This window comes from Camelus dromedarius, chromosome 10, assembly GCF_036321535.1.
Source record: "Camelus dromedarius isolate mCamDro1 chromosome 10, mCamDro1.pat, whole genome shotgun sequence".
In the NCBI taxonomy this organism is placed as follows: Eukaryota; Metazoa; Chordata; class Mammalia; order Artiodactyla; family Camelidae; genus Camelus; species Camelus dromedarius.
Window position 1 is genome coordinate 23229568 of NC_087445.1, and position 553468 is coordinate 23783035.

The 553468-nt window shown below is 39.9% G+C and overlaps 6 protein-coding genes across 31 annotated transcripts; 4 read left to right on the top strand and 2 right to left on the bottom strand.

Moving 5' to 3' along the window:
- The first annotated feature begins 2854 nt into the window (after positions 1–2854).
- PSIP1 (PC4 and SRSF1 interacting protein 1) lies at positions 2855–42564 on the top strand. Of its 6 annotated transcripts, none has more exons than XM_064490192.1 (16): positions 2855–3285; positions 3811–4023; positions 7169–7245; positions 17093–17231; positions 19481–19585; positions 20351–20413; positions 24921–25017; positions 26144–26219; positions 30062–30290; positions 31217–31335; positions 34081–34136; positions 34868–34938; positions 35155–35256; positions 35368–35581; positions 37013–37124; positions 42429–42564. In XM_064490192.1, the coding sequence occupies exons 2-16, from the start codon at positions 3952–3954 to the stop codon at positions 42523–42525; spliced, it is 1629 nt and encodes a 542-aa protein (XP_064346262.1). In that variant the 5' UTR covers positions 2855–3285; positions 3811–3951; the 3' UTR covers positions 42526–42564. The 6 variants fall into 6 exon arrangements, with proteins under 6 accessions (XP_064346262.1, XP_031305548.1, XP_031305553.1 ...); XM_031449688.2 differs by lacking the exon at positions 42429–42564 and adding an exon at positions 37947–39559; XM_064490193.1 differs by lacking the exon at positions 2855–3285 and adding an exon at positions 3298–3411.
- Positions 42565–42717: 153 nt separating this feature from the next.
- Positions 42718–65953, bottom strand: SNAPC3 (small nuclear RNA activating complex polypeptide 3). Of its 3 annotated transcripts, none has more exons than XM_031449695.2 (9): positions 65612–65953; positions 64827–64904; positions 59255–59339; positions 52273–52377; positions 50424–50573; positions 48415–48497; positions 46920–47084; positions 44238–44345; positions 42718–43068 (listed from the first exon to the last, which is right to left on the bottom strand). In XM_031449695.2, exons 1-9 carry the CDS (start codon positions 65926–65928, stop codon positions 42921–42923), a joined length of 1239 nt encoding a protein of 412 aa, XP_031305555.1. In that variant the 5' UTR covers positions 65929–65953; the 3' UTR covers positions 42718–42920. The 3 variants fall into 3 exon arrangements, 2 of the variants coding, with proteins under 2 accessions (XP_031305555.1, XP_064346264.1); XR_004136148.2 differs by having other exon boundaries at positions 43039–43068; positions 46920–46957; XM_064490194.1 differs by lacking the exon at positions 46920–47084.
- Positions 65954–66130: 177 nt separating this feature from the next.
- Positions 66131–264752, top strand: TTC39B (tetratricopeptide repeat domain 39B). 6 transcript variants are annotated; one of them, XM_064490195.1, is made up of 23 exons: positions 66131–66240; positions 71436–71557; positions 78061–78140; positions 165758–165792; positions 196892–196987; positions 199119–199217; positions 207623–207733; positions 210138–210269; positions 211494–211570; positions 217054–217121; positions 220100–220164; positions 231092–231197; positions 232576–232641; positions 234185–234293; positions 234865–234932; positions 235022–235081; positions 236523–236684; positions 237910–238001; positions 242126–242252; positions 245178–245286; positions 252795–252912; positions 255169–255285; positions 257918–264752. In XM_064490195.1, coding segments are annotated over exons 4-23 (1875 nt in total). In that variant the 5' UTR covers positions 66131–66240; positions 71436–71557; positions 78061–78140; positions 165758–165790; the 3' UTR covers positions 258009–264752. The 6 variants fall into 6 exon arrangements, with proteins under 6 accessions (XP_064346265.1, XP_031305556.1, XP_031305558.1 ...); XM_031449696.2 differs by lacking the exons at positions 66131–66240; positions 71436–71557; positions 78061–78140 and adding an exon at positions 135855–136182; XM_031449698.2 differs by lacking the exons at positions 66131–66240; positions 71436–71557; positions 78061–78140; positions 165758–165792 and adding an exon at positions 135855–136182.
- Positions 264753–380144: 115392 nt separating this feature from the next.
- Positions 380145–380472, bottom strand: LOC105095957 (large ribosomal subunit protein eL43). Its single transcript, XM_010988169.3, has one exon. The coding sequence runs from the start codon at positions 380470–380472 to the stop codon at positions 380197–380199; it is 276 nt and encodes a 91-aa protein (XP_010986471.1). The 3' UTR covers positions 380145–380196.
- A 5376-nt stretch (positions 380473–385848) lies between these two features.
- Positions 385849–534685, top strand: FREM1 (FRAS1 related extracellular matrix 1). Of its 14 annotated transcripts, none has more exons than XR_010382638.1 (39): positions 385849–385987; positions 386456–386540; positions 405214–405732; positions 410754–410848; positions 413124–413425; positions 414788–414984; positions 418940–419263; positions 422456–422564; positions 431040–431171; positions 433278–433622; positions 436980–437122; positions 441630–441826; positions 442531–442621; positions 444069–444236; positions 447879–448087; positions 450418–450511; positions 453549–453801; positions 458156–458350; positions 459435–459620; positions 465377–465573; positions 469488–469710; positions 474024–474168; positions 477928–478069; positions 480723–480918; positions 484994–485258; positions 492701–493115; positions 497819–498020; positions 498743–498887; positions 506973–507102; positions 510187–510259; positions 515916–516065; positions 517754–517989; positions 518672–518719; positions 518992–519156; positions 519341–519469; positions 520154–520269; positions 529348–529433; positions 531503–532301; positions 534533–534685. XR_010382638.1 is itself a non-coding variant. In XM_010988170.3 (37 exons), the coding sequence occupies exons 2-37, from the start codon at positions 405481–405483 to the stop codon at positions 531700–531702; spliced, it is 6555 nt and encodes a 2184-aa protein (XP_010986472.2). In that variant the 5' UTR covers positions 386262–386540; positions 405214–405480; the 3' UTR covers positions 531703–534430. The 14 variants fall into 14 exon arrangements, 5 of the variants coding, with proteins under 5 accessions (XP_064346268.1, XP_064346267.1, XP_064346269.1 ...); XR_010382639.1 differs by lacking the exon at positions 385849–385987 and adding an exon at positions 403917–404006 and having other exon boundaries at positions 386262–386540; XR_010382642.1 differs by lacking the exon at positions 385849–385987 and having other exon boundaries at positions 386262–386540; positions 531503–531720; positions 532084–532301.
- A 13778-nt stretch (positions 534686–548463) lies between these two features.
- Positions 548464–551297, top strand: CER1 (cerberus 1, DAN family BMP antagonist). The gene is made up of 2 exons (XM_010988184.3): positions 548464–548970; positions 550676–551297. The coding sequence occupies exons 1-2, from the start codon at positions 548464–548466 to the stop codon at positions 550988–550990; spliced, it is 822 nt and encodes a 273-aa protein (XP_010986486.1). The 3' UTR covers positions 550991–551297.
- Positions 551298–553468: the final 2171 nt, after the last annotated feature.

Below are 553468 nucleotides of genomic sequence, written 5' to 3' on the forward strand. Positions count from 1 at the left end.
AGCCCTCTAAGATTAGAAGGAGTTAAACAGAACGGGCTGCTGGTGGGGACAAGCAGCGGGTGAAAGGGTGGGGTAGAGGGAGGTTGTTAAGAAATTTGAAGCTGGGAATACTTTCAAGTCCAAAGACAGAAGGTGGAAGAGTGCTGGGCTGCTTTTACTTCCAGCATCTTTTTCTAATTACGCAGTGCTGCTGGCCCCCGGCTCCACCTAGAGGTGGTGTGGGATCACACAAAGGCGTGGACTTGAGAACAGACTGGCTGGACCGCTGCCTTGGTCACTTGAGCAGATGTGTGATTTGGGGCAAGTTGCTGAACTTTTGTGAGGCTGTTTTCTCATCTGTAAAATGGGGTTAGTAGCACCCAGATTAAACGAGAGCGTGTAAGTCAAGCTCCTGCCTCAATTCATTTGTATCTCCTTCTCCTGTCCGTCTCCCCCTACCCCCGCCTTGCTTCGGTTGTTTTGGAAATTGTATTTTTCCTTCTTACAACTTTCTTATTGCTCCTCTAATCTCTATCTTGCTATATTTTTCCTAGCATACCCCCTCTAAGAAGGCTGACTATGGGGGAGGGGCGCATCAAGCACGCCTGGAAGGAGCACAAGCTCACACTAGTTCAGAAAAGCTCTCCAAGTGGCTCTGATGAGCCCAACACTCCCGCCTCCCTCTGCCTCCCCTCCCCCTCCACTTTGGAACTGCTACTCCAGGGATCTGGGCTTTTGTTCTCTAGAGGCTTAAACTACCACCTGTTTTGTCCTGACTTAAGGGATATCATCCGTTTTCTACAGACTATAAAAAATAGAAATTGCCAAAACTTAAAGATAGCAAGAGCTAAGTTTGTACTTTCTTTTTAAAAAATACTAACACTAAAACATCAGTGCTTTAACGTTTTCACTGTTTTCTATTTTCTGAGGACCCCTCCCCCATAACCACTCCCTCTTTACTTGTTGGTGCTATCATTTAACACTAATAAAAGTTTATCTTTTAATATTAATTATAATTTATCTGTTAATACATATCTGTCTTCCCTATTTAAGTTCCTAGAGTCTGTAGCATCTTGAACAGCAGTAGTTACTCAAACTTGAATATGCATAAGAATCATCTGGGAATCTTGTTAAAATGCAGATTCTGATTTAGCAGGTCTGGGAGGGACTGAGTGTCTTCTAACAATATCCCAGGTGAAGCCCATCCTGCTGCTGGGTCCTGGACCACACTTGGAGTTGCAAAGCCTTACTGGGCTTAGAACAGAGGAGGTGCACAAGAAATTGCTGGATAATGCCATGGTCTCACCTATTCAGTGTCTTGGAATTTTCTTCAATACATCTTTCTCCCCTTTTTCCTGTGCACGATTTATGACTAACAGACAATTATTCCTTTGTGTACTTAGCTCTGCCCTTCCTTCCCTTTTTCATAGTCAACAATCTCATCCAGAAACCAGTCACTCAGGGAGTACAGCAGTAACCCTCCAGCCTCTTTCTACTGCTATCTAACTTCGTAGCAAGCAGGAAAAACTTTCTAGACTCATCTTTACCTTTCTTGCTCAGCAGTCTATAGTAGCTCCCTAGTATACATCACATCAAACTCAAATTCAGGATAAGAAGCTTCAAGACATTTCTCCAACCCTTCCCTCTCCCTTGCCAGTCAATTTGTCTTTTTGCAGCACTTGGAACCCTCTGCGTGTTGTTGAGGTATGATTCAGTCTCCTTGCAAGACATTTTGCACTGGAAATACCTTCTTTCATTCCTTTTAAAAGCCTATGCGTATCTCTTTTTAATAAGTCTTATCAGTTTTTACTTATTTAATATTAAGCTTTTCTTAATTTTTCCCAGTTGTGAGTCCTTCATTTAAAGAAGTATGAACTATGTACTATAATTTCTATATTTTAATATTCTTATGTTTTCATATTTTCATTGTTTCAAATGGTATCTGTGCTTGTTTTTCATGGTTGTATTCCTAGCATCTAATAGTGCTTGACACACAGTAGGTATTTCTGGGGGTAGGGGGGTTCAAATGAAAGATAAAACAAAATTTAAGATTAGTTTTTATTACTTTTCAAAATACCTTCTTACTTGCTACATTTATTGGAAACCTGCGTGTATGTTAATGGTTAAATAAAATTAGACAATTCTGGTGCCGTAGTTCTGGTACAGTAAAAATATTAAACTATCAATTCACATCACAAGGTTGGGCATATTACTACCAACATAGTAAAAAAATGTATTGGCTAAATGATATAAGATAATTTTAGAAATCTCTTTAATAGTATTTTGAGTGATTAAAAACATTTGAGGTTTAGTAGCACTTTTTACACTGTACCACCTAACAGCTACCATTCTACTAGAGAAATAAAATTTAGACGCAACTAAAATTTACTATGGGCCCAAACCCACATCCTATCTAAAAGGCTTATGCTTTCCTGCCATTGTTTTCTATCCTGCACGTTTGCATTCGTTAGGATTGCATTTTTCTTAATAGTTCTTGGTGCTTTAAATTTAAAAGAAAAGAAATGGGGCTTTCTCATATTACAATTTCGAGTAAAAGGAGACTGCTAGGCCCCTTCAGCGAGGTTTAAGAGGCCTACAAGCTGCACACCCTGCAACCGCCTCATGCTCGGATTTCATTTATGGGTTTTTGTACAGTTCTTTTTAAGATGGTGCAAACCGCGCAAGTGCAGCATTTAAAACCTCTCCACCCTGGGAAACGATGCAAGAACATGCAACTTAGGCTGCCAGGTTCTGCCTAACACACAGCCAAGGGCTGGAGGCCCGGATACCCGCCCCCAAACCCCGTCCACAACAATCGTTTCCTCCCTCCCCGCCTTTTACATACAGTACACATACAAATACACACACGCAGAGCAGCCAGCAGGGGCGGGCCGGGCCCGACCACTCCGCAAACCGTAGGGGGGACCGCAGCGGGCCGAGCTGTTTGCGACCACTCCTTTGTTACTTTGCACCCATCTCTCTCTCCGTCTGGCTGCAACTGTTAGGCAAAAGCAAATCTGGAGATCTGGGGTCTCCTGAAGTTCCGCTTCGGAGCCACACGCCTTCGGCGGGTGCTGCGTTATTCCCCTTCCGTCGGCGAGCAGTTGGTTCCGCCCCAGTGCTAGCGGGCGCCGAGCGGGAGCCGCGCGGGAGCAGCGCAGCGACGGCGGCGGCAGCGGCGGCGGCGGTTGTGATTCGGTGCCGTTGAGACGCCTCTGCGGCAGCTGGTGGCGCAGGTGGCTTGCGTGGACGCGGGCAGAGGCGGCTGGCCCGCCACCGCAGCCTCCGCGCCCGCGGCCCCGGCAGGTGAGCGGGCGGCGGGCACTCGCCCCGCCCCCCCTCAGTGGCCTCACTCCTGGCTCTAGCGGGGAAGTGGCCGCGGCCCGCCTGGGAGCCGAGGTTCGGCCCAGGGTTGCGACCGTCGGGAAGCAGGTTGGCCGAGAGGTCGTGTGTAGATGGGAGGGGACCGTTCCCCTTCCTTTTGCCATGTTTTTCTCCTCCCCCCACCCCTCTCTCTCTTGGGGCTTAAGCTTAGGGGGAAAAACCTGAGGAAAGATGGGGCGGGAGAAGGGGGAAATTGGGGCTGAGAAGCATCTCTGCCTCAGGTGGTGGCGTCTTTTCGGTCGTCGAGCGGCGTACCTTGCAAAGCCTGGAGGGGTAGCTCTCGGGCTGCGGAGGCCGCGCACTCGCGGGGGAGGAGCGGGAGGCGGCTCTCCCCTCACTCTCCCACCCCCACCCCCACCCCCACCCCCACCCCTCTCCGGCCCTCCCTGTACGGCCCCTCCCTCTGGGTTTCTGAGCTTTAACCGCCCTCCTTGCTCTCTCTCGCAGGCGCGTCGGGACACCCCAAGGCATCCTCCCCCTCCCGCCCCTCTGGGGACCTGGGCTCCCGTCCGCCCTCTTGCATCCCCTCGCCGTCCGCCCCCCGCATCTCCTTCCTGGGCTTCGGACCCCCGGCCTCGCCCCCGAAACATGACTCGCGATTTCAAACCTGGGGACCTCATCTTCGCCAAAATGAAAGGTTATCCTCATTGGCCAGCTCGAGTAAGTGATTTTTAGCTTTCGCATTTAGCGATGCTACCTTCCTCAGAGGCCTACTTCCTACCTTTTTTCCTCTTAATTATTTTCTCATGTCCTTTCCCTCCCTTTTAGTCTCTGTTTGTAACCTCACCTTTTATTTTAGTTTTTGTTCCCATTAATCTCCCATGTAATTAAAAAATCTAGTGTTTCTACATATTTAGGTATTTTCCTGTGGTTTGTTTTTGACAGGTTTTCTTAATAGGAAATATTTAGAGGTGATGCTGTTAATGTCCCATTGTAGGTGAAAATAATGAAGTATGGATTTTATGTTTAAAAATTAAAATGGAACATTTTCTAAATTTTGAATAAAATGCAAAATACCTATGGATTCTGTTCACGCTATTGGGTGTCAAAGACTTACATGTGATTAAATTAAATTTGTAGGTATTTTTTAATGTTCTGTAGTTGATGAAGCCTCCTGGATTACACTTGTTTAATAAGATCTAGGACTGGATACTACTGAGATTTTTACAGGGAGGTAGCACTAAGGAAGGTCTAAAATGTTTATTTTCAAGTTATTATTGGTGAAGTTTGCCTTATGACCTTGAAGTTGTTTAACTTCTTTGTTTCCCATAGGCAAAAGGTGGAGTAGACCCACATTCCTGGATTCACATGTACTGAGAGGTGGTTAAAGACCCAGGATTTTTGTTTTTGGTGACATTTAGGAATTGAGACCATCTAAAATATTTAAGTGCTATTTTCAGAAAAAGATCTTTCAGTTTATGATTGGACTCAGGTTCTAAGATAGTTATAGAACTTAAAAAATGTTGCGCTCAAGTAGATTTGTAAGCTCAAGAGCCTTCTTAAATACAAACATGTGATATTCTAAGGTTGTAATTTCTCCTAATTTCCTCTTTGAGGAGTGTATTTCTTAAAGATAATTAAGTCCTATAGTTTTAATTACATCAGCTGGTAGGAAAAATAGCCATTGGTTACAGAGAATCATGGAGTGAGTTGCTGAGTGCTATCCGAGTATAAAATGTTCATTGGTTCTTAATTTTTCCCATCCAGCTTTTTACAGATTCAGGTTTACAGGTTTCCTTCCCCATCCTGGAAAGGTTTTTTTTGTTTTGTTTTGTTTTTCTGCAGCCTATTAAGTCTACCTTTTTAGTGGAGTCTTACTTGAAAAATCCTTAACCATAATTTTTGTCTGTATATTTGACACTTTATTTCCTTTGTGATAACCTTTTATTTTAATTCTTACATGCATTCTTTGACTTCTGAAAAGATCATAAGCCTCTCAAAGGTGACAGATATAAACTGAATTTCTTTATTACACCTGCCCCTAATCCTTAGTACATAAATCATGCACTTAAAAAAACAATACTTCATGTTTAAATAGAGCATGGGGAAACTGAGCAGGTTAAAGGTTCTCCTAAGATACTTTTTTTTTTTTTTGTGGTTTTAGCATCATTTGTTTTGAGGTGTTATAAAATCTGAGGCTCTGGGATACATCTATATTCAGATTTCTATGCGACAGTGCAGTTAAAAGCCAAATGAAAATGTTTTAGAAATTATCTCTTCTTCCAAATTATTCTCCCTCACATGCTTCAAGGTGATTGAGAGTTAATGCTAATAAAATCACAGTAAAATAGCCTTTGGTGGGCCAGAGTATTTTCTTTGTTTAATAAATTTTATATTTAACATTTAATTTGGATTGAAATGGGAAATTTTAATCTGTTTCCTTTTCCCCTTTTTTCTTAGAAATAGTTGAATTTGGTTTTGATATTTTCTCTCCAAGAATTATATTCTTTTTTGTCTTCTCTCCAGTCTTTTAAATTTTGAGTCTGCTTTAGAGTTTAAAGTATGTATTTAAGGTCTAAGCTGTGAAGGTGACAACCATTGTTCGAATTTTAATTTTAATATTTTCTGTCTGTGTGTCTCAAACTTCATTAATTTTTAAGTCTTGTACATTCTTGTAATCCTGGACCAGTAATAAACATTTTTAAAGTCAACTTTAGAAAAATTGCCCAGCATATATTAAACTCTAGGTGCTAGACATTTGTACAGACTTTTAAAGATGTTTGCTAGAAGAAAGAAGCATATGAGCTGAGTTGACAGAAAATACCCCTTATCTTAAGGCCTCTTAAGGATTTTCATAATTCCTCAACTTGTCACAAAGTTGAAAACATAGTACAGTCGTCGATAGAGAAAATTAAGTTCCTAAGGGTGTTGAATGGTAACGATTCTAAATGTCTGAAACCTTCAGACTACTTGCCAACTAGTCAAATCATGCTTATGGTCTTTTCTTCAACATAATGATACGTACTGAGCACAGTAGGTCCTCTAGTCTGTTCCCTTCTTAACAGATTTAACTGATTTTTTAAAGTGTCTTTGAAATTATGAAAATTATGAAATAGAAATATTGTCATAAAGTTTAAAATAAGTAACGAAGTTGAAATGTTAAATTCTGGCTAAATACTATTACCTGATGGCTTTAACTCTGATAAGGGACAGTTACAAGTATTACTGTGTTAGACATAACAGTACCTGATACTTTCTTCCTTACTTAGTTAAAAGTGTTAAAAGAAATGAAAAAGAAACAGGTAACTTCATGTGATTCAGCCGTGTAGGTATAAGATCTTTCCAGAATATATGTTTCAGACTTTGAGAAATACTGCTTTAAACTTAATGCCTGCTTTTATATTACTCCGATATTTGTATAGCCTCCCTGCAGAAATAGGATTTAAAATTTTTGAGCAGGTTCACCCTCCTTGTCTGAAATGCTTAGGGCCAGATTTGTTTAAAAAATTCAGAATTTTGGTATTTTGGAAAGGTTATGATGGTACATATGCCATGTATCTTGCTTCTGGTAGGGTCTGGGATGGCACATGATAATCTAGCACGGTATTTCTGCAGAGAAGCCTCAGAAACACTGGGTGGATGAAAGAAATGATAGAGTAGCTTCAGTGTCAATCCAGGTTTTGCCACCAGCTGAAATTTGAGAAATATCTTGATTTTCAGGGCTTCTTGGGTTAATAAGGGATTGTGGACCATAACTGGTCCACTTTATAGCAGATTCCTTTCGGTTATCTTGTTTTCAGTTTATTCTGGTGTGTGTAGGTGCATATGATTTAAGAGATTTTAATTCTTCTGATCTTTCTTTTAGGTAGATGAAGTTCCTGATGGGGCTGTAAAACCACCAACAAACAAACTACCTATTTTCTTTTTTGGAACTCATGAGACGTAAGTCCTTTTAGCTCTAGCGGCAAATCAGAGTGAATTTATTAGGTTCATTGGGCATAAAATGAAAAACAAGAAGCTACTAATTCAAAGAGAAGATAAAGTAATAGGAAACTTTAAAATCATCTTTGAACTATGGGAAAAAATGTCTTCAAGCTTCCCTTTTAAATTTATTTTTATGGTAGAAAAATTAGACACTAGGTTTACCTTTTATTGGAATGGATGTTTCCTTAATCATAAAAGGATGATATATATATATATGTGTGTGTGTGTGTGTGTGTGTGTATATATATATATATATAGATCCTCTTGGCAATCAGAAGAATAACTGATGGATGAAAGTATGTAGGGAAAGTTTTAACAAGGCATTCGGTTTTCATATTTAGTATAATTAGTGCTTTTTTATAATGACAACCTGGCACCCTGTTTTATGCTTTGTGATTTTAGCCACACAAATGGTATATTGTGGGAAAGGTGAGAAGAAATCTGGGTACTTCCTTCTGTGTGTATTTATGTGGTCCTGAGAGCCACCGTTACTGCTCTGCTGCCCCTGGTGGATTTGTGGGCAGAGAAGGGATTTGGTGAAGCAAATTAATTTTTCAAAAATTGCAGCTGAATATTGAACTGTTAATTCTAGGGGCAGAGGATTACTCCAGGACTGTCTCTTTGGTTTTGAAAAATATACTATGTGTTTATATTTCAATAGCCTTATAAGTCATATATAATCTTGCCAACTTTGAACTTGATGTTTAGAATCTGCAATAATTTTGGTAAAGTAGACTTGTTTACCTGGAATCAGGTGAAACAAAGCTGGTGATACTCTAATTAGAATTATGTATTCCTTAGAGTGCCTACAATGGCAACGTTTGGTTTAATGTTGCTTAGCTACTATATGAACTTCTATGTAGTTTTTAAAAACAGGTTTATTGATAAGTAATTTACATCCTAAAATTCACTTGTTTAAAGTGTGTAACTCAGTGGATTTTAGTATATTTACTTACGTATCTATTAGCAGTCTTTCTTCATTACCCCCTCCCCAGTCCTAGATCCCCACTAGTTTAATGTCTGTCTAGATTTGCCAGTTCTGGACATTTTATATTAATGAAATCATATACCATGTAATTACCTGCTTTAAAATACAGTTTTGAGTCCAGAATTGGCTTGGCCTTCAGTATAATTACTTTCAGTTGAGTTCAGGTACATCCTAAATATAAAAATTTAATTCTGTAAGAAATGATGAGTTTCTGATTCTCTGGGATAATCTACCATTTAAAACATCCATAAATTTAAAAGGGAAAGGTATCTTTTAATGAAAAATTATGTACTCTATTGGTATAGGGGTTTTCAACGTATGGTACCAGGTCAAGTGGCACCACACCTGGGAACATCACATGGGAACTGTAGTTAGGCATGAATATTCTTAGGCCCCACCTCAGATTTACTGAATCAGAAACTGGGGTGTGGGGCCCAGCAATGTGTTTTAACTATCCTTCCAGATGATTCTGATGCATGTGAAGTTTGGGAACACTATATCAGAGTAATGTGAGTAGACATTCTCTAGAATTTTTACATGTCCTTATAGTTTTATAGAACACATAGTTCATTCTTATGTTAAATTTAGAAGAATGATCATCCTTTTCCCAGCATCTAAAAAATCGGGATTTTTACATTGTAAATATATACGAATTATAAATCAAAACAAACTACACCAAATAACTAAGTTCATAAGCTTTGTTTGGGTAATAACAGAACAGTGGTATTAAGTGGTTAATGAAGACAGTGAATTACTAATACTTAAAAAGTAGAATATATTCAAGGAATTAAACTGTAAAATTAAGTTAATGATAGCAAGTTTTCATTTCAAAATGCACTTGTAATTTTTGTGCCTTAGTATTCTCAGAAGTACACCATTATCTTTAGAAAGGCAGTGCTGTTGTACCTATTAGTCTGGTGACTAAACTTTTTTGGTGCTTAAGGTTAATCTTTAGGAACTAGATCTCAGTGATTATTTGCCTTTTTCCCCCTCTAAAATTGGGAGGGTGATTGTTTGAACCTTTTAATTTGGAATTTGCAGAAATGGGAGTTTATTCTAGTAGCCTGTAGTTAGGGAGATGGGAAAAGAAACCCATAGACCAAATGGCAATTTAGAAAACTGTACTTACTTGTAATTGATTTATAGATTAAGATTTTTTAAACTGTAAATTTAGAGCAGAATCCTTTTGTAATTCCATTCTTTTCCTGACCCTGTAGACATCTGATTTTCCTTAAGAGTTTTCTACCTTTCACAGTAAATTCATCCAGCAAAGTTTTGAATATTAGATAACAAGAGCCCTTATATGTACCTACTGTAACTGTCTACTAGGTATCTTAAAACGAATATATTCAAAATAGATTCTTAGTAAATGAGACTCACATGGATGCAGTGGTTTGATGAACCAAAAGTCTTGGTATTCTTGATTTTATTTTATATCCTTTTCTCTTCCTCCCCACATCTTGTCTGTCAGCAAGTCTTGTTCTTTTCTGTTAAAGTGCATTCTAAGGTCTTCTGCTTCTACTACCGCTTAAGCTCATGCCGCAATTACTCTTAGAAATAGTGTCCTAATCCTCTTTTGGTCTCAGTTTTCACTCTTCACATATAGTCAAAGTGATCTTTATATCCCAGTCAGATTATGTCTTTTCCCTGTCCAAAAACCTTCAGTGGCTCCCTTATTAACATTACTAACAAACTAAACCCCCACATTTTGTCTACAAGTGCTGTTTGTAAGCCCCTACAACCTGATCACAATTTTTTTCTACATTACTGTATTTCATCTTGCCTCAGGTCCTTCTTGATTGTTTTCTTTGTTGGGAAAGGTATGTCTTCAGATTTTCAGTCATTTAGATCCTAGCTCAAATCTTCCTTTTCATGCTTATTTCTCTGTTGCAGTAATGACTGAAATGTTTCCTTTTCCTTCACCCACAAGTGAAGAGCTTGGAGAGCAGGGACCTTGTCTATCTTGCTTATTATAATTTACTTAAGTGCCTGGCACATAATAGCTGTTAAATAAATGTTTGGTGATAGATTGAAAGTTCTATGACCTAGATAAAATCATTTGTTGACTATGAATGTGCTGTCCATTAGCTGACATTTATACAGTATTTAAGACAACTGGATCCGAAGACTATCTTTGAATCCTGCTATTTACCTGCTGTGTGACTTTGGGCAGCTTCCTTCTGCCTTGTAAAATGGGAGTAATAAAATACTCTACCTTAGGATTTGAGGTGCAAACAAGATGTTACATGAAAAATGCTTAAAACAGTGCTTGGCATGTATTAAGCATTAAATGTCAGCTATTAACAATTAAAGATAATGTTGCATATTATTTTTCAAGACCAATACTTGTGTTCATTAAATTATTTGCAGTGCAGTTGGAGTTTGGCTGACTAACTACCATTGCTAATTGAGAAAGTAGTCTCATCGAGGTCTATTTTTCTAAAGTAGAAAATTTTAAATGAGGATGTTTTTACTGCTTTTATCTCCTTACTGCTCTTACTTGTCTTGATTCAAAGATGTTAAATGCTCAGTTCTAGGAACTTTAAAAATACCCATCAAGGCTGTTTCAAAACCTGCCTAAGGTACAGTTTTAGGAGTGAATGGGAAGGTACAGCTGGTTAATCAGTTTTTTGTATAATCTGCCCACAAGAAAGGAGTAAATGAAGCATAGAAGAGGATTTTATTTTCTGCAGTTTCCCGTGTACAGACATAGCTGCATATGTTGGTGTGGAACAGGTTTCTCATGAGCCTTATATAATGAGGAACTGTTCATCTCTATACCATCAGCTTGATGGCACATAGTAGATGTATCATCAATTGTCTTGAATCAGTTTCTGTTATAAAATAGTGCATGCTGTTAGAAAATCTTGGTATAAAGTATGTTTCATATTTTGTGATTTAATAATAATGGAGAACTGAAGCAGCAAGTTATAATCAATGTTTTAAAAGATAGGAGTTTCTGTATTATAATATTGCTTGGCAACAGTTAAATGAGCCTTGAGCTTCTTGTCTTCAGCTGTGGTAAGCTTTCCTATCCCCCCTTTTTTTTTCATATGTGACTTCTGGTTTGTTTTAAAGGAAAGGTTCTAGGCATGTGATAACTAAGTTCTTGTGAGGCATATATGTGTATGTTTTTTACATACATTATTTACAAAAAAGTGACATTAGAGAACTGCTTTTCTGTGTACTTACGCCTAAAGGAATACACTTTACGGCCTTTAGGCATATGCCATGTAAGAAATACACTTGCAGGATTTAAGTAGCTTCAAAATTATGATATTAGTACTCTAGTTAATGATTTGCTATTTTCTTAATGACATTTTACATTAACTTTGATCCTTGTGGGCTTTGACATTGGTATTTGAAATCTGAGTTTATATGTATAGGGATATGACATCAATATTTTCTTGGTAGATGTTTCAAGGCTATATTACAGTGGTTAAAGGAAACCCTGAAACCTTTTTAAGGGAACACTGTACAGAGTTGAGACTCTGCTGTTTAATAGCTAGATCACCTTCCCTGAGCCAGTGACTCTTTCTGGCCTTCAGTTTTCCAATCTTCAAAAGGAGGATTTTGATTATCCTTAAGTTTCCTTTCACCTCTGGCATTTGGTGGGTAACTTACTTTGAGTTAGTGTATATCTTTTAGTTGTAAAAATTTTAAAAACAAACATTAAAAGAGTTCTCTACAAAGGAAGCAAATAATTTTTACTGCTATTTTTTAGAAACAATGCTTAAACTTGTTACTGTTTTGGTATGTTTTTGAGTTTTTTTAATGTCATTTTAAAATGGAGTGCTTTGAAGAATAAATTAGAGCAACAGCCATATAAGGTTGTGCCCTTGGGGACCAGCAGTGAATGTCTAGAAACCTATCTGAGCTCTGCTCACCAGACCTGTGGGATTGCATCCCTGGGGAAGATTCTTTATGTGTATTTGTGTTTTCTTCGTATTTTTTTTAAACTGAAATGTAATAGACATACATTGTGTAAGTTTAAGGTGTGTTGATTTTAATACATTTATATATTGCAATATGATTACCTACCACTGTTGCATTAGCTAACATTTAGTTAACACCTACATCATGTCCAATAATTAGCCATTTCTTTTTTGGGGTGAGAACATATGAGGGTTCTTTTTTCATCCACCATAGTTTTTTGAGTCTTATTAAGGAGCTCCATAGTCTTGAGCATAATCTTTGACCCAACTGTTCCACTTAGAATTTATTAGGAAGATATGTGAAAAGATTGAGCAATACATTATTTATTATAGCTTCATTTTATAATAAAAAATTTGATATAGAAAATGGTTGAGCAATAGACAGTGATTTTGGGATAGCTATTCAGTGTTAAGTAATTGTTGACATAAAAAGATGTTCGTTATAATTTGAAAAAGTATGGGTGAGTATGTATCGTAAAACATTAAAATTACATGTTTTTTACATTTCTGTGTAAACAAAAAGTAGGTGAAAACAGTGGCTCTCCTTAGTTGGTAAAATTATGGATCATTTTTGTTTTCTTTGATGGGATGTAGTGGTCACTGAAAAATATTTTAACAGCTTTATTGAGATATAATTCATATCCCAAACAATCCAAATAAAGCATACAGTTTGATAGATCTTAGTATACCCAGAGAGTAGTGTAGCCACTAGCACAATTTTAGAACATTTTCATCACCCCAGAAAGCCTGTACCCATTAGTAGATAATTCTCATTTCTCCTTTTACTCCTGTCTTGCTGTAGACAACTACTAAACTGTTTGCCTGTGCTGGGTATTTTATATAAATTGAACGATAGAATATATGATCTTTAATGAGTGGCTTTTTTTCACTTAGCATAATGTTTTCAAGGTTCATCTATATTTTGTAGTATGATAGTACTTTGTCTTTATTGCCAAATATTCCATTGTATTGATCTGTATTTTATCTACTCATCAGTTGATAATTTGGGTTGTTTCTACTCTGGGCTATTATAAATAATGCTACTATGAACATTTGTGAACAAGTGTTTGTGTGGACAAGTTCTCATTTCTGTAGGAGTGGAATTCCTCGGTCACATGGTAACTTTATATTTAATCTTTGAGGAATTGCCAGACTTCAGATCAGCTGTGCACCATTTTATATTCCTGTCAGCAATGTGTGAGGATTCTAATTGCTTTATGTCTTTGGCAAGACTTGTTATTATTATCTTTTTTATTATAGCTATCCTATTGGGTGTGAAGATATCTTATTCTGGTTTTGATTTACATTTCACTGATAGCTAATGATACTGAGCATCTTTATGTGTGAATTTTTTTTTTAATATTAGAAAATAGAGCTTGAAAATCTGAATCTGTATGTAAAACAAGGTGGTATGAATAAGACCAAATATAAGTGATTACAATATATAAACAGACTTCTATTAAGACTTTTAGATTTGATTAATCCTATTAATCTCCCTGTGTCTTATTTTGTGAGACAAGGCTCAAACAAGACATGACCAAGTAACAGTATAATGTAGTCACAAAGAAAGCAAGAATAGGAATATTGCTGTCTGACAAAAGTAGAATTTAAAGTCAAAGTATGAAGAGGAGAGAAGGACACAGGCAATCTTTAGCTTTGTGGAGTTCTAGTATGTGTGAATTTTGGTTACCATGGTATAATTAAACAGCATCAGCCCCCCCCCCCCCAACAAGTTTCAAATTTCATTTAGTCTGGAATATTAACTATAATTGTATAAACTACAAAATTTGCTGCTAGTTCATCAGTCCACAAATTAAGATGTAAATAACAGATGCAGAACAGGTCTCTTTTTTTCAGAGTTTACTGGTAATTGGTCAGTGTGCATCTGTTTCTCATTTCAAGCACAGATAGCACACTATGTAGTAGTGTTACTGCTTCTTTGTCTTTCAATGATATACCCATCCAGCTTACATTTAAAGAAAAAACAAAATCGGGAATTGGCCAAAAAAGAAACTGAAATTGCTAGAAGTGAAATTTGAATTGAATGTAAGTGGAGTTATAGAATAAATAGCCTTGTGAATAATAACCTTGTGAATGTAGATGTGCTGTATTTGAAGAGACTAGATACGCAGCCAGAGCAGCTTAGGGAAGGCAAGCTTATCAACATAAATGAGGAAAGTGGTTGTAATAAAAAGGATGAAGATTTCTCAGAGGAAGCTGTGCCAACAAAAAAAACATTAAAGATATTTCACAACATTGAAAGTGCAAAGATAAAATGTTAGAAGCTGATTATATTTAGAAAAGATATGACACAGTGCCTTAGGCATAGAAAATATGCTTACTCCATATCATAAGTTACATGATCAGAAGAGGCAAGGACTGTTCAAACTATTCTTTATAAGTTTTTTACAAAGTAATGAAATACTTTAATCTCAGTGTTTTTAATGTTTTAAATTGCAGTGTACTAAATAAGTATTAGTTTTACTTTCTAAAATTTCTTTACACACTGTCAGTAAGAGTTTAATGTTTTGATAATTTGTAAAGGTTATGAAACAATTGTAATTTTTCCCACTGTTCAATAAGGTTGCCTTGCATTGGTTTTTTATGATCTCTTGTCATACAAAGTGAGGACTGCCTGTTTGGGGGAAAAAATTATCCATGTAAATTTAACCATCAAACCTTTATACATTAAATATTTTCATGATGGAATCAGTTTTCTCTTGAATCGCTTTTTAGCTTAGAGTTGTAGCTAAGCCCCATGTTTGAGGTTTTGAGATTTTTTCTATAATTTTATTAAATAGTTAATATTTAAAGTCCCTTCTACTGCTTGAAGTTCCTGATGCCACCAGTTTTGAACCCTTTGGGGATTTTGAACTATAAATGAAGGTGCTGTCTGACGTTCTACATTGCTGCTTAGTATCCAACTTTCTTAGTCTTCCCAGCACCCTAATCTGTTGATAGTGTCTTTTACTGTCTTTAGCTTTATGATTGTGGGGTTTTAGGAGAGAATTGTTGTGTTCTAACTAGAAGTACACTTTATTTTTGATGGAGTTTTAACTCAAGTCATTTACTTGGAATTTGAAGCTGATTATGCAGGAGGAATTGCTTTACTGTTTTAACTAAATGTGTTAATTTTTCTAATTTTAGATTTGGGCAGGAATGAATGATGCCTAGTGAAAGTCTGAATTTCTGGATCAAATGAGATAATGATTTAAGTGTGCCTTAATTGATGTGCAGTTAAAATACATGGATACTTTGAATATTTGTAAATTGCATAATATAAGAAATAAAGCTGACTTTTATATGCATTAATTGTATTTAAGTAGAGCTCTAAGTCTCTTTTTTTCTTGAAATTTTATCTTAAAGCCTAACTGAAATTTTAACCATAGTCATTAGGTCCCCAGTTCTTAAAGAATTTCAGCAGACATGGAATTTGTGATAGAAAATTAGTAATTAATTGTCTTAAATTGTAGCACAGTTTAGAGGAAATGAGTAGTAATTTGATTTTTCTCTTGCTTTAGAAAATACATATATATCAACCATTATAGCGAAAAACAACATGTATTGTTCATCTCCCTTTATGGGATTGACAGATTTCTACAGATCTGACTGCCGTAGGGAGATATATAAGGGGTCTGTTCTAGGGAATAGATCTGAATATATATGTATATATACACATACAAAAACAGTTGATTCTCGTCATTCATGGATTCCATATTTATGAATTTGCCTCCTCACTAAAATTTATTTGTAATTCCAGCTCAGTACCCATGACACTTTTGTGGTCATGTCTGTGTGCAAAATGGCAAAAACTTTTGAGTAACCTGATGGACACATTCCTAGTTGAGGCTGAACCAAGGCCATGCTTTGCCTTGTTTGAGCTCATATTGTAAACAAGTGTCCTTTTTGCAGTCTATGTAGTGCCATAGGTTTTGCATTTTTGTGCTTTTTCTGGTCATTTTGCTGCTTATAGTAGCACCCACATGTAGCACTGAAGTGCTATTTAGTGTTTCTAACTGCAGGAAGGCTGTACTCTGCCTTGTGGAGAAGGTATGTGTTATACAAGCTGTTGTCTGTGAGTTCAGCGTTTATAAATTACCCATATATATAATATAAGGTGTCTTTAAACAGAAACACACATAGAACAGCTATGTATTGATTGATTGACAAAAATGTGGTGACCAGAGGAATGTACCCTGTATTTCCCCTGGAGCAGTGGGTACAGTATTCCCTAATTCAGTGTTTGTGGTGACATTATAAATATAATTACCATGAAAACAAGAATTGACCGTGTGTGTGTGTGTGTGTGTGTGTGTATGAATGAACAAACCAGTAATAATATCTGATTGCTTCATTGAATAAAGTAAAATTCTTAACATTCATTTTATTCTGAAAATCTACATGTATATAAACACAAATATTTAAAAATATACATATAATATACCTTATTGACAGCATTTTATGAGTTGTGTAATATTCCAAATTACTTTTATATAAAACTATTTGAAGTGCATTTAAATGTATTGGTTTATACAGTCATGTCTCATCTTTTTTTCATTTTTGTGCATTTTTTTATTGTGAAATATAGCAAAATGTGTCATTTTAACCACTTTTAAGTGTACAGTTTAATGACATTCAGTACATTCACAGTGTTCTAAGCTTACATGTTTTTTTAAAATAGGATTATGGATCTAAGAGTTTGTGACTGAATTTCATGAAAGTATTTGAAATTCAGTATAATTATTCGTGGCTACCCTTTATGTATGATTTTTAATGCATTTTAGATTAAGAATTTTTGTTAATTGCATCATAGGGTAGTGCTGTTTAATAACTTATATTTGAGATCGCTTTGCACTCACATTCCCCCCCCCTCCTTTTTCAGTGCTTTTTTAGGCCCAAAGGATATATTTCCTTACTCAGAAAATAAGGAAAAGTACGGCAAACCAAATAAACGAAAAGGCTTTAATGAAGGTTTATGGGAGATAGATAACAATCCGAAAGTGAAATTTTCAAGTCAACAGGTGCGTCATATTACATAAAACTTAGTTTAGTATTATTTATTCCGTTTTGGGGAATAATCTCTATTTTAGCTGTAGGAAAATAATTCAAGAGCCTTGTGAATTTCAGATTAAATTGCTCTTATTTGTGAGGGTGAACCTTGAACTTTAATATCCAGATAACTGATGAAAATATTGCCTGCATGGTCAAACAGACCTCAGAAGACTGGGAAACACTTTTTTAAATTCTGATTGAGAATTTATTTACTGTATCATTGAATTTAAAGCCATCTGTACAGTTTTCTTAAATTGAGATTTTGTAACTTGAAAGGTGTGGTTTGTTCTTCATTTTAATTTCTAAATCCATAAAATTTATTAGAATATGAACTTCACATGGGTTAATTAAATATGTGACCAAAATACTTATAGCACCGTGCAAATTATGCTTATGTTTTTGGTGTCTAGAAGAACAGCCTTTAAACATTTTTATTCTGTTTTTTGTGTGTCCAGAACTTTTGTTCATTTATATTGGACTTGAGCTAGTAAAAACTAGGACGAGTAAGAGTAAACCTAAAGAAGGTGATAGCAACACACTGAAAATTATGCAACTTTCTGCTTTTAAACCTATGTATTTTTTATTTTGTTGCATGTGCCATGCTTTTTCTCATGTTTGAGAACTTTTTAGTTGCTCTTCTGTCTGGAACATTTAAATCTTTCATTAATGCTTCACGGCCACATTAGATGATCCTAAGTGCTTTCATTATCCACCCAAAAGTTAGTTGTTACACAAGTCATCAGACCATATCATAATTGCTTCTGTATTGTCTTAACTGCCACAGGCTATTAGTTCCATAAACAAAGAAGTCGTATGTCCTGTGTGCCTGGTATTGTTATATGTGTGGGAAGAATAGGTACTCACTAAATGTTCGTTGCACAAATGTAAGAATGGATGAATGGTTTCCCATCCTTACTGCCTTGACTCTAATGGGAGTCCAAAGAGACTGAGCTGCTTGTTTCCTGAAAATATTTTGTAACTTAATTTGGATCATGCATCCTGTGATGGTGCCTTCATGGTCATTTTCCTACTCCAGATTGCCTATCTTAGTCACCCTATTCTTACCTACCTCCTTAATCTCCAGGTAGTTTACATGATGTATACTTGGGATTTTCCATTTCACAATGAAATTTTTTTAGGTTGTGTGCATGAAACCCCAACAATTTTCTGTTTTTAACAAAAATATGAATGATTAGGCTAGTGTGATGTACTCTGTGTTCCTGGCCCAGACATCCCCAGTGGCACATTCCTATGGTTTGGTGCAAGCATTGATGTCCAAACTTTTAAAAAGAAACAAACCAAAAATTGGCCATCATATTTATAAAAATTTCTGTAGTGCTATAAGTAACTTTGGGCACATTTTTACAGTTTTTATTGTACTGTTATAATTTGTGGGTTATCAGCCTTGCCTTTTTCACAAAAGAGGAAATGGGTTTACAGTGTAAAAGACTTGTAAAAGGAAATAGCTAGAAGGGTACACAGTTTGGAGTACACTGCTATCGTGTTGTAGATCTGCACTTTACCCTCACCTCCCAGTGTGTACTGTGTTGCCTCTGGTATTCATCTTTTTGGTTGTTACTATGAAAATCTAGGCATCCTAGATCACCTGCTTAAGCATCTCTCACCTGGAGATTCTTTTAAAATTTAATGATGATTACTGGGCTCCCACTCAATGCCTGTTAAATCAGAATCACTTAAGTTTGAGTCTCAGGAATCTGCATTTTAAATAAACTAAGTTTGAGATACATATATCAATCAAAAGTCCTTAAGTAAAGCTGCAGTATATATCTCGTTAGCTAGTGATGTTTGTCTTAGAGTACATAGATAAGCTGCTTTCTCCGGAATATTTCAGTAGTTGAATAGAGTATAAGTCTGTCCTGTTCTAAATCAACTTCACATTGTATCTTGTTGGTGTTTGTTGGTTAGAACATCAAGATGGTATCCTTAGTAATTGTACTTCTTCATTTCTGCCTCACCGTTTTATCTGCTGAGCTTGTATGCATCAATTGCAGGAATGTGGTACCTTCTAAGACTCTCCTAAAGAAAATAGTAGCATTTCAAACTATTTAAAAATTGTATATATTAAAAGTATCCTGTGCAACAGAAATGAGGGTACTTTTCTAGCTTTTTTACAGGCTTTGATTTTTTCATGGGTAGAAAAATTTGAAGTTGAGGTAAAATTTTATTTTGTGAAACTAATAGACTTGATTGCTCATAGACGTCAACTAAACAATCAAATGCATCATCTGATGTTGAAGTTGAAGAAAAGGAAACTAGTGTTTCAAAGGAAGATACTGATCATGAAGAAAAAGCCAGCAATGAGGTGTGTTTAATTTTTTTTACCTTCTAAAACCATTTTGTTGCAAGGAAGAACTGTAAAATGAGTTGATTGTGGCAAAATAGAAAGTACTCTTTAAAGTAGTTGAGCAATGAATGAGAAAATATTCAAGGCTTATTTTCTTATGTAAATAATAAATATAGTATTGGAAAATAATTTTTTCACCTTTAAGATGCATGGATGTTTTTATTTGAAGTTATTCTGCTGTGCAAGATACGAGGTACAACTAGGAGAGTGTAAGGGATATTTTTAAAGTGAAATATTGTTGGATGGATGTCCTAGAAAGGACATTGAACTGACTTTTTAAAAACCTAGGTTTATTTCCAACTCTCTTTGTTTATCTGAGTGGAGATACTCATTTAGCACTTCTAAGCTTCATGAAATTGTTAGGTGATCTCCAAAGTCGCGGATACCTTTCAACATTCGCAATCCTAAAGCTGAGGATTCTACTGTAAAAAAGAGTCATTTTGTAAATTTAAATAGACTTCCTGGTGTACTAGCAAATGTGACTTTTATGTTTAATCTGACAGAGAAAAGAATTTTTTTTAGGGGAAGATACTGGTGATTACTTTCACTTTATAATGATAATGTTTAGACTTTCAATGTTTCTAATTTCAAAGGTCAGAGAAGCAAAACAAGTTTCCCTAGTACTTCTAGTGAAATGTGCTTGTCACTTTTGATTTAAGAAATTTTCTTTCAGACTTGGCATAATTTGTCAATTTCAAATCTCTCATTTTTTTTTTTTTAAAGGATGTGACTAAAGCAATTGACATAACCACTCCAAAAGCTGCCAGAAGAGGGAGAAAGAGAAAGGTAATTCTAGTGCTTAACCACAGAGATCTTAAAATAATTTTTATTTTAGTTGGATTGAGGAAGTGTAGAGATAATGAAACCATATCATTTAATTTAAACTTAGTCTTTTTTTTTAAAAAGTAGATTATGTTGTTTACTTATCAAAACTATGTCTTTCTTTTCTAGGTGATCTAGAACCCTTTCGTTTACCACCCTTAAGTGGTAAACAAAATAAAATGTTCCAATTTTCATTTCTTTTAATGATCTGCCTCCAACTTTCTCTCAAAAATGGATAATGATATACACTCATAAGATTGTTGAGTGGATTAAATGAGTTAACACATGTGAGATATTTATATTAAATTCTGGTACATAAGTGCTTTATAGGTGTTGTCTATTATGTTGTTATTTACAACATTGTTGTATGAAATGGGAGTATGTGACAGTTGAGGACGAAGTACATCTTATGCTTTTAATGAATGTTTCTTCTTCCCTATATGAAGTTGTGTTCATCACAACTTTTTCTGACCTATTTATGTCTCAGACTGTTGTTATATGCCAAAGATACAAAGAAAGCTAAGAGTTCTGTCTCTTATAATGAAGTAGAATATAAAAACAAATAATTATAGTGGCTTTTTATCCCCTGTGGGGTGTGTGTGTAGAAGAGGCTGTTTTTAACATTTTAAAAGATGGGCAGAATTTTGTCAGGGCAAAGAGCAGGGGTGGGCAGAAATGTGAGGCAGTTTACAAAGGAATAGAGAAAATTTTGCTTCAAACATTTGAAATGCTACATTTCAGTATTACCAGACTGTAAAATTTGAGGGAAACAAGAACTTAAAAAAAAAACAAAACCCAATGTTATCCTGAAGAACTTGAACTTAGAGACGTGGTGGGATTGAATCATTTTAAATTTCAGATACCCACTTTTAAATTTCAGATACCCTTCTTTTAAAGTAGTGTGAATGATGAGGACTGGACTGGAGCAGTGAAACCAGTTCACTGATTACTTCATTCAAAATTTTGGTACTCACTTCATTGGCCCAGGCAGAGAATCAGCAGTGAATAAGGAAGATACAGTCTCTGTTCTCATTGAACTTAATATATTTGTTGAGACAGACAGGAAATAACATAAAACAACAGAATTGAAGTGGGGAGTTACGATTGTGACGTGGTAACTAAATTATGAAAGTTCTTTCTAAAGAGTTAACGTGAGATTTTTAGTAGTTTAGATTTTAAGAATACCTTAGGAGGGAAAGTTAATAGTTGATTGGAAGTGGGTGTGAAGGAAGGGGGAGGAATCTAGGATGACTCCAAGGTGTTGGCTTAGATGACTAGATTATATATAGAGAGAGAGAATGCAGGAGATGATGTTTTGGGAGCAGAAGCATGAGGAGGAAGCTGTGAAACACCTTTGGGAATTAGGCTGAAGGTATATATTACTGTGACACCAAAGGGGGAAAGGGTAGAAGTTACAGATGCAGTCTCTGATATAAATTAGGATATTAGGTGGGTAGTCAAGGGGGAAAGTTTACTGAGAAGAATGCAGAAACCAGAATCCTGAGGGACTATAGTGATGAAAGGTTGCTTTGTAAAATTTATGGCTGAGAATGAACTGTCAGGAGAATATCTAAGAGGAGGCTATCAAGCTAAACACAGGAGGAGAGAATTTAGGAATGAGAGTGGTCAGTAGTGTCCTGATGCAGAGGGGGTCCGATAAGACTTGACAGTTATGCTCCCCTAGGATACTTTAAGGTCAGACGGTAAGGGCAGATGAAGTAGGTTGAAGAATAAAATGTTTAATGTTAAAAGTTACACTGTGCTTTTGAAATCTTTGAAGGGAAGGAGAGGGAATGCAACAAGGATTTGCATGGTTAAGGGAGGGTTTTAAAAATGAAAAAATATAGTAGAGGCTTTAACACTTTTTCTTTGCAAAACCAGGCAAGTCAAAGATGTGGAAAGTATAAATTATTGTTAAGTTAAGAATAATGCTGGGTCAGAGAAAAGGAGAACACATTTGAAAGAATTGACTTAATGGGAAAGAGACGGACATTTCATCTTTTTTAACATTGACAGGAAGGGTGCAGGAAGACTTAAAAATTTATACCAAGACTTGGAAATTAAGAGAATTCTTTTTTGCTGGCCTCAGTCTCTCCCTCACCCAATTCAAAACAAGACTGCACGTATGTTATAAGGCAGGAAGAAAGGATTGGAAGTTTATGCTAGAGGAAGGAGAAGGAGAGGGCATGACAAAAGACAGCATAAAGGATTAATGGATGGCTTGGAGATAAAACTGAAGTTGCATAAAATGAATGCATGTTTGTATAATTTTCTTTTCCATCAGGGCAGGAAATAATAGAGCAGGGAAAGTCAAGTTTCATAGTAATCCTCTGTTGGAGATTTGTGAGATAGGTGTAGCAATACCAGATTGTGGATGAATAGTGGTCCAGTGAGGTTTTTGCTGGCTGGAAGGACTTTTTTATAAAATAATGAAGGGAGTAAGAGCTAGAAAGTGAGGTAATGAATGGGGAGAGAATTTGTCAAAGGGTTAGAGGTCTCAGATCAAGTAAAATATGGAAGAAATTAATTTGCAGTCACAATATTTGCATTTAAGATATTTCAAATATGTATATTTGAAATAACAATATATTTGAAATGACTTAATATTCCTTTATGAAGGTAAAATATCCTTTGCTTTTACTTTCATGAGGAATGGTTTTGACTTGCATGATTTTGCTATAATAGTCAAGAATACATGTCTGTTGAAAGGGCTGGATTTTTGCTTTTAGTGTAGTGTTAATATATTTTTATCTATGGCATTAGTTATTGACGAACTTGTTACCTCTTACTGGTATCTCCTCAGAAAGATTCATACCTGTAACTCTTAGGCTGTCATGATTTATTTCCAGAAGTCAAAAGTGTAAGTGAAGAGGGTTTTTTTGTTGTTGTTATTGTTTTTTGGGTTTTTTTTTGCACTGAAGAGCTCATCAGTTTGAAATGAATTTTGGAGAACTTCTGTCCTCCTAACTTCTCAGTAGGACAAGAACTCCCAAACAGTCTTGGGTTTTCAACTTTTGGTACAAAAACAGATGCCCGGGTCCCTATCCAGAGCTATCAAATCAGGATGGGGGTAGGGGAAGGTGGTCTGTAAATTCTTAAAATTATGGAAATACAACATGAGCTAATGTTTTTGAAGCAATTTTTGTAATGTTCTTGGGAACATATTCAAGGATTACCTTAGATGAGTTTATTGACTTTTATTTAATAATGCTTTGAATATACATTATTATATTCCAATTACAAAAGCAAAAATACTTAAAAACTAACAAAGAAATGGATAAATTCTTAGAAGTGGGATTGCTGAGTCAGATTTGCATATTTACTGCTGATAATCATAAAAATATTCTTTCAGAAATGTATCACCAGTATTTTTTTTTTAACTTTTGGGGGTGGGTGGGTAATTAGATTAATTAATTAATTGATTTTAATGGAGGTACTGGAGATTGAACCCAGAACCTCGTGCATGCTAAGCACATGCTCTGCCACTGAGCTGTACTCTCCCCACTCCAGTGTATTGTTTTGATAATCATTAATCAATACGTGAATAATTCTCTACATCCTCACCAATATTGGGTATTATCTTGTAAGTGTTTACAAATCAGATTGTTGATTAAAAGATAAAAAAATTTTTATCAATAAGATTGGATTATGTACTTTTTTTCATGATGCTTTATTGCTTTTATTTTTGTTGAGGCTGCATTCTAAATAATTGGGGTGGGAAACAGCTCATAGTTGACTTCCCATTGTTTGTTCTCTTCACTGTTTCTCTTCTCTCTTTTCGATTATGTTGTTATGTTTGCATTGCCTTTCTAATTGGTGCCTTTCTTCTACCCTAATTCTTGAATCGATTAAACTGATTCTCATTTGGAGCTATTGTCTCTTCACGGGGGCATTATAGTTTGCAGAGGGTCACTGGGATTTCTTTAAGTAGTAAATCCTTCTTTATGGAAGGGAATAATTCCTAGAGAAGAACAGCAGTTCTGTCTCAGTTCAAAAATAAAATATGTATATATTAAGAAAGTTAAAGAATAGAAATACCGGCAACTTAATTTCTTACCTTTCCTAAAATGGATTTAGGTTTTATATCAAAGTACAGTGTAAAGTGTTAGCATTTTAAGATATTTAGTGGAAGTACATTTATAAGCAATATGTGGGCTGTTAGCAGTGCAATTACATTATACTTTGTTCAACATTTTGCATCAAGAATATTCACTTTATTTGTACAGTGACTTTTAGGTTGAGAATATCTAGAAGTGAAATTTTTTGATTGTTTTCTAGAGTTGTTCACTAGAATTAAAAGCTAAGTTTGAGGATGTCACTCTGTGAAGTCAACTGTTGAGACATAATAAAGATCATATAAGTTATGCTTATATTTGAACTTGTTACCTTACAGTGGCATATTTTTATTGCTGAATTAAACTTAGAATGCCTGCTTTGTGCTAAATAAGTTAACTGAATCTTTGTGATTCAGGCAGAAAAACAAGTAGAAACCGAGGAGGCAGGAGTAGTGGCGACAGCAGCAGCATCTGTTAATCTGAAAGTGAGTCCTAAAAGAGGACGACCTGCAGGTAGGACTGTTCACGTTTAAATCTTTGGGTTGTGATTAATCCTCTCATCCATTGAAGTGTTGTACCTCCCCTATTTTGGAATAGGTGAATAGGCAATTAGTTATATGTGATATATAAATTTCAAAGGAGACAAATAATGTATTTGCTCTTTGTAATAAAGTATTTAAATTTGAAATAATTGCTTGAGACTTTTCCCATTTTCTGTGTCATCTCTATTATATTTTCCTTTAATATTAAGCAGCAAATGAGGCTGTAGTAAGGTTTAAATTCGATGAATGATGGGTTTATTTTACCTCTCACTTTAGAAAACTTAAGCTTTCCAAATGTAGTCGAATGCTCTACCCCAAGCTATACCCCTTTAAGCTTTCCAAATGGAATCCTAACGAAAACAAAAGAAAACAGCATTTGAGTAGCCAAAGCTTATTAATTTTAAAATTATTATATTCTTTCTTTATTAGAACCTTTGCAATCTGCAGCTTTCTCCAGCATTGCCCATGTAAAGCATTTTTCTAATTTGGCAAATATGAAATAGTTTGGAAGAATCTGCCTCTAATACAGAGTTAAACCAAGAAACCACTAGCCAAGACAGAGCCGATTGTTTTTTTCTACTTCATAATACAGGATTCTTGATGAAACAGGATAAAATGAGTGATACTCAAAAAGAAAAGAAAACCTGAGAATTTGTTTATGTAATTTTTACTTTGGAATTTAATATTTTAATAGATCAAATTAATGGTGTTTAAAAATTCAGTAAATTCTGGTAACAAATTTTCAAAGATGTGTACATATACACATAATGTTATAATATGTATATGAATATTGAATATAAGTGCTACTGTTTACTATAAAGTTGAAGTTCTGTGACATTGCTGTTAAAACAATGAAGGATGTTCTTTTAAGCCCTCAGCCATTCTAAAGACAAATTGAAAAAACTCTTTTTACCTCTCTAAATTTTCTGTTACTCATTTGAACCATTGGAGGATATGATCTTTAAAACCTAAAATAACTGTATCTGTAATAAACTACCATTTAATTAGTACATATCATTTGTAATTTTTATATGTGAGATTTGAATGTTAATGGGAAAACTGGTAGTTAAAAAAATTTTTTTTCCTGTGAATGTTAGCTACTGAAGTCAAGATTCCAAAACCAAGAGGCCGACCCAAAATGGTAAAACAGCCCTGTCCTTCAGAGAGTGACATGTGAGTTTATTTTTATTTAAGTATGTCTAAATTTCTTTGCATTTTTGCCAGTTTTATTTACAGGATGTTTGTTGCTATTACTATTTTATATTTCTAAGAACTATAGGAAAATCTTGAAAAACAGTTTTTATTATGTAAAAAGTTCAAATTGATAGGGAATCAAGAAAAATCTGATTATCATTTCATTAATCTAAGATTTTGTTTCGTATATCACATATAAGATACTTAGATAATGCAGGGTAAAGTTTATAATAGGGAAATTGAATTAGCTGGTATGTTTAAGAAATTTTTAGACAAAGTATTTTGGAAGTAATTTCCACTAATGGTTTTGGCTCCTCCAGAATAATCTTTAAAAATAACACTAAAGTTATTTTTGTAAAATAATCTTATTTAAAGTATTTTGGAATGGTAACTACATTGGTAATCAACAAAATAATCAGTTTTTTCCTTGCCACCTTTCTTTTCCATTATGGATCTTGTTTATGTTGGCTTTTTTGGGTAGAAGCTTCACCAGAAGAAAGGCATATTTAGACAGGGCAAAACTTTGTAGGTTCTGTTTTTGAAGATTTTATAGGAAAGGCTCAAGGGAGTATGTCATTTAAGAATGGATTTACAATGTTTTGAATGAAAACATTTTATAGGAAATTTTAGTTAGAGAACACTACAGTGGTGGTACTTTTTAACCAATATATGTTTAAAGAGTTTTATTTTACTGCCAAGCTAGCTGTTTAAATATTCTCAGAAACAGTGGCACAAAATTACAACATGGTTTTAACTACTATTGTGAAATTAAGAAATTGGGTTCATGCAGGTGAGTTTATGTTTTTAAACATACCAAATAAAGCTCCCTCACCCCTCCCTAAGATGTCTTCTCTAATCAAGGAATCAGGCATAAAGTCTAGGATTTCATGATCAGCATAAGGTCTTAAATTAGAAACTTAGGAACACGTCATCTGCTCCCCTTGCCCCTTTATATATGCACATAGATCTGGGATAGGAAACCACAATGAATATTCCCCAAGGAGGAGATTAAGAGGCACACAGCAGTCATTGTTTCCTAAGAAATAAGCAGTACTGTTGGGAAAATATTGAGATCCCTGTTTTAGATAAAAGGAATGTTCCCTTTGGTTAGGTATGTCCTAGTTTTCCCTTGAGAGTATATGCCTAGTCTGTTTCTCTCCATGGCTTTTGACTGATTCCTCTGAGAGTTCTTCACTTTGTCAGTATCATCTTAGTTGCATTGAAGAGTATAAACCTCCTTATTAGCTGAGCAGTTTTCTCAGTCTGCTTTCATACTTTCGGGAGTTGGGTCCAAGCTTCCTTTTCAGATCTCCATTACTTTCTCTTAATGTAGGCTGGTGTCACTTTGGGTTGTAATAATACTTAGTGTGTATGTGTGTTTCATTCTTGTTAGCTTCATGTGCTATGGTCTCACTCATAAGACTTCTCCAGACGTGCTTATCTTTCTATACTTAACTAAAAGTACTTTGAGTTTATAGGTTTTCCTGAAAAACCCACTCCCTAGTTTCTTTTCCCTAGAATCATTTGTCTGTCAGAAGGATCAAGTAGTACAATTTGAATTCTTAAGGAAAGGCTAGCTGCTTATACCCTTGATTGGATTTTTGACCCCAGTCTTTGTCTGAATTTGAAAATCTTTTACAGGATGGAAGTGACTTTCAACAGTGAAATATATGGAATTTTTTTCCTCCTTCCTTTGTCATCCTATTATTTTTTGAATTCATCTCTTTCTTGAAGTACCCTATCAAATTTATTTTGATATAACCAACTCAGGATGACAATATTCTATCTTGAAACCTCTTCGCCCAAAGCCACAAGGTCACTGAATAAGTTTTCTTTCCAGTTATCACAGATGACAGTTTTACTCATTGTATATTAGCATTTCAAAACAAGTGTCACATTTTTTAGGTTTGGTGATGGACAACCCCGAAATAGCAATAGCTTAGAATATTTATTTCTCATTCATGCTATATGTAGGCTGTGCATTGGCTATTACAGCTACTCTCAGCTTTGTATCTGGAAAAATACTCAGAGTACACAGCAAAACTATATAAGCCCTTTTGAAACTTATGCCCTCCACCTTGAGAATAGCATGTATATACTAGTGACAGCTTTTTTGCAATGGGTCCTGAAATAAGATAGTGGAATAGAGTCCAGAAGAGCTGAAACCATCTCAATCCTCGTATAAAGTAAAAATATTTGTTATAAGCCACTGAGATACTAGGTTGTGTTTACAATAATTTTTGCTTATATTAACATGTATTTATAGTTTTCTGTAGTCTTTTAATGTTTCCAATTGGATCTTGACCTATTAAAAATTTTTTTTTACCAAATTTCTAAGCAGTTAAGTCTGTTTTTCATAGCAGATGGTTAAGAAGGACCATTAGGAAAAAGACATGTGTAGCAAGCTGTGATAGTTAACGTTTATGGATGTTCTCTGCTTTAATACTATTTTAAAAACTTTGAAATAATAATTCCATTTCTTAAGACCTTATGATACATTTTAAAATCTACCTTTCAAAAAGAAAAGCAGCTGCATGGTATTTTACTGTGTATGTATCATAATTCTCAAGGTTTATCACATGTATGGATACATTTTTTTAAGAGTCATAGTCATCTGTTGTTTTGTACATGTGCAAATATATTGGTTAGAATACTTCGCTAGAAGCAGATTTGCTGTGTGGGATATTTTTATTTTTAATATCCGTTTCCTTCCGTAGGAGGTAACATTTTGGGGGAAGCAGTTGGTCAGTATCTATTAAGAGCCATGGAAGTGCCTTTTATTTGATTCTCTATTCCCATCTCCATGAAATTGATCATTATCAAAATATTTATACTTGTGGAAATACTGAAGAAAGTTAAATTTTATTTGCATGCTTTTTCTTCCATTGATTAATAGTAAAGGATGAAAGCCATGTAACATTTGAAAATAAACATAGCCAGTGATAGTTATGCAACAAAAATTTTCTAAAGAGATAAAAAGTGTTTTTTTCTCTTCCATTTTAATGTCTTAAGAGTTCAAGGAAGCAGTTGTCTGGTAGGAGGTCAGTAGATTTGGAATTGAGATAATGGGCTATTTGACCTTTTGCACCATCATTTTCTTGCTTGTCAAATAGAATGGGCTGGACTGAGTGATCTGGGTTCCTGTCCAGCTTTCATATCCATTATGTAATTGTATAATATGTGAAAATCTCAATGAAATTCCTTGAACACTGTTTAATATTATGCTTAATTGGCCATATAGTTTACCATTATATGCATAAGTTGGGAGTCTTTTATGTTGCCAAGAATATTTCTTTAAATTTTAAAATGACCATACTTCACCATATACAGTTCGCTTCTGCAACTGTATTTTTCCCAGCATGGCTACTTCTTAAACATAATTTATTGTTACAGTTACGTAGAATATGAGTTCTGTAAAATCTGGGGATCTCACACATCTTACATAGTGCTGTTCCCCAGAGTCAAGAATAGTACCTTGGCATATAAGATAGTACTCAATATGATTTTTAAAGTGAATGAGTCACGTTACAAAAAACTTGGAAAACAAAGGAGGAAATCACTTTCCTATTACTCTAATGCTATTATAATTTTTGTATCTTCTAACTTATACTAAAAAGATGTTTTTTTCTTTTATGATTGATTGATAATGATACTCCATTATATTTTACTTAAAGATATTTAAAATATGTTTTTAAATTAAAAATTACATATAGCTTATTGTTACCCAAAATACTTATTTGATTAACTTGGAGAGTATGGTTGAGTGAGAAATATTAATGATACATAAAAGTCCATTTTTCATTGTTTTACTTGTGAAATAGGGTAACTGAAGAAGACAAAAGTAAGAAAAAGGGGCAAGAGGAAAAACAACCTAAAAAGCAGCCTAAAAAGGATGAAGAGGGCCAGAAGGAAGAAGAAAAGCCAAGAAAAGAGCCAGATAAAAAAGAGGGGAAGAAAGAAGTTGAATCAAAAAGGAAAAATTTAGCTAAAACAGGGGTTACTTCAACCTCTGATTCTGAAGAGGAAGGAGATGATCAAGAAGGTGAAAAGGTAGAATGTTTATGTATCAAATAAAATGTCTGTTCCATTTTTAGTGTCCTATGTAGTTCTTAATCTTTGTCTAGCAAAGTTTCATTATCTTTATGAAAGGCCATAAATGTGATTAACAGCTAAAATGAATTTCTTTACCTTTCTCAATAAACTTGAATTAGCTGTGTTAAAAAGCGTATTTGAAACTTTATTGTACATTCTATCTTAGCTTTTCATAATTATGATACTGAAATTAAATGTTGCGTGATAAACTTCCAATAACCCCACTTATCTAGAAAAGGTAGGAAAGTAGAGAATTAAGCCAGATAGAATGTGACCAGTGAAAAATCTACATTTATACGTAGGTTTTTATTATTTACTTCAATGAGATTCTTAACACTTAAGGCCTATTTAGTGTACATTTTATTAGTGGTGCTTTATTTGGATGCCACAGTTGTTCTGGAATTTCATTAAAGATATACATTGCTTTCCATATAAAATGCAAGTTTCGTGTATGGCCTTGGAAACCTATAGATCCAGGTCGCGTAGGTCTTTCATTTCTTTATCTAATTTATGATTACGTCAGAGGCCAGAAACTTTAAATTCAGTAGGTCGAACATTGTACTGGTCAGAAAATAGTTACTGAAGTCAAAAATCATAGTGTAGAAGCAAATAGCCTGACGTACGTCATTTTAACTGAAGGATATCATTCCTATAGCGTTATCCTAAATAGGTTATCTAACTCTCAGAATCATCAAGGGGAAAGTTAAATTTAGATAGCAACGACATGTGTGATTCTGAGGTGTTTTTTTTTTTTTAATTAGTAGTTTAAGTATTTTTCCCTTAAGAAAGTTAGTTGCTGCTTTTCTCCCAAGGTTATAATCAAAGAAGCATTAGTCACTGACTAGATAGTTAATTAAAACCATCCTAATTCTCTAATAAAACAGAAGAGAAAAGGTGGAAGAAACTTTCAGACTGCTCATAGAAGGAATATGGTGAAAGGCCAACATGAGAAAGACGCAGCAGATAGAAAACGCAAGCAAGAGGAACAAATGGAAACTGAGCAGTAAGTATCTTTTTATTCTAAATTTTGATTTCTTTTTTAAGCTGGCATGAAATTTTTAGACAATAGAATCTCATTTTCCAGACTTTATGAAGCCTTTTAAGGAAGTGACTTTTTCCATGTGTTAGAAAAATGTCTTCAGTACATGATGATAATCATGTGTCAGGCTTCATTTTTTTTGAGTGAAGAGGATGAAATTCACTAAGATAATCACCCTGTGAATTATTTTTAATTTAAATGGAAAGTGCAGATAGGGTTTAACTGTTAGTGGCTTTGTAGAAAATATTCTTATCCTCTATTTACTTGTATAATATTAAATACAGAAAGATGAAAATAAATTAGTGGTTAAAGAATGAAAGACATACTCGTATTTGTCATACCAGCAGCAGGCCTCCCCCAGAAGACCAGCAAAAATAACAGAAGCACAGTTGGAAACCCAAGAAGCCAGTAAAAGTATATCTAAAGGCTGATAGGGTTTGCATTAGACGTGTGCAATATAAATCAAGTTCAAGCTAGCGAGTGTTGATACTTGGAGACAATAAATACCATGGGGAATTTCCCTTTTAATTTTATTCTATAAAATAACTTTATTAGAAGGAAAATAGCAGTGGCAATGATGATTAGGCTTCATGTGTTATATTTGTTTTCCTAGTTATCTTTAGACTGTCACTTCTGAGTTCTCTCTGAAAAGCGTTTCTCTCTCTCTGAAGCGTCTTGCATTATTCTGACTAAACTTTGTTTTTTGTTTTAGTGAAGAGGTGATTTTTAAAATATGCTCTAGGTCACTAAGACAAACTTAATGATAAACAGTGAAAGTTCTTAAAGCTATTCTTAAATAATTTTGTACTTTTCCTTTAATACATCTGTAAGCTGGAAGTCTTTCTTGATAACTATAGTGTTTGACCATCTGCTTTCTTAATTTTTTGGAGGATATATAAGCAGTTTAAGCTGCTTGAGGGAGTAATTTAAAAATTGATCTAATGCTCAGAAATGTTACTCCCTCTAATCTGTTAGGCTTTGACCATTTATGTAAATACTAAAGTTATTTTTTGTTACCTATCCTTTTCTATCTTTTCCCTGAAAAGTTGTTGGACTGTTTGTTGCTTTTAACATTATTGTGCTCCCAAAATTAGTATATAAAATTAGTTGTTGCTTAGTAAATTTAGCCCAACCCTTCTTCAGTATCTCAAAGTTAATCTTTATGTGTTTCAATTTCTTTTTGAATGTCCTCCGAATGTAACTTTCTCAGATTCTAATATTTGTGTTTTCTTTCCTTCTCCTGTTATTACAAAACTTTGTACTTGGACAGTTTTGCTCTGTAAAGCATTTCAGATGCAGCTTGTATGAAATGCATTATGCAAAATAAAGTTTATTGTATTGTATTCCCAGCCAAACAACATGTAATCTACAGTAATAAAAAATATATCTCATTTTGGGCTCAAAGCATTAATCCAGTTACTGAAAAGAGAATACAAGTGGAGCAAACAAGAGATGAAGATCTTGAGACAGACTCATTGGACTGAATTTCCCCCTCCCCCCCCCTTCATGGAAGAATGTTCCAGATTCTAAATTGAGGACTTCATTAATGGCATTATAACTGTGTTATGATTGTTAAAAAACATTTCCTGTAAGGTACACACTACATACTAAGGTCGGCCATCATTCCTGTTAAAAGTTTTTTACCAAGCTTAAAGTGAAGCTTTGTGTTTGAAAGTTACAAGCTCAGCTGAAGATGGTGGTTGTACATTATTTCATTTAGAAAATATAAAAATTCATTTTGTTTTGAAGCTAGGTGGTAAAACTGGAATAGCTACTATACCCTAGAGAATGGGGCAGTTGTGCCCTTCCCTTGACATTCCTTTGTTGTTTAATTCATTAGCATATTAATAACTGTTTTTTTTTAGTCCTGAGAGATTAAACAGTAGACTTGTTAAGAAAATAAAAATGAAACTGTAACCAAAATTTTAAAATAAAGTTTTTTTAAAAAAAAAAAACCTGATTTTTAGATATTTTTTGTTCTTGTCTATTTCAATTGGTTTATTATAATAGGGCCCAAACTCCAAGCCAAGGTACTAGAAATTATTAAGAATTCATTTTAAAGTGGTTATTTTTGTGATTTACAGTAAAATGGTACCTTTTCATTTGTGAAATGATATGGAAATGTTAGTGAATGTCATTTAAGTTTGATACATTGGCAAAAAGAAAAAACCAACCCTATTAATAATGGTAGTAATATCTTTCAGCAGTCTAACCTTGAAACTAACTTTGAACCCTTCAATTATCCACCTTTTGGAGATGGTGGAAATAATTAAATCAGTCTGTTTTGACATGCTGCTTTAAAAATTGTGATGTAGAATTCATGAAACATTTATAGGCATTCTCTTCCCACTATGGCTTGTTTGTCCATTGACCCTGAAATGGTCTTTTATCACACTCCTTTTGGGGAAAACCTTTCACCAAGGCAGCTGTTAAAATTATTTATGATGCCACTGAAAAATTAGATTGTTAGATTATTTATTTTAGCATATTAATTTTTACATGTTTTGAGTTTTGCTTATATTTATACTAATTAATACCAAGTGGCATTGCAGAGTTCTAAAAAATTAGTCTATTCCTTGTGATCTGGGTTACTGACTTACTATTTTAAAGAAAAAAAAAAATTTAGCGTTTACATAAGGGATTGTGGGCTTTTGGTAATCAGTCACAAAGTTCCAATGTTTTTGAAATATTTGTGTTAACATTTGATAGGCAGAATAAAGATGAAGGAAAGAAGCCAGAAGTTAAGAAAGTGGAGAAGAAGCGAGGTTAGTTATTTCACTTTCTAAGATGTACAAAATTGTATTATACATAGAAAGGAAGTTATATATTTTTCATGTATAGGTTTAGGATGTATAGGATTTTGAAATCAACTTGTTATTTTACGTTCCTATCCTACGAGTGTATTTTTCTAAGTCTGTATACTTTGCATTGTTTGGTGGGGGGGGTGTTTATTTGAATAGAGGTACTAGGAGTTGAACCCAGGACCTCATGCATGGCATGCGCTCTACCACTGAGCTATGCTGTCCCCCTATATCCTTGTATTATCAGTATTATCATTATTATTATCAGGTGAACTTGCTAAGGAGTCATTTATTATTTTAATGCTCATTATATGATGAAGTCAAATTTTTATAACGTTTCCAAAAGGTAGATGTTTTCCCATTTTTGGTGAATCTGGTTTCAGATAGATTTTCTAGTTTTGGTTAAATGCGTTAAGGGTGAAGTACGTGTTTAAGGATTGCAATAGAGGAGTTACTGGATGCAGATTGCTTATTTTAGAAACATGCAGCTAGATGCTGTTTCTTTGCTGATACGATGAATGTTGGTTTCCCGAACCAAGTACTAAAAATGGCAGATAACTTCTTAGTAATGTCGGAAGATTACTAAGAACATTAAAAAAAATTTACTAAGTCTTTCCATTATACTTTGTTTAGATTAGACAAAAATACTGGTTTTAGAAAACCATATTTACTGTGTTTCGTATTTTAATTTATAGAAACATCAATGGATTCTCGACTTCAAAGGATACATGCTGAAATTAAAAATTCACTCAAAATTGATAATCTTGTAAGTGTTTACTACCTTATTAAAAATACAGTGCTCCTTTTATAGCTTCATATTTTTATTTCCTCATTATTTTATAAGTATGTATAAATTTTGAGATAAAAGACTTACTGGTTATTTTGTACTGCCTTGTTATTTGAGATTTTAAAAGTAAACTCCAGAAATAATTACATAGGTTATGGTAATTAACAGTTATGAAATTAATGTTTTGTTATGAAGGATGTGAACAGATGTATTGAGGCCTTGGATGAGCTTGCTTCACTTCAGGTCACAATGCAACAAGCTCAGAAACACACAGAGATGATTACAACACTGAAAAAAGTAAGTGATGTTGAGTTATACAGATTTCAAAAACTTCCTCATCACCACTTTATTAAATAACATTTAAAAAATCAATTAGGAAAATTATGAACATCTGTTTTGTTTTCTCAGATACGGCGATTCAAAGTTAGTCAGGTTATCATGGAGAAGTCTACAATGTTGTATAACAAGTTTAAGAATATGTTTTTGGTTGGTGAAGGAGATTCTGTGATCACACAAGTGCTGAATAAATCTCTTGCCGAACAAAGACAGCATGAGGAAGCAAATAAAACCAAAGATCAAGGAAAGAAAGGGCCAAACAAAAAGCTAGAAAAGGAACAAACAGGTATGTGGTAATAAATTGTTTGCTAGGACTACTTTTAAAAAATGGCTTTGATATTTAATCTCATTAATACTTTATCTATATTAAATGATGAAAAAGTTATAAAGCACTTAGCAGAGTGTTCAACCTTAGCTTATGGGTTTTTTTTAATCATTAAGTTTTCATCAAGTTTAAATCAGCAGTAGTTAAATGCTACTAGTATTTGCTAGTAGTAGTAGTTGCTATTCTCTTTTCGTTTAAATTAGGAAAGGTTTCTAACCTACACAGAAGTAGAGAGAAATGAACTTCTCATCACACAGCTTCAGCGGTTATCAGTACATAATCACTGCTCTTCTATATCCCCTTCAAGTTTTTCTGTTGACACCCCTGAAGATTATTCTGAAGCAAATTCCAGATAAGCTATTTCAAATATTTTAGGATGTATATGTGACCAACACTTACGACAGAAAAGGTATACCTAAAAGATACTGTAGGTTTGGTTCTACACTACTGCAAAATGAATCACAAATTTCTTGGTCTCCCAGGGCATATAAAAGTTGTTTATAGTGTAGTCTATTAAGTGTGCAACAGGAGTATGTCAAAAAAACCAATGTACATACCTTAATTTACAAATACTTTGTTACTAAGAGAATGCTAACAAACCATCTCGAGTCTTAAGTGAGTCATAGTAGTAAATGTCAAAGATCAGTGATCACCGAAACAAACTAAAAAACGGAAAAGTTTGAAATACTGTGAGAATTACCAAAATGTGACCAGAGACGTGAACTGAGCAAGCTGTTGGGAAACTGGTGCTGATAAACATGCTTAACACTGGGTTGCCACAGACGTTCAATTTGTTTTTTTAAAAAAAAGGGGCAGTCTTGGAATCTTTGAAGTGACAGTAAAGCGAAGTGCAGTAACACAAGGAATTCCATGGTACTAAGTGTCTTAGTGGCAGCTGCTTAATGTAGAAACCAATGTCCAGAGGGAGTTGGAGTTTTGTTATTTATTAGGGAATGATACAGGTCTCCTTAGAGATTTGTTGATGAAATAAGTTTTACAGGGAAGCCTTCACCATTTACTTATAGGAGACAAAATCATGTTAATTAGAAAATACTTTTTATACTTTTTGTTCTTGAATACAAAATTTTACTGTGATTCTCACTGCTTTTTCTAAGAACTAGAATAAATCATAATGCTCCAACTTTAGTCTTGATAACAGTAACTAGCAGAGTAATCAGATTAGTAATCCACTTCTTGTATGGATAGATACATATGTAGTAACCCAGTTCCTTCAAGGCTGTCTACCCAAAGGGTTACAGTGTAATTTCAAACAAACTAAAGTTAAGTGTTAGAAACTTTGGAATTATGTTTTAGTTTTGATTTTGGGGTCCTTTGAGGATATCTTAAAATATTAGAAGCTTTAACAGTCTTCCCACTTGAATCCTTCTCAAGGTTCAAAGACTCTAAATGGAGGATCGGATGCTCAAGACAGTAATCAACCACAACATAATGGAGATAGCAATGAAGAAAGCAAAGACAACCACGAGGCCAACAGTAAGAAAAAGTGAGGACATGTTTTAATGGGTCGTAATGTATGTTTTAATTTTTAAATCACATTGCTGTTCCAAGTTTATTTATGTAAGGGATTATATTTTCATCTCTCAGTTATTGAATTCAGGATGCAAGATGAAAATCACAATGACCAAAACGTAAAGAAACTTCACTTACAACTAATAATGCCACCGTATTCAAGGGAACAGGGCTAGGCAGGAATCCAGTTTAAAAAAAATAACTATTCTTTGGACTTCTTTCATTGACTGACCTTAAATAATGACTCATATCTATTGTTTCCTGAATTTTGACAGAATATAGAAATTAGACCTAGAATCATAGGGAATGTTGTATTATAAATACCACTCTAAAATAACTAGCTATGGAATCACAGTTGTACAAATCTAGATTTGTTCTGCTGTTTGAATCAGGACTTGGAATCAAGCATCCCTTCTAATTCTGAAATTCAGGGAAATCTTGTCTGTGTGTATGTTATTCCCTCTGCTTAAGGTTTATAACGTGTTGGTATCACAGATAAAAGATGTTCATGTTCTTTAAAGAGAATTCATTTTAAAGCTGGAAATGATGGAAAAGGGCCTGGGCCATGATGCTTCTCTGAGTTGTACTTTGCTTGATCTGCATATTACTTTGGAAAGAAGACATAACATGGTAAAATTAAATTTTGGGGGGAAAAAAAAAAAGAACAGTAAGTCAAGATTTAAAAAAAAATTATTTTGGTGATTTTTAAAACAACGCACAGATTTAATCTTTTCTCTCCTGAGGGAAAAAGCCCCTAATCCCGGTTGTCACACCTTTCTTTCCCCCCTTTCTTTAGGCCATCCAGTGAAGAGAGAGAGACTGAAATATCTCTGAAGGATTCTGCACTAGATAACTAGGTTGACATACCTGGAATATAAAGAACATTTGAGAAGTTTGTAATGGTTTTCATTTGAAATATTTAGACTGCTGAAAGTTTTAAATTTTTATAAGCATAGGTTTTGATGTTTAAAACTTGTTTTGAGGGAGAAATCCCTTTATCTTTGTTTAAAAATGAGTAAACATTATTGCTAATTGTACTTGTGCAGTATTAACAGCTACATTATACAGTAAATGTGAGGGAAAGTCCATTTAGGAAATGTTAAACTGCTTTTCCAGACATTGGTTGTAGTATATTTTCCATTAGTGTGTGTACGTTAATGTGAATTGATAGTAGAAAAAGGTTACATTTTTAAAATTGCTACTTGTATAAACCTTTCCTCTTTTCCCAAATACCATGGGTTTTGTGCATAGTTTTTACAAATCTTGGATTTACCTGACTGTCTTTTCACTGTTTGTGGGTTTTGTAGAAGTTACACATTTTTATGGTAGATAAAATGTTACTTCTATACAAGTGCTCACTCCCCCCTTTTATCAAAAGTTAATTTTAATCTCACAGTCTACCTTGTGCTGCATTATCCTGCTGCTTTGTAATAATGTGTGTGGTCTGTAATGTCTTTTTGTATGACAACTAGATATCCAACTGACATTGAACTGACAATTCTAGGAGGTACAAAACTCATGTTAACTTTTGAAGGTGATTTAGTTTTGTGGCTGGGAATTCAGTGAAGTCACATGACTTTCCTGCAGTAAGCAGGAGTGTGTGTGTATATATATAGAAATGAATCTGGCTTTAGGGTCCAACCATTTAAGATCCTTTACAGGCACTAGTAGCTGAAACTGAAACCTAAATGATAAAAGTTTATTTTTGCGAAATGTCTCAAGTTTCTGAATTTTTTAAAAAGTCACGCTCATTAAAGAAGTCACTAAGTATTTTTTTAATTGGAAAAATAGCAATCCATGATGCGTTTGCAGTAAATAAAAGTAAATATATAAGGAAACTAACCTATTTGAAAACTTGGCTATATCAGAAGGGAATTTTTATTTCTATGTCATACATGTGACAGGATTGCAAAAAGTGGAAACACTAGTTACTCTGAGGCAGTAGACAAAAAAGTAAAGGAGTTGTCTGTGTATTCATGTTATGGACTAAATCAGGGTGAACCAAGGTTAACACAATTTAAGGGTAACTTACAGATAGCATTTCTAAGATATTTTGAACATTAGGTCAGTTGGTGGTTTGCAATAGCTTAAAGATACTTCTCATGTTTGGTAACTATAAATATGGGGGAAAGGCTTAATACCAGTGTTTGCATGTGACATGCATTGTATGCTTTGATCTCTCGGGTAATTGTTTTCACCATAGATGAAAAGTGAATTATTTCAGTAACTGGAGTTTTGCTTTTGAGAGGTCTTACAATGGAACTAGGACCCACTGTTTTGAGGGAACTCTTGCTATTACATTATATCTGTTTGGTCCTTAATACAATTTAAATTTGGACAGATTTATTCTAGTTAAGCCATAAGTATCAACATGTAAACTTGTTTTGATTAAAGAATTTTTCTATCAAACTCTACTAGTAAATTACTTCTTTGCCATTTACAGAAGTATGATAGAATTCTGGATTTGCTTCCAACAGCGTATAATTTGGTCATAGAAATTGTATTTGGGGACACACGGTTACTAAAATCTAAGCTCAAAATGACAAAAATAAAGGAAATGTTATATAGTTTAACCAAGAAACCACAGGCTATATTTAGTTTACATACTGGGGAGAGAGACATAATAGCATTCTGATAATTTATGGGCTGACCTTGCTCTAGCCAGTTGATTTATGTAGTATTAAAACACAGTTGGCTTTTCTTTACCCTCATTTCAAGAAATTTCTTTTGGTCATAGGTTAATTCTCAGATAACTACCACTCTCAGAATGCGTAAGAAGAAGTCATATAAACAATTATAAATTTTCAGGAGCACTAGCACAATTTAAATTTGTATTTGGTTAAAATTCCATTAGCTGAATAAGTCAGTAAGAGATACTGTAAATGAGATGCCTAGACTTCCCTCCAGCATACTTTTTGTATGTATAAGTAATATCTTTATTTTTCCTCCTGATTTTTTTAACCATCGGATGATGCATTGCATGACCCAGTAGAATCAACTGTTGCATGTTTTCTCTGCTATTGTGGAGAAATTTCAGGTATATCATTTAAATCGGAGAACCTGAATGGGACTTTGTGCAAACAGCTTGACTGGAGTACCTTAAGCCTTATATTTGCTATTATATCCTTAGATTTTATCGAGTTTTTGCTCATAACATTGATTGTAGTGTACCCACACACACTTACCTCGTTAAAGAAGTCAGGTCAAGATGAGGTCTGCCATCTAATCCTGTACAAGAGCAAAGGCTTTTATAAGGCTCTGTGAGGGCTTCACTAACACAACTTACTTTGTCCCATTGGCCAGAGAAAGGATGATCTATTGGAAATAGCAAACCCGTAATTACATCTTAAGAAATGGAGAAGCTGCTGTCCAGGCAGAAATGCATTTATATTTGTGCTGTGTAATTCTCCAACCTCAGAGATGATAAAGACACTGCAGTTTGCTTGGGATAAAGATCAGATTATCCTTAAAGGGATACTGAAGCCGAAAATAGGTACTGCTTTTCTAGACAATGATTTTGTGCATGTGTATCCACTATTATATCAAAATCTGATTCATTTTCTAACTACAGAGGATACTGATAAGTTCATGACAACATTTTCTTTAATGTTTGCTTACTCCATTGAAGTGATACATGTAATTTAACAGTCATATGTTTAATACTGAATTTTACAGCTACAAAATCCCTGCTTCAAGACATCTTTTATGCCTTCAAAGTTAGGAGTTTCTTTTGACTTGAACTTGATTGGAAACCTGTATAACTGATACATAATACATTGGCAAGTTCTGGGAGTAACATGGTTGGCCTTTTCTCTAGATCTTACCAGGAAATGATTATAGAAAGGTATATGAGCCTTTGTAACTTTGGTGAAGAAATAACCTTAAGAACCAGCAGAATAATCTTAGTAAAGGACAAAATTTCAGTAGCAGTAATGTTTTAACTGACAATCTTCTTTTTCCAGTAAAAATGAATTGACTGGTACCACACATAGATTAATGCTTCTTTATGACATCTACTTTCTGGAATTTGCTGTTTTGAGACTATGAAATGAAAATAAACAGACCCTTACATATTAATGTAAGACCTATAAGGAATGCAGTTAAACAATAAAGGAAGCGAAAATTCATTTTTACCTGTGGAACTTTAAGGAATTAGGTAAATCTATGGTTTTCCAGCAGAATTTTTCAATCTGTTCAAATTTAGCATCATTGGAAACATGAAAATAAACTTTTAGGCAGTAACAGCCGGCCAGCCATGGAGGGGATCTTAGTTCCTTAATGCAACCACTGGTAGAAATAGGTACTGGTCTTCTTTATACCAGTTGACTTAACTGGATATGTGGCAATTAAGTCCATAAAACATTTCAATGTCAACCTTTTGAACACATAGTCTTACAGGCTTCATCAGTTTCTGATTTATATGGTAATGTCTTTTCTTAGCCACCCAGGGAGTGTAGAATTCAGATTAATTTAAATATAACCTAGAAAAGAGAACATGAAATTTAAATATGACACACTTAGAATGAACTATTTTTTGGCATTCCCAAAAATCTTAAACAGAAATAAATTTTCCACCAAAAAAGACTTGCAGAAGACATTTCAATATAGGTAGCCATAATTTTCTCCGATGGATCTAGACCTCAGAATTTATCAAAGTTGCCCTACGGCCCAGAATGAGAATAGGATAACTAGGATTATCACAGCAGGAAGAGCTGGGCTAGAGAAACACTTGTGGGGCAATGGATGAAGCTCATGCTTACCATGCATGAGGTCCTGGGTTCAATCCCTAGCACCTCCATTACTACAGTAAAGTGGTAAATTATAAAAAAAACAAACTTGTGTTTTCTTTTTGCATATAGAGTACCGGGTATTATTGCCCAAGAATTAAGTGATCCAGAGCTAGCAATCCATAGGATCTTGATTTCCCATGTCCACTCAGTGGTCATATTAGATAAAATCTAATTTAAATTTTTTTAGATAATAAAGATAGTAAATTGACATATTTTAAACTAATAGCATTTTCTGATTCTAAAAACTTCTGATCAAAAAAATGAAGCTTCAATTTAAATGTTCCTTCTGTGAAGGTAAGAGTATATACTCAAGATCTTTATAATCATCCATATAGTGAGTCTCCAAGTCTTTAGTGAGACTAGTTTCTACCAAAACCTAACATTACAAAAGTGTCCAGTGTAAGATTAAATTACACAATAGTTAATTATTACTGTATTTCTTTTAAAGTACAGTTTTTCCCTTAACTTCTCCCTCATTTTTATTACAGATATTTGAAGGATCTTTACCTTGGAGGCCTCATGGTACAAGGTGTAGCTCTCACATTCTTCAAAGAATTTTCAAAACACTTCCATCACTTGATGTAATGTTAAGAGAATTTTGCTAATAATGAACAAAAAGCCCTCTGGACACAGAGTGAATAGGCAAACCAGACTGGGAGAAAACCAAAATACTTGTATCTGACAAAGGATATGTATTCAGAATACATACAGTACTCCTACAACTCAATAAGACAATTCACTTAAAAATGGGCAAAAAGCATGGAATAAAAAATGTACTTTGGAATAAATACTAAAATAATATATTTCAAAGCATTTAAATACAATCAAGTTTCTTTATAGGAAAATCTGCGATTTGAACTTTTGCAGGGCTGGTAACTTTAGCTAACTGCTTCAAGTGGATCCTGTTCCTCAGTGGCATTTCTTGGAAGTGAAGTAACCATCCAAGAGGACAATTATTTCACAAGGGTACACTTTTGTTATTAATTAAAGGTTCCAGGATCAACATAAGGATAAGCGAGGAATTCCCCCAGTTTGTTGCCTTCTGAATCATAGTGGAGCATTCTGAAGCAAACATCACAAAAGAAACATGGGTCCTCTGGTGCAAAACTGTCATTGTTCGTCACCCATCTGTAGTTAAAAAAGATGTACATCATTTCAATCAACTTTTTCATGCTTGAATGTGCTGGAAGTTATGACTTGCAGTAATATGTAAACATAACATTCCCACTACTGCCTTATCATTCTATCTTATTTATACATTATAATCCTGTACATAATTTTGCATACACATATATAGGTAGAGACATAGCACCACCAATACTCTGCAAGGCAAGAGGGTAACTTCTCTGAAAAACTTAACAGGTAAGTAGAAAAGAATATAAATCTATACTTGAAAGCATCCACACTTTTGCTATGACATACCTATCCTTCAAATAACTGTTAATATGAACATAATCGTTGTCTGCTAATAGGCCATCTTGAAAATCCATAATATTAGATTCTACAGAGTTGATAAACTTTTTTGCTTATCTTTCTAACTGATAAATTAGTACTGGTTATTTTGAAAACTCCAGCTGTTTTACCTAGAATTTAGGATAAAATGTTAAGAGTGTATAAAAATTCAACTGAGATTTTTTGTTCTGAGAAGTCGTATTAAGTGAAAATGGTATTTTTCAGTCTATCTAAATTCTGTATGTCATAACATTTTAACATTTCTTGATTTCTGTTTTGATCTGATACCTAATTTATCATGTTTTCCTATTGATCATCTAGAAAAGCATATTGTGGTGGGGAACCCAAAACAAATGACACCAAAGTCTTCCCTTTTTCTCTGAATGGCTTTTTGACTTTGATGCACAGTTAAACATAACCTAAACATGCAAAACCACAAAATTTTATAAAACCATAATTTGACCTCATTAAAAATGAGCTGCAGTGTTATTTTAATCATCAAGAAGCTGTGGATGAAGCCAATAATGTAAAACTGCAGACAAGAGGCAGAAAGAACATGGCTCCCTGATGATACCATCATCCAGTATCAACCCAACTAAAGTCTGACCTAATCCCTGGACTTAAACTGTCCATCGTAATTCATTTCCTTATTGTTTAAAAATGTGGCTGTAACCTACTAAACTGATTTGTACTAATGTCTATGGCACTTTCCTACTAGATAAAACCCTTTCTATTATTTATACCCCAAAGTATAAGCCCTCAGATTCAAAACAGAAAAAAACTGAAATCAGTACTTGACTTTTGAGAACCTATACTTCTCAAGGAAAAAAAACAGAATCACTTACCTAGCAGTGTACATTTTACAAACAAAACATTTTCTGGTCCAGAGCCAGTGCTTCTTGATAAGAAGGGGATAAAGTGTCCTATCCAAGCAGTCATCATGATGCACAAGCCTTTTGTACATAAGAAAATAAATGAAGATATTATAGTGCAAATTTCTGTGATCTGTAATGAAACATATCCTTACCTCAAAATTAAGAACACAGTACATACATTTTTCAATGTATTGTGTTCCACAAAACACTTTTTCCAAAAGACCATTTGGGATTGTTTTCTTTCCTGTGAAACTTCCCAAATCCCTCTATGGCCATGTGCACTGCAACTCGAAGGGAGAAATACTGTAGGCAGAATTTCTTTAACGTATTCCATCAGAGAATCCTTTCTCTGCTCAACATTTAGTACCTTTTTATGGAACACAGTTTGAGCAAGTCTACTGAGTGCTATTTTCCCTCCATTAACTGCCTATGTGTTACAGACATGGCTCGCTCTTTCTTCTTTTTTTAATTAAAAGAGCCCCTTTACTAAAATCTAAATCTGACTTCTGAAATAATGTGAATTAGGACTTTAGTTTTAGGTGTCAGAATTAAGAAATTTTATGTGGGAGTCAGTCTCCACTATGACACTAACCAGCTTTGTGTGGGTCTGGATAAATCCCTTAACCATGCTGGACCCAACTCTTCATCTGAAAAATGAAGGGAATGCACAAGAGTATTCTAAAGGTCCCTGATAATTACAAAATTTGATTTTTTTTTAGTAAGAAAGGGTAGCAATGTATCAACTTTACCATCAGAAAGCAATAAATAAACTTAACAGTTTACCAACTATTAAAACTGTGGAATGGCATCAATGATTAAATTCTCCTATAAGGTAAAAACTACTTGGAGTCAATTACATTTAAACATTTCCTTAGGAAAGTCCTACACTGCAAATGTAATGTAAACTGTTTTTTGCAAATTGCCTTGAATTTAAGGAATGACACTGTATAGTGCCTATGCTGTAAGAAATGTAAGGAAACTAAGACCACCAGAGAAAAGTGGATTGTCTTCCATCTTATGCTTACTCTGATGCACATTCCCCCTCATTTGAATGACAAGCAAGCAGAACAGCTTACATAAAATTTAAAGAACACATTACTGAAGAAATAAACATGTATAACTTTAAGTCATAGAAATCTAGGAGGCTTATGAGCTCTCCTGGCTCTTGCTTCAGCAATTCTTCCCTAGAGACAACTGTTTTCCATTCTTACCTGCTTTTTAATATAGCTCCTTAACATCCCTCCACAGAACTACTAAACTTTGGTTAAATAGGTAGTTAATGTTTAAATTATGACGAATGAATTAAACATCCCCCTAAACCACACAACTATCAGTTCATTTTATTGCGTAACACTTTAGTCTTCTAGCTACTAATGCTCCCATGTTTGCATTTGATTAGGCTGCAGTGTACCCGTCACTGATGCAGTTCCCTGCTTTCTGACAGACCAGTAAATGTGCTCTCCATATGGGTTATGCACCAGGCGGAGGTCTAGCAGTCTCAGGACAGGCTTCCTGGGTCCTCTGTCCTGCTCCAGTCTCCGCTCTAAGCTGTTCTCCAGGTCTGTGCTATAGCCATCATGCTGGGACTTCCCTTTCCCATCATTCTGAGAGTTCCTTTCATGTCTTAATCTATTCTGCTTTGCATTCCATGTTTTTCTTTTTTAAGGTTTACTCTTTGTGTAAGGTACTTCTGGCAGCTTCCTGAGAATGAGGGCATAGGCGGTAAATTTTTGAAGACTGGTCACTAAAACCCAGAAACAATGGAAGCAGGGACGTTCTGAAACCAACAGTTCCTATTACCAGTATAATAAAACCGTTTAAGTCTATCATCGGTCCATAAAAAAAATCTTAAAAATTGTCTCTCAGAAAAAAACCAAACCAAGAAAAGAGCAGGGCTTATACCTATATATTGGTCCTTCATAAATTGAGATTTCCTAAATAATGAAATAAATAGCTTTATTCATTAGAGATACCAGCTATTTCAGGCCTTCCCACTCTAAATCTTTATCAAAGCATGAAGTCTTCATATTTATCAAATATTAGAATTCCTCTCCTCGTAGGCCCCCCCTTTTTTGGGGGGGCAATTAGTTTTTAAAATTTTACTTTATACGATTAGTTTTTTAAATTTTACTTTATCTTAATGGCGATACTGGGGTTGAACCCAGGATCTCATGCATTCTAAGCATGCATTCTAACACTGAGCTATATACCCTCCCTCCCCCTCCCAGTTCCCTTTTATCTCCTTCAAATTTGGGCAGAAAGAGAAGAAACCTAGAAATACAGTTGCAAATTTGCAAAGCAGAGGGTCTACATGATATACAAAGTGAATGACTATTACTTGAATAATAGCTGTTTAACATACAAATGGAGACACTTTTAAAAGTATTTGCAAATTTTTAACACTTTAATAAACAGCAAAGTTTTTATTACAGGTTTTCTAAAAGACAATAGAAGATGCAAATGGATGCAGAGTTGGTCACTGTATGGAAAGCTAACACGTATTTTTGCTGCTCTTGACCCAAGCTGCCGTGATTACTTTTAATTCCTCTTACTGCAACCAAACCAAAAACAAAACAAAACAAAACAAAACTACCTGTGCAATAAAGAAAAAAACAGGACAAACAACAAAATGTTCTGAGTGCTGCCACTTACCTTATGTCAGTAATGACAACAACGTGTTCACAGTCTCCCTGGTGACAGTATAAGTAAGGAAAACCCAGTTTAATATACAAGTCATTAAAGGTGAAATCTTCCATCTTAGCAGTCTGAAACTTGCCATAGCCTCTATCATGGGACTCTGACCACTCAATGATGGTTCTGAAGGGGAGAAAGGATAAGGATGTACCACTGCTCCACAAATGGTTTGTGACTGCAGTACTTCACCAAAGCCAGCTTGCCCAATTAACTGGACAGCTACCATCTTGAGATGAAAATCAGAGTGGTTGATCCATGTTGCAAGGAGGAAGGAACTCTGAATCCCTCTGCATCAGTTAGAGCAGCAGTTCTCAAAGCATGGTCCTGAGACCCCTCAGAGGTTTGTGAGGCCAAAGTCACCTTTACAATAATCCTAAAATATCACTTGCCCTTTTCAACTTATTCTCTCATAAATGTACCAGTTTTCTGGAGGCTATGTGATGTGTGTTAGCACTTCAGATTGAATGGAAAATACATAACACCCTTCTCACTATTTTGTTTTGGAAAACAGTCATTCTTCACAGAAATGTTATTAATGGTAACTAATGGGACTATTTAAATCAGTTAATTTTACACAACCGTAAATCAACTATAGTTCAATAAAACTGGTTAATATTTAAAATATTTCTTAGTTTCAGTTTCTAATATGATAAATATTTACAGTTATAATCCTCATAAACAGCTCTTTGGAGTCCTCAATTGTTTACAAAGGAGTAAATCTTTTTTGGCAGAGACCCAAGTCCAAGAACTGCTGCATTAGAATATGGATATAAATGACTATAGTAAGAATTTATTTAAAACTCTCAGAAAAAATATACATATATACTGTAGCTGCCACGTCACTAATAATAAAAGTACAGCAATGCTTTTATGTAGGCAATGATATTAAAGATTTTTCATGTTATGTACTTAAGCAACTATATATACATATACACACACACATATATATATACACACACACACTCCTAGGGCGAATAATGGAATACATTAGACAAGCAGAAAAAATAGTGAAAGATTAATTTACTATCACCTAAATATGAAGAACAGAGATTAATAAAGCGTGTTTAAGTGGGATTTAATTTTTTTTAGATGTATCTAAGGCTAAACTCAAGACTTACTGTAATTTCTAAAAGAGTTGATAATATATTTAAAAAATAATTTGAGATAGCTGACAAAGATCTTGAAATTAGAGTGTAGGTGTGTCTTTGGTAAGAAAATTTTCTTCTTGGGAAAAAAATTTGATTAACTTATAACCTAGGTCAACCAGATGAAATAACTTGGAAAATATTTTAAAAACATAATTTTTAACCCTCAAATAAACAAAACAATCTAACAAAGTAATTCCTTGGCAAAGATCCTTAACAATAAGGACCAATAAGAGGATTTGTGGAGACACCACTATTTTGACAACTAGAAACAGAAAAGACTTTGAGAAGATTTTTGGAAAGTATACCTGCTCAAATCTCTGCACTCAGGGTACCTTTTATCATTGTAAAATGTTCCTTCAAAATAAAAGAAGGCTGATTTGTACAGGTCCTAGAAGAAAACAGATCGCATTGAGAGAAGGCTCAGTATTAACAATTATGAAACTGCTTTAAGGATTCCATATTTGTCATAAAAATCACACTGTTTTACAATAACTTCATGAAACTTCACAGATATGCTCAGCTCATTTATTTATTTAACACTTAATGGGAACCTCTTATGTGACAAGGATGTTAGTTAGCAGGGGTAAAGGTGTAAGGACATAATCCTTTCTGCTATTTTCAATTTTATCCTATTGCTGTTTTAATCACTAGATTTGATTTAAATGTGTATATTCTCCTCGGATTCATGAAAGGAACCCAATTAGAACTGAAATAAACTTCAATATTATTTTATTATATGCAGACAGAGCAGTGACATTTTGGGTATCAGAACTAAAAACTAAACAAAGTTAGATCTTTGACGTTTCTGCAGTGATAACAATGATCATGGAGTTCTGCTGTTCTGTCGTTTGTTTTGTATTTTCAGTGGGCCTTTATAAAAATTCTCTCTCTGTATTTTCAATAACTCAGCCAGGCAGAATGTGAATTTCTATTCTCACTCAAGCAATCTTGACCAAAGTACCACAGTAGGTGCACAAATGGTCTGAACCCTCATGTTTCAACTTTCAGTCTACCAGGCTTTCCATCAGAGGGGTGGTCCCTTAATCCTGACTTCATAACAGAATCCCCCATCTACAGATAACCCAGCATTGGCATCAGACACTTCAGTTTTCATGGCTTTAAGTATACGCTGGTCTCTGTAAGTCTCTCTAGCCACATTCTCTCTTGTTTTCTAGACCCATTATTTTTAAGTGCCTACTGGACATTCTCACTCAGCTTCAGTGCTGCTGGGCATTTTTACCACCTCTCTATAGTGGATGCACTCTGCCCTTTTTCAGGGTTACTGTTTAATTCCTTCTGAAACTGCCAGCATCTTTTTCTCATGGCTTACCTTCAGCTGAAAACCTTGCTGTTTATTTCACTGAGAAAATAAAGGTATCAGAAAAGATTTTTCTATGATCTCTTACCCACAATTGCCCAGGAGAAGAATTTAGAATAAGAACTAAGATGAAACCTAAGTTATGACAACACTTATGTAGCTGATGGCAAAGGAATGAGCAAAAGAAGAGATTGTGATGGTTCCTGTCCAAACTCTACCCCCATTCTCATTGTTCCAAACATCTTTTCACTGATCTACAGGAGAAGCTGTCCCTGTTAAGTATGCCAGTAAATCTGAGGTCTTCTGCCAGAGCCGTACCAGGTAACACAATTAGGTCAAACTTGCTCTATATGAAATTCAGAAGGATTAAGGCCCTACTACTTTATTGGGGTAAGCAATCCCTTCTGAAAACGGGGTGGCCAGCCTACCACTTTGCTCCCTTCTATCCTGATCCAGCTGGTATGTAGGGTTACCCTCTCCCTTTGAGAGCAGCACCCTGGGAAACACCAGCAAGGACCAACAACAGGTGTTAGGGCCCTGGCTGCTCTGGTCCTTGGACTGACAGCTTCTTCTCTAGGCAGTGATGCTCTCCAACGCTTTGCTGGGGGCAGTTATAACAGACAAACTCATACAGAGTTTGAAAGAGGAGAGAGAACAGCAGATTCCACTGCTAAAGTGAGGTCAAGCTATATGAACATGGAAAAGAAACCTATTGGTTAGACAATTAGGTGGTCCTATGACCTTAGAAAGAAGAGTATACAAAGAAGTGTTGAGAAATAAATGGGAGATGAAGAACTCAAAACCAGGGATAGCCTAATCTTTGAAAAAGTCTTGATGATAAAGAGAAGGGAAGAAACAGACTTGATGGAATGGCACAGAAGAAGAAAGCATTTACTGCAATGTTCATAAGCCTGCTAGAGTAATCACTATTTCTTCAGCTTATTATAATTATTTCCTCTTGTCTTATGGGGGTTAGGAAAAAAAAAATCACCTTACTTTGCTGATGTGCTCAGGAGCTTGGTCAGGAGTGTTGCTGAATTCCCCACCTATCTGGAGGTCACTGACACAGCAAATGGAATCCCTCAGTTCCGTGAGCTTCTGACTGCCTAATACCAGCATCGTCTGGTAGGGTTTGTGTTCTTTGTGCTAAAAGTCAGATGGTAAACAGTTCAGTGTTCACTTAGAGACAAAGCATTTAAACTATAAATCCTGTCATGATGAGGTCAACAAATTTAGTGGTTTCCTTAATTTAAGTTATCCCCATAACATGGTGTCCTGCATTTTCTTAGATTCTGTATTTGTCTACTCAGCATCTATGAATTATAGGTCCCAACTAATCACCAAAGCTGTTTACATCTCCCCTGTGACCCAAAGCCCATTCTCTCAAACTATGTTCCTTCCTTAACTCTCATATGCCAAGCCAGTATTTCCCCTGTCCTAAATCGACCCAGAGCCAGGTACCAGACAACTAGGGCAGCCCAGACCCACTGGAATTATTCAAGCTAGCCCATCCCAGACTGTTTACTCTGCCCTGCCTTGCCCTTCCTGTGGAAACTCCAATAATGGCTGTGGCCTATGCCTTCCCCTTGCTCTTTTCTGCCTCCTAAATATAATACACTGGTGCTTCCCCCGTGGCCCTGCATGGCACAGCACATCCCCTCCTCTCAGGAAGTGTAAATAATAAAAATTTTCTTTCAATGGCACTGGCCTCCAGAGCTGTCACTCAGTCAGCTCCATAAATTAAAATCCCAGGAGTACACTGAGACACTTGGTCACTACTTATGTTTGTCCAGAATTTACAAGTTGGATTCCTAAGGCTCAGTGTGATGGTGTTAGGAGGTGGGGCCTTCGAGGGCTGGCACCATGCTTTTAGACTTCCAGCCTCCAGAACTGGGAGAAACAAATTTCTGTTGCTTATAAGGTACCCAGTCTGTGCTATTTTGTTATAGTAGCCAGGATGGACTAAAACACTTGGCAATAAAACTTTTTTAGTTTAAGGTAAAGTTTATAATCAAAATACTACTCAAATGACATTAGCTTGAAGAGCCTTTGGAATATAATTTCACTTTCTTTTAAAATTTCCTGGAAGTTACCTCACTGAAGTCAAGCAATCTATGCACTACCCTCATGTTATAAACCCAGAGGTTTGCTTTTATTGGTTTTGCTTTGCTTTGTTTTCTCTGATTGATAATTTGAGATCTTAATCAAACAAGGTAATTAGTACTAACTATATCCCAGATGGTTCACCAAAGCCCATTTATTCACAAGTGCAGTTCATCTACAGTAGTATTTCACTTGAATCTCATCAAAGTTTATGATACACTTAGTTGGGGAAGCAAGAATATATACACTCTGGGTGGGACAGAGTTCTTTTTATTAGAACTAGGACATTCCTGAATACCCTTGACCTATGAACTTCTGCATTTTCATCTAAGAAGAGATGGTTTTAGTTAGTTCAATAATTTCCCATGAATTGTGAATTAGTGAACAAAGACTACTCCCCTTCTTTACCAGTTTTTCTGCAAAAAAAAAAAAAAAACCCTCAGGAATTCATATAATCAGAATCACTGTGGATTTATATAATATTCAGTTGCTACTAGTACAGAAATCAGGTATACGTTCCAATGCTGTAACTGTAATCGTATTACTCAAGAGAGTATTTGAAATTTGACCTCATTTATACTATTCCTTCTAAAACAAAAAACTCAGTAATATAGACAGAATGTCAGATAAGACAGCATATGTTTCCATTTATTTTGAACCCTAAGTAATGTAACTTCAAATAATTAAACTCTTTGACAAAAGTCACTTATGATCTGTGAGTCCAAAAGGTTTTACTACTGACCTTATGAAATATAACAGGGTACAAGATATTCACAGATAGGATAAGCTCTCCTTCTTCAATCATGTCTGCTGGATTTTCAGGCTTTTTTCCTATGGCATGTGACTCCTGAAGAAGGAAAACAAATTAATGAGACCTAAAATCCGACACTATGACCCAGATCAGAGGCAGTGCACAAAAAATCTTGCTCAGGTCACACTGGCTGACCAGAGATAATGAAAAAGAAACCTCAGTGACCACACGGCATACCTTGGAGGTATTTTGGGTTCAGCTCCAGATTACCGTAACAACAAATATCACAATGAAGCAAGTTACATGAATTTTTTGGTTTTCCAATGCACATAAAAGTTGTATTTACACTATACTATAGTTTACCAAGTGTAATATAAGCAGTATGCCTATACTATAATTAGAAATACTTTATTGCTAAAAAATGCTAACCATATTCTGAGCCTTCAACAAGTTGTAGTAACATCAGTGATCACCGATCACCATAACAAATACAATAAAGATGAAAAAGTTGGAAATAATCTTGAGAATTACCAAAATGTGACAGAGACACCAAGTGAGTAAATGCTGTTGGAAAAATGGTGCCAACACACTTCCTCAATGCAGGGTTGACACAAATGTTCATTTCATAAAAAAATCACAGTATCTGCGAAGTGCAATAAAGTGTGTGCAATATAATAAGGTATGCTTGTACACAAGGAATACACACATTGGAAAGATAGTTTGGAAAAGTCACAGACAGCTCCAGGCCTCAACAAGTAAAAATCATACTCAGAATATCAAGTTCTCAACAAAAACTTATAAAAACACATACAGAAACAGGAAAACATGGCCCATTCGTAAGAAAAAATGAATTTGACAGAAATTACCATTAAGGAAGCCCAAACACTGAAATTACTAGTCAAAGACAACAAATCAACTGTCTAAAATGCACTCAATGAGCTAAAAGAAACCACAAAGAACTAAAGGAAATCAGGTTCCTCAATAAGATTAAAAGCTGGTTTCTCACCAGTAACCATGGAGACAAGAAGGCAGTGGGGAGCCATGCCTTGAAGAACATTTAAAGCCATGAAGAACAAAAAATAAATAAAACTATCAACCAAGAATACTACACCTTGCAAATCTATCCGTCAGAAATGAAGGAGAAACTAAGCCATTTTCAGATAAACAGAATCTGAGCAAATCCATTATCAGTACTTGCCTCTTATTAGAAATGCTAGAGTTCTTCAGGCTGAAATGAAAAGACACTAGACAGTAACTCGAATCTGTATGAAGAAGTAAGGAACACTGATAAAGGTAACAGCATAAGTAAACATAAAAGGCAGAATTACTGTACTTTTGGTTTGTAACTTCTTTTTTTCCCTATGTGATTTCAAAAGTAAATGCCTAAAACTGTATTTATAAATTATGTTAACAAACACATAAGCTATAAAGATGTATTTTGTGACAAAAACCACACAAAGGGGAGAGACAGATGTATAGCAGAGCATATGGATACTACTGAAAAAGCTCATATTACTAAAACTAGGTAACAACCTAGTAAGTTTATGATATTAATTGTAATCCCCAAGATAACCACTCAGAAAGTAAGTAGAACATATACAGAAGGAAAAAAGAAGGCAATCAAGAGGATATACCACAAAAATTCAGTTAAGTAACAAACAAAAAAGGCAATAATGAAAGAACTGAAGAACAAAAACTATATAACATACAAATAGCTAAACAACAGAATAAATTCTCATCAGTAATTAATTTAAATGTAAATGGACTAAACACTCCTATTACAAAGGCAGAAGATTGGCAGATTGGATAAAAAAATGTTATCCATCGATACACTCTCTACAACAGACTCACCTTAGATATGAAGACACAAAGAGAGACTCAAGGTAAAAAGAAGGAAAAGATCTTCCATACAAATAGTAACCAAAAGAAAGCTGAGGTGGCTATATTACAGTCAGACAAAACAGACTTTAAGTCAAAAAAGGTTACAAGGGACAAAGAAGCACATTATATATTAATGAAAGGTACACTCCAGCAAGAAGATACAATAATTACAAACATATATGCAGCTAACAATAGAACCTCACAATACATGAAGCAAAAATTGACAGAACTGAAGGGAAAACAGATGGTTCTACAATAATACTTGGAGACTGGAATACTCCACTTTAAATAACAAGTAGACCACCCATATAAAAAACTAATAAGGAGATAGAAGAGTTGAACAGCACTGTAAACCAATTAGACCTAGGAGACATGTATAGACTACTCCATCCAACAGGAGCAGAATATACATTCTTGTCAAGGGCACATAGACCAGTCTCCAGGACAGACCACCAAGTCTTAGCAAATTTTAAAAGACTGAAACCATAAAAGTATTTTTTCTGATCACAATGGAATGAAACTAGAAATCAGTAACAAAAGGAAAATGGAAAAAGTCCATGTGGAAATTAAAACAGCCAATGGGTCAAAAAAGAAATCACAAGGGAAATTACAAAATACCTTAACACAAATGCAAACAAAAACACAACAAAACAAACTTATGGGATGCAGCAAAAGAAGTACAAAGAAGGAAACATATAGCTCTAGACAACTACATTAGAAAAGAACAATCTCCTATCAATAACCTAAGTGTATACCCTAAGGAACTAGAAAAAGAAAACTAAACCCAAAACTAGCAGAAGGAAGGAAAGAATCAAATCTGACTCATGGAGAAATAGAAAATTTGAATAGAAGTGTACCAAGTAATAAGATTGAATCAAATATTTAAAACCTCCTAACAGAGAAAAGCCCAGGACTAGATGGCTTCACTGGTGAATTCACTAATCCTTCTTAAAGTCTTCCAAAAAACCTGAAGAAGAGGGAAAACTTCCTAACTCACTCTGTGAAATCAGCATACTCTGATAAAGTCAGACAAAGACACTATGAAAACTACAAGCCAATATCTCTTATGAATATAAATGGAAAACTTGTCAACAAAATCCTGGCAAACCAAGTTCAGCAGCATATAAAAAGGATTACATATCACAACCAAGGGGGAATTCAACCTCAGGATGCAAGAGTAGTTCAACAAATGCAAATCATTGTAGTATACCACACTAATAGAATGATAGAAAAAAAAATCATCATCTCAGTTAATGTAGGAAAAACATTTCACAAAATCCAATACCCTTTCTTGATAAAAACATTAAATAAAACAGGAATCAAAGGGAACTTCTTCAACATGATAAAGGCCATTTATGAAAAACCCACAGCTAAAATAATACTGAGCGGTGAAAGAGTGATAAGGAAGTACTTTTGCCACTTCTATTCAACATAGTACTAGAAATTCTAGCGAGAAAAATTAGAGGGAAAAAAAAAGGTAAGGAAGGAAAAAAGGCAGAGCAAGTAAGCAACCAAACTGGAAAAGAGATAAAGTTACCTCTGATGATCTTCTATGTACAAAATTCTAAAGAATCCACACACATAAAAAATCACTTTAGAGCTAATAAACAAATTCAGTAAATTTGCAGGATATAAAATCAACACACAAAAATCAGCTGTATTTCTATACAGGAACAACAAACAATTTGAAAAGAATATTAAGAAAACAATTCCATTTAAAACAGCATGCAAAAGGGAAAAGTTGGACAGCTGCATGTAAATCAATGCAGTTAGAACACTCCCTCACACCATACACAAAAATAAACTCAAAATGGCTTAAAGACTTAAACATAAGACAGGACAACATATATCTCCTAGAAGAGAACATAGGCAAAACATTATCTGACATGAATCTCAGCAATGTTTTCCTAGGTCAGTTCCCCAAGGCAACATAAAATAAAAGCAAAAATTAACAAATGGAACCTAATTAAACTTATAAGCCTTTGCATAGCAAAGGAAACCATAAGCAAAACAAAAAGATAACCTGTCGACTGGGAGAACATATCTGCAAATGATGCAACTGATAAGGGTTTAGTTTCCAGAATATACAAACAGCTCATCCAACTCAATAACAAACAAACAAACAACCCAATTAAAAAGTGGACAGAAGACCTAAACAGACATTTCTCCAAAGAAGACCTACAAGTGGTCAACAAGCACATGAAAATATGCTTCACATCACTAATTATTAGAGAAATGCAAATCAAAACCACAATGAGGTACCACCTCATACTGATCAGAATGGCCATCATCAAAAAGTCTACCAATAATAAATGCTGGAGAGGGTGTGGAGAAAAGAGAACCCTCCTAAACTGTCAGTGGGAATATAAATTGGTGCAGCCACAATGGAAAACAGTATGGAGATAATTTATGATCCAGCAAACCCACACCTGGGCATATATCCAGAGAAAACTCTAATTTGAAAAGATACATGCACTCCAATGTTCACAGCAGCACTATTTACAACAGCCAAGACATGGAAGCAACCTAAACGTCCATCAACAGATGAATGGATAAAGAAGCTGTTGTATATAAGTACAATGGAATACTACTCAGCCATAAAAAACAATGAAATAATACCATTTGCAGCAACATGGATGGACCTAGAGATTATCATACTAAACGAAGTAAATCAGACAAATACCTTATGATATCACTTCTATGTGGAATCTAAAATATAACACAAATGAACTTATTTACAAAACAGAAATAGACTCAACAGACAGAAAACAAACTGATTGTTACCAAAGGGGAAAAGCTGGTGGCGAGGGATAAATTAGGAGTTTGGGATTAGCAGATACAAACTACTATATATAAATAACAAGGTCTTACTGTATAGCACAGGGAACTATATTCAATATTTTGTAATAACCTAAAATGACAAAGAACATTACAATGAAAAAGAAAACATATATGTATAACTGAATCACTAGGCTGTACACCAGAAGCTAACACAACTTTGTAAATCAACTATACTTCAATCATTTTTTAAAAAGCATGGAAAGAAATAAAATACTTAGTAATAAATTTGACAAAGGAGATGGAAGACTTGTACACTCACACACACACACACACAAAACACAAAACGTTGTTGAATAGAATTAAAGACAACCTAACTAAGTTGAAAGACACCTTATGTTCATGGATTGGAAGACTTAATATTGTTAAGGTGACAATACTACCCAAAACAATATAAAGATCTGATGTAATCCCTATCAAAATCTCAATGCTTTTTTTGTTTTTACTGCAGAAATGGAAAAACTCATCCTAAAATTCGTAAGAATTTCAAGGGACCATGAATAGTGAAAACAATCTTGGGAAAAAAACAAAATTGGACAACTAACATTTCCAAATTTCAAAAATGACCACAAGCCACAGTAGTCCAAACAATGTGGTACCAGGCTAAGGACAGACATGCCTAAGCCAATGGAAAAGAACAGAGAGCTCATAAATAAACATTTGGTCAACAAAGGTGCCAAGACCACTCAGTAGGGAAAGGATAGTCTTTAGTGTTAAGAAAACTGAATACCCACATGCAAAAGAATGATGTTGAACCTTTACCTTTTACCAAATGTAAAAATTAACTCAAAATGGGTCAACAACTTAAACTAAGAGCTAAAACTATAAAACTCTTACAAGAAAACAAGGTAAAACAACATCTTCATGACACTGGATCTGGTGATCGTTGCTTAAGTATAGCCTCAAAAGCACAGATAACAAAAGAAAAAAACAAATGAATCAAATTTTATCAAATTAAAAATCTTCTGTACATCAAAGGACACTATTAAGAGAGTGAAAAGACAATCCATAGGACTGATGAAAATATTTTAAAATTATACACATGGTAAGGGTCTAGTATCCAGAACACACCAAGAACTCTTACAAATTAAAAACAAAGAGACAAACAAGCCAATTTAAATACTGGCAAAGGATGCAAAGGACTTGAATAGACATTCCTCCAAAGAAGATATACAATGGCCAAAAAGCACATCAAAAGATGCCCAGCATCAATAATCATTAAAGAAATGCAAATCAAAATCATAATACCACTTCACACCCACTAGGATGACTATTATTAAAGCCCAGAAAATATTAAGTGTTGTGAAGAATGTGGAGAAATTGGAGCCTTCCTGCATGGCTGGTGGGAATATAAAATAATACAGCCCCTGTGGAAAACAGTTTGGTGGTTTCTCAAAATGTTAAACCTAGAATTACCAAATGACCAAGCAATTCCACTCCTTGGTATAAACTGAAAAGAGTTCAAAATGGACTCAAACAGATCCTTGCACACTGATGTTCATAAGAGCATTAGTTACAATAGTCAAAAGGCAGAAATAACCCGAACGGCCAACGACAGATGAAAACAAAATGTGCTATATCCATACAATGGAATATTATTCAGCCATGAAAAGGGATGAAATGTTAACACATGCTACAGCATGGATGAACCATTAAAACACTACAGTAAGTAAAACAGGCTGGACCAAAAGGACAAATATTGCATGATTCCACTTATTCACAGAGACGGAAAGTAGAACAGAGGTTACCAGGAGCTGGAGGAAGGGAGAACGGGGAGTTAGTGTTTAATGGGTATAGAGTTTCTGTTTGGGACGACGAAAATGTTCGGAGACTATGTACTGATGAACCCATCGTGTCTACTAACACTTAATTCCTCATTATTCATCATCTTAAATTTTTCTGAAGGTTTTACTTAAAAGATGATGCACTAGGAGAGGATATAGTTAAACCAAAGTCAGGAACAGAATAAAAATACCAGAAATAGGGTAGTGAAAGGCATGAAATTAGCCTTAAACAGAGAGCAAGACCAAAGCAAAATAAAAATAGAGGCAGAGATCTGAGAGTAAAATGTGACATCACTTGAATTTTACGGGTCCTTTTTTTTTTCTACTATTCCCATTGCCGGTCAAGTTTCTCCAATTCATTTCCAACTAAGCATACCCAACATAAAGCCACCACATAGCCATCACTGACACCACTAACATCCAATGACAGCCTGTTTCAGGGGAAAAGGTGAAAAAGAAAAGACTTTTACCATCTCGTAAGCAAATGTCTCTTGTCTGCAGACCCGATCTATCGTTATGGTTTCTTCCCGATGTTCCAGAAGTCTCTTTCTAACCCTGTTATAAAAAAAATCAAACTTCAACATTCTTTACTGGGGCTTCAAAAATATCTTTAATATTTAATTTTCATTCTGAACTAATTTTAGACTTAAAGAAAGGCTGCAAAAACAGTATAAAGAGTTCCCTTATATCTCTTACCTGGCTTTCCCTATGTTAATATCTTACATGATCATAGGATAATTATCAAGACTAGGAAATTAACATTAATACAGTATTATTAACTATACATCTTTTTTGAATTACCCAAATTGTAAAATTTAGTGCTTTATTTTTCTGTCCCAGGATCCTATGCAGATACCACATTATATTTATTTCTCTTCTCCCCAGTAGTCTTATAGTTCCTCGGTCTGTCTTTTATGATCTTGACGCTTTCAAAGAGCCCTAATCAGTTATTTCATAGAATGTCCCTCAATTTGGATTTAATTGCTGCTTCCTCATAATTGGAGTAAGTATATAGTTTTTGGCAAGAATACCATAAGAATGATGGTATCCTCACTGTCTTACCGTGAGGTTCATAATGTTAATATGTCTTATTCCTGGAGATGTTTACCTTGGTTAAGTTCCTGTCTGCCAGGTTCCTATGCTAGAAAGACACTTTCTTTTCCTTGGTATCTGATGTGTTTGGTGGGGAGATACTTTGAAACTATGCAAATCTTGTTTCTCCTCAAACCTTTATCCAGGAATTTTTGCATTCATCAGGAGCTTTTGTCTGCAACATTATACTGTGCTATATGCCTTATGGTGATTCTCTTTTCCCCTCCTTTTACATTTATTCATTGGTACTATGAGGAAGACTTGCCTCTTTCCTCCTATTTATTTATTCAGTCATTTATATTATTAGTAAGAATTGATAGATACTTACTTCATTCAATAAGTTAAAAGCTAACACTATTGTTATTTTGTTGCTCAAATTGTTCTAGTTTTGGCCATTAGGAGATCCTCCACATTGGCTCCTGTTCTTTCCACAAGTTGACACTTTTTTTTTTTTTTTTTTTTTTTTGAGGATTTCCTTACTTTCTGGCACCCTAAGATGCTCAGGGCTCATCCTGTATTTTTGTGTCTCAGCCCTGGAATCAACCACTTCTCCTAGGAGCCTTAATTCCTTCATTGTAGAGAGGTTTAGAGACCTATCTCTGAGCATGAAGCATTCACACTGTTACTGCAATCACTGCTTCTAGGACTCTCAGCAGAGAGAGGTAGGAAACATATATATATACACACACACACACTAACCCACATATGTACACATAGCTGTCTTTCTATTGGTCCATCCTTCCTCATCCTTTAGTATAACTGCACAATACTCCACTGTGTGGATCTCCTACAATTTCTTCGACACTCTCCTATACATGTATATTTAGGGTATTTCAAATATTTTCGATTACAAACAATGCTGTAACGAATAACCCTGAACATATTTTCATACTGTTCGAGGTGCATCTTCAATAGATTGTAAGAAGTGGGACAGCTGAGTCAAAAAGTGCCTATGTAATTGTGGGTGAGGTATTACCAAGTCTCCCTAGAGGAGGCTTGTATCAATTTACATTTCCATCAGGAATGTATGAAAAGGCCCATTTCCCCTCAGCCTCATCAAAAGAATGTATATTTTAAAATTTGTGCTAGTCTGATAAGAAAATGAAGGTATTTGTCATTTTAATTTGCATTTCTCTAATTATGAAGATGCACATTTTTATATGTTTTTGAGTTATTTTATATCCTTTTTGTGTATGAATTACTGGTTCACATCTTTTCTCCATTCTCCCTTTGTGTTTCTGCACCTCAACTTTTAACTCTTATATACTAGGGTTATTGGCTCTTTGTGGTACATATTTTCTCCAAGTCTAGCAGCTGTCTTTTGACTTTATTTATGGTGTTTTTGTCATGCAAATTTTTTCATTTTTTATGCAGTTAATTTTATCAACTTTTTCCCTTTTATTGCTTCTAGATTTAAATCATAGTTAGAAAGCCTTTCATTACACCAAGATTTGTATGTTTCATTCTCTACATTTTGATCCCAATCCCTTGGGAGTTTATTCTTGTGCATAGTGTCATACTAAATTTCCATACACATTTGAATCTAACTGGACTTTCTCTTCTATTCCATTAGTCTATTTGTCCATTCATGGGCTAGGACCTACTGTTTTAATTATAAAGACTTTGTAGTATATTTTAATATGTGATAAAATTACTAGGCACTCACAATCCCCCCTGCCGGTTTTCCCTAGTTATTCTTGCATATATTCCATATGAATTTTATTATCAATTAACTCCATAAAATAACCAATACTTTTGGTATTTTTATTGGGATTGCATTTAATTTATAAATTAACTTAGAAAGAACTGACAACATTATAATGCTTAGTATTCCTATTCAAGAACAGAGGATATCTTTCAATTTTTTCAAGACTTTTTCTGAGTCTGTCAGGAGTGTTTAAAATTTTTCCTTACTTCAGCTTTACACATTTTTTATTAAATTTATTCCTGAGTATTTAACCTTTTTGACTACTGTAAATGGGATTTTCTCTACCATTATGTTCTCTAGTTGTTTGTTTAATCATTTTACTAGATATGTCTCAGAGTTGATAATACTGGGGTTAATTTTCCCAGGTAACCAGTGAGCCCTTTTAATTTGTAGATTTGGAATTTTTTCCAATTCTGGAAATATTTCTTAAGTTATATTCTTAAATATTCTATTTATATGCTACTGTATTAAAAACAACATTGGTCAAGCTTCTGAGATGACAGATAAGTTTCAGTAGCACACATGTAGTAACAAGTCTCTCTTTTATTCCGAGGAATTAAGATTTTCTCTTAATTAGTCTAAAAAATCTCAAAAGTGCTCAAGGTAAGTTATTTAGTTTGCTATGGATTAAGGAGAACAGCATCAAAGGAGAGTCAATCTCTTAACAAGTGCCTTTTTCCCCACTAACACACATAAAATGAGTCCAATAGCTCCATTGGGGAAAAGAAAAACTGTAAAATGTTGTTTATTTTATGTCATAATGGAAGAGTCATGTACTTAGATTTTGTTTTTACCTTTATATTTTTAAGTTATTGGTGGGGAGAACAAAGGAAGGTTTAGGGAAAAAGAAAGCATAGAGAAACAGATTTCTGGCTTTTGGCACAGGTCTAATTTACTTGTGGTACTGCTAAGATTAATGTGAGTCCTATTTTAAATATAAAAGTTTCACAATACATCAAAATAATCCCATCCAAGGAAATCTGTACTAGCTCCTTTTATATTAGAATATACACATAATTCTTACTCATATCTCCCATGGAAGGGACTAGAAGACAACCCAGGAGATCCAGTTGATCAAGAAACAGAAAACAGCCAGGGGAAGTAGTACTATGTAAAGCAGTCTGAAACTTATTATTTCACACAGTTTAATAAAACCACTATAAACCAATTAGCATGTAATTAACTATAGCAAAAAAAAGTTTGCTTTGTTTATAATTATTATCAACTTTCTTTTTCCAGCCAAGCTCTAAAAAATCATTTCCTTAGGTTTTTGCAAGTTTAGTTTATCCCACTCATTCTACAAATATCTACTGACTCTATTATGTACCAAAAATCTAGAAATGGGGGATATAGCAATGTGTTTATGACAGACATAGCTTATGGAACTTCTAAGTTCTAGCTAGAATGCAAAATTAAATAAGTACATTATAAGTGTGATGAGTATTTCAACAGGGAAGTATGGCAGCGGGGGGGGGGGGGACTATATTTGCATAAAGGGGGAGCTAGATGGAGTCCTTACTCCTTCAGCTAAGACCTGAAAGATAAACTGAAGTCTGCAAAACGAGGGTGATAAGGAGAGTAAGTGTTCTAGGCCAAGGCCTGGAGTGAGAGAGCACATTCTAGGAAGTCAAAAAGTGTATTGTGGCTGGAGCACTGCAGAGATACAGAGTTGAAAAGATCAGCAAGATCCATTCTATAGAGGCCTTTGTGATCCACTTAAGAACTCAGGACTTTTGCCTAGAAGCCACTGAAAGGTTTTAAGAGAGAGACACAGTCAGAGATGCATTTTAAGGAAAATAAATAAATAAATCCAATTGATCAATCAACAGTAGTTAAAGAACACCAAATGGAGCAAAGCAGTGCAACAGGCTTAAGGGCAACACACAGATGAAGGAGTCTGGATTCCCAACGAGCCTTCAAGAACTTTAGAAATGTTAGAGGAGCTGTAGACATTACCAGTGCATACAATCCCTAAAGGAGACAGGTGAGTTGTAGAGAAGTGAAAAGGAATCTTAGGGTCTCAAAGATGGGGTAGGTTTCAGCTGGGAGAAGGGCCATGGGCATTCTCAGCCACTGAAAGAGAAAATGGTTGAAAATAAGTCAGGAAAGGCAGACTGGGGCTATGTGGAAGGCTTCAAATATCTAAGTAAGGAATCTGAAATTTGCCTATAGAGGAGAGGTTGACCATTGACAATTTCTCAGCAAACAAGCACGCTTACGTGATAGCATGATGGATAAATCAGGAGCAAAAACAGGACCTAGGAAAGACGGGAACCTTCTGTAGTGCTCCAAGTGTTGTAAGTGTAAACATCAGCAACGGGGATAAGAGAAACAGATTTGGCAGTTAATTACAAAAGAAATCAAGGTAGAGCCGAAATACCTGCCTACATTTTTGAGGGGGAACAACAGAAAAAGTAGGATAAAGGATGACAGCTGAGATGATGCGAAGTAAGAGGGCTACAAACTGGCAATGATAAATTTCACAACTGCACACGCAGTTTCTCTGTAACAGTATTACCGTAGAGCAGTGTTTCTCAAAATGTGGTTGGCAGACTGGAACTGATTTGTGAGTTAATTGTTATCCAATCAGTACAGACATTGAAAGGAAGCATTTAGAAATGTTCACAGCAACATGACAGTACTTTTACTGTTGAATTTAATCATAAAAAATTTGGAGTTTTATTGTTTGTCTTTCAATTCCATTTTTCTAGTATTTCATTTTTATCCTACTTTACAAAAGTATGGATCTGTCAAAAAATTTAAAATAGCAGTCCTTTATCACACTATCAGAGTATCTAGCTTGAAATAATTTGAGAAGTACTATCAAGAGTATTTAGCTTGCATTCAAAAATCTAACTGGATTAACTGTACCTTTATAAACACTTAAACACAAATTTGAGAAGGCGCTGGATATTAGAGTTAATGCATTTACTGTTAATTTTCTTAGGTATAATAATACCACTCGGGTTAAGTAGGAGAATGATACTTTTAGGAGCTATATGCTGATATATACTTAGGGACAAATTATCATGATGTCTGTAACTTACTGAATGGTTCAGCAATAGAAAAAGATACACAGCAGGTATCTCAAACACATACAGCTGAAACAAATACGGCCAAATGTTAACAACGGTTGAATTTAGGGGCTGGGGTGATAACAATACTATACTATCAACGTTTGAATATAATGCTGAAAAAATTTTTTAATAACTAGCATGTAATAAAAGCAAAGTCCTCCATACCCCAAAGTCACTAGGTCTGCATCCTCTGGGATGACTTCCGGATCCTCCCCTTCTTTGAGGCACTTCAGTTTATCAAGGCTAAAACAAAAACAAACAAAAAAAGCAATCACGCATCTAGGACTTAGCGAGTTGGGGTTGTGTCCTAAACACACCACAGAATAATTAAGAAATTAGATAAAACCCAGCAGGCGGCTCTGAGGAGACGAGAATTAAAGGCGAATTCTGTGCCGATAGTCTACAAAGAAAAGGATATATGGCTGGTTGAAGGCGGCCAATATGATTAAATGGGGAAAGAGATCGTTATTTTTATATTTTCAACCCAAATAAGGCACTATGGGGAAAATCTCAGTAATAGCATACCAAGAGGTGCCCAAAAGAGACCAGAAAAAATCAAGGTTTTAACACTCTTCCGGTTAAATCTTACAGCCTCATCATTCTAAGGTTCCTCCATCATCAAAGTGTCTGCCAATGGCAGATATACGTCGCTGTTACGGATTGCTTCTATACGTTAACAAATACTTTAAAAACTACTGAATAGAAAATTTAATCTTTTATGCATCTCTCTGGTCCTTTCACTCCAACTAGCAGAAATTTTGCATTCGGATCACGGGATTTCTACCGTTGTTCCGGGAAAGCTCCAGCAGGTTGAAAGCTTTAAAGGGCGGTCCTTCTACCCCGGGGAGTAAACCACAGGCCCGCCCAAGGGTAGGTCCCATCGGAACGCAGAAGCAAGGCTGCACCCCGGTTGACCCCAAGCCGCAAGAGCCCCTGGGCCCCGCACTCACCCGCACACTGCCCTCAGCTCGGCTGCCGCTCCCAGGCTACAGCCCAGATCCCGGGCCACGGCTGCATCCTCCAGGCCGGAGTCGGCGACCTCTTGGTCCCCAGGCAGCGCCGGTGCCTGCGGCTCCTTCAGCGACAAGTCCCCTTCCCCGCGCAGCCGGCCACGCCACAGCTCCCCGAAGGCGCCCACGTGGAAAGCGCGCGTGTTTAGCTCAGGAAGCTCATACTCTGGAAAGTTGCAGCCGCCACTGTTGGGGATCGGGTCCTGCCTGCCACCCATCCCGCCGCACGTTGGGCCGCCAGGGAAGCTTTCAGCCATGTTCGCCCCACTCCCTTCCCTGAGAAAGCCGGCCGATCAAGGCCTCGCGGAGCATGCTGGGGCTTGTAGTTGCAAGTGGCCTAGGACGGCGAGCAGCGGGCCTGCGCAGGCCCAGCTTCAGACACTACATTTCCCGGCAGACCCCAAGTTGGGTCCGCCCCCGGGCGCGGCACCGCGAGCCCCCGGGTGCTAGGCTGAGCGCATTGTTCTGTGCTCGCAGCGCTCCGGTTAGCGGTTGTCTCTCTCGGTTCATCGCAGCCTGACTGGCTGGGTTCTCAGCCCCCACGGTTACGCGTCCTCGCTCTCTGCCGGGTAGGGCGTCCTTGGCACAAACCCTTTGGTCTGGCTCATATCTTTCCCCGCCCCCCGGGGTGCAGGACTTTTCCTTGACTCCAGGGTTCGTGGGCTATGCTGCTGCCTCACTGCCCCAGAGCCTGAGAGTCTTGGAGGTCGAGGGCTGAGACTCGGGACGCGACCGGCTCTCCAGATGCGGTTCCTTCAGAACCTCCCCAACGGAGAGTTCGTGTTCGTGTGTGTATACGTATACGTTAATGTTCCCGCGCGCAATAATGTTTATTGAGCGCCTCCTATCAGACGCTGTACATTATTATCTCTAATGTATATTTTAAAAAATCACAACCACCTTTCTGGGCAGGGATTATCATCTCTGTTATGCTGTTGAGGAAGGAATTAAGTGCTAGGAAATAGAAGCAAGGTCGGAACTTAATCTTTCTAGCTTCAAATGGAGCTTTCTCCATTTTTCAGAAGTCCCAGAGGACATAAGTAGCGGAGCATATAGAAGGAGCTTTGGTTATTTATTTATTGGTCTATAACTGACGTATCATATTCTTGACCCATTTTAAATGTTCTTTCAATGGTTCTTAGCATTATTTACAGAGTTGTGCAACCATCACCACAGTCAATTTGAAAATACCTTCATCACTCCTAAAAGAAACCGTGTACTTTTTAGCTATCACCCCCAATCCCGCTATCTCCTCCAGCTCTTAGGCATTAGTATAAATGGCATCATATATGTAGTCTTTGTGACTAACTTCTTTCACTTAATGTTTTCAGGGTTTATCCATGTCATGACATGTATCAGTACTTCACTTATTTGTAGCTGAGTAATATCACATTGTATGGATATGATACATTTTATTTATCCATTTTTTAAAGATTGTTTCTACCCTTCGGCTATTACGAATAGACTTGTATGTACAAGTTTTTGTGCGGACATATACTTGCTTCTCTTGAAGATATATGTATATCTTGAAGATACAGATAGATATATATATGTATGTGTGTGTGTGTGTGTGTGTGTGTATATATATATAATTGCTAGGTCTCATGGTAACTCTATGTTTAAACCATTTGAAGAACTGCCAGACTGTTTTTCACAGCGGCTGCCCCATTTTACAGTCCCATTAGCGTTGTATGAGGATTCCCATTTCGTGACATCCTTATCAACACTTGTTATTATCTGACTTTTTTTATTATAGCCATCCTATTGGGTATGAAGTGGTATATTGTGGTTTTGATTTGAATTTCCCTGATGATTAATGATGTTGAGCATCTTTTCATGTGCTTTTTGACCACCTGTAGATCATCTTTTTTAAATTATAGTTGATTTACAATGTGTTAGTTTCTGGTGTACAGCAAAGATTCTTTTCCATTATAGTATTTTTTAATTGAAGTATAATTTTACAATGCTGTGTTAATTCCATTATAGTTTATTACAAGATATTGGATATTGCTCCCTGTGCTATACCATCTGTATTGGTGAAGATGGAGAAATGTTTATTTGAGTCCTTTACCTATTTTAAATTAGGTTATGTATATTTTTATAGGAGTCTTTGTATTTATTAGTACATTGTTGTGGAAGATATCTGTTGTTTTTGTCTGCCTAACATTCTGTTTCTTAGAATTGACCTTCCCTACTTCTGTTGGTCCCCCTGGGGCTGCCAGTCATACAACCTTTCCCACTCTGCCACAGTGATTGGCTCAAGGAGAGCAAATGACACAACTAGAGCCAATCAGAATCCTCCTCTGAGATTTTATTTATAAACTAAGAAACTATCCATCCATTTTGAGGACCCAGGGATGTGCCCTAGACATAGTTTGTGTCAGCCAGTTGAAGGGTTAGAAGGAAAAAAGCCAAGCGTTTAAATAAGCAAAGGCAGAAAGTAGAGAAAGAGAAAAGTCATATGACTTGGAATAGTGTGGCTGAGGCCATCTTCTCCCCTGGATTTGCCATTATGTAAGCCAGTAATTTTTTTAATCTGTAGTAAATCTGAGTTGAATTCTCGCAACCTAAGGACTAATAGTCTTCCCAGGGCCTGTAAGCCTTGGTCCAAATCTCTCAATAGGGGGAGCTCTCACTCCAGAGAGTGAGGTCACATTTCAGGTGGAAGAACTCTCACATATATGGCAATTTATTAACACTGGCTTCAGGAATGGAGACCGCAATGGTTCTTGAGCAGCAGTGGGAAGCGGACCAGAATGAGCACAGCATGCGAAGGTGGTTCATTGTGAGGTGTGGATTGCGGGGTCGGTGGGCAAAGAAAGATCAGTGATGAGCACCAGCAGTACTCTCTTGAGTCTCATCAACAGCAGCCCCTCCCTGGAACAAGGCTGAAGGGCTCCAGAATAGCCACTGCAGCATAAAAATTAATTGAACTGAAGGCATTTGAGAATAGGCTTTTTTCCCCTGAACTCCATTAATCTACCTAAATGCAGAACCTCCCTACAGAATTCAATTGTCATAAATCCCCTCCTGCAACCAGAGAAAATTGACTAGAAGTGGGCACCACACCCATGCGGACATTGTCACAAAGCTGTATCTCCCATCTGTTTTTGTAAGGATTAATTTATCTTTCCTGAAGGTCATTTGTTTTCCCATAAGTGCCATTTCTCCCCTTCCCCTATTAAGAAGTCATTTGTTTTCCTGTAAGTGCCCATCTCCCCTGCCCCTTACCCTGCTAAGATGGTATATAAGCCCAAATTCTAACTGCCCTCCTTAGATTTTTGTGAAGTCCCCCAAACATCACATGTTCATAAATTAAAATCTATCTTTTTTCTTGGTAACCCGTCTTTTGTCAGTTTAATTCACAGGCCCCCAATGATAATATAAGAGCGTAGAGGAAGTTTTTCCTCCCCAACAAGGCTATGGCAAAGTCAGCTTCTGGACCTGGGGCAAATTTGGCAGAAAATGCGAGTTCTAGGGCCAGACAACCACAGAAAGGAGGTAGAAAGAGCCTAAGATCCCAGGATAGATACAGTCCTTGTAATTCTGGATGAGCTCTATATGATTCCTCAGGGAGGAAAAAAAAAGTTTTCCCAGTTGTGGATATTGGAAGCAACCACTAGGCTGAGGTGGTGGCATTAGTTTACAGTCAGGATTCTGAGTAGTGATCAGGTGTTATCTAGGTCTTGGCTAGGAAGTAGGAATAGGGAGATGTGAGCTCTCAAAGTTGGCCTCTGAACATTAGCTTCTTCACCTGAGATGTTTACGTGGGCCCAGCAGGTGATGAAAACTGGCTTGCTGGTGGGAACTGTGGCAAACTGGGGAGTACCAGCCTCTGTCTACAAAGCTACCATGACTGCCAGGGAGAAATGTGGCACTTGTCTGCCAGAGCCTCCAGCATTTCTGAAGAAGTCAGATATTTAGCTCTTTTTTAAAAACAACAACAACAACGTGAAATCTGATCTTCAAATGTGGGCAGTTAATTTTGTTAAATTAATTAAACAAGGAGGACATTAGATTGAAGTGGCTCTAATGCCGTGGCAGCCTACCTAAGCAAACTGAAGTCTAAGTCTGTAAAGGCCTCAAGGTTATGAAATCAAAAGGCTAAAGACAACCAATCACAAACAGCCAACTAGGCTTTAAGCCATAACCAATCAATAATTGCTTCTGCCTCTCCCAGCTCTAGTCAGTGGAGCTCTCCTAACCACTTCTGTCACTGCCTGATTGATTTTTTTCTCAAATAGACTCTAAAAAATGTTAATATATCCTAGTTTATCTTTTAACAGTTCATGTAAAATTTAAAGACAGTATTCAAACACACATAAGCATCTGGCCTATGGCCCACTTGTTTGTGATCTCATCTATTGTATCTCTGAAATCCAACTGGCTCACAATTTATGAAATTCCACATGTGAACTTCCTTCAGTTTGTTTTCCAAAGTACTTCTACCTCTGCCCCAAGACCTCCTTTCTCACAGTTAGACACAGGCACCTGGGAGTCTCCCCTGGGATTGAAACTGTGTGTTTCCCACCATTTCAGTGTTGACTGCCCAAGCTGTGTTTCCATCCAGTTCTTGCTGATGTCTAAATCTTTCCTACAGATAAGTCATTTATTTTATTCTTCTTCTCTGGCTTCGGTTTTTTTTTTCCCTCCAAGTGTACACTTTGTCTAGATTTTTAAAAATAATTTTTGAATAAGCACATCATTTAAAAGGTAGAAATATCAACTATATTATTATCAACTATATTCCAGTATAGTCGATAATAATGTAATATGTTTGTATGGGGACAGATGGTAACTATGGTGATCATCTTGTAATGCACAGAAATATTGAATCACTATATTGTGTACCAGGAACTAACATAGGGTTGTAAGTCAGTTATACTTCAAAAAACAAACTCGTAGAAAAGGAGGTAAGTTTTGTGGTTACCAGGGGCAGGGTGTGGGGGAGGGGGAATTGGATGAAGACGATCAGAAGGTACAAACTTAACAGTAATAAGATAAATGAGTACTGAGGATGTGATGTGCAACGTGATTACATGATTAATATAATTGTGCTGCTGTATATTATATATGAAATTTGATAAGAGAGTAAATCCTAAGAGTTTTCATCATGAGGAAAAAATATATTCTTTTATTTTGTATGTGTGTGAAATGATGGATGTTCATTACATTTATTGTGGTAATAAGTTCCTGATGTATGTAAGTCAAATCATTGTGCTTTACCCTTTAAACTTATACAGTGCTGTATGCCAATTATATCTCAATAAACCTGGAAGAAAAAATTAGATATAAATATCATGCAGTGAAAGTGACCCTTTCTTTTGTCCCCCCACCCATGTAGAGCCCCTTCCTAGATTTCTGGAGGCAACCATAACCTCCAGTTAGCAGTTGCTTGTGTATCTTTCCAGAGAAATCATATGTACACATATGTAAGTACACACATGCACACATACCTATGTATACACAAATGTATTTTGCACATTATACATGCTGTTTATACTCTATGACTCATGTTTTCTATGTAAACTTATATCTTGGACCTCCTTTCATATTAATATGAAGCATCCTAATTCTCCTACAGTATGTATGTCCAATCCCCTTAGTCCTCTTTTGAAATACATTGGGGTTATTTGTAGTCTTTTGCTTGTACAATTAATGCAGCAATGAGTAATCTTACAGGAGGTCATTTTGCTGATGAATATCTGTCATCTGGCCTCAATTAAGAATTCTATTTAAAAATTATTCTTTTGTACGCACTTAGATTACTCCCCTGGGAGATGCTAGCTGTATGTCATGAGGACGCTCAGACGTTACTGTGGAGAGGCTGATGTGGTGAGGAACTGAGAAGAGGCCTCTTACCAGCCATCAGCACTAACCTGTCAGGTACGCGGGGGAGCCAACTTGGAAGCAGCCCCTCCAGCCCCAGTCAAGCCTAAGGTAACTGCAGTCCTGCCAACACCTGACTACAGCCTTCGGAGAGGCTCTGAGCTGCAACCACCGAGCTCATGTGTTCCCAGATTCCTGAACCACAGAAACTGTGTGAGATAGTAAATATTTAAGCTGCCACATTTTAGGAATTTGTTATACAGCAATGGATAACTAATACAGGAAGTGATGTGAACAGAGCCACGCCTTACAGGGGGCCTGGCCAGAGAGACAAGAAGCAGGAAAAAAAATTAGGAAAACATTTGCCAGAGTCCAGCCAAGAGGCAATAGAAGTTCTATGATTACAGAAAAGGATTAATGAGAGAAACATAGAGGAAAAAGGAATATGAGAGACACAAGGAAGGAGGGTAGTCCAAAGATTTCAAGCCTAGATAGCTAGGAAGATGGTGAGAATATTTCTGACATAGGGAACAGTGGAAGGAGAAGCAAATGGATGGGAGAGAAATGGTAACATTCAGAGTAATTGTATAAGGTAGATATTTTTATTTTCCCCAGTTAAGAATTTGAGGCTGAGGAAGCTTCAGTGGTGGATTTGATGTCGTAGAGTTAGGATGCAAATCCAGGTCTATATGCAGAGTGCTTTACTGTTGAACATGGGAAATTTGAAGGCTGGTGGAGATGTTGTTCGGGAGAAAAATACTGAACATCAATGAGAGTGAACAGGGTGAGGGACGTAGATTTGTAGAGTTATTTGGGAAGATGGTAGATAAAGCCGTAATAAAACATGAGATTGTCAAGAGAGAGGGAAAGGAGGGTACAGAAGTGGGAGAAAAGAGAGCCACGGGAGTCGCAGCACCCAGAGGAGACCCTCAGTGGAGCAAAGCCCTGGTGCTTAAGCCAGCACGACATGCAGGGATACATCTTAAAAAGAGAAGGGTTTGCTGGGGTAGGGATGAGAATCATGTATGATGATAATGTTACTGATCCGCTCACCTGACTCAAAGCAAAGCCAATCTGCTGACACTGGGCTGTGCTGAAGGAAGGACAGAGTTTATTGCAGAGCGCCAAGCAAGGGAGCAGGAGGCAAGCCTTAGATCCACCCCAGCTTGATCACTGAGTTAGAGGCTTTTTCAAAGGGGAAGAACAAAGAGGCTGGAATTAATTAATGTCTTATAACATTTCTTAACCATAGTTTTGGGAGTCGGGATGTCTTTGGTTTACAATTCTCTGGCCAGGTGGTCCATGGCTCAGGATGTTAGCTCATCCAGCTCTGGGGAAACAACCTGAGTTCATACATTAAGGATGATATTCTGTAATAGCAGTCTTAGTACATTAACGACGTCATCGTCATCGACAACAGCAGTTCCGGTTATCCGACTCTGGTTGATGGTTGTTCAGTTAGCAAAGGATTGAAGTCACTGGGGACAAGAAAGGGAATAAAGGTTTGGATAGAGAGATTAATCATAAACTCAGTGAGGGAACCGGGTTTTAGGGGCGCTCAGCTTCAACAATAAAATGCATGAAGAGTCATCTACTTGAACAGCACTATTTCCAAAAATGACTGATTCAAAGAGAACTAAATGCTATTGCACCCTTTGGAATCACTTTTCAGTTATGAGCTTGGTATTCAGGTATTGCTTTCCTGAAGCCAGGGGACCACGTGGGAGTTTCCCTCTGCCAAAGAAAGGAGCTACAGAAGGATGGAAAGGGAATGGTGTGATGGGAAAGACAGCTGAAATCCCCTTGGTCATAAAGGCGGTTGGTAGAAAAATAATAACAGCTCTTTAGTGAGAAGTAAGATTCATAACCATTCAAAGGCCTGACGTTAATTATAAGGAATTTTAACATCGGAGGTAGAAAGCCTGAACTGAGTGTCATCTTCCATTCTAAGCAATGATCCTTTTCAAGATTGAATAACTGTTAATAGATATGTATTTGCATAATGACTTTTTAAAAAATTCTCTAAATTGTCTCCAACTAATTGATTTAGGGTACCTATGTTTTTTTTTGTTCTCCCACCACCTCCATCTCAATTCCACTGATAAATACAAATTAGGCAATTAGCTTTTTCCAAGAACAGTGCTGAATTTATTGTAAGGGATTTTAAAATTTTGAATTAGCAAAGAGAGTGAGAAATTCTGCTGGTAGAAAACACAGAATCAGAGAAAAAAATCAGAAAATATTCTGGTCCCTTTTGATTATAAGGACTGTGGATGTGGAGAGATTTGGGAGAAGCTGTCGTTTTTTGGAGGGAGGCTTGCACCAGAACATTGTTTGACTCCCACGATGTGAGTCTGGCATCATCCAAAGATGAGGCAACCAACTTTCATTGCTTAAGTTCACCTACCACCTCTATAAGACACATTCACTGATGTAAGCAGAAAAGATCCTGGAAATGGTATAAAATGATTGAAGGTTAGAAGCTGTAGGATCAGGCAATGAAATAACTCTCTGATATTAGATTTTCCCCTCATGTCAGAAGAAAAGCATCTTTCCACTGTAAAGTTACCTTTTTCCTTCTTTCCATACCCTAGAAGCAGGTCACTAAGCTCATACTCGTGGCTAGGGGGTGGGGGGTGGGGGGCAGGGGAAGAGTGGGAATTAAGTTTCATCTCCTGGAGTAGGGAGCAGTTACATAAATTACTTGAAATCCTGTAGGGGAGAGTTGTCTCTTCTCCATTTATTTAAATAGTTAATCTTTTATTTATATCAGTATAGACTCATGGATATTTATTTTATGCTTTGGGTTATCATCCATTACTACTGTATTAACCACGTGCTTCGGATGCTTTGACGTCTGGGTTCTTGCTGAGCCTGGAGGGGTTGCCCCTCCCAGGGATAGCCAATTCCTAGAGACAGTGTTCTCCTTTGAGTGTGCCTTCCAAATGTAAACCACCCCATCCAGAGCCCGCATCCCCACAGCCTCCTCTGTTGGGTTCTCAAGCTCAGGGCTACTGTTCCTTCGCCCTAATTAACCAGGTCCAGGTACCCTTGCTCCCTCTGCCCCCTGATCAACCCTGGTGCTTCCTTGTGTGGCCCTCTGCAGTGTGGTGTGCCCCTCTTCTTAGGAACTGTGAGTAACAAACCATCTTTAAACAGGCAGTCATCTCTTGATCTGCTAGCCTTCACCATAAATGAATAATAATAAAATCTACATTTTAAAACTCCGTATTTATTTTATTGTTCAAATTGTTCCAACTTTGGTTACTGGGAGCTCTTTCAGATTGGTTCCTGTGTCCCTTTCACATCCTCCCTGTCCTCTTATTTTCTGAGCACGTCTTTACTTTCTGGTGCAACAAGATGTTTCTGACCTATATATCTCCTGCCCAATGCTTTGAATCAGCCATTTCTCCAAGAAAGCCTTGTTCCTTTTATTAGAGAATGGTATTGCCACTGATTTTTGTAAATAAAGCTTTATTGGAACACAGTCATGTTTATTCAATTTCATATGGTCTATGGCTGTTCTTGCAGTACCACAGCAGAGCTGAGTGGTTGCAAGAGACCCGACAGCCTGAAAAGCCTGAAATGTCTATTATCTGGCCTTTACCAATGTTAACCAGACTTACTGTGTGATCATTTCACAATACATACAAGTATTTAATCATTATGTCATACATCTGACACTAATACAAAGTTTTATGTCAATTATACCTCAATAAAAAAATAAAGAATATGTAATTATCATTAAAAAAAAAAAGAAGTTTGCTGACCTCTTCTTATATAAAGGTGATTGTTGTGCTTATCTCTAGGAATATAGAGAGGTCTTATGGAAGTCTGAAACATGAACTAAAGTGTCCGTGGGATCTGATAGTAGGAGTAAACACTACATTTTCTTCCATGGCTTTTTGGTTTTTATTGTGCACTTCCCCTCCATGCCTTTCCTCTCTACCAGGTGGTTCTCACTGCCCCTTATGTAGACTGCTAAATTGTCGGGAGAAAGTCCCCTTCTTGCTAGATTGGAAGTCAGGAGATTTATGATAGGGAAGAATTTATAAGAGTTGGTACCCCCCCGCCCCCGGGATGGTAAAGAGAGCCACGTACACCTCTGGTCATGTAAGCTAGGCCCAGCGAGCAGAAGAAAAGAAAGCAATTCCTTCTCAACACAATTACTCTTTTGCAACATGTCAAACCAATGTCATTTTCAGGAAGCCTCTCTTTTCCCTGTATATGATTAGACCTTGTAGCTGAGAAAAAAACAACTCACCTTGGAGAGTGTTTCCTGCTTTTTAGGCACATTTCTGAAGAAGTCAAGTATGTCAAACACTGGGGATTAACCTCAACCTCCCAGAGGCGGCAGTGACTAAGCAAAGCACAGTCTCTCAGGTGCTCCAGTTTGCAAGTCCCTGCAAAAGACAGAGAGGACTGTCCTCTTCCTACAGGGAGAGCAGGGGTTTCCTGAGGGAGTGGGCAGGCATGGGGGCACCTGACTAGGGGGTTCAAAGAGAGGCTGCATTAGCTGGAGAGAGGTTGAGGAAGGAGGAAGAGAGGGAACATTTATATTAGACTCCTTCCTTTTGAAGACCTAGTCTGGAAAGCTTTTGCTATTGTGTAGTAGAATAAAGAATAAATTCCAACGCAGTGACAGCCTAACCCTGGGTGATGAACACCTATAGATACCTCACTTGTAGCACAGTGTGTGTCTGGTAGGGGAGACCAAGCAGCAAAGATTCTCAGGAAGGAACAGTAAGTGCTCTCTGCTTGCTCCAGTGAAGAGAGGCCAGGAGACACACCTGCAGCATCAGGGCAGAGTCTCCCAGCACCAAGACAGTCAGACTGCCTTTTTCCTTAGGGCAGAAAAGAAGAGATTTACACTGCTTTGCTCCACATGCTTCGTATTCACCTGCTGCATAATGGACCTGATAAGGTTGCCAGATTTAGCGAGTGAAAAATGCAGGACGTCGAGTTATATTTGAATAACTTTTGAGTATAAGTATGTCCCATACACTATCTGGGATATACTTACACTAAAAAAATGCTGTTGTTTTTGTTGATCTGAAATTCTAATTTACCTATTTTTTATTTTATCTGGCACCCCTATGCCTGGCCTGCAGTCTGCTTCATAACCTTTCAGATCAGCTCACGGAGCTGCGAGAAACTTCATCCTGGATCTTTTGAGAGAGAGAGCAAAAGGCAGAGGCAGAAAGCACTGTCCCAGTTTTCCTGTTTTGGGGAAGCCCAGCAGACCAGACTGTGATAGGCCGTTGGTCAACATTCAGCTGGTCCTGTCCTTTCTCCACGTCTGGTCTAACTAGCTGTGGCCATGGTCATGGGCTGTTGGAGGGTGTGGGAGCACATGGAAAGTTTAGGTAAACAGGAGGCAGTTCAGCATGTCACCATGGCTTAGTGCAGGGATGTCTGCCGGCAGGCTTCCCTACTCCAGCCTTCCTCCTCTGCCTCTCCTCTACCTCAGGCCAGAAGAGTCCTTTTTTCTAGTACCTCTAACCTCAACTAAATGCTGGTCCTTCTCCTCCTTTAGTCTGAAGATTCTCAGAGGTGACTCACGTTGTTTTGGCCCACTTAACTGCCTGCTGACAATTGCTCTTGCTCCTGTCAGGCTGACCTTCTAGCCTGCTTCTTTTTCTGCACAAAATGTGGTCCCTGTTTTCCTCCGTTCACTCAGATCACTTAAGGGTCAACTAAAATCACTCCGTTCTGTGAAGTCTTTCCCACTCTAGTCTGTACTGTTCTGTCCTAATTTGATGAATTGTCCTGTGTACATCATTATCTCAAAAGTTTAACTGCCCTATGTTTATTTCCTTTTTTTAATTGAAAATCAAAATTATAGCACTAAAATTTTTTAATCGTTCAATACCAATAACCTAAAATGGCTTCTAAAATTTTTTGAGGAAACTTCCAAATTTTATAATGTGCATGTATCATTTATATGGCTGCCTGCTGTCCCATATTTGTATCTTTCCAGCTTTTGTGATCAGAAAGGCAAAGCCCCCTTTCACCTCCCTCCAAATAGCAACTACTCAAGAGGATGATTAAACCAGCTTAGAACACATGTCCACCAGGTAGTGTCCATTCCCCCATGCCTTTTAACCAATGGCTGTGGTGAGAGGAATGAGCTACTACATTTGACTGGATTTAGATCACCCTGTGGCGACAGGATTAAATACTGTGATTTGACAGCTCCACCAGGATGAAAATCAGAGTTGGCAAGTGGAAGGGAGAAGTACAGTACCCCAAAGGAAGGAAGGTAATAATTGGCAGAGAGAAACGATAGCTGTCTACAAAGACCAAGACTCTTCTGAGTTTTGGTAGAATGACCCAATCCTCTCGAATCTGGTCGTCCTTTGGTTAATTGAAAACAATTTTTGCAACTATTGCCTTGAGGACCTAACCCTCAGGTAATGGTAAATGTCAGAAGACACTAATTTGAAAGACACTGATTTTACTTAATTATACCTTCTTTCCTTTGAGCATCTGGATGAATTTTATAATAATCAGATGGTATGAAATGTCTAAGAAAAATTATTGTTCTTTTTCATTTAAAGAGGAGAACATTCAGTCTTGAAAGAATAGGACAAAAAATTAAAAGGCCTGTTCAACGACATTCACTGGCCCATTGCCTGGGGTAAGTCAAAACTTTTCAGCCTTGTATCTTATATTCTCCACAAGGGAGATTTCTAAAATTCAAAGTATCAGTGGATTTTTTATATTGAAAGATGACTATGGGGTGTGCAGTTTTATTTGTTCCCTCCTCGACTCCCTTCCCCAAAGTGTTTTAAATGAAAAGACTTCATTCACATCCTTTCAGGAGTAAGGCAGAAGGAATGTTGTCTAAATTGAATGAATACACCCACAGAAGAAGGAATAAAAGTTCTGCTTCCAAATCTGTGCAGTAGGTTTTCCTGTCCACAACATTTTGCATTCACACAAGTCATAAATCTGTACTCACGTTTGTGTTTCTAAAGTGCCTCTTCTCACATCATGCAGTTGCTGTGAACAGTTAGCTGTTAGAGTATTACTACCCACATCAGAGGGAGGTGAAGTGAAATATTCTCTCCTTGCTTTCTTTTGCCAGCTGGTTTCTGACTCAGAGCAATTAAAACAAAAACAAAAACCTGTGTTGTCTTCTGAGCCCTGTGTCTAACTTTGGTTATTTCCTTGCAATGCATTCTTTGAAAATTTATTTATATTTTTGAATAGATAATATTTTCAAATAGTTCAAAATTTTTTTAAAACGTTCAGTATAAAGTCTCACTCTCACGTGTTTCACTACCTTTTCAGGTCCCACTGCCCCACACCCAGTGGTTACCACTTTTGTCAGATGTACACAACTTGTATAGCTTTTTAATATACATGTGGACAAATATGAACATATATATTCTCATTTTACCCCATTTAAAACAAAAGGCAGTATTGTTCTAAACATTGCTTTTTCACTTAGCATTGTATGTCAGAGATCTTTCATATTGGTAAATAGCTTCCTCATTCTTTTTTATAGTTGCATAGTCTTCTATCAAACGAATATACCATATTTTTTTAATCAGTGCTAATTAATTTACATGTGGATTTTTTCCAGTCTCTTACAAACACTGCTGCAATGGTTAAATCTTATACTCAAGTCAACTGTTACATGTACCAATACATCTGTAGGGTGAATCCCTGAAACAAGGTTGCAAGGTTGAATAGTTAACAAATTATCATTCTTGCAGTGTTTTCTTAAAACATTACTACCATTCTTCCCTTTGTGAATTCATCTTTATTCTCCCAAAATCACTTTAAACATTAGCTACTTTGTGGAAACTTCCTGATCCTCTCTCTGAAGACTGTCATTTGCTCCCACGTCAGTGCTCTCACTGCTTCATATTGGTACCCCCATTATAGCTCTCAGCCCATTGTACTGAGGTTATTTATAGGGGTGGCAGTTACCTGGTCTATAATGTTGAAAAGCAGGGATTCTGCATGCTACATTTCTGTAACCCTAGGACCATAGACAGTGCCTAGTGTGCAGTAGATGGATGGATGGACAGATATATGGGCAAATAAATAAATACAACCAAATTCCAATATTACTGGGAAAAGTTCCAAAAAATTATCCTATGGAGAACTTGGGACAAATATCAATGTTAAATATCAGTGTGTGTTATTATGCTTTAAGAGTTGGCTTGGTTGGGTGAGTTGATTGGAAGAGAGGTTCTGAACGAGGAGCATGACACACTGAGTTCAGATAAGCAGTCAACAGTTGAGATCTGTACCAGATAAGGTTCATATGGATGCAAGAACCAGAAACAGATCTTCTATCACTTAAGCAAAAGTTAGATTTATTTTGGAAGCTTACGACCGAAGGCAGAGCTAGACAGCCAACTCTCAGGAAGGGGGGGTAACAGGGTCTTCAGATAGAAGACAGCTTGTGGGTTTCTCTCCTGAACATTGCCAGAGATGACTCAGCTCTCACCACTTTCTGTCTCTGGTTAAATTCTCAAAGTTCCCAGGAAAGAATCTGACAGGCCAGCAGTCTCTTCCCTTGGATATTCAGGCATAGTAAAGGACAGAATGGATAACATAGGCATAGCCTTTTTTGGGAAACACTTATGTGCCAGGCTGCCATTGTAATTTTTGACTACAGAGGAACCAAGTGGGTTTCCTGTCAGGTGTGTATGGCAGAATGACAAGGAAGCCAGGGAAAAGTAGAAACCAGGTCAGTGGGGCAAGGAATTGGATAGGAGCAAGCAGAAGCCTAGACATCGAGACCTGGGCAATAGGTCAGAAGTAGACTGGCAGACAGATATGCGGTTGGAGTCATCTGAGCACATCTGGCCCCAAGTCCAGATTGGCTTTGGGAACTAGAAGAGGACTGATCCTGCCCTTGGGAGATGAGTTGGGAAGCTAGTAGGAAAGATGTGTAGGCTGGGCCTGGTGTTGCCTTCCCCCCGCAGGCCTGCAAGGCCTATACTTGCCCAGCTTCAAGACTGAAGAAAGAGCCTGCAGTGGCGACAGAGACATCAATGGTTTAATGGTTGGGTGATCTTACATGTCTAAAGCAAGGTCCTGGAGCGACACCCCACTGTGCATGGGGGATGGCAGGCAAAACATGGCAGCAGTCTTTGCTCTTGGTGTCAGGGGGAGGGTATCAGTTATAGGGAGAATTGACATCAGGTTGGCTCATTGCTTACCAGGGAAACCAGCAGAGGGGCACGCCCCCTCACCACCCAGCTGGGGCAGAGGCAAGGAAGTAGGAAGGTCAGTCCTGTGAATAGGGTGTAGGTGAAGCAGGCACTGGTCAAGCAGGGAATGTACAGAGGGCAAAGGAACAACCATTTGATTGGCCTGACCATACTCTCCACCCCTACATACTTAGCAATACCCATAACATCTTAGTCCACCCCTCTTCTGTGAAATTCCTGGGGTCAGGTATGTAGAGGGGCATTGCAACCAAGAACACAAATACAGTACAGACAACAGCAACCAAGGAGTATCAAGAGTAAGATACCTAGCATGCTGAGAATAGTCATTTGCCAGGATGTGGGTAAATTTGAGCCAGGAGCTTACTGGGTCAATGGAAAGGTAGTCAGTCGTGGCAGCATCCTGTCCAGTTATAAGGAAGGTAAGGCCACCACTGGTTTTTACAGTCCAGAGCCACCCCCATGGGGAGGGGAAGGCCTGGCTGTAAAGGAAACATTCTGTTGGTCCAGCCAGGAACCAGCAGTCACAGTACAGGTCTGCCACCCCATGTTACGTTGAGCGCCATCAGAGGTGGACGCATTAGGTCTTTTCAAACAAAAATCCAGTTAATTCACTAGTTGCACTTGTGTGTCCAGAAGCCAGCCTGTTCTATTCCACACAGCATAGCCCAGGGGGCTCATGGGCAGTAAAGTTTACCCATGGGGGTCCTTCTGATGTACTGGCATGTGGGACAGGAAGGTGGTGAGAGTCTTTCCCTCTCATTGTCAGTCGTCCCCACGTAGTCACATTCGCCAGGTCAGTTTTTCATGAGGCCCAGAGGAGAAACGATGGCATCTCACTATAGACCCAGAAATGACACTCATTTCTCAGTGAGGACAGTATTGCTGCTCAATCCTTGAACAGATGTCCTCTGCTCAGGCTAGAGGTAAAATGTAAGACATCTAACAGGCACCGCACAGGGGCAATCATGACAATGAAGCAAAACACAAGTAGTAGCAGCATTCTGAGATAATACCACAGCCACTTGCGGTTTTTGTCCTGGTCTGCAATACAGTTCGGAAAACTCAAGTTTTCAGTCATATAGGAACGTGTCTAAAATTACATTTACAACGGACCCTAGTTTTACCTGGGATGTCTGAACCACAGCTACTCCGTTTTGATTATCAAATGCATTCCCCTCCTCAAGGCCAAAGCAGATGTACCATGCATGTTCAGTAGGCCACGGAACAGGCCACTCTATTAAGTAAAATGTAAGTTAAACCTTGTATAAGCTAGAATGACTTCCCCGTACCTCAATATGTACAGATTTTTCCCATCATTTCCCCTTTTGATTGCAAACCTTTCAATAGAAAGCACTGATGATCAAAATATTTGTCCCGTGAAGCTGGGGTGGTTCAGCTGTCTGCCCTAGGTCCAGATCATGTCCCTTGGTGCTAAGCCTCCTTTGTATTTGCCTAGTTATCCATGTTGGGGGAAAACGAATCAGATATTGTCAACAGGTTCAGAGGTATGTTGACTGGGAAACATTTTAGAGGCTATACATGTTACCAATTACACGTAGATACATTTTAGAGGCTATACACATGTATCAGTTGTTACACAAGCATTGTACATGTGCTTTTAGTAACAGACTTAAACCAAGCAGTGTTATTTATACATTATAAGTAGTTACACTCTATGACAACTCCATTAAGAATTTTTTCCATCCTGAACATCAAGGCTAACACAATAATTTTCATAAATACAGACCTTAATTAGCAGAAGGAGAATTTAACGGCTACTGAAATATCATATTTTTCTCCCTAAAATTACCCTCATCTCCACCAAACATGGCCAAATCAAGACAAATTTGTTTGCAAAATGTCTGGTCAATTGACCATGTAAGCTTTTCCAAACTGGCTGTAGTGGAACTCCTCAGAAGGAGTCACAGATTGAATTCCCAAAAGGCCTCTCAAGGCCAGGAAAGCCATGCCAAAGGCCTGCCATCAGGCTTCACCTTGGTGGATTTCTCCCTTCTGGAGGTCCCCAGAATATTGAGGTTCCTGCACATGTCAAGAGACAAGTCTTTCCCATTTCCCTGATAAGGCTGCTTGGAACCCAAGAGTCTCCAGTTTTTGGAGGGCCCAGGCAGAGAGAAAAGGAAAATGCTTCAACTCTACGCATGGGTGTAGTTTACCAAATTGCTATGTCAACATTAATTTGAGGGAAGGGCTTTCCTAAACCTGGAAAATACAGATCAAAACCATTCCAGACAAAAGCCATACAATTTATACCATATTCACCAGTTCACACAGTAACCAGTCCTTTTGTTAACTTTTTTATAAAGCTATCAGGTTTTCCATTAGGATTCTTTAATTTCTTACCCAGTTCAGTGATAAGATCTAAAATTTATCAGACCTATACTTGTCAAAAGGTCCTTCTTGAATGAATCTTCTTGAAGATGAAACTTTTGCAAAAGCATCAGAGTACAACAATAACTGTGTATACATGTCAAAAGACTTTGAAAGTCACGGTTAAACACCTGATTAGAATTGAATCGATAAAGAACCTTGGCTACGACCCCTAGAATTATGACTGATTGTAATCTTAACCCTTAAAATCCTTAATCTCTGACAAAAACCAAAAAGCAAGTAATTGTGAACTGTTTGTCACACCAGCATTTCCTGATTGGAAAACTTATGCTTTAGTCTTCCTCTCCTAAGAAGGCAAAGGTGGGTAAATTTAGATTCGCCCAGCAGTTAATGTTCCAATATTTTATCCTATTGGAAATGACCCAGATAGTCAATGAATTCTCTTCATTCAATGTAGTTTCAAGTTACCAAAATCTGGAGAGACTATTTTAGATAGACATTCCTCAAACATAATTATTCCTAGAGAGTTTAAAAAGGCCCCTCTTTTCCCTTCACTCTTAGAGATCACACACAATTAGAGCAAAGTTCCTGAGAACCCAGGTTGATCATTTACATCTCAAAGGCACGGGAAGAAATACCAATTCCTTCTAGAAAGCTAGCTTAACCAACTACAAAAGGCTCACTGTGATACCATAGCAGAGCCATCAGGGGCCTTCATTGTTCTCCACTCTCTTGGTGGCCCCCATTCATCAAGGACAGCCAGTCACCACAGGGCCCCACACACTAGTGGACGGCCGCCCCGGGTTTCCCTTGCAACTTTTGGGATCACCTCTGGAACTTTGGGGCCCCACATAAGTGGACTGCCCTGCGACTTTCCATTCCCCGCTCTTTTTCTCAACATCTCAGCACTCATTGGAGTTTCCTCCATCCCCTGGCTGCTCTGCCAGTTGTTGGGCTGCACCACACAGGCCTGCAAGGCCTGCACTTACCCAAGCTCAATACCAAAGAAACAGCCCAGAGTCGGCGACAGAGACATCAGTGGTTTAACGCATAAGGGGATCTTACAAGCAAGGTCCTCCAGCGGCTCCCCACCATGCGCGGGTGACGGCGGGCGGAGCGGGCTGGCAGACTTCTCTCAGGAAAGGGGGGAGGTTACTAGTTATAGGGGGAATTGACATCAGGTTGGCTCATTGGTTACTGGGGAAACCAACAGAGGGGCACGCCCCTCACTGCCCCTTTGGTAAGAACAGTCAGCAGCTGGGGCAGGGGCAAGTCTGTAGGAAGGTCAGTCAGGTGAGTCGGGTGTAGGTGAAGCAGGCACTGGTCAAGCAGAGGATGTAAAGAGAGCAAGAGAACAGCCATCCTGAGGGCCTGACCACGCACTGGCCTGCACCTGTCCTCGGCACAGAGCTTGGAGCAGAGTTCTTCACTCACATGCATTTCTCTTCACTTTCTGGGCAGCTGGCAGTGTGAAGGACTGGCCCAGCCTGCCTTGATCCCACCAAGTCTACCAATGACAGTGCTCATGTATTTCATTGTCTCTCAGCTATTGGTGCTTATTTTTTTTTTTCTAGATGTTGTTGTTTGGCCTTGAATCCAACTTATATGCTGGTGTGACTGAGGAAAGGGAGGTACTAGCGTTCATTTTATGCCTACTATGTTCCAGACGTAGTGATAGAGATCTTATATGCATTATTACATTTTAAAAATATCTTCAAAATAGCCATTTGAGGGAAGGCTTAGGCCCCTTTTCATAGATAAATTAACTGAGACAAGAAAGGTGTCAGTTTGTTCAGGCTGCTGTGATGAGATACCACAGACTGGGTAGCTTATCAACCACAAACATTTGTTCCTTACAGTCCTAGGGCTCGGGAGTCCAAGATCACAGCACTGGCAGATCTGGTGGCTGGAAAATTGCAGGGTCGTCCAGTAATGTGTGGCCCACTTCCTAGACAGCCATCTTTTTGCTTTAACTTCATATGGCAGAAGGGCTAGGGACCTTTCCGTCTGCTGCTTCTTTTAAAAGGGCTCTAATCTCCTTCCTAAGGGCTATGTTTTCATGACCTAGTCACCTCCCAGAGGCCCCGTCTCCTCATATGATCACCCTGGGGATTAGGTTCCAACATACGAATATTGTGGGGACAAATGTTCAGACCATAGCAGAAGGTCTAGTAATTTGAACAAAGTTCCCTTAGACCCCAATGTTCATATTTCCTTCTTCACAGCACTCTTTAGACTCTTTTGGGTCTTGTCACCTGCACACTGGGGCCTGTTTGTTTTCTTGACGATGACTGAAAGACAGCGAGGCTGTCATGGGCAATGGAATGTCCTTGGAATCAGGAAACCTCAACTCTGGGCTCAGCTGTGTTATCAGTTAGGTGGTGGCTTAGTTTCCTCATCTGTAAAGTGAGGGGGTTGAATTAGCTGACATCAAGGCTATTTTATTGCTCTAAGAATGCCAGGCCTCTGGTTTTGCAGTCTTTGAGGCAATTAAAGATCACTTCTGCTTTAGAGAACTTTTATTTGGTCTGTAGCTATATATGACCTACTGGTCCACATTAGCCTCTGCAAAGATATGTTGTATCCTTGACATTCTTCTTCCTTCCTTTGCCATTGCTTCCCCTGTGATACCGTACATGATTCAGGGAAGCAGACTTGTGCAGCGCATCAGTGTGGTCTGGCGTTCCCAAGGAATCTTTGAACTCACCTATACAGTTTCTCAGGGATAAGGTACACTGACAGTTTTACTTTCAGGATTGGTCCATAAAAGTTATTTTGAAAGTTTCCCTTCCATTTTTAGTAGTGAAAATTGTTTTTCAAATGACATTCTATTGAGAACTCCAAAAAGTAAACCAAATGTGACTGAATGTGAAAAGAAGTTATTATATCAACAGCTGAGAAAAAAAAAAAATCCTGCTTGGAGAAAAGTGGTGTTGGGATTGGAAAAGACTTTTACAGATAGAAAGTGAGGCTTAAACTTTCACGCAATAGAAATGAATGGAAATTTGCAGGTGGGAAGGATAATAAAGGAATATTATAATGAGCTTTATGCCAACAAATCTGACAGCTTAGATAAAATATCCAAATTCTTGGAAAAACCTAACTTACCAAAACCAATACAAGAAGAAATAGAAAATCTATATAAACCTAAAACTGATAAAATATTTATATTTGTAATTTAAAAAACCTCAAGAAAAAAACTCAGGCTCAAATGATTTCACTTGTGAGTCTGTCAAAAATTTTAAAAAGGAATAATACCAATCTTACACAACTCTGAGAAAAAAGGAAGAGGTAACACTTCCAGAATGTTTTTTGAGAAAACCCTGATAACAAAACCTGACATGATCATCTCAAGAAATGGAAACCATGGACTAGTATCTCTCATGAACAGAGACACAAAACCCAGAACTAAATTATTAGGAAACTGAATCAAGAAATACATACAAGAGGATAATACATCATAACCATGTGTAATTTATCTAGGAATGAAATGTTGTTGGTTTAACATTAAAAAAAAAATCAATGTAATTCATTGCATGAACAGAATAAAAGTTTAAAAAGTTACAGCATCTCAATACATACAGAAAAAGCATTTCACAAAATTCAACATTCGTGCATGAAAAATTTCAGCAAACTACAAAAAGAAGGGGGTTTCGTTAATTTGATAAAGAATATCTACAAAAAATTATAACTAACTTTATACTTAATGATGAAAGACTGAGGCTGTGAACAAGGCAAGGATGCTGTTATGGACTGAATGTTTGTGTCCCCCCCCAGAATCATTCATTCATACCCTTCAGTGTAATGGTATTAGAAGGTGAGGCCTTTGGAAGGTAACTAGGATAAGATGAGGTCATGAGTGCAGAGCCCTCATGAATGAGATTAGTGTCCTTACAAGAGTCAGGAGAGAGCTTGCTTTCTCTTTCTTTCTACCACGTGAAGACACAAGAAGCCAGCCACATGCAGCCTGATAGTGGGCTCTCCCCAGAACCCGACCATGCTGGTGCAGCGATCTAGGACTCCCAGCCTCCAGAACTGTGAGAAATAAGTTTCTGTGGTTGATAAGCCATCCAGCTGATGGAATTTTGGTGTAGCAGCCCAATTAACTAAGACAGATATCCAGTCCTACTACTTTTATTCAGTACTGTATTGGAAGTCCTAGTTTAATAAAGCCAGAAAAAGGAATAAAAGATAAAAAGATTGGAATAGAGGAAGTAAAAACATCACAAACAACCTGTCTACATAGGAATTCCTAAAGAAAATACGAAAAAGCTACTAGAACTAATAAATGAATTACCAAGACTGTAGGATGTAAGATAAATAATAAAAAATAAACTGTATTTCTAAATTATAGCACACAGCAATTGAAAGCCAAAATTAAAAATCAATATGTTTTAAAAAATGTCATCAAAAATATGAAATCTTAGGGATGAATTTAATGAAGTAAGTGTAAGACCTGTACACTGAAAACTATAAAACAGTGCTGAGAAAAGTGTAAGATCTATTTAAGAGATGTATAGGGGTTGGTAGACTCGATATTCTTAAAATGTTAATCCCACCCCCTCAGATTATCTGTTGATTGAATGAAATCCCAATCAAAATCCCCACAGCTTTTTTGTAGATAATAATCAGCTGCTTCTCAAATTTATAGGGAAATAGAAAGGACCTAGAATAGCCAAGGTCAGCTAGGATAAAAGCAGGACAAACTCGGAAGACTTGCACTTCCTGATTTTAAGGCTTACAATGCACCGTCAGTAAATCAAGACAGTGTAATATTTGTCTAATGATAGCAATTGAACAGAATATCAAGTTCAGAAATAGACCCACACATATATGGCCACTGATTTAGAAAAAATTTTTTAACTGAAGTATAGTTGATTTTTTGCACTTTTTTGTCTGCTTGTGTTGTGGGGAGGTAGTCAGATTTGCTTACTTGTTTATTTATTTCTTAATGGAGGTACTGGGGCTTAAACCTAGGACCTTGTGCATGCTAACACGCACCCTACCACTGAGCTATACCCTCCTCTCTGGCCACTGATTTTTAACAAAGGTGCCAAAGTTCAACTCAGGAAAGCTGGATCTGCATGCAAATATACACGTATGAAAAAAAAGAAACTTGATCTTTACCTCACACAATTTATAAGAATTAACTTGAAATGCATCATAGATATAAACGTAAGAGCCCAAACTGTAACATTTCTAGCTGAATAAAGGAGAAAATCTTTGTGATGTTGAGTTAGGTAGTGTTTTCTTAGGTAGGGAACAAAAGCATGATCATAAAAGAAAAGTTAATAAACTGTACTCTGTCAAAATGAAAAATTCCTTCTTTTCCAAAGACAGCGTTAAGAAAATGAGTGACAAGCCACATAGGGAAAATATTTGCAAAATTCATCTCTTATAAAAAACTTTCATCTAAAATATATACTTTACAATTGGATAAGAGACACAATGCAATTAAAAATGGACAAAATATTAAAACTGACATTTCACTGAAGAATTCTTAAAAACTGGCGAATAAGCACTTGAAAAGATACTGAACATCATTCATTATTCAGCAGAGAAATGAAAATTAAAACCATAGGAAAATAATACTACAAACTGCTAGATTGATAAAATTCAATAAATGCAATACTAATTTTTGGCAAGGACCCAAAGCAACTGCTACCCTGAAAAACTGTTGTAGTTTAAAAAAATAAAGTTAAAATACACTTACCATACATCCCAGCAATCTTGCTAGATATTTTCCCAAGAGATATGAAAACGTTTGTCCATTCAGAATCTCAGATGTTCATAGCAGGTTTATTCACCATAGCAAAAACTGGAAATAATCCAAATGTCCGGCAACTGATGGATGGATAAACAAACTGTAATATTTAAAAAAAAATCACAAAAACCAATTCCATTCCCTACAAAGAAGTATTACTCGTCAGTAAGATGGAACAGACTGCTGCTACATGCTAAGACAGTGATAAATCTCAAAAGCGTGCTGAGTGAAAGACGAATATCTATTTCTGAATTCATCGTGGTAGAAAATAGATCAGTGGTCGCCTGGGGAGGGGAATGACTGCAAACTGGCATGAGTCACTTTTTGGGTTGATGGAATGTTCTATATCTTGTTTGGGGTCATGATTATAGGCTGTCTACATTTGTCAAAACTTACCAAAATATGCACTTAAAATGGGTGAATTTTATTGTATGTAAATTACATCTCCGTAAAACTAAATTTTAGGAAAAAATATTGCCTTTACTGAAAGGAACTATTTTATTTATTAAATCAAATAAAGTGCAGCTTTTCTTAAAAAAAAAAAAAGCTTCAATTAGTGTTTAATAATACTCAGAGTGAAACTCTATAAGACTTACTAGAAAAAAAGAGACAGAGAGGCTCCTTAGAGAGTGGTACCTGGGAAAGGATCCGCTGGGTTTAACCGCACCTCACAGTAGGCCTGCACTCCCTGAATTTCCTAGGAGGTTCCTTATGAACACATGGCAGTCAAAGTAAGGCTGCCATGCCCCTGCTGAGCACAACCTCGTTAAGTTAAGATACCAAAAGAGAGTTGCCAGGTATCTTCACTCCACGCTCAGAACAGTCCCAAGGGAGCACACTTGTAGGTGGAAACACAGGCTGTGCTCAGTCCTGGGCTGGCCCCAGAGGGTTCCCAAAGAGCTGAATTCAGCTCCCCTAAAGATCTGATCTAGAAAGAAGATGGAGTGTAATGAAAACCAATCTCTTGGCAAAAGCTGCACATTACCATTTCAGAATTTTCCAGAACGAAATAACTGTATCATATGTTGTTCATACCCCTAGAGAGATGCCCTTTAAATTAGATCTTAACACCTGAAAGAACCCTTCCTCAGGGGAGAACCAGAAGGGCAGTCGTTTCTTAAAGGACTCCCAATAAAACAGCCAATGAGCTAAAAGCAAGAGCCAGCAATTAGGAAGGAGAGGACACGTGGGATTTGGTTTCTTTAGCCAGCTTGACGCAAGGCAGTTCCCAGTGGAAACCTCAGATCTCAGAGCCAAGCTCAGTTGCTGGCAACTTGGTACAGAAAGATAGTTTTGTGGCTTAAGTCACTTGACCACTCTGGGTTGGCCTCTCCTGGTCCTCTCTTCCCCAGTCATTCTCTTTAGTCAAAGTTAATAATACCTGCCTTGATGAGCTTTTGTGAGGCTTAAAGAGAACTCATGCAGGGCACCTTCGCACAGCACCTGGCTCCAAGTAGTTTAGTGACTAGTAAATATTACACATAATAGGATGTTAAATAACACATGTTGAATATTAAATAGTAAGTATGATATGTAAAGGATGCGTGTGTGTTTTCTGTGGCCCTCCACATAGGGAAGTGATAACATTGCAGAATTTATTTCCAGAGGGTTAGGAAAGAGTAGGCAACTCATCACAATCGAGATGCACTTGCCTTCATCCGGAGACATGGAGGGGAGAGATCCCCAGCAATGGGCATGTGTTCTGTTTGTCCCCCTAGATCTAGTAGTCTCCCCAGAGGCTACCCCTTGAGAACTCTATCACTTGAGCTCCTTGGCTGGCTAGCTACCAGTTGGGTTTGGCCAATAGAAGCACTGGCAGGAAACCACTGAGCAAGAAAGAGGAGGGAGTTCTAGGCGTTTCTTCCCACTGCCTCCTTGCATTAGCATTGTGTCTTTGGCAACATTTACATTCTTCCAGGACTATACTATGGCCAGGCGGCTCCTCTTTTGCAATCTTAGTCCTGCCTGGACTCTGATGCTCCTGTTCCCTTCCCTTGCCTTCTCCTACCTGGAGTGCTAATGGCTTCCCACTGTTACCAACCTGTGACATCATCCCTTCTGTGTTCCATTAACCCTGAGAGCTCCTCTATAAACAGGCCCTTCATTTAATTCTCTTTGTTTGAACCATCTGGGGCAAATGTTATTTTCTGCTAGGACCTTGACTGATCAGTGGTCTTCCAAGAACTCACAAATGTATTCTCTAGGGAGAGATAAAACTTTGATCGTCTGGCAATTTCAAAGAGTGCCAGCTAGTTAACCATAACAGTGAAAGTGATAATTTTCCCGGAAACATAAGAAACACAGGTAGTGAAAAAGAGGTGGAAGAGTAAAAGCCCAAAGTGGGAGGAGGAGAGAAGCTGATAACATCTGGCAATAAGGCAGAGCTGGGCAACAGGAGGAGAGGCCCCGGCTTCACATGAAGTTCAAAGTGTGACCCATTACATGAGATGCGAAATATTCAAAACTGACCAGGGGACCTTGCATTACCTGACAATAATTAGAAAAGCCAGAGGGCCTGCTTCCATTTTTATGCAGGAGAAGCAGAACAAGCCCCAGTGAGTATATTTGAAAGGAGAGCGGGAGATAGATTTGCTTATTCTTATATATCAAGAACACACTATTCAATGTCATGCATATATCGTGACAACTCTAGAAAGATTTAGTTGCACAGCGTCGATCGTGGAGGTGGAGCCCAACTGGGATTTTGGCTGCCTTCCTGCTTAGCTCTAAACTTGTTACCAAATCATTAATCTTATCGTACTGGGATGGCAAGTTCATTTCCTTATCCTTTTATGACCAGAAGACATTTCCTATTTCTTTGCCCTGGTCAGGGTCAGCGGTTATCAGTCTTTTACAAATGCCACCCTAATTTGCAGGTGTATGGCGTTTATGGACTTACACGGCACCGTATAACAAGTGGCCACAGATGTATTCATTTCACTATTGGTCCGTACTCTCTGGTTAGATAAAAGAGAAGATGATTGTTTTTCCTGCTTCAGTTGCGTGTAGAAATCTGTGCTGGATTTGTAGGAGGGCAGTGGATCAGAGAAGTGTGACCGAGGGGAGGACTGTTGTCACCCAGTCCAACTTCATATCATGGCCGTGTGTTGTGCTGCTTTCCAGGGGATGATACATGGCTTTTCAGGCTCAGAAATGCAATCGTTAGGCCATCCAGAAGTGTCTGGGCTTGGGAGCCTGACTCCCTTTGACCAAATCCATATACAGAAACCTAAGACGCCTGTTTGTTAATTAACCACTAGATCTATACTTACCATGACCAGATAGTTATGTAGCTGATCCACACATTCTTGTCCTATTTGCAAAATTTACATGGGAAGCAAGAATCTAATAAGAAGATTACTCAGAGGGCACTGAATTAGCACAAAGGAAATGGACTTCAATGGCTGTTTTAGGCTATCTTGACCTATGGGTCAGGGAGAGCAGTGAGCACCCTGGCCCCATGCTAGACTCTGACTCTTGTTCAATTTCCATTCACCAACCCAACCACAAGCAGATAGACTCTCTTTCTTTAGGTGTGGTAACAAAGATATTTCAAGTTATGGTTACCTTTTACTGGCCTGGGAATCTTGCCATCTATCTCTTCATCTCTGATACAGTTCTTTCTTTGCTTATAATATAATCCAGCTCACAGAGGGCAGTTTGTTTTGTTTCCCACTTTATCTCCAACTTCTTATTGAATCCTCATTTCGGGCCATGTCTACCACCTGTGGTTCCCAGACGGGAAGGCATGATTTCTGGGACTAGTCCTTGCCGAGTGTAATACTTCTCAATTTCAGGCTTCCAAGCAGAAAGACAGATGGTTATCTCTCTGTAGCTATTTCTCTAAATTGTTTCTGTCCTCAGGACCTCATATCAAAGGTTACGACAGGTTATTTAATGGTCACATCTTGGACCTGAGGAGCCTCATCTCTAAAATCGAAAACCTGAACAGCCCAGACTCTGACCACAAACTCCCCTCCTCCGGCTCGCCCTCTAGCTGTAACTGCTGACCCTCAATCTCAGTGGCACTTTGAAATACCTTAATCCCTCTGTCTGTGGCTCCTGGCCACATTTGCTGCCTTATTTAGTCCATAGCCTGAGGGGCCGTCACGTGAACCACTGTCACTCGGAGGCTCAGGGCTCACGTCCTGGTGTGCTTCCACACCTGCCTTGCCCTTCCTCGGAGCCAGACCTTGGCTGCCTTTGCTTCCACACGTGGGCAGCAGTTTTGCTGAGGGAAAAACAGTCATTATGCAGATTGGAGCCATTTCAAGTTTATGATCTTCAATTTTGACAGTATTCATCTTTCAATAATTTCTTTACCTGATAATGATCAGCTCCTCTCCTATTTAGCAATTAGAAAGTCTCACTGTTCTCCTCCAGCCCTCTCACTCACCCCCACCTCTGTCTCCTTCAGTTGTTCCTGCTTATTTGTTTCAGAGATAAAATAGAGGCCGTCTGATAGACGTTTACTTACCGCCCGCACTTCCCCACAGCAGCATTTACACTCAGCTACGTACATCCTGACTTCTTTTCTCTCACTCAGAGGGGCAGCTGTCTCTCTCTACAGCATGTTCAGGCTAATCCTTCCACCTGGGCTCTGCTTAGGCCGTGGCTTTTTAAAAATCATCTTTTCTTTCTAACCATGGTAACCTTTCTCCGGTAGCTCCTTCTCATCAGCCTAAAAATGTGATCAAATCTCTTGTATCCTAAAAAAATTTAAACCAAGGCCCTTCATTGATTCTCCATTTTCCTCTGCCTATGAGCCCCTCGATCCTTCCACTCGCCGTGGAGCTTCTCAGTGGTCTGCACGCATCACTCTACGTCATCATCTTCCATTCATTCTCCAGCTTGCTTCCACCTGTCTCCTGCCCCCAGTGTTCCCTTGAAACTATTCTGGAAAGTGTCATCAGTGGCCTTCTTGGAAAATTCAATGGACTCGTATTTGATGTCAACACATGCTCTTGTTGTTGAAGGTTAGCCACACTCTCATTAGAGGGTGTTTGTAAGTCTTTTGCCTACCCGGCACAGACCCCTCTTCCACTGCATGATTTCTTCACGCCGTGAAACTTGGGGGAGGCAGCCACTACATCTCCCACTGGATGCTAAAAATAGAGTCTTTCCAGCCTCCTTTGTAGAGGGCCCTGCCGGTGAGGTAGGCTTGTTTATTCTGCTGCATCTGCTTCAGATATTGAATCCTGCTAGTGATGCAAAAATAAGGGGCAGCGGACTTCTCCCTGGTGGTAGAGGATACGGCTGCAGCGTTCAGTGTCTATTCATTCAGGCACTGCAAGCCGTCCAGTCTGCAGAGATGGCCAGCCAATTCTGTGGTGCGATTTGTGGTTGTGATTCTGATTGCATAGCCTCTGGGCCTTCTAGGTGATTTAATGTGCTACCCAATAGCCTTAACTTTGTCCTTCTTATGTTTAAATCACCCAGAGGTGGTTTCTGCTGTTTGCCACTAAGAGCTCTGACCACTCCAATTTCATTTTTGAATTGAATACCGTCATTGTTTCATGAATCCTCCACTCCCATTTCCTTCTTCCTCCAAACGGCAACCATTCTAACATATTAACTCTATCTTTGAACCTCAGCGTGTTCTCATATAGTAAATGATTATTTTATGCACATGTTTTTTAATTCACATAAATGGCATTTTACTAGGGACCTTTTTCTCTTGTACATTTTAAAAAAGCACTGTTTTAAAAACCTCTTTTGTTGTATATCTAGCATGTTGCATTTCACTGCTGCATGAAGCTGTTTCCACCTTATTCTGATTTGAAACTTCCCTCTACCACATACACATTGCAATGAACCTCTTGAAATATGTGACCTCATGCTTAATTTTGTGAGAATGTCTTTGGGATAGTCTACCAGGAGTGGGATTGCTGGACATAGGAAATATATTTATTAAATTTAAATGCTGCCACATTGCTCCTCAGAACAATCACAGGAGTCACCTACTGTAGGGGAGGAAAATAGTTTTCCTCGGCCCTCTTAGGGTCCCTGGCTGGGTCTGAAGAGTAAACAGATAGGGACAGACGAAGAGGAGAGAAATACACACATTTTACTGAATTTTTACATCTACGTGGGAAACGTCACAAGAAAATGAAGACCTGAAGAAGTCACTAGAGCAGAACACTTTTACACATTTTAGACAAAGAAATAATAAATTTGTGAAGAATTGACAAGACAAAGGGGTTTCGGCTAGGGGTAGTAAATGTTGAAGCAGTAACTAGGAAGATAAGGGTTGGTTTAATAAGGTTTGTTTGTACAGATTTCTTGGCCCCAAATTGGTGGTAAGAATGTCTTCCTTCCTCTTGGATCAGGGAGGGTACCTTTCATGTGGGAGTTTTATGACCTGTTTCACGGACAAAGAGCAAGGGGGAGGGGGGTCAGAGAGACCTTTCCACTTTTGCTGTTTTCTCAGATTCCTTCAGCTTAAGATATTCAATATGCCAAGGTGCCATGTTCTGAGATAGTGTGTCCTGAACCCATCACTACCAGCAATGCTCCCATTCCTCACATCCTTACCAATACTTGCTATCCAGCATTCTAATTCTTAATGACCTGTTGTATGTGGTGGTATTTTTTTTATAGCTGCCATAGAAAACTAATACAAACAGCTTGATTTTTTTTTTTTTTTGCATAAGTATGCATCTGTGAAAGCACCATCTCCAACATAGAGGTTGGAGGTGTGTGCTTTGAAGAGATGGGGTGGGAGCAGTAGAAGTAGTCTGAGGCAGATTCCTTGACAGCAGGGGCCTCAACAACAGACATCTTTGAAGGGAGCCAGACCAGAACATGAGGGTAATGGCAGATGCCACAGGATTCCTGGAAAGAACTGGGAGACTTTGCAAGGACATGTTTGACAGTGAGAGTGTGACCTCTACTTGATTAATTGTAGGTTGGGTGGTCTGCGGAACATGGAATTATTGTCACCCCCACCCCCAGACTGTATAACCTAAGGACTGTATCTTATACCTGACTATATTTCTAGCTCCTAGAACATTTCCTGGTCTAGGGTTAAGTACTTATTAAATGTCTGTTGAATGAAGAGCTACATTCTCTTGATTTATTCTTTTCTATTTGCAAAATGGAGAGTTTTCTTCTATATTGAGATGATATTTTCCTTTTACTCCAAACTCCCAGTTAGTGCTTAGTTTTAAACTTCACTTAGAAGTGTTCAACATTTGACATCTCAGTTTCAATACAGCCTTCACAACTTGGTCTCAGTCTTCTACATCCTGGTCTCATGGCACTTCATAATGTGCACCTGCGATATCTGGACTTTAGGACATGTCCTGGAGTTACAAGGCCCCTAGGCTTGGTGAGTGGCTCCTACAGTGCCTCTCCCTGGATAGCACCTCCTCTACCCCAATCAGCGCTGGGAATGCCTGCTTACCCTTTGGGACCCAGATCAAACATCACCTCCACGAGGTCAACTTCTGCAGTCCTCTCGCAGAATTAGTCACCTTTTTGATTTACACAGCACTTTATTCTCACTCTAATAGCCTTTACCTTGAGATGTTGTAAATTCTCTAACATGTTTCTCCTGCATTGGAGAAGGGCCATCACACTGATGTGTTTATATGAGCCCTCAGTGGTTAGCATAGTGCCTAGCACACAGTAGGTGCTCGTTTTAAATAGGGCTTTCCAGAGAAACAGAACCAATTAGATGGATGGATGGATAGATAGGTAGGTAGGTAGGTAGATAGATGGATAGATAGATTTACTTTAAAGAATTGGCTTACATGATTGCAGGGGCTGGCAGGTCTGAAGTTTGTAGACTGGAAATTCAGCTAACAGTTGGTATTGCGGTCTTGAGTCTGAAATCCATCGGGCAGGGCTGCAGGCTGGAATCTCAAGCCCAGTTCCTCTGCAGCAATCTTAAGGCAGAATAATTCTTTTCATCATCTGGTTAGATGAGGTTTTATCAAGGTAATCTGCTTTCCTTAAAGTCAACTGACTATAATTAATCATATCCACAGATAACTTCACAGGAACATCTAGAGTAGGTTTTGACCAAGCAGTTGGCACCACAGCCTTGCCAAGTTGACATAGAAAGTTAACCATCGCCGTGCTCAATGAATGTTTATTGTATAAATAAACAGATCTCTAATAAGTCTTCCGGAAGTTCAGAGAAGAAAGCAATGTGCTTTGGCACGGATTTCTGAACTTAAAATGTTCTTGACAAGGGATAGAACAATCATATTTGTTCATTGAGCAGGTAGCCATCAGAACCCCCAGACAGACAGACAGAGGGAGAGAGAGAAAGAAAGAGAGCATACATAATTTGTGAATCACACAAATCTATAAACATGACCACATGCAATATATGCATCTAATTAATTTTATTCTAGATGTGGCAATATGGCAGTAATAATCTTTTGTCAAAATTATTTCTTTATTTTATCACTAATTGCTGTGGCACCAACAAAAACACTTTCAGAGGCAAACAAGAATGCTTTGAAGTGGTTCTTTGTACAGATGGAAAATGATTAATTCAAGAGTGTCATCTCCAGGTTTTTATTAACTTGTGAAGCCCGCAGGGTGCAGGAAGGAGCGGACCTGAGGACCAGGGCTTAGGGGCACGGCCCGGACAGAGCCTCCCTTCATAAAGTGGTGTTTCCCAGGCTGAACTCTTTCCTTCAAGTAGCTCGGGAGGAAAGAATGGAAAGATTCAGCACTTTTACAAAAAAAAGGTTTCATCATCTATAAAAAGAGCGTAAGAAAAATGACAAATGTTAGGCAGAGCCAGATGAAATTAATATTCAATCATTTCTGGTTTCCAGAAATGGCAGTTTCATATGAGTCGCCCAGATGGGTAAGCTGTTAAGTGAGGAGTAGCGATCCATTGCAGGTGAGCACTGGCTACTGTGTTCATCGTTGAGTCTTAGGCTTGGGCTCAGGCTGGAGGCTGAGGGGGACCCTGGTCTAGAGGAGCCAAGGGTCCTGCACCCTCCGGGGTGGGCAGGTGGCATGAGGAAGCCCAGCTCTACGCTCCAGTCAGTGGGGCTGTGTCTGTAGCAAGACCTTGGGATTTTTCTCCAAAATATCCTGCTTCAGTACGCTGAGTAAGAAGAATCCCAGGGTTAAAAAGACTAGGAGAGCATGGAAAAATGAAATGGGGAACTGGTTGATAAAAGTCCTGATTTGTTCAGTAGCCCTCCCTGATGAGAAGTTTTGGGGGTGGAAGCAACAGTGACTGATTTTCCTACTGTTACACCCCTCTCTGCACACATAGATGGAGAAATGAAAGAGACTGAAGTTCTCAAAAGTCAGACAGTAGGAAGAAAAAAGGAGAAGCAAAAGGATGGGGAAATACTGAAACTATTTAATCAGCTCCTCAACTAGGCACATCAAAATCCAGTTTTCACTAATTGAATAAATGCACGAACATCCCATTTAATTCTTGGATCACTTCTGTTAGTGTTACCATTCGTGCTTTACAGAGAAGGAAACCGAGGAGAGAAGAGAGTAGACAATCGTTAAAAAAAAAATGATTCCAATGAAGTCAAGTGCTATTTCCCACCAGTTGCTGAGAATCATGCAGTGTGTAGACAGCCTGCTTCCAGTACATTTCTTCTTTTGATTTTAAAAAGTCTCCTGTAATAAAAAATGACTGCCTGGACAGTCTCACAAGAGCCCCTTCCGTTTAATGCTGTCATATGCTCGCGTCCCCCAGGACACCGTGTAAGTCCTGCTTTTCAGCCTGACTTTCTTACTGCAACTGTCCATTGTTTCTCCTGGTCCTAGAATATTTATTTTTGATTGTATGATTAGCTTATTTATGTTATGTTCACAGTCGCTAAAAAAACCCAATTTAACATGGATGCAAAATGGGGGAAAAAAACTCTTCCGTGCTACCGAGGTTAGAATCTAACAGTCACGTTAGTGGTGTTAATGAATACAAGTTGCTGGCCCATCAGTTCTTCCATTTAGGAAGGAAACATTAGAAATGTCTAACAGTTTGAATTTTTTTTAATTAAGTCCGAATGATAAACAGCATCTTTTTCTATATATAACATCCATGCTGTCTCATTATGGAAACTTTAGAACTGACAGGAAAATACAAATAAGAAATAACAATTTGAAATTCCTTGTCCATGAAAGAGCCACAGTAAACCTTGGAGTGTATGTTTCCCTTCAGCCTGGAAAAGGATTTTTCAGATGAAAAAGATCCTGCTGCAAAAATAATCAGTGAAGTGACTGCCCAAAATTCAAGGGAGACAGGTGAACTGGTTGGGAAATCATTTACCGCTTTCTACCCTTGCTCTGATATAATCATTTCTTGGTAACAGAGGACAGTGTAAACTTTGAGATTGCTCCCAAACGCTTTCAGGGTCTCATCAATATAACCTTTCCACTAGATTTCTGCATTCACAAGCAATACCAGTCCACTGTCAACTTCATCTGACCTTTTCACAACCAGGCACTCTCCTGAATATTACAGTAAAGCACTGGAATTTGGAATTTAAGGGTTTTGTTTTGTTTTTGATCATTTTGATTTAAGTGCAACTGATTTCCATGAATGCTTCTACTGGTGCACAAACATTTCGGGAAAGGGAGAAGTGAATAAACAGTGGCTTGACTTTGAAGTAGTTGAAGAGAGGGACATACGAGTGGAGGATGGTGTGGTGTGTGCTTCTGCCCAGCTCTCTGCAGGGGTCAAGCTGGAAGTTGGAGGAACTGGTTTGTTGAGAAACTTTAGGGGTTGAGGCCCTGGTGCTTCAGAGCTGGTGCCACACAATGGCACAGAGTGAGGGCAGACACCAGCCTTCTCTGGCTCTGGGGGTAGATTTGGGAGATGGCACTTTTGGGGCTGGCTCTTGGAGATCTCCCAAAGATACCATTAGCAGTGGCCCTGGGGGGGAGACCCTCCAAGTGGCATGACAGGCAGGGACTGTCCCCAGTTAGAAGACAAGGAGGAGAACGTGGAGCCAGCAGATTGCCCAGAAAATCAGAGAAGAGGTTGAGGGAGGATTTTGCAAGGAAGATTAAGATCCTGAGTCAAAAGTGCAAAATCAGTAACCAGGGACTTTCCTTAGGAATTGCATTTGGCTGCTAATTCAGAGACCTGCAACAGCAGAGGCCTAAACAAGGCGGGCTAAAATGGTCCCAGAGTGTCATTCACGTCCTGGGTTTATTCTAGCTTCCTGCTCCACATCCTCAACAGGGGGCACGTGGTTTTTCCTGTTTCAAGATCGAAACAGCATCTCCTATCCCATCCACTTTGAGGTTGGAAGATGGAGGAAAGGGAATTCGTTTACTAACATTACCGTAACAAAGCACCATAGACTGGATGGCTGAAACAACAGAAATTTACCGAATCGCAGCTCTGGAGGCTGGAATTCCGAGATCAAGATGTTGGCAAGTTTAGTTTCTTCAGAGATCTCTCTAGTTGGCTTGTAGATGGCTGCCTGCTCCCTGTGTCCTCACGCAGTCTTCCCTCTTTGTCCCTCGTTGTCTGTGTCCTGATCCTCTCTTGTTGTAAAGACACCAGTCATATTGGATTGGGACCCCCCCTAATAACCCTCGTTTAAACTTAATTCCCTCTTTAAGGCCCCTGTGTCCAAATACAGTCACGTTTTAGGGAATCGGACTTCCATATATGAATTTTAGAGGGGTCACGATGCAACCTGTAACCAAAGGGAAAGGCAAAAGGGTAGGTCTCAGCTGACAGCCCTCCTTTAATGGGCTTTTCATGAAGTCTCCACCCACAACCACTCACTCACTGATCATCCTTGTGAAGAGGTGGGAAATGTAGTTCTTTATAGTTGGACACATTGCTGCTGAGCTTACTAACCTTGGGTTTGGGTTGCAAAGCAGAAGGAGGAAGGATATGTGAATGATCTACCCAGATCAGGGTGGTGAAGTTACTGTAACTCAGCCATAAGCACAGACTCATATGGTTCTGTAACACATGGCCGTGTCTGGGAGCAACGTCCGCCTTCTGACTATGGATATCTGTTCACCAGGATTGTATATTGGGGCCAGTGTGGTAGGGCACAGAATTGGTGGCTGGCCATCCGCAAGAGACCTGAGCATCTCCTGTGGGGTGAAACTGGTGGCTGCCTTTGTCAGGGCACTAAGGGCAGCAAGGGTAAAGCAAGAGAGAGGAAAGGGAAAGGAGGTGTGGGAGTAGGGGGTTGAGGACAAAGAGAGAGGAAAGGATAGACCGCGAAAACAAGTGCTGGGATGAGGAATAAATAGGTCTCTTTCCCAGACACTGCAGCGCTTGCTCCCAGGGACAAGATGGGAGAGGAGGGGCTGTGAGGAGGGGAAGGTCCTGGGACCAAGTTCCCCCGCGGGATGGACGGGTCGTCCAGGCAAGCAGTCACTCCAAACCAAGCCTGAAAGGAAACTGAAGCAAACAGAAGAGAATGGAGGTGAGAGAAGAGAGAGGGAGAGGAGGGAGGAAGCAGGAGAGAGAGAGAGCAAAGGAGAGAGAGAGAGACAGAGAGATCTATCTTGAACAAGCACCGAGGCAGTGTGGGGCCAGGCCAGCTGGAAGCAGTCCTGAAGACCAGCAGGCTTGCTGCGGAAAACTTTGTTACTTCTTTGGGGAAGAGGGAATTCTCCCACTTGGTATAAACCTCTACTCTACGAGCTTCCTGAGTTCCAAGTCATTGATTTCCCATGCTACTAAAGGGCAAAGTAATGTTAAAGATGAATATTATAAACATTGGGCTAATTCTGCTCATTTTTATCAACCACTGCCCGTGATCCCTGCGCCTTGGTCGTTGTGCATGCATTTGTCATTGAGGTTTTTATTTGATTTGATTTCTGATGCAAATACAACAGTGCCCTTTCCATCAGCTGAAGCAAGCAGAGCTCCCCAGAGTGGAAGGGAGGGTTGGTGTTACCATGGTGATGAGCAGATTGGCTGAGCACAGGGCTAAGTGCCCTCCTGCACAAGGACAGGAAGAAGTCAGTCCTTACTTTCTTCCCTGATGAGTCATAGCTGATTTACATAATTCCTTTTTTATTCATTAACAGCTGACATCTACTGGGAAGGAAAACCAGAACAATGGGAAAGGGTTGCTCTTCAACCCATATAGATTTTTTTGGTTTATGCTTCTAATTAAGATACTGCTTTCTGCTAGGGCACATATAAAGTGATTAAAATTTGAAGCAAAAAGTTGAAGGATGGGATACATTGGTTAGTAAACTAGGTTTATTAGCCATGTAACATTGAACAGCATACTCAACCTTTTAAACTTGTGCTAGAGGTTCCTTAAAAAACTAAAAATAGACTTTACCATATGATCCAGCAATCTCACTCCTGGGCATATATCTGGAGGGAACTCTTATTCAAAAAGACATGTACCCCAAAGTTCATAGCAGCACTATGTATAATAGCCAAGACATGGAAACAGCCCTAAATGTCCATCGACAGATAATTAGACAAAGAAGGAGTGGTGTATATATATATATATATATATATATATATACATACACACACACACATACATACACACAATGGAATACTACTTAGCCATAAAGAAGAATAAAATAATGCCATTTGCAGCAACATGTTTGGACCTGGAGATCGTCATTCTAAGTGAAGTAAGCCAGAAAGAGAAAGAAAAATACCATATGATGTCACTCATATGTGGAATCTAAAAAAATGACACAAATGAACTTATTTACAAAACAGAAACAGGCTCAACAGACATAGAAAACAAACTTACGGTTACCAAAGGGAAAAGTGGGGGGAAAAATTAGGAGTTTGGGATTAGCAAACTACTATATATAAAAAAGTTAAACAACAAGGTCCTACTGTACAGCACAGGGAACTGTATTCAGTATCTCAAGGTAACCTATAATGAAAAAGAATATGAAAAGGAATATATGTACATGCATGACTGAAACATGCTGTACACCAGAAACTGACACAACATTGTAAACTGACTGACCTTCAATTAAAAATAAATAAATAAATAAGCCTGTGCTAGACTATACTTCCTTCTAAGGTTGATAACTTAGAAGTGGAAAACACTCCTTTGGGTGTTTGTTTACAAATTCTTGAGGGTAGTATTGGCATTTTCTTTATATCCCCAGTGTTTGTGGCAAATAGTATATGTAAAATAAGTATTTTATAGATGAATGTTTTTAATAGATCACTCACATGAACACTCATACATTGCTGTTGGAATACAAAAGGGTAGTCATTTAAGAAAACAGTTTGGTAGTTAAGCGTATACTTACTATACGTGATGGTTAATTTTATGCATCAACTTGGCTAGGTTATGATGCCCAGTTGTTTGGTCAAACACCAGTCTAGATGTTGCTGTGAAATTTTTTTCAGATGTGACTAATATTTATAATCAGTAGACTTTGAGTAAAGACAATTACCCTCCACAGTGTGTGTGGGCCTCATCTACTCAGTTGAAAACCTTAAGAGCAAAGGCTGAGGTTTCCTGAGGAAAAAGTAATTTTGCCTCAAGATTGCAACACAGAGACCCTCCCTGAGTCTCCTGCCTGCCCGTGCCTGTCCTGGAGATTCTGGACTCAAAAGATTGTAACATCAGCTCCTCTCTCTCTCTCTCTCTCTCAAGAAGGCTAGGTAGATATAACTTTAGATAGAATTTCCTATTGGTTCTGTTTCTCTGGAGAACCCTGACTAATACACCATATGATTTCTCAATCCTAGAGGTAGGTTTAAGTGAATGTTTCTGTCTGCTTCATTCATAATCGCTAAGAATGAAAATACAACCCACATACCCTCGAACTGGTGCGTGGAGAAACTGTGCTTCATCCGTGCAGGGCAGTAGTACTTGGCAGCAAAAAGGGAAAGACTGTACACACAGCAGCCTGGGTAAATCTCAAAGCCACCGTGCTGAACAAAAGAAGCCAGTCTCAAAAGTCTGCCTGAGTCTGTTTAAATGAGATTCTGGAAAAGGCAAAACTGCACTAATAGAAAACAGATGAGTGGTTGCCAAGCCTAGAGTCGGGGGTAGGACCGCCAACAAAGAAGCATGAGGGAATTTGCTGGGGGTGACAGAACTCTTGTACATCTTGATTGTGGTTGTGGGACCATATGCATTTGTCAAAACTCATACGTCTGTACACCAAGAAGAGTAATTTCACTGTATACAAATTAAACTTAATGAACCTAACTTAAAAAAAAAAAAGAATCCTTTTACGGTCATTTTTGTAATCTCTTACTCTGTTGGAGCACACGGGGAAGAAAGGAAATAAAAGCAATGATAGACGATAGCAGTACTGGACAGTAAAACGTACTATGAAGCCTCATAATACTGGCATCTAGAAAATGGAAAGTTAGCTCCACACCTCACATCTCATCCCAGGATAAATTCCAGGCAGACCAAAGACTTAGATATGAAAAATAAAACCACGACAGTTCTAGAAGGAAAGAGAAGGAATTCCTTTAAAGCCCTGGAGTGAGAAAGGCCTTTTGAACTATGATTTCAAATCCAGAAGCCATAAAAGGAAAGTGTGATAGACTGAAAGTCAGTGATGTTTCTCAGTCTTGGAAAAGTGGTCTTATGTAGGAGATGTCCTGTGGGATCCACTCGAGTCACCAGAGATATGTGCTCTAGGGGTACCCCCTATGTGGCTTGGGTGAGCCCTTCTATTGTGGCAGGGCCTCCTACTGTGGGTGTGCTGGCAGCTGGGGCCGGACCCCAGCTCGGTTAGCTGCCTGGCCCTGCCTCATGTGGGGACTGCTGGCCCGCTGGTGGGCAGGGGCAAGGCTGGGTCCCAAGTGGCCGGTTGTGGGGCCCAGTGAGACCCTCTTTTTATACATTCATGTAAAGGAATACTGAACAGTGGTGGAATGAATGGCCTATAGCTACATACATCAACATAGATAAATCTCAAAACAATGTTATGAAAAATCATGTATATGTGACATGTTACCATTTATATAAAGTTTAAAATTTATAAAATAATACTATATATTGTTTATAGATACACAGATGTAGTAAAAGAAACTGCACGAGAAGTCTAAACAATTCAAATTTGTGATACTAGTTACATTTTTAGTGGGAGTGCACAGGGGCCTTAACAATATCTGTAATATTTCATTTCTTAATATCTGAAGCAAATATGGAATATGGGGAAGGTGTGATAAATCTGGGGTTGGATCCACAGGTTAACTGCTACATTATTCCCTATATTTTTTCTGTATGTTTGGTAATCTCATAATAGGTCACTGCATTTTTAAAAACTTTGTAAAATATCTTCCTTGGAAACTGCTGTCCCCAGAAATGATTGTTCCTCCTCCTTTCCCAGTTTGGGAGCCCCCCAAGCACAAAATACTGCTTGAACAACAGCTATTCCCACTGGTTAATGTGTCATCAGTTGAAGTTTTTTTTGTCCAGTGGGCTTCATATAATGTTAGCTTTGACTGTGTTAAATCACATTCTTGAATCTATAAAGTGTCCAATTTAGACCTTCCCCCCACCCCCCGATGCAGGCCGCCTCAAGGGCCACTTTATTTAAAATAATACTGGGAAAAACAAACACTACATTTACTGCTTTGGTTTTGCAAAAATGATAGATGATTAAAATGACTTTTAAATGATGGCACGATTGACCAATTTTTTTTCCTTCATAACTAACAGCTTTTCTGTTCTGTGAGTGTGCTGTTTCAACTCTGGCTGCCCTTGGATAGTTAAAAAGCCAAGTTCAGCTCTTCACCCAGACCAGCTGAATCAGAATCTCTGATATAGGGTCAATTTGGGCTTTTTTTTTTTTTTTAATCCCCATATCAAACTCCTCCCTTTACCTCTTCCTTCTCTTTCTTCTCACAAAGTTTAAGAAATAAAAGTTAAGAATGCATCTGATACTAACTACTAAATATAAAATAGATACACAAGTTTTTGCTGTATAGCACAGGGAACTATTTTTTTAATTCTTTTCTGTTTTGGGGGGAGGAGATAATTACATTTATTTATTTTTTTTTGGAGGAGGTACTGGGGATTGAACCCATGACCTCATCTGTGCTAAGCATGTGCTCTACCACTTGAGCCATGCCCTACATCCCCCTAGCACAGGGAACTACATTCAATATCTTGTAGTAAACTATAATGAAAAAGACTATGAAAATGAATATATGTACGTATATGTATGACTGAACTATTTGCTGTACACCAGAAATTGACACAACATTGTAAACTGACTATACTTCAATTAAAAAAAAACTGAAAGAATGCATCTGAAGCTCATTATGCAGCCCTCCTACCCCTACAGAGGTAACCAGTATCCTGATTTTCTTTTTCCACTTAGAAGATTTTTATAGGTTTTCTGAATTCCAAGTCTTGTTCTCTTTTCCACCCCCGAAGCATTCCTGTTAAAGCTCCCAGCTAAAGAGCAGATGTATGGTTACGGTACTTCCTATTCTGAACAATGTCCATGGGCAAATGATAATTGTAATCACGAGCTCTTGCTTCTACTAAACTTTGCTTACAAACAGATTTGCTCTGTACAGATTTATCCCAGGCTAGACTTGTTCTTTTATCCTTCATAGCTATTTTTATCCTGTAATATTATTTAGTAGGAATAAAATTGAATGGAGATACTCTGAAAGTAAATACAGTCCCTGAGAACTGCTGACATACTTTGGAGTTTCTCAACTCAGGGTATATTGCTAAAGAAATGAACTTCCTACATGATTGATGGAAACCAGGGAGGTGTGGTCATATTGGGAGTGTGACCCATCCTGGTTGCTTAGGGTTATTCTAGCTCCTATGGTGAGTGGATATACATAATGGATATGAGTAGTTGAGTTCCATGAGTTAATGATATCTGAATTAAGAAATATGCAACTCTGAAGATGAAAATAAATGTTTATAATCGACATAAGTGATTGAAAGAAAATAGGAACCTTTTTTTAAAAGGATGAGGAGAAAGATGTCTATAATACTGTAGCAAGCTCTTCTCTAAAGGTTTAGTATGTTCAAATAGATGATTAATTATGAGAGTGAAGGGGGTCAGAGTTTGCCACCCCTAAATATGCTACTTTGGCATATTTTGGCATATTTGTGAGCTGAAGACAGCTGAGAATCAACTGATGCAGAAAGAAGCCTTCTCAGAGTTTCCCTGTTTTGACTAAAAGTAGAATCTTCTGAGAAATGAGGACTGACAGAAATTTCCCTCTCCTGGGGGAGTTTTCTTGCATTGAGGAGGATGGAAAGAGGGCACCACGATTGACCTGCATAAACAAACATTATTAAAATAATACCTGTCTTCCATTAGTTTCCCCATATATTTACCTTCCTACAGTTTACTGCCCCCAGAAGCTCAAAACCCTTTCTCTTGGTCTTGTCACTTCCCCATAGATTTACTAGCCTTTGTTTAAATGGTGTATAAGTTTCTGGGCCTGATTTCCTCTTTGGGGTTTTCATTTTGTTTCTGTAAGTCCCTCCCTATGAAAACGTAATAACTTTTTCTCCTGTTAATCTGTCTTTTGTCAGTCTAATTTGCAGGGCCCCATCGACTGAACATGAGAGGTTAGAGGAAAAGCTTTTTCCTCCCCTACAAATGTGAAGATTAAAGAATTATATTTTTAAATGAATCATAAGGGATAAGTTTAGCTAAAGATTTTTTTTTTCTGAAAAAAAACAAAACAAAACAAAACAAACTTGAGTGGGAAGATATTTCTGTGAAGTTTTGACCACTCCCTTGAGTGATAAACAGAACAGCCAACAATATCATTCTCTTTTTTAAAGAAAAATGGAAAAAATAGTTGCATTGTTTGTTTTTATTATTTTTGTAACAGTAGGCAGTAGGCTTGGTTTTCTGCCATGACCTAGAAAAAACATACTGAAGTCTGTAGCAGAGCAATGCCCCAGACCCCCAGGTTGTCAAAATCACAGTCAGAATCCTTGTTGAAGAGCTTCTTTGACAATCAAGAATTCATCCTGTAAGCATAACTAATCAATCAGACCATCTTCATGGATTAATCCAATGGTTTTGTGAGTAGAAGTCAGTATTGAAAAACAAACAAACAAACAAAACTCCCCTACAGTGCATCCTAGCGCACAGCATGGCTTCTCTGAAATTGTTTTTGACCTCCCAGGCTTTTCTAAAATCAGCTATGAGTGACTTTTGGCTTTTTCCAAAATGAGTAATCCTTAAGTTAATAACCTTTAGTAAATAAAATAAAAGATAAAATTTGAAGAGAGTTATCTTGAAGAGGAATTATTAAAAGTATATACGGAGCAGTGATAACATTATGAGAAATGGTATACTGCCTCTTAAAACAAACACCTGGACTAGATTCACTGAACAAGTTTTGAGTATCCACTGTTTGGAACAAATTGCACAGTTCTAGAAGGGGCGAACACTCATCTGGATGTCTCTTAACCGCTAGTATGTGGTAAAGCTGGTCTTGGGACTCATAGCCACCCTGAGCCAGGACTACATTCCTAGCACACGTTTCAGGCACACAGTTATCGCTCCATCTTTACCCCCAGTGTTTCCTGACAAGCATTTCTTGCCTATGCCGGTCAGCAGTACTTCTCTGTCCCTGACTTGTCAGTTTGTCTCTCCGTGGACCACTGCTCCAGGTTGCCAATGTACATGTTTTAAAAGGCATTTCAAAAAAGCACATTAATGTGAATCTTTAGGAAATAATTAAGAACCCACATACATATTTAACTCCTTACACAGATATCAGTCAGTGTTGCTTAAAAATAGGGAGAAGCTGGGAACAAATGACATGTGTAACATCTGGAGATTGTTAAGGAAATACAGTAAATCAAAACAGAGGAGTACAGTGCAGTCTAAAGTGGGGGAGGGGGAGATCTTAATGTGGGAAACCTCGTTTGTAATACTGTAAAATGAAAATAGATTATAAAAACGCACACTTGTGATCCTCATTTTATAAATTGATACATATGAATATTATTCATCAGAAAAAGGCTTGGAATGATAAATGCCACTGGATTGTAAATTTTGCTCTGAAGAACTCTAAGCTATCAAGAAGTGCTTCAGGGCTCGCCGTTGTTTGGGGGTCAGCTCCTTTCAGCACCCCCCCTCCTATTTTTAAAATCAGTTTTACATATTGATCTTCTATGTAAGATTCGTTTGAAGAAATGGTTTTGCAAATTTGAAAAATATGCTAATCATTAATATATACTATGAGATTAAGCAGTAGTTATAAAACATCACTAGGTGCTTCTTCCTACTTTTTATTTAATCCCTTAAATCCCAGTTGACCTATTAGCAGGATGTCCGATTACCTCAGGGGTAGCTTTTTTTCTCTTTACCCATCTGCATTTTTCAGATTTTTTTTATAGTTCAAAGTATTGCTTTGTAATAGAAGAAAACATTTTAATTTTTAAAAGCTAATGAGAGAAGAGCAACGTTTAATCCACTTGACAGTGACATTTAAAGACATTTAAAGCCCTTAGTGAAAGGAGTAGTGAAGGGAGTTCTTATTACTGAGCAGAGTACAGGGTTTGTTTGTATCTGTGGGTTTGTTTCCATAGTAGCAACCTAGGGCAACTGAGAACAGTTGGGTTGGCTTTCCTCTTGAATATGCATTCTTATTATCTTGAAATTAAGTTCCTGTCCTGTTTGGCTATATGATACCAATGACAGGGAGAATCTGAACTGAGCTAGAGAGTACCTGAAGTACACAAGTACATAATCAAGGCAAAAACATGAAAAGTCTTGTTTAAAAATCCCTCTGCAAATAATTATATATGATACTCCTAAATTTGTCCAAGTGTGGAGAGTAACAAAGTGATGTCATATTTCTGAAGTTCCCAGGATAGATGGTCCTATTACATCATGTTCTTTGTTTGTTACATAAGTAAGAAATGATCTACCAAGATCTGAATCTTATCCTATTAAATTTGAAATGACTGTCCAGTGCTTTTAGTAGGTTAATAAAACACTGGTTCACACTCAGCTTTTAGGGGTGATAATGAGAATAAACATGGAATTGGTTTAAGTAAAATCAGTTTAACTTGAAAATGTTTATCTTTTGACTTCCTACCACAGATGCCCTTATCCCCAGGGCACGTTTTTTTTCCCCCTCCATTCATTCAGCAATTATTTATGGGGAGCTTCCTGAATGTAAGATGAAGTGTCTGTTGAGCCCTAATCATGGAGGAAGCACTGTACTCATCATGCAGAGACATTCAAAGCAGGTCCGAGGGAATTCCGCTCTGACTCAGCTTCACAGTGTATGCTTAGCCCATTTAGGGCTCCTCCCGATAAAAATGAATCATGAACCCTTCACTTCATTTGATGAAGGGTGTGAAACAACATCCGCTCTCTGGGGACAACTTTTCTGTGATTTACCTTTGCTTTCTTCCTTCTTGGGAAAAGATGTTCTTTTCTCTCCTTGTCCAAGCCTAATCTACCTGCACTTCTGGTCTCTAAACAGTAACCAGTTCAACTGATTTTCATTTATACCCATCACACTTTATTTAAAACACACTATGTATTACATACTGTGGCTGCCGGTGGGGTCCAGAGATAAAGACAAAGCACAGGCTGTCAAGCAGCTTGCACAAAAGTTTGATAAGTGCTGTGAAAAAAGGTAAACTGGAAGTAAGTAGGAGGCGTAGCTGATGTGGAAGAAGGGATGCCAGGAAAGGCTTCCCTGAGAAAGACTGGGCTGCTGAACATTGGGTTTTGTGCAGACTTTAGGAGGAAGATACAAAACACTTCAAAACTAACACACCTCAAACTGAATTCATTGTCTTCCTCCCCTAATCTGCCCTCCTATGTTTCCTTTCTGGGAAGCTGTCACCTGTTGTCAGCTCCATCACCTCGTCATCTGAGACAGAATCCTGGGGACCAGCCTAGATTCCCTTTTTCTCTGACCTTCTTCCGAAGGGGAGCCAGCCTGTTGGGATTACCACACATGAGGTGGCACTGGGATGGGTGGATCTTGGGCCCATTCGAAGGAGGACGGGTGTTTATCCATGATGACATAGCTAGGTGGAGAAACAGAGTCAGTCAAATGATGTTGGTTTGCAGCTAGAAAAACAGGATTGAGCACTGAGGCTTTTGATACAGATTCAAGACTTTCCCATTGAGTTTGGGCATGCTCTTGGAATTCTCATCCACTTTCTTACTTGAACCACCCCCTTAATTTCCACCATCACAGAGTTCCACTGAACAGTTCTGGCTGTCATCCAAACACCAAAATGCCATGCAAAGGCCAAAATGCTTCTCTTTCCGGCCTGACCTCTGTCAGTCCTTCATGATCCCTCTAGGCTGAAGTCACACTAATAGTACCACTTGCACACCTAAGCCCAACAGCTGTTCATATGTCACTGCGTTTGTACATGCTGCTGCCTCAGTAGAATGACCTTTCCACTGAAGAGGGCCTGGTGAATTCCTCCTACTCAGTCCTCTGTGATCCAACACACTTGATGACTCTCCTTGTCATCCTGATTCTCCCAGGCACAGACAGTTGCTTTCTTCTCTTTCTTCCAAAAGCTCTGTTTACATAAGTGCCACAGAAGCACTTTGCACGCCCTCTCTTCTCTGGTAGACTGAGTTCATGAGGGCAGGAACCACATATTACCCATCTTCATAACTGCTAGCAGCGAAGCCAACACCTGGCACGTAGTAAGTTCCTGATCGAGGTGTATTGCTTAAATACTGTCTTATAATAGCTTTTTAAGTATATGTATACCTTGTGCAAGATTAAGCTCTATCTCACGTGACAACCAAGATGCCCTCCTGGGAAGGGATGAAGGACCATGACCGAGTGGGGAAGAGAGCTGTGATTATGGGCCCAGTGCGGCAGCCATGTATTTGCTGATCCTGCTCGAGGTTGCATATTTTTCGGTTTCCCTCTATTGTTTCTGCACGATGTTAAAGTATTTGGTCCTAGTCCAAATGATATCACATGCAGGGAGATAGACTTCCCAAACTAAACGGACTTCCCATTCATGTGTATAGGTAAATCAGTTATTTGACACCCTGGCTACACATTACAGTCATTTGGAGAATTTAAGCATTTTTAATGCCTGGACCCCACTTCAACGAATTAAATCAGAATCTCTGGAGCAGAGCCAGGCATCCGTGCTTTAAAAGAGCTTCCAAGTGGATTTGCAGATACACACTACTATATGTAAAATAGACACACAACAAGGTCCTACTGTATAGCATAGGAAACTATATTCAGTAGCTAGTAATAGCCTATAATAAAAAAAATACGAAAAGGAATGTATATATGTATAACTAAATCACTATGCTGTACACTGGAAATTAACACATTGTAAACCGACTATACTTCAATGAAACATATTTTTAAAAAGCTTCCCAGGTGATTCTCAGGGCTAGAGTGGCAAAGCTCTGAGTTACATCATTCGCATCTTGTCATTATCCAGCTCAGGTGTGAGTTTTTCTTAGCTGCATCCAGAACATGATGGTGGAACGTGTCAAGTGGCTGTTAATACCAGTAAGTGTAGCCGCCCCACCTGTTGTATTTATTGCATGACTAGTGACAGTCAGAGAAAATGACGAAGGTCAGCATTGATTCATTTGATATCTTTGGTGAAAGAGGAGTTAAGGTCAAATTTGAGGAGACTTCCAAACTACCAAATTGACTGTTGATAATATTTATGTGTCTCTGCTATGTGCTCACCACTGCCTCCGACTCTGGGGGGCAGCAGAAGCAGTAGAGATGAGGTCTTTGTGCTCAAGGGAGAAAGGGGAAGGGGAAGGAATGAATGGTGACAATGGTATTTATTCCTGTGTTCTAGGCACTTTCTGTAAGTCATCGCGTGTGAGCCTTATGACAACCTGCCCATGAGATGTGACTATCATCACTTCACCCATAAAGAAAAACTGATTCTCTTAGTTCCTTCTTTCACAAAATGGGAATATTAATTGTTTTTCTGTCCTTTTTGAAGATTAAATGAATTAATGCACATTAAGCTCCTAGTGTCACTGTACACACCAAGTACTCACAAATTGTTAGCAATTACTGTTATTGCCTTAGATCTCAACGCTAGCAGGTGGCAAGGGAGTGAGGATTAAAAGCTAGGGCCACCTGATTTCAGAACCATGAACTTTTCGCTACGCCTTGACCCCAGGTGGGGATTTAACAATAACGCATGACACAGCAATATGAAATTGCAGTAGATGCAAAACACAATGAAGTGTCAAAGGCAGGTGGAGGAAAGAGCAGGCGATATGCGCATTCGTATTCAGGGAAGGAAGCCATTGAGTGTGAAGCACAAGGTATAGAAATAAAAAATCTGGATGTTTCCATGGTGGCTGCTGCTGGGCTTCAGCTTCCAGTCGTGGAGGGTGAAGTGGCCAAGACAAGCACCCTGGCACCCTGTGCCCTGCCGCTGAGGCCCAGGGTGGCGGTGGGAGACAGCGCTGCAGGTAAAACTTGCTTCCTGATCAGTGACGCAACCAGTGCATTTCCTGGAGAATAGATCCCCACTATCTTTGATAACCATTCTTCCAGTATTATGGCAGATGGAATACCTGTGAGTCTGGGCTTACGGATACAGCTGGACAAGACGATGATGACGGAGCACACCCCCATCCTATCCACAAACAGACGTATTCTTAATTTGCTTTTTTCTTGTGAGTCCCGCATCTTTTGAAAATGTCCATGCAAAGTGGTATCCTGAGGTGTGACTCTGTTGTCCCAATACTCCCATTGTCCTAGTGGGAACTCAGCTTGATCTTTGGGATGATGACGACATGACTGTGAAACTGAAGGAGAAGAGGCCGACTGCCGGCATGTAGCCTCACGGCGCAGCCACGGCTGCGGGGGGCTGTGCCGTGAACCCCTCGGCGCGCTGCGCTCTCACACGGCGAGGCCAAACGTGGTGTTTGCTGAAGCTCTTTCCGCGGTTCTGTCCACCTCCAGTCGGGAAGAGGAAGAGAAAACGCCGCTACTGCAAATGTCTGAGCCCCTCACTCCTTGCCCCATACCCCTGAGGATTTTTTACACTTTGCTCAAAAATGTTGCCACCTCCACACTCGATGCCAAGTTTTTGTTGCAGATTAGTTTCCCCATAAAACATTCGGAAACAAGCAGTAACTTTAAATTTTTGTTTGTTTAAAGGAGGAGTTCAACCTTTCATGTTCTATTAAAATTTAGCCCTAAAATGAAAAAAAAAAAAAATCTGAATTCAAGTCCTGCCTTCACTGTGTGCTAGCAAACTGACTTAGGGCTAATTACATTGAAGCTAATTTGCAGAAATAGTGGCCTCAATTTCTTCATGTGCATAAAATAGTAATAATAATAGTACCTATTTTATGGTATCTTTTTTTTTCTTTGCAAAATGAAGTGAGATCATCTACGTAAAAGGCTTATGTTAGTGAAGTAGTTGGGTTTTAGATAGAGGAGAGAAATTGAATATAGGACAGAAGAAACATGGGCCTGCCATGACCTAGCTCTGTTGCTTTGCACAAATTTCCTGACATCCTTGCTTTCAGTTCCCTGCTTCTTAAATAAGGTAGGTAAGCAGGTAGCAGCTTGGCAGACATTCAATAAATGGTAGCACCATCATTCTCCTTCCAATCTCTTATAAAATGAGATAACTGAAATGGGTTACTGGTTCACAGCCTGGCTGGTTATCAGAATCATCTTTGGAGGGTTAAAAAAAAGAAGAAAAAACTGATCAGATGTGTGTGTTGAGAGCCGCAGACTCTGATCTGTGAGGTTCGTTCACTGTCTGATGATTGGTAATGTTTAATCCCACGAACAATATATGACTTGTGTTTAAACTGTTGGCTTATTTTTCTACAAATCATTTGAGTCCCTTTATAATATTATGTAACAATAAAAGAGGAGACTTATCAGGATCAGGGAACCTTATTTTGAGGATGAAATGTAACAGTGCAGGAAGGCAGTTAGCACAGTGCTGGTCGAGGTGAGGATCAATAAATGTTATTGAGAAGTGGATGAACAGATCAACTACTGCACTCCCGCAACATCACTTTTTAAAATGGGTTTGGAAAAACACTGGGTGACTGATGGATGTCATATTCTCTAGAGCACAGGTATTCTGTCATATTGATTAAGGATGTGGCAAGGAAGTATAAAGTAGTGGGGGGAGTAGTGCTTTCCGGGAGTCAGGGCTGGGCAGGAGTTCTGTGACTGACTTGGTGTGTCTGGGTGACTGAGGAGACAACCTGAGAGGTGGGTAGGGGAGGGCGCTGCGAATTAAGGTCCTATTACAGAGGCCCTGAAGGCTGAGGAGAGAAATGTAATTCTGGTGGAACTGTTGAAGCTTCATTTGCTGACTTTATGGCTATGGCCACCTCTCACAAACTCACAGGGCAGCTCCCTATGAGAATGTCTTGTACTCCCAAAGCAATTTTAAGGACATATGCACAGGAGCTGGGGAAGAGAAGGCACTAGGAGGCAAGCCCATCTTTGTTTTCTTCTGGGGGAAAGACAGTAAAAAGAAAGTGTTCAGGGCGATGTTCCCCTCTGACACAGTGTGTACCTCTAAAGGGCATGATGCAAATTGTTGGTCATGCTTTCCTTCCGTGAATTTGTATTGGTGACAAGCCCTGTGCCCTGCCCCCGAGCCACCCCAGAATGACAGAAGCCCATAGCCCTCTATTAGGTTTATTTATTTTTTTAGAGGAGGTACTGAGGATTGAACCCAGGACCTTGTGCATACTAAGCATGTGCTCTACCACTTGAGCTGTACCCTCACCTCCATAGCCCTCTAATGGACTTCTGGTCCCAGTGCGTGCCATAGGGCAAAAAACACCTGAGTGATTATAGCTCATTGTAAGCTGGCCATTGGGAAGAATTTCACTGTTCCTCCTGGGAACCCATTATGACTTGTGACAAACCGCCGCATGGCCTGGTTGTCCTTATCTTTAAAGTGAAATCATTTATGTTACAGTTTGTACTGCTCCAAGTCCAGGCATTTGCAAATAATTTATAGTCTGTAACCACATCCTAAGCATACTTTTAGGCAAGGGGCCAGCAGCCATTCCTCCTTCCCCCTTTTTGCCTCTTGGATTCTCGTTAGTTTTCAAGAGCCTTGAGGTTGAGACTGAGCAGGACCTTGTGGGGCCTTCATAGCGACAGACCCCCCCTCCCCCACCCTGGTGTCCCCTGCTTCTTATTTGTAGAAAAGTTTTAGCCTCCTAGGCCTTCCCCAAGTTCCAAAGATTAAATTTAATTAGAGAAGTGAGAAACTGCAGAAACAAAGGAAAACAGTCAAAGCAAGACAAAATAACAGTTTACCCATAAAACAAAGTCAAGGGCCTTTAGTTCCTCCTCAAGGGCTATAGATGATCTCCTGAGCCATATCCAAGAATTGTTTTGTAGATACCAAAACCCTCACCAGGTGGAAGAAGTTAACTGCATGCTGACCCCAGATCTGCTGCTGATGGTAACTCCTGAAACACCACCCTGTTACCTCACCATCACCCAGTCAGAAGAACGTCCACAAGCTGATCAGGCCCCCTACAACCCTCACCCTCATGTTGCCTCTAAAAAGCTTTCCTGAAAGCCATTGGGGAATTTGGATCTTTTGAGCATGTGCTGCCCATTCTCCTTGTGTGGCCCCTCATTGGGTGCCTTGCAATAAATGCCGTACTTCCTTCACCACCCTCCAGTGTCAGTAGGTTGACTGTGCAGGGCATGGGGTGGGAGGACCAAGTGTGGGTCAGTAACAAGGTCTGGGACTGGGCTTCACTCCCCTACCACCTGCCGCTGCACCTGCCACCACACTGTCTCAGAGCATGCGCATGAGACTGATCGCTGCTTCCCCTGGGATTTTAACAGGGGTCTCTCAGCTTACTCAGTTCACAGAACACATATTGTCTTGTCATTTATAATGTGCACGGAGCTCTGTTTAGAGAGAATGACTACATTTCAGTTAGCAGCCAGATTCCTACTCCTGCACAGTGATGGTGGTTTTATTTTCTTAAGAGATTTCTCAGATCAATGCCTTTTCCACGGACACCCCAAATTCCCCTCACAAAGCTGTGTGGACATTTTAGAACAGCCAAACGAATGGTGAGTGTGTAAACATGTGTGCCTGTGTGGCATTCTATATTTCCTGGCTAAGATTTTGCAAATATGTTGGTATTTTGTAAGCCTAGTGGTCAGAGGGATGATCAAAACACTTAGTTGAAACTACTCTTCTAGTTATAACTTGTTCATTCCAAACCTTAGAGGTATAGATTGGAGTGGCACTGAACATCAAAAATAATATTCGGGGATTTGTTTTCTTCTAAAGCCAGGTTGATTTGCTTCTGATATTCTCAGAGATGGTTCCTCCTGATGAACAAACACAATGTGTCCCCATGTTACTCTTGGTCGGTTTTTGTCATTTCTGGTACAGGCAGTCTCTACTTTTGTACATTACATGTTCTTGGAAATGTGTTTCCAAGCTGAGTACCTGAAAGTCAAGTGATTGATTGACTCACTTGTTATAAAGAGCATTCTATTCCCAAAGACTCAAAACATATCAAGTTTATGTGGGGGCTCCTTTCCTTGGAAACAGGCAGCTGGGCATGTGTCAATCCGGGGTACCTTGCCCTGGGGTGAGGGTAGGAACAGCAGAAGGGGAAGGGAGATGCTGGGCTCTGTCAAGTGATTCTAGGTGGACCCCCCAGAGTGTGTTGGGTAGTGTGGGGACAGGGAGAGTAAGCTCCAGGGTTCCAGATGTCAGGCACTGTGGGGTCTGTGGGTCCCTTCAGGTAAAGTAGGGACAGGAATGTGGTCATGAGAAGACGTGAAGGAGGGGTGTCTATGCCGAGTGGCCGTAAGTAAAGGCAAGCAACTTTCCCTGACACCTTGCCTAAGACTGATGCTCCACAGTGAAGGCAGTTAACAGGTGATGGCCAGCTGTCATTGGCCAGCTGAAGTAGGAATGTTTGGTCTTTTGTTATGTCTTCCATGCATCTATTTAATATTCTTGATCTTTCCTCTAGAGCTAGGAAGGTTTTCCAGGAAAAGTGGCTTGTCAGTTGAAAAGTCATCCTGACAAAGGAGGAGGGAGAGGGTAGGTGGGCATAATACATGCAAAGGCCCCAGAGTGGGTGGCAGATGAATCCGGGGGAGTGGAGAAGGCTCATGTGCTGAGGCACAGAGAGTGGGCTGTAGGAGGGTAACCGTTGGAGGAAGATCAAATCACACTGGGCCTCATAGACCACATTAAGGATGTGAGGCTTTAGCCTAAAAGTGGTGGGAAGCCAAGGAGGGATTTTAAAGAGAAGCATCAAAATTAGATCTATGGTATGAAAATATCCTTGAGTGCTGTGTAAAAAGTAGCTGGAATGAAGCAAAATTAATGTAGGGAGACCAGGTGGGAGGTTGCTGACGTACAAGGAGGAGAGAATAGGGACTTGGACTAGGAGGGGAGTGGTAGAAATGGAGGTAACAATCATGGTAATGGGACAATGTGGGAGAAGGAGAGGGAGGTGTTAAGGATAACGCCTAGGTTTGTGCATTTCAAAAGTGTGTGGACCAATAATGTATACAAAGAATTATACACCATGACCAAGTGGGACTTATTCCAGGCTTGCAAAGCTGGCTCAGTATTCAAAATCAGTTAATATAATCTACCACATCAACAAGCTTAAAGAAGAAGAATCATGTGATCATATCAATTGATGCAGGAAAAACATTTAATGAAACTGAAAATCTAGTCATGATGAAAATTCTCAGTGCGTTAGCAAGGAAGAGGAGTTACCTCAACTTGATAAAGGATAAACCACATATCCAACAAAGGACAAATATCTAGATTAGCCTTTGAACCCAAGAGGAAAGATACAAACCACCCAGTTAGAAAATGGACAAAGGCATGAATCGACATTTCACCAGATTAGGACATTTGGCTTAAAACAGGCCCATGAAAAGATGCTCAACATCACTAGCCATCAGGGGAATGCAGATAAAAACTACAGTGGGTTATGACTACGCACCTGTCAGAATGGCTAAAATGAAAAATGATGACAAGCTCATACACTGGAGAGGGTGTGGAGAGACTGGATCACTCATACTTGTTATATAAAATGGCACAGCTGCTGTTTCTTATAAAACTAAACATCCAATTACCATACGACCCAGAGAGTGCACTCTTGTGCATTTATCCCAGAGAAATGATAACTTATGTTCACACCAAAACTGGTACAAGAGTGGTCATAACAGCTTTACCTGTGATAGCCAAAACTAGAAACAACCCAGACGTCCTTCAACAGGTGATTGGTTAAATACACTGTGTTGCATGTATTTCCCGGAACACTGTTTAGCAACAAAAGAACAATCAACTGACACATGTAAGAACTTGGATGAATCATGAGGAAATTATGCTGAGTGGAAAGAATTAATCCTCCCAAATTATATACTGTGTCATCCCACTTATGGAACATTTTGATATAACCAAATTTTAGAAATGGACGGCAGATTATGGGTTGTCAGGGGTTCAGGGTGAGGGTTAGGGGTGATGCGGTGTGGCAGGGAGGTGGGTGTAGTTACAGAAGAATAACACGAGGTTATCTTTGAAATCTTGGAACTCTTCAATTTCTTGACTGTGGTGGTGTATCCACAAACCTCCACAAGTGATAAAATTGTAAAACAAAATACACACACGCACAAGTACAAATAAAACTAGGAAATCTGAATAAGATCAGTGAATTGTATCAATGCCAATATCCTGGAGGCACTTTTCTGTTTGTTTGACAAAGTGTTACCATTGAAGGAAACTGGGTAAAGTGTATATAGGATCTCTTTTAAGGGAAAAAAAAAGACTGGATCGTGGGGACATTTACTGAAAAGAGCCATAGTCTGAGGCTATTGGTATCAGAATAAACTCCAAATTCCGTATCACAGCATTTTGCACTTTGTTGTACTTGTCCCAATTTGTATTTTTAGGCTGTCTGCCGTGACACACTTTCTAAGCTCCTTGCCGTTTCCCTAAATGCTTAGTACACTCTATACAGGGTGGGGGGTATGTATGGCTTAGGGCATTGGCCCCCTGACGTGGCTACGGGTCAGAGTCCCTCCTTTGCCTCCCCTAATCCAGTGTAGGGATCCTGATCTTTGCTTGAACCATTTAGTCACCATGAGCTTGAAGTTCTCACCCTTAATTCTAATAGTTTACCAAAGTATTTTCCCAGACTATTCTCTCCTATTCTGGTGCTAGTGATTAAGATAAAAATGTCACCTTTTTAGCGGTTCCTTTGCCTGGCGTTTCCTGCCCCCAGCTCTGCCCCTCCCTCTTCTACCCCTATAAAGCTACTTCGTTAGTAAAGAATTCTTGTCAGTTCAGCCAGACAAAATGCTTCCTTCTCTGAAATCCCAAAACCCTTTTGTCAATAGTTTATACTCTGTTTTGGTTACGCATATATCAGCTTAATGTTTCCACTAGACTAGGAACGACTTGGGGGCAGAGTCCATCATCTGTTAGTCTCTCAGGCTGGGCGCTGTGGAGACAGACATCAGTAAAACGCCTTTAAAGGCCTTGAGGCTCTCACAGCCCCGTGGGGGACATGGTTTTATCAATATATCCCTCTATTTTTCACAAGCTGTGGAGGAGCCAAAGATCGGTGCCCCATTTCAGTTTTTCTGAGGCCCCGTCACAGTAAGAGGCAGATGAAATCTGCAGCGGTTGATTCTACACGTTACTTTGTGCTGTTGCTGCTTCGTTCAAGTTGCTGAAGCCAGAGACTCTCCAAAGGAGTGGCCCACTTGGGAAAAGAGATGTGGAGGGTGAAATGGCTGATGTGGGAGTTCCATCCCATCTTGGAAGATAGCAAGTCTGTAGGGCTTTGAGACATGAGGCAAAAAACCCGAAATGGAGGAAAAATATAAACACACACACACACCCCCCCCAACAGTAAAAAAAAAAAAAAGAAAGAAAGAAAGAAAGAAAATTACATCGTTGTACTGTTTCCCTTTTAGATCTCACATTTGTGAGCATGAGTAATGTGTCAGTAATCTAAAATCACAAAGCTTTCACTAATTTAGAAGCCTACTACACATGGGCATGGTGGGTAACAGGAATGGTATAGAGCAAAAGCTTACTATTTTGAACCTTACAGTGCACGCAGAAGCTGTCCCTTCATGGTAAGGCAGACATGGTAAGTTTTTATCTTGTCATTGAGACTCCTTCATAAAGTTCGTTAACTGGCTACATCTCCCAAATCTGAGTTGCTCACACTATGTGTCCATTGCAAAGTAATGTGGGCCTCTGCTCTGAGGTCACTTAGATGCACACAGGCTGATGGAGCCTCCATCACCTTGTAGAAGCACCATGTGGAACATATGGCTTCCTTGGTCATCAAATGGGAGGAGAAAGTGCATCAAAATCTCATACCTAATCTTCGACATTTTCGTCCATTTGTTAGAACTAGTCACATGGCCCCATTAACTGGAAGGAGGCTAGGAAGCTGGCTTCCATGGGCCCCAAAGGAGATCAGGATACAGTGTGCACTACAAATGTCTAACAGACAACCAAGCTTGTATTTTTAGATCCTAACTCTGATAAGAATTAACGCTAGTAACAGGTAAAATGTATTAAGCATTTCTATGTACTACACATTTTATACAGATTATTATATGTACTCCTTATAACATCTTTATGCCTTATAATTGCCTCCACTTCCTATATGAAGAAATTGATGTTTAGTTGTATTAAGTGACTTGCTAGGAGTCACAAATCAAGGGAGCTGAGATTCTGCGGGAACCCATTTTGAAACCTAGCTGCTTACACTGTGCCGTACTTCTCCCTGATGTGAAGGATCCTTCGATGAGCCAGGGAATTTCGGTGAGATCAGCTGAAAATTCAAATGAGAAATGACAAAGATGCTGCTACTCAGACTTTGTGTGGATGGAGAGAAGCGGCATCAAGATGAGCTGACAGGACATGGTGATGGATTAAATGTGGGGTTGTGGGGCAGCAGTGAGTCAACAAGGACTCAGTTTCCAAGCAGTTTGACTGGGAGGGGTATAACATGCTATGAGAAATGTGGGAGGGGACGTCAGGCTGGCAGGCAAAATACAGATTTGGAGCGGGGGTGGAGATGCTGATTTGGGAATCCCACACTTGGATGACAGTTTACCTGGGTGGTAAATAAGATCATCCAGGGAGAAAACAGAATGGACTGAGAAAAGGGTCAAGACAAATTGTGGGGTGGGGCTGGGGGAGGTATGGGATCCTTCAGTTTCCAGAGAGGAAAGAAGAGTAAGGAATGATAAGGAGCCGAGCGCATCTATCGGAGGGTCTCAGACCTCTGTCTCCATGACAACGTGGACCTCGCTGAGAACAAATTCCCTTTTATCAGAGAGTGTTCATCTCTATTGGTTACAGCATAGGATCCTAACCAGGATTTTTCCATTAGACATATTTTTCCCCCATCCTGGGTATTGATAAGCTCTGGTGTTCAGCTTCAATCTCTCAGACTTTAAGAATGGGTATTTAACTGATAAGATTAGAAACTAGTGAATCTAAAACATAAAAGAATGTGCCATCTTGAACATTGCAGGTATGACAAAGGCGGGAGGAAGACAACAATTAAGATAGTGTTTCAGGGTGGGAATGGGGTAAACTTGGTAAACTCTGAAATTCTCAACTGGGCAGAAACGCCAATCCCTCTTCCGTTTTTTACCCTTGTCTTTGTTGGCTGTTTTTAAGCATTAGAAGAAGCATTCCTGCTCTAGGAAGTCTTCCCTGACTAAAGCAAAGTCATGTCCTCCTCAAGCTCCCTTGGTACTTACAACTTATTTCTAAAGAGGTTACAAACTGTGTGCACACAGATAATGTAAAGTGCCTGGCACCTTGTGCACGATCAGCAAATGCTAGCATCTATACGTGGAAAATAAGTATATAATCAAAGCTGCGAATTTTCTCCCAATAGTCATTCCCAATGTCTTCCTTTTAGTTATACGACCCTCTGAGTTTTGCTGTGTATACCGCTGCCCAGCTAGAGATTATATTTCTCATATTCCCTTGTGTGTGACTTTAAGTTATGGCTAATGAGATGCAAGAACTGATGTGTAAAACTTCTAGGTCATGTACTAAGAAGGGTACCATGTGCTCTCCACTTCCTCTGCTCCCATCCTGCAGGTTGAAATGTAGATTTTGATAGTGGATTAGGGCAAACCCCTCCTCCCCCGGCTGGGGATGAGGAAGAAACAAAATAGAAGGAACCTGAGTCCCTAAGTGACCTTGAGGATCTGTGCCACTCATACCTCTTGGACTACCTTCCAAGCTCACCCTTTAGTCAGAAAATAGTAAACCCTCTATATTATTTAATCTGCTGTAATTTTGTTCTTTGTCAAAGCTGTCAAATTGAGATCCAAACTGTTATCTAGAAGGGATTAGGGTAATCCTTTATATATATGTATTAGTCAGGATTCTTAGCTGCAAGCAACAGAAACCATTGAAGGCTAACTGAGGCAGAAAAGGAATTCATTAAAAAGCTACTAGAAGGATATCTTGCTTATTTTCCAGATAGCTCAGAGAACCAACTCAGAGACTTCACAACCAGAAACAATGCCCATTATCATGCCGCAGTCTGGGTCCCACTGTACACAGACTCTGCAGCTCTTGTTGTCAATGCTATTGACACTAGATGGACACTGACCACCTTCACTAGGACAATTGCTACAGCTGTTTTTGGAAATGGCTTGTAGCAGCTTCCACTGTCATGACCCATATTCATATGGATTCTGCAGGGTATCTGCTGGTTCAGGTACAAGCTTTGAATTCAGCACCTGAATCGAACACCTGTGATTGTGTGCATCCTAGCTACGAGGGAGGCTGGGGAAGCAAATCTGGCATTTTCAGCTTTTCAAATGAATAGGTAACTTTGCCTTAGGCAGAAGTTCTCTCAACAAAGAGTTTTAGATGCTAAGTGGCCAAAAACAATGACAGATGATTTCTGAACAGCAGAACTTCTTTTACAGGATTGAGGGTGAATCTTTGTAGGCTCTCTAGTTTGTCATTCAGAAAAGTAGGCGGTGGTGAGAAAAGGACCTTTATTAAGCACATACTATAGGCACATAGGTAGCTGTTGGGTATTTAGTTATGAGTGAGAAATCACCCCTGTCTTCTAAAGCTCAGAGTCTAACAGCTGAGGCAAAATGTACATAGGTGATTCTAAACTTTTTTTTGTATTATAGTTTGTATATATAACTTATATATTATGGTGAAAATAGTTATACAGTCAATCTTCTTTATTTGTGGATTTGGTATTTTGAACTCACCAACTTGCTAAAATTTATTTTTAACCTCAAAATCAATACTCATGGCACTTTCAAGATCTCTCCTATGCTCCTTTGGACTGGCATTACTCATCTGCTGGTTCCTTCATTAATGAATTAAATAGATTTTTAGTGTGTGTTTGTATGTTTGTATTAGAGTCATGTTTTTAACTTCCTGACATTCTGAAATTATAATTTTAGACCTTTAAGGCTATGTATTCTAAATCATAATATGCAAAGCAGTGGAAAATTTGAGTCATCCAATGCTCACGCTCCCAGCTGAGTGGAACGAGGCAATGCTCTGCCTTCTCATTTTTCTCTCATGCTGAAAACCATGTCCTTTTTGCAGTCTATTTAGTGCCTTTTTTTTTTTTTTGCATTTTTGTGCTTCTCTTTGGTGAATCTACTGCTTAAATGGCCCTCAAGCATAGTGCTGAAGCACTGTCTAGTTCCTGAGTGCAAGAAGGCTGTGATGTGCCTTACAGAGAAAAAGTGGGTCTAGATGAGCTTTGCTCAGGTCTAAGTTATAATGCTGTTGGTCATGAATTCAATGTTGATGACTCAACAACATACATTAAATGAATATATCTTTAAACAGAAACACACATAAAACCAGGTTAGGTATTGATCCATTGACAAAAGTGTTGTGACCAGAAACTTGCAGGAAACTAACCTTGTATTTCCCCCAGGAGCAAGGGTTCAGTATTTGCTAATTTGGTATTTGTGACAACTTTATAGGAAGTAACTACCATGAATAATGAGAATGAACCGTATTATTTTTTTCTAACTTTAGAGATGATACAAATCCATTGTAAAGTAATGTATACAACAGAGGAACACATAAGGAAGAAAGTGAAAAACACTGTAAGTCGCCCCACTCAGAGAAAACTGTTATGGAACCAGGTCCATTTACGTGACGCACAGCAAGCCAAATGCTGACATGCTGAGGTTGGCAGCAGAAAAAAGGTTCACTTGCGGGTAGCCAAGCTAGGAGACGAAAGAACAAGTCTCAAAATGGCCTTCCCAAGGCGCGGGGCTGGGGTATTTGTTGGATAAAGAAGCAGGGTGGTCTGAGGCATGGGGAGCGTGGGGAAAGGTGATTGGAAATAAGAAAAAAATGCAGTTAATTGTCATTCTGTGCAGGTGTAACTGAGCTACAGGCATCTTCTTGGGATGCATGTTCAGAAAATGGTGGTGTTTTCAAGTTATGAGGGGGAGTTTTGCACCCTCTTACATAAGGAGGTCACCAAGCAGACATTCACAAGTGCCCTGTTGGAAGGTCAGTGGTCCTAACCAGTCTTAACCGGTTTGAGCTTGAACTGGGCACAGCTGACTCCAACTTCCTGAAAAGACCTTGGCAAACATCTTACTGTTTAGGCTATGTGCCACTTGGAGGACATACAAGTTTTTGTAGCAATAGTTAAAGCAAGCTTGATCAGTGAAGGCAGGTTTCAGATTTAATGAGTCTATCTGATGATTACTCTCTGTTTCAAAACTGCTCACATTAACTATTTTGGTAAAAATTATTTCAAATCTTTCCTTTTCATGTACATATACGCACATTATTTTAGATCAATGGGATGACATGATTGTGATTCTATAATTTCTTGATTCAACATGTGAATTCTAATTTTAGAATTTTCAGAAAGTTAAAAGCATGACTGAAAAAACAAATTAAAAAAACAAACAAAAAATAAAAACATGACTCTAGAACAAACATACTGTGAGCACATGTTTAAAAACATATTTAATTCGTTAATAAGGAAACCAGTATATAATAACACTGGTTCAGAGGAGCAGAGGAGAAACATATGTATCTATAGCCCTATACAGCACTGAATGAAAAAATATAAATTGAAGTTGATAAATGGATGTAAAGTCAGTTAATGTACTTCAGGGCAATAAAACTCTAACCTTTGAGGAAAACTTTTCTACTGGATAGAGTTTGCATCTTATCAATTATTTATAAACAAACATCTAACTGGGGCCAATCATTAGTAAATTGTAAGTCAAATAAAAATTACAGAGAGCCTTATGCTCTTTAGGCAGGATTATAAAATAATGCTCTAGTAAATATATTAAGAAAAATTATAACACATTAAATATTGACCCTAAGCTCCTAAATTTTCTAAAATATAATCGAAACACTGTTGAACAAACAGTTTTGTTAGGATGGACTATGCTCTGTGTCACCAAATGATTAACATGGTTACAAACAGTATTTGTCCTGCAGGTGGTCATGTCTCTGAATCCGCAAGACCTTTGAGGCAGGAACCTGGTGTTGACACTCAGTGCATTTTTCAAAACCATCTAAGTGAGATTCTGATATTCTACTAATTGTTTTTGGACTGTAACTCAAAACTTTTCCTGAAAAGTGTTTGGGGAATATTAATATAATTTTTTTCTTATGTAAATGTTGGCTGAAAAATGTAATGAGAAATATGTATATTCTAAGAAGTTTGGGTGTTTAAAATTAAGAGGCAGTCTACCAAAAAAACAGCAGAGACATTTTGGCAGGGCATCTCTTTAGTATATTCTGAAAATTCTTCTCTCCACTCCTGTGTTCGCCAACAGTTTCTCTCCCCGTAGGTAAACAGTGTATTCTGTTTCTTCTGTATCATTCCAGATTATTCTCTGCATAAAAAAGTAATTAACGTATCTAAAGGATGGTGAATGTGATACTTCCTGTTGCCTTTTGGTTTTGGAAGCCCCAAAGACCTAAGAATAAAACAGTGAGTGCAAAGGACCTGCCCCTTCCTATTCACAGACGAGGCAGGAACTAGACCATCTCTTAGCACATGCAGACAGAGTGAGTTCCCAAATCTGCTTTGTGACCTTGGATTATTATCCACTTCAAAGTGATGCAAGAGAAGGCTGTGAATTCGTTAGAGGTCATTGGAATAATATGAGTAAAGCGGATTCTAGGAGACAGAATTGTTGTGTCCTCTGCAAATTCTCCCTGACCCAACTCTGGTGAGGAGAGAAGTAGGGGATGGAGGCTGTTCCTTCCTTTCAACTCAAAGGAATTTTCAATAAAATGACTCAGAAAACTTGATAGGCAGCCACCTGAGCTGAAGGACAGAGGGAATGGTGTCTGTCTATGCTGGGGGAGGTCTAGGTGAAGTCTAGCTGGGGACTCAGCAGGAAGGAAGGGCTTCATTAGAGGTGAGCTGCCCATCCTCTGATGTCAGAGGCACGTGTGTGGTTCTCAGACACCATTAGAGGAGACACACAGAGTGACTGTAGGTTGTCTTTAACAGAACCTTCAGACATTCTCCAGGAACACCTGGGGAGGTGATGGATCTCTCCCCACTGCCCTCCCACCCCTTCCCCCATCAAAAGAGCATTTTCTATAGGCAGCGCTGGGGATGAGGGAAGCTAAAATTCATACCTGTAGAAGTCACCAATCAGCAAAGGCCCCTTGTGACAGGAAGGATTAAAATTTGCCCACAAGGAGGGCACCAGTACTAGTCATATAAAAGCTTTTGTGCTTTTATATCTGTCATTCCAACCTTAGAGGGTTCCCACATTTTAAATTTTTATTTATTTTTATTTTGACTTGAAATGTATTTGACATATAACATTGTGTAAATTTAAGGTGTACAACCGGTTACTTTGATTCATTTGTATATTGTAATATAATTGCCATTGTAGCAATTGACAATGAGCACCTCTATCATGTTATGTAATTATCATTCCTTTTTAGTGCTTGGAATAATAATTAGTTCTAGTCACTTAGCAAGTTTAATGATTGTAATATAGTATTGTTGTCAATATTCATTATATTGTGCATTAGCTCTCTGGGACTTACTACTCATTGCAAACTTGTACCCTCCAACATTTCTGTTCTGTGAGGGCCCCAGATTGTAGCTAGTGATCAGGGTAGGGAGGAAGAGTGAGAAAGAGGAAAGAAACAGGCTGTCTTCTCTTTCCCCTCTACAGAAACTTGGAATGGGGTGGAGGGAATTTTAAATTGAATGACATGGATTTTTATAATTATTACGCTGGACTAGACTCTAGTATATCTCTGAGTAACGTTAAAAGCTATGGTACCTGCCTGAGATTCCAGAAGACGCAGTTGGAGAGAGAATTAAATTGCTTCCTGATCATACCTTATTCTTTCCTGCCTGTTTGCTTTATCAGGCAGGACAACGGATCGGTGAGCCCCTCCCTGCTGGCCAGTGCCATAGTCAGCAGGCAGGAAACAACACTGGGTGAAGCCTCCTGATCTTTCTTTTTGAGGAGCAGGCATCCAAATTCTTGGTTTCCCACCAGGAAATAGATCTGGCTGTGGTATCACAGGGGACTCAGAATGGAAGGGAAGAAAGCTCTAGCACCCGCAGAGAGTGAGAAGAGAAAGAGAGGCCAGTTGGATGAAACCAGTCTTGATTTCTGAAGTTCCTTCTTGCATTGGTGCCTCTGCCTGTCGTGGTGTCCAGGTCATATTTGCGGGTCCTTTCTACCTGTCTCTGAATCTAGCAGACAGCTGGCACCTGGCATCTGGGAGGTGGCAGCAGGAAGAGCCCTCTACCCATTCATAGAATATTCACTCGCTGCGGTGCAAATTGGCTCAGTCTTTCTGGAGAGCAATTTAGCCAAATCTGGCAAAAGGCCTGCAGTGTTTATACTGTGTAAGAGTTAGGATTAGGTCCAACTTCAAAAAACCCAAGACCCGAAATAACTGTAACAAGATGGAAGTTTATTCCTCTCTCAGGTAAAATTCCAAGAGTATGTGGTCCAGCGCTAGTGCTTGCTGGAGCTCCAAGAAGGATGTAGTTCCCTTCCAATCAAGAACCAAGATGAGAGAACCCATGTTCCAGGCAGCAGGATGGAGTGTATCCAATGAAGGATGTGTCCCATGAAGACAAAGGGCAAAGGTCACAGAGTATATGTGTCTAAGGAAGGGTCCTAGAAGCTTCCACATGAAAGTTTTGCACACACCTCATTGAGGAGACCTCAATCACATGGCCAGCTGCCCAGGAGCAGTGGAAAAGGCAGTTGATTCCAGGTGAAGAAGTATGTAGCTAGAAATTTTGGAAGAAAGGTGAAAGAATATTGGAGAATAATGAACACTGTTTTGCGCCTTGCTTATTTCACTTAATAATGTATGTTGGAGATGACTCAGTATCAGTCCTTAAAGAGGTTCCTTACTTTTATGTATTTTATTTTTAAAGGCTGACTAATAATACTCCATTATGTGGAAGGATCACAAGGGATTCAGCCAGTCCCCTGTGGATGGACAGTTAGATAGATGTCAAGCTTATAGTCTTACGAATATTGCCACAGTGAGTAACCCTGTGTGTAGGTAGTCTTACGTATATGTGAGTATGTCTGTAGGATAAATTCCCAGCTGTGGGATTTTTAACTCTGCATCCTCACTGCTTTTCAAGGAAGATACGCTAATTTTCCCATTCCCACCCACAATGCTTGAAAGGAGATTGCTTAAATAGCTAGGAAACAGCTAGAAAGATAGTTCTGGAATCAAATATGCCCGAGTTTGAGTTGGATTCTTTTCGAGCCTCTGAAGAGTATTGAATTATTATTAGTTTTTAGTCCGTTAATTTAGAGAAACACGAACAATAAACACTCCTTCCCTTGTGGTGAGCGGCTGCTGAAATTTCAGTTCAGCTCTTTTCACCTTGGCTGGGCTGCTTGGAGCTGGCCGCACATGTGCATGGTTCCAGGGTCAGCCAGAGATTTGGGCCAGGGTTTGTACTCCCGGAAGCTGGAGCTCCGCATAGAGGGAGCCCACTTTCCTGGATTATCTTCACTTCACTTTCCTGGATGTCACGTCTCAAGGTCCAGCTGCTGTGGTTGCCCTGAACTCTGACCTCAGGTTCTTTGAACCAGTTAAACTGCACAGGCTCTCCTCAGGCTAATGCCATAAGAAACAAGAAAGCCACGAAGTTCTTTCTCAAGTATGAGACTCCAACAGCCTTCTTTGGGTCTTCTCTTCAGTGTAGTTACCTACAGGAGATACTTCTCTGGACCTATTTCAGCATTCTTCACAGTTTGACATTTCTGATTTTTCTGGATCCCTTGTTTATGAACAGTGCCACAAAAATACATTTTGAGTCCACCACAGGTCTACTTTTCTAAAGGCTTTGGTATTGTCAGATAATGACCAAACATAGAGCCAGCGGGGTCGGGGGTGAGTGGTAGGGGAGTTCACACATTTCTGGGGTATGTTTGTCCTACTAAAGCAGATTTCCTACTCTCTCCAAAAAAACAGCCTCCAGGCCACAGTTATATCCTTTATAACATACCTTTCAGAAAAAGGGCCTTAACGTTAACATGTGACTTAGGGCAGGTCATCTAACATTTCAGAGCCTCAGTTTTCTCATCTGTAAGACCTAAGCCCTGCCTACCTCACAGGGTTGTCTTGAGGGCTTAGGAGGCAATAAAACAGTTCAGACGCACAGAAATAATACTGTGCCGCCCCTGACCCCAGCTACAACTGCTGAGCTGAACTAGAGGTTCCCAGGCTGCATCGGACTCCCATCACCCTGGAACCTACCTTTCAGTATTTAAATGTTTCCAGAAACCAATGGGGAATTCCAAGTCAGCTGGAAACATCAAAAAGCAGTGACAGTATTCAGACAGTATAAAGTATAGAGAATAGCATAAATTATTTCACCATAAAAATTGTTTTTTCCTTCTCGCATATTAGCTAGTGTGACATTTGGGGAGAAATTACTTGAGATACCCGGTAATTTCGGACCATGTAAAATCACCTACTTGGCTGATTCCAGTCACCACATCCCACTCTGTCATAACTACAAGTTAAGGAGAGCTTCCTTCACTCCAACTATTAAAGTCCCAGGATCATAGTCTTACAGACATGGAAAGTTATGTACTTTAACCTCTCATTCTCTATTTGATAGCCGCAAAATAAAAAAGCTGAAAGAACTGGAGTAGACTGTTCAAAGGTCACAATGCCTTTTAGGTCTCAGGGGTTAGGAAATGAGGCTCTGCTACTGGTGGTCCAGTATCTGTGCGGGAGTCAGGCTCACCTGGACCAGTGAGGACTCACTTCTTTTGCACGTTGGTCAATTGGACAAAAATAAAAATTTATGAAAGTGAGACGAAAGTGGCTTTATTGAATCACACAAAAATAAAGCTACATTCTTACCACTTAGATTGTTTTCCTTACTGATGGAAGAATAGCAAGGAGAAAACAGTCACAGCTTTCTGTTTGGATAAAATGTCAGTGTTAGTCCTTGTGTGCGAAGTAGCAACACAAAAGCACTTTCCTAGTTTTTCCTCTTGAACCGGTAGTTGTGGGCTCTATCTGGCAGGTAGTCTGCTTGTGCCTGAGGGACTCAAGTTACTTGCCATGTCTGAGAGCAGTGGTTCCTAAGTCATGGTTCTTGAATCATCAGCGTCAGTCACATTGTTAAGCAGACCTCACCCCAGATTACCTAATCAGAAACTCTGGGGACTACAGCCAGCGATCTGTGACTTAACAAGCCCGCTAGGAGATTCTGGCGCGTGCTCAAGTTTGAGAACAGACTTTTTTGTTTGGTGCATTGCTTTAGAGACACTTAGAATTAATTGCTGCAGTGCTAAGTCAAAACTGATTTTAGAATTTAGATGCTACTATGTGCATGTCTTATGGAGGAGGTTTATATCTGTGACTCCTTCCCTGGGTGAGTGCTCTCAGTAGGCTACTCCAATCCAGCCCTGGCCAGAAGTTGCAACTACTTTAGCTGAAGGCAGTGGAAAGGAATATGGGAACCCAGAACGTCTAATAACCCTTTGAATTAGGTACTTATACGTTTAGATTTAGGATTGTTTGTTACCAACAGAAAACTCAATGTAATGGTGGATTAAATAAGGTTATAATTGAAATTAATATAATTAATAGTAATTGAAATTAACATAATAGAAATCTGGAGGTTGGGAGTCAAGAATTTATATGGCAACTCCACGGTCATCAGGAATCCAGACTCCTTCTGTCTTTTTGTTCTACATTCTAGTTTACGGGTTCCATTCTCAAGGTGTTATTTTATGGTCCAGTAGGGGAGCAGGAGCTCCAACCATCATGTCTGTAAAAGGGGCAAAAGTGCCACATGCCTCTGTTCAGTCATTTCCCTTTAAATAGTCTTCCTGGAAGTCAAATATAAAATATTTCATTGGCCATAATTTAGTTATATTAGCCATTCCTAGTGGTAAAGGAGCTCTAGAAAATGCAGTCTTTTAGCTGGGCACCATGCTGCATTATATAAATCAGGTTCTCTTACCAACAGAACAAGGGGAGGATGAACAGAAGACGGCGATGAGCAGCCTCTATCATAGATTCCTTATTTATTCTTGTTTTTAAATCCTCAAGGCGGCACTCTGAGGTTTTGTATTGCCACAGTTAGTCTCTGTTCTGCTTTTCTCTTCTATGGGTCTCTTTTCCCTCTTCTGAAAAAATGAGATTAATCTAATTTAGAGAAATATAGTGAAAATAAGTAGGAAGGTGGTTGAAAGGATTGTATATGGATGTGTGTGAAAAAAAGTGAATAAAACTGATAAACAGGGCAGAATGAACGTTTACCCAGCTCCAGAGGCCTAGGGCATGGACATTCTTAAGGGAGGATTTCAGCCTCCACTAAATGAGGAGTTTTTTCCCCTAGCATTTAAACCTCTCCCAGGACATGAACTAATTCCCTTTAGATCGCTAAGGGACTTCTAAGTGCTTAGCTCTTGTATAATTTTGAAAAAATGAGTAGGCATTAAAGATAGTCATCATGCCTGCCACATTATCCTAAGAAAAACAGTATTTACTTTTTAGACTTCATGTAATTTGCGTTCTTTAACCTCCCTCATTATTACTGGTTTTCTCTGTTTAAAAAAAAAAATCATTATGCTAAAGCATTGGTGTTATAAGATCTAAACAAAATGCTCTGTGTACTATGAACTTTTTTTACTTTCATTCCACTCAGTAACCACTTATTAAGCATCCATTAAGTGCTGGGCACTGGGAGTTTCTTGTAGACACAAAAGGTTCTTGCCCTTGTGGAGCTTACATTACAGTGTGCGTGTGGGTGTTGCTGTTGAGGGAGATAGACTATAAGCAAGTAAGCAGATAAATGAACAAGATATTTTCAGAGAGTGTTAAGTGCTAAGAAGGCAGCAGGAAGACATGGTAGCATGTGACTGGGAGGGAGGGGCTAATTTAGAAGGGGAAATTCTCCTTCTTGAGCCAAGATATGAATGTGAGACAAAGCCATTGACAAACCCATGACTAAAATGATACGAGCATCTGAAAGTTTTCATTTCTAAATTCAAAACCATTGTCTTTCCGACTACACAAATGATGAAGATGCAATTTTTATTTAAATCAAGTATCAACAGAAACCCTTATATCTGCTAAGGGTAGCAGGTTTAGGAATACTAAAGATTAGATTGTCTGCAATACTAGATTTCTTTTGAAACCCAAACAGCTCCCAGTAAATTTATCTTCAGAATACAAAACATTCAGACACTGCTCTTGCCAAACCCTATGCTAGCTTCTTTTGGGAAATGGAATATCTGACTAATCTCACTTGACTGATAGAGTACAACATTACCACCAAACTGGCAAGGGGAATTCTGTTACAAAAATGAATCCATTCTAATTATTCTTTGAGAAGGGCTGTTTTATATCTGTGATTCATAATTTTGTAGAATCACACATGTGCAAGAAAAGAAAGTTTGCATCTGCCACAAGCAAAGGAAATCTGATTAGATGTTCCAGTGGCTAGAACACACTTACTCATTCAGTGTTCATCATTGGCTCTCTCAGAAATAGGAATGTTGCTCATCTAGTGACATGAATTTAAAACATACGAGGCTTCAGATTTGATCCCTGTTTTTTTTTTTTTTTAAAAGCTACCAAACTATAAGAATGGTTTCTGAAAAATTAAATGTGATTCTCATTATAACATAATCATGTCACTGATTAGAGCCAAATTCTTCTGTGTCTCTTCAAAATTTGATGACTGGAAATTCGAAAGACAACAACAAATCACACAGGCGTGGAAGAAGCCACCAACAAATGGTTTAATGTCAAAAAATGTGATATTAATTTAGGAGCCAATGAACTTTAAAAAATGAAATCATGCATGAGTAATACAGAGTAGATTCTGGACCCAAACAGGAAATCCAGCCTTAGAAATTTAAGCATAAATCAGGAGGTTGAGGGAGAAGTGGAAACTTACAGGGGTATTGGAATTAAATGACCTCGAGGTCCTTTCTAGCCCCACATATCTAATTCGAAGAGCACTTAGAAAACAAGTTAACTTGTTTTTAAAAATGGCTTTATTGAGATATAATGTACATGTCCATAAAATTCACCCATTCTAATTAAACAGTTCAAGGATTTATAGTAAATTCAGAGTTGTGCAATCATCACCACAGTCTAATCCATTTTTTTTCATGTTGTTTGTGGGGTAGAAACCATTTTATTTTTCTAGGATAAAGGTCCATAGTGAATCATTAAAATTGCAGAGGAAGTTTCAAGGATGCGAAGGTGACTCACTGAAAATGTATACAGTAGACATGTGCAGGCTGCTGCTCTTCTGAAACAGATATGGAGAAAGAGTGCCAAGGTGGTGGCTAGAGGCAGTGCAGAGCAATGGTTACCAGCCACACCCTTGAGTCAGACTGCCAGAGTTCAATTCTGGCATCCCTACTTGCTTAATAGCTGTCTGATGTGAAACTAGTTCCTTAAGCTCTCTGAGCCTCAGTTTAGTAATCTGTAAATTAACATTACTTACTTCATAGGGTTATGAAGGATAAATGAGATATATATGAAAGAGGCTCAGCATAGTCCTGGCACATAATACTCAATAAATGTTAGCAATTTTTATAACTGTCAATGAGCCAGACACAAGACTGCATGCTCTGTGATTTAATGTGTATGACATTCTAGAAAAGGCAAAATGATCGTGATAACAAGGAAAACAAGCAGATTAAGTGGTTGCCAGAGGTCAGAGTTGGGGAAGGAAATTGAAAGCAAAGAGACACAGGGAACTTTTGGGGAGTGTTCTAAGTTATAACGGGGATGGTGCTTTGTAAACATTTGTTGTCAAATTACAAACTTGGTGAATTTATTGGATGTAAAATAAAGCTGATAAAAAAAATCTTAAACATATGGCTTTTAATTTTCCAGTTGGATAGTTCAATTACTTGACATGTTAGTTGCAGGAATCAATTTCTAAACTAAGCCAACAAATGTTTGTTGAGTGCCTATGACTTGCAAGGCACTGTTCTAGGTGCTGGGGATATAGCCTTGAAGAAAACAAACAGCACCCTTGCCCTCATGGAGCTTATAGTTCAAGCACAACTTAGGCACGTATGTTTGGAGTTACAAAAGGGGTCAGTGTGACAGGGTGTTGGGAGGAGTGGTAGAGGAGCTCTAAGTTGTAAAAATGTCTTTCTCGTGGTTTTTCTTTTGTTTTTCAAATATATACAGAAGCCACCACAGCGTCCCTGTATCTGAAGTTGATGTCCTTGACCCAGTGTCCGGGCAGGTAGAATGACAGAGACCTTTGGATGACCGGTGACCTTGACCCAAGGCTGTCCTCTGGCCTCACCATCTGCGAGACGCAGTGTGCACCTGGCAAGGGAAGGGGACTGAGATTGGCCTAAAGGCCGGTGGACGCTTCCATGGGCTGCGGGGTAGCGCGGTTTTGACCTTGGCCTGGTTAACCCGGCGCGCTCTTGGCTCCAGGGCGGGGCGCAGGAAGCAGGTACTCTCAGGTACCTTCCCAGAGGGTGGGCCAGACCCGCGAAGCCTGCGAGTGACTCCGCCCACGGGTGACTCCGCCCACGGAATGACTCCGCCCACGGAATGTCCCCGCCCACGTGGGTCCGAGGTGGATGCTGGCTGGAGGCGGAGACGCGTTGCGGGAACTTGATTGGTTGCTTTGGTCGGAGCCGCGTAGGGGGCGGGGCGAGTCCTTAAGGGGAGGAGCTTGCGGTGAGGCTGGCCGCCCGGCGTCGACTCGGGAAATGGGTGCTCTGCCGGTCTGCAGGCGTCGGGGGCGGGGAAAACGCTCTCCTCTGCGCGCTGGCCCCGCCCCGGAGCCGGCGGGAGCGCGGGGCCGTCCCCTTCCTTGCTGGCGTTGGGCTGAGCCCCGAGCCGAGAAGCAGAGTTGTCCCTGAGCTCCCTGTTTGGTTTTTGGGCGGTGGCAGCCGGAGGAGGAACATGGCGCTCGTGGGCAACGGAGCAGAGCTGGAAGCGGACGAGGTACCGGCCGGTGGGGAATGTGGGCACTGCCCTTGGAGCCCGGGAGGGATGAGTGAGCCCAGTAGGGACGGCCAAGGTCCCGCCCCCTTGGTTCCCAGCCTGGGACAAGCAGCCTCCCGCCTGGAGGAAGAGACAGGGGTTGCGGGTGGGGGCATCTAGACTTGGAGGGTTTGTCCCTGCGGGAGCTAGGAAGGTTTCTGCGGCGCTCGGAGCCGAGGCGCTGCCGAGGTTCTTGACGCCGGCATCGCGGGGTCGTGGGGATCGAGGGCGCCACGTCCGGTTCGCGGGTGAATGAGTGAGAGCGCGCCGGAGCGCAGGAGCCTCAGCACAGAGCTGTTCTGAGCCTCTCTCGGGACGCCTGGGCTTTATGAAGTCTGACCGTGAAGTCCCGACACTGGCCCTTTGGAGCTTGTGGAATCGTCTCTAGACCTGGGAGTCTCACCTTCTATGGAAGTTTCCCGGTGGCAGAACCTAAAGGCTTGCAATCGATGAGAGGAGGGGGACAGACGGAGGAAGAAGGAGCCCCTGGGGTGTCTGCGCCAGCGGACAGGGCAGGGCTGCTGAGGGGCTGGATGGCTGGGAGCCCGGAACAGCAGCCCAGGAATTGGTGCTCTCCCCGCCGTGCACGGAGCCCGGGCCTTTCCCGAGCAGTTCTCCAGTGTCGGTGGTAGACGAAGGGAAGTCGCTTGGAGAACCGACTCTGGCCTGCAGTGGTCTCAACTGCCTTTAAATAATTAGCCACTTCCTCCTGTGGCTGGCGCGCCCGTGTCTGAGCACCCCCGGGCTGGCGCGCAGGACCTGTTGATTTATTGACTGTTCCTTTGAGCAGTTGGCAGCTCCAGAGAGGCGCGCTCTCTTGCGCTTGAAGTTGAGACCGCCAGCAGCCGTAGCAGCAGTAGCAGCAGTAGCAGCAGCAGCAGCAGCAGCAGTAGCAGCAGCAGCAGCAGCATCCACAAATCTGCCATTTTACCTGACTTGAATTTTACAAATCGCTGCCTGAGGAGGCTTAGTTTCAAATGATGCAATAGTGGAAGATCTGGAGTTGGTGGGTTAAGATTCCTGCCCATCTGTTCACTGTCGGGAAACTCCTGACAACGAATACTATGTTTTAAACGTAGCCCTTAAAATAAAAAGACAAAAACTGAGCTCCAGCCCTTTTACACTATTGGCTGACAAGAGGACAAGCCAGACTGTCCAGAAGCTTCCTAATAGCCTGTCCCTTGCAAGGAACGAGGGTCTCAAGACCACAGACCAATGAGCTAGAGTTGCTTACCAGCATCTATTTATTGTTGAAAATGTTAAACTACACATAAAGGCAAATGATGAAATAACATATTTGTTGCTGTTTTTATCTGTGACAACCTTTCTTTATAGCTTTAGGCTCTCTTTTTGGTATGACTTAGAGCCAGCTTTTTTCATTCCTTCTGTCTTGGATCTTTTTTGTAATCAAGGTTGTAACACTTTCATGGTGCTTTGACCATACATGCACTCCTTTCCTCAGAAGTTTTTATGGCTCCCTGTTGTCTGCTAAGTATCTGTGTTCTTGACATGCAGGGCTCTCCACACTGTGGTGTCAGTCTGATGGCCCAGGCTTGTCCCCAGCCGCTTTTCTACATATAACCATTTAGTTAAATCAGTGGTATGCCTGTATGAAACAAGGAAACAAGACTGAGAGTAGCTGGTAAACGTGGAGTGAAATTTTTGAATCTCCGGTTTTCTTGTTGAAAAAGATTTGCTACACTTTGGGCTATATAATTGTCTAGACTAGGACATTGTTGAGAGAGAAAGGGGATGCTGTTAGTAATTAACGCTTGAACAATAGTTGTAAACTGGGACTGTCTTGGGCATATTGAGACATATGGCTACCCTAGCTGTGCCCACTGCCTGCGAGATGAACCGACTGCCACGCGTTTGCTCGAGAAGGAAGGCATTAGCTCTGTGGGGGAAGTTAGATTACAGAGCCTGGCACACAGGTGCTTGGTAAAGACATATCTGTTGAATGAATGGATGACTGCATAAAAAAATGATGCTTAATAATTTCTCAGTTTTTGCCATATCTTTCATTTGTTTTTTTTTTTAAAAACCCTGTAACTATTAGGCTTATATTACATGCTAGATACTGTACTGGTCTTAGGAAATGAGCAAAGTACAAACAGAATTTTTTGTTCATGCCAAATCCACTTTTGTCCTTCTTGGTGCACTATTTCCATTGGAATACATTTTGCAAACATTTATTGAACATTTGCTTTGTGCTTAAACTTGGCAGTTGCCTTAGAAAGAGAAGACAGTTTGGCTCTCTCTGATGCTCAGTCTGGGTCGGGAGACATGACATGTGAACAAGAATTCTAGAAAAGAGTTCAGGGCAGGGTAAGCATGTAAGAAGTAGAACGTTGTAGACTGGGTTTAATTATTTGTAGAAAACCCCTCTCTTTCATTGGACTGAAGCACTCTACCATGCGCGCTGAACACCCTGCTCTTCAACTTACTGGGTGTGTGAAACTAAAAGAGCTAGGAAGCTTTTCAAACACTTAATATAAATGTGATAGTTTTTGCAGCCACTATTTGATACTCTAGGAAAGTGAAAGGGGACAGACTGGTGTAGTTGAAAAAGTAGTAGGTTAGGAATTAGGTGACCTGGGCTCTGAACTGTGTCACTAATTTGCCCAGTAGCCATTCATTCATTATGTGTGCAAACATCTGACTGTGTTATATGCCAAGCCCAGTGCTAGCTTGGAGATACAACAGTGACCCAGACTGACAAGGTCTCTAGCTAGTGACCTTGACTGAACCAGTCTCTCAATCTCTTAGGGCTTTATAAAGTTTCCTCATCTGAAGATGGAGGGGCTGCATGAGCCCTGAGTGTTCTCTCAGCTCTAAAAGTCAGTGCTTTTGGAGGTGGGGTGGGGCTCCTTTTCTGGGAGAAGGGCTAATAATTTGGGAATCCCTTTTCTTTCAAAGATGATGGTAGTAGAGGGGCCCTTATGATAGCTATGGGATGGAGTGTTTTCTTAGGTAAACTGGTTGGTGTGTGTGTTTTGTTTTGTTTTTTTCCTGTTTAGGTGCTGGGAGGATAAATGTAGGAACACAGAGGTGAGGGCTCACAACCTCAAGGATGGCAAAAATTGGATCTGGAGGGAGGCAAAAGCATCTTAGATGTTTCAATGGTTTGTGGTCCTTCAAAGCTTGGTGGACAAAATCTTATTTCTTAACATTTAAATTTCTCATTGGTTTTTCTTGGGTATTACACAAGCAAAGCTGACATCGAGTTCATGGAAGACATATAGAATGTATGCAAGGTGAATACTGCAAACCTATGGCAAGTAGGTGGCTATGACTAGAGGACTTTCTGTGCATCAGTTGCTTGATTTTGAAATCCTGTCTCTCTTGGTGACCTCATATGTATGGGCTGCCATTAGCTGCCTTGTGAATGTTGTTTCTGTTTGGTACTCACTGCTTTGTGTGCGACTTTGGGTTTGAAAATTAGATGAAAATAATTCATATTTTATTATTTAATCCTATTAAAGTTATCCAGCCCACCAAAAACTATGTCAAGTATTGAAGAGAGAAAATATCAGTGTCATCTGATGAATATCTAACAACTAGATAAGTTAAAATTTATATTCTCATATGAAACAAAAGTTAAATTTACTAAAAATAACTTCTAAGAAGATAATTTTTAAAATTGTTTTACCTTTGCTGGGAAAATAACAGTTTTGGAAGTCTTTGAAAAATTTGGTTACATTGTTATTATTATGTAGAAATTGCTAATTTTTATAAGTAATTTGATATATTACATTTTACTTTAAAATTATTTCAAAAGTTACTCAGCAAACACAGTTATAAAATTTAGTGTTAATTATTTTAAATTTTAAAGTTTGACTTAAAATTTTTGTTGTCATTCTGAACCCATTATTGAATAAAAAGAGTAAACTTTATACTTGCTCTTTTTATATATAAAGCACAGGATATATCTTGGTGCTATTGAAATTTCATGGTAGGGCGTGGTTTGTGGTTAGGAAAAAGTCTAAAAAAGGGTCCCTGGGTGGAGGACAATAATAAAGACAAAGTTGAGAAACACTGAATTAGGGAAAGAAATGGTTTATGTGACAGATGCTTTTGTGGCCTGCTTTTTTGGCTTCAAGATTTTTTAGGTCTAATTCTGACTTAGAACACTTCCCCACTGGCATTGGAGATGAAATTTAGATAAATTTGATAGCTGCAATTTTCTTAGCATCGGATTCATTCTTTCATTCTGTCTATATTCACCGAGCACATCCCCAGGTGCTGGCTGTCTTCAGATGCTGGAAGTACACACCGGGACAAGATGGCTTGATTGCTCTTGAGGACCATACCCTCTAGCAGAAGACCCAGTTGCACAAGTAACCAGTTCTGTCTTTGGGTCAGGGTAGTTTTTGGGTAGGAGGGCCATATATTGTCACTGCAGGGCACTGAGAAATTCACTGTGGTGCTTTCGGTAATTATCCCAGGACAATTGGTACCAACAGGGATAGGTAGCCATTGGGGCTGGCAAAGACTTTAAAGAAGAGGTGGTATTTGAACTGGGTCTTGAAGGGTGTGCTGGGCGCAGCATTAGCCTGGGTGGAAGTTGAGATGGGCAGGGATGAGAGCACACCTTGGGTTCAGTAGGGTGCTTAGCAAGTGGGGAGAGGAGCCTTTGAGGGCTGAGACCTCTTAAAATATGGGGATCCAGAGGGTTTTTTAACTAGGCAAGAGTGATAGGATTATTTATTTTAGGAGGCTAAATCTGGTGAAGTTGTTGCAGCCAGATTGTGGAGGCGGCAGCAGGAAGGGCAAGAGGCTGTTGTGACAGTTAATGTGGGAAGTGATAAGGACAGAAGAGGAGCAGAGGTCATGGGATTGGAGAGAGGCGGCCAGAATGGAGGGACTTCTCAGTGACAACATGGAGAAGGAATTGGCTTGGGGGCCTGTTTCCTGGTATGGGGGCGAGGGAGGGAGGAGACCTTCCCAGGAAGAGGAGTAAGGTTCAACCCCACCCCTTCAGGTGGGTGTGGAGAATGGGGAGGGACTTCATGCAGATAAACTCACCCCCGTGGCTCACTGTGACTTTCCTTCTTAAGGGAGCGCAGCCATTTGTTTATGAGTGGATGGATTTGGGCAAGGTTAGGAAAGGATGTTTGTAAATTGGTTCTGCAGGTGAGTGAGAGGAAGAAATAGCGTGAGTTTATCATCAGCCTGGATGCCAGCTCAGGTTAACAAACAGGCAATTTTCCTGAAATGTTCCTTCTTGAGTCTTTTGAAAGCCCATCTATTCTGGGAATACTACTTTCTCAGTGAAACTTGCCCTCATTTTCCGCTCTCGTCCCCCCGCCCCACACCTCCTTCCTCCCTCTCAAGTCCAGTGGTACAAGCGTGCTTCTTTAGGCAGGAGTCAGCCCTTCCTTGGGTTGGCTGCTTGCTGTCCTAGCCTAGCTCCCTGAGTGCAGGTGCTGTTACTAATTATCCACAGTATGAACCGATACCGTAAATTCTTGAGGCTCATGGCTTCCGTCTGGCTGTCTGTTGACATCCCCCAGCCCCTAGTCTCAGGTGCCCCAGGGGGCGAGCTCAGGCGGGCCTCCTGAAGTCCCTCTGTGGCTCATTTCCCAGGAGATGTGAACCTGGGGATGCTCCTAGGCGCTGTGAGGCTTCCTGGAAAGAGCTTCCCTTTGTCAGACCTCCCGCTTGTCACCAGCTGTATCAGAACTCCCCTCTTCCATCTCTGTGCTTAGTGGGAGTCGGTCACACACCCAGAGCCACTCTGGCCAGTCGGCCATACCGGTCAGGTCATCACCCCTCTCTAAAGGGACTCCTCTCCTGGTGACTGCCTGGCAGTTCGTAAGGCCATTATACATCTTATGCACTTTATTTATTTAAAGACTGGGTGTGTACTGAGAGCTTTACGTGCTGGGATCTGTGGACCTGTCCCCTTGGTCTTGCTGATACTCTACTGACCTATACATAGGCTTACATATTTTAAAATATTTTAGTAAAATGATGCACTATATATTGTTGGGTTTGATTGTGGCTAGTGAAGGAGGTTATTCAGTCTAATTGAATGTGTTGGGTTTCGCGCTGGGTGCTCCCACCCTGGTGGTCCAGTAGGGGGTGGGCAGGTATGTAAAGAAATCCTCTGACCTGAGCGCCTTGGGGGAGGGATGGCAGGGTGCCTTGGGAGCACCGAGGAGGCCGTCTCACCTCGGCGGGGGGACGGGTAGCCAGCGATGGCTTCCTCGAGGAGGGCACTTCTTAGAAATTCTGCCTCTTGCAGGATGGGTAGGTGTTAGCCACATAGAAGAGAGTTGGGGACACAGGGAACTCTAGTAGTGCCTCCCTGGGAGAGGGAATAGCAGGCATGAGGTGCGGAGGTGAAAGCGTGCTTGTGGTGCCCTGGGTGGCAGGAAACGGGGCTCGAAGGGTAGGAAGGGCCGTTCTAAGTTTTTCATGTAAAACTGGCTATCGTGGTGTTCATTTAAGGGATTCAGCTGAGGAGAGGGGTGGCATGGTTGGTGCTGTAGGAAATGGGGCTGGGAAAGGAGGCTCTCTCTGGCAGTGCAGGGAGGCTGACTGACTGGAGGGAGACAGAAGGTGGGGAGGCCAGTGGTTTTCTGGTGTTCCATTTTGTGGAATGACTGTTACAGCCCACTGAAGGCCCACTCTACGCAGAGGTAGCTCGGTGCTGGGATAACCTGGTGGGTAAGACATGGTTTTAACCCCTCTGGAGCTGGCGATCGGGAATGTGGACACAGAAAAATCACTCTCACCTGGAGTGGAGAGGCGTGTCTGGAGAGAGTTTAAGCAGAGCTGGTGCTCCCAGGAGGAGGAGGGGGAGAAGAGAGGGCTTTCACAGGGGGTCACTCACCCAGGAGATCCCGGTACGGCGTCCCCCGCCCCAGCTCAGCTGACTTGGTTTCCAGACCAAGTCTTTACTGCCCAGCTGTGTGACTGAACCCTTTTGGACCTCAGTTTCCTCTTACATAACCAGAAGGAAATGACATTGATGATCTGTTTCTAAAGTTCTCGACTTTGACATCTGCCGTCTAGGAGGTGATGTTTGATCTGGACTTTGAGGAGGGGAATTTCAGCAGGCAGCCCTGGAACAGATCACTGCCTCATTCCTTCAGGCCGACGGAGCAGCGGGGGGAACTGCTGAGGCCCGGGTGCAGCCACGGTGGAGGCTGAGCAGAGGGTGTGCAGGGCTGTGCGGCTGAGGCAGGAGGGCAGTGCTGTGTGTGTGCCGGCAGAATGCTTTGAACGCCAAGCTAAGGACGTTTTGTTGTTGTTGTTGTGTATGTGTGTGTGTTTTTTTTTTTTTTTAATTTTCTTCTTTGATACATGTATCATCTAGTATTTGGGGCATGTGTTTCATTTTTTTTTTCACTTTTTTTTTTTTGATGAAGGAAAAACGGTGATCCAATTTCTTGGTTTCGCTTTCTCATTCCGCAGCCCCATTTCCAAAGTACTTAGTTTTAAACTGATGACTGTAAACTGTGATGCAGTGCTGAAGAGACAGAAAATCAGGCATGTTTGAGTAAATCCGAAGGCTGTGTTTCGTCACATAGACTCTTGCCCTCGGTTGAGTTCTCAGACGCGGAACCACCCGGACCCACGACTCTGGAATGGTCAGCAGGACCTGTAAGGGTTTCTCAGAGGGTGTCCTCTGTCCTCTGCCTCCTTCTTTAGAACACTTTGTCCCAGAGTTCTGGGGTTCCTGGTCTTTTTTTCCATGTGTAAGTCACAATCCTTCCACTCAGAACTAGAGGAGAAAAACGTCAGTCTCTCTCATCGTTTATCAGGCCAAATGAGTAGGATCTTTTTGAGAGGATGCCGGCAAGACAGATGACAGAGTGGGAGAGTTCTGGAGAGAGGGAATGAGGCTTGATTCCAGAAGCCTCTGCAGAAGCACTCAGATGTCATCATCTATGCAAAATCATTGCCCGGGTGCTCGTTGTTCAAGCACAGCTACCCCTGGGTTGGGTTCTGATCCAGGCTTCTCCTCGTCTCGTTTGCTGTGTGACCTTGGGTACGTTATTTAACTTGTCTCATGCTTTTTATTTGATCCCTTCCTGTAAGGTGCACGAAGAGGATGAACTAAGAGTCTAACTTTCCAAAGCACCTGGCACATAGACACACCCTCAACATGCTAGTTCTCGTTCCCTTAAGGTGTTGCTGCCCCTGTTCATTATTGATGGGTTTGATGAAGAATCTGTTTTAGTGCGTCCAAGCATACCTTATTTTTGCAGTCTGTAGGGAAGAAACTTCTGCAGCAGTACACATCCAAGCCACAGTCAGGAAGTGACCAATCCAAGGTCACCCAGCTTGCTTAGGCACAGGATCAGTGTTAAAAGCCAAGCACTATAATTTTACATTCAGAGCCCTTTGCACTTTCTGAAAGAACAGATGTAGCCTCCTTCCTGCCTGTTTTTGTTAATAAAGTTTTATTTTTTGTTAATAAAGTTTTATTTTTTGTTAATAAAGTTTTATTGGGACATGCCCATTCATTTAGGAGTTGCCTATGGCTGCTTTGACAGGACGTCAGAGTTAGTAGCTGGGACACAGACCCAGTGGCCCACGTGGCCTAAATATTTATAGATCCTTTATGGAAACAGTTTGCTGACCCCTGTACTAGGTGATTTCTAGGCTCTATGTAAGTTTGTTTATGAAGCATTGTAAGCTTTAGGAATTAAATTTAATTGCTCCCTTAATACTCATATAGGCATGAAAAGCTAGGGAAAACTAGAAATCTATTTGACACATCCCGTGAAGTGCGGTGGTACCAGTTCTGGAGTCATTCGGACATGGGTTTGAGTCCCTGCTTCTCTATGTGCAACCCTGGATGAGTTAATCTCTCTAAGCTTCAGGTTCTTCATCTGTCAAATGAGATATTAGAACCTACTTCAGAGGGTTATTGTGAGGGTTAAAGCCCTATAAAGTGCTTAGTATATGGGATGCAAACGTTGGTGCTTAGCACCATTATTATTAAGGCTGCAGGATGCGGATGCTTGATGTTGTTTTCCCAGCCAGATAAGGAACTGACCTTGTAAAAAGGTCGGCCCATCCAGGGTAATACGAGACTCCTCTTCCACCTGGATTCCTTGAGGATGAGGCAGAAACCTCTCAGGCTAACCCCTGGACTCCAGCTAGGCCAGTTCTTACAATCGTCACACCTTTCCCTCCCTGAGGGCAGAGGGGAAGCCACTTATCACAAAAGGGAGTATAAACATGGGCTCAAAGGGCCATCTGTTTCAGCAGAACAGTGTTCATGTTAGTCAGCAAGGGACTTGGCCATGCCAGTAATATTTTCGAAATGACATTTGCCCACCGACACCTGGTGCGTGGTGACATCTGGTTTCTCCAAACGTCTGGCTGTGTGGGATGGTCCCCTCTTCAACATTGGTAAAAGTCATAACACTCTTATGACACTTTTATAATGCCACAAAGCACCTAGATGTTAACAGGAGACTATGACCTGTAATAGGTATGTTTGTGTTCGGTCACTTAGTATAGGAGGTTCAAAGGTAAAGGAGGTGACAGTGTGTGTAGGCGTGCGCTCCTGCACCCTGGAGGTTGCTCTAGGGTTCTTGCTCTGCCCCAAAGCCGTGTGCCATGCCAGACTACTCTTTTTAAAGTTCAAGTCCATTCTCGCTTTGCTGCTTAAAATCTGTCTCATTGCTTTTGAGGTAAAATGCAAACACCTTAGCCTGGCATATGAGGCCTTAGTTAGGACCTAGCTCAGTGGTTCTCACACTTTTACGTGCGTAGGTAACCTGGTTGGGGAGTGGGTGGCTTGTTAAGATGCATGTCCTTAGGTCCCACCACCAGCCATTCTTCTTCACTAGGTCTGGCGGGGGGTTCCCAGGAGTTTGCCCTACTAACTGGACCTTTCTCATCAGCCATGTTGAAGTGCTTGGGGCTCCCCTTCCACGTGCCATCGCCACAGGGAGGCTGCCTTTCTCACCACTCAGCTTTTTCATACGCTGTTCCCTCACCTGGCTGATTCCTCCTCATCATTTAACCTTTCTCTGGTACCACTCCTCCTCCAGCCTTTCCAGATACTCCCTCCTTCCCTGCCCTCCAGGTCCTCAATCACCATTTAGCATTCCTGGCTGTCTCCAGGGAGAAACAGTCCTCTTGGGCACGCACGCACACGCTATGACACCTAGCAGGGATAGGATGTATGTGCCTTGGTGTTCCAGAAGGAAAGGGTGGAACTTTCCCTGCACAGAAAGCAGTGAGGAACTCCCTTTAGTGCTTGCTAACAACACGCTCTTCATCCTCTCAGCTGGGAAGAAGAATTTACCTCTGTAATCTATTAGCATTATCTCAGTAGTCTTTAAAAAAAATCCTTATTGAGGTAACATTTACATGCCATTAATTCACTCCTTTAAAGTGTACAATTCAGTGATCTTTAGTAAATTTACAGAGTTATGCAGTTGTCCCCACAATCCAATTTAAGAACATTTCCATTGACCCCTAAAGATTCCTTGTGCTTCTCTGCTCTCACGTCAATATACTTTTCACCCTTAAATTAATTGAAAAGTTAAAAATCACAAGCATAAAATAGAATTCCCCAGGCAGAAGTAAAAATGAGGGGCCATTATATATGATGGGGACAAAGCAAACATGTTAGGCATTAAAAAGCAAGACTGGAGAGCAGAGTGCCTTTGGGTTCAGAGCTGACTTGGCTCTTATACCATGACATCACCAGAAGAGAGGCTCGAGGGCTGAGTGAATTACCCTTGTCCAGTTGAATAATTTGTCCTGTTTGCAATAAAGCAGAAGAGGTGTACTGTATACAAGTGATGGTTTCCCCTTATTTTCTAGTTCATTCCCCAAGGCAGAGGCTACTTAACTAACACATTTAGCTTCCTGCTAGAAAGACAAATAAGCAGGTGCATTTCTAAGACATTAACAGTTGAAGAAAAGGGACTGTCACCCTAGCACACGTCTTAAGTAGGACAAAGAGTCAAACAAAGTCAGCCTCTTTTCGGGCACCCCTGAATTTCAGATTTGTTATGTCTGTTCCTAGGAAGGCAAGTGGGCAGGAGGAAAGAACATGGATGTGCTTGTGGGTTAGGGGACGTGAACTGGGTTCTGTCACTTGCTAGCGCTGTGACCTTGGGCAAGACACTTAATCTCTCTCTGAGCTTCAGTCTGCTCATCAGTGAAGTGGGGGATTCCAGTGGCCACCTCACTGAGTTGCTCTGCGGCCCTGGCACTTCACCCTGTCATACTATAAATGCATCGTTGCAGCCATTCATTTGAATAACAACTATGTGTAGATTTTGCTTTCTATCAGCATATAAGGATGGCTAGAATTTTACAGAGCAGGAAAGAATCATCATAAGATTATATCAAATATTGCAACGAGCCATATTGAACAATCTTGATACTAAACGCTCATTTGCTGAGGTTAATTTTAAGATCTAGTTTTGGGAGGGAAATTTCTTTTTCTAGTTCTAAAATACAAACAATGGTAAATGTCCTTGTGGACAACTGATTCAAGCCAAATAATCAGAGTCAAGACGCTGGGAGCCATAGCTTCCTCACTCCCACAGTGGGAAGAAGTGAGGTAACACATGCGATCTAGCTGGACTCAGTGGGGAGCATTCAGCAAATGAGGATGAGTATAATTTAGTCACACACTTAGTGCTTTTAGAAGCCTGGGTGTTCATATTTCTAGCAATTTGCTTGTTTAGTAATACATATGTGCATATGTGGTATTTCTCCCAACTCTTAAAAATAGGAAACACTGAGATTTGTGGAATTCTTTTTCAGCAGATGTCAGGCAAACCTGCTCTGGTTTCATAAATAACAGAGGTGACTTTACTAAGGTGTGAGGCCCCACAAGTCCCAATCGTATTGCTCATTTTATTGGATATTCAAAAAGCAGGTCTAGAGAGAATCATTTTTTTCTTCTAAAGACTTGCCTGCTTTTACCTCCCTTTGTAGTTTATGGTGGAGGAGGTTACATTTTAACTTAGATTAGAGTCCCTCTTTTTGAAGTACACAGCCCTGTCCAAGTCAGAACTTTAAATCTGCATGCCTGTGGAAGCAGGTTTCACATGACAAGAGATTAGGCTCACTAAGGGACATGTGATATGCTTAAACAAACTCTTACCTCTTTGCTAAAGATCAAAAAGCATTCCTTTCACTTGTGGCAATTTGGTGACAATCATCTTTTCCATAATTATTTTAGGAGCAAACACGAGTGTTTGGAGGGAACAATTTAAAACAGCAGAACTCAGCCAAAAAACCCCCTCCCTGTGCCTCACCCTTGATTTTCCCTTTCTGCCTCCCACAGCTCACCCCTCTTTTGCTCCTACATCTCTGTCATCAGGTAGTCCTGTTGGATCTACCTTCATAAACCTCTTGGGGGGAAAAAACGCCTATACTGATTATTGGAGAAAGACTGTAAGTGCAAGCAAGATCTTGTTTTAAAAAGGTAACTTGAAACTCCAAGAAAGCACTTGATGTTTTATATGCTTGTAGCAAATTGATGTTTTAATTGTAGTTGTATAGAAAGTATTAATGCATTTATGTATTTCAGAACTTTCACATGTTAAATGTGTAAATACTAGAGTTTTTACAAGCATGTATACACTGTGCTAAAAGTCACTTGTGCTATAGCTCCTTACTGCATACTGGCTCCTTCTCCCCATCACCCCCGTCTGTCTCCCCAGGCCACACCACCATCTTCTCCTCCTGCATCTCTGGGAGAGCATCCTCACTGGTCTCAATGCTTCCGCTCTGCTTTCTGCAATCCACTCTTACCCTGCAGCCCAAGGGCTCTTTTACAAACAGTAGTTATGTTACTCCGGTGCTTCAGACTGTTGATTTAGGATGGAATCCACACTTCCTCCCTCTTGCTTTCCTCCTCCAGCTCATCTCCTGCCCTCTTCCCCTTCGTTCCTCTGCTGTAACCTCCTTTCCAGGTTTCTTAAACACGCCCAGTTCTTTTCCACTGTAGGGCTCCTGCGTGCATGTTTCCCAGCCTGCAGCCGGCACCAGGCCTTCACGTGATCGGCTCCTTCTCAACTTTCCATCCTCGCTTGAAAGATCAGATTCCAAGAGCAGCTTTCCTTGGGTTCCATCTTCAAAGCTGCTTTTCTCTTCTCTCTATTACACATCTTGTCTGCTTCCTCATAGATATGGTCCCCATGTGTATTATCTTGTTTGCTTATTTTCTTCTCTATTATCTGTCTCACTCCATCAGGTTTTGGTGCAGGAAGCAGAAGCTGCTGTAGGTAGTTTAAGTAAGAAAGAGTATAAGAAGGGAATTTACAACATGCTCAGAGGGGCTGAAGGTGTGCCTCTAGGCTGAAACCCGGGGGATGCCCCTCAGTGCTGGCCAGAACTGAGTCCCCGGGCCAGGTGCTCATATTCTGTGGCTGATGATCCTGGAGTTAAGGGTTCCCAGCGCTTTGCAGTGGCAGTGAGTCAGGGATCAGGAAGCCGAATGGAGAAGCCTCTGCTGCCCCTGTCTTTCATATGCTGGAAGGAGGAGACAGGAGGCCGAGCCCTGCTGTTGAGACAACTTCAGTTTCCTCACCTTACTTGACAGCAGCAAAAGTCAGAAAAGGGCAGGAAAATGACCTCAGCCTTTTGGATCTTGTACCGGTATCTCTCAACGGATGTAACCTAATTCTCAGCCAGAGTCAACTCACTTCCTGTATTGCCACAGATCTCTCAGGCTCTCAAGAGCTCCTATCTCTGTGAATTGTACGGCAGTTCCTCAGACTTCTGTTGTGATCCACCAAAACTCCACTGTTTGTTCTGACTTGCTCTGTTGTTTCCAGATGTGTCTCAGCTTCTTAACTTTGGAAGTTCTTTAATTTCAGATTGGCTGCATATTTTTGCCAGTTTTCTCAATAGATAGCTTTTTCTCTTAATTAAAAAGGACTGATTTAAGGAGACTGAGTTTTAGAGGTCTGCACCGTTATCCTGACACAAATGCCAAAGGTCCTTTCAGTTCTCCAACTATTTAGATCAACTAAGAATTAGTAAGGAAACTTAGCTTCAGATGGCAGGACATCAAGCTGACCCTTAGTATTCTCTTTTTAATAAAGTCAGTTTTTTTTTTTTTTTTAAATTTGGAGTAAAGGTAGATTTATTTAGAGAGATACATACTGTCTAGAGTGCAAGGCAAGAGAAAGGCAGGGAAAGAGGTGTGGGGGTTGGGTGCTCAGGTTAAAGTAAAAGTAGGTACACACTCTGTAGACAGGGTGCGAGCCGTCTCTGAATGGGAGGGAGCAAAAAAGGGCCAAAGTCAATTTTGTAACGTATGTGTTTCAATTATGTAGGTCAGTGGCTACATACCTCAGATTTCCTTAGGGGAATCAGGTAAATAATTGAGTCTTATTGCTAAAGTTTAGATATGCCTTCGCCTTTTAAGATTCCTTGGCAAAACAGAATTCTCATAATAAGCAAGTTCTAGGTGTCAGAATTTGCTCTGAGGGGGTATATAGTGAGAAATGTAAAAGTTGCCTAGACCAAATTTGGGACAGTTTGAGCGCCAAAAGGACAAGTAAGTAAGGACAGTGATGTATTATTGACTATTGAAAAATAGGTCTCTTTGAGTCCACATGAGTGATGACTTAACTAGACAGACAAATGGAGGAGACAGGAGGGTTTTACTTTCAGTGGAATGCCAAAGGCCAACAGTAAAAGTGGAAGGAGAGCTGGACGTGGGAAAGTGGTGCTGAGCTGTCCTAGTGAAGACTGAGTTAGGCAGTCTTCATCCTAGGTGCTGAATCTAGAGACAAGTTTAGGGGAGGACCATAATATTTATCTGGTCTTACACCATCTCACTACAGAATCTTTGTTATTTGCAAGGCAAAAATGGTAACTATGCAGTGGGAGAATCAGACAACACCTTGACCAGGCGATCAAAATTAATATTGCCAGTGGGGGCAGACAACACCCGGGCCTCCGGATAGAAATGACCTGACAGGGACACAGTGTTCCTTCTGTACTAGTCTAACCTGAATCTGATCACAGGAAATCAGCAGAGAAACTTTAAAGAAGGAAGTTTCTATTTAAAAAAAAAAAAAAAAGGAAAAGAGGGCTGTACTCTCCAAAAACATCAGTGTCATAAAAGACAAAGAAAGGCTGTGAAAATGTTCCAGATTGAAGGAGGTGAAGGAGATGGGACAGCTAAATGCAGTAGCTGATCTGAGACTAGTTCTTGTACTGCAGGGAAAAATGCTATAAGGGAACACTGCTGGGCAATTGCCAAAATTGGAAATGGACAGCGGTTTAAAGTCAGTAAATTTACTAAAGTGGGTAACTGTACTTTGGTTATGTAAGAGAATGTCTGTATTTTTAAAAAATAACACTGACACATTTAGAGGTAAGGGTATATGTAATTTACTCTCAAATAGTTTAGAAATTTTTTTTTTTATCTAGATAAAGAAGAAAGGAAAAGGAGATGGGGAGGGAGAGGGAAGAGCAGATTATAAGGCAAATGGGGCAAAATCTTAACACTAGATAAAGCTGGATAAATGCACACAGTCTTTCTTCTTCTTATTATTTCTTTCTCATTATTCTGTAAGTTTGAAATTGTATCTAAATAAAAAGTTTTTAAAAAAGTTCTCTAGAAACTGGAAGTGCTTTTCACTTACCATGGGCAGGAAAGGATCTGGGTTATGAAACAAATTTAGTTGTACTGTTATCTTACTGTGCTTTTTTTCTCTAGGTATGTTGGATCTGCTTATCTCAGAATAAATACTTTAACCTTTTAAATATTGTTCAAACTGTTCCTTTTTTACATTACACAAAAAGTACATAAAAGCATTCCTGCTGGAAAAGATTTAAATCATTCAGAAGCCAAAGGGTGATCTTTCACTTTACCATCCCCTCCCTGCCCGTTCTCAGAAGAAATCAGCATTGAGTGTTTATTGATATAAATGGGATCTTATACTATTCATCTTTCCCAGGAAAAGTCTTTCATTTAATATATCTGGCAGGTATTTTCACTGTTTACTCTTTATCTAATGACGGAAGAAAATGATATTAGTTTTTAAGTGTGCATTTCCAAGTTTATGAGCTATTGGATTTCTTTTTCAGTGCACTGTTTCTTTACGTCCTTTATCGATTATTCTTTCGTTTTTTTGTTCCCTTCTTATTGACCTGTTAGAGTTCTTTATATATTATGGATAATAATTTTTTGCCTTTTTATGGCATCTTAAATATTTTCTCCTAGCCATTTGCTTGTCTTGGAAGTTTAAAATTTTTATGTAGCCAAACCTTTTACTGTTTTCTTTATGGCTTCTGGGTTGTGTGTCTTATTAAGATTGTCCCTGTTTCAAGATTATTTTAAAAATTCTCCATACATTTCTGTCTTGTTTTTGTATGTATCTCTTTAATCTAGCCAGAAATTTTCATATGGGTTTAATTTCACTTTTGTCCCAATAGATAACCAATTTCCCAGCATTGTTTATGAAATAAATTATTATTCTTTCTCTAATTTAAATTTTAACTGAATCATAAAATAAATTCCTTTGTGTACAGGAATATATGTCTATATTCTTTATTATGTTCTATTGACCATTGTGTATGTATTTTCCTGAATCAATTCCACAGAATTAATTTGGCAGGGAAACCCTATAACATGTCTTCTGTTCAAATAATTTTACGACTGCTTGTCAGGTTCCACTGAAAATCTGTTGGGATTTTGATTGGCTGAATTCTCTCTATGTGAAAAAGTTCTCATGACATGATGGATAGGAGCTCAGCCTGTGCAGTCAGATAGGCCCGTGTGTTAGCTCAGGGATGATAAATGCACCTATTTTAGAGACACGATACCTGGTTTATGAGAGACAATATATTAAAATTCAAAGTATAATGCTTGGTGCATAAATGTGCTAAAATGTTTTATATATTCACAGGGCTGATGTGTTCAGTAACAGTTTTGTAGCTTATTAATTGGAGTAGCCTTTACATTGACTTAAGAAACTAGTGTATGTATATACCTAGTCACACATGCACATACACACATACACACATGTACACAAAGAAACTTTGTTCTGTCTACAGTGATGCATAATGTATAATGAGACGTATTCGTGATTTCCTTGATCCACTCATTATTTTGTTAATCATTCTTCCAAGTGGTATTTTTGGTGCAGCTGCTGTGTGTAGACCCTGGGCTTGTTGCTCATGAATATGCCTCATGCAGCCTGCCACCTGGAGGGAAGACAGACATGAAAACCACACGCCCAACTTTGCACATGAGATTTATGGTGTGAAGAGAGGTTAGGGTATCTCCAAAGGTCTGGCTCAGTTTGATGAAGTTCCTTTTGTCAAACAGCTCAGTTTGTTGAATTTACAAAATTTGTTTCTCAAAAACAGTTTTAAAGGTTTTAATGAGAATGAATATAGATCACAGATTCTGAAGTTGGGTTCTATGGGTTCAAATCCTGGTTCTGCCGCTTGGATACTTTGTGATCTTGGGCAAGTGACTTAACCTTTCTGTGTCCCAGTTTCATCATTTGCAAATTGGCGTTAATACTAAGCCACTTCAGAGGGTTGTTATGAAGAGTAAATGAGTTAATATATGTAAAAGTGTGTGGAACAGTGCTTGGCTGGCACATAAATAGTGCTGTCGAAGTGTTAGCCATTATTATGACATCATCAGCATCCACATTTTTAACAAGTCATATGGAAATTTTTTCTTAGTATTTACTTTTTCTCAAAATCTTTTAAAAAAAAAGCCATAACAAGGTGGTAATTTACATGTGATAAAATGCACCTATGTTAAGCATACAGACTGTTTTATAAATATATACACCCATTTAACCATCCCTATAATTAAGATATTGAGCATCTGAATCAGCCTCAAATGTATCAGGTCCCCGGTACACCTGGGTAGTGATTTCAAATTCTTTTTAGTGTATTTCTTTACCAGCATTTTAGTATTTGTCTTTTAGCATGTTCAGAATTTCTAATTCATTAAAAAATTTTTCATTTATAATGTATATTAAATTCGAGATACTAATTATATGATCTCTTATGCTAATCCCCTCTGGCAGCCTCTCCCTTCTGCTGTTTTTGATTAAGTTTCCATATTTAATTGCTTCTTATTAGAAACAAAATGTCAGCATTTCACTTATGATGGGACTGAGTCAATTAATTTGTCTTAGAGTATAAAGTTTATTTCTCTACATAATACAAATGTGTAGATAAGCATTTAGCTTCTTGCTGAAAATTTATTGCTGTTGAAGGAAGAATGTTGGTGGGAGTGGAGAATTTAGTCTTAACAGAAATGAATATATTGAAGTTCTAGCCTTTTCTTTCTTAGACAGCCCCAAAAGAACAGATTATAGTTCTCAGCATCTCTGCTTTGCTAGCATCTATAATTCTCATGAGCACAGATACCCGGGGGAGGGGGGAAGTACTGTCTGAGTGGTCCAGTATTTGGACATTAAACCTTCTCCTGCGGTAATAACAATGAAAGTAATCATTTAATAAGAGCTGACGTTATCAGGTACTGGACCAGACACCATGCTGAACCCTACATACATCTCATTTAATTCTTTCAACCCTGCAAATTTGATTTTATCTATTGTTCTTCCCATTTTATAGTGATGAATGTGAATCTTAGAGAAGCTTAGTAACTTGCCCAAAGCCACATGTAGTTAGTAAGTGATGGAGCTGATGGTGAGACTCTACACTCATGATCTTAGCATTGTTTACTTCCCCCTTGAATTTGAAGCTTGAAGGCTCTGGTTTGTGTGGGTAAATAATTCCTAATATTTTATAGATTTTTCACATCTGTTTCTTACTCTATCCTCAAAACATCCAATGGGGTAGGGAAGGAAATTCGGTGTTTTATCCATTTATGCAAAAGTAGGCAAACTTTCTGTAAAAGGCCAGATAGTAAATATTTTCAGCTTCATAGACCATATGCTCTACTTGCAACTACTCCACTCTGCAGGTGTAACAGGAAATATATAAAAAAAAATGTAAATGATGTAAATGATTGAGCGTGGCGTGTTCCAATAAAACTGTATTTACAAAAACAGGCAGCAGGCTGGATTTGGCCCACGGGTTGCAGTTTGCTGCCCTCTGTGGTGGTGGGCTGATCTGTTTGGTTTCACCAGGATGATCAGCCAGGGGAGGCAGAGTCAGGATTCCTGGTGCGAAGTGCTCTGCCCCGTCTGCTACCCAACCTTCTCCAGGCTGCAGCACATGGTACCACTCACCGGTGCTTTTAGGAGACTCAAGTCCTAACAATATTGGTGATAGTAATATCTTGTCCTGGAGCTTTGTTCCACGTGCTTTTCACATGTGTCATTTAGTCAGTGGACAACCCAGTGAGATGGGTAACTGAGGCACAAAGAAGAAAAAAGCGGGCCCAAGGTCTCAGAGTTAGTAGGTGTAAAAAGGATTTGAACCCAGGCAGGCTGATTCTGAGTACGTGCGCTCCAGGCCTCTTCAGTATGGGATTTCTCAGTCTGAGGTCACCTTTGAAGCCTTATTACTCAGAAACTGCCTCAAGATTATGTACTCTTTTTTTTAGGACATTGACTTTGGAACAGAGCTACAAGTAAGGGAATGCTAATTCTGCCATTTTTCTGTTACAGCTGAAAGTTTGAGGATCGAACAAGATGATGCAAGAGGTTTCTTTTTGCTTATCCTTAGGCTGCACTTGAGGCTATCAGCTGTAGAACCACTTTAATGATTACAGAAGAAATGTTTAAAAATTTTGTGTGTTTTTTAAGTTCCTTTTGTTTGTTTCTTGGGGTAGGAGGCGATAATTAGGTATTTACATATTTACTTACTTATTTATTTATATATATTCATTTATTTATATTAATGGAGGTACTGGGGATTGAACCCAGGACCTTGTGCATGCTAAGCACATGCTGTACCACTGCGCTATACCCTCCCTTGCAAAAGAAATTTTTTATTAGTGTTGTGTCAACACTGAGCTGGGTGCATTAAATACGTTATCTCAGTTAAGCCTCAGAACGATTGTGAAAATTAAGTGGTATCATTCTCATTGCACAGATGGAAAAACTGAGGCTCATCTATGAGATGTTGGATAGGTTAATTAAATCTTCATTAGTCTTCGTTTCCTTATTAGGATATAGTAATAGCCCTATCTCATAGGGTCATTATGAAGATTAAATGAGTTAATGCATGTTAAGGATTTAGAGCAGTGTTTGGCACTCAATCGTGTTACCTTTTATTATTATTGCTATTATTATTATTATCAGAATGTAGTAGCAGTAGTAATAGTGGAGGTGGAATGTTCTTCTTATGATTGTAAATTGGAAATAAACATCTAAGTGTCTAATATAATGCCTGGATGTTAATAAATGGAATTTATGGTTATTTATTTGTAGGAAGATGCTATAAGCTCTGTTCATTTTAAGTTTAAAATACCTCCACTGGTGATGGTTTCAAAGCTAAGCAGTTTAAAATGTTAAAACTCAGTCTCTTGGTTCTGCTTGTTGCTGTTTGTTTTGTGTAAAATTATTCTCCTCCAAAAATAGTATGCCTTAGGTATTCCTCTGTTGACCATAGATTAGGTAGGGTTGGCACTAGGGGACAATAGTGCTTGGCATATTACGTGATTGCCAGGATTCATTTTACAATCATAAAAGTAGTAGCTGAGGACTAAGTACAGAGGAGTAAAATAATTTGCTCATTTATGTTAAACACATTCAACAATATACACTGTGAAAAAAACCCTTACGTTTTGCATATACAGCCTTTATTATGCTGTACACAGTTTATGTTTGTACATGCCCATTCTCTCTGAAGTCGTATCCAAAACCATGTGTACTCAATTATAATGGCAGTTTCAAGTATTGGTTCAATGTCAGTTTTGACTATACGTGGTTTTCCTTTTAAGTACTGACCATAGGACTTAACCCCTGCCTTAAGCTGCAACTCAACTCCATATTTATAGTGAAATGCAGAAAGGAAAATATTTCCCCATTCATAAATTTGTTTCATTTTTTTAAAAAACATGCTTCTCTCTGTGTCAAACTAAAGCGATACAGTCCAGTTCAGCTGTTTGTAAGAGTGACATCTGGTGGTTCTTTATAATTCTCATGGTTTCTCTTGTTGCTTGGCTCAAGTTGCTAGAAATTACAAAGAATCATTGTGTGAACTCCTTTGTCTGATACTTAACACACTAACTGGCTATTGAAGGTCAAGTTAGTACAACTGATAATGGCTTTGAAAGCCCAACACTCCATTTAGATGCAGTCCCTCTGCATGCCAGCCTTCCCTGAGGGACTTTATTTTAGCAGGTGTTATAGACATACAGCTATCTTATTGGGGAGGATTTGAGTTTAATTCAGAGAATTTAGGATATTGAGTAAGGGATGGTTTCTATGCCAACCTATCTGCTTTACTCATGAGGAAGCTAGAGCCCCAAGAGATTGAGTGTATTGGCCAAGATCACACTGTGTTGATCACACTGCCAGCTGAGGTCCTGGGCTCTGTGCCTGTAAGCTATGTTTATCGTGTTAGGTAACCCACTGAGCAGGAAGAGTCTGGGCCTTAGAGACTAGGAGATGAACGTGTTTTCAGATGGGAGAAGTAAAGGCAGTTAACATGAATTTTGAGTACCTGTTTGCTATAAATATTCCCACATTCAGCCTCTTTCCTCTCTTCCAAAAGAGGGCACAGACTATTTCGTGTGAAAGAATTACTGGGGAAGTATGGTGAGAGATCCCAGCTCTGTCTCCGTGAGCCCAGTAATTCATCCCATCTCAGAATTTAGTATCCTCTGGAACTGTGTTTATCGAGCCTGTTTTGAGTTGGCCCTTTATAATGCCATTATCTCACTAGCATCCTTACAACCATTTGGGGAGGTGGTTGGAATCCCCATTGCTAAGAGTTTGCAAAGTACGAAAGTACTGTGTCGGGTTATAAAGTGGATTCGAAGGGAATACAAGGGCCCTTGATTTTAGCCAGGGAGTTAAGATAAGCTCTTGAAAAAAATCAGAAGAGGAGGATTCACAGGGCTAGACCTTCACAGGGTTGGGGTAGCGCTGAGATTCAGACCCAGACCGGTTTAACTTTCTGGTCTAAATTTGTTTTCCACTGTCCTGTGTTGGACATGCACTACATCACCACTGTAATGTTGAGTGAATCTCTGAATAAAATCTAATGCACCAGCACATAATAGTGGCTTAGAAAAAAATAAGCTCAGTTTATTAATGTTCTCGAAGTAATCCTTGCTAATGAAGTGACTGTTACTCTATATATCCTATTTTCACTATCAAACCTGTGATTTTGGGTAAATATGAAGCTTTAAAAAAAGACAGGACTTATGGGGTAATACTGGAGCCCTTCCCTGGCATGAGAACAACGGGAGAAGTATGTTAATTCTGTACTTGGAGAATGTGTGAAATTATTTTCATTCTCCACCAATGCATGTTAAAATAAAATTTTTCAAGGCACACACTTTTTCTTCTGGCAGCTGATTTTCAATGTTTGTATTATTTCAACTTGGAAAACTACTTTTCTTTCTCCTGTTAATAAAGGCAGTTTTTACTCTTTGTATGCCTTCCCCTCTCCACCCAGCAGCAACCCAGCCTCGCTCACGACACCTCACCTCTTAGCTTCCTCAGTGGGTCCAAATTTCGCGAGATTTGCCCCTTTTCTGGCGAGATGAAGTCCCTTGCGCAAGGGAGAGAAATCCCGTTGGCAAGCCTGTTAATGAAAGCATTTTTTTTTTTACTGTCTACATGGCTTCCGTCTCAGGTGAGAAGTTGCCTATTTGCTTTCAGGGCACCACACCCCTTATCCTCTTCAGCGGAGCCAAATCTTGTGAGATTTGTCCCCTTTCTCGCGGGACTAATTCCTCTCTTCCTAGGAGATTAATCCCGTTGACAAACCTGTTTTGTTTTGTTTTGTTTTGAAAACTATTTTTGAATAATGTTTAAAAACCTCTGGGTTTTTTTTAAGTGTTTCCATACCTTCTGGGCAGATTGGAAAGATGAACTCTGTATCATATTCTTTTCTTTTTTGTCTGCTACTTTTGAGAATTATGTTCATAACTTTGGGAAGGTCACATTTTGTTCACTGCAAGGGCCAGGTGGAGACTCCGGAGTGTGAGTGTCTCAATAGTGTATGGGCCTCCGCTGTTTTTTTCCCTCTGATTAAGGGTTCTGTGGGTCGGTTGAGTTTTGATGTTAATCCTTAAAAGGGAAGTGTGAGTGGTGTTCGTACCCTTTAGACCCAGTAATGGGGATGCTGAAACAGCTTTACGTTTGGCTCCAGACAGTCTCAGGGTACTGATGTTCCCTCTTACAATGTGAAATTTTTAAAATGCAGCATATAAAATGCAACTGATGGTAAGCCTTGGATCCAGGTGGGAATTTGAATGCTCCAAAAGACCATGGATGGCAGACGGGAGCCAAATGAAAAATTATCCCTGACATATGAGCTGAGGGCATATATATTAAAAAGCTCTTTGCCCCAGTTTTCTTCTAAAGGTCACTCATGGATACATAATAAAGGTGTATTTCAAATTAATTCTGAATTAGAAAAAACAAACACTTTATTGAAGTTATAGTAGGAAATGATGTCACTTAAGTTTATACATTTCTCATGTCATTTCTTTAACTAGCAGTGTGCGTTTTCCTTTCATATGTGAAAAGATTTACAACCAATATCTGAGGAATCTTCCTGACGTATTACTAAGATAGTGATAAAGTGTAACAACTAATGCCAGTCTGCGCTTCTGTTTTCTGTTTTGGACATCTTGATTAACCAGGGGTGAATGCCATGTGGAGGAGTGTTTGCAGCTTTTAGGTCTCTAATACCCATGGCTCTTAATCCCTGTGCTAGCCCTGTGGAGCTGGGACATCCTTTTCATGTTTCATCTCCCAGGGAATAGTCCAGATGTGCCCGAGAGCCAGGTGTAGAATCTGTGGCTTGTCAGAGTTCTCAGCAGCTCTGGGGTTCTTTGAGTCCATGGAGTCAAATACACAGCTTCATTGGTCAATAGAATGGAATGTTGAATGAAAGCTCTAGTGGGGAGGGTCTGGTGCTATGGGGTGGTTCTCATTGAGGAGGGAGGTGTCGACAGAGCCCCATCAAACCTTGTCATCACTTCCTAAAGAACAACAGTGCATGAGAACATGGTAGCATCAGTGCACAGACCCACTGAAGTCACCCATATGAGACAGGGAAAAACGGAGGAAGAGGCAGAAGAGGGAGAGGAGGAGGATAAGGTAAAGGGAGAAAGGAAGATGCTATAGAGAAGTGATTCGACTTCTGGATTTGTAGTACCTAGTTTTAATTTGTATCATATTCCTTCCTACTTCCTTTTCCTTCTTGGAGTAACATTTGCCACACACACATTCATTTTCACACTGCAAAGTGAATTAAAATTCAGATGGAGAGACCTGAAAAGTTTTTAAAATCTATTTGGTCTCGTTAGAAATTAATACAGAGTGTTTCAATTACTGCTGTTAATAGCATATTTGTCATCTTTCTTCTTTGCCTTTCCCCACAGGGATAAAAATAATGTAAACATTTGCATCATGAGTAGCTCTATTATTTGAGATTCTTAAATAAGTAAACATTTATTAAGAACCTACTGTCACTTAAATGCACCTGCAAACATTTTTGCTACTCAGAATATGACCAAGTTAATAAATTAAGATGAAAATTGTTTAGAAAAGCCTTAGAGGTTGATGCAGCACCCCCATTCCCTGTCCTCACTCTGTGTCCGTTTCTGTGTCCGGGATCCTCCATCCTTCTGGGGGTAGGGGGTGGGTTTCAGGCTCCTCACCCAGCAGGGAGCAGACCCTGAAGTGGAATCTTTGACCTAACAGGGTTAGCCCATTTGCTAAATTGCAAAATGAAACAGCTCAAGGCAAGGACCTTCATCTCAAGACAAGGGTATTCAGCCAGCCAGTCAGCCAACAATTGTCTGCAAAGAGTCTCTGAAATGCAGATTATTGTGTTGGGTTATAAAGAGGATTCAAAAGGGGTTTGATGGCCCTTGACTCCAGCCAGGTAGTCAAGATAGGCTTTTGAAAAAGTCGGGTACCATTTTGAGACAGTATGTGCTTGGGAGCCAGGTGTGGCTCAAGTAAATGTTTATTACACTTGCGCCCAAGGGTAGGAGCTCCTCACTGCTGGCCTGGGCATGGGAATGGGGGAGGCGGATCAGCAGCCTTCAAGGACAGACGTAAATGCTGAGGCTTTCCTCGGAACATATCTTATTTGTCAGCAGCATGAGCTTTCCTGTCCTAGTTTCCTCAGACTGGGAGGAATCTGATTACTTTTCTGACTGTATATGTTTCAACTGGAGTCCACGTGGTGCGCCTGCCCAGTACTGGGAGGTTCAAAGGAAACCAGCTTGTGGTAATCACTGGGGAAATGAAACCCAGCGCTGGTGAAGCACTGGGCAGTTGATGGTGAATTTGGAGAAGCAAAGGTATCAGAGGTAGAAAAATTTAGTTCTGCTCGGTGAGGGATGAATGTGGGGATACTTCAAGTTGGGTGGGAGACTGCTGACTTGCAATCCCTTGCAGATCACGTGCCAAACCTGGCAGTCCTGACGGGAATCCACAGAGGAGAGGCCCTCTCTGGGGCAGCAGAAGGAAAGGGGTGGGATCTGAGCTAGGAGTTGGGACCTAGAGAGAGAGGTATGTAGTACGGGAGGTATGAACAGTCTCTGACTTCTGGCCTTTCATCCCCCAGGCAGAAGCCACACCGTTTTCTCCTGTGGAGCTGGGAAACTGTATTGGCAGGTGCTCTGGGAGACAATGTATTGCCAGTATTAATGTCAAATTATAATTTCCCAAAATTAGAGATATGACTCTCATAAAGATATAAAGTGAATGGGTCAAAATTTTATTTAACCCATCAATGAGGAAACCAGTGAGATGGTAACCTGATTCAAAGGGCATTTGAGGAACTGAGTATTTACAGGCTTAATACAGAAACAATGTTAGATTAAGACTGATAGGCTGTACATAAAACTGGATAATGTCCTTTGGGGCAATAAGACAATCTTTGAGATGTTTTCACTATTCTGAAATCTGCAAGTTAACATGTTATCTTACAGTATCTGAGTTCTAATCTGATAATAAATAGCAAAGTCAAACTCAGGTACATTTTCCTAGAGAACTAAATAACCCTTGCGAGGGCTTGTGCAACAGTCTGCAGTGTGACCTGGGGAGATACGCTGCCCCTCCTCACCCACCCACCTCCACTCCTGCCCAACTGCCTTAGCCCCAGGTTGTGGGTAGTTGTTATTAACATTTAAAAAAACTTTGGAGTTAAAGAAATCTGAGGTTGAATCCCAGTTCCTTCACTCACCAGCTGTGGAATGCTGGGCGGGTAGTCATCTGTGACTGGATTTGCTTGCTGCAGACTGGGAGGAACAATGGAGTACCTTTGTTTAGGCTCTCAGTAAATCTTAGTTCTTGTCTTTACCTTTCTTTCTCTTTTAAATGAGAAAAAAGTCACTTTCATTCTGGCCTTCAGAGACAAAGCTTTCCTTCTCTCTTTCTTTCTCTCTTTTTCTCTCTTACGCTCTCTCTTTCTCATCTCTAGTTTATTACAACAATGTCCTAGAACCCTGGTGGATTTTCTCCATTACTAATGGTGGCATTCTATTATATTTTTATTACTCATCTAAATGGAAAAAATAGATTTTAACAATTAAAAAAGTTTCCCCTAGCTTTATTGAGATATAATTAACATAGAACATTGCATAAGTTCAAGGTGTACAACTCAATGATTTGATATATTTGTTTATTGTGAAATGATTACCATAATAAGGTTCGTTAACACATCCGTCACCTCATATAGTTGTAATTTTTTTTTTTTTGTGATGAGAACTTTTAAGATCTACTCTCTTAGCAACTTTCAAACAATGCAGTGTTGTTAACTACGGTCACCATGTTGAACACTGTGCTTTATTTAGAGGACATATGACAAAATGGAGAGATGTTACTTCAGTAAAGATGACTTCTTACTGGATATAATTTAGTTTTTCTTGTTTTGAGGGTCGGGAGGTGGGGTATGACTTGTTTAAGTGTAAGTATTAGCCTTGTCTCCTTTGAAAAGAAGAGCTGTCTTCCCAGTTCATCCTTTCTGAAGCCCACTTGTTAAGTATCTGGGTGTCTGCTGTGTGTCCTGCCCTGGGTTGAGGTTTGCCAGGGGGACAGATGCACAGAAGCTCCCAGCTCTCTGCATTCCCCCTTCCCGGTAGAGGTCACCCAGGTGGGGTTAACAGGGGTGCCAAAGGGACCGGAAGCTGGTGTCTGGCACAGGCAACTGGTCATCACAGCCAGATCTGGGTTCCTGGAGAGCATCGCCTCTCTCCTCCTCCAAACCCTCACGTGATAAACCTCTGTGCTGGCATGTGGGACACTGAGCTGTGATTCAAAATGGCAAAGTCTGTGATACCAAGAGCCTCTTCAGACTTTCGATTTGGATAAAGGAGTATTTTTCTAGTTAGGAATTTTTATATTGGCCAGAGTAGCATCTTTTTACTATTGGCTACTATAGGTTCTTTTGCTTCAGGACCAGTTCCTTTCTCTTCTAATAGCTGGTTCATGGGCTTCTGATTTTGCTTCAGTCACTAATCTCTGGGGAATGAGGATAAGATGGAATTGTTCTTGACTCTCCCTCTCTTACAGAGTATACTATTAATGTAGGTGGGGTCAGGGATCCCAAATTCTCAATCAGTTCTGCCACTACTAATAATGTTGTTTCTTCTTTGCAGTGTTTACACAGTTTTTTGCTTTCCTGCCTGAATGCTGAATCAGTGGAGTGTACACACTGATCAATATCAGTGGCTCCACAAGGGAAAATCTGTGTAACCCTCTTCCCTCATTTCTGTGTCATAGCTCTAAACGAGGTGATGCGGTTGGTGCCTTGATGACTCAAGTTCAGTTCATTCATTCATTAGGCAACATGTATCTCTTGAGCAACAACTCTGCTAATAAGCCCATGCGATTTCCCTGCAAACTTGGTAAATGAGAACCTGGCCTGATGGAGACAGATAGTAACCAAGTAAACAAACAGGATGATTAGAGATTATGATACGTATTGTGAATTAAGGAAGTCAGATGACGGCAAGCTATAAGGGAGCTGCTGTTCTTAGCAATTTTGATTAGGGTTATTAGAGGCGGTCTCTGAGAGGGTGGCTTTCTGAGCTGCAAACGGAAGGATGAGAAGGAGTCGGCCTTAGGAAGAGTTGAAGTGAAGAGCATTCTAGGACAGAAAATGCAGAGAGGTGTGGGATGAGTTTGACTTGTGCAAAGCGCAGAAAGGCAGATCTGTGCCTGAAGTGGATGAGTAAGCAGGCCAGTGAGTGGAGAGGTGATCATATGCCGGATGGGTCCTTTAGGGTTTCGCAGAGCATGGGAAGGAATTTGGGTTTATTCTAAGTGTTATGGAAAACTTTTAAAGAGGTGCAAAGCAGTGGAGTGGAATGAGCTTATTAAAAGAAGAGAAAGAAAAGAGTAACTGTAGCTCTGGTGTGAAGAACTGAATGGAGGGTGTCAGGCAGGGGAGGAGGGAGACCAGTGAGGTCCTCGTGCTTGGCTGTGGTGATGGTGGTAGGGCTGTGAGAGAAGGATGCTGTGAAGATTCGACTAGGTAATGGAGGGTCCCAAATACCTGGATGAGGAGCTGGGATTTGATTTTCACAGCTGTAAGGGAGTTTTGTTGATGTATGAGTTTGTGGGTGAGTGTGTTTGTGTGTGTGTTTGTGTGTGTGTGTGTGTATGACTGAGTTTATGGGTGAGATAGTGAGTCAGTGTGTATGCATGTGGGGTGCATGTGTGGATTTACGAGTGTGTGTGTGTTGTATTTAGGTTCTCCTCTTGCAGCTTTTTAACAGGCCAGTGGCATGAAGGAGAGGGCTGCCTTTTATGGTGCAGATAAGAGGCTAAGTGGGAATTTGAAAATTGCGCCTCTTGGGGAGTGATGGAAATGTTAAGGATCTTTGATTGTGGTAGCAGTTTCATTGGTATATACATCTATCAAAATTCATCAAAGTGTGCATCTGAAATATGCATAGTTTACTGTACAGGAAACATACCATAATAAAGGTGTTAAAAATTAAAAAAAAAAAAAGGCTGGTGGCAGGAGACTTGCTGGGAAGGTAGTGGCGTTCGATGTGACACGATGGCCTGGGGTGCTCACTTGGCTGCAGTGGAGAAAGAGATGACTGAATTGGGCACGTCCTGTGCTTTGTTTGTTTTATTCTGTTTCTGGGTTGAATGAGACTGAGGAATGAAGACTCCGTTAAGGAGTCACATTCTCTTCAAATTAGCCCAGTTTGATTGCTAGCTGAGTATTTTACTAGTCTTAATTATTAAAAGAACAAAACTAAACTAAATTAAACCTCACTTAAATGCATATGCTTGGTTCTCAGAAAAGAATCATTAGGAGAGTTAAGTGGAATGATTCTACTGCATCTCACCAAAACTGTGCCCCTCCGCCCCTGCACACGCACACGCGTGTGCGCACACACACACATAAACACACACTTTCTCTTTTATATTTAAAGGTCTTGATTCTTGAGAAACTCACTATATTTTTTGTTCCCCTCCAGGACATCTTTGAAGATGCCTTGGAAACCCTCTCTATGTAAGTAGTAACATAATAAAAAGTACGTAGTAAAGAAAAATTGATGGTTTTCTTGTAAAAACTGTAAATATTTCATTCTCATTTTTATGAGCATAGTGACCACTGTCAGAAAAACTCACTTCTCTATAATTTAACAGTTGGGATGTGACTAAGCTTAAGAAAGGATCTACTCTACATTTACTATCAAATCTGTGTTGAGTATTATTTCTTGTATGAACTAAACTAAAAGAAAAATGTTTCCCAACAAATTACATTTTATTTCTGTATAGCTAACCCTTTTATATTTTGTCCATATTTATTTACATGATTCGCCTCATATTGTAAAATTTTACTTTTGATTTGCACTTAATTTTATTAAAAGCATTTACTATGACCCTACATAATTTTTGTAATGATTTTAAATGACATCATATTAGATCAAGTGGAACATGACAACTCCCTTACCCATTTCTCCATCGTTAGATATTTAGGTTGTTAAATGTTGCTGGTTTAAAAACTTAAAACTAAGGAATGAATATTTTAATGTGTTTAGCTTTGTCATATTTTTAATGATCTCCAGAGACTTCGATGTAGGATTGATTATTTTATTAGATGGGATGAATATTTTTATTGCTCCTGATTTGATATTTCTCAAGGTGCCTTACTGTATTAGTCTGCTCAGGCTGCCATAACAAAATACCATAGACTTGGTGGCTTAAACAACAGAAAGTTATTTTCTCTCAGTTATGGAGCCTGGAAGTCTGAGATCAGGGTTCCAGCAGGGTTCCAACTGACAGTTGGGATTTGTCTGCTTTTCCCTCATGATTAGACTGAGGTCATGTGTTTTTGGGAGGAAGACCACAGATAGAAAGCATCATTCTCATCTCATTATATCAAAGGTACACGTTGTTGTCAACCTGGCTACTAGTGTTGATGCTGAACTTGGTCACTTGACATAGTGTTTGTCAGGTCTTCCCACTGTAATGTTACTTTTTTTCTCCCTCTCTTTTTGTACTGTACTCTTTAGAAGATAATTTGTTAATGTGATTTTTAAAAATTACTTTTATGGTGAGTGCTTAATTTGCCATGCAGAAATCTTATAATTATTCAGCCCTGCTGCTGCTGCTCTGCTCTGAGTGTGGGCGGGAACTGAGCTTGCGTTGCTTGAGACACTGGAGTCTGGGAGGTGGAAAAGGATCAGATTGTGGGGCTGGTGCCTGGAGTTCACCAGTGGAGGCACTGCTGTTCCCAGAGGAAAGCTAGAACACCAGACACACACTAGAAAGGGGTTCAGGTCTCAGAGATGAAAACAGGTCAGACTGATGTAATTGACGTGACTGATGGGTGGTGCACATTAAAAATGTGTGTTTCTCTGAGCTTTCACTGGCTGCATTAGACTGGCAGTGGATTTACCTTTAAGTCTGAAAGGCACTGTGAGCAATTTCTAACATCTATTAGAAAGTCAAATTTTTTTTTTTTTAAAGTCAAATCAGAGAAACAAACATGTAAGGAGCTTGGAAGTTGCCACTCTGTCCTTACAACAGGTAAAGAGCTAAACAGACTTGAAAAATCTACAACTCATTTTGGATCCATAAGAAAGGGGAGGATACAGGGTAAACAGCTGCCCTCAAAATTGGAAAGACAGACAAGGCAAATACTGGGAGTCACGCACACCAGAGCGGAAGCCAGTGCTGGGGTGGGAAAAAAATCTCAGCTGTGATTGATACATTGCTGGAGGTTCTGAGAATTAAGAACCACAGGAGGACCCACCCATATGAAGCACCCTCCAACCCCAGCATGTGAAATTTACCTCTGGAAGCTCCACTAGGTTCCCACAGTAAATAGGAGAGAAAAATCCCTAGGGCTTCTGGCAGAATGAGGAGGAAAGGAACCATTTTGAAATACACCAGAGTTTACTGCCTTCAGGGGAAAATAGTTAACCAGAGCCTAACTGACTTGGGGAACTCCAGCCCATTCTAGCCATCCTGTCCCATCTAAGAAAAACTAAGAAACACTTGAAAAGTTCCCAGTCCAGAGGCACAGGCTCCCTAAAAGACAGACCAATCACAGGACTATAGACTGTTTCCTCTCCCCACACTTTGCCACTGTGTGACCACAGGCTTCTTAACAGCAGTTCCTTTTATCCGGTGTATCATGTTTAACTGTCAAGAAAAATGACAAAGTATACCAAAAGGCAAAAAACACAGTTTGAGGAGACAGACACGGCAGAGATGCTGGAATTGTCAGACTGAGAATTTAAAACAACTATGGTTACCATGTGGAGGGCTCTATGGATAAGCTAAACAGCATGCAAGAACAGATGGGCAACGTAAGTAGAAAGGTGGAAATCATAAGAAAAACCAAAAAAAAAAAAATGTTAAAGATAAAAATCACTCTAACAGAAGTAAAAAATGTCTTTGATAGGCTTATTAGACTAGACACGGCTGAAGGAATCTCGGAACTAGTGGATATAGCAATGGAATCCTCAAAAACTGAAAAGCAAAGAGAACAAAGACTGAAAAAAGCAGGATAATGTTTGAGGATTGTGGTACAATTACAGCAAGTATAACATATGCATAATGGGAACACCAGGAATAGAAGAGAGAAAGGAACAGAAGAAATATTTGAAACCATAATGTCTGAGAAATTCCACAGTTAATGTTAGACAGCAAACCACAGATCTGAGAAGCTCAGAGAACACCAAGCAGGATAAATCCACCACCCTCAAAAATGACCCTTAGGTTTATTATCTTCAAACTATAGAAGATCAAAGATAAAGAAAAAAATCCTGAGAGGAAAAAAAAAACCTTACCTATAGAGGAGCAAAGATAAGTATTACATCCAACTTCTCCTCAGAAGCCAGGCATGCAAAAGAAAGTGGAGTGGAAATGTTTAAATGTTGAGCGAATAAAACTATCAACCTAGAATTCTTTACTCTCTGAAATTACTCTCAAAGTAAGGGAGAAATAAAGACTTTCTCAGGTGAACAAAAATAAAAGGAATTTATTGCCCATAGACATGCTTTGCAAGAAATATTAAAAGAAATTCTTTAAAGGAAAATAATGTGGGTTAGAACCTCAGATCTACATAAGGAAGAGCATCAAAGAAGGAAGAAGTCAAATAAAAATTTTTCTTATTCTTAATTGATCTAACAGATAATAGTTTGTTCAAAATAATACCAACAACGTATTTGATTATGTATGCTTGTATTTATATCTTATGTATATATGCATGCTTATGTATGCTTACATATAAGTGAAATGAATGACAGCAATGATACAAGCTCCGAGAGGGAGGAATTAGGATTATTTTGTTATTATGAGGTACCCGCATTACATGGACTTAGCCCAATTGAACTTAATTTAGATCTCATGCCAACCCTAAAATTGCTAGCCCACTATTCCAACACCATTTGCTAAGTCTGTGAGTGAAAGAATGTATGTATGATGCCTTCTTTGTCAAATAATACATTTATTAAAATAATAATGCTCTGTATATTAATTTTGTATCCTGCAACTTTACCAAATTCATCGATAAGCTCTAGTAGTTTTCTCAGGTTGTCTTCAGGATTTTCTGTATATAGTATCATGTCATCAGCAAACAATGACAGTGTTACCTCTTTATATAAGATGCTGATGAAAGAAATTGAAGACCAAACAGATGGAAAGATATACTGTGTTCTTAGATTGGAGGAATCAACATTATTAAAATGACCAATACTACCCAAGGAAATCTACAGATTCAGTGCAATCCCTATCAAATTACCAATGGCATTTTCAAAGAACTGTAACAAAAATTTTTAAAATTTGTATGTAAACACAAAAGACCCCAAATAACCAAAATAATCTTGAGAAAGAAAAATGGAAGTGGAGTAATCACACTAACTTCAGACTACACTAGAAAGCTACAGTAATCAAACTGGTATGGTTCTGGCACAGAAACAGATACACAGATCAGTGGAACAGGATAGAAAGCCCAGAAATAAACCCACACACTTATGGTCAATAGATCCATGACAAAGGAGGCATGAATATACAATGGAGAAAAGACAGTCTCTTCAATAAGTAATGCTGGAAAAACTGGACAGCTTCATGTAAAAAAATGAAATTACAAAATTCTCTAACATGACATACAAAAATAAACTCAAAATGGTTGAAAGACCTAAATGTAAGAAGGGATACTATAAAACTCCTAGAGGGAAATACAGCCAGAATGCTTTTTGACGTAAATCACAGCATCTTTTTTTTGAATCCATCTCCTAGAGTAATGGAAACAAAAGCAAAAATAAACAAATTGGACCTAATTAAACTTAAAAGCTTTTGCACAGCAAAGGAAACCATGAACAAAACAAAAAGACAACCGTTAGAATGGGAGAAAATATTTGCAAGTTATGTGACCAACAGGGGCTTAATTTCCAAAATATACAAACAGCTTTTACAGCTCAATATCAAAAAAACAGAGAACCCAATCAAAAAATGGACAGAAGACCTAGATAGACATTTCTCTGAAGAAGACCTATAAATGGTCAAGAGGCACATGAAAAGATGTTTCATGTTGCTAATTATAAGAGAAATGCAAATCAACATTACAGTGAGGTACCACCTCATACTGATCAGAATGGCCATCATCAAAAAGTCTCCCAATAATAAATGCTGGAGAGGGTGTGGAGAAAAAGGAACCCTCCTACACTGTTGGTGGGAATGTAAATTGGTGCAGCCACTATGGAGAAAGTATGGAGGTTCCTTTAAAAACTAAAAATAGAGTTACCTTATGACCCAGCAACCCCCCTCCTGGGCATATATCTGGAAAAGATGAAAACTCTTAATTCAAAAAGATACATACACCACAGTGTTCATAGCAGCACTATTTGTAATAGCCAAGACATGGAAGCAACCTAAATGCCCATGGACAGATGAATGGATAAAGAAGATGTGATGTGTGTATATATATATATGTATATATATCACACACACACACACACACAGACAGGAACATTATGCACCCATAAAAAAGAATGAAATAATGCCATTTGCAACATGGATAGACCTAGAGATTATCATTTTAACTGAAGTAAGTCCGACAGAGAAGGACAAACACCATATGATATCATTAAAATGTGGAATCTAAAAAAAATGATACAAACGGACTTATTTACAAAACAGGAATAGACTCACAAATATATGAAATAGGGAACAAACTTATGATTACCAATGGGGAAGGTAGGGGAGGGATAAATTGGGAATTTGGGATTAACAAATACACACTACTATATATAACATAGATAAACAACAAAGACCTACTATATAACACAGAAAAGTATATTTGGTACATTGTAATAACCTATAATGGAAAAGAATCTGAAAAAGAATATATATATGCATAACTGAATCACTTTTCTGTACACTTGAAACATTATAAGTCAACTATACTTTATTTAAAAATAATTAAAAAATTAAGAAATGATGAAAACATAAAAAATAATGCTCTGTTTCTGGGCTTTCTATTTTGTTTCTTTGATTTATAAGTCTGTATTTGCACAAAACTGCTTTTTTCATGTTTTATATGTTTCAGTATTAGTATAACTGGTTCTCAAAAGAATAGCATCAGGACATGACCCTTGTGGTGGAGGTGTTTTTGATTCATGACTATCAGAAACCCATTGTGAACTCTTAAAATGTGGAATTCTGGAGGCTTTGTATGTCTTTGCTTCTTTATCCTACCGTCAACCGTATTACAGTTTTTCTTATCTTGAAAACAATAGCTCTTTAACGCTACCTCACTTCCTAATTATCTTACATTTTCTTTTCCATTCATTGCCTCTTTCAGCTTCTCTTCAGCTGCATTTATGTGCTGTTGCCAGCATTTTCTTCCAATTTTAACTTCCCTGTTCTGCTCAGTTTAGCAAATCCAAACGTTTACTCATTCTAGAATTTATTTTGTTCTTTTAGGTTTCTGATGTGAATTATTTCCTGTGACACTTCTTAAGACTGTCTCTTAAACAGTTTTGTGTTTCCTTTTCAGTGTTACCAAAATGTCCCTGGTACACACTCCTCTCACCTTAGTTGTAGCAACACATAATAGTAACACTTCACCTGATAGAGATCCTCACCTATTTGAAATAGAGCCCAAAGCCAGAAAGGGTAGCCAAAGTAGACATTAGAGTCCATGGTCTAAAATCTTGCCCTTTACTTTTAGTAGAGGCCTCCATCCAGAGTCTATTTACAATGAACGCTGACTTGATTCTGATAAACTTTGCTTTTTGGCAGGATTTTGCCAGAGTTCTAGGAGGTATGGTGAAGAGGGTGATTTTAGAAGCCAATTTGTTGGTAGTAGCGAAAAATGGCAGGGAAAGAAGAAAGAAAGCATGCCATGCAGTCACAGAACTCCAAAGTGCAGCAGTGTGGTTTTACCTGGCTTAGGTGCACACAACCAGATGTACCTTTCTGGAGAGACGAGCCCCTGGACTTGACAGGTGAACTTGAGCACCAGTCTCAGCAGTTATTTACTGCCTGAGAGGCCTGGGACCAGTTTCTCTGAGTCTCAGTTTCTTCATCCTCTCACAGATTTATTGAGAAGGTAAAATGAAATTTGATTTAAATGTGATAATGGATATAAACACATAGTAGGTGCTCAGTAAATATCAGTACTTTACTGCCCTCCCCTGTTGCTGTCAACATCCATTCCAAAATGACTAAAAATGTTTTCAGATAACATTTTGAAAGTAGGATATGCTTTATTCACAGGGAAAGCTCTCTTGGATGTTTCCCTTTATTTCTATGACATAAAGTGTGATGTTCCTGTACTATGTTTCCTGAGCTATTGACCCATGTCTTTGTAATCGGAGGGAAAACATACAAAATTTTTAACTTAAAAATACTGCAGAAGTAATCTGGTTTTCAATATTTTTCTGTTAAAAATTTTGTATGTTTTCCCTCCGATTACAAAGACATGTTAATTGTAAAAAAGTTCTTCACTTTTTTTAATGTGAACTTTAATTTCTCCTAATTTCAGGGTTTGCCAATATTTCTCCCCTATTCCCTCTTAAATTCATGGTGCCATGACTTCCCTTTGGGATCCATTAGCTGCGAAACTCAACAGAGCTCTTTTTCCTTATGCACATATTTTGGTTTTATGTGAAGACAGCAGTGCTTCATCCTGTCTGCAGCAGGAAATGGTCCTTTTGCCAACCTGGTGATTAATTTCTTTCGAATATTTTCTCCTGAATTTATGATGAAAAGGTGCAAGCTAATGGGTGAGAGAGGCCTTAAATTGTTTCCAGAAAAGAAAACTGTTTTCTACTTGCCTTTTCTCTTTAATGGATTTACCACCACAGATGTAGGTTTTTTTCTAGTTCTGGATCTTTGTGGTAACAACTGTGTTATTTTAACTGATGAACTGAAGTTGCTAGGTTTGCAGGCTGGTAGATCATACGAACATCTCTAACATTTGGAACTGGAGGGAAAATTAGAGTTCCTCCCTCCCTTCCTTCCTTCCTTCCTTTTCTCCTTCCTCCCTCCCTCCCTCCCATTAATGGCACATTGACCATATCCCTTCTAAAAATAAAAATTGTTTATGAGCTTTCTTACTTGCTTAGCATAGGAGGTGACCACTTAGAGAAAGACCATACATTAGACGTATTTCATGACCTATAGAAATTTGCCAGAAAATGAGCTCTGCCAGTCTCTTGCTTCCTGATTTAACAATTCCATGCTGACGTGTGCATCTTGGTGCCCTGATGACAGGGTGTTTGTACATAACTACCATCTCTGACAATACAGTGGTGGGTGTAAATGAAGTCTGTTCATAAATTAACTGTGATATGACATGTGAAGAATAAATAAAATGTTCCAGGGTTTCCAAAGAGTGCTGTTTTCTGGTTGGGAGATAGGAGGGCTGGCATTGATTTTGGGTTTTGAGGGATACCAAGGTTACCGGGGACACCTGTGGACACAACTGAAGTCGGATCACCAAGGATTCCTGGCCTCTGCTGAGTGGGGAGAGTAGACTAACCACTTGGAATCACTGTGACTTGGTAGTGTTTTTAATTAACCTCTTTCTCATAAAAACTATAGTGGGCAATGGTACAAAAATCTAATTAACTCGGGGACCTGGTTGGATACTAATCAAGATTTTCTATTTATGATAGTTTAGAGAAGTCAGAGGAGACATCACATTAGTTTTCAAAGACTGTTAGAACAGATGCAGCTTTAATATGTTCCCAGCAGTGATCTCTTATAGTCCATAGCACATTATTCAAATTTTGCATTTATCCTTGTATAGACATTCGTAGGTGTTTAATTGAGTCCTCAGTCAGTGTGAATGCAGTGGGATGGATGTGTTCATGTGCAGGAACTGCGGTGAATCGGTTCTTACCTCTAGAAGCGAAAGAGGTAGACATTTTTAGCTGGATGGTAAGAAGCTTACAATGAAAATACAAATAGTTTGAAGCTTAGCATTTCTCCTGGACTTTTTCCTTCTTTACACCTTCTCTTTTGAACCATAAATTGTAGATTAGAATGAGGTAAAGCTCTTAAGGCAATTCTCCCTCCCCCTGCCCCACTCTTTCAGTTTAGATGGGTAATTATGGTGCAATAGTTTGGTCTGTTTTAAGGTTATTTAGGGTGAAAATTGATGAGTGATAGTTGAAAAACATCTGGTTAATATTTTTCTTCATAGTGGTTAAATTACAACGAGTAACTACAGGCAGAGTTAGATTTATTTTCATTTTTCTGTGATCTTTTTTTTTTTTGACCTGACTTCCTTGTCTAGATTATACAAATGTTGCTCAGGTCTGGGGGGCGACCTCCCTTCCCCAGCTCAACCTGATTTTTCTTAACCAACTTGGCATTTAATTATTTTATTGGATCTAAGATGCCATTGACATTGTTACTGTAGGTACCACTAAGGAAGGAAAAAACACGGTGGAGAACTTCATCGGTGACTGCATAAGGGAAGGGGAAAATGAAACTGTCATGTGGGAGGATGCAAGAAGGAAATGTGTATAATTCAATCTTGGTTCTAAGTCGGGAAGGGAAAAAAATAACCTTCTCATGAGATTCTCTGCCCTGGGAACTTTAAGAAAGAACTCTGTTGCATTATCAATTTATATCCCATACAGTCTTTGTTTTAAGTTTACAGTTCATTGAAGTTTAGTATATTTACAGAATTATACAGCCATTATTACAATCCAATTTTAAAACATTTTTATCACCCAAAAGAAACCCTGTGCCCCTTTACAATCGCTCTTCTCTCCCACCCCCACCCCTAAGCAACCACTAATCTAATTTCTGCCTCTAGATTTGTTTCAATGACATTTCATAAAAATAGGGTCATATACTACATGTTCCTTTGTGTCTGGCTTTTGAAGTTCATCCATGTTGTAGCACGTGTCAGCACTTCATTTTTTATGGCTGTATAATACTCAATTGTATGGCTAGACCACATTTTGTTTATCCATTTGTAAGTGGATAGACATTCAGGTTATTTCCAGTTTTGGGCCATTGGGAATAATGCTGCTATGAACAAGCATGTACAGGTCTTTGTGTCGATATAATGTTTGCAGTTCTCTGGCATACACACCGAGGAGTGGAATGGATGGGCTGTATGGGAAACTCATGTTTAAATTTTTGGCACTAAGAATTTGAACCACAAGCTGGTTTTTAGTCTGAATGTTAGGTGCCGGTGTGGCCCAAACACTTTTAAGCAGGTAATTTAATTTAAAGTGGGTCAGGTTGGTGTTGCCCTCAGGTAATTGGCAGAGGCAAATGCAGATCCTCTCCCTAAGAGTTTAACTTTGATCTAGGCTGATCAAAGTTGCCGTCAATTTGAAAATGCATCCTGGATTTAAGGATATTACATGATGAAAAATCCCGAGTTACAGTCACTGAAAGACAGTAAATGGAAGTGAAGTTTCTCTGAAAAACCCAGAATGAGCAGCATCCCCAAGTGTCTTTTCCTTATATTGAATTGCTTTTCTGTGTATTTTCTTTTGTACTGTTAGGTCTCCTTTAATGGTCTTCTATTGTATTGGGACCTTCCAAAACAAGAAGTTCTTTATGTAAGGCTACTGGGGGAGGGCGTGTGTACACACATTTTAAGTTAAGGTGTATGTATCCTATGAATGCTTCCTTTCACTATAAGGAGGAGAGACAAGATTTCCTAGCTCGGAGGAAATCTTAGTGACCCTTTGGTCCAATTGTCTCATCTTGCCAACGAGGCCCAGGGGAGGTGGAAGACTTGGTGGGTTTGGTGGCAAAATGAATGGAAAATGACCCGTGGACTCTTATGGGCATGGACTTTGTCACTGTGGTTGCCCTTTCTGCAGGCTCAGGAGCCTCTTTGACCGTCACTCAACCCTAGGTAGCAATACCCAAATAGTGTCTGAAGGTCAGAGAAACCCAGATCCCAGTTCTGACTTCCTCACCACCTCACTGCTATCCTACTGGGGGCTGTCCTGATAGTTGTAATGGGAAATAGGTCCAATCATTGCCTGTTTGATCACTCACTAGGATATTTGCCAAACACCTTAATTTACATGTCCAAACTAAACTCTTGATATAGCCGCCTCCCTCGTCTATCTGAAACCTTTTCCTCTCTGAGTCTTCTCCATCTCTGTAAATGTCTCCACCCACCTGCTCAAGCCAGATGCCTGGTGGACATCTTTGAGTCCCTGCCTTTCCTTTGACTTCCCTACTGCCAAGTCTAGTGATTTCTACCTCCAGAATTTATTTCCCATCTGTTTACTTGTCTCTGTCTCTCCTTTCTAGCTCAAGGTACTGTCAGACTTTGCCTGGATTACTTTAAGAGCCTCCAGTGCGTTTTCTTGCTTCCTTTGTTCTCTCTCCTTCCACCTTCCCAACTGCATCCCACTCATTCTCCACACAGCAGCCAAAGTTATCTTATTTTTAAATTTTAATATGAAAAATTTAAAACATATATAAAAAGTAGAGAGGACAGTAGACTGAGCTCTTATGTATTCTCTACTTATTTTCAACACTTGTCAGGTCAAGGCCAATCTTATTTCGTCTTTAATCCACCCCTAGATTATTTTGAATCAGATCCTAGGCAGTATAATTTATTTCTACCTCTAAATATTTCAGTATGTGCTTCCTGAAAACAAACACGTGCTCTTACATAATTATGGTTCAGATATCAAGGTCAGGAAATTGCATTGAAACGGAACGATTATCTAATCTATAAGCCTTTTATAGCATCACTGTATCTGTATTTTAGTATGCGTGTAAAAGATAAGTCTCTTTTTAAAAACATCACCAGGCTCTTATCACACCTGAAAAAAAAATGAAAAATACTCATCAAATCCTGTCAGTGTTCCAATTTCCCCAGTTATCTCATAATTTATTATAGCAGGTTTGTTTGGATCAGGACAGAGTGATCCTTTTAGAAATTAAACTGGATGATGTCACTTTCTTGCATAGAGTCTATGCGTGTGTTTGCATGTTTCTGAGAATGAAGACTCCGATCTTTTCCATCCACAACGCTTGTGTTCAGGCCCCCACATGCCACTCCCACTTGGTACCCTCAGCCTCAGTCTCTGCCCTCAGCCACGGGCCTCTCTCAGGGCTCTGACTGAGCTAGACCTTTGCTGCCCTAGATTTGTGCATCTAAGTCTCTGACCAGAGCAACTTCCTTCCAATCCTCCCAGAGTCTCTTCCTGGTCACCCTCAGCTCCCAGCTGCTGTGTCCTCCCACCTTGCTTAAGGATCCCCCAGAGAAGGTTATTCCTGCCCCATTTTTCCATCTTGGCATCCTGTTTCTCATCGTGTAGTTACTTTTCACTTGTTTTTTGACCATCTGTTCCTTTGGATCTTTCAGTTCCGTGAAGATGGGACTGGTCTCTTCTGTTCATCATGACGTGCCCTGCACTCAGGCACCATGCTTGACATAGAGGAGATGCTCAATATGTATTTGTTGAATTAGTACATTTGTTGAATTAATGTACTAATCGGAAACTATAGATGAGTATTCAGAGTAAACTGTGAGGATTTGCAGGGCATTAAAAAAAATACAGCCATCCTTTACTGAGAACTTAGCAAGTGCAGGGCACAATGATACTCCTGTGATTGTTCAGAGGGAGAGTGAGTTAAAGGATCTTTTGCGATGTGTTTTTTTTTTTCCCCTTCTTTTTAATGACAACTATAGCAGGTTGTGTTAATCAACCCATATATACATAATTAAGTAATGTCCATTTGTTGGGGTGTGGTAAGCACTTACCCAGGATTATTGGTGACTCCTTTGCCATTTCTCAGCTGTGGGCTGACTCCCTCTCCATTTGAAGTTTATGTGAATGAGCTGTCAGACTCTTAGGGGATACAGTGAGCTTCACTGCCTTTTGTTAACTTTCTACCATCTTTTATCTGCCTTGTTTTCTGATACCTTCATCCATCTCGATAAAAATGGCAACCTAATATGACACCCCAAAAGCAGATACTTGGGAGCTTTGCCTTTTGAAATGTTTCAAACTTCTCCATTGCTTATGTTTTGAGAATTAATCAGTCTCTCTGGTTCTCCCTCTCTCCCCTGCTTCCATTGCCCCTTTCTTCATGCTTGTAGAACATTGTGGGTGGAACTCCTTAGAACGGAGTGATATTAGTGTTACGTACATTTATAAATAATGAGCAGTTCAATATCATGTATCATACACATTTAATAAAGAGTCTGAAGACTTGGCCACTACTAAATCTAAAGTACCCTGAAACTACTTAAAACTGAAGAGGGTTTGGGGATTTATGTGTGATTTTTATTATTGTATAAGGTAATTTCTGTGTGTTTATTTTATTTTTATCGTCTAGGGTGGAAATATTCAAGCCAGCAAGGAGTATTTTTTAAATTATAAGCAGTATAACTAGAACTCAAAATGTGTTAAAACTCCATGTAGCTGTGATAAAGTAGCATTTTTAAAGGTATAGGCATTTTTTGGTTTCATCTGTAAACAATACAGTTATAAGCTTTTAATTTCTATTTATTTTGCCAGCGCAGAAAGTTTTCTGCAAGGGTAGCTTTATTTATATGCAGTTTAAAAAAAGCATGTGTGTATGAAGCTCTGTGTGTCTAATTCCCCACTGATTTAAGAGATTCTTTGTCATTAAAAATTTCTGGCCCCAATTTAAAAGAAACTGCACTAACAATGTATTATTTGCTTTGATTAAAATAATTCTGTGTAGTTACTACAAGAAAATTAATTCCATGATCAACTATTTAAAGTATATATGTTTTGAGAGAGCCTTCTCATTGTCTCAGTACAATATTACTGTTTAGATACATAGACGGATCCTAAGATCTCAGTAGAATTTACTAAAATAGTATAAAGATGCCTTTTTAGCCAACTCAGTATAAATAAAAAAATTATTTTGTAATATATGTCTTTAACTTATGAAGGAATTTATTTGAAAGCATTTTATAAAACTGCAAAGTATAAAGCAAATGTAATGGAATATCTGTACCAATTAATGTACAATGTCATACTGGGAACGTTTTGTGAAACCATGATTCCTCCCAAGGGGCAAGAAATTTTGCTGTAGCTATTTTCATGCAGTTTACAGTGACCGCCTTAAGATATAAAAGGTTGAAATAAAAGTAGGAACATAAAAGAAAACATTTTGTGAAATGTAACAGATACTTGAGTAAGAGTAACTGTGATCCTTGACCATTTTCCCATTTCTGAGACTCATCTCATCAGACTGGAGATAAGGTGAGCATCCTGTTGTGGTGGTTTAACAAACGTTTGAGTACTTCTCTACATCAGGCATTGAGTTAGTTTGGAGGCAAGACTTGACAGAGGGCGCGTGGGTATGGATGGCAGTCTCTGGGAAGCCTCTGCTCCCCTCCTCACTTGTTCTCCAACCAAGTCTCTAAGGGACAGAGGGTGGAGGGACATGGTGTGGGGATATGTGACTTCACGTGGTTTGTAGTAATAAAGAAAAAAAAGTTGGAGATTTTATTGTTTAAATAGTAAAAACAAATTAAGGCAAATAATTCTGTGTTCTCTGGGTTGGAAATGAGGTTTTAAGTCTGACAGCAACAGGAAAAAAGAATGATAGTTTTGACCATTATGACAAAACCCTCATAAACTCAGCTGAAATAATTAACTGGGAAAAAACTTGAGCATAAAGAAAGAAGACTAATACAAAAAAAAAAAAAAATCAAGAAAGAGAACACTTTGGTGGGAAAATTGGAAAAAAGATATATGCAGATAACTGAAAAGGATAAACACAGATCAGTAGGGCAACTGTATTTAGTTTCCTATGGGTGCTGTAACAAATTATCACAAAGTTGGTGGCTTAAGCAACACAGACTTATTTTCTTACAGTTTGGGGGTCAGAAGTCCTAAATGGATGTCACTGAACCAAAACCAAGGTGTCGCCATGGCCATGCTTACTTGGGAGCCTCTGGGGAGAACCCATTTTCCTGCCTCCTCCTGGCCTCTGGAGCTGCATTTCTTGCCTGGGCTCATGACCCCTCCCTCCGACTTCAGAGCCAGTAGCGCAGTCTTTTCAAATCACTCTGCTTCCATGGTCACATCACCTTGTGCCTTTTGTGTTGGATATTGTTCTGCCTCTCTGTTGTAAGGATACTTATGATTGCATTCAGGCCTCCCCCAAATAATCTAGGATAATCTCCCCATTTTAAGATCCTTAACTTAATTACACTTGCACAGTCTCTTTTCTCATATAAGGTAACATTCATAGGTCCCAGGGATTAAGACTTGGATGTCTTTGGGGCCATTATTCAGCCTAACGACAGCTAAAAATAGCCTGCATGGGGGAGATACATATACATACACACACGCTGTGTTTGAGATTGGTTATCTCAGTGTGGTGGGATTACAGGGTATTTATAATTTTGAAAAGTCCCCTTTATACCATTTTTGCACTGTCAAAACATTTTTATGGGATATGTTTTATTAATGATCAGAAAAAAATAAACTTACTCTCATCTTTGGAAAGGGCCTTTAAAAAAAATAGGTTTGTTTTCTAGAATAGTTTTAGATTTACAGAAGAGTTGAGAGTTCCGGTTTCCCCTATTACTAATATGTTACATCAGTGTCATACTGTATTACTATTAATAAACCAATACTAACACAGTACCACTAACAAAAGTTCATGCTTTTTTCAGATTTAGTTTTTACCTAATTGGCTGTGACAGTTTCTCAGGCTTTTCCTGCTTTTTGATGACCTTAATGCTTTCGAAGAGTACTAGTCAGATATTTCGTAGGATGTCCTTGGAATTTGTCTGGTGTTTTTCTCATGGTAAGACTGCAGTTACGGGTTGTTGGGAGGAAGACCACAGAGGTAAAATGACGTTTTCATCACGTCAGATCCAGGGTGCATACTATCAGCGTGGTTTATCACTGTTGACCTTAATCATGTGGAGAATCTTCACAAATTCATTGGCTATTTGGTACTTTTTTTTTTCCCTGTCTCTCAGATTCCATCAAGATGGTCAAATAAAAAAATCCACGTCAAATTGTCATATTCTTTCCAACATTTGCAAGGGAGTCTTTTAGCCTTTATGAGATTCTGAGCATGGCTAAGTTAATTTTAGGTTGAAGATTTCTTAGAAACATGTGCTCATCATTTTAAGGATGTCTAAATTTAGCTGGGTGGTTTACCTTTTGTAATTTCTCAAAAGTTATGTTCAACTACAAGTTAGATCAGTTATTCTTTTACATACTGTACATTATTTACAAAAATATAGTTGGACTTAAAGTTTCTTTTGATAGAGGGAAAATAATATTAGGTAAAAGATTGGAAAATGTAGGTGTGAAATACACTAGACTAATAGTTTTGTACTTGGGCTTGCTGTTCCTCGAGAAACCCTGACTTTCACAGACCAGGTCTCTTATATTTCTGAAGTGCCCTGTAGTTCTCCTTTGAAGTACAGTACCTATCACATTTGTGACTGATGAATATCTGGCTTCCCTGCTGGACTGAGAACTCCAGGGGAGCAGGGACCACATGTGCTCTGCTCACTCTTGTGTCTTTCATGCTTGGCACGTAATAGGCACACAATTACATGTTGACTGACTGTCATTGCATATGCCAACTCTTTTGAGCACATTTAGAAATGGGTTACATTTATGGGTAAATAATCATAATAATGCTGTGTGAAAAAGCTAGTGTACAAAATGTAAAACAATAGTAATAAAAAATATACATGGAGGAAGAACACTAGAAATAAATCTTGTAAAATATTAACAGTGGTTATCTTTCGATTATGAGATTATGGCTGGTCTTCATTTCCTTCTTTGTTTTTCAAGGAGTTTATTATTTTATAATCAGGAAATATCTGATTATATTACATGATACTTTTTAGAATCAATCTAGATTAAATTGTGAGCCTCATTATAGAAACGGTTCAAGTCTAATATGTTTAAGGGGCTTAAGGGCAAGATAAGAAAGTTGCCAAGTCATTGACCATCTCTAAGCCTACTTTATTATTATTTTTTCTAGTTTTATCAAAACCAGTTCAAATATTTTTTATCTGATATTAATTTTAAAGTTCTGTTTCCAACTACACTGGAATGACTTATATCGTATGTATCTTTAATTTACTAATTTAATTTTGCACATTTAACCTGTTAGATTAAAAACTTCAGAGAACTTGGCTTTCCCTTATTTACTGTTTTTAAAACGTCAAAGGGATGTAAAATCCAAGTCTAACTTGGGAGTATCAGCCTGCTCCTTAAAACAGAAGTAACTCATTTTATTCCTTAATTAACCCTCTTTAGATGGAGGAGAATCCCTGGATTAGGTGAAAAATCTTTAAAAGACCCTGTAGATTTTATAAATCCAGGCCATTTGTACTTTTCTTGCCTGTTTCCCGAGGATAATTAAATAGTGATGGATTAGAATTAGGCTGCAGCAGAGATTGGGGGAAAAAAAATCTCCCGGCATCCCTTCCTGCAAAAGCATCGGCTTCGGCAGCGAGCGTAGCTGCCACTTTAACTGACATGTCTTAAATTCTGCCCTGGGAAGCTCTGGGATGCTGTCAGCCGCTCGGCAACTTCTTTTCTTATGCTCATTAATTGAGAGTCTCACTGGAGACCCAGAGATAAGACAGAAATTGAGGAGTTCTGTTGCCTTTTAAATTGAGGATTGTCTCTTCTTTTTGTTGGCTTAAAAAAAAAAACCTTGTAGAAGAGAGAAAAAGCATCTTCACAGTGGGGCTATATTCATTCCTTCAAAGTTACAGCTGCTCTAAACCTGTGAGTATCTTGCATTTATTTAGCTATTCCTGGGGGTATGATTGCAGCGTTCTCTTTAGATCTGTAAGGATTTAATTTAGGGAAAGCTGTGCCGATTTTAAAAATATGAGTTAAATTTCACTGGAGACCTGCAGTTTTTGTGAGTTGACATTGTCTTCCTTAAAGCCTTCATGTAGAGCCTGCCAGGGCTGCCCCCGAGGCCCCCAATCTTTTTTCTTAACTTCCTGAGGCTGAGTGCTGAAATTGGAGAAAATAGCGAACCTTGCTGCCGAGGAGGATGCGGTCTTCCTGGGATGCCATGGCTGGTTTACTGCTGCGCCAAGGTGTGCACGGGGCTGCAGAACAATGGGAGGAGGATGACGGCTCACTTTGTATTCACTGTTTGTCTTTTGTCATTTGTTGGCTTCATTACAGCGTTTTGTTTTGTGAGGATGATTAAAACCTTAAAGAAAAATGAAGTCCCGTGGCATGCTCGCAGAATAGCGTCTGTTGATAGTCATGGACTTCACCTCTAGCTGCGCTGCGCAGGCTTCAGCCAGTCTCTTTGTAGCCGATCAGAGTAAATGGGAGTTACCCAAAAGTGACCTCTGCATGGCCACCCTTTTCTAATTGTGCATTGGAGTCGGTGCCATTTTTTTTTCCCCTGGTGACGCAGACCCTTTAGTCTAAACATCTGTCCTGAGTCATTGTGCCCCACGTTCCCCCCGCTGGAATTCACTGGAGGCTAGAAATGTATCCTTGCTGAATTATTGAATCAGTTTTGAACCTTTTGTAAAGATAGAGGGTAAATTTTGGTCCCCACAATAACCCCCCTATGTTCTTGATTGGTCTTTGTTATGTGAACGTGTTATTATTTTAGTGATCTGACTGATAATATTTGGTTGCGGATCTCATTCCTTTATCTTAAAATCACATTAGCTAAAGCGATTTCTAAAAGTTGATAAGTTCAGAGATCAGTGGTCAGAATACTTTTAAACACAAAATGCTAACAGTCATCTGTGTAGCTGCAGGTATGTTTGACTTAAGGTGATGTATTATATGAGTTTTTTGAGTGCTAGTATTTTGGTTGATTTCCTGCAGTGTAAAATAAATCAAGAATTTAAAAAAAGAAACTCTCCACCACCCAGACATCAAACATCTGCTGTTTTTATTTTTAAACATTTCGTCATACCTCAGTGCAGCAGCTTTGAATTCAATGAGGAAAGATTCCTGAAAATAGGAAATTCTCCTTACCTTAGACTTGCAAATTTATATTCATTCTTCATTTCATTCATTCATTCAACAAATGTTTGCATTTGTTGCAAAGCTCTTGCCAGGCTCTGGGTTCGTGATGCTGAACAAGATATGATATCTACCCTTGTGGAGCAGTTATTTTTAGCAGGTGAGGCAAGTATTCAGAAACTGCCTAATTATTTCATTATATTTGTGGTAATTTTCAGTAGTAGAAGTATAGGTACTTTGCAGCCAAATATATAAAAGACATACAAATACTTGCAACAAATTCTGCCCCAGATCTTCTGGAGCCACAGATCCTTGGTATGCTTGAGCTAGAAAGAGATTCTGAAAATAATTTAATTAGTTCAACAAGCATGTGATATGCACTACATTAGGTGCTGGTTTTAGGTCATTAAATAAGACATGGTCCCTGCTTTGGAGGACCTCAAATTCTAGTCTAGTGGTAGAGGGAGGGAAATTGATTATGTTAGTATATTCTAGATGTTATTGATTCATTAATTCAATAAATATTTATTACTGGTCTGCTGTAATGTTGGGCACTGTCACAGGCACCGTGCTGGGCACTGGGGTGGAGAGTAAGACAGAAACTCCCCGCCCTCTGGAAGCTCTTAAGGGCCATGGCAGAGAAATGATAGGATGCCATGAGAATACACAGGAGGGGGAAAGGGGTGTCACTGCCATTTACTGAGCATTTCCAGTGGGCCAGCTGCTAGTTGGTATTCTGTGTACATTAATCGTCCCTTCAATCCTATAAACTGTTAACGAGCAAGTAAAGGGAGGAACAGAGAGGTTAAGTAATTTGCTTAAGGTCACACAGGAAGTGAGTGGAGGAATAAGAACTCGGTCCCTGGTGTGACTTGATTTCAAATCTCTACCCCTTCCTGTGGTCCCCAAATCTGGCTGCTCCTCAGAGTTACCTGAGCTTCGGAGGGAGAATAGTGTTAATTACAGGTGTCCCTGAGGACAGTGGATGGTGAGTTTTAGGAATCATTCTTAGACTACTCCCTCAGTTTACAGATGGCGGAGATAGAGTACATGAGGCCAGAAACTAGATTTCCTGATTTCTTAGCCACCATTCATTCCATTACAGTACCTTGGAAGATATGTACTAAGAAATCAAAACCAGAATTGAGAGCAAACAGCAGACCCAAACCAACCCACCAACCAAATTAACAACAACAACAAGAAATTAACAAAACAGAATTAAATAAAAGCAAAATAATAGCAACAGGAGCCTGAACCTGCAAAGTGTTTGGCTGGTCTTGGCTCTGAAGACGACCCCTGGCAGACCTGACCCGCCTGCCCTGATGCCTCAGTTCAGAGGTCTCCCTGAGCTTCCCGATGGCTATTACTTGAGAATGAACTAGGGAAGATTTTTTTTTTTTAAGCAATGGGAATATCTTGGCTTATTACTATTCATTCAGGTATGTACAGTTTATTGGGGGCTACAGACCAGAAACTGTCATTGGGATGTAGGGGGAAAACTGTGGTATGGGGATCAGAGTTCTGTGGGAGCAAAGATGTGGGGCTACCAGCGTAACTCTGGGTGATACGTAGGAGTTCAGGGAGATGCTGACCTTGGGGGGGGCGTTCTGAAAGAGGAGATGTCTGTATTGAGGCAGATACTGCTAGATACTGGGGGCACTCAGGTACAGCAGCAGGGCTTATTAGCGCAGAGGCCCTGAGATATGAGAGACCCTTGTAGGAGAGGAAAAATTTTCTCCTCTACCCTCTTATGTTCCTACCTTGGGCCATGCAAATTAAAGGGACAAAAGACAGATTAGCAAGGGAAGAGAAAAACAAGTTTAATTGCATACGCATGTATGGAAGTTTATAAAGAAATGTGCCTCCAGGAGGTGGTTTGAATTTGAGGCTTAAATACGGTTTTAACAAAGGATGATAAAAGTGTGGAGAAGAGGCTAAACAAAAGAAAAGGGGTTTTTGGGCTTCTGGATGAGGGTAAGTTATTGGAAGATGACTAGAAAACGTCTAGTGAATAAGGATTGTTTAGTAAGGTTTTCTTGTGGATAAGAGTCCTCTCAGGTGATAAGAGTTATCTCTGGACTAGTTGTCCTCACGATGTAGGTGAGGGAGGCATCTTTACAAAAAGAAATTGATGCCTTGCTTTTAGACAGAAAGGAGATCAGAGAGCTCCTTGCCTTCAGCTCAAAACAATCTTGATGTGAAAATGACATATTTTGAGGTGACAGACTCTGATCCCCTTCACCATAACCTCCTTAGGGTTTGCTAATAAGCAGTTCTAGTGAGGTGAGGCTGGTTAGAGAAAGACTGATGCAAAGGGTACCTTCCCAGGAAGCTGTGGCAAGGCCAGTGACGAGTCACTAAAGTGTAAGCTGTGAAGTCACCTTGCTCCTGGCTCTAAGACTCTGGCCAGAAAATTAATAATTTAGAACTTAAATAGGCTTTCATGACCTAGGCTGAGAATTTAATATATTTGTGTGCATATGCATATGAATGTGTATACAGATTATGCATGTATATATGTACACACACACACATAACATATGCATATAGATACATACTGGTATAGGTATATATCAATCATTGTTTTTATAGAAAATCAGTTTTGATTTCCAACCCAGTAACTTATAAACAAACTCTGAAGACATAATCCACTTACAGCTTGTATAGTTTTTAATCTCCTATATATGTTTTTTTAAGTTTTTTTTTTTTTTCAATAGAGGTACTAGGGATTGAACTCAGGACCCCATGCTTGCTAAGCATGTGCTCTACCACTGAGCTATCACCCTCCCCTCAAACTCCCATTTTTTGCATCAAATCTCTCATTTGATTAGCAGAAGTCTCTGAGGACTGTCAAGAGATAAGGCATTTTGAGGCTCTGTGTGGTTTCCTGAGCAAAGCAGTAAGGGAGGTTTAGCAGCTTTGTGCTCTGTCATCATTTTCGTATCTGAGTGGAGAAGAAACGTGCTAGATTCTTTTTAAAATGTCTTCTGTGTCAGGCCCAGGACCCATGGTAAGTCTGTTTTTGTATCTTAAATAACAGCTGTGTTGACTGATCTCACATTTTACAGATGAGGAAAACGAGGTGGGAAAAGGTTAAATCAGTTACCCAAGATCATTCACAGTGCTGACTGTGACCCCATCGTGTTAAAAGTTGGTAGATCTCTGCTCCTCCAGGCTGTTGTATGGTGTCCCTTAGCCGCAGGTTGCTTAGGGAAGTGTAGAGAGCCCCCTTCTCCCTTTTTTAGTGGAGTCCCAGTGTACTCTGCCTACATGTGTCATGAAAAATGCTTAGGGTTTTTTTTTTTTTTTTTTTCGCCTCATGCCCAGAGATCTTCCTAACGTTCTGACTTGCTTTCCACTTTTCAGCACAAAATTTACACTCGTCTTGTGGCTCATTTTAGAAAGGGCAGGACTGCATCTATAGGCAGATTATATGAAGATGAATTTGATATTTCATGCTTAGTTCGCTTTTCTTCTGTTATTTCAAGAGTCCACAGGTGTGGGAAGTCTTTAGTGACCATTCAAGTGGTATAAATGGATTTCTCTGGTGATCGTTTTAGATCAGTGGGTTGTGGGATAGCTTATTTCAAGTCATTACAGGGGATTGTAATGGGAATGAAGTGTGGAACGAAGACCTGAATTTCTCCTGTGGTTTGGGGTTGTAGCCATTATCTTCTTAGTTACTGGGTGGGGCAGAATTTGAACCTCTTCATGAGCCAGCAAACCAGGCCTTAATATTATATCATTTATGTGCCACCACCCCTCCTTAGTATTAGCTTAGGTTTTTGGTTTTTTAAAGGCAATAGTATACCTGTATAACAAAACCATTTTGTATGCCCACTTGATGTCACAGGCTGAGTGTATGTAGTACACTAATTATCAAAACAGCCACACTTGGAAGAGCTAAAAAAAAAATTAAACTTTGGTACTTAACGACTGGAGTATTTATATGCTTCCCCTTTGCTGTTTTGCTTGTCTTATCTAGTAGATGTTTGTGGAGGAAAGCCCTAATGTTTACTGATAGCTGCTTGCTTGTGAATGAGGACTCTGTGATAATAACATTCATGGGTGCTTTCCATGATCCATACATGTGACATAAAATGGCAAGTATTGAGATGGTGTTTGGCCCAAGGGTGCTAATACAGAATCAGTACAAATGTCATTGATCAAAAACTTATTGCACATCTCTGGGCTAAGATAGAGAGTTCCTGTCCTTAAAAAGCTCATAATCTACACACAGCAACTAAAGAGTAGACCACTCATCATACTATGATGAGTTTAAAATTCTGACCATGGACCCAGAGGAGAGACACATTATGTAGTCTGGAAAAAAATTTTTTAATTGAAGTATAGTTGCTTTACAATGTTATGTTAGTTTCTGATGTACAGCACAGTGATTCAGTTATACATATGTATATTCTTTTTCATATTCGTTTCCATTATGGGTTATTACAAGATATTGAATATAGTTCCCTGTGCTATACAGTAGGACCTTACTGTTTGTCTGTTTTATATATAGTAGTTTGTATCTGCTAATCCCAAATCCCTAGTTTTTCCTTCCCCGCACTTTCCCCTTATGTAACCGTAAGTTTGTTTTCTATGTGTGTGTCTTTCTGTTTTATAAATAAGTTGATTTGTATCATTTTTAAGATTCCACATATAAGTGATATCATATGACATTTGCCTTTGTCTGACTTACTTTACTTAGTATGATAATTTCTATCCATGTTGCTACAAAGAGCTTTTTATGGCTGAGTGGTATTCCATTTTGTACACCACATCTTTTTTATCCATTCATCTGTTGATGGGCATTCCGTTTGCTTACCCTGAAAAACTTTTGGGTAGCTTTTATGTTTTCTTTCCTTCGTGGATCATGAGCTAAATGAAAGGCAAGCTTGTTTTAGCATTGCTTTTTAAAAATTTTAAAAATTTCTTTTTTGCTGCTCTTGTTTTAGGTGGCGTTTTTAAAGAAACGGTAAATAATTACACCTATTCAGGGCCACATGAAAACCTGCATTTGCTCTGCGTCCTGAAAAGATCTGCATCTCTTCTTTGAGAGACTAATGAATATGGCAAAGTGCTGCTAAGTGGCCTTTGGCCGCAACGGCAGGAAATTTGAACTGCTGAGTAGCAGGAGTGCATGGGCTGTCTAATGGGAGGTTCTCGGCCCCGGTCACTTAATTCTTTTAACAACTTCAGCACCACATTTATGTGATGTTTCAGTTTAAAAAGTGATTTTACAAAATGAAATGCACTGCTTCCTCAGAACCTCCCTGTGAGGTAGGCAGGACACAGGTTTCGTTATCTTTCTTCTGGCTTTCGTGTGTGTGCTGTCCCCACCCTTTTTTTATTGTGGCAAAATACATATAACACAGACTTCACCATCATAACCACCAGTTCAGTGTCATTAAATAAACCCGTAACGTGGTGCAACCATCACCACCATCCATCTCTGTAACTATTTCCATGATGTAAAACTGAAACTCTATACACATTAAACAGTAACCTCCCCACTCCCCGCTTCCCCCAGCCCCCGGCAGAGGTGAGTGATTGGACCAGACTCACACTGCTTGCACACCTAGGATAGAACCCCGCGTTCCGCCTTATGTCCCAGCATGCTTTCCCCTAAATCATGCGGGAGGAAGTGGTACAGTGATGGAGCCCTGGTCTGGGTATTGCTCTCTGGTTGAGGATCCCATCAGTCTCTTTTTGCATTGACCACTGTCCTTGCTGCCTCTGACTCTGAAGCACATGTGATGGCTGGACCTGTTGGTGCGTCCATGACCTCAGGGCTTGGCATTCTCCACTGGCGCCGGCTGGTCTACAGATGCCAGAGCCCAGTGGCCACTCCCGTTTGATCCCTGTCTCTGCCCTTTGCCACAGGGTCATCTGAGCTGTCTTTTAAAAACATCTTATTTTGCAGTAATTCCAAACTGAGAGAAATGATACAAAAATAACACAGAGAACTTCTGTATTCCCTAATCCCTTTTAAATGTTTTGCCATATTTGTGTTTTATTCTCTCTCTATTCTATATACACATTATTATATATTTTTTCTGGATCATTTGGGAGTAGGATACAGCTCCAGACAAGGTGGTCTAGAAGGATGAACTGGAACCTTCCAAATGAACAAGGGAGGGAAGTGTCTGGAAATAGCTCTCGTGTGCATTCTTTTTCTCTGCTTCCCTCTAAATCTTCTTTCTTCCAAGTTCAGCTTCTCCACCTTTTTGAGTTCTTCCTTTTATTGAAAAGCACAAAGAATCCAAAAACTACCCAAGCCTTCCAGATAATATGAAGGTTTATATTTTTGATTGGGGAAGGCTTTGTAATAAGTCTTAGCATGAGATGTTTAGGAGTTGGTTGTAAATTGACTAGAATCTCACTTAATAGAACAATTGTATCCTTGATGCTTGCCCTTTGGCTTTTTCAGCTTTTGAGCTTCTCTCTTATAGGACAGGACTAGAGTGGCAAAAAAAATGTTGAAATTTCTTTCCTATAATTCTGATAGCCCTGGTGGCAGGCCTGGGGGTGAAGCTGGCAGTGACATGTATTTGGGGAGTACCTGTGAAGCTCTCTCCCAGCTGTAGTGGTGGTGCCTCCCCTCATCTTCTGTTCTTTCTAATAGCCATGAGAATGGCTATGTGAAAACGTCACCTTTGAGGCAGAATTTGGTCTGATGAGCAGTTTTCTTTAATAAGAAAAAGAAATTGGTCTTACAGTCAATAACATTGAGCAGTAGATTTCCTGGAAATCTGGTGGTGGTGTCCCCTGGGGTCCTACGTTCATAACTCTAGTGGTTACCATTCAGACTGTAGGTTATATAAATGGTGCCTCCCAGAGCATCTCCACTGGTCTTTCTTCATTTATTCCTTATTCCTTTTCTCCCCTAAAAGAGACTTCAACTTTGATGAAAAAGCTTCGAGGATATTAAGTATATTTTTATTTATTTTTGAAATTTTATTTCATTTTTTAAAAACGGGCTAGCTTTTGTTTGATGGTGCAGCAACATAGCACATTGTGTTGACTTGGTTTGCGGGGAACTAAATTTGACTTGATTCTGCTAGTTATGATTTGAATGAGAGAAAATGTATAAATAATGAAACTGTAAGCTTTTCATTCGAGAATAGTTCTACTTAGTGATTAAAAATTAGAGCAGTATAGAATTCAATAGTAAGACAGATAACCAAATTAAAAAATGACCAAAGAGCCTGAATACACATTTTTCTAAAGAAGATGTACAAATGGTCAATAAGTACCTAAACAGACAGTCAGCATCCTTAGTCACTAAGCAAAACTACAAAGAAATACCATCACACCCACTAAGGTGGACAGTAACAAGTGTTGTCCAGGAGATGGAGAAATTGAAACTTTTATACATTACTGGTGGGAATGTAAAATCACACAGTCTCTTTGGAAAATGGTCTGGCAGTGCTTCAAAATGTCAAACAGTTACAGGATTCAGCAATGATACCCCTAGGTATGTACCCAAGAGAAATGAAATATATGTTCACATAAGAACTTGTACATGAATGTTAATAGCAGCATTATTCATAATAGCCAAGGAAGTGGAAGTAACCCAAATATCCATCAACTAATGAAGTGACAAATAAAACGTGTTGTATCTATACAATGGAACATTTCTTGGCAGTAAAAAGAAATGACGTACTCATATATGCAACAACACAAATGAATCTTGAAAACATTATACTAAGGGACAAAAGTCAGTCATGAAAGACCACATATTATATAATTTCATTAAAATAAAATGTCCAAAATGTGCAAATGTGTACACACAGAAAGTAGATTAGTGGTTTTTTAGGACTAGAGGTGAAGAAGATGGGTAGTGGCTGCTAGTAGACGGATATAGTGTTTCTTTTGGGTGACAAAATATTGTAAAATTAAATTGCGGTGATAGTTGCACACCTCTATGAATAGGTTCAAAACCTGTGACTGTATACTTTAAATGAATGAATTGTGCGGTCTGAATAATTTCTCAATAAAGCTGTTCAAAAACTGAAAAATTAAAGCACTAAAATCAGGGTAAAATAAGGACGTATTTTCTAGCATACTAATACTTGTCATTGAAATATGAGGTGTTGTTTTCCTTCGCCTCTGTAAACCCAATAACAATATTTTTCTCTAGCTAAAAATACATTTTTTTCCTAGCATCTGAGTATAACATCTAGGTTATGCTCAGGAGTGGAACAGACAAGTTATTCTGTCCAGTTAAAATTTTAATAACTGTGCTTACTTTGATGGTGCACATTCTAAAATTGAAGCAATATAAGGAACACCTAGCATGGCTTTTTTGCAAGGATGCATTACCTCAGTGCAGTGTTTTATATATATTTTCTTCCTTTACTGAAGGAAGGAAGAGAAGACCTGAATAAATATATAGAGATGTGAAAATATAATATTGTAAAGATTGCAGTTCTCTGCAAAATCTCTGAAAATGTAATGAAATCCCAGTCAAAATCTCAGCAGGACTTTTCTTGTAACTTTACAATAACTGACTCTAAAATTTATAAATAAGAATGAAGTTGCAGTAGCAGCCCCAGACTCCCCCCGAAAGAGCATTTACTAAAATAGAGGACTGGCCTGTTGGCATATAGTGTCTAAGAAAGCCATGATAATGAAAATTGTGTGACTGATGCAGAGAGAGGCCAATATGTGAATGAATCAAAAAAGTGCTAGAAATTGCCCTGCGCATGTATGGAAACCCGCCCTGTGTTAGAGATTGCAGTGTTATTCAGTATGTCGGAGTATGATAATTATGGCATGAACACATGTCAGAGATTTACTTATCAGTAAGAAAATCTGCAAGGTAGTAAAACTGTTCCAAGAGCATTTGGAGGAACTGAAGAAAGAATTTTTGAATAAGATTTGTTATATACAAAACTAGTTAATCTCTTACAAGGTAATAAAACCGTCACCTTACCAAATTATTCGCTTATGTACCAGACAAAAAAAACTACAAGTTAACCTATTATTTTGCAGAATATAGACCTTAATCAATAGAAATTAGCAAATCAGACAAAGGTATGTCCCCAGATAATGAAACATTCCTTGGGTGGGTCTGTTAGACAGTGCTCCAAGATGGCATTGAGTGGAAACATGGTCTTTCTTGTGTCTTATTTCCAAGCTAAGAAGTAGCTGAAGAATAAGTTATTTATTGCTGTTGGGATAATTGCCTGTCCATATGGGAAACAATTACATTTAGATTACACTGTACACAAAAGTGAATTCCAGATATACTTGTGTGTTATTTTATTTTCTATGTGTGTTTCAAACATTTCTCATTGAAATACGAGAAAACAGGTTCTTGATATAATACTAGGTAGTAGGTTCAATGAGCAAATTAGGTCTATATAAAAATACTATTGAATAAAAAGTCAGTTTGTAATATGATATACTTATGTGATATTAATATAATTTAAAAAATACTATAGAATTTCTGGGACTTTATGTGCATATACATAAAAGCATAAAAAACTAAATTTTTATACCTCAGGAAAAATGAATAAAATCTGGGATTGTCTTATTAATGATTATTTAGTTCTGCTAAATTCAAGTCTACTGTGCCTGGAAAAGACACTATAATTGTAGCTTTGAAACATGCAACATTTACCTGGCACAACAGACTTGGTTTTAGCAGAACTTAGTACGTTTTAATGTTTTATATATATGGTATGCCAAACCATTGGAGAAAAGATGTGGTCTTTTAAAAATTATCTTGGGAAAAATGGCAACAGATTAAGAAAAATGCATAGCATTACCTCATACCATCCTCAAATTATAAATGGATCTCAACACATTAAGTATTAAAAAGTAAGCAGCACTGGTAAAATTATGTTATATAATCTTTGTGGAGGAAAAGTTTTTTTCTAAGTATGCCCTTAAAATCAGATATCTGAAAGGGAAATGATTAGTTTTGATTAAATAAAAATTTCAATATTGGGGAGAATTTAAAAATTAAAGATAAGACAAATGAGAAATGGGGACATTTTTACAGTACATTTCAGAGACCATGTTTTTCTAGCCCTTATAAATGAATCCGTAAGAGAACAGATGGGCAAGAATGGTCTGAAAGTGTCGACAGCTCTTTAAATACGTCTTTTCCTCTTTCTCTTCTTATAAAGGAAGATGACAGTCCTTGCCCTAGAGTCTGGTTTACCTGCATGCTTAGCACTGTCTCGTTCTCCTGGTAAAAAGTTCTTGTGATGGAAAATAACCTGCCTTCAAACTACATTTTCCCTTATCTATGGAGTTTTCTTCCCTCTCACCACCCACACCCAACCACCTTTGTAAAAAGAACTTTGATTTTCCCTGAACCTAATGGGTACAATTTAGGTAACTTGATATGTTCAAGACAAGATGAATTTTGAATATAAAATATTACAGAGTATTGGGAAATCTGAAAGGTAGAATATAATCAAACTCAACTTAATGTACAATAAGGGCATTGACATCATAGAATTAAAAAAATAAGCCTCTCACATGAAAACATGATCAGTATCGCCAATTATTAGAGAAATGCAAATCAAAAAACTATAATGAGGTATCGTGTCACAGCAGTCAGAATGGCCATCATTAAAAAGTCTACAAATAATAAATACTGGAGAGGGAGTGGAGAAAAAGGAACCCTCCTACACTAGCGGTGAGAATGTAAGTTAGTGCAGCCACTATGGAGAAAGTATGCATGCACCCCAGTGTTCATAGCAGCACTATTTACTATAGCCAAGACTTGGAAGCAACCTAAATGTCCATCGACAGATGACTGGATAAAGATGTTGTGGTGTGTGTATATATATACACACACAATTGAGTATTACTCAGCCATAAAAAGAGTGAAATAATGCCATTTGTATCAACGTGGATGGATCTAGAGATTATCATAGTAAGTGAAGTAAGTCAGAGAAAGACAAATGCCATATGATATCACTAATACGTAGAATCTAAAAAAAATGATACAAATGAGCTTATTTACAAACCAGAAATAGACTCACAGACATAGAAAACAAACTATGGTTACCAAAGGGGAAAGGGCTGCGGGGAGGGATAAATTAGGAGTTTGGGATTAACATGTACACACTGCCATATATAAAATAGATTAACAACAAAGACCTACTGTACAGCACAGGGAACTATATTCAATATCTTGAAATAACCTATAATGGAAAAGAATCTGAAAAAGAATATGTATATGTATATGTATAACTGAATCACTTTGCTGTATACCTGCAACTAACACAGCATTGTAAACCAATTACGCTTTAAGAAAAAGAAGTAAAATTTTTAAAAAGCCTCTCTAAAGGGAAAGTCAATAACACATTCCTTTCTTCTCTGTGGCTTGTGTACAGTTAAGATGAATGGAGGCGGGAACTTGTTGATTCTATTACAGTGCAGGGTGGGGCTTATTCTTAAACTCAGTGGAAATTTCCTTCTGTCCAGTATACCTGCCTCCATGTGTGTCTGTGAGGTAACTGGGTCAATGAAGTTGCCTAAGATTCTGTAAACAAGGTCGTTCTCCACCTCCTCAATGTTAATAGCTCAGCATTCTGTGGTGTCTATGCAATGTTTTTTGAATGTAAGATACATGCCCTTTAACTACAGAATTTATTGTTAGGAAATACTCAGGTAAGTGAGTTAAAGGGGGCCTATTGCAATATTGTTTGTAATGATAAAACATTGGGAGAAAAGAACGTATCTCAAAATGAAAGATAAGTAACAAATTATGTTACCTCTATTCAGTAGAATGCTATACAGACAGTGACTATGAGAGAGCAACTCCATATTGATTGAGAAGAAAGGATTCAGGATACATTAAGCATGTAATGAATGAAACCAGAATATCTTATCCCAAAATACGTATGCCTCTTTGACATAAAAATCATTTTGAGCCAAAGGCAATCAAGAAGCAGTAAACACTGAAAAAGTTCTCCCTTCTGCCCAAAGGCAGGACATCAATTCTCTTTGTACTAGAGATAGATTCTTAGAGCTCCGAGAGTCTACAAACAAACCTTGTTAAATTCACCCTTTTTTTCCTAGTTATTTCTTCACCATTTACCCCTAGCCCAACCCCTGTGTCCTGCCAGTTCTTCACAAATTTGTTGTTGTGTTGTTTCTTGATCTAAGAAGTTTAAAATATTCCTGCTCTGGCCACTTCTTTGGGTCTTCATTCTCTTAGGAAGGCTCCCATGTACATGTAAAAATTCAGTCAAATATATATGCTTTACTCTTGTGGATCTATCTTTGTCAGCTTAATTTTCAGACCCAGCCAGGAACCCTATGAGGGTTGATAAAAGCTTTTTCCTTCCCTGCAATAATATTCCATTTCAATAAAATATAATAATATATGTATAGATTTACTTGGGAAAGAGCTGGAAGGATATCGACAAGTTACAATGCTGTTTTGGGTAGACAGCTTTGGGGGTGATTGCAATTAATTTCTTTTTTGTGTACTAGAATAGAAAGAAAAATAAGTTTATTGTATTGGGGCTGTATTTCAGGAATGTTCACCACGTAACTGAGTAGATTTTGCTATTTGATTTTCAAAATTGAGAAAGGAGGTGAGATATTTTAAATAATTGAAGAGCTTGTGTTTTGTACTTGAATGTGTGTAGACTTCTCTTACAAGACAAAGAAATACAAACCTCACTGCCTTTTCATTAACAGGCCTTCCCGAGTGGATATGGCAACAAGCAGCCAACATTTCTCATCATTTGATACAAGACAGGCATCTGGACAGCATCGAACATCTAATGTGAAAAGGTCAGGAAGCGGGTGTGGGTATTCCTGGGGGACCGGGGAGAGAAGTCCATCCCTTTGATGACTTGTGACGTTGATGTTAGAGTGGGGCTTTGTGTTTTACTAACTGGTGGGGTGGGGAAGAACCCCGGGCAGATGTACTGCCCACCTTACAAATTAGGGAGGGTGACTGGGAGCTGCTAAGGGATGTAGTGAATAGGAGGCACTGTTACATAAAGGAAAAACAAAACTCAGTTCAGCTCTTGGCGCACAACTCCCCTTTGAGCCTTTTTTATCTTAGAAAATTTTAACTATTAATTTTATTATAAAATAACATAACCACATTGCCAAGCATTGGGAGAGATGGAGGAAAGAAGAATTATGAGCATGTTAACACAGACTGTTAGAATTTTGGTGCATTTCATTCCAGTCTTTCCCCTGGGCACATGCTCCTTTGTATGAATGTAGCCATATGTTTTTCATTGAATATTGTATTATGATGATTTTTCTACTTACATTCTTCTTGTAACGTTGGCTTAAAAGTGCATTTTAAGAACCATTCCTTGTAGAAAATGCAGGAAATATAGAAAAGCACAAAGGAGAGATAAAATACATATTATCGTCACCACAATTAGCTTTTTGGTGTGTGTCCTTTCTTTTTCTCTTCTTATGTAGAGATATTACAGTTTTTTTGCTTAATTGGGGTATTAATTATACTATTTTGTGACCTGCTTTTTAAAGTGTAATATGTGATGACATTTTTCCTTTTCACTAAATATTTTTATAATATCATATTTGACTGCTGAGTACTGTTCCTTTCTGCCCATTTTAGAATCATTTTAGCCAGTTGTCTCTTTTTGCATAAGTAAGTTGTTCCTTTCTCTGTTATTAAGGCAACTAACTCTGTGAAAGCTTTATTTTAGTACCACAAGAAAGTGCTTTCCATCCATCCTTATAGGTTTATTAAACCTTAAATTATACAGCACGTCTTTAGCATTTTAGATTTTGCATTTGAAATTTCAGCTATTTTTGAGTATGTTCAAAATATTCATGGACTTGGCAGTTTGTCTTAGGATTCAGCCCTCACGATATATGCAAGGGGTACAGTATTATAGGGATTGAGGAGTGGAGATGAAGTTGAAAATAACACCCAAGGATCTGAAGGCATTTATTTTCCACTATTACTTTTGTATTCCATATGTCTCTGCTCATGGAAATCTGAGCTATCTTCAGAAATCTGTATTCTTCTCTCATAGTTGTCCTCTAACCCATCTGATAGTTTCCTAGGTAACCACTGCGTCAGCATTTATAATGCTGAGTTTGAAAGCTGAAATAAAATAAATTTAAAAATATTACTGAAAGCAGTGACAAATAAAGGGTGAGCATTCAGAGACAGAGCTCCCAGCTTGATTGGTACGCTGGGAGTCTTCAGCAGGTGTATAGCTGTGGGAGGCATGAGCAGTACACGCCATTTCCAAAAACAGCAAAACAAACGAGAAGAGGGTGGAGAAAGGAAGCTTCAGGAACACAGACATCGGAGGAACAACTGATGGAATGAGTTCAGTCAAGCACTGTGGAGATGTGAGGGACAGGAAGTTGCAGTGAGATGCGGCTGCAGGATGAACAAGGGGTTCGGGGAGAGGCATGTTCTGGAATAAGGGTAACAGAGCCACGTGTTGCAAAGAGGTCTACAGGGATATAGACTGAAAAGCTTCCTTTATGTCCTGTAGTTAGGTCATCAGAGACCATTCGCTTGGAGGGTTTCAAGGAAATTGGGGTGGGAGCCAAGCTGCAGTGGCTGAAGATGAATGGAGTTGGGGTGTAGGAATAGTGAGAGTCAATGCCTTTTTGAAGCTATTGTCCCTGACGAGAAGGGGTGGGAGAAGTTCAGGAGAGAAAACAAAATCAAGAGGAAGTTATCTTTTTTTTTGCAGGTTTGACTTTAAGTAGAAATGAGTGAGATTTGTGTGTGTTTCTGAGTTGGAAAGGGGGCAGAGAGGAAGAGGTTAAAGATATATAAAGGCAGAAACAGGGAAATGTAAGAAATAGTGTAAAGGCATCTTCCAGTATAGTCTTAGCATTTGTAGGTTTCATTTTAAAATTAAATTTTTCTTAAAAAAATTAAAAAATTCCTACTCTGCCTTTTAATCAACAGGTCTTCTAATGCATTTGTAAAAACAAGCACTTGTAAATTTATTGTGGAGCAGCCCAGAAGGACACCTGCCGAGTTGAGCAGTGCTTCAAACTTGAGCAAGTATGTGGGTAGTTGGACTGTGTAGAGAGTAGCAGCACCTGACCTGATGTGTTGCTTACTCCTCATGTGACTGTTTGCTCCACAGACAAAGCTGTGAGACAGTCAGGGAGTGAGCTGGTCACTATTTAACAAATGAACAATCTTGGATGACAAATGACATACCCAAGGTGCTTCAGCCAGGTAGTGAATTGCTTCCTGATGCTCTGTCTTCCCATTTCCTGGCCAGGGCATCTTTTTTTTTTCCCCCCCTTTTTTTCTGCTACTTTGTTTCTTTTTTCTTTTGGGGAGGAAGTAATTAGATTTATTTATTTATTTATAAATGACGGTACTGGGGATTGAACTCAGGACCTCATGCACGCTAAGCATGTCCTTTACCACTGAACTATATCCTCCTCCACTACGGCCGGAGCATCTTTAATGAACCATTTGCCTCCCTGCTTATAATCCTTCTCATTTGTTTAATCTTACAAAGTGTTTTGACAGCCATGGTTTCTTTTGATTGTACTTCAACTTGAAAGAGCCAGGTAAGAATCTTTCCACATAAGGATGCTGATGCCCAGAAGGGTATATGGCTAATTAAATTGCCTTGCAACTCTGAAACTCTTTGAGCTTGAGTTACTGCTGGTGTTCTTACAGGGCACCAGTGACAAAGTTTCAGACACTTGTAAGTTTTGTGTTCATCACTTTAGATCTGTTGACACACTAGTTGTCACACAGAAGCAGCTGTATTAAAGTCACTTTTAGAAAAACGAGGAAAGACTTTCCACCCTGGTCCAGAGCCTTCCCATCATTTCCTCCTCTTACTGTATTTTTTTTTTTTTTTTACTGTATCTTTTTATTAGAGTTGAGAGACATGTTGTTTGGTCTTCCATGGGACATGGAACGATGCCAAGGTTGCCCACTTTTCAATCACTAAGACAAAGTGTATTTTGTCTTCTTGATCTACTTGAAAAATTTGTCAAAAGCAGGAAGTAGAACAGAGGTCAAGGGTGTCCGGATTCAAGGAATGGAGAGCAAACCTTTTACAGACTTTGTTATACTTCACTTACCAAGCCTAGCCTGTCAGCTCAGTGTGGGCACAGCTTTATCCCTTGATGAAGGCTGGTGTTGGAGAATCCCAGAGGTGTGCAGGGAGTTCTGGTCACTCAGGAGGCTGAGTTCTAGAGACTGTTTAGTGGGATGAAGTTTTCAAATGGCTAAATCATTGAGGTATGGCCAAATTTTGAAGAGGAGCTTGTGAGAGAAAAGGGGAAACCTCTCTTGGATTGTTTAGTAGATAATGCAGCATAGAGAGAGTTACTGTTTAATGGGTGTAAGGTCTCAGTTTTGGAAGATGAGAAAGTCTTGGAGGTTGGTTGCAACAACAAGGTGCTATCCTTAATGCTACTGAACAATGCACTTGAAAACAGTTCAGATGGTCAATTTTGTATTATGTGTATGCTACCACAATGAGAAAAAAAAAAAAAAAAAAGGAATGCAGGACAGATAACCCAGACATTATTATGTTGAGTTCAGCCTAGCTTTCTTTGACCTCCTTCTTCTTATGTTTTGGTTTTGTAGACTAAGTGCTTTTTAAAAACAATTGATCAAAGCTCCACTCTTGCTGTTAGTTGATAGATCTACCAAAGCAGACATGATGTGAAGCACTGCAGCACCACTGTGGAGTGGTTTTGGATCAGAACTCTGCGAGCCCGTCTGGTTCTGAAGGACGAGCACATTATTCACACAAGGAGAGACTAGCCACTTGTATTCTTTTAAAAATAATAGCATTTATCTGTTCCTTTTAATGAATTATTTAGTAGCATTTTGACCGTATGTTATCTCTTCAGTGTTAGTACCTGTTGAGGAGATACTGTCATATCCTCATACACCTTTTATAGATGAGGAAACAGAGCGTTGGAGAGGTTAGGTAACTTGCCTACAAGTTCACCGCCCTGCACAGCCCACCGTGGACTGTGAGCGTGCCGGGTGCCTCCTCTCCCCTGGACAGTTAACAAGGCCCTATGCCAGGAGCTCCGTCGTCTGCTTGTCCGGACGCAGCTGCCCCCCAGAGTCACACAGCTGACACGTGTTGGCCTGGAGCTCTTGGGAACATGGGATCCTGGATTTACTTGGGAAAGAACCCTCAAGACTCCTACACATGTTGGTAAAAGTCTCTGCAGAGTACTCTCTTACCCTGCTGCCATTCTGTGCCTGCACATCCTTGAGTGTTTAGTTCTTTCTTCAGAAGAACTGTCTCTTTTTGGCCCAAGTCTAGAGCCAGCTGAGATATTGGTAATGGGGTCAGATCAATAGCGGTCAAACTCTCAGCTTTATTATTCTTAAAGACTATATTGGAGGATGTAGACTAGATGCATGGAGAAATGGGCTTTTGACACACGTCTGAGTAAAATTTAGGTTCTCACTTGCCAGCTTCCCTTGTGAGGATGGTGACGTGGTGGAGTCGAGACCGCCCTTCCCAGCTCACTGCTGTGTGGAGAGCATAGACTGTTACGGGTCCGCCTTCCCTACAGGAAGGGGCTGGGTCACTTGTGCCCAGTCAGATGGCTCCTTTCCCAGGAGAGGAATGAAGAGGTGGGGGTCCGGGATGGTTATCCAACTGAGTTCCCCACCAGGGGAATCTCAGGAGTGAGGGGAAATATTTCTCCCTCACAGCTGTTGCTTTCCAACTCACCTGCGTGTTTCCCAGGTAACTAGTCAACATTCCCCATACTCACCAATTACTACTGAGCCTTTATTACATAGAAATGGATTTAAAAGAAGTTCGTAGTAGAGACGCTTTTGGACAGTTTTAAAATGTGAGTAACTATTTGGGTGTGCCCTTATTTTAAATAATTGATTTATCAAGTAAAAAAGGCAAATGAAATGTAAGGAGTAATTTACAGGAACTTAAATGTACAGCATTATTATCTGTTGGTTTCTTAGACTTCTGTTCATTTTAACACGAATCATAAAAATCTCCTCTCTGCCTTTTCTTTAATAGTTCTCACAGTTAACAAGGTTAAGAGTGAGTCATCAGGTTACGAGCAAAGTATGGAGAAACTTTGCCAGGTCAGAAAGGATGAGTGTGTGTGTGGTTCTTATCAGGCAGGTGAGGCTGGGCAATTTGACCCTCCTAGGTAATTGTACTAGTGCCTCAGTATACAGAATTCATTATACTTAGATTTCCACGTGCTTAACCTGACCTTTATAACTACCTTGTAAAGTAGGAAGCGGAAACCTAGGGAGGTAGAGTGAATTGTTCAAGGTTATCCAGCTGGTAGAGATAAGACTTTTTTCTTTATAACATTACTTTTATGTTTAAATTAAAAAAATTTTTATAGATCAAATTTGCATCCGATGAGTAACATAAACAGAGTCCAAGTAATTTGGAAAGAGGAGAAAAAAGTCCCCAGTTATCTCTCTACCCACCATAGTGTCAGTATAAACTGTGAGTCCTCGGAGGGTAGAAACGAACTCCCCAGGTAAAGAACTGAAAATGGCATTGGGAGTCTGAGATCTGGTTATCTAGGACCACAGTTTCAGTGGAAGCAGTACATATGAGTAATCGTTGATGGAGGGTCTTGAAGCAAAGGGGCTCCTGGGCTCCTGAATAAAGTAAAACTTTCTCTGGATGTACTTAGCAAAGAATCCAGATTCCTGTCTGCCTGCTGCTAGCTTGATCCACAGTAGCCCTATTCTCCCCTCCCCCCTCCTCAAATCTTCATAAATATAAGAGTTCTGATGTGTTGATTATCCTATAAGGAGTATAACCTTTATGTTACAAAGGGCTGGGTTTTCGCTTCTGTTTGCCCTCATAGCTACTAAGGTTTTAATGAGAAAAACTTCTTAACAAATAATGCTTCAGATGTTCTGAACATACTTTATTCGGCCTTTATCCTCCATATTGGCATTTTGTTCTTTCCCCACTGCCATGATTGCTAACTTGTGCTACACAATTGCTTAGATAAAGAAACAGGTTATTATTTTAGATATTGTTCCTTTTAAAAATATCTTTTACCTTTAAATGAACACATCTTCTAAATCAGAAACAGGAAGAAAGAGTCTTCACTTTACCAAAGTTATATATTAAGAGAGGCACCTGGGTGGGGCTCTGACAATCAAGACTGTGAGTGTGCAGTCCCTCTGGGCTGGGCCGGGCACTTGCAGCTTTTGCAGAATTATACCCGTGGTTGTTAATTTGCATAGGCTTTGACAGTTCACCAAGCATACTCACAAGCACTGCCTTTGTTCTCTTGCACTCATGGTGAAATGGGAGGCCATTTCAATGATGAGGCAATGGGCTCAGGAAGTTAAGTGACTTTCTGAAGATCACAGGCTAGTGAATGGCAATGCTGACTTCTGATTTCCGGTCCAGGAATTTTCATCCCACCTCATCAGGCTTGAAGAGGAGGAGGATGCCATGTGGATGAGCCTCGTGGAGATACTCGGCTGTTTTTAAATAGTCATACTCATCACTGTAGTCTGGGCGGACAGGTGTGGTGGGGCTGGGCAGAAGGGTTTGAACCTCATGTGGTAGGTGTGGGCAGCCATTGGAGGTTCATAATTTAAGGGGACAGTCTGATTGAAATCTGTTTTAGGAAGAGTCATCTGAGAATGGTATCCAGGATGAATTACAGCAAAATTAGTATTATCTGGGAACTTGTTGGGCCTGCCCCAGGCCTACTGAGTCGGAAACTGGTGGTGGGGTGCAGCAGTATGGTTTAACCTGCCCTCTGGTGAGTCAAATGCACGCTGAAGTTTGAGAGCCCCATAAGCAAAGCAAGGAATAGGAAGGCATTCTTGCGGACTGTTTCACAATTCAGACTTGAGGTGGTAATAGTCTCAGTTAATGTGATGGCAGCAGAAATGGAGAGAACACCTGACTCCAAGACGTGTTTGAGAAGTCCTGGTCGAGATTAAACTTGCTGTCTTGGTCAGTTGTTGTAGAACCCACGGTCACACCAGTATTCTGGGAGGGGATGAGGTGTCAATTTCATGTGAACGTGTCACTAAAATGCTAGAAGGGTTCTGGTCACGGTGTTTGGAGGTGCTCAGCGCCTACTTTCATTTCTCCCTCTGAGCTGAGCTTGCAAGTGTATCCTCCCAGGGGCCAGCGTGGCCGGCTGAGATGCACAGGTGGTGATTTGTTTGGCAAGGAGACTGGTATCTGTTCATGGCCCATTTCCTGGTAATAAAGGATGAGCTGTACTCCCAGAGAGCTGGTGGGAGTGGCGCTTAAGAGGACAGGTGAGAGATGACAGTGGAAAACCGAATGGTTGGAGGAAAGACGCTATTAGAAAGGGAGTAGGGGGGAGAGGGTATAGCTTAGTGGTAGAGCACATGCTTAGCATGCATGAGGTCCTGGGTTCAATCCCCAGTACCTCCTCTAAAAAAAATAAAATAAGCAAATAAACCTAATAATCTCCCCCCACCAAAAAGGAAAAAGAAAGGGAGTGGGATTTCTGAGCTAAAAACTTCCCTTTGTTCTTAGAGTAAAATCCATCTTCTCTGCCACTATGGTTTCTGGTTTCTGGTTTCTGCCTGCTTTCCTCCCACTTTCTGCCTGGCTCACCACATTCCCAGCTTAGTCTCCTCTTCTCCCCTCAACCTAGATATCCCCATGGTGCTTCCGTTCTCCAGTGCTCAGGTGTCACCCTGTTAGAGACCTTTCCATGACCATCCTCATTAATGTTGGCCTTCTCCCCATTCCCCTCCGCAAACCAGCTTCTTTCCTGGCCTAATTATCCCAGTCTGAGATGATCTCAGTTACTGGTCTTGCTCAAGTCTGCCCTCCCTCCCCAGGAGCATGAAAGGTCTTTGACAACCCAGAATCCTGTGTGTCTTGTTCACTGAGTGCCTGGCACGTAGTTCGAGCTCCAGAAATAGTACTTGAATGAATTCTAGGTAGAGATTTGATGGGGGTGGTGGTGGAGGAAGTAGGGGAGAGATGTGTCTGTAGACACCAGGCAGCAAATGACAGCTAACATAGACTGGGTAGTGGAGGTGGAACAGGATAAATGCAGGAGACGTTCAGGAAGTAACATGACAGAATTTGGTGATGGACTTCTGTGGGAGGTGTAAGCAACTTTATTGTGAAAAATGTTCCTTAGAGAGGTTTGTGAACTCCTAGCATTTTAATTTGACCTCTTCTTTCACTGGAAACTCAAGGGCAAAGCAGTTCTGTAATGTTATTAGTCAAGGTTCTCCAGAGAAACAAAACAAAAAGATATATTGAGAGAGAGACACACAGAGAGAGAGAGATTGATCGATTGATTGATTGATTGATCATGGGAATTGGCTGACTTGATTATGGAGGCCGAGAAGTCCCATGGTCCACGTCTGTAAGCTGCAGAACCAGGAAAGCTAGTGATGCATTTCAGTCTGAGTCTGAAGGCCTCGGAAGCAGCAGCACAAGAGAGCAGAAGATGGATGTCCCAGCTCAAACAGAAGGCGGTCACGAATTCACTTGTCCTCTGCCTTTTTGTTCTGTGGTGGCCCTCAACGGATTGGCTGATGCCCACCTAGCTTGGGGAAACCCATCACTCAGTTCACCAACTCAAAGGCTAATCTCTTCCAGAGACACCCTCTCAGACAGAGAAATAATATTGTACCAGCTCTCTAGACATCCCTTCACCCATTCAAGTTGATGCATAAAATTAACCATCACAAATTCTGAGCTCTCCTGCTAACCTCTTTTCCAAGAGGAGAGGTGCCTTCAGATCGTAGGCATGGAATTCTCTTTCTACCCAGAGCTGTTTCAACATTCATCTGCCCACTCAACAATATTTACTGACATGTACTATGTTCTAGATCCAGCGGAAGGCACTAGCGGTCCGGCAGGCACAAGATATTTTGGATGGTAACAAGTGACATGATGTAAACAAAACTGAGGCAGGTGGGGTGGGGTCAGCGAGGCAGCTGTGAGTTGGTGCTTTTTGAGCTGAGATCTGAAGAACTAAAAGGGAACCGGCCATGAGAAGACCTGGGGCCAGAGGGTGGCTGGCTCCCTGTAGCACCTTCAGAACCCACCCATGGAAGATGAGTCACTCAAGCTGGATTTTGTTTTCACGCTTGACAAATGAATTTGGAGAGGATGGTGGCATGGAAATTCAACTTTCAGCACTTTTAAATAAATCATTGTAGTTGCTCATTGACTTACTGAAATATTTTCTTATTAAAACTTGCTACACAAAACATTTTAAAGATGGCTCTAGTTTTACAGAGCAGAATTTCTATCAATCATAAATAATTAAGACAGTTTTCAAAAGGTAAAATCATGACTCATACAGATATAAAAGCAAACATGTATTAAAATTTTTACTTTAACTCATTAATCAGTGAGAGAACTAGGCAGATGTTAAAACAGATTCAAAGGAGAACTCGAAGGCGCACAAACTTACATGGAGTAAAGGAGTGTTGAAATGGATGTGCAAATTCGGGCACAACCAGCTTTTCCCACAGTAGAGGAGGGAAGTCAATTAAAGGCCAGGAGAGAATTTACATGTGATAAATAACAGAAGTTCAACTGAGTAAATTTAAAGATCTGATTGTCATTCTTAGGCATTTCGTGAATTGGGCAGCATCCCAGATAGCAATAGAAGGGAGCTCTGTCAGGCTGCAGGAAAGGAAAGGGTTTTAAAGGCAGAGGAACCAGGGGAAAAAAGGAGATTATTAGCAAAGGGTGCATTGTTTCAGACTAGGCCCCCCTCCTAAGGGGAGTGGAAGGAGTCTATTAGTGGATTTCCTAGTGTTATTCAGAAATTCCAGGTTGGCTGGTTAAAGATCACCTTCTTGGGGAAGATTGACAATGTAATTAGGTTAAGTTTAAGTCCTGGCTGGGCTTAGCCTAAGTGACTCCATTTTGGTTATTTGTTGTTTCTCTTTTAGCACATGTCTATAGACAACAATTATTTTGCACTGCTATCAGTTACATATAATTTACAGAGTTCTGAGAGAGCTCCCGTAGAATCAAATGACCAGAGCAAATAACCTGGGGAGCTCTCCTGTAGATTTTAGACAATGCAGTTTTCTCCTGAAGCACAGTTCTTTCCCCTACATAATCAAACTGAAACAAAATAACCTCTGTTCCCCACCTCCCATGAATAGAAGTAGTTCCTACACTTGTGGTCTTTGGAGTGATGGGGAGACAACTATCATTTATTTAGTGCCTGCTATGAGCATTATTTGTCAGTTTATTCCATCCTTGAAACAGCCCCATGAAGTAGGTGGTGTTCCCATTTTACAGATAAGAAAGCCAGGTTCCCAGAGATTAAAGAAATAGTGGGTAAGTGGCAGAGTTAGAATTTCAGCCTGTCCTTCTGTCTCCAAAGTGTAAACACACACGCATGCTCTCTCTCACCCCCATAACAGCTTGCTAACAGCAAAAATCATAGAAATCCTGTGTATTTTTTCTTGATCTTTAGGTCACCGTCAACCAAGGTGGATCTCAGGAGTGGCCTGGAAGAATGCTCAATGGCGTTGAACTTATTTCTAAGTAACAAATTTACTGATGCCTTAGAATTGCTTCAACCATGGTAATTAACCTTATTTCTTTGGGATAAAATGTATGTTTTCAGATGCTTTTGACGATTCTGTCTTTGATGCCATGCTTGTCAGTTAACTTTTCTGCATTTCCACTTGAATATTTATAAGCTAATTTGGTTGAAACCCCTAAGTGTTCGTTAGTTTTAATATCCAGTTAAGAAATCTATCTTCCAGACTTTAATTCGTCGAGAATTTCTGATTCTTTCTCCTATCTTAATTTCTATACTTGTTCAAATCATGTCATCTCTGTAGTTTTGTAATGCTTTATTTTGCTTTCTTTGGTGAAATATTTTTATGTATATTCCTCTTGAGCTTAAATATCACTGGGAATAGTTTTCCTTTGAAATGGAATGGGGAGAATAAAACATACTCGTCTCAGATGCTGGGAAGAAGTTTAAGATAATAGAGATATTGGGACTCCCTATTTATGTGATAAACAAGCTCAGCAATTTAATTTCTTTTTTGGGGGGGTGGGTGGAGGTAATTAGGTTCATTTATTTATTCGCTTATTTTTAATGGAGGTAGTGGGGATTGAACCCAGGACCTTGTGCATGCTAAGCAGACACTCTACCACTGAGCTGTACTCTCCCCCCAGCAATTTAACTTCAATTAATAGCACCCGTTAATTTTGATGATGTGGCAGCAAAAATCCATGCTGAGCTTTCTTCCTGGGCCTGACTTTGGCCACAGTCCCTACCTGTGCACGCGACTATAGTTTCCATCGTGCCTTCAGACACAGTGACTTACTTGGTTGCAGTTTAGACCTCATATAATAGTTTTCAAGACGGTTACTTGGGCACAAGAGTGGGACTCACATTCCTTTGAGTAGTCAGTCAGATGACACGACTCTGGTCATTGACTTTGAATCTTAGAAATTAACCTACCTACTGAGGCTGCGGTAATTCTAAGATTTAGAAGAGCTGCGATCAGTTAGCATTTCTGAGGTTAGGAACAGATGATAAAGTGGATGGCGAAGCCCCTGGTCTAAGGAAATTGCCCGGTGTTGTCTCAGACACTTGTCTCACAATCTCTGCCTTGCCTGTCTCCAGCCCTCTGTCCTTTCCAGTCCCTCAGACCTCTCTCCCTCCCTTCCTCTTCTGAGTCTATATCCCTCTGTCTACCTCCCCTTTCTCTCCTCCCCTCTCTCTGCCTTTCTCTCCTTGTCTCTCCTCTCTCAATCTGCCTGCCTCTTCCTTTGTTTTTCAAAGTCTTCTTTTTCTCCTTGCCAAGGACACCCCGCTGGTCATTGTATGGAATGAAAATAAATGCCTTAGTCCTGTATTTAGTCAAGAATTCTATTCTCTGATCTTTATGTTTGTTTCACTGTTAAATATACGTTTTTCCCACTTGAATACTTTTTTCCTCTTGGAGAAGCTTTTGGTTTAAAATGTGAGGTTTAAACCACCCTTGCTGGTTAATTCTGGGCTGCTCTTACTCCTTGTGGGTTTTTTTGTTGTTGTTGTTTCTTTTTTTGACTAGCTAGTGCCCTCACTGTTTCGGGACTAACTGCAGATTACCAAAGGATGTTTAGACTGTCTCCAGAGTGGGGAGAAGAATGTGGCTTGTGTTTGTTTTGCAGAGCAGCAGTATTATATTGGAATTAAAAACAAAACCCTGAATTAATGTTTTAAATCTTATAAATAACTAGTTAACATAGCTTGAGAAGTTTTGAGAAAAGAAATTATGTTTTCACAGCCTGAGAGCCTGGGGTGGGCCATCTTTTAGGACTAATTAATATCCTTAAGAATCAAAGCAGTTCTCACTGATAATTTGATAACTAGAATTATCAAGAACTTTCATTAAGGATTTCCACATAATGGGATTAGATTCTGTATGACGTCTACCATGGATTTTTGTCTGGGTCCTTGTGGCTGACCTAACTTGCTGTAAAAATACTGCTTCCTCATGGCCTGTGGCTGGGAGAGGGGAGTTGATTTTAAACAAGCCTTATCTTTCAAAAACCACATCAGAATTTCTCTGCCACAAAATAGCTTTTCAGCGGCCTTTATTTGAGCACTTACTTCAGAGCTAAAGACAGTACACTGCTTGTTCCACTGGGAAAAATCGATTTGCTTTGAAACACTGTCTAGGAAATGAATTGGCAGGCTGCCCCCTTGTGGTGGAACAGGGAAAAGCACACATCACATTCCGCTTCAGCCTGGAATGTTTCCTGCTGCCCCTGTGGGCTTGAATTGGAAAAGTCCCTGGTGCTTGAGTTTTTTAGGGCATGCTTTCTGTAGTCCACATTATTTTGGTGGTCATGGTAAAGGAGTAAAGGTCATCACTGTGAAAGTCACCATGTGGATTTACTGGATTTCTTGTGGTTCGTATCAGATGAGACCTAAACGCTTTCCGGCTGAATTGAAATGTATTACTTTTCTGTGTCCTCCCCAGGGCGAAGGAGAGCATGTACCATGCCTTGGGCTACAGCACCATTGTGGTGCTGCAGGCCGTCATGACCTTCGAGCAGCAGGACATTCAGAATGGCATTTCTGCCATGAAGGACGCCTTACAAACCTGCCAAAAGTATGAGCTGAGTAGTTAAATACTTGGGATATGCCGGCAAGCTTTGCTGTCTGTGTGAGAAAATGGATGCACTTTGCCTGACTGAGAGCTCTGTTTGAGGTTGGCCATGGTTATAGAAAAGGGCTTGAGCATCAGATTTCCCAGCCTCATGTGGTTTTATGTACTAGAGATAAACATTTCCAGTAAGGGATTATAGTGTGATGCTGGTGTGGCTGAACACTGGGCATCTATACTGTCTACTTTTCTCGTTAGTAACTTGAGCTACTGAGATGGGCCGAGGGAGATTTCAGCAGGGTTGGCAGCAAGCATTTCTCAGGGGTCTCTGTGGGTGGAGCGTTTAGGTGCTACATGCCAAGCCAGGCCAAACAAGGAGCATTCTTTAATGTGGGAGATATTGCGAATTCAGAAGGGAGTCTTTTGTTTGTCTCGTAAATGAACACACTTGAACAGTTTTGGGTGGTGAGAATGAGATGGCGTTTCACTTTTCTTTTAATCTTTGTGTGTATAGACAGCCCCTAGCAAGAACTATTAACTAGCATTGGTGAATTTTAACACGGATGAAATTACGTCTTCATGTAGTGATGTTGCCAGCCCCTCAAACGAAGAGGGATTCCAAACACTGCACTCCAACTCTGTTCTTTTTTTTTTTAACTGAAGCTTAGTTGATTTATAATATATGTTAGTTTCTAGTGTACAGCATAGTGATTCAGATATATATATATATTCTTTTTCATTATAAGCTATTACAAGTATTGAATGTAGTTCCTTGTGCTATACAGTAGGATCTTGTTGTTTACCTATTTCATATGTAGTAGTTTGTATCTGCTAATCCCAAACTCCTAATTTATCCCTCCCCTCATTTCCTCTTTGGTAACCATAAGTTAACTCCATTTTAACCCGTGGCGACTCTTACCACAGAAATACTGATTTTAGGCATAGAGATCAGGGGAGGCACTTGACTGGGGTAGCAGTCACTGTTTTGTGGAGGTTTGTGTTCAGTAAGCATGGTTGGATGCCCACGGATGCCAGCCCAAGGCTGGGAGCTGGGTGCGCTGGGTTCAAAAGGGTGGTCTCTACCCCCAGACTTCAGGGTTTAGAGTCCTGCCTTGGTGACTCTTTGGTATGATTGTGACTGAGATGGATTCAAATGAAAATGAGCTTGGCCTGATTTATTGTTATTTTTTCCTTCTACTTCCCATCTCCCCTTCTCCTTATTCTCTGCAGATATAGGAAAAAATGCACAGTTGTAGAATCTTTCTCCAGTCTTCTTTCTAGAGGATCATTGGAACAGCTGACTGAAGGTAAGAGGCATTTAAAAGAGTTTTTTTCCTGTCTTTGAAAAGTTAAAACATGATCATGCTTGTAAAATTCAACACTTAGGTGTATAATGTAAAGTAAATGGAATGTCTTTCCCTCCTCCCCATCATACTCACCCTACAGAAGTAACCACTGTTAATACTTGGTCTTCAAGCCTTGCAGATTTTTCTCTGTACGTATACAAACATGTACAGAAAGTACACATACGATTTTTATAATTATTCTTCATTTTTTGCAAGCCTAGGTTCACATGATACATGTTGTTCTACACTGTGATTTTTGACATTGACTTTTCCCATGTCAACACATATAAATTGTACTTCATTCTGTGTAGTTATGTAGGATTCCATAGGTTAGGTACCATAAATTACTTTTTCTCTGTTGAAGGACAGTGACATTATTTTTTTCACTATTACAAATAATGCTGTCCTAAAATCCTTGTCTTCATGCATTTTTGCAAGTATTTCATAAGAGAGATTCTTTTTTTAAAATTTTTTTTATTGAGTTATAGTCATTTTACAATGTTTTGTCAAATTCCAGTGTAGAACACAATTTTTCAGTTATACATGAACATAAATATATTCATTGTCACATTTTTTATAGGAGAAATTCTTCAAAGTGGAGTTGTTGGGACCGAGTGTTTGAAAACTGAAAACATTTATAGATGTTACCAATTTTTTCCTCCAAAGACTTAGATCATTTTATATTCTTACCATCCATGTGCGAGAGTTTCTGTTTTTCTACAAGCTATTAATTTTTTCTCAAGGTCAAAGTAATTTTGATACCTTTAAAATAATAATGATGTTTCACAGTATGGAAGATGTTTGGTTTGTGGTCATATAGGAATATTCAGGAATCCGTGAATGTCTACGACATATTGATCCAATGGCTGGGAGGAAATGACTCCTCTTGCTGTCACTTGCTTGGTGTTCCCACAGAGATTAGGGCAGAAGTTCCATGATCCACCCTGTTTTATTAGTCTTATTCTCTAGTCAGAATGGTTTACATGAGAGGAGCATCCAGATACTCCTGTGCAAGAGAAAATAATGCCCTTCAAATGTGGCTGTTGTAGAATAAAGCTTCTGCCACCTATGGAGAATTTGTGCCTGTGTTGTCAGTTGTCAACTGTGTTCTTTGGGAAAGGTCACAGGAAATCGTTAAAGTAGCCATGGCTGATTAAGGCAACGGCAATTCTGGATACTGCTGTCAGCCATTCTTAGTAGTCAGGTGTGTGCCAGACACATTTTTAAGTGTGTTTCATCATAAAGTTTTGTTTGCTTTGTTAGAAGAGTATTATTAGCTTGTTATGGGCCTTGGAGAACTTGGAATCACTGCAGTGTTGATTACAGGAGGGGGTCATGAGACTGGTTCCAAAAGGCATGGCATTGGCCCTAAAGGCATTGTAGAGCATTTCACTGGTCCCTCCAGGCAGCTGAAGCCCAGCATCTTTTTCTCCAGAAACTGACCTCCAAGAACCCATAAGAGTTTATTTTTTCCCCTTGATTTCAGATAGGATATTTTTTCATTTTAGGGCCATTTATGTAAATTGGCCCCAGTAGGCTTGAAGTCCAGTAAAGTAGATCAGTGGGAAATTAAATGGGCCCCAGAGAAATTTGACTCATTTATCTTCTCCTTTCTTCTTTCCTCTATGTGACTTCTCTCCAGTAGCCCATTGCTCCCTGCCTTCATTTTTCTTTGCAATATAAAGGGTGACATTTGAGGCTTTTTTTTTTTTTAACCTTAGTTTTGGAAACAGTAGCATGGTATTTTGGGTGTAAGTAATAATAACAATAGTAACAACAACAACAACAACATAAAAGCATAGTAATGATAATGCCCAATTTCTAAAAAGCACTCTCTGTGTGTAAGACACTATTCTTGGTGCTTTCCTTAACATTATCCAGTATAAGCTGTGTAACCTTTTTATAGACTAAGGACTTATGTTCAGAGAGATTAGAAAAATGGTCCAGGTTTCCCTGCCTAGCAGAGCAGGGTTCAAACCTGCCCTCTCTGAGCCAGGGTTCCTTCCACTGTACCCGACACCCTCTCCTATAGGTGGGTAGGAAAGGGCACAAAGTGTGTCACACATGGATGAGGAAACGTTGAATTATTTCTATGTTAGACATCTTGAAAACAGAAGGTATTGTGTTCTTATCTTTTTATTATGTTTTTGGGCATGGCAAGTTTGGCAGTACTGAAAAATAAACAACAATGAGATACCACTGCACACCTATTAGAGTGTCCAGAATCTGGAACACCGACAACACCAAACGTAGACGAGCATGTGGAGGAACAGGGACTCTCATTCACGGCTAGTGGGGATGCAAAATGGTACAGACCACTTTGGAAGGTAGTATGGCAGTTTCTTTCAAAACTAGGAGCTGAAAGCTTAGTGTTAACACAAAAATCTGCAAATGAATGTTGATGGCAGCTTTATTAAGAATTGCCAAAACTTCTCCTTCAGTAGATGAATGGATAAATAAATTGTGGTACATCCAGACAATGGAAGATTATTCAGTGCTAAAAAGAAATGAGCTGTAAAGCCATGAAAAGACATGGAGGAAACTCAAATGCATATTGCTAAGGGAAAGACACCAATTTGAAAAGGCTTCATACTGTATATGAGATTATGGAAAATGCAAAACCAGGAAGACATTAAAAAGATCAATGGTTGCTGTGGGGTGGGGTGGAGGGATAAATAGCTGGGGCACAGAGAATTTTTAGGGCAGGAAAAGTACTCCATATGAAGCCATGATGATAGATACATGTCGTATACAGTTGTCCAAACCCATACAGTGGACACCATCAGGGGTGAAGCCTAATCTAAACTATGGACTTCGGGTAATCGTGATGTCAGTGAAGGTTCATCAGTTGTAGCAAGTGTACCATTTGGGGGCATGTTGGTAATGGGAGAGGTTATGCAAGGGCTACAGGGAAAGGAGCACATGGGAACTCTCTGTACCTTCCCCTCAATTTTTCTGTGAACCTAAAACTGCTCTTAAAAAATAAGATCTCAGTGAAAAAACCATGGAAATAAGTCAGCTTATGACTTCTAGCCCATTCTGGTTACAGGTTTATTAAGATTTTCATGTCTAAAGGCATACTTGGCTAACACTTGAGTGCATAATGAAGACATTTCCTTTAATGAACTAAGGAATTTAAAATTAAGAGATGTTCTGGTAGGTACCTACTCGTAAATGCCAAATATCTGACTTAGAGAGCTAAGGACTGCCCAATAAAAATCAACCCGAGTGAAGGAATAAGACTTTTATAAATGAAGCTGCATTTATTCCTACTGAGTTTGGCCGTCATTGCAGCCCAAACAGACTTTGTGTTCAAGGGAGCGTGTCAAAACATTGGAGGTTTAGTGTCTGGTTTGTTTTTCCCCTTGATAATTTCCATTTCCATCCTTGAGTGGCTGGTTGTCTGCAGGAGTGAGGATACTTACTGAAACTTTTTGTGGGTTTAACATGGCACACACCCGTTCTTTCCTCATGGCTGGCGCGTTGCCCTGAAGTGCTTTCACACTGCCTTTAAAAACAGATGTTTGTATGCAGTGCTTAGGTTTGAAAGGGGTTTAATATGAGGATTCCTTACACATGGAATACAGAGTTCAGACTTTCTTGCCTTTTATCTCTGTCTTCTTGTTACATCCTTGGTGCTGCTCTTAGGTGTGTCTGTCTTTAACATAACCCTGGTCCATCTGCCCTTCTGCTCAGATCTCTGCAACGACTCACCGTTGCCCACTGAGTGAAGCCCACACTGACATTCAAGGTTGTCCATAATTTAGCCCCGACTTACCTTTCAGGGCTCATTGCCCACTCCTCCCTGTACACACCTCGTCTGCAGCCAAAGGCGCACCACTGGCCTTGCCACGCGGGGCTCCGCACGTGCCCTCAGCCAGCGATCTGGGTGACAGAGCAGGCTGTCAAAGTGAGTAATTGCGAACAATTCCCGCTTCGTTACGAATTTGCCGGGGAAGAGGATACTCAAGTGACTCTGTAGAAATAAAAGTTCCCGGTTTCCCCCCACCGCCGAGCACACTGAGAAAATGCAGAGCACACTTTGAGGTGAGGTGTTCCTGAGGGCTGTCAGTGCTGCCAGAACGTAACTCCTCGAGTTCCGTCTGTCATGAGGTTGGCCCCACGTTACACGTGCTGTTGGAAGATCTTAGCTGCATAGTTGCTTCTTTGTAAATCAGTTTGGAATGTGAGCACGGCAGGAAGTTGAACCAGTTTGTGAGTCCTACTCTGTGTGTGTGTGTGTGTGTGTGTGTGTGTGTGTTTTGGTAGGGGGGTCCTGTGTGTGTAAGAGAAATAATTAAAGCACTTGTTCTTATCCAGTTTGATTCAACAGCATTCCCATTAACATAGAAATACTCTATTTCTCAGTGACTTGGCGTCACATGAAAATGTTCTGCTTTCTGAGCTTTTAGCACAAAGCACAACGTAGACTCAGGGCAGTCATCTCAGTGAAAGTAGCTTTCAAGTGCTTTCTCTGCACCGGGAGCTTTACGTGCAGCACCTCGCTGAAGTCCTCAGCTATGAAGTAGACATGCCATTAGCTGGGCTTTGTGAATGAGACCAGCAGAGAGAAGGACAGGTGCTAGCTCCAGGTTCTATAACTAAATCCTCCAAGCTCGTTTACTTAAAAACACACCGGTTTACATGCCACAGGGAAAACAGGGATCTGTTGATTTTGTTTTTGCCAAAAATGCGAAGTTTCCTCCTTCCCCAATTTCTGCAGGTGTAAATGGGTTGTTTAGGAAGATAGGCCACGTGTCTTGGGGGACTCCATGTGGCCAGGGGTACATAGCTGTTTACATAGCTGTTCTGTGAGTGCCTCGTTCCTGTGCTAGATAGCTCAGTGATCAAAAGAGCCTAGGGCTGTGCTGATGCCAACTAACCCTTTCTACATCAAGTCTTCCATGAATGAGGAGCCGTGAGCTGGGCGTGCGGGCCAGTTCTTTTTCATAGAACCCTAGGGGATTACTACTTCCTTCTCAAGTTAGCGGTGTGTGTAATCATTGTCATGACGATCATGCTTTCACATTTTAGAAGCTGCAATTAGTAGATTGAAGTTAGTTTTTCAATCTATAACTGTTCAACTTGCCTGTTACCATTAAGTTAAAAAATAAGTGGTTTCCCTTTTTCCCAAAAGTGCTTTTAAATTTTAGCTTCCTCTGAGGAGCTGAGTAAGGGTCTCTGACATCACATGCCTGACTCTTGGCAGTTAGATTTGAATGGAGCCAAAGATGACTTCCTTGAACCATCTTACACATTCTGGAAAGATCTCAGGCTGAGAGCCTGAGAACTGAGGTCCTCATTCACTTTAATGGAAGCACCGAAGCAACCTGGGTTTTGTGTCTCCCTTGGGCTCATTTATCTACCAGTCTTTATTGAAGATTGCAGAGCAATTCCTGTGGATGTGGGATTTTCTTTAATATTCTTTTATTTGTTTTTAATAGAGGAAATGCATGCCGAAATCTGTTATGCCGAGTGCCTCCTCCAGAAAGCGGCCCTCACGTTTGTGCAGGTAACCAACGTTTGGCTCCATATCCCGTATCACCCGGGAAGCCTGCCAAGCACTACACAGGAAAACTCTGGCTCATTCTGTCAGTGCTTCAGTTCTTTCAGCTTAGAATTGTAACGAAAGATGCTTGTTATTTCTGATAAACTTTGGCTGGAAGAAGACCCCCAGGGAGTTTTTTCCTACTCAGATGCACTTAAAAGAGTCTGTTTCGAACTTCAGTCTGTTGGCAACCACTGCCTCTTAACGAAGCTGTCTTGCAACTCCCACACCTAATTCCAGGATGTGTCTCTGTGTGAGAGTGGGGAGACGCTCCCTCTTGGCGCTTGCTGGCGGTGGACGGCTGCACACCGGCGTGACCGGGCAGAGCAGGCTTCATCGTCCCTGGCTGTTCCCTTCTTGCACCAGATGCTTCGGCAAAGCTCAGTGATGCATGCAGAGAGCACCAAACTTTCCACATCTGCTTCAGATTTGTTTCCATCCTCTTTATTTTCTCATTCCCCCTTCTTACTTTTATTTCTTCCTTTGGAAGAGCCTTTTAAAAAAGTGACTAAACAAACCATTGGAGCCTTTTCTCATGGAACATTTAAATTTCACCTCTAGGAACTGTTACCACCCGTACCGCCAGCATGGTAGCTTCCAACGTTTTAGAAAAAAACGTTCGGATTTTAACATCATGGCTGTGCAGGCAGCAGTGATGAGTGATGGGTACAGTGAGGGTAGGAGTGGGGGTGGAGATTACAAGGGGTCGAAATTCAGCTGTAAACTGGCAAGTCTTCCTCAATCTCAGAGTTTTACATTGTACTGAGAGTTGCTTTTCTCTGTCTCTGGAGATTGACCTCCTAGGTTGGAGGGTTAAGTAAAATGGAATCAATCTGGTCTATGACCCTGTTTCCTAAAACCCTACATATTATAAAGGCTGGTTGAAAAGGGCAGTCTTACTGCTTCAATACATAGAATGCTAGTCACGGAGGCCCCCAGTTTTTTCTGATGTGTCTTCCAGATGGGGGTTTGGCAGTCAAATCATTGACTTGAAGGTTCATTTTATGTTTGGGGACGTGTAATTCAGCACCTGGGAGATATCCGTGGCTCTTCCTTCCTCATGTCTCCATATCCAGTCAGGCTCACGTCATGCTGCTGTTACCTTTGGAAGGTTTGGCAGCTCTGCCTCTTCCTCCTGATTCTGACTGTAATTGTCCTGGTGGGGATGCTCGTCAGCTCTTCCCTAGCCTGCACGGCAACCTAGGGACCCGCGGTCTGTGGTTACTCTTCCCTCCAGCTCACTCTGCACTGTGCAGCTGTGCCCCCCTCCAAGATGCGGTCTCACCTGGTCATGGCTCTGCTTCAGCATTTAGTAGCCCTCACTGGCTGTGGCAGTGGTTCTGTGTCACAATACCACACATGGGGAAGGCTTTTTCAAATAAACTGGTATCGCCCCCCAAATTCCCTACGCCCCTCTCACCACTGTCTTCAAATGCTCCTGGCAGGTTTGTTGCATACTTGAGTGGCACGGGTCCAGGTAGCTTTCTCACGCCTTAGTTATTCCCTTCTCTGCAGTAGGTTTCTGCGGCAGTGCTCAATTACATAAGCACAGATGGCTAAGCACACCGCAAGCTTTAAGGCTTCCTTGCCTTTCCCTGTGGTTGTTGTTTTTTTTTTTTCCTGCTTGCAAATTTCATATCTGCCTGGCCTTACTTCACCTGGTTGCTTCCTAATCATTTTGTGTGTGTGTGTGTGCGCGCGCGTTCATGTGTGTATAGGCTTTAAGCACTGATGCTTCCAGGAGGCTGTTGTGGACCTCGGCACATCCCCACCCACCTTTGTGCTGTCACGACCTCCTGCGCCTGTCTCCATCCGTGTACACGCCTCCATCCCTTAGTGCGTTGTGTTGCTTTCCCTGGATGTTGCCTTCGGGTGCCTGGTGTAAAACAGGCATTCAGCAAATGTTTGGAAAATCATGAAATGGAATATTCTTATTTGAGGTAGATTGTAATCCCATTTAAGCAATTCTTTCCTGTGTTGCTTAAGTATTGGAACTTGAGTAATCGTCAGGGTCCTTAAGATAAGCATTTAAGTTGAATAGTGAATTTTATATTTATTAATTCTTGCAGTAATTTAAATATTAAATTTTTAAGTACCTAATGAAATTAACAAACTGAAATCAGTTTTTCTTTTGCTTCAGAAGGATGCTCAAGTGCACAGGAAATAAATTCCAGAGCATCTTTCTGATACTGATGGACTAGAAAAGCATTCTTGGAAATGCAAAGCATGGGACCGTTTCTGTTAGCACCGAGTTTATTACAGTAACATCCTTCAAGCAGTTGCTTGATATACTTTAGTAAGAGACTCTTGGATCCTAGAATGCTGACTCTGAAAAGGTCATTCATTTAGGCCAGTTGCCCCAGTTTGAGGGTTGAGGACCATCAGGCAAAGAGAAATGATTTTTTTTCCCCCAAAACAAAACTGCATATTAGTGACAATAATTAGAATCCAAATCACTTACTTTTGGTTTGGAAATGTATATGAATTAAACTCACAGTGTTAAACAGACTGCCTGCTAAAGTACCTTTGAAAGAAGAACCATGGCGCATTTACATGGAGTATGACAGACAGGAAACTCAGGCCTCGGAGCATAGCCTTGAAGTCAAACGTTTTGAATCCCATTGAACGCAGAAGAAAACTGCTGAGCATTTGGTGACGTTGATTAGAGCAGGTTTGGACTAACCTCTGTGGCCCCTGATTAGTGAGGATTACTTCCCTGATTACTTCCTTAAAGTAATACAAGGATTTAAAAAATGTTTCCTTTTTGTTGTCCTGTAACTTGGAAGAAGAATGACCAAAAAAGTGGTTCAAATGTAAAGCAAGAAGAACGTTTTAATTTAAAAATCATGCTCTCAAGACAGTGTTTTGTTCTAATCCCACAGCTACATAGGGACAGCTGAAGACTCTTTTGCTAAATGATCTAATTATTTAATTGTTTTCAGGATGAAAATATGATCAACTTCATCAAAGGTGGACTCAAAATTAGAACAAGTTACCAAATATATAAGTAAGTTAAAAATTCAGATTTATTTAAAAAAATCTTACGACGAGGTTTGTACCTTTTGGACCACCTTCATGTGGCTTTTAAATGATTCTTGTACTAGATACCACTTAGTACTCCAGGTTCTCAATGAGTGTGACTAGGGTTTTTTAATCTGGTGTTGGTAAAAGTGCATTTGATCTCTGGCTTAGTGAGTATGTATTCAATGCAGTAGAACAACAGAATTTAAGTTTAAATGCGATTTTAAGAGAAAAATAGCTGAAAAGAAGGGTACTTACATAATTCCTGATTAGATAATCTTAGTTTCTCTCTCCTAAAAACAATTTGTAAATTTAAGATGACAGGTATGTCTCCGGCCCAGACTCTAGAACAGCACTGCCCAGTTGAATTTCTGTAATGACTCAAATGTTCAATTAAGGGGGACCGTAGTGTCATTCATATCTTCTGTATCCTTACTGATTTTTATTGGGTTGTTCAGTTATTTACTTACAGTATTAAAAATCTTCAACTTTGATTCTGGGGTTATCCATTTCTCCCTAACTCTGTCAGTGTTTGCTTTGTATATTTAGAACCTCTGTTATTAGGCTCATATATTTTTTAATTGTTTTATCTTCCTAGTGAATTAACCTTTTTATCTTTATGAAATGTTCCTACTTAACTCCTTATAATAGTCTGTCTTGAAATCTGTTTTGTGTGATATTAATATAGCTACTTATGCTATTTTATAATTTGTGTTTGCTTGGTATATATTCTTTTATTTTAAACCTATCTTTATATATTTAAGTTGCTTTTTTTTTGGGTAAGCATGTGTAACTGGGTCTTGTTTTTTTATTCAGTGTGACAATTAATATGTTTATACTTGTGACTATCATTTTGCCTTTTTCTCTTTGCCTTACTGGTTTTCCCCCCTTATTTTCTGCCTTCCTTTGCTTTAAGAGCATATATATTCCAGTAATCCTTCTATTGTTTTCTTAGCTATAGCCCTCTTTAATTTTTTAAATGTTTGTTCTAGTGATTATAATAGCCTTGTTAATTTATCATGTCAACTCAGAGTTAATATTGTACCATTGCATATAAAATGTCAGAACTTTGCAAAAGTATAGTGTCACGTACCATCTGTTGTCTTTTTCTTGGGATAGTACACTTATGTATGTTACAAACCCCATAGTGTGGTGTTAAACTTTTGCTTTAAAGAGTCTTATGTCATAGTCTTCACTATTTACCTGTATGTTTACCATGTTTTGTGGTCTTCATTCATTCCTCTATGATTTCAGACAGAAGAATTTCTTTTAGAATTTCTTGCAATGCATGCTTTCAACAGTTTTTTGTTTCATTTACCTGGAACATCATTATTTGTGCCTTCACTTTTGAAGGCTGTTTTTGCTCAGTATAGAATTCTTGAGTTACAGGGTTTCCATTTTTCCTTTGTCTTCTTTCACCCCTTTAAAATTTTCGGTCCACTATGTTATGGTCTCTATTGTTCTGATCATAAGTCATCTGTTATTTTTACTATTTTTCCTATCTGTAGTGTGTTGTTTCTTCTGGCTGCTTTGAAGACTCTTTTATCTTTGGTTCTTAGCAGTTTGATTGATGTGCTTAAGTGTGGCTTTGAGAAATGGGTAGCTATTATTTCTTCAAATATATTTTTCTGCTCCATTTCTCACTCTTCTCCTTCTGAGACTCCAATTACATGATAGTCAGACTGATTTTGTCCAATAGATCACTGAGGTGCTGTTCACTTAAGAAGGAAATATTTTTTTTTCATATTGGATATTATATCAACATCTGGGCTGGCTTGGAGTTAGTTTCTATTGCCTGCTTTTTCTCTTGACTATGTATCATATTTTTCTGTTCTCAAGTTAATAATTTTAAATTGTGCACTAGATAGTGATGCATTGTAGAGGCTCTAGTTTCTGTTATCTTTCCCGGAAGAGTGCTGATTTTTGTTCTAGGAAGCATTTAACTTGACTAGACTGAGTCCCAACTTTTACTCTCCAGTAGGGGGCAGCATCTGAAGTCTTGGTTCCATTATTTCTTTTTTTGTTTGTTTTAATAATCATTTTTACTATGTTATACCTTGAATCATCAAAACTCACCAATATAGAAACCATACTTCTTATCCTATATATGAAATTTAAATTGATAGTACAATTCTCTGAGAGCACTCTTATTTATCTTCATTATTTTTTAAAATATATTTTTATTGAAGTACAGTCAGTTTACAATGTTGTGTCAATTTCTGTGTACAGCACAATACTTCAGTCACATAGGAACATATATATATTTGTTCTCATACTCTTCTTCACCATAGGTTACCACAAGATATTGAATATGGTTCCTGTGCTATAGAGTATAAACTTCTTGTTTATCTATTTTATATATGTTAGTATCTGAAAATCTCAAACTCCCAATTCATCCTTTTCCACTCCCTTCCCCCCTGGTAACCATAAGTTTGTTTTCTATGTGAGTCTGTTTCAGTTTTGTAAATAAGCTCGTTTGTCTTTTTTTTTTTTAGATTCCACATATGAGTGATATCATATGGTATTTTTCTTTCTCTTTCTGGCTTACTTCACTTAGAATGACGATCTCCAGATTCTTATGTCTTGGCCCTGCTTTTCTTTGGAGTCTCCCCAGTGTTCACATACTTCATGAGTCAGACAAGAATTTCAGTGGGGTTTTGATACCGATTTTGGGATTTCCTTCCTTTTTGGTTCTCTATTATCTGAAATTTTGCCCATTCCCTTATAGCTACTCTGGCAGTTTTGAGCTCTGCACCCCTTTTTAAGACAATAAAACTGTGGCTTTTGTGTAAGTTCTAGGAACCCTACATGGGGTATACTGGGGAGCACTTATAGGTGATCAGCCATATAAATATAAAGTCCCTTTAAGTGTTATTCCCTTCTTTCAAAGTTTAATTCTTCTCCAGTTTCCCACTACATTTTGTTCACTTTCCAGTGCCTGCAAATATATTTTATATATGTATTTTGTATTTTATCCAGTATTTAAAATTGTTATCTGCAGGAAGGAATCTAATGTGAGCCATGCTGCCATTACTGGAAGCAGAAACAAGATATAGTATTTTAAGAGATACTTTTACTCAAAATGATTTCATAAAATTATATTTCCATTCAAAATTCTTGGGGAGGGGGATGGGATTTTGGGAACCTGACATACTGTTTTTCGTTTTCCTCTTGAAATATTTTTTAGAAGTTATAGAAGAATGTTGAAAAGTTGATTGCTTTTTCAGTCATCAAAACTTAAAAACTGAAGGAATTAAAATAGTCTTGTAATGGCACAGAAATATGTATCAATGAAGTGGGACATAGGGCTTTGAATTAGTGTGTGCCTGTGTTTGCACGCATGCACGTGGGCATGCCGATGTGCACATGTGTGCATGTGCTTCTGTGTACACACACACACATTTCCCTGGGAATTCAAAGTGTACTAAAAACCTGTATATACATAAGTCTCTTAAAAACAGTGGGGAAAGATGCATACTTTAATAAATGATTTGGGGAAAATTGACTTTTCATTTTGGAAAAAAAGACTATAAAAGCTAAATTCCATACAGACTTAATATTAAAATATTTTTAAAAGAGTACAGGCAGAAACATAGGAAAGTATTTTGATAGTCCTAAAGTACAGAGGCCTTTAAACTTCTGTTTTATTTAAAAATTTTTTCACTTTGAAATAATTTCAGCATTTTTACGAAGAATTTTTATATAGTCTTTTGACACATAAATATTAACATCATATAGAACTGTAGTATAATTATTAAAATCAGAAAACTGACATTGATACAACATTATTAACTTCTTTATTGACTTCACTCAAATTTTTCTAATTGTCCCACCAGTGTCCTTGTTCTGGTCCAGGTTCCAGTCCAGGATCCTGGATGTTGTATTTAATTGTTATGTCTCCTTAGTCTCTTTTAATCTGGAAGAGTCCCTCAGAGTTCTCCAGTCTTTCTTTGTCTTTCATGACCTTGACATTTTAAAAAAATATTGGGCTGTTACTTTTTAGACCATCTCTCAGTGTAGACCCATCTAATGTCTCTTCATGATTAGATTCAGATTTTGTATGTGTGACAAGAATACCACAGAAGCAATGCTGTGTTGTATCCTTCTCAGTGCATCATATTAGTAGATATATGATGTCAGTTTCAGAGGCCTTTTAAAGTGTGATGTAAAATCAGAAGCCATAGAAGATTGACTTGACCAAATAAACATTTAAGTTTCCATCATGGCAGAAATACACCATAATAAAAAATACAGACGGAAATGTGATATAAGTGACTCAGGGCAAATGACAGTGTGAGAAACTCATAGGTTGGTGTTGGTGGAAGTCTAAAGTGATGGGGCTTTTGTGGAGGATGTTCTTGCAGTATCTCTCAAAATGAGGAATATGCATCACCTTTGATCTCAGAAATTCTTCTGAGAATTTACCTTAAGGACGGTTAGGATGGTATGACTATAGTTACAGTACCTAATGTAGGGAAAGTACTTGATGAATGTTTAAGAACACACTTAGCAGCATTGTTTATAGTGTGAAAAGTTGGAAATGTCTTAAATATTTAAGAACAGGAATTTGGTTAAATAAATTATTCCATAGGATGGAATAATATGCACTTGTTAAAGAATAAGGCAGCTTTCATGAATTTTCATGGAAAATCATCAATAGAGCTTATAGAACAGTATATACAATATGTTCCCATTTGTGCTTGTTAAAGATTGTGTTCTTAGCAAAGCTTAAAAACAACTAGAAGATTATGTACCAGGCTGTTAATAGTGACCAGCTCTCTGTGAGGTGGTTGTGTAGGGACATTTAGGCTTTCTCCATATTATGTGAAAATTTTGTAACAATCATCTATTATCAAATAGAACATTTACATTTTGATTAAAGAAAGAAAAGAACCCTGAACATTATATCCACATCCTACCATCCTGTGGATGTTTTGACATTTGACTTTTTTAATGCATGTATATAAGCATATGTAATTATCTTTTTATATAATGAAATTAGCCACTTTGTGTCATTTTGAAATTTCCTTTTTCACCTCATGTCAGAAAATTTTAGGTCATTAGATATTTTTGATGCATCATGGCTTTTAATGGCTGCATCGTATTCCATTATGTGGATGTACCCTGTGTGTATGCATAAATGTATGCACTCATGCAACTGTCTTCTTAACTGTTTTCCTGTTGCTGCCTATTTAGTTTGTTTACAAAGTCTTGTTATGGGTAGTAATGCAGTGTCTCTCCTTATAGGTCAAGTTTTGTGTGTATCTATGCTATTTCTTTAGAATAAAATTAGATTTTTGGGGGGACAAAGATATGCATGAGTTTAAAATTTCTTATATATATTGCAAAATTATTCTGAAGAATAATTGGGTTGGCAAGCTTTTTCTTAAAATCAGACAGTATGTGTTTAGGCCTGTGAGCCATACAATCTCTGTCCCAGCTACTCAACTCTCTGACTGCAGGGTGTAAATAGCTGTAGTCTATAAGTAAATGAATGGTTGTGGATATGTTCCAATCGTTTGCCAACCTCTGCACTATAACCATCATTTTACCAGAAGTACATGAATGTGTCTGTTTGTTCATACCTTTGGCAGCATTGGTCTTCAATTAAAAAATTAAAATAATTATTTAATATCACAAAAGTGACATATTTATTTTGGAAAATCAGAAAACATGGATGAGCAAATATTAAAATACACACACAGATACGCACATACCCCATCTACTTACCACCCAGTGGTTATGTCTGTTATCACTTTAGTATATAATCTTTAAAAAAATATTTATTTTTATTGAAGTATAGTCTGTTTACAATGTTGTATCAATTTCTGGTGTACAGCACAATACTTCAGTCATATAGGAACATACATGTATTTGCTTTCTTATTCTTTTTCACTGTAAGTTACTACAAGATATTGAATATAGTTCCCTGTGCTGTACAGTATAAACTTGTTTATCTATTAAATATATAGTAGTTAGTATCTGCAGATCTCGAACTCCCAGTCTATCCCTTCCCACCCTCTTTCTCCATGGTAACCATAAGTTTGTTTTCTATGCCTGTGAGTCTGTTTGTGTTTTGTAAATAAGTTCATTTGTCTTTTTTTTTTTTTTTTAAGATTTCACATATGAGTGATACCACATGGTATTTTTCTTTGTCTTTCTGGCTTACTTCACTTAGAATGACAATCTCCAGGTCCATCCATGTTGCTGCAAATGGCATTATTTTATTCTTATTTATGGCTGAGTAGTATTCCATCGTATTAGCATATATTCTTTTTTTTTTAACATTTTTTATTGATTTATAATCATTTTACAATGTTGTGTCAAATTCCAGTGTTCAGCAAAATTTTTCAGTCATACATGGACATATACACACTCATTGTCACATTTTTTTCTCTGTGAGCTACCATAATGTTTTGTGTATGTTTCCCTGTGCTATACAGTACAATCTTGTTTATCTATTCTACAATTTTGAAATCCCAGTCTATCCCTTCCCACCCTCCGCCCCCCTGGCAACCACAAGTCTGTATTCTCTGTCTATGAGTCTATTTCTGTCCTGTATTTACACTTTGTTTTTTTGTTTGTTTGTTTGTTTTTTAGATTCCACATATGAGTGATCTCATATGGTATTTTTCTTTCTCTTTCTGGCTTACTTCGCTTAGAATGACATTCTCCAGGAGCATCCATATTGCTGCAAATGGCATTATGTTGTCGGTTTTTATGGCTGAGTGTATTCCATTGTATAAATATACCACATCTTCTTTATCCAGTCACCTATTGATGGACATTTAGGCTGTTTCCATGTTTTGGCTATTGTAAATAGTGCTGCTATGAACAGTGGGGTGCAGTTGTCATCCTGAAGTAGGGTTCCTTCTGGATACAAGCCCAGGAGTGGGATTCCTGGTTCATATGGTAAGTCTATTCCTAGTCTTTTGAGGAATGTCCACACTGTTTTCCATAGTGGCTGCACCAAACTGCATTCCCACCTGCAGTGTAGGAGGGTTCCCCTTTCTCCACAGCCTCTCCAGCATTTGTCATTTGTGGATTTTTGAATGACGGCCGTTCTGACTGGTGTGAGGTGATACCTCATTGTAGCTTTGATTTGCATTTCTCTGATAATTAGTGATATTGAGCATTTTTTCATGTGCCTTTTGATCATTTGTATGTCTTCCTTGGAGAACTGCTTGTTTAGGTCTTCTGCCCATTTTTGGATTGGGTTGTTAATTTTTTTCTTACTGAGTCATATGAGCTGCTTATATATTCTGGGGATCAAGCCTTTGTCAGTTTCATTTGCAAAAATTTTCTCCCATTCTGTAGGTTGTCTTCTTGTTTTACTTCTGGTTTCCTTTGCTGTGCAGAAGCTTGTAAGTTTCATTAGGTCCCATTTGTTTATTCTTGCTTTTATTTCTACTAGGAGAATATTTTTGAAATGTATGTCAGATAATGTTTTGCCTATGTTTTCCTCTAGGAGGTTTATTGTATCTTGTCATATGTTTAAGTCTTTGATCCATTTTGAGTTTATTTTTGTGTATGGTGTAAGGGAGTGTTCGAGCTTCATTGCTTTACATGCTGCTGTCCAGTTTTCCCAACACCATTTGCTGAAGAGACTGTCTTTATTCCATTGTATATTCTTGCCTCCTTTGTTGAAGATTAGTTGACCAAATTTTGTGGGTTCATTTCTGGGCTTTCTATTCTGTTCCATTGGTCTACATGTCTGTTTTTGTACCAATACCATGCTGTCTTGATGACTGTAGCTCTATAGTATTGTCTGAAGTCTGGGAGAGTTATTCCACCAGCCTCTTTCTTTCTCTTCAGTAAAGCTTTGGCAATTCTAGGTCTTTGATGGTTCCATACAAATTTTATTATGATTTGTTTTAGTTCTGTGAAATAAGTCCTGGGTAATTTGATAGGGATTGCATTAAATCTGTAGATTGCCTTGGGCAGTGTGACCATTTTAACAATATTGATTCTTCCAATCCAAGAGCATGGGATATCTTTCCATTTTTTAAAGTCTTCTTTAATTTCCTTCATCAATGGTATATAGTTTTCTGTGTATAATTCTTTCACCTCCTTGGTTAGATTTATTCCCAGATATTTTATTACTTTGGGTGCTATTTTAAAGGAGATTGTTTCTTTACTTTCTTTTTCTGTTGATTCATCGTTAGTGTAAAGAAATGCAACTGATTTTTGAACGTTAATTTTGTAACCTGCTACCTTGCTGAATTCTTCGATCAGCTCTAGTAGTTTTTGTGTGGACCTTTTAGGGTTTTCTATATATAGTCACATGTCGTCGGCATATAGTGACACTTTTACCTCTTCTTTTCCAATTTGGATCCCTTTTATTTCTCTCTCTTGCCTGACTGCTGTGGCTAGGACTTCCAGGACTATGTTGAATAGGAGTGGTAATAGTGGGTATCCTTGTCTTGTCCCAGATTTTAGTGGGAAGCTTCTGAGTTTTTCACTGTTGAGTACTATGCTGGCTGTAGGTTTGTCATATATAGCTTATTATGTTGAGATAAGTTCCCTCTATACCCACTTTGGCGAGAGTTTTTATCATAAATGGGTGTTGAATTTTATCAAACGCTTTTTCTGCATTGATTGAGATAATCATGTGGTTTTTGTCCTTTCTCTTGTTGATGTGATGTATTACACTGATTGATTTGCGTATGTTGAACCACCCTTGTGTCCCTGGGATGAACCCTACTTGGTCATGATGTATAATCTTTTTTATGTGTTGTTGGATTCTATTTGCTAAAATTTTGGTGAGGATTTTGGCGTCTATGTTCATCAGTGATATTGGCCTATAATTCTCTTTTTTTGTAGTGTCTTTGCCTGGTTTTGGTATCAGGGTGATGGTGGCTTCATAGAATGAGTTTGGGAGTATTCCCTCCTTTTCAATCATCTGGAAGAGTTTGAGAAGGACTGTATGAGTTCTTCTTTGTATATTTGGTAGAATTCCCCAGTGAAGCCGTCTGGTCCTAGACTTTTATTTGTAGGGAGGTTTTTAATTGCTATTTCTATTTCCTTTCTAGTGATCGGATTGTTCAAGTGGTCAGTTTCTTCTTGATTCAGTCTTGGTGGACGGTATGTTTCCAGAAACTTGTCCATCTCCTCTAGGTTATCCAGTTTGGTTCCATATAGTTTTTCATAATATTCTCGTATGATATTCTGTATTTCTATTTTGTTTGTTGTAATTTCTCCATTTTCCTTTCTTATTTTGCTAATTTGTGCTCTCTCTTTTTTCTTCTTTATGAGTTTGGCCAGAGGTTTGTCGATTTTATTTACTTTTTCAAAAAACCAGCTTTTGGTTTGGTTGATTTTTTCTATGGTCTTGTTAATCTCTATTGTATTTATTTCCTCTCTGATCTTTATTATTTCCTTCCTTCTGCTGCTTTTTGGGGCTTTTTGTTCTTCTTTTTCTAGTTCATTCAGGTGGTGGGTTAAATTGTTTATTTGAGATTGTTCTTCTCTTTTGAGGAAGGCCTGTATCGCTATAAACTTCCCTCTTAGCACTGCCTTTGCTGTGTCCCATAGATTAGTATATATTCTTTAAGTTTTTTTCTACACATGTCTAAAGATATATGTGTTTTTTAACCAAAATGAGATCATACTGTATGCATTATTTTATAATCTGCTTTTTTCAGTTAATGATCTTTACTTTTTCATGTCAATAAATCTTCATTTCATGTCATATTGAATTCATCTTCAAATTTTCCCAGTTGGCCCCAAGTCTCTCTTTACTGCTGGGTGCCAACATGATCAGGTTCTGGTAAGGGCTCTCTTCCTGGCCTGCAGAAAGCCTCCTTCTCACTGTGTCCTCACATGGTAGAGAGGGACCCTCCTCTTCTTATAAGGCTTATAAGGTCTTACCAGATGAGAACCCCACCCTTATGACCTCATTTAATCTTAATTACCTCCTAAAATTTCTGTCTCCAAATATAGTCACACTGGAGAGGGGGTGGGTGGATTAGAAGCTTCAGCATGTGATTTGGGGCAGGGGATATAATTCAGTCCATAGCATTCCTCTAGCGCCTCCTAGTTCCTGTAAACTGAAAGCTAGATATACAGGCTTACTAGGTTCAGGTTAAATGGATTTGACTAGAACAGTCATAAATGAAGTCGCATGCTTTATAACTGCAGCACACCAGATGATATGTAATATCTGGTTATTTCTTCTTGCCTTTAAAAAATAGTTCTATCAGTTTGATAAGCGATTTCTGTTTTTTTCCATCTTTTATATCTTTGTCATTGTTTTAATCTGCATTTCTCTGATTAGGTATTTACCTTTTAAAGATGTGAAGGGAAAGGGAGAAATGCATAGAAAAGTAATTAAAGTGAGAAATCAGAAAGATTTGCTTGGATGGAAGAGGGAGAAATAAAAGGACAGTTGTGGGCAGTTGTGATGGAATTGGCTTTTCTCTTTCAGTCTTCCTAGTTGCAAATCCTAATTTATTTGGTCTGTTTGAGACCATGATGATCACACTGAAATGCAAGTCCTCTTGTCAGGAGCCATCTCAGTTACTCGGTGGAAGGTAGGATGCTGAAGTGTGCCCAGCTGCGGAGGGGCTGGGCTCTCCTAGGAAGTCTTCCCAACACGTTGCTGGGAAACTGAGATCGCCGTCCTGCGATCCTGTGGCTCCTGGATCATGCTGGCTGGTATTTGAAACCACTTTTTCTTTAGGCCCAGAAAGACTGGTCCTGATAAACAGTGTAGAAATGAGTGTGTCATTTTCCCTTAATTATTATTGTCCAGCAGCCTTAAGAGTGAACTTAGTGTATCATCATCCACTTAAAAATCCTCTAGTATTTTGGCTAATGCCGTTTATTTGGCGGTATGTAAGTGCAAAATTTGACTTAACGTTAGTTTTCAGAGGCATAGTAAATTTATGGTATAACTCTTTTCTTTAACCCAGAGAATGTCTTTCTATCCTGCATGTAATTCAGAAGAACAAAGTTGAGCAACAGTTCTTCTCTGAGTTTGAAGGAGGTGTCAAGCTTGGAATAGGGGCCTTTAATTTGGTAAGTAATTGTAAAGCAACAGAATCTTTTTTTAAAGAATCTTAGGTTTTCAGTGCCTTCTCTACTGCATTTGAAACCTCCCCCTGAACTTCTGCCTGGGTTTGGTGTTAAGTGGCTGGACTGGGATCAGTTTTCTTGTGTTGTGACCTGGTGGGGGCTTTGGCCGGAATGTGCTGTAAAGTTCTGCACATGCTCAGAATAGTTCTGGATTGTGTAACAGAGGGAAGCATGTAGCACTCTGAATGGACTAACATTTTGCAGTAGTAAGAAACTTGAAATTCAGTTCCATTTCCACATCAGAAATATTGCCATAGCAATGACATCTCTGCAGTTGAAAATAAGTGAGGGGGCACTGTAACTGGACAAACGATGTGATATTTATGCTCTGGGGCAGATGAAGAGTTTGAGTAGATATTTGTGCATTTGCAATATACTACTTAGAGATTTGATGTTTTATTAAGGTTTGCCTGGAACTGGTGAGAAAAGTAAGTGGTAAAGGGAATCCACTCCAATGCATGAGTGTATACACCACCGTGGCCCTTTTGTTCATGAGCCCATTGGTGGCTGCCAGAGGTGGCCCAGAAAAGAGGCTGACTGCTGTCCACAGAATGGATCACCCTACCGTCCTGATTATTAAAATCCTTCTCTGCTGAGGTCAGCCTTTGGTGAGCATTGACATGAGACACAAATATCTTCACCCTTTTGCCCATTCTGAGAGGTCTATCCACATACCTCTTCCCCAGAACTCCTTGTCATCAATTTTCCCATTATGTTCCTTCTAAATCCCTGACCATCCCACCAAACCATTGGCTACCACCCGGCATATAATTGCACATGTGGCCATTTCTCCTTCTAAGCAAAGCGAGCAACGAGATGCACTGCTCTGGGAAGTTCTGTACTGGAGGACTTCCCTTCATCACTCCTCCTCAGGGATGTCCCATGGCTGTCCCTGCAGCTGCTCACTGCTGGGTCGTGCCTGCGTATCATGAAGAATTCTATAGACTTTTGCTTTTTGGAAAAGGAGGCTAAAAGAAGCCTTGTTTGGAGGTGGGCACTGAGGTGTTACCTTCTCATCACTTTATCACTCCACATGAAAGGAGCAGGTATTCTTTAAAGCATTCGAAAGAGGTCAGGTTTTTCGATTTGCCTTTTTAAAAAATTTCTTAGGTGTATTGTCTTAACTAAATGAAATTAATTTGCAAGTAATGATTATAGTAGGTGCAACATGTGATGACTGAGACATGTCTCATGACTTAAACTTGGTTCTAATGTTTTGTATTACTAAATCATTGAAACTTTGTTTAGAGTTTTTTTTATCTACAGCTAGATACACTTAACACGTAAGTGCACTTGTATGTGTGTTTTTTTTTTCTTACAGATGCTGTCCCTTTTACCAGCACGGATTATCAGACTACTAGAATTTATAGGATTTTCTGGAAATAGGGTACAAAATTAATTTTATCTCAATTTTGACAGAGGAGATAATTGAATATGAGGGAAATACAACACATCCTCGTAACCAACATGAGCATTATTGGCAATTTGTTTGTAGAACAATAAAGAGCTGCTGGTTCTTGATCGTATTGTTTCAGGGTTTAGACATGGTTTTTCTGTTGAAAGTTAAAAATTTTCATCATTGTTATCTAAATTCTGGGATTGAAATTTATGTTTTACTCATATTGCTGCTTGCTGGATCTTTGGTGTTCTTGGGCAGTTAAAGTATAGTTTCTTAACATTTTTGCCACCCCAGAGTTTTCTGCAAAATTAGAAAATTAGGCTAGATTTCCACATTGAACCCTGTCTAATTCACATGTATCCAGCATAGTTGCAATATTTTGAGTTTCCGTGTGTTTTTACAAGTTTCACTATAAAACTAAGCAAGGACATTTGTTTTCCATGAGTTTTGTTTGTTATATTTCTGTATGGTTGTTTTTGTAGTGTATCATATTTATTAATCACAACATTCAATATGCTGTTAGTAGAGTTGCCTTACTGCAAAAGCTGTCCCCTGTTGGTCTAGAGAGCAGGTTTTGAAAAATTGTGAGAACAAATCCAGGAAGCTGTAATTTTCCCCCATTTATTCTACTGTCCAGGTTCTTCATAAGCTATAATGTATTTATGTGATCCCGTCATGATATGGTCTGTCTATTCAGACTCTCTATTTCATGGTTACCCTTCCCCTTGATCATTCATCTTCCACCTTATTTCATCGTGGCTTCAAATTGCCCCTTGAGTAAAGCCCAAACTATAGCATTGATTCAAGGGCCCTACAATCTGATTCTAGCCAATGTTTCTAGCCTTACTACCCATCCTTTTTGCTTCCCCAGTGTTCCTGCTAAACTGGGCAATTGGCTGTCTCCCAGATAGACCCTGTGCTTTTCTGTTTCCTTGCTTCTGCTGGTCTCTCTTTGGACGTCCTTCCCAACCAGCATCCTCCAAAATAATGTGTCTTGAGAGCCTCTCCATCCATTAGGTTTACGATAAATGTCACCTGTTCTACAAAGTGTTCCCTTATCTCCTCCCAACAAGGCTCAAACGTTCCTAACTTTCAGAATCATTTACTTATCTTTCTTATGGCTCTCACCATATTCCAACAAAATTATGTGTTCATGTACTATCTTCCCTTTTTGATGGAAAGATCTTTGAAGACAAAGAACCATATTTATTCATACCCACCATAATGCTTTGCACTTAGATCCTCAATATGCTTTAATAAGTTAATATTTATATAACAGAAATACAGAGTTTTCTGTGAAATGAGCTCTGCCTTTTCCTCTCCCTAGGATCATGAAGAATGTGTGAGATTGTCGTATGCCAGTTAAAATGTAAAGTTTGTTTCTAGTTAGACATTACTGCTATTCTAAGTTCTTGAAAAATAAACAGCACCCTCGTGGAGGGTAGGGAAACGTGAACTAGCGTTTTAAAGTGTCTGAATGTGATGTTTCAGTCACGCTCTTCTCATTCTAAAATGCATTTAATTCCCACAGGAGCTGGGCATCCTGCAGTTACGGGAAGGTGCATTAGGAAGAAGCATGAGGTCTCCACTCTGCTGCTTAACTATACTAGCTTTTCATACTTACATCTCCCTGATACTTGGTAAGAATTGGATTACATTTTACCTCATTGAAAGTTGATTATTTTTCATCTGAGTAAGTAAAAACAGAAAAATTAGTAAAAGCTAGTAGTCTCTCTCTCTTTTTTTTTTTTTTTGAGTAAAGATGGAAGATAGTGACACTTGTCAGAGTAACTTGGTGGAAAGGTGGAGGATTTCTTTCATTGAATTTTTTAAAAAATCTGTCCTCAGCTAAAAAATTCTATAAAGCTTGTTTAAGGTGATCTATTTTAGCATATTAATTTTACGTTTTTTAGCAGAAAATTAAATTTTTGGTTAAAATAAGTTCATAGTGCTATTAAAACCAGAAATTTCAATCGGAATCTAAGGCGACCACCTCCATTCTTAGGAATCAGTCTGTCCCAGAGCTTTCTTAAACTCAAGTCAGAGAGGAGATTTGTCTTCTTTTATTTCCCAAGTGTTAAAACGACAACTTATCTGTTTTCATCTTTTCCATGAATAAGTCTTTGCAATATTTTAATGAAATTTGGAGAATTAGTTACAAATATCAACCATGTTTCGTGAAGACTGAGGCTTTTCCTGTTAAATTTCTAGGTACAGGAGAAGTGAATGTTGTGGAAGCAGAGAGTCTCCTTGAACCCTACCTCCAGCAGTTTCCAAATGTATGCTTAGAATTTCAAGTGTATGTTTCAACCATAATCAGTCAACCAGGGTTGACCCTTGAGCAGCGTGTTTCTCCCTTTCTCCCCAGGGCTCACTCATGCTGTTTTATCACGGCCGGATAGAGCTGCTGAAAGGGAATGTGGAAGAGGTAATTTATTTGAGGCGGTCATTTGGGGAGCTGTCTGGTGGAGCTCCGTCACATACTCTTTCAACATGAGCAAATTCAGCTATATGCACTAGGCAGAAGTAAAGGTGAAATACGTAATTGAAAACCCAAAGTTTAATTTTGTGGATGCATTCTGTTATATGTAGTAGATTATATATATATAAAATTTACATATATATATATGTACATATAAAATACCTGAGGCAGTTCAGGGTAGGATATAGAAATATAGGTGGGCAATTTCAGGGACTTTCAAAAAACTCTGTCTACCATCCATCCTGGGATTACACATGGACCTTGGAATCTAGCCCCTGCCTAAGATGGGACGCCACTGTGCCACATGTGCGCTCCCCGTCAAAGGAAATTATCCACTAGTCCTCTTGAAGAAGAAGAGTGAAGAGCCTTTCATTAAATATATTCACAATTTTCTTCCGCACAAATGGGGCCAAACATTTATCTTTTTCCTTGATTTGATTCTTTCTGCCTACAATACATCTTGGATTTCTTTCCAGGTCAGTATATCTAAATCTTCCTCATTCCTTTTGATGGCTGGGTTTCATTCCATAATATGAATGTACTACTATACTCAGTCCACTATTGAAAGACATTTGGCTCCTATAAATAATGCTGTTGTAAACATCATTATGTGTATATTTCTGTGCAAAGGTCTGTTTATATAAGACAAATTCTGATAATTAGGATTTCTAGGTCAAAGAGTTTGCATTTTGGTAAATTCAAACAAATTACTCTCCTAACTAAAGACTATTGCATTTAAACTCCTGTAAAGATATAAGAATACTTGTTTCGAATGCTCTTTGCCAACTCAGGACATTTTTTATCTTTTATTTTTGCCCATGTGATAGCTGAAAAGGGATGATCTAATTTTTAAATTTATATGTTCCAGTTTAAAAATTTCTTCACATGTATATTTGTCACCCATATATCTTTTTCCCTGATTTCCTATTTATATCTTTAACAACTTTCTCATTGGGTTGTTTCTCCTTTTTTTTTTTAAGTAGTTTATAAAATTGTTGTATGATAAGGGTTAATCCTTTGTCAGTTATGTAAGTGATATCTTCTCCCAGTCTTACCCATTGCCTTTAACTTTGTTTACGGTGTATTTTACCCTCTAAATCCTGACTTTTATTGTCAGTCTTTTCTTAAAGGACTTCTGCATTTTATGTCTTACTGAAGGAAGGAACTTTGCTACTCCCATGTGGTAAAGCTCCACGGCCCCCTTACAAAGTTAAAGAAAGAAACAGAATGTAACTGCTGCATGTAAGGAAAGGAGCGTATTGTATTGAGTGGTTTAATGAGCGATGATGTTGTTCTTCTTGTACAAAGTGTTTTATGTATTTTTCCATTAGGTTATTGTCTCCTTGTCTAATATCTGGATGATCAGCTTTCTGCAATTGACTTATAGGCACAAGAGATATTTCGAAAATGCATTTCAGTTCAAGAAGAATGGAAACAGTTTCACCATCTCTGTTATTGGGAGCTGATGTGGATTTTTGTATTCCAACAAAACTGGATGGATGCCTATTACTATTCAGATCTGCTTTGCAAAGAGAGTAAATGGTCCAAGGTAAGGTGCGTTAATGCCATCTGTTTGGTAATAAGCGTATAGGATGATTTTCTTTTAGAACTGTTTGTTCAGAAGTTTGGCATCAACACTGTTTTCTCAACTTAGAGATCCATCAGAGGAGGAAGTATGCATTAAGTACCAGCTGTTTATAACCACTGTCCTCAGCACTGTGTGCTTTAAAAGCCATCCAAACAGTCCTTTTTGATAGAGGCTTTACCTCTAAAGATGAACTGCACTTATATTTAAAATTATTAAATATCAATAGTGGTATTTTTAAATAGACTTTTTGATGCCCCGATGACAAGGCTTTTCGTAGTAATCAAAATTAATTCTCTGTCCATTCATCTGTTGATGGACACTTAGGTTGCTTCCATATCTTGGCTGTTGTAAATAATGCTCCTCTGAAAATTGGGGTGTATATACCTTTTCCAATTATTGTTTTCATTTTCTTTGGATATATACCCATGAGTAGAATTCCTAGATCATATGGTAGTTCTTGTTAAGTTTTCTGAAGAACCTTCATACTGTTTTCCAGGTTGACTGTACCAATTTCCAGTCCCGACAGTGTACAAGGGTTCCCTTTTCTCCACATTCTCTCCCACATTTGTTATTTGTGTTCTTTTTGGTGATAAGTATCCAGATAGTGTACTAGTGTTCCCTTTTTTCTACATCATCACCAACATTTATTATTTGTTGCCTTTTTGACGATAGCCATTCTGACAGGTGTGGCAAGATAGGGAAGGGAGATTGAGATACAAACTGGTAGGTATAAAATAAGTAAGATACAAGGTTGTAATATACAGGGAATATAGCCAATTTTTATAACTACTTTATATGGTATATAATTTATAAAAATGTCGAACCATTATGTTGTATACTTGAAACTAATATAATACTATAAATCAACTATATATCAATGTAAAAAAAAAAGAAAGAAAAGAGTTCCAAAAGAAATTCTGATCCATTTGTGAGAAGTTGGAAGGAAGGAGATAATGATCTTTTACTTATTTTGTCCACTTTCTCACCCATGAGCACTATAGTTGTATAATAGGACAAAGTGCTGATCTCATTTGGAACAAGCGATACAAGGATTTATTTCCTTTAAATGTCTTCGATGCCTCTTAAATACTGTATCTGGAAGATCTGTAGGTCGTTCCTGATTTGCAAGGTAGAAATGTCATTACCCAGGGATGCTCTCTAACTAGCTGCTTTTCTTTTCCTCAAGGCAACATATGTGTTCTTAAAAGCTGCAATTTTGAGTATGCTTCCAGAGAAGGACGTGGCAGCAACTAAAGAGGATGTGGTAGCTCTTTTCAGGTAAGCAAGACACCATGTCTGTAACCAAGATCCTGACTGTATAGAGGAGCATACAAATACTGCTTTCTTTTCCCCTAGTGCTCTCCCATGCTTCACCTTCATATTTCTTTATCTGATTTGATACAGAAACGCTTAAATACATTTATCTCAGAGTCTAAATGTCACCCTTTTAGCGGGACTTTGCAGATAGGCCAGTGTAATTGTTAATCACCAGAACCCAAACTTCTGTGTTTTGTTATTGGAGCTTTGCTACTGCATTTTGAACACAGTCTCCTAAAATGGTATTGTTAATGGAAGGTGTTACCTAGCATTGTAAATTAAAGGTGTTGTGTGACCAGAAAAAGTTACAAAACACATTATAGCATACACTTAGTTTTCATTAGTGTGTCAAAGGGTCTGAGAAGCTCTACTGTGAAGTAATCTGTTTAACTTTGTTTAGACCAGTGTCCACCCATCTATCCATCTGTCCATCCATCTGTCCCTCCATGCATCAGTAACTTTTATGTTGGGCACCTCCTGTATAAAGGGTACTATGTTAAGTGCTGAATCAACAGGCATCACTTCTGTCCTTCTGGAGTTTATAATCTTGTAGTGAAACGAGACATCAGTGAAATAATCACATAATAAATTCAAAGCTACAGTACACGACTGGTTTTTCTCCTCTCCCACCATTCCTTCTTAGTGTCTTAGTAGGCTTGTCCTACTTTTTCCAGCTATTGAATGTTGATGCGTTTTATTTCAAAGGTCAGTCGTAGAACCTCAACCTTGGGAAATCTCATCCAAGCCAAATTTAAATCCCTAGTTCAAATCTCATGAGTGAGTTCCAGACTCACATATCCAGCTCCCATTGCCTTCACTTGGACATGCCAAAGCCTTTAAAACTCACCGTGTCCAGTCCTCCCTAGCAAGCCTGGTGTTCCTTCCTCTCTCAGTGATTGGGACTCCCAGTAAGCAAGAGAGAAACCTGTAATACTTGCATCACTAACACTATCCACTGTCCCTCCGTCCCCCAGTGGGAGGAGAGGTGTGTATGAGAGGCTAGAGGGGATGATAACTGAGATGAGGTCTGAATGTGGAACAGGGTCCACTGAGGCGGTGTGGAGTGTTGGTGCTGCCGTTCCAGACCAAGAGGACAGCGTGTGAGAAACCCTGTTGCAGGAGGGAGCCCCGCACGTTTAAAGAACTAAAACAGGATGCGATGCTACATTTTATATATAGGTCAAAGGAAAACAAAAACCAAGGAGTACTCAAAATATGTCCCACAGAACACAGAATTCCATTTAAAAATAAGACAAAGTGTGTATTTAGCAACACAGAGATCATCGGTATACCAAATAGGAGCTGATAAGGTAATAGAATGGAGGTGGAAACCAGACTGGAGTTGGCTAAAGAATGAATAAGATACAAAGAAATGAAGAGAGTTGAGCGTAAATACATCCATGGATATCTTTGACTGTGAAGGGGAAGGGATTGAGAGACAGAGAGTCAGAGGGAGATGTAATATCAGGCAATATTTTAATGGGAGAGATCTGAGCATTCCCAAAAAACACTGGGAAGGATCCATTTGGGAAAGAGAAGTTGTACATACAAGTGGGAAATAGGATAAGTGATATTTGTAAGGCTCTTGAGAAGGCAGGAGGAGAAAGAATCCAAAGCGTTGATGGCAGGCCTGGCTTTATCTAGAGGGAGACCAACCAGGTCCTCTGTTGTATGGGAAGGCAAGGAGCACAGGACAGGGGCCAAGGTGTGCAAGCTTGTGCGTGGTGGTAGCACGTGGAGGGGTTCCTAGCGTCTGTTCTCCTTTCTGGAGTAGGAGGCAGGGTTATCTGCTGAGAGTGAAAGAGAAAGGAGTGGGCAGGAGGTCTGAGGAGGATGGAGAATATTTGAAATCATTGTTGCAGAGAGTAGATAGGGAGGTGGTGAGAGAAACACAGGATGGGAATGGCCGGCAGTGCGAGGGCTCATTTGAAGTTGGTGTCAGTGAACTTAAGGTGATACCAAGCTGTTCTCCATGCAGGGCAGTTGGGAAGATGGATGGGCACAGCAACTAGGCATAGGCAAGGGAGTTTAGGGAATCAGCCAGAGTGTGCAGCAGTGAAGATCGCCTATGTGGCCATCTAAGGAGGAACACGGAGGGATGGGGAGAGAGGAGGAGACTGCTGAGCTGGGAGAAAGTTGAAGGGCAGGAGCACTGAAACTCTTACTAGAACAGCCTGGGTAAAACGAGAACGGTCTTCAAAGGGGCGTGTGCTTGAACTTATGCTTTGAGGTGGAAAGTGACGGGTGATGGGCTGGTCTAAGTTAGGACTACAGGCATGGGTGGCTGTGGTAGGAAGGAGGTGGCCCCTGGAGATGAGGAAGTGAAGGAAAAGAGAAGCACCGCTGCCTTTTTCAAATGTAATTGATGACAAAAACTTTTAAATGGAGAACTATATTCTGTGACCACATTATGAGGAATAATGGCTTGGCCGAACCCTCCGACTTGTCAGAACCAATTTGAAGGTGTGACAAGGATCATTTTTTCCTGCTTTTAAAGCAGCTGATTTTAAGAGTAGGACCACCTATACTAACTGTAGAATTAACATTAGTAGAAGCCATAAGCCATGCAGATTAATGCCACCTCTTACTAGTAAAATACATTTCCCCATTTTGCACAAACAACAAATGGAATAGAATGGAATATTAAGATACATTGGAATCTTTTAAATCTTCTTTTTCCCCCATGCTTCAGACTAAATTTTCTCCAGATGAAAACAATTTCTGTGAAATATGTAACTGTCCTTACTTTCAGGAGAAAGCTTGAGGTCTGTTGTATAAGAGCATCTAATTTGTTGGGATAATGAGAAGAAAGTCCCCAAAATGAATGTTCTCTTCATGCAGGCTCTATGATCCTTAAACCAGGAGGTTTCACATCCACTGCATGCTTCTGACCCCATCCCCCAACCTCCACCTCACATTTCCACTGCCTCTTCCACTGATGTTAATTAACATCAAATAATGGTAAATTTTTTTAAAAGTTTCTTCTATATAGCACAGGGAACTATGTTCAGTATCTTATAATAACCTTTAATGAAAAAGAACATGAAAATGAATATATGTATGTATATGCATGACTGGGACATTGTGCTGTACACCAGATATTAACATGTTGTAACTGACTGTACGTCAATTAAAAAATGTTTTTTTAAAAAGGTTCAAACCTCAAAAAGAAAAATTAAATAAGGGGCATTCTGGTTTAAAAGCCAATGCCCTTTGAACACCTGAAAGTAATATAATGTTATATGTCAATTACAAAAAAAAAAAAAAAAAAAAATCCATCCTGCAAATGGTGCCCCAAAGTAACAAACTTGTCTTCATATTAGAACGTTTTTTCTCTTGTTTCGTCTTACTCTTTCAGTGGTGTAATTGGTTAGTTCCATGAATTCTTTTTGGCAATCTGTCTGATGCATTTACAAAGTTATGTTAAAGAAGTCGCCCTAGAAACATGTAATCTCCCCATGCTATTCTCATTTTTACGTGCTTGTAAATTTTATAATTGGAATTTCTTAGAATTTTGAGGGGAAAGTTGTAAACATGGTGTATGTCCTTGTCTGATTATTTTCAAAATCACCTATGCCTGGGAAACATTTTCTCAAATTATACATTAATTGATGGCTATCTTTTGAGCCACATTTTTTTATAGATTGGTGTCATACTTAAAGATAGGAATAGGAAATGTACCAGTGTACCCTCTCCCCTCTCTGAATAGCCACAGTGTAAGTAAATACTTTCGACTCCTTGCAACTTACTTATCGAAATTGCCAATTTTATATCTAGATTTCCCTGACTGTTCTTGATAGGCTAAGACACTAAGTTAACTAGAAAGAAGTACGTGTCAGTCAGTGGTTCTCAAACTTGTGGGCGCGTCAGAATCATCTGGAGGGCTCATTAAAACCCAGGTTGCTGGGTGCCAGCTCTAGAGCTGCTGATTCAGTAGGTCTGGGTTGGAGCCCGAAAATTTGCATTTCCAACAGGCTTCCAGGTGATGCTGATGCAACTGGTCTGGGGCGTGCAGCGTGAAAAGGACAGGTGTAAATAACGTACGCGTTCTCATGACCTTTCTCTGGGGCTGGGGCTCTTCACAGACAGGTGGATGGCTTGAAGCAGAGGATCGCTGGGAAATCTATCCCCACTGAGAAGTTTGCCGTGAGGAAGTCTCGTCGGTACTCTCCCTCGTTGCCTGTGCCCGTGAAGCTCGTCTTGCCTGCCCTGGTATCTGCCTTTAGTTTACTTACTGTTTGCATCCTAGAAATAAATGGTCTATTCACAGTGTCAGGGAGAACATCTAACTTTTGTTGGGATGTTTGCTCAATTAAAAATCATTGTGTTTGTAAGGCAAACATTTATAAATAATAAATAAAAATTATAGCAGATGTTTTTTGATTAGTTGGAATGTTCTAGGCATAATGACAAAGGCTATTTTAAATACCGTTTAATTCTTAAAGTAATTCTATGAGGGGAGTTTCTCTGTAGCCAGATAAGGAAATTCAGGTAGAGTGAGGTGAGTTGACTTAATTGAAGTTGAGTTGAATCATAATGCAAGCTACATATATAATTGTACCTTTTCTAGTAGCTACATTAAAAGTCAAGAGGTAACAGAAAGTAAAGGGAAACATGACAATCATTTTAAGAATATATTTTGCTTGATCCAGTTATGTGCAAAATTTTGTTTGAGCATGTAACAGATAAAAACTTACTAATGAGGTTTCATATTCTTTTGTATTCTACTAATCTATTGAAATCTGGTGTGTAGTCTGTGCTTGGAACGCATCTCAGGTTTTTTTTTCCTCTTATTTTCTTTTAGTGGAGGTACTGGGGATTGAACCCAGGACCTCGTGCATGCTAAGGACGTGCTCTATTGCTGAGCTGCACTTCCCTCCCCTCGTGCATCTCACTTTGAATCAGCCACATTCTCAGTGCTCTGGAGCCATCAGTGGCTGGTGGCTGCTGTGTTCCAGCCCAGTGCCAGAGCTCACGTCCTTGGTCTGTATGCCATTTAGGCTAGACTTCATGAAAAGTATAATTTCAACTTAAATTGTCTTAATGAAGACTTCTTTAAAAAAGTACTGAATCTAGCAAATTACGATGACTCTTTGGGGCTTTAGTTTTGTGTTAAGTAGTCAGAAAGCTAACACTTGGAGTCCTCCTTTGGGGTTTCCTGAATTTTTTTTTTTATTTGATTCCAGAGTTTATTTAACCATTCCCCTTTGGAAAAAATTATTCCCCTTGACAGCTACTTAGTTTCCAGTTTTTACTATTATGAACGTGCTACAATGAATATTCTTTTATCTCTCTCATTTTGTACATGGGCATATAATTCTCTGGGAGAGATGCCTAGAAATGGAATTCCTGATTGAAGGGTATATGCATTTAATACTTTGCATTGCCAAATTGCCCTCCAAAAAGGCTGTACCGATTTAAATTCCTACCAACAGTATTTTACTGTTTCAATGTGCAGTTGAGCATCTTTTCATGTGTTAATTCTTTTTTATTTCTTCTGTTGTAAATTGTTGTTCATGTACTTCTCTAATTTTTCATTGGGACATTTATTACTTTATCACTGGCTTATAGGAGCTCTTTATATGGTCTGTGAGAAAGCAAGCTGTAGCCCCTGACAGGTGTCAGGCAGGAGCTGGCCGCCCCTAGTACCTAGGCCCAGGTATTCCCTGCTTAAGATAAACAATCTCAGAGAACACCACATTGACCCGGTTGTTCTGTGCCTGTGATGGGATGAGACAAAAATATGACCACTCTGTAATCATATCTGAGCACAGATAAAATAAGAACATGCCAGTCACAAAATGACCAGACATCCCGTTTGCCAGCTAGCGTGGGAGCCTGCTGCTGTTTGACCAGTGACAGCTTTGAGCTCCATTCCTGATTCATTTCTATCAAGTGATACGTGCTGGGAAATGTTTATCCTTCTTTGTCACTGAACTTCCCTGAATTTTCTAGAGCACCAGAGTCCTTTCTCTGCCCTAAAACTTAGATGCTTATGTGTTCGTCACGATACGTATCTTGCTCTGATTACTAAGGGTCGTTAGGAAGCTTAACTCCCAGGACTTCTCTTTCCAGGTCTGAGAACTGGCTTGAATTTGTGGTAACTAGGAATTTTACTAAAATCCCATATTTCCTGAAATCTCAGATAGGAGCTTTCCTTCTTCTGAATTGAACTCTTACACTATTAACAATAAGAAACTTCCTCTGTAAAACAAAAGGTAGTGTCGAGATCTTAGTTTCCTGTGCGATAAGGTAAAGACGACTCGACTCCAGTGAATTTTCCTCATTTTCACTACTTCTCTGCAAGAGGCTGTCCGAACGATATCTTTATCCTATTTTAAAATGCTTTTTATTTCCAAGATGATACTAATTACCCTCCTTATTTCATACCTTTCCAAATAGGAACTGCACTACCAGGAAGATTAGAAAAATATTTTCAAGCAAGAGCCCATTTGCTTTTGGTCCAAAAAAAAAATTCTCATCTGTTAGCCTATTAAATGCAATTTGCAGTGAGAAATCATTAGTTTACATTTTTAGGGATTGTCATGCAGCCATATGGCCTTTAAACGAATGCATTTTCTGCATTTTGGATTGAATTACTGGACTGTCACATGTTTTTAATAGTATAAAAGAACCTGAGCCAGGTAAAATATTTCCTGTGTTCATTTTAATGATGTCCTTGGAAATATTTTGTGTAAACAATTGGCAGATACTGAAAAATGGTTCCTTTCACTTGAAAGTAACAACAAGAATTTATATTAAATAGATTTGTTCATAGTACCGGTTAAAAATAATATATTTCTGCATCTGTATTCTCATCTTTGAAAGGCCTGAATACTTCTTAATAAATAAATACTTCTTAAATGAATGAATAAATTAATTTTTCAGTAAAACACAATGTACTATATATGTTGAATTACTTTGCAAATATAAAAGGCAAAAGGCATGTAATAAAGCGAGAAAAGGGGAAATTATATCACTAAAGGCCAAATGAGGAAAGCTGAGGAAACTGATCTCAAAATGTTGTCCTGAGAACACTAGGAACCAAGGCAAAGCACACGTATGTGGTTTTGTTGTTGTAAAGGACTTTGAATAACCTCTCACAGTGGTGAATGTTCTTCCATTTCTCCTCATTAGGAAATGATGTATGTCTGGAATGGTTTTCCACTGGTGAGCAAAAGAAAAGACCTTTCTGAAAATCTGTTGGTAACTGTTGAAAAGGCGGAGACAGCTCTACAAAATGAAAGTAAGTATGAAAAGTAAGAGCCTGGAAACCTTGCCCCTTGCCCCTGTGCACGTCTGCCCATGGTAATTTGTGTGCGTGATGAGAACAAAAGAGCTTGAGCCACAGGTGTCTGGGTGACTGCCATCAAGATGAAGGGAGGAAAGATACCTGCTGCAGCATGGGTGACCCTTGGGGACGTTAGGCTCAGTGAAAGAAGCCAGCTGCAAAAGATGACAGAGTGTATGATTCCATTTATATGAAGTATCAAGGACAGGTTGGTCTGTAAAGACAGATAGTAGTTTAGTGGTTGCCTAGGGATGGAGGACTGGGTGTGTGGTTGTAAAGGGTATGGCATTTTTTTGGGGGGGCGTGATGAGAATGTTGTAAAATTGATAGTGGTGATGGTGCACACCTCGGTAATGTACTCAAAGCCATTGAACTGCACACTTTAAATGGGTGAATTATATGTTACGTGAATTTTATCTTGACAAAGCTGTTACAAAAGAGGATGAAGAAGACAGCTGAGCAGCACAAGGGAAATGTGTATGTCTGGTTTTAATTTGTTGTGATTCTTTTCATGCTTCCTTTTTGCTCTCTAATGACTATTGGTCTTTGCAGACACAGAGAATTGTTTGTTTGCAAGTTGAAATCTACTCATGATTTTACTTTTTCACTTGTTATTTTTGGTGGTATTGGAAGCCCCGCTCCAGTTTACTGAAAGTTCCATTTACTGGAAGCAGCTGGCAGAGTAGAAGGGAAATCAGGTGATCTGGGCTGATAGTCCCACCTCTGCAGCTGTAAGACTCTGGGAAATAGGCATCATACATACCCAGGAGGACCTCAGATTTCTTTTAAAATGGGAGTGGTGTTGGACCAGATAATATCCAGTGTTTTCTTGCTATGATATTTTCTACTTCTCTATCATGAATAGAGGCTTTATCTTTTGCTAAAGAATGCCATAAATGGTAGCCTTTGTTGTATTCCTTATCAGCCCCCACATCATTTAGGTATTATTCCAGAATAATAGTCTTATCCTCTGGAATGTTCTAACCACAGAGGTAAAATGAAAACTCCTGTGATGATAAACATTGTAAAGGGTATAGAAATTTAGGAATTGGCGGGATAAACTGTAACAGTTAACACGTTTTTCCTAAGGAAGAACATGAGCACTGAAGCAGTACTGACTGACTCCCCACCTCGGGGAAGTAGATTGTTGACTGCGGCCCCAGGGATGAGCACCTCATTGGGATCATTTTGTACTTTGAGCACAGTATGGGGCTGAAATGTTGAATGAGATTTTCCTTTACAATTACTTTTAAAAAATTAAACACCTAATTACAATTGATAGATGTAAGTCAAAAAAGTCACCCATATTTTTCCTTCTAGGCACAATTTAGAATTTCTGTGTATGCCATCTAGCTTTTTTTTTATAGTTACAATCATAGTGTACCCAGACTTAGTCTAGCCTAGTTTTTTTCATTTACTGTATCTTAACTTTTTTTTCCCATTGAGATATAATTGACATAGAACATTATATTTGTTTCAGGTGTACAACATAAATGATTTCATATTTGTATACATTGCAAAATGATCACCACAGTAGGTCTAGTTAACATCTGTCACCGTACACAGTTACAAATTTTTTTTCTTATATTGAGAACTTTTAAGATACACTCTCTTAGCAACTTTCAAATATGCAATACTATATTAGCTATAGTCACCATGCTGTACATTACATCTCCATGACTTACTTATTTTATAACTGCAAGTTTGTACCTTTGACCCCTTCACATATTTCACCCACCCCCCCAACCCCTGGCCCCTGGAAACCAGTCTGTTCCAGTCTGTTCTCTATGACGGTTTGTTGTTGTTGTTGTTGTTGTTGTTTGAGGTTTCACATAGAAGGGAGATTACATGGTGTTTGTCTTTCTCTGACTTATTTCACTTAGCACAATACCCTCAAGTTCCTTCCATGTTGTTGCAAATGGCAAGATTTGATTCTTTCTTATGGCTGAATGTTCCATATATAATGTCACACATTTTCTTTATCCATTCATCCATCGATGGACACTTAGGTGGTTTCCATTATCTTGGCTATTGTAAATAATGCTGCTGTGAACATGGGAGTGCCTATATCTTTTTGAGTTAGTATTTTTGTTTATTTTCAAACAAAACAATTGCTAGGTCATATGGTAGTTTATCATAAATGTTTTAATTATTGCTAAATAGCCCTTATAATAATTTCAAAAGCTTTATGGCGTTCCATGGGACTAATGGATCATAATTTAATCAACTCTTTCAGTATTGTTGGGCATTTAGGCTGCCTTCCATATTTAAAACAAGTCTAGCTTTAGATTCCCAACAATAAGGAGAAGAAATATAAAAGAATGACAGCTGAATCAGTGGGCTTATCTGCTAGCAAGCTCCAGGTCTCAGGATGGGTAACTAAAGAATCCAACAGAGTAAAGAGCAATGCTGTTCTGAGGCCACAGACACCACCCTCCCCATGTCCTAGGTTGCCATCTTGGAAATACAAACCAGTCATCACAGGGAGACCAGGTGAGTGGAATATTCTCCTCCGTTACTGGAAGACCCTCATACCAGAGCTCATCTGTTGATGGAGGGTGAGATGTCACCTTCCCATATTAAAGGCAGCATTTTTATAGAAAAACTATGGTTTCCTTTTTCTTCTTTTTCCTCCCCCTTTTGTAGAAAAGCATTAATGCTTCAGCCCCTTTTCAGCTGGAGGTTAGGTATAGTAGCCAAAATACTGAGGTATTCGTCTTCATGGACTGATAATTCCCTTTGATTTCTGGGCACCAGGGAAACAAGTGGATGAGAAAGCTCAAGAAATTGGGACCAAAAGGAGGAATTCAAAGTTTGTACTATTTAACAAAGAACTGAAGGAGCATATGTATAAGTAAAGACTGCAGACTTGCTGTTTGGACATTTTAGACTTTTTTTTGTCTGTGTGTTCCAGATGTTCTACCACTAACATATTTTCTGTGTAGTTTCTATTAATATGGAGTTATGATAAGCCTCCTTACATTTTTTTTATACTTTTAAAATTTTAATTGTAGTAAGATTAACATAGTATAAAATTGACATAGTAACTATTTTTTTTTAACTGTGTGGTTCAGTAGTGTTAAGTATTTTTACTTGGTTGTGCAACCAGTTTCAATAACTTTTTCATATCCATTAAATAATAACTCCTCATTTCCCCCTTCCCACAGCTGCTGGCAGCCACCATTCTCCTTTTTGTTACTATGAATTTGACTACTCTAGAGACTTCATATAAGTGGAATCATGTAGTATTTGTCTTATTGTGACTGCCTTATTTCCCTTATCCTAATGTCCTCCAGGTACATCCATGTTATAGCATATGTCAGAATTCCCTTCCTTTTTAAGGCTGCATAATATTCCCTTAGATGTTTATACCACACTTTGTTTATGTATTCATCCATCAATGCATTTTTGGGTTGCTTCCAATTTTGGCAATTGTAAATAATAAATATTTCTCTGAACATGGGTATGCAATTATTTTTTGAGACCTGCTTTCAATTGTTTTAGATATATGCCCCAAAATGGAATTGCTGGATCATATGGCATCTCTATTTTTAAGTTTTTGAGGAATTGCCATACTATTTTCTCTAGTGGCTGTACCACTTTACATTCCCACCAACAGTGTGCACGGGTTTCAGCTTCTCTACGTCTTTGCCAATGCTTGTAATTTTCTGTTTGTTTGTTTTTTTGGTAGTAGCCATCTGAATGGGTGTGAGGTGATTTTTTTTTTTTTACTATTTTTAATGTGAAATAATTTCAAAAAGGAAAAATACTTATTTTGATTTGAGTGGAAATTCAACATAAAGCTGCATCATTTTGAAATCTAACTGAAATAAAACTCCATGAAAGTTTACTTTAAAAGGTGAGGTTTCACACAATGCACTTCAGTAAAATCCACTTGGGCTTTTGAACAAGTTTAGAAGTATTTATTTTTTGAACAAATTTGGCTACTTTTCATTAATCTGCTCGTTTGAACACCCTTAGATTCTCCATACCAGGTATAGCACTTTAATAGGCAGAGAAAGCATGATTCCTGTCATTAAGGGAATTATCTGTGATTGAAACCCACATATCCACAAATTAGGTGGAAAAATAAATATGTTTTAAAATAAGTGGCTATATGAAAACTGGACGGTATGGAAAAACCCATTTTCTATATCCCAGCTCATGATCTAAATAAAAGTTACGTGTTTTAATGAGGATTTAACTTTCCATGGTATTTTTTCTATTCCTCAGGAAAACTTACTAAGTGTAAAACATTTGTAGGGTATTTTTTTCCCTCCGAAAGGTAGGCTAGCTTGCTGCTTCTGTTTTCCTACAAAGATAGGGGTTTTGCTTCAGTAGAATAAATTCTCATGTTTGACTGTCTATCCTTTGTAGTATAGCCTAATACATACCACCAGGGAGTAAAGCCTTTATATATAGTCCTCCTTCAGTTTCCGCGTGGAATTGGTTCCAGGGGATACTGGAATCCGCAGATGCTCAAGTTCTATAGTCGACCCTCTGTACCCACAAGTTCTGCATCTGGGGATTCAGCCAACCGCAGGTCCTAAACAGAGCTCACGATCTGGTTGGTTGACTCTGGGAATGTACAACCCTCAGATACAGAGCAACAGCTCTGTTAAGAAGTCCTGAAGGACCATTGGGTTTTCTTCTTTTTGAGCTGGCTCTTTACCCACTCCTCCTGAGTTTATTTTGCCCCTCCGTTGCTTGGGGGAAAAATTAAAGGAGTAATATTTGTATCAGACTGTGCATGTAAAATGCAACAGAGGTTTAGAAAACCAGGCTGCTCTCTCCATCCATTCCTTTATCTTTTAGTAATATATTGAGATGTTAGATTTTGAGAGATATTTAAGCAGAGAGCAGGGAGCGCTCAGACAGAGAGACACACCCTACTTTGTACAAATTTGTCTTGTATGTCTTCCTGCTCTGTAAAAAATGTTGGCTTCTTTTCTGAAGATCACTTTTGCTAGATGTTACACATAAAAATGTGTGAGGATCCCATCTAGGTCCACTGTTTTGTGCACGATGATACCTGATTCTACATCCCCAACCCCTTATGATCTTTTAGTCATTAAGCTCTTATCCTTCAGAGTGAGGGAGAAAACCCAAAATTGGAAAATGGAGCGAAGTTGTAAACCTGAGGTGACTTCAGCCTCCAGTGAGCAACCCCTTTCCCCAACACACACACACACACACACACAGACACACACACACAATGGGAAATAAATGTTTTTGCTTCTCCTACCTTTGGCAAGTGTCTCTAAAGTTAAAAAGTGGTAGAGGATACAACTGGTGTTCTACTCGGATGATGCTGTAGTTAAGAAAGGCCACGCAGAGCTACAAAGGGAGGAATACTGTCCAAAGACCGACAATCACTTGGTAGTATGCCTGGAGTCAGTGTTTAATTGAATTCCAATTGTGCTTCATTTGAAATCTAACTGAATTCAGCATATAGCCAGAAGGTGGTTCAGTAGCTCTGCTTTGACTATTTGTTACAATTAATTTGCTTGGTGAAATTATGTGGCAAAGATAATCAGAAGTACATAAAAGAGGAAGTGTTATGGCTTTTCATTTTCTAAATCTGTTTCCACATTTTTCCTTTGGTGCATTTCAGCTAGCTTCTAAAAAGTTTATTGTAGATGTTTTTGTAGTTTGGGCCTCAAACTTCCTTTTTCCTAAGCTTACCCTCTTTATGTAAGTTCAGCAGATCTTTTGTGATGACTGTATGCTTTGGCCACATTATTGTGTAATTTCCTTAGGGTGTAAAATGGAAATTGTGTGTTTAAATGTTCATCCATGAACTTGCCCATGAGGTGATAGTCATGACAAAGCTTTCGTATTTTAAGGGAAAATATTCATCTGATAGATAGAACTCTGTGATCTGAGGAAATAATGGTTTTGCTTTCTAAGGTTTTTGGAGGAACATAGTATCTCTGAATCCATTTTCCATATCCCTAACTCATGATCCAAATAAAAGTTGTGTGTTTTAATGATACTTTAACTTTTCATGGTATTTTGTCTGTTCCTCAGCAAAATTGTCATTCACTGAGCACTTAGAATGGTGTGATAACACAAACTGCCATAAAATGCGACCCAGAACTCAACAGAATGTGCAAGAATGTGCAAAAATGTGCAAAGAATGTACAAAAAACAAAAACAAAAACTTAGTATCCAGTATGGACCCTTAAGGGTTTGGCTCTAGACCTGAAAAGATACCGCTTCTTGAATGTATATTTCAATGAACATCCATGATTAGAAGCATAAATATTTTTTTTTGAGAAAGAATGGTCTTTTAAGTAATAGGGCAGGTGATGTGGCATTGACACCTGTCAGACCTAGGAAGTAAGAGGTGAATATCAGCTATGTTCAGCACCTAGAAGTAAAGTGACCCCTTCCAGTTGGTTAAGTAGCATCGTTCACCTCCCGTAGACAAGCAGTTTACCATGAAAACACTAGCATGGGCTGATGGTGATTTCTGACGTTTGTACTGAAAGCAATAAGTATTTCAGTCTGAGGGGCTCCCAGGGCCCCATCAGTTTGGTTTACTGCCCCTCCCCACCTGTGTTGTCACAGCCTGAAACGTATAAATTATCAGCCTGTCTTGGAATGACTTCTTAGTCACACATACCTTGTAAAAAACGCCCCCCTCCCCCCGATTCAAAACTGGTAGATGTGGAGCGGCTGCCTTTGTCACATAGATGTCACACGTGACATGGTTCCTTCTGGCTCATATGTATTAGCCTTGGGCTGTAGAGGGGAAGAGTCATGTTCAAAAGGGAAAAAGTCCTCAAAAAAAAACAAAAACAAAAAAACGCTACATTAGCTCTACATTAGCCTCGAGCAGTTAGATGTTAGTGGGGATTTTTGGTGCCTTGCACGTACTTCAGAGCTGTTTTATCTAATTTTATGACATAATTTCTTCCCCAAAAGCACATAACCTGGGAGAACTGATAAGTTGTAAACATAATGATCTGGGGAGAGTGTTCCCCTTCCTGAATTTTTAATGGGGAAAAGGCCATCTGCTTCTCCATATGGAAGCGTTACCCTCTTCTGCACGGAGCCAGCACGTTGAGGGGCCAGAACCACAGGAGGAGGCAGCCTGCGTGCTCCTCCCGCTTTACCTTCCATAGAATCAATAAAGCTCTTTATTTACAGTTCAGCCCTCCTCCTGTTATACCTAAGGTCACGTAACTCAGAGAATGAGCACCTAAAAACGATTTTAAGCGGCTAGAGCGAGCCCCTTTAATAAGATGGTGTACTAATGTAGCAGACTCAATGTTCTTTTAATTTGAAGTATTTTCATTGTGTTTTGTTTAGTGAGGCATAACAAATGGTAACCATGTTTTCCTTATTTTTAAATGATCCCTCTGAAACCTAAGATCTGTTAGTGCTGCCTCTTAATTAGGATTTTTACAAGTATTTGCTTTCTGGGTGTGAATTGCCTGTGTGTGTTTTGCTTTAAGACGCCAGCGACTACTCTGTCGATGACGAGTGCTTAGTGAAATTGCTCAAAGGATGCTGCCTGAAGAACCTGCAGCGGCCCTTGCAAGCGGAATTATGTTTCAATCATGTTATCCAGAGGTAAAAGTGGACAGTGGTCCCAACCTGAGTGCAAAGTGTGGTTTGTGGGGAATCGCTGTGAGCAAGTGATGCTTTTATGTTCCGCTACTAATCTTTTACTTGGTGTTACCAGAAAGAGAATCCAGTAGCATTTCATGTATTCTTCGACAGCAAAATTACAACCTAAGTGGAGCGTGGCTTTATGCATTTCCACCTGGTGTTCCGAGGTGACTCACAAAAGCTAAATTTACAACCAGGCTGACAGGTGTCTGTCTAAACTCTGGCAGCAGTTTACTGAATGTCTGATACTTTTTTGATTCATGCATTTGTCTGTCCATTCACTTACCCCACAGATATTTGAATTCCCACTAAGTTCCAGAAACTGTGATCCTGAATCCTAGGGACTCAGAGTTGAGTTAACAGGCTCGCCATCATTGTGATAATTTGGCAGGGGAGAAAGACTGTGATGAACACTTAACTGCTTCTCTTTTGGCAAAGGGCACTTTTCTGTAGATGAATGAGTTTTATTCCCACCCCCTACCCCGCAGTAGCATTAACAATGATGCCCTGCTCCTTTGCTAAACAGAGAGTTGAGTGGAGGTTCTGCTGCCTGGCCTTCTCTGTATCTGGAGTCACAAATGCAATTATCTCCAAGGGCCAGATGCGTAACCTTACTGAGTGATGGCAGGAATAGGGCTTAGTGGGCACTGCACATCTGCACATCAGGGAGGTTGTTCTCTCTAGAGAGTGCAGCCACTCCTGAACTCTGATGGATGATTGCTCTGGACAACGTGGATCCAGTAGCAATAATCCCTGCAATTTTTCATTAAAAGACTGGAAAATCTGAATTTTATGTCAAATCTCCCAATTTTTAAATCTTGGCTCAATTTCTGGGAGAACATTGTGCAAGCCAAAGAGATCACAGCCACAGACTGACAGTTGATATCCTCTGTTCCATATCATGTGTCTTTCCATCTGTAGCGACTGAACCCCCTCTTGCTGACAGTATTTTATGAGAATGTAGGAGGCCTGGTGTCCTTATAAGAAGAGGAAAGAGACAATGTCTGTTTCCCAAAGAAGTAATATATTGTCTGTAGTGAGCAAGTTAAAGAAGGATCTGTTGAGTTTTATTGTATTGGTGTTTATATAAGGATCTCTGCTTGTGGCGTTTTTTGAATCTCATAGTGAATCCCTTGCTGGTGTGTTTTCTAATTTTGGATTGTGAGCTCACCTTCAGTGGTATTTTATCTTGAGACTCCTGTGAGGCTAGGATTGAGGAGGAGTCTCTCTCTAAGGTGATTCTGGTTTTATTTCTGGCAGTTGCCCCAAAGGCTTTTACAGCCCAGGGCCAGTTTCATGTTAATCTCGTCACCGAGAGGTTCTCGGACCATTTGGGCCAGGCCACTGTGAATTGCGGATTCATGTGAGGGCGACCTACTGGTTATTAATTTCCCAGGGATGTGGTTTTTCCTCCCACCAAGGAGCCAACTGCCCTTGTCTTCCTCCAATGCCAGCAAGAAGGTTTTTCTCATCTGCCCTTTCTCTGGTGGAGCGGGGCCCCAGGCTTACATAGAGGTCACAGCCCTGGCGGCCTTCTGTGCAGGGGCCCACGGCCTTACCTCCTGGGCGGACACTGAGACCCAAAGCCCTGGCTGACTCTTCCTGAATCAGATCTACAAGGGATTTGGTGTCATCCACACACTTAAGATTCTGGTTTTGTTTTATTTTCAGTTTAAGCGTTTTTCTTATGTTCTGTGCATTGGAAAGGGTGTTGCTCTTATTTTGTTTTCAGTGCTTCTAGATGTTTTGTAGTCAGAGAATTTTCATAGGATGGCTGAAAACAGAAGTGTTGACCATTTCTTTCTTGATATTTTTAAGCACTGCAAGACCACAATGCAAAGAGAATTGGACCTTCGTGGAGTCATTTTCTAAATGGAATCATTTCCTGAACACATTCATTTCAGGAGGGAAGATTTTATCCTTTCTTGGATTAATCTTTAAAGATCCACATGCCTTTGTCTGCCTGAAGGACAGTAAACAATCCTCAGTGCTGGATTTAGATTAAGGAATAAAATGAAAGAGTAGTATGTTAAAGCCCTGCCATGTATTGCCATGGTTTATTAGGGTCCTCAACTGTATAATGACAGCTTTTCTCTGATAATAGGCTTAGTGCTGTACCTGTTTTCTTAAGAATGGGGAGAAAAATATGTATGTTGGAAAAGAATGATATGTTCCTTGTATTGTTGAGACTTAATTGCTTTTCCTTCGCTCTTTTAGTGAAAAGCTGCTGAAGTATGACCACTACCTAGTGCCATTTACTCTGTTTGAGCTGGCGTTTTTGTACAAAAACCAAGGGGAAATTGACAAGGCCATAAAGGTCCTAGAAACTGCAAGGTAGGTGGCAATGGCAGCTTTTCCTTGCTTGCTGTGGAGTCAGGAATGTCAGTACTGTTTTTACAGCAGCAGGAGCTTATACCCTTAAAAATGAACACATTAATGAAAAATTAGTCATGATGTTACCTTTGCTAATTTATGCTTGGTTTCTGCTCAAGGCTTTTGCTGTAATTGTGCTGTTTCCAGCCCTCCTAATGCTTGACCGTATACCTGCTTACAAATGTTCTGATTTGGGGTAATTATATGACAGATTCCTAACCTAGTCTCTTCTATATCAGGAGTCATTAAACTTTTTCTGTGAAGGGCCAGGCAGGAGGTATTTTTGGCTTTACAGGATAAGGTTTCCATTGCAGCTACTCAGTTGTACTGGAATTAGCCATAGAAGACAATGGGTAAGGAAGCAGATGTGCCCAGATTTGGCCATACTTTGCTGACCCTTGGTGTATCCCACCATCTCGCTCATTTTCTTAAAGAGCCACTGATTTGAAGAGGCCCTTTGTTCCCTGATTCTTTCTTCTTTCTGACTACTGTGGCAATTTCAAAGCACTTTATCATTTCTGTGGCTCATAGATTTGTGATCATGGTTCACTTACTGGGGGCGCAAACCCTGTGGTCTGTTTGCTTTGAACACTACTTGCAGTGGAGAAAGATTGTTGTGATAGCCCTAGGCCGTAAGTAGCTTAGTGATCCATTGGTTTGTTCATTGACTCCAATTCAGCAAGTCTTCACTGAGTACCTATGAGGTGCCGGACACTGGTAAAGGTTCTAGACAGATGACTGGACGTAAGCAGGCATTGTTTCTACTTTGTACCTTGTGGGGAGGTGGAAAATAGCAATGGTATCACTTTGCTGAGATTTATGACATGATACAGGGCACCTGGGTATGACTTTAGACTGGGTTGATTCTGGAAGGTTTCCTTCAGGAGGTGGTAGACTAGTTGAGATGAGCATGATTAAAGCCATACTTGAGAAGATCAGTCACCAGAAGCTTGGGTGGCTAAAGCCACAGCTCGGTAACCTCTGGACAGGGGTGTGCAGGCACTAGGTTTATAATGATGCTTTACTGAAATGGGGAATACTTAGAGGAGCAGGTTTGGGGAGAGAAAAAAAAGGCATACTGCTATTTGGACTGTGATATTTTGAGGTGCCTATTAGGTATTCATGTGGAGCTGGCAGTCAGAGATGCAAGCTTGGAGTTCAATGTCAGGTGCAAAGCCACATGTAGATATTTCAAAGTAACCAGCACAGAGACAGTGATGTTTAAAGCTGTGTATCAACGAGGTCATTTGGGGAAACTTACATAGCTAGCAAAGGAGATCTGGCACAGCCTTGGGATATGCCATCATTTTAGAGATTAAACTGTAGGATTAAGAAGTGGCCAGTGAGTTAGGAAGACATCCAGGAAAGCCAAATGAACAAAATGTTTCCAAAGAAGAGAGTGGTCAGTTGTGAAGATGGCTGCCAAGTGGTCCAGCAAGGTGAGACCAGAGAAGTGGCTGCTGGACTTGGCAGCATGAAGATCATCGGGGACTTTGACAAGTGAGGTGAGAAGGTGGAGTCACTTACTTCAGGCAAGTCCTTCAGGATGTTTGCTGTGAATAAATCATAGCAACGGGGTAGAAGCTGCAGGGGAGGGTGGAGCCAAGAATGGCTGCTGCTGCTTCCTTTTTTTTTTTTTTTTTTAATAAGGGGAGGATATAAGAGACGATCACTTTTAAAGTTCATTTGTTGAGATTGAGAATGATATTTTAACTGACATTTGTGTATCTTCAAATCTAGCTATTGGAAAATTAGGGACTATAAAATCTGTTGTTCCAAGTATTCATCATTTGGACATATTTAGGGCTACCTGAGCAATGTACAATAAGGCAGATTTATAATGATGAAAATAAAAACCTAGTAATTCACTACTAAAAAGCCAGACCAGCAGTGATCAAAAGTCATCACTAACTCAAGCCAGTGCTAGTGATGCCAACGTAAACGGACTTCCCAGTAATCTCGAGACTGTTGACTGCAGTTCTCCTTGAACAGTAGGAGCTTTGCGAAGTTGCCAAAATTACCTGGGGAAGTACTTGGTTACACATTTTGGTAAACTCTAGAAAGATGTTGGTTTAGCTCATGAATAATGACCCTTATGAATAATCACCTTATCAAGGGTACCAGTAAGTAGCCCTTAGACCCGGATGAAGTAAAGGGCCATAGGAAGGAAGGAATGTCACTGCAGAGCAAGAAGGAACAGCTCACCGGTGGGCCAAGGTGGTGTGTGAAAACAGAGCCCAAAGTCCAAGCCTTTCCATGTTGCTGATTCAGAACAATTCTAGCAAAGAAAAGTCCACATGGATGATCTAAGTGAAGGTTTTAATACTCCGTGGATTTCTAGGGCCCCTTCTGACATTGCCACGTAACAATTATTGACCAAACCGCGGACATTTGCCTGTGAGAGTTGGAGTAAGTAAGTCTGGTGTCACCAAGTAATCCTGCAAGTCTTCCTTATTGATTTTAACAAAATCCACTATTATACATATTAACATTTGGAAGCAAATAATGAAGATGAGAGGAAGGGGAGGAGAGTGGGATGCCCTGGTTTACAAAGGAATTTTAACACTACAATTCTTTTGTTATTTGTCTTCAGAAATAACTACAAAGATTACTCACTGGAGTCCAGACTACACTTCAGAATTCAGGCAGCTCTTCACCTCTGGAAAAAGTCTTCCTCAGATTGATCAGAGCATGAACGGTGGAATTTTCTCTCAATTAGTACCGGCATCTGCTATAGATTAGACCTTGCATTAAAGTGGAAACGTGGTCTTGTGAATGAGAGACAAAAAACTAATTTTACTGTCAATATTTTCTATCATCTGTGTGGTTTACAGCTGTTCTACATAAATGTTTTTCCCCCTATGGAATGATGCTCAGTGATCTCTAGAGAACTCTTACAGAAGTTCTGCCTCTCCAGAAAGAATTTCATAGCAGATTTGAATCGGAGAGTGAAGAAGTCTTTTAAAGGACTCACAGGTACAATAAAGTCTAATTAGATTATTTTTTTTTTAATGTGGAAATGGTTATTGTTTAAGTAGGAAATGGCTTACAACCTGAGCCATTTTTAGATTTGTTGGCCGGTTAAACTTCAGAGATATTTTGCTGCATAGTATTTAAGTTTCAGAGGAGAAATAAGAATCGCCTACATTCAAAATAGCTTAGTGGCCTTCTGAAGACTCCTGAAAAAGACAGGCAGTGGGTGTGAATCGGGGAGGGCAATGTAGGTAATAGGCTGAAAAACCTGTATTTAGAAGAGATGATGAAAGGTGGTTTTTATTCCTCATGTAGGCTAAAGGTGGTGACATGTTTGAGAGACTATCTTGTTTTTGAATGTACTTGTCTATTATTGTTGTAACAAAATTCAAAAAACTCTGTGTGTCTAAAGGGAAGAAGAGGTTCTATTTTAGAAATTATCCTCAACCTTAAAAGAGCCTAAAAAATATATGTAGATTATTTTTCTTACAGGAAGCAAAGTTCCTGCTGCTTTAAATGACATGTAAAATACCAATAATTTTTACACTCATAATGTTGGTGAGTCAGGTCTAATTTTCTAATCTCTCTAGCACTGTGATGGTTCCTTGTATGTATCTGGACTGTGCTTAGTCCTTCACTTTGGAAACACAATCAGCGCATGGAGCGGAAGAGAGCTGGACTCTGCGCGGTCCTGGCTCTGCTGTCGGTAGCAGTTACCGGCGTGACCTTTAGGGAGTTGCCTGCTCTCTGCATCACCATATTTTCCTCATCTGTGAAACGGGAAAGAAAGGATGACTTCCAAAGTCTTTTTCAATTTTATAACCATGGGTCTGTGTCTTAGGTATTTATTTTCAGCGAACAATGTTAAAATGTTTAATCAAAACCATTCCCACTAGGTGTGTGTTTTATTTTACATTCATCACTGCCTCCACTCCTGCCTCCTCCACTCTCCGATATGTACGTACAGCGGCTAAGGACAAGATTGCCTCCAGAGCAGCAAGAAACATTTCGTGAATGAATGAATTAGGGTTTCGTCTTACTTCTGTTTTGAAGAATAACCTGTCACGGCTGCTTCTACAGTTTAACAAAAACAGCCCCAGATTGGCCGTCAGGAGCCCATCTCTGTTAGTTAATAGTTCCTCAACATGGAGCTGGTCGTTCACCCTTTTCCTGGGACTCTGTTTCCCCAGTGGGGAGAGCAACACAGCATGGTACTCAGTCAGTTAGATAACTCATATGATCGCTTTCCGTACACTGTGAAAGGCTGTGTGAATATGAGTTATAGGAATAGTTACAGTTTTTATGTTTGGATTACAGTATCAAAACAAAAGTATCGGCTAAGTCTGTGGTCTCTGATGTAAAATGTTAAAAAGCATGGAAATTCAAACCAGCTTAAATTTATTCGTGTGTTTGGCACTGACAATAGCTCATGTTATGAGTTTGCTCCTTGCTATTTATTCCCTGCTACATGAACCTGTATCCAGCAGGTATTTGGGCTTGTTTTCTTTAAAGTACTGATTCTTGGCCAATACTGAGGACGAATTTCCAATGGAAGAGGATGAATACGACTTGAGTTGGAGTACCACCTCTTCAGAGAGTATTGGTGGTAGATTTCATCATGTGCTATTAATATGAACTAAATAACTTTAGGTCCAGACAGGAGAGGAAATAAATGAACTTTCATTACAATTAGTAGCGGAAAATCTGTTCAGCCATTGCTTTATATATTACTTGGGAAAAAAGTTTACAAATTTCTTGGAAGAGCTTTGGTAGCATTATTGTTTTAAAGGTTAAATGCTCATATTGCTTTTGTGGGATGCTGCAAGTCAGAGCAAAAGTCAGCAAAAAATACTCTTTCTGGTATAAAATGAAAGCAGTCTCAGCTAATGGTAGTTTTTAAAAATTATTTTGATTCTGTATTACCAAAACAAATATAAAAAATTCGTGTCTCCCATTAAGACTTTTTCCTTTGTTATTTTTTCTTAATTGTCTGTTTTTTATTTCCTATTCTTTTGTGGCTCCCTGATAATCCATCCAATGGATTTTAAAATGTTGTAATATCACCAATGCTACAGATAATTCTTCTGTTTCCTGCCATGTTCAAGAAACCATGGCGGCACTAGTTTCTTGTGACATCGGATAATGCTGCATTTTTGGAGTAATTTTGTGATTCAGGGTGTTCTGTGAAGAATGAGAACAGAAGTGACAATGTTCTATCCGCTGTTTTAAAGGGCATATGTGAGGAGGTTGGGCTGCCAATGTGTCTGACACTTTGTGTGATTTGTGTGGTTCTTGGTACAACTGCCTTTTTTCACTTAATGGAGAGCCAGGGTTCTGATTGGTGCTGTGTAAACTTAAAACTCAAGTAGAGGTTATGCTTTGTAGGACTGGTAACAAGGAAAGCATGATTTCCACTTGACAAGAAGATTAGCTATATCAGCTCTTAGATGAACATATATTTTAATGTTTCCGTGCTTCTGGCTACCAGAAGTCCCCACGTTATACAGGGATAGAAAGTTCATTGATTCTCTGACTCTTCTACAAGTGGGTAGGAGGAGTAGGGAGGTGAATTCCAGATTAATCAATGTCAAAGAAGATTTTTAATCATTAAAACAATACAAGATTATCACCATCTCTTTTGCAAAGGCATGTTTTGCTGAGCTATGTGACCATCATTCCTACGTGGCCTGGAACTTTGCAGTTGAACTTTGAGGTCACTGTTAAGTCTTTGATCAGACTTTCAGATCAGTGGGATGTATATAAAGAAGAAAGTTACCCCCTTTCAAAGAAAAGTGAGTGTTTCCTCTTTCGAAGCTGCTGTTAGAGGTAGTTACATTGTGATGGGCACTGATAGCCCCTGCTGTTAGTCCTCATTATGATCCCACTTCTCATCCATTCCTTTAAAGTGAGTCTGTTGAGGTTTTCAAATGGAGATTTTTCTCCCTTTGGACATTAAAATAATAACTTTGAAAAGTTCTTTGTGATCAACTGGAAAAATTTCTGGCATTATTCTGATTAATTTTTCATTGATTTTTTTTCATACTTCTGGTTTTATCCTAGTTACTCTCACTATATATATGAATCATAAGTTCAAATACACTCATTTAAAATGAGTTAATGAAGACCCCAGTGATTGCTTTGATGCCCAAAGATTTTGTGAGTCCTAGAGTGTGGAATGGATCTTGGGAAATTATCTCTTCCTCCCCAACCTCTAACGGTGTTGTTTCTCCTTCCTTCCTGCTCCGTCCAGTATGGTAGCCACTGGTCACTTGTGAGATGTGACCGTTGGCACATGTTGGAATGATGCTAAGTATCATTCGTTTATACATGCCTCCCAGGGTTATGCTTCTGGCTTTTACTTGCTGTCTACTCTGATCACCTAATCCCTGTGGGTGCATTCTCAGTCGTGGTTCAAATGTGTATCTGTGAGGTTTGCTTTCTCTCTTTAAGTGCCATAAACTTTTATCTCATCCTGTTTATTCTGCAGATGGTGATTAGTCATTGGCATGTTTGCACATTTTTACTCTTCCCCCGCCCCACCTCCCAGCTCCTTATGTACTCGATTGAGACTTTATTTTTAAGATTATTATTTTAATCTGATTTTACAGATCTTCCTTGCTTTTTGAGATGTAACAGTACAAACTGTTCCAGTTGTAGAGGAAGTGACTCTCACTTTTGAGATGTTAGTAGATTTTATGAGTAAAATAATATTTTCTAAGATTAACCTTACTCTGAAAGATTAGGTGACTTTTTCATTTCCTTCATATTATCAAAATTTCAACATTGACTCAGCTAGGCCAATATTCTTTAGAGATTCTTAGACAGTAGTTACCCACTTAGAGAATAATTTGGCAGAGAGTTTATTTAAAATTATATATTTGCCTTTGCTGCCTGTTATTAATACCTTTAATGTGTATGAAACCTTAGGGATATGCATACATATAATGGACATATTTTAAATCTCTTTAGACTTTTATTGATCAGATACATAGATAAGTCAATAGATAGAAAACAACTTACAAATATTAAATAAACAATGTCTTATCCTGATCTTTCAGAAGGAGTGCAGAATTTTCTCCCATTTACCCGCCCCTAGGCCAATGATTCATTTTTTCTTTACATAATAGATTGTTTGTCATGAAACCCTGCTTCTGCCTCTTATGATCCGCAGTTTTGTCTTTTATATATCCATTAGATTTAGCTTCTTCAGAATGTTGAATTTGAAATGTAAAGAAAAGAACACACCAGAATTCAGCATGAGGGAAAATACCTTCTGTCCTGAGTAGTTGCTGTCTGACCTTGATGGTGTTTAAGTCCATTCCAGTCTGTATATAACGTCCTAACCACAGCAGGAAAGGATACAAGGACTATTTAGTTGGTTGAGAAGGCTGAGCGGGTTCTTGGCCTGATCCATCCCGAAGGGCTGTGTGGGTCTAGCTTTGAAGGAAGTCCAACCCTCATTCTGTCCAGTTTACAAATGTTTCAGCACAGTAAGACTGTAACACGACTTTGCATGGAAAAATCGAAGCAGCTGCCTCACTGTATTTCACTGTAAAAGAATGCATACCAGTGCTTACAGATTGGATATTTAATAGGAAAATCCAAGATACTTTAATACCTTTATTAAGTGAAAGTTGCTGTGTATTAATATACAATATACCTTGTATGTTAATCCAGTAGTTCTTAGAAATACATAATTTAAATGATGACTATAAGGGATGCTGGTATATCCCAGTGGGAGCTTTTGTTTTACTGATTAATATTTTTTTAGTAAATTAGTTTTAATTATTATAGTCTGTTTAGCATAACTTAGGGGAAAATTGATCTCAGTGTAACAGAACTGAAAGCCAGAGAAGTGGGATAAAATGAACTTGTTAAAGAATATTGCTTATTTCAGTTTTAAAGGAATTATATTATTTTGAAATGCTGGAGGGTCTTCCTCATTTTGAAGGGATGACACTCCCTGCTTTGGAAATCATGCAGACATTTTAATTTATTCTTTATTAGAGCCAAGTGTCCAGGTGGCAACTTTGGGTATAGTAAATGAGTTTGAACAATTTTCATTAATTACTTCACCTTTTTCCATTAGTGATTTTGTTCTTCACAGTAGGCAATTGCTTTCTATATAGTGATTTAAGAAAATTTACATGAAAAGAGAGATTATGGTAGACATTATAAATCTTAGGCTATTGATCTAATGTCTTAAGAAAACAGTACCATTGGGTTCTGTTTAACTAAGGTTTGCAGAAGGAGAATGTGTTTGTTTCACTGATATGTGCTGTCCAGAAAAATTACTTGATTCTCGACTATATGTTGCATTCTCATGTTATGTTAGGGGAAAAATTTATAACTAAGTAGTTGATTATTTTTTAATTTTTTTTCTTTGCTAACTATTAACATCGAAACACCTCAAAGAATACCAGCTGACTCATTTATATACTAGTGTTTTAAAATACTTATTGGCAGATGTTCATAGCACTCTTGAATTTTTTGATGTAAGTTGCTAAATCACGTGTAAAGGTAAAATATATATTTAATAAGTAAGAAGTATTATTTTATTACTGAGATTTATTTCCAAAGCAAGTTTATTTTGTAGGTATTTCACTTGGAAAATTTTGCTTTGCCTTAAAACATACACACAAACCTGTCTAGTGATCTGGTCACCTAATAACCCTTCATGTTACGTTGACATGTACAGGAATTCTAGTTAGAAGCCATAGTGTTTTGTGAATCAATATGTGGTTTCCTGTTGAATCATCAAGCTACCTGTATATACTGTATAATGTTTTATTGGTAAACATTTTTAGCATTTTATGTCTTTTTCTCTTCTCATTACATTTGAACTTAAATCCTATCTTCCCCATTCCCAGAGGTCACAGTTTTTACAGAGCGAAATATTTTTAGAAATTGGAGATGTGTGAGTTCTAAGATGAATGTGTTCAGTAGCATCCATCTGCCGATCAAGTAGGCGTTGGATCTGGTACCAGAAAGTGAAATAGATTGTAGCTATAAAAGCATTTTATCAATATACGTTGAGAAGGAAGAAGAAAACTGTGAACCTCTGATATATTTAATATCAAAACTGTGTTCCCAAATGAATATTCGTTTGCTGATTTTGTGCTAATGTTATCATCTATGATGTGTAAGCTAATGCTGATATGAGATCTAAATTTTCAACGTTAAGACATCAGTTCCTGTAGCCTATTTTTAACATTAAGACATTTTTGAAAACAGATGTCATCTTAGAAGTTGTATTTTTAGCTGCAAAGAAATCATCCCGACTTGAAAGTCAGTGTTTTCATTTTTCGTTTCTTAGTATTACAGAATACTCTGCATTCTTAGTGCATGTTTAAGTTGCTGGATATTCTTGGAATTCTATATTTTCATATTGCTACAACTGGTTTACCTACAATGTGCAATTGAATTGTTATTTAAATAAATTACACTTGATGAAATTACAGTCTTCTGGCTGGTCTGCATGTGAAAGATGTTCACAATACCTGGTTTGCTGACATTTAACCGTAGTGTGATGTACACTTAAGTTTCTGTTTCTCGGTAAGACTTTTTCTATTGTGGTGTGGTTGATTTACAGTATTATATTAGTTTTGGGTGAATCACAACATAGTGATTCATAATTTTTAAAGGTTATACTCCATTTATGGTTATTACAAAAGATTGGCTATATTCCCTGTACTGTATAATATGTCCTTGTAGTTTTAAAATTTTATACATAGTAGTTTGTATCTTTTAGTCTCATACTCCCATCTTGCCCCTCCGCCCTTCCTTCTCCCCACCAGTAACCATTAGTTTGTTCTCTATATCTGCAAATCTGTTTCTTTTTTGTTATATTCACTAGTTTGTATTATTTTTATATATAAGTAATATCATACAGTATTTGTCTTTCTCTTTCTGACTTATTTCACTAAGCATAATACTCTCCAAGTCCATCCATGATGTTGCAAATGACAAAATTTCATTCTTCTTATGGCTGAATAGTATTCCATTGTATATGTGTACCACAGTTTCTTTATCCAGTCATCTGTCAATAGACACTTAGGTTGCTTCCATATTTGGCTATTGTATGTAATGCTGCTATGAACTTTCGGGTGCATGTATCTTTTTGAATTAGTGTTTTTAATTTTCTTCAGATACATATCCAGGAGTATAATTGTTAGATCATATGGTAGTTCTATTTTTAATTTTTTGAGGAACCTCCATACTATTTTCTACAGTGGCTGCACCAATTTACATTTCAACCAACAGTGTCCAAGGGTTCCCTTTTCTCCACATCCTTGCCAACATTTGTTATTTGTGTTCTTTTCTGACAGGTGCGAGGTGATAGCACATTGTGGTTTTGATTTGTATTTCCCTGATGATTAGCAATGTTGAGCATCTTGGTAAGACTTTTAAAAAACATTTATAGGCACATGTGAAGTCTCTTCTCTGTGCCATATTCCTGACTGAGCACTGGGCATGCAGTGATAAATGGGATATGGCACAGTTGTCTGGAAGGGAGGATTTCCTTCTTGTTCATTTAATAGTTTATTATGTAGTTTATAGAAATTATAGTTTATATAAATAGTCTAATCTATTTCATAGTTCAGAGATTTAGATTAGCTGCTAGTATGTTCAATTTAAGGAGGAATCTTCAGCATTTGTGTTTCCCAGTAGGAAAAAAATTAGGCTCTGGAAATCAGGAGGTCTGTAGTGACACATGATTGCCCCTCCCCAGCAACTTAACTCCTCTGAAGTTGGCCTGCACCTCTGTACAAAGGGGATGATTCTACTGCCTCACTCAGCTCTGCGAGGGATCAGAGGAGGAGGTGGGCAAGACCCACAAACAGTTAATTCAGCATAAAATGCTTTCTTCCACTCCTCCCCTTTTGAGTTAGTCCACTAAAGACCATCAGAAATGGAAGCATTTGAATTCAGAAGGGAAATGCTTTAGAGACCATTTCTTCTCTGTCTCTCCTGGGCATGCACTTCCTCCTCAGAAGATGGCCCTCGGTTAGTGGCTGACGGGCTACGTGATGGGAGGCAGATGCCCACAACAACAAAAGGGTGACTTTTCTCTCACGCTCCGTCTCTGTTCCAGGCCAGTGAAGGATTCGCTCCCCCTTACATTGTCCTCGTACAGGGCCCTGGGCCGCTGGAGTCTTTACCATCTGGCCTGAGAAGGGAAGGGAGCATGGTAGATAAAAACTGGCTCTCGGGCATCAGCGTATGGTGGTGGGTGGTGTCTCGACTTGAGGTGGTGATCGTTTTGTAGTGTACGCAAAGATCGAATTGTTACGTTGTGCACTTGACATCCATATAATGTTATATATACCAATTTTACCTCAAAAAAAAAAAAAAAAAAAAAGAGAGAGTTGGCTCTTAAAGCTTCCACCTGAAGGTGACACCTATTTCATGGTCAAAGCAAATCACAGAGCTTTCCTGACTTCAACCGGGGTTGGGGGAGGGGGGAAGTGCAGCTCTATTATGTGCCTGGAGGGAGAAGTGCCAGAAATACGCCATGGTTTAGATATGTGGTTCATTCTCATTCCTGCACACAAAGTACACTCGCTTCTGCCGCAAGGGAGATAACCCCAAGACGCCATCCAGTTGCGGCATCTCCGTGACGTGCCCTGTAGTCTGTTCCAACTCCAAATGTGGCTCTGATTGGTCTGGGGATCATGAGCTAAAAAATCACTTGCCCTCTATGCATAATTGACATACTATTTGGACAGAGGCAGGATCATCACAGTAGACACTCCCGTTCTGGCAGTGAAACGTGAAGTGTGGGAAACACACAGCCAGCCTTGGTCTGTTACAACTCTAAAGTCCCGTGTGCTGAGGCTCCCTGCGTTGGGAGCGGAGATGCTGCTTGACTGGGCCTTGATCTCATTTCCTGGGAGGAGCGCCCCTGTCCATCGTTCTCTGTGGCATCTGCACCTTCTGGGAGATTATTTTCCATAACTTTTTGGCCACATCTGAAGTGGCTGTTAGGGAAATTGCCCTCCTTAGTAACCAAGCAACTTTCTCAACCCTTTCCCGCCACCACCTGTTGGGGCCAAAGAATCATGTCGTTCATTTGTTTTTTGTGATTTTGGGGGGGGGGATTAGGTTTACTTATTTATTTAATTGATTTTTATTGGGGGTAATGTGGACTGAACCCTGGACCTTGTGCATGCTAAGCACATGCTCTACCACTGAGCTATACCCTCCCCAACCCCAAAGAATCATTTTAAGTCTCGAAAAGTCACATTTCTTTCAGTGCAGGTGGTTCTTTGGCAGTGCTGTTCTCTCACAAATTCACTGTGCTTTTTGTCTGTCTGAGTCAGCACCAGAGTGTTTCTAAGATATTACTCTCATTCCTATGTCCAACCTTCCTGACATATTTGACTAAACTTCATGTTGACGTGTGTCAGTACCATCTCTGGAGCTGATTTCTGTATTAGTCAGAATGGGCTAGGATATGCAACAGCAACAAACAGCCCCCAGTTCTCAGCAGCTTACAATAGCAATAGTTTATTTCTTGCTCAAGCTCTGTGTGCATTTTAGGTCAATGGAGAGCTCTGTTCTGCACTGTGGAGGCCATTGGAACCCCCATCATCTGGAATGACATGCGTCACTATGGCAAAGAAGAGGGCATTTGGCAAATTACACACTGCCTTTTTTAGAAAACATCTTTATTGAGATATAATTTAAATACCATATAGTTTACTCCTCTGAAATACACAAGACTATATTTAGTATATGTACACTTTTGTGCACCCATCACCACAATCCAATTTTAGAACATTTCCATCACTTCAAAATTTCCCCCTTGCCTGCTTGCTGTCAGTCTCTACTCTGAACCCCTTGGCTGCAGGGAAACACTGACCAGTGTGTCTCTATAGTTTTGTCTTTTAATACACGCCTTATATAAGTGGAGTCAAATAAGATAGTCTGTTGCTTCTGGATTCTTCCACTTAGCATTAATGTTTGTGAGATTCATCCATGTTGGGTCTATTTGTAATTCATTCCTTTCTATTGTTGAACTGTGTTCCATTGTGTGAATTTACTGCATGTCAGTTACCCATTCATCAGTAGATGGACATTGGATTGTTTCTAGGTTTTGGCTTTCAGGAATAATAACATTATGAACATTCACAGACAAGTCTTTGTGTGGACATATGTTCTCCTTCTCTTGGGCAGATGCCCAGTGGTGGAATTCCTGGGTTATGTATAAATGCGTGCAGAACTTTTTAGAAAATTGCCTGTATTCTGAATGGGCTATGTACCATTTTACATTCCCATCAGCATCGTGTGAGGGTTCCCATTTCTCTACATCCTCCACAATACTTGAGGATGTCATTCTTTACTTTAACCATTTTGGTATGTATGAAGTGGTATCTCACTGAGGTTCTGAATGCATAATTTTAAAAATTGAGCAATAATTCACATAATGTAAAATTCATTACTTCAAAGTGCATAATTCTGTGTGTACGTTCAGCATATTTTTTAGTATATTCACTGTTAGACACCTATCCACCACTATTAATCCTAGAACATTTTCATCACTCTAGAAAGAAACCCTGTACCCATGAGTCAGTCGTGATTCCCTCCTCCTCCCATCTCCTGGCAACCCCTGATCTATCTTGTCTGCAAAGATTTGTAAATTCTGGCCTTTTCATATAAATAGAATCACATAATACGTGACCTTTTGTGTCTGGCTCTTTTACTTAGTGTAATGTTTTTAAGTTTCATCCATGTCATAGCGGGTAATAGTATTTCATTAGTTGTCGTGGCTGAATAGCATTCCATTATATGGATATACTATATTTTTTTCCTCTTTTCATTAGTTGAGTGAAGTTTGGGATGTTTCTACTTTTTGGCTTTTATGAATAATGGTGTTATAAACATACAAGTACATGACTTTTGTGTGAACAAATGGTTTAAATTTGCTTAGGTATTTATCAAGAAGTGGAATTTCTGGGTCATATGGTAATTCTACATTTCACTTTTGGGGGAACTGCCAAGCTGTTTTCCAAAGTAGCTGTTTTATATAACATTCCTGCCATCAGCATATGAGGGTTTCAATCTTTCCACATCTTCACCAACGCCTTTTATTTTTCAGCTTTTGATTATAGCTGTCTTGGTGGAGGTGAAGTGATATCTCAGTATGACTTCTTTGATTTGCATTTCTCAAATGACTAATGATGTTGGGCATTTTTTCTTGTGCTTATTGGTTATTTATTATCTTCTTTGATGGAAATGTCTATTCAAATTTTTACCCTTTTAAAAATTTGGTTATTTGCATTTTTATCATTTAGTTTTAAGTGTTCTTTATATATTCTGGATATTAGACTTTTATCAGATACATGATTTACAAATACTTTCTCCCATCTCTGGGTTGGCTTTTCCTCTTTTGATAGTGTCCTTTGACACACACAAGTTTACTTTTTTGTTGTTGTTCTGGGGTTTTTTGGGCAGGGGGAGATAATTGTGGTTATTTATTTATTTTTAATGGCAGTACTAGGGATTGAACCCAGTACCTTGTGCATGCTAAGCATGCACTCTACCACTGAGCTATACCCTCCCTCAAAAGTTTACTTACTTTGAGGTCAAATTTGTCTGTTTTTTAAAAATCTTTTTTGTTCTTTATGATTTTGGTGTCATATCTAAGAAACCACTGCTTCATCCAAGGTCACAGAGATTCACTCCTATGTTTTCTTCTAAGTCTTTTTTTTTTTTTTAACTTTTTTTATTGATTTATAATCATTTTACAATGTTGTGTCAAATTCCAGTGTAGAGCACAATTTTTCAGTTATACATGAACATATATATATTCATTGTCACATTTTTTTCTCTGTGAGCTACCATAAGATCTTGTATATATTTCCCTGTGCTATACAGTATAATCTTGTTTATCTATTCTACAATTTTGAAATCCCAGTCTATCTCTTCCCACCCCCCTGCCCCCTTGGCAACCACAAGTTTATATTCTATGTCTGTGAGTCTATTTCTGTTTTGTATTTATGCTTTGTTTGTTTGTTTTAGATTCCACATATGAGCGATCTCATACGGTATTTTTCTTTCTCTTTCTGGCTTACTTCACTTAGAATGACATGCTCCAGGAGCATCCATGTTGCTGCAAATGGCATTATGTTGTCAGTTTTTATGGCTGAGTAGTATTCCATTGTATAAATATACCACCTCTTCTTTATCCAGTCATCTGTTGATGGACATTAGGCTGTTTCCATGTCTTGGCTATTGTAAATAGTGCTGCTATGAACACTGGGGTGCAGGTGTCATCCTGAAGTAGGGTTCCTTCTGGATATGTGCCCAGGAGTGGGATTCCTGGGTCATATGGTAAGTCTATTCCTAGTCTTTTGAGGAATCTGCACAGTGTTTTCCACAGTGGCTGCACCAAACTGCATTCCTTCTAAGTCTTTAGAGTATTAGTTCTTACATTTACGTCTTTGGTCCAGTTGGAGTTAATTTTTCTATACTGTGTGAGGCAGAGGTCCAACTTGATTCTTTTGCATGTGGATGTCCAGCTGTCCCTACACCATGTATTGAAAAACACCCCACCTTTTAAAGCTTTCTCCCAGAACTTTCCTAGGCATTGTTTCCCTTCAGGTTTCATTGTCTATGCAAGTCATGTGGTTGTGCCCAGCTTGGAGGGGATAGGTGAGTGCAATTCTACCACACGCTTCCATAGTTCCAAGTTCACATGTCATGGTTCTAGCCACACAGATGACTGGTTTTCTCAATCCAGGTTCCAAAACTCCAGGGAGAGATTTTATTGGTCTAGTTTGGGAGAAGGGCTGACCCTCCCCTCACTCAGTTGTGACCAACGGAACATAGTCATTTGGAACAAACCTGTGACTAGAAGTTTACCCCAATTGCCTGCTGAAGAGGACATTTAAGGGGAAGGGATCATTATAATAATTACATTTGTCTAGCTTTAAAACAAATATTGTCTAATATAATTCTGGTTCAAGTTACTTGAAAATTAATCTACAGGTTTATGTTCCCTGGTTATACTTTTGTTGAGCAAATAATTTATTGAGTTCCGATTATTTCTTTCAGGCATTGTTCTAGGCACTTGAAAAATATTAGTGAATGAAAGATTTCTGCCTTCATGGGGCTTAAATTCTAGTGGGATGAGACAAACAATAAATGTGATAAGTAAATTATATAGGGGTTGGCAACTTAAGGCCTACAGGACAGCTGCCTGTTTTTGTGAATAAAGTGTTACTAGAATATAGCCACGCCCATCCATTTGCATATCACCAGGGCCTGCTTTCCCACCACCGTGGCAGATCTGAGTAGATGTAATAGGGACCTTCAGGCCCACAGACTTAAAATGCTTACTATCTAGCCTTTAGGAAAACATTTGCTGATGCCTCTACAATACATTGAAGGTGAATATGTGCAATGGAAAAAAGAAAAAAATGGAGCCAAATAAAGGGCGCTGGGGATGGCGAGGTAGGGAAAGTGTCTGCTGTGATTTTAAATGAGATGATTAGAGTCTGCCTCATTGTGAAGGTGGAACTAGAGCCAAGACTTGATGGAGGGGAAGGACCTAGCTAGTTATCTGGGGAAAGAGTCTTTCAGGCAGAAAACAAAAGCCAATGCAATAAAAAAAAATTTTTTTGAAGCCAATGCAAAGGCATCGAGAAAGGACTGTGCCAAAGGCGTTCAAAGAACAGTGAGAGGATGGTGTGGCTGAGCTGAGGTGAGGGAAGGGGACTGTGTACACCATGGGTCAGAGAGGTGTCAAAACTGTGCTGGGTCTGAGATTTTATTCTCCTTGCAAGCTAACACGTTTAGCCTGCACAGTTCTGTGGGTTCCAGGCAGCAGACATGAGATTCCTGAGTCAGAGACCAAGATCCCGTATTACTCACGGCACCTCAAGCAGCATGAGCATCGGGAAATCTGCGTCAGTCCCTTGCTCCCTCCAAGCCCCGTGGGGGTGATGTGAGGCACCCAGGTGGATGCTGCACCCACAGTGGGCTTGCATCGCAGCTGAGAACCCTGAGCTCAGGGAACCTGAATCTTTTACAATGGATTCCAAGCAAACCTGCCTGCCCTTTGCTCCGGAGGGAGACATTATCTTTGTCACACTGGACAGTATGCACAGCTGCCCTCGGCTCTGGAAGGAGATACTATATTTTCCAAAGCTGCTTGCTACCCAGACATTTTTGAAAAGATGGTCCAGAACAAAGTCAGTGCCTCTTCTTGCAATGTGTGCAGAAAAGCAGGAGACCCATGGAGAATTGTCTCCCTCTGAGAGGTTTATAAGGTACCTTTGTGAGGAAATGCGGCCTTCTAAGAACTTTGACTTTTATCCTGACTGAAATGAGGAGCCACTGCAGAGTTTTCTGCAAAGGAGTGACACGAGCTGACGTGTTTTGAAAAGATTACCCTGGCTGCCACGCTGAGCGTAGAGGGAGGTGGACAAGGACAGGAGCAGAGAGACAGGAGTTCAGGAATACGACAGTGGCTCAGATGTGATATTTTGGGTTTGGGTCTGGATAACTGGAAGGATGGCGTTCCACTAACAGATGGGAAGAGTGACGGAGCCGACTCTGGGGGGATGTGCTCAGGCATCAGGTTTGGGCACAGTGAGTCTGAGGTATCTGTTAGGTAGATGTCTTGGTATCGAGAGGACATTCAGATAAATGGCTCTGGAATTTGGGAGAGAGATTTGGATTGAGATAAAAAATTGAGAGTCATCGGTACAGATGGCATTGCAAGCCGTGTGGCTGGAGACTCCTCTAAGGAGAGCGCAGGGAGCGCCCGCGGTATTTCTTCCGTAATTAGGAATCATAATTAGGAATCGGGGTGGATTATGCGCTCTGTTCATTCCCAGCGCTGAATCGAGCCTGTTGAGGTTTAGACTGAAAAAATATAATATAGATGAATAACATTAAGAGTTTAGAAATGGGCTCTTCTGATTAAACAGCTAGGGCCTTTATCTGGCTTTTTGCAGACTCCCATGTATCTAAAAGAGGCAGAGTATCATTTGAGCTTTAAAGAGAGGGAAAAAAAAAAAAGCCAAGCCTAAAATCTGAAATTTTAATTAAAAAAAATTGACAATGTTAAACAAGAAGCAGCTGTGAGGGGGAAGATTTGTGTGCATTTTTAGCCTTTGAAAGCCTCAGATTGTCTCTGGAGCAGAATGCAGCAAATTGTCACAAATCTTGTTTTCTGAGAAACTGGTTCTATCAACATGACGGCATGCCACTTCTTCAGCCAGCGTGCCAAAAATAGCACGCAAAGAAAGGACTGCAAATCTAGTTAGAATTAAGCCGGTAATTATTCTGTTTGTGATCATTTCCAAGATCTGTTCCTACCCAAATATTAAATGGAAAAAAAAGAAGAGTTCATTCTTGCCCTGAAACTTTCCATTTTTCTCCTTCCCTTAATGGTTTATGTTAGTAAACTATTAATACTTTTAAAAAGAGCACTTCTATGTCAAGTTTAATTTTTATTTATTTATTTTTGGGGGAGGGTAATTAGTTTTACTTATTTGTTTGTTTGTTTATTTATTATTTATTTATTATTTTGAGTGGAAGTGCTAGGGATTGAACCCAGGACCTTGTGCATGCTAAGCACGCACTCTACCACTGGGCTATACTCTCCGCCCATGTTGAGGTTAAAAGCAACATCATTTTAATAATATTTTGGAGGCTATATTTTCCCTTTATTAAAAGAGGAAATGTTTTCTCTTTTTATTTTTTCCCTGTTTGAATTTGTTGGTAACACTAAAGCTTCTTAAAACCCTGATTAAAAGTATGTGATCTTGTGAAGTCCTGAGATATCACCTCTTTTCAGATAGCCCCTCCACTATCAGATAAATAAATCTTAATTTGGCAAAATGTCTATTTGGCAGACTCTGTGCAAACTTGGAGGTAAGAATGGTGATAATGGAACCAACATAGGGACAGAACTAAACAGTCTTTCTTTTGTCCATAAAATGGCTTCTCTGAAAAGAGATGGAATTCTTTATTCCAGGAAAGCAGTTTTTGCTTTGGTTTTTAATGGTGACAGCATAGTTCTTTAGGAAGTCTCCCTTTACTTAGTCTCCCACAGTTCCCTTATTCACCACACCAGTTAGAGCTACCAGAAGGCCATGTAAACATGCATGGTGCTCATTCATCTAGTAGGAAATATGTGTATTCTGACATTCCTGTGCCTTGGAGGAGTCTAGTTTTCTAATCTTTGTCAGAGATTTATGTGTGACTTTTATCCATTAAGAACAGGACACAGGCCTCCTCCCCCCTCTCTCAAACAGGTGATCTTCCTAAGGCCAAATAAGGCAAAGTCTGACCCCAAAAGGTGACCTACTGCCTAACTGTCAGAAAGATAAATTCTCCTTTTAAAAAATAGCTGTAGGATTACTCACTGTCAATGCAACTGTGGCTCTTGAAAAAGAGTTACGTTTGGAAGTTTCTGGGAAGGTTCAGCTCATTGATAGGACAAAGATAGTTACTGGTGTGACACTGTTTTAGACAACGAGTTTCGCGTGTTTTCAGGACCAGAAGCTGTCCCTCAGACAGTTAGTAATCTGCGTATGGAGTACTGGTCACCGTGTCGTGGTTCTCACGTTTCCACTTCTCAAATTCTACACATCTTCTTTTGGGTGCAGGGTGGGGAGTGCAGTGGGGAGAAGGCATCAAGGCTGTTTTTCAGTATGACTGTTATCTAAGCAGAAAATGAGCTGGCGAGGGCTATGGGGAAGGATGGTGCTTCAGACTGGTGCCCCTGTCTGCGCCTCCAGGGTGCCCTCCACATCTTTCTAGATGAGTTTTATGTCCCTAGGATTTGTTTACTCAGATACATCAAAAAGTAGTAAATACCCAAGATTTTCATTAACAAGATCCATGGCTGGATAGTCATCGCTGGGATATATTGTGTAGAATGTGGGAAATGAGGGAGCACAGATTCCCAATAATTGATGTTAAAACTTAGTGTCTGCCATTGGTTATCAAGAAACAAGTCAATGCTTGGTCAACAGAATATTCTAGACTTAGAATCCACTTTTTGGTCTTATTTATTAAATGTCCAAGTCAAAGGGAAGCACAAACTCAGCAACGGTTCCATCCTTCCTTCCTGATGGGCTCCCTTTTTCCGGATCCCTCAAAGTAATTCTTCCATCAACATTTGATGCTCAATTTTCATTTTGCTAAAAGTGATCCCTGGAAGTCTTCCCCAGTCTTAGGAAACACGATCGATGTGATTTCACCTTTTTCTTTCTCACCTGTCTCATTATAAAATTGGTTTCTGATTGATTTGAGCAATCTTCTGCCCTCTGAAGGAAGGGTTTGTAAAGCTTAGTCCAAAGGAAAAAGTCTCCTGTTCCGAGACCAGCAGTTTCTCTCTGGAAAGAGAGAAAGCTCTAGCAGCCAGCCAGCTACCAGCTGTCCTCGCACTGCTGCTTTTTGGTGGCTCCCTCATGAATGTTTCGAGCAATGCCTGACCCTCCAGCCACTTTTGGCTCTTCTGACAGTAGCTCCTTCCTTGGAGAGGCCCTGGCAGTTCAGCTAAGGCTGCTTCCTTTCCTGTCTTTGTTGGACAAGGAGCTACAGGATGACACAGTTGGTTCCAAGTTAGAGCCGGGGATTGCACTCAGGCTGGCCTTCCAAGCTGCCTCCTGGAACAGTCATTCAGGCTGTGCCTCCTTGTAGTTCAGACATTCATTTAGTAAGAGCCCTGAAAACATGATTTCACAGAACTAAGAGATTCTGGTAGACCTTGACCTGGCGCTCCCATTTACAAGGGTAAGTTGTACTTCTGGTCTTTACAGCTGTGGATAGAAGAAAAGCTGGGAATGTTCTAGGGTCTTTCATTCCATTGTCAAGTCCCTGGGTCGAGACTTCAGTTCGTGTGTAATGTGGATGGTTGATGATCGTGCAGAGCTGCTATTTCTGTTGTGGTGGTTTAGCAAATGTACGCTTTTCTTCTCTACAATGCTTTTGTCTTATACACCAAATCATTCAAATAATGCTGAGGATGAATGACCAGACACCTACTGAGACATGAGTGTTTTTTAATTGTAGGCTATTAAGCAAAATCAAAAGAATGAAAATGACTACAGAAAAAATACAGATGCTAAAAACGAAACATTGAGAAAAGAGCAGGAAGTCTACAACTGGAATACTCCATCCTTTGACTTAGGGAAAGGCTCTCAAATAACATTTCCTGTCAGTTGCCAATGGACATAAATGTTAGCCTTAGTTCCAAGGCTTATTTTCTGAGCAGGCCTGACTCAGAGAACTCAGCTCATCAGATGTAAATTAAATAGGCAAATTTTATCACCATTTACCGCCACTCCTTGACCCAATGAGGAAAGAGGAAGTAAGGAGTAAAGGTCACAGCACTCACGCTTCAAGGCCAAGCATTTGCGCAGCCCCACGGTGGGGAGGATGCCTCTCGGACCACAGATCTCGAGGTGTCTGTTATCAGCCTCATCTGCTCAGGGTGACAGTCCTGCCAGTGGGACTTCGGCAGGTCACACACATAGCAGCATGGAGCAGAGTGCGAGTGTGTTATTCCAGGACGGCTCCGCGGAGGGCTGGAGGGCTGCTCTGAGTGACACTGACTAGGGGTCGTCCCGGCACTTCCCTAGAGTGGCTAGGGTTCCAGAGGCCAGGCCACAGAACAGGGAAGAAGTGGCCCAGTGGGGGACACAGTCAGGAGGGTGGAGAATTACAAAGCCACCTCGTTTAACCTCGAGCAAGAAAAGATGCTGTGTAGCTGTAATCTTGGTATCAGGAAGTCACCTGCTCTCTGGGTGGGGCACACAGACCCTGCTGTGGAAAAATCTTGTGTCTCTCGCAGCCTTGCTTGCCAATAGGAGCCGCCCAGAGTTGCAGGAAGCTGGGCCTCACTTCTGCCTTCAAACATCCTGTTAAGGCATCTAACTGAATTTGTGTCACGGCAGCAGGGGTATCTGGGAAGTTAGTTTTTAGCTTTCAAGCTTCTTCAGGTCAGGAAGGCCCAGTGGAAGGAGGCTGGAATGGATGCTGAGTAACAGTTGTCTAGAATTCAACACAGATCCAGCGAGGGCTGCCCCGCTCAGCCTGCCAGCACGTCAGCCTCCCTGGCAGGTGAGAGGGTGTGAGCTCACGGGGGGTCCCCGGGCAGGTTCCTTCAGGCAACCTGAATGTCTGGGACAAGAGCAGGCAATACTGGCCATGAAGACAGCGGCTTCCAGCTGGGTAAGAAGCCGCAACACAGCCCGTACGGGTTGTGGGTGGTTTCAGTGCCTTCTGGCGCCTTTCTTGGTATTGAAAGTCCCCATCCTCTTCCTGGCAGCAGCTTCGATGGAGAAGCGTGGGGCAGCGGCTGGGAAGAGGGTGTCTGCGGACGGGCTCCTCTGCACAGGTGTTGGTGGCTGTAGCTTCATGGGGGCTTTTTCGTGGGTGTCTGAGTGGGCGGGTGGGGAATGGGGACTGGGTACCTCTGGGGCCTGCAGTTTCCTCCGGTGCTGCTGGTGGCGTCAGGAGCAGCCCCCAGCAGTGTGTGAGTGGTGGCGGGTCACCTGCGGGGGTTAGTGGTCCTGACGGGGCCACTCACAGATGGTGAGCGTTCACGGCCCGGCTGCTCCCAGCACCTTGAAGTTGCCCTCTGGCTACTAAGTGTTGAGCCGGGCCATGGGGCAGGAGGCTCTGTGACCACATCAAGAGGGTCACTTCCTAGCTGGACCAGAGGGACCTGCCTTCATGCAGGATCATGCTTTAAACTCTCTTGTGGCTTCCTATTTGCATGGGATGAAAGTCCGAGTGTTCCTATTTGACCACTGAGGCCCTGTGTGACCTGAGTCCTACTAAGTAAGTGTGACTCCTCCTGCTCTTCCTCGCTCACTGTGTCCCGGCTGCACTCACCTTCTCCCTGTTCCTTTCTTAGGCCAATTTGTGTTTATCTCAGAGCCTTGCCCTCACCATATGCTGTGCCTGAGCAGTCTTCCCTCAGGTCTTTGCTTGGTTAACTTTGTCTCATCAACCGAGTCCCCACTGTCACCTCCTCAAGGATTAGAGTATCTAGTTCTTTTAACAAGGAATGGGTGAGTCCTATGTGAAGAAAGTCTCAACATTTTAGTGAGAGATACAGCAGAAGACTTGAATAAGAGATACACCATGTTTGTGCGGAGTAAGATGAAGTCTTGCAAAGCATAGCAGTCTTTCCCAAATTTAATTTTTCCTGATTAATTTCCACTTCCAATCAAAATACCAGTGGCATGACACAATGATTCTACACTGAGAGTGAAGAATAAGCTGGCAATAATAGTTGAGAAGTTAAGAAAGGAACAATTGAAGGTGACTCGCCCTATGGGCTAATAAAATATAAAGCTACTAAGATCGAAAAAATTTGGTATTTGCCAAGGAAGTGACATGTCGGACAGTGGAAGAGATTAGAGAATCCTGAAACCAATTCTTATGTAAGTAGGAATTTAATGTTTCATAAGGGAAGAGTCACAAATCAGTGGGAAAGATAATGAAACAAAAATACTGGAGTCTCCTCGATATATGGCCGAGAGAATTAAAAACATGTCCATGTAGAAATGTTTATAGCGGCATTGTTCATGATAATCAAAAAGCAGAAACAACCTAAATGTGCATCAACTGATGAATAGATAGAATGTATATATTGATACAATGGGATGTTACTCTGCCAACAAAGGAATGAAGTACTGTCACATGCTACAACATGGGTGAATCCTGAAAATACGATGCTAAATGAAAGAAGCTAGACACAAAAGCCACCTACTGAATTGTTCCATTAATATGAAATGTCCAGAATAGACAGACAGTAGCTCTGTGGTTGCCAGGGGCTGGGGGAAGAGTGGAATGGGGAGTGATTCCTAACAGGTAAAGGGTTTCTTTTGGAGGTGATGAAAATATTTTGGCATTAGACAGTAGTGATGGTTGCACAACTTTGTGAATATATTAAAACCCAACAAATTGTACACTTTAAAATGGTGGATTTTATGTGAATTGTATCTCAGTTAAAGAAATATTGGGGAAATTGATTATGCAGATAATGTCAAGTTAGATCCAAACGTCAAAATAAACCCTAGATGAACTGTATCATTACCTTAAATATACACAAATACGGAACTGCTCTAAGAATTATAAAGCTTCTGCACGTGAAAATAAAAGGTGACACCTCAAAGGGAAATATCAGTAGATTTCACTACATAAAAATGAAAACCTTTTGTATGTCAAGACATCAGAATCAAAAAGTAATAATCTGGGGTGATATTTTTCATAAATATGGCAGGAATAAGATGAATACTCAATATTTTATAATCTCAGTGGTTATAAGAAAAATTGTAAGACCCTAGCAGAAAAAGAATGGACACAGGCAATTCATAAAGGAGGAACTATAAATCACCCATAATATGTGAAAATGAAAGGCAAAATTTAAACGATGAGGTGCTCTTTTCTTCTATCAAATTAATAGCACCTCTGTTTCACAAGTAGAGTGATATTTTTTGAATCCCTGACCTTGGAAGCAAAATGTAAGTCAAAATTGACAACCAGGCTGTGAAACAAGACTCATCAGTGTGGATGCTCTGTGGGGACACGTCCTGCTACTTCTTAAAGGAAAAATTCCACTGTACATATCGCCTACCTTTTAGATTTAATTATTAAAATTTAACTCAGAAATTTGAGTGTTTCTCAAAACCCTGATGTAGTATTAGTTTTTTCATAAAAATTAACATATGTTAACAAGGTATATATATTTTCCCTCATAAGATCAGAGCATGTCACCCATAAGAAGTGCTTGACACAGCATTGTAAACTGACTATCTGACAATAAGTTAAAAAAAATGATAAAACTTAATAGTGCTCTCAGTATGATCAGGGTTTTTCTTTCTCGCCTATGTTGACAGTAGACTACCCATACTAGACATATTTTTAGTGGAGACAACAAAGAGGCAGCCCACGAAGGTCCCTTTTGCCATCCATCTTCAGGCCCAGTAGAAATGGAAGGATAATGTTGGCATTAGTAATGTAGACTTACAAGCTTACAAGGATGAACTTTTCTGCTCCCTCCCCACTCTCCTCTGTCAGACTCCCATTCAGTCTTGTCTACTGTGACTCAGACAAGCTCACCTCAGACCCAGAAAAGTTGGAGGTTCGTTCTACACTGCATTAAAAGTGACTCAGGAACACAAGATCCCTTTTGTTTGCCAATTATTTCTTTTAGTGCAGAGAGGACATTGAATGGTGCATAAACATTTTATTATTTGATTTGAACACTGTCTCATCGTAAATGGCGTCTGGGTTTCACTGTAAAAGCAGCTATTTTCCGCTACAAACAAAATTCCAGAATTCAGCCTGACCTGTGCACTTTTGGGAAAGTGGTTCTGGGAAGATGCTGTGAGCACGGTGGGTGTGGACATCAACACAAAGTTCGGCAAAAGCAAGAAGCAGCCTTTTGTCTATTCCTGGTCCTCGCTGTCTAGCTGATGCTGCATCAGGATAATAAGGCAGTTCTATCAGGAAACTGCGCTAATTAGTTGCAATTTCTCAACGTCCTTGGACTGCTTCTGCAAACTAATTACTGGGAACCAGAGAGTGTAAGACAATACACACCCTGAGGATATGTAGTTAACACACGCACCTCTCATGGGTGCTGATGGGACAGGCTACTTAATTTCCCCAAAGAGGATGCACTGGGTTTTCCCCTCCCCATCTTTTAAGTTTTTCTTTTTTTAACAGCTTTGTTAATTTAGGTTAAGTGGTTTGGTTGTCATGGAAACCAGTATGCCTCTCAGGCTGATTGTGTCAAAGGCATCATTAATTTGTTTTCTCAACTGCCTCTTCTTCATCTATCTAATTGCAGTCTCCCTCCCCCCTCCTTTGGATGACATCATTTTGGACATTTTTAGGACACCATATGTGAGATTCAGCACAATTTATTTTCTATTCAAATTCCATAGCACTATGTTAATTGTCATATTCCCACCCGAAGGAGGAAGATGGCTCCCCTATGTGGGGGACATAATGCCTCCAAAGGTGAGACTAAAGGTCACTTAATTTAATACACCTCAGGTGCAATTCAGCTTCCTAAATAACTCCCTCCTTCTCATCTCCTGGGTTGTCTTCTTAGCATTTTAATCACTGTTTCTTTTGTTGTTCTGGGAAACATGATCTTTGAAAAAGAACAGACTCTGTACTATTGGGTTAGGGAAGAGGGTGGATAATTCAGGTAATAGTATGGCCACCCTTCTACTGAGATGGCCTTGAACCTGGTGAGAGAATATGGAGCCCAGTCTGTTGCCTCTTCCTTGCAGATAATGCTGTTGGTGTAAAACGCTGTCATTTGTGTCCTGTTGCCGGGGTGTCCATCTGGACACAAACCTGCCCCAAAATACAGTGTGACATTGGCTATTTGACCCCTGTAGCTCTGACTCATGGAAAATTTTTCAAGTGATTTGTTCTGTTCTACCTTGGTCAGTGGGCAAAATTTTTCCTGCACAGCTCCATCTCTACACAAGGTTTCCAGATTCTCTGCCCAGCATTGTGATGGGTATGTGAGCATCAAGGACATTTTGGCTGCGAGTGGCGCACAGGTGGGTGGAGGGCAGCACTTGAGGACAATGTGAAACATGGTCCATCCACTCTGCTTCCTGGTCCCCTCGATGGAAGAATTTTGAGAATTGTTGCCTCACCCCCTTCCTCTCAGGAAAGCTAAATCTTATCTTTTCCCTATTTTGCTCCTGCTTTTGTGGGGTGGTGCCAAAATGCTGGGAAATAATGATTATTTACATTTTATACACAGTCATGTCATTTATACGCAAATCACATATCAGGATGATTTTTTCTTATTTCATAACAACAGACACAAATGATATTCCTAACACACATCTCTGTTCCTTCAGCAGAATTCATTGTTTCTTCTTCCTTTTCCTGATACTTTTCATCCAGCCATTTATTATAGCATGCATGCCATTTAATTGTTAACTTAAAAGAATAGCTCTTCAAAACAAGAGTTATTTGAACCATATTTCTTCTCTTTGTGCCCAGCAGAGTGCCTGACACAAATTATTTAGTCACATTATTTGTTAGATCAATAAATGTTGACTTAAGACCAAAACAATTTTGATTGTTAGCTACATCAATTTACAACAGGAAAAAAAAAGTCCATTGGTCTTAATTGGTGACAATAATGGCAGAAGAGATGAAATTTCATGTGGTAACTCTCTAAGAAGCATTTCTATTTTAGGCCAAAGGAATGAAGCAGTGTGTAAGAAAACTACAGTGGGTGGCTGTCTTAGTCTGTTCAGACAGATTGCTGTAACACTGTATCATAGACTTGTTGGCTTATAGACAACAGGAATTCAGGTCTCATAGAACTGGATGCTGGGAAGTCAAAGGTCTGGGTGCTGGTGAATTCAGTGTATGATGAGGGCCCACTTCCTGTTTCACAGATGGCATCTTTTTGCTTTGTCCTCACAGGGCAGATGGGGCAAGGGAGCTCTCTGGGGTCTCTTTTATAAGGGCACTAATCCCATTCATGAGGGCTCCACCCTCATGACCTAAGTGCCACCTAGTGGTCTCACCTCCAGATACCATCACACTGAGGCTGGGTTTCAACATGGGAAACTTTCTGTCTGCACTAGTGTCTAAGATTTATGCTTCTGCAATTCTAAGTTTAGTAGATTTAGTGACACCAGATTGGTTATGGATCATGAGGAAGGACCTAGAATGTCTCCTAGTTTCCTGGCTTAGATTCCTGGGGGGAGGTTGGCAATACTGAGGAGAGTAGGTCTGGCAGGGTGATATGGGAGAGATGGGTGAGTGGGCTTGAACATGTTAGACTGATGCTGAAATTTCAAGCACCAGTGCAGAATGCATCGGGCCTTTCTGAGTAAAAGACAAAGCAATCCTTACATTATATTCTTCTCAGGTGGCTGGGTCTTTAAAGTGCCTGGAAGCAAAGTATCCAATATCACGTCGTTCCAGGCAAGAAACCTTCTTTATCAGGGCTATTGAGCATTGGAGAGAAATAAGGAAAAGAGGCAACAGGAGAACTTAGGAATGAGTGCAATATGAAAAATAATTCACGTTTGTAATAAAGACTTGATATGAAGACTTTTTGTACCTAGGAAATCACTCAAGTTATCTCTGTGACATTTTTTAAAAATTAAAGAACGATTAGTCCCACAGAAGGACAGAAACCAAGGGTTATCACCTCTGTCCACTTCCTTCTCCATGAATTTCCCCATCTTTCCTTCATACTTCTTGGTCTTTCTGACATAGATTTCATTCATCTCTGTTCTGGTCAGTTCTGTCTGTGTCTTCATAGACCCTGATTCCTCAGACTTTTTCATGTACAGGGCCCATTTGGGCTGTTCCTCTACCTCTTGGGATACTTCCATCTTCGACTCTCCAGATAAATGACATTAGTTTTAATTCTCCCAGTTTCAGGATTCTCAGGAGGGAATGCTTACTGTCTGTTTCGTTAAAGTCATAGTTTAGGACGTCCAGGCAGGGTTACCTGGCGGCCACCCATTTATCAGGTGTGTGTGTGAGGGGTACTGCAGAGCAGACCATGGGAAAAGTTTCCGCTTAAATCATCACTTGAGGACATGCTTCACCCTTTGCAATCAAAATAACTGATTATTTCCATAGTTACTTGCCCTGTAGAAACAAGGACTTATAATAGGTCTTTTGTCATGATTTTTAATATAGTGAGCAATGTAAGTTTTGAGCCGAGGTTGTTAAATATTAACATTTCTGGGGTCCGTTCCCAGAATTCATGGAACACTTTGATGTCACCGAATATTTATTGCTTAAAATCCAGGCTTTATTTCTTGCCATAAAAAAGGTGCAGTAGGACTGAGGAGCCACCAGGTGTCACTATTGCAGATAGCATTCCAAGTCTTCCAGCTTGCATCTGACACTGTTAGTGCAAATATTTTAGTTAACAGTTAACAGGCCCCAAGAAGTCATCTCGATTGTCCCTCCTGATGGCAAGCCACAGTGAACAGTGGTGGTTTACCTTCGATGATCCTTAGATAAAGAGCAATGTTTATAAAAGCACCCATCCCTGCGGGCCGCTTGTGGGGCCGATTCCCAAACAAGCTGGCCTCCAAGGGCCTTACACTCAGTGAGTCTGAGATTCTAAACCCAAATAGCCGTGGTCTGTGCCTGCCGCCTGACCTTTATGTGCTTTGTTTTCGTCAAGATCAAATCATTTTAGTAAACGGTATATGGTACATTCAAAATAACAGAATCCTCAATAGCAAAAAAACATCAAGAAAATGTCACAGCAATGGCCAAGGTTTGCTGTGTATTTAGATGACTTCCCTTGGCTTTGGAGGCCAGGCTCAGAGGCTGAGGGCCCAGGGAAAAGGGCAGTCTTCTGGCCACGGGCCCGCTGCTCTGTGCTGGCTGCAATTTAACTCCACTCTGAGATTATTGTGGAACGTTGAGGGGGTGGTGCTGACTGTGGTTTTACATCCCTTCTCACCATGTGTTCCCTCTTAGATTGTCTTTTCATTTTTCCCTTTCCTCCCTCTTCTCCTATACTCGCTTCATTTTCTCTTGCCTCAATTATCTTTCCCCTTTGCCCTTGATTCCCAGTGACTCTGAAGGCATTTCTTAGCTCCCTCAGTAGCAATGGGTGCTCGAGAAGTTATGATTCGGAAGCCTGGCTCTTGTCCTTTTCTCCTCATATTTTTGACCACAAACAGAAGAGTCCCAGCTACTGAAAGTGGATGGCCTGTTAGGGAAGTGGAATCTAAAAGATATCATTGGAGACAAGGGTGGAGAGGTGCAGCTGACTGAGGCCAGTGCTCCCCTAAGTGGGTTCAGCAGAACATCACTCCTCAAGGTGTGTCACAGAGGAGCAGTTCCACGCATGCTGAATCTGAGAAATGCCACAGCTCATCTCCTCTTTAGGGAGGTTTCCAGTATGCATTCCAGCAAAGAAACCAGTTAAACTTTTCTCAGCCAGAATTATCCACTCTGATGTGACCACAGAACCCATTCTATGCCGTGGCTGACCGTGCATACCACCCGCCAGCAAGGTGTAGAAATGGTGTTCTGTAGAATGTGCTTTGGGGACTGTTCCCAGTGCAGGAGAGTTTCATAAATCCAGTCTTAGCAAGGAGGTAAAGTCGAACGCCTCTTCTATAACACGCTCAAGCTTTGATTTTTAAAATTCTGAGATGTTCTATCTAAGGCAAGTAAATAACGTGTGAGGGACAGAACTTTTCTATGATGTCATTTGCATTGCTAAAAATAAATACTGAACTACTGATAAAATTGTACAACTTTCTTCTCTTTGGAGGCATTTTCACTGCTTGAATTAGTTATAGCTTTAGATCATCTAGTTTAATACTTATGGTGTGCCCACTGTGTGCCCAGTACTGTCTGGAGGCTACAAAGACAATTAAGACATAGTTCTTGTTCCAAAAAAAATCCTGGGGGCAAATCTTAGAGTCTTATACTTCTGAACTCTTCTAGTCTGCTAGGTCTGATATTTAGTAAATGGGATGTTACTTATGGTATGTTTCCCTCCGTGCCTGGAAAAGGGTAAGCCTTGGGTAAACAGTAGTGGACAGTATTAGCTACTTAGTTAAAAGGGCCTGCTTTGGGGTGGATCACTGTGATCACCTCATTTCCAGGCACACAGGCTAAGTGGAAGTTTGGTTGTGTTGCTGGGGACGTGGACAGCGGAGTGACCCAAACAGACCACAGGCTTTCACTCACTCTCTGCCTCAAGTCCACCACCCCTCAAGGTTGTGAGTGCTGTTTTCTTAGGTGTTGCCTGAGTTCAATGTCCAGGTTTTGCCTGAATTTTCACAAGTGTTCTGAGTTTTTGCCTTCACAGTGAGTATGGGGTTCCCCTCATTTGAACTTACACAAGCCATTAAACACGACTTCACCCTCTCACCTCTTCCATGCTTGTGCCCTCAAGTCTCAGACACAGTGGAGTGGCGGAGTGTGGCCCTCAGTGGCCACCTCTAGGGGCCTGAACCAAGGCTCCCACACTGGTCCACTCTGATAATCAACCGCAGCACACACCTGGCAGGTAGGGCTCAGGACTCCTGGCTTTTCCAGGAGATGGCCCTCCTATTAGCCATGTTGGAACTGAAGGCAACCACTATTTCCTTGCTACTGTTAGGTCCAATGTCAGAGGAAGCCTGGTAAATGCTTAATGAATTGACCTCTACATGTTGTCCCTTGAAATACTGTGAGTAACTCTTTAGAAATGATCTCTTCTTCAAGGAGAGATTTTTGTGGGATGTTGGCCACTTCCTTCTAGATAAATCTGTGATTCTAAAAAGGCATGATCCCACTTGGGACAAAAGCCAGCTTCAGTATCAGTGAAAGCTTAGCTCATGCAAAGAATGAACCAATTCTAAGCAGAATTTAAGAAACATCCTTTTCAAAGCTTCTCCGTGATTTATGGACCTCATAAATAAAACCCCTGGAAGACAGTGTGTAGGATTATGGGATTTATTTTGTGTGTTTGCCATAAGGATGAAATAGAGTTCGGGAATTATAGAGGCCAGACGCAAAGGGAAATTAAATAAGCTCTGTGGATGAAAAGAAATTTTTTAAAAAGTGCCCTATAAGACATATCAGGTAATAAAGCACCAGGGCCAGATGGGTACACAGCTGTATTGTACAGAGCATTATCATAAATTACTTCCAGTTTTAGAAGAGGTTTATAAACATGCTTCAGGAACCAAAGAAACCTCCCCTTGTTCTAATTTCACTGGCAAGAAGAAAGAAATACATAGGCTATAAACTCATTTTATTCCTTAACTCTGACCCAAAACCATGACTGTTAGATTTATACAGCTATTAAGCAATGTATTTACCTTGATCAAGTGGGTTTATTCTGTGGGAAATTTCTGGAAGATAATATTGACTATCTGGTTACTATTATTAATATAGTGCTAGAAAAACAGGCATAGATAAGGCTTTACCTAGTGAACTGAGGAGCTGAGAAAGCATTCATCTCAATGAAATCGTCATAGAAGGTTTTTTTTTTTTGTAGAAATTTCAAAACTAGCCTGAATCCAGGCAAAATAAATATGACCTTTTCATTTTTAGGCATCTATCCTTGGAATACTCATGGATATATTAAAGTATTTAGTAGTGAGATTTGAAATAGTAAAAAAACTGGAAAAAAAACACCTCTTTCTGTCCAACACTAGGTTTAGTTAAGTTATGAAATGTGCATTCAATATTAAGCTGTGATTGCAAATAATATAGAATGGTTACTACTGGAAAAAACGGCCATCACATCTTAAGTGATAAAAACAGGTTTCAAGGCAGCCTTTATGGTCTGATTTGCTTTTTTGTAAAGTAATAGAAACACATGTGTTTGTGTGTCTGCAATGTCCAGGGGTCTTGTTAGAGTCAATTGAACGTTGAAACTCAAGCCTGTCAGAGGATCCATTTGGCCCAGGCTGCTGTGCAGGGTGGCACACAGGAACCACAGCTCAGCCACAGGGCGGCGGCAGGCAGTCTTTTTCAGTGGGAGCCTTTGCAGCAGCGCAGCTCTGGTGCGAGGTCGGGGGAAACATACCAGGCAGGGCAGAAGCTGCCATGGCTTGCAAGCTTCAGACCTCACAGTGGCTAAATATTTCTTATAACAATTCAGTAGGCTTCCAGGATCTCCAAAGGGCATTCCAGTTACAAGAGTCACCCCACGCAGGGAGACCCACAGCTACCTGTCTGATGTGTGTTTAGAGCTCATTTATAGTCTCCCCATCCTGATGCAATTTACCAACAGTCATCTTAATCATTCAGCAATGTAGCTTAGTGCTATAGACTGAGTATTCATGTCCTTCCACCCCCATTTGTATGTTGAAATTCTAGCCCCCAAGGTAATAGTATTTGGAGATGAAGCCTTTGGAAAGCAATTAGGTCTTGAAGACAAAGCTCCCAAGCATGGAATTCACGCTCTGATGAAAGAAGACGGAGGGGCTGGGTAGAGCTCAGCGGCATAGCACATGATTAGCGTGAGTGAGATCCTGGGTTCAAACCCCAGTACCTCCATGTAAAAAAAAATTAAAGAAGGCTGAGAATGCTTCTTGCCCCTCCCCTCATATGAGGTAACAGAAAAAAGATGGGAGTTTAGGGCCCAGCCCTCACCCGGACACCGAATCTCCCTTGATCTGGGAAATCCCAGACCTCGGGACTCTGAGAAATCTTTCTGTTGTTTATAAATCATTCGGTCCATGGTATCTTTTTCATAGCAGCTTGAATGGACTGACACTTAGTGTCATAGTTAACAATCCTCCTTTTGAGCAATCCAGTGTTTATGTGGTCGGTCAGTTTAAGACAATGAGCCAAACTGAGAATAACAATCCTGCCTTTATTTACTCACTGTGACATAATAAATAAGAGAAATAAGAGGCCCCTGCACCCCAGTGTTGTAGTTCCTCTAAGAGTCAGACTCCTTACCACCTCTATCAGGTCTCCCGAAGACAGAGCTAAACTGTTAACTGAAAGGTCAATTTTCATAGAGAAGGAGTTTTAACCTGTTACCTGCACTTGTAGTGTTTGTTATTTTAACCTTATTTACTCTTTTGGTTTCTTTTTTCTTTTTCTTTTCTTTCTTTCTTTTTTTTTTTTGGTCCCTGAGGATTCAGATTACCTTCATGTGTCATCTCCTTTTTATTTGTTCAGTGACTTGGCTGGAAGTACCACCCACCCCACCTTAGGGCGCATCTTTGCTAGACCTCAGGAGATGCAGCCTTGGGCATGCCCGCCGTCCCCCTGGGAGGACTGGCTTGAGCAGAGCTTGCTTTTACTGTCTTTCCCACTGGTTGCTCTGTCAGGCTGTTGGCCTCTGGTGGGCTCACACCCAGCTATTAGGGTCTCCTAATTTCCATGTGATTGCTCTGTTGCTTTTAACAGTATGCTTGGGCATAAATTGTTCTGCCATCTTATTTAATTAAATTTAGACCCTTTTGCAGGAGTAAAGGTCTTTGAGGCCAGTCTTGGAGGTTTGTTTTGACCCCACGAGGGCTGTTCTCAGCTGTTTTTACCCCAAGTTCTCCCTGTTAAGGCTCTGCTGGTTTACAAGTTAGCTTGGCACTTGCGTGAAGCCGCCAGCCTCCTCTTCATTGCTTACTACCAAAATCTCCGCTGTTTTCAACAGTGCCCTCAGGCCTAAACTTCCCACATCCTGTTCCAAATAAAATTGTTTCTTTGAGAAATTAAAAGCTCTCTGTTCTTATGGCATTTTTCTCTCCCTGGACAAAACCTCTGTGCTGCTGCTCCAGAGCGTGGGTCAGGGACATCGGTCCACTTCTCTGAGAATGACACCCTTGCTTGACAAGGATGCTGAGTGGAGGGGTAGCCTGTGGTCTTTTCCGCTTGCTTCTCCTGGCGTGGACTCTCTGCCCACAAGTGAGCTGGGATAAAGCAGCTTGGGCCGCGGTATTCTCAGCCCGTCATGCCTGGGACTGAGCTTCTGCACTGCGAGGGCAGGGGATAGAAGGTAGCCCTGAACCCCACAGCTCCTCTCGCCTGGAACAGAGCTTCTGCAACCTGAAGCTGAGGGGATGAGGAACGCTGGTGGTCTGGTCCTGGGGCGATACTGGGCTCCACGCCGACAGCTGGTGGGGTGGGATCCCGTGTTCTTGGCTGAGCAAGGGTTTCTATCATGCTGAGCTGGGGGTGGGGGAAATGCCACCAATTCTTGTTCTTACTTTGATTTAGTAGATTTTCTTGAGTCAGTATTTCTCTAAGGGCTCTCTAAGGACTGTGTACCCTTAGGAAAATTTCTGGAGACTTAAACATTTTTTAAAGAATCATTTTTACTAGCTATGCTTGTTTTGCTGGGGAGAAGGTTTGTGGAGCTCCGTATACTGCCATTCTAGAAATCTGTCTCCCCTTCTTTTTTTTTTTTTTTTGTTTCCCCTTCTTGTTTATAATTTATGTGTCTCAAGGACTATTAGCCTGTAGTTGTTTCATTAATACTATGAATTAATTAAAAAGATTGAAAAGATATGTAAGAGCCTATTAATGTTAATCTCTGGATAAGGAATTATGTTTATTTAAAAATGTTTATTTTGCTGATCTGTATTTTTAGCCTCAAACTTTGTTTTTTGAAATGAGCAAAAAGCTTTTAATAAAAGAAGCAAATAAAAATGAATGGTGGCTGGGAAAGAAAGATAACACCAGGCCTGCAATCCATTCTCTCCCTTTTACTGAGAGATTGCTGGAAAACAGGGTAAATCTCCTTATGAACATATTCGTGACAGAGCTCTTAGCAAACGCGCTAATGACATTCACTGATGGGAGAGTCCTCAATTGTGGAAAGTTTTTAGCATAGCAGGATATATCTGGTCTGTCTAGAACTGATCACAGTACACCCAGGGATCTATGACTTTCTGAGGCATGACTCCCTGAGGAAAAGTCACATAAACTATTGTTGGAGGAGGACATGGAGAGGACGTGACAGGACGTGACCGCTGCTTGACCCGCGAGTTGGACCTGTGCAAACGGAGGCTCCTCATCCCCTCCCCCGTCCTTGAAATATACATCCCCCCCAACTCCCCCGCTGGAGTCTTTTCAAGGACGCAGCCTTGACAGAGTAAGATGGTGTTGAGACCACCTGGACTGAACATGTTACTGAACCCAGGTAAGACCTCTATATAGTTTAAGACTCTGGTAGGTGGGTGCAGAGATCTACTCGTCTGAAGTGCGGACCACCCCAGACCAGCCCCATAAGTAAGCTCCCTTGCTTTTAAATCTGCCTCCTGCCAATCTGGAGTCATCTGTCTCTTTCTTCCATCTCTCCCTGCCTTCCACGTACGGGGTCCAGTTTGCAAACCAGCAGCTACGTGACTGTAGGGATATGAAAAGATGTTCTATAACAGAAAGAGCCTTCTTTTGTGAAAGGGAGTATTGCATAAGTTAAATATTGCAGAACGAGGCAAGAAAGGACCTGGGAAGCAGCGTTGGAGGTCCTGGCCTCTCACGCTCTGTTCCATAAAGCCTAACAAGGGTAGACCTGTGAGTCTGGTTTGAAAATCCAACCCTTTGTATTGTTTCAGCGTCCAGCTAAGGAGAAGAACCGCTCTCTCTGGAGCCCTTGTGAGTTTAAACACTATTGAAATGGTGTTAGAAGTCACTGAACTCTTTTCAGGTAAATAATAAGCAGTTAAATTCAGGAGAAGCAGGGAGCTGGAGGGTGTGTCTACTCACTGCCAGCACTGCTATTTGTAACATAAATTAGGTGTATTTCATCAAACAATTGGGCAATGCAGCTTTAGGTCTTTTTTTTTTTTCCTGAAAACCAATTTGCCCTAAGTCAATTTGGCAATTTACTGAAATAGTTTTCTGGGAATTGATTTTTAGTGAATTGGACTGTTTCCAGGCAATACAATTAAAAAATAAAAATATTTACCCCAGTTCCTCTGGCATTTCTATGGTATCTGAGCATAAAGAGAAATTACTTAGAATTGTGGAAGTGAATACATTTCCCCCCTAACTCTGAGAAGGTTCTTATTTTTGGTCTGTGACATGCCTTTTTTTTTTTTTTTTGCCCCATGTGGAAAAAATTTTCCCCTTTATTTTAAACTTATACACCTGTCAAAGTTAACGTGAAAAATGGAGAAAATATTCAGATCAGAAAACCAACCAGTGTTTATACACTTTAAATACATTTTCCTCCAGTCTTTTCTTTATATGCATATATTTTTCTCACATGTTTGTAAATCATTCTAAACAGAGTAAAAACATTTTAATATACCTGACTTCAGTTTACGTAGGATAGTCACTTAAGTTTATTTTAAAAATCAATCCAGTTATCTGCCTGAATTGCAATCATTCAAAAGGGCTGAGTCATCAGAAACTCTCCGAACTGCTTGATTTGTTTCTCCACACCATGGACTGGTCCTGCGAGCACAATAAAAAGCATGGAGGAGGGAGAGTGTCACGTTTAGCTAGGGGCAGCACTTTAATGGGATGTAGAAAAGGAAGCTGATTAAAAGGCTTTAGCCCTGGGTGTATTTGTGTATTTGCCCCTCACTGTGTAAGTCCTGTAATTTCCATGACTGTTTCCTGGGTGTGGTGAGGGAGTGGACCATGGTGCCACTATGGTCCTTTCCAGGTGGAATGGCCAACAGCCATCAAAAGGCATTACCCCGTGTTTCAGCTACTTTTCATCGTATATAAAACCTGGGTCTTAGAATTCTTCTGTGTGGAAGAATAGACAGTCACCAATTTATAAATGCCTTGTGTTAAAAAGGAATTATTTTTTGTTAATTCAGTTTGGATGGGAACACATTTTCCCACAGAAATGATGTTAAATTAATGGTTTGATTTCCAGCAAAACAGTTAAGAGAGTTCTAATAGCATTCAGTTTTTATTTGCTTCTATGTCATGATGATCTATCTGGAATCTTAATGCTCAATAATATATAGCATACAGCAATTCCAGCCTTTAAATCTAAATCTTCTCCATCCCTCTCCTTCATTGTCCACACCCCACAAAAAAAGCAGAGGATTAATGATATCAAAAATAATATCAGCTAACATTTATTGTAGGTGCACTATGTTTTAGTCATTGTGCTAAGCACTTTTTGTATGTTTTGCCATGGATTTCTCACTACTTTCCCCATCTTACACCTGAGCAAACTGAGACTAAGCATTAAAGTGACTTGCTCAGAGGGTAGAGCTGTTAAAATGTGGAACCAGGCTTGAGGTCGCTAAGCCCTATGCTCCTGCCTGCCCCCTTGTGGCAGCAGCGCCACTAACGGCTACTCCACAGCAGCCACAATCAGCGTGTGCTGGAGTTCTCCCTTAGCCGCGGTTCCAGTTATCCCAGTCCACCATAGTCCAGAAATATTAAGTGGAAAGCTCCTGAAATAAGCCATTCATAATGCAGTTTGGATGGGTAGCATGAGGAAGTTTCGCGCTGTCCTGCTCCTTCCCGTGCAGGATCTGAATCATCCCTTTGTCTGCGCATCCTGCCCGTTAGACCCTTAGTAGCCGCCTGGGTTATCAGATGGACTGTTGTGGTGTGGCCGTGCTTGTGTTCAAGTAGCCTTTACTTAACTTAATAATGGCCCGAAAGTGCAAAAGTAGTGGTGCCAGCAATTTGGATATGTCAAAGCGAAGCAGTAAAGTGCCTCCTCTAAGTGAAAAAGTGAAAGTTCTTGACTTAAAAAGGAAAGGAAAAAAAGGCATGCTGAGGTTCCCAAGGTTTACATAAGAATGAACTTTTATTTGTGACATTGTGAGGGGGAAAGAAATTCGTGTTAGTTTTTCTGTCGCACCTCAATCTGCAAACGTTATAGCCACAGTGCACGATAAATGCTTAGTTAAGATGGAAAAGGCATTAAATTATACAAGAAGATATTACTGTATAAATTTATTCTTACAGTATGTTGTTATAATTGTTCTATTTTATTATTAGTGATTGTAATGACTCTCTTACTGTGCCTAACTTAACAGTTAAACTTTATCGCAGGTATGTATGCGTAGGAATAAACATGCTCTATATGGCTTTGGTGCTATCTGTGGTTTCAGGCATCCACTGGGGGTCTTGGAATGTATCCCTGTGGACAAGAGGGAACTACTGTATTGGCCAAATATTGTTTCCTCAGTAAAAAAATATCTCCTTACGCACCTCCCTACACCCCTAGGCTTAAGTTTATGGTCCTCATCACTTTTATACTGGCATTTGTGCAGTGACTTGTCTCCCTGCTCTGCTAGATGGTAAGTAGCTTGATGGAAGGGGCCATTTCTGTCTTTTCATCTTTGCTCCCCTAATGCTAATGCCAAGAGCAGAGCTGGTGCTCAGTTGATATATCTAGAACAAATGTATGAAGTAGACATGCAGGAGGAGAGCTTTTATGGGGGCAGAGAGGTGCCTGTGCGAGCAGAAGGGGGCTTCAGTGTCTTGGAGGGCAGGTTGGGGTCCACTATTGACGGATCTTGGAGGTGGCAGCAGGTGCTGTATCTATTGGTGCTGGCGCAGAACGGTGGCCCAGGGTGGTGTTAAGATCATTATTTTACCTTTCAGATCATCATGGCAATCTTTAATCTGAATAGTTGCCTTTGAGACTGTTTCCAAAGAGTCATGAGGTTTACCATTTGTGCAGTGATTTCTAAATGAACTGTTTCCCTAACCCATTGGGTCTTTTAATTTTTTTCATTTTTGTTATTTATGTTGCTTATTTTAAGTTTATACCAGCTTTATTGAGGTATAATTGACAAAGAACATTGTGGAAATTTAAGTCACACATGGTGATTTCACATATATACCATGTGTGACTTTTTTTTGAAATGAAATGATTACCATAGTGTTCTTTTTTCAAAATACAGTTTTATTGAAGTACAGTCAGTTTACAGTGTTGTATCGATTTCTGGTGTACAGCACAGTACTTCAGTCACTAGGAACATACATACATTCGTTCTCATATTCTTCTTCACCATAGGTTACTACAAGATATTGAATATGGTTCCCTGTGCTACACAGTATAAACTTGTTGTTTATCTATTTTATATATATTAGTATCTGCAAATCTCGAACTCCCAATTTATCCCTTCCCACCCACTTCCCCCGTGATAACCATGTTTGTTTTCTATGTCTGTGAGTCTGTTTCTGTTTTGTAAATAAGTTCATTTGCCTTTTTTTTTTTTTTTGGATTTCAATATAAGTGATATCATACGGTATTTTTCTTTCTCTTTCTGGCTTACTTCACTTAGAATGACAATCTCCAGGTCCATCCATGTTGCTGCAAATGGCATTATTTTATTCTTTTTTATGGCTGAGCAGTATTCCATTGTATAAATATCCACAACTTCTTTATCCAGTCATCTGTTGATGGACATTTAGGTTGTTTCCATGTCTTGGCTATTGTAAATAGTGCCGCTATGAATATTGGGGTGCATATGTCTTTTTGAATTAAGGTTCCCTCTGGATATATGCCCAGGAGTGGGATTGCTGGATCATATGGTAAGTCTATTTTTAGTCTTTTGAGGACTCTCCATACTGTTTTCCACAGTGGCTGCACCAAACTACATTCCCACCAACAGTGCAGAAGGGTTCCCTTTTGTCCACTCCCTCTCCAGCATTTATCCTTTGTGGACTTTTGGATGATGGCCATTCTGTACCATAACATTCTTAATTGAGAGTCACTTGCTGAGGCTTTGATAAAACTTCAAGGATTTCTTTTTGTCTGTGGGGGAAAGTCCTAAGGCATTAACCCAAGGCCCTCAGTATTGCATTTTGTTTCCTGCAAGTTCCCAGGGCCAGCACTGCAATGCAGCTGGCCTCACTGCTCACTGTGCCCTGTCCCTGTGCTGGCTTTTCTCCTCTTTCTGTCCTCAAACAACTCCTTCCACTTCACACACTCCCCTCACTTCTATGCTAAACCCTAATGACCCTTTGAAGGCCCAGTAAGTACTTGCCCCGCACAAGCCTTCCAGGCTGACTCGTCCTGTCCCCACCGCTGTATCCTGCCAAGTCACTGCCGTGCCCCCTTCTTGCCTCCTTTTGGCATGGAAGTCTCACCCCGTCCCAGGATCACCAGCTGCTCTTGCCTATTTCCCCGCAGCTGAAGCGGCTGCAGTACTGCCTTTTCTTCAGTAGGTGGCAACCTTCTCAAACAGAATTCAGGCAATTTTGTTGCTTTGCTCCACAGGACAGTGTCCCTAATGAGAGGCACAGATGCCCCGAGCTGCTACCTCCACTGATCTTGTTCACTAATTAGAAACATTTGCTTCCTTGGAGTCGCAAAACTGTTCTCAGTATTATTCTGTTTTGTATGGGGAAACAATCCGAGTTGTTACTTGAGTGATTCCATTTTCCAGCCCTCAAGAGCTTAGAAGATCACAAGATATCAAAACAAAGCTCTCCTTTATTATGGGTTTTTCAAAGATACGGGGAGAAAGCATGGTTCTTTTCTCAATTTTGGTATGGCATTTTTATTTTCCCAAGATGATGATGATGCAATAATTTTTGTATAGGCGTCTTTATCATTAAAACCAATGAGAAGGAGAGAATGTTTTAAAAAAACACAAGGGTGGGCTGCTAACTGAAACCAAAGACATTAAAAAAAACTGGACACATTGTTCAGAATTCATTTTCTGTTTAACAAGAATATTTGAGGGCTGGTTGCTTTACACGGTGGAGAAGCTGGTACATAACACTGGTACGCCGGTACCCGGCCTTCTCTGGAATAATGACACAGGCGTCGCACTTCCTGAAGACCACTCTTCCTCTGGCTTCACGCCCGATTTGTTGCCAGTTACTAAGGCATCTTACTTAGGAAAGAAGTGCGCTCCCTTTTTCTCGCTGTGTTCCTCCAGACCTTGGTTCACCAGAGTGAGCTTTACTTCCTGTAGGAAGTTTTCCTTGGACCATCCAACCCCTAACGTCACTGTTCCCTCAAATGTCTTCACTGACATGTACAAAACAAGTGCAGTGAAAGAAAATGAGACTGGGTTTTAGCAAGTGAACTGAAATATGTACTTCTAAGTATGCATTATGCTCTCCGGAGAAACTGTGGAAGGTCATGTGTTTATTTTAATAATGATTCAGCGACTTAAAGCATTTCAAAACTCCTCCTCTGGTTTTATTTCAGAGCCTGCTGTAATTAATGGGATAAGGTCTGTTCTGGGGTCATTCCACAGGTCCTGAGTTCTTAGTTCTGCACATACTTTTTGCATTCTTGTGGTGTTCAGATGGTATTTACCTCATAAGGTTTTTTCCTGCCTTCTTGGAACTTGTCCAGAGAAAACTGTAATTCAAAAAATACAACCACCCTAATTTCGTAGCAGCACTATTTATAACAGCCAAGACATGGAAGCAACCTAAATTTCCATCGACAGATGACTGGATAAGGAAGCTGTGGGGTGTGTGTGTGTGTGTGTGTGTGTGTGTGTGTGTGTGTGTGTGTGTTTAGTGGAATACTACTCAGCCATAAAAAAGAATGAAATAATGTCATTTTCAGCAACATGGATGAACCTAGAGATTACCATATTAAGTGAAGCAAGTCAGACAAAGACAAATATCATATGATCTCACTTATATGTGGAATCCAAAAAAGTGATACCAATGAACTTATTTACAAAACAAAGAGACTCACAGACACAGAACACAAACCTGTGGTTACCAAAGGGAGAAGGGGTGGGGCAGGGATAAATTAGGGATTTGGGATTAACATACACACACTACTATATATAAAATAGATGAACAACAACAAGGTTCTGATGTATAGCACAGGAAACTACATTCAATATCTTGTAATAATTCATAATGAAAAAGAATATATTTTTATATATATATGTATATATATGTAAAGTGAATCACTATGATGTGCACCAGAAACTAACACAACATTGTAAATCAACTAGACTTCAATAAAAAAAAACCCCTGCCATTCCTTACCACAGACATTACAATAACAAAGATACAAACTAGGAACAGTAGCAAGAGTCAATCCTTAGGTGGCATTTCTTCTGCGCCAGGCTCTGCTCTAAGTGTTATATGTTTATTTACTTGTTTAACTTTCCCAAAGCCCTATGAAGGAGATATTATTCTCATTCTCACATTATAGACAAGGAAACAAGCACAGAATGGTCAATCAGGTGGCTGGGCAGGGATTTGAACCCAGGTAGATTGAATGCTAGGGCCTGTGATGTGGATCGTTTGAATGCCATGCTATCACTAAAGAGTTGAACCCACACTCTGTAACCAACCTATAGTAGCAACCTCATTCCACCATACTTGACCAGATATGGCGAGGCGACTCACATCCACGCGTCCATACACATGTGAGTACCACGGAGCAGCCATGCATGGGCTGCATGCTGCATTAGGGCTGCTCTGGAGTTATTCACCAAGACCCCTGCACAGGCTCCCAGCCAGAAGTGACTGAAACGGCTTCTCAGGGCTACGGCAATATCCAAGGAAGGCTTTTAGTAGCCTCCTTGGTTTTAGGTTAAAAACAATGTTTAGAAGTCCCCTATTTTATTTCGAAATGCCTCCGTCTGTGTCTTAACAAACTTATCACCTATTTTCTGTTTAGCTAGGGTTTGCTGGAGTGTAGCACAGGCTCCCCTGCTGGGTTTGCCATTCAATTCTTGAATCCCCAGTGCTTCTGGGTTACACAAACAACTCTTTGAACATAATTTGATTTTTTAAAAAAGAGTAGCTGTGCATTGTTTGGAAACAAAGTGGGTTTTTTCCCAAGTCAAAGTTTATTTTATGAACTCTTAGAGGGCAGACCCTTGAGCTTGGTGGGGCTGCTTCAACAATGAAAATATGTTTGTGAAAATTAAAAAACAAAAGAAAACATGTTTATGAAGATGTAGCTGGATAGCAGTAACGTTTGCAGCCTTAGCATTCAGAAGTCTCCAGTGCAGCAAGCTCCTTTGAAATTGGAGCAATTTTCTGGCGTGGTTAATTGCTTTCGTAGTCAGCTTTGGCATTATCATAATTTGTTGTTCCAAGTCATGCTATGGACTAGAGCATTCTGTGCCTTTTGCTCAGCTTGCACAATGCGATTTTCACTTCATTGTTCTAGTCAAGATGGAAGTGGATGTTCAATTAAAAAGTTGTGCAACAACCAAAACAAAAAAAAAAAAAAGAAAAAAGAAAAAAGGAGGGAGGGAGAGAGGGACAGCAGATGCTGAGTAAATGAAGCCAGAGGACAATTGTTTAAAACATTTCCTCCCAAGAACACACTGTGGTGGATGGGGTGGGGTGGTGTTTGAAATGTGTTAAAACAAAGAATGGTCAATGTGAGCGATCATGTCATATTAGCATTCTCTCAGAGGGGCTCTTTCCTTGAACTTGCCCTTTGGTTCCAGCTAGTGCAGATTTCTGCCTCTGACACACCCGAAGGGCCCTTGAGCTCACGACTTGCTGCGGGTGGTGAGCGTGTTTGTTGACAATGGTTGTCCCTCCACTGTGGAAGAAACCATAAACACATTTCTGTGTGGCAAAAACTTGATGTGCAAAAGCTGAACACAATATATGATTCTATCCCTGCCCAGTTTCCCTTTCACAAAGGGGCTGATAAAAACTGAGCCAGGTGTGTTTAGAAAGTGATCTCTCTTGGGCCCCATCTGTGTTCCTCTTCCTCTGGCTGTCCTCCTTCTGCTGGTCCCACCCTGCTCTAGGTGACTGAGGGATGTCACTCTCTGGTGTCACAGCTCTTATGACTATTCCTGGGAAATTCTTTCTTTGTATCCATACTCACTCAAGGCCCTTTGTTTAGTTTTATTAGTTTTGGCTTTAGCATTGTTGTATCAATGTAGTATATATACATATATAAACATAATGAAACAGGACTAAAAACTCATAAAGAAAAAAAAGCACTCCTCTGTTGCATTCCTCCAGCCTGTCTCAGCCTCCCTGAAAAGTGATCACATTTAACTCTTTAGCCATTTCTTTCAGTATGTATTACATTTCTAACGAATATGCTTATACTGACATTTTATATATTTTTTTTCAATTTTTCATATTATTCTTTTGTTCTGCTCCTGTCTCCTCCCTCATCATCTAGTTCTGTCCAAAGTTTTGGTTAAATCCATGCTCAGTATTTACATTACTATGACCAGATCAGTTGCTCACAGCAGAAGCAAGTGATGTTTGCTGCTTGCATTTCCTTTCATGTAGACCTTTTTAATCCTGACGTTAACAATTGCCTTAATTTTTCATTGGCTTAGTTTTCTATGTATCCGTTGAGAATTTGTTTTCAAAATGCTTCAACAGATTTGTGAAACATCTGAGAGCATTTTTTTGAAAACTCAAACCAGTTTTACCAAAAAACAACCAACCATGGGTCCCATCCCCCGCTTTCCATCCCCCCACCCCATCGTCTTCCGACCTCTGATTCCTCCACAACCCAGGAGAATCTGCTCTGTGGGCCAGCAACCCAGGAACCCTTGTGGGACTTCTCTGGTCTTGGGACCCTGTTTTCCAGATGCCATGCCTTTCCCATCCTTTAATTTTCTGAAGCACAGCCTTGCTCGAGAAGCATAGTTTTTGAGCTCTTGGGAAGTTTGGAAATGTCTTTATTCTGCACCACACCTTGATTAATTAATCGTTTGGCTTGGTGTATAGAATTCTGTCCCCATTTTCCAGGATTTTGAAGGCCTTGTTTACTGTCTTTGATAATCTAGTTTTTTTTCCCCTCTAGCTTTCTTGAAGTATAGTTGTCAAATAAAATTGTAAGATATTTAAAGTGTATAAAGTGATGATTTGATATACGTATACATTGTGATTGGATTTCCCTTCGTTGAGTTAACACATCTATCACCTCCTGTATTTACCTGCTTTTCCTTTTGGTGAGAACATTTCTGTTCTCTTAGCCAGGTAATCTCGTTTTGTTGTTAAGAAATCGGACGCTATTCCAATTCCCATTTTCTTGGTGAGTTATCATTATTGCTGCCGCTGTTGGTGTTAAATCTGTGTGACCTCCCCAGAATTTTCTGTTTATCTTTGGTTTTCTAAAGTTTCATGGTAATACGCTTTTATGTGGGTTTCTTATAATTCATTTTATGTGCACGTGTGGATTTTTCAGCTTGAAGACCCACGTCCTTCAGTTTTGGAACGTTCTTCATTTCTTCAGCACTTCCCTCCTGTGCTTTCTCTGTTCTTTCAGTCTGCAGTTTCCCATTATGATGATGGGTCTCAGTTCTAAGTTTGGTTAGAATTATGAGTGAATCCTAATTTTGTTGTCTTCTACACTATTGTCATTTTCATTCTACTCTCCTTAGTCTTATATTGAATTTTTAAACATTTCAGCCAAGATATTTTTAATTTCAAAGAGCTCTTTATTTTGATTTTTGATTTTTAATACTAAATTTTTCGTTGTGTTTCATGGATGAACTATCTACCTTTAACCTTAGGGTATTAAGGACAGTTTTATATTGATCTTATAATCTGTATCTGCATGAGTCCTTACCGTGTGTCTGGCGTTATTTTATGCTTAGCGATACAGCAGTGCGTGAACAAAGTCCCTGCTCTCTTGGCTTGTCTGTCCAAGACGTTCTTGGCCTGAGCCACTTGCTGAGAACCAGAATGGTACGGGCATTTGGAGGAGACGGATTGGGAGTTCACTTTAGGGGTCTGGTCTGTGTTAGTTTCCTATTGTTGCTGTAACACATTACCACCAAGTTAGTGGCTTAAGGCGACACAAATCTACCTCTTATGGTCCTGGAGTCTGAAGTCCGACACTGGTTTTATTGGGCTGAAATCAAGGTCTAGGCAGGGCTGCGTGTACTTTCTCCAGAGGTGCCAAGGGAGGTTCTGTTTCCTTGACTTGTCCAGCTCTTAGAGTGGTATTCCTTGCCTTCTCTGGCTTGTGGAGTTTTCTTCCATCTATTCCATCTTGGTCACTATAGATTAATTTTGCCTATTCTAGAATTTCATGTAAGTGGAATCACACATTATGTTGTGTTTATGTCTAACTTCTTTTGTTCTGCATAATGTTTTGGAGATTCATCTGTGTTGTATCTACTCCGTTTTAATCGCTGAATTGTATATAGACATGCCCCCTTTATTTATCCATTTATCCATGGACATTCGGGTAATAGAGACATCCCAGCTTGGGGCTATGATGAACAGAGATATAATAAAATTCACATGCAAATTTTTGTATAAGTATATGTTTGTATTTGTCTTGAGAAAGTACTTAGGAAGCAATGGCTGGGTTCTGTAGTAAACGTGTGGTTAACTTTAAAAAGTGTATGGTTGACTGCCAAGTGGTTGTGCCGTTTTACAACCCCACCAGCAATGGAGAAGAGTTCCAGTTGCTCTGCTTCCTTGTCAGCATTTGGTATTGTTATTTTTTAAAATTTTAGCCCCTCTAGTAGGTAAGTAGTGGTACCTCATTGAGATTTCAATTTGCAGTTCTTTAATGACTAATAATATTCAAGATATTTTTATATACTCATTTGCCATTTGTTCATCTTTTTGGGTAAATTGTCTATTAAAATGTTCTGCTATTTTAAAAAAAATTGGGTTGTTTGTCCTATTATTGAGGAGTAAGTGTTCTTTCCTGGATACAAGTCCTTTATATATTTACTCCCAAACTGTAGGTGACCTTTTCATTTTTTAATATGTCTTTTAAACAGAAAAAAATTAAAAAATTCAACTTTAAATATATTATCAATTTCTTTTATTTTAGTGGGGGTATTTTTTATGTTTTGTATAAGGAAAATCTTTGCCTGCTCCAAGTTGGTGAGAATTTTTTTCGATGTTTTCTTCTAGAAGTTTCATAGTTTTAGCTTTAATGAGAATTTGGGGCGTAGTGTGAGGTTAATTTTTGTCCATATGCGTATCCTGCTGTTCTAGCACTGTTTGTTGATACGCCTATTCTTTCTTCGGAGAATAACCTTGCCATTAAATGAGATTTGTCAAAAATCTGTTTCTGTTTTGTTTTTCTTTCTGTCTATCCTATGCGAACATTACTGCAGTTTATCATAGATCTTGAAGTCAGGTAGTATAAGGCAACCAACTTTGTTCAAATGTTTGGGAATTCTTACCTACCTTCTCATTAAAACAATAATCACTTGAAAGCAAATTGGAAGTTGATGGTGGAGCATGTGGTCTTTGGGCTGTGAGTTGACTTGTTCATTGAGACACTCAATATTAATACCTGGAGAGCTGTTCTCCTCTCATGCTGTTCAATTTCTTTAGACAAGAACATGTTGATATCTTTCCTAGAGGGTATATGGCTCCGCCCAGCAGCAGGGTAAGGGGAATGTAGATCCAGTATTTACTGTGAAGGCTTGCCTTAGTCCACTGTTTTGAGCTCCATGCTTCAGGGCAACTCCCCACTACCTAATGTTTTTGAGTCTGTCTGGCTGTTTTCCTGGAGGCTAAATCTCCAGTCTCCTAAGCAGTGGGGAGAAGGCCAGTGGCCTGGCTACAAGGAATTGAGGGAAGGGAAAGGGCCGTTAGTGTTCGATCACTTCCGACTTTGTGCACAGATTTTCCTTCCTAGGTCTCATCCTGCCTTCTGGTTCCTGGTATATCTACTCATGAGCCTTTCCGTGGTATTGTGGGTGATTTGGCTTTGTGGTTTCTTTCTTTCTTTCTTTTTTTTTTTTAGGTGATTGTTCACTGTCTTTGATACTGGATTCCTCCCCTTTGCTAGAGTTGTTAGTGCTCCCCTGTCTGCTTTCCATCTTGGAAAATTTGTTGATGTCACTCATCGGCATTTGTCTCCTCCCTGTTTTTCCTTTGTCCTTGTGCATTTTTAATCCCTTTGATTTATTTTAGTGGCATTTCCAAAGGTGGTAGATAACTGCTGTTCTTCATTCCACCCTGTTACACTAGATGCACCCTTTTAAAGTCCTTCAAATAATAAATAATAAATACTTCAAGATGTGCTTCCTAAGGTTTACCATCTACAGATGCTTTGTCAAATGCCTGTCACTGATACCTGAGAGTGACTTATTTTCCTCCTTGCTCAGTGTCACAGTCTTGCTCTTCAAGCTGTGTCTTCTGGGCTGGGTATCTCCAAGGCTCTGCCTCTGGGTTTTGAGTTCTTTATTTTTCTGATGTTGCACCCATGGTATTACAAGGTGACAACAGGTTTTGCATAGGTGATTTCTATTTCTTTTTGTGTAAAGAGTTATTTCTTAGCTAGAAATGATTTCCCCAGAAATACAGACAACATTAAACATCACCTCGGACTTGAACAGTTCTAAAGGATTTTCCCTACTTTCATGTAACCTATATACACGTACTGAAAGACAATAAATGTGTGTAACTCTCACATGGACTGGGAGCCCTTGTTCCTTTAATGTCTAATAAGCTTTATCTGAATGCCTCAAAACCATAGAAATCCATCCTCAGCAGGATTTCTGCAAATTCACAAGGAACTCACATTCTGATGGTCTCTGACAAATGCATTTGTGTTTTTCTTTGACCTACACTGCCACAACCTAGATATAAAATGCAGACTTCTTTAAATTCCCAAAACTACCCTCATACAAATTAACTGTGGGCAGATTTAAATTTAGTGTATGGAACTCAGTTGAATAGAGTTACTTGAGTAGAGTTTGAATTAGATTGAGTTTGAACTGATTCAGATATTGAATTGAGAAGGGTTTTTAACTGAGAGACTGAGTTGAGAAGAATTTGATTTGAGTAGAGGCTGAGTGGAGAAAAGATTGAGATGTGTAGAGATTGAGTTTTATAAAGATCGAGTTCTGCAGAGGAGTAATTGACTAGTTTGGTAGAAGATTTGGGTGATGTATGGAGTTGGAGTCATATTTAACATGACAGAATAAACACACTGAAAGTCTATAATAAATTCTCCCAAATCCATTTGGGTCCCTCCTTTTGGGGTCATATTTGGTTTGCTATGTATGGACAAAGGGTAAATTGCAAGGAATTCTGGTTCTGCTCTCTTTTCCTTTCCTTCTCTCCTCCCCTCCACCCACTCATTTGAAAACAAATTCCTTATCTTGTTTCGCTCAGAGCAGTTTTAAGGTCTTCTCTGCCAGCCAGATCCTTAACTTCTCAACTGAACATCACAGGTGCTCATCAAAGTGTTTCTCAGAGACTATTCCATCCCTCCGAAGGTATGGTAAAACTGTGGAAATGATATTTTTTTCCTACCCTGTTACCTTTAGTTTAACTAATGAAAAATTTAAAAATCCTTCTTCTTTCCCTCTGTTTTTGGAATACATTGAATTGAATGCTAGGAGTATATCTGTCAATATTTACCTGAAGAACAAAAAGAAAACTCAATGTTTGCTCATTGAAAAATACTAAGATATACTTGTGTGTCAGTCCATACATTGGCATAGTCCTTTGTGGTTCCCATAGGTGAACTGGCCAAAATGGCAATGGTAGTTTATTTTAATGCAAATGTGTCAAATCGACTGTGATGAAAAGAGGCTGGTGTACTGTACTGTCACGACATCACCCCCCTCCATCTCTACATATGAAGTTGTGAAATTCCATTTGGTGAGCATACGAATAGCGGAAATGACAGTTCCCACATGAGATCTAACACTTCAAAGCATATTAAGATAATGGACACTGAATGTTTACTAGGTGCCTTGCATTGTGCTACAGAGAAAAGTTGGATGAATCACAATTCTTTCCTTCAGGGAAGTTGGGAATCTTATTAATGAATAATATTAGTGAAATAAGATGTAATATTCTATTATGTATTAATCCTATTAATTCCTGCCCATTAAGGACTATACATTAATTATATTATTGGCTAATGCAATTCCTGTTAGACCCTCTACTGTAAAAAAGATTAGTGAAATGAGACAAAGATAATTTTTAGATAATATGAAAGGGCATAAATTTAGGTATGAAATTGTGGGGTAAAGCTCTGTTATGGGATTTTGGAGATAGGACGGTTGTTAGGGTTTAGTCTGAAAAGCCTGTGAGAGGGGACTGGATCTTCACCTGCGTCCAAGGAGGAGGGGCTGGGCTTATCAGGTGAGGGGAAGAGTTTGGACAAAGCCAGTGTCGTGGAAATAGGTTGAATGAGGGTGAAGAAAAGAAGGACTTGAGATCCAGGGTAGAGGAGTATTTCTTGGGGAAATACTAACAGTTGAGATCGGCTAGGAAAGGTGGGCGTTGATTGGGTTCCAGGCTGAAGAGGCTGGACTTTGCCTCACAGAGAGGAGGTAGCCGCCCAGGTATGACTGTGCACCAAGAACAAAGAATGACAAAATTGCTTAGCCATGGATACATTCCACAAGTCTCAGAGGTCTTCCTTTGCTTCCACACGCTTACAGGTCTTTCTCAGCAGAAAAAGAGAAAACAAGCTTTTACTTTTTCAATGAGAGTGATGCGAAGGGAAAAAACCAACTTTTTTTTTTTAAAGAACTTCAAAGTAATTTGTTTCCTGTATGTGGATTAAAATAGAAAGGCATGAATAGCCTTGGGGAAATAACTGATAATCAGTTATTTCTTCAAGTGAGGAAGCCTCTTCTGCTCACTGCATTCTTTGGTATATATTAAAATATTCCATAACTTTTTCTATAAAAAATATTGAAGGGTACCTACAATTGGTTTCAGTCTTTTTAAACAATTCTGGCAGACTGAGGAGGTTGGAGATGGTCAGAGGAAGCAGACTGCAGGGAAGAAGGGCCAGTTTTGACCTCCAGATGGAGAGTTTTGACCTTCAGAGGCTCTCAGAGCTCTTACATTTGGAGACCCCAACCAGTATCACTCTAATAAGTGAAACCTCACCCATGTTCTATGAAAAATGTCTTTATATGGGAACAGTATTTGAGTTGATGTAACGTTATAGCTGGTAAACATTTTAGTTGAATATTTGTTCACTTTAAGTTTTAAAGGGTTTAAAAAAATATTTGGAGACAAATAAATACTTTTTTGTTTTGGTCTTTTTTTTGGTCTGTGCTGGGTGTCAACATTTTCACAGGCTACTGATGCAACAGCCGGTAGGCGACGGCCACTGTGTCTCCAGTGCCTAGGAAATTAAAAAAACCCTGGAGGGAGGGGCCCTCAGAGAGAGGTTCCTGTGGAGGACGTAGGGGACAACTCAGACTCTGCAAACAGCTTGGGTGTTCAGGGCTGGCACGCGTACCCATCCCCCGCTCCGCTCCTCTGACTTCCTGCAGCGCCCCCCCCCCCCCTCCACCAGACCCAGGGAGAAGGCGGGGGAATCACTGCCGTGTGTGTTACTCGAAAAACCCTTTCACCTGACACTTAGCCGGCGCCCACCCTCAGCCCCAGTACTTGACCACGTGGCGGAGAGGGAGTCCGCCTTTCCCTCTCGGTTCTCAACAGCTCAGCTGTTGCCACGCAGCCGGATTGGAGACGCTGGGCAAGCGGGCAGGGCCTGAGCCCGGGCCGAGGGGCCGGTGCCACGGGGCAAGGCGTGGGCTTAGAGCCACGAGGAGAGGGAGAAGTGGAAGTCAGAGCTGACTTGCGAGCACAGGGAGGTGCTGTCTGCAGAACTGCAGAAATAGTTCCGAGGAACTTTGCAGCCGATGGGATTCCGCCCGAGGCGCATGCGGAGGCTCCTTGCCCTCCTCACTGAGGTACAGTGGGACCTCCCGCCTTCCCTGCCTGCAGGTTCAGCGTCCACGGATTCAAGCAGCCGGGGATGAAAAATAGTAGGGGGAAAAACCTCTAGAAAGTTCCAAAAAGGGAGCAGGGGGCATGGCTTAGTGATAGAGCGTGTGCTTAGCATACAGGAGGTCCTGGGTTCAATCTTCAGTACCTCCATTAAAAAAATTTTTTTTTTTTGTTTTTAAAGAAAGTTCCAAAAGCAAAAGGAGTTTGCTAGATGCCGGCAACTATTTACATAGCATTTACATTGTATGAGGTATTATAAGTAACCTAGAGATGATTCAAGGATACAGGAGGTTGGGTGGAGGTTATTGGCAAATATTATGCCATTTTCTGCCAGGGAGGGGAGCCTCCAGTGAAGTCTGGAGCCACCTCTCCCGCGGATACCAAGGGACAACTGTGTGAGTGTTGGGGAGACCTTGGGGGTGTCCACAGGCTGATGAGGTTGGGGCTCATGCAGGTGCTTCCACAGGCCTGCTTTCCTGCCGTCTTTCCTTCTAGCACTGAGGGCTCGTTCCTTCCTCCAGCACGCTGCAAGTGGGATGTTAGATGCACGGATGAAGAGCCTACATGCCGCACTGTTAAATTGCTTCTACGTCCATAGGACGAGCTCTGTAGGTAAGATGATGCATTGGGAACAGCATCAGAGTAGCTCCTCACATCTAACTGGGGAGGGGAGTGGTGGCCGAGGAAGGCTTCCAAGAGGAGTTCTGAGTTGGGTTTCGAAAGAAGGATAGGAGTTTAGGAATTCTGTGGTTTTAACGAGTACATGGGAGCACGGTTTCATCTTAGCAACAAACAGTAACCACCTGAAATGAACACAACATTGTAAATCAGCTCTACATCAATTGAAAAAGTCTGTTGAAAGTTGAGCAGGTGCCTGGCATTTTTCTAAACACTTCAGAGACATTATCTCATTTAATCTATCAGAACCCTTAGACTAGGAGGTGCTGAAGGAAGTGCTGAATGGAGCTATGTTTTCATGTTTGCCTTAACCTTTTTTTTTTTTTTTTTTGGACTCTTTTATTAATGTCTTAACTGAAGCATTACTTTTCCTGTTACCTGCTCATAACGTGGCATTTTATACCTCTTGGCACTGACATACTTACACATCCCTGTTTTATCACTCGCCACCTAGCCCACCCTTTAGGCATTTAACCACATTCTCCCGGGCACATCTCTTCAATAAAGGAATTTTTCAAGTTTGTGTCTTTTCCCTCCAGCAAGCCTTCAGGCACCCTTCTTTGCTCCCCTTGACCCCAACTCAGCCTCACAGCCAGGTTGTCCCTTTCTTAGGACTCCTTACCATTTTGTCAAATGTTGTCTAAAAACTACGAAGCAAAGGAGTTTGCTCCTTTTTTTAAAGCACAGAACAAAAAACGTCATGTGTCTTAACCGGCAGCCATGTGGTGCACCTCAAGCGCCCAGTTTACAAACTCTAATATAGAACATGTTTGAAAGGACTCGCAGCTAATCCGCACCGAGACTGTCTGTGCGCTTTTGGGGGGGTTGGCATGGGCGTGTCTTTTCCGGAACAGGTGGGGAAGCTAAATTTGTTTGGTGTGCTTGACATGCTTGGAGCCTCGCATTAAAAGACCTCAGTGGCTGCAATAAACAGCTCTTCCCTTCTTTGTTTACAGGGAATTGGGGCTTTCTCCGGGGTGTTGGATTTCTGCTTCTGCCTGCAGGCAGGCTGGAAACCATCCTGGGTCTGCATTCTTCCACAGGGACAAACAACTGGGCTGATTTAGTTTGAAGCCTTGTTGTTTGGCTGTGAGAAGCGATCCCTAGTTCTAACCTTCGGGTCTGAACTGATCTTAGTGATTCCTTCAGGTTCACAGAAAGAAAAGAAATTCATACCGTTTCTCCCAAACCCCCGTATTTAAAGTGCTTCCTTGTGAGTTTCAAGGTCACGAGGTGCCGGGGAGAGGATGAGGGCGCAGGAAGAGGTGTTGATCAAAAACATAGGAAGAGTGCCTGGTTGCTGGATCTGAAAATCTTTCAGGTCGAAATGCAGATGCTTCAGTTTTTGCTGTTCGGTTTTGGCTAATTCAAATGACTGTTCCCAGATCAACTTGCGGATGGAGAGCGAGGCTTTCCTGCTGAGGAGGAAGGGGGCTTGCTGAGTTAGGTCCCTGAGGCAGGCCAGCCCTGATTCTTTCTAAGTGTAGATTCTGGATGGACAGCTCTTCAGTTTCAGGTTCCAGGGCGCTACGGGGAATTGGAAGTTGGAAACACTTTCAGTGAGCGAGGTGAGAGGTGGTCCCAACCAAAGCACTTCGGTGCTGCCCCTTGGGACTTCAGCTGGGAAGTGTCACCAGCACAGCGTTATCGGCATGGACTGTTTACGATGGGTGCTTCCTACGGCAAACCCGAATCCATCCCTTACCTGCAGCTGTCAGAGCTGTGCTTGCATAGTTGAGGTTGACGAGTCCTTCATTCCAGCCGTTGGTTGGTGTTTTCATTCACGATCCGGAGGCCGGACCTTTCAATGCGAGGTGGTACAGGCTTGTTTCAGGCATCGAAGAGCTAAAATTAGCTGGCATTTTGCACCTTCTCTGGATGCCAGCTTGACCTCCTTCTGGTGTGCCCTTTCCCTTGCAGGCACTCTTGTATGGTGTGTAAGAAACTGGGCTTTAGAGTCACACAGATTTCGGTTCCCATAACAGACGATAAACAGTTATTTATCGAGGATGTGTCCTGGCTAATGAAGTAGTTAAGACATGGATTCAGTTGTTGTAGCAAAGGACAAAGTACAGTGGCTTCAACAGGAAAGAAGCTTCTATCTCCCTCACATAACAGAGAACATGCTTTAGGGTTGATGGGACAACTTCATGATATCCGGTTTCTTTTTTTTTTTAAACTATGTTAAAAAAATTTTTTTTGCATTTTTAAATGGAGGTACTGGGGATTGAACCCAGGACCTTGTGCATGCTAAGCATGCACTCTACCACAGAGCTATTACCCTCCCCCCGGTATCTGGTTTCTTGTTACTCTGCCATCTTCAGCATATGGCTTCTATTTTGTGGTCCAGGATGGTTGCTCCTGTCGCCACTGCCAAATCTGCATCCCAGCCAATGGGAAGGGAAGAAGCGAAGTAGGGGGCATGTTCCTTTTAAAGGAACAACCTAAAAACTACACATGTCACTTTAACTCAGAGCCCATTGCCCAGGATTTAATTATATGGCTGTTATGTTTGTTTCTACCCAAAATTCATATGTTGAACTCTAACTCCCAGTGTGATAATGTTAGGGAGTAGGGCCTTTGGGAGTTAATTAGGTTTCAATGAAGTCATGAAGGTGGGGTCCTCATGACAGAATTAGTGCCCTTACAGAGGAGACCAGAGCACTTGCTCTCGCTCTCTCCTTGAGGATACAAGGAGAAAGCAGTCTGCGAGCAGGAAGAGGGCTCTCACCAGAACTGAGTCAGCGAGCACCTTCATCTTGTACTGCTCAGTCTCCAGAACTGTGAGAAATAAATTTCTCTTGTTGAAGCCAATCACATTTTGTTAAAGCAAGCCGAGCTGACTGATAACAATGGCCATAGAGAGAAGCTGGGAGATGTTGTGTTTAGTCAGGTTGCCGTGTGCCGAGCTAGATGCAGAGAGTTATTACTAAAACAAGAAGAGGATGATGGGTGTCTGGGGACAAATAGCCTCTCCCTAGGACAAACTATTTACATTTACTGTGTCTTCGTCTGAAAACTGAGATTGATCTCATAAAACTATGAGACTTAAATGAGGTGATGCTTATAAAGCTTTCAATGTGGTGTCTGGGACATCGTAACTATTTGGCGAACCACAAGTAAAAGAAAATGTGTGGGTTTACTTGGATCCTTGCCTTTTGTTAGGATAGTTTTTATTAAACTTTTTTTTGGTTTGTTTTTATATTTATCTTAAAGCTTTATCTCCAGAAGAAAATTCTCTGTATCACAATGGCAAAGTGATGGCTTCACCATTTGCATCAATTTAGAGCTTTATCGAGTGGCATAGAGTTAGGTTTGAGGTGTTTGTCAAGGAGACCTTGCATCTTTAGGAATGTATCCTGCTTTATCCTTTCAAGAATTGCTGCATTTGCAGCCTTCATCAGAAATGCCGTAATTTGGAACTCTAGTTTCTGGAAATGAGAAGAGAGGTTGATTGCTTATGAATCTCAGAATCAGAGAATAGTTGCTGGAGCTTCTAAGAAAGGCAGCTTCTGGAACCCAGTGAAGGGTATTGTGGCCTGTGGTGGACACGGACATTTAGCATCTGATAAGGCTGGTGCCTCATACTTCTGAGTTGTTCTGGTCTCTAGAGCAAACTCATTAGTTGAATCTGAGGTCTCAGTGAATCTGAGATCGACGTGAAGTCTGTGCCTCTCTCCAAAGGTTTTCATCGTTTCAGTTGATTATAAGTTGTCATCCATGCTCATTATACAAGCTTTTCATTTAATAATTAAAAATTTATTCTCATTGCACTGCTTTGAATCATGAGCCAGACTGCAGCACTAGTACAGATTACCAGCTGTTGCCTGGATCCGTGGTCTAAGGAAACAAGGGCACCCTGGGGGGACCACGCAGGGTGGAGGCAGCCTCCACAGACTTGCTCATGTGGGAGGGTCAAGGAAGGTCTCCCCAGCCTCTGAAAGGTATGGAAGCTGACAGCCGCCAAGGCCCCCATGCAGCTGGTAGTCAGTTCTGATCTTGTTCTACCAAGTTGTTTTCCAAACTGTAAAATTGTGGAATAATTTAGATGATTCTTTAAAAATTGAAATAGAGTAGAGAATACCAGAGTGCATCACAGGTAACGAGAGAAGTATAAAATATTTACTCTCTCTGTATGTATGTGTGCTGAGTCATGATGTGTTTTTCTTTTTGTGGGTCATGCTGAAAAAAAGTTGGAAAGCTGTTGCTCTAGCGTAAGATGTGCCAGTGTTACCCCTTCAGAGCCGCTTTCTTGTGGTTTGTTTTCCTTTTTCTCCAGTCAGACTACGGTGAGGAGGCGGTGGGCATTTGGGGATTTTTGTCACCTGTAGCTCTCTCTTTCACAAGGTGGGCTGAAATCATCGTAAAGCCTCCGCAGCACCATCAGTTCCATTCCACAAACCAGCGCTGGTCGTGAACCACGTACAGACACTGTGCTGGGTGGTGTGGGAGGTACGTAAACCCTTTGCTGCCCTCCAGAGGCTCACGAACTAGTAATGGTGGCAACAGATAAAGGAATGCATAGATAAGTCAACCACGAGCCTGACCATAATAGCGACTATAATTAACTTTGATCCAAGAATCCTGAATTAACTAAATTCAAATTTTAGTTTAGATAATCAAAGTATTTTTATTGCCTAGATATCAATTATTTTGTACGAATACTCTTTCAACTTTAGAAGTTTTGAAATTCAGTGTGGGCGAAGGTTTGATAAGGTGGGCACTCATGCATTGCCAATGGGAATGTAAGTTGGTATTATCTTTTTGGAAAGAAATTGATGACCAATAATTAGCTTAAAAATACAATCTTTGCCATAGTTCCACTTCTAGGTATCCTTTAAAGAGTCAGAGATTTGGACAAAGAGTAATTTGCAAAGATGTTTATTGCAGCTTTAGTTTTCTGAGTAAAAATTTAAAAACTAATGATTTATAGGAGAAATATTACGTATTGTTAAAAGTCACATCTTTCGGAAATAGATAAGGCTACTGGGAAGTGTTCACATGAATAATTAAATGAAAAAAAAGCAGGGGCAAATACTGAACAGACAATATGATCACAATTCTAAAAATATTGCCATTTGTGCTTAAGAGAAAAAAACTAAAAGGAAACCCATCAATATATTAAGTGTTTAATCTCTAAATTGTAGCATTTGGGTGATTTTTGTTATCTTTGTCAAAAGTTTGATGTATTTTCCACAGCATGCAATTTTTTGTTTTACAGTCATTAAACAAAAACACCATTTTATAAAAATGATAAAAATTAATTCTAACATGCTAAATTGAGCATGTTATTTTTAGAAGAGCCTTTCTTAGAGTGTAATGACATCTTTTTGGATTTAATGGCTAGTCCTAATATTTGCCTCCTGCCTTCGCTTTGCCAGTTGGGGAGAGGTTTGCTATGGCAACAGAAGGGAGCAGAGCAGTCACATACTTCCTTTTCTAAATTTAACTTGTAAGAAGAATAGAACGTGAAATGTCTTCTAAGCAGTTGGCCCCGTCTATATACCCATTTATATGTCCTGGGGTCCAACTGGACTTAGCCTCCTAGCTCAGCGCTAACCCGGAAACCTTCACACTCTGTCACGGGACAAAAATGAGTGCTTAGATTCAATATGGATGTATTTAAGTCATCCCTAGTTAGCCCCCGTGTTAGCCCCAGTTTCCCTCTATCCTGGGCAGCTTCGACCCAAAAGAGACTAAATGGAAATGAGAATTTGTATCATACTTTTTTGGGTAAACTCTCTAAAGATAGGAAAGAGTAATGGCTGATGGTTACTAAGTGATTCTTTAGTGTCATGCCCTAACAGTGCAGTGTAATTTGCTTGCATTACCTCATTTATTTCTAACACTAACCCGTCATGTAGTTCCTATTATTATTCCTGTTTTATATACAAGGCACCTGATATCTAAAGAGGTTAAGTAACTTGTCTACAGTCATATCAATACCAAGTGACAGACCAGAGCCCAGGCCCATGGGAGGCTAGAGGTCACATTCTTAGACTCTATGCCATTAAGTGTTCCTATGTGTCCCCTCTTCTGCCCTCTGGGACCCACTGCGACATTTGTGTACAGCCTAGGTAATTTTTAAGAATTCCAATGTCAGAAGAGACCTTCTATCAGGAGACTATTGCTATAATGGTGAAATCATCCTGAATTGATTAGGGATGCCAACTGCATTCAGGTTCCTTCCATTAAAATTAGCTTTGCATATTTCTGCCCTGCACTCAGTGAAACTCATGTTTTAATCTCCTTGCAAATCCAGGAAGAAAAAACAAAAAAGTAAAAGCATTTTATTGCCAGTAAAAATCTTCTAGGTTTAGTCAAAGCAAGTTATAATTTCTGGTGCTCCTTGGCTCATTAGTTCTTCCAGATGGTGCATGTAAACATGGCAGGAACTGCAAATTGTGTGAAGGCCGAAATGTAAATCAAGAACTAAGTATTCATTATAATTGGTATGACAAATGGAAAGCCTGTTAAGCGAAACAGTGCACTGCTCCATCGATTTCGTGCCATTACTGTTGGGATCCCCCGGAGACTATTTTCGGAAATGGACTTCCCTGGTTTTTGTCAAGGTCAGTTGTCATTCCAGTGTTTAGAGGAGCCCTCAGTCTAGCTCAGATAGATTTGGGGGCATCGCAGCTGCACTCTTTCTGCTCTTGATGATCTACAGGCTGATTTTAGTTCTTCACGGGGAACTAAAGAGAGAGGGGAAATTGCTACCCTAAAATTTGGAGTGTTATTGGAGAAGGAGGCTGCTTGCAGGTGTTCTCATGCCCACTGGGGTGGATGCCATGGTGCCCTGAGCAGATACCCCCCCTCTTTAGGGCAAAGCTACTCATTCCATTACCCTGATGGGAGTGTGGGTGGCAGGTGACTCTCAACTGAGACCCTGAAGAGATCTTCCTGGCCCTAGTCACACGTCTTCTGAGTAGTCCACATCTGTTGGCTGGTTGGTGAGGGAATATAAGGGTCCAGGCTTCCCATCTCACCCTCCACCCCCCTCCTCAACTCAGGACATATGTGAATGGCCCCCCATCACATGAGATCCCTTACAGGGTTGGCTGAGGCCTTTGTTGCTACTGAATTGCAGTTCCACTTTCTGTCCAATTTTTAATAATGATTTAGCACCCAACATAAGAAGCAGCAACATGAGGTATAGAAAGGGCACCAGACCAGGAGTCAGGAAACCTGGGTCTAATGCACACACTGCCACTGTTAAGCTCTCAGATCTCGGACAAGTAATTTGTCTTCTATATGCCTTTTTTTCTTATCTTTTAAGTGTAAAGCCTGGCCTGGGTCAGCAGTTCTTATGCAGGGATCTCCCCAAGTGAGTGTCCTTTGGCTCTGAAACACTGAACTTCCTTGTGGCATCTCTGTGTGTTTCTGGTGGCTGGGGCCGTATCGTTCATCAGGTTCTCCAAGGGCTCCACAGAAGCTTAGGAACCAAAGCACCAGGTGATTATCATCTCCGACTCCGGCTAAAAACCGATGCTTCTATGATTGCTACATGAATTAAGATGCAAATTATTGTGTCAATCTTTCTGTGTAGAATCTATAGTGAAGACGCATCTTTCCTGACTCTGGCTCTTAGATTGCAGGGCTAGGTAGGTAGACAAGAAATTTCCATCCAAGGGGAGTGAGAGAAGCTACCAAAATAGATAAACTTTGTCACAGTTCACAGGGGGAATTTCTAGAGAAAGCTGCCAAGAACTCTGGTTCATTTGAGCCTCTGGACGGGGAGACTCTGAGGCATCTGCTTCAGTATCTGAGAGCTTCCTGGTACATACTGCAAGTTATACCCGTGGATGAGAGCAAGCTGACATCTGTGCTCGGGGGGATTCAAAGAGCATCTCTATGCGGCAGTTTATTGGAGAGAATGAAAGACTAGAAGGAGCTTATTCTACAAAAGGGAGAATGTCAAAGTAGGCAGTAGGATACAGCATGAGTGAGAGTTTCCTACCTTTGAAAGTGTTTAAGCCAAGGCAGAGAAGTCAGTTGACAGAGGTGTGGGAGGGGATTCCCACCCTAGAAGGAAGGTTGGACTAAGTTGTCTTACAATTGTCTGGATCAGGTTTTTGTAAACCTGGTGAAGGATTCTGATTCATGACCATTGCATGTGGAAGCTACAGTTCATAGAAGGGCAATGATAATTAGAATGTCAAGTAAGGATGGAAAAGAAATAATGAAACCAATCAGGAAATATAGTCTGCATGACCCAAATCTGATGGATCCAGCTGCAGCTCAGAGTCATTTTTGTTGTTTATTTTTTGCAATGTATCTATACATTGTGAACACATTTTCTGGGTACTATTCATATCCAGAAGGTGGCTGACAACATTTTACTGAATCACAGAGGATGCATAGGACAAGATAGATGAGAAGAATAACTTCTGTTGGGTTTTCCTGCCTAAGTCACATTGAACGCTCCACGCTGATGGTCAGCGACTGTGATGGAGATGTCTTGGCTTGTGCAGAAGAATATCTGCTGTACCATGTTGTGCTGTATCATTATTTCTCTCAGCCTCAGGGCGACTTCTTCACTTACCTTGAACAATACAGTAAGCCTACTGATCTTGTAGGAACTTGTTTAAAACTGGAGATTTGGTTTTCTGGGCCCCAGTTTTGATGCAATTGCCTTGGTGCTTGGTCTTAGAACTCTTGGGGTCTCTCTGAGCCGTTGTATTAGCCTTTCTAATTATGTCAGTCATGCAGCATTGCTAGTGTTTCACTGAAGTAGACGTCTCTGAACACCCCCAGTTAGATCAAGCAGGCCTGTTTATTTTTATAATTTCAAATACTGCTGTTCATTAGCTTTCTGTTTGTAAATTCTTCTAAGGGCAGGCATGAAAGTTCTTTTCCTTCATATTTTTGCAATGAGATCTACAAGAATCTCTAGAAACACGTGATTTATTTTTACTGAGCTTGACTCTTTTATCCTTGGATGTTACTTGACAGCTTAAGTTAATAAAATCATTTAAAAATTATTCATCAATATAAAATTTTTTCTCTAAATTATGAAATCATTTTGAATGTCTTTTCCCAATAAATTGTGTGATGATGATCTTGTTAGCAGATTTGGAAAAAAAAAAGTTTCTTCCTAGAAAATTCGTTAGCTGAATTCCCATTTTACTAGCTTTTTTTTTTTTTTTTTTTTTGCAGTGTGCCTCAAAATGCATCAAGCAGTAATTGAATAAATAATGACTGGAGAAATATGTTCAATATCTTGCAGTAGCTCACAATGAGAGTATGAAAATGAATATATGTATATTCATGTATGACTGAGGAACTGTGCTATACACCAGAAATTGACACAACATTGTAAACTGACTATAACTCAATTAAAAAAAAAGAAAGAAAGAGAAAAAATGACTGGAAAACTATCTGCAGAACCAAAGGCACCAGCAATAGATCTGTTATAACTCAAGTTATCTTTTTATTATTGAAGTATAACTGATTTCCAATGTTGTGTTTGTTTCTGGTGTATAGCATTGTGATTCAGTTTGACATACGTATATATTCTTTTTCATAACTCAAGTTATCTTTTACACAGCCTGATTACCAGTGGGTCTGGAGGCATGTTCTTTACATGTATGGGTTCATTAAATCCTCACAACTTCCTCATGGGGGATTTCCCCCATTTTATATACAGTAAGAATTTAATGAACATTTGCATAAATCTGTCACATCTTGTTTCCTTCACCATTAATCAATCACCACACATCATGGGGAGGCAGTTCTGTGTGTGTATACGTGTGTCTGTCTCTCTCTGTGTCTGGCTGGCTGTCTCTCTTTGCCCCTTTCTCTCTAACATCACACCCTCACCATCTCCACATCTAGCTCAGGTCCTCATTATTGCTCACCTGGATTACTCTAGTGGCCTCTGAATTGGTGTATTATTCTCCACATTGCAGCTGGCTTGTTTTTTCCTAAAATACAGTAGTGCTCTTATATTAGTCGAGTTTTTTTGTTTGCAAGTGGGTGAGACGCAATGCAAACTATATTAAATGAATCAGGGGATTTATTGGACCACATCGCAAGGAATTCCAGGAGATGGGTCTGGTTAAAGGCCCAGCTTGATGTAGGGTTTCATAGACACCTACTGCTGGGTATGCTGTTTGCTGACAGCCCAGGACTCAGACTCTACCATCTGCACAGCCCAGCAAAGGCAGAATATCTTCCCACATGGTTTTGGCAGGAAGATCCCAAGGAGGGTCACGGGTCTATATGTGAACCAGCCACAGATGTACAAGTCAGACGGGCTTTTCTTTGGGCAGACCGGGGCTTAGAGGACAGAGTCAGCTCTACCCAAACCCCATGAATGGGTTCTGTTATCAGCTGAAGGGGAGAAGGGAGCCTTGGCAGGCGGACACAACAGATGTACAGGACATTCCGTATTGAAGTCTTGCTACCACTCCCAAATGTCTTTGGATAATTGCCAAACTCCTTAGCATATTATATATGCCTACCTGTGTAGTTTTATTTCTGCCTTTCTTTCTTTCTTTCTTTTTTTTTTTTTGACTGACAACTTGTCTAAGGCTCCATTTAAGCAGCACATCACAAATTCCTTCTAGCCTGTCACACTGTGTTAGGGATTCCTTGTCTCTGATTTGTGAGCACCCTAAACCTCTGGTATCCTAGCCCTGAACACATTTTTTTTCTTTTGTAATTAGTATTTATCAACCCTGAAATTCCTAGAGGATCCTTTACTGAAGATTAAAGTACACCCATGCCCTGCCCCTCCCCTAGCTCAAGTCCGTCAGAATCTTGGGGTGGGGAAAGGGAGGGCTGCTTATCTACCCACCATCTATCCATCTGTGGTTATTATCCATCGACCTGTCTGCCTACCTATCATCTATCATCTATCTATCTGTCGGTCTGTCTGTCTATCATATATCATCTGTCTGTCTGTCATCCACCTCATTCATTTTTTCCTAAGCTCCCCAGGTAATTCTGAAGTGCAGCTAGACTGAAGAACCACTGCGCTACATCACAAATGTTTCACCCAGATCTAAAATTCTGTTCAGAATAAGATATTGCCATTTGTAGCAACCTGCATGGACCTAGAGATGATCATACTAAGTGACGTAAGTTAGACAGAGAAAGACAAATATTACATATCACTCATATGTAGAATCTAAATAAATGACACAAACACACTTATTTACAAAACAGAAACAAACTTGCAGACATAGAAAACAAATGTATGGTTATCAAAGGGGAAAGGAAGGGGGATAGATTAGGAGTTTGGGATTAGCAGACACACACTACTACACACTAAAGCAACAAGGATTTACTGTATAACATGGAACAATACAGAATGTCTTCTAACAACCTATAATGGAAAGGAATCTGAAAAAAATATACATCACTGAATCACTTTGCTATATACCTGAAACTAACACAATATTGTAGATCAACTATACTTCAGTTAGAAGAATAAAATTCTGTGGTCTTAGATCTGGAAGGAGCATTGCCTGCCCTTCTTCACTACTCTCGTCTCCCCCTCCTTTTCCTGTTCTCCCTCCCTCCTTTGATTTCCAGCTCTTGCATTGAGAGCTATCAAAGCCATAGTTTCATCAAAAAAAAAAAAATACAAACTATTTTCTCTTCATTTTTACTTTCATTGTCCTTAGGCGCTTAGAAGCTACCTCAGTGACCCTGAGATTATCTGAATTACTCAGAAAGGAATCACCTTGTCCTTCACCTCCTTCCGCTAAGCTCAGCCCAGTCCCTCCTCGTAGGAGGCCCAGCTCTGGAGCTGTGCCTGTGGGCCCCTTATAATTGCTTCTCAACAGCACGGCTACAGTGAGCAGAGTCGTCTGAGGTGCTTTCTGTCATGTGTCAGACTGTTGTGTTGTTGACATTGAGTGCATGTGTTTGTCATGGACCCACGGGCTCCCACTGCAGCTGGAATGTCGAGGCTGTTTAAAGGAAACCTTCCTGCTTATCTCAAAGCCAGGGAGCGTGGACGGGAGGGAGGTGTCCGCCCACATCCTCATGCGCGCTGCATTTCGGGGATGCCAGCAGGACCGCTTTCATTTGCTCCCCACAAAGAGAGACAGCTGCTGCTTTTCCTGAGATCCTGACAGTGTTTGTCTTTAATGTCATGAGACGAGATAGTGCAGCTGTGTTTATGGTGGGAGTTACCTGTAATTTATGTTCTAACTTAAACATTTGAGAAGATTAGCTGTTTCCTTTAATTTAAAGACCTGAAATCTTTCCTTCTTTACTCTCTTCCTATATTTTTTTTCTTAAAGCTCAACTCCTATACATTTTTTAAGCACCAGGAAGGCAGTTGGAAAATCAGGACTTCTGGTCCTTGGGACAGAGTTGGAATTATTGAAGTGGCAGCATTCTAGAATGTGAACAAATATTTAATTTCAGTCCAGAAAATCATAAGCAAATGAAGAAAAACCTACCCAGCTGGTTTTTTAAATGAAGGCAGGACATTTTTTAGGAGGTTTGTGAAGCCCCAGCTGATGGTATCATGTGCCTCCCTTCTCACTAGTCAGCTGCCGTACTTTTTTTTTTATAGTTCCGATTATGCTAAATTTTATTATCCTGAAAAAGTGACCTCTAAGGATGTTGGCGAAAGTGAGCTGGGTCAACACCACTCAGATTTGGGGACTGGTAAGAGGAGTGCAGGGGGTTGTAATTGTGAACTGATTGAATCTAGTGGAACCCAAGTGTTTGTTTTATAAACACCAGATGGATTTCTCCCCTTGCCTGACCCGGTGAAATATGGTTTGTTTCCATCTAGGACCTGAGAGGGAAAATTGATTTGTCCCTCCTCTGCTAAAGGAACTCAGAGCCCTTTGTTCACGTATCTTTAGGACCTTTTCTCTAAAAACTCACCTTCCATTGAAAAGTTTACCAGAATCTTCAAAGAATATTAAAACGTAGCCTCATTTTTATTTATCAATTCACACACTTAAGTGCCCACTATATGCAGGCATTATGGAAAGAATAAAAAACGGGAGTGAGTGCTTCATCTATACGAATGCATTTAATAAATTATAAGAAGTGCTTCATTAAGTCAGTGGACAGAATTGCTATTGGTCACAGACAGAGAAAGACATAAAGTACTTGGACGAGATTAGGTTTAGTCTGTGGTGTTTTCTTGTGCTGTGAATCTTGGGGCCCTTTGGCAAAAGTCAAAGAGATTAATCTGGCCTGACTCATTCTGTGAGCCTATGTTGTCTCATGATGGCACTATTTTCTTTAGTAAAATTACCTAAATTCTGAGTAGTAGTCAATTCTAGAATTTTCCTGGGAGTAGCTTTTCAATTTCACTGGTTGGTACACTTCAGAATGTTCACTGTGATGAGCCTAGTTACGCTGTGTCACCGTGCAGAGATACTGCACAGTTACAGGCTCTCTGCCCCACGCTGTACAAAACTGTGACTCACTTAGTTTATAATTGGAAGGTTGCACTTCTTAATCTCCCTCACCTATTTCTTTCCTCCCTCCACCCCCTCCCCTCTGGTGACCACCTGTTTGTTCAAAGTGTAGGTATATTTTTTGATGCATGTTATCAAACAGTTCTCTGAAAGTTTCTCGTAACACTGCTATTGGCTGTTATAATTTTAAAAGTATTTTTCAGTTGGATAGAAAATAACGATACTTTATTGTTGTTTTAATTTGCCTTGCTTCTATTACTGAAGAGAATAGCAATCTTTTTATGCTTATTACCCGTTTGTACTTGCTGTGTGTAAATTACCTGCTTACGACTTTCACACATTTTACTTTTTGGGATGCCCCCATGTATCTTAGCAATTTGTATCAAGTCTTTAATGTGGTTCCAAATTTTGACCTTACGTTGAGTTTTTTTTTCATCAGTTGATGACTTTGGAGATTTAGGTTTAATTTGTTAAGAGAGTGTGAAAGTTTTGTTTTATTAAAACATTTATTAAAAAATAAATGTTCCGTATCCAAGGACTGGAAATAAAACAATAGGTGAGCATCATCCCCTAAGTAACATCCAAAATTGCTCTCTCCACTGGTAATCAGTCTTCATCCTTAGATGTAGCCCAAGTACTCCAACTCGTTGCAATCAGAAGGTGAGTTTCTGATGATTTCTGGTCTCTCAAGGGGATGGTAAGGATGTGAATACCAGCTCGTGTCCTCACTAGTGCACAATTCAGTGCAGGACTCTTCTCTCTTTCCAAGCCCTCCTTTCTCACACCTGCGATTTTCTGAGAATTCAAGTAAGGGCTGTCATTTCACTTCTCACTGGTCCTGCTCATGCATGCTCACCTTCCTTGGGTCAGGCTTCTCCTTGTCCCTGAATTTTCCCTCTAACAGCTCTGTGTCATTGCTCCCACCTTCAGCTGGCTTGTCCAGAACAATCCCCTCTGCTCCCAGCCCCACTTATCCGCTTTCAAAGTTCCTGCTTATCCTTAGGACTTCAGCGAAAGGCTCATGTGTCAGCATGATGAGAGGTGAGTTGATTGCCAGGGGAACACTCGGAGTCCTTAGATATGGGAAGTTTTAAGTCCCAGATGAACAGAGAAAAATTACAGTTGACGATTTATGCAGCTGATTTCGTTACTTCTGACATTTCTATCATACTATAGTTACACACTTCATTTTTTTCCTCTGAAAAGGTGGTGGACACGTTTCCTGAGCCCTGGGGACTCTTACCACCGCCCCCTTCATTGTGAAGCCTTCTTGCACTCCCTGGGCGGGTCCCCAGTCTCTCCTGGTCTTATGTAGCCTGGTGCACACGTCTCTCTCGAAACAGTCGCCTGCTGTCCTGACAGTTCTCTTGCTACATTGTTGTTGTTGTTGTTGTTGTTTTTTGCCTACTCTACCGAAACTTTGTCAGAGCTTCCTCTGTGTCTCACTCATTTTTATGTTTTCTTCACCCCCAGTGGTGCCTGATACATAGAATGTGCTCAGTAAAAAGTTGAGCACTGTTAGTCCACCCTTTATAGAAATTATAATTGAGAAATATGAATTTTACTTTACCCAAGAGCTTGTTAATCACACAATACATATATATTTGGAAAAAGTGGAAAATACTGTTAAAAACGGAGAAGAAGAGCAAAGTGTTCTGTAATTGTACTTCCCAGAAATTACCACGGTTAGGATTTGGGCATGTATTCTTCCAGAATTTGAAGAAGAAGAAGAAGATGATATTGATGGTGAATATTTATTAAGTCCTCGCAGTGTGTCAGGCATTGTGCTGAACACTCTATGTGAATTTTCTCACTCAATCCACATGTGAACATCATGTGAGAGGCCAGTCATTTTCTCCATTTTCGGAATGGAAGACGCTGAGGCTTAGGAAGATTAAATAACTTCCCCTTGATCACATGACTGACAAGTAGCCTAGCCTGGATTTGAAGCTGCAGTGTGAGCCCAAGCACACAGGAGTAGAAGAGCACGTTAATCAAAGCACGTATCTCCAGAAGCAACCTAAATGTCCATCGATAGATGACTGGATACAGAAGTTGTAGTATATTTATACAATGGAATACTACTCAGCTATAAAAAAGAATAAAATAATGTCATTGCTGCAGCATGGATGGACCTAATAATGATTGTCATCCTAAGTGAAGTAAGCTGGAAAGAGAAAGAAAAATACCATATGATATCACCCATATGTGGAATTTAAAAAAAAAAAAAGGAAAGAAAAAAGGAAAAAGAGGACACTATGAACTCATCTACAAAAGGAACAAACTCGCAGACATAGTAAACAATCTTATGGTTACTGGGGGAAAGAGGGTGGGAAGGGATAAATTTGGTAGTTTGATATTTCCAAATGTTAGCCACTATACATAAAAATAGATAAAAAACCAAATTTCTTCTGTATAGCACAGGGAACCATATCAGTATTTTGTAATAACGTTTAGTGGAAAAGAACATGAAAATGAAAGTATGTATGTATATGCATGACTGGGACATTATGCCATACACCAGAAACTGATGCATTGTAACTGACTAGACTTCAATTAAAAAAAAAAGTACATATCTCTGGAGCCAAATTACCTGAGTTTAAATCCTAATTCCTTCACTAACAAGTGGTATGACTTTAGGCAAGATGTTTAATCTCTCTGTGCCTCAGTCGCCCTTCCTTCATCTTTAAAATGGGGTTAATAATGATATTAACCCCAAACTCTGCACAGAGTTGTAATGAGGAGAAAATGAAACACTTCATGTGAACTATTTAGAACAGTGCCTACCTATAGTAAAACCTGAATTGTTAGCTCTGCTATTACTATGTATATTAAATAAAAACCCTCATACTGTAATCTTCTTTGTAACCTGTCTTTTTACTTACTATACTGTGAACATCATTTTAGTTAATAAATATACTTGTACAACATCATTCATAGGACCATACAGTATTCCACCCTTCGAGTACACCATAATTTATGTAACCAATTTCCTGTTTCTCTAGGATATAAACTTCACGAGATGTCGACTGTTCCAAGTCCTGTGGTTTTCCTGTGCCTAGAACAAGGTAGGTCCTCAATAAATGCTTGTTGAATGATCGAATAAATGAAATAATTGATGTTATTTTCAGTCTTTCAATATTAATCATATTTTAAAGAATTCCTTTATTTCCAGGAGGTTTTGAAGTTTTAACGTTTCTTTGTGCAGTAATATATGACTTACTAATCATTGCTTATGAACCAAAATGTAATTCTCACACTGATGTAAAAATATGTTGAGTCCTAGGATACCCATTTGAACTAAGAGAAAAAACACTGCAGTTAAACTAAAGATGCATGGTTATGTTTAAAATAATAACTTTAAGAAGTCTTTTTCATGAAACTGTTTTCAAAGAGTATTTTACCATGTGGGTAAATTTTAACAAAAATTGCTCACATTAACTCCAAGTCCAGTGACATGCATAATGCTTTGATTACACATGTGAAATTCATTTAGTCAAAAAGAGACTTTGAGTAGGAAAAATGCAACGTTGCGACAGAAAAAAAAAAAAAAATCCCCATTACGATAATGATAGAGTAGTTGCCCAAGATCTAATCACATGCACATTTAGAAGAAAGCATTTTGGAGTCTGTGTAATGGCAACATCTGGTGACTTTCTGACTATTCCTGAGCAGCACCACTCTGCCTTCAGAATTCCGTGTTGTGTTGCACAAGCCTGTGAAGTTGCCTGCGGAGATGTAGGAAACTTGGACGATCTTCAACCTAACTTGAAAAATATGCTCCTCTCCCTCAGTGCCTTGACCCAGGGTGGAAATCGTGACGGATGGAGAGGCGCGAGGAACGAGGTCAGGAGAACAGCTTCACGTGTCGCTCTGAGGTGGTGAGCGCCTCGGGGACGCTCTGTAAGGCGGTGTTGAGACCGCTGACCGAGTGTGTTGACTCAAAGGAAGAGAGAGAGACAATGACTAGCGTGAGGAGCAGCTGTAGCAAAGCATTGCTCCAGAAAGGGAGGAAATCTAGAGTCCAGCCAGGGATCTATGTTTTTTCAGTTGGGATGGTGTCACCATTATATAATGCTTCTAGATAGACTTCATTTAATTTTATTTTTCGGCCTTGAGCAGCAGTGTCAACCATGAAGCTTAGTCTGCTTCCTAGGAAAGTACTGGATTTGCTTCGAACTTGAGGGTCAGTTTCTCGTTCATTTTGGCGTTCAGTGCAAAAGTGGAGGTCCCTGGCTACCTGCAGAGTCACCTCAACAATAAGTTTTCCAAATACCTACAGTAGTTACATCAGTTGGAGCCAAGACTCTGAAAACATAGTAAGAGACACTGGAGATCTGTGACCCGTGGTTCAACAGTTAACCAGGCATCGTAAAAGGAAACAATCCATTGATATTTTGCCCTAAAGTCCATGCACAACCTGACTCAGTAGCAAAGTGTGATGTAGAAGTAATCCTCCTAGGGTTTTCTTTATCTTCTCTTTGTATTTGTTCCTCAGTTTTTTCACCTGTTCTCTCCTTTTGATTCTTTTTCTTCTTTTCCCCCATCCCCCACTTTTAAACGTGTTTTTCCTCTTTTCCTATATTCTCTTTCTTCCCCCTTCTCTCCCGCAGCCCCCCTTTGCCTCTGTCTCTTATAACTTCTCCTCTCTTCTCCACCAGTTTTTTAACGGCCAACTTTTTAACTTCATGGAGCTGAAGTATTATTTGGATGGTAATCGTGAAATGGAATTTCACTGTTTGTAATTTTAAAAATAGTCTGAGGGCAGTGTTTATTTTTCCAGGGAAAAAAATTGTGCTCCACTTTTTCTGATCTTACTTTTATTACCTAATATAAAGCACTTGAATAAAGTCTGGCACAAAACAGGCACTCCATTAAATCTTAGCGATTAGTATTCCCTTGATTCAGTTTTTCCCCCTGGATCAGTCGACCTTGAAAGAAAAAAGATCTCCTCTGCTTTCCCTAAACAAATCAAGATGAGTGGTTGCTGTTGCCCTTACAGGTGCTCTTAAGGCTGGAGGAGTGTTCACCCTTCTCCCAGCTCCCTGTTTCAGTGGGTCATTATTAACTTGTCTACCCAAACTTTCTCTCCATGGAATTTAAGCTTGTTTTCTCTTGTTGGAGCCTTAGTGGAAAGTGCAAATTAATGCCTCCTTGTGGTAACAGTTCAGTTCTAGAAAATGGCTCTTAACGCTACCTTTGGACCTTTTATGGCACAGTCCATGGACAGAGCATGGGCTCAGATGCTTGAGTCCACGGGCAAAGGATTTACACCCTCTCAGCATCCGATTTCTCATCTATCAGGAAGCATTCAGAGGACTGTTGTGATAAGGAAAGAAACCCAAGCTGACAGAAGCCTTAGTGCCCGTGCGTGGGGAGATGGTGAGAAAAGGCTCACATGCCCTGGATTCCCCACTGTGGAAAGTGTCCTCATGGAAGTGCTGCCGATCGTCCCTCCTACCTCTCCACGGCCTGTGAATTATGAGTGTGACCTGGGAATACTAAAACCAGAGATCAGAGATCATTAGGCGTGGAGAGAGAGGGAGAAGCAGAGGCCGCCAGTTGGCCTGCGTACCTTGTGCCTCTGGGCACAGAGACCACCTCTTTGGCGTCTGAGTGACTAAACCTGGGAGCTTCCCGGTACAGAGCCAGGAGAAATGGTGGGTGGGCCTAACATTTGCTGAACTGACTTCTCTGCAAATTCTTGTGTAGGAGGGCCTTGGCCGGGGTTGTCCTTCCTCCGCCTCCCCGCAGGCCTTGCACGAGTATCTGGTGGTGGAGAAGCCAAGCAAGTGTGGCAAACTGGCTCTCTTTCTAGTGTAAGGGTTACACAAGACAATGTCTGGGGAGTGGGTGTGTGTGAAAAGCGAATAGAATTAAACCTTTTTCTTAGCAATACTTAAAATGCCCCTAAAACTTAAAACAATCTGAGCTACAGTTTCTTGGTACATTTGATGCAGGAAAATGGGGCACAAAGGATGGCCTTGTCCCAGGTCCCAGGCAAGTTCCTGGGATGCGCTCCATCAAGTGAGGGTCCTTGGCTTCATGCAGGAAAGAATTCAAGAGGGAGCCGTAGCAGAGTGAAGGTAGATTTATTCAGAGAGAGGCACACTCCGTAGACAGAGGGCAGGCAGGCCGTCTCAGAAGGCCAGAGAGAGTGACAGAGGCCACAGGCTGCGGGGTTGTTAGCTTTTATGGGCTCAGTTACTGCATATGCTAAGAAGTGAGAGGATTATTCCAACTACTTTGGGGAAGGGGCGGAGATTCCCAGGAATGGGGCCACGGCCCGCTTTTCGATGTGGTTCGCCTCGGGCCTGTCCGGGCGCCTGGGGGTGTCACTTCCCACTTGGTGGTGAGCCTATAATAAGGCTCAAGGTCTGCTGGGAGTTGAGTCTTCTGCCATCTTGATGCTAATTGCTGTGTCATTCTTTTAAGGGTTGTGCCCTGCCCCCTTCCCTCCTGTCTCACTTTCTCCAAATTAACCTAAAAATGCTGAGGCCAAAACTGTTCCAGTCGGGAAATGTTTTTATGAAAATCTGCGTAGGATACACTCCTAAGGTTTCAGTGCTTCTTAATTGCAGTGCTCACCACGGAGCTGCCTGCCGGCATCTGTGGCCTGGGCTGCCGGCAGCTTCACAGGAAGGCCGTTCACGGTTACAGTGCTCAAGCTTGCAAGTGATGTGCTTTCTAAACAAATAGATGGAAATGAATTCAAAGTTTTCTCTGTAATAACATCACTTTCACTTGCTCTAATTTGGCCTTCCTGGGTGAAGAAAACAGAGGTTGGCGTTACGGCTGGCAGGTGGGGATCTGCCTTGACCCAAGGGGTGAACATCACTGGTCACGGTGTTGTGAGCAGTAATATAAACCTGGCAGGAGACAGGCTGTGTTGGGTGACTGTTGATTCCGAGATGGAACCATAAGTGCTCTGACAATTCATTGTTTTGCTTTCTCAAATCCATCTTTCTCAGGAATGCCTGTAGAAACAGTACCTCGATGAGTGACAGTCTGAGAAAATGGATCTTTTGGAGGGTCTGTACATGGTACAGCAAGATGTTTCTAGTGCTGTGAGGAAGAGCAGCAAGGAGAGATGGAAGTTAGACACCAAAAGGGAAGCAGGTGAGATCGGTGGGCAGCTGGTCTTCAAGGACGGAGAGAGAAGGGAGGGCAGCCACCTTTCCTCCGGGGCGGCCACAGAAGAGAGCCTGTGACATGACTGTACTTACTTCTCAGACTTTGAAATAGTATAAAAAAATCCTCTGAGGTTAAAACCCTTTGAGGGGTTCTTCTCAGGCTGCCGACCTCAAAGATGTGGTGAGCGAGGCTGCGGGAAGGGTCTGAGGAGCAGTAAGTAATAAATGTCCGCTCCTTTCTGTTTTATCGTGTGGACATATTTATGCTTTGGAGACTCATCTTCAGCGTTTTCGTGTGGTCTCTGAAGCTGCTCCCGGTACTTCTGCTCATTGGTGTGGCTCTTCTGGGGTCCTGGGGCACTCAAAGGCCAATGGAGACTGTTTGGCCATCAAAATCTCAGGAGCTTCCCCCAGGGGGAGCCTCTTACATAATCATGGTACAGTCATGAAAACTAGGAAATTGACTTCAGTGCAGCGCTACGAGCAGCTCAGTTAGAGGCTTCGTCTGGATGTCATCGGTCACAGCTCATGCCCTTGTCCCCTTCTGGAACCCGCACTGCATTTACCTTCCGCGTCTTCTTAGTCTTCTCTTCAGTCTATGAGAGTTTCTTGCTTTTTCCTTGTTTTCTTGTGACCTTGACACTTTTGAAGAGTATTAGGTTAAAAAAAAAAGAAGTTTTTAAATGGAAGTGTATTTGATTTACAATGATGTGTTAGATGGTGTGCAGCAAAGTGTTCAGTTATGCATATGTGTTATTTTTCATTATGGTTCATTATAAGCTATTGAACATTCCCTGTGCTATACAGTAGGACCTTGCTGTCTATCTGCTATATCTATACCTATATGTCTGTATCTGCTGATCCCAAGCTCCTAGTTTGTCTCTCCCACTCCCTTTCCCCTTTGGTAGCCGTATGTTTTCTATGTCTGTGAGTCTCTTTCTGTTTTGTAAATAAGTTTATTTGTATCGTATTTTAGCTTCCACACAGAAGTGATATCATATGGTGTTTGTCTTCCTCTGTTGGTCAGGTGGTTTTCAGACTGTCCCTCAGTTTGGGTTTGCCGGGTGTTTCCTCATGGTTAGACTGGAGTTTTGAATTTGGGGGTCAGACACCACTCTTCTCATTACACATCATAGGTACGTAGTATCAGCATGACTGTTTACTGTTGGTGTTAGCCTTGACCATGTGGGTAAGGCGGTGTCTTCTAGGTGTGTCCACTGTAAAGTCATTCTATCGCTCTTTCCATGCTCTGTGCTTTAGAAGTCAGTCACTAAGTGCAGGCTTCTCTCAGGGACAGGGGAATTAAACTCCACCTCCTGAAGGGCAGACTCTCACAGAATTGGTGGACGTATGTTAAAACTTGGTAATAAATATTTTGGGCATGATACTTCAAGGCTATGTAAATATCTCACTTCTGCATAAAGTTTTCCTCGTAATCTTAGCCTTGATCAGTGAATCTTGATTGCAGTAATTTTGACTGTAGTGTTGGTTCTAAGGTAATTTACTATAACCTTCATCGCTATGTTTATTACTTGGAATTCTCCTGTAAGGAGAAGCTGTCCCTTCTCCCCTGTGTGTTTATTTGTTCAGTCATTTATTTGTATCAGCATGGGCTCATAGGTATTTACTTTTACTCTTTGGGTTCCTAGCTTCTTACTGACATAGACCTTCCGGTGGCATCTCCCCCGTGTGAGTAAATGCTGGAGTTTTGTTTCTCCCTCCTGGTGCTCGTCTTTCTCAGATTTCGTATTACTCTTTTGCCCTGTGATCTCAGCTGTGGGATGGGTTCAAGAAGAGTTGTTCATTTGCAGCTGAGCTTTTTTTGTTGTTGTAAGTGTGTGAGTGACACTTTTTCCAGCCCTCTACATCTTTAATCTGAAACTGGAAGTCTATATATTGAAATACGGTATGTTATATATTTCAGTGTAATATAGTACAACATAACATAAGAAACAGCTGGTTAACTGTAGAAAGACTGTGAGCGTAAGTAGAGGAAACTATAATAGGTATGAGATGGTAGTCAGGAATTCTGATTGGCTTTGGTAGACGTGGTAACGGTACCATGGTGGTGTTAGATTTGTGGTGTCATTTGTTTTTAGGATGGCTTGAGGAAGTATTTGGGGATGAAACATCATGATATTTTTTGTCTTGTTTTGTTTTGTGTTCACAGGGGTCTTTTAAAGATACTATTTGATCATGAAGATGTGCTCATTATAGTTGAAAAATTGGGGCCTCATTTACTTCAGGACTTTGCCTGAATTGAGTCATTTGTATAGAGAATTGTGGCTGTCCCTTCAGTCCTTAGACAGAGTCACTTTATAGACCCAGAGTCCTTTAAAAAGGAGGCAGGTACACTTGAGGAAGAAACTTCAATAATATCACAAATACATGTGGGGGCTTCTTCTCTTAACCTTCCCCAAGGGGACCTGCAGACATTTTGCCTGGTCACTGCACACTGAGAATAGGAGAATACTTCAAACTTCGCAGGATTATTGAACACTGCTGCCTGGGGACACAGAGTGCCACTGGAGTGGGAGTTCATGGAGCCTGCTTCTGGGAGATAGGTGGGTTTTTCAGCCGGATGCCTCTCTGTGGACTCAGTGGAACCCTAATTATAACTTGTGGTTAATTTTCCAGTTTCTGTGTGGAAGTTTAAATAGCTACCCTCAGCTAATAGCAGAATCCTCACTTTAGTTTCCAGACTTTAACAGTAAAGGCTTTTATGGTCTAAAGAACCGAAGGAAGTGTGTGGTGTTTCATAAGAAGTAATCAATCAAAAGCAATACTACATCCCTTGGAGGAACCACAGGTATTAGAAACACTACGAGGGATGTGAGAGTGGTGGGGTGGTCCTACCGCATCCTCATTTTAAGTTGCCTACTTGGCCAGTGCTAAAGACAGAAGGATTTTAGAGACTAACGGTAGTTTTTCTTAATCTTAATTAGAGGTGACTTCAACTGCTTCCGAATACAGTTTCCTTACCTGGAACAGATTGGTTCTGTCTTGGCTCCTGCATTTAACAACTGAACTGGCATTTCTCACCAATGCTCCATGAGTAGGAAATATTGGGAAACCTTTGAATTCACTTGGAACAACAGTAAAATTTTGCTGAATTGCTTCAGGTGATACCAACTTTGGGACTTTATGCCACCTCACAGTGGCGTTGCGGCCTTGGCCATTCCCGCTTTCGACAAGACATTTTATTGGCCCACTACCCTGATGACGTCATGCTGGTAAGACCTGAGGGGCGGGGAGTCGTGAGCACGTGAGCTGCTTTGGTAAGACACTTACGTGTTGGTAGTGAGACAGCTGTGTGTCAAAGGTCGGAAACAAAGTCTTAAAAAACACAGGGCCTGCTTGTTTGTACCTTAAATCCCTTGGTCTCGTTGGCAGCTGTACAATAAGATCAGCAGGTGTGCGTGAGCAGTGAGCAGCTTCGTGCCGGTGCAACCTGACAGTACCCCACCCTGCGCCTTGGCACACGCCTCTTACTTCCCACCCCACAGATCCTGGCACTTCTGCCTGGGACACCTGCAGCCACCCCTTAGCATTCATAGAGTTACTGCTCCATAGAAATGTGATGCTGGATTAATCCAGTTGGATGATCCTCCCTAGGATTTTGACTCTTGAAGGCCTGGTACAGAGATGCAGGGACAGTCAGTGATTATTTTTATGGTGGTGGAGGAAAGAGTCCGCTGGTTTAATGGCGACGTCCTGTGTTGGTGCCCCCAGTGGTAGAGTCTAGAACAGTTCCTGTAAAATGATTTTGGCAGTGTCCCCTACCTTCCTTGGTTCCGGGCCATTTTTTTCAGCTTTGTTGTTCAGTCTTCACCTTGATTCTGTGAGCTAACCAATAATTTTCCAATAAGAAACTCTTCTGCTTAAGAAGTTTCTACTGTACAACCATGAACTGTGATTCTGTAAAACGAGAGTGTGAGACTAAGTGACCTCCACCATGTTGACCTCCTCTCTCCCTTTACTCTATTATTATGTTGCTTCCACTATCAGTGGGTGTGCTTTTGTGAAGGTTTTTTGTTTTTTCTTTAAGAAATAAAAGCAATAGTTCATTAGGCTTAAGTTTTTAGTTTTTCTTGGTGGTGTCTTTTGAGAAGATGTGTGTCAAGAACAGAGAATTGAGTAAGTATCAGTGCAAAACTTAACGCTCATGAGGCTTTTTTATCGCATTGTTTTGAAATAATTTTATTAATTAACATGCAACTGGGTGACTTATTTTAAAGTTAATTTTGTGACTTTCTGTCCCTTTCTGTTGGGTAGCTTAGTTCTGGTGTTAATGACCACAGGGGCAGAATGTAAACACTGGCACACGTGAGCAGGAGGAAGGTTTTGTGGCCACTGTTGTTATTGTTACATACTATTAACTCAGTCTAACACATAGTGATGGGAGGATCTGATATTTGCTGGTCTCTTCATACATGAGGACAGTGTGAGGGATCTGGTATGGACCTAAACTGCTCTGGTTAAAATGGGAGAGAGACACAGAGAGGCTTGGAAGGGAGATCTACAGCCGGGTGCTGTAGCTTGAAGATGTTTGAAGTCTATGTAGGGAAAGGCTGAGAAACAGGTGACCCTCTGCATGGTGGCTGAGGACACATTTTGGAGAACTGGACATGTGTCATGGGGATTTTTGGAGAGAAGTACTTTATGTGTGATATAAACAATCTCCATCTCCTCTGAGAAATCATGAAGTCCATATTGTGTACTATCTATCGCCTGTGGGTGGAAGTCTCCTTATTTTAAAGGAGATGAAGGGTAGGGTGAAAATAGAGGCAACACGCAAAGGCAGCCGATGCTTGGATGGCAGAAATCATTTTTGTAAAATCCTGTAAATGTCATTCTTCACTGTCCTTAAGTGGGGCTCAGTTGAGCTGTAGGAGGATTCATGTTCCGAGGCTCTTTTCCTACGTTAGATCTATTTTCACACAGATTTGGCCCATTTCCACCGAGAGCTGACTAGCATTTCCCGAGGACCTACTATGCACCAGGCACTAAGCCAGTTGCGTACCAAGGTGTGGGAGCAGCATCATGGCAGTTGCCTCCCTGGGTGGGAGAAGTATCCAGGCACTGAGTTTGTCTGGGTCTGTCTGCAGTTGTAATAATACAAAGCAAGTCAACTTTTAGTTGGTTTTATTATTGTTTTTAAGTTCTTTACAGATAAGGTACCCCCCTTTACCTGCACCTGGGTGCCTCTCTCCTCTCAGTTCCCCCTTGGCATGCCACTGCTCTAAGCTCTACATATATTACCTGTTTCACCACTTAGAATAACCATAGAGGGAGTTGTCACCCCATATTATAGATGAGCCTTGAGGAGATGAAGAACTTCAGGCTAGACAAGGGTAGAGTCAAGATTTCAGCCCAGCACTGCAGGCTTGCAAACCCCTGCTGCCCCACTACATTGCCTGCACCCTCAAGGCAGTCCGGACAGTGCATCAGAGTGCAGGTCTTTTCTAGTCTAGAATTTGGAAGATTACTGCTGCTGTCTCTGCAGCTTCTATCCTCATGGAGGGTAGAGGACCACTTTGGGCAATGGGCAAGTACCCCTTCTGTCGCTGGTGGCAAAAATAGTTCAGTTGTCTTTGGTCTGTAAAGCTCTTAGGTTGTCAGCTTTGTGAAAAGAGCTATATAAAAGCAGTGACTAAATTCAGACCTACAGGACAGGACATCTGTCCAACTTCCTAATGCATTTGGCTCATCCTCAAGAAATAAACATAAATAGCACCATAGCTTGTTTGTGATTAAAGGCAAGTCTCTTGCATGGAAAAGTTGATCTTTTAAAAAATAGCTTCAAGCGATCCAGCTCTCATGATGAGGTATCAAAACTGATTTACTCCTGGTTAAAAACGTGCCCCTTCTATGTGCCCCCAGTGAAAGGACGGATGTTCCAAAGCAGTAAATTAAGAGTTCAAAGCACTTGGGAAAGTTTGCTTTGAACTGAATCAAACATAAAACAGCAATAGAAAAATCCTTCCAAACTGCTTTTGAATTGCAGCCTTTTTCCTGTGTTCCCCATTTTAGGTCTCCTGTCTTCAATTCTGAATATTTATTGTTAAAATATACTTACCAAGGGTAGATTTATTCTTCTTTGCTGTTCTTAAAGGGTTTCTCTTGCTTATAAAGTAACACCAAAAACATTTTGGAATCAAGTCTAAACATGACAAACGTATGGCTTAGATTTGTTTTGAAGTAAACATGACTCTCAGGCTTATCTGTGGGAGTGGCAGCACAGGGAGAGACAGACAGATACCTCTCGGCCTTTTCTAACATCAAAACACTTGAGATGTCTTGGGGTCAGGCATGACCCCAGCAGCACAGATGTCCTCAGTCTTTGGACTATTCTGCCATTCAGCCAGAATCCTACAGCTCTTGTCAGTTGCAGGGCTGGTTGAGAGCTTTCCTGCCTGCTTTCCGTCTAGCTCCCAAACCCTGGTCCTCCTTAGTTTAGGGTGGAAGTTGACTATAGAGCTATAAATATCTTAATTTAATTTTTCAGATTAAATTATCCTGCTGCCCTGAGTATCATTTTTTGTCTAAGTGTGATCTGCAGACCACCTGCATTGAATGATGCAAAGAGCGTGTTAGAAATGCAGAGACCCAGGTCCCAGGCTAGTCCTCATGAATCCACACTTTCATGGGTAGGCTTCAGGGATGTGCCTTTTAATCAGATTCCCAAGTGCACCAGAGTTTGAGATCTACTGTTCCAATCACTTAGTATTAACTACAGATTTACCCTTGTTAAATTGGTAGCCTCTGACATCCTTGGGCTGTATCTAGGTAATAATAATTTTGGTGCTGCTTAAGGTTTCAATTCTGCTAGTAGTTTTTGATCCCCGACCCTGTGTCAGGCTTTTTCACATTATTTCATGTAACAATAAATTATCCAGTGAAGTATTTTATCTAGCAATAAAGATGAGGAAACCACGGCTCTCAGATATTCAGTGACTTGCTCACCCAAATTTATACAAGTAGCTAGTGGTAGGAGTAAGATTAGGATCAGGTTCCTGCCTTCATAGCCCCAATTGTATAGCTGCTCTTTGACTGAATTACAGGTGTTCCTTGAGTTTTTACCACAGGCCAGGCACCGTTCTAAGTGCTGGAGACGGGGCGAGAGCAGGAGACCCTGGCTCCTCCAGACCACGTCCTAATGGGAAAAGACAGACAATAAACAGCTCAAATGCACATAAACATCCACATTAAAGAACACACAAGAAGTGAAGATTCTAATTCAGAAAAAAATGTCATTCTTATAATATTTATTGTCACATAGAACTAAAATGACATCATTAGTCTTTAGGGCTAATAAAATCCTTAGGTATTATATCTAGCAGATGATGTAAGAATTGCCCATTAATATTAATTAATGCGAATTGTAACCAGGGAAATATATAATCTGGAAATCCACTTTTATTTCATCAGTAACCTTAGCTACGATCAACTGGTCAGATTGGAAAGAATTTTCAAGCTGTTTAAGCATTTAAGCAAGTGACACATCAGGGGATCATTCTTTACCTCTGACCTTGAGCATATCAGCCTCCTGGTAATGGAAGTGGATCTGAAAAAGAACAGAATAACCATCTCCACTCTGGACTTAGTCATGGAGCCACGCGGGGCTGGTGCTCATTATATTTTGAAACAAGCTTGAACAAATGCCTTCTGGCACTCACCAGAGAGCACTTTAATTTAGTTATTTTGCCTGAATTGGGGTTCTGCTCCTCCTGAGAGCATAATTAAGATGAGTGACGAATGTGAGAGAGAGAGAGAGAGAGAGAGAGAGAGAGAGAGAGAGAGAGTGAGAGAGAGAGTGAGAGTGAGTGAGTATCTCCCACGTCTTCCGCTGAATCCAGTGAGGTTGCCTGAAAACGATGCACTTGAATTCCCTTTACCTTTTTCCCGCCGCTGAAGTTCCTTCTTTGAGCTTCAGGTCTCCCCACGTTTGAGGAAGTCGATGAAGGAAATAATCACTTGAGGACTATTTCTGCCTCCTCTCAAAATGGTTTTTGAGACATTGCTCCTTCTGTTTTCCTGAGCTGTTCTGAGGATCCATGTAAAGAGTTATTGGAACTTAATGCTCAGTGAGATTTTGTTCTCCTGGGCACCTGGAATGTTTTTCTTCCTGTGAAAGTCTGGCTAAACCTCCATTCACTCAGCTCAGATGGTACAACTTCAAAAAAGCCCCCTCTTATTCCCTGTCTCCCTTCTGAGGAGCTGACCATCCCGCCTCCCCACCCAAGCTCTGCATCTTGGGGCTGAGTTTTTCACTGTTTCCTTGTCCATCTCCTTCAGCGTTACCCTGAGTCACCATGAGGATCACTGTTGTGACTTAGCCATCTCTGAGCCCTCTGCATTCATCACAGAGGGAGCCACGTAGAACATTTTTTGAATTCAATCCAAACTGGAGTAAATTTGAGAATTGGACTGAGCCTTCAATGCTGAAAAGAAGTTGTTCTGATAATGAGAGTGACTGGGATGGGATAGAATCTGTCCCAGGTGTCACCAAGGGACTTGCTACTCAGTGGAAAAGGCGCCACAACACAATCCAAGGGCATCTATTGGAAGAAGTGCGTCTCTTTTCTCTTTATACTAACTAGGCGATTGGGGTGGGTAGAAGGACTGTCTTTTCAATTGTAATCCTGTCTCCCTTCTTCTGGTGAGAGGTGGCTGACTCTGCTTTGGAGAATTAGCTCTCTCCTGTCAGATACCCCTTGCTGGACTGTCAGTTAAAGCAGCAACTCTCTTGGCCAAGAAGGGGGCATGTGCTGTGAGTAAGGCCAATCTCTCATGGAAATTGAATCTTGCAAAGAGGGATTCACAACCTAAAAACTTTGATCCTCATTCAAGTGTGGGTCCCACCCTGAAGATGCTGTTCCTTAGTTTCTGACCCAGATCCTGAATGACATTTGTTCCTGACTCCCCCTGATTCATTCATTCATTCAGTAAATGTATTATTGGAGGTCCCGGGGATCTTGTGTTGAACTGGACAGGTGAGCCCCTTGTCTGGCAGTCGGGGCTGACGTTGTGTGGTGGTTCCTCAGCTCTTCCTCTTGGAGCTGTTCCTGGAGCTACCTCATACCCTTCTAATGGAGTCCTGTTCTGCTCATGTTAGCTGAGCTGGTTTCTCTTTCCTGCACCACAACCCTGGCTGATCCACTGATCATGTCCGCCCTCTTTACCTTCCCAATCTGACCCAGCCCACATTTGTCTCACCACACGGCTGGACACACCCCAAAGCCCAGGAATACAGAACTGCAGCAGACCCTGGGCATCTGCTGATAGTTTTCAGATTTGACTATTTGATAAAGATGCAAAAAACTCCAAGACACAAGTGTTTTCCTGGGACACAACTCAGGATACTTTCTCCTGCCTTTGTGCACACTGTTCCTTCAGAATAGAATACTTTTCCCTTTCTGTCACTGCCTACGAGCAAAATTCCATCTTTAAGATTTAGTTCAAACATCATTGTTATCTTCGACCTCTGCCCCACAAGTTTATTCTGTAATAGAGGCAAGAGCATGGGCTTTAGAACCAGCCTGATTAATTCATTAGTTCTGTATCCTTGGGTGAGTTACTTAAACTCTTTGAGCCTCAGTTTCCTCATATGTAAAATGGGGATAATGATACCTGCCTCACTGGGCTGTGAAGGTGGAATGAGATGGTACGTGTAAAATCCCTAACCCAATGCTTGGTACAGAGGCACTACTTACAGTATTTTAGTTCCCTTTTGTACTGATTTAGAAATAGATGACATCCATGGAGAATTGGTTGTTTAGGTCTTTTGCCCATTTTTGGATTGGGTTGTTTGGTTGTTTCTTATTAAGTCATATGAGCTGCTTATATATTCTGGAGATCAAGCCTTTGTTGGTTTCATTTGCAAAAATTTTCTCCCATTCCGTAGGTTGTCTTCTTGTTTTACTTCTGGTTTCCTTTGCTGTGCAGAAGCTTGTAAGTTTCATTAGGTCCCATTTGTTTATTCTTGCTTTTATTTCTTCTAGGAGAAAATTTTTGAGATGTATATCAGATACTGTTTTGCCTATATTTTCCTCTAGGAAGTTTATTGTATCTTGTCTTATGTTTAAGCCTTTGATCCATTTTGAGTTAATTTTTGTGTATGGTATAAGGGAGTGTTCTAGCTTCATTGCTTTACATGCTGCTGTCCAGTTTTCCCAACACCATTTGCTGAAGAGACTGTCTTTATTCCATTGTATATTCTTGCCTCCTTTGTCGAAGATGAGTTGACCAAAAGTTTGTGGGTTCATTTCTGGGCTCTCTATTCTGTTCCATTGGTCTATATGTCTGTTTTGGTACCAATACCATGCTGTCTTGATGACTGTAGCTCTATAGTATTGTCTGAAGTCTGGGAGAGTTATTCCGCCAGCCTCTTTCTTTCTCTTCAGTAATGCTTTGGCAATTCTAGGTCTTTGATGGTTCCATATAAATTTGATTATGATTTGTTCTAGTTCTGTGAAATATGTCCTGGGTAATTGGATAGGGATTGCATTAAACCTGTAGATTGCCTTGGGCACAAGGAAGACATACAAATGATCTATAAGTACATGAAAAAATGCTCAATATCACTAATTATCAGAGAAAGGCAAAGCAAAACTACAATGAGGTATCACCTCACACCAGTCAGAATGGCCGTCATTCAAAAATCCACAAATGACAAATGCTGGAGAGGCTGTGGAGAAAGGGGAACCCTCCTACACTGCTGGTGGGAATGCAGTTTGGTGCAGCCACTATGGAAAACAGTATGGAGATTCCTCAAAAGACTAGGAATAGACTTACCATATGACCCAGGAATCCCGCTCCTGGGCTTATATCCAGAAGGAACCCTACTTCAGGATGACACCTGCACCTCAATGTTTATAGCAGCACTATTTACAATAGCCAAGACATGGAAACAGCCTAAATGTCCACCAATGGATGACTGGATAAAGAAGCTGTGGTATATTTATACAATGGAATACTACCCAGCCATAAAACCCGACAACATACTGCCATTTGCAGCAACATAGATGCTCCTGGAGAATGTCATTCTAAGTGAAGTAAGCCAGAAAGAGAAAGAAAAATACCATATGAGATCGCTCATATGTGGAATCTAAAAAACAAAAACAAAAACAAAAGCAAAAAATAAAGCATAAATACAAAACAGAAACAGACTCATAGACATAGAATACAAACTTGTGGCGGCCAAGGGGGTGGAGGGTGGGAAGGGATAGATGGGATTTCAAAACTGTAGAATAGATAAACAAGATTATACTGTATAGCACAGGGAAATATACACAAGATCTTAGGGTAGCTCACGGAGAAAAAAATGTGACAATGAATATATATATGTTCATGTATAACTGAAAAATTGTGCTGAACACTGGAATTTGACACAACATTGTAAAATGATTATAAATCAATAAAAAAATGTTAAAAAAAAAAGAAATAGATGACACCCTGAAAATAGGATAATTTACAAAGTAAGGCAGAATATAAGAGAACTACACGGGGAGTGCAGTAACCTGGGCTTAATAACAGGGGAGGAAGCCTGACACCAAGTCTGAAGGGACAAGCGGAGGGAGAGGTTACATAGGAGAGTGGATTGTCCAGAATGTGACCTTGAGAAGACCAGTGACCTGGAGAGGAGGGACATGGCTTCATGACCTTGCAGAAAGGGGAATGGGAATAAATGCTGTCACCTCATTCTCCTCCCATCCCCCTCCCATCCCCTGTCCGTGTTCCCAGCCAGAAGCTCGAGGGCTGGGAACCTGTGCATGAAGCCCAGGCAGGTCAGCTTTCCAGCCGAGGGAGCAGGGGGAGAAGAAAGGAAAGCGGGCTGGGAGAAATAGACCAGAGACATCCTCCGTCCCTCTCCTTTATGGTGCACAGTCAGTCATTTAATCTCACTGTACTCATATAAAAAAAAAAGGAAAGAAAAGAAAATTTATTTAAGTGACCCCACTCCACTCTTTCAGGCAGAAATCATACGAAATTGCTATTTTATAGGTCAAAAAGTGTTGAATATTAGTGCTTTCTCGTGGCCAACCCAGTGGTCATTCGGCCTGGTATAATAATTTAAACAGATTTTTTACGGCTGGATCTGTAAACTGCTGACACCCCAGCCAACCCCCGCCAACTTTTCCCTTCACTCCGTGGTATGTTATGCAGAGCTGAAAGCTAAGGTTCATCTCTGGACTGTGGCCTCCCCAACACAGCGCTTGAATAAGATGGGTCACCAGCCCCAGTGTTCTGGATGTTTCTGAAGTCACCTCATCTTTGAGGTAGCTCGTGGAATGGGAAATGCCATCTGAAGCTTAACCCTCGTTGTGCCTTTATGTTCCCTCCACTCCTTGATCTTGGAAGGATGGACATTTTGTGGCTCTCTTCCCTGACAGGCTGGACCTTTGCCTCTCTCATTTCCTCCTCCTTCCTGACCTCGTGGCTAATTTAGCCTTTACAATAAAAGGACACTAAGAAGAAAAACCAGCTTCTCCATAAGGAAACAAAATTAGAAGCAATTAAAAATATGTGCTGTATTTATCTCTGGTCATAAGACAGAAACCCCTAGAATAGGTAGCATATTGAGTCATATCAATAATTTTTACCTTACTGGGAACAAATGAACAAAAATCCTTTCCTTGAGAGTGGATTTTGATAGAAGGAGGGGGAAAGAAATCTTAAAGTCAAAAGTATCCATCAGCAAGAAAAGTGCATACAAGAAGTTAGGGAGATAAACTTCACCCACTTTCTCTGTTAAGGATACCAAATGGACCTGACCCCACTGGTAAAATTCTTACTTTCCTACTTAGATCCAGACATAGTAGGAGCCCAACCTAATTCATTTATTTATTTATGACAGTCCTCCATCCTGAGCTGTTTCAGAATCCAGTTGTTTAGTTTCTGGTATTTTGAGCTAAGTCAGGATTTTTCAGCCCCTAACATTTTTGTGATAAGAACACTTCATTTTCCAGACACTGGTTTTTTTTAACAGACATTTCCATTCTGTGTGTTGCCTGGTCTGGCTTTTGTCTAGAAAAAGACAGTCCTCTCAAGCCCGTGCTAAATGAGAGATAAGGATGGACGACTTTCTTTATGCCCCTGAGGGTAGCAGTTTGAGAAGAACTCAGGGGGGAGGTGTGGTGTGTGTAGGCGTGGCCTTTGGTTTCTCCATTCTTTAAATCTCAGTTTAATGCTCTCGTTGGGGAGTAAATACGGGAATGTCCTAGCTCACCCACAGAAGGATGAGAAGCCTGGGAAAGCAGCATCTATATACATTTAGGAACAAGGGAAGTCCCAATTTGCTGTTCATAAAATTAGTGCTGGGTTATTTTTCCTGATAATAAGAGATTCCACTATTGGTGCAAATAAAAGTATAGATAGAAATCCAGCCCCCATTGGAACTCCTGCTTCACTCCAGTGGGTAAAAGCCACGTTTCTATGGGAGTGAAAGGGAGTAATAAATTGCTTTGAGAAATGTGGGGGTCATGGCCGTTACTTGGTGGATGAGAAAGACATGGTCTTTGGGTTCAGACCTGAGTTCCAATCCTGCCTCCATTACACACTAGCTGAACGGCTTTGGGCAAGTTACTCACCTACGCTGAGCTTCAGTTTCTGCGTGAGTACAAACACAAAAGTCGCACATACCTCAGGGAGTTGTAAAAACGGCATAGTTACAGAGCCTGGTCCCTAAAAGGGGTTCAGTGAATGCCCTTTCTGCTGTGCATGTTACTTTTCTTTGCAAAGAAGGAAAGAAAGCAAACATCCAGAAAATTAGTAAAGACACATTCACAAGAGCTGACTTTCTCTTAATGATCATACACAGTAAATGACATGAGCTGTTTGCTCAATGCAGGAAGCTACATTCTATGAACTTCCCTCCTAAATCATCTTTAAGTGGCCTCTCCAAACATTTGGTGTGTCATGTCTCATGGAAGCTAGTTTTAGCAGACCGCCAAAAGTGTCGCATTGTCCTAAAGAAGAAGATGAGAAATGTACATAAAATGGTGGGCATGTACATAAAAATGGTGTCTTAGTTCAGGATAGTAAGACAAAGTGCCATGGAGTAGGTGGCTTGTAAACAACAGAAACTGATTTCTCATACTTTTGGAGGCTGGAAGGTTGGGATCAGGGTGCCAGCATGGCTGGGGTTTGGCGAGAGCCCTCTTTCGGGTTGTAGACTGTTGTTTTCTTGTACCTTCACATGATGGAAAGAGAGACCATGGGCTTTCTGGGGTTCCTTTCCCATTCATGAGGGTGTTGCTCTCCTGATCTCATTACCTCCCAAAGGCCCCTCTTCTCATACCATCACAACTGGGATTTAGGGTTTCAACATAAGAATTGGGGGGTGGGGGCACATTCAGTTCATAACAAGTGATTTTGTAACAAATTTGTCCAAAAATGGTAGTTTCTCCTTGAAAAGGAAACCACCAATCCACTACGTGCTAGTTATTTTCATGTACACCTCCCTTTCTAATCCATTGAAATGTAAGTTCTTTTTAAACTTTCTCCTATTACCCTTAGTAACACATACATTTTAATTATGTGTGTACATGTAATATAATTGTATATTTACATATAAAATTAGAACAAAAATTTCATGAAACAATACTTGCTCTTATGGCATGTAATGTACCCTTGAAATTTTCTATTCTGAACTGAATGTTGTATCACAGAGTGCTGCCTTTTGTGGAACCATCTTCTCCCTCCCTCCCTCCCTCTCTCTCTCTCTCTCCGTACCCCCTATCTTGTGGGCACACGCGCGCACATATCTGTCTCCCAAACACACTTAGCTATTCAGAGGCCATGAAACCATTTGTTAAATCATTCCTGGAGGAGATTAAAATAATCCCACCAGAATGCAGTTTGGTGCAGCCACTGTGGAAAACAGTATGGAGATTCCTCAAAAGACTAGGAATAGACTTACCGTATGACCCAAGAATCCTGCTCCTGGGCATATATCCAGAAGGAACCCTACTTCAAAATGACACCTGCACCCCAATGTTCATAGCAGCACTATTTACAATAGCCAAGACATGGAGACAGCCTAAATGTCCATCAACAGATGACTGGATAAAGATGTGGTATATTTATACAATGGAATACTACTCAGCCATAAAAACCGACAACATAACACCATTTGCAGCAACATGGATGCTCCTGGAGAATGTCATTCTAAGTGAAGTAAGCCAGAAAGAGAAAGAAAAATACCATATGAGATTGCTCATATGTGGAATCTAAAAAACAAACAAACAAACAAAAAACATAAATACAAAACAGAAATAGACTCATAGACATAGAATACAAACTTGTGGTTGCCAAGGGGGTGGAGGGTGGGAAGGGATAGACGGGATTTCAAAATTGTAGAATAGATTAACAAGATTATACTATAGCACAGGAAAATATATACAAGATCTTATGGTAGCTCACAGAGAAAAAAATGTAACAATGAATATATGTATGTTCATGTATGACTGAAAAATTGTGCTGTACACTGGAATTTGACACAATATTGTAAAATGACTATAAATCAATAAAAAATGTTAAAAAAAAAATCCCACCAGACACGAACAGCATGGCCCCCAGGACTTGCCTCCTTTGCAGGGCTCTCACAGCATGTGCTCTACATGCAGAAAACCTGATCTCTTTATTCAGATGTTTAAAAATATCACTTTATTTTTCTTTTCCAAAGGGAGGCACAAGTTGCTGGTTGAAACCAAAGAGAAAAATATCTACCTCATTTTTTTTTCTTTTATTTTGCACTCACTTGGCTTCGAAAATGAACAAAACCAAGGCACCAAAGTGAAGAGGGCCCTGTCGCACCCCTGGATTCGTTTTGATGATTTTTTTGCTAACACCTTAAAGCAAATCGCAGAATGTGACACACCCACATTTTATAGCCTATTGTGTTGTTCCAGTGACATGTTATTTCCTGGAATTCTTCAAAATAATGAGCTTTGCAAATCCAGTGTAAAAAAGTCGCTAATGCGTTTGTTTAAAAAAATAGTTTATTCTTAGAGTCTAGAAGACCGTTACCATGGCCTTGCCCTCACTTGATGTTAGGTAGAAGGACTTAGCTTATTTGTGAGATTTTTCATTAAAGGACTCCAAGAGTCTGACAAGCCAAGCCCCCCAGTGCCTCACAGACAGCAGCTGCCTTGGTAACTCTGTTGTGTCCGTCCCAGAGCTAAGCCTGGTTAAGCCAGGCATGCATTTTGACATTCTAATTCTAAGCCTTCTAGTTCAAATTGCCAGAATGTATAAGTGATTCCTGCAAAATGCTGTAGTTTTTTTTTTTTTTTAGGTCCTATGCAAATGTATATAACATTATTGCCATTTTTATCTGCTGGGAATTTTCAACATTCTTTTTTTTTTTTTTTTAACATTTTTTATTGATTTATAATCATTTTACAATGTTGTGTCAAATTCCAGTGTTCAGCACAATTTTTCAGTCATTCATGGACATATACACACTCATTGTCACATTTTTTTCTCTGTGAGTTATCATAACATTTTGTGTATATTTCCCTGTGCTATACAGTGTAGTCTATTCTACAATTTTGAAATCCCAGTCTATCCCTTCCCACCCTCCACCCCCCTGGTAACCACAAGTCTGTATTCTCTGTCTGTGAGTCTATTTCTGTCCTGTATTTATGCTTTGTTTTTGTTTGTTTGTTTGTTTTTGTTTTTGTTTTTTAGATTCCACATATGAGCGATCTCATATGGTATTTTTCTTTCTCTTTCTGGCTTACTTCACTTAGAATGACATTCTCCAGGAGCATCCATGTTGCTGCAAATGGCAGTATGTTGTTGGTTTTTATGGCTGAGTAGTATTCCATTGTATAAATATACCACTTCTTCTTTATCCAGTCACCTGTTGATGGACATTTAGGCTGTTTCCATGTTTTGGCTATTGTAAATAGTGCTGCTATGAACATTGGGGTGCAGGTGTCCTCCTGAAGTAGATTTCCTTCTGGATACAAGCCCAGGAGTGGGATTCCTGGTTCATATGGTAAGTCTATTCCTAGTCTTTTGAGGAATGTCCACACTGTTTTCCATAGTGGCTGCACCAAACTGCATTCCCACCAGCAGTGTAGGAGGGTTCCCCTTTCTCCACAGCCTCTCCAACATTTGTCATTTGTGGATTTTTGAATGACGGCCATTCTGACTGGTGTGAGGTGATACCTCATTGTAGTTTTGATTGGCATTTCTCTGATAATTAGTGATATTGAGCATTTTTTCATGTGCTTTTTGATCATTTGTATGTCTTCCTTGGAGAATTGCTTGTTTAGGTCTTCTGCCCATTTTTGGATTGGGTTGTTTATTTTTTTCTTATTGAGTCGTATGAGCTGCTTATATATTCTGGAGATCAAGCCTTTGTCGGTTTCACTTGCAAAAATTTTCTCCCATTCTGTAGGTTGTCTTCTTGTTTTATTTCTGGTTTCCTTTCCTGTGCAGAAGCTTGTAAGTTTCATTAGGTCCCATTTGTTTATTCTTGCTTTTATTTCTACTAGGAGAAAATTTTTTAAATGTATGTCAGATAATGTTTTGCCTATGTTTTCCTCTAGGAGGTTTATTGTATCTTGTCTTATGTTTAAGCCTTTAATCCATTTTGAGTTGATTTTTGTATATGGTGTAAGGGAGTGTTCTAGCTTCATTGTTTTACATGCTGCTGTCCAGTTTTCCCAACACCATTTGCTGAAGAGACTGTCTTTATTCCAATGTATATTCTTGCCTCCTTTGTCGAAGATGAGTTGACCAAAAGTTTGTGGGTTCATTTCTGGGCTCTCTATTCTGTTCCATTGGTCTATATGTCTGTTTTGGTACCAATACCATGCTGTCTTGATGACTGTAGCTCTATAGTATTGTCTGAAGTCTGGGAGAGTTATTCCGCCAGCCTCTTTCTTTCTCTTCAGTAATGCTTTGGCAATTCTAGGTCTTTGATGGTTCCATATGAATTTTATTATAATTTGTTCTAGTTCTGTGAAATATGTCCTGGGTAATTGGATAGGGATTGCATTAAATCTGTAGATTGCCTTGGGCAGTGTGACCATTTTAACAATATTGATTCTTCCAGTCCAAGAGCATGGAATATCTTTCCATTTTTTAAAGTCGTCTTTAATTTCCTTCATCAGTGGTTTATAGTTTTCTGTGTATAATTCTTTCACCTCCTTGGTTAGATTTATTCCCAGATATTTTATTACTTTGGGTGCTATTTTAAAGGGGATTGTTTCTTTACTTTCTTCTTCTGTTGATTTATCGTTAGTGTAAAGAAATGCAACTGATTTTTGAACGTTAATTTTGTAATCTGCTACCTTGCTGAATTCTTCAATCAGCTCTAGTAGCTTTTGTGTGGACCTTTTAGGGTTTTCTATATATAGTAGCATGTCATCAGCATATAATGACACTTTTACCTCTTCTTTTCCAATTTGGATCCCTTTTATTTCTTTCTCTTGCCTGACTGCTGTGGCTAGGACTTCCAGGACTTATGTTGAATAGGAGTGGTGATAGTGGGCATCCTTGTCTTGTCCCAGATTTTAGTGGGAAACTTTTGAGTTTTTCACCATTGAGTACTATGCTGGCTGTAGGTTTGTCATATATAGCTTTTATTATGTTGAGATATGTTCCCTCTATACCCACTTTGGCGAGAGTTTTTATCATAAATGGGTGTTGAATTTTATCAAATGCTTTTTCTGCATCGATTGAGATGATCATGTGGTTTTTGTCCTTTCTCTTGTTGATGTGATGTATTACACTGATTGATTTATGTATGTTGAACCAGCCTTGTGTCCCTGGGATGAACCCCTCTTGGTCATGATGTATAATCTTTTTTATGTGTTGTTGGATTCTATTTGCTAAAATTTTGGTGAGGATTTTGGCGTCTATGTTCATCAGTGATATTGGCCTATAATTCTCTTTTTTTGTAGTGTCTTTGCCTGGTTTTGGTATCAGGGTGATGGTGGCTTCATAGAATGAGTTTGGGAATATTCCCTCCTTTTCAATCGTCTGGAAGAGTTTGAGAAGGACTGGTATGAGTTCTTCTTTGCATGTTTGGTAGAATTCCCCGGTGAAGCCGTCCGGCCCTGGACTTTTATTTGTAGGGAGGTTTTTAATTGCCATTTCTATTTCCTTTCTAGTGATTGGATTGTTCAAGTGTTCAGATTCTTCTTGATTCAGTTTTGGTGGACAGTATGTTTCCAGAAACTTGTCCATCTCCTCTAGGTTATCCAGTTTGGTTCCATATAGTTTTTCATAATATTCTCGTATGATATTCTGTATTTCTATTTTGTTTGTTGTAATTTCTCCATTTTCCTTTCTTATTTTGCTAATTTGTGCTCTCTCTTTTTTCTTCTTTGTGAGTTTGGCCAGAGGTTTGTCGATTTTATTCACTTTTTCAAAAAACCAGCTTTTGGTTTGGTTGATTTTTTCTATGGTCTTGTTAATCTCTATTGTATTTAATTCCTCTCTGATCTTTATTATTTCCTTCCTTCTGCTGCTTTTTGGGGCTTTTTGTTCTTCTTTTTCTAATTCATTCAGGTGGTGGGTTAAATTGTTTATTTGAGATTGTTCTTCTTTTTTGAGGAAGGCCTGTATCGCTATAAACTTCCCTCTTAGCACTGCCTTTGCTGTGTCCCATAGGTTTTGAGTGGTTGTGCTTTCATTATCATTTGTCTCAAGGTATTTTTTAATTTCAGCTTTGATTTCCTCATTGATCCATTGTTTTTTCAATAACATATTGTTTAATCTCCATGCTTTCCTTTTTTTCTCCTTTGTTTCTCTGTTGTTGATTTCCAGTTTCATGGCATTGTGGTCAGTAAAGATGCTTGAGATAATTTCTATCTTCTTAAAATTGTTGAGGTTTCTTTTGTGCCCAAGTACATGATCGATCCTGGAAAATGTTCCATGTGCACTTGAAAAGAATGTATATCCTATTTTTGGGGGGTGTAATGCTCTGAAAATATCCACCAAATCTAGTTTTTCTATTGTAGTATTTAATTTCTCTGTTGCCTTGTTTATTTTCTGTCTGGAAGATCTGTCTAGTGATGTTAATGCAGTGTTAAAATCTCCAGCTATGATTGTATTCCCATCAATATCCCCCTTTATCTCTGTTAGTAATTCTTGTATGTACTTAGGTGCTCCTATATTGGGTGCATATATATTAACGAGTGTAATATCCTCATCTTGTATCACTCCTTTAATCATTATAAAATGTCCTTCTTTATCTTTCTTTATGGCCTTTGTTTTAAAGTCTGTTTTGTCTGAAATCAGTACTGCAACACCTGCTTTTTTGGCTTTTCCATTTGCATGGAATATCCTTTTCCATCCTTTCACTCTCAATCTATATGTGTCCTTCTCCCTAAAGTGAGTCTCTTGTATGCAGCATATTGAAGGTTCTTGCTTTATTATCCAGTCTGCCACTCTGTGTCTTTTGACTGGAGCATTTAGTCCATTAACATTTACAGTAATTAATGATAGATGTGTGTTTATTGCCATTTTGAACTTATCTTTGCAGTTGAATTGGTATATCCTCTTTGTTCCTTTCTTCTTCCTTTTGTGGTTTGGTAATTTTCCTTTGTATTATCATGGATTTTATTTACTTTTTGTGACTCCTTTGTAAATTTTTGGCTTGTGGTTACCCTTTTTTGTAAATCTATCACCCCATTACTATAACTGTTTTTATTAAACTGATAGTAACATGATCTCAAACCCATCCTACTGTTAAAAAAATTTAAAAAAGAAGGAAAAAAATATTCTATATTTCCCTGCCTCCCTCTCCCACTCTCAGTGATTTGTATGTCTTCTTTTATAATTTCATGTTTACTTTATTTGTAATTCATGAGTTATCACCTTTCCAGTTGTGTGTTTCTCATTTCTGTAGCATCCTGCTGCTTTTCTATTTAGAATAGCCCTTTCAATATTTCTTTTAGCGTGGGTTTAGTGTTGCTAAACTCCTGCAGCTTTTTTTTTGTCTGTGAAACTCTTTATTTCTCCTTCTATCCTCAAGGATAGCCTTGCTGGATAAAGGATCCCAGGCTGCATCTTTTTTTCATTCAGGGCTTTGAATGTATCTTGCCACTCCCTTCTGGCCTGTAGTGTTTGTGTAGAGAAATCAGCTGAGAGCCTTATGGGGGTTCCCTTGTAACTTACTCTTTGCTTTTCTCTTGCTGCCTTTAGAATCATTTCTTTATCCTTGACACTGGCCATCTTGATTATGATATGTCTTGGTGTGGGTCTATTTGGGTTCTTCCTGTTTGGGACCCTCTGAGCTTCCTGTACTTGGATATCTGATTCCTTCTTTAAGTTTGGGAAGTTTTCAGTCATAATTTCTTCAAAAACCTTTTCAATCCCCTTTGATCTTTCTTCTCCTTCTGGGACCCCTATTATGCCAAGATTGGGACGCTTTATATTATCCCATAGGTCCCTTATGCTATTTGCATTATTTTTTATTTGCTTCTCTTGTAGTTCTTCTGAATGGGTGCTTTCTATTGCCCTGTCTTCTAGATCACTAATTCGTTCCTCTGCATTATCTAGTCGGCTTTGCACAGCTATTAGATCATTCCTCATCTCTGTCAATGAGTTTACCCATTCTACTTGGCTCTTCTTTATAGCTTCAATTTCATTTTTGACATATTTTATATCTCTAAACACTATCTCTTTTAATTCCTTCAGCAATTCGATCACTCCTTTTTTGAAATCTTGATCTAGTAGGCTATCGATATCTATTTCGTTGATCTTTCTTTCAGGGGATTTCTCTTGTTCTTTTAATTGGGAAAGGTTTTTCTGCTTCTTCATCTTGCTCATACCTCTTTGGCACTGTGGTTTATGGAGTATCAGGTGTTTGTTTTGGTCCTTAAGGATTTTATCTATCTGATGCCTATTTAGGAATAGAACTTAGGAAAAAAAGAAAAAAAAATAAGAGAGAGAGAGAGAAAGAATTTTAAAAGAAGGGAGAAAGAGGGGTTGAAAACAGTGTATAATGAATAATAGAAGAGTGAGTTGAAGCAGAGTATTAATCGGGTTGAGACATCCTTTTGAAACCTTTACAAAAAAAGGGGGGAGAGATGAATAGATGTATTTGAAACCTGTGTCTAATCAATAGCAGGACATCAAAACCCAAGAGAAATAGAAATGAATTAAGAAGTAAAGGTTAAGAGAGTAATAGAAAATAGAACAGGTAAAAACAGATTTAAAAAAAAAGGGGGGGGGTTGTCGGTGTTCTCCTGGAGTCTGTGTGCTTTTAATGTGAAGTCTTTCTGTCTTCGTCCTGTTTTGGAAGCTCAGCTTGCTGTTTTCAGAGGCCCTCCGTTGGCGCCCTCTTCTGTGCTGCTCCCAGCACCTGTCGGCAAGCAGATCGCGCCTCCTCCTAACACTGGGTCAGGTGCAGCTCTCTGCTGTGGGCGGGCGGGTCGCTGCCCCTCCGGATGCCGCAGTCAGATGTTGCAGACTGGCCGGGTAGGAGGGCGGGTCGTGCCCCCTCCCAGCGCCTCGGTCAGGGGCTGTGTTCCTGCCCGAAAGGTAGGGGGACCGCTCTCCCTCTACCTGCGGTGCCGGTAGTTCCGCTCTCTGTGTGGCTGCGCGCTCCGCCCCGGTGGGCGCTTTGTAGGTGGGCTCCGGAAAGACCGAGGGACAGCCCTGTCCCTGCTCCGAGCCAAAACCCAGCTCCTTGTTTGTCTTTGTGGAGCAAGTTCTCTGAGGGACCAGGATGGAAGGATCCTATCTGCCCCGGGCTGCAGGCCAGTCTCAGTCTGGCCTTTGAGGCTGCTAAGCCCTTCGGTGCGGATGCAGGTTTCGCCCCCGCCCCCGCCTGGGTGCTCAGCGAGGAGGATATGGCGGCTGTGCCTGAGCCCCGCCTCTCTTCCCCCGAAAACTTTCCGCGGGTTTTCAGAGATGGGGGTGTGCACCCTTCCCCCGAGAGCACATCAACCTTGCTGTTTTATGGAGGGCCCAGGTTGTTCTGCCCTGTGCACCCACAGCCACGGCGCGCAGCCCCTTGCGTTCCCCTGGGGCTGCCTCCCTCCGTGCAGCCACTTCCGTCCTCAGCCCGGCTTGTGCAGCCTGGCCCTGCCCGCCGCTGCCGGCCAGCGTCTCAGGCTGGGTGTCGAGGGGACGCTCTGTGCCCGTTTAACTTAGTTCTGTTAGTCAAGGGCTGCTCTGTACAGATCCGAGCCTCGGAGGCTCCCCCTCCGTCCCGCTGGCCTCTCAGTTGGAGAGGGGAGACCCAGCGAGCGAGCGCCAGTCCTCCTTTGCCGCTCCCTCCCCGCGGGACCCGTCCTGCGCTGCTTTGCCTTTTGTTCTTTCTTTTTTCCTTTTCTCCTACCAGATTTTTGGCGTCTTTATCTTTTGAAGAGGGCGATGTTCTGTCGGAGTTCCACAGGTGCTCTGGTTGGCTGAGTGGGTCTGTAGATGTGGGTCTTGGTGTATTTGTGGGAGAGGGTGACCTGCGAGCGTCCTTCTACTCCGCCATCTTCTCTGTCTTCCGCTGTAGTTTTTTTTTTAAAGAACAACATAGAACCGAAGAAAGAGATGGCAGGCTATGTTATAATTCAGCAGCTTCTAAGGACTGCCCAGAAGACCAGAAAAGTCTCCTTTATGACCAATCATTCATTCAATCAATAAATATGTATCAAGTATTTACAACTGGCCCTCCATATTCCCAGGTCCTGCATCTACAGATTCATCCAACCATGGATAGAAAAGTTTTGGGGAAAAAAAATTGCAGAATGTTGCAAAAAGCAAAACTTGAATTTACTGCACGTTGGTGGCTATTTACATTGTATTTTCAACTTACATAGTATTTACAACTATTTACATTAGGTATTATAAATAATCCAGATGATTTAAAGTATACGAGAGGATGTGCCTAGGTTATGTGCAAATACTAATGCCATTTTATAGAGGGAACTTGAGCATCTGTGGACTCTGGTGTCCCTGGGAGTCCCGGGACCAATCCCCCATGGGTACTGAGGGATGACTGGATTCTGTGGCAGGCTGTTTATTCTCAAGCCGTGTGGCCATTGAAAAATTAATTTCTTTATATCTCCTCTTTTCAGAGAGCATTTTGGGTGATTGGGAGCTTCCTCTGAGCCAAGTTTCTGATTCTGATACTTGATGCGATGGCATCTCCTGGAAGGTCACTGGAGGCAGAGTGGTGGGTAGAGCAGAAATGGGATTGAGCGGCACCCTCTCATCCCATCCTGTGTAATGGGCAGTTCTCTCTGTGCGTGAAGATGAGAACAATGGCCGTTAAAACCACTTTCCTCTGTAGAGTAGGAGCCCTTTTCCTAGATCTTTAGGTTTGGGAAGAGGTTTGGGAATTGTGGTTGTACACTGAAGGGATCCTGATTACACATAGCCTTTGGGGGTCTGTGCAGGGGGTCTGTGTATTTTCATTCATTCATTCATTTTTAAAAAGGAGGCAAAATTAGAAACCAAAACAAAACATCCATGCCCTCAGGAACATCTGTACAAGCCACATGTAAGAGAGCCCAACAGGGCTTTTTAAAGGTCCACTGAAATAACCTTTGTGTTGCAGTTGAGTTTTAGGATCAAGATCAAGAGCTTGTCTTTCAAGTAAAATTAAACCGAGCATCTGCTTTGTCTGAAATAGACCCTAGGAGGGCATAATACTTGGAACACAATAGAAGCCCAATAAATAGGTTTTCAAAAAAACTGATGGATGATTAATTCTTGGTCCCAAATTCAATGAAACTTGAAATCTAGTGTTGTAAACAGACACTGATTTTTCATTGAACCATTTATTCAACAAATATTTATGACGTGCCTACTATTGACAGGTACTTTTCTGAGTTCTAGGCAACAAGACTGTGGTGACAATGAGAGACGTATCATCTTTGGGACCATTAACCAACCTTGCAATGGTAACATGAAACCCTAGTGTCCTAGTAACGTTGGTAACAGACAGCCGCTGCTCCGTGCTTACGGTGTGCCAGCCACCACAGTAAATGTTTTACCTAACTGTCTTACTGAACCCTCATGACACTCTTGGCTGTTACTGCTCTTCTATTTTAATTATTATTTCATTTTTGCTGCTGAGGAGACTGAGCCTCAGAGAGGTGAGGTAGCTTGCCCGAAGTCATAAAGCAAAGAAGCAGTCGAGACAGGATTTTAGTCTTGGTGGTATTTTTCCATTCCCCGTAACTTTCTAACCTAAAAGCTAACAACTTTTTGCAATTAAAAAGTACTCTCACGTCCTTTTACTGACATTATTCTGTAGGGGAGGAAGCAAGACTTCAGCGGATGGTTGATTCTGCTCGGGCTTATTAACATAGGATTCTGGGCCAATGCCCACAGTTAGAGACCGTGGGTAACACCGTGTGAGTGTTATTAATGACCGCTCTTTAGTTAAACCTTTTGAGTCTGTGTAAATTTTTATCAGAAATGGGACTGAGACTTGTTTAGAAATATTCCTGTTTTTTTCTCACATACTCAAAGGCTTTTCCTGCCAAATCTACAACTTTCGATGAAAAGTGCAGAGCCCTGGAAAGGAGGCGGGCTCTCCCTGGCTTGCTCAGACCTCCTGTCTGCCTGGAGGAGAGAGAGGCCCTGCCACTGTGAGAAGGGTGACGTGGTGGTCAGAGAGGAAGCGCTTTTGTTTCCTTCGTTTCTGCTCGTCTGATCCTCAAGCACCCAGGCCTAGTGCCACGCTGGCGGCCGAGTGCTCTCAGATTGTGAGGTTTACTCAGGTCACAGGCTGATAAAAGGAGGCTGGGCCAGCTGGCGGGGAGAGGATCTGTGACTTTCAGTCGTCTTCCTTCCCGAGAAACAGAGGGAGTGGATTAATAATATTTATAATCCTCAGTGCTGGGCTGATAATTACTCCCTTGGGTTAAACTATCTGAAACTGTTAGCTCTACCTCAGTCCCTCTTTCTCTAACAAAGGTCAAAAAAGAAAGGCCCAGCTGAGTTTTATTTATGTATTTATGTATATTTTTATTGAACCATAGTTGATGTACAATAGTATATAAATTACAGGTATACAACATAGTGATTCGCAGTTTTTAAGTGTTAGATTCCATTTACGGTTATTATAAAATGTTGGCTACCTTCCCTGTGTTGTATAATAGATCCTTACCGTGTATTTTATGCATAGTAGTTTGTACCTCTCACTCCCCTATCCCCGTTTGCCGCTCCCCCCCCACGGGGACCTCTGGGTCCTTGTCTCCATCTTCTCTCTCTCTTCCTCCTCCGGTCCTTCTGTCAGTCCCTTCCCACCACTCACTTTGGAGCAAAACCTGTCTTTGTTTGATGCCAAAATAGCGAGTCTGTATACGTATCTACCTTGTGCACCTATCATGAGAACACAGTGAAATAAAATAAATAACAAGTGAAGAACTTCGGAAGAGTTCTGGAGATGTCGGTCACAGAACTGACTTCATGGGTGGATGGCCTGTGAATTTGTCTAGAAACCTGGACTTAGGGGGGCCCCACACTTGGCATAAAGCCCCCTCGTCACTGTCTTGAAATTCTTCATGATTTTTGAACAAGGGGACCCACATTTTCTCTCTGCAACTGTGTCCCGTACATCCTGCTTCGTGGTGGAGAGGCAAGAGCGTGCTTTTCCCAAGTGCTGTCCTTTACTGTGGCTGACAATACCATGACTTAATCGCCTAAATATTTACCTTTGTGAGTGTTTGTTAGCACACCAAACTTCCCTTCCCTCTGTTGCCCCTACGAGAGAGCTACGAAGTGATTGCCTTGTGGTGTGTTTAAGACATAGCTGGCTGTCACATACCACAGAGAAATTTGAGCCCCTTTAACATGGAAGGATCAGCGTTAGGAGGGGACTTATAGCATTTTGAAAAAGCATGCCCCCAGTTTCACCTGCTTTTCTGCTTCCCAGAATGAAGGAAGTTCTGCAGAGAAGCAGTGAGAACCTGTGCTCTCACACTGTGAAAAGAACCCCTGCGGAGTGTCGACTTTATTCATGAACCCGTACATCCCACAGACATCTCTTGGGTGTCTCTGAGGTGCAAGATGCTCTCTTACCCACTGGGCTTCTGCGAACATGACAGACCTGGCCCCTGGCCTCCCCGAGCCCCCCCCGTCCAGTGGGAGAGGTCAGACGCTACGAGGAGTGCTGTGAGGACGAGCTCTGTTGTCATGGAACCAAACTTGGGTTCGCTCACCCATGAACAGTAAGGCCAATCTACTGACCCTGGGTTGTGGGGAAGGAAAGTGCAGCGTTTACTGCAGGGGCCAAGCAAGGAGTCCAGGGCCCCGAGTGCTCAAGACGCCCGAACTCCCCAGTGGGTCCCAGCAGAGCTGAGAAGGCCAGGTGAGGGAGGGGCGTCCCAGGGTACGTGATCAGCTTGTGCACAATTCTCTGACTGGTTGGTGGTGAGGACACAGGACGGTGTCACAGGGGTTAACCTCATCACTCCTTAGGCTCTAGTAGGTCTGGGGGCTACGTGCTCATGGTCATCAAGTAGTTAATTTCTTCCGTTTTAGCATCTGTAAAACAACTCAGGAAATGTGCATCAGACACTGTTATCCAGGGACTTCAGAGAGGAGCTGCAGCAGAGGGCGTGGGGGAGGGGCCTGTCCCGGGAAGGCCCTGTGGGGTCTTGCTGGGTTACACTACAGGGGAACAACAGGAAACCTAAAGCAGGCAGGGAATCAAGGGGAGTCCTGGGGGAGGGGACTTGTAAGTTGATACCTTTTATCAAAGGACAAGAGACATGTGATCCCCTTAGAGCTGAATTGAGGGAGCTGGCTCGGGAGGAGTGAAAGGATCTTGTACAGAGCTACACTCAGGATAGCTTTCAGGTCAGGTTGACCCGAGTTCGAGGATTCTTTTTGTTGCTCACTAGCTGTGTGACCTCATAGAAGTTACTTAACTTCTCTGAGCCTCTCTTTTCCACCTGGGAAATAGGGATAATTATGGTACCTACTTCACCTGGCTGTGACATAGAATAAGGAGTTAATTTCTCTAAAACCTAGCGCAGTGCTTGGCAAAAATTAAGTGTTAAATAAACATTGGCTATATTGTTTGAAGACATATTAGCTGTTTTCCTGGCATAGCAGCTGTTATTTTTATGATTAAGATATGAAGTTCTAAAGCAATACTGTGCGATTGATTTACTAATAATCTGGGTTTCTCGCCATTTGTGGTTTGGCCACACAATCACTGTTGTTTAGCGCCACACTGGATCCGAGCAGGCTTCCTGCTGCGAGCAAGGGGCTTTTCACTGGTCAGCGGGGAAACGCGATGGCCAGGGACCGCAATGAGAGGGTTGTTCAAGACACGAGGTCTGCTGTCCTGGGGGAGCCACAGCTCTGAATCCCACTCATTGTGTTCAGCTGAGTTTCAAACAGGAAGTGATGTGGTCAGTCTCAGAGGATTAAAACCAGGGATCCTTATTAATATGGATATTCAAGATGCTGAGGTCACAGCCCTGAGGAAGAGCTGGGAACCCTCACAACCCCTTTGAGAAGCACCAGTTGTGTGCCATTTCGCTGTGCATGTAGCAGACAGCATCTAAGGGACGCTGAAAACAGAAACGGCAGCCCTCGCCCCGTCACCCAGGCTCCTAATTGTTACCATCTGTCCTCGCTTCACTGAGTTCCCTGTGAAGGAGTCTTACCTGCTCCACAATGGCCTCACCAGGTCAGCTGGAACAACAGCAAAAACCATGACTCGCTTATGGCGCTCTGCCTAACAGTCTGCTCGCCAGAGGGTCGATTTCCTCCCAGAAACAGGATGCAGGACTGTTTGGTTTATCTGGCCTAAGGTTTAAAAAAGTTCTGAGTGTGGGGCCACGAGCCTTTGGCTCTGATTTGGATCATCAACTCTGCAGAATTTTTTTCCCGAAATATCTGAAGTGCTTTGGATTTCCTGTCCAGAGCTTTATTCTTTCTCCCTTTTTTTTTTTCTTTTTACTCCTCCACTGATAAATAATCAAAACCTATGTCCAAAGCACTCTAGAGAAAGGAAGCTCTGGTCTCTGCGATCCAGGAGTTACAGTCTGATGACAGAGATGGAGCAAACTCACACAAATGGTAGATTTGCGTGTCTGTGTCTGATACGCAGGATATTAAATCTCTCAGTTAATAAAATGGAGGATGGAATTCGTGCCGCAGCTTTGATTCGTATGTAATTCTGAGGTTTCAGTGGTCAGGAATCCAAGGGTCTGACGGAGAAGCCTGAGTGACCATCCTTCTCAGTAAAACTGAGTGATGTGACGATGATGATGATGATGATGGTAATGACATCTGGGTTACCTGTTATTTACCCAGGATGCATCTCAGCTACTGTACATATGATCTTCGCAGCAACACATGTGTTTCCTTTTCACAGATGAGGAAATCATCTCAGGGAGATCGAAACACTGACTCAAGTCCACACAGCAAGAAAACGGCCATGCCAGAGCTGGGACTCAGGTCCCCCAGGCAGTGATCTGTGAAATGTGTTCTTCCCATCTGTGTGAGCTGGGCGTGTTTAGACACCTCGGAGCCTGTGTTGCCTTTTCTGTACGATGGGCTAAAACCATGGTTGGGTTGTTGTGATGATTAAAAGGATTCATAAATCTAAAAGGGCTTGGAAAGCTGTAGAGTGCTATCAATATGTAACTTCATATTATACAAAAACTTACAGATAATCTTCCAAACTGATATTGGGCTGTTTTATGCCAAAGCAGGCCTGGGCTCCCTCTCCTAGAATTGGTTGGTGACCCAGCTCTGCACATGTTCAGCAACTTCTGTGACGTTTGCTACCAGATGATTGGGCCACTCATTTGAGAACTATTTATTGTGCTCTGTGCTGTTTCATGTATCAGGCAAAATGCTGGGTGCTGGCTCTGTGCTGAGGCACATGCAGTCACCACTCCTGCCTTCCTGGATCTCGTAGCTCCATGGGGGACATTGAGATGCAATTCATAAACATGCAAATATCTATATCTGTATCTGTCTGAAAAATCTGATCAGCGCTCCAAGAGGGAACCATGACATTAGGAGAGAGAACCTAGAGGAAAGACATAATTAAAATGGGCGAGGAAGTTATTTGTAAATTGAAACTTGAAGGATGAGTGGGAGTTAACTGAATGCAGAGCAGGCAGAACACGCCAGGCATAAGAAAGCAAATTTTAAGGCCCAGTGTAAGGAAACGATAATAATACTTAATTCTAGTAATTATAAAAGTTAACATTTAGTGAATTCTTGTTATGTGCCAACTACTCTACCAAGTACATTACCAGTGTCATCTCACTTTATCCTCACACGCTTTCTAGGGTAGATGCTATTTTTATTCCCATTCTACAAATGAGAAAACTGAGGCTAGAGAGATGAAGTAACTTATCCAAGGTCATATAGTATGTGAGTCTTGGAACAGGTTTTCAAATTCAGCCAGGATGATTAAAAACTCTCATTCTAAGCCACGATCTTAGTTCAGCTAAACTTAAAGACAGTCAGTCCATCTGTTAGGGTTCAGTTGCAGACAGTAGAAACCACCGTAGCTAGTTGGAGGAAGAAGAGATTTATCAAGTACTCAATGATTTGCAAAATAGCTGGAGGAGCTGGAAGGGAATCTCTTGGGCTTAGAGTTCAGGCAGAGCTTCCAGAGACAGCCTCTTACACCTGGAACCACATTGTTGCTTCTGTGATTAGGAAAACTGCTGCTGCTTCAGGAAACCACCAAATCTGGAAGCCAGTGACTGCAGAGCTGTGCTGATGCTGGACCAGGTTGCACGAGCAAAAGGGATGCCTCATCCTCTGCCTCTCCCTTGCTTACCTGAGCCCCAGAGCCAAGTCTCGCAAAAGTGCTTGTAACTGGCAGAATGAAATCACATGCTGGTCTCCAGCTGCCAGGGGCATCCAAGAAATGTAGTTCTTAGTCTTCCTGACATGCAGTGCAGGGAGTGGGCAGCCTGTCCTCACCCAGTGCGGGGCTGGAGGGCGGGGAGTGACGGGGAGGGTAGAGAGGTAGATTGGACCACATCGCCAAAGCCTTTTGGTCATGTTAAGGTGTTTATATTCTGTATGGAGTACAAGGGAAGCAGGGGACTAGCAAAGTCAGATAATCTGGAAAGAGAATTAACTTGGCTGATGTGTGTGAAGTGGATTGGAGGAGACAGAAATGGATGCAGGAAGATTATTTACAGGCTATAAGGTGGAAAGAATTGGACAGATGTTAAATATGGGTTGGATATTGAATCAGTGTGATAGGGTGTTGAGTTAGATATGGAAAGCTGGGAAAGAAAAGATGACTCAGGTTTCAGGCTTGAGAAACTGGGAAGATTGGGGAGAATTTGCTGCGACAGAAGAGGCTGGGGAGTGACTTGCTTGGGTGAGTGTTAGGGGGAGAACTGGAGAATCAGGAGAGTTTTGTAGATCTCAAGTTGAAGACAGCTCTTAGACGTGCCGGTGGAAATGTTAAATGGGCAGCTGTAGATGACTCTGGAGCCCAGAGACTCAGGACCAGGTAGAAATTTAGGGGTCATCAGCATACTTATTTAAAGTCAAGAGGCTGGATGCAATCACCTATGCACAGGGGTTGATAGAAGAAGAGAAGGGGACACAGGGCTGAGCTCTGAGCCTCTCCAACAATTGGCAGTTGGGTAGAGGTGGTGGGACCTGTGCTGGAGAGTAAGAACCAGAGAGGGGGGAGGAAGACAGAGGAGACTGTGAGGAAGCGAAGGAGAGTGTGTTTTTTTTTTAAGAAGATAGTAGTTGACTGGACTAGACAGAATGGAGGGCTTTGGTGTTTGGTGACTCTGGGTGTTTTGGAGAGGGCTGAAGGGTAAGGCGGAGGGGTGAGGAAGTGCAGAAGAGTGTTGTGGGCAACATTTCTGAGGGTCTCAGCTGAGAAGGAGAACAGCTGATGCACAGCTGATGACTGAGGTCCGGGGCGGTTATGTTTGCGTGTTTTGAACTGGGTGATGTGAGACAGTGGAGGATACTGGTGGGAATGATCCCTGGAAAGTGAAGAGGAGGATTCTGCTGGATGGGGAAGCAGCAAAGTGAAAAAGCAGAGTTCCTGAGAGGGGGAGAGGGGATGCGATCCTGGCCCACAGTGCCAAGCGACCTTAGATACTCTCCCCTAAAAGGAAGGAATTACCAAAGGCGAGCCACAGCCACAGGCCGACTGGAGATTTGGTGGTGAAAGCATGTTGGAAGGCTTGTCTGTTGGTTTCTGTTTTCCCACTAAAGCAGGAGGCGAGGCTGGGATATCAGGAATCTGAGTAGATCATCCTGGCCCCTATGTCAGAAGACTCAGAGCTGGAGGTCTGGTTCAGTCCAAAATGCTGCTTAACATCTTTCCAGCCACAACACTGCACGGCTTTTTGCTTGGGTAACCAATGGATCGTTCCGGGGCCTGGCCCCAATCAAAGGATTTCTACTCCAACATGAGGTATCCTTTCCATTGCTAGAAACCAAAACCACCCAGCAAAACCCATTTGCTAGGTCATTTCCTGGCCATAATAAAGGAATTTAAGTTTCTCTTCATCAAGGACATCAGGACGTGTATGACATGTATTTACTGTGGACACGGAGTGCTTGCACTTGGATGGGAGAAACAGGAGTAAACAGAGCAGTACAGTACAGAGGGAGATGAGAGGTCCTGGGGTGGAGGGGGGTGAATGCCGGGTGTTTAGAGAACAAGAGGGAAACCCAACCCACTATTTGCAAGCATATCTTAGCCTCCAGTTTCTCTGTTCTCTCCAAAATCTCCAGCCGCATTATTCACAGCTTCCCTCTTTCCTGGTGGGGGAACTCTTTCTCTGAGAGTGGCAGAGATGGATACTCACTGATATCAGCATATTAAGATCGGAAGACAAGCATTACAGGGAATCTCCTGGCAGTGGGCCCTAACAGAGGTAATGCTGTATCTCAAAGCGGAGAATAAAAAAAAAGTCACATCCCCTGAGACAATTAAACGGAGCAAGTACCCAGACTGTGCAGGGTGTGGGCACCCGGCCCCAGTCCCAGGCAACATGTTAAAAGTGACTATTTCCAATTGGAAGTTCCCAGGAGACTCTGATTTAGCGCCTGTTAAAAGGCCCATGTGAGTTGTGATTGAATGTGAAATGGGACACATGGTTTGTTTTAAAATCCATCTGAATCCCTTATAAAGGCCAAATGTTTTGGAGGATGTTTTGAGTCTGGTGATGGTCATAAGGCTTTAATAGGCAGGAAGCTCAGGCAAACTTTACTAAAATATCAGATCTTATTTGACTCCCTGAACTAGGAGAAACTGTAACAAGGGGAGGATCCCAGGTAATTATATTTTGTTTAATTTTTCCACTCCCTTTCTTTATTAGTCAGTCTTTCATAGGAGCTGTTTTTGCTATTACGTTAGCAATTGGCTTGTTACCTTCGCAATTGATGGTCAGAAGGCATCTCGCCTAATGTTGCCCCACTCTGGATAGTTCCACTTTTTTTCCTCTCTTCTGTCCTCTACAACACTTGGCATCAACTTCTCTGCCCCTTTTTAGAAGATGTGTCATTGCTTTGCACGGGAAGTTGAAAACAAAATCCTATTCTTTTAGTGTTTTCTTCCTTCTCTTTTTCTAATTACTGTGGTTGGACATCTCTCTGGATTTTCTACTTTTGTGTTTTTCTCCTTTACAGTTCACTTTGAGTATGTTTCCTTTGTGCTGAAATCCCCAGAAGCTGGAGGGCAGGTGAGGTCGTGATCAGCTCTCCCCTTTCATTAAGGCTAAAGTAAGAACTGGGGAGCATTGTTCTTTCCCCCAGCCTCCACCAGGAATGGAAGGGGTTTTGGGGGGCAGGTGGAAGCCATTCTCCACCAGAAGACTCAGGGTCACTGGGGTTTCGCCTTACCCTTCTGAACTCAGAGCCTCACAACTCCCAAGCTTCCAGTTCAGTTTTAGGGTCTGTGAGGTTTCCTGGAAGCTGCGCGGGTAATTCTTGGTCCTTTGATGCCTGTAAAACCTCCTCACCCCGAAGCTGTGTAATGTTCACGACAGTAAGAGAACAGAGGGCGAACTGATTGATTCAGGTCCTGGAGCTTGGTCTTTATTGAATTTTCTCCTTGCTCAAACCTCTGAATGTTTGTCAATTTGGCTGTTTGTGCATATGTATGTATTTTTATAATGGTATTATAATGACACATTTTGCAAATGGGACATCTTCACAGGTACAGATGAATGAACCCAGGATGGTGGTGGGTGTGCAATGCCATGGTCAGACCCCCTCCCTGAGCCTGGTCACCTTTGAGAAGCCAAAGTCAACTCGTAGGGCTGAAGTAGAGCCTTTCTTTTTCCCTGTGCCCATTCCTGGAATTCCCTAAAATTTCCCCAAAACACGTCACAGGGGACACCACTTTCCACGTAGAAGAAACAAGTTTGGGAATAAATACTGCTGGTTGGAAGAAACAAAGACCCTCCTCTTCAGAGGATGTGGTAATGTGAGAATTAATTCATTTTCTCTAGTTGCATTTCTTTGAGGAAAGTTTTCCTAGCGGTAGGGGATGGAGGAGAATTTTCTGGCTCACCAGAGGAAACACATCCCAGAGCCTGAGTCTGGGGCTCTGATGAGCATGGCATGCTCATGGCAGCTAGACCTCTCCACCCTCCCCTGGACTTTCCTATTTTCCTCAGTGTATTGTATATACATACAAACCTGTCAGCAGCAAAAAAATTCATCACCGACAATCTAAGGAAGAGATGGAAAATTTTATTTGCGCCAACCTGAGGATTATAATCTGGGAGACAGTCTTTCAGAAAGCTCAGAGGACTGTTCTACCTGTTAGAGATCACTTTCTTCCAAAATATTAAGGTCACAGTGATACAAGTTTTTGAGACAAAGGGTTATACATCAGAGTAACATACTGGCAGTTGACATAGTCCAACAAGGCGAGTAGGGGGTTATTGTGACCCCTTAAAGGTCTTTAAAAAGGAACGTTATCTCCTAAGGAGTTACCTTGCTGGCGCCAGGGGGAAATGCTTTTGCTTCTGGTGAGTAGGCATTTCTGCATCTTCTAAGGGGCTCTAGTTCATGTATAAATGCAGGTGCACGGGGCACACCACAGGGAGGGGTAGTGGCTCTGACGGGCAGAGAGAGAATTCCGTGTTTAAAATGGTCTTGCCTGCCCTTGAATTAATTTTATTTCATCACACCTTAGTGTAATTTTCTCTCTACTCAACCTGTAACCCATATACAAGCTGGTTCCCCTTTGCTCCTTAGAGATACAGACTTGGACACCACCATTTCCACAACCTTTGGAGGTTCAAAGTTCTCTCAGGAATTTTTATTAATTCCCAGGGACTATTTTTTTAATCCCCTTTTCTGGGAAACATAATACGGTTATGATCTAATCATGTGTAGAATCTACAGTGTATTTATTTGGAAATATATTTCACTCATTAAGCTTGTAAGGTTCTTGTATCCATCTCAACGGCTCTTACTAATTTCCCGATTTCTTTGAAGGCTTTTCTTCTCACTGTAACAGCCACCATCTCCAGGACTCCCCACCTCTCCAGACTTTTCCATTCTCTGTATTTCTTTATTTAGAATGACAAAACTCTTTCTTCCAAAATATTAAACTTCTAGAAGATTTAGATAGTGTTCATTTCTCTGGGTTGGGGATAAAAGTAAATTATTTGCAGGTTATGGAAAGAACTAAGCACAAATTGCTTGGGACAGATGGAGAAATGTCAAGGATGTATTCAGTTTTTCTTTTTTTCTGGAAGAAGGTGGACATGCATATACACATGTGGAAATACATTCTGAGTGAAGTGGGGGAGTGAAAAGAAAAATACATATTTTCTTTTCCATGTTTCCTAACTCAGTTAGTTTGCAGACTCTGTTTTGTAATGAAAAGTATCCACCCAGATTTTATCAAATGCCAGCAGTTCTGAGTGCCCCCAAACTCCAGTTATTACGCGAAATTGTACGGGACAGGAAGGACTCTAGATGTCCCTCATTCAGGTGGTCAGTTAGTGTACCTTAGTTAAGTGTTCATATTTGTTTCAGATTTTCTCACTGAATGACAAAAGCATTGGGAGAGTACAAGCTCCTGGGAGCCACAGAACCCCATACGTCATGAAAAGGACTGTGAGCCAAGATCACATCCATCATCGTGGGTAAAAGGTCTTTGATACTGTCTGTGCCATTCCTTCTGTGTAATTACATACACGACTCAAGTTTATGATGTATAGAGATCGAATGACCATCCTTGGCTACATGCTTAATAGAGTTTTTGTTGTTGTCTCCATCAGAAAGAAAATTTTTTTATAAGGATAGCAGGAGCAATTGTATTTCAGAATGTGGCTTGATTTTCACCCTCTTTACAGTGTCTTTTGCAGACCCCATTTCTTTGATGGATCATGCTTTACTTTACTATTGTTTCACTTGTTTTTGATATTTCTGGTACTATAGTTTAAGCTGTAGATTCGCTCTAAGTACCAGTTTAGGTCGCTGCCCTCATTGTCAACATTCATAAGAAAGAAAATTTTAAAGTCCGTGACTCACGAACTACATATTTCGTAAGTGCCACTCATGATTCTCACACTTTGTGTGCAGAACTGGCTCTGACTGAACAGGTTCTTTTTGCTTCTATTTCTTTCTGTTTGGTGAAATAGGCAATTGTTACTAACTTAACTACAAGAAGAATAACTTCGTTTGTACTGCATGAAAAATATTGACTGGTTTCTAGTTTTAGTATAGAGTGTTTTCCAGTAAAAATTGTTAAACTATGTAGACGATGCTTGCCAGTAAGTACTTATTTACTCAGTAAGTAGTAAATAATTATGATTATCATTCAGCTAGGGATCTCTAAGTGTGCTGAGCAATTTTGGAGGCTGTGCCACTACTCTCTCTAACCCCAGAAGCTATCTAGCAAATCATGCGTGTTGTAATAGATGTGTGGTGTAGAAAAGAGTTTGTGCAACATTATGTGAGAGAATGACGTTAAGGGTAGGTAAAAACTCAGAGTCGACAGGGCTCTGATGAACCCAGGGAAATTGCATTAGTTTTTTTTAGGAATTCTGCTGATGGTACTAAAATGAAAAAGAAAGGAAACATGAGAACAAAATAAACCAACAGGAATGAGGACCTGGATATCTTTGTGGGCCATTATTTGGTCCACCCCATCCATCTGTTTCTGTTTTCTTTCTTGAGGATTAACTAGTTAGTGTTGACTACTTATCTTGTTAATGACTATTATGTTAACTACTTATCTTCTCTCTCCTATTTTCCTCATCTATCTTCATGTTCTGCCTCTGTATTTCTTCTTCTCAATTATATTTTCTAAACCATCTTTTGAAATTTTAATTTCTCCTGTCGTATATTTAATTTTCAAATGTTACTTCCTGCTTTCTTAATATTCTTTAAACTATGGCCTTGTGTTCTTGTTTCATGGGTGTAATATTTCCTCAAATGTCTTGTGGACCTTGGCTGTCAATTTCACTCATATTTAAAAGCGGGGCATCTAAAGGTCATTCCTGTCTATGGCCTGCTGACAGGCAAGAATGTGCTAAGACTTTATGGGTAGTTATTTTTGACTCAGCTCTTAATTTTCCCTGGAGAAGAAACCTCCAATATCCCACATGGAGGTTTTCATTTACTCTGCTCTGTAGGTCAGTTGCCACTCACTTCTCTTGGAAGTCTATCTAGGAGTGAAATGGTTGTATTATAAAGTAAGTATGACTGATGAAGTTGGTAAACATGGACAACATGCTGCAATCACAAGACTGGTGGGTTGGAAAATATGCCAATACCTGACTGGAGTAAATCTTTTAATCTCTCTGAACTTTAGTTTCATCAGTTTTAAAATAAAAATAATATCAAAATTCATCAAGTTATACATCTGAAATATGTGTAGTTTACTGTAGAGAAATCATGCCACAATACAGTTGTTTAAATAATAATGATAATACCTTCCCTGAAGAGTTGCTGTGAAGATGAGAATATATGTAAAGAGTGTGAAGTACCTGGCATAGAATCTGGGGCATAGCAGAGTATTCACTGCACGGGAGCTGTGATGGTGGTGGTGGTGGTGGTGAAGATGAAGATGATGATGGTGGTGGTGGTGGTGAAGATGAAGATGATGATGGTGGTGATGGTGATGATGATGATGGTGGTGGTGGTGATGGTGATGAAGATGATGATGGTACTGTAACCTATTTATATGTACTGATGGGTAGACTTGATGAGTTAAAATATAGAGCTGACCTCTTTCTTTTATTCTTGGAAAAGAATCTGAAAACTTTAAAGAAGATCTCTTGTACGTTGTCTAGATCTGTGGTTCTTAACAGGATTCCAGCATCCCACCCCTGAGATTCTTATTTAATCTTATGGAGATGGGGCCCAGGCTTCTGTTTGCTTTAAACATTCCTCTGGTGATATTAATCTGCTGTCAGGGCTGAGAATTGCTGCTTAGCAGAAGAATTAATTCATAGCTCACCTTGTCAGACTTTGCCATTCTTCAGTTCCCCATAGTAGCAGATTGGCTGTAAGACTGTTAAATTTTCCTCTGTGCTGAAAACTTCACCCTGGCCATGTCTGAGTCCCGGAAACCATTGCTGAGATTCATGTCTTGTTGGTGGGCATCCTTCCCTTCTTTCCTCTTGTTTCTCTTCTGAATCGTAAGCCATTGATTCAGAGGGTTTGTTCCCCATTTGCTGCGTGGCTTCAGTATGCAGACTCAGTCTTCTCAAATGTCACCTCAATATTTTCTGCCTGTTCCTTCCATTGTTTGTACTTTTTCATTTAAAATAAACACAAATATGGGAAACTCCTGCGGCCTCTGGCAGTTGGCAGCCTGCGAGCCTGGCTGCTCCCACCTTGGAGGTACAGACTCTGCTGGCAGACTGTTGAAGGTTGTTGTGCCTTAAGGAGCAGCTGGTTTTTCTTTCCTTCTCTTTTTTAAAAATATAAGCTTTAGTTTCTTTTCACTTTTCATTATCAAACTAATATGTGTTTACTGTGGCAGAATATTTGGAGAGTTAAGTCTAAAGCTCCAGAAACAACAACAAAAATAATTTGTGCAGTTTTCTCCTTCTATAGTCAATATCCAACTTCAGCTTCGGCGATTCCTACATTTATGGCCCTGGGTTACTTCTCTTTCTTGAGTCTATAGCCTCAAATGTTAAAGAGGGATGATAGAAAAATAGGGAAAAATATGAAGGCTAAGTCAGCAGAAACAACATAAAAATGGCCATTAAATGAAAACCATTCAACTTCACTCATAAGATAAATGCAAATTAATGGCAAAAAGCTTAAGGCTTGACAATACACCTTGTCAGTGAGGCAGGGGACAAACAGACACTCTCAGGTGTTGCAGGTGAAGGTGCAAAATGGCACACACCTTTAGGGGGAATTTGGCATTTCCTAAATAGACTACCTATATGTTTACATTTTGATCCAGTAATCCCACTGCAAAGAATTTACTCTGAAGATGTACCTTAATAACATTAAATGTATATGCCCAAGATTACTCATTGCAACATTATTCACAATGGCAAAATATTGGAAATAACCTAAATTGTCAACTATAGGAAATTTTTATTGAATAAACTATGAAACATTTATATCAAGAGGAACCATGCAACTTTAAGAAAGAAGGCTAAATAACTTCATAAACCGATGAAGCAATTTCCTGTGAAAAAAGCAAAGGACAAAGGAGTACTATATACGTAGTATACCATCTTGGTGTCAGAAACAAAGGTACTAAGAAGATGTACATTGCAAAAAGGATAAATCAGAACCTAATGAGATAGATTGCCTACAGGGAGTGGATGGGAACAGGGTAGAAAGTATAGGAAAGTGAATGACAATTTCTCTGAGTATATTCTCTTGGGCAGTTTTGACTTTTGGCGTAATGCTAATGTTTTTTCACTGCGAAAAAACTTAAATCAACAAGTATGTAGTAGAGGGAAAATTTTAAAATGGAATACAAACCAAAGTAGATGAATGGAACTTTCAATGAATTAATGTAACCACTCAGATGGTAAAGAAGAATTAACTGAAGTAACTTCGTGTTTTTTAAAAAATTTTTATTGAACTATAGTTGATTTACAATGTTGTGCTAGCTTCTGGTGTACAGCATAGTGATTCAGTCATATATATATATGTATATATATTCCTTTTCATTATAGGTTATTACAAGCTGTTGGAATGTACTTCCCTGTGCTATACAGCAGGACCTTGCTGTTCATCTATTTTGTATATAGAATAGTTTGTAGCTGCTAATCCCAGACTCCTAATTTATCTTTCCCCTTTGCTTTCCTCTTTGATAACCATAAATTTGTTTTCTTTGTCTGTGAGTCTCTTTCTGTTTTGTAATTAAGTTCATTTATATCATTTTTTCAGATTCCACATATAAGTGATATCATATGATATTTGTCTTTCTCTGTCTGACTTACTTTACTTAATGTAACAATCTCTAGGTCTGTCCATGTTGCTGCAAATGGCATTATTTCATTCTTTTTTATGGCAGAGTAGTAGTCCATTGTGTATGTATATACCACAACTTCTTTATCCAGTTATCAGTTGATGGACATTTAGGTTGCGTCTATGTCTTGACTATTGTAAATAGTGCTGCTGTGAACAATGGGGTGCATGTGTCTTTTTGAATTAGAGTTTTCTCTGGATGTATGCCCAGGAGTGGGATTGCTGGATCATATGGTAACTCTGTTTTTAGTTTTTAAAGGAATTTCCATACTATTTTGCCTAGTGACTGTACCAAAATACATTCCCACCAACAGTGTGGGAGGATTCCTTTTTCTCCATGCCCTCTCCAACATTTATCATTTATGGACTTTTTAATAATGGCCGTTCTGACTGGTGTGAGGTGATAGCTCATTGTAGTTTTGTTTTGCATTTCTCTGATAATTAGCGATATTGAGCATCTTTTACATGTGCTTACTGGCCATCTGTATGTCTTCATTGGAGAATTGCTTGTTTAGGTCTTCTGCTCATTTTTTTGATTGGGTTGTTTGTTTTTTGCTATTGACTTATGTGAGTTGTTTGTATATTCTAGAAGTTAAGAAGTCAGTTGCATCTTTTGCAAATATTTTCTCCCATTCTGTAGGTTGTCTTTTCATTTTGTTTATGGTTTTCTTTGTTGTGCAAAAGCTTATCAGTTTAATCAGGTCCCATTTGTTTATTTTTGCTTTTACTTTTGTTGCCTTGGTTGACTGCCCTAGGAAAACATTGCTACAATTTATGTCAGAGAATGTTTTGCCTATGTTCTCTTCTAGGAGATTTTTGTGTCCTGTCTTATATTTAAGTCTTTAAGCCATTTGGGGTTTATTTTTGTGTAGGATGTGAGGGAATGTTCTAACTTTATTGTTTCATGTACAGCCGTCCAGCTTTCCCAGCACCACTTATTGAAGAGACTGTCTTTTCTCCATTGTGTATTCTTGTCCCCTTTGTCAAAGATTAATTGACCATAGGTTGTGGGTTTACTTCTGGGCACTCTATTCTGTTTCATTAATCTATATGTCTGTTTTTGTGCCAATATCATGCTGTTTTGACTACTGTAGCTTTGTAGTATTGTCTGAAATCTGGGAGAGTTGTTCCTCCAGCTTTGGTTTTTTTCTTCAGTATTGCTTTGGGAATTCTGGGTCTTTTGTGATTTCATATTAATTTTTGGATTATTTGTTCTAGTTCTGTGAAAACTGTCGAGGGTAATTTGACAGGGAACACATTAAATCTATAGATTGCTTTGGGTAGTACGGCCATTTTAACAATATTAAATCTTCCAATCCAAGAGCATGCAATATTTTTCCATTTCTTTAAATCCTCTTTAATTTCCTTCGTCAGTGTTCTATAGTTCTCAGGGTATAAGTCTTTCACCTCTTTGGTCAGATTTATTCCTGGGTATTTTATTTTTTCCTATGTGATTTAAAAAAATATTTTTTAACTTTCCTTTTCTGATATTTCATTGTTACTATAAAGAAATGTAAGAGATTTCTGCGTTAATCTTGTGTCCTGCTACCTTGCTGAATTTGTCTATCAGCTCTAGTAGTTTTTGTGTGGTGACTTTAGGGTTTTCTATACATAGTACCATGTCATCTGCATGTAGTGACAATTTTACCTCTACACTTCCAATTTGGATCTTATTTATTTATTTTTCTTTTCTGATTGCTATGGCTAGGACTTCCAATATTATGCTGAATTGAAGTGGTGAGAGTGGGCATCCTTGTCTTGTTCCAAGTTTTAGTGCGAAGACTTTCAACTTTTCACCATTGAGTATTATGTTGGCTGTGGGTTTGTCATAAATAGCTTTTATTATGTTAAAATGTGTTCCCTCTATACCCACTTTGGTGAGAGGTTTTTTTTTGTTTTTTTGTTTTTTTTTTATAATGAATGGATGTTGAATTTTATCAAAGGACTTTTCTGTATCTACTGAGATGATCATGTGGTTTTCATTCTTTTTTTGTTGATGTGATGTATGACATTGATTGATTTGCATATGTTGAACCACCCTTGTGTCCCTGGGATGAATTTGACTTGGTCATAGTCTATTTTCTTTTCTATGTATTGTTGGATTTTGTTGAGAATTTTTGCATCTATATTCATCAAAGATATTGGCCTGTAATTTTCTTTTTTGTAGTGTCTTTGTCTGATTTTGGTATCAGGGTGTTGATGGGCACAATGTATGCAGCTTACCCAAGTTGTTCAGAATATGTATGCGTATGTGTATGGAAAGGGGCAGAGACAAAGCTATAGAAAGAGAGAGAGAAAGATAAAGCAAATATGGCAAAATGTTAATTGGCAAATCCAAGTGAAGGGTATAGAAATGTTTTTTGTAGCATTTTTGTAAGTTTTCTTTAAGTGAGAAGTCATTTCGAAATAGTTATTAGAGTTAAAATGAAGATACAATAAGAGTACTTATAGTACTATTGTAAGAACTAAATAGGATAATCCATAAAAAGATTTTAACGCAAGCACTGGCATAGATAGTAAAACTCAATTAATAGTTAGATATTATTAACCTAAAATAAATATATTACCATATTAATATTTGATTAGTATAGCAATTGATAATCACTATCAATATGTTAACATCAACACATGCATAAAACACTTTATCAATATTATATTAACATTTGATCAATATATCACATTTGCTATATTAATAATGGCATTGATACATTGATACTAATTACTACTAATAATCACTACTAATAATTTCAGTATACTAATATTTAATAATGCACTGAACCAAAAGTCTGCAGGCTGGATGACCACGTGCTAAATGCTTGATTACATTCCTGCAGTTGCCCCAGGAGAGAGACCACCAAAAACAACTTCTTGTAGTTTGATACTGAGCTAAGACTTTTAGATGGGAGAAACTTTATTTGGTTTGATTCTGAAAGTAACAAAACCAACAGTTTTGTTTGTATCTAAAAATGCTGTAAAATAGTACTTAGATTACTTAGGAATCAGACATGTTTGAAAAGATGTGGCCATTTCAAGTTTCCTTAAATCAGTTTTGCCTTGGGAGTACACTGAAAAAATATGTAACGTATTCCACCACCGAAAGACCTCTTAACAGGGCGATTGTCTACTTTTAAGTGGCTGAAAGAAAAATATATTTCCCTCACCTCTAGGTTATCATTGTAAAACTAGATTATCAGTTGTGAAAGCGTTATTAATTTAAGGTTTAAAGTAAATGGATGTTGAAAAATTAAGTTTCTATTTATCTTTCCAGGAAGCAGCCATCATGAAATGCATTCCCTTGCTTCTTGATAGTTAGCAGATGCTGCTACACCCCCAGAAAATAGAGCCCCCAAAGCCTTAACCTCTGGGGCAGAATCTGCTGCAAATGTCTGAAGATATCTACTTGGCCAAGATTTATGTGACACATTGAAATTGTCTAATCTTAAAAGAAATAATCCATTTGATTAGTATTTATGCATACTAGTGAATAACTTAAAAGCATACCCTACACATTTCTAGCATGGAGTGATAAGACAGTGTGCCAAAAATATACATTGATGCATAGATGTAAAAATGGAGCTTGATTTGAAGAAGAATTTCCAACCCTTTTTGGATAGTGCGTCTTTTCTAAATTCGCTTTTCAGTCTGTGGACTAGGGTGCCATTAATTTACTTTTACATGGATGATAACTTTTAAAAAATGTTTTAGTTTAATAACTTCAGTAATGCCTGAAAATACCAAGGTGAAGGGTCTTCCTTTATGGGAGCCTATGGAAAGAGTGATCAAATGGCTCAACCTGGGACTCTGGTGGTTGGCCTTTTGAAGAGGGGAATTTATGACTGTTCTTGCTAAAACTAAATTACCGCTGAACTGACTTGGTTGGGAGAGGGTATAGGTTGGTGTTGACCTGCCATTCCCTTGCGATCTAAGGGTACCTCATTAAGAGATGGAGGTGTTTCTCCCTTCCCACTCTTGTTTTGTTCTTGGCAGGCACAGTGTTCCATCATTCTGTTATAAAAACAGCTCCAAAGTGCCAACATTTGGAAAATTCTTTCATTTTAATCATTATGAGGATGGTTTGGGATTACTCTAGTCAAATTTGAGAAGGTAGTTTCAAAAGAAAAATTGCTATCTCACTCTCCATTCCAGCCCTCAAATCCAACTCCTGCCTAGTTCCATAGTTGTAGTTATAATAACAAAACAACTAATACCATCTGAATTTTTTCAAATACAAAAGTTGGAAATTCACACTTCACATGTTTGACATTTATTTGGAGACGTCAAAAAAGCTCCATGTTAGTCCAAGGCATTGACATTTTAAAAGTGATTGATTATTCATTAATAAATATTAAAATTATTTTATGTTTAGGAATATTTGAAGCATTTCTGACAACCATGCCATTTATCTATGTTAAAGATTCTCCTGGTCCTAATTACCTGGTTTAGTTTCTTCAATTTATTGGTATTCTTGCGAATATAGAAATAATAGAATCTGTCTTCATGATTTGAATCTCTCATTTAGCTACCCTCAAACTAAACTAAGATCCCCTTGTCTGCTTAAAACCCAACCACCGGAGTCAGCAAAAAGAAAGTTTGCATTTGTATGCCATTTAAAAAATACTTATTTTAATTGAAGTATAGTCAGTTATAATGTGTCAATCTCTGGTGTACAGCACAATGTCCCAGTCATGTATATGTATGCATATATTCCATTTTTAATTGATTCCTTAAATTAGAAGTTGGCATGCTGTTAATCTCAGGCAGAAATAGGACTGTTGGGCATCACTTAATCATCAATTTAAGAAATTAATCAAATTATGGGGAAAAATCCATCAAACTCTACAGAGCATTAGAGAAAAAATTAAATTATCAGTTAATCACAAAACCACCAATGTTTGATCTTAGGAAATGATCGCAAAATCTGTCTTTTTAATTTAAAAACCTACTTGGTTCTTATAAGTTAAATAACTGCTATCAGTTTGCTGTGTTAAAGAGACCATATATAGGCTTGTCTAAGACAATCTTTTCATCTAATATATAAGCTTGCCATTTAGTTCTGTCTCAGAAGATACATATTTGCTTCTAACCCAAATTAGATCATAGTTACTTTTAGTTAATGCAAAGAAAGAATGGACATCAGACTTTTTTTTTTTTAACCCTTGAAGGATAATGATACTTCCAGATAATTAGCATCTCTTAAGATACTTTCAGGTTTAGTGAAAAAGGTTTTAGAGAGATGATGATCTTGACTTTTTTGAAGGATAAAAATGTCCAGAAAATAACATTGATGAAGAATCGTGGAGCTATAAAATACTCTTATTTGAAGTTTATTTAGGGAGTATTTTAGATACAATTGCTTCCTTCTGCTACATGGAAAGCACACTAGCTAGGGAGTCACAGACTCAATGTTTCCACCCCAGTCCGGCCGGTTGGACTGGTGGCTGTGGATCCACCATGAATTTCTCTAGGTCAGTTTCCTCACTGATAAAATTGGAAGGATAATGCCTTTCTATTTACCTCAGAGTTGTGAGGATTAAATAAAACCATGAATGTAAAATGGAATCATGAACCATGACACTGTTTGTGGAGACAGGAAAAATATATGCCCAATCTTCTTTGAGAAGCAAGTGTAAGCCATATATTCTTTAATTTATTTCCTTCCATAAACCTTATTTTTGTTGATTCAATCTTGCCTAATATAACCACAGCTAAAGCCAGACTGCTGATCCAGGCCTTGTTACATTAAGAGACTGGGAATGTCTGCAGGACATTGGCTTAGACCAGCGGTTCTCAAACTTTTTGGTCTCAGGGTTGCTTTACACTCTCAAAAAATTATTGAAGGCCCTAAAGTGCTTTCATTTATTTCAGATATATATATATATATATATATATAAAATATTAAAAACTAAAACTGAGAAATATGTAAACATTAATTTCAAGGGAATAACAATAAATTTATTACATGTTAACATAAATGAACGTTTTGGTGGAAAATGACTACAATTTTGAAAGCAAAAGAACCCTGAGGAAGTGGTGATTGGTTTACATATTTGCAAATCTCTTTAGTATCTGACAATGCAAAACAGCTGGATTTTCGTATCTGCTTTTGCATTCAGTCTCTTACATTATCACACATCATGTAGCCTCTGGAAAGCTCTGTCCTATACTCAGGAGAGAGTGTGAATGAATAAGGAAGGGAATAGCTTAATATTATAAAAATAGTTTTGATCTCTTGGAGCCCCACCAACACCACTTAACGCTGAAATGCTCTGGAGGGGCCTCAACAAGACGAACAGAAGACATCAGGAAATTCTCCATCCCGTTTCAGTGATAGCATTTGTCAGAGGAGGAAAAGAGATGGTAGGAAAACACTGAGCTGGATACCTTTATCATTGCTGTTAAAACCCAAGAGAACAAGACGGAATTACTCTGAAGACCGCAGAGCTGATAAGTAGGGTGCATTGCTGGAGACTTAGGCTCAATGTGAGGACTGAGAGAAGAGCAAACAGCCCTGCTGGATTATCAAAGGAGCATGTCACCTGCGAGGGTGATTGATGGCCGCCATTCATACTGAATATTTGCAGTGTGTCATCAGAGTTGGAGGACCTACTGAGGACCTGCTATGTCCTACCAAAATCACAACAGTAAGCCGGAGAGACATGGACCCCTTTCTGTTTAAAGTGATCTATCGAACGCAAATCCACCCATTTTCTTAAACCCTCCAGTGGCTCCCCAGTGCCTACAGGGCACGGGCCAAGCTCCTTGGCAAAACACGAAAGGCTCTCCAAGCTCTCGGCCTTGCTTGCCTGTCTCACTTCATCTCCCATTTCCCTCAGCCTCATACTTTTCTTTTTTTAAACATTTTTTTTTTTATTGAGTTACAGTCATTTAGCCTCATACTTTAAGCTTCCGTGATACCCTACTTCTTACAGTTTTCTGCTTGTAGCGAACTGCTCTCATCTCCATGCCTTTGGTCTTGCAGAGACATCTCCTTAGAATGATCTCTCCTTCTTTCTGTATCTTCCTGTTCATCTTTTTGGAGTCAGCTCTGACACTTAGGTCCTCTGAGAAAGCTTCTCAGAATGTTCTTCTTCCATATCTTGCTTCAGAGCATATTACTGATCCTCCTATAGTATCTTGTATGTATGCTATCGTTTTACCTGACATCTTATAGTGATTATTATCCTTTTAACATTTCTAGTCCCTCTTTTATTTTTATTTATTTTTTATTGAAGTACAGTCAGTTACAATGTGTCAATTTCTGATGTACAGCACAATGTCCCAGTCATGCATATACATATGTATATTTGTTTTCATATTCTTTTTCATTAAAGATTATTCAAAGATATTGAACTGTATAGTTCCCTGTGCTATACAGAAGAAATTTCTTTAAAATCTGTTTTTATGCATAGTAGCTAACATTTGTAAATCTCAAATTCCCAAATTTATCCCTTTCCACCCCCTTTCCCCAGTAACCATAAGATTGTTTACTATGTCTGCAAGTCTGTTTCTGTATTGTAGATAGGTTTATAGTGTCTTTTCCGTCCCGCCGACCCTATTTTTAGATTCCACATATGAGTGATATCATATGGTATTTTTCTTTCTCTTTCTGGCTTACTTCACTTAGAATGACATTCTCCAGGTCCATCCATGTTGCTGCAAATGGCATTATTTTATTCTTTTTATGGCTGAGCAGTATTCCATTGTATAAATATACCACAACTTCTATATCCAGTCCTCTGTCGATGGACATTTAGGTTGCTCCCATGTCTTGGCTATTGTATATAGTGCTGCTGTGAATACTGGGGTGCATGTATCTTTTCAAATTGGAGTTCCCTCTGGATATATACTCAGAAGTGGGATTGCTGGATCATGTGGTAAGTCTATTTTTAATTTTTTCAAAAATCTCCATACTGTTTTCCATAATGGCTGCACCAAACTACATTCCCACCAGCAGGGTAGGAGGGTTCCCTTTTCTTCACAGCCTCTCCAGCATTTGTCATTTGTGGACTTTTGAATGATGACCATTCTAACTGGTGTGAGGTGATAGTTCATTGTTGTTTTGATTTGCATTTCTCTGATAATTAGTGATGCTGAGCATTTTTTCATGTTCCTATTGTCCATTTGTATGTCTTCATTGGAGAATTACTTGTTTAGGTCTTCTGCCCATTTTTGGATTGGTTTGTTTGTTTGTTTGTTTGTTTTGGTCTGTTATTAAGCTGTATGAGCAGTTTATATATTCTGGAAATTAAGCTTTCGTCAGTTGCATTATTTACAAATATTTTCTCCCATTCCATAGGCTGTCGTTTTGTTTTGCTTATGGTTTTGCTGTGCAAAAGCTTATAAGTAATTGGGTCCCATTTGTTTATTTTTGCTCTGGTTTTCTATTGCCTGGGTAAACTGCCCTAGGAGAACATTGTTGAGATTTATGGCAGAGAATGTTTTGCCTATGTTTTCTTCTAGGAGATTTATTATGTTTTATCTTATATTTAAATCTGTAAGCCACTTTGAGTTTATTTTTGTGTGTGGAGTGAGGGAGTGCTCTAGCTTCATTGATTTACATGCTGCTGTCCAGTTTTCCCGACACCACTTGCTGTAGAGACTGTCTTTTCTTCATTGTATATTCTTGCCTCCTTTCTTGAAGATTAATTGATCGTAGGTTTGTGGGTTTGTTTCTGGGCTTTCTATTCTGTTCCATTGATCCATGTGTCTGTTTTTATGCCAATTCTAGTCCCTCTTTTAGATTCAAAGCTTCTTGAGAGCAGGGACTATATTGTGGGGAGACAGTTCTCCATGAGTGTCATATGTTTCTGCATATCTCGTGAATAAAGGCACTGGCTGTTTTTATTCTGTAGCACCCTCTCAAGGATATTTGAGCGAAAAGCCTTGGAAGATAGACACAGTGCCTCCCTCCAGAGCAGAGGGCAGGTTTGTTTACTGTCCAGTTAAATAATGTCTTCTTCCAGGACCAAGGGCAAGCAGGCTTACTGCACATAATAAAATATTCAGGTTCCCTAAACTCAGGGTTCCTCTTTTATATTGCAACCACTGTAGATGGCGGTATCATCTGACCGTCTTTATATTGTCTTGTGGGAGCTGAGTTTCAGAGAGGTGGTACAAATGTTCATACACTGGCTACAGCTATTTTTGTGAGTAATAAACTTTTTGTTTATTACTTTGTAATAAATACATAAATAAAATAAATATACATGGTTTATAATAAACCATGAGTTTTGTGTCTCCTACCAGCATCAATGAAATTATGGCAGACTAACTTGTTAGCTTGAAAATAGGATAAAATCCTAAACTTCTCAGAGTTCCCTACATATGTTATATTCATTGTTATACTTCTAACTTCCAGCCCCGAGATAGTATCTGGCATATGGTAGACACTTAGTGAATGTTACGTGAATGAATAACTAACTTTCTGCTAGAGAATAAAAGCAGAAAAGAGTAGCTGAAGGTGATCAGTTCACACAGACCATACCTACGTGGCTGCATTTCTACTTTCTGCTTAGCTCTCTCTGCTATGTCTGCAGTAGATTTCCTACATGGCTCCCACAATCTGTTGGTTTCCTAAGTACATTTTTGTTGATACCAGGAGAGAGAGCTCAGATCCTTCTGTGACATTGTTTTGGCGCACGAGCCTAAATCGTCATTGTCATTGATGCCATTTCTTAAATGCTCACCAGGGCCAGATGCAGTGATAAGCTTCATATATTTGACACTAAATAGTTTATATAATTTCTTTGAATTATTGAACTTAAAAATGACAGTATTAAAAGCACTGTGTGTTAAACAGGATTTGCAAACCACAGGGTAGTACAGTGCAGGGATTTGACTAAGGAAAGATGATGACTACGTATTGGTAGCCTCTCGTGAACGTGGCTTGATATACGTAATTTACGTCTGAAATACTGGGATGGCTTTCTGAAATTGTGTATTCTTATCTGATTTCCACATAGTAGTGGAAAACTTACTCAACAGTTTAGAAGGTGAAAGAAGGTGGATAGGGTCAAGTGCTCATAGCTGAGGAACCAACGAGAGGGTCTGTAGACTCCAGAAAAGCTACCTTGTAATTTTTTATCTCTTTTTTGAAGCCAAGTGCATGCTGTACACTTGAATATGTCATATTTTTGCTCTTGAATATTAAAGCTTTAAAGTTGCCACTTTATGGACAAAAGATTTTGAGAAGTATGTGTGATCTTATTCTAAATAAGATTCCCAAAAGTTTCCTAGATATGGAAAAATGCCTCCTATTTTTAAAAATATTTAATTTTAGAAAAAGTTTAGGTATGTGCAACTCGTCCTGAGATCCGGAAGTAGTAAGAGGTAATTTGAAACTTTGAATAAAGGAAAGTTCAGGAAAAACAACTTTTCATCATATCTTCTCCTCTATCCCAAACAGATTTGGTTAGGTGAGTTAATTATAAGCAAATTGGGAACCTGCAACTGTACTTGTAAGTAAAAACATGAGTTTTTAAAACAATTATTAGGAATAGTCATTGTATGATTGGTCATTCTTAAAATTAATGCCAGATCCTTAGTGATTTCAGACTTGTAGAGTGAGAGTTCCTAGTGGAATTTTTAAAATCTGTGAATATTGAGCTCCTTAAAAAAAAAAAACAACCTATCTTAACCATTTTAAAGTGTACAGTTCAGTAGTGTTAAGTATATTGACATTGTTGTGAAACAGATTTCCAGAAAGTTTTCATCTTGGAAATCTGAATCTCTTTACCCGTTGAATGGCAGCTCTCTTTTCTCCCCTTCCCTGGTAACCAGCATTCTACTTTCTGTTTCTATAAATTTGCCTACTTTAGATGCTTCCTATCAGTAGGATCATACAGTTTTTGTCTTGTGACTGGTTTATTTCACTTAGCATAATGTCTTCAAGTTTCATTCATGTTAGAGTATGTGACAGGATTTTTTTCTTTTATAAGGCTGAATAATATTCCAAAATATTTTGTTTATCCATTCATCCATTGATGAACATTCTGATTGTTTCCACTTCTTCACAACTGTGAATAGTGCTGCCATAAATATATGTATGCAAATATCTCTTCAAGATCCTGCTTTCAATTTTTTGGACTATGTATCTAGAAGTAATGTTGCTGGATCATGTGTTAATTCTATGTTTAACTTTTTTGAGGAAACTCCATACGGTTGTCTGCAGTGGTTGCTCCATTTTACAATCCCATCAGCAGCACATAAGGGTTCCGATTTCCCCATGTGGAATTTAAAAAAAATTTTGTTCCTTAAATTAACCCATTTATTATAGGCTAGCAAGGTTTCAAATGGTGGCACTTCTACTAGTCCTTCAATTCCTTCAGTCTTCTGATGGCAGACTTTACTGTGACAGCCGAAGTGGTGTTGTAAGTCCAGGCATCACCAGCTACCGTTTTCATGCAGGACCCACAGTGCCAGATGCGCACAGCTCGTCTCTTCGTTTTGGTTTTGCCACAGGAGGAGCAAGTGTACTTGGCGTGCTGGCTGATTTCAGTTTTCTTCGCCATTTTCTGGAGGGAAGCACCATAATGGGTCCCATATTTACTGATGATTCCGATCTTCTTGGTGCATTTAGCCATGTCGGTGAGAACTAAGTCCGAGCCCAGAGAGTCCTGGGTGGAATCCTGAAAGACAGTCTTTCCTCCTTGAGAGGATTGTGACCAGAGGTACCATTTTTTAAAATACTTCTGATTTAAAAAAAATATATATATATATATATGTATGTTTATTAGATTTTATATTTCAGAAGAGTTTTAGGTTCATAGCAAAATTGAGTGAAAGTACAGAGATTTTCCTTATTCTCCTACCCCAACGCATGCAGAGCCTCCCTATTATCAAATCTGCCGCCAGTGTGGTACATCTTGTTACAACCAATAAACTTGTATTGACAACTCAGTCTCACTTAGAGTCTGTAGTCTGTGTTAAGGTTCACTTTTGGTGTTGTATGTTCTATGAATCTGAACAAATTTATAAAGGCATCTGTCTACACACAGAGTGGCTTCTTTGCCCTAAAAATTCTCTGTGCTCTACCTTTCAGCCCTCCCTTTTCCTGTCCCCTGATTCTTTTTTGTTGTCTCTATAATTTGGCCATTTCCAGAAGTCATATAGTTGGAATAGTACAGTATGTAGACTTTCAGAATGGATTTTTTCACTTAGAAATATGCACTGAAGTTTCTGCCGTGCAGTTGAATTTCCTCCCTTTTTTTCATGGTTTGATAGCTCTCTTCTTTTTTTAAGCACTAGAGATCTAAGTGTAGTCAATATAGACAACAATATTGTATGATAACCATCAAATTTGCTGAGAGACTAGAACTTAATTATTCCAGCCACTGAAAGGAAAGGATAATTATGTGATGTGATGGAGGTGCTAATTATCACTACAGTGACAGTTATAAACACAATATATAAGTGTATCAAATTAACATGTACACCTTAAATTTACACTGTTATATGTCAAATATATTTCAGTGAGAAAGGGTCCCTATTGACTCAGAGATTAAAACAGACATCTCTCAGCGTGCCTGACTGTCCTGCCCAGTGGCTTTCCTATGCCTTTTCCCCCGCCACCCTGTTCCCATTAGGAAAATCTTTCCCCGCTCTAGTTGCCTCATTGTGTCAACATCTGCAACTCCCACTCCTTCCCCAGTTGCCCTAGGGTTTTTCTGCTTAAACTAATGTGGAAGATAAGATGACTCTCTTTCTTCCAGATTATAAGCCATAGGAAGGTAGGCCTGGGCTGCTGGTGGTTTTCTTTATCACAAAAAAAGCCTGTATGTAGCAGGAGAAAATAAAGCTAATATGCAAAGTAAAGCAAAGCCGAAGTTTGTCAATAGAGGGAGGAGGAATGGAGGCTATGGTTTGAGCCCCTAGATCCATTCAAGGCATTAGTGTTGTCAGGATTAAATGAGTTAATAAATGCATGTAAGTAAAAAATGCACATAAGGGGGTATGTGTTAAATAATTGTTAGCTGTTCTTAATCATATCTCAATATATAATCTCTCTCTCTCTCTTTTTTCCCTTAACCGAGGCACTGGGGACTGAACCCAGGACCTTGTGCACGCCAAAAACACACTCTACCATGGAACTATACCCCTCACTGTATATATTCTTGTCTTGCTTCTCCAACTGCATTGTCAGGTTTTTGAGAGCAGGCACCAGGTCCTGCTCACGTCTGTCCCTCCCACAATGAGCACAGAGCCTCGCTCATACTAAGGTTTAATAACTCTTGTTGAAGAGAATTTAATAGATCAGCATTTTCTGGTTTCTGCGAGACACATTGAGTGTGTGACTTCAGCCTCATCTTTCTAAGCAAGTCTGGGATTTTGTTAGTAGATTGGTGCCATTTTTTTACTAAAATGAGAAAAGTGCCTTTCGCCTGTGGGTGTGTTCTGTTACTTTCAGTGTACTTTGCTTGGACTAAGCTGCCGTGATTTTTATTTTTTTCATGTAACAACTGTTTTTATTTTGATTTCTTTATATGCAAAATACACTATCTTTTGAGAGAGTTGGAGGTAGATTTTCCAGAATCAATAAGCAAAGACTCCCAACTCCTTATGTTATGATTGGAAAGATACAATCGTTCCTGGTGCTAAGTTTTGAGAGACCAGATCACTCCCAAATCTCACAAAGATAGTTGAAATGTAAAACATCTTTAAATTAAATTGTTTTATGCTGCCTTTGGTGCACTTCCCCGCTTTCCTGTGAAAGATGGAGATAAAAAGGATTCTTGATGATTCTTTTATGTTTTTAACATGTGTGCAGAAATCCTAGTGTCTGTTTACTTTGATGCTAGCATTTGAAGTTGTGTTCAAGTTAACTATTAATGAGAAAAATGCAGCACAGTGGAATGGAATGGAATGAGTCAGTTTATTCTGATTTCCTGCCTGAATTTAATGAACAAATGTGGAAGTGATAATGGGATGAGTAGAATTTTTAGCCTAAAGTTTCCATTTCCACAAGCAATAGCCTTGAACACAGAGGAGGGGAAACATTTTCTCAGATACAGTGAAGCACATTATTTGAGTATCAGCCTCATAAAATAAAAGGTCCTGAATCTTTCATTCTTTCATATCTCCAGCTGGGCCGTTGGCTCCAGACATAGAACAAAGTGCTGGGAGAAGGATCTCTTTGTTATTGACAGCTCTGTTGCTGGGTGTGTACCTGTGTGTTCTTGGAAAAGGCTGTCCCTTCAGTGTCTCTCCCATCAGGACACCCTCCTGCAACACTCTCATTCAGAAGATTCCTTTAAGATATTTTGTAGGCAAACTCTTTTAGAAATCTTTTAGAAATATCTTTTAGACTCTTTTTTTTAAGATAAAATCTTTTTTAAGAAAAACTTTTAGAAGTAAAAGGTTGATCTTCTTCCTTTCCAATCCTCATGTCTCATTTTTCTTTTTTCTTGACTTACTGCATTGGCTGGGGTCGCCTACACACTGTTGAATTGTGGGGACTGTAGTCGGCATTTTTGTTCCATTCTTCTTCAGTGATTACTAACATTTTACCATTAAGCATGGGATTTCTGACAGAAGTCTTTGGGTAAAAAGATTTCCATTCTATTCTTAGATGGCTAATAGTGTTTCTTGTTTGCTTAGTGAATGAGCATTGAATTTTACTGAATACTACTTTTCTGCATTTATTAAGATGATCATGTGGCTTTTTTCCCTCCTTCAGTATGTTAAACTGCTAAATGTTCTTACTCTGAACCATCCTTGCAGTCCTGAAATAAATCCTATTTGGGTATAGTATCTTTAAAAATACATAGCTAGATCAACTTTGCAAATACATTATTGAGGATTTTGTACTTATGTTTGAAAAAGTGCTACTGGTCTGTCCTTTTAGAATGCCGCACAGAGCACGTGGCTCTCCTTCCTGCCTTGCTGGTCTGTTTCATTCCCTGTTATCCCCTAGCCACCCTGAACTCTGAGGTCAGCAAGTCTCCGCCTCTAAACATTCTTGCCACGTTTTGTTTCTCTTCTTTCTGGTACACAGGGGTGCTGATCTTGCTTTAATTTTATTTACTTATTTGTTTTGAATTGATCTATTTAAAGTGTGACACTTCCACTCCTGGCCAGTAGTCTCTTCTTGTCATAGCATTGCTTCCCACAGCCTTAGGGTTTTACAGACTCAGTGGAAAACTGCTTTCACAGAGCAATAGATAACACCTTGCCGCTTGGTGCCATCAGCAACATTTAATAGGCACATTCCTAATTTTTTTTATGGGTTTTTGGTGAAGGTATTGGCTATGCTTCTTAGAGAATGCTGTATTCTACAGCAATTCAACAAAAATCATACGTGTTTCCAACCCAAAAGGTGTGGGTAATCTCCAACACAGGACATTTTATATTTTTCTTATCACTCCCACTCTAAGGTTAGAAATAGAATGATTTCTTTAAAACACATTTTGTTTCAACAGCATATGCTTTTAGGGGAAGAATTCTTTTGTTGTTTCCTTGGCTAGTTCTTTTAAAATATTCTGGCTTTGCATTTCAGCTTGTTCAAAGAATACTTTATTAAAGTTATAATTGTATTATTTCAATAGCCCCTGTCCATTTGTGGAAGATGTAAGAGAAAGACAGACTTATTTGTATAAGCAGGTGCTTCAGATTTCAAGATATTTTGGCAAACTTACCTCTAACTCTGTTCTAGAATCTTTTCAGCACAAAGCTAGGCCAAGCATCATGTAATATAAGTAACTTAATGAAAATTACATTTCCTGCAGATAGTTTGAAATATGTTGCAATCTAAGTTTTTGTTATTTTTTTTTTGGCTTAGAATACTGAAGATATTTTTCTCCCCATAGAAGTGATGTAAAATATTTATTTCTGTTTCTAGATGAATCCATGAACTTTATTTAGCCCAGATGTTAGGAGAAGCACATTAATGCAGCTTCCTACTATCATTCCTTTCTCAAGTGACTTCTGTGTCTCAGCTAATAGCACCCAGAATCATCTTCATTTCTTTGGAAGTGAGATATTCACAAGCTGGGAAATTTTTAAATTTAATCTGAGAACAAAGTTGTCTGTCACCCTGTATTTCCTGTCATCATTGAGGCTTTATTTCTTGCTTTCTCAAGGTTAATACATAAATCATACATTGTCACTGTATTTATTTACTAATAAATGTATTTAGTAAACAGTGTTTGTAAAACACTTTGTTTATAAAGAGCTTGGAGGTCCTTTAAGGAGATTTACCCATTTATTCTCAGAGCAAATGGAATGAGTCAAGAGATTCTTGAAGATTTTAAATTTCTGGTGACTCTGAGTAAGTGTGTATGTTCCTTTCATTGCTAAAGTCTATAAAGTATGTTTTAAAATAATTGTTTTTCTCTCATTTTGAATTCTTTTTTCATTTCTTTCTTTCCTTTCTTCCTTCTTTGCATACTTTCCTTCCCTTTTCCATTTTCCTCTCTCTCCCTCTCATTGCTTTTAAGAAAGAGGGTAATATGTGGTGACCTCGTTAAGGGAAACTACAGTCTAGGTTGAACCGGACTCACAGTTCCTAGCACTTGGGGCTAATGTCTAGAGTAGCCAGACATGTCTCAATACAAACAGTGCCTCCAAAGCAAGATGATACCCCAACTTCTCTGTTTATGGTCAATTTAAAAGTTAGCCTAGATAGTACGCCATTATTTATTTATTTTCTGCTGGAGATGAAACGAGGAAGGCACTTCATTATGGAGCTGTTAAGGAACAAGGCTTTGACCCTCCTTCTGAGTCCTGATCAGTTTAAACCAGCCTCTGAGAGGACATTTTCTTGACCTGTGATAGGTCTGAATCAGTGGGGTTACAAACTATATGCACATGAGATGAGATTAATGGAATTTTTGTGGGTTTTCAAAATGAACCAGACACTTGAAGAGCCTTATAAGCTGAAGAACTAGGGTGATACTTAGAAACCAGACTCTAGAAACTCCTCTTTTCCTTTAAAGGCTGTGACCCAAGTTCAGAGGAGCCAGGCCCCCTTCCTCCTCCCTTCTGAATGTGGGGCGTCTTGTCTGAATTTGAATAAAAACCTTTCAGGATGGGAATTTGTTCCAAGAAGGGTTCAGGGGAAAAGTGTGTTTGCAGAGTTTGAAGGTTCAGGAGGAAACTTGTGTGAGTATGTGTGTGTGTGTGTGTATCTGTGTGTGGTGTGTGTTTGCATACATAAGGGGTGTGTGAGTGTGTGTGCATGCCCGTGAACGCACCTGTCTGTATGTGGATAAGTGCACACACGCATGTGCGTGCCTATGCGTGGTGTGTGTGGGCGACTGTGTGTGTGTGGTGTGTGCGCGTGTGCCCCTGTGCGTGCCTGTGTCTCTGAGCGCCTGTGCCTGTGCGCTGCGGGGCGGGAGAGGCAGCTTCAGCTCAGCCAGTGGCAGCGCAGTTAGTACATAACTAATAGTGAGGGAGGAAGCTGGGGAGAGGCTGGGAAGAGACGCCACCGACCTTATTAACAAAAGCTCAGTTTTGTCCCTGCGGACCCAGCCAGCAGCAGGGACTGGAGAGCTGCGGCTCTCTGCCAGGGAGGTCGGGCTCCCTGCAAACAGTTGCAGGCATCCTTTCTCCGTGCCCTTCTCCCAGGGAGTCCTGAGGTTTGGCAACCAGGAAGTTTGCAAAGCCGCAGCAGCTGCAGCCTTGGAGGAGACCAGCAGAGACAGTGGAGTGTGTATGTGAACTTCGATTCTATATTTTCTTGTTGGGTGGGTTCATGGATGTTTAGTACAAAGAAAGCTAAAACTCAGCTGACCTGAAAGACTGGAATTTCAGCTTTCTTTCCCTCCCTGGGTTGTTTTTCCTCCCCCTTCCTCTCAAAGCCCTTTAAACCAGAGATTACCGGGTCAGTGACTCTTACCCCGTCTGCCCGGGCCAGGGGTTTCTAGCATTTTGGCTTGGCAAGGAAAACCACTACCTGTAAGTATCCGCTTTGTGTATTTCCTCTCGTCTTGACTGTGAATGCTGTTAGCCGAATGCCCCAGAGGTTGTTTGTGTGGTAGCACTAACTCCAAGTAAGGAGGATGCAAGAAGTACACGGAATCTGCTTGCAAAAGTTTATTTCTCATGTAAACGCAGAAGGTGGCAACTTGCAGTGTTAAAAAGCCATAAGCCCCCAGTGCAAGGCTCTTTATTACATAACACGAATATCTAACTCTCTTCTGAATCCATCTCCAGTAGCACCCATCAATGAAATAAACATTTTTAAATTCTGTAACTTTACCCCCTAAATCAGGATGTTTCTTTTCAGCTAAATGGAATGGCAAAGAGAAAAGATGCAATAATTAACCAAATAGTTAATATCCTCCTCATAGTATGAAGATCTGCAAATTTGGATGAGGTGATTTTTAGATACTTTTGCTTTAGTTTAGTTTTATATTTGGAGATACATTTTTTAAAGCATGGTTTCTATTTTTATGAGGATGAGCGAGAGTTGTTGGAGAGGCAAAGAAATCATATTGTTCTGAAGTTTTTGACTGATTTTTAGCGCTTTCTTCTCATTACCTGGATTTGGTCCGGAGATTTTGGTGCTGCAGTGAATAGTTTCTTTTAGTTGTCATCTGGATCTCAGAAATAATTGTCAAGGCATTTAATTTTCATTTCTGTTTTTTTAAAGCTATCGTGTGCACTCTTGTTGTGTGGGGTGAATTACAAAGCTTAAAAAGAGCGTTTCCGGATGCTGGTTGGAGTTTATGGCCTGGGAATCTTGCTGGAGGGATTAACCTCTTCAGGGCCGCTTCACAGCCCAGACCTAGAGATGCAACTGTTCTCCAGGTCTCTGCTCTGGAAAACCGACACCACCATACCCAGCTCTGGTGAAAACTTGAAGCATTGATTCTTAGTCCCCTGCCTTCATTTGATAGAAGTGCCTTCAGCATAACGCTAAGAAAATGTTAGCTACCTTTGCTCTTTCTCTCCATCAGGGATTCTCAAAACTCAGGGTTCATAAGAATCCCCTGGCTGCTTGGTATAAGGCCGGTGCCTCAGCTACGCCCTTCAAGGATTTTAGACTTAAATTGGGGCTGGGAATTTACCCAGGTGGTTCTCCTGCAGGCTTGGTCACACTTGGATAAGCTCTGCTTTACATCGTCCTTGGCAGTTAAATTCTTGTCATGTCCTTGGTTAATGTTAAACCTCATACGTAAACAATAAACTTAAGTTTGAGCTGATGTGGAACCTAAGTTACATGCAGCGTGGTTTTGCATGCCTGGCTGACAGACCAGGACTTCTAACCAGCTCTCTTGCCAAACTCATCTTTTTTTTTCCCCTTTGCTCACCTTTCCCTTCACATGAGTGACCAAGGGAGTCAGGGAAAGGTACCTGAACGCTATGTTCCTGTGGTTCCACGTGTTGGGCTATGCGGTCTGACCTGCTCTGTGTGGCCAAGCAATGTTTTTCTTGGAAACGTTAAACCCAAGGCTGTTCTTAATCCTTTATCAACCTGCTGGGGATGCTCCGCTCCTGGGGACAGGCTAGGCTGAGTTGGGCTGATCTGAGCTGGATTATTTCTTGGGACTGTTCAGGAGCAGTCTGATTCCTAGAAGCCACATTTTGATTGGACCAACCCACAGGGCTTGGGAGAAATAGGAAATGATTCCTCCGTCATGAGGGGGTCCTCACTTGACCACGTAGGAAAGTAAGAACTCAGCTTCCATTCTCATCGCAATGACATTTAATGGCATTGTGTATTTATAGTAAAAAGGTCATCAGCTCCCCTTCCTCTTTTTCCTCCCCTCAGTCCAAATGTTTGTAGGTACCTGGTGCATGCCAAGCTCTGTGCTGGTGTCCAAGGACTCAGAGAGATCAATGTGTGTAGTATGGATAGATTCTTTGTCCTCATGCTGTTTCACATCTAAGCTCTTGCTAACCAGTCTCAGATGAGCCACTAATCCAAGGTTAGTCTCTCTAAGCTTCACTTTCTCCATCAATAAAACAAAAGAGTTGAATTCAGTGCATTTTGGCATCTTTCTAGCTCTAATATTCTGACACTGATGGATGTGGCTCAGTCTTCCAAACATGAGATATGGGGAAATGAGATATTTTTCGTGTTTGCTTTGAGAACAGACCCACAGATTTGGCTTATTGCTTTTCTTAAAATTTTTTGAAAGTGTCTTTTAAATTTTCTTTCTCTCACAAAGAATCGAGGCCCTCGATCGATTGAGTTAGACAAATGCCACCTTTTCAGAGCACACTGTCGTTCCTCACAATGGGATCCTGTAACTCTCTGGAAAGACTGCTTCCCTGGGCCGGGTTACACAGGCCAGCAGTCTCTTGTCTTGTCTGAATCCAGCGTTGCTACCCCTTTGGAGAGCTGGGTGGTCTGACCGGGGCTTGCCGGCTTCCCATGCTTGCACAGCTTGCGGTCTGACCCTTTCATTCAAGTGATTTAAGAGCTTTTGTGCTGCTAGGTGAGGGGCTCAAACAAACCTTTCAGAGGCTGGAGAACAACAACAACAAAAAACTCCCTAATGAAATCTCACATTTTGTCTGTACTGTGGTTTCTCTTACTGCAGTGAGTGGGGCGACATTTCAAAGGGCGCTGAAAGCTGGCCATCAAGATAAGAAAATACAGCCGTGATCTGTGTGTTTTTCTGACAAACGTAGCCTCCAGCCATCTGAAGACACTGTGTTTGGGTGGGTGGGAACCTTCTCACTAGAGGACAGAGCGTGGGGATCTCGCAAAGGTAGGCTATGTTCTACATACTGTTCTTGGCCTCTCGTTGGTTAAGTTCAATGGAGATGGGAAAGTAGTCTTTGGTTTCAGTTTCACCCCTCCCTCTTTATGGAGTTGCTGATATGATGTCAAAACACTCCTTTGATGCATCATCAAAGGCTGCTGAGATTGTATGTCGTTCTTCACGCTCAACTTTATCCTTGAAACTTTTCAATCTAGCTTCCTTAGAGACAGGGGCAGATAACACCCTGGGGCTCCCCAAGCTCCAAGTCCTTCCCTCAGCCTTCCACCTCCCTGGGATCCCGTCTCTGCATTCTGTCAAGTGTTATCAGCTGCTCAGTGCTTACAAATGCTCCCTGCATTCTCCCCCTAAAGTACATAAGCCAGGACTTTGTCTCATGAGGTCACACTCCATGCTGTGGTATTTTCATTCCAAGGTCTACATTTCTTGCGAGCACAAAGATGCGTCATTTCGTAAAATAGCAGCCAGAACCATTGTGAAGTTACGAGAAAGGATCGAGACCCTTGGGTGAGGATTCCTGCAGATGTTTAAGTTGTTGGGTGTTTCCTTTTCATCCTCCAGATTTGTTTTGTCTGTAAAAGTGATTCTCCTCCTTGGAAAGACAACAGAGCAACAACACAAGAGCAATACTTTAATTCTCTTTATATAAATCTCCCTCTTTGTTGTAACTTGGTAGGGCAATTCTGTTTTGTCCAATAAGGATTAGTGGTTATTCTGAAACCAAAAGGTAGTGTTGATAAGAGAGCCCAAATATCAAATTAGAGAGTGGTGTAGTAGGAAAAAACAGTCTTTGAATAAACTTCACCTGGGCTGCATTGGTCTTCGGTTCTGTGATGTCGGCCAAATTACTTAGCCAGTGTCCTTGGGAGTAAAATGAGGGTGTTGATGCTTGCTTCGCTAGGTGTTTGGAAGGGCTGAAAGACATTTGGAAAGCACCCAGCATGGTGCACGAATTACAAGTGCTCAATAAATATGTCTTCTTTAGGAAATGTCTAACGCAGATGTGGAGGTTGGAAAGAGTCAAACATGTGGCAAACCACTCAATTTATAGGTGAAAAGAAAAGGGAAATGGGAAATAGGGCTTTCTTCACACCTCATGGACCGAGCACAACAGATCTCAACCCACCACTTCCCCGGCGTTTCACTCTGAGCAGCAGCCTAGATCTCCCTCAGTTTAGTTCCTTCTCCCAGACTAAGTAGAGCAGGACGCAGATCTGTAGGCAGACTGCCACAGTGGTTCGTTTAGAGACAGCAAAGGTGATATGAAAAATCTTTCTATCCTTGTTTCTTCCTGACCCTTCAGAACTGGAGACTTTAACAGCCCTTTCAGATAAATATGTAAGGAGATGGATCATTTTGTTTTTCTTTGGGTTTTGCTCCACTGTAGCAAGGGGTCCAACCTTGTCTGAATGTTTGAGATTTTGAAACTCTGTAATGGCACTATGGCCAGCCTATGAACTGTCACCAAATGGAAGGACATTCAAACATGCAGTGAGCACTCTCTCTCTGTCTCTATCTCTTTCTCTCTTTTTCACCCTTTCATCAGTTTTTCTTATGAGTCCAATATCTGCATTGGGTTAAGTCAGTCTCTCAACTGATATTTACTGAGCTTCTCTCTGCCAAGTCCAGTGACCAGGACTGGAGATATCTGAGTGAGCAGAACAATCATGGCTGTGATCTTCAAGAAGCTTACAGACTAGGGTAAAAGGCAGACATTTTTTTTAATGACAGCAAACAAACAATTAAATGCCTGTGGGTGTGCCACGTGTGGTCAGGGGGATTGCAGGATTCTGTGCAAGCAGATGACACTGGTCTGGGAGGCAGAGACCTGAAGGATGGGTAGAGTTTAGCCAGGCAAGTGGGTGGATGGTTAGAGAGGGGAAAGACATTCATGGCAGATGAAACAGCATGAACAAAACCTGTGAAGTCCAGGCATGGCTGGTGCCACGTGTTTAAAGAAAAGAAGACCTGTGGACAAGCTTGTCCATGGCAAGAAAGAGAGTCATGTGAGGAGAGGCTGGAGAGGTGGCAGGGGACAATCACTCAGGGACATCCAGTCGCACAGTTAAAAGGGACCCCTAAGAGCTCAGGATCCACCCTCCCTCCCTGAGGCAAGGACCCCTTTCTGCATCTATACCTCAGCCCTTGGCAGCATGGGGCCACCCTGAAGGAAAGGTCTTTTTCCAAGGCAGCTGCGATTCACCCATCCTCCCTGGCTGTGCACACTGGAACCACAGAGGAAAGTCACTCCTCCTTCAGGTATTTGAAGACAGATTATTTTTTTTCATGAATTACTGCCAAAGTAGGCGTGCTGTTTCCCGTGCCCATGCAGGTGCTTTGGGGCTGTGGAGTTGTACACGTGTGCTGGCTGAAAGCGAACTCGCTGGCTTCAGCCCATCATTCCAGCCTCTGATCAGCGAGGCTTGTGGCTTCAGTGAAAATAGTTACCCTTCCTGGATTTGGATAAACTTGTTTTCAACGTCTTTGTTTAGGAGTTTGGAAACTGTTTTAAGCAGAGGGGGCCAAAATGGGCCATGAGCACAACTCGAGATGTTTCTCTTAAAGAGAGAGATGGAGGCCCTAACCTCTTTTCTTTTTAAAGAGGAAAGTAGACACAACATCTCTGTAACCCAGACTCACAGAAATAGCCAAGTAGGAATGAGAAAAGCTCAGAGTTGTCAATGCATGTTGATAGTCTTTTCTTTTTTTTTTTAACATTTTTTATTGAGTTATAATCATTTTACAATGTTGAGTCAAATTGATAGTCTTGTTTTGACATGAATGCTAAAGGCACAGTTCAACTATAATTGCTGATTTCATTTACTGGTACATGTGTTGAACGCCTATCACATGCAACAGATAGTCCTTTCCTCCTACCTTCCAAACACGTAGATAAATAGTCACACTGTTGTGTAGGATGTGATAAATGCCCTGGGATGGGTTTAGGTAAAACATGATTTTTTTTTTTTTTTTGCAATAGCAGGAAGGAAATCTTTCCAAATGGAACGATTAGGTCTTCGGGCATCTTGGAGGAGGACTTTCACAGGCAATGACACATGAGGAGAATTTTAATAAGGCTGGAAGCAAAGACATTCCAGGTAGGAGGCAGATACGAGGAGGAGCATACGGGTGGGACGTGTCTGGCAGTTCATTGCGAATGTGTAACTGAAGGGAAGGTAAGAGAACCTGGAATATATCGAGTCACATAAACGAGGGGAGAAGCAATTATGTAGAAAGGGTGGGTAGAGGGCATTGTTGGGCGCTATAGAGATCAGAGAGGGTTGTTGGAGAAAAATTCAGTTTGCTCTGACAGTTGGAGGTCACCGGCAGCCTCTGAGACAGCTATTTCAGTGGTGGCAATCAAAATCAAGGGTCCTTTTAGAAAATGCAAGGGTGGTGAAGGAGTGGGTAGAGACAACTTTGGAAGGAGATAGGACAGGTGGTCGACATAAGGTATATAATGGGAAAGGGAAGAAGAAAAGTTTTGGTGAGTATTATAGTAGTAGTCATAGTAACTATTTGAGTAGTAGTAAGAACGCTAACGTTTATGGAACACCCACTATGTGCTAGCTGCTTACTTAGACTTATTTGTTTGAATCTCACAACTCAACTGTGGGCTGGTGTTTCAACCTGTTTTTACAGGTGAGAAAACTTAGACTAAGAAAATTTAATTTGGCCAAGACAACATCACCAGTAAGTGGCAAAGCCAGCGTTCAGCTCTAAGTCCGCGTGTCCGCAGGGCTTACTATTGTACCCGCACTCGCGTGGCGGCGTTTCCTGCTTCAGGCTTGGCTTCTCCCACGGGGAGGGCAGCTGGCCTGCTGACGAAAGCCTGTTTATCAAAGTGATGACAAAAACAAAAGCGGAACCAAGATGGGGGTCCAAAGGTGAATGCACCTGCGGAACTGATTTCTACACAGGATGAGATAGATATTTCAAGCTCATTTCTATCATCTAAAATAACCCTTTTGAAGATGAGGTCATTGCCATTGACCGTAGGGGAAGTGGTCGTGACGTGATGACCGAGCAGGGCAGTCAGGGCCGGAACGTTCCATGGTGGTCAGAGCGTCGGCAGTTCGTTTCAAAGGACAGACACAAGGGCCTTTTCTCCTGTTTTTCTCCCCTTTTATTCTCCTTACTGTCTTCTTCTAATATTTTCCTGGTCTTAAGAAAACCAGACCACTGCTAACCACATGTCACAGCTCAGCACCTTCGATCTCACTGACGGTGGCCTCTGTTACTGAGATCCACCGACTTCCACTGGATGGAGCTGAATGAAATGCCGCAGCATTTTATAAAGGTGGCTTTGCTCAAATAGCGGGTGCCTTAAGCACTTAGGATTCTTGGACAATAAAAATAGCTGCTGTTGGAGGTACTGATTTGTGAGTAAAAGGTCACTGGAGGGTGATTTATCAGTAGGAGAGAAGCAAGAGTTGAATGGCCCTTTGACTATATTAGACAGCTCCCTACAGAGCTTAGCGCTGGTTCCCATGTCCTCTCCGCATCTTGTTTGCCGCGTGTATTAATTTGCCAGGGCTGCCATTACACACTACCACAGACTGGGTGGCGTAAACAACAAAAATTGATTTTCTCCCGACTCTAGTGACTCGAAGTTCAAGATCAAGGTGTCAGTAGGGCTGATCCTCTCCCAGGCCTCGCCCAATGGTTGTCTTCTCCCTCTGTCTTTACATGGTTGTCCCTCTGCACCCATCAGTGTCAGAATTCCCTCTTTTTATAAGGACACCAGTCATATAAAATTGAGGCCCACACTAAGGATCTCATTTTAATTTTATTACCTCTTTAAAGATCCTGGGGTACTGGGGGTTAGGACTTCAACATATGGATTTTGGGGGTATGGATTTCAGCCGTACACCACACCAAGGCTTCCAGCTGGCATTCATAGCTGATCTTCCAAATTCTTCAGTCATTACTGCAGCAAAAGAAAATGGAATAAAACCTGTAGCCACATAAACCCACATTTAAAAATCAGTTTATAATACAGTCTGGATTTAGAGCTTGGCTTTGGGATGGGGTGACAGGGACACCTCCTCAAGCGGGACTACCTTTGCATTTTCAAAAATCCCACATGGAGCCCATTTCGTCTTTCTCACTTGGCCATAAAGCCCATGCAGTGCGGCTCTGACTGTTGGGGTTGGGAGGGAGCAGTGTGCCCTGTGCACCATCTTGCATCAGAGATGCCATGTGGCCTCATGCCTTGATTGTTGCTTCCTTTTTTCTTTTTTCTTTTTTTTTTTGGTGGGGGGAGGTAATTAGGTTTATTTATTTATTCTTAGAGGAGGTACTAGGGATTGAACCCAGGATCTTATGCGTGCTAAGCATGTGTTCTACCAATTGAGCTATACCATCCCTCCGACTGTTGCTGAATTGCTTTACCGGGAGCTGCTGGTCTTTAATACTCCCCATAAAGAGAAATGTCCTAGGCTGGGGCTGTGTATGCTGCTCTGATGCTAGGCCCTCACAGTGTGTGGAAATCTCACGCTGGGTTGCATTGGTAGAAGGACCCTGGAGCTCGCACTTATCCCTCCGCCACTGTAGTGTGTGCCTCCGCTGAGAATGGCAAGCGATGACAGCTGCGTGAGCTGACGGAGACATGGCCAGAGGTCACAGGTGCCGCACGGACAGCCCAGCGCTTACCGGCATCTCGTCTGAATTGCTAGCCCTGTGGCCAGAGAGGCCTGAAACTAGGACTTTAAGACTTACGACTTCAGCCTTTTAAGACCAAGACTTTTTAGGAGGAAGACTCAAGGCTTTAAGATAATGACATGGCGAGGAGCACATGTGCCTGTGATGGGAGGGAAGTTTCATTTCTTATGTAGTGAAAACAGCAACAAAAGCTGTCTTTGCAGCCGTCTTGTGAACTCAGTCTGATGAATCCCCACGGTTCCGATGATGGAAGCAAGGCTGAGAATGTTTAAGTAACATGTCTGTGTGGCAGACTGGGATTCTTCCCTAACGCCAAAGTATTTAGAAAGCGAACAGTTCAGTCAAAGTGTTTATCCTTAGTGAAAAGTCTTGACTGAGGTCTGCCTACAAGGAGTGTGGGAGCTAAAGAGTGTGACAGAAATGTCACGCAGTGTTGTCTGGCTTTTTCTTTACATGAAAAGTGAAAAACAGTTTTACTTAAAAACACGAGTTGACTCCTTCCGCCCCTCAAAATATTGATCTTTGGTTTTGGTTTTTGTTTTGTTGTTGTTGTTATTGAGTCAAAAAAAAAAAAAAAAAGTGAAATCGTTTACCCCAAGCAGAAGGCTGGAGAAAGTGAGATGGACCCCAATGGGCAGGATCAGGAGGGTTCGTGACCACGTGGAGGAGCGTTGTAAGAGGGCTGAGAGAATGGCCCTTGTTTCATTGAAGAACTGACAGGAAATAACCGGTCCATTAGGACCCAAAGGGAATTAGACTTCGGAGTGATGTGAGAGGTTTTTAATTACAGACCAGAAGGCGTGAATATTTCTGCTTTGCATGTAAGATTGAAGCAGATAGCCTCCAATCTCCTCCTAATCTGATCAGTAATGGCTTTACAAGGAATGATTTTTGGGAGATCTATTACTTCCTGCTTAAACCCAAATGTCCACTTCTATCACATTTTGAAATATCACACTATGAAAAAAAGCATGGGAAGATATTAGCCTTGTGAGTAATAAAATGTAATGCTACCATGTGTGTATTTAAGTTTATCTTTAAAGATTCGCCACAAGGGAAACGTTCGAATGCAATGGAAATGAGTGGCAGTGCAAAATTTCTCTAGTTAAATTTTGTGTTAATTTCTTTTCCTTTAGATTTTATCCCTTTTCTAACAATTTTGCTCATTCAAGAAGCCAGTACCTTGTGTTTGTACATCTCACACATGGGACTGGCTTCCTAGGAATGGCCCTCCCAGCTAGGCTGTCAGGAAAGCTTCCTTCCTTTCCTCTCTGTCTGGGGCCATCCTCTCTCTCTCTCCTCTTCCCCATCCCGCCTCCAGTCACCTCCAGCCTGGGTCTTGCTTTCAGCGTCTTCTTGGTGCCGGACTTGTAGGTGGCATCCCCAGCCCTGGTCCTACCACCTCACTCCACTGAGACGGTTTCCAGACACGTCCAAGACCCTAATGCAACATGGGCACGAAAGCTCCTTTGACGTATTCTTACACTTAAAGGAGAAGAAAATAAAGTGCAGTTGCTTCCAGCAGTGATTCTCAGTCCTGGTTGCTCGTTAGAATCACCTAGGGAACTTCTGAATTCAGATGCCTGGGCCCCACCCGGACCAATGAAATCCAAAACTTTGGGGGAGGTGCTTGATGATGGTGATGTGAAGCCAAGGACGGGCCCCGCTAGTTTAGGGGGGACGTGAAAGGCAACTCTTTCGCTTGGTGTTTCCCATGGTCATCAGTAAGACAGACCGTCATTAGTCCTCACAAGGGCTGTGCTTCCTTCGGAGCCAGCGGAGTAAGGCTGAAGTCCCTCCTGCAGCCAGTTCCTTCCCTCAGGCCACAAGAGACATGGGCTCAGCCACCGCATTGCCGACCACCAGGGCACCGTTCACTTTGTGGTCTTGGAGAACAGCACCCCTGGGGCATGGTTACAAGACAAATGGTGTCTTGAAATCTAGTGTGCTGAACTGAGTGAAATCAAGGAAGGGAGTCTCAGCACCTCTGGCCAACACTCTGCAGGACAGATATGGTAGTGTGGTTTCCCACAGAAGTATCTTCCACCGTGATAATTTGTGCAGCTTAGAGTGGCGTCGCCTTTTGAGCGGCATTTGTCAGCCAGTCTGGACACCGTGTCTATGATAAAGCTATTCTCACCTCTAGACAAATGATTTGCAAACCAACTTTAAAAAAATAGCCTATTTGTGTCCTGGGGACTCTAGGAAGTATTTTAGCCAAGAGCACTTTTGTGCTTCGTATTGTCTCTCTTTTAAAACACTTCCCTGTCTTACTGGTGTTCACTACTGTTAAACAGTGCCATTCTTATGCATTGCTGTATTCTCCTGCACAGATTTATTCAACAGTCAGTCATCTAATCAGACATTCAGATACTTTATTTGCAGCCTATGATGTTTCTAGAGATTTTGTTTTTGAACCAGTACTTGAAGCATTTTTAGTCCCACTGCCTGAGAGCACCATTCCACCCTCCCACTCTCCACAGCCCACCCCAAATTCTTCTAAAAGAAGCAGATCATGTTTCACTTTTCTTAATGCAATTAAGCATCCCAATGCAATGAAGTTCAGCGGGCCACAAAGGTGTCAGGGACACATGTGTATGCAGAAGAGACATTGGTGCTGGGTGTGTGTTCACATGTGGGACAGTGTCCTGTGAACCAGAGAGACTTGATGGCACTTGAGTGGCCCTTGAGTAGCTTGGGGATATGCAGATCCTCAGAAAGGACCAAGCTGTGTAGCCTGGCCAATACCACACTCGTCGAACTCTAGGAAGTGTGATGAACAACATCACTGTGGTTTGCCTTGTTTCTTTTTTTGTCACTGATGGCTCTGCACTGCCCTGTAGAAAATTTCCTCACTCTGTCTGGGTGTCCCTGGAGACTCAAGTCAACTTAAATCATGGAGCATGTCCAAGGATGGCTCAACTAGGACTTTTTAAAAATTAACACACTTTAGTTTTTAAGCAGATAAAGTTTATAGAAAGATTGAGCAGGAAATATGGGAAGTTCTCACTCACATACATTCCCTCCCTCCAGTTTCCCCAGTTATTAACATCGTGTATTGGCCTGGTATATTTACTGCAATTAATAAGCCATTTATGATGATCCAAAGCCTGTAGCTTACGTTAGGGTTCAGTATTGGTGTTGTACATTCTGTGGGTTTTGACAAATGTTTAGTGTCATGTATCCACCATGACAGTGGTAACTTTTTCAATATGTAAAAGAGGAGACTGGCTTTGGTTGAGCCTTGCAGTGTGGGTGCACTGGGGATTTTGGTTGAGCCATAATACATTTACATATAATGGCACATTTAACTATTTTAATAACCCTGAAAGGTATCAATTATTGTATAGGTAAGGAAATAGAGCCCAAGGAAGAGTGAGGACCTTGTTCAAGGAAATGATGGAACCAGGAGAGGTACACCGGTCTGGGGGAACTGATTTAGAGTCTGGCCTCTGTGCTAATCACTATTATATTTCTTTTCACTTCAACTCCAATCCTACATCAGAGTATTAAGCCCTCTCTCCTTTTCCATTTTCTTTAGTACTGTTAAATCAGAAAATCATTTAAAAAGTTATTTATAAAAAAAAAACCATATAATTTTTTTAAAAAAACCAAAAAAGTGATGCATAGGTCACAGCTGAATATCAAAATTGAGCTAAGATCCTCAGCCCGAAATTAAGTCAGGATTCTTACTAGAGTTCTGCTAAGTTTAATTATTTGTTGGTTTTAAAAATTGCAAGTGTTTTGCTGTAGTACATCTCAGTAGATACTGTGGTTTACTTTCCAAACTCTGCTTGCATTAATGAATAAAGCAGCAGGCCCAAGCAGGTGTTTAACCTTTGGCATATCACTTAGCCTCTATTGCCTCATCCTGACCACTATGTGCTGGGGCGTATGGCACGGGGTTTCTGGAACCTGGGCTCTCGAGCCTGTCGGCTGCGGTTAGAATTCCAGCTCCCTCATTTATTAGCATTTGCCTCGAACACATTATTCACCTGTTTCCTCAGACTCAGAATCCTTAGAATAGAATCTACTGTATAGGTTTTTGTGAAGATTAAATGTATTAAAACAGTGCCAGAGGCAGAATGAATAGATAACACCTGATGATGAAGATGATGATGATAAATTAGTACAATTTGGAGGAGAAGCTCCTTCCAGCTCTAGGAATCCATGATTTTTCATATAGTGTGACTCAGGTTCAAACAATGACACTCTTTGTCACTTATTCCCAAGTTTCTTAAGTCATCAAAAGCATTTCCATGACAGCATGTCTTTTCACAAGAACGTTTGTCACGGTTGGTCTCTTTTCTGCATCAGACATCGATGGGTTTGAATTTTATCATTAGCTGTGGCATGCAGGTAAGATGGTCAGGGTTACCCTGGTACAGCTCAAGGAGCGATGCTGGATAGTTTTCTGAATGTCTGAGCAGTCCTTTTCATGATGAGGTGTTTCATCCTGGATAGTAGAAGTTCTTTAATTGTGGACTGCTGAGTTTGTTGAACTCATTAGGACATTTGGCTCATATACTGTCATAGAAATGCCATTTTGTATTGTAGAGTACTTGATTATAAGTCTCTCCCAGAAGACTTGAGTCTCTCAGAGATAGGGGTTACACCGGAGTTAACTTTTATGTGCCCGGCGCCTTGCTAGTCTTTCACACAAAAACTCTGCTTCAGGCACAACACCAGCTTGTAGATTCTTTGACCAAACCACGCTCTTCCTCTTCAAACATGCCACTTCTCACTGTTCCAAATCCTATTCGTTCTTTCAAATGCAACTCTCTCCCCTTCAAGAAGCCTCCCCTAGACCCAGTCAGAGTCAAATGCTGCTCTCCTCTTTATTCCTGCAGCACACAATGCATTCCACCTTTACAGCACCTACCACTGCTTTTAAATTGTTAGTTTATATGTCTGTTTTTCACTATAAACTCTCTACGAGCAAGATTTTTTTTTTTTTCTGTCTTGGTAATCCTAGCACTTAGTATAGCCCTTGTCACAAAGAGGGCACTCAACAATTGCCTGTACAATGAATGCACAAATGAACCTTGTCATTTCCAGACAGAGAACCAGGATGCATTCTAAAAATGGAATTATTCTTAGAAGATGAACTCCTAAGCATGATTTAATGTGAATTTAAATATAATCTCACTTTTGGACTATTTGGTGTTTCCATGTGAACTGAAGGATGCAGAATTAACTCCAGAAGAGGAAAATCAATTTCAGTTTAGGGTGACTCTGGCTGGGAAGAGCCTAGGTGTTAGTTTGGGTACACACCCATGGTAAGTCCCAAAGGAGGAACAGGTATGGTCAACCACAGTGAATGTGAGTGAGTGTTTTCCATTCTGTTTAAGGAATTCAGTGAAAACAAGCTGTTATGAAAATTTATAGGATGCAACCCTCTGGCTAAGAACAACATTAATATAAATTATTAGGCCACTTCCTAATCTTCCAGGAAATATCTTTGATAATGTAAGAAACTTTAATAGTCCTTCAAAACAGGACTGTAAATCAAGGCATAAAACGTTTTCCCTCTGCAATCCTTTTTTTTTTTCTACCTTTGAAGGTAATTTTAGTAGAAGGTCTTTGTAGAGAAAGGCCAGATGTCTGGTTTCCAAAGAGTGATCTGGAATTTGGATTTCTGATTAAGATTCAGTAAGTATGGATTTATCAGGTATGATTAGAAATTTTGTAGAAACCATGTGGTCATCCTACACTTCAATCATTTTAATTCTATGACCTAGTGTCTATTGAATGATTTCTCAAAGAACCCATTTATTTATTTATTTTTTAATTAAAAAAAGTTTTTTTCCAAGATTGCAAAGTTTGGGCTGAAAGGCTTTCTTTCTGCAGGACCACTTACAGCCTTTAATAGGCTCATATTACATTGTAAATCATTAAAAGGGGATTTTGGCATTCTGTGCTCACGTATATTTGGCTATAGAAGACTTCTGTGGAAAACTTCTAACATCTCCAAGATGTGCATTTAAAAAAACACAATTTGAAGAATGTGGCCTTTATCAGCAGGATAGACGTTGGAGTGTTGCAAAGTCTAAGAAAAGAAACCTTCTGATGAGTTTGTGTGACAGCAGATCCATCCCTGCGATCTTGGTCTTGACGGTGAAGCCCGAGGGAGGGCTCTTCTCTTCACAGTTCTGTTTGGGGTGAGAAGGCCCAGAGCCGACTTGGGGATTGGGGCTTGTTTGACTAAATACACTGTGTTTCTGGTCAAGCAGAGCACTTGCAGGGACGTGCAAGTTCTGGTTTGCTGACGTGGCATTCTGGGAGGCAGTGGCTCCATCTCCGGCCTTACCAGTTACTTCAGCACTGGGAGAGTCACTTGACTGCCATAGGACTTCCCGTCTTCTGTAAAATAAAGGGGTTTCTAGAAGAGAAAATACAAATGGTTAATGGACATTAAAACTATAATAAAAGAGCCAAATCTCAAGTAAGCAGAGGAATGCAAGTTAAAATGGTGGCAGGATACGTTTCACATGGGAAGTGAGTGAAGATTAAAGGGGAAGATATTGAATGTCAGCAGGGAGCCAGGCAGCTAAGTGTATAAATTAGCACCATCTTTCCAGAGAGCATGTGTAGCAAGAACCTCAAAATAAGTTTTCTACCCTTTGATCTTATAATTTCACTTCTAAAATACTATCCAAAGGATAGAACTAGAGAAACAAACTAATTATAATTAAGGATTTTTCATCACAGTCTATGGACATAGTAACAAATTCAATGACTATAGAAATCATAATATATTCATGTAATGTGGATATAATACACAGATGAAAGGTAAGATCACAAAGAATGTTTAATAATATGGAAAGTGCTTGAAAGAGAATGTAATGTGACTAGAAAAGAACAGTACACTACTCCTTTTATAGTGTGGTTCTAATTAAGTTTAAAAGTCGTATATACATATTCATTGCTTACAAAAACCTAAAGGCGTTTTCTTTGGGTGTTGGAAAAGTGTATTTTTTCCTTTTCCTTATGTTTTTGTATTTTCATCCTTTAGTTAATGAGCATACATTTCTTTTATACACATAAAGGAAGTTATTTTCAGAAAAAGCAAATACATTGATAAATATAATGAAGGCTACGGACTACTTGATTTCTCAATTTTCTCCTAAACCACACATTCTGTGATTTAGATTACATCTTAGAAACAGCGGCAGAGTGGAGGGAGCAGAATGTTAGAAAGAAAATCAACACATATTTTATTGATTTAATAGACTGGGATTTTGAAGTGGCCTGTTTGCCTTGAGGCCTTTAAGCTGCTTGGAGTGTAAGCAGTTGGAGCGCTAGGAAGGATGCTGGTGGACGGGGCATCTGCATTCGTTATGTGACCTTTAAGTCACAGCTACTTCCTTGAGAGAACATTGACTCCAGTAAAACGAACTCCTGCAACAGCCACGTTGCTGTCTGGAACCATAAAGGAAGCTGTTAAAGGTTTGCATGTTGTAGGAAGAGACCCCAAGAGTAGTGAAGCAATTGTAAAGAGTAGGATTGTAAAGATTTTACTGTAACGCAAAGCAGCATAATACAGCAGAAAGCGCACCGGTCCTGGGGTCGGCAAAAACAGGTTACAATAGCAAGGACGCAGACTCCCGAGTCAAGCTGATGACCTTAGGCAAGTAACTTAACCTCTCTGCACCTCATTTTGCAAACCTGTAAAATCACTGTCTGCTTCCTAAAACCATTATTGGAATTATACAAGATAATGTATGTAAAGTGCTTTGAACAATGCCCAACCCATAGTATGCATTTAATAAATGTTAGTGTTTATTGAGGTTGTGATGTCAATTTCTCAAGCCACTGTTTGTTTATCTATAAAATCAGAATAATAATAGAAACTGCTTTGTAGGTTTGTTGTGAGAAATAAATGTAAACAAACATATAAAGTGTGTTAAGTTAGGAAGAATCTTCCCCCAGGCTCGTTCAGTTTGTCAGCAGAATGCGATTCCTTGTGACAGCAGAACTCAGGGAGGCTTCTTCAAGTTCTGCAGGAGAGCCTCCAGAGCCAGTGGGCTAAAAGAACCTTATGATGTAATGAAATATAATCACAAGAATGACATCCCGTCAGCTGTGTTTCATTCTGTTGGTTGGATGTATCACAAGTTCTCCTGTCACCCAGGGGAACATCTGGGTACTAGGAGGCTGGAATTATTGGAGGTCACCCTAAGATCTGTCCACCACAATGAACAAACAGAGCTTTTTGGTTTATTTGTTTAGAAGTAGAGTGTGAGACAAAGAAGAGAACAAATGACAAGCCGGAGTTGCATTAGCTGAGATAAAGAAGACCAAGGCAGGGGAGACCGGGCGCCCAGTTTTGGCCCCATGAAGTGGGAGATGCCTGTCCCACAGCCCCACAGGGACATGTCGAATGGACAGTTGCACACACAGTCTAGGTTCCGGGAGGAGGATAGAGATACAAACGTGAGCCTCGTTAGCAGAGAAGTGGTATTTAAAGCCAAGGAATGAGGTTGCTAGAGAGTGAGGAGACAAAAAGACAGGTCCCAGGACTGCACCCCGGGCTGCCCAACATGAAAAAGTCAGGGAGTCTAGGAAGAAGAAGCAAGGAGAAAAAGGGAGATAAGGATGCCCGAGAGCACAGAGTCTTTGCAGCCTTTGTGGGTTGATTTGGTTTATTTAAATCTCAGAAAGCAAAGTATTTATCTCTTCTCTCTCAGTTTTGGCAGACACCTACCCACCCCGCTGCCTCTCTGCTCTCGGAATGTGCTGCTGTTCTGAATGGTCTTAGATGCCAGATGTGAATGGAAGTAAGTCACAGAAATCCAACAACCAGATTTGCACTCTTGCCCAAACAGGCTGACCTTGTTCAGCCTGAGTGTGGGCACCATGATCAGGGAGAGGGTGCGACTGTTTCATTTGGGGGCTGACACTGTAAAAGCAGGCTGCCCAGTGGAACGTGCACACCCTCAGGTGTCACGTGACACACGTCATGCACCACCTCAAAAGTCAGAGGTTTCAAACAGTGACAAGAGAAAGAGCCTTCCCTTAATGTATTAGGGGTGGACAGCAGAGGCATTTTTTCCCTACACCTTTGGACGTTTGTTTCATTATCCTTGTACAGAAATCATTAAAAACCACTAAAATGCAGGACCTTTCTTATGGGCATAACAGACCACCGTGGGTTCATCTAATCATAGCTTGGCATTAAAAATCTATTTTAGCACCTTTTACTTTGGATAAAATCGTTTCTGTTCTTACAGAACACAGAGGAATAATTACGAAATTCTAAGTGGTGAAAATAGAAAAAAGATTGTGCAGATTCAGTACTTCATGTGTAATTAGCATCGTAGAAGATGTGCAAACGCATGTACGTCTGCTGTGTCATTAGCTGTGTATGTCGAAGCTACGTTACTCCATTCCTAGTCCTTGCTACACCTAAACAAAACCCCAGAGGTTCACTTAGAAAAAATGTATTTCCTCCAGTTTCCACTCAAGTGTTTCTTAGGTGCCTTCACTGCTCAGCAAAGTCAGAATTGTGCCCATGTGACAGATTATTCAGCCTTTTTTTTTTTTTTAATGTGGGTAGCACTGATTTAGAATTAATCATGTCTTCAAACAGCATGCAAGTAAGTCTATCAGCTCTCTTACAAAAATTAGGTTATAGACGTCATTTACCAAGTGAGGAAACAAAAGCAAAGAGTTCAACGACTTTTCCTGAAGGCAGAGTAGCCAGCGCTGCCCGGGGCAGGGAGCTGGGCTGGCTCCTGTGGGACCACACACCTGACATCCCGGCGGGGCCCTTGGAGTCCGGAAGTCGGAGTCACCAGCAGGGGGATGGAATGGCTGCGCTGCCTTTCAGATGCGCCTGGAGGTCAAGTTAGTTTATTTGTTTTTAATTTAGCTGAAATTATAGGCTGGTTGAAAGATTCCTTTGTCAGCGGGGGTCTTTCGAATGGCCACATAAATCTTTTGGTTTCTCTCTCACTTTCCTTCAACCCCTTGTCCCACTTGCAGGATTAAAAGAGCACTTGGGAGGCCCATTAATCTTGCCGGCGTTGTCAGGAGTGATCAGCGCGTTTTATTAAAAGCTCCGGGACTGCCTGAAAGGCCTTCTTGTCTGAGTTTGAAATGAAAGGGACGTGTTAAGATCTGGGGGCACGTTGTCGGGACCCCTCGCCCTGCCCCTTGGACTATGAGCTGACACCCCCAGAGGAAGCCCAGAAACTCGCTTTCGTTGAAGGGATTTCACTGGTGGACGGAACCGAGCTGGCCCCGGGCGGCATGCGCTCCTGCAGCCGGGGCGGGCCCAGCGCCCTGCTGCTGCTGCTGCTGCTGCTGCCGCTGCTGCTCCCAGCCTGGGCCGGCCCCACCCTCGTCAGTGTCAACCGCGGGCTCCGGGTGATGAAGGGCGGCTCCGCCTTCCTGTCTCAAGATGACCTGAGATTCACCGTCCCCAAAGAGAAAGATGCCTGCAAAGTGGAGGTGGTGATGAATGAGCCAATAACCCAGAGGGTTGGGAAACTCACTCCACAGGTAGGTTAGACCTGAGAGTTCCTGTTTAGTGGTGTGTTGAACGTGAGTGTGTGAGGATATTAGGAAGGAAGGGAGAGAGAGGTGGGGAGAGGGGGAGAAGAGGAGAGGGAGAGAGGGAGAGAGAGAGATAAGTTCTCTCTTCAAACTACCAGAGGTGAATGTTGCAAGATGTTCAAATTTGAAATGATGGAGTTGCAATTAGTGGGCATAATATCGCAGTGCTTTTCTAAGCAAGGTGAAACCTGTTTAAAAAAAAAATTTTATTGGGGTATAATTGACATACAACATTAGTTTCAGGTGTACAAGGTAATGATTTGATATTGGTAAAACTTGTTTTTGAATGTTTTTGCGGACTGTGGATTACAACTTTGAAACCAACAGGAGTTACTCCAATTTAAGTTAACACCCGTGGAGGAAGGCAGGTTCAAACTAATACGGATGGGTGGGTGAGTTTTTTTCTTTTATTACTAATGCACCACATTGACAAGTCTTTCCAATTTATCCTCTTTTGTTGAAAAGAACTCGTGCAAATCTTACCAGTCTGCTTGACCTTACAGAGCAACTAACCCTCCAGGAAAAGGCATAGTATAAGGAAATGGCACACCTCTCATTTTAGGTACATTGCCACTCTATGAGAAACGTAGAGGGGGGCAGTAAACAGAGAGAAAGAGAGAGAGAAGGGAGAAAAGGAGAGAGGCAGAGAAAAGGAAAGCAAGGCCAGCCTTCCCAGGGTTGAAGTGGGCGTCTCATGTGTGGTGTGTGATGGTCAGTCTTTATGGGTCTATTCTTGTCCCAAATTATCTTGCCCATTGCCAGTCAGGGTGCCTTAGGATAAGATATATTAGGGTTTCAGAACATTTTCAGGACACTCTTGTGCCTGCAGAATAGCAGAAGTGAAGCATGGAGACATTTGTATCTGTAAACATTACTGGGACATTCCCTGAAGTAAGAGAAGAGATATAGAAAAGAGATATGAAGATGGTTCACTTGAAATATTCACTGTTCTTCAAAAATATCTGCATAATTTTTTTTCTTTAATCAAAACCTTGGAACTTTGTCATTTAAGGGTATTCTGTGCCCTGTCCTTTCATAGGGTGAAGAGTTAACCTCTAATTTGTTGGGTTTTAAAAAGTCTGTTTTCTTATATTTGCTTAAAATAGGAGTTTATCTCTACGCACAATAGAAAATTGCTTCAGGTTTTATTTGCTCCTACTGTGGTTAAACTTTCCTCTCCATGCGAACAATTTTGAGGATATTCAGTGCTGGATGTGGCTGCTGCTTCTGCAAAATGCATTTCTGTTTGCTGAACTATGAGCATTAATGTTCTTCCTCTCTCCTTTGGCTGAAGAGATATATTCCATCAGCTTATTCAGAAGTGGTACTAGATGTTGCAAAGATGGACTAGAGACTTGGATGGATGCTAGCTCACAGTGACATCTCTAGACATTCCATTTACCACATTACAGGTATAGTCCAGTTCTGAAGCACATCGGAGCTCTATAAGGCGCTTCTGTTGGGAGTATTCCTCATGTGACTGTGACTAAATGTCTCCCTCCAGGGTCCCATGAGATCTTCTATTGTTAGTCAATGAACTTCAGATGGGCATCTTAAAAAACTGTAGTGTAGGGTGACTGGGAGCTTATAGGTCAGAGGCAAGAGCATGTGCTCAGTGCACATAAGATCCTGGGTTCAATCTCAGGGTTAAAAAAAAATAAATTTTAAGTTATTATGTGCTAATGACCCCCCAGGTCATACTTGTATTCCCAAGTGTGTGGTAATCACAACGTCTCCCCACTTTCTCCCAACATGACTTGTCCTCCGAAGTGTGTTTGATTGGCACCTGTAAGTTCAGGAGAAACGAGAGGCCCCGGAAAGCTTGTGCCTGGAGCCCAGACGCACTAAACGTGATGAGTGGGTGACATGAATAAGCTCAGCAGCGGGCGGTGGGGACCCCACTACCGGCACTGGGCTCAAAAGCAAAACCTTGGATTTGTGGGGAGCAGCAGAATAGGACCCTAATCCTAGATGACTGGGGACCCTGATGAAGCAGGGACCCAGGCCTATAAGGATGTATGTGGACACCTTACAAAGACTGATGAAGTGATCATTTGGTATCCCTTCCAATCAGCTTATTTTTAAAAAGTGTTCAACATTTATACAGGAGGGAGGCTGAATATTTTGTGAGGAAAGAAGGGAGGAAAACTTCCTCCTGGGAGCACCCTGGGGTAACCGATGGTCCAGCTGCATTAAGCTCTGGCCCTACGCTTGCAAAACCAAAGCCCTGTCATTCACCAAGTTCTCCTTCCTTAGAAAGCAATTTGGAAAGGATGTACTGTTACTTAAGCCAGCCTCTGAGGGGTATCCTCTCCCCATCCCAAATAGCCTCTGTCTTCTAAGCACTTACAGCTCTGTCTATGAGAGTAATTTAAATGTTGTCATCTTTAGTGATGTTTTAATGGTCCTCTCCACTTGGCAAGCTCTGAGGCACGAGAGCAGAAAAGGCGTCCACATGACTAGAATGAGGTAAAGCACTTGGTCACAAGGAGCCAAAAAGAGTGTGGATTGGAAACAACCTACCTGTCTGATTTAGGAGTGTCTGCACTGCAAGGCGAAGGAGCAAGGCTCCAAATGTCCCCACAGGGTCCCCTAACGTGCTGTGGCTCATTAAAAGGTATCGTTCAGTGTATGCATGTCCAGAGGTAAATCTGACATCGCAAACAGATTTATATCATCTAAAGTAAATATGTGATTTGTGTCTTCTAAAATTTATTCTGTGGAAAGGATTCCATTGAAATGTGGAATTTCATCACCTTTTTGTCAAGTATCAGAACCTTGTACCATACAGAAGTCTGTATATCCAGAAAACTTTCTTAAACTGCCAGGTGATCTTCCTATTTTTTTTTTATGAAGTTAATTTCAACAAAAATAAGATTCCTAAGTGAAAACTGCTTTTTTAGAATGTGGGCCTATTTTTAACCCAGGCTGATACAGTCCTTCTGAGGGATTTTCTTCTTACGGAGTTTTTGAAATTAAGCATAGCCAAGGAGACACACAGACAGACAGACAGACAGACACACACACACACAGACACACACCCGAAACACTACCCTTTAATAGAGCTTACTAGGAAGTTGAACACACACACACACACACACACACACACACACACCCCGAAACACTACTCTTTAATAGAGCTTACTAGGAAGTTGAACACACACACACACACACACACACACACACACACACACCCCGAAACACTACTCTTTAATAGAGCTTACTAGGAAGTTGAAAGCAGGCTCATGTGGGCCCATTCCTAGTAAGATGACTGTATTAACAACACCCTGCAGCGTAATGAACAGTTTCATGTGATTTGCTCAGAAAATGTTTTGTTTAACATCTGCTCAATTAGTGTCTCCATCTCATTACTGAAGTTTGTCTTCGGACCCACAGGTTCATTTTCCTATTGGATGTTCGGAAAGGGATTGCACTTGGCGTGCCCCAGTACCTCTGTCTGTATAACCCTCCAGATACAGTCAGGGAGATAAGGGTCGATGGCAGTCTGTTTTCCTCATGTTTCAGGACAAGACTTCCTCACACACAGCACTTCTCACACTTGTCCCAAAGCAAGACATTTCCAGGGTGGAAAAGCATCCCAGTTTAGCACTGAGCTTGCTCTTTTGAATAGGAAATACAGCAGTACGAAAAATCTCTCTCGTTTGAACCAGTTTACTGCCATTAAAGTGAGTAATGAGTTAGGAATGTGTGACAATTTAATTATAAATTGTAATTGAAAAGCAGTTGAAGTGGAAAAAAACAAAGCTAGACAGTAATTAGAAAAGGATTTAGCTCTCCTTTGTTTTAGTTAGTAAATTTATGGATGATTATGGTTGTCGCCTTTTATAAAAGGAAAACATATTACAAAACATAAAACAGATGTTTCTTTTAACAAAGCAGATTGTCTCTTTATTACCGTGACTATCTGTCAGTGATATGGGGAAGGTCTTTATCTCCTTTCTTGTTGTCAATTAGAAAGGGGAACCAAAGATGTCTGTGGGAAAAGAAGATCAATTTGTACTAGTCAGAAAGTCTTCTCAGAGACATTTATGATGTCTGTAAATGTTTGAGGCTACAACAAGGTACTGGCTAAATACTGTGAACTCAACAGTGATGATATGTGAATACCTCAGGGGTATTTCTTAGAACTCTTCCAAGTCAGATTGGGCAGAATGAGGGTCATGGTGTGGTTGGAAGGAAAAATTCTTGTAAAAATTGTGGCTCCCAGAATACAGCAGTTAGCAATTTCCTTAAGAGTTCTGAGTGAGGTGGTACAGGTAATCATACTTTTGTCTGAATAGAGAAGATTGCCTTGAGACTGCTGTTTGTCTCATCAGTCATTTCTGCTATTACACAACTAAAAAAAGCAGTCTTTGCAAATAAATGAGAAACAACTGTGGATCATGTTTGGCTCTGATCCACCACAAGAGTGTCCATAGTAAGTGGCTCATCTTTGAATATAAAAACACCATTTGGAGAAGAAAACAATAAAAGGAGAAGAAAAAAAATACATAGAGAGCTAATACAGCATGTTTGCGTGTGGGGTAATGCGTGCCTTTTCCTGCATACACGCAGGTAGACCTCTCTAATCCAATTGCTATGAACCCCTGAAGGTGTGGGGAAATAACATTTTGAAAAATGGAACCTTATTTTAAGTGCACTATACATTGTAAAAAGGTAATTATTTAAAGACAGTCACTGCTTAATTTACCTGTTTGATCTGCTTGAATTTTCATAATTTAGATCCTCGCAGAACAAGACACAACTATATAAACAAGATGGTGACAGGTATGGGGGTGGGTGGAGTTGGTGGTGGTTAAAACACACACACACACGCGCACACACACACACACACACACACACTGCCAACAGATCATAATTTCTCCAGCCAGTACACTACTGCTGGAAAAATTTTGAGGTATACCAATTTCCTCACATATATGTATCCATTTCTTCATGTGAACTAGGTCTTTGACTGCCATTTCCTTCCTAATGAAGTAAAGTATACTCACAACGGTTGCCCAATTCTTGATGAAGACACAGTGAAGCTTAGACTTTACAGGTAAGCAGCACAGAAGCATTGCTCATTCTTTGCCAAATAACCATTCTGTGTAGTCCTTTTCCTTTGGATAGGTAATATGACGAGAGTTACTAGATTTCAAACAAGTAAGTAATTAGTAGTAGAAACTAGAGACCTGAGTGGGTGAGGCAAGACTTGTAGCAACCTTTCAGTTCCTTGTATTTATATCATCTTCCTTGAGGCTTTTCTATGGTAAATTATTAACCCTATCCTGTTTCCTCCTGGAGTTCTTATATACGTATCTCTGTTGACCCAACCCCTGAGTTATGATGAAAAAATGGAAATTGCAACTGCACATTCTTAATGAAAATTAGGAGGAAAGTATGTTTCAAAGTGAATGAAATTCTTCTTTTTGATTATCAACTCCTTAGTTATAAGAAGTGCAAGATCTGTTTTTAAGCATATTAAATTTTAAAAAGTTTTAAATACTGAGTTATAGAGAAAACAAAGTGACCACATGATCCAGCAGTTTCATTCCTAGATATATACATGAGAGAAATAGAAATACATATTTACACAAAAGTTTGTACACAAATGTTCATGGCAGCAATATTCATAATAGCCAAAAAGAGGAAACAATCTAACTGATGAATTCACCAACAAGTGTGGTATATCTATACAATGGAATATTACTCAGCTGTAAAAAAGGAATGAAGTAGTGACACATGCTACAATATGGATGAACCTTGAAAGCATTATGCTAAGTGAAATTAGCAAGTCACAAAAGGGCAAATATTGTATGATTTCATTTATGTAAGATGTCCAGAAAAGGCAAATCGGTAAAGACAGAAAATAAATCAGTGGTTGCCAGCAGTTGGAGGAGGGGTGAATGAGGAGTAACTGCTAATGGGTGTGGATTTTTGGGGGGAGGGATGATAGAAATGAACTGGAATTAGAGAGTCATGATGATTACATAACCTTGTAAATATACTAAGAACCACTGAATTGTAAACTTTAAAGAGATGAGTTTTAGAGTATGTGAATTATATCGAAATAAAAAGTTAATTTAAAATTAAGCTCATGGTTATGATATTGCTTACTTCATAGAAGCAGCTGAGAATTCAGTGTAAGTAGAGTAGTCCTTATATGATTTTTCACTTGGGTTTTGTTGCTTTTACGAGTATTTGGCTAAAATACCTCAGCATGAATTTCCCATAAGCACTAGGCTAATAGTAACATAGAGTTGTGTAGCAGACAGTGAATTATCCTATATACACTTACGATCACCTACTATAGATCAGTCCCATGCTGGGCATAGGAAACACAAAGATAAGGATATATAGACTCTTGGTGCTCACAGTCTGATTCAAAAGATGGGTAGATAATTGTGATGCAGAACCACAAGTGTGGAAAGACAGGCATGAACCACATGCTCACTTACAAAATGGGATGGTGCCGAAGGATTCCCTAGGAAGTGATGCAGTCAGCATACGTACGGGCATTTGATCGTCCTACTACTTTAAAGTTAAAAAATAAATTAGCTTCAGAAAGCTTGCCTGGAAGGACTGAAAAGCTGGTGAGTTCTGGCTGTTCCCACTTCTTCCTGGAGTTTATAAAGGGAGGAGCACACAGGGCAGAGTTAGAGGACCTGTCAGTCTTCTGGGTCTTGAAGATTTCAAATAGATTATTCAGAGGAGCTGGAGGCAGAAAATCAGGGGGCATGCTTATTCCCGTCTTCCTTCATCTCCAGCCCCTTTGGCAAGCTGCTTGACGTCTCTATGCCTCGGTTTCCTCATCTGTAAAATGGGATGAACTTCGCCCATCATAGATCCCTGTGATAATTAAATGAGATACTCTTTGTAAAGAGTTTACCACCTGCCTGGGCCATAATGAAAGCACATCCATATGACTGACACGTAGTTAGGAGCTGCATTATTGATGCATGCCTCACCCCTTCACTCCTGAATTAAAAGTCAATCCATAAATTACACATGCTGGATACTGTTAAATTCCGCACATGCTCGAGGTGAGACTCTGGGCTCACAGCAGTCATTCAATACTAGAATTGATGATATATTTGAGATGAGGTGTTGAAAGAAGGGTCATTGGAGAGGGAACAGAGAAAAAGATGTTGACACCCAGATAAGGTGAAGGGAAAAGAATAGAGATGTTGGGAGTAGAGGATAAAATAGAATCCAAACTCTACATAATAGACAGGCTTCGTGAAAGCCCATCTTTAAATTTCAAGCCACGTAAGGACACTTATCACAAGTACCTGAGGACCCACACTATCGCCTTTGCTCTGTTCCCTCCACAGATTTACTGAGACAGACACCTTCGTGGAAACCTTTAACCTGCGGGTTTATCTCCTGGAACCAGACTGTAACATCATCCGTATGAGTGACAGTGCCCTGGAGGTGTCTGAATTCTATGGCCTGTCCCGAGCCATTGATAAGAACCTGCTCAGATTCGATTATGACAGGACGGCTAGCCTGGAGTGTACAGTCAGCCTGGACCCTGTGGGCACTCGGCTGCCAGCCCATGGCCAGGTGGTTCTGGTGGAGCCTCAGCCGGAAGAACCTCGCGGAGATCAGCCACACAGTTTTTTCCCCGAGTCTCGTAGGATATCTTTTAATACTTACCTGGATGTTACTAAAACTGACAGATCTGTAAATGGTCCTCTTCTTCCATGACAGAGTTTTACTTGTCATTTGTAGCTGGTAGAAAAAGTGTAAGTCAGTGGTTAAGAGTGGAGACTTCGGAATCAGAAAAACTTGGGCTTGAAAATGGCCTCTGCTGTTTATTTCCCGTGTTTATTTTAGGCGAGTTACTTAATCTGTCTAAGCCTCTGTAAAATGGACAAGGATAGTGGCGGTTCCATAGGGTTATGTAAGGATGGGAATACGTGAGACCACATGCACACAAAATGCATAACACAGTGCCTGGCTCTTAGCGGGTGCTCAATAAATGGCAGCTGTTATTGTTAATAGTAGGTGGCACTGGCAGTGGTAGCAAGGGTAGTTGGCGAATTGAGTAAATATTATTTATGAGCAGGTTGGAGGTACAGCTGTGGGTAGCAGCCGTGGTTTAGATCAGGAAAAGCTGATGGATAATACTCCTTCTGTTATTCATTTAATCATTACATTTTGGGCACGTCTTCTATGCATACTAGTGTTCTAGACGCTGGGAAGTCCAAGAAATACAAGGAAAAATCACAGTCATAGTAACACCTTGAATTTGGACTGCAATTTATAGCTAGACACTTGCACATCAGCCATCTCACTGTCTTCATCTCAGTCTTTGCAGCCTTCTGGGTAAGACATAGAATACCCACCTTGTACCTCAGGGAAATGTGGGAAAGGCCACTAGAAAGATGAGTGGCCTATGAGCTTCACATGCTGTGCAAGAGTGAAAAGTGCAATCGGGCAGAGACATGAAGACTGTACTGGCGGGATGATTAGTTTTCAGGGGAAGAGGGCAGGTTGATTCAGATGGTCAGTGAATATTTCAAGAAGGGTTTAGTAAAAGGGTTAAGTGGACCTGGAAAGGTATGCAGGATTCCAGTGTGTGACAAGCACAATGGAGAGTAAATTTCAGCGGGTAGAATATTTTAGCAGAGACTGCGTGATGGTGCCATGGAATCGGACTCTATAAAGGAAGACCAGGGCCAGACTGTGGAAGGCTACAGTAAGCCTCTATCAGAGATGTTCAAGCACCAGAAAATTCATCTGTTTTTTTTTCTCTCGGTAACTTCTGGTGGACAAGGAACTGATGGGACAAATGGCTGACTATTCTTTTTAGTAAAGAAAATGACAGGTTTTCAGAGTGATGACAACCCGTGCAGTGAATGATTGGAGGTTACACATGAGTATTCTCAGGGCGGTGGGAAGGCATAGGTATCCGTGGGAGGGAGGGTTGGTTTTCAAATTTTACAATCACTGTGTATGAGTGATGATTTTAATTCATTGCTGTTCATTCTAGAGCTGGGAACAGAACTGAAGTGTCCAGGCGGCAGGTGTACCCTGGGACTGAAGACAGTAGGAAGTCTCACGATGAGCTGCGAGGAGTTCCTGCGGATGGGGCTTCGATATCAACATCTGAATCCCCCTTCTCCCGACATTGATTATATCTCCGTCCGACTGGACCTCACAGACCGCAGGAGTAAAACCGTATACAAGGTAGAGTTCGTGGGGTTATGCGTCTGTGTCCCCAGCTGATCCACAGCAAGAGAACTAGTTCATGGGCTGTGCATGCTGGCTTCCATACCGAGGAGAGTTCCTGTGCAGTTGTGGGAGGAACAGCCTGTGACTGATGGGAAATGCAGGCTTATTCTGTCAGTAAGTACTCAAAGCAGTAGCCTTCACCTATAATATTGGCTTATAACTTCCCTTTCTAGCTCTACCATCACTAAAGCATCTTAGAAAGGACCAGGGTTACATGCTAACCTTCTCCCTTTCCCCTCAATACTCTTCAGCTTGTCACTTCTTCTTTTGTCACACCTTCTCTTGATATTCCACCTACTCCTTTTTTATTAGAACCTCTTTTCATCTGTTAGAGGGGATCCACACACACACTCTGCAAGGCCACGGGAGACTGGGAGAGAGGGAGACCTCAGTCCTGCTTTGATGGTTTTAGCAGATTATGTCATTTTCACCCTTCCAGACTCTGAGATGGAGGAGTGAGTCGTCAAGGCCACCTCCGTCTTCCAATCTCTTTTAACTTTTCCTGCCCTTTCTTCCTCTTGATCTCTTCATTTTGAGGCTAGCTCTTTTGTTCCTAAGATTTGCCTACATATTCTTGTGCCAGCACCGTATTATTCTAAATATAAACGTTCTAAAATAGATGAATATTTTACAGGTGAGTTCTTCCTCATCGCTTCTCTTTAAAATTTTCTTATCCATTCTCACCTATTCTTAGGTCCAGATAAATAAGTCATCTATGTTAGTTAAAAAAAAGCCCTAAAGTATTTTTATCAGGATTGGATTTAAACTATAAATTATTTTGGGAAGAACTGGAGTATTGGAATACTTACCATACTGAGTCTTCTCATCCAGGCAAAAGTTATCTCTTCTTGAAGGCAAAAATTTTCTTTGCTATATTTCTGTAAAGTTTGCAGTTTTCTTCACGTAAGTTTCGCACGCTTACTAAGTCCAGTCCTAGGCTGGACCGATTGGTCAGTTTGTTTTTTGAAATTATTATATATAGTCTTCTTTTCCTCCATTATATCTTCTCATTGGTTACTAATGACTAATAGGAAAGCTATTTTATGGTCTAATTTTCTTTTGCTGGCTTCTTTATCAAATTTAATTATTCTAAAAAATTTCAATTCTTTGGGCTTTTTAAGACTGTAACTACCTCTTTCACTAATGATAATAATGTTCCCTTTCTTTTTCAGTAATTATTTCTCATTTTTTTCCTGTTCTATTTCCCATTGGTTTGGCTAGGATAATATTAAACATAGTGATGCTTATGAGAATCATTGTCTTGTATATTTCATCACTGTTAACTGCACACACTGTCCTTTTTAATGCTTCTTGCCTTGAATTCTCTCTTTGAAATTCATATGGTTATATCTGCAAACCTTACATGGTAACTTTGCATCATCCTTTTACTTTTAATATTTGTAAATAATTTTAAATGCCTGTTCTTATATAAGGCACGTATAATTAGGTATTTAATTTCAGAATATTTGTCTTGATCAAGGGAGTATAAGCTATATTTTTGTGATAATGGATATGTGGGGTTTTTTCTATCATCTTGTTTTCTGCTTTCTTGCTAATTAAAAAAATTGTCTTGCAATATAGGTTATATTTTCTTTGCCTTTGTCTTTACTTATTGGAAAACTCTTTATCTCACTTTAAAATTCAGTTCTAAATTAAAAAAAATTCTTTAACCTATTTTTTAATATTAAAAGTAAAAAAATGAAGCAAGATCTCTTCCTTCCTATATATTATGAGGATTGATCCATTTATCCTTTCTCAGGGCACCTGCCCACCCCAGGCTTGGTTTATATAATCTGCCGCTTCAGTTCTAGCATATGGTTGTTATACCTTATTATTACTTACATCATCTTTTATTTCAGGAAAGCTCTTTTGACATTTGTATCCATGCTGTTAATATATTTAAAATAGCACTCATTTAGGCTTAACTCTAGTTTTGATTGGTCTTATTATAAAGCATCAGTCTTTTTATACTGTGATTTCCTCATCCTTAAGGTTTTAAATTGTAAATCTTCAAACGTTTTTCAGTGGCACGTGAAGAATAGCTACTCTACACTCTGGGCTCTCTCAGCAAACCACCCATTTGCCTTTATAAACCATGCAAGGAGGAGGGGAGGGTTGTCGTCTTCTGTTTCTCTCTTGCACTCTTCTTCTGAGCATTGCTGGCTGGCTTCTGAACTTCCAGGCTGGGGGCAGTGGTCTTGGAGGAAAGCTGGAAAGAGGTCTTATCTGACCAAGCACTGATGGAGTATGACTTCATGCTCTCCAAATCTGGCAGATGTTTCAAGCTGCTTCTTAGTTTCTGGGGCAAGTTCATGGTTCCTCTGGAGACCCCCCCCCCCCACTGGGGAGCCCCCTCATCTTGGAAGAATGCATTTCTAGCCTGATTGGTCAGTTGCAGTTCTTCCTGCAGCTCCTAGTATATGAAGTCTACCTCCAGCTTCTTGCTGCTAGGATTCTTTGCCTTCTCACAGATGCACCCTAGAGGTCAGGGTCCAGGATGACCCCAGACCAACCCTCTGTCCCATGTGCTCCCTATCTGAGAACACTCGTATATTCCTTCCTGCCACAAACAAGGACTCTGGACTGATCCCAGCACAGATATTATTATTCTCCTGCCTCTGCCCACTTAGCTTCCTCAGGTGTGAGCCCAGCATCAGCCCTCTGTGTGCTCCACCTGTAAAGGACACACTGTAAGGCTGGTGCGAGGGAGACTTCTCTCCTGACACCTGGGACAAGGGATGCAGCATTGCCCCACCCTTCCTCCTCATAGAGGTGTGTGGTGTTGCAGTCCAGGGGGTTATTCAGCACAACACAGCACTTTTCTCTCCAAATAAATCTCTTTCTCTTAACCTCTCACAACTCTTATATCCTTATAGTGGGGAGAGGGTTCTGGAGTCTGGAACTGGTTCCAGACAACTTGCTTTGTAAATCTTCCTATTGTGTCTGTCTCACGTTTACTTTGAAGTCTGTTAACCCTTTTATTGGAACTTTAGTTGAGATTGAGCCAGGAAGAACTCCATTTTTAATATTCTGTTACATACAGATTGCAACTCCTAGTTCAGTTCTGGTGTTCAGCAGTACTGAACTAATGTGGCCCTGACCTAATGATCATTAAGCCTGGTTCTTTCAACAATGGAACCATCAAATTCTGTGAGAGCCAGTCTCTCCTATGAGGACTCTTCCTGCTGCTAGCCCTTGTTGAGACCTCAGATCCCATGCTGCAAGAAATTTATAATTTCAGTCACCTACTCCTCACTTGGAGGCCCAGGGTCTTAACTAACTGGACAACTGAGCAGCCATCCTGCAGTTACCTAAGTACTGAATTATAATGACATTTTCCTTCATCCTGCCATCATCACCTTTGAAACCACATGACAGGAAGTGGATGGGCGTGTGGCCGGAGGAGGTTGGTGGTGTGTGCCAGACACTGATAGTGCTTTACTTTGGCTACCTCGTTTAATCCACACTCAACACCTGGGGGTCTGGTACTTTCATTTCACAGATGGTGGAAATCAAGATTTAGAAGTTAAATAATTTGTCTAAAGTCACATAAATCATAAGCGTTGGACACAGAGTCAAAAGTACAGTTTCTTCTCATGCCAAAGTGGGTCCCCCTTCTCAGCAAATCACCTATTTGTCTTTAGACAAATTAGAGTCACCAGGGAGCTTTAAAAATACCAGTTTTGTAGTCCGCTCTGTAGAAAAATTAAATTAGAACTTCTGGAAATGGAGCTTGGACATCAGTATGTGATAAAAACTCTCCAAATGATTCTAATGTGCAGCCTGGTTTCAGGTCACTGCTGGATGCCACTCTAGGCTGTGACTTTGTGTTAAATATCATACCATTAACCCTTGTGTTATGGCTTCATTTTTATTGTTTCCCCTTCATCTTTTCTTTCTTCTTTAAAAGTCAGAGAGCGCGTGGTTGCCTGTCTATATCAGAGCTGGCATTCCTAATCAGAGTCCGAGGGCGGCATTCATGGCCATGTTTATTCTGGAAGTGGATCAGTTCATCCTGACCTCTTTGACTACGTCAGTTCTGGACTGTGAGAAGGATGAGACCCCCAAACCCTTGCTGGTGTTCAACATTACGAAAGCCCCGCTCCAGGGCTATGTGACTCACCTGTGGGATCACACCAGACCGGTGTCCTCATTCACCTGGAAAGATCTAAGTGACATGCAGATCGCCTATCAGCCACCAAACAGCAGCCATTCTGAGAGGAGACATTATGAGGTAAGAGGAAGAGAGACAAAGCTGCTCGCCTAGTTGGTATTACGAGTTATTGACAAGGCCACTTCCCTTAGCCTTCACCTTAGCCTGCACATTGATTACCTCGGAAGAGAATCAATCACTGTAAATCAGGATGCAAACCCAAACGCCCAGAGGAACCAGGCAGGTGATGCAAATGAGTGAAGCCTCCTGGAAGGAGATGGTGAGGAACTGAAGAAGGAGCTGGCAATTTAGGATGCAGCTGCAACTCAGCTCCAGCGACGGCTGCATGTGCGAATGCTGATGGATCCAGCATTGCTATAGCTTTCGTTAGTCAAGAAAAGTTGGAAGTCTATCATTTTTTTTGGTAAAAATGTTTCAATTTTTATAATTCAAATGAATATATATGAAAAACAGAAACAGACACACAGAGCTAGAAAACAAACTTGTGGTTACCAAAGCAGATAAGGATGGAAGGTTGGGGAGATGGACAAATTAGGGGTATGCAATTAAAGATATAAACTACTATGTATGAAGTAGATAAGCAACAAGGATATACTGTATAATCATAGTTACTTTCTTGTAATAACTTATGTTGGAGGGAGAAGGTATAGCTTCTGGGTCCAATCCCCAGACCTCCATTAACAAACAAATAAATAAATAAACCTAATTACTCCCCCCAAATTTAAAAAAAAACAACTAATGATGGAGTATAGACTGCAAAAATACTGAATCATTATGCTCTATATCTGAAACTAATATAATGTTGTGAATCAGCCTTCCGTCAATTTTTAAAAGTTTCCGTTTTAAAATATAGAAGACATATTAAAATTTTAAAACATATTGTGCCAGCTACAAAATATTTCTGAGGGCCACATTTGGCCCCAGGTTCATCAGTTTGAGAACTCTGGTGCCCTGACAGCCTTCCTGCATTACATAGACCATTGAAGTGAGAAATGACTTTGTTTTTAATTCTTTCATTAATAAATTCTTTTGTATTACTTTTCTGTTTGTGAGAGATTTTTTACTTGGATTCTTAATTAAAAAAATTTTTTAATACATATATTTTTATTGAAGTATAGTCAGTTTACAATGTTGTGTCAATTTCTGGTGTACAGCATAATGCTTCAGTCATACATGAACATACATACATTCATTTTCATATTCTTTTCACCATAAGTTACTACAAGATATTTAATATAGTTCCCTGTGCTATACGATATGAACTTGTTGTTTATTGGATTTTGTGAGAATCCTCCTGTATTTCAAAGTGAGAGACACTGTGCCAGAGTTCAGTAGGTGTTCTGTGCAGTTCAGTGGGTCTGTAGATGTAATTCCTGGTGTATTTGTGGGAGAGAGCGAGCTGTGAGTCTCTCTGTTATACCATCTTGGCACCTCCTTCCTGGATTCTTAATTTTTAATTAATAGTGCTAACCCAGGATAGGAGATTCCACAATGTCATCTAATTTCACTATCAAACACTTTCTGTCAGGAAAGTCCTCTGTCTAGTCTAAATTCCCCCTGCTGCTGTTTCAGCCTCTCTCCTCTTGTTTTGTATCCAATGGGAGTAGAGAACAGCTGGTTACAGACTTGTATGTAACAACCCTTCACAAACTTAAAAACCTACCAGCAAGTTGCTTCAAACAGGATGGAAAATTTAAATGAGGAGATTGGTACAGACTTGAGTGCAGGTTTATTGAGGAAAATGAGTGTCCCTGGGGTTACCAGATTGCTCTCCATCTAGTTTAGGCATTTTCAGCATTTAGCCTCAAGGGTAGACAAAAGACTTCAGTATGTAAGTGCCAGGCTTCACCCTTTGCTTTTATTTTCTTCACTTCATAATAGACAAGGGCAGCTGTTGTTTTCTTCCCTGCCCTCACCTCTCATTCCTTCCATATGATGAAGTAATTTCTCATTAGTTCTCCAGTGTTACCTCAAGCTTACAAATGAAGCACGGCTGCTCTGGCTGCTTCGTGTGTGTACTTCCTGGCATTGTATGATGCAATCATAAAGCGGAACCTGTCCAAATGTGTGACTTTTGTTTGTTTTGTTAGAAGGTAACTTCCAATTTTCTCAGTGGAGATTATGCATTGTTGAGATTATGGAGGCTGGGAGCTGCCTGGGGTGGGACTTCAGAGAACAGAGCAGTGGCCAGAGCTCCTGAAGCTAGCTGATCCTTTCCTGGGCTGTGAGACCAAGGCAGTCCATTCTCTTAAGCATGAAAATTCAAATTCACTTTATTAGGCACTACATTTATTTTAGAAGAAAGTTCCTTCATGAGAACATAATATATTGTTTCATACTGCTCAGCCTCGTAAGCACTTCCCTTACACCTCCAACACGGTGTCCCCGACCTCAGCATAGTTTCATTTTTAATCTGTTTCTTGGCACCCTTGGATCTGTTTCTTTTGTTATGTAGCATTTGCTGACATAGTACTCTCTGCTTTATCTCTTATCCTCTCCAACAGACCACACATTCTTCAAAAGTAGGCAGCGTGCCTTCGTTTTTGAATTATACCTCATCCTCCCCTGTCAGCACCTGGAATAGTACATATGTAGCACATAATAAGGCTCAAAACGTACAACCCCACTTACCAGTTATGGATTTCATGAGAGTAAATAAAATCTAGGTATTTAATAATATGTCTAGTGGGATGGGTGCCTTTAGATCAGGATCTCTTAAAAGCAGCACCGTTGGCATTTTGTAGCAGATAATTCTTTGTTGTAGGGGCTGTCCTGGTCATGGTAGGATGCTAATAGCATCCCTGGCCTCTGTCCACTAGGTGCCAGTTACACCCCCATACACATACCCATTTCTGAGACCAAAAAGGTCTCCAGACATTCTCAAAAGTCCCCCATGAAATCACCCCCAGTGGAGAATCCCTGCTGTAGACACTATACCTTTGAGAGAGGCTTGAGTGGTCTGATGCAGGACTGACACAGTCTCCTGAACAGATGGAGGGACATGTCTCCAGCATATTTGCTTATTTCAAGTTAAGAAATTCTTTTATGGAGAGGAAAATGTAAAACCACTGATGAACTAAGGAATAAGATCTAGTGCCTGAAAAAGTGAGGTCTCATTGTCAAAAATGAGATCAGACAGCAGCAGAAAACTGGATTCATTTTGCCTCCATCTGTAGTGTATACCCCAGAAATAATGGTATTTTAGGCTGTAAATTGTCACTGTGTGGTTCTTACGCAACTGTTCATTTACAGGTGGAGCTGGAGGTATATGACTTCTTCTTTGAAAAGAGCGCACCTATTTCCATCCTCATCTCCATCAGAACGGCAGATACAAATGCCCCGCGAGTGTCCTGGAACACAGGTGAAGTGCGATACAGGAGTCAAACAATATAGCCCTGAAGGGAAGACAGGAAAGTGTATGGGTCAGGAAAAAATAGGTAGTTTTATTTCCATTTCACACATGAGGCAACTGAAACCCAGACAGGTTAAGGGCATTTGGGGGGGGGGGGGAGTTTCTTGTTTTGTTTTTCCTACTATCAGGTTGAGAAATTTAAATCCAGAATTTGTATATCCTGAAACCAAGTTCTTTCCTCTGTAGGAGTTAAGCCAAAAGACCCTTTTCCACTGACTGAGGCAAAAAAGTGACTATTTGTGATATTGAGCACATCTGGATTGAGAGAGAAAAGGTGTCCAACTCAAATTGTTCAGATGAATTGAAGGAAGGCATAGTCTGTAATCCACTGTCTTATTTTTAAGTTAGGTTGCATAGAAATGAAGAGTTTAAGCTGCTTCATTTGTTTTTTCTATTTTTATTTTTTAATTGAAGTATAGTTGACATATAATTTTACGTTAGTTTCAGGTGTACCACATAGTAATTAAACATTTTTATATATTATACTGCATTTAAAGTTATTATAAAGTATTGTCTATATTCCCTGTGCTGTACAATGTTTCTTTGTTGCTTATTTATTTTATACATAGTAGTTTATACCTCTCAATCCCCTACCCCTATCTTCCTCTCCACCCTCCCCCCTCCCCACTGGTACCACTAGTTTGTTCTCTATATCTGTGAGTTTGTTTCTGTTTTTCAGTATTCTTTGTTTTATATTTTAGACTCCACATATAAGTGATAACATAGAGTATTTGTCTCTCTCTTTCTGATTTATTTCACTAAACACAATACGCTCCAGGTCCATCCACATCATTGGAAGTGGTAGAATCTCATTCTTTTTTATGGCTGAGTAATATTCCACTGTATATATAAATCACATCTTCTTTATCCATTTATCTGTTAATTGACACTTGGGTTGCTTTCATATCTTGGCTGTTGTAAATAATACTGCTATGAATATTGGGATGCATGTATCATTTCAAATTAGTGTTTTTGTTTTTTTCAGGTATATACCCAGGAGTGTAATTGCTGGGTCATACAGTAGTTTTATTTTTAGTTTTTTGAGAAACTTCCATACTGTTGTTCACAATGGCTGCACCAATTTTACATTCCCACCAATAGTGTAGGAGGTTTCCCTTTTCTCCATATCTTTGCCAACACTTATTATTCATCTTTCTGATGATAGCCATTCAGACAGGTGCAAGGTAGTATCTCATTGTGGCTTTAACTTGCATTTCTCTGTTGGTTAGTGATGTTGAGCCTCTTTTCATGTGCCTGTTGGCCATCTGTATGTCTTCTTTGGAAAGTGTCTCTTCAGGTCTTCTGCCCATTTTTAAATGGATTGTTTCTTTTGTTGTTGTTGAGTCATGTGAGATATTTATATATTTGCATATTCAGTAAGTTGTTTTTTCATTTTGTCAGTGATTTCCTTTGTTGTGCAAAAATTTTTTAAGTTTCATTTGGTCCCATCTGTTTATATTTGCTTTTGTTTCTTTTGCTTTAGGAGACAGATCCAAAAAAATATTGCCACAATTTATGTCAGAGTGTTCCACCTATGTTTCCTTCTAAGAATTTTATGATTTCTGATCTACATTTAGGTCTTTGATCCATTTTGAGTTTTTTTTTTTTTTAATATGGTGTTAGAAAATGTTCTAATTTCATTCTTTTACATGTAGCTGTCCAGTTTTCCCAGCATCACTTATTGAAGAGATTGTCTTTCCTCCACTGTATGTTCTTGCCTCCTTTGTCATGTATTAATTGACCATATGTACATGGGTCTATTTCTGGGGTTTCTATTCTGTTCCATTGATCTATGTCTGTTTTTGTGCCCATATCATACTGTTTTGATTATTGTAGCTTTGCCTGGTTTTGATATCAGGGTAATGGTGACCTCATAGAATTAATTTGGGAGTGTTCTCTCCTTTTCAGTTTCTTGACATAGTTTGAAAAGGATAGTTCTTAGCTTTTTTATACGTTTGGTAGAATTCTCCAGTGAGCTGTCAATCCTAGACATTTGTTTGTTGGCAGTTTTTAAAAAATTACTAATTCAGTTTCACTACTAGTGATTGGTCTCTTCAGATTGTCTGTTTCTTCCTGATGCAGTCTTTGAAGAGTTTCTGTTTCTAGAAATTTATTCATTTCTTCTAGGTTGTCCAATTTGTTGGCATATAACTATTAATAGTATTCTCTTATGATTTTTTATATCTGTGATATCAGTTGTTATTTATCCTCTTTAATTTCTTATTTTATTTAAATCCTCTCTATTTTTCTTCATAAACCTGGATAAAGCCTATCAATTTTGTTTATCATTTCAAAAAACCAACTTTTGATTTCATTGATCTTGTTTTTTTTTTTTTTTTTTTTTTTTGGTCCCTATTTTATTCATTTCCTCTATGGTCTTTATCATTTTCTTCTTTCTTCTGACTTTGGGCTTTGTTTGTTCTTCTCTTTCTAATTCTGTTCAGTTGTAGGTTAGGTTTTTTTTTTTGAGATTTTTCTTGTTTCTTGAGGTAAGCATGTATTTTCCCTCTTAAAACTGCTTCTGCTGCATTCCATAGATTTTGAGAAGTTGTGTTTTTATTTTCATTTGTCTTGAAGTATTTCCTAATTTTGTTTTTATTTCTCCATTAGCCCAGTGGTTTTTTAGTAGCATGTTGTTTAGTCTCCATGTGTTTGTATTTTTTCCCATTTTTTCTTCCTGCAATTAATTTCTAGTCATACTTGGTTGGAAAAAAATGTGTGATATAGTATCTATCCTCTGAAATTTTCTAAAACTTGTTTTGTAGCATACCATGTGATCTGTCCTGGAAAATGTTCTGTGTACACTTGAAAATAATGTGTATTCTGCTGTTTTTTGATGAAGTGTCCTGTAGATATTTATTAAGTTCAATTGGTCTAATGTGCCATTTAAGACTTGTTTCCATATTGATTTCCATCTGGATGATCTGTCCACTGATGTAAGTGGAGTATGAATTCGCCTACTATTATTGTGTCATTGTCAATTTCTCTCTTAATTTTGTTTGGTATTTGCTTTATATATTTAGATGATCCAGTGTTAGTTATTACCAAATGTTATGTCCCCTTCTGTTGATCCCTTTATCATTATATAATGCCCTTCCTTGTCTTTTGTTATAGACTTTGTTTTAAAGTCTGTTTTGTCTGATATGGGTATGCCTACCCCCGCTTGTCATTTTCTTTTGCATGAAACATCTTTTTCCATCCCTTCATTTTTAATGTGTGTGTATATTTAGCATTAAAGTGAACACCTTAATCTTGTAAGCAACACATGGCTGGATCTTGTTTTTTTATCCAATCTGTCACCTTTCTATGACTTTTGATTGAAGCACTTAGCCTATTGGCATTTAAAGTGATTATGGATAGATATGTACTTATTATCACTTTATTTACTTGTTTTCTTACTGTTTTTGTTGTTTCTTTCTGTTCTTTTAGTCTGTTCTCTTGTGGTTTGATGGTTTTATTTAGTGGTAGGCTTGTGTTCTTTCTCTCTAGTTTTTATGTATCTATTGTAGGTTTTCGATTTGTGGTTCCCTTGGCGTTAGTATATGTTGACCTATAACTATTTCTACTTGTTTTTAACTGGTAGTCATTTAAGTTCAAACACATTCTAACTGACCTACATTTTCTCTCCTCCCCCACATTTTGTGTTTTTGATGTGAAAATGGTTTTACATCTTCATTTACATTCCTTAAGTGATTATTATAGTTATAGCTGATTTTGCATTTTTTGTCTCTTAATCTTTGTACCAGCTTATTTCAGTGGTTGATCCTCAGTCTTTACTATATATTTGCCTTTACTAGTGGGATTTTTCCTTTTGTATAGATTCTTACTTCTTGTTGTAGCCTTTTCTCTTCCACTTAGAGAAAACCCTATAACATTGCTTTTATGACTGATTTAGTACTGCTAAACTAAAAGTACTCTTTTAGTTTTTGCTTGTCTAAGATATTCTTTCTCTCTCCTTCAGTTGTGAGTGATAATTTTGCTGGGTAGAATAACCTAAGTCATAGGTTTTTCCCTTTCAGCACTTTTATTTAATCATTCCATTCCCTTTTGGTCTGCAGAGTTGCTGCAGAAAAATCCATTGATAACCTAATGGGAGGTACCTTGTATGTGACTGTTTTTCTCTTGCTGCCTTTAGAATTCTTTATCTTTAACTTTTACCATTTTAATTATGACATGTCTTGGTGTGGTTTTCTTTGGATTCTTCTTGTTTGGGGCCCTCTGTGCTGCCTGTTTCCTACTTCAGATTCAAGAAGTTTTCAGTCATAATTTCATCAAATACATTTTGGACCCCTTTCTTTCTGTGTTCTCCTTCCCCTGTAATGTGAATGTTAGTATGCTTGATGTTCTTCTAAAGGTTGCTTAAACAGTTCTCATTTTTTAAATTTGTTTTTCTTTTTGCTGTTCTGATTGAATGTTTTCCATTATTCTATCTTCCAGATCACTTATGCATTCATCTGTATCACTTAGCCTAGAGTTAATTATTTCTAGTGCTTTTCATTTCAGTTTTGTATTAAGTTCTGACTGCTTCCCTCCCACCCCATTTTTCTAGTTCATCTATTCTTTTCCCTAGTTCAGGTAGCATTCTTATCACTAATGCTTTGAACTCTTTATCTGGTAGATAGTTTACCTCTGTTTCATTTGTTGGTTTTCTAGGCTTTTTCTTTGTTTGAAATAAAATCCTCTGTCTTCTCATTTTGCCTCTGTGAAATTAGGTGAAAGTTACCTGTCTTGGTCTTGAAATGTGTGTCCTTGTGTGGGAGCATCCCTATACAGTCTACATGTTCCCCATGGCTTTCGTGGGAGAGCTGATTCACATGAACACAGGTCATGTCTTTCCTCAGAATCTGTGGCAACTATCAACTTCTAGGGGTTGGGGCTGGTGATGGAGGAGCTAGAGCCAGAGCCAGCTGTGAGCAGGGGATTCTCCTCTGTATCAGGGGCAGTGGTATGTCCCAAGGTATTGGAGCAGAAGCCGTGGGGTTCAGGCCCAAGCCGGCTCCATCCTCCACAACTATGCAGTCTCCTCGTTCCAGTGGGGATTTGCATCTCAGAGTAAGAGTGGCTGGAGAGGGCATTTAGTGTGGGTGGGGGCGTGTTCTGGGGGTGATCCTGCCACTAGTCAGAGCTCCAGACTTCTCCCGATATGCTGCCCCTGTGCACACTGGTAGTGGCTGCCCTTGCCCCATACAGGTGCCATGCGGGGTCTGAACCAGCTGAATCTAAAACTGTGCTTCCTCCTTGGCTGCAGCAGTGTTTGCCCTAGTGTGGAGCTGCATGGAAGAGAAACAGGAGCTAAGAAAGAGTGCTTGGCTCAGGCTGGGGCACGTGCTGAGGCAGTTGTGGGAAACTGGCCAGAGTCTTGGGCAGTTTCAGTCTGCTTTCTCTGTGTTGTTTTGAGAGTAAGCAAAAAAAATGTATGTGCTCTTCATGAGCAGAGTCTAAATTTCTTTCAGCCCTCTTGCCAGTCCCACTGGTTTTCAAACCAGCTCAGGGGACATGTCCTCCCACTGTTGGATCCCAGGGCAGGGGCATCCAGTATGTGGTTCCAACCACCCACTCCCCAGGGATGATCTCCACCTTCTTAATCACACTCCTCTGCTGTGTCTCCTCCTAGAAGAGCAGGTCCCAACATGATTATTTCTCTTCCCTTCCTATCCAACTCCATGTGGATCTTTCTTACAGCCTTGGTTGCATAAGAGTCTTTCTGTCAGTCTTCAGTCCGTTTCCAGTGAGCACTGCTCCTCATGTAAATGTATTTTTGATGTGTTCATGGGGCAAGGAGGTGCAGGTGCAGTGAGCTCTGTATCCTCCTGTTCTACCATCTTGAGCTCCTCCTGCTTTATTTCTTTTCAGAGGAGGCTTTGTACTGCCTCTCATTTCTCAGTAGACTTATAATGCGCTATATTAGGTCAGGTGTAAATGTAGAGTGTAAATGAAGACTTTTTCCTTTCCTACTAATACCATCAATAGCATTCAAAACATAAGCAGTGTTGGTAGGTTCAGTTAACACAGAAAATATCTGTGTCTGATTTAAATCCTCAGGTGGCAGCTTAAACGAATCACCTCTTATGCTTGTGTGTTTGTATGTGTGTGTGCTTGCAGATGGGTAACACACCACATGTATGTATTTGTATATATGTGGGTTTCAGTAGAGATGGACAAAATCAGTTGAGCAGCCTTGATTTATAATCTGCTTCTCTGTCCTATTCTTCCTCTGTTTGAGGGATAACGAGAGAAAAGAAGGAATTGATAATCTAAAGTTTAGTCATAATCACACGTTAATTAGATTATTTCTTGAGCATAGAGACTTAATAACATGTGTATGTGTCACCTTTGAAACCTAGGCTTGTTAGAAGAGCTCCAAATCTGACTTTGGCTACAATGGACATCAGAATCCTTTTTAAAATAGAATTTTATTTATTATGAACTTAATATAAGTTCATCATTGGAAACTTGGAAAGCACAATAAATAGAATAAATAGTAATGCATAGGTAAAATAAATAAATAAAAATGGATGAATAAAAATCATTCATTACTCCACCATGAAAACATAACCACCATTAAGATCTTACCGTGTAAATTTCTAGGGTTATTGCTTGCTCTTCTGCCGCATCCCACGATGCCTTGTCCTGTGCTCGGCTGTGCACTCTTGGCTGCAAAACCCGTACTACCAGCCACAGAGATTCTTTATACATGCTTGTCCTCCCTCCCTCCTTCCTTCCCTGCCTCCCTTCCTTCTACCCATTCTCAGTTCTTCTCTGTCTCCCTCCCTTACCCCTTCTTCCTCCCTCCCTTTCTCTTTTCTTTCCTTTTTCTTTCCTCTCCTCCCTCCCTTTCTCTCCCTCTGTCCATTTTTCTTTCTTTCTCTCTTTCTTTCTCTCTTTCTTTCTCTCTTTCTTTCTTTCTTTCTTTCTTTCTTTCTTTCTTTCTTTCTTTCTTCCTTCCTTCCTTCCTTCCTTCCTTCCTTCCTTCCTTCCTTCCTTCTCTCTCTTTCTTTCTCTTTCTCTCTTTTTCTCTCTCCCTTCATTTCTTCCTTCCTTCCATCTTTCAATATACTATACATCTCAGATTACATGCACTAACTCTGTACTGCAAACAAGAGTAAGGGTGACAAATTAAAATTTGGTGTGACGGAGCCGTTCATAGCTTTACAAGAAAACAAAGCTGATCGCTCAGTAGGGCTGATGTCTCCAGAAGGAGGTGGAACCAGTCTGTGAGGGAAGAGTCAGGGATGGGGTTGGGAAAGGGTGAACAATCTGCCTGTCAGCTCCTTCCATCTCTTGTCTCACCTTGGTCAGTTTGCCTCATTGGATGTTAACTTCCCACATGCCCAGGTTGTGTTACCTGACTCTTCTCAGCAGCCACTGCACAAACTCCTTGAGTCCCATGGTGTGAGACCTGGCCATGGTCACAAGGAAGGTCACACCACAACCTGGTCTTCACCCTTGCGGGCACTTGAGGGCAGCAGTATCAGACAATGAGCCAACGGTGGCAGCCCGAGCTTTACAAATGTGTGGGAACTGTGGGTACCCTCTTGGGACTGCCTCAGCTGGAAAGCAGGCAAATGGTCAATGTTAGGAGGCAGGGAAATCTGAGCACATTTGAGAGGAAGCATTAAAAATGGGTTCACCACTGCACTGTCTTTAAATTTTATCAATTTGTTTCTTTAAAAGGCTTTGCTCCTTTTCAAGAGTCTCTGCAACCTGCTGACCCCCAGCTCTGCTGGGTAATGGGAATGGCTCGTGATGCTACAGCTCTCTGTCTCTGACGAGTGTTCAGTCTGGAATCTGTGTTCCTGCTCTGAGTAGCATTTGCTCTCTCTCCCCAGATTCTCTCCAGCATGCTGGGTCCAAGGAGAAGTTTTATCTTTAATTTCTCTAGTTACAAAGGTCCCTTTCTTATTAGGGTCTAGACTAAAATACAGCCCCTACTACAGAGTGTCAGACACTTCCTGCCTAACACCATTAAACAGTCCCCTAGCTGAGTAGCTCTGTATTTGTATATTTAGCCACTTTAATTTTCTGTCCTGTGGGATACTTACGCTCTTATAATTTATATGTAAAAGCACTTCTGACTCTTTTGCCCACTTAAAATATATGAATGCTGCCTTTGAAAAACTCCTTGTGGACATTTCTGAACTGGAGACCACTGTGAATGTAACATCTGTTATTTCCTCCTAGTATTTATTTTTGGCATCATCATGCCTCTAAACGATATATCATAAGGAACCAGTTGTCAGATTGAGGTTAGTAGTACTAATAGTAAAAATATTACTCAAAAGCTAAATTCTAGTTTCTTAAGAAACTTTTGAAGATACAATTTTTAGCTAGTTTTGTGAGTGAAAATTCATTCATCTTGTGTTAAAGTGGGTATGTTGGCATATCATAGAACTTCCCAGGACACTTTTCTGCTTTCTCTTGCAGGTCTGAATCTCCTGGAGGGACAGTCTCGGGCCATCACTTGGGAGCAGTTTCAGATTGTCGACAATGATGGCATTCATGATGTCCAGCTGGTTACTGTGGGTGGCCTGCACCACGGGCAGCTTACCCTAAGAGGTGGAGGATCAGCTTTCTAACCTAGAGAAGAACCCAAGAAGTATTTTCTCCAAAAGCAAATCATATTTAACAGGATGTATATATAGCATCTCTTGCGCCCCATTTCTGAATGAATTATCATATTCTTAAAATCTGGAAATCTGGGAGCCATTGGCCTTTGTATTTGGATGCTCAAATCAATGGATGTCCATTTACGAGTGGTATTTTGTACTTGAGTCATCATTTAAATCTCAGTTTTGCTTTCTGGAGCCACGTAGGGCTCCTTCTAAATATACTCCTTAACTGATTATCTTATCTCAGTTCAAAGATAAATCATAGCCTTTTCATTTCTCTGCTTCAGAGAAATGCACTGAAAAATATAAAACTTACATTTTTTAAAAAAAGAACTCTTTAGTAATAATTATGCTATTATGTTATTAGTAGCAGCTACCATAGTTTAAAAGAAATGAATTTATAGTTTTAATTATAATTGTAAGGGTGATAGTTAATAAGGTAATGGCCCTAATAAACATATCCATACTTAATGATAATATAGTCCATTCCTTGTAGTGAGCTCAGAGGATTTAATTCAATTATCCTCTTAGTTTGCCTAACTATAAAGTAGTAAGAGACCTCTTATTTATCATTATTTGTGATTAGGGAATTCTGAAATCAAAAATAAAATGATGAATTCTCTTACCTAATCCCAGGACAGTGGGAGTTTAGCTTAAGCCGGATGGATCAGTTAGGATGGGTGTTCAGCTGAATGTAAGGAAAACCCAACTACAGCAGCTTAAAAATTCAAGAGTTATTTTCTGCTTGTGACAAGTTGCCTAGAGGTAGGTATTCTGTATCCATGATACCAGCGGCTCTTTTCTGCTCTGCTGTTGGTCACAGGATGGTACCTACACCTCCAGGCTTCTAATCAGCACTAGAGAAAGGAAGGAAGAAAGAGAGAGAATAATAAAAAAAAAAAGTTATGCCATCTAATTTTGCTCTATTTAACAACTTTTCCCAGGAGCCTGATACAAGGAAATTTAATTATATTTCTTAGGAAGTTAAATAATATTCCCTAAGTGCAGCAGAGTCTGGGAACTGAGTATTTTAAATGGTCATATTGCCATTCCAAATAAAGCCAGACTTCTAGTAGTGAGAAAGGAGCAGAGAGTGGCTGTTGGGCAAGTAACTCATAGTGTCCATTGTACTAATGTTTAATCCATAAAACTGCAGTGGTGTGGGGAGAGCATTTGGGCACCTGCCATCAGGAACTGTAATAGTTTGTGAAGAGGGAAGCAGTGCTTATCAATACGGTAGAAATGAGGTGGAGAGTCATAGCCCATAATGCCATCATGGTCTGGCTCAGAGGAGGTGGGAAAGAGTGCAAACATTTATTAAGCATTTACTTTGAGCCAGATATTGTGCAAAGCACTCTACATACTTCATCTCATGTCCGATTTATGAAGCAGGGTACTATTATTATTCTCACTTTGCACATGAGACTTAGAGAAGTTGACTTGTCTGAATTCTAGAACATGGCCGAGCTGGGAGTTGAACCCAGGCCATTTGATACCAGAGATCTAGCTCTTGGTCGTTAAGCCAGTGATTCTCAAACTTGGCAAGCATTAGACTCCTGGAGAGCTTGATAAAATATAGGTTGCCGGGCCCCACCTCCAGAATTTCTGATCCACTAGGTGTGGGGTAGGGCCTGAGAACTTGCATTTGTAATGTTGCTGGTTCAGGATCACTCGTCTAAGACGTGCTGCCATGTAGGGTGATAGCAATGGGTAGAAGAGTAATTAAAACTTATAATAGGTATAGTATTGTTTGTGTTCTCCCATCCTTACAAGGCAGTATGAAGTAGGTGTTATTATTCCTTTTTTTATAGATGAGTCTCAAATAAATTAAATACCTTGTCCAAGTCCAACCAGCTAATAAGTTTTCCAGTCTGTATCCAAATCCATGTCTGTGGGGCCCCAAAGCCCACGAAACAATCTCCGATTTTTCCAGGGGAGGGAGGTACTGGCTGAACCACTTTCCTTAATGACCCCTCCTCCAGTGCTGCTCTCATTAACCTGCTGCCTCCACACCCCCTTTTTCATTCAGCTCCACCTCTGCTCTTTCCATCAGGGGGCAAGGGGTTTCTCTTCACTGTGGCTGATCTTCAGGCTGGAGTCGTTCGATATCACCATGACGACAGCGACTCCACCAAAGACTTTGTGGTCTTCAGGATATTCGATGGCCAGCACAGCATCCGACATAAGTTTCCCATCAACATCTTGCCCAAAGACGACAGTCCCCCGTTCCTCGTAACCAACGTTGTGATTGAACTGGAGGAGGGGCAGACCCTGCTGATCCAGGGTTCCATGCTGAGAGCTTCAGACATGGACTCCAGTGATGACTACATCTTCTTCAATGTCACAAAACCCCCACAGGCTGGAGACATCATGAAGAAGCCAGGGCCAGGACAGATAGGTAAGTCTCAGACAGCCAAGATCCATCCTGTGTTGAATAAAAGTGGCGAGAGTGGGTATCTTTGTCTTGTTTCTGATCTTAGAGGAAATGCTTTTAGTTTTTCACATTGAGTAAGATGTTAGCTGTGGGTTTGTCATGTATGGTCTTTATCAGGTTGAGGTATGTTCCCTCTATGTCCATTTTCTGGAGAGTTTTATCTGTTTAGATATTGGAAGTTTATCAGATGCCTTTTCTGCATCTTTGAGATGATCATGTGATTTTTATCTTTCCTTTTGTTAATGTGATGTTCACATTGGTTGATTTGCATATATTGAGCCATTCTTGCGTCCCTGGGGTAAATCTCACTTGATCATGGTGTAGGATCCTTTTAATGTATGGTTGGATTCAGTTTGCTAATATTTTATTGAGGATTTCTACATCTATGTTCATCAGTGATATTGGCCTATAATTTTCTTTTTTTATGATATCTCTACCTGGTTTTAGTATCAGGGTGAGGCTGGTCTCATAAAATGAGTTTGGAATTGTTTCTTCCTCTGCATTTTTTTTGGAATAGTTTGAGAAGGATAGGTGTTAACTCTTCTCTAAATGTTTGGTAGAATTCACCTGTGAAGCCATCAGGTCCTGTACTTTTGTTTTTTGGGGAGTTTTTAAATTACTGATTCAATTTCATTACTAGTAATTGAGCTATTTGCATTTTCTATTTTTTCCTGCTTCATTCTTGTGAGATTGCACATTTCTAGGAATTTGCCCATTTCTTCTAGATTTCCCATTTTATTTGCATATAGTTCATAGTAGTCTCTTATGGTCCTTCGTATTTCTTGGTGTTGGTTGTAATGTCTTTTTCATTTCAATTTTATTGATTTGAGCCCTCTCTTTTTTTCTTGATGAGTTTGTCTGAAAGTTTATCAATTTTGTTATTATTTTCCTAAAAAGCAGCTCTTTGTTTCATTGATTTTTTTTTTCTAATTTTTTTAGTCTCTGCTTGATTTATTTCTGCTCTGATCTTTATGATTTCTTTCCTTCTACTAACTTCGGGTTTTGTTTCTTCTTTCTCTAGTTCCTTTAAGTGTAAGGTTAGATTGTTTATTTGAGATTTTTCTTGTTTGCTCAAGTAAGCTTATAACTCTATAAACTTCCCTCTCAGAGTTGCTTTTGCTGTATCCTAGATTTTGTATCATTGTGTTTTTGTTTCCATTTGTTTCCAGGAGTTTAAAAATTTCCTCTTAGATTTCTTCAGTGATCCACTGGTTGTTTAGTAACATGTTGTTTAGCCTCCACATTTTTTTTTTTTGTGTGCAGTTTTTTCTTGTAATTAAGTTCTGGTCTCATATCATTGTGGTCAAAAAAGATACTTGATGTGATTTCAATTTTCTAAAGTTTACTGATGCTTGTTTTGTGGCCTAGCATGTGATCTTTCCTGGAAAATGTTCCATGTACACTCAGAAGTGGTCTTTTGTAGGTGCCCTATGTGTCCTAGAAGTGCACTCGCCTTTTGTCACCAGAACAACATGCTCTCGGTTCTCCCTTTGAGGGCTCTGTGAGTCTTTCCTTTGTGCCGGGCTGACCATGTGGGCAGTCTGGTAGGCTTGGTGGGCCCCTCATCCAGCTGGTTGCCTGATGCAGAGGCTGCTCGTTGCTGGTTGTTGTGACTGGGTTACAAGGCAGCTGACTGAGGAACTCCAGGGACCCTTCGGATTAGTGCTTGCTCCCTGGTGGGCAAAGTCAAGGTCCAGGGGCTCCTATTCCCTGCCCCCTGGTAGGTGAAGCCAGTGGCACACAAAGCGGGTCCTGGAGTCTGGTAGCAGTATCCAGGGGTCCCAGAGCTGGTGCTGGATCTCTGGTGGGTAAGACCAGTTCCTGACACAGTTGGGTGCAGGGTCCAGGGTGTCCTGAAGCCTGTGTTGCCTTGCTAGTGGGAGAGGAGGGGTGTGGCCCAGCTGGTTCCAATGCAGGGTCGGGCCTACTGATGGGCAGGTAGGGTCCACAGGCTATGTAGCATGGTTTTCTTATGGTTCGTATCTGCCCCCTGGTGGGTGAGGCTTGTCTGGGGGCTACAGAAGGCTCCCTGGAGAGTGGGGCTGTGGCCTAGGGAATTGTGGGGCTGGGCACCCCCCCATGGTGGGGAGAACTGGTTCCTGGGTTCTCTGGTGGGTAGGGCCATGCCCAGAATGGGCTGCGGGCTCAGCAGGTCTTAAGGCAGCCTGTGTGCTGATTGTGAGGCTGTGTCCCCACCCAGTGCGTTACTTGGCCTCAGGCATCTCAGTGCTGGTGCTTACAGGCCTGTTGGCTGGGGCAGGGCTGGGTCCTGGCCCTAATCAGGTAGAGGGAAGATTTCACGATGGTGCTTGCCAGAACCAGTGTCCACATGGTAGAATGAACTCCCCAGAATGGATGCCACCAGTGTCTGTGTCCTCAGGGTGAGCTGCGATTGTCTTCTGTCTCTCCAGGAGACTCTTCAAGATCAGCAGGCAGGTCTGATCCAGGTTCCTGTCAAATAACTGCTTCTTCCCTGGGTCCTGGAATACGTGAGATTTTTTGTGTGCCCTTTAGGAGTGAAGTCTCTGTTTCCCCCAGGCCTCTGGGACTCCTGAAAATAGCCTCACTGGCCTTCAAAGTCAAATGCTCTGGGGCTCTTCTTCCCAGTGCAGGACCCCCAGGCTGGGGATCCCAGCATGGGACTTGGACCCGTCGCTCCTGTGGGAGAGCCTCTGCAGCTGCAATTACTCTCCCATTCGTGCATCGCACACCGGGGGTATGGGACTGACTACATTGCAACCCAGCCCTTCCTACCCATCTTATTTCCTTCTTATGTCTTTAGTTGTAGATCTTTTCTGGTAGGTCCTGGTCTTATTTGTTGGTTGTTCTGCAAATAGTTGTATTTGTGACATGTCTGTGAGAGGAGGTGAGCTCCGGGTCTCTGTGTTCCACATCTTGGCTGATCAATGTTTCTTGAAAATATTTTTCTAATGCCAATTTTCTATATAGCAAGACAGATTTTTTAATTACTTAAAAGCTTTGATAAAAAGCATTTAATATAGATTCGTTGAACAAACTACTATAGATAAAATAGATAAGCAACAAGATTTACTGTACAGCACAGGGAACTATGTTCAATATCTTGTAATAATCTATAATGGAAAATAATTTGGAAATATATGTATAACTGAGTAACTCTGCTGTATGCCTGAAAGTAACACAATATTTAAATCAGCTGTACTTAAATTAAAAAAAAAAGATTCCTTGGGTATATACAATGTACTAAGCAGGGAGTACTTTTGAAGATAAATCCAATATTAATATACCGCAATACCTGGCAGGCTGTTAATAAAAGTGTGTGGTGTTTTGTGGACCCCATAGGCTATCCTGTCCCTGGCTTCCTTCAGAGGGACCTGTTCAATGGCATCATTTACTATCGTCACTTTGGTGGAGAGATCTTTGAAGATTCATTTGAATTTGTCCTGGGGGACAGCCATGAACCTCCGAATCTCTCAGTGCCACAGGTAAGAGTCTACCTCTGAACACTTTCCCAAAGTCTTGTGCACAGATACCAATTCTGGAAGATGTTATTAGAAACTACATGAGAACAGATTTCAAAGTTTGAGGAGCAATGGATTAAGCAAAATTAAGTCAGTTTCTCTGCAACGTAACTGCTCCATCATTTACTTTTCCAAAGAGTTATGCAAATTTCCATGTGTGCAATGTTTCCAAGATTATTTAACCCGGGGACCCTTTTATACAGAGCATTTCTGAAAATTTGCTCGCTTCATAACACTTAGGAAAAAACACTGACTTTTTTATGTTTAGTGGTTTAAATTACAGGCTCTGTAGTTAGACTGCCTATGTTTTTCTCTTGTCCTTGACATTAACTGACTTGTGCCTCAGTTTCTTCACCTGTAAAACAGGTAAAACAACTTCCTTAAAGAGTGATTGTGAGGGTGAGTGACTTAATACATAAAAAGTACTGAGAACTTTATAGCACATAGTAAGTGCTCATGAATATAACTATTTATTATTGCTTTTGAAGAACACAGTTTTACTACCACTCAAGGATATTATTTAAACATAGAATACAAAAATAGGTAAGGAACCACCATCCTATAAAAATGACAGAAAAGTAAGAGTCTGAACAACCATAAAGGGGTAGATTCCTTGCAAGGAGAGGATGATTGGTGGTAGGGACAGAAAAAAGACATCTGAAAATAAATGTCACCCACCATATATCGTTCTTTCTACTAGGCATTTAAAACCTATTATCTTGGAAGTTAGCATGTTTGGGGATCAAAGCAAATTTTGAACCTGTTTTAGAATGACTAAAGCATGTGTCCCTATTGGCTATATAATATCATCTCATATTGTCGTGGTCACTGACGTTAGCCAATGCATAGATGGTGAGCTATTCATCTGTTTGCCAAGACAAAGGTAGCAAAAGAGGGTGATCAGGAAGAATGATGTTGGGAGCCCAGAAACTGAAGGAATTAGGTGATTCCTGTTAAGAGGGAATGGAAAATGAATGAGAAAATTCTCAAATCATTTGTTTGACAAAAAAAAAAAAAAAAATCAATTCCTTTACAAATAGCAGCCTCTTCTTTTCATCAGTGTATATAATTATGCCATTTCTAGATTAGATTTTTGCTTGAGACCTTAGTTGACTTGATAACCCAAAATGGATACTAGTAATAGGATTTATTTCTAAATCTTCTGTTGTATCCATTCAAACTGAGCTGTATTTCTGACTAGAATACTGTATCACTTTTAGCAAATTCTAGGTCTTTTTAAAAACAGAAAACTTAGGACATCTTTTTACTTTTCTGCTGTTGTATGCTTTATGGTTCATATTTTTCATACCCAGAAATACAGATGTCCGTTCCCTCTATAATAAAGACCACAGTAATGAAAACTTTATTGAAACAGAATTATTTTAAAATCTTGGCACAGAAATCAGACTATATTCTACAGAATATCTGAACAGAAGGTGGAGTGGGCAAAACTAGCATCGGGTATCATTCCTGGGGGTGAGAAACAGCACTGGATAATCTCAAAGGAAGATGCAAAAGAAGGAATCAGGCAGGAATCAAAGCTCAGGGCAGAGAAGGGGTCCAGAACCCAGGTCTACAAGAAAGGCTTCCTCCAGCCAGTGGAATATCATAGGGTGAGCCGGATGCTCATGGTCACCGTTAGTCATTGTTACTTCACAGGCTGATTTGTCACTTTATGTTGTGACTCCCTCCAAATCCGTCTGCGGGTGCTTGTGGCCGTAAGTAGACTGGAGGCATGCAGGGGAAGCCAGCAAGCAAGAGCCCAGGGAGTGGGACGGGCGCTACTTTTCCTCTGCCTGGGATGGGTATTTAATTAGGTTTTTTTTTTGTTTTTTTTTTTTTAACAACCACGTTTCAGTAAAATGAGAATACTTTATTTCTCGATGGAGTTTGTTAAAATAGGATTTTTTTTTCACCCACAGAACACACACATAGTAATTATTGGAACATGCATAAATATGTAAAGACACATCAACTTAGGCGATCATAACGCATGTTGAAAAATGTGCCCAGCAAGAATTACTACTGGGGTATGAAAAAGCCTGCTTGTACATTCTTCTTATACAAAGAACACATTGGAGAATAAATTAGCATAGAAAATGGTCTCTTTGAAGGCACAGTAAATATTGTTTCCTTATTAAATCCAGTTTTGCAATGAAGGGGAGCCTCACTGATTCACACCATGCCTGGTAGGTCCCAGAGAGAATTTCTGAACTTTGTAGATTAGCAAAAAACTATAATTGGAAAAAGAAATCCTGACACAGATTCCAGGAGACTAGAGAAATGACTGCCATTGTGTTCCTTATTTTGACAACTGGCTTTAGTTTTTAATTATTGAAATGCTTCATAATGGAGTTGTATATATGCTGTATGCTTTTGTAAAAGTAGTGAAGAATGAAGACAGGGAATTAATTTATTGAGCACCTACTACCGGGTACTACTCATTGTGCTATTAGCTATCTCATTTGATCCTGACAACACTTCACTGTAATAGCTGTCATTACCATTCCCAATGTACAGAGAGAAAAACAGAGCCCCAGAGGGGTCAGTGATTTGCCCCAGGCAGCAGAGCTTGTCGGTGGCCGAGCTGATGTTCCAGTCTTTCCTGTATCATAGCCAGAGCTTAACCATGTTTGAGTTTCTGCCGTGTGTTAATTTAAAAAAAAATTCTCTTCATTTTCAAATTGGGTATTGGGAACATCTTTATCTTAGAAAAACTGGCATTGCTGATCTGTGCTTCAGTGACAGTATGAAAATAAATCAAAGCCAGAGTAAGAATACTTTCACGCATCAGGTGTACAGAGACTCACGATGCCAAGCCAGTGTACTGTTTCAAGAGAGAGGAATTGTTTTCTCAGAATCATTTGTGGATTATTGTAAAAAGAAATAAATGTGATGGTAAAACCTGTTTGGTAAAGCGTCTGTGTCCCCTTGCAAGATCCAAACCTGTGAATGTTTGAAAAAATTCTTAGAATCACAAATAGGGCATGTTGACTCATTCAGTTACCAAATGCCGACAAAGAGCCTCCTACCTACAAAATACTATGCCGGATATGGTGCAGCTACAGAAATGAACAAAATATTTATTGAGCGTGTACTATGTGCCAGACATTTTTATATACATGGTGATATTTCGATCCTTAGAAAATTCTGTTAGGTCGTTGATATTATGCTTAATTTACAAATAAGAAAACTGAAGTTCAAAAAAGTGGAGTGACTTGTTGAAGATCAATAACTACTTGGTGGTAGACGCAGGACTTGAACTGTGTGTTCACTGCCAAATTCCCTGTGGTTTGCACCATACTCTGACCCTCCTGACTTAGGGAACTTTCGATCGAGGAGAAACTGACATATAAACTACTAACTAATAATACAAGACCATGAAATAGTGATGTTTGCCTAGGGATAAGCAAAATTCAGGAGCAATTAATTCCAACTGAGAAACTGAAGAACATATCAAGAGCAGCCTTCAAGGGTAAGAAAGACTCAGGTTGTGGGAAAAAGCAGGAGATAAGCACTCCAGACTGAAGGAGCAGCGTGATCCGAAGCACAGAGGCATGTTTGGGGTCTGGGACTGGGTCCGCTGAGGGTAGCCAGGGTGCTGGGCATGTGTTGAAAGGAAGTAAGAGATAAAGTTGAAAAGTAGGGTGTGTCTGTACTGTGAAGGGTCTTGAATACCATGCTAAGAAATTTGAATAATTCTATCCCTCCTGGGTGATGGTTTAAGAGAAAGTAACTTGATTTGACTTGTATTTCTTAAAAAATAACACCAGAAGGGGCAGGGTGTCGCTCAGTGATAGAGGGCATGCTCAGCATGCACCAGGTCCTGGGTTCAATTCCAGTAACCCCCTTTTAAAAAAAAATAACACTAGAGGTATGAAAAGTCAATTTAGTTAGTGGAGTTAGGGCTGATGAAAAGCTGTTGAGACAATGTAAGGAAGAAATTATGAGAGCTGGAGTGAGGCCAGGAGCAGGGGGAATGACAGCTGGGGAGGGAGTGGAGTGCGGTCACTGTTTAGAAAATTTTCTAAGTACAAACTCTGGGACTTGGCGAGGTGTTGTACGTGGGTAGAGAAAGAGGAACCAAAAGTTCTGTCAGGGTTTCCAGGATCTTTGACTGAGGAGAGGGAGGTAGAGGAACCACAGGTTGTTGGAGAAGGGGAGATGCAGAAATAAAACCAGGAACATACTTCGTGTATCACATCCCCCTTCAGTAGCACTCTGACTGCATGAACTACAACTGTGACAATTATGTTCTTAAACTAAAATGAAAAATGGGTGGAGAATGTTCCATTTTTAGCTCATGGTCTTAATAGCTCCTGAATTATTTCAGTAGAAGTATTTTTAAATGGCAGTTTTTGAAAATCATCTTAACTGTGACTGGATGCCGGTGGGGGTGCTTTTTCTTGGTGGTTTTGTTTTGTTTTGTTTTTGGTATTTCAAATTAATGGTACAGATAATTTCTTTCCAGGTAGTAACAATCCATATCACTCCGGTGGATGACCAGCTTCCAAAAGAGGCTCCTGGAGTTTCTCGGCATTTGGTTGTCAAGGAAACCGAGGTGGCCTACATAACTAAGAAGCATCTACATTTTGTAGATCTGGAATCACATGACAGGGAGCTGCTCTACACAATTACAACGCCTCCATTTTTCCCCTTCAGCCACAGGTACCTCTATGAAAAGTCATCACCTGGGCAATTAGTTGAGGGCTGGGATCCAGGATTGAATCGAAAGTGTCAAAATATAATACTGTACTGTGGTTTGGTTGCTTTCTTGGTCAGACATGAACTTATAGTCAATTCAGCATTTATTCTAATCTCAAACTTATCTCACACATCACTTCAGAAGCTGTATTAATTGCTAAGTGACAAGCAGCTTGCAGTGTCTTCAACTCAGGAAGGCTTAAAACAGTCTTTAATCCCCTTTTCTAAACAGAATGTGTGTGTTTTTTTAATTTTAGCGAAACTTATTGAGTCTTCATAACATTTATAGATATTGCAGGCCACAAAATGGTCATATTCTATGATTCCAATCCAGAAGATGGCATGAATATATGATAATGAGGAAACATTTTTGGGGGGGGTGTCTAACTACATCTCACTGTAGTTAGATTCCCTTCCATGATGTCAGCGTAGAAATGTTGTACATACTTTTTGTGGTCATGATGAGAATAGCATTGACGATACTAGACTTAAAGTTAGAACCACCCCACCACCCCCTCCCTGATATAAAGAGAGAATATAAAAATGGAACATTTGAGTTCTTCCTACACTGAACTCTTTTAGCTTTAGAAAATTTGGTTGTGGGCTATTTGATTTAATTTTTCTTACCTGGAAAATGAGCTGATGTGTTCTCTTATGTTTTTCATTAGACACCTGGATGCTGGAAAATTATTTATGGTGGACAGCATACCAAAGCTCATCAAAAATCCTGCAGCTCCTGGGTTGAAGTCATTCAGTCAGGTAGGATGCTATGCTCAAATGTTGAGAAACATGATGGAAGTGTTCTCTGAGAAGGTATGGCACCCTAGCATTGCTGTCAAGAATATTGGCCTTTGACACCTGTCGCAGGCAGCAAATACTTGATGTCTGTATTCTTTCCGCTTCCACATTTCCATTAAACACATGACATCTATTTGAAAATGCTTAAACTGGATATGATTGCAGAATATTGTTAAAGGTCAACACAGCCTTTTGCATTGATTTAGGTAGCCCAGCATCTGACAAAGCTAATGTGTTTTCTAGAACAATCACAGAGAAAGAGTTTTTTGTATGTTTTTTTTTTTAAAGCAAACTTGTCTAAGCCTCTTGCTAGAGAAAGATGATCTGGGTTAGGGCTCTGATTTAGGGACGTGGTGCATATATTTTTATTCCATCAAATTCGATTTACCCAGAGTCCTACTGTGCTACCGTCCTAGGGCTGCCATAGCAAAGTACTAGGTAGCTTAAAAGGACCAAGACATATTGTCTCACAGTTCTGGAGGCTAGAAGTCTGAACTCAAGGTGTTAGCAGGGCCGCCATCCTCCAAAACCCTGTTGGGGAGTCTTACCTCTTCACAGCGTGTAGTGGTTTGCCAGCACTCTGACATTCCTTGCCTGGTAGACCACCACTCCGCTCTCTGCCTCTGTCACCCCATGGCTGTGTTCGCCCTGTGTCTCTCTCTTCTTATAAGGACACAAGTTGAACTGGATTAAGGCCCTCCACCCCACTCCAGTGTGGCCTCACCTTGACTTTACTAATCACATCTGCAATAGCTCTATTTCCAAGTGAAGTCATGTGCAGGGGTGCTGGGGGTTAGGACTTCAACACATCCTTTTTTGTGGGGGACACAATTCAACCCACAGTATCTACTGCCTTCCAAGATCCTTCATTAGCCCTCTTCCTACTCCTGTGGCCTCCACTCCGAAGACCCCACTGGGGTCACAGTAATGGTGAGGGGTGCTCACGCAATAGCTACCCCTGTGGTTTAAGGTGAATTATGCTGAATCTCACTGTAGTTGGAGGTTTAAATGAGTATGTCAACCCATGTGCTAAGTACTATTATTTTATTATTTTTTTTCATTTTATGTAGGTAAGGACACGGAGGCCTCTCAAGTTTGAATAGCTTGCCCAATATCATACCACTATTTTATGGTGGAGCTGGGTTGAAATTCAAGTCTCCCATCTTTTATAGAGTTGCCTGGCGTCAAGCCCTTGACATAGTTACCTAATTTCTCTTGTTCTTTTCCCACCGGACTTTAGAAAATGCCATTTGTAAGATAGAGCTTTTTAGAATCTTCAGAGTGATGATGGTGGCATTGACAGCGTTCCATATGCATTAACACGGCGGGTCCCTTTAGACCTCGGTCTCTAGAAGTCCCTGGTCCTTGCACACCGGCGCCCACACGGCCCTGTTGGTTTGCTCTGCAGCACGCTGTGAACTATATGAAAGTTGCCTACATGCCTCCCACGCAAGACATAGGCCCCCGTCCCCGACACGCCCAGGTTGCCTTTTCCGTCAGTAACCAGCGCGGCGGCGCTTTGTACGGCATCTGCTTTAACATCACGATCCTCCCGGTGGACAATCAGGCCCCTGAGGTACGTATGAAAGTTGGTATGAGACGTGGAAAGGAGGGAAGACCTAAGGAAAGAAAGATTTTTTAAGACTTACTCGAAATGCTACCTTTTCTTTAGGCTGTTTCCAAGAACTTGTTTATTTTCCAGCTACAGCGTAGGGAAAAAAAGGGGGATGGGGGGGCATCCTTCACCTCCCATGAGACTTTCTATCTAAAAGGTGGTATTTTCCAGTTGCTAGATTTGGCATTATTTTCAAAGCTTTATCAAAATCTCTTTCATTTCCTTTCCTTTCTGCTGAGTTTCACGTGTTGATCAGGGGAAGGGGATTAAATTAGGAGTCTCTTAGCAACCAGCTGGGCTCGCTTGCTTGCTCTCCCCGCAGGCCAGCTATGCTGCTCCGTAATCTAAATAAGCTCTTTAATTTTCCAAAATGAGTTAAGCCAGGCCCTTGCATCCTATCCTGTTCCCCTCCTCAATGTTTGTATAAGCTTGAAAGCCCTCGGGTCTCTCATTAAAACCAAAGTACAAAGGCGGTGCTACCTCGTGTGTCTTATCTGCGAGGCTGGGATTCATCCCAAGAATTTGTTCCACACCCACCCCCGCCGGCTCCCCATGAGAGTGCTAAAGGTAACTAACGTGGCTATTCCTAGGCTTGCTTTTTCCCCTCCACAGCGGAAAGACAAAGTGTGATTACCCATTCATTAGGACCCGGAGGGGACTAGAACTAACACACGTCTCATCCCTAAGGAATGAGCCACCTTCCCAGGTCCCCGCCTGGAACACAGCCCGGAGAGCACCAATGTTCCCGTTCCTGCTCACTCCTCACCATCTCTGCACTTACTGAGAGTCGTGGGGCAGGGGTCTCACCCCGAGGGGCCAAGGAAGGGGCTTACCCAACCCACGGAGCTGTTCTGATGTATCTAACCAATATTTTAAAATAATGAGTGGCCAACACTAAAACATCGGGAGGTTTCGGATCCAGTCTGGATTTCTGGCTTCTCTTGAAAATTGGGAAGCTCTGGCAACACCGAGCTGATATACCCCTGCCCCCCAACCCCCTGCCGCAGTTGGACAGGGCACGTTCTCCAGTCACCAAAGTCCCCCCGCCCCCAACTCATAACACTCATTTACGTCACTGGCTTACAATTTTGGGTAGAAGAGGGGCCCAAGAACTCACACAAAAGAATCTAAGCTCTGTTCTCCGCCTCCTTCCCTGTTAGGGACCAGATCGCATTCTCTGTAGAAAAAATAGTTTAGAATGTCTGTTAATTTGATTAGATTTTATTCAGACCTTCCTTTTCTGTATATGAGCTACATGTCGTGAAGTAGACCAGCATCTGAAAAAGCTAACGTGTCTTCTAGAACAATCACAGAGAAAGAGTGTTTGGTGGTGGTGGTGGTGTTTTTAGTGCAAATTTGTCTAAGCCTCTTGCTAGAGAGAGATAATCTGTGGAAAAAGCCAGACAGGGTGAAGTGAACTGTTTCCTCCATCACTGGAAGGTAGATGGAATAGCTAGGACCTGAGGCTTAAGTGGCCTAGTGGTTTCTGTCTTTTTTCTACAGTGTGTGGGACAAATGAAACAGTGCCTTAGAGAACTGAGAACAGTCGAAATAAAATTAAATAAATTGCTTCAGTGAAACCGGTCAGGAGTGCGGTTGCCTGGAGTGAAATACTCACAGAGAGCTGGGCTGAGTGAAAACCACTAGGCGATCTGGGCGCCACGCTAACCTCAAGTTCCAGAAACGGAAGCCCTTGGGTTCAGGCAGGGACTGGGAAGTGAATGATTGATGGATGGGAGCAAATTAGCCTTATGCTTTTAGTTTTTGAAAGTTGTCCTAAGATACACGTGTATTTAAAAATCATCTAGGGGCCACGTGTATTTCTTGGAACTTAGCCTCGTGGGCTATCATTGATGTCACTCAGGACAACATGAGGCCAGCAGACGTGCAGTGTGTCTCAGTGATAGTGCTTCTCTCTAAGTAAGAGCTCCCTTTCTTTCTTTCTCCTACAAACAGTGAAAAGGTAGGTTTGGTAAAATGAGAGTTTGGTACTGGGAAGGATGAGAGTGAGAGGTGGGGGAGGAAAGGCTCTTTATGTTTTCCTTTGCTGGTGGAAGTAGTTTATTAAAGAATACGAGGCAGCTGTCCCAGCGAGGTTGGCTTCATCATTTTCATGATTCAAAGGGCTGCCCCGGGCTGGGTGTGCTCTGCTGGATGGGGAGATGGTGCTGGGCTCAGAGTGGAGGCTGTGATTTCTGGTTCATTTCCTTTTCTATGCCTGTTTCTCGGCCCTCCCTCTTTACCAGCTCTTTCCTTGGGACACGCTCTTCTTTCTGGGAGCAGCAGCTGCTCTGGAAGGAGTTGCTGCTTCCTTGGACAGCACTGTGTCCTCACATTGGCAGGACACTCACCGCAGACCGTCCGTACGGGCCTTCACAGCTTATGATTTGGTTCCTCAAATGTCTCTGCTTGTTTTTGCTTCTGTGTAGTAATAAAAAGTGGGGAAAATGATATATTAAACAAAGATAGTAGATTTTCTTACTGTAGGGTCTCAGAGCATTGAATATGCTCACGAGTCTTATAAAATCTCCAAGGTGTCACATTGTATGTGACTATTTTCTTTTATATTTTTTTTAAATTGAGGTATAGTCAGTTTACACTGTGTCAGTTTCCAGATACAGCATAATGTTTCAGTCATATATATATACACACACACATATATATTCATTTCCATATTCTTTTTTATTATAGGTTACTACAAGATATTGAATATAGTTCCCTGTGCTGTACAGAAGAAACTTGTTTATCTATTTTATATATAGTAATTAGTATTTGCAAATCTCGAGCTCCCAATTTATCCCTTCCCACCCCACCCGCTTTCCCACCAGTAACCATAAGATTCTTTACCATGGTGTATGCGACTATTTTCTAGACGTGTTTGACCATGGAACGCTTCTTGCCAACTCCCAATGTGTGATAAAATATCCCAAACCCTTCATACTTACTTTTTACTTTCAAACAGATCTTTAGTCGTTTGAGCAGTGAGTTTTCCTATTGTAGAAAATTATCTTTATGGCTTTAATATTTCAGTCTCATGTTTGAATAAATCTGTTTCCTATGGAATCTTCAATTTCTAGCCTTCAATTTCCCTCTTCCGCTTCTGTCTCACCACCCTGACACTTAAAAGCTCCAATCAATCTCCCAAGTCTTGAGGAATTTTTAGGGTGAAGAAAAGAGATGGAGTCTTTAGGGGAATTTGATACAGGTTTCATTCATTTTGTAGAGTAAGGTAAGACTATATCAGGCAATAGTAGGTGTGGACATGATGGTGAATGTTACTATTTTCTCAGTTTAGCACCACTGACGGTAAATTTGATTGCTGCTTCTACTGCACTAGGTCTGAGATCAATGAAGTGTAGATACTTTCAGGTTTCTAGATCTGCCTTGTTCTTTGTGTACATTGATGCTTAGAATTGGAAGCATTTAGTTAAAAACATTTTCCAGCCAAGATGTTCAGCTATGGACTTGTCCCCTTCAGCATTTTCTTGAAAAATTGATTGACATGTGAAGACGATACTAGAAGTTTTCTATTGATTTAATGAGCTCTGTCTTCAGGTATACTTCATAGCACAACGATTTAAATGTTTCCTTCCTTCTTTCTAGGTATTTACCAACCCTCTAAGAGTGGCTGAGGGAGGTCAGTGTGTCATCAGCACAGAGCACGTCCTGGTTTCCGACGTGGACACCAAACTGGACAACATTCGCCTCTCCCTGCAGAGACAGCCTCGGCATGGAAGGGTGGAACTGAATGGACTTCCTCTAAACACAGGGGCCACATTTTCTTGGGGAGATCTCCATGCCTTAAAAGTTAGGTCAGAATATTTCCTGGCTTCTTTGTCTTCCGTGCTCTGGCTCCCATCTGAATCAATTGTGAGGCACTGTAAGAAGTTTGTCTGATTCTTTCAGGGATACCAACATGCCACTTGGGATTTTCAAGGGTCAGTTGAAAACTAGAAATGACAAACCTTTCATTTTCCCTCCAGACATTTTGTTTCCCTCTGGCTTGCTGTACCAGTGGGAATGACTTAATGAAAATTTAAACAACAAAAATTTAATTACCACGAATATAAAATTTGCTGCATCTGCACATATCACAGGAGGTAGCAGTCAACCTGGACGAATATAGTCTGAAATAATCGATAAGGCTAATCTGCATAATTGAACTCGCCTGTAAGAAAAGGCAGTTTTATAACCCTGGAGACTGTGGAATAGAATTCTGTTGATCGATGTCTTTAGTATAAATTTTTATTTCATTCTACTTGGAGGGGTATTTGTGGGCAAACAAGTAGGGTAGTTTGGGGAGACAGGACATGGACTTGTCCTTGGGTCTCTTACAGTCAGGAATGGAGTAACCCCTGCCTCATGGTCCTACAGTAGTTCCTATCACCGTGAAGACGGTCATTTCTTCTCCTCAATGGAGCTATGTAAGAAACCTTTCTATAAGATCTAGTAAAACACCTTCTCTGTGAAATAATGTAAGGTACTCAGGTAGACAAACATACTGGTTAATTTCTCACTTATATAAGTTCAAATTATAAATAGGAATTTTGGGCTTTTTGATGAAGTGTAGTAGAAGGGATTAGGTATTAAATGCTTAACTCCACATTTGAAAGTTGACTAGGAAGAGGAATTTGTGTACAGAAAGACTATTTTCATCCGACAGACTCGCTATACTGCTTTATTTACAGCCTTTTCACTACTCTTATCCTCATTAAAAGTTCCCTTTTTTCAAGATCTCAGCTCTTACATTCATGTTAGAAAGAGAACTCTGTTTAGGTAATTCTTCCTAGGGAGTGAATGATGGATAGAAAAAGAAAATGTCAGTATTTGGCAGCACATATAGGTCAAGCATTCTTCTAGACGCTTGCAATTTTTTTTTCATTTAAACTTCACAGCAACCAGCCTGACAAGGTAGATGGCTCTGTTCTCATGTTAGAGTTGAATTAACTAAGGCGCCAAGAGGTTGAGGTCACCCAGCTGGTATATGGAGGAGCCTGGTTTTGAAAGAATTTCTAACTCTACAGCCATGCCTTTGGATGTGTGCTCCTAGACCTACTTGGCCCCTCTAGGGATATTAACACGGTGAAATAGAGTGATCACATTACGACATCTATTTTTGATGAAAATATCGGGGAGCATGACAAAATAAAGTGCAGGGAGCAGTGTCGGGAGGGAAAGGGAGTAGGAGGTGTGCTTTCTCCGCCACTGGAAGCAGATCCCAGACTTGAATCCCTAGCCAGTGTATGTGTGAGTCTCATCCTGAGTAAAATACCTTTTAACCCTGGAATTATTTCACATATAAATGCTATATATGTTCAATATACTACACTATTTTTAATACAACTTTTAATTTCATTTGCTAGAACTTACTTCCATAACCGAGTACCTTGAACACATTGTTGATAAGCTAAAACTCTGGCTCAACTCAACAGCTGTTTAGAACTTACTGCGTATCACTACAGTGGGCTGGAGAGTAAATGGAAAGTCTGGAATTAGACAATTCCTTTAAGAAACTTGACCAAGAATGAAAAGAAAATAGGGCCTAGGCTAGACCAAGAAAAAATATTTTTAGGACTGGGGAGATTCATGAATCTTTATACATTGAGAGGAAAAGAGCTGGTAAATGGGAAAGGGAAAATGGTGGGAGAGAGGCAATGAACAATCTGTAGATAAAGTTTTAGGGAAGAGCTGAATAGGTCCAGAGCACAGGCAGGAGGATTAGCCTTCAAAGTGGTGGGGGAGGGGGGGACGGAAACTCACCGAAATCCACGCAGCGTCCCATTTTCACCTGCCTATCACTCAGTCTCGGTGTCCCCTTGGCCCCAGGCAGTGTTTTCTCTAAGTACGTAAAGCTACACCAGTTGGTTCCCATTGTTACAATGACAGCTCAAAGGGCTACTTTTTGATCTGGGGACAAATTATGAGTGCACAGGACACATTTTTCCAGGGTGGAGTAGTTTCACATTCAGAGATACTTCAGCAGTTAAATATGTGACTTCATGATTATGCTGGGTTGGTTTTTTTTTGTTACTATTTACTTATTGAACATATGGCCCAAACCATGGAAAAGCTCTTGTGACGGGAATCTCAGTGCAGCCTCACAGTGGCCTTGAGAGACTAGTGACAATTGTCGTCCCCACAGGTATCAGCATGATGGATCTGAGGTACTGCAGGATGACATGCTTTTGGAGGTCACAGATGGCACAAACCCAGCAGAATGTGTGCTGTACGTAGAGGTACGTAGAAAGGTTCCTCCCTGGTTCATATAGAAATGGGGTTTCTGGTTTGGAAGCCCCTTAGGGTCTCTCTGATAGAAATTGAAACACACAGACTCCAAAGCAAGAAGATGCCTGCTTATGTCTTTGAGTGTGTCGGGACAGGCAGCAGAGAGCAAAGTTATACTGGTGGAATGGGCATACTGGTTTCTCACTCCAGTCCATTTAAAGGTAGACCTACTCTGATCTCAAACCCAGAGCCTTAATTTAAGGCTGTGAATTCCTGTACTGTATGCCGTTGCCCTGAGATGATCATTTTTCCCATTTTGACAAATGAAGGAAAATCTGCACATAAAGGCTGAGTACGTGCTCAAAGTCCAGGTGGGAACCTCGAGTTTCTTTGTTGAGTGACCATCCAAGTCCACAAGCATAATTCATAGGATTTGCAGGTATTTTTTTTTTGTTGTTGTTGGTAATTTAGGAATGTCTGCAGAAGACTTATCATGCTTCTTGAGACCCACTAATTATTTTTACAGTAACAAATTCTATTTCTGTTTGAATTTTATCAGATCTTTATGATGTAAAATTATTATTAGTAGTAATAATGTGTTTGTAAGATATTTTATAATTAATAAGAATTATTGATAATTAGTATTTTTTAATTAATAATAATAATTAAAAACGATCACATCCATATAGTGTTTTAAGAAATAAACAGAGAGGGAATGGTCACCACTTTATAGCAAAGGAAACTTAGGTCCGAGAAGGCTCAATAACTTGTCCGAAACCATTAGCTTGACTGTGTGGACCTGGCTGGCATCTCCGCTCTGGTACCTAGGCCAGCGTTCCGTCCTCCTCACCATGGCCACTGTTCTAAACTACCAGGTGACTGTAACTATCACTCTTGCTAACATTTCTGCATGTTTATTCATGCCAGTCACCACCTGGAGACCCTTCCTTCCATTTTTCCACTTAATTCTTATGCCAGCCTTATATCTACATGAAAAGCAGTTATATTATTTCAGCTTCAAAAAGGAGACTTTCCTTCACTGGCAGACTTGTACATATAGAAAAAGCTTTTAGAGTTACGTTTTTTCTCGAATTTTAGGTAAAAAATCCAACCCTATCTCCTATCCATGACCATCTTATTAAGGACAAGCAGTGAATTTGAGGAAAAATCTGTTTTAATTGTTAACTTTTTAGACAAAAGTGCAAGGCCTTTGAAAGCCAGTTGGAGGTACAGTCAAAATTTGGACAATTATGTGTGATTTTTTTTTTTTTAAATCCAGGAGGAATGCTTTTAACTCTCTTGCTTCCATGCATTTGAAAGCTGAGGCTATTTTGTGAATTGCTGCACAATGGTTATCATGAATGTACTGGAGAGATCGACCCGGGGGGATCAAGCACAATAATAAAGGGATCTTTAATGAACCTACTCAGAGGACTTGAACAAAGATACTGTTTCCTAATAAGTTAATAAAAAATAGAATAGAGTATTGCATACTTTTTCTACCTTTAATTAAATAAATAAGCCTGGGTTTCTATCACCCCATCACTCTACCTGTTAAAGGAAAGTGTCAACATAATTTCATGTATATTTTTTGTAGAGTTGTTGGCCTTTTGAAATAGCAGGGTAAGTAACCAGGGTAGATATACATAGTTACATTCATACAGTTATTCATTTATTCCATAAATTCATAATAAATGCCTTCTATATGCCAGGTCCTATGCTAAATGCTTGGGGTGTGATGGTGAGCAAGACAAATTAAAGTCCCTGTTCTTTCAGGGCTTTACAGGCAAGGGATGAGGGCAGGCTTTAAGCAGGTTATCATTGAATTAATTAATTAATTAATTAATTAATTAGTTAAAATGTGGATGTGTTCTACCAATAAATGGAACACTAAAAGGCAGTAAACAATAGAAGTTTCTAAGCAAGTCTGAGTTTTCAAGGAAGTCTTCCTGGAGGCATCCGCATGTAACTGGGAGGAGGAGGTAGCCAAGCCAAGAGCTGTGGGGAGCATCCCCGGCAAGGGGCAGGGAGAGGATGCAGAGATGGTGCAGAGAGCTGACGTGCGAGGAGCACTGTGTCTTGGGGTACCAGTGGAAAGGAGTGGCAAAGGCATCCTATTGTGTGAGATGAGGCCAAGACACCACAGGAGAAACACTGGGAAACCATCGAAGATTCCCTCAGGGCGGTGACTTGATGAAAGCTTCATTTTAAAAAGATCACAGTGGCTGAAGCATGGGGGAAGGAAGGAGCGTAGGTGTGAGAGTATTCACAGGCCGGACTTGATAGATAAATGTGCATCAAGTTGTGACTGTGAACTCAGAGGGGGGGGTGCCCTCCATTCCTACTTAGAAGACATCTAAATTTTTTTTTGCAAAATCTTTTTAAATTCAGAGAGCCAGTGTGATCCCATGTGGCTTTCCTTTCCTTTCTACTTGGAGTTTTATTTTCATGACAGTGAGAGCAAAATGTTTTATCAAGTCAAAAGCAGGCCTTGATTGAATGGTTATGGAGTTTCAGATTTAACTCAAAATGTTTGAAATACAACTGCTGCTTATTTTAAGTCCAGAGAAACTTCTTGGGTGGCAGGAAGTTGAGGGTGGAGGAAAGCTTTGTAATCACCCAGTAATTTGAAATAGAAATAACTCCGATGTTGTAAATGTATGTGCGTCAGAGCACCAGGCCCAGATTTCCTCTGGAACATGTGTGGATTTAACGAAGGAGGAGAGGGGCTTTGGGGAAGGATGCTTTATATTACTTTTATATTTTGTCTGTCTAGAAACAAATGACAGCTTTGAGTCCCAAACCATAACAATCCTCTCCCATTCCTACCCAAAATGTCTCTCATGTGGATCATTTCTTACAGGATGCTTCATATGGGGAAAGTTAAAAGATGCAGACTGCTTGGCCAAATTCCACGGCTCTTGTCTCACGTGTCTGGAAGATCGAAAATGCCTGCCATTATTACTAAGAGCTGTGGGTTACCAGGTGGGCAATTTGTCATTGCTTTCTTTTTTCTTGAAAACATGCATTTTTTTTTTCCCTGCCTAGGTGTTCCCTGTAAACGATGAGCCACCGGTCCTAAAGGCGGACCTCACCCCCACGATGCATTGTTCAGAGGGCGAAGAGGTGGTTATCACCTCTGAGTACATTTTTGCTACTGACGTGGACAGTGATGATTTGAAACTGACGTTCATGATTGTTCGAGAGCCTCGGCACGGGACCGTGAGGAAAGGTGGAGTCACGGTGCATCAGTTCTTGCAGGGAGATGTTGTCGCAGGGGACGTGACGTACAAACACACAGGTAAGCGACAACACTTAGCGCTAATCTGAGTGCAAGGACGCAGCAACACGGCGGTCTTAGCCCACTGCTTGCTGTGGGTCTGACAATCTAGCAGTCTAAATGCTTGTTTCCATTAAAAAAGCAGCAACAGCCGTCTGTATCCCATTTTTCAAATATGATCCCCATGGTCAGAAATATTTCTTGACCTCAGTAATACAGTGGATTTTAGAGAGTGCAGAAAGAGCAAGTGTCATCGCTGTTCTGTTCCCCGTGCTACTACACAGACCTTCTGTTCAGCCTGGGTTGTCCTTATCCCTCTTTTGGTCAGTTTGAAGAAGGCTGTTTGACCATCACAGCTTCTGGCTCCATAAATCATAACAGAAATGCCAGAAGTAGACTCCCTAAGATAATTATGTTGTTAATATTAAAATTTTCCTGATTTTCAGCTGGCTTGTAAGAAGTAACTGGTCTGCCCCCCTTTTTTTGGGGGGGGGTGGATATTTAGGTTTATTTATTTATTTATTTACTGACTTACTTACTTACCTGAAGTACTGGGGATTGAACCCAGAACCTCGTGCATGCTAAGCAGGCACTCTACCACTGAGCTATCGCCTCCCCACTTTGAGTTCTTGAAAAGTCAAGATGATGTCTTAGACTTTGTGTAACTTGCCCACAGCAGGTGACAGTGGTGGACACAGATCAGAGATATAGTACATGCCTGTTTATTTGCATTGTAGTTACATGTCTAGTGCTGCCTTGTATTGTTACCCAGGTGACATGTGTGCCTTATGTAGAATGTTCACATAAAGAAAATGTTAATTCAGCATCTGATATCTGCAAGGCACAGGGCTAGGCACTGTGGGCTACAAAGGAATACAATCCAGACCCTGACATGAAGGATTTTTGATTTAAAGAAGTAGACAAACCCATTCGCATGTAAAGATAACACGGTGACACATGGGTACATCATCACATCCTCACCTCTCACACATCTCTGATCTCTGGGCTGTGGGCACTTCGTCAGCGACAGCACCACATACGTCCTCTGACTGACTTTTATAGCTCTCCGTTACGATTTCATGCTTACTCATCCACATGCCTCTCTAACCTGTAAATTCCATGGGAGAAGCATGATTGGGGCTGTGAGGCCAGGTGAGTGATACCAGAAATGAAGAATCAGAATTCAAATCATTTCTTGTTTGAAGAGGCAGAGGGAGAATACTAGCAGTGAGGTGGGGAGGGAACTCAAGGAGGGGGACTGAGATAGCTAGGGATTAATTGGGACACAAGAGAAAACATTTTGAAATAATATTTTCATCTGTACTTCTGAAAACAGTAATTTATTAGGATACCGGTTGTCTCATGGCCAACTAGTGGGGCACATTTTAATCACTCTGCTAGACATCTTTTTTCTTTGCATGGCATCTGCATATCTTCTCTATGTTAAGTCCTAGGAAAGATTTCATTGGCTCTTTCCTTGTCCTGAGGAGCGTGTTCTACTTGCCGGATGTCTCTCAGTGTCTCTCAAGAGTTCACAACTTGGTGCTGCTTTTTGATTTCCCCAAAAGATTTCAAACGGATTAGCAGAAAAGCGATCCAAAGACCAATGGTTGTTGTTTGTTCCATCATTTTAGCATCTTTGGCAGGCTCGCGAGGCAGGGATAAATTAGGGGAGAGGTGAATCTGTCTTCTCTTCCTGTGGCTTATTCAGGTGCTAAACAACACGTATACATATTTATAACTCTCTTCTACAGTGATGCCCATGTAAGGGAGTGTGAACACATTTTTTTTTTCATAAGACCTGGTAGGACATGAGGGCAAGTTACTTCAGATAGACGGTTTTCTGTTTTGCTACTAAATTAGCAGAAATACTGTATTCACAAGGTGTTTTGTTACTTGAATGTTACGTTTCCTTGTAATGTTCACTCCGTTATTCAGTTGGCAGTTATTTAGTGCTGAAGTAGACTCCCTAAGATAATTATGTTGTTAATATTAAAAGTTTCCTGATTATCAACCAGTGACTTCTCAGCAGCTAGCTGAGTAAAGAGGACCACGGTACTGGAGGATGTAGAATTTCAGTGGCCTTATTCTTGAGCCTCTATTCTCTGGTTATGAAGATCACCAGAGAATAATCGCGTGATCATTACTTTGTTTGCTTTCTCTGATTACGAGAATAATACTCGCTCACTGCAGAAAACTTGGAAAAGTACAGCGAAGTTTGAAAACTCACTGTATTTACCTCTTAGACATGATTGCTCTTAACATTTCAGTATTTTCTTTTCTTTTTTCTAACCATGATTTTTAACATAGTTGCAATCACGGTGCCTGTGCAGCTTTATAGATTACTTTTTTCATTTAGATTATCACCTAAAATGTGTATCAAAATATTTATTAAATGTTATCAGGTTATTGTAAACATGTTTTGATGACTGAGTATCTTTTATGTTGTAAAAATACGTGATTAATTTGCTATTCTCCAAACATTAAATATGAAGTTGTTCAAATTTTCTGTTAAATAACACTACAGTTAACGGTTTTAAGTATAAATTGTATCTTTAGACGGTATTTCATTTCAAGGTAGAGAATTCTTCCACCTGTGTTGTAGCCTTTTTCATGGCTTAATCCTCAGCCAAATTTTCCAGATCTTTCTGTAAATGTATCCTATGCGTCTATTAAATTGAAATTACATTTACTGAAAGTACTGTGTTTGCTTTTTTTAAAAAGCTGTTTTCTTTTCCTAGAATGATTTTTCCACTTCTCTTCCCAACTCCCTCTCCCTACAGGTCCTCTCTCCTGTCTCCCAATTCTTTGCCTTATCTGCCTTGTACAGTACACATAGTTTAACGGTCAGTGCAAAGCCGGCAAAGCCATCTGGAAAGACTTCCCTGACTTTCTCTGGCAAGTGTGCCCTGCCCCCATGGCACTGTCAGCCGGCACTCTCTTCCTCCTCTACCCTCAGCACCTGGTACATAATCAGGCTGAGATATATGAATTTTCCATTTAATAGGTAAAAATTGACTTAATAGGAGCAATTTCATATGGTTCTACTTAATATATACACATGTCTGTGATATTCAAATCCAGCTGCATTTCTTTCTCTACTATTAGACTTTGTCAGCTCCTGGCACGTAGTAGGTCTTTGGACATTTTCATCATGTCTGCCTTTTTCTCTCCTGGAGCACGCAGGGCACTAATTGTCTCATAATAGGCATTAAATACATATTTATCAAGTGAATGATGAATAAATAAGCTTTATGCCAATTTGGTTTTTTTATAAGTATGAATAGATAAGAGACGTCTTATTTTTTCACTTTTCCTAAAATTGCAGGTTGATTAATTCTGACTCTCTCAACTTCACTTCTGTTTTTTTTATAAGCCTAGTTTTCTTATCCTTTAATCATTCGTTTTCTCAATAATATCACCTCTAGCTTTTCTTTGTCATTTTTTTTAAGCAGGTAGGACAACGCCAAGCACAATGCTCTGCAGACTTGACCGGTGCGTCTTATGAAGAGGATTGACGCCCCTGATCTTTTGCGCCCTAGTCTCATCAAAACTTCAAACATAATTGCTTCCCTCTTGGCACTTTCAGAGTGATGCCTGAGCATTCCTGAAAGCACACCTGCAGAACCTTTCTGTCCCCTGTTAGCAAGCACGCCGACCTCTGTGCCGCTAGTTAGAACCCAAGAGCAGATGGTCCTGTTTACTGACAAACTATATAGTCCTGATGTTTTCTCCCTTCCTCCTCTCCCTGCCTAATTTCGGGCCATTCTGAATCCATAGATAAAAGCTCTAAAGAGTAAAAAGAAAATGAAAATGAAAATGAAAATGAATGCCACTTCTTTTCCAGGTGCTGTTGCTGTTTTGCTAACATCGTGGCTATGAAACAAATGACGAAATGTGGATTATCTTTGTATCTCACCTATCCAGCTTCTTCTGTAGTTGACAGTTGTTCATTTAAGGTGGTAAATGCAAATGGGAAGACAGTTACCAGCGGAACAACGGTGCCTTCTGTTCCCCCTGAGGCTGGTCCTCACACCAGCAACTGTGAGGGAGGAGTGAAACCATCACGAGTCAAGCTTCGTGTCTCTCCCTCGTTCATTTGTGAACTGCCAGACCCTTGTTAGCCCCGTTTTGCCCCTCCATGTGGTGATGGCTGGCTGGCCCAGCTTTCACCAGAGGCAACGGATGGGCGAGCGTTCTTGCGTCATTTTCATGACTCTATTTAATTTCATAGTGAAGAAACTGAGTGTTACATTTTCCCCACGTAAATTCCTTTCCTCGATATTCTATGCTTGTGGAAGAGGTGTGAGCAGATTTCATCTTGGTAGTCCACATTTTGTAAAAGTCAGGTTTCAGCTAGAGTTGTGTCTTCCAGGTGGAGAGATTGGCCTGGTGCCTTGTTTTGACACCATTACATTGGTGGTTTCGGACAGAGAAGCTGGCCCTTTTGTGAATGGCTGTTGCTACAGTGGACCTCACCCACCAGTCCCTCTTCATGAGTCCTTTCCAGTGTATGATCTCAACATCACAGTGCTTCCAGTGGACAACCAGTCACCTTCAATTGCAAGAGGTGACAGTGTTTTTTCTCTTAAAGTTCTATTATCTCACCTAGTGTCATACCTATGGTCCAGAGAAATAATGATGCACTTTCCTTATAGTCAAAATAGAAAACCACCATACAGAGTTGCCTCCAATAATTGCCTCAACATAAATTTCTGGAAACCACCCCCCCCCCCGCCCCAATCTTGGAAAGATTATAGGGCAACGAATTTACTTGTTTAAAAACTTAGCTAATCCTGTATGGAGAGAAAATGCAAGTGTGTGTGTCTGTGCGTGTGTTGGAATGAGGAAAACATTGTAATCCTCAAATATTCTGGGTTTATTTCACATGGGAAAATATAATTTGCCTGCTGGAGAAAGTGTAATTTATTTCATCCATAATAATTTCTATTAGAACAGAGTGAGTATACCAGAGAGATCATTTATATATATTTAACCTTATTTGCTTTTTAGAAAGTCATCTCTTCATAGGCATTATGTATATGTTCTGTCTCTCAGAAAAAAAATGCAAGCATATGTATGAATGTTATTGTAATTTGCAAACTATCTCCCAAGCAGTGTTCTGGAAAGGAAGCATTCTCTCTGCAGAATAATTAAGCACCAAGGCATGAAAAAATGTTCGTTATGAGCAATTCATAATAGTTCTCAGGCAATTAACGCTCTGACAAACAGAGGTAACAACTGATCTTGAAGAGTACATAAACCACATTTAGTGGCTTATCATTAAAACAGTTTGGCAATTCTTATTTTCATTTGTCACTTCTATAGAGACACAGGGGAAATCAGAGTTCCTTGAGAATGACTGAAGGGCTGTACTGCAGCATTTAGTATTTCTGCTGTCTTTCCATTATTGTCTGGCTTGCTTATACAAGAAAAAAGTATCATTCCATAAGTCAAATTAAATTCCACCCATTACCCCTGAATATTTTCACTGTAAGGGGAATTACGCCAAAGAAAATGAACATCTCCCATGGAAGTATATTTGCATATAGGAGGCTTCTCTGAATTGGAATTTCAATCACTCCCTTTTGTCCTCACTCTTCTGATTAGAGGATTTCATGCTAAGTCATAATTGTGTCATTTTTTGGATGCAGGCACCATGTTCACTGTAGATGAGGCTCTCTCAGCAGCCCTTACCATTAACCATTTGTCTGCCACTGACCCTGACACTGCAGCAGATGACTTGGAGTTTGTTTTGGTTTCTCCTCCCCAGTTTGGCTACCTTGAAAATACACTCCCTTCTGCAGGTTTTGAAAAAAGCAATTCAGGCATCAGCATAGGTAAGTCATCAGTTCGTGTCCGGCAGTAATTTGCCTATGTTTGTGAATCTGATTGGTCAGGTCATGTTTGGTAACTGGGTTAGGACTTCAGAAATGTTCAAAGCACTATATACATTCAAGGAATTACTATTATTGCTGATGCTTTTGAATATTACTGTTTTTCATTTTAATTTTTTTTTTTAATTAAAGTATAGCTGATTCACAGTGTTGTGTTAGTTTCTGGTCTACAGCAAAGTGATTCAGATCTCTACGTATATTCTTTTTCACCTTCTTTTCCATTATAGGTTATTATAAGATATTGAATATAGTTCCCTGTGCTATACAATAGGACGTTGTTGTTTATCTAGTTTATTTATAGTAGTTTGTATCTACTAATTCCAAACTCCTAATTTGTCCCTCCCCCTAAACCTTTCCTCTTTGGTAACCATGAGTTTGTTTTCTATGTATGTGATTCTGTTTCTATTTTGTAAATAAGTTCATTTGTATCATATTTTAGTTGCCACATGTAAGTGCTATCAGATGATCTCTGTCTTTCTCTGTCTGACTTACTTCATTTAGTATGATAATCCCTAGGTCCATCCACGTTGCTGCCGATGGTATTATTTCATTCTTTTTTATGGCTGAGTAGTGTTCCGTTGTTGAGATATCTATATCTGTATCTATATGTTTACATATGCACGCACACACCCCTCACATCTTCTTTATCCAATTGCCTATCAAGGGACATTTAGGTTGCTTCCATGTCTTGGCTATTGTAAATAGTGCTGCTGTGAATATTGAGGCGTATGTATCTTTTTGAATTAGAATTTTCTCTGGGTATATGCCCAGGAGTGAGATTGCTGGATCATACAGTAACTCTATTTTTAGTGTTTTTTTTTGAAGAATCTCTATACTATTTCCCATAATGGCTGCACCAAATTAAATTCCTGCCAGTAGTGTAGGAGGGTTCCCTTTTCTCTACACCCACTCCAGCATTTATTATTTGTAGACTTTTTGATGATGAGCATTATGACTGATGTGAGGTGCTACCTCATTGTAGTTTTGATTTGCATTTTTGTAATGATTAGTAATATTGAGCATCTCTTCATGTGCCTATTGGACATCTGCATGTCTTCTTTGGAGATACGTCTGTTTAGGTCTTCTGCTCATTTTTTGATTGGGTTGTTTATTTTTTGTTGTTGTTACTGAGTTGTGTGAGCTGTTTGTATATTTTAGAAATTAAGCCCTTGTTGGTCACATCATTTGAAAATATTTTCTCCCAGTCCAAAAGTTGTCCTTCCATTTTGCTTATGGTTTCCTTTGCTGTGCAAAAGCTTGTAAGTTTAATTAGATCCCATTTGTTTATTTTTGCTTTTATTTCTATTGCCTTGGGAGACTGACCTAAGGAAACCTTTCTATGATTTATGTCAGAAACTGTTTTGCCTCTGTTCTCTTCTAGGAGTTTTAACATTTTATTTTGTATTTCCCCATGTATGAGAGTTTATTTCAAAGTAAATGGAAGCTTCACTTATGAAGAATATAGAATGAATATGGAAGAAATAATGTTTTAAAAGTCCCTCGTAACAACATAGTGATAGAATAAATCTGGTGGTGCTCACTGATCTCATTCTCACAGTTGTCTTTTTAGCACTTTTAAAAGCTACTGATAGAAAATATTAGGAATTATATCATGGAAGTGTTGAAGGTAATGATACTAGTATTGATATTAAAGTGTGTCTCAGATTCTAAAATAGCTCTGGTATTTCAGACAAAAGCCAACCAACCAAAACCAAAACAGACACCAAAACCAAAAATGTCCAAAATCAGCACTTTAAAAGTAAATGAGATAAATTATTCTCTAAATACACTTTGAGGCATATCCATCTTAAATATGAGGGAAGCTGGGTTTAAGATTAGTTGCAGTAATAGAGTGACTAAATGGAGAGAAAAAACAAGACCCAACTATATGCTGCCTTAAAGAAACTCTCTTCAGCTTCAGGGACACACATAGACTCAAAATGAAGAGGTGGAAAAAGATATTCCATGCAAATGGAAACCAAAAGAGAGCAAGGGTACATTTACTTATAATAGATAAAATAGGCTTTAAGTCAAAACTGTAACAAGAGCCAAATAAGGTCATTGTATAATAATAAAGGGGTTAATTCATCAAAAGAATATAATAGTTGTAAATATATATGCACACAACATCGAAGTATCTAAATGTACTAAGCAAATACTAACAGATCTGCAGGGGGTAATACACAGGATACAGTAATACCAGGGACATCAGTACTCCATTTTCAACAACGGATAGATCATCCAGCTGGAAAATCAATCAGGAACCATTAGACTCGATCTGTATCTTAGACCAGATGAACCTGACAGACATGTACATACCTTTCATCCAACAAGAGCAGAATACACATTTTTCTCAAGTGCACGGGAAACATTCTCCAGGGTAGATCATATAATGAGTCCTAAAACAAGTCTTAGCAAGTTGAAAAGGAGTGAAATAGTATCAAGTATCTTTTCTGACCACAGAGCAACACAGAATACTGTGACAGAATAAATCCAGTGGCGCTCACTTGTCTCATTCTCAATTTTTTTTTTTTAGCATTTTTAAAAGCTGCTGTCAGAAAAGTATGGTATGAAATTCAGACCAATAATAGGAGGTAACTAGATAATTCACAATTATGTGAAAATTAAAGAACACACTCCTGAATAACCAATGGATCAAAGATTAAATTTAAAAAAAGAAATTTTAAAATCTTAAAACAAGTTAACTATGGAAACATGACACGCCAAAACATATAGGATGCAGCAAAAGCAGTGCTAAGAAAAAAGTTTTAAGGCTACATTAAAAAAGTAAGTGACCTAACTTTATACCTCAAGGAACTAGAAAAACAAGAAAACTATGGACCAGTAAATTTGATAAATATAAATGCAAAAATTACCCACAAAATATTAACAAACCGAAGTCAACAGCACATTGAAAGGCTCATACACCATGATCAAGTGGGGCTTATGCCTGTGATGCAAGGATAGTTCAACATATGCAAATCAGTAAATGCGATGCACCACATTGATAGAATGAAAGACAAAAATCCTATGATAACCTCTGTAAGTACAGAAAACACATCTGACAAAATTCAACATCCTTTTATGACAAAAACTTAACAGATTGGGTCTGGAAGGAACATCCCTCAACATAATAAAAGCCGTATATAATGAACCCACAGCTGGCATCATACTCGACAGTGAAAGGTTGAAAGCTGTCCCTCTAAGATCAGGAACAAGACAAGGGTGTGCACTTTGATCACTTCTGTTCAACATCATACTGAAAGTCATAGCCAGAGTAGCTAGGCAAGGAAAAGTAATAAAAGGCATCCAGGTCAGAAGGGAAGAAGTAAAATGTTTCTATTTGCCGAAGACATGATATTATATATATATAAATTTCTAAAGACTTCATCAAAAACTGTTAGAACTAATAAACAAATTCAATAAAGCTTCAGGGTACAAAATCAACATAGAAAAATCAGTTGTATGAACAATAAAGTATCTGAAAAAGAAATAGAGAAAACAGTCTCGTTTATAATAGCATGAAAAACAATAAAATGCTTAGGAATAAATTTAACCAAGGAAGTAAAAGATTTATAAACCAGGAACCATAAGACATAATAAATTGATGTCTTGATTAAAGAAATTGAAGAAGACACCAACAGATGGAAAAAATCCATGTTCATAAATTGAAAGAGTTAATACTGTTAAAATGTCTATACTATCCAAAGCTATCTATAGATTCAATGGAATCCCTATCAAAATTCTGATGGTATTTTTTTCAGAAATACAACAAACAATCCTAAAATTGTATGGAAACAGAGACAACCTTGGATAGCCAAAGCAATCTTGATAAAGAAGAACAAAGTGGAGGCATCACACCTCCTGATTTCAAGCTGTATTACAAAGCTATAGTCATCAAAGCAGTATTGTATCAGCATAAAAATAAGCACATAGATCAATAGAACAGAATAGAGAGTCCAGAAATAAAGCCATGCATATATGGTCAATTAATTTTTAACAAAGCAGCCAAGAATATACAATGGACAAAGCACAGTCTCTCAAAGAAGTGGTGTTGGGAAAACTGGACAGCCACATGCAAAAGAGTGAAACTGACCATTATCTTACATAATACAATGAAAATTAACTCAAGATGCATTAAAGACTTGAACGCAAGACCTGAAACCATAAAATTCCTAAAAGATAACATAGGCAGTAAGCTCCTTGACATGGGTCTTGTTGATGAGTTTTTGGATTTAACACTAAAAGCAAAGACATAAAAGCAAAAATCAACCAGTGGGACTACATTAAACTAAAATGCTTCTGCACAGGAAAAGAAACAGTCAACAAAATGAAAAGGCAACCTATAGAATGGGAGAAATATTTGCAAATTGTGTATCTGATAAGAGATTAATATCTAAAATATGTAAGTTACTTGTACAACTCAATACAAAAAGCCCAAACAATCTGATGAAAAAATGGGCAGAGGACTTGAATAGATATTTTTCCAGAGAAGACATACAAATGATAGAATAGGTACATGAAAAGGTGTTCAGCATCACTAATCATCAGGAAAATACCAATTAAAACCACAGTGATATATCACCTCCCACCTGTTAGAATGGCTATTAAGAAAATGACAAAAGATAACAAATGCTGGCGAGCATGTGGGGAAAAGGGAACCCTCGTATGCTGCTGGTTGGGTATGTAAATTGGTTTAGCCACTATTAGGACTTCCATATGATCCAGCAATTCCACTTCTGGGTATATATCCAAAGGAAAAGAAAACAGGATATGGAAGAGAGATCTGCACTCCCATGTTTATTACAGCATTATTCACAGTAGCTAACATATGAAAACAACCTAAGTGTGCACTGATGGCTGAATGGACAAAGAAAATATGGTATAAATACACAACAGCATATTATTAAGCCATGAGGAAGAAAGAAATACTGTCATTTGCAATAACATGAATGGACCTTGAGAGCATTATTCTACGTGAAATTCATCAGACAGAGAAAGACCAATATTATATGATCTCACTTACCTGTGGAACCTAAAAATATTGAACTCATAGAAACAGAGTAGAATAATGATCTGCTATTTTGGGGTTATGATATTGCCTTAAATCAAAAGAGAAAAATGCTTTATGTTGTGTATTAAGTCACAGGAGAAATGGCATAAACTTTAATGCAATTAGTCTTTCTTTCCCCCAACTTTATTGAGATATAATTCACATAACATTGTGTAAGTTTAAGGTGTACCACTGTTCTGGCGGTGGGAGGGTGGTGGGGAAGATGTTGGTTGAAGGCTACAAATTTTTAGTTATAAAATGAATAATTTCTGGGGATCTAAGGTGCAGCATCATGACTATAATTAACAATACTGTATTATATACCTGAAAGTTGCTTTGAGAGTAGAGCTTTGATGATATCATAACAATAGCAAAATGGTAATTATATGAGGTGAATGATATGGTGACTAATCTTATTGTGATAAACACTTTGTGATATATGCATGTATCAAATCAACACATCGTACACCTGACGGTTGATGGCTGATAGTCATTATAGCAGCCCCTGATAGCTGATTCTTAGGTCAACTGCTATGATGTCTCATTTGCTTTGCTGAGAAATAGGTTATAGGGTTAAACATTAAGGACCAGTGGTTTGAAAAAAAGTGTTTTTCTTGTATACCTGATCCATCTTGCTGTGCTCCAGCTTCGTTTCAGTGGAAAGACATGAAGACTTTGCACATTAACTATGTGCAGTCCAGGCATCTGAGGATGGAACCAACAGCCGACCAGTTCACGGTTTACGTCACGGATGGGAAGCAGCGCTCCTCTGAAATACCGTTCTACATCACGATCAACCCCACAAATGACGAAGCTCCTGACTTCGTAGTGCAGAATATCACTGTAAGAAGCATATCAGAATTTTCCATTTCTCTTTGATCATTTTCTAAGTTTTATTTTTTACCTAGCCCATTGACATTACTCTAGGTGCACTTAACACGTTACGTTGATGAGGAGTAAGGACCTATGTGATGCAATGCAATCACTTGAAAAATATTTTTCTAGTAAAAATGATGGTGGTAATGATAATAACTGCTAACACATAGCAATTGCATAGTTGCAATTATAATTGCATATGTGTGTGTGTGTGTGTGTGTGTGTGTATAATGGAGTACTTACTATGTTGTAGGTACTATTCCAAACCCTTTGCATATATTCACATTGAATCCTCATAATAGGCTTTTAAGGTGAGGGCATTATTATTGCCATTTAATAACTGCAAAAATGAGGCATAAGAGGTTAAGTTAGTGGCCCAAAATCACAGAGCTTGGAACTAAGCGGCCCATGGGGGATTTGCACCCAGGCAGTCTGATTTCAGAGCATATCTTCTTAACTGGTGCTCTAATAGCAAGGACTCTTCATTCACAAATTACAGGCATCATTTTAATATAGCTACTTATAAAGATATATGAAATAAAAGAACACAATCTGAACCAATATTTTTATGCAGCTTTAAAATGCTGTTATTTAATAATTTTTGTTAGTTTTATTTTAAAATTCAGACATGGTTAAAATGGCTCAGCATATCACTTCTGGGACAATACATATTATCTTTTAAAGGATAATAGTAAATATATAAGGTTAAACAAGTTAGAATGTTGAGAAACGTACACAGTGAAATAGGAAATTCTCTCTTTTCACCAGCCCCTACCCGTAGTCACTGTCCGTCAGTTTTTAGTAATTAATTCCCACAGAAATAATTTGTGCACATGCCAGTGATGTTTATGTGTATATGTGATCTTTCTGTGTTTTTAACCTACAAATCAGGAATCGTATTATACCGTATTCTCTATTTATTTATTTTTTGGTGGTTTGTTATAATTTAAAAATTTTTTTATTGAAGTATAGTTTATAATGTGTTAATTTCTGGGGCACAGCATAGTGATTTAGTTATACAAACATATATATATATATATATATATATATATATATATATATTCCTTTTCATTTTCTTTTTCATTATAGGCTATTACAAGGTGTTGAATACAGTTCCCTGTGCTATACAGTAGGACCTTGCTGTTCATCTATTTTATGTGTGGTAGTTAGTATCTGCAAATCCTGAACTCCCAGTTTATCCCAACTCCCCCCCCTTCCCTTGCTGATAACCACAAGTTTGTTTTCTACTCTCTACTTAAAAAAAACTTAATTATGTGTATTGTGAATCTTTTCATATCACTATATAATCCTTTTTAAACAATGCTAATTTTTATATAATTATTTAATCCAGGCGTGTGTGTAGCAAATCCTTACTAGCTGAATAAGCTCGGGCTTTGGAGTGAGAGGAACGTGGTGTTGCTGTTTACTAGTTGTAGTGTCCTGGGTAAGCTGTTTCTCTCTATGTTTCTGTTTCCTCATCTGCAAAATATGCATCAGATCTTCCTTCAGGGGTAGCCGTGACGATCATGATGGTCAGGCACGTAGAAAACTCCTAGCAAATAGGTGCCCTTCATGTGACTGTCGTTGTTATGTTATCTTTTTTCAGACATTGACCAAAGCAAATAATGTCTATTTTGAAACCATTATCTTGCCTTGTTTTTGATTAAAAACTGTCAAATCCTAAATGCAAAAGTCTTTATTTGACTCTGATTTTCCACTGAGTCTTAATGGTATATGAGAGCCACCTCAGGATGGGATTGAAGAGCCAGCTCCTCCCTTTCCTCCTCTGTGGGCACATGGGTTTCTCTGGAGAGCACGTCAGTAATTATGAGGGAGAGAAAACGTTACAGATGATTCCTTCCATACCTACCTCTATTGTCTTGTGTCTGTCTGGGGTGGGGGTTTCTGAAATAATTAGGCCACTGGGAATTTGTCTCTTCCTCTTCTCTGAAAGTAATCGTGTTTTTTTTTTTTTTTTTTCCCTGTGCATTCCTTAGAGGAGCTGTTGAAGACTAACAAATATGGAGCCCCATGTGTTATTGGCAGAGCTGGCTTTAAGCTTCAAGTGATTTTTTAAAATAGTCATATTTATTTTGCTTTCTTGTGAAAAAGTGTATTTATTTTGTAGATGGCTGGGCTTCCATCAAGTTATGCTGCAACTTGAAAAAAAAATTGAGCTTTTGGTTTAAGTTATTATAATCCATTTCAAAGCTGTCTACCAGTGAGTTCCTACATCTTGCGTGTATCGATCTAAACCTTTTATTTATAATCTCAATAAACAATTAAATGTGCAAAAAAGCAGCCCACATTTTTTTCCAATTAAATTCATCATCTTGTGAACGAATTTACCATTTTGTAAATGAGAAAGATTGCCATACAGTGAGTCCAGGAGTCCCAGCTTTATAAGGAAAGATAATTAGAACATCTTTTTAGGTTGCTTGATTAAAGTTTTTGGAGAAAAAGGCAGGTTACCATCAAAGATGATTTCGCAAGTATATCATTGTGCATTAAATTATGGTACCATCTTAGTTTCTAAAAAATGGGGCCAGATAAAAGAAAACCAGCATAATGTTAGCCCTAAATACCAGATTTTATGATTTTGCTTTATGCAAGTTCAGTGAAGGGTGGTTGCAGGTAAGCTCTCTTCAAAATCTTTAAGAGAAGCTAAAGAGAAAGGGCGTTTTCATAAATCTAAACCATATGTCTTCTTCAAAGCCGAAGTGTCCACTCAGCCACAAAAAATATTCCAGGGCTGCCCTTCCCTTTGCACTTCTTTTTTATCCATGTTTAGCAGAACTAGATACTTTTTCCTTGCACCATGATTATCGATGGACAGGCTGTCACAGTCTCATATGACTTTGATTCTTTAGATCTTCCAACTGTGGCACACAGCGTACAGTGACGCTGCAGTTACCCAATAAGCATGTGTCAAATTTATACGCTCATTTAGATCTGGCTATATTTCAAAATAGGAAACAGAAATATTTCTTTGTTCCCTTGCTATGAGAAAAAGAAGATAAAGATGACTAAGTACCACGTCACTGGTACTGATAGTTCTAAATAATTTTAGATCCTACATGAAATGAAAAGCATTCAGTTCTCTTTGTGCTGAAAGGATTTTGAAACCTGAAGTGGGGTACAGGGTCATTCAGGAAAATTAGAGGTGTGAGGATTGGGAAGAGACGAGGGAACCAAAGTTAAAGTATACACTGTTGTGCATCCAGAAGCATCCTCTCAATTGTTGATTGCAATTGAAATACAGAAATTTTTAATACAATGACAAAAATTAAAAATGCATAATAGTGTTAGTGTGTATAGCAGATATTTGTGTCATTTCTGCAATAGAAACATAAGAATTGTGAAAGCAACATGGTTCAGATAGTTAAAATTAGAGTAGGATCTGAAGGTAGGATCTTGTAAAACTGGATGTAGAGTACCTTCCAAAAAGCAAGCATCCCTTTGGTCACTTTTGATCCCAATTTTTGAATTATGAAATATAGTTATGAGATTGTATGTATGTATATGTCTATGTATATATGTATGTATGTGTGTGTATGTATGTATGTGTGTGTGTGTGTGTGTGTGTGTGTGTGTGTGTGTGTGTGTGTATCTCCTTAGTCCTTCATGGAAATGAATGAAGTGCTTTGAAATCGTTAGGAGAAAAATTTGAGAAAGATGAATAAATTTGTTCTCGTCTTCTAAGGTCGTGTTAAACCAGCAATTTCTTTTCAGGACTCATTACACACAGATCTCCTAGAAAATCTGCAAGGATATATTAAAATTATTATAGGATATCTTAAAATTATTTTTTGAGAAACTTGCCAAAAGAAAGACAGGTCTTACTTCGCACGCAGCTGACTTTTCTGACCTGTTTTGTTTAGGTGCGTGAGGGTCAGATGAGAGAGCTGGATTCTTCCATCATCAGTGCTGCTGACCTGGACACTCCCCAGGACCCCTTGCTATTCAGCATCACTCAGAGACCACGTCATGGCCTCCTCATCAGTGGGGGCTTCAGCAAAGACTTCCCTCAGTATAAGCAGCCAGCCAACCCCGGTCAGAAGCATCAACTTGTTTACAACTTTTCCATGGAACTTCTCAAGAATGGTATATCCTGTTTCCTTTCAGTTTGTTATTGTTGATTTAATAATTTAACCCAGGGTGAGTGGGTGTAGCTCAGTGGTAGAGCATGTGCTTAGCATGCACAAGGTCCTGGGTTCAATCCCCAGCACCTCATTAAAAAAGTAATAACTAAAAAAAATAATTTAACCCAGAAAAGATAATAATAAATCACAGAAATAAGAAGTGAAGAAAGAGCGATCACCTACTTTATTTATCTCTGAAGGGTTTTCTCTGGGCTCTGGATTAACACAGGGCATAAAAAACTCGGCTAGAAATAGTGGGTAGTTGAAAAGGAAATATGCTTTGTTTCACTTTTAGAGCGTCAATAAAAATGATATTTGTGATTTGGAGTATTCTACCTGAAGCTTTTAGTGGCATAATAAAAAATTCCTTTTTAAAACTATTGAGATCATGTAGCTAAATTTGAAGAGATTTGTCTGCCAAAACTACCACATTTGAAACAAGTGTAGAACTACATATAATAATTCATGATTTCTTGAGGAGATAATTTGCTCTTTAAGGAAATGATACATTGGAATAGTAGCCTGAATTGTTTAATTACTCTTTTTGAAAAATCGATCTTACCCATTTAACATATATACATGAATATATGTTTTTTAATATATTTATATATATATATTATATATATATATAAAAGTATATATATATATTATATATATATATATAAAATCTTTTTTAATATATATATATGCTTTTAGATATTTGAGAAAAATGTGTTGGTTCTAGCATCACTGCCTATTCTCACTCTCCTTCCTGCCCTGCCTTCATGTAGTCTGTTTCCCCCATCTGAGGGGTCCTACCCCCTCCTCCATTGGGCCAGCCAATACCAGCCTTCAGAACCCAGTCTCTGTGGACCGCTCCGAGGATCTCACCCACACATTCCAAACCCACCCTCTGCTTGCTGCATCTAGCTCTTCTTCCACATTTTCTCTACTGTCTTTTTTTTTTTAATCAATTTTTTATTTTTAATGGAAGTATAGTCATATGCATGACTGGGACATTGTGCTGTACACCAGAAATTGACACATTGTTTCCCTACTGTCTTTTGATTTCTCCTTTCCCCAACTAGAATGTGAGCTCTCTGCCTCAAAGTTTATTTTGCAATAGTTGTACAATATCATCTCACGTTTGAATTGGAAAAGCTAATTCATGTATTTCTCACTTGCCAAGAAAAAATTCCTGGAGCAAAAATGATGATATCACCAAACAAATAACCACGTGTAGCAAATAATACACTATATTATTACACTATTTTTTTTCAAATTCAGGACAAAGGAAAATGAAAGAATAATTCAAATCTTACTCTCAAAAAAGTCAGTTTTTAAAAAATAACATTTATTGGTTATTTTGAGGTTAAATAAATATTATATGCATACTGTGTGAAGTTTGCACTACACAATCATTTTGAAGAAAAAAATTTAAATTTTCATCTAAATTATATTTCAGTGACATTCTCAAAGAAAGGATTTTTCCTCTATTTTGTTTTTGGTTCATTTATGGCTACTTTTTTTTTTTTTTGAGCTTTAGTATATTCTCACTCCTGCCCCATCATACAGAAATTAAAAACTGCTACTGTATTATATAATTTGTTTTTTTCTTATCACTTATTATAAGCATCTTTTTACTTTTAAAATATTAATTGAGAACATGACTTATAGTATTAGTGTTTCATGACATGGACATAATGTAATTTTATACAACTATCTCCCATTTTTAAATATGCAGATAGCTTTTCATATTTTGATATTAAAAATTGCATATCACTAAACATATTTTACATATATTTGTGTAACATAAATCTTGGTGCCCATCTCATATTTCTTTCATATAAATTTTTATAAAGAAAATGCATGTTATAAAAAAGTGAATGAGTATTATACTTTTGGGGAAAAAACTGTCATTGCCGCCATGTGGTTGGACATGCCTATTTTCCTAATCAATAATGGATATTATTTTTAAAAACCTTTGCAAATTTGGTAGTCAGTTAATAGTCTCTCGTTGTTATCTTGATTTGAAATTCTTAGATTATGAGTGAGATTGAACATATTTTCATGTTTTTTGACCGTATTTTGTCAATTGCTTGATTATGTCCTTTGCCCATTTTTCATCGATTCATATTGATTAATAGAGGTTCATTGATGTTTTATATTTTTGTCACATGTTGCAAATAAGTTTTTCCATTTTTATCTGCCTTTTAATTCATGTTTTTAAATACAGAAATCAAAATTGTAAGTAGTAAAATTTATTTATTTTTCTTTATGCATTTTTCTTTTGTTTTTGTGTTAGGAAGACCTTCTACATCTAGGAATAAGATATTTACTTGTGTTTTCTTCCAACTCTTTTGTAACAGCTTTATTGAGATACAATTCATGTGCCATAACATTCACCAATTTAAAGTATTCAGTTCAGTGGTTTTTAGTGTATTCATCATTACGATCAATTTTAGAACATTTTCATTACCCCAAAAAAGTAATATCACACCCATTAGCAGTCACTCTTACCCTTTCTCCCCAAAAACCCTGGCAACCACTAACCTACTTTTTGTCTCTATAGATTTTTTTCTGAACATTTCATACAAGTAAAATCATATAAATGGAATAGGTGATCTTTTTAAACTGGTTTCTTGTGTTTAGCATAATGTTTTCAAGATGCATCCATATTGTAACATGAGTTGACACTCCATTCTTTTTTTATTGCCAAATAATATTCCATTTTGGAACATAACACAATTTATGTATCCATTCATCAGTTAATGGACATTTGGGTTACTTCCACTTTTTGACTATTATGAATAATGCTGTTATGAACATTCAAGTATGAGTTTTTGTATGGATATATATTTTCATTTATGTTGGATATATATCTAGGAGTGGAATTGCTGGGTCATATGTAATTCTATGTTTAACATCTTGAGGAACTTCCAAACTTTGTTTTCCAAAGTAGTTGCATCATTTTACATTTTTTCTCAGCAACATGTGAGAGTTCCAATTTCTCCACATCCTCACCAACATTTGTTATTGTCTGTCTTTTTTATTGTAGTCATCCTAGTGTGTGTGAAGCACTGTCTCATTGTGGTTTTGATTTCCATTTTCCTAATAGCTTATGGTGTTGAGCATTTTTTCATAGGTTTATTGGCTATTTGTTTATCTTCTTATATATTCGTTAGAAAAGATATCTATTTAGGTCCTTTGCTCATTTTGTAACTGGATTGTCTTTTGTTACTGAGTTGTTAGAGTTCTTAATACGTTCTGGATGCTAGACCCTTCATTATCAGATACATGATTTCTAAATATTTTCTCCAGTTCTGTGGGTTGTCATCTTTTTCTCCTTCAGTGGTATCATTTTGGAGTCCAAATTATCTGTGTTGTTGTTGTTGTTGTTGTTTTACTTTATTTTGGTGACTTGTGCTTTTGGTGTTTTATCTGAGAAATCATTACCCAACCCAAAGTCACAAATATTTTCTTCTAACAATTTTTCTAGTTTAACTCTTGGTATTTAGGTCTATGATCCATTTTGAGTTAATTTTTGTACGTAGTGTGAGGTAGGGATCCAACTTTTTTTTTTTTTTTTTTTTTTTTGCCTATGGGTATCCAGTTGTCCCAGCACTATTTACTGAAAGACTAGTCTTTCCCCATTGAATGGTCTCGGTGCCCTTGATGAAAATCAGTTGATCATAAATGTGTGAGTTTATTTCTGGACTCTCTTCTGTTAGGTTAATCTATCTCTATTCTCTGCCAGTACTATACTGTCTTGATTCCTGTAGCTTTGCAGTACTGAAAATGGGAAATGTGAGTCCTCCAACTTTGCTCTTCTTTTCTGAGACTGTTCTAGCTATTCTGGGTCTCTTACGTTTCCACATGAATGCTATGTAGGTTTTAAAAATAGTTTACATTTAAGTTTTCATTCATCTAGAATTAATTTTGAATATTGACTTGAGGTAGAGATCAAACTATAATTTTTCCTAAGTAAGGAACTAATTTTCTAATTCTTTTAAACACCCTGACACCATAGTCTTCATGTAGTTTGTAAAATAATATTTCCTTTTCTCACTAATTTTAAATAAGTCCCTTGTAAATGACTAACATATTTAAATAGGAATTTTTAATGAACTAAGAGGGCACTCTTACTTCAGAAAACAGTTCAATTTTACCTTATTGCACTGATTAATGAGCTCCTGATGATACCAATGCCTTGGAAATTGAAACAAATTTTATGTGACATACTTTGAAACGGTTCAACCATAAGATTGACTTTCTCTCTTTTTTCCCTTCTTCCAGGGATGAGGTTGGTGTATGTGCATGACGACTCAGAGAGTCTCACTGACGACTTTACAATCCAGCTGTCAGATGGGAAACATAGGATACTTAAAACCATTTCTGTAGAGGTCACCCCAGTTAATGATGAGAAACCAATGCTGCGCAGGTAGGCTACCTGAAAAGAGTTTCCCTTTTGGATTCTTTATAAAATTCCGAGGTCTGGAAGACTAGGTGCAAATGTGATGTGTGTGAAACAAGTCTTTGACAGTTCCTGCCTGTCACAACTTGCCCCACCTACTCAGGCACCTGGAACCTTCAGTGAAAATGTTAATGTTACCCCTCCTTAATAATTCTCAAATTAGCCTTTTTATTATTTGATTTTCTTCTAAAAATTGTATTTACTTGTAAATAATTCAAAGTGACTGAACATACAATATGAAATGAAGAGTGTACTAAATATTGAAACACATGTGTGTGCGCACGTGCACACACCAGAGTGTAATTAATATATAGATTGAACCAAAGTGTGATAGTAGTAACTTCAGGCAGCCCTCACTGTGGGTTTGGTCAAACTTTTAATTAAGTGTGGCTGAGGGAAATATGTCAGTGTTGCTTCTTTCGTCATCTCGGTATTCCATTGTCCACCAGTTCTCTACTATGTTCCATATGGATCATAGGTGATCCCTTGCCACCTGGGGTCAAGATGATCACTTTTTAAAAATTCAATACTGATATTATTAGTTGCAGACTTTGTCAATATCTCCTCTGTAACTGATCAGACTTTGATCAGAGGGTACAGAGTCTTCATCCCTTGTATTTCTATAGCTCCAACCATTTCTCTTATTATTAGATTCTGTACAGAGCTGTTCCAGCTTAGAACTTTAGGAAGCCCAACTCTTCAGGTTTTGTATGGAGAGAAATGTCTGCTTCTTGGCACCTCTTTGACCACCTCAGTGGTGCAGCAGTGAGAGGCACTGAGTAGACAGCCCGAGTTCTTATCAGAAAGTGAACAACTTCCTGCAAGTGTGTAAACTTCCAAAGTCTCCCCGACGTTGCAGAAAGGAGGACCTCAAAGAAGTCCCTTCATTTTTTCTGTCGATTCCTCTGCTATTCCCTGTGGACCACGAGTAAGGCCCTTGGAAAGCATTATGGGAAATACTGGAGGGAGTTTTTGGAGGGTTGCATCTGAGACGTCAGTTTGACTGAGGGTATTCAACAGAAACGTCTGTTTCCTGTTCTCCAGCTGGAATGTTGGATTAGTATTATCTCAATTATAAAAATGAAAAGATGAAGGCTCTTGTGGTGTGGAACCTCCTTCCTGATGACCTCACTTTATCTAAGAGGGAGGGAGAGAGGTGAAAACTGGGTGTTTATGAAGCCCTTACCATGTGACAGACTCTGTATCAGAGCCTGTCACATGTATTTATTTCTTAAATCCCCACCAAAATTGTGTAAATAGATATTATTATCCTCACTGAGAAAACTCGAATCAGAAAGGTAAAATAACTTAACAAGCTACGCATTCAACTCTGTGTGACTTATTATTTCTTGCTATGTTCTTGCTATTAAACTTCCTGGGACATCTTCACCTACAGAATCACCAAATCTCCTTCAACCCTGCTTCAAAAATCCCTCCTCCTTCTTTCTTTTCTTTTTTCTTTCTCTTCTTTTCCCTTCCATGTGTATCCTTGAGTCTCTCACCTCTTGCCTTCTCCCAGAGCATGCTCCATTATTTCTTCCCTGCTGCATCTTCAATCTCTCCCTTCTCATTCCTTCTGCTAACAAGACACGGGTTAATGGTTAAGAGAGCAAATTCTGGAGCCAGACTGCCTTGGTTCAGCTACTTACCGGTGGTGTGACCTTGAACCTGCTACTTAACCTCTCTCTTCCTCTTTGTCAACCTGTTTGTAAATGGGGATCATAGCAGTTTCCCCTTCATATGGTTGTTGAAAGGATTAAATGAATTAAATTATGTAAAAGTACTTGAAAGACTGGCTGGTCCACAGTAAGTTCTCCCCAGTGTTAGTGATTATCACCATTGCAAACAGGTATCCTCATTCTAAAACTACCACCATGACCCGCCCCTCATTCATTTCAGTGCCAGACGATTTGGAGGGACAGTTGTGCTTGTTTCCTCCATTCCTACCCACCGTCTCCAACCTCCCTTAAGAGTTCCCCTTGGCTTTCTCAACAAATCTAATGGCTCTTCTCATCTTGCTGGACCTTGTTAGAGCATTTGCCGCCATTTCTTTGATATTCCTTTTAGATGCTGTAATAGCTGCTTTTTGGCTCCTGGGGTTACATCCCCTTATCTCACCTCTGATTCTCGTTGCGGTTGTGTTGGAACCTACCCTGCATGCTGTCAGTGCTGCACCTAAATTCACATCGTGCTCTGCTTTTCTGCCTCTGGGCTTTCTCTGAAGCAGCAGTGGCTCATTCAACCCACGTGCAGGCGCAGTGAAAACACTCGGAGGGCAGCTCTCAAACTGTGAGAGCTGCTAGGTGAGTGTCCCAGCCTCCCGTCCTTCAGAAGCACAACGAGAGGCATGTTCTACGTGGCTCTTCAAAGGATCCCCAGGGGATTGAGCCCCATGGCAGTAGAAGCACCGTGTTGCCCTTTCCTCCTTCCCTCTCTTGTTCTTCTCTTCTCGCCTGTTCCTGAGATCACTTCCCAGATAAATTACCTCCACCAAAGTCCTGTCCCAGGGTCCCTTTCAAAGTAACTCAGACTGTGACATATTTTGTTCTCTCTTGGATTCTCTGGCATTTAATTCTGATTCTTTCTACCAGACTCCGTATCATCCTTATTATATTGGCTCCCTGTTTCAATCCATCTGTTTCTATTAAAAACACCACTAATCTCCATGAGTCCCAAAGTAAGTGATTTCATTAGCCTTCCAGAATGATGGGATTATTATTTGCCGGTAAAAAGGGGGGCAGAAATCACCTCTTACTGCTGGGGAAGATGCCAGTTCTAAGTACACAAGACAAGCCTAGGAAGAGAGGTTAGAGACTGAGGTGTTCAGGCGTGGGCTTCTCAGCAGGGGGGTGCAAGGCTGTTGAGAATGCCAGCTGATGCTACTCAGATGTCCTCGATCTGAATCCCCAGGACACTTGCCAGCTCTTCTCAGAAACAAGGTGTTAAGTTAGACAGAGTCAGGCTACGTGTGATGACCAAAACTGCGAGCTAGAAACACAGGTGGAAAGAAATCCCTTCCTCACTTCGGTGAGACCAGGGGAAATGACCACTCTGGCTGTGAAAGCAGCAGCCCTTGATGCGACACGTGAAAACCACAGCAGGAGTGTCTGTGGTAGGAGGAGCGGTTGCTCGCTGTCCCAGCCTTCGCTTCACGATGGAGCGGGCTTGGCAGCTGGAGCCCTTGGAAAAGAAGAATTGCTGTGAAGGGAACACTAGCTCCCCAGAACGTTACCAGGGAGAGGGAGAGTGATGCGGAGGGCTCCGGATTACCCGAATAGCACCAAACTCTTCATGGTCTATCATGAAGGTACCAGCACACCTGGGAATAAGTCACTTCATCTCTTTCAGTTTCTGTCTGTAATATGAGAACAATGACACCTCGCTGGCTGCCTTCACGGTGCTGTTGCTGTGTCAAATAAAATATTGGACACAAAGTCAGTGTATAAAATAAATTAGGACATAAAATTGTAATGTCCTGTCCCCGTAAACAATTAGAAGTATGTAATTACTTCATTTCACACTCATTGTTGCTAATTCTGTTTAGGACTTTAACGGAGGGTGAAATGAGAGCTTATTTCACGAGCCTGACTCATCATTTTCAGTACTTTCGATATTGAATATCATTCCCTAGTTTTTGAAGGTTGAGCACCGTAATAGTTATTATGGCTGTCCCCTGCTAAAGACATGGCTTTATTGTATCAAACCAGACATCTTCCTTTTTTACAGGAAGGCTGAAATTACAGTGAACACAGGCGAAACTCGTATTATTTCTAGCGCTGTTCTTTCAGCCATGGATGAAGACACACCCAGGGAGAAGATTTACTATTTATTTGAAAGGCTTCCCCAAAGTGGGCAACTTCAGCTTAAGGTTAGTGGCCTTTTTACTTTTATTATCTGTAAATGAATGTGACAAGTATAAATTTTCTCAATGCACAGATTTCTGCAACTGAATTTATTCTGTAATAGCCAGATTTTGCCCAAAAGTAAAAAAAAAAAAAAGAATAATTTTCCAATTTGGGGGTGAACTCTCACTATTCTAAATTTACTTTTTCAACTCAAGGTAAATTCAACCAAAAGCAAAGGATTTTCATTGCTCCTTCCCCCTTTGGATTGTACCTAAATTGGGAGGACAAAGTTACTGGGGTAAAGCAAGTTGCCTAGTTTCTGATGAGAATCAGGCATCTTTTGAGAGAGCTTTAATGCCACCAGATTTTTCTTAAAAAAAAAAAAAAAACATTTAGAGCAGTTATTGTCAGTATCAACAAACTGATTCTAAATTTTATCTGGAAAGGCAAAATACCCAGAATAGCCAATACAATATTGAAGGAGAACAAAATTGATACTATCTGACTTCAGCATTTACCATTCAACTGTGGTGATCCAGACAGTGTGCGTTTGGTAAAAGAATAAACAAGTAGATTAATGAAACAGAATAGGGAGCCCAGAAATTGATCCACTCAAGTGTGGTCAAAAGATCTTTGACAAAGGAGCAGAGATAATATGATAGGGAAGAGATAGTCTTTTAACAAATAGTGCTGACTATTCTGGTTCAGACTTTGTGTATGATGCCCAAGCACGAGCCCAATACAAATCAGAGATCCATCACTTGAGTAATCCGTCAAAATGTTCATTTGAATGGTGGATTAAGGCTGGCAACAACCACCACCAGCCATCCCCAGTGAGATCGTTCTACTGAACCTTTAACTCTTCATGTCATGTACATGCAGCCCTAGAAAAGCAGGAAAGATTCACTTAGCGTGGAGCAGCTTGATAGTCTTAAATTATGAGCACCATAGAGAATCGAAGTGAAGAACAATCACTGATTTAAACTGAGGTGCAGCTGTGTCCTTATTTCATTTCAAAGAGTAATGAAGCAGAAATGCAGTGGGAGCTCACACATTTGGGTGGCATGGGAACCGAAGTGTTTTGGTTATGTGAAAATCCAGATGGGTCCAGGTTCCCAGTATGGTGCCACAGAGTTCTCTCCCGGCTCTCACGGGATTCTCCATGTCTCTCCAAGACCAGGGACTGAGTTTCCTGGACTTTCTCAAGTGCCTTTGTTTCCTTGTTGACTTTTCTTCCTTTTCCTTACCTTCAGCCTGACTCTTAATTTCTTCCTCCTTGGGGGCTTGCAAATGATTTCGTCGAGTCACGGCTCACATGTGGAAGTGCATGTGGGGACTTGGATGGAGATGAGGAAAAGCAAAAGACATCTTTTTTCTTTATTTACTTCCTGGAACAAGATTATAAAGAAAAAGGTTAAATAGAATTGCAGGCTGTCCAGTTTAAAACCAGGAAGAGAATCTGTCTTAAAAATTAAATTTACAAAGAGATCTTATGACGAAAACAAACAGTGAGCTTAATTATTACAATATAATTAACTTTTTTCCTCAGTGAGCACTGGGGCAGAACATACCTGTGTACAAACGTTAGAGGGGCACAAACATTAAAGAGGAGGGAACTTTATCAGATAGAGTGACGTAAAGGGAAGTGATAACACTGTGAGGGGAGAGGAAGGCAAAGCTTTTTTTTTTCAGGAACTGGAAGTCTGTGAAATAATAATGTGTCAAGGGAAATAAAAATGGATGATTTAAATTTCTGGTTTAGCTTCTTAAATCAGACAGGAAAAGCACAAGGTAATACCATATAGTAAATTTTTAAGATGACATTTTTCTTGAAAAAAAGTAAATGACTTCTACAAGCCCCTTTTAGCAAAAGCTATGCATCTTAAGAGAATAACAATAGAATTATTAATCAGATACAGATTGATTATTATTGTATTTTCTGATACTCTCCATTGTCAGCTCTCCCTCAGTGCAAGGACTTCTTTTTATTGAAAATGCCACAATTTCTGCACTGAGTTGTATACAGAATATATGCTTAGCTAATGCTAGCTTGTTTTTAGAAGAGTATGATACATAGTGTATATTTGCAGTTGTTTTTGTGCTGACTCAAGATATAAATGTAGAGAGTGTTAGGGACTTTGATAATTCTCTTTGGACTTTAGTAAGCCTAGAAAATATATGGAGGGTAAATACACCCATTCTGTTTGTGTTTTATTTATTTCAGTTAAGCCTAGTGACAATCCAGTGTGAAAAAATCAGTTTAATTAATTGTACAATAATATGAACTAAGAAAAAAAAGGAAATCCCAAATGAAACACATTTAAATTTTAAATAATCAATTCCAACAGCTCGACTACCCACCTGCTCTCATTAATTGGAATATTTAATCAGCTATGATTGCTTACGATAAATACCTTGGCAGTAGCACTGCTGTTGAATTGCCACATGACTTGGTCAGAAATCCTTTGGTTAAAGCTAATCTTTTTTCCAAGGTCCAAAATTGTTTTAATATATTTCTTCCAATGGAAAAATATAAGATAGAATGGCAAAACATTGCATCTGGAGTTTCCCTGAAGTATCCTTTCTATTAGAAGTTTTCAAGGATATGGAAAAAGTCCACTAACACAGCTTGGGGGGAAAAAACATGGGCAGCTGACTAATTCTGGCCCCTTTCAGACAGGGAGGAGCTGGGTCCCTCTGGCCCCTGGCATGAAGTGCACTCAGGATGAAGTGGATCTGAACTTGCTGAGATACACACACACCAGGGCAGGGGATTCCCAGAACCGAGACAGCTTCACCTTCTACCTCTGGGATGGTGACAACAGGTCACCTGCGTTTGACTGTCACATCACCATCAAGGATATGGGAAAAGGTAAAGCATGTTTATCAAGTTTTATTGGGACCAACATTTACAACTTTACAACAATAAATGTAAGCGCTCAAAGTTTTCACCTCCCTCCCTCCCTCCCACCCTTTCCTCTTTCCCTCCTTTCCTTTCTTCCTTCCATTCTTTATACTTGAAATTCCATCATTTATGATTTGATCCTTTAGCTCTTCACTTGCTTTGCCTGGGATCCATGAGAGTTATGGGAGTAACCAGCTCATTCGTTACTTTCATTGTTTCAAAAAACCTATTAGAAATCCAGCTTTGCGCACAATATGGCTGCATAGGCTACTTTAACCATCAGAGTTTTATGCTTTAAGTAAAATTTTACCAAATCCACGTGATAGCTCTAGTTTTATCTTCAGGAATTGAATTATCACTTGAAAATGGAGTTTGAAAGGAAAAATATTTCCAATACAATTATAATAGAGGAAATTATACACTAATATAATAATAATAAAGGAAATTTTAAAAATTTTAAAATAATAAAAAAGAAGTTTGCTATCGAAAAGATTGTAAGTTGTTGCTCTTTTCACTTTGGAAGTGTTAACACATGCTCTTTAGGGACGGGGAGACCTGTAGTAAGGTAATAAGCTTCTCTTTAATTAATTAAGCAGACTATTTGCATGATATGACTAGCAGCATGTAAGTAGTCATAAGAGGAGAGTGAAAAAAATACTGGAAAGAAAGCTCAGCAAAGGACAGTGTAAGCCATTGATTTCCAACTGTCACTCCCCCATACTTTTGCTTAGAGCTTGTATGAGGAGGGTAAAGATTATATTTCATTAATCTATACAGTTCAAGATCTGTATATTCCCAGAACCAAGCATAGTCTTAGATCCTCAGTATATGCTTGATTGACAAATATGCTTCCTTTTTTGCCTTGGCTGCCAGGAAGCTCAGAGCTAAATTAAGTTGGATGCTTAAATGCAATAAAAATCTTACTTCATGTGCATGGTTAAATGACAGTTATCCTGAGTTTTTTTAATTATTTATTTATTTATTTATTTATAATTGAAGTACAGTCAATTACAATGTGTCAGTCTCTGGTGTACAGCACAATGCCCCAGTTATCAAGATTATTTTTAAACAAATGTTAAGCCAGCATGATTGATTTTAAGATGTTTATTTTGGCCTGTTTATATGTGTATATATATACTTCATTTGCTTGTTTCCTTGAAGATGTCTAATAAATGACTCCCAGATAAGCTACGTGTTAGTGTACACATGTATTTCTCTCTGCAAAAGTAAGGCTATGTTCATCATAACTATCTGTCCAGGCAAAACATAATATGAGTAAAATATCAGGGCAGACAACACATCTATTAGGGCAGGCAGTCTTCTCATTGCCTTAGCTCGGTGCATTCCCACGTAGGAAATTTCTGTTCCACACAGCCACCTGGAGACTCTTTCCAGCTAGAGGACCCTTTGTCTCTGAAGGCCATGGAGTCACTTTGGGAATGGAATATGGAGGAAAATGAGAGGATTTCATGGAATAGGCTTGGAGGTGGAGTGCTTGTCTTCTGCACATCCCAGAGGCTGAATTGCTGGCACGCACCGCATTAAGGGAGTCTGGGCAGTAGAAACTGTATGTAGTAGTGCATCTCGGAAGAAAAGGAATTGAGGCTGGTGAGTGCCTGCCCAGTCTCTCCTACAACTGACATGTGATTATTTTCTAAAATGATTTGTGAAAACTTACGTCAAGTAGATACATTAACCTGTTATCATTTTCAGTAATTCAAAAAAAAATTTTTTTATGTAATGGTGTTTTATCTTCTGCGCAGTATTCTGTCCTTCCTCAGTCCTCCTCCTCCTCCTTCACTGCTGCTGTTTCATCTTCCTTTTTTCTTCCTTCCTTCCTTTCTTTTTTTCTTTCTTTACTTAGCATCAGTTTTCTCAGCTTGCAGTATAACTTTATAACCATAATTGTTCTTCTCTAAATGAAGCTATACTGAATTGTTAGACTAAAGCATACTCTATATTAGCACATTGAACACTTGGGTTGTTTCCATCTGGGAGCTTTTATAAATAACACTGTACCTTCCCATTGTGCTGTGTCTTCTGATATGCACAGTGGCAAACCTGATGTGGACATCTTTGAGAGAAGTTTAAAATGACTTTGTCTGTAGTTGGCCCCAATCCATATACTGCCATGACAGTGCTGAAAAATTACCTTCAGGCAAAACCTACATGCTCTTCCTCCTTTCAGATCTATCTTCTGCTCCTGGTGAAACCTCTTGTGGAAGATTTTCGTTTCCCCAGCCTTGTTCATTCTTTGTACTTCCTTGATATATTCCTCTTGACTCCCTCTGAAGCATCTGGGGCTCAGGTTTTGATTTAAAATTAGGTTGCTCATTGATTATACATTGGACTTAAGTTGCATAGCATTTTAAGTTAAAAGTATAGTCTACCAAAAAGACTAATTTGATCATCTAAAGCAGGGTTTCCTGATCTTGGCAATACTGGCATTTGGGGCTGGGTAAGTCTTTGTTGTAATGGCCTTTCTTGTGCATTGTAGAGTTTTTAGCAGCATCTGTGGTCTCTGCCCACTAGAAGCCAGTAGCACCCCCCACCCCAGATAGGACAACCAAAATGTCTCCAGACACTGCCAAATGTCCCCGGGGGAGGCAAAATTGTCCCCTGTTGAGAACCACTGGGCTAAAATTATGCCTCCTTGATGCTTTATCTTCATTTTTTGTTTCCTCACGGGACTGAATGTCTTTTCAAAATTTTATTGACTATTTGTATTTTTAACTTAGAAATGACTGGCCATCTGTTTCACACATATTTCCTTTTGGATATTCACCCTTTGAGTGTTGATTTATAAGAATTCTTTATATATTAAAGAGAGGAAGCAAAATAATACAGTGTTTGAGTTTGTGCTCTTGGGTCAGGTGGTTTGAGTACAAATTCTAGCTCTACCTTTCATAATTGTGTAGTCATTAGCAAGTTAGTTAACATTCCTACACCTTATTTCCCTCATTTATAGCCTGAGAAATATGACAATAGCCTATCTCATAGGGTTGGAATGAAGAGGTAACAGACTTTAGCCCTGTGCCTGGCACACAGTAGAAACACGTAGTGTTTCAGTTATGATCATTTTTTAAATGAACCTCAGATGTGTGAAATTGGATGATAATCCTTGTTTGTGACACTGTGTTCTTAGTCTATGTGCGATCCACTTGTACTTTGCTCACTTAGACACTCATTCGTACATTCTTTTAAAAACACGTAATAGCACCTGTGCAGCCATCGTACCTATGAGGACTAGAATATTAACAGCATCAGACATCTCCCTGTGTGCTCTTTCCATCCTCCAGAGACAACCATCATCCCGAATTTTGTACTGATTTTCTTACTTTTGTTTATAGTTTTCTGGGACTTACTCACCTAACAAATGTTAATAAGCTACATGTGTGTTGTTGCATCTAACTCTAGTTTATTCATTTTGCTACTGTACACAAATCAGTTGTATGAGTGGACCAGGGTTTGTTTATCCGTCCATCTTTTGAGAAGGCATTTGGGTGGTTTCCAGTGTTTCAGTTACAAACAGTGCTGCCGTGACCTTTCTAGCACAGATCTTCTGGGTACAAGTGCGCATGTTTCTCTCCAGCACATAGCTGGAGGGGAACCACTGGGTCAAGGCATATGTGAGGATTCAGTGCTTTACAAAATCACACCAAATTGTGTACCATTCACACTCCTACCAGAATCAAATGCAAGAGTCTACATCTTCTTCAATATTTGGTGTCATATGACTTCTACATCTTTGCCAGTTGAAGGGTTACGAGATGGCAGCTTATTATGTTCTTGATTTGTATTCCAAGATAATTAATGAGATTGAGCATATTTCTGTGTCTTTATTGGCCATGTATGTTTCCCCTTCTCTGTAATATCTGCTCATGTCTTTTGCTGAATTCTTTTACTGAGTCTAGACATAGAAACCCTGCTGTGTCATATTAGTTTGGATTTCTGCTCAGTTTGGCCTTTGTTTTTTGCCTTTACCTTGGATATTTTCTTTTTTACAAATTGGTTCTTGACCACAAACTCTTCTGCCACCCAGGTGATATTGTCATCCTTGCAAAACCACTTGTGGTGTCTAAAGGTGACAGAGGTTTCCTGACAACCTCCACTCTCCTTGCTTCGGACGGAACAGACAAGCCTGAGGAACTGCTCTATGTCATCACCTCGCCCCCGCGACACGGCCAGGTCGAATATGTTCGTTATCCTGGAGTCCCCATCACAAGCTTCAGCCAAATGGACATCGCAGGACAGACAGTCTGCTACGTACATAAGAGCACAGCCGCTGTCCACAGAGATTCATTCAGGTGAGCCGCGAGGCGACTTCAGAACCCCTTCCCTGGATTAAAGCTTAGAAAGACAAAAGGAGGGGGAAACAGTGAGTCCTTTCCCAGCTCTGGTATAAATACGCTCTTCTTCCACTGCCTAGATGGATGAAAGGGAAGGGTGCACAATTAAAATGACAGCAGCCAGGCAAGAAATTAGGGCTTGTTGTTTAAAAATAAACACATAAGCAGATCTAAATGCAAGCTGTTCCATGAAGAGGAATGCAAAGACCTAAGGATCCCAGCTAATGAGAGATGCAGAAAAGCAATTTACCTCTTTTCTGAGTATGTTTTTCTATATGAGGAAAAGGAATTTGCTAGTAAACATTTGGCAGAAGCAGACAGTGCCTTTTGACACATTGTATTCCGGTAACTGTATCATAAATCATGTTGTCATAAAGTGGATCGTATTTCGCCATAGAAACAATGTTATAATTGGGGGCTGTGCACCTGTGCAAGGATTCTGTATCAAATAAATCACAGGAATGAATAACAATCTGTTGAAAAGGCAAAGATACAACATTAATGAAAGCCTGCATTCGTTTTAAATATTGAAATCTGTTTCCAGTTACAGAAAGCAAGAAAAACTCTAGAGAGTCTATCACTTAGCAGTTCTCAAAGCTGGTTGAACTTGAGGTCGTAGATAGAAATATAGATCCGCAGGGCTGGGATGAGAACCTGGAAATCTTAGACTAGCCTCTGCGGGACCATGGTACGTATCTATCCCTGAGTTTTACCAATTAAGAAGGAAGCCCTGAGAGTGTTGTTTCACCTTCGATACACACAGGGCTTGTGGCCTCCAGAAAAATTTTTACCATATCAGACTACAGCTTTTAGAAGAATGCTATAAAATAACATCAATGTAGCATCCTCCTGTGTTACTTGAGGGACTCCCAGAAACCGGCAAGTACACTGCTGTACTCATGTTCAAATACCACTCTCCTCTATCGTATATCTTATCTGTCTAAACTCAATATGTCTGCTACGATAAACACTTGTAAAATGTCAGTAAAGATGATTTTGCTTGCCTTTTTGGCATTTGGAATGACGGCTTGGAAAGATGATTTGGATACTTCAGTTGTTAAACAAAAAAATCCAGAGAAGTTTGGACTAATATCTTCCTTTTTTTTCTCTTGACAAATGTTCTGAACAAGCAGATCATCAGCTGGTAATCATCCGGTTGGTCACTTTCTTCATAACCAATTCAGGGGCTGAGTGTTGCTAATAGTCACTAAAACATGAGAAGCGGGGATGACTTTTCACATCAATTCTGTGGTGCTGGAAGTGGTCCAGGGCCACAGGCTTGGGGTCAGTTACTGCCTCCAATACTCACATCTCTGGCCTTCCTCAAGCCACATGTTCTCCTGTGCTCCCACGAACTCTTCCGTGAAAAGGAGCAATGCTCACAGTAATTGCCTCACAGAGTTGTTGAGTTTAAACGAGCTTCTGAATGTGAAGTTCTTAATACATGGCTCACAGGAAACACAAGACAAGTGTTAGCTTCTGTCATTACTATTACTGTTGTTGTTGTCATTCTTATTGTTATCATCCTTTTTATATTCTTTCCTTGGCCCCCTTTTTTCTCTCCAATCTGTACAACACCGAGACTAGTCTTATAAGTTACAAAAAGCAATGATTATTCTTTTCTTCCTGTTTGTTAATGGAGGGTGGAAGGCTTCTTGGCTTAACCATGTATATCAGATTCAGAGCTTTTTCTTCTTTTAATATTTTATTTATTTATTTATTATTGTATTATTTAATTGTTCTATTGAGGGGGCAAGCAGGTTTATTTATTTTTAGAACAGGTACTGGGCATTGAACCCGGGACCGCGTGCGTGCTAAGCATGGGCTCCACCACTTGAGCTGTACCCTCCCCCCGCTGGAGCTTTTACTTTTACACACATTTCTGGAACTTTTTGCTCCTGTCCATTCCTGCTTTCCCCCGTGAATGCCCATGGATTGTCTGCTGAAGACATTAATGACTGTATTGGAGAAACCAGAGATTCTGCTGATGAAGCCAAAGAATGAAGGTGTAAAGATATTCAGAAATAAAGACGAGGTATTAATCAGATGATAGTGATGAGCTGAGAATGAAAAACAGAATCCCTGATATGAGGATTGGTGACACCATACCAGTTTCCTGATTCACATCCATAGAGAGCCACACTAGATGTCATTTTAGAAAGCATTTCTCCCAGGAGTTTCTAAATTTCTAGATCCTCAAGAGAGTTTACCTGAGAGATTTATAAAAGTATAAATTCTTGGACCTCACCGTGGAGAGGCAACTTTGATAAGTCCAGTTTTGGGCCCAGAAATACGTATTTTTAAAAGCTCTCCAGGTGATTCTGTTGCTGTTGGGACCAGTCATCTAAGGTCTGGTCCAGTCCATCGTTTTGAGTATGTTCTGAGGAGTTTGAGGATTTCCAAAAGCTCCCTGGGGGCCTCCCAGAGACAGAAAACGAAGGGGCACAACTGGTGGGGTTCTGCAGCTTGGTCTGCAGAGAGAACGTTCTTTGGTTTAGTCTTCTGGTGGTTTTTAGCTTGTATTGCACACTGGGCTTCTGGGCAAGGTTTTCTTTTAGTGAAGAACCTGTGGCGATCAGTACCACCAATGATACAAAGATGCAAAGTGATATGTGCTGGTGTAGGAAGGAGGCAAGAAATAATAGGGATTCAAGCCTGAACAACCACTCCCTTTAGTTCTCTCAGTCCTTCTCTTTCAAGAAGGAAGTCTCAGGCTGGTGCTCTGAGGTCTTTGACAGTTCCTCAGTATTAGCTGTTTTCCCTTTTTAGCAAAGAGCGAACAGGCCTCAGGCTCCAAGCCATTGGCCAACAATATCTAACGAGGATGAAAAACAGTTTGTTTTCTTGTATTTATTTGTGTATTATTTATGGTGATTAAGTTTTTATGAGTTAAAACTTGCAGCTTTTAGTAGTGAAAAAGTTTCAAGTAGAATTAATTTAAGCATAAAAGTGAGTTGATACAAAGCAAAACAGTAAGTAATCAGAGTGCAGGTCGTACTAGAAAATGGCAGAAATTGCAAGGATGGCGTTTGAATGGCTCAAGATTAGGAAACAGGTGGGTAGGGATAAAATATACTAACCGCAAAGGCTGGAAAATGGATTTGCTCCAGTTCCTTCCTTATGTGTCGGAAAGCTAGCATTGCTTGAATAGCTGCAGAGCATCAGGCGGAGGACCAGACCCTTTTTTGGTGTGTGTCATTTCCCTTAAGCCTTCCACCACCGCCTTGAGGGGGATGGCTTGTTCCCTTTTTGTGGATGAGAAAACTGAGGTTCTGTCAGTTTATGTCACCTAAATTGATGTAACTAAGTATCAGAGCTGAATTTGGGCTGGGATTTTGTTTTGGAGGGTACTTTCCATCACACCTGACTGTACCCAAAATTTGTGGAGAATGTGTACTTGTGGGAAGGAGCAGCCTTACCGTGTCCTTCTAATGTTTGACCAGCAGTTCTACATGTTTATAATAGAAGAGCCTAGCATCTGCCCAGGACCCTCTTTTTAATCTCTTCATTTCACTAACCCAATCACGGACCGCTGAGTTGTTTGTCAGGTGGCGCTAAACCAAGGCTGAAAGCCTGTTTTAATGAAAGTGTGATCGCGGTGCTTTTTAAAAATTAAATATATGCAACCAATCTAATCACCTCAATTTATGTTGCTTGCTGTTAAATCTGGCAAGAAATTTGGCTGAGTAGAAGAGATAAATTCTGTGGCAGAGAATTTCCCCCCTTCTCGTTTTAATGTAAGAGATGGCAACATTAATTAAATGGAGGAATTTAATGGTCAGATTTTACCTTCTGCAAAAATATTTTGTGAATCATAAATTTCTCCTGTATTGTTTGGTGCTGCTGGCCTGGAAGAAAGATTTGGCAGCACATTCTAGGACAGATGACACCAAGTGATTAGCAAGCTGACTTCAGCTGCTGGCAGCCGGGGACTAAAAGAACATGCTAATGTCCTCCGTTTTGACATGCCGGCTGGACTTTTTTTTTTTTTTTTCCTGAAGAACTGGCTCTACTTATGATTCCATTTTTATCTTTTAAATGCCATGACAGATGGCAGATTCTTCAGCCAACTCTATTGCCAGGAAATGCAGAAAGCTTGAAAGCACCATGGTAATGGTGAAATCAGACCAGGCAGGCACCCCTTACAAATCTAAGAGTCATTCCCCAGATTTCATGAGACAGTGGTCATCTTGGCTGTGTCTCTTCTTGGTGGGGTGGAAGGGGGGAGAGGAGGCGTGATAAAGGAAATTAAACAGTGTGGACACACAGAAAGAGCCACTGCCTCGATACCACCAGCTTCTTAACCTCAGAATGGATGCCATTACAGCAATGGCACTCTTGTTCTAAAACCTGAAAATGCAATTTGAAATGATATAAAATAAAGTTCCTTTTGGGGCGGGTGTAGTGGAGCATTTGGAAGATCATCTGGTCAACCTTTGTAGATGTGAAGCGCTGACCTTGTCACACTGGTGCTGCCAGGCTTATTTTGACTGGGATGCCAACCATGACCGTTCACTCTGTTTCTGTGTCTCTCTGATATGTTCTCTGCCTGTGAGTACTTTGCATTGTTCTTTGTGAAAGTGGAATGATGTGTTAGTTCCAGTCATGTTTAGACATTGCATCCTTTCGCCACTGGCTTGTGAGCTTTCGGTCAGTGCAGACAGCTGTCCCAGCTGGGAACGCTGGCCTCAGGAGACATATTTCTCACCTTTACATGGTCCCTGGGCTGCTTGCCCTCATTTCCGTCTGTCTCACGGCAGGCTGCCGATTACTGACGTGGTCAGATGCCCCTCTTAGGCAGGGAGGAGTTGGAGATGTACTGCCTAGATCACACGGGTCACGCACACATAGAGAAATGTGGCCGCCTTGAGACTGAGCTCCGAGGACCCGGTGGGGCATTGCTGGAATTCAGAGACGAAGGTTGGATCAGATACTCAAATGGCAGCCCCCACCGAGGCTCCAGCCATCGCTGGAGCTTCCGCTTCACCTCCTTGCCCCTGCTCGCTGTCCCTCTCCGTCTTTCTCCTTCCTTCTTTGCCAGAATTTGACATGATTTTAATGGGGCACAAAGTCTTTAATTCCACAATTAATGCTGATACTGAAAATACATATCCTTTGGCTTAAATCTGTGCTAAACTGTAAATGGCTAGTTTAAAACTCTCCACGAGAGCACACTTTGACGGAGGGATCTGGTGGGGATTAGATACCACTTTAATGTGAAAGACGGCAAAGCGCGGGGAGTGAGCCGTGTTTCTGGAGGGGTGAAGTGGCAAAAGGGAGAAATTAGAGCCCCTGGGGGAATGGCTAGTCTCCTTACCTTACCTCAACTCAGATGATAGGCCCTGGGGAGGGAACAGGAAAACAATGGAATAAAGGTGTAATTCCATGAAGAGCTCTCCCTGAGAAACCAGCTATGATTTTTATACCTAAAAATGTATATTACTAGACCTTTGAAACTGCCAAGGTGACTAAGTAAAAAGTTGAAGAACACACACAAATATTTTTGTGAGTGTGCTTTTTTTTTCTTTTTTTAAAAAAAAATTACTGAGTTTTGCAAACACTTCGTGATCCAGCAATGAAATTGCCCTATTTGATTGGAATTTATTTATCAAAACATCAGCTTTACAAAAAGAGAACTGATGGTTTTGTTTTAGGGGAACTCTGTGATTTTGCTGAATCTACAATTCTAGAATTAATTCAGTATTCTTATTCCAACTGTAAAAATAATGCCGTGGGGGAAAAAAACGGGTTGTCTTCTTTAGGAGTCAAGGTGTGCAAAATGTTGAAACTGTGCTTTATTTGTCGTGTGTCACTTAGCACTTTTAACTTTTTGAATGGAGATTGCTTTTCCCATGCATCACATCCTATTCTCCTTGAAGGCAGTCTTACCAACTCGCTAATTAGAAAGCTCAAAAATTTTAGCCTCGCCTTCAAAGCACCATCTGTATCAACCAAGCTCATCTCCCTTCACTTTTTGTCCAGCTGCTCTTCTCCTGGAGCCCTTTGCCTCAGGCAGGCTGACTGACTCATCTGCTCACACAGCCTGGTTTCACGTTCCTTCATGTTCAAAAGCAAAGCATCAACCCTCAAACCCTGGAGGATAAGACACATTTTGTAAAGAATAAAAAACTTGGTAGTCAGATTTGTCAGATTAGGAGAATAAACACAAACCCATATCTTCTCTAGTCTTTAAAAAAAAAAAAACCCTCCAAAGGAAATTCTTATATAGTTTACTGGTGTATGCCATTACAGCATTTTTAGAGTTTTACGTCCATGGAATATGAGTATCTCTGTCCTTCGTGAATACTGTAAGTAACTGGTATGTGGAGAGGAATGAATAGATGCAAGTCTGTGATTATTTCAAGGTTTCTCTTGGCCCCTGGTTTGTCAGTTTCACTCGAGAGGAGTGATTTCCTAACTTCTGGGAGTTTTAATCGTCCATTTTGTTGGCTTACTTCCACGACAGTCTCAATTGTCCTTTCAAATAGAAATTACACATTGAAATAGTCTAAAGATCATTTCAGTTAGTATAATTTTGAGATCAGCAAGTGGTGGGTGGAATGTGAGTGAGTGATCAGTATAACCAGGAGCACATGATGGTATCACAAACCTGCAACTGCGAGAAAGATTTTGCTTGCCTTGGATTTGTATCATTTCCATTTTTTTCTTTATAGGTCTGCAGTGGTACTCAGGCGCCGCAACTCTTCCTTAATGGCCTGCTGAACCAGTATTTATGTTAAAAACTCTGCAAGAGCAGAAAGTGTGGGGTCAGAAGCCCTGGGTTCTCATCCCAGCTCTGTCTCCTCCCTGCCTTATGATCTCCTTGAATGTTTCTGAACCTTTCGGTCAAATTTTCTTTTCCTTAGAGTGAGGGAGTAATCTCTGTGCAATGTGACTGCGCCATCTCTTGCCAGGGGCCATTGTGGAGGCACAAGGGAAAATACCTGAATTGAGTGCGTTAGCCACATTTGGCCTAGTCAGCACTTTATTGGATGCGCTTTCATTGATCAGTCTTGAGAGTTTAGCTTGTGAAATTCTCACAAAGAACATACAGCTGCGAAAGCCTAGAAATGAGTGTACTCGTCAGAATCACACAGTGGGTCTAATCACACCCAGTAGGGGAGCCTGAGAAATACTGACACAGTTCGTCTGCTCTCTCATGTGAGTCTACAGTCAGTGCCGGGAAGACGTAGTCTGGGGGTTAGGATGGTCTTTTTGGTGTTATGTACTGACTAGTTTAACCCATAGAATGGTGTTCTTCTGAAAGCTCTGCCCTTGAGTTTTCGCTCGCGCCCCACCACGACGTGTCCTGTAGTAAAGGTGTGTGTTGTTATCATTTCATTCCAGTAGATGGTGACACGAGAATCCATGTTGAAGGCTGCCTTGCCTCTCTTTGCCAGATTCATCGTCAGCAATGGACTGCAGACCAGGCCCGGGGCCTTTGAGATCGCCCTGGAGGCCGTGGACAGAGCCTTACCCGTGCTGACCAGGAACGAGGGGCTGAGGCTGGCCAAAGGGGCCACCGGCCTGCTCTCCCCCGACCTCCTTCAGCTGAGCGACCCTGACTCCCCCGTGGAGAGCCTCGCCTTCGTCGTGGCCCAGCGCCCTCGGCACGGCCAGCTCCAGCTGCGGGGGGCGCTGCTGCTTCAGCACAACTTCACTCAGCGCGACGTGGACAGCGGCCGGGTGGCCTACAGGCACTCGGGAGGGGACGCTCAGACCGACCGCTTTACTTTTGTGGCCACAGACGGGACAAACCGAGGCTTTCTTGCAGATGGGAGAGTTCGGCAAGAACCTGTTTCATTCACCATCCAGGCAAGTATGACCAGTCCAGCTCATGGCCAGAGAAGTGGAGGAAATGACTTCAAGGAGAAGTAGTTCCTTATTTCCTTCCTCCTCTCATCCACACATGTAGTGTGCGTGTACAGCACGCCAGGCACTGAGCGAGGGACCATATTGTATGAACGAAGCAGATGGGGTCCCTGTGCCCGCACTGACGCCCGGCCTCAGTGGCAGGACAGAAAGGACCGAAACACGGGGGCTTTAGACTTAGACACACCTAGGCTGGAATTTCTGCTTTAAACATTTTAATATCGGTGTGCGCTTAAAGGAATTCTTCAATTCTTCTGATTCTACTTTTCCTTCTTTAAAAAACGCGCTTTACAGCCCAGCAGTGAGAATTAAATAAGATTAGGTACCCAAGGCCCTAGCCCATTGCCTGAAGTGCATTAGGTATTCAGTCTCCTGTAACTACGGTTTTAGTAGCTGACTGCGCTGTTATGTTGATGCTTATGGGTCCATGTTATCTACTGGCGTTTTAATACTTTTCAATTAAACACATGAAAACCTACAACGCCGCATCAGTGTTACACACACATTAATGATGAGGGAAGTCACTGGAGCAGCTCCAATTTTTGGAGTGTTAACTGCAGGTCGAACCCACTTTACATAAATCTCATTTAATGTTCATAAAAATCCTGTGAACTAGGTTTTACCATCTCTATCGTATAGACGTGCAGAAGTAATTTGGTCAGACACACGTAGAGCTCTCACGTCTTTCTGATCCCGAATGCTGTGTCCTTTCCGTGGCACCACACCTGCCACCGTTGTGTTGACTATTTGATGATTCTTTGAGGGCGTAATGTGTTTTCCGTTTTTCAGTCAAAACACATCAAGTACGTTCTGGCTCCCAAAGCCCTGAATCCACTCTCCTTGGATATGGTTCACCCTGTTTTACACACTTCCACCAGCAGCAAAAAAAGATATAAGTCTGTCTCTTAATTACGGGATATATTCTGATTATATAAAATAATAATTTTCCCTTGCTCGTTAGTCTTTGTCTTAGGGTTCTGCAGAGAAACAGAATCAATAGGATGTACATAGTTTATACACGTATCAGTTATGAGTGCGGGAGAGAGACTGATTTATGTTCAGGAATTGGCTCATGCAGTTGTGGGGTCTGACACATCCAAAGTCTGCATGGCAGGCCAGCAGCCTGAAAATTCCAGCAGGAGTTGATGTTCCAGTCTTGAGTCCAAAGGCGCAGTGTGAAGGCAGAACTCCTTCCTCTGCAAGAGACTTCTGTCTTCTCCCTGAAGGCCTTTATGTGATGGGATGAGGCTCACCCACAGTGTGGAGGGTAATCTGCTGGACTCCAAGTCTGCTGGTTGAAATACTAATCACATCTGATAAAAGGCCTTCACAGGAACATCTCTGCTGGTGTTTGGCCAAACCCTGGGCATCATAACCCAGCTAAGATGACATACATTTACCTATCACAGTCTCCACCTAAGGTGGGATTTGAGTTGAAATGTGGGGAGTTACGATAACACAGAGTGAGTAGGGAGGTCCAGAAAACGCAATGAAATTAGGAGGCACTGGGAGAAGAGAGCAGGTGTTGATGTTATTGGCACAGTATGTAAGAAGTACTCTGCACATAGTAGAATCACTGTTTCTTTTTTCTTCCATGTTTTCATTGTTGTTAGCTGCATCCCATGCTTCAGTCTGTTAATGTCTTTTTCTCAGCTCCTGGCTCCCCAGGCTCTATGGAGAAATGCCACTGTACTGTCCAACAGGAATAGTTTTCTGGTCTGTATGCTTGCAAATTTGTAGGAGTTATTAATTCTGAGTGCTGGCGTAAGGGTTCCTTCCTCCACTCCAGAACAGAGAGGGTGGTGACTGAAGAAAGTACCAGAACTTAAATCAGGTTTCTCCCAACACCAAAGTGATCTTAAAGAGCATGGTTATCATAAGGGAGTTCTCCCTTGGAAGTTGTAGCATTTACTGACGGGAAATTGTTGAATACATGTTGCGAAGTTTTTTTCGTTATAAAAGTGCAAGGTTTTCCTTGCCTATATGTAAACAAACAAACAAACAAAGCTCATCCACTCTTAGGGTCCCAACCTGGGTAACTGAGGGCAAAGCTATTGGACTGAAGCACAAGACACAGGTGTATTTTACTGATAGCAGCAGGCACCAGTCTGACATTTGTTTGGTCGGAAGTCATGTCTTTCTGACCGAGATTCTGCAGTCTTGCTACAATGACTCCTGTAATCTTCCTTTGACAGGGGACAGGGCTGGAGGTGATGGGGAAAGGACCGGTGTCATTGCTTCCCATGGTTTAGGCAAGTGTGAGCTGATTTTCAGTGCATTCAACACAAGTGATCATCAGGATGTAGCCTTAAAAAAAAAAAAAAAAAGTCTTGTACTCCAGTACTTCCTGCTTACTGAGTCAGAAGACCTGCTTTTGAAGAGGCTAGAAATTTAGTAGATTTAGTATACATTTTAACACAAAGTATGACCAAAGAAGACACACCCAGGGACCCTGTAACCAGAGTGTGGATATTAACACTTTTTAAAACAAATGATCACAACAGGTATTTACTCCTGTTTAAATACTTTTATTGTTAAGAAAAATATAATATTGAAAAAACTACCCTCAACTATCTACCAACTTCAAGGATTACTCACAAGGCTTGAAGTATTTTTAATTTTCCTCTCTTGTCATTGACCATCCTTCCTCTTGACTCCCCCAGAGCTCCTACCCCAAAGGCTATGATACCTGTTTGACTCCCCACCTCCCAGCCACCCTCTCAGCTCTGAGCTTGCCAGCCACACTTCTTTAGGAGAGAAGAATGACTGTAACTTATAAATATGTTAGTTGCTGTTTCAGCTTATGCAATCATTGTTTGTGGTAAAGAATTCATAAGCTACAGAAAAGGACAAGTAAAAAACAAAGTCCTTCACAATCATCCCATGGTCATTCATGGCTTCCTTCCAGTCTTTTATTCTGTGCAATAAAAAAATGGGATGACATTATATGTACTGTTATGCATAGTACCTGTTTCCACTCTTATGTTATAAAAATTTCCTCATGTCATTAAATCTTCCTTGAAAACATAATTTTTAAAGGCTGCATGGCACTCAGTCACAGGCAGAAATGATTTTTGATGTTTTGTGGAATTTCTTGTTAATTGCTATTATAAATTATATTTGAGTCAACCTCCATATATATACACTTTGTACATATCCGTTTCTGTAGAATATACTCAAAAAGTGAAAATTTTGGATCACTACATATGCATATTTTTAATTCTACATATATCTCAAATTTATATCCTGAAAATTTTCACTTATTTGCATTCCTACCAGCAAAATACAAAAATGCCTGTTTCTCCAAACATTTACCAACACGAGGTATGATTACTTTTTAAAATAAAAAGCTGCTTGCCAACTTGAAAGGAAATTTGGTGATGACAAAATTCCATCTAGAGTTACTCAAAGGAGAATTGGTAATTTTTCCCCATCCCACGACAGATGAACAGGTTTGTGTAAGTGCTCCCAGAATTTTGTCTGTGTCTGTATGAACATGTATATATGTTTGCTTTGAACAAAAATGGTGGTGTAGTCTCCTGTTCTGCAACTTGTTTGTTTGTTTTTTAGCAGTTAACACTGTTGTGGAGATTTTTCATTATCAGTTTACCCTACCTCTTTTTCTTTTTACTAGCTGGATAGTAGTTTATTACACCATCATACTCCCCCCAAATATATATATATGTTGTCTTATCATTGACACTCAGGTTTTATTTTGCTGCATTTACAACAGTATTATTTTGGGGGTAAAGAAAGTTAAAATTTGAATGAGTAGGCATGAGGGGAGCAAAGATAGTGTCCTTATCCCTGTTTCCTGGTATCAGTGATGAATTGTGCTAATCCATCCAAAAATGCCCCATCCCTAATCTGCAGGAGTCCTTTGTACGCTGGACTGAGCTCCATACTGCCCTTGAATGAGGCCCTTTGTGGTGTCTGAACCTATGTCCCTCTCCCCCTCATGAGTAATCGTTCACCACAGTCTTCACAACTTGAACCCACCTTAGTGATCTGTTTAGTTACCTGGTTCTCATTGTCAATGAAACGAAAATGCGAATACCTATAGGTAAGCATCTTTCACTTTTTTTTTTAACTGAGGTATGTTTATTTTCATTCAACATTTTCCCGTTTGAACAAAGACATGACAAGAAAAAAAAATGTTCAGTGCATTTGTAGACCACTGTAACTGTTTCTGTCAATCACCAAACCCTGGGAAAACCGAGCTGTCCTTCTGTGTAACTAACATTAAGTTTGCAATACAATCCTTGGGTCAGTTTTAATGCATGCATTCAACAGGTGTTTCTTGAGCTTCTTTTTATGTTTGGGCACTGGGCCAGGTGCAGGGAGTACGTACGTGGGGGGAAGAAGACATGGTATCTGCCCTCAAGGAGCTGATATCCTAATGGCGGAGTCAGACGGTGGGCAAATAAAGCTGGGTCAAAGTTTACGATAGAAAGTTGGCCTCCGTCCCAGGCACTATGATGTTTGTTGAGGATATTGCAAAAAAAGATAGTCTTTAGCAGAGATTTTAACATAGGAGGAGGATAAGGAATCTGAAATTGAAGAGAGTTTGTCATTGTTGAACCACTAAAGCCCTACGCAGATGAGAAGCCTTTGTGTAATGTTGTGCGTCATTATTGACAATTCAGGTGGACCAGTTGGACACAGCAGCCCCCTCCATCACACATTTGTATTCCCCTTCTCAAGTGGGGCTCCTGAAAAATGGCTGTTATGGGATTTACATCACGTCCCGCGTGTTGAAGGCATCGGACCCTGACACCGATGACGATCAGATCATCTTTAAGATTTTACGAGGCCCCCAACACGGACATCTGGAGAACACCACAACAGGTACTGCCTTCCTGAATCCCTGTAATCACTCACGTTAGGACACCCAGGGGCTGGCAGGGCTAGAGGGTAATTTAATTAAATGCAGGCCCATTTGGTGCACACTCCCCAGGGCTTACTGATAGATGCAGTTTATAAATCAATATTGGTGCTAAAGAGGGTTTGAAGCTGAGTTTTCCTAAATTCATCTTGGAGTGGGAGAAGCCAATACTGATACACAGCTGTTTATTGTTTACAACTGGCTATTGAAAAAAAAAAGCTGCGATATATTCACAGGAACACACATTGTCAGGACGAAATTCATACTTGTCACTCATTTTTTCCTATCATGACTTCTGAACAATGTCAGCTCATTAAAAACAAACATTTTGGTGTAATGTTTTCTCCGGATTATATATTATTTCTGCTTTATGAAAACAATGATCATTTTATGTCACTAAACAGGATGGTACAGAATTTTAGATTTTATTACCATATCTTCCTTCTTGCTCTCTATTTTTATATTTAATGTACAATACTTCTGAGACAAAGTAATTTCAAAGCCTAATTTAACTTCATTGAATTTGAGTTTTAAGATAGTTACATTATATTAATCTCTTTCAAAATATATACACTTTGGCTATTTTTAAAGATGAGTTTAAAATAAACTAGCTATAAAATTTTATCAGCTCTTAGCTAACGCTTTGTTTGATTACCCATGAAAATAATTTGCTTCTTTTTTGTAGGTGAATTTATCCATGAGAAATTTCGCCAAAAGGACTTAAACAGTAAGACCATTCTTTACATCATAAACCCATCTTTGGAAGTGAATTCAGATACCATGGAATTCCAAGTCATGGACCCCACAGGAAACTCTGCCACTCCTCAAATGTAAGTTCTTTTGCTCATTAAATAGTCCTGCATGTAATGTCCAGAATGTATCTGATTAGGAAAGTGAAATGTTCTTTTTTAAGCACAGTCTAAGAGGACAAACAGAACATTCCACAAGCTCATAGAGTTCATTTTGGAGAGGAAACTTCTATTACTACTTGATAATGGGAAAGCCAGTAGCTTTACAGAACATGGAAACATTAAAAAGCTCACTTGTGTAGAGCTAAGTCATTCATTCTATGCATGTAAATGCATATACACTTTCATACACACACAGGTTTCTGTCTTGACAATTCACCGGCATCTAGGACTAAGCTTGTGGGCTCATGTACAAATTGTGCAGCAAGAGGTCACTCTAGGACCATGTTAGTAACCACAGTCTCCTAAAATATTTAGAGCCGGGAAGAATGAGATTGTCAGGGAGGTTTAGCAAAACATCTTCTCTTCCAAAAACCCCAAAATACCCAAATGACCACTAGCACTGCCTTTGTAAGTTAATAAACCTCTCATAGGTAAGATGAGGACAGTGTGAAGAGGGAAACAGACTTGGGGAGGAATTAAATGACGGAGAAGTTGTGTAAAGTGTATGACCCTCAGAATAACGAGTAACAAATCCTCAAAATTAACAAGATTAACAGACCACAGTGATTTCATTCACTGGGTCCCCGTTCTGGACTTTTCTGGAAGGTATACCTTGAATAACTTACCAGCTGTCAGATGATCACAGAAAGTTTAGTCATAGCCCAGTTCTCCATGTGCTGTGTTTTTTTTTTTCTTTTTAAGTTTGATATCCTTCCTAGTCACCTCAAAGAAAAGTTGTTTATTTACCCTCATTTTAGTATTCACCCTATCCTAGTCCAACTACACGCTGTGAGGACGGCTTCTTTATGGAGCTTTTACCGCAGAACACGGGCAAAGGGAGAAAAGAAAATTGAGAAATTCGCCTCTACCCTCTTCATTCTTGCTTTTTAATCTGATCCTGAGTTGTAGTCCCAATACTCGCCAGCAGAGGTCTCTGTGGTCATTGTTAGAAAAAAAACGCATCCTTAACAAAACATGTTCCCAGGGTCCCACCTCTGTTGCCTCTAGTACATGGCCTAGATTTATAACTGCCATAGATTTTTTTCATTGAGTGGCTACTATATGCCTGGTACAAGTAGCCGGGAAGCAAGGAAGACCTGGTCCCTGACATTGAAATACGATCATGATGCTATAAAACTAAAACAGATGCCTACCTCGCATTAAAATGCTCTTGCCTAAGAGAAAGGATCCCTTGAGATTACAGTCTTTATAGGAAATATATTACCTACTTTGTTTCAGACAAGTATCTCTCAATTCTCAAGAAAATTTTTTTTAATCCTACTCCAAAAATACTAATAAATTGATTTCACTTGCTTTTTAATAGTTCAACTAAACACATAAGAGTATTAATCAGACTTGCTCCTGACCGAATGCTGACCACAGGTCTTCCACACTTGAATACAGTATAGCGGCCAGAGATTTGTTTTTTTTTCCCTGAAAGAGCTAAGTTGATACTGCTTCACCTGCATCCCCTTTTTATTCCTCATTGCTATTAAGGACATCGCTTTTGAAGACGATTTATGATTTTAAATAATTCCCTAGTTTATTGGAGAGTTACAGAATCTATAACTTTAACTGAGGCTTTTAAAATTGGCTCCTGCTTATAGTGGATACGTATTTCCAGGTACCTCTGCTGAGGATATTTCTAACTCAGCGTGCAGTGATTGAAACCAGGGGAACACAGTGCACAGTATGCCTACTGATCATCAATGCCAAAGTAACTTTGATTTGATTCTGACATATATTAAGGGAGGGCAAGGAGAAAGCGAAATTACTCAGTACTGATTTTATAAGTTTTGAAGGGTATAATTTTCCCTAACCTCATTTGTAAGTACATGTTTTTTGGAACAAGAAATGCTTTTTTTTTTTTTTTCCCCCAGTAGGAAACAATGTTATAAATAGTGGTCTGTCTTCCCAGGACAGTTAGCAAGACTGTAGATACATATATAGTATAAGTCACAGGCGTTTACAACATAGTTTTCTGCTCTATTTCATTGTTCTTCACTTAATCATCACAACCAGCTATAAGCTAGGTGCCGCCATAATCCAGAACTTACAGGTGAGGGGAGTGAGGCGCAGAGATAGGAGTAACTTTTCCAAGCTCATACAGCTGGTTCGTGAAGGAGCCAGGACGATTTAGGCCCAGGGTGTATGGCTTTCGAATGCGTGGTTTTCCTCGCTGCTCTAAAGGACTTCTCGCCTGCTCTTAGTGAACGTGCTAAGCTGACGTACCTCCCTTCTTTCTCTCCAGTCATTGGCCACCAAGGCAGCAAGAAAGGGGGATACTTACTCCTCAAGGGCCTTAAATACAAATTACAGGTATCAATATGAGTGTGCGGTCCAGGTCTAACACGCTGGGGATTATGGAATAATTAATACATGAAAAAAAGCACTGGACTTAGAGCCAAACAGCAGAGTTTGAGCTTTGGCTCTGCCATTGACCTAGGTTGGGCCTTAGTTACCTCATCTGTAAAGTGGAGACAGTACCATGGTTTGTTCAGAGGAACAAATGAGATAAAACGTATGAAAGCATCTTGTATGTTTAAAGTCCTTAGCAAACTTAGCCTGTGGGGGTGATTACTATTGTCCATTCATGTGGGTACAACAATTGACTGTTTGAAAAAAGTATTGCAGAGACATTTGGTGGCCAGTTCAGGGCTATCTCTAAAAGTTGACTCTGGGATGACTCACAAAGTGAACAGTTAATATGCTTATTAGTCAGTAAACTAAATGCTATGGAACTTTGTATGCTTGTTTGGCTTAGAATAGATTAATAGATAAATGTTCCACGTTTTTGAAAAGTGAAAACCTTCTGTAATAAAGCTGAAGGGACAAGGTGCAATCTGGAGCAGAAAGGAGGCTCTTTAAAGAACAAGAAGGACCTGTATTCAGTGGGGGTTGTCCCAGAATCTTGATTACTAGTGAGTTTTTGTACTTGTAGAATTCCTATAGAATATCAGTCCCGAAGGGTCAATAGATATCCCATGAGAAATGCTGTTAGGACATCTTGATGTAATCAAGTTATTGCCTGCTCTCTGGCATGCTGTTTAACTGCATCACGTCCCAGAATCATGAAGATGCTCGCATGCACTGGGACTCTTCCAGAGAGAGATATAATATGCAACATATTGCAACCTGATTTAACTGTAGAGCCCTGCCGTTCAATAGCTCATGGAACAAGTTTTTCATGGGATACATTTGGGAGACATTTTAATGTAAATAGAAATTATTGTATAACTGAAATCCATGGAAATTTGCATAAAGGTTCCGATTTGGCTCAGTGCCTAAATTTCAGGCACTGTGCTAGGTGCTTTCACATATGTTGCCTAATTTAATCTCCAAAACACAATCCTCTGAGGGTGATAAGGAAATCAGGCTCAAAGCATTTAAGTAATTGGCCAGAAGTCACTAAGTGAACGAGTGGCAGAGCCCACAGCACACCCTGACCACCTGACCACACAGTGAGTGCTCGTCCCGTGGGCTCGTGCCTTGGCGTGACTCGCTCACACGCTCATGTCTGTGCTCCAGCAGCAGTTTGAAACTCAAGACAGTCTGCAAACTAAGTTATAGGAGCCACATCATTCACCAAAATCAATTCTGCAGACTGCAGAATGGAGCCAGCTTCTGACCAACACAACACTTTCTTAACACATGCTCCATGTTGACCTCTTTCTTGTGCCCACTGGGGAAAAAGGTGATGTTCAAAAGAAAAGCTGACCCAGGCTGCAGGTCCTCACGACTCAGTGGCTGCCTCTCCAGCTGCTGCATGATCCCATGATCCCACAATCACTCAGAATCTTCTCCTCCCTTTGGCTACCCTCATCTACCTATTCTACTTTTCATCCTTGGCCTTAAAAGAGAAGGAACAACAACAAAAAAAAAAAATCAAAAAGAAAAGGAATCTTTAGCAGGCGAACTTGGCAATGTGTTAGCAACTTTTATGAAACACATTGGAGGGGAAGAGGTTGAAACCATTGGCTGGGTAAAGCTTTCACGTTAGCTGCAAGCCAGAACTTAAAATATTTGTCTCCAGACTAGATCTACGAAACCACAGCGGAAGGGAAGGGAAATAGCACTTATTAAGCACCCACTGTGTACAGGTGCTTTATACAGATTAACAGATTTTAATCTTCATCATTTGATGTGAGTGTAATTCACCTCATTTTAAAGATAATGAAAACTGAGGTCCAGGGACACTGAGTAACTGACCATAATGACACACTAATATGTGGTTGCAAGACGTGTCGGACTCCAAAGCACTTGTTTTGGGTACTCATTTTGCTGCTTCCTGGCCTAAGCGCTATTTCCCCATTATCATGAGAGAAAGACAAAAATGAAAACACAGGTGTTCGTAGCATCAAATTATGGAGCTTAATAGCATCCTCTTTGAATTGATTAAGTCTTAGACTGAATACTTGGAAAAATGTTTTTTAACAGTTCAATTTTCTTAAGTCATGTGCTGCTTGATTTTAAGTGAAGATCTAGTTATAGGACTAATTTAATCACAATTTTAGCTTCATAAAACCTTTCACTGAGAAACTCAAAGTGCTTAATGAGTGTTCATTAAAGTTCATTTAACCCCTTTGAAGTACAGACTCATTATTATTATACTCTGGGAAGTGAAGAAACTGAGGCATCCAGCAGCTAGGCACCTTTTTCACATACTCTTGTTAACCTAGATTAACGTCCCAAATCCCAAACCAGAGTCTTAATCCCAGATGTTTCTTTTGGTTCATTGTTCCTTCGTATAAATGAACCAAAATAAGAGAATGTGTATATTTTTTATTCTGCTTCAACACTATTGATATTTTGGGCCAGACGATTCTTTAATGTGGTCCAGGTGTGGAGGATGAGTTGGGGTCGGGACACTGCAGGATGTTAAGCAGCTTCCCTGGGCTCTACCCACTAAATGCCAGTAGCACCCCCCTCCTCTCAGTTGTGACAATCAGAGCTGTCTCTAGACACTGCCCAGTGTTGAGAAGCACGCGCATGCCTCAGAAAATAGCATGTAAGTGTGTTAAGAAATCATGATTTGTGGTAGAATGCTCTTTTATCAATGCCATCTTTCTCTCTAGCTAAAAATGTCCAATAATGGCTAATGAATCCAGGGTAAATCAGGGCTAGGAAAAAAAAAAAAAACATGTGAGGATCATTAAAATGTGAAGATTTGAACCAACCCTTGTCTCCATGTCACCTCCGCATCCAGAGCTCTCCAAACGTCTCTCCTGGGCTCCTGCCTCTGGTTACCTACATGATGCCAGGGGTGCAGCTGTGTGGCTTCTTGCAGGGAGAAGTCCCAGGGGATTGACTACGTTGCTTACTTTTCTTCCCGGTGTTTGTGTAGAGTTGAAGCAACCACAGTCTCAGGGTCGAGAGATCCCCTCAGATATAATACTGCAGAAAACAAAAAGCACGTTCAAACCGTGTGTCACACATACCCTATAGGAATGCAAGTGCTTCGTGATTTACGTTATTTTTCTGGCAAATATGTAGCCTGGCTTAAATTTCATGGCTTTTCAATCGATCTTTATTATTTGTAGGAAGTAGTCTTAAGGAAATAAAACAGAGCCTTGTGTCATGACAACCTTGCCCTCTAAGCATTCTGCAGCCTTCTAATGGCATGTATCAGGGGTATGCGTAAGCTTTCCCGAACACCAAGACCCTTAATGCTTTGAAGCTGAACCGCACTCTACACGACCCACTTCAGGGCATAGACCAGCAATCAGATCACATTTCACTCCGGGCCTCAAGGTCACCTGGACCTGCATAGCGACACTGAGGTTTTTTCCCCGTCATGGTCAGCGTTAGCAACGAGTGGATTCTTAGAACATTGGACATTGAGACTCATTTGAGCCTTACTGAGACTTAGCTGAAATCCATCCATGTTTATCTATTTGACTCGCTCCCACAGCCCCTCTTTCCTTCCTGCTTCGTCTTTCTGTCTTTTCTTCCCGTCCTTCTTGCTGATTATTTTCCTCCCTCGTTTAGCTGGCTCCTTCAGGAATTTTTTGCAACACGTTATTTCTATTGGCAGTTATAATATCCTTATTGCTTGTTATCTTTGATTCTTTAAGCATAGTTATTTACTTATTTCCTGATCTGTTGCATGTGAGATTTGAAATTAGTTGCATCAGAGACCCATGAGGGTCCCAATATTATATAAGGATTCTGTTTTCATGTCAAAATTTTACGAGGTCCAACATGCCGATAACAATGAATTTCATATCTATTGATTGAATAAACATATATGTTCATACAGATTCGCGAACCTCTGTAATAATTCCACGCTCCCCCACTACCCTCGTCCCACTGGCCCATGGTCAGTGGCGTAGGAGACAGTGCCACTGAGTTTGCTTTGCTAGTGAACTTAATCTATAGGGTGCGACTGTGACACATGATTAGTGCAAGGACATAAAGTGATTATTAGAGGATAAACTTACTCTCTAATATGAATGATCTCCTGGGAAGTCTGGAGAGCCCTGGGAAGTCTGTGAACTCCACACGAACACGGTAGCACCCAGACTTCCTAGTTCTGCGAGGGAAACAAAACGGTAAAAAGTAAATTTAAAAGTCTAGAGGAAAGAGCCTGCATCCAAGTGGAAGTCTGTGAATGCAGGAAGGCAAACCCCGAGGGTTTTGTAGATGGAGAATGAAAGGGGAACAAATAAAACAAAAGCAGTGGAAGTGTGTTAAATGGCCCTAGTGAAGATTGCTCCTGTCTTTTCTATGGCTGCAGGTTGCAGGGGGTAAAAAAATGTAAGAACATAATTGGAGAGAAATGTTTAGGTGAAATATTTCAAGTTTTCTCACCTCAAAAGGGGAACTACGCCAGGGTAAGGATAAAATTATAGCCCTCTGCTTGAGCTCCGGCAAGATCATGAGGCCCTGCAGCTGGGAAGAAGGATGCAGAGAAGGAGTAGGACATTTGGCTTCAGATCGGTGCTGGGAATTCCATCTCTGCTCTCAGTTAGCTTAGTCAGAGCTTTTTGCCTTTGAGCTAGTTACTTAACCTTTCTAAAACTTGGTTTTCTTTTCTGAAGAAGAGAAAAAGAAGGAAAGTACCTTCCATACTATGAGGATTAAAGAAGTCAATTTTCATCATCAGATGTTGGGATCACTAAATATGGTGCGGGGAAAAAAGACCACCCTCTCTTTATCGGGTTTATTCAGTTGTATAGCTGCCTCCAAGTTATATTAGTGTAGCCCTTTTATCTGCACAGGGGAAGGGACAGAGAACAGCTCTCACACACATGCACGTCTTAATTCCTAGGCACATCCTCAAAGATATCTTGCTATTAAACTGAACCCAAGTTTGGAGATGATCTGTGCCTGGAAAGAGGTCTTGTTGTTCCAATGAAGGAAGTGAAAAATAGGGGAGAAGACTTCATGTCAATGTCCTTTCCACGAATGAACATCTACTTGAGCTTAATACCTGCTCCTTTCCCTTCAAAACACTCAAATTCAAGCCCCCCCTTTTTTTTCTATCATTAATAACTGTGGCCTCTGATAGACTTTTAAGCTTATTTCTACATTTGTAAAATGGAATTTTAACACTTGCTGTGTCTACCTCGCAGCATTGTTGAGAGCATCAAATGAGATAATGTTAATAAATTTCTTTGTGAACTAATATGTACCAAACAAGTGGAAGGAACTTGTAGCTTCGGTGCAGGTTGATGAACCACCTCTACCACCTGATATGGACCATGGTTTAGTCTGGTACCCAGCAGACGGTCTCCACCACCATCTATTATGCATGTCTCATGATTTTTTATTTTTTATTGAAGTACAGTGTGTTGACAATATTTTTCGTTTCTGGTGTACAGCATAGTGATTCAGCTATGTATTTATATCTATATTCCTTTTCATATTCTTTTTCATTATAGGCCATTAAAAGGTATTGAATAAATTTCCCTGTGCTGCACAGTAGGACCTTGTTGTTTATCTAATGTATGTATAGTGTTTAACATCTCATGATTTTCTTTCTTCTTTTCCTTACTTGCGTAGTTTGGAACTGAAGTGGTCCCATATCGAGTGGTCACGGACCGAATATGAGGTCTGCGAGAACGTGGGCTTGTTGCCCCTGGAAATTACCAGAAGGGGAGATTCCATGGACTCGGCCTTTGTGAGTGTAAAGGTAACAACTCTAAACTGTGCACTTTCAAGCTAAAACTTAGGTTGCTGGTTGATGCCTTTGATTATTTCCTTAGAAAAGTTCATAGTAGTCAAGGAAATGTCAAGCTGCAGGAGTGTGGCTCTACCGCAGAGGCTCTAAGTATAAGATCCCACGTCCCTCCACCCTTTCTCTGGGTTCATTACCTCCTAGGTAGGATATTTCTAACCCATTTTTGGTTTCCAAATGTGGCCTTTAACTCTTGAAGTTGGAGATATGTCCAACCTAGTGAACTTGGGCCAAACTCTGCTTTAGAAAGGAAAATTGTATGGAAGTTTCAGTCCCCAGGTGGCTTTATCACAGCAGAATTATTTCCTGTGGTCTCAGCAGATGAGAAAAATCAGGAAACAAACCTATCTTAACGGTTACCCAAGCTGTGCAAATCTAAGAGACCGTATGTCAATACAGGCACCCTGAGATGGAAGGAATCTTCAGGAGCCACTTTTGGACCGGACACCTTGCTATTTCTTTCCACTGACATGGACCATCCGTGGCTTCTAGAATTGAAGGACGTTTTAGGAGTCACTGTAAAAACTGCACTTCACGAGGATGAGAGCATGAAATGCTTGTACATACTAGTGATGGTGAATGAGCCTTAAAGAGTCCCCTCTTCCATCTAAGGGAAAAAGCACTGATACTGGCCTCTGGGAGGCGGGGAGTGGCATCTCAGTTAAGTCTCAATTACAAGAATAAATTCAGATCACCCTCAGAGCCCTGTGCACGTAAATTCTACCGTCTCCAGGCTCAGTATTTCTCTCTCCGTTGGACATGGGCTCTTTTCCCCAGAACTGTGGTGCTTTATTGTCATTAAGGCATCAGATAACTTGGTGTCCCCTGTAATTTCCCAGCACATTGTTTATGGAAAAAGAAAGAATCTGCCTGGATGGTTTTCTGATCCCCTCCCGGTCCTCCATAGAAAGCACCATATGCTGTAGTCTGGAGTTCTGGGCCGCGTGCCCCTTCAGCGTGCCCGGTAGAAGGAACACGCGCGGTGTGGCAGGGAACCTTTTGTCTGCTTAAGCTGAGCGCACCCAGGGAGGCCGCCGGCCGAGTGTGCAGGCCTTCCTCACGCCGCCGGGGCCTTCAGGGACCAGCCTGCCCGGCGCTGCCTGCGGCTTTGTACCACAGCTTGTCAGCTGCTCGGCGAGAAGCGAGAGGAAAGCGCTTTTACCCTCTGCTGTTCGCCCTGGTTTGAATCGCGCACCTTCCGTGGACCGACTTCTCCGCGCACCCTGCCCCAGACCGACCCTTTCCCCGCGGAGGCCCCTGTAAACTCCGTGGCGGTAAATGCTGGGAACTGCACGGGCGGGAGCCGTGCGGCGAAATGAAGCCGCAGCGTGTGGCGCGGACAGGTGTGCAGCGGGCGGCCTTTGCAGTGGAAGGTTGTTCAGGAGGAGTTTGGTGCTGGAAGGAAAGAGTAAATGGGAGCTTGGGAGTTAATACCCTTCTCGAGCAAAATGTTCCCGCTGCAGACCACTGGCAGGTGTTAGGGCCTGTGGTGAGAAGTGGAGATGATGTCTGAGGCCATAGCAATGGGAATTTATACTTAATTTATACTTTTAATTAATGGAGGTACTAGGGACGTACTCTTCCATCTAAGGAAAAAGCACTGATACTGGCCCCTAAGGGGGAAAAGTGGCATCTCAATTAAGTCTCAATTACAAGAATAAATTCAAATCACCCTCAGAACCTTGTGCACGTAAATTCTGCCATAACCAGATTACCAGGACCTCATGCGTGCTAAGCACACGCTCTACCACTGAGCTGTACCCTCCCCACGGAGTTTATACGTTTTTAATTGTGCACTTCAGTCCTGTATAAGAAAGTGAAGAAGCCGATTAACCCCTTTCCTGGACATCTCGTTCGATGACCTCATTTCCAAGCCAGCCAAGGACACTATTCTTACATACTAGGCTCCCTTGGGGGGGAATTGAGGCCGTGCCTTCAGAGCCTTAAATCACCTGTCTTTCAGCCCTGGGGGTGCCGAGCAGGGGATCAGTCAACAATCTCTTCAAATTAGAGCAATTTTTTTTTAAAAATTGAAGTATAGTTGATTTACCATATTGTGTTAGTTTCAGGTGTACAGCAAAGTGATTCAGATACAGATATTTATATATATTCTTTTTCATATTCTTTTTCCTTATAGGTCATTACAAGCTTTTGAATATAGTTCCCTGTGCTGTACAGGAGGACCTTGCTGTTTATCTATTTTATATGTAGTGGTGTGAATCTACTAATCCCAGATGCCTAATTTATCCCCCTCTGCCCCTTCGCCTTTGGTAACCATAAGTTTGTTTTCTATGTTTGTGAGTCTTTCTGTTTTTAAGCCAGACAGAGAAAGACAAACCTCATATGATATCACTTAAAGGTGGAATGTAAAAAAATGACCCAAATGAACTTACTTAGAGCGATTTTTTTTTTTTTTAACAACTTCCCTGACGAAGCTTCTCAAGCCCTCGGTTCTGGGTGCTGATGGCCTTTGTGGGGCTGCTCACCGGGGCTGTCATCTCCATGGAGCCCTGTTTCGTGCCTGTGAAGGGGAATGGCTTCATCCAGACAGGAAGCCATCTGGTGTAAAGGCTTTCAGTGTCCTGGAGCTCGCAGGACACCTCCAGGCTGGTGACAGATCAGCACTCAGGCTGTCAGGAGTCCCTGCTTCTGCTTCTCTTCAGGGCCCCCTCCCTCACTGCCCAGGCACTATTTTAGAACCAGGTTGGGACAGAGAGAAGGCGATGAAATAAAAGAATTTTTATAACGAAGACAAAAATGCTGTTTAAAACTCATGTTCCTCCGATAACTGAAGCATTTATAAAGGAGAAGCAGAAAAATAAAAATAAAATGTTTTGCTTTTACTGCCATAGAAATTAGTCTTGAAAAACTTAACTTTAAGAAAGATGGATCGAAAGTGACTTATTAGAATAAAAAACACTTTATGTTAAAAACAGATTTAAAAGCCCGAGTTTAGTCTAGTAGGAGATTAGACTAGATATGTCTGCATTACAGAATATTTATTTTTATTTAAAAAAAGACGTTTGTTTCCCTCTTCAGGTCAACCAAGTGTCAGCTACAGTTGGAAAAGATTTCACCACAACTCCATCTAAGCTGATTCAGTTTGACCCAGGTACGTTTTTTGTCTACAGTGTGTTTTTGTAAGAAAGTCTGGAGATTGTGGAAAAGAGAGAATATTATGGAACGTCAGCCAAGGAGAAACTCCTCAGGTAACAGAATCACCGGCTCCAAATGCTTATTTAAAGTGAGAAGTAAGATCATCACAAACAAAAGATATAAAATATTAAAGTGAAAAAAAGTAATTAAAAAAAAAAGTAATTTAAAATGTTATTAAAGGTCTGACACAAAGCTGAAATTGTGTAATTGCTTCATATTTGATGGAAAATTTCAGAATGTTATATTCATAGGGCATTTCTAAATTACCTCTCTTGGTTGATATGAGCAGATTCTGGGGGAAATTACTATTTAGTTAAATAGCACATATTTAGTTTTAAGCCTCTGGAAAAAAGTCTGCTGGGTGCAAAAGGGAATACAGAAGCCTGGGGCCTGCTCCCAAGGATGGTCTCTCCTGTGGGAAGTACAGACATGAAAACCACTCACTCATGGTACACTGAGACCCCAAAGATGCGCCATTGTCTGGCTAAGAAAAATCCTGGAAGACTTCCTAGAGGAGATGGTATTCTGAGCAGCTGACAGAGGAAGGGGACTTGAGACTGAAGGACAGACAAACTGGAGCCACGCCCTCTTTCCCTGGCTCCTGCAGATGGGGCCAGTGGCTTTCCCTCACTGCACTGCCTGGTTCGCTCTCTTTCCCTTGAGTGTGGGATGGGCCTGTGTCACCCAACCACGGGCAAATGGAAGAGGCCTTGAGAAGCAGCCAGGGCTTGTGATTTTGTGCTGTCCTTCCAAGGAGGTGTTCTGCACTCTGAGGACACGCCACCAAGTCAAAATTTTGCCCACTGCCTGCCACTAACACGTGATGTTTTGGGCAAGAGCAAAACAAAATGGCCTGAATACCATCACCACTCCAAAACTGACAACCTTACTGTTAAACCTAGAAAAGAAAGGCCTTTCTGCAGCTCACCGCAACTTGTGTGATGTTTGATGACTGTGTTAGTTTGCTGGGGCTGCCCTAACGAAGTACGGCAAACCAGGTGGCTTAAAGGCAGAACTTTATTTTCTCACAGTCGTGGAGGCTAGAAGTTCAAGGTCAAGGTGTCAGCAGGGATGATTCCCTCTGAGAGCCGTGCGGGAGAATTGGTTCCAGGCCTCCCTTCCATGCTCTGGCGCTCTGCTGGCATCTCTGGCCTTCCTTGGCTTCTGCCTCATCTCCTGATCTCTGGCTTCATTTCCATGGAGTGTTCTCCTCGGGTGTGTGTATATCTGTGTCCAAATTTCCCCCTTCTATGAAGACACCCGTCATAATAGATTCGGGAGCCGCTCCACTCGAGTATGACTTCATCTTAGTTACGTCTGCAATGACCTTTTTTCCAATAAGGCCACATTCTGAGGTCCTCAGAGTTAGGACTTCCACATATGGATTTTTGAGTGACGCAACTCAACGTACAGCAGAGAGCCTTGCATTTGACGTGCAACAACCCAAATATTGTTATTGGCCTCCTTCCTGTGATATTTAAGTTTCTGACTTGCATACGTTTGTTCCTCAGACTGACCACCCTTGGTGAGGAGAGCCATTCTCACGATGTAGTTGAAATTTACCCTCGGGCGGCTGCAGGCTCTTGTTCTGGTCGACCCCAAGATGAAAGTTGAATGTGTTTGCACTGTGCCTTTTATGTACTTCTGATTAAGGCAGTTCCAATCTTTCCACTTTTTGAGAGGCAAGGGTCTTTATCATTTGTCATCTTGATTATTTGAAGTCTGTTTGTCACAAGATTGGGAGTGATTCTGGCTTTCGGTCGATTTTGAGCAGTCCACCGGGTGCTCTGTTTGGATTGGTAAGACCTAGAACCCATCACACTGGAGGAGTCTGAAAGCTACTTCTTGGAGATTCCGCAGGCTGAGAGAAGTACCCATTTGTCTAGAACAGTTTACATGCTGTTTTGAGCAGATACTAAAGACTTCTGTGGGCTCTAAATAGTCATGATTCTAGAGATTACTTAGACATGTTAAGAAAATAAATAGAGCTTATAAATTAGAAAGAAACTCTTGGTGGTTCATGGTTTGTGAACAAGGTGCAAAGTATTTGTGAAATCACTGAGATCATAAACAATTTCGGAAGGCTTGAACTGGCCCCCTGTTCCCATAAAACAAAAGGTGCTCCAGGGAAATATACACAAGATCTTACGGTAGCTCACAGAGAAAGGAATGTGACAATGTATATATATATGTTCATGTATAATTGAAAAATTGTGCTCTACACTGCAATTTGACACAATATTGTAAAATGATTATAAATCAATAAAAAATGTTAAAAAAAAAAAAAAAGGTGCTGAAGAGGAGAGAGAGGTGCCAGGTTATGCAGACATAGCCTACTTTACAGTGTGAGTTAATTCCTGGTTATTTTCCTGCAGAACAGATTTTGCTGTTGCTTATTAGCCAGAAACCGTTTTATAAGCTGACCTCCTCAGCTTAGAATGTTTCTGAGAATGTTCAAGTTCCCCCATCCACAGGGCCTGTGAATACTTTTTTGCTCTCTAAAGTCCTTGCCTCTTTCAGATCTGGTGTCTTCATCCCACCCCCACCCCTTTTACCCAGAGCCTTCGGTTCATTTTGTTAAAAACAGCAGCTTCCATGACTGATGAAGAGACAGGGAGTGAGAAAGCAAAGGCAGTGGGACACTATAAGGTTTGAGATCTCTTGGAGGTGTTTGAGATCTCTTATAAACTGAAGAGACACAGAGGGACTTCTCAGTCTAGTGACCTATTCTCAAGTAAGCTTGCCTCGTGACTTCGTACCAAACCAAAAATGAACCCTGACTACTTTGCATTCAGCCATTGTGACTAACCTCGAGTTGAAGTGCAGATATTCTTAAGAAAATGATTGTTTTCCTTTGAAATATGTGTTCTTGAAAGGTTTGCTGCATTCTTAATTGAGACTTCCTCGTGACTGAGAGTCAAAATGTTTTCCAAAGGAACAGCTCTCTGATGTGGCATTTGCTAAAAAACATTGAGAAAAATGTCTTTCAATAGCAAAATCTGTTTTGCAGGAAAATATCCAGGAATTAACTCACTCTGTAAAGTAGGCTATGTCTGCATAACCTGACACCTCTCTCTCCTCTTCAGCACCTTTTGTTTTATGGGAACAGGGGGTCAGTTCAAGCCTTCCGAAGTTGTTTATAATCTCAGTGATTTCACAAATACTTTGCACCTTGAAGGTGGGAGAGGAAGGAAAAAGAAAAACTAGAAAGTTCTTATGTCTAATCACATTAGCCTAAAAAAAGTTGGTCCTAGGTGCACACCTGGTAGACATAACAAAGTTGAAATGCAGGCAAACAAATCAGAAGGACTTCAGTGAAACTTGGAGTAGATTTTCTCTAACCATCTGGTTCTACTCCATAAGCTTTTACAAAAACTTTAAGGTTTTTTTTTTTTTTTTCTTTTTTTAGAGGGGTTGTGGAGTGGGGAAGGGGTACTACCATTAAAACATAATACTTCTCAAAATAAGAAGGCACTTGGTTGGGGCTTGGAAATACTTTTTTTGTATTGGATTTTTATTTGAATAATACTTAACTTGATGGGCTTTGAGAGTCAAAACAGTTCTCTGGATATTAAAAATCCTAGTGTTTGTATCCTTTCTTTTTGTCTAGCCTCTTGTCTCTCCCTGCCAGTTTTATTACAACAGCTACCTCCACGGTCTCCCAACTTCTAGCCTCTCCGCATGTCTTCCTTGGGCCCCTGTCTTCCGACATAACTCTTTTCAGTTTCACTTTTCTAAGACATCCATTTTCAAGAGCCTTCCCTGTTACCTGGGGTTTCAGGTCTGAATCTGACCCTCTAGTGTCCAGGGCTCCCTGCAGTCTGGCTACAAACCGCCACTGCAGCCTTATCCCCTCTGTTCCCTGCCGGGCCTTCCCTCCTCCCGCCTGCTCGTCTGCTCAGCCTTCCTGATAAAGGCCTCTGCTTCCACTGTCTGAAGTTGCCTGAGTTGTTTTCCTGGTTCCTCCCTCCAGATCCTTCTGACTCTGGAGCCCACATACATGTAGAATTTACCATCGATTCTGTATCTTTTGGTAGCTAATTATACATAGCTTGGAATGATGGACACTTCTGGGATTTACATCTTGTCTCTTCAAGAAGGTTTTTTAAATTCCTTTATGTCAGGGCTTGCTTATGTTATCACACCTCTGATATTCTCTGCAGAATCCACCAGAAGTAAGTACCTAGTCAATACAAAATATATATGTTGATGGACTGATTCACCCATTCGTGAAGTGGGAATTACATGGTTTGTAGTAAACGCTTTAAATCCTGTCTTGTAGAGACGATGTTAGCCTATTTTTTTAAATAACATTATTTCAAATACACTTAAATTTTCCCTTTAAGTGCAGCAAAAAGTAGGATAAGTGATCAGTTTTCTATTTCCATTAGATTCTGTTGGAGATGGGTGAGACTTTGATTCCATCATGAAATCTGTAAGCAATACAGCTTCGAGAAGGAGGTTATCACTTAGATGGCACAACTGAGAGGCGTGAATCAGTAGAAAATGACCTGCAAGGAGAAAAGAACCCAGATTTTCAGAAGAGAGGACTAGGGGGAAAAATGTGTAACTGCTTATACAGATGGGTTTATGGGAGTAAAAGCACTCAGATAGCTAACAAGTAAATGACAGAGTCAAGTTTTCAAAACTTAGTCCTAGAAAGTTAAACCATAGGCTTATTTTCCCCCCTTAAAATTGAGCCATCTTTTCCACTAAACAGTACTTTCTTTTCTTCCTGCCAACTCTTTTTCTTCTAAATAAACTCACGGGGGGTGTCCCGTTACCCACATCATGGAAACTGGTCAGGATTCGACAGTCTCAGAAGTTCCTTCCAGCTTTAATAGTTTGTGTTTCAGGGATTGCTTTGAGTCCCGTCTTCATGGTGACAGGATGGCTGGGGATACGTTTGTAACATCAGAGCCATTGTGTGTTAAGTTCACAAAGTTGCTGTGAACCAGGCTTGATTGTAACTCCATGAACAGAAGTAGACAGAGAGAGAGAAGAAAAAATTGGCTCATTCTATTTCTAGAACCCCCCAGCCCATAAATTCTCTGTAGGAGGGTATCAAACTGCTGAGTATTACATCCGCAGAAAGAGCATTTGCAGGCCGCACGGACCTCGGGAAGCAGGGCAGCCGATGGAAGCAGCTGTCGTTAGAAATCAGTCATTTCAAGGGTTCCGTGCGTGGCTTGAAGCACCATCTAGTAATCACTTCTGACTGTCTGCATCAACATCTTGAGATTTTTAAAACTATTAATATTTTAAGATGGCAGTGCTTGTTTATTCTTAAGAAGAGAAGGGGCAGGCCAGGAAAAAATGAAGTCTTGGATCGCAACTCCTAAACCAGTTTTTGTTCAGCCCTTGTCTAACGCAGCTTACTTTTTTGTTACAGTGTTTGCATTTAAACAGGAATCATCATTGTCCAGGAACAATGTGGTCTTTTAATATTATTTGGGAGAACAGCACGCCTTCAGTGAGTTGGTTGGTAGCAGTACAATAGCTCACTCAGGCTACTGCAGCCTAGCTGCAGACATGTTAATTAATATATTTCTCTGACACCTAGGTGATTGAAATAGCAATTAAAGAGTAATTAAAATGTTTACTTCTTGTAGGAATGTCAACTAAGATGTGGAATATAGCAATTACCTGTGACGGATTAGAGGAAGATGATGAGGTCTTTGAAGTAATTCTGAACTCCCCTGTGAATGCCGTTCTTGGCACAAAGACAAAAGCTGCAGTGAAAATTTTGGACTCAAAAGGAGGTATTCTTTTGATCCTCATCTTGAAATCAGGAGCGGTCCTGGCGCTGTAGCTGCTTGCTTTCAACAGCCAGTGTGCTTGATAACGCCTTCAAATCAAAATGCTTAATTTCTTGTCAAGAAAGCAACCTCAGTCGTGATGTGGGCCCTTTATTCTGGTTTCTGCTTCATGTGGTTTTCCTCCCGCTAAGAGCGATCATTTGAGAAAAGCAACAAGTCAGTGCCTGGTTGGTTTTTTTTTTTTTTTTTCCTCCTACCCGTTTGTTGTTCTCACCAAGGGGGAAACAATGTCGGTGAGAATCTATCGACAATTATCCCCCCCCTCAGAGTTTGTAGGGCTGTAATTATCTTCCTCTGTTAAAGAGAGCTCTTAATGCCTAAAATTTGAGCCCCCACTGTAGTGTGACCAGGAAAATTCGGAGAGAGGAAGGAATCAGAGAAAAATAGGTGTGAAAGATGCAGCTGGCCTGGGGTTTCAGGAGCAGCTGGAGAATATTAATGAGTAATCTTGGGTTGCACAGCCAGGGAGGTCCTGGGTAGTACGTGCTGGAGAGCAGCCTGTGAACCAAGTAAAATAAGGACCACCCGGAGGGGGGAGGGTATAGCTCAAGTAGTAGAGCACATGCTTAGCATGTACAAGGTCCTGGGTTCAATCCCCAGTACCTACTCGAAAAATAAGCTAAACCCAATAAGCTCCCCCCACACCAAAATAAAGTAATTAAATAATACAATAATAAATAAGTAAAACATTTAAAAAATAATATAAGGACCAGCTGAAGGCTTTGGTGCTCTGAGTTTTCTTCCTGCCAGATACCTTCTATGTATTTGTCTATTTGCATTTGGCGAGTGTCCAGTAACCATGCCCGGTCTTACAGCCCTGTTTTACACCTGTCTTGGCCTGTGGGCCATGTGTTTTTCTTACCTGAAACTTATTGTCTTTTCTTCTCTTTCTCACCCTGTAATAAAAATAGCCAGTCTCCTCCTTCCTTTACCATAACTAGATTTCCACAATATCTCTCCCCACCTCCTTTCCTCACCAAACTCATTTCTTTTTCGGTTGAATTTTCCGATTGCCTGAAGTACATAAATACACGGAATACACGCTTTACACGTGAAGTATAAAATAGCCAGACAAGGCTTCTGGGTTGAGACTTTTTTTCATACTAATTGGCAGTATTTCTAATTAAAGTAACTCCGTTAAGATTTACTGGGTCTTTGTTCAACAGCTGAATGCTCTTTTTTATAACTACTGTTTGATTTCACTGACACCTTCGAACAATTCCAGTTTCTACCTCTAGGAGATTGGGGAAAGGATGAACACTTTAAGGTGTTTGTGGAATGATACTTGAACAGCGAATAAACCTTACACATGGAGGAGTTCTATACTACGACGTGAGGCTGGTTCCCAAGTAGACGGGATGATTATAAAATCACAACAGTGATTTTCATTTGTGGTTGGTGAAATCAATTTCATGACTTATAATCACCCTGTAGCTGTGCAGAAGGGCACAGCTTTCCTGGATGGAAACTGATGAAGAGGAAAGGAGTTTCTGGCAAATGGCAGAAAGGCAACATCTGGTGGGAAAACCATCCATCTGGGTTTAATGACGAGCCGCTTCAGGGGCTCTGCGGATGTGATCGCTTATCTGTTTGTGTAAAATGAGCTGACCTGCCATTTTGCGTGCCCCCAGGACAGTGCCATCCTTCATATGCCTTCAACCCAAACATGCCGCACGCTCAGGAGAAGGGCGTTTGGCGTCCGCTCACCCCGGGGGCTTCCTCACCTGCTTCTGGTTCCTTTCATCTGGAAGGAAGACCCCTTCCATCTTCCAAGCGGCCAGCAGTCGCCAGGGGAGACACCCTGCGGGGCTCTGATTCTTCACATCTTTCTCCAATGAAGCTTAGAACCCGAGGGAATGGCAGAACAGTAAGGACGGGGGACCTTCTGGGATTTGATGGGTGGAGTGCATATTAAAAGAATCAAAAGATCTTAATAAGTGTTCTGAAACACTGAGGAAGCTGTTCTGATTCTCACAGTGAGTGTGGGCCACAGTGATTCTCATGGTTCTCTGGACCATCATGAAGTGCCTTTTGTATACAACTTTCATAATGCTGTCCCACTCTATCAATTGTACCAACCGAGGTGATCGATATTCTGACTCATCCATGTGATTTGTGCTTTGGTTCCTTTTGTGATCATGGTAGGTAGAGAATGACAAGTGACCCTGAAATAGAATGAGATTAAGTGATCTACTTGGTGTGGAAACCATGGCTTTGACCTTTTAAGCAAAGCATTCTAACCAGGTGCATACTCATGAATGTGTGTAAGTGTGTGTGTTTTCTTGGACCTCTCTATACTATAGATGTGCCAAAAAAATAAGAATGTCTTTTTTTCCCTAACTAGGACTCAGAATAGATGAGTCAACATTGATCAATGTTAGGTCCAATGATTTTTTAAAATTCCAACAATTTGGGCATGAGAAATCTTAAAAAAAGAAAAGTATTAAAATTTTTCAGACATTAAAATGACCTTACTGGAAGGATTTTACCCTGCTTCTAATTATTATTCAAGCCAATTTTGTTCATATTTTGTTCTCTGTTGATTTCAGGTTCATCCATCCTATGTTTATAGAAATGGAACAGACATCATCTATAATGTAAGCTTAGTCTGAGAGAATTGCTAAATTTCTTGTATTTATGGATGCAAAATATCTAGTGAAACTATCTTTTGTATATTTTATATTTATATACTTCTCTTAAAAACCTGTTTTGAAATTTGTTTTAGAGGCTTGGGTGGTCAGAAAAAATAAAACTCATCTTTTTTGCTCTGATCCAATTTTTTGGATTGCTCATTTTTACAACAAATGTTGTTATTTGCTCTCTTGATGTTTTTTTTTTTTCTTTATTGTTGTTTGTTGATTTCCTCAAGTATCATGGAATGGTTTCCCTGAAACTGGAGGATGACAGTTCCCCAACTCACAAAAGGAAGGCCAAAGTATCCATTACTAGTCAGCCACAGAAGACAATCAAAGTGTGGGAACGGCCTCAGGCAGATAAGGAGGAATCCACAGCCGGCTCACACTTCCCCAGGCAGGTATGAAAATCTCTTCACTTCCTACTCACCTCTAAGCAAGCTGTTTTCTGGGCCAGAAAACAGCCTTCCAGCTTGGGGAGAGTTTACTCAACACAAACGATCCCCAACAGACGATGAGCTCGAAGAGGTAAGAGTGTGATCGAGTTACGTTAAGTCAAACCTCAGTCTCCTTTCCCTCCCATAGAACCGGCTGCCCTCATTTCCAAAAAACTGCACGCTGGAATTAAAGGGACTCTTCCACTTCGAAGAAAGCCTCCAAAAGCTGTATACGTGTGATGGGATTGCCTGGAAGTCTTGGAGCCCCCACACCAAGGTGGGACACAGGCCGAGCAGCCAAGTGCCAAGCACTGCCCGCAGCAGGCCCTGTGATTAGCTAAGAGAGGGGAGTGCTCCGTGCACTCCGGCAACGTCCTGCCCGCCCTGTTACACTTGGAAGGCGGAGAGGAGAAGATGGCCAGTTAGTGTTCTGAAAATCACAACACACATTAGTTACACAGTACAATTTAAGAAGGTGTTTACTTATTTTATTCAAATAGATAAATCCACTATTATTCTTGGAGAATTTGAAACTTCTCTTTAGCACTGAGCTTCTGGGATACAAGCTTTGATTTAGGTGAATTAAGAAAACTCTACGATCAAGAGCATCTTGATTACTAATATTCATTAAGCACTTGCTACATTATTTCATGAAATCTAAGCTCCTATCAATCGTAAGACTCACCATTATTTTATGAACCACCAAGAAGAAAGAAAATTTTACTACTAAAGAAACCAAATATCATAATGCCCATACTTTTATAAAACTAAATCATTGCTGACAATTGTTCTGTAAGAAGCCATTGCATTTCTCAAAGTGGAGAATTGGGATTAGGGCTAACCTCCTTTCTGGTGACAAAATTATTCACGTTAGAAGACTCATAGGAAGGACTCTATATGCTGAGAACAGACTCTAGATTGTAAGACCATTGTGTTGTGAACACGGCCAACTGTTTTTCAGGAGGTGGAAGAAAAATCCTGCCCAGCTGGATGGCACCATCATTCAGGCTACTGTCACTTTGTAATCATAGAACAGAAAGTCACCTGGAACACAGCTGAACGAACTTGCAGGGAACGGTAAGGAACCCTGTTTCACATTTGATTGATTCTTCTTTTCTAATTTTTCTATTTTCTCATGGAACTGTAGGGTTGCTTCATTGATCTGAGTGTTGAGTATCTAGTATCTACCTGGCTTTGTTTTAAGAGCTGGGAGGGAGTTCTGTAATTGAGAATGGATTTGGGCTGACCTTAATAATATATTTTGACTTAGCTTTTTTCTGATAAAGCTGTGGCATTGCCACAGTTCTGTTTTTTAGCCTCCCTATCTCAAACTTTTGGAGAAAGTCAGAAGGAGATTCTCTGAGTCAGCAGCATTGCAGATTCTGTTATTTATTTATTAAACAGGAATTCCTGCCCACTGTTTGAAAATATATAGCAGTGAAAGGTCTTACAGCATCAGACCTTTGACAGTGTAAGACGCATTGATGATTATGAAACCAGACAAGTTGGACAAAGGGTGATTGGATAATGGAACACTCGATGAAGAATGACTTGTGGTCAAATAATGACAACAAGATTTATCTAGTCCAGACGGACTTTAAAAATCCTACCTGGATATTATCCAACACAATGCGATTAGACTAATACACTGCATGGCTGGAAGTTGAGACCAGATATATCCCTGGTGGATATTGGTCAGATCTTACACTTCATTTTAAAAAGTTAAAATTTAAAAAATTAAGTTCATTCTGAAGACACTATTAAGAAAATGAAAGGGCAAACCACGTTGGGGAAAAGCTATCCTCGGATCATTTATCTGATAAAGATAAGTACAAATCCGTAAAATACAAACAACTCTTACCAATCAATAATAAAAAGACAACCAGATTTTAAAGAAGCAAATGACTTAGAACCTTCACAGTAAGGATATACAGTTAGTCAAGAAGTACATGAAAAGGGGCTCGCCTCCATTAGACATCAAAGAAATGCAAGTTAAAACCACAATGAACTACCACTCCACACCCATGAAAATAGTTAAAAATCACAAAGACTGACAATGTTGTAGAGCAAATGGAATTCTCACTTACTGTTGATGGAATGGTAAAATGGTACAACTGCTTTGTAAAACTGTCTGGCAGTTTCTTATAGTCACATACATTTGCCCTGTGACTTGGTGATGTCACTCCTAGATATTTACTCAAGAGAAATAATAATATATGTTAAAAAAAAAAAAAGACATTGGTAAGAATTTCATTAGCAATCTTTTAAATAATAGGGGTTGGGATCATTTGTCTTTTTGTTATTGATTTATAGCAGTTCTTTATATGTGTTCTATCAAAAAGGGAATAGACAAATTTTCCTTTCTGATAAATCAATTTGCAAACAATAAAATGGAATGAACTACTGAGACCTCCAATAATGTGGATATATCTCAAAAACGTTATGTAGAGAGAAGAGCCTAACATAAAAGAATACGGATTTTATGGCTTCATTTATATGAACAGGAAAAACTGATGTATTAGTTGGTGATAGAAAAAAAAAAACCCACTTATCTCTGGCAGAGATTATGACTGGAAAATAGCACGAGGTAAGGCTCTGGAGTGATGGAACTGTATTCCATCTTGCTGGGTGTGTCTTTCATGGATACATAGACTTGTCAAAGTTCATTGAATTAAATACTTTAAAAATTATACATTTTATTGTATGGAAATTAAACTTAGATTTTTAAAAAGCTAATAAACTATTTTAAAAGTGTATTTAAAAACTGGTCAAAGCAAACACCCTTTCCTCCACTGATGTATATCATGTACTAAATATAAGAAAAGGTACCATAGATGTTAGTCAGTGGTTTTCACATTTTTGTTGATGAGTTTGTTCTATGAAGTAAGTTAAAATATTTCTGAAAATCTTATAATCATTGTCTAAATACGTATATTCCCATAATGCTATACACTAGAGGAAAATTAAGACATTCTCTCACCAAAATAACCAGATGTCCTTCTTTTATTTAGAGTTTATCTTCATGCATTGAAAGCTCAGGTAAGAATAGCAGCATAGGTCTTTTTTCCTCCTTGAGGAAAGAGTTTGATGTGGAATCCAAAGCTCTCTGACCTAGAAAGGAGAAAATTACAACGTGCTATAGGTGGGAAGATGGTTTTGCTACCGACAAAAATAAGGGCAGGTGTGGAAGTGCCATTATACTGTAGCCAAGGTTACTCCTGCTGGGATTTGTTGTTAAGATGTAGCTGAACAGAGCAACAGGACCCCCAGACCTCAGGCTGGGAAGCAGCCTTATTGTTCATCTTCCAGAGGTGCTCCATGACAGTGCAGGTGACTTGGCTGGCTCATAATGAAGCGTTAACTGGTTCTTAGTGTTATGAGAAAAGTAGGGACAACGCATGTGGAGTGATGTCTTTCCGTCCATTCATCGATGGAAGATTGTCATTTTTTAGAAGAGCTGTTCGTTATTCTGAGACTATGATCTTCTAGCTTTTTGGTGTCAAAAATAATTTCTTATGAAATCATGGCAACTTATGTTAATGTTGTTGATGTCTTCATGTTGACAATCCTACATTAGTGCCCCAATATCTTTTTTTTTTTAATTTATTGATCCATTTAATTGCAGCTGGAATTTAAATGGTGAATACAAAGAGTAGTAAGACTAGTCATAAAGGAGTCTTTTTTTTTTTAACATTTTTTATTGATTTATAATCATTTTACAATGTTGTGTCAAATTCCAGTGTTCAGCACAATTTTTCAGTCATTCATGGACATATACACACTCATTGTCACATTTTTTTCTCTGTGAGTTATCATAACATTTTGTGTATATTTCCCTGTGCTATACAGTGTAATCTTGTTTATCTATTCTACAATTTTGAAATCCCAGTCTATCCCTTCCCACCCTCCACCCCCCTGGTAACCACAAGTCTGTATTCTCTGTCTGTGAGTCTATTTCTGTCCTGTATTTACGCTTTGTTTTTGTTTGTTTCTTTGTTTTTGTTTTTGTTTTTTAGATTCCACATATGAGCGATCTCATATGGTATTTTTCTTTCTCTTTCTGGCTTACTTCACTTAGAATGACATTCTCCAGGAGCATCCATGTTGCTGCAAATGGCATTATGTTGTCGGTTTTTATGGCTGAGTAGTATTCCATTGTATAAATATACCACTTCTTCTTTATCCAGTCACCTGTTGATGGACATTTAGGCTGTTTCCATGTTTTGGCTATTGTAAATAGTGCTGCTATGAACACTGGGGTGCAGGTGTCATCCTGAAGTAGGGTTCCTTCTGGATACAAGCCCAGGAGTGGGATTCCTGGGTCATATGGTAAGTCTATTCCTAGTCTTTTGAGGAATGTCCACACTGTTTTCCATAGTGGCTGCACCAAACTGCATTCCCACCAGCAGTGTAGGAGGGTTCCCCTTTCTCCACAGCCTCTCCAGCATTTGTAATTTGTGGATTTTTGAATGACGGCCATTCTGACTGGTGTGAGGTGATACCTCATTGTAGTTTCGATTTGCATTTCTCTGATAATTAGTGATATTGAGCATTTTTTTTCATGTGCTTTTTGATCATTTGTGTGTCTTCCTTGGAGAATTGCTTGTTTAGGTCTTCTGCCCATTTTTGGATTGGGCTGTTTATTTTTTTCTTATTGAGTCGTATGAGCTGCTTACATATTCTGGAGATCAAGCCTTTGTCGGTTTCACTTGCAAAAATTTTCTCCCATTCCGTAGGTTTTCTTCTTGTTTTACTTATGTTTTCCTTTGCTGTGCAGAAAAAGGAGTCTTTATATATCCATTAATATTATACCCTTCACTCATCTCAGGGTTAATTTAAGGCCCAAATTAATTTAAAAGCCTAGCTACTTTGTCATGCACTTGACCTAAAATTTTATCTGTGACTTGGTTTTAAGTATGTTCACACCATGACCCTTCTACACTGGCCTGACCCAGCTCTACATGCCTCCTTGCCAATAAAGCCTTACTTTATATGACGCTTCATAGTTTACAGAATCCTTTCACGTTCGTTAGCTTATTTGCTCCTCCTGTCACGTCTGTGAGGGAAGCAAGTATTGTTATCTACATTTTACAGATAGAACAGAGGCTCGGTGAAGCAAAATCTCTTACTCATGGTGAATAAAGCAAATAAATGGAAAAAGACAGGATTTAATTTTCTATTATACTCCCCCCAAAAGCTCCAGAAGCATAGGGGCTGTCTCATCTCAGGCGTTTTGACAAGCACACCTATTGTAACTTTGTGTCAGCTAACCTAAAGTAGGTTTCTAAAACTATATGTTAACAATTTTGTATCTGTGACAGCAAAGAGACAATAGGTTTTTATTAAGTTATGGATCCAAAGTGTTTTTGTTTTTTTTTTGAATTGGAATCAAAGTAACCTTGAAGGGCAAACCTAAGATATAATCAGGTTCTGAATTTGTAGATTCATTCATTCAACAATTTTAAATTTTTTTTGGTACTTATTGTACTAGGAATGTCTAGATGAGACCAGATGACACTTTTAAGTATTATCCCCCAGTATTGGCCCCTCTTCCCAGGAACTAAATCACTCCTCATTTATCAGAGAGCTTCAGAAGAGTAGACACCGTAAGTCTGCAGATTCAGCTGTCCTGTACAACAGCTCAAACCCTTAAACCCCGCATTTAACATCAGCAAGGTTATAATATAATTCTGATCATTCCTTCCCACATCCTTTCTCCAAAGCTCTATCAAGAATGTGAAAGTCACTGAATGTAAATTACAGAATTGAGCCTTCTTTGAGTTGATCTCTTACTATAGGTCCAATTAAGAAGCTCTCTGGACCTAAATGTAACAATACGAGTTACAATATTTGTTGGTAGCATATATAAGAACACAAATGATATTAAGAAATAGTATAGACAGATTATTTTGTTCTGGAATAAACTGTTAGAAAATCTAGTATAATAGTGATGGAAAACTTCCATCTCTATTAATTCAAGGGGAGTAGTGAGCATATCTAGCAGATCAAACATGTTATAAGCAGTTTCAGAACTAATTTGTTCAAATTATTTCGAAGTTAGCTTTATAAACTCTGGTTTCAGGGAATTGTTTGAAGTGGTAGAACTATGCCCATTTTTTACATGTAAAACTGAGAAAGCTTTCTGAACAAGAAAAAGTTTTTAGGGGGGCAACTGGAGTTTTCCTGTCATATTTATAAAGTGACTAATTATGTAGCTATCAGAAATACAAACTATTTCAAATTGCATGTTATCTATTCACCATATTGGTCCAGAAATTCAAGCATTTATCAAATACTATTTCTGATGGTATTCCAGGATGTGTAAGAGGTAAAAAGTATATATATATATATATATTTTTTTTTTTCTTTGGTGTGAGATTTTAAAATATCATGAACTGGGGGAGGGTATAGCCCAAGTGGTAGAGCACATGCTTAACATGCATGAGGTCCTGGGTTCAGTCGCCAGTACCTCCTCTAAAAGTAAATAAAATAAACCTAGTTACCTCCCCCCTTAAAAAATTAAAATAAAGGAATAAGGAAAGAAATAAAAATGTCGTAAAAAGCTTTTAATGTTAAAATTTTAATTGAAGAATGGGTACCAATATTTGATCTGATGGCTTTTGTGTGACACTTCCACGTGTGTTTTATTTCAAAAGGACAAGAGTGATTGTCCCAAGAACAGTTAATACTAGTTACAGGCATTTCAGGAAGTGTCGAGCAGCAGGTTAAAAGCAAACTAATACAGAAGTAAAAGACCTCCTCATGCCTTTGGATCAGTCATTCTAAAAGGAACATTTTTGGATGACAAGGCCGTCTCCTCAGTGTAATTTTTCTCTGAACCCCATTCAGCGTGTTTCCATTCATCCTGTGTGCCTCCGTGCTTCCCTTCACCCGTTACTTCTCAGATTCGTTTAGTCCTTTTCTTCTCCCACCCCTTTGCCTTGAAAAATGAATATTCCTCTGGGAATTAGCGATTCCTTCTGTGATGTAAAATTTGTAGTTTCAACATTTTACTAACCTGGCTATTTAACTTCTCTTGAATATTTTTTGGGACATGGTTTTAGACTCTATAGTTAGAGTCAATATGCGTCTAGCATGTTTTTGTTCAATCTCAGGGACCATTATTCAGTTCTGGGCTACGTTTCCTCAGGCTCCCCTGCTGCCTGAAGGTCCTTCACAGACAGTTATTTACGGTACCCATATTTCAAGAAGAACAGCAGATTTTACTTTATCCTTTGTCCCTAATCAGATTGCTAACTCAACCCAATCTTTATCTCCAATCTCCTTGCCTCCCCATTGGTGTTTTATTATTTTTCTAGCCCAGAGGAGCCAGACTCCTAGATTAGGTATTTCTTGAATTTACATATTGTAATCTCATCTGCTCATTTCCTTAGGCAGTCACTGTGTACATCGGGTAATTCTATTATTATAGATCATTATCTCTGGGACCATTTTGTTTTTCCACAGGAGTGTCTGGAACCCCTGCTGACCTGTCCTGAAAGAGTTACTCTGAAATACATCTATATTTAACCAAAAAGTTTCAAAGAAGTAGATGTTTATTTTTGTAACTAGAAAAATTAAGGTTTCTGTTTTTATTAGTATACTTTGAATACCTTCGAATTTCAGTGCTGTCAAAAGATGTGTATGTGTGTGGCTCTATATTTTATTTCTAGCTCTCTGTAGTATATACATATCTATATAGATAAAGCCCTCTGTATTTTATTTGTATGTGGGTATAAAAGAAAAGGAATGATATTTTTATGAAATAATCAACTTACAAATACTTTTTTATAAATAACTATGGTTTAACATTCTACTTACCACACAGCTGTTTTCCCCTCTTGTTCTTTGGGACTTTTTGCTGCTCAGAGAGTCAAAAAGGAAACCAAACTTGTACTTGATGAGCTAAAATGAATTTACAAATTCTGTTTCAAAGACAGTTTCAAGGATCTTAAGGCAGGAGATTGCATAAAATCTGTTCCTTCCTGGTGAAGTTGACACTGAAGTTACGTCCTGAAGGAAGGTGGGGGCAGAGCTGGAAGTAGAGCCCGGGTCTCCTACACTCTGTCCAACCTTCCACGGTGACTGCAGCCGCCCCCAAGCCTTCCCGTGGTCTATATTTAGTACACATTTGCTGTTCTGTGCTCTCTCCCCTCAGCACATCAGAATTATCGTATCAGACATGAGGGGCCAGGGGAGAAGATTCACTCTCCTACTTGCCGTAACTGTCAGACAGGAGCTGACAGTAAATAGTAATGTCAGAACCAAGTCACGCAACCCCAGTCCAGCAGCCTGAGGGCACTCAGAGAAGTGATGGAGAGCCTATATATCTCAGAAGGCCTAGAAGTCGCCACTGCCTTGAACAACTCCAAAGTCCTATATTGGTGGGAAAAAATTCATGAAGAGACAGATTAGATTATGTTTAGCATATGTGATCTGGAAAAGCAGAAAAATGGGTGTAAAGCTTGGAAAGATATAGGTAAAATTAAAAAAAAAATCGACAGTCATCTAAACTTTTAAACAAGTACCTATTACTAATTATGGTTCCTGCTTTTTAAAATAACAGTAGATATTAACCAGACAAGAAGATCATGGTGCCTTTGTTTCTTTTTTTGAAGCTTTCTGTATTAAAAAAAGAAGAGGAAAAGAAAAAATACATATATCTATTGGCTTTTTCCTTAAAGCATTTTAAAGAGCTTTTAAACAACACTGCTAGGGAATTAGATACAATCAAATATTGCTTATAGGAATAATTCAGCTAGCTGCAGGAATAATTCCTATAGAATTCTTAGCCCTGTTAGAGTGTGTCCATCATCAGAAGGACCAAAGATAACATATTCTGGTGAGTATGTGGAGAAAAGGCAACCCTTGCGCACTGTTGGTGGGATTCTAACATGGTACAACTATTATGGAAAACACTATTGAGGCCCCTCAAAAATTAAAAATAGAACCATCACATGATCTGGCAATCCCACTTCTGGAAATATATCTGAAGAAAACAGAAACATTATATCGAAGAGGTATCTGCACCCCCATGCTTATAACAGCTTTATTTACAACAGCCAAGAGATGGAAACAACCTGAGTGCCCACTGACAGATGAATAAAGAAGTTGTGGTACACACACACACACACACACACACACACACTGGAATATTATTCAGCCATAAAAGAAGGAAATCCTGCCATTTGGGACAACATGAGTGAACCTTGAGGGCATTACGTTAAGTGAAATCAGTCAGAGAATGACAGATACTGTATGATTTCACTTATATGTGGAATCTAAAACCAAACCAGAAACTTACAGAAAAAGAGAACAGATTTGTGTTTACCAGAGATGAGGGATGTAGGGTGGGGAAGTTCGATGAAGGTAGTCAAAAGACATAAACTTCCAGTTGTAAGATAAATCAATTCTGGGGAGGTAATGTACAACGTGACGACTGTAGTTAACACTCCTGTGTGGTGTATTTGAAAGTCAAGAGTAAATCCTAAGGGTTCTCATCACAAAGAGAAAAACATTTTTTTCTCTCTCTTTTTTTCTTTTGCTAATGGTCGGATGGGTGTTAACTAAACTTACTGTGATAATCAAATATTTTGGGGAAAACGTTTATATATACTTGTAAGAATGGGTGCTTTAGCTTCTACACAACATGCAAAGGTTTGACAGTCAGGCAATGCTCATTTCTCTAGTGTGTTGAAAGAATCACAGTTACTGGGGTCTTTTGACTAAACACACCAAGCTCAAAGTGTAGGCCCCAAGTAATTTTGTCTGAATAGTTTGGGTTAACTTACCGATCAAATTAACTGAGTAATTGCCAAGTTGCCTCTCCTATGAGAGGTGTAAGTTTTTGGCATTAAGTAATTTATATAAGAAAGCAGTTGCTGATTTTCTAAAACTCATTAAAACCCATTGAATTTGTGCTTAAAAGCATAGATATTATAATAAAATGATCACTTTCTTTGTTGTCACCTACCCCACCCTGGAGATACTCATTCGTGTAAAACAATAGATTGTTAAAGTCTTGGAAAGTTCTTTCTAATTAGAAACCTTTTTTTCTGTTTTGAATTGATTTTAATTTCCATTATGCATTCCCTCTCAGCAGAAATGCTGACCTCCTTGTTACTGACACTCCCGTTTTCCTGTGTTTGCCCTTAGTCACCTGGGCAGCCTTGTGGCTGTGCTCTCCAGGCAGCACATGCGATGGCTCTGGGACATGAGCGGAAGAAAGCCCTTTTGGATAGGCAAGTATCTGCGCCGCACCGCGGAGAAGGGCGAGAACGCGAGGAGAACGCCCCCACCCGTGGGCCGAATCATGGTGGTTTATAAGAATAAGCAATGGTTAGATGCTTCGGCAGCCTAACTCTTAAAATTCAATTAATTACTCAATACTTTCATCTTTAGACATTTTCTCAGAGAAATAATGTGGAATATGGGTGAACTGGTAAGTAAGAGAATTTTAAACTTATTTCTGAAAGTTAAAAAAAAAGTGAAACAGTCATAAATAGGAGATGGTTAAATAAATTACAGTATAGCCATATGAAAGGATATTTAACATTGAATAAGGCATTACATGTTAAAGACATGACAGCATGCCTTATGTTTATGAATTCATTTAATGTTAGATACATGTTATATATAAAATACATAAGTGTGGTAGCATTTGTGGCAAGGTGCTAAGTAAAAATGCGGAGTCCACAGCCACATAAGCCATGAAGTAATTTAGAATAAAAAAGAAATGTCCATATGAAGCATGAAATAATAGAATAAAAAAGGAATGTAAAGGGGGAGGTTATAGTTCAGGGGTAGAGTGTTGTCTGGCATGCACGAAGTCCTGGGTTCAATCCCCAGTACCTCCATTAAAATAAATAAATCAATAAACCGAATTACCTCCCCTACAAAAAATTTTTAAAGCAAAAAATTTTTTTGTGGAGGAGGTAATTCGGTTTATTTATTTAATTATAATTAAATATAATTATCTTTGAATAATTTTTAAAAGAAATGTATATACGTGTGTTCCATATACACATAAATATATACATAAAAAGAAGTATGCCAAAGAGTTCAGTGTGCTTTTTATCTCCAGTTGAGAACTATAGGTGATCTTAATTTTATCCCTTGTTTTCTGAAGTTTTTAATGTTTTTGACAATTTTAACAATAATGCAAACCTTTTCAAGCCACTTTAGAAATAGGATTCTCAGGGTGCATTAAAGTCAACATTCTCTCTGTCTCTCCTTAAAGGTATTGTCTTTCAGGGAATAAATCCACTCTTGGTTTCTCAAAATCTCTGTGATACTGAGGGAATCTCTAATTCTAAACTTCTATGAGTATTAAATTAAGGCTGGAAGATGAGTTTTCTCTGTGCCCACAATGACTGATGTCAAGGCTCTGTCCTCACAAAGCACTTGGGCATAGCATCACCTGGTCAGTAGTTCAAGGAGACAGTCCAGGAGAAGACAGGTTACTCCCAACCAAAGTCCTTCATTTTCTTCTACCCCAGATTGTCAGCTGCACACTGATGGGGAGAAGGTTACATGCTGTGGAACTAAGACTGTTTTCATGGTCACGTTTGGCTTGAGAGGTGCCAAGTTACTGTGTTGCAGGGGATTCTTTTCTCATTCTGTGATTTTTATTTCTGTTATGGAAGAGAGTGAGGAGGAGGAATGCTTCTTGGAGAAACATTACAAGAGCTTTACAACATTGAACTGTAATTTTCCAAAATTACTAGCAGGAGGAGAGAACCACATGAGAAAAGCTGCTTTTTATTGTAATTGTAGCAGATTGAAAAAAAAAAAAACCTTAAGCTCCAGACTAAAAATCATGCTTAGTAAGCTACTTTCAAATATGAAAACCAAGACATTTAGCATCATGAGGAAGAATAGTAGACAAGAGAGTATCTCTCCCCGTGATAGGAACTCTGCCTGTAGGATAATATGAATAGTAATTGCCATTTACTAAACACTCACATGTCCTGAGCTTTGTGTGCATTATCTTATTTAATCCTCAAAACAGGCCTAGATACACTTAGATATTTCTTAGATGAAAAAACTAAGAGACCTCAGAGAGGTTAAATAACCAGCCCAAAGATGTTCAACTAGCAAATGGTGGAGCTCAGATTCGGATTCCGATCTCCCTGACCCCCAAGCTTTCTGTTCTCAGTTGTGTCCTACAGAATGCCCAGATCCTGTTCTGTGTTCTAGAATGTAAGCCCACATTTGCATGTGATTACTGAGCTTAGGACGTTAGGCTGATATGATATCCAATTATAAATGTAATAAAATCATTTGGCACACTTTTTCTGGTTTGCATTAGGTTTGAATGACCAAGTGCATGCTGGCCACTGGGAGTGGATCGGCGGTGAACCTGTGACCTTCACCAACTGGAGGAAAGGGCCCCCTCTACGTTTAAAGCCTGGCAAGAACTGTGTTCTGGTTCAAAGACAAGGAAAATGGCAAACCAAGGACTGTAGGAAGGGCAAATCTCACAATTACGTGTGTTCCAGGAAACTCTAAATGGAACTGCCCCTACAGGTGCCCACTTGGAATTTCTGACCTATTTATTTCCAGCATTTGTGCATCTTACTCAAGAGAAAACAAGGTGTCATGACTGACTTGGTACATTTTTTTGATCAGAGTGTGTGAGTGAGTCTGTCTGTTTAAAAAAAATAGATAAATAGTTCCCAAAAGATTGATAAATGAGTATTTCTTATAGGAAGAGACACAATTTTTATATCTCAATACCTTTCAAAATAAATCCCTGAAGTATCATATGGTACAAGATTTGATTAGTCCAGAGACCTCACTCCCTGTTGCAGTCAGCACCGATTTCATGGTCCTTAGATTTCTTTTTGCTCCTAATACCTCAAATGAGTCCATTCTGAAATCTGATTTCAGGTGCTTCTGCCACGTCCGTCTGAATGAAACTAACCCTGCCAGTTCATTAAATCAAGGTTGAACTGCAAAGGGTTGCTTTGTGCCTTTGAAGCCCTTTCAAATGTGAATCCTGAGATAAAAGACTGTGGATAGAAAGGAGAGTTCTCTGTGGTGAAAAAGGAAGGCTGTAGATGGAAGAACCTTGCAGATGGAAGCTTGTCTGCAAAGCTCTGGTTCAGGTAAGAATGCAGGGGCCACCTGGCCTTCAGAGCCCCACCCATCACTACTCATGAGCCAGAGCTCCTTTTCCAATAAGGATGTTGGCGCTACACCCTTCCAAAGCGAGTGAGTGGGTTTCCCCAGCTTTCCAGAGGCATGAGAAGTTTCAGGTAACATGAGCCACTCTTTTCATTTGTGTTTATGGTGCTCACCAGCATTTTTCAAGGACATTTGGAATAAAGAGTGTATATGAATGATGGTTAACATATGGAAGAAAAATATGGCTTCCTCAGAAGTGTCCCAATGAACTATGTCCTGATGAACAAAGAAAAGTAATACTGAAAACAGAGCCTTTGAAAGCCTATATTCTCAGAAAGGATTCTGATACATTTTTGAGCCCTTAAATATTTAATATTTGCAGAAATGCCATGTTAACCTGATTCTCTAATGCATACTTACCTTATTAATTTATAATGAAAGCTGAGTGAGACATTTTTGTAGCAGTGAAGCACATTGCAGCCTTACAAGAACTCCCTTCTGAAATTAAGGTTTAATTACAGGAAATTAGAAATTTATTTCTGAAACATTTACCCAACATTTTCCTCTTTTCATAATCACTGAAAAATATGGTTGTGCCAAATGTAACTTGCTATATGAGCGCCAGTGTAACTTAAGAATCAAAATGGAGTTACCAAGCAGACCAGTGTTTTGGTGCAGGTTTTACTATATTAATGCCTTGAATGAAACTAAAAAGGCCTAAAGAAACTTGGTCCCGTTTTGGATATAAAGCATGACGAGCTTGTTTGAATTGGTACTCACTTATCAAGATTTTGGTTAATAGAAATATTTACGAAGAGAGGCTGGGATAAGATTGAGACATGCCGCCCCTTATTAAACTGTGACATCACTGTGGAGTCAGGAGGCTCCTTGATTAGATATCACAAGTAGGTCTGGACTGCTGCGATACACAGGTCTTCTGTATGACACCAGCAGCCCCTGGGGTTTAACCGAAAGATGTAAAACTCATTCTCTGTATCAGCTCAAGTCCCTTCTGATCCACTGGACTCTGCAGTGTGGAAAGGTACAATGCTGGATAAAGAATTGTTGACCTAAAGGGTTATATCCTAGGAGGGAAAGTAAAAGTTTAAGGAATGAGGGATTCCTAAAACTTTATTAACTATTTCAAACTGGAAATCCAGAACCACAGCAACAATACAGAACGTGGTCTGCCTGGTAGATTTTATTACACATTTCTGCAAGGACAGTGATATTTAAATGTAATTGCAAATGTGAGCACAGAGAGAGAATGCTTTGATTTTTATAGTAACTGGAAACACGAGAAGAATATTTAAGGTATTCCTGATCATGAAAACATTAATCAAGTTGTAAAATTCAAGTGATTGAAAGAAGAAATAAAAATTCAGGCACATTTGGGTGCTGAGCAGTATTCATGACCTTCATCTCCATCTCATGATTGGGCTCTGACCGAGGGGGGAACAGAAATAAATGATTGTCACGGTTCTCTCCACCTGGAGTGGTCACTGTCATCCTTTACGTTGTGGTAGGAGTGGGAAGGCAGGAAATGGAGTCCCAGTAGGATGGGAATGGGAGGTTATAGGAAAGGAGAGAAAAGGGAGAGTGGAGAGCAGGGTTGAGCAGAAAGAGATGGGTTCATTGGAAGCTAAGAAAGAAAGCGTCAGAAAGAAGGACGTGAATGCACCCAGCTCTTCTCCCCAAACTTGAATACCGACTCAGGAAAAGTCCCGTTTAGCCCAGGGGCATTAACCCGGCTTCACAGTGTGTAGCTTTTCAGAATCTTGTGACCAGTGGTCTTTAACAAAATATATGCATGTATATAAATGTATATAGAGCATGTATTTGCTAAACATAAACTTAAGAAACATGAAACAGTTATTTCGTCTCCTTCCAAGGAGTGGTAAAAATGAACTAGGTGACATTTATTTACATTTCTGTTTTTGTTTATTTTTAAGACAGCCGAAGAGAATATGCACGTATTTTCAGTGACACTATGGTTCTGTGTAATTTAAACCATAAACTGGTGCTGATTAATTTCTACAACAAAGCAGCATAGTAAATGTACTGTATCTAGTGTTGCATAAAAATTAATAAATTTATTTCTAGTTCTGAATCACTGTTTCTTTAGTTTTTAACAATTTATATTTATTGTACCCACTGGAAGAAGAACTGGAAGAAGAAAACTCAACATGTCTTTTTCATCCTTACTCTCTAGATCAGCCTTCAGCCTTCCTGTCCACCCAGCCATCTACCATCCATTCAACAAACATTGAATATGAAGTGGCAGCTCTGCACCTGGCACTGTTCTGAGTACTGGAGATATGTAGTGAATGAGATAGGAAAATAAAAGTATAAAATCATATGCAAATTTGAAATAGTTTTTTTAAGCATAGAGCGTTTTTTTTTTTTTTTTTTTTTTTAATTAAGGAGGAAGTCACAGTGGAAATCATTAATTCCATTATCCCCTTTCAGAATTGGAGGGGAACCTGCACTGATACAAACAGCTCAGGCTGTCTTCTGTTTTGTTTCTCTCCTGATGAAGAAACTAGTGTTAACTTCCTGAATTTATAATCAGATCAAAGTGCTATTGATAGCAGCTGTCTCCCATTTCCTGTCTCCAGATTGAGTTAGGAACTAAAGTTTTCAAGTCTAGCTAATTAATTTTGCAACAATTATTTTTTCCAAGCTGTGGGCATCTCTGTGTCTTTGAGATTCCTGGAATGACAGGAATAAGAAAGAGAGACCTTTGATATCATCTCATAGCCCTATTGTCCAACAGAGGAGACTGAAATCCTCAGAAGTTAAAGTGGGAAGAAAGCAGCAGTAGAACTAAGGTCTTCCAAATTATAGGCTGGTCTCTTCCTGTTATTCCAAGTTATTCCTTACCATTCCAAGCAAATGCTTTCATTACATTTCAAGTAAAATACCTTTCAATGGTGAGTATGATGAAGTTCACCATATACTTGAAAACGTTACTTTAAATGAAAGAAGATGGACATAAAAAGCCACATATTGAGGCATATTGAGTGGCTCTGTTTATATGAAATGTCCAGATTGGGCAAATCTATTAAGTCAGAAAGTAGATTAGTGGTTGCCAGGGGGTCGATCGGTAGAAGGGGAAATTGGAACTAACTGTTTAGAGGTATGGGGTTCCTTTTCAAGGGAATGGAAATGTTCTGGAATTAGAGGGTGGTGAAGGTTGCACAACACAGTGAATATACCAAAAACCGCCGAAGTGCACACTCTAAGATGGGGAATTTTATATTATAGGAAGTATATCGCAATAAAAATGCTGTTAAAAAGCCCCATATAAAAATGTATTTTAGAAAGCTATAAATGGGTTGATGTATTAGCTGTGTGTTTATGTGATTCATCCAAGATACTTTTTCCAGTCTTTGCCCCAAGTCTCTTTTGGGCTTTTGTTTATTTGTTAATATAGTTGGTTAAGCGAAAGAAAATGCTGATGAGACACATATTTAAATTTATGGCCCTGCTTTATTGATCTTCCTCCTCTTTCCCCCATTAATCACGGGAGAACTGTTGCTGATGGCAAAATGTGTCTGGATGTCTGTAATATCCAGAATGCCATGATTTTCTTAAAGTTAATTTTATGTCTTTAGAACAGGATCGTGCAGGAAATGAATATACTATCGTCATAACTTACACATATAACTGTTCTTCATTTTGAACAGTTTTTATAGGTCTTGTAGTCTGCTAGCCAATAAAATTTAGTTTATCTTAAGACAGAAAGGACCAAAAATCAACTGACACTTCCATTAAAGGCCTTATGGTAACCTGCAAAACTTCTTCCAAGCAATGAAGTATGAGTTCACCTTTTGCTTCTATCCCCATCTGTACTTTTGCTTCCCAAAAGCAATCAATCCCAACTTATCCTACAGAAGAAAAATGGAAAAAGATACACTGTCCTAAAACTACTCAGAAGAGAGCTGGAGTAGCTATGCTGATATCAGAGTAAATTTTAGAGCAAAGAATATTACCAAGGATGAAGGTGGTTAGTTTATCACTTGAAGAAGTCAATACATCAAGAAGACATAATGATCCTAAATATGCATCTAATAACAAAGTTCAAAAATACATGAAGCAAAAACTGATAAAGCTGCAAGAAGAAATGGACAAGTCTATAATTATAGTCAGAAATATTAATACACTTTTCTCAGTGATTGATAGGACAAGTAGGGAGAAAACCAGTAAGGTATTGAAGTCTGGGCACTGTGAGCCACATTAACCTAATAGACATTTACAGAACCCCCCAAAAAGCAGAATATACATTCTTTTCAAGTGCACATGAAACATTTACCAGGGTAGATCATATTCTGGGGCATGAAATAAATCTCAGTAAATTTTAAAAAGTTAAAGTCATACAAAATATGTTCACTGATCACAGTGGAATTAGGTTAGAAATCAGGATCAGAAACATCGCCAGACAGTCCTCAAGTGTTTGGAGACTAAATTATAGACTCATTTAACTTACGGATTAAAGAAGAGGCTGAAGGGGAAATTAAAGGGTACGGTGAACTGAATAGAAATGAAAACACATCAAAGCTTGTAGGATACCATTGAAGCAGTACTTACGGGGAATTTGATAGCACTGAATGCTTATATTAGACAGGAAGAAAGGCATCGACCTCAGCTTCCACCTTAAGAGACTAGAGAAAGAAGAAAACATAAGTAAGAAATTAAAAATATCGGAACAGAAGCCAATGAAATAGAAAACAGAAAATCAATAGGGAAAAGTCAGTGAAACCAAAAGCTGGTTCTTTGAGAGTATCCGTAAAAGTGGTAAATGTCTAACCATACTGGTCAGGAAAAGAAGAGAAGAGGACACAGATTGCTAGTATCAGGGGTGAGAAGTGACATCAGGTGACAGCACTATATATTCTATAGCTACTGAGAGAAAAATAAGGGAATATAAACAACTTGTATCAATATATCACTTAAATGGTCCAGTTCCTTGAAAGACACAAATTGTCAAAGCTCAATCAAGAAAAAAAAAAGTAACTTCCGTAAAGCTATTACAGACACTGATTTTGTACTTTAAGACTTTCTCGCAAAGAAAATTCCAGGCTCAGATAGCTTCACTATTGAATTCTACAAACATTTAAGAAGGAAGTGGTACCAACTCTACAAAACTCAGAAAACCACAGAGAAAGGAGTGCTTCCTAACTCATTCTGTGAGGCAAGTATTACTCTGATAGCAACCATACAAAAATATTATAAGGAAAGAAAACTATGGGCCAACATCCCTCATGAATATAGATGAAAAAATTCTAAACACAATTTTACCAATTAAAATCCAACAATGTGTGTAAAAGGATCATATGTCTTGACCAAGACACTGTTGAGAGAATGACAAGCTGCAGCCTGGGAGAAAATATTTACTATGCATGTATCTAACAAAGGGCTTGTATCCTGACTACATATATATTTTTTTAAAGTCCCAATATATAGGTATATGTAAATATAATAATATATTACATTGTATGATTAAGATATCAATAATACATTTTTTAAATGGACAGAAGATTTGAACAAATACTTCGCTAAAGAGGAATATCGATGGGAAATAAGTACAGGAAAATACATTATCCCATTAGTCAGTCATTAGGGAATTGTAAACAAAAGCCACAGTAAGATGCTATTGTACTCATATTAGAATTGCAAAAATTCAAAAGATTGATTGTACCAAGTGTTGGTGAGAATGTGAAGAAACTGGAGCTCTTATACACTGCTGGTGGAAATATAGCCCAGCCACTTTGGAAAATAATTTGGTGGTTTCTTGAAAAAGTTCAGCATATATCTACCATATGATCCAGCCATTCCATTCCTAGGTATTTACCCAAGAGAAAAGAAGGCGTATCTCCATTCAAAGACATACATAAATGTTCACAGCAGCTTTATTTGTGACAGCCAAAACTGTAAACAACAAACTCCATTATCACATGAGTGGATAAATAAATTATAGCATATCCCTGCAGTGAAATAATATTCAGGAATAAAAACAAATGAGACATCACTACAACAACATGGATGAATCTAAAATCACTTACCCTAAGTGAAAGAAGCCTGACAAAACACATAGTGTATATAAACTCTATTTATAGAAAATTCTAGAATATGCAAACTAACCTATGTTGACAAAAAACAAATCGGGTATTACCTGGGAATGGCAGAGGAGGACAGGATGGGGCAGAGGAATGATTGCAAAGGGACACAAGGAAACTTTTGGGAGTGATGAACAAGTTCTATCTTGACTGTGGTGAGAGTTTCACAGATATACACATATATACGTGTATGCATATTTACGTCAAGGCCTATTCAAGTGTACACTTTAACTACATCTTGTTTATTGTATGTCACTTATACTTCAGTAAAGCTGTTTTAAAAAAGGAGAAACAATGAAATAATCTCTACAACAGTGGAAAATTTTCCAGAGAAAATAAAAGCCATGTGAAGATTTCTTGAATCCAGGGCAATAAAAAATTGGAGCAAAATTATATGATTTAAATGTCCAGTGATAGAAGAATGCTTAATGAAATATTATAGTACCTCCATTAGGGTGATAATTCTATCCCATAATGTTAATTTAAAATAGCAGACTTTAAAAGTAATGTCTACACAAGGTTAAAACCTTATTGCAACAGGCAATTTGACGGGGGAGAAAAACATGAGATCGGTTCATATCTCAGTCCTTCTGCTGACTAGCTGTGTATCCTGAACTTAGTGTTCTCATCTGGAAAGTGGAGAAAATGATAACTTCCTAAAAATTGTTGTGAAAATTAAATGTGAACTTAGGAAGAATATTTCTGGGATATAGTAGGCACTCAATAAAAGATACCTTTTTAAAAACTGGCAAGCTGGAGAGAGAGAGAGTGTGTGTGTGTGTGTGTGTGATGCACAGTGCTTGGAAGAGGGTGACCACTTCAGACAGTGTTGTCCTTATCAGTAAGCAGGGAAGGAGGACTTGGGGGTGGACCAGTTGAGGTTTGAAAGTTCCAGATTAGCAGTGGGAACTCCCCATGTATCAAGGCATTCTGTTGAATGTGGAAATGTTTCCAGTTTTTGGAGAAATCCAGAAGACCGATTTCTTTCTTTTTAAAGCCCCAATATGCCTTGCTTTCAGACATGACCTACGATACCCAAATCTTGTTGTAAAGAGAGACCAGTTAAGGGATGGCTTTCCCCTGACAGAAAGGATTGTTTTCCTAAAGGATTGTTTGTTGCTGAGGACTTGGGTGATAGTTATTTTCTAAGAATGGCTTCTCAGTGGAGCATTTTTTTTCAAAATTTCCTTTTGCATTCAGTGAGTAACCTGTGGCATCTCTTGAGGATCCATCAGGTCCCCGAATGAACACATAAATGGTGCTAAATGGAGAAAAAGGTGGTTTAGGGTGTACGGGAGTCAGGAAAGGATTCAGGCCTTCTTGCTTACAGATTTCCAACCCGGCAGAACCCGTGGGTCATTTTCGCGACTAGCCACGAATAACAGGCTTCTAAGAGCTTCAGATTTGAATCAAGAGTTGAACTTTTGCAAATGTGACTAAGGCCTGCCCAAATTTATGGCAAACGTGGGCCCAGGGTCAGATACACAATGGAAGGCAAGCCTTCCTGGAAAGTTCTGCTTTGCTTTTACATTTTATTGTGATTTTTCAGTTTGCCTTATGCCACCTTGTTGCTTAATTCCCACACCTTGGACGGAAAAATGTGTAATATTTTAATAGTTATATTACAGATACTTAACATTATGTTTCTGCATAGGTATTGCCAAGACAGCAAAGCCAACCTTTATTTATAGCAGGTAGAAAATATAAATCTGTCTAAAATCGCTCATGAAATGAAGGTCTTAATAATTCCAGAGTTGATTTTGGTGCGTGCTCTTGGAGAGTCTCAGAGAAGCGTTGTCAATACAAGGTGCCATTGTTTGAGGTCTCCTATCCATGACTTGCTTTTTTCCCCAACTTCCCTCTCTTTGGCAACTTTTCCTCACATTCTGTCCTACATTTGGCCCCGAGACAATTGAAAGCTTTGCAAGTTGATTTTCCATTCCCATCTGAATTTTAGCTTAGCTGTGGAACTGTTTTCCATGTGTTTTTAATCATTTGTCCATGTGTTATGGGCTTATAGGGACAATATGGTTCCCCCAATCTGCCTGCATTGTATGAGCAGAAACTGGCAAGTCGGCCAGTAGGGGAACAACTTTCGGACAGATGCCCCCTACACTCATTTCTATCGGTAATGGACCACCTCCATCTTCCAACTGGAGGAAAACAATTTACAAAGCTGCATAAAGTTACCTAACATGGAGTCCACTGGCCTGAGCTGCCTTTTCTAGGAGTATAATTATCCTTCAGGAGAGATTTGCCTGGAAACTGTGGCTGGTATGGCAAAGTTCAAAGACCTACTCTGAGACTGTGGCCAGATTGGGAAATAAGTTTTCTTCTGAGTCTTCCCAGATTTAGTGGAAATTCGATTTTAAAATAGGGTCTAAACACAGAGAATTAAGGGTAAGTTCTACCAGGACAAAGAGATACCTCTTAGAAAATAAAGCACAACAAGGACCCATGTCAGAAGTTTCTGTCCACATTTTTATTGGATTTGGTACGTTAAAGCAAACATTCATTAGCCTAAGTGTAGAGTGAGGGGCCAGGAACAGGAAAGAAACAGACAAATGTATTAAACAAAATCCCTGTTCTCAGAATTGCTGACAGTGCAGGCTCCAGCAAACACAGACCTTGCCTTCGAGGAGCCTTCTCTTTGCTCCTTGGCTAGGAAGACACACATGCACCCAAATTAAGCGAAGGCTGAGGAATCACTAAACGGTGAAGTAAAGAAAGGATCCAGCTTCCTGAGCCCAAAATAAACCCCATTGTTACAAGCGAGATGACTCCCTGTAAATCCTCTGCTACCCAGAAAGCCAGCTGGATGGTAGGTCTGCTCTAGGAGGTTAAAACCTCAGGTTTCTCAAAGCTCTTTTGCCTGCTATATCCTCCCTTTCTTTCTCTGATTTATTTAGGACCAAATTAACGAGAAATGAGTTAAATATTTCAGAGGGTTCCAGTAGCTACAAGAGGCATGGGTGATCCTAGGAAGAAAGATTTAAAGGAGTGCTGAAGCAAAAAGCTCAACTTGAGTGGGCTGATAGGTCCGTGTAGGTGAGAAAGTGGAGATTTGGACAATTCTTTACAAAAATTGCCTAGGAAGTGAGAAGACAACACTGAAAACTTATGAAATCCAAGAGACATGTTTAAAAGATTCAAAACAAGCAAAACTTATAGAAATGCTGATAGGAGGCAGCCAGTGGAGTGAAGGGAGTTTGACAATATAGGGGAGAGGCTATTAAATAAGCAGGTTGGAAAGGGTAGAATTCCAAGAGCAGAGTGGAAAGGAGAAATTAATTGTGGTTTGTTGGTCAAGCTGAAGGAAAGTCTCCCATCTGGTGGCTTCCGTCTTTCTCTGTGGAAGAAGGGAAGAGGTTAGGGACTGCTAAAAAGTTGAAAGAGGAGAGCAATTAAAAGTTTAAGATAATTAGAGAAGATTTTTAAATAATCTAAATGGAACATGAAGAGAGAGTTGACTGGAGTAATATGAAAGAATGCTGGGCAGAATTGAGGGGTCAGTTAAGACGGGAGATAGTTAATTTATATAGAATCGATTTCTGCCATTTTGTCATTGTCTCTGCCAACATTCCATAGCCCGGGAGTGGCCCAGGGGAAATGGACAGCTGGGTGTTTACAGGGTTGGAATTTTACTAGACCAGTGTAAGAGAGAGGAAAAGGGGCTAGGAAGTTGGGAATACTGCAAAAATCTGAAGTGATGAGCAATGAATCCAAGCTGGGAAGGAAGTGAAGGAAGTGAAGACCAGAGAATTTATAGATATTCAGTCATTCATTCATTTTATTTATTTTCCTTTCTTTAAAACAATTTTTTGTTGTTGTTGTTGAAGTGCAGTTGATTTACAATGTTAGTTTCAGGTGTATAGCAAAGTGATTCAGTTATATATATACATATATATATATATGCATATATTTTCAGATTCTTTTCCAGTATAACTTATTACAAGAAATTGAATATAGTTCCCTGTGCTATACAGTAGGTCTTTGTTGTTTATCTATTTTATGTATAGTGATGTGTATCCATTAATCCCAGACTCCTAATTTATCCCTCCCGCTTTCACTTTGGTAACCATAGTTTTTTCCTATGTCTGAGAGTCTATTTCTGGTTTGTAAGTAAAATATGTATTTTTTTTAGATTCCATATGTAAGTGATATCATATGATATTTGTCTTTCTCTGACTTACTTCACTTAATATGATATTGCTAGGTCCATCCCTGTTGCTGCAAAATGGCATTATTTCATTCTTTTTTATGGCTGAGTAATATTCCATTGTGTATATACAACATCTTCTTTATACAATCCTCTGTTGATGGACATTTAGGTTGTTTCCATGTCTTGGCTGTTGTTAATAGTGCTGCTGTGAACATTGGGATGCCTGTATCTTTTCAAGTTAGAGTGAGTTTTCTCCAGGCATATACTTAGGAGTGGGATTGCTGGATCATATGGTAAGTCTATTTTTAGTTCTTTAAGGAACCTCCATACTGTTCTCCATAGTGGCTACAGCAACTTACATTCTCACCAGAAGTGTAGAGGGTTCCTTTTTCTCCACACTCTCTCCATTCATTCATTTTAAACCAATATTTTGAGCATCTACTGCATGGCAGGAGCTGTTCTAGGGCCTGAGATGGTGACTAAGAAAGGCAGAGCCCCTACTTTCATGGACTTTAAAATCTCAAGGAGAGACAAATGTTAAACAAATGTTCACACAAATGATTGTTTAACTGCAATTGCCATAGTACTATCATAAGGATAAAGCAGAAAGCAGATGCTACGGAAACAACTGAGAGAACAGAAACAACAGAATGTTGTCATGAGAGAGCGGAACGTGAAATTCACAGTTTAGAGGTGAAGCCATTCCTGGTAATCACAGGGCTCAGAATGTAAAGGGGGTGGCGAGCTCAGTTGGCATGGAAGTGATCAGATTTCAGCCAGGGTATTGAACAGGACATCACGGAATACTGATGTCATGTTATAGGTCAGACCTATCCATGTGGACAGTGAACTTACTCAGGGTAACAGTAGGATTGGGGGTGAAAAAAAAAGCAATGAGCCAGATGAGGAAGGCAGGGCAGGTGGTACTGTTTCTGGCAAGGCTTAGGGACATGAAGTTAAGTACCTGAGATCATGTAGCTTACAAAGTGAAAGGCAGAGCCAGGAATCTGATAAAGTTTTTCTGGCTTCAAGTCAAGAATTAGTTCCACTTACTCTCTCTGAGAGCAGCTTTCTGAAGAATGAAAATGATCAAGGTAAATTTTAAGGGTAAGAAGGAAGGGGCATGACAGAGGTGAAGGCATCCTAGACTGTGGGTGGTGGGGGATGGATGGGTGCTGGATGGTGGAGCAGACGGTGAAGCTGCCTCAGGGACCCCTCTCTGCAATCTTGGTAAATAGCTGATTAGTCACATTTAGGTATTGTTCATGATTTGTGCATGGTAATAGGTGCATCCCCAGTTGCTAAAATTGAAAATGATTATTTATAGAGTGGGAGTGTTTTGGACAGAGAGGAATAAGATCATTGAAACTGGAAAACGAATTACTGGATCTTAAAAGGTAATGCAGGGATCAGTGCCTAAAAGTGGAAATGGGGAATTTTTATGATATGGTGCACCGTTTGATATTTGTCCTTTTCTTTTGGCTACATATTTTGTTCTCTTTGAGGGACATATTACCATAACAAAGTACCACAGACTGGGTGGCTTAAACAATAGAACATTTGTTTTCGCAGTTCTAGAAGCTGAAGTCCAAGGTCAAAGGGTTGGCAAGGTTGTTTCCCTCTGACGGCTCTCTCCTCGGCTTGTAGACTGCCGCCTTCCCCTATGTCTTCACAGCTGTCTCCTCTGTGTGTGTCTTTGTCTTCATCTCTTTTTCTTACGAGGACACCAGTCTTATGGGAGTAGTGCCCACCATAACAGCCTCATTTTAATTTGGTTACCTCTTTAAAGGCTCTATAAATATGGTCATATTCTGAGGCCCTGGGGAGTTATGACTTCAACATATGAATTTGGTGGAGGAGAGATGGGTGCACAATTCAGCCCATAGCAGGTAACAAGGTTAAAAGATTGAATCTAAGTAAGTTGATAACAGTGATTACCCCCATGGTGGGACAGGAAGCCTGGGGTGGGGGTGAGGGGCGGTCAGAGGAGGATTTACCTTTTATCATACTGTTTTTTATTTTTTTGTATAATCTCAATTTTGTTACTACATCTATTTATTACCTAATCAAAAAGAAAAAAAGTTACTACAAGAAATTAAGAATTTGAATATAGTTCCCTGTGCTATACAGTAGGTCCTTGTTTATGAAAGGAAAAATAATGTGTATGTATATGTGTAACTGAATCACTTTGCTATACACCTGAAAGTAACATTGTAAATCAACTACATTCCAAAAAAATTTTTTTAATTTGTATGACATCTATTGAACTTCCTTGTGCTCAACAAATATGTGTTGAGTAAAGTTAGCAGAAACACAGCGTGACAGTCCACTGTGCCTTGGGGGTCTCAGTCTACCTGAAAGCCCCCGGTTAGCGCAGGAATGGGGTCTGCCTAGGCTTTCCTTGCCTAACTCACTTTGAATAAACTAGCCTCTCCCTCTAGACTGCAAATTCCACCAGGCGTGGACAAGGACACCCTCAGCATTGTATCCCCAGGACCTAGTGCTGAGCCGGCACTCAGATATACGCCGTAGGAGTGAATGCATCCATGAGTCGGGCTTTGTGGAAGCAGACCCGCCCTAAAGTGTTATTTCCGTAGAAAGTGTTAGACAGGGGAGTGCAGAGGGGGAGAGTTCTGTGCTTTAAAAAAATTAATAAGCTAAATCATGGTAAAGAGTTTAAGGGGAAATCACTTACCCTAATTTGCTGTCTTCCTTGTCCTTTGGAAAAGAAGAGAAAGATTCTGCCTTCTTTTGAATTCCTTTTAAATAATCTAAACTCTGTGACCCTGTTGCTTTTCTATATTTTGAAGAGAGGTAGTTATGAGGCAGTGGCGTGTACCCTAAACAGATTTCTTCCACAAATCCATCAACCCCAATTTCCCCTCTTGTCTCTCAGTTTAACTCTAATGCCTACTTCCTCCCCCATCGCTGCTTCTCACCTTTTGTTGATTTAGGTCTGGGGTTTTCAGGGAAGCACTGAGTCTCTCGGTTTCTCCCCAGCGAGCCCTAGACTACTTCTCAGCTCCGCTCGGAGAGTCTGTAAGAGGGACAGAAACCACAGCTGCTACTGTCCTCTCACAGGCGCACCGGGAGCTCTGCTCAGTCCCGGAGACATCCTAGTGTCTGGGAAACCAGGTCAAGTTGAACGCAGAGCGTTCAGATCACGCTGAACAAGCACTGTAAATTAGAAAGGATGAATAATTCTCTGGCTCCAAGACAGGCCTGAGGTGGTCCCAGGAAGTGGACTTAGACAGGCTTGGGCTCATGAAAACTCAGGCCTGCCTTTCGCTGTGACATTTGGTACTAAGCACACCAACAGTGTATGGGGCTCTCTCCGCACGACAGCTCCCTGCTGTGTCTGGAGGCCCCCTCCATACCTACCTCCATTTGGCTTCATCCAACTTGGAAGGTAACTGTATGCTTGCATCACTGAAAACACACAGAGGCAGCGTATTTTGGCTGAAAGCTACAGAATGTTTATATTTTTAAGAGTAAACTATAATGTACCACATACACAGCTTTAGAACTGATGGAAGGACACGGTGGTGAAAGGTACATGCCGCCTTAGCCGGGAAAGACGGGGGCTGAAGACAGACTTACATACCTCAGTGCTCATCCCAGAAGGCTTTGCTTTGCTAGACTGACCCTTCAAAATATCTGCACGTTTTCTCAACAGAAATGACAGAACAGCAAAGAGAAATTCTCCATGAGTGAATTTCAAATGACATTTATAAACACCAAAATCAGCATCAGCAGAAGAGGAGTTTAGGACTAAAGAAAGGGTCGGTGTGGACTACTGACATCCCTACAGCTCATAAAATGAAGTTAGAAGTGTGTGATAACACTAGTCTGCTGGAGGGCAGGAACCAAGCTGTCAGCGCACTCTACCATCTTCTAATATCTAATATGATGCTTGGCCCACAAAGTAAGCCTGCTGCAAATTTTAATTCAAAAGATATTATTTAAATTGTTTTCCATGTTCGGAGCCAAGCAACCTGAGAGCCGAGGGGAGTCTCTGGAATAGTCTTCAGTCTGGGGAAATGTCAGATACTGGGACTGATGGCAATGGAACTTCAGGCACAGAAAAATAAAGCTTAAAAGGATTCAGGAAACATACTTGTCTTTATATTAATAATTAAGTGGCCAACTAATATAAATTATATAATTTATAGTTAGAGTGGCCAGTTCTCGAGGCCTATTGCATTGGGTGGCTGAGGGAAATTAAGAAATATGAACAGCAAGCAATTTTTAAAAATTACTTTAAAAGAAATGGCAAATACTAATGCTCATTTAGTGCGGATCAACTGTGCCTTAATTAATCCTAGCACAGATTCTGTGAGTATTTGGTACAAGTGAAATACAACTCTTCTGATAGATCTCTGGAAAAATGATGGTTCATTTTAAAATAGTTCATTATTGTAGGTAAAGGGACTAACTTGAGGTAAAGGGACTTACAAGGGACTTAACTCGTCTCACAGAAATCAGGCAGGACTATTAAGAAGAACACAAGTGTCTGGAAAAAAGATTCCAAGGGGTCACTTCTTGGAAAGAAAGATTAATCAGCACTGAAAAAAGGGAAGGGGGGGACATGTTCCAGGATTATGTGTGTCACTGGAAGTGAGGAATATGGTGATTAAATGAAAAAGGGAGAGATACAAGCCAGCATTGGATCAATTCCCGGTGGAAATGCTGTTCAAATGGTATAGAGGGTTGATTGGACTCAATTCTGGGTTTCAGTTTTGGGATATGTTTCTTTCTCATATCCTTGCCTGATTTATAACATTGTTGTACGATAGTCCTCCAACAAATTTCCCATTGATCCTTGGAAACTCATGTTTGCCTCCATCTGTATTTAACCTGGCCGTTAATTACTGTGGAAGAAGGAAGATGATGTGGATTCCGCAAGGGAAGGAACTGATCAACCAGCTCCATGCCCAGAGCTATCAAGCCTGGTGCTTAGAATCCACGTTCTCAAGTCTGGCTCTTTGTTTAGAGAAAGAAGAGGAAGAAAAGTCAAGTAGAGTGGCTTATGGCAAAGCCATTTCCCCATCCTCACTGAGGGCTAATGAGCTGTCAGTCTATTACTTAGGATCCTGTTGAGAAATTTGTGAACAATTGGAAAAGTTTATCTGATGATTGAGCAGCTGTGAAATTTAGCACCAAATATTTGATCCTGAAGGTGAGGGGATTGCTTGGGAATTGTGAGTTTCCGTGGGTGGAAAAGGAGAACGTACCCCCTCAGCCATTACCGTGCAAAAGTCAGGAGCCCCAACCAGGTCTAAGAAACTGGAGAGTCTGCTGCTCAACCAAGTTAAGATCCTTCTATTCCTTCCTTTCCCTTCCTTGCAACTTTTGTATACTTGTTTGGCTGCTCGTGTGTGTGTGTATGTGTGTGTGTGTGTGTGTGTGTGAAGAACCTAACAGCCTGAGCTTTTGCTAAACGTCTGCCTTTAATTTTTATCTGATATGCTTCTGTCTTAAAAACTCGTCTTGTCTCTTCTATCCCAGCACAAAGCAGATGCACCACAAATGTTAGCTGACTCTGGCCCTTCTAATAACAGTGATGGGAAATCCCAGGGAAGAATGTGTTGTTTTCATTAGTACTGCTCTTTAAATCTCAGACGATAAAGTGTCAGCTAATGACCCCCTGGGTCCCCGGCTTTCACTGGGCCCCTCTAAAATACACAAAACCGAAGTGAAGGCAGGACACCATTAGCACTATGTAATTCAAGCAAACAATAAAAGTGTTTACTCTGCCTGGCTACTGACCACCGCCTCCCCATCCCACAGCAAGTATCTATATATAGCATCTCCTTGTTCACAGTCCTGCAGAGCCTGACCCTCTCTTTAGGCCCCGACAGCATGCATCTCCTCTTCCTTCAGCTGCTGGTGCTCCTGCCTCTGGGGAGGGCTGCTGGGCCCTGGGTCGGCCGCCAGAGCCAGAGTTCTGTTTCCCTTGTGCTCCTGGAAAGGCACCGCAGAGAGCTCTCCATGGGCAACCACGAGGAAGGTGAGGAGAAACCAGATCTTTTCGTAGCGGTGCCGCACCTGATAGGGGCCAGCGCGGCGGGGGAAGGCCAGAGGCAGAGAGAGAAGATGCTGTCCAGGTTTGGCAGATTCTGGAAGAAGCCCGAGAGAGAGCGACGCCCAACTCAGGACCTGGTCAGTGAGCAGTTCCCGCCTGGGTCCCAGGGCCTCGCTCAGCCAAAGGATGGGATGCCAGTGGAGAAATCTCCTCTGCGGGAAGAAGCCAAGAAATTCTGGCACCACTTCATGTTCAGAATGAGTCCAGCTTCTCAGGGGATCATCTTGCCCATCAAAAGCCATGAAGTGCATCGGGAGACCTGTAGGACAGTGCCCTTCAGCCAGGTATTGGTCCTGGGTCGGGGAGGGGCTCAGGCTTCTCAGGAGGGGTGGGTGGAGAGTAGGGGAAGAATGTGCCAGGAGCCTGATATGGTCCTTGGACCTTCATCGTAGGGTTTGGCAAAGCACCTCCATACTCTCTAAATTTCCTTCTAAATTTTCCATTGTTTCTTGGTATTCTGGAAATGCAGCAAGAATGGTATGATGGTATTATGATGGTATGATTAGTAATTATGCATCTTGTTGGCACAAAGCTTAATTTTATGGAATTGTATTTATTTATTTTTCCATTGGTGAACTGATCTCTCTGGAGGGGTAATTAAGACTGTACCCTCAGTTAGGAAACGGGGAATTTAGATCAATCACCAGAACTTCTCTCTAGCTACATCTTTACACTCTATTGGGATATGGGTGAGAAGCAGGTCAAGTCCATCGGTAGATAAGATGAGATACATTGGACTCCTCCCCAAATCCATGTGTATGATGGTCTTGATCCCTGTAGGTCTGTGAAATATGTTAAGGATGTCAGGCAGAAGTTGCCATATTGTTTCTAGCATTGCTACAGCAAAAAAAAAACAACACTTTTTTTTTTAATATAACTTATTTTCTAGTATGCTTTCAAAAAACAATCTTGATGTGAAATCACATTTCCTCCCCTTAGAAATGCCTTTCTTCCAATTCGTGTTGCGTTGGCTGATTTGCGGTTATTAGGGTTGATTCCATGCTAGTAAGACAAAGGAACATTCTACTATCTACTTCCTGCAGTCAATCCTGGCAAAGCCTACACTCCAAATGTTACATTAAAACTGAGAAATTGCATCAGGTCCTTAAACATGAAGATACTGAACCAAAAGCGTTGCAGGATTGAGTAAAATTTTACAGTCCAGTAATGCTACCCAATTAAGCAGGCAGAATTATAAGGTAATTGACTATGCAAGGCAGTTAAGTGTTCTGCCTGAAAAGGCAAGGATATGTAGCAACAAGTCAATTATCAAATAATAATGACTGCTTTGTTGGTCTATGTATAATTAGAAAATTGCTCCTAAGAATTGGGCAATCAAATTTCTTTTGAACTCTTATTTTGAATTCTGTTGCTAATTAAACTAAAATTAAGGTGTTTGGCTCTTTTATATTTTGAAGGGCACAGAAAGCTAGACGTCTGGGGCTATGGGAGAGGCACAGGTGGTGTTGTGCCTGGTGATTTGGAGACATCTGGGTTGCAGCTTTGTTCTACACGACTTAATAGTTTTGAATGCACCTGCAAACTAAGAATTAAATTCTTGATGTTCTGATCTATTCTATGAACAGTTGAACAAACATGTATTAAGAATTTACTATGCAAAATGCACTGTGAAAAGTAGAAGGGTGAGGCACATTACTTATAAGAAGCTAGCCATTAGAATTTTTCAGGCAGGTAACGTCCAGTTAGACAAGATTTCTTAAGGTCTGGCATTTAAAAGTAGAGTAAAATGTTTTCACATTAACTTAGGGATATCCTAATTTATTAATTAACCCAATAAAATAAATTTAGTTGAGATAGCTCCATGCCCTTAAGATATAAATACCTGGATATTGCAAAAATGTATCCAAAATTGGAAAGATTTTAAAAATTTTAGTCTAAGTTATCTTCAGACTTACATGTTAGCTTCTGCATCACATGTGTTAAAGAAATGACTCAAGAAAATTTAATGGGGATATGTTTGCCTTTTAGACTATCACTCATGAAGACTGTGAGAAAGTGATTGTACAGAACAACCTTTGCTTCGGAAAATGCGGGTCTGCTCGTTTTCCTGGAGCTGCGCAGCACCCCCACACCTTCTGCTCCCACTGCTCGCCTGCCAAGTTCACCACGATGCACTTGCAGCTGAACTGCACTGGCCTTGCCCCCGCAGTCAAGGTTGTGATGCTGGTGGAGGAGTGTCAGTGCAAGGTGCAGACAGAGCACCAGCATGGACACCCCGAACAGGCTGGCTTTCAGGCAGACTTCCATGTCCAGGATCCCTTTATCCCAGGACTTTCAACTTAAAAAAGCTATTCCACTACTGTCAGCAAAGTTGCTGATTATTCAGTCTGAAATGTTGAGTGGGTATATAATATTTTAAGGGAAAGTTTGTTTACGACATCGCTGTGAGAACGATTTAGAGGTCATAGTATTTATTCATCTAGCTCTCTGTACACACTTGGCATCTGGTCTTGGCTCTGCCACTAACTAGCTATAGGATGTTAACAAGTTATAGAAGCTTTTTCCACCTTAAGTTTTTCATCTGGAAGTGAGGGACTTGAATTAGATGATTGCTAAGGTCCTTTCCACTACTAATATTATATGGTCCATTGGCTCCAAGTTTTGGTAAAAGTCCTCCAACTGCGGAAGGAATAGAAACAAACTAAACCATAAAAATGGGTTTCTTTAATAGCTTGTCAAAGCATTCACAAAAAAGTGTGTGTGTATATATATACACATATTTACACATATATATACATACATATATATTTGTGGTATTTGTAGAAAGGATTCCTCATACTTGTAGCTGCTTTTGCTTCTGAGGCCATGTTTTCTTTGACTCCTATCAGATGATTAGCCAGTGGCATAGATAGAAGGAGTAAGCTGTTTAGTTGCCTCCTTATTTGTGTTACTCCTCACATAAAATTCTGAATGTCAGGTCTCTAGCGTTGAAGAAGGGACACTGATGTTACTTTTAACACTTTACATAGGGGTCAGGAATAATCATTGGTAGCCAAACTACTACCTGTATCATGGGGAAGGAAAAATTCTATGACCAGTACCAGGTTGAAACGTTAATCCAGAGATGAATGAAATTGATGAAGGAATTCCAGTAGATCAAGTTAAATAAACTACGAATGATTTAAAACCTTAAAAACAATTTACAGATGAAATCCTTTATCCACATGCATTTTGGATTAGGTAGTTTAGTAAGGGTTCTGTGTTTGCATGACTGTGTTTTTTGCTACTGTATCAAAACTTCGTACTACAAATTTTATTCTGCAAATGCCACAGTTGCAAATTCAGAAATATTCCGAATATTTTAATGTATTAAATTTTAGTGTATGAAGCACTCTGGGAGGTGTTGTGGCATTCAATTGTCGTATATTTTGTCCTTATTTGTTTTGCCTGTTCCATAATTTAAAGGCACTGTCAGGAGATTACCTAGCTAAGAGCCTTTCTGCAATGGCTTCATAGGCTAATGACACTAGTCCCAGTGCTCCTTCTAACATTGCAAGCAGCTTTCTGTCAAGGTCCTTCAATCATTGTCTTTTAGTCATTACATTTCTCCTGTCTGTATTTATTTGTATGAAAAATATGCAGTATTGGCTTTCTTTGGCCATATTTCTTTTTCTAAAATCATTCTTTAAAAATTTATCTTAAAAATGATTTTAATTATTTGGATCCCTTTACTTTCAGTACACACACACACACAAAGGATTTCCCAGAATAATAATTTTAAAAACAAAGAAATTAATGCCTATTTTAATTCTGTTCTGCTTTAATCACATCATCTAACCTGCTGTCCTGAAGAAGTGAATGCGTTTATATTTAGTGTATATTCTGCAACACATCAACACAGTAGAGTATGTGCTACACAGATACACATGTGGCACTTACATCAGAATATATTATACCCTCTGGTGGCCAAAGACAACTTAATTGGCCAAGATATGGTCATAAGGCTAAAACTGTAAAGCATTAATGCTATCCCAGCTGGTCAATATATTTTGGTGCCAAAAGCTATTGAGCAGCTGTCCAGTTTGCAGTCTCCTAACCCTGATTATATAAACCCATCTCCACCAATTGGACTATCCTTCTCCTCACACACTTGCAAATCCCTTTTATCTATCCTTGCAAATAGATTCTCAAGCCCAAGCCCCAAACAATCATCAGTCTTATTTAAACCCTGCTCCGCCCTTCCCTCACAGGGAACTTCAAGATGAGATAGATGAGGGTGTGGTGTCAGAGGTTATAGTCCTAGAGGAACAGCATGAACCTCACCAAATTGCCCCTACTCAACGATTTTCCCTTACAAAAAAGGTGATTTCCAAAGATTCAATATAATACATGGCAGAATAAGAAATAGAGTAGAAACACACAAATATTGAACAATCTATTAAGGGCCAGATGCTGTGCTGGGACTTTAACATAAATTGTGCGATTTATGTCAGACATAAATAGATAATTGACACCATCCTCACGAGAATCAGATGAGGTGTGTAATACTCTATTTCCTAGGTGAGGAATATAAGGCTTAACATTTTAAGCAACTTGCCTAAGATCATGTGAGGCATGTTTTCCATTTGTATTAAAATAATTGCCCTTTTGTTGTTGTTGTTGTCAATTTAGATTTAACTCTTCTAGGTCTCTTGCCAATAGGCTTCAAAGCTAATTTCTTTTTACCTCTGGTCTAGCCCTCACGTTTGAAGGACACTGATGTTATCTCTTGGAAAAGAAATCATTCCTAGGTCAGATTCTCAGCCAAGCATTGCCCAGACT

Excerpts from the sequence above, each read along its gene's own strand:
- PSIP1 (XM_064490192.1), top strand. The coding sequence starts at position 3,952 with ATGACTCGCGATTTCAAACCTGGGGACCTCATCTTCGCCAAAATGAAA. Across the intron at positions 4,024-7,168 it reads ATCCTCATTGGCCAGCTCGA|GTAGATGAAGTTCCTGATGG; the intron begins GTAAGTGATTTT and ends TCTTTCTTTTAG. Across the intron at positions 19,586-20,350 it reads AAGAAAAAGCCAGCAATGAG|GATGTGACTAAAGCAATTGA; the intron begins GTGTGTTTAATT and ends TTTTTTTTAAAG.
- SNAPC3 (XM_031449695.2), bottom strand. The coding sequence starts at position 65,928 with ATGGCTGAAAGCTTCCCTGGCGGCCCAACGTGCGGCGGGATGGGTGGC. Across the intron at positions 59,340-64,826 it reads GCAGACCTAGTGACTTTGGG|GGTTAGAAAGAGACTTCTGG; the intron begins GTATGGAGGACT and ends TTTTTATAACAG. Across the intron at positions 47,085-48,414 it reads GAGTGCAGAGATTTGAGCAG|AACCATCATTGAGTGGTCAG; the intron begins GTATACTTTCCA and ends TCTCCCCTTCAG.
- TTC39B (XM_031449696.2), top strand. The coding sequence starts at position 136,141 with ATGGCGCTCGTGGGCAACGGAGCAGAGCTGGAAGCGGACGAG. Across the intron at positions 196,988-199,118 it reads CGAACATCTAATGTGAAAAG|GTCTTCTAATGCATTTGTAA; the intron begins GTCAGGAAGCGG and ends TTTAATCAACAG. Across the intron at positions 231,198-232,575 it reads GAATAGGGGCCTTTAATTTG|ATGCTGTCCCTTTTACCAGC; the intron begins GTAAGTAATTGT and ends TTTTTCTTACAG.
- LOC105095957 (XM_010988169.3), bottom strand. The coding sequence starts at position 380,472 with ATGGCTAAATGCACCAAGAAGATCGGAATCATCAGTAAATATGGGACC.
- FREM1 (XM_010988170.3), top strand. The coding sequence starts at position 405,481 with ATGCGCTCCTGCAGCCGGGGCGGGCCCAGCGCCCTGCTGCTGCTGCTG. Across the intron at positions 422,565-431,039 it reads GCGAGTGTCCTGGAACACAG|GTCTGAATCTCCTGGAGGGA; the intron begins GTGAAGTGCGAT and ends TTTCTCTTGCAG. Across the intron at positions 517,990-518,671 it reads CCCGAGGGAATGGCAGAACA|GTTCATCCATCCTATGTTTA; the intron begins GTAAGGACGGGG and ends TGTTGATTTCAG.
- CER1 (XM_010988184.3), top strand. The coding sequence starts at position 548,464 with ATGCATCTCCTCTTCCTTCAGCTGCTGGTGCTCCTGCCTCTGGGGAGG. Across the intron at positions 548,971-550,675 it reads GGACAGTGCCCTTCAGCCAG|ACTATCACTCATGAAGACTG; the intron begins GTATTGGTCCTG and ends TTTGCCTTTTAG.